The sequence below is a fragment of the Corvus moneduloides genome, chromosome 4 (genome assembly GCF_009650955.1).
Source record: "Corvus moneduloides isolate bCorMon1 chromosome 4, bCorMon1.pri, whole genome shotgun sequence".
NCBI lineage: Eukaryota > Metazoa > Chordata > Aves > Passeriformes > Corvidae > Corvus > Corvus moneduloides.
The window spans coordinates 67,824,260-68,386,130 of NC_045479.1; the positions used below are offsets into that span (position 1 = coordinate 67,824,260).

The 561,871-nt window shown below is 44.4% G+C and overlaps 7 protein-coding genes and 2 long non-coding RNA genes across 28 annotated transcripts; 5 read left to right on the top strand and 4 right to left on the bottom strand.

Moving 5' to 3' along the window:
• Positions 1-438: 438 nt before the first annotated feature.
• Positions 439-358,710, top strand: FRMD4A (FERM domain containing 4A). 9 transcript variants are annotated; one of them, XM_032107903.1, is made up of 24 exons: positions 439-519; positions 798-932; positions 231,674-231,739; positions 261,790-261,884; positions 269,325-269,417; positions 282,084-282,168; positions 286,528-286,584; positions 289,043-289,065; positions 296,665-296,748; positions 303,417-303,482; positions 303,696-303,753; positions 305,545-305,631; positions 319,742-319,818; positions 323,891-324,029; positions 330,290-330,431; positions 337,826-337,959; positions 340,385-340,507; positions 343,609-343,837; positions 345,005-345,061; positions 345,530-345,767; positions 346,191-346,355; positions 348,145-349,004; positions 351,349-351,445; positions 354,952-358,710. In XM_032107903.1, the coding sequence occupies exons 2-24, from the start codon at positions 888-890 to the stop codon at positions 355,052-355,054; spliced, it is 3,123 nt and encodes a 1,040-aa protein (XP_031963794.1). In that variant the 5' UTR covers positions 439-519; positions 798-887; the 3' UTR covers positions 355,055-358,710. The 9 variants fall into 9 exon arrangements, with proteins under 9 accessions (XP_031963794.1, XP_031963792.1, XP_031963795.1 ...); XM_032107901.1 differs by lacking the exon at positions 439-519 and adding an exon at positions 629-699; XM_032107900.1 differs by lacking the exons at positions 439-519; positions 798-932 and adding exons at positions 161,849-161,956; positions 353,158-353,229.
• Positions 358,711-361,962: 3,252 nt separating this feature from the next.
• PRPF18 (pre-mRNA processing factor 18) lies at positions 361,963-379,642 on the bottom strand. Of its 2 annotated transcripts, XM_032107906.1 has the most exons (11): positions 379,537-379,642; positions 376,727-376,804; positions 376,576-376,602; positions 373,734-373,838; positions 372,378-372,491; positions 370,486-370,632; positions 368,714-368,782; positions 367,836-367,976; positions 367,301-367,372; positions 364,954-365,109; positions 361,963-362,622 (listed from the first exon to the last, which is right to left on the bottom strand). In XM_032107906.1, the coding sequence occupies exons 1-11, from the start codon at positions 379,600-379,602 to the stop codon at positions 362,542-362,544; spliced, it is 1,056 nt and encodes a 351-aa protein (XP_031963797.1). In that variant the 5' UTR covers positions 379,603-379,642; the 3' UTR covers positions 361,963-362,541. The 2 variants fall into 2 exon arrangements, with proteins under 2 accessions (XP_031963797.1, XP_031963798.1); XM_032107907.1 differs by lacking the exon at positions 376,576-376,602.
• Positions 379,643-391,671: 12,029 nt separating this feature from the next.
• Positions 391,672-438,317, top strand: BEND7 (BEN domain containing 7). 6 transcript variants are annotated; one of them, XM_032106423.1, is made up of 11 exons: positions 391,672-391,982; positions 395,771-395,854; positions 404,872-405,171; positions 410,458-410,580; positions 413,192-413,457; positions 418,355-418,580; positions 423,441-423,560; positions 423,795-423,851; positions 423,959-424,097; positions 431,592-431,642; positions 436,381-438,317. In XM_032106423.1, the coding sequence occupies exons 1-10, from the start codon at positions 391,922-391,924 to the stop codon at positions 431,602-431,604; spliced, it is 1,389 nt and encodes a 462-aa protein (XP_031962314.1). In that variant the 5' UTR covers positions 391,672-391,921; the 3' UTR covers positions 431,605-431,642; positions 436,381-438,317. The 6 variants fall into 6 exon arrangements, with proteins under 6 accessions (XP_031962314.1, XP_031962316.1, XP_031962320.1 ...); XM_032106425.1 differs by lacking the exon at positions 436,381-438,317 and adding an exon at positions 432,496-435,638; XM_032106429.1 differs by lacking the exon at positions 404,872-405,171.
• Positions 438,318-449,594: 11,277 nt separating this feature from the next.
• On the bottom strand, positions 449,595-461,183 carry LOC116442909. The gene is made up of 2 exons (XR_004239690.1): positions 461,096-461,183; positions 449,595-451,706 (listed from the first exon to the last, which is right to left on the bottom strand). It is a non-coding gene; the product is annotated as an uncharacterized LOC116442909 (long non-coding RNA).
• On the top strand, positions 460,529-484,481 carry SEPHS1 (selenophosphate synthetase 1). Of its 3 annotated transcripts, none has more exons than XM_032106573.1 (9): positions 460,529-460,634; positions 463,746-464,007; positions 467,167-467,270; positions 471,758-471,865; positions 472,698-472,852; positions 473,640-473,730; positions 476,648-476,747; positions 478,271-478,483; positions 483,138-484,481. In XM_032106573.1, exons 2-9 carry the CDS (start codon positions 463,815-463,817, stop codon positions 483,350-483,352), a joined length of 1,179 nt encoding a protein of 392 aa, XP_031962464.1. In that variant the 5' UTR covers positions 460,529-460,634; positions 463,746-463,814; the 3' UTR covers positions 483,353-484,481. The 3 variants fall into 3 exon arrangements, with proteins under 3 accessions (XP_031962464.1, XP_031962463.1, XP_031962465.1); XM_032106572.1 differs by lacking the exon at positions 460,529-460,634 and adding an exon at positions 461,110-461,427; XM_032106574.1 differs by lacking the exon at positions 460,529-460,634 and adding an exon at positions 462,532-463,083.
• A 5,553-nt stretch (positions 484,482-490,034) lies between these two features.
• On the top strand, positions 490,035-499,162 carry PHYH (phytanoyl-CoA 2-hydroxylase). Its single transcript, XM_032106626.1, has 9 exons — positions 490,035-490,188; positions 492,425-492,480; positions 492,597-492,707; positions 492,823-492,988; positions 493,606-493,687; positions 494,647-494,828; positions 495,641-495,790; positions 496,788-496,919; positions 498,136-499,162. Exons 1-9 carry the CDS (start codon positions 490,090-490,092, stop codon positions 498,187-498,189), a joined length of 1,032 nt encoding a protein of 343 aa, XP_031962517.1. The 5' UTR covers positions 490,035-490,089; the 3' UTR covers positions 498,190-499,162.
• Positions 499,163-500,141: 979 nt separating this feature from the next.
• LOC116442939 lies at positions 500,142-503,802 on the top strand. Its single transcript, XR_004239699.1, has 2 exons — positions 500,142-503,031; positions 503,404-503,802. It is a non-coding gene; the product is annotated as an uncharacterized LOC116442939 (long non-coding RNA).
• On the bottom strand, positions 503,178-519,990 carry MCM10 (minichromosome maintenance 10 replication initiation factor). 3 transcript variants are annotated; one of them, XM_032106623.1, is made up of 20 exons: positions 519,934-519,990; positions 519,063-519,121; positions 517,943-518,263; positions 517,057-517,161; positions 516,345-516,479; positions 515,969-516,143; positions 515,117-515,282; positions 514,436-514,603; positions 512,942-513,058; positions 511,685-511,884; positions 510,682-510,782; positions 509,566-509,667; positions 509,358-509,475; positions 508,773-509,001; positions 507,795-507,954; positions 507,015-507,133; positions 506,019-506,132; positions 505,114-505,259; positions 504,860-504,902; positions 503,178-504,511 (listed from the first exon to the last, which is right to left on the bottom strand). In XM_032106623.1, the coding sequence occupies exons 2-20, from the start codon at positions 519,067-519,069 to the stop codon at positions 504,428-504,430; spliced, it is 2,610 nt and encodes an 869-aa protein (XP_031962514.1). In that variant the 5' UTR covers positions 519,070-519,121; positions 519,934-519,990; the 3' UTR covers positions 503,178-504,427. The 3 variants fall into 3 exon arrangements, with proteins under 3 accessions (XP_031962514.1, XP_031962515.1, XP_031962516.1); XM_032106624.1 differs by having other exon boundaries at positions 519,943-519,961; XM_032106625.1 differs by lacking the exon at positions 519,934-519,990 and adding an exon at positions 519,638-519,775.
• A 1,642-nt stretch (positions 519,991-521,632) lies between these two features.
• Positions 521,633-537,986, bottom strand: OPTN (optineurin). 2 transcript variants are annotated; one of them, XM_032106777.1, is made up of 14 exons: positions 537,908-537,986; positions 537,079-537,255; positions 535,224-535,426; positions 532,930-533,085; positions 531,864-531,940; positions 529,678-529,809; positions 528,486-528,567; positions 527,089-527,204; positions 526,283-526,432; positions 525,216-525,309; positions 524,404-524,562; positions 523,590-523,720; positions 522,770-522,849; positions 521,633-522,609 (listed from the first exon to the last, which is right to left on the bottom strand). In XM_032106777.1, the coding sequence occupies exons 2-14, from the start codon at positions 537,242-537,244 to the stop codon at positions 522,488-522,490; spliced, it is 1,668 nt and encodes a 555-aa protein (XP_031962668.1). In that variant the 5' UTR covers positions 537,245-537,255; positions 537,908-537,986; the 3' UTR covers positions 521,633-522,487. The 2 variants fall into 2 exon arrangements, with proteins under 2 accessions (XP_031962668.1, XP_031962667.1); XM_032106776.1 differs by having other exon boundaries at positions 529,678-529,812.
• Positions 537,987-561,871: the final 23,885 nt, after the last annotated feature.

The window sequence follows — 561,871 nt, forward strand, 5'->3', positions numbered from 1 at the left end:
TACAGGCAGCGTGATCAGAGCGCTAACACAACAGCCTGTGTAATTACATGTTTCTGGGAAGTGTGTTAGCTCCATGGGGAGCTGAGTCCATTTGGAGGGAAGGAGGAGGAAGAGACTTTCTTTGGGGGGCGTAAGGTGAAAAGGGTCAGCGAGTAACCCAGCTCTCGCTCGAATACGATAAAGGTAATTGTTGCTCTCAAGTGAGCATCGGGTGCTTCCTGGCTCTGTCTGCTCTCATTGCTCATGCCTGTGTTATGCAGGCGTCTGCTCTCCTGAGCAAGCGAAGCAGGGCTTTGCGAGAAGAGGTTTGACCCTGTTGGAAGCGGTACGTGGCGATATTTGACGTTGTTTCTGCGCTAGCATCACCAGGGCAGGGAGGAAAATGCAGAGTCAGGGGCACGGCACTTCTGTGCTACCTAGGATTTATTTAGGTGGAGGAAGGACCATGGCAATTAAGAGCAATTAATTACAGTCTGCGAGCTGGGGCAGGGGGAGGATGGCTTGGACCTAACCTGTCATGTAGGTGTTTGATACATGTCCTATGCTGCTGCTGCTGCTTTCTGTGGTGGCGTGCGCCTGAGCTTTAAATATCCTGCAGTTCCTGATATCTTGTTTCTCCAGCCGGCTCTCTGTTTCATTTTCCTCTTCTCTCTAGTGTAAAATTTGGCCTAGCTTAAGCTTCTTTCCCTGGCTGTGAAGGTTATTTCCTTCCCTCCTCTCCTCCCCACCCCCTCATCCATCCTCTCCTCCTCTTGCAAATGCTCTCCGACCCTGATTTGGGGTTTCTCTCCCTGCAGTTAGCTGTGGTCTCTGTGGATGATTTGCTGTGACGGAGGGCCGAGGGCTGACCAAGTCGTGGGGAGGATTTGTATGTAGGAAGAGAGGAGATGGCTGTGCAGCGTGCTCCCGAATCTGCTCTGAGCCTGCTGATGGTAAGTGCTTGCTGAAATCCATTTGGGAAGGGGGGGTGGGCGAGGGGAGCTGCACCGCATGGATTCAGGGCTCCAAATCCACAGGAGGATTTTGTGTGAGCCAGTGCTTGGCTTTTGCAGGTCCCAGGGAACTTTGCAAAGGGCTCATCTGGGGCTTGCAGAGACATTCCTCCCACGATGGGTTTTAGCACATCTGGACCAATGCTCAAGGCAGGATTTTGAAGTCACCTTTCCAGCAGAGCTGGCACTTGCATTCGGGGTTTATCCTGAGCAGAAGATTTCATTTAGCTCATTAAATCTGTGTCCTGAATTCTCACGTCCTCCTGCTTTCTCCTGCTTTTGCCCTTGCTGATTGTGAGACAACTTAAAAGATGAGACGGAGAGCTTGATTTCTCTGCTGGTTGAGAGGCATGTTTTTAGCTGTGACCAGACTCAGCTGTGGTATCACTTGGGGAATGGTCCTCTAATGCAGTGAATGGCCATTCAGCTTGCTGCAGAGTGTGTCAGATCTCCTACTGACTGCAGACCACAGGGTAATGACTGGTATTTATCTGAGCTATTTGCTACAACATGTTGAGCCACTGACCTACTTCTGAAAGTTCTGCATATTTATAATATTTTAAAGAAGATTATTTAGCAGAACACGTGCCTGACTCTAGAAACATGCTAGTGTCCTGCTGCAATTAAAATAAACCCTTTTGGTGGGGTATTAGAGAGTTGCTTAGCTTTACTGATTTTATTTTTTTTTTTCCCCCTCTGGTACTTCTGTTGCCATTCTCTGTGCAGCAGCATCAGAGATGGTTTTAGTGTTTTAGATCTCTGCTGGATGTTTTTCTACCTAAATGTCACTGTAACATTTCCACTGGAGAGTTGTTACAAGTAGCATGTGTGTGTGTGCACATGTGCGTGAGAATGCATGGATATGTAGGCATTATATACATATTTATATAATTATTGTCATTATTACTGATCTCTCTTCTGATTGCATTAGGAAATGGTCCCTAGCACTCAGAGACATGATGAGTTTAGTAAAGGGAATGCTGCAGGATAAGAGCCCTGCAGTGCCTAAGGTTGTTAATAAAGGTCAAGTTGAGAAAAGCAAATTTTATGTCCATTACTCAAAATGCTAAACATGCTATTAAGCCTCCACATGGTTTGTTTTATATTTGTCAGTGACTGACTTGCTGTGCAAGCTCATTTTATTTCCTCTTGCTTACCTCTGGCCTTCCTGGCTTCCTAAACGACCTCTTTCTAATTTCTCTTTCAAAAATAAATTGTTGAGTGTCTGTAACCCCTGTGTCATTGTTTGGGCTCTATATGCTTTTAGTTTCAGTACCCTCTGAATTCTCTAGTTGAACCTCTCTTTCCCCAGTTTCTGTACTCCTTGAATAGACCTTGTCAAACTTCAGGGCAGTGCCAAGCTGTCAGCAAATAATTCTCTTCTAAAATGCGGCTTTCTGTGGCTACACGGCCTTGCCTCGGTTGTTATTTTTAGGTGTGTCGGGTGTTTCTGCAGCTCTGGCCTGTAACCAGAACTCCTTGGGTGTCCTCACCTTGGGCACAGACCTATGTGGATAGGCTGAGTTGGGTGTCCCCAGCCAAAGTGGTCCCTGCCTTTGACCCTGTGGATGATGGCTGGGGGCTGGTAGGGGTGAGATGTATTTCTGGGCTGAGAGTGGATTCGTGCACTGCTCTGGCATGGTCTGGCACTAGAGGTTGGTTATGGGTGTGGAAAAGGTGATTTGCTGTGGAAAATGGTCCACTTTGCAAACTGCTTTTTTGCCTTGGGTTTTTCTTGGGTTGTGAATCAGCTTAGTTAACTATAGAAACCTCATCCTTTCCCCTCTGCTCTGCCTTGGCTTTGATTGCACGCTCTAGCAGGCTCCCCTTGAATCAATAATAAATTCTTGCATAATTCATCCCACAATTAGCAGCTATGATGGCATCTCTTCTAAAACTGCCACCCTCCAGAGATTTAAAGATTAGATGTCTTTGGGAAGTCCACAGAAGTAGGTTTTAATACTTCAGTGAGCATTCTCCAGTGAGAGAGTTTTCTTTTAGCAGGGAGGAGAATTTCAGTACTGCATTTCCTCTGCAATAGGATGCAGAATGTGCATCCAACCATCCACTTTTCATGAGACATAATCAGCAGCATTTGGCAGTGCTGCATCATAGTCTGAAAATATTCCTTCTCAATGGGGTACCTCAGAGCACTTTGTGCTGCAAGTAAAGAAACCGAGGTACAGAGCCATTCATTGCCTTTCCTGGAATTTGATGCACTAAGTGATCCAAATCAGGAATTTGCTCATCCCAAAAGCCTTTCTGGTTGATGAAGGAAGATGGACATCTCTGGAGTGTGGGCTTTCTTTCCTATAGAAGGACCATCTGTAGGACGTGTGTGCCCCAGCAGAGAGGCGCTCATGGGACCAGGTGGCACTTCAGGGTGCCAGCCGTGATGACAGCTCATGGTGACTTACCTGTGTCCAGTAAATGCTACCCAGGACATGGTGTTGGTGTGGCCCAGAGCAGCTCCCAGGCAGCAGGTCAGTGGGGAGTTGCACATTTCTTGTGCAGCCATTATCTCATTACACCTGCCGTCTTAGTTGGACAGATCCCACTTCTCTTTAGTGACAGAAATATTGACTATATAATTAATTAATCTAAATTTAATTGCTTTTTGTTTTTATGATGGTTTCTAGCCAGTTTAATACTCAAGTGTGCCTTTCCCTCTGTTTGTAGTGATTATTTCTTCTTCTTCTTTTTTTATTTTCCTCCCAGACCAGGGAACAAGGCTCAATGAAGGAGATTTTCAGTCTTAAACATATATTTTCCTAGAATAAATGTATTGTTTTCATACAAAGACTGCAATCTGCAAATATAACTGTAACTTATCCATTCTGGTAAATATCTCGTACTGCAAATGACTCTGCATTGTGCCTGGTCTGCAGGACTCCTGCCTCTACCTTGCTCCAGAAATCACAGAAGATGAGGGATGTTGCCTGGTTCAGTATGAAGGAAATTGGGCTGAACTGTGTCCAAAGTGGCTCTGCCTGTAGCATTATCAAAGCATTAAAACAGAGCTTCCTCAGCTTCTGTGAATCAAGAGAGGGGAGCCTCTAAGCATGAAATAGCAAATATTTTGTTAGGACTGATAACACCTGCTGTGTTAAGATCATTAATACTGATGGGAGTGATACCAATAGGTTTTTATGTCTATCTTATTAGTATATTGTAAAATTTTAAAGCTGCAGACATGCTGATTGCACATAGTTTAACAGCACAATAAGTTACGATACCTGGTGTCTCCTGAGACAGCATTACTGCATCTCATGAAAATACATCTTAAGGACTTGACCTTCAAACTACTCTAGGTCATAACACCAACACTAATTAATCTGTGTTAAATGACAACAGAGGTTCCAATGAGCAAGGTATACAGCTCAGTGTTTACGAATTAATCTAAAATGATCTTAAAATGCTAGGGAGGAGAAGCACAGTTCTCTCTTTGCAGTAAAGCTTCAGCTTCTAGCTCCAGCTAGCTGCTCTCACCCTCTTCATCAAAATGAAGTTTTTCCCTGGTTATAATCCAGCTTTACTCTTTCTGATCTGTATATACAAATACTTTCCTTGAAGAAATAACAGTATAACATTAGAAAATAAATACACTTGTAAATTAATGGTAACTGCTTGTGTTTGGAGGAGCATCATTAATTTCAGGGGTCTTCATGTGATGCTTTCACATGGTGAAATTCATTATTTTGGGTCTTGGATGAGTTGCATCCAAACTGAGGCTGGAATAGGGTGTATGTGAGATTCCTTCATTACATGGGACTTGGTTATTTCTGTAGCTCAGGGAGAAAAAGGCCAGCAGGGAATTTGGAGCATTAACTCAGTCTGTGGTGTTCACAATGCCCAGGCTGAAGAGTGAGAAATTGGGTGGCCAGCGCAGTATTGAGGCTTCTGACCTTGGTGTTTCCTTGTTCTACTGGGAGGCAGACACCTGCAACAGAAAGATGTGAAAACTGCTCAGTTTCTAAACTGCATCAGAATTAATTGGCATCTGACTGCCACTGTCCACTGAAAATTCCAGATTTCTGATGTGATTCCTCCTTTTTGAGAGGGTTGTCCTGAATCATCCTTCCATCCCTCAAGCGAAACAACACTGGAGTCCTCAAAACAGCGTGAACCTCCTTGATCTGATAATTTTTCTGAAGTGTAGCACTGAACTCTACAGAATTGCTCTTAAAACGCATTCCAAGATTTAACTGCATCCTTACTAAACCCTATGAGGGCCATGCCCTGCTTGGTTGGCTTCTGAGCTGTTGGACCTGACAGCATTCCAGATATTCCATAAATTATTACGTATGCTTAACTGCTACATTTTATGTCTGAAGTCCACCCCTGTGAAGACAAATTTGGTAACTAAAATGAAAAAGAGCTTCCAAGCCCCATTTAGACCTAGGACTGCCCCCTCCCCCCAGAAAGCTGTGTTCTGTCCCCCTCAAACCTCTAGACAGATTGCAGCAGCGCGGCTCAGCTTGGAGGATCATATTAAAACCTTTGGGAGCAGCAAGGTTACAGTGGAAGGATGAGGTCATTTTCTGCCTCTCTCATCTCAGGCTTAAATTATTTCTGCATTGACAGTGTGCAAAAGCCCTAGACATTCAAACCTCCTTGCCACAACCTTATCTACAGGCCACGCTGCCCTGGAAGGTCAATGCTTGACACGCTCTTTCCATGGAAACAAAACCCACTCATTGCATTCTGTGGCGTGGTGAGGAGGTTAATGCAGCTCTCAGCTGATGCTGAGGCGGGATAACGTGTCAGCAGTGCGTGACCAATACTCGCCACTCTGGGTGTGAGCAGCATTGCTTGGGAATGAATAACGCCTTCCCCCGGGATCCTGCTGTGCCACTGACATCTGGCCCTCTTCAGCTTCATGCCCAAAATGAGGTCTGTGGGGACACTTGCACAGCAAGGGGAGGTGATTATGCAGCCCTCTCCACCCTACTTTCACAGATATTTCCACCGCGCAGGTGTGTGGGCTCCACCCGCAGCCTTCCCAGAAGGTCTGGGCAGGAGATGATAACGTACCCCGGCACCCGGAGGTCGCTGGGGAGGATCTGTGCTGGCAGGAATCTCCCTTCCTCCCTGGCTCTGTCCTTGCTCCAGCCAGGCAGTAATTTGCTAATGGGCTTCACGAGCAGCAATAGCTGAGCTGTGCTGGTTGCTCTTTTAGAGGAGAGAATGAGAGCAGCAAATTCCTGCTTGGTGCTGTGTGGCTGCATGCTACCGTGGACTGGGAATTTAGCCATTTCTTGTTGATAATTTCCCCTGTAGCACTGAATTATTTCTGAACTTTACTATTTGCCTTTGTAAACTTGTAGTAAGACTTCAAACACAGTGATTTAATTCAGCTAAATGAGATTAAACACTCCCCGGCATTACTCTTGGCTTCCCTGTGGTGGATGTCACCTTTTACCCATCTGAGCTGCACGACTATAAAATTGTTATCCTTCAATTCTGCTCTAGTGCAAGCCATCAATTTTCTTTTCCTTGTCCCTCTGCCTGAGCATGCTGTTGAAGAAGTAGACCATAATGTTTGCACATCTGAATTCTCACATTTGTTACTATGCCTTATAAAAGGAGAAAGAGGGATTACTGGATTATCTCTTTTTTTATTATGTATATGGCTTTTGCTTTGTATTCTAGCTGCTCATTCTGAATAACTGATAAAATTATCTCATCAGAGATGTGGCCATTGATTTTATTTTTTTCCAATTCTATAGAGCATTGCTATTTGTAGAAGAGAATTAGTGGGCACTTGAGTAAATGATCATTATGATTAATAGGAGCATTTCTACAATTAAATGAAAAGTAACATACTAACAAATTGAAAAGACCTCTAAATATGTCTACTTCTTTTGACAGTATACAAAAGAATCATATTGCTTTGGCTTTTTAAAAAGAGAATGCATTGGGAAATTTGACTGATATCCCTAAACTAAAATAAAACGTTAAAAAAAGCTATAATTGCCCTAATAAAGATGTGAGGTTATAAATAGCTATTAGTATATGGGAAGGACTTGTAACATTGGACAATTGCAATTTTTCCTGTTTTTGCCTTCTGGTTACAAATGTCATACTTCTGTAATTACTGTACTCATAATTTCTCAGCATGGCAGTGATCCAGCCTGCTGACAAGCTGACGTGGTTAGCACATCAGGGCTCGGAGATGTACAAAAGTCCCACGTGGATCCTTCCTCAGTACATCCCATGAAAATGGAGATTTTTGTGATGTGGCGCCTAAAGCTGCTGTGCTCAAGTGGCCAGTCCTGCCAGCACCAGCAATGGCTGCTTTGTGTCATGTGTCTTGCTGAAAACAAAAGCCACCACAGTTAGTGGCTGATCCCCCACCAAAAGCTGGATGGGGGGGGTCAGTCAGGGAGAGTGGATGGAGGTTTGTGCTCTCAACAGCCAGCATGCTGTTCCCAGCTCTCCGAAGCCACCACAAAGGCTGCCAGGGAATGTGTGTTTCCGCCTTTGGCATCACTGGCAAACCTTGGATAAACACCTCCCTCTGCTTCTCCTGACAGACACATACATTTTGCCCCCACATGTCTTAATTCTTTCTGCTTTTAACTTTCAGCAAACACAGAAACGTGCAGAAGTGCCCTGAAATCAGCCATTTCACAAAGAGGTTTTAATGGCACTGAGCATCAAACTAAGCTGAACTCAACATTTATTACAAGAGATATGAATTTTCTTATTTAAATGGATTCTGGCCTGAAACTACAGCTCTCAAAGCATGTGACTAAAGTTCCTGCTTGCTTTTTGGAAGGGCCTTATCATATTAGGGAGTCCTGCTCAGAACCCTGTTAGCATGCACTTGTCCAACAGCAACGCCTGAGACCAAGACTTGCTGGAAGGCACTGTGGTACCAGTTGCTCCTTGAGAAGCCTCCCAGGCACAAAGACACCCACAGAGTGTCTGTATTTCATGGAAACAAAAGCCACAGTGAATGCCAGAAACCTATTTAGAGGGGTGGATCTACAGGCACAATCTGATCAGCTTTTTGCATCCTTCATGGGATTGAAGCTGGTAATTCCCAAATCAAAGCCAGCATCTCCTGGTGCTAGCTCCAGTGCCTGGCCTTAGCTCTTCAGGTCCCCAAAACCTAGTGATAGTGCTGAAATACAAACAACTGACCAGGAACAATGACACTTGAGCCCACAGTGCTTGGTCTTCAGGGCATGTTATAAAAGCCTTGCCGAAACAATAAAATGGAGTGAATGAACATGAATTGGGAGAGCACAAACCTGGATGCAAAAATAATCTACCCCAATATCTTTGTAAATCTGTTGCAGGGATATTGGGACACCCCAAAATTTGCCAAAAGCCAGATGGCCCTTCTTCTTCCTTTCCTTACTCCAGCACACACTGCCCACCTCTTGCCACTGAAGGGATGTTCTCTGCAATGTGTTCCTCACTGTTCTCCCTTCTCTCAATCCATTTACAACCACCAGAGAGATGAAAATTATTTTGGGGGAGACTTTTCTAGCACAGAGGCAGAATTCACACAGAGCCTTGCTCCACAATATTTTTCTGTCTGTGGGCAGGCTGTGATAACCCTCGTATTGCAAGACACTCGGCTTTAGCTCCCCGTAATTTGCGCAAACTTAATGGAGGAGTGTTGTAGAACATATGTTTGGCTTAATATAGGTTCAAGGGGTTTTTTAGTCTAATATGCTAAAATAAAATCCAGGACACCTTTACAGTAAATAAGATTGACAAGTTTTTCATTTTTTAATAATATGAGGCTAATTGAGCCGTAGTGGTCAGAGCACATTGTATTTCCTGGTAATTAATTGCTGGCTGCAAGAGTTGACTGCATAAAACTATGCCTCGGGCCATTAACCCCAGGTCATTAGTACTCAAGGAAATGTCTAGTGAAGGTCATTATTACTGCTGCTACGTAAGCTGCTGTAATAGAAAAGAGTTGGCATGATCTTTTCAAGAACCCATTTTCCCTGTTCTAGTCTCATTTCAGATAACTGGGTGCAAAGGCTCTTCCCAATTATTCTGCATTTACATTCACTTTCAGAGGGTGAGAGGTTGCTGAGAGGTTGTTCATTTAGCTTTATGTGGCCTGAAATATTGGTCTTCCCAAAGGATTGACACAGGTTTGTGCTGTCAATCCCAGGGGGATGGACAAAGCCCCGGTGAAAACCCAACAGATCCCTCATGTTGGCTTCTTTAGCAGCAAGGCACAGACTCTGGGTGGTTGGCTGTGGGGTAAATGGGGCAGTTGTTGCACCATGTGGAACCAGTGGTGTTTGTGCCCTGATATTTCTGCTTTGGATTGGGTTTCCAAGGTTTTGGTGGTGGACCAAAATCAGCCTTCTCATGTAAAACAGCCTTTCTTTTGGTTATCCTGTCATCTCTGGAGGGGCTTCCAACTCCCAAATCAAGAAGGAGCCATAGGGAGATTTGTGTTTGTGCTGTCCCTCAAACTGCTCTGTAGGTCAAAGTCTCCAGAGCAGCAGAATGATATTGCTACTGAAAACTAAAATTAAAAAACAACAGTTGTGAGGACTAATTTATTTCCTCCCCTGGTGTAGTTGAGAATTCCTATTTTTTTTTTTTGTTCAAGACAAAGTGCTAATGGAACAAAAAAAAAGAAACAAGAAACATTTTTAGTACTTTTTTTAGTACTTTAACAAGATATTAGTAATAATAGCACTTATTTACTACCTTAAAAACAGTTTTATGTTGAATGCTGTTTTCTCTAATCGTGTGTTTAAAATAGGGTGAGTATTTTGCAGAGACCAAAGTCCTTGAATCAGTATTATGAGACTGCTGGCTCTAATGACTTTGTGAGCAAGCACTTCGGCTCTAAATAGACAAAATTACAGACTGAACAAGACACAGTGATGGCACAAGAAAAAGAATGGGGAAATTTAGTAATATGCTGATGTTCCTAGCAGTGTTTGGCTTTTTTCTTCCCCACTTCAAAATTTTAGTTTGGAGTCAGGAGTTAAATAATCTATATAAAGAGACTATTTTGCCCTCTTGATCAATACAGAAACTTCTTTTGTCACCATCCTTATGTAAGCAAAGGGTTACTTGTTCTGAGTCCCCTGCTGATGGAATGCCCCTCTTCAACTCTCCCTCTGGATCTATTATCATTCACTGTCTTGCAAGAAATAATAAACTAACCATGCTGCTTGTATTGGTTCCAACACAAATGTTTTTGTATTGTGGGAATGTTTTCAGCTATTCTCCCATCAAAACTGTGCTACTAGACTTCTTTGGTCAGGCAGGGCTTAGGTCAGTTTAGGGAGTTTCTGATTTTTGGATGTCCCACTTAAATTTGAAGATCTAAGTAAAGAATCATCCATGTGAAGTTTCTGTGAGAGCTCTGATTCACCAGTAGGAATTAAACCTTAACTGCAAAGTCCAGAGGTGCCTGGTTTCGTGGACATGGATCCTGTTTTGAATGTTCCTGTTTGGTTTGTCTCTATTTAGGGATTACCCCTTCCAAATACAGGTTACAACATTAACTTTCTGCATTTCTTCCAAGAAAATGTATCTGTGCTCACATTGCAAATAAAATGTGCCTGCTGTGGCTAAGCATGGATATATTTGGGGGGAAGAGGAGGAAATGAGTGCTATCCACTTGCACGATGAAATGTAAACTGATTGCAGAGTTACTGAATATTTTAAGACTGTATGACCCCACAGACAAATTGAAAAACCTAGCAGTTTTGTACATGATGGGAATAAGGAAAATGTCCTTTTTGAAATCAGCATCATTGTCCATGTATAATAAACTAGGAGTGGCTTAATTGCCAAAGCTTTTGCAAATTGAATAGTATAGTAATCTCTTATGAGAGTCAGTTTTAATTTTTAATAATCTTTAATTAAATAAGCATTCACGACACATTTGGTATTTGTGCATTAGCACAACAGTCTCTGGGTAGTCAGTGTCATTCTCTCATATGCAGGCTGGTGTCAATTGATTTTCCATGGTCAGTAGCTGTAGTTGAATCTGTTTAAGTTCCATAAAACTTCCCTCATTGCACAAAACCATTCCTGTCTGAGGGAGAAGGATTTGTGCTTTCTTCTCTTAGGATCATGCTGGGAATAGAGTGTAAATCCATATTATTCTACTTATCTCCATGACATTTCCAATTTCTACAGATGCAATCAAAAGAATTTGTCTCATTGATCTTCAAACTCTTTGACGATTTCACACTCTGAGCTGAGTGGTGTGAGCTGTTCAGTCGCCCCATTGCTTTCCATCAATAAAAGTTTTTACCTAGATCAAGACAGCACGTTTGCTGCATATGAGCTATGAATCTTGAAGATTTTTATTGGTATACTGGTGGAATATTTATCTTCAAACTGAAATGAATTCTTAGATGAGTCATTGCATACATACCCTCTCCTGATATTTTTAGGTGCTAAAGCCACTATTTCCATGAGGCTGGGTTGGGGAAAATTGTCCATAATGTTTCGGATGTACAATTAAAGTGCCATCTGCCTCTGTGATGCAGCAGATGTATAATTGATATTCACTGCTGATTTGCCTCTTGATTTTCTGCAGACATTGAATGCTGTAATTGTTTATACAGTATGATCCTGAATACCCATGTGAGAATTTTCCTCCTCTCATGTTCCTAAAAGAAGTATCACTACCATCCTCAATACTCAGGAGATGGATTCATTAAAAGATAATTTGCAGATAGCTAGACTAAAATCTTACAGAAATCTATTGAGTAAGTAAAAGAACAAGTTTTCAAAAGGAGTGGCTTATTCCCGTAGGATCATGGCTTAATATAGGAGAGCTTGTTGGGAAAACATAAAATGCTGATGCAAAATCTGGTTACCTTTGTACACTGATTGCAATGCAGCTTGTAGCTAAGAATAAAAAAAAAAAGAGAGAGTTATTTTATTTTCTGCTCCTTTTTTGCAAAGATAGAAACCTTCTTCAGGGGAAGAATTTTATGTAGAGTAAAACCAAAAGGTCAACTGTAACATCAAAAGAACTATCTTCTCTAGGGCAAAGACAATTTAATACAAAACAGAGATAGAAACCACAGCAGTGAATTCTGAGCAGATGGGAAAACAGAGATATGCTACTTTTTTTTTTTTAATCCACTGTCTTTCCAGTTCAAAATTCAATCACTAAAATCTTGATCAATCAGCAGGTGGTAATTTTACCCTATGACTGGTTTCTAAAGTTCTTCTGAGAATACTCTAGACCTGAATCTGCTCATGCTGAAATAACAGCAAAATGTGACCAGTCACCTCAGTGGCAGGAGGTTAGTGGCTCTACTTCATATTGCTGCCCTTCTTTTTGACAGCAGTGGCTTTTAAACACATTAGTTAAACTCACTATGAAGCAGCAATGATTGTCCAGGGCTTTGCATTCGCTTCAAAAGAAGGAAAAAATGGTGATATAGAACCTGAATCTGGCTTTGCTGCAAGTAACATTCTCAATGATCGTTTCTTAAGCCCATGCCTGGCTCCTAGGAAAAGTCAGCTCTCTGGGCACCCAGAGAAACCAAGGCCCATTGTGTTGCAACTTGTTCCCTTTTTGTGAGGTGTTGGCTGTACTCAGTGTAATCCAAAAGAATCCTCTGTGTTTTCCCGAGGCTGAACACTTGCTCTCATGTCTCCATGTCTCTAAGGTAGCAGTGTACTTGTAGGTAAGGGACATCATGCTGATGGTTACAGAGTGTGACTCCTGAGGCAGTCTAAGCAAAGGACCAAGTGAAGGGCTGAGGGTGCAGCAGAAAGAAAGCACAGCGGTGTGGATACTAAAAAGCTAGGAGCAGAAGAATTTTCCAGCTGCTGCAGCATCCTGTGGAGTTTTTCTTTCTCATGCAAGCTAGCTGAGAAACAGTTTGAGGTTTTTGTAAACCAAGGCTTTATCTCACAGGTGCAAACTTGTTATGCTGGTCTTGTTTTGATACACTGAAGAAAATATTTTGAAATGGGTGTCAGAGCCTCCACTAATCAACCTGAGAGGTGGATGGTCAAGCGACCAATGGGGTCATGCCACCCTTGTGAACAAAGCTATATAAACTGATTTATATAATTAAATATGGGCCATTTTAGCCACTTATCCTGAAACTGGACTTGTGTCGTTCTTTGCCAGCAGCATAGAGGATGCAGAGGATGGTGTGGGGAGAGGAGATGGAGTCAAATCCAAGCAAATGAGGTGCAGTGCCCAACAGATCAGTCCGGTTCTGTTCAAGTTTTCTTTCACATCTCTGTTGCTGTCTGCAGGAATCCACCAAGTTAAGGAGAACCAGAGAGACAATTCAGGAGAATTTGACTATGTTAATGATGTTGAACATTTGCAGGAGGGAGAGGAACCGCTTTTCTCCACGAGTCATTTAGTCACAGCCTTGATGGGTGCTCTGGGATAAACACAATCAGAAATCCAGCTACAGCACAATGTATGGGTAATTTTATGCATGTTTCTTCTTGTTGAGGTCTAACTGGGCTCTTCAACATGGAGAGATGACAAGATGTGAAGGGAAGACATTTCACACTGTTGCTCATGTGTTCTTGAACATTTTATTTGATTTTATTTTAAATTTTTATTTCCTGTATCTTTCACTCACTCATGTAGCAAGCTTTTGGATATGTTTATTGCATAAAGATTCATCTTCAGATCTGGCTTATACCTACTGAGAAGGTCACCCCTGAAGGGGTGGTTGCAGTCTCACAGCAGATATGGTGCAGTGCTTGGGTTGAGCAGACAAGAAATTAGGAGACATTATTATAGAGAAGGGTGTGCAGAGTGGACTGGACTGTGATTAAACAGAGCTGAAACTTGCTCAGATATGGAGGCAGCACAAAACTGGGATCCCAGATCCTCTGAGCAGAAGGTTGAGCACCTCCCTGTGCTAACTCAGCAATACCACTGTCTTGCTGCTACCCACTTGTCTGAAGTGTGGCTTATTCTCTTAGTTGCACTGTACTACATATAAATAAATCAGCCATAGAGAAATTGGTTTTGCATTAGTCACTGGCTGGATGAAAAACTTCGTTCATGTTAACACAAAATGAGTGTTCTATCACTGTTTAATTCACATGGTTCAAAATGAAACTCCAAAGACAAATTTAAGCTTTTATTCAAATCAAAAGGTCAAAATTAACCTTCACTGGTTACTTACCAGGTTTGCCATTCCTAAAAATTACTTGAATATATGGAACTGCTTTCTTTTCAGTAGCATAAAGGACTAAGAGACTATAGCAGTGGAAGGGAGAGCTGCAGTACCCGTTTGGGAGTGGGAATTCAGGGAGATGCTGGTTGCAGCTTCTGCAGCATGTTTGTGTTTGTATAGGACAGGTGTTAGAAAAAGTGAAGAACTCATCCTTGGAGCAGGAGTGTAGAACATAGGACTCCTGTCACCCAACTGAATGCTTCCCAAACCAGGAGACTTAGGGAAAGCAGAAAGATTTGCCTTGTGGATCCTTCATTACCCTGTGGTCCTGGGGGCTGTGCTCTGGGAGACTTTGATATGGAGCCCTCCTGGAGCTCACACCCCCTCAGGGTTAGGAGAGCCAATGATGGTGATTTCCATTTTTGGGGGCAAAATCTCTGTGGAAAACAAAACAATGTGTATGGGAATGTTTGGCAGGTTAATGGCACCTACCAGCCTTCCAAACAGCAGCTGCCCATCAGCAGCTCTGGCGACACCTCACTCCTCTGAAGACATCACATGCAGGTGACAACACACACATGCATCAGAAGCCTTTAGAGTTGTTTTGGCCCTCTGCAACACTGCTGAGTTTATTTTCTGTGCTAACCAATTGCATCCTGTGATTCCCATAGGACTTCCAAAAATATGTGAGCAACCCTAGGGGACCAGAGCCTTGTTCCCTCAGGCAGTGGGCTGGAAGGACCTCCTTGTGGGAAGAAACAAGTGTTCTCTCCTCAAAACCTCTTCTGCTACAGCTTTGTTTGATTCAACTCTGGTCCTGTCAGTCTAAATAGGAAGGCAGCTTCCCCCCAGAGAAGCATTCAAAGCTTCACATAAAGTGTCTTCATTTTTGTCATGTGGAGCTGTGCGGGGCAGATATGAGCTGCAGCGTGTACAAAGGCACCACAGTGAGAGAAACCACAGCGAGGGCTTCCAGAGCACAACATCTGGTGAGGGAGCTGGAGTCTGCAGTGATTAGAAAAAGGGTTGTGTTATTGCCAGAATCAAATTATCTGAAGGTGTCCTGCTGGTAAGCAGCAAGTACAGGCTGTACTGAGTTCTAAATTGGTGAGTACGAGAGAGATACTATTAGATCTTTAAATCTCTCTTCGAGTTAAGTTGGGTTTTGTCAATATCCTCATCTAAAACCTAATGCAACATGTCTCAAGACACAGGCCATGGCTGAAACAAATTTTATTTTTGCTTCTGCACATTAATATTCTGTTCTCCAGTTTTGGGGAAGGTTTCCTATCAGAGTTTTCCCTTAGGAGTTTGAAGGGCTTTAGTGAGAAGCAGAAATCAATGGCTCACTTGTCCTAACAGGTCTCTGTCTTTCTTAAAAATAATTCCTTCTAGTTGTGGGGGAGAAAATCCTCCACAGGACAGAAGTCAATCGTAGCTGAAAATTAAGCTTGCAGGGAATTGGAATGGGATTCTGTGGGATGATCTTTGTTGTCCAAGGGATCAGGCCAGTTAGGTGTTACCTGCATCCCAGCTGAGATGCAGTCTCTGGCCATGTGGATGCTCCCCTTCTGCTCTCAATGCTCTTCTTTGACATTCTGTGTGAATTGATTTTCCTTTGCTTTGCAGCAGATAGAATTTAACTCCTGGGTGTCAGCTGAAGAACAGTAACCTCAGCTGCTTCAAATCCAACAGTTAAAGTGGTCTTATCATTCCCTATTGCGCTATCCTTACAACGATCTCAAAAACCCAGAAATATCATGTTTTGGAGGTATATCTAAGTTTTTAGCACAGGATGAGGCATCACTGGCAGTGGTAGGTGGATTTGCTCCTCCTGCTAGGAATTCACTGCTATCTCCCTTCCACATCCCAATAATCAGCTAGGGTCATCTAAACCTTATTCCCTCACCCACAATTATGCACCTCTATGTTACCCTCCTGCTGCTGTGTTTGCACTATTGCGGCACCTGGGCTCTTGTTAGAGGCAGGAACTTAATTCTAAGAGAAACTTTGCAAACATGGTAAAAAAATTAATATTTCCTTTTCATCCTCAAGTCCAAATCTTTTAGATCACTGTAAATTGGGCATTTGTCTCCCTTGGCTGGCAAGGATAACTGCTCCATTGCAGGTTTTCCTCTGGGGAAATTTATAGGAAGATTTAAATATGAAGAGAATGGTCCCCTTTAAAGTTGCATATGCTAAAGGAATGTGACTTATGAATCCTGTTAGCAGTAATGGCTGCATGAGAGTATCAAATACTTAGCCAAATCAAGATTTTGCTGTGATGCATCTTGCACTAGAAGGGTTGCTATAAATTTTTGAACTGTGCCAAACATTTTTATATACCTCGGGTATGCAGGCTATGTTTGATGCTTATAGAAGTTGCGTCTGTTTCGCTTTTGTTGCCAGCTACTGGAGGAACACATGCATGTGTTTGTGTAGCTGAGCAGAATTAAAACTCATCTGGTTTGCAGTCTCAACAACAAAAAATGCTGCTGCCTGCAGTAAAAACAGGAGATAATTTTAAAATGCAAATAAACCATCAACCTTGTGTTGGGAAGAGACCGGTGTTATTTGCATAATTTCTGGTGGCCAGCATAGGTGACACCTTCTGGATAGAGCAGATTCAGTGGAGAGTAGCGACGCACTTGAAAATTGCCTGTATGAAATATTTATATAAAACTCTGCTTCATGCGGTGAATATTTGAACAATTAAAAATCTGTTCTCTGTTGCTTTCTGGCCGTGGGCTAAGCTGAGGGCCTGGCTTGAGGATGGTGGTGGTTGTAGCCTGGCAGCTGAACAGTACCTGTGGGATCATGCTGGAACAGATGGGAAGACCAGCAAACTTAGAGGACTGTCATGGTCTAACCCCAGCCAACAACTTAACCCCACACAGCCACTCGCTCACTTCTTCCCAGTGGGACTGGGGAGAGAATTGGAAGGGAAAAAGTGAGAAAACCCACTGGTTAAGGATAATTTATTGATTGAAATAAATAAAATAAAACAAGGTAATAAATTTTGGAGCCTACCAGAGACCTGGAGAGGAACTTTTTACAAGGACATGTAGTCAAAGAACAAGAGGCAATGGCTTTAAAATACCAAAATTTGTCTGTGGAGATTCCTGTGACTCCTGGTTGTTTTGTGGGTCCATTATCTTTGAAGAAAAGTCTTTGTTTTAGTGTCATAATAATTGCTTGACCACTGCAGAGATTTTAGTGCTTCTGCAATTTGTGGGAACACCAGAGTGGTCTCAGGGGCTCAGCCTGTCCTTCAGCACCTTTCTGAGCTGGGGCACAAGTCTGCAGGATTGTTTGGATATCAAACTGTCTCCCTTAATGATGAGGCCATTTCACAATGCACCAGTGATATGATTAAAACAAATTCTCCAACACTACATTAAAAAATACGGACCAGAAGCAGGGGGCTGTGCTTGCACCTTTTTGTTCATTTTTTCCAGCGGGGCTAAATAGTTTATTTTCTTTCAGGTTGCCCACTTGAATCCCGCTGAATCAGGACAGAAAATTACTGAACGCATGAGAGGAGTGCAGTAATCATTTGGGGTCAGTGAGCTATAGATTGCAATATTTGGCAGAGTTATTGCACTTGCCTGCGAGCCACAGCCGTGTCCCCACTGCACCCAGAGGGAGAGGAGGGACAGGCTGCTCTGCATTTCTCTCCCTTGGCCTTCCCCTTGTGCCCCCTGGGTCATCAGCCCTTCCTACCTGCTGAAGCCTTTCACCGCTCCATTAATGATTATTTTTAATCAAAGAGATCAGAGTTCTTTTTCCCAGTTGCCAGTTTGGTTCTTATCACGCTGCTGATCATTGCAGCTCACTAAGAGGATGAAAATAACCATCCAGATCATGAAGTTCAGACATAGGAAACCTGAGTAGCCAAGGTAACCAGCTTTATTTGATCTGATGCCTTAATTTTTTTCCTCTGTCTCTGCATTCTATGAGGTATTTTACTTTGGCTTCCCCAAGGCAATCTACCAATAACTCAATGACAGCTCCCCAGTCTTACTCCTTGTTTTTTAAGCTTCTGGATACTAGACTTGAATTTTGAGGACCTGTTTTCAAGCACTGGCATGTATTTTCTGTATGCCCTTGGTCAGTCTCCTTCACTTCTCAGAATGTTCATGGTTTTGTAAAATGGCTCAAAGTCCTTTTTGCAGGACCACTTTGCCACCTGCAGTGTGCCAGGTCCTTTGGCAAACCACTAATTCAATAATGAGAGAGAGGAGAAATTAGGGTAACTGGCCCATGCACAAAGATGAACATAAAGCCAAAGAAGGGAACTCTTGCTGGACTGGATTCAAACTCTGCCTCCTTACCAAGGACAACTTGTGTGAGCAGAGGTTCATTCCACGATGAGCAAGCGCCAGGCTGCTGCTCGCCATGGAAGATGGGACTCCTGGCTCCCTAAAACTATTAATTAGTTGGAATTGAGGCTCTCACTGTTGCTTCCATGACTCAGTCTATAACAGCAGTGGCAACTTTCAAAGTCAACTTTATGACCATACTCTGCCAGCCTGCTTATTAATGATATGCAAATTATAGAAGTTCAAACATTTGCATTTAATGCTCATAGTTGTTTCTTTGATTGCTAATGATGTTGATTCACGAAGAAAAAGCTTTCTAAAATAAAGAGACTATTTCATGTACCACACCAAAAGCAAATGAAAGGATGTTGCATACAGCAATTTTTGGTCACGTTAAGCCCTGTCCAAACACCTCAGGACTCATAAATTAGGTGGAAATGAAATGTGATTTCATTGAGCTAATGAGATAGACTTTAATTTTTAAACAGAATTATAACTTAGAGCAAACAATAAACATGGACATTTAGTAATGAACTCCTGTCCTGAATTTCACTGCACAGTTGTCACAGATCTTTATTATTTATTCATGTTACAAGGTCAGCATGGCCACTGTCCACGTCCTAAAAAACTTATTCCCGGAGCAAGTTGTCCACCTCTAAACTTATGGTGTGAATTACCTTTGCTACCTTATGAAGGACAAAATGCCAGGCTCCTGACATAGAAAAAGATTCTCAGAACTTGTTACAAGGGTGGAAAAAAGAGATTTTTTTTTCCCCTTGAATTGCTTTTTCAGACAATGAAACATCACTTGACTCTGTGTAGGCAAGTTGTTCACAGGGTTGAATTCATCTGGTCTGATCATCTGCTTTCCTGTGAAAGCCATAAAAGGAAAATTGCTATGTCTAGGGCACTGAACTGTTTTGGAGAATGCAACTGAAACTGGACAGATTGTGGCTTTGAAGTATCCACTTCCCTTTCATTCACCATAAAGAGAATGTAGTTAAAGCTAAAAGAGACAGATCCATCCTTGGCAATTTCTTGGTTCAGTTCCTGATATCTTCCTGACAAGTTTTTGTAGAGGTGTGATCCTACAGAAACACAAACTGTGCTTGTAGCACTGTCTCAGTTGTAACATCTCTTCCTGGAGTACGAGGCTCATCATCAGTACAGAAATGCAGCTTGTCCTCATGAATAATTTAGGCAATCGAGTGTCTGACTGGTAACTCCAGTGTTTACTTGTCATAAAGATGTCATCTGTTCAAAATGTGTCCTCAGACTTCATCATGTCTCTGCTTTATGAGGAACTGGGCTGGTCAGGTGTGTGGGTACATGCATACAAAGATGATGGCTCAATGAATAATTAGGAAGAGAAGAAATTTCACTGAGATAAAGAATGTGAATTTTGAAAAGTGGAGAAAAAGCTCAACAAGGCTGATCAGCAGATCCTGATGATTCAGCTAGGTCCAGCCTATTTGAAGTTTATATTATCAGACAAACTGAGGAAAGGTTTATCCTCAGATATTCTTCCTTAGAACCTCTACAAAAAATATTCTACAGCTGAAATAAAATGATGACACTTGGAACTTTGAGTACTGATGCTATTACTTGAGAAATGCAACTGCATCAGTTTTGTGCTATGTACAATACAGAAATGCTTGGAAATTTAGAGACGTTTTGCTCTTCATAATGTTGCCTTTGTCTCTTATGACACTTTCAATCTTTTTGTAACACTATATTTTGCTGTGAAAAGGATAAAAAACTGCAACAATAAATATTAATAAATGGAAACTGGATCAGGAAAGTTGTCATGGCTGACAGCCAAGTTACAAAAGATTGTCTGCTTTGACTCTTACACAATGATATTGAGAAAGGTACTGTATAAACTATTTTCTGGCTTAAATTAAATAATAATCTGTGTGTCTGCAGATAGAAAACACAGTCAGGATTGACATGGTTCTTGGGGGCTTTTTTTTTAAATCTATCTTGACAAATATAAATCAGAGAAATAATACCAGCAGTGCAAACAAGGAATGCAGAATAACATTACTTCAGTGATTTAAGCAGGGTTTTTTATACAGAAACTCTCAAAGGAGTTGAGATTCATGGGCAACCTCAGTAAGATACATATTCTAGTGACAGTCAGCAAATGCTCCATTTTGCCTTAGGAAAGGTGCTGTTTTTCTTTAGTAGAGGAAAAAGTTTTGAAGGAATTGACATGCTGAGATACTTCACTCTTCTGTTCCTCCTGAGGCAACCTTGGAAGAAAGGCCTGGTTTGGATTCGTAGGTGGATGTGCCCATGACTCTTGGTGTGCACAGTCAGGTGAGCTGACAGTCTACTGCAGATGCACTTGCTGTGCAGCAACTGTAATGTATGGATTGATTTGAACTGTTCTGCAAGCAAAAACTTCTCAGACCACCTGGACACACCTCTGGTTTGCATTAGATTTAATGTTATTTGAAAAGAGTGTAAACAACTGGGGCAAAAAATGACTGCATGTTAGACCGACCTCAAAATAAATCTGCTTCTGCAGAGTACTAAAATCTGAAGAAAACTGAAAGATCAGTTGTCAGAGATCCCTTTAAGTCACTGAGGCTGGGACCCACATCTTCTAAGAGGCAGCTCATAGGTTCAGACACTCCATTAGGATACCTGTATATGCAGCACAGCTTTATGTTACCACCATCAGTGGGATTTAGACAGTGGAGCTGAGAGATGCTCCAGGCAGGAGGCAACTTCTATAGGCAGAACTGAACCCCACTGATGGTATGATTAATGTGCAGTCAGTGGGAGGCAGCAACCTGGTCACAGGCATCCAGATCCACTGGAGATCCCTCAAGATATTCAAGGCATCCATTCACTTTTGTCAGGTGGATGTGACCCAGAATCAGAAGAACACCTCTGCATCTCTAGAGTAGCAGCTGTAAAGTTCTAAAGGGCAGCTCAAATGGACCTACACCTCTGTGTATGGGCACATGGGCTGTGTTCAGAGGGTTACTGTCTGGTAAAAGGGGAGTTGAGAAACCTCAGACTTGCTCTTACCCATAAACCCACAGGTTTTGAGGACATCTTCTGAGGTCTGGGTTAGCTGGCTCTAATTCACATATACCCAGGCACTGGTGGTTCTGTAGGCACATTTCTGTGCCAACCTTGTCTTGCAGTCTGGGGTGAGGCTTAAGTCTGCATTCTTGGGGCCAGAGCAAGGTACCAGAACCATTCTGACATATCAGTATTGATGCACATCTCTCAATCCTTGAGATAACTCTGGACAAGATTGTATCCTGGTTCTGTGCAACCACACAGCGGGGTGTGCCACAGGTTAGATTTAGGGAATAAAGACAGCTTTTCCATTATTTTCTCATTCTACTCTACATCAGAGTGAGTGGGATGGGAAATTATGGAATGTGGGGGAAAAGGATGCAATTTACACCTAAGAGAAAAAGCAGTAGATAAAGGGATGTTTCTAAGTCTTAGTCTCCAGCTAGAGCAGGGCAGCTGAACCTATCTCTGGGGAGAATGGATGGAGTTTGTATCCAAAGATACAACCCAGCCTTGGTGAACATGTACAAGTTACCCGCACTGCCCTCTTTCCTGGCATTATTAACACTTTCATGTTTGTGTTTATTAGCTTTGAAAACAGAGGCTATTAGTAACCAGTAAATACATGTCAGGAAAATGACAACAATTGTCACATGCTTTAAGAATTGTGCTGAGCTGTTATAACTTCATTGCAGCTTTTAAACCATTTTTTCGTGTCACTTCTGCCCACGCTACGAGTAGGACAGAGCTGCACCACTGCACCTCCAAGACACATAATTTGTGTTGGTGTGAGCCACTAATAGGATTCCAGGACAAAGCACTTTAATCTATTGCTAAGTAAGTGACAAGGTAGTAATACGGTTTGAGGACAGGACACAGCTAACATGCTACTTCTGCTCTTCAAAGACTTAGTTTAATAATCCTCTGCAAAAGTCTTTGTTCAGGTTTCTGGAAGTATTTTGTAACTGCCCACACCTGCCTTGAAATATTGTCTCAAGCCACTGTATCTGCTGCATAATGCAGTCTATAATTAGTTATGCTTTCAGTCTCCAAATTACCGTATAATGGTGTGTTGTGTTGGAGCTGTAACTATTAGTTTTTTTATTTCAGTAGGGTAATGGCTAATGGCTAATGCAATTTAAAGAACCAATGAAATTGTCACCAGCAGATCAGTAGTTTTATCACCATCACTAGATAAAACTCCTGAGTTTGCATACGACATCTGGTCAGGTATAGTGTGCCAGCCTCCTGACTGTCCGGGATAATGGATACTTCCAGCCTCATTTCAACCCCACAAGCTTCAGTGCTTGTGTGGGAACATACTGTCCTGCTGTGTGGTGGTCACGGTGTAGTGTTTGTGAGCTGGTGGATTTTCCTGAAGTTTAAACCATTTGTGCTTGTGTAGTTGAGGTCTACTGTGATTTAGGACTTAACATTTTCCTCACCTCAATAGCATACTGGGCAATTCAAGTTGGGTAAGTCTAAATCTCTTCTTTACACACTAATAAACCAATCTTTAGCTGTTTGGAACATTTGGTTGGGAATTGTCTGAAATATTGCAGGGCTTATAAGATATAAATCTAAGTGACCCTAGGATCGCTTTATAACAGAAATAGAGCTATTTAAATGCAGACTCTCATCAGTGCAGCCAAAGTTTGACTAGGTGAGCTGTATCCTAAACTCTGTTGATTAGACTTCAAAGGCCATGATGGGAGTCTCAGACAATTTGCTCAGCCCTATGCTGAGGATTGTAATCTTAGGTGACATAGATCCTGTCCTTGATGAGATTACCAGACTGGAAGCTCTTTCTCTACCATTAACTCATTAAAGTGGGACATTATGTCTGCACTGCTTTATATTGTGTTCTATTGAAAGGGCTTCTACTTCTGTTTTTCCATAATGGTATCCATATGACCTGTCTGGATGCCAAAGACTCAACCTAAAGAAGACTTTGAATTCTGCCCCAAAGCATATTCAAACCTGAGGTCTAACAGTGTTGCTGTGCGTGATGCTGAGTGGGATGCTCAACGTCCTTACTGCAGCCCAGTGAGACTCACACAAGTGTCTCAATCTGGGAAATGGAGATCTGGAGAATCCACTTTGCTGAGGTGTTGCCTTCACTTTCTGTTCAGTATGAGCTGTCAGCTGCAGGGAAAATGTGTGTGGTAAATGGGCAGAGAATCTGATATTGTATGAAAAATCTGATATTGTATGAAAAGAATCTGATGTTGTATGAAAAGGCAAGGCTGGAATCACACCTGTTTTATTACTCTGCCTCCAACACAATAGGAAGTGGGGATGTACTGCATTGAGTAAAACACAGCTTCATCTTGTCCCTTGCCCAGGGACCCTGGCAGAGCTGCTGGGTGGTGATAATGAACATCACTCTTCATGCTCACAGCTGTGTCTTTGCAGGGCCAGATCACGGACAGCCAACTCACTTCTTTTGTGCAGTACAAATAATGAAATAAAAAGGCTGATGCTTTCACAAATGATTTAGAAACTTTATTCCCTTGTAGCTCAAAGAAAAACAGGCTGTTAAACCACTGTATAACTCACGGAAATATTGTCCCTTTGACATTAGTTGTTTGTATTAAGTAAATATCCTGGAGGTGTTAGCCTTGCAGTCAATGGCACTTTGGCTTCTAAATGCCTTTGTGAGTCCATTGATACCAGCTTTGTAAGAAGAGTTAATGTCTTCAACTAAAGCAAATGATATCTGAGGGAAGGAGAAGAGGCTTTGGGGCATATAAGCCATTCTTCAGGTCATCTGTATTGTGATTCTAGACCTTAGTTTCAAAGTGATGTACGAGCCCTTCAAAATGTCATTCAGTGAAAAGATTTACGATGTCTGACTTCCCTCTCCCCCTCCCTTTGTACTGCTGGTGTAAATCAGAAGTAGTTCAGTGGGACTAGGCTGTGTCAAACTGTCTGAGAGACACGGGCAGTGCAGTATATTCTGGTGCTTGCGTGGAGAGAGACAGTAACTCTTCCTTTCTCAGTACATCTTGAAAGATGTCGGACAACCCTTAGCTCCCTGTCCTTTGCTTTTCTCTAGTGATCTCAAAATAGAGAAAAGTTGATAACTCTGGTAGAAAAAATGAAAAAAGTGCCCTTTGGCTGGAAGATGGAAGCTGAAGAATTTCTTTTAAAATACTGTGCGCTGCTAAGTAAAGTCATGGCTATTTTTACTAAATACTGGCTTTTTGGAAGCTTAATTATCTTCATTCTGCTCACAGAAATCAAAACGATACTTGTTGGCAGGATGGACCTAAAATAAAATCTAGTTGCTGTACTGACAGCTGTGAAAGATTTGGATGAACCAAGTTTTTTTCCTTTTTTACATTTTTTTCCCCTTGAAGCAATTATAGATATGTTCTGTGACCTGACCTTATCTTTCTCTGGCTTGTCTGTGTACTGCAAGGCTTGTCACAAGCTGCGTGGGTCTCTGCTAGCCGTGCATGCACAGGCTGCAGGGCTAAATGCAAGCTCTGTGTCCTATCTTGTTGCCAGGGAACAGTGCCTGAGCTAAACTCGAATTTTGGATCTTTGCAATGAGCTGCTTATGTGACCTTGGGCAAGCAATTTGTGCGGGGTGAGATTCCTCTCTTCCAGTGTCAGGCTCTCTGTAGTTAAAACTGCAACTTCAGTTTGGTGGAGGTCTCTGCCTATGGGAGGGGAGAGCGAGAGAGGGAGACTGATTCACTATTTTAGACATTTGTCTAAAAATGGGACAAGCTTCCCACTGGGGAGATCTGATTCTCTCCAGCTACAATGTGAGCCCAGATGGCTGCCTTAGACTGGCACCTTAGACACTTTTATTGAACCTTAGACTGACACTGAACATCTGGACTTCTGCGGGACTGTGAGTGTGTTTGAGCTCTGCATTAATCTCTGTCTGAGCAAGATATAATCTCTGAAGTTGTCACCAAGATGTCTCTCTGTGTTTGGTGTCACATGACATGGAGCTACAATGTCTAGGTTTTTTTGTACATCCTTGTATTTCTGAGGATTGTTGGAGATTAGCTTTGAAGGCAGGAAGGATTCCTCCCTCTTCCTCACTGTACTTCTGAAGACCATTCAAAGTACTCTGTGGCCATGGTCAGTCCTTGTCTCCAAGAATTTCTGAGCTGACCCACTCTCTGAGGATCATTTTCTTTAGAAGTGCCAAGAAGGGAACTTTTTCCAGCAGCAGGGATGGGGTGTTAGTGGATGGCTCATGGCACACGTCACCCAACAATGTCACGAGCCAAATAGATCAAGATGAGTAACAACAAACACACGGCCAGCCTGTGGCACAAAGATTACTTTGCAATAAACACACTGAAAATCTGCTTTGAGGAGCCTGGAAGGTGGAGCCTGAAGGTAGAACAGATTCTCTCCAAAATCATATGATCCTGGTGGGATAATTCTGCAGCTGTAAGCGCATGTTCTGCATGGAAGTGGGTGCGTCTTGGTTTAAATAATATATTATGAGGAAAGACTCAGACAGTTGGGGCTTTTCAGCCAAGAGAAAAAAAGGCTCTGGGGAGAACGTAGATCACCTCCCAGCATCTAAAGGGGATGTACAGGAGAGCTGGGTTGTTTATAAAAGTATGCAGTGATAGGACAAGGGGGAATGGCTTTAAGCTGAAGGAAGACATGTTTAGATTAGGTATTAGGAAGAATTTTTTCACTGTGGCAAAACACTGGAAGAGGTTTCCCAGAGCAGCTGCAGATCCCCTGTCCCTGAAAGTTCAAGGCCAGGTGGGATGGAACTTTAAACAACCGGGTCTAGTGGAAGGTGTCCCTGACCATGGCAGAGGGCTTGGAAATCGATGGTCTTTAACATCCCTTCCAACCCAAACAATTCTATGATTCTCTAAGTTTGGGTGAGGAAGTGAATCATCAGTTTACAACTTTTGATTTCAGGTCAAGCAGGTTTTCCCCAGAAGGAAAGTTAAAAGACTACTTTCCTTATACACATTTCATTTCAGATCCTCTTCTATTTGCTTTAAAGCCATTTCATTCCACCAAAGGGGAAATGCTTTTCCTGTCTCTTCTTACGCACTAAAGCTGAAAGATTTCTTCCACTGATGCTTTGACAGTTTTCTGAAGCATCTACCTTAGCTTTGATCTCCTTCTCTCCTCTCCTTATTAATTTTTAACACTTGTTAAAAGATCTGTTCTATTTGTGAGTTGCGAGAAGGTGTCTTAATTTATAGACTACTTGAGTATATCATTGCTGCAATTTCAAAGTGTAATTTTTTCCCCTTTAAGAATTTAATTCATGTCCTCAGATACCATACTGCAGAATAAGTACTTTGCGTCTTATGCAACTCTCTTGATATGCACCTGACAAGACTTCTGACCTTGTTAGTTATGGAACTAAGAGCTGATTTCTCACCAAGAAAGAGAGCCCTCTGTCAACTACAGCAAAAAACCTTGGATTTTAGTGGAGGAGAAAAAAATTTGATTGCAGGATTGCAGAAAATACCAAGGTTATCAATATTCAACTAGAAAAATGAGTGATTTTGATTCAGAAAATATATGAAAATGCAACTTTATTTTTTGAAAATTGCAAAGTTTTCTGCCAACCTCTCAAATGCTGTGCTTTCATTTAATAAGTGTTTCTCCTCTACTTACTTATTTTTCAATACTGAAAGTGAACAAGCTTGCCTGGGATGCTAGTAATAAACATGAAAAAGAAATAAATACGCAGTCCAGACTTGGGTGTGACCTATGCGAGAGATTAACAGTATTAGTAGGAACATTTCTTGAGAGAGTCCTGATTTTGTTTTTATTTCTTTATGAATGTAAAGTGATCATATTCTGATCTCCTGTCAGTACCATTAAGTGAAGAAATTTGGGCTTTTTTAATTTTTTCATCAGAAAAATTCTTTAAATCACAGGACAACCTGCAGCACTTTTGACCATCTTAACGGCAATAAATCCAGGACAGGGATGAAGGCATAGATGGGGTACAGTTTCAGGCTGTTGTTTGAAGGGTGAGGTGCTGCAGTTTTAGTGCCAAATCAGTCTCTTTTTTTACTGGAGAAAGTATTTTTTGATCTGTGCAATGGACAAAATGTCTCTAAGGTTCATCAGCTTGATGAAGGGCCATGCTGCTCCTGCAATACTTGTTCTAAAGCAACAAAGATGAAATAAGCAGGCCATAGTCCAAGAGACAGTGCATCACATCCCACGGGAGGAGGATTAGGGCCCCTCTGAGAGGGTCTGAACTGGCTCCATGCTGCCGGTATTCTCCTGAAACACAGTGGCCTCTCTCGAAGTGGAATTTGGCCTTTGCCAACAGCATTTGACGTGAGGTGCATTCCCCGGGCACTGGGTGCAGGTTAAAACAGCAGGAGCAGGTTCTATTGCCCTGCCTCATGCTGTCTAATAAATGGCAGATCAGGGAAATCCCTTAAAGATGCTTTTCAGCTGTAAAATTCACTTCAGCTCTTCCCGTGTTCTCTTGTGCCCTCCCTGCTATTTCCTTTTCTCTCTTTTAAAAATCTTTTATTTCCCCTGGTGTGTGATATTTGATATCAAAGAGCTTTTGTTGAAACCCAGCTCTCATTCATATCCTCAGCCTTTGCTTTTTTCCTCCCCCAGACTCAGGACATGGAATGCCCAAGCCCTGCTTTGGGGACAAGGCACTTGCTGGTGTTTTTGTTACTAGAGCATCACAAATGACCAACTCACCCATCTGGGGGCAGCTTACTTTAGCCATGCCCAGAGACAGACCTGTCTGGCAGCCTATTAACCCTCTCCATCTACTCCAAGGCTCTGATGGGTGCTGAGGGGGTGAAAAGAAAGAATTTTAAATACCCCAATGTAGTGCATTATTTGACATGTGGGAACATTATTTTCTGAGGGGGTAGAAACCCTTTGTCAGCATCTGTTCATAAAAGGTGGAGTTGAGATCTGTTTGTGCTGCTCTCTGCTAATCTGGGCTGCAAAAAAATTCCTCCAGAATACGCTACAAGTGTTCATGCAAAGATTGATGCACTGTGCTTGCCATTGCTTCCAGGACTCCACAGCCACCCCTCTTTTCTGCTTAGCAAACAGAGGCACAGGAGAGTGTGGATCTGGAGGGAGAAACCTTTCATGCATTTCATTGACTTCCCCTCCTTCTTTCATCGGGCATGTTTTGGCCCAATGGATCCTCTTTGGTGGCACAAGAGCTTTTTGCATGTGCATCTCATAGTTTGAACCCCAAGTAGAGTCCCCTCCAATCTACACTTTAGCTGCAAAAATATCTTGTTTCATCTCTCCTCTGCTCAGAGCTTTGTGTGTCTCTGCTTTTGCTTTCTTCTTTTGAAAGTCATTTTCTTCTGTCATCTCCATTGTTTTGTTCTGCTTGATGAATTTCTGTTGCTTCTGTTGGCGGGGGGAGAAAACACAATAACTACTTCTCCATATGCAGGTCCCTCCAAAAATGCTTGTTGTTGGTCTGGTCTCAGCACACCATGGAAATGAAATGCTCTGCTAATTCAAGTGTAAAAATACACATGATCTTGGCAATAAAAGAATATCAACACTGAAGTAGACAAATTTCATAAAACTGTTTTCCTAGAAAGAGTATTTTCATGTATCATGTAATTTATCCAGTTTTAATGGATTAATTCCCCAAAACTTCACATTTAAGAGAATAAAACTTTTTATTGTTCTCATACCAAGCACAAAAATGCTCCAAGGAAATCACAATGATTATGCATTATTGCAGTGAGCACATCTATACTTTTTGACATTTGCTAATTAAATTTGTTCAAATCGGTGAGGTGTACCCTGAAGAAGGTGCAGAATAAATGTGGGCTTTAGAGGGAGGACATGCTGGAAGGGAATAATTGTCAGGAATGTGATATTATTTGTTTCTTGTGATCCATTTAAAAGGCAACAAAAACAAAATGCAGAAAGCTTTGAAATGCAAAATGTGCCTGTATCAATGGGCCTAAGATCTGCCCTGAACAAGCAGGAGAATCCCAGCTTTGTTTATCATGAAAAGTTAAAACCATGGGGTGTCTGGATTTCAGCCTGGGTGCAGATGTAAGATCTATGTTGACAAAAGCAAATGGAATGACTTTATATCATCTTCCACAATGAGCACCAGTAGGAAAGATCCTGTTTCCAGTGATGTTTTTATTGACCAGCAATTTCATATCAAAGCAGTTCATAGAAAAGCTGCAAAAACCAAACCTTGTTTTTCTTCTGTGTTCAAGAAAGGGGCAGTTTTGATTGCATTTGTTCTTTTCCCTCTGTTCTCTTCTGCTCTTCTCACTCATGTCACTCATGCTGCACCAGGGCTGTTGTGTTTAGAAGATCTTGGAGAAGTCTCAGCCTTTCTATTCTGTCCATTCTTAGTTGTCTCCCCCTGAACAAGCCTCTCTGGCTTCCCTTTACAGACAGACAGAGAGCTTTGGAGCAGGAGTCAGCCATTTTATGTGCTTTTTTAGGGCGAAATGAATTTGAAGTTGTATTTCTAGTTAAAAGGGAAGATAAATAACAGCCATTTCCACGTGTGAGTGGTCTGATGGATAGCATGCAAGTTGTCTTTGTGTTCCTACCTTCTAGGACATGTCCAATACAGTTCGATATGTAATTTCTCTTGAGCTAGGAGCTGCTAGTCATTGCTTTTTCAAGTCTCTTGTTACCTCCTGTCAATATGGAGAGTCAATAGAACTTATGTCCCAGAGCAGTATTTCCTGTGCAAAAAAATCTGACTTTGCCTATGAAGACTGCTTCTTTGCCTATGAAGACTGCTTTCTGTAAACTAGGACAAAAGGCATGCCAGTTTTAGAAATAATCCATTGTTGGAACATTCCCTACATCTCTAGGGTTGCCACATTTTACCCAGCCTCATCTAGGTATTTCAGGTTCATGAATTGAAGGAGAGGGCCAGGCACTGATCTCTTCTCCATGATGATCAGTAGCAGGACCTGAGGGAACAGCAGAAAGTTGTGTCATGGGAGGTTTAGTCTGGATTTTAGGATAAGGTTCTTCACCCAGAGGATGGCTGTGCACTTGGAACAGGCTCCCCAGGGCAGTAGTCACAGCACCAAGACTGACAGAGTTCAAGAAATGTCTGGACAACACTCTCTGGCTCTTGGTGTGATTTTTGGGGTTGTCCGACATTAAACGTCCTGTCCTATGATGAGCAAAGGTGTCAAGGTGACATGACCAACTTTGGCAGCCTGCTGAGTGCTTACTCTGGCACTGTGGTTCCCTTTCAAGAGCATCCTTCTGGGCCTTGCACTGGCAGTTCTTGCCCCTGTGACACGTGGGACCTGAAGTCAGGTGATCTGATTCCTTCTGGGCTTCCGTTGGAAGCTATGGGTGAAACTCTGCATGCATGTCAAACGTGTCATAGTGGTGAAAAACCTTGAAAGCTTGCTCAAATCAAGCTTTGAAGTCTGCAGATGCCTTTGCTGCAGCAAAAGCCTGCATGAAATACTCTTTTCATTGGCCTAAAATTAACAGGGTTTGAGAATCCCTTTGGAAATGTGTTTAATACAACTATTTCCTAGAGAAAGCAGAATTTCACCCTGTGGCAGGGGTTGATTTATGCCACACAGCGCTGCGCTACCTGTAGCTTACCTTATTGTTTTAACTCCTCCACAACGTGCCTTCAGCTGGTCCTGCTGAGTGTGCCCTGCATAGCAAATCAGTCCATACAGAGCTTTACATTCCACGGGGACAGAGGCTGGAGACATTCCAATGCATGAAAGAATACAGAGTTAAACCTTTCTCTCCACGTATTAGATACTCTCCATTTATTCGTTGGAGCCCGGAGTGCAGCAGGTAGTACGGGGAGAACTCCAGCAATTTTCATTGCCAGATCATTTTATGAAGATTAATGAACAGGGAAGTGAACAGGAGAGCTCAGCAATCTGTTAAATCAGGGTGTTCAAGCCTGTTTGTAACAAGCAAATAGGTCTGGGGACAAAGTGATACAGATGAGAGGTGTTAAGATACATTCACTGATTTCAGAGATTTGCAAACAAAATTCCTGCTGTGTGATCTGTCATTCATTTTGATTATGGATTACAGCCAGCAGTGGAAGGCATCTTTGGAGAGTACTGTGAGGAATCAGTTTTTTATACTGACAGAGTGAAATGCAGGTCCTGTGGACAGAACTAAGCTGTTTCATTTTAAACATGGAGTAAGCAGTGGAGAGAAAGCTTTTGGAAGCTTAAGGTTTTGTTTGATTTTCTTGTGGGTTTTTTTTCTTGTTTTGTTTTGATTTGATTTTTTTGCAAGCATCTTTAATTTTAAAAGATTGAAACATGAGCCCCTTTGTAAAAAAAAAAACTTACATGAAATATCAAATTTGTCTCTTCTTGCTGCAAACCAAACTGCTTACTATAACATTTGAAAGAGCAGTACCTGACACCTTCTGAGAGTACAAAAGATTGAAATTAAAATAACGTATTTTGTGTTTCTGACACTAAATATTTCTTGCCTAGCTGTTTGTAAAATAAAAGTTAGCAGAAGCAATTTATAGCTGTGTATGCTGAAATAATGCCATGCCTGCTTAAATGTGAAGTCCCGGGGGTTTTGCAGATCAGTGATTACCAATGCAGGAGACAGTGCTGGAGCTGAGCACACAGGCCTTCACCCTCCTCTTCATCTCACTAATGTCCAGTCCTGATGGAGACCTGTGGTGACACTGCCCATATATAAACCCCAGATCCTCATTTTTAGGTACTGGGACAGGGCATTCCCAGTAACTCAATATTCTCCACGTCTGATGGACGTCTCAGTAGACAGAGTGGAATCACACACAGGAGTGGTGTGGGCACCAAGAATCCTGTTAGAGTCATAGAATCATGGAATATCCTGAGTTGGAAAGGGCCTACAAGGATCATCAAGCCCAAATCCTGGCCCTGGATTCGGTGACCAGGCACAGGCAGTAAAAGGCCATCCCTTGATTGTGCTATATAACAGGAAGGGGACTGTTCCTTCACCCCAGGTGTAGCCTAGGAAGGGGTAGGACAGGCTCTTCTAAAGACTGTTCTACAGCAGAGTGAATCAGACCCCCACCAGGAGCATGTGCAAGGCAATTTCTTCCTTTCATTAGATGATGATCTTATTTTGGGTAGAAACAGGTTTTGAATTCCAAATTATTTAATTGATTAGTTCATAGGGGGAAGGTTTATGAACTGACACTTGGGAATGTGGTGGTTTCTTGTCTGTCCATATCATCCTATAAGCAATTTCAAAGGACACATGGCAGCATTTGTATCTTCTCTCACTAGAGAACAGAGGCTCCTTTTATTGTGGTAAAAAGACTGGTTTTGTCCTCCATCTTTCAGAAGAGGACATGGTATTAGGGCTGCTGTGAGCCAGGGTTCACTCGTGCTGCTTTTCACTGATGTGGCACAAATATAACCGACTATTTTCTGCTTCCCTTTTTCTGCACAATGAGCAGTTACTTTGACAGCTATCTGATTTTTTTTTTATCATTCAATGTTTTTGATATTCATAGTAGAAATCGTAGACAAATTCAGGCACACATGGCTTATGACTGTTATTGATACTTGCTTTCAAAAAATACCTCTTGAAATAAAATCAGTTATGTGGTCAAAGAGATATTAATTTCATGAGCTGGATGATGGAATTCTTCCTTTATGGCACTTTAGTTCAATGGTGCAAATATATAGACTAATATATTTGTGTATGTGTAGATGCTTATTTCAAAGTGAGGAATTTTTACTGCCAACTGTACCAAAGCAATATGTTAGGGCAGTAAAATAGGGAATTATTTGCATGTAATTAATTTTTCATTGCTGTACATGCATATATGTGCTTTATTGCCTCTTCAGTAGGCAGAACGAAAAATATACACAGTTTTACCTATGGGCAATTCAACACAGTAATGAGACTCTTCAGGCATGAAAATTCATCTCTCTGCTTTCTCACTCCCTGTCACACAAATGGGAACTGACTTCTGCTGAGGTGTCTGCCCAAAGTTGGCTCTTCACAAGGAAGAGACTGAAACCCAGAGTATTTCTCTGCAGTTAGTTCTGTATTGTCACATATGCTGAGTGATATACAGCTTTGGCAGACAAAAATCAAAGCACCCCTGCTTGAACACTGAACTCCTCTACACACAAACCCCTCTTCATGTTTGTTGATATATATACTATATAGATATGATGATACATAAATATGATCCATTTTTTATTCCTCTGAGTTTAGATCAGATTATATATTTGTGGGTTTTTACCTGTAGCAAGTAATGAAAGGAGGGAACTGTGGATATCTGAGTCACTTGCTGAAGAGAAGTGCTGTTGACCCATTTTATAAGAGATGTATTGAAATAAGGTCACAGCAGGCTTGCGTGACCTGTGGGAGTCCCTGAAGGTTGGACTGTCTCTGTTGACTGCTTTGAACTCATACTTTATTGATTTGAGTGCCATCTTCAGATTTAACATACTCTTCAGAAGACAATTTAACTTCTTCCATATTATTTTTGTGTTGAGAGCAATGTTTAATTTCACAGAGGAAACATTTTGCAGAGAAAGATGGCAAAAGTTAACCTTTAAAATTATAATGATTTATTCCACTAATTTGTTGCAGACTTCTGCTTATCATCAGAGGCTGAGGGAGCTGTTCTATTCATAGGTCATTGCTGTTACTGGATTCACTGACGTTTCCAGACGTATCTGCTTGGAAATTGGGCACAAAGATAAGGTTGGCAGAGGTGTATTATAGAATTGCCCATGAATGGGCATTCCTGCCTTTCTTTGATGTGTCTGGTACCCAGCACACTGAACACAATGGGTTTGTGGTATGATCGATGGCTGATCTTAACAATTCCCAGTTTCCTTTGTTATTCTCTACTTTTGCTGAAGCAAAGAAAACAGCACTCTATCTACCGAAAAAAGAGATAACATGGTTTTCAGGTACAGCCTCCCAGAGAAATTATATCAATTTCTTTATGCCTCTAGGTCTAGCTTATAGGAAATCTTTGAAACATTTAACATAGCTGTAGCATCTGTCTCCCCCTGAAATTCTCCCTGCCTTGCTGCAGACCTCAGATGCAGCCCTGTCTGTTCCCCAGGTGAACGGGGCTGATTCCAAACCCTGATCATATATCCATTTGCACTTGTAAGGGTTGGCAGTTCATCTATCAATCACCCCCTGCCACCTTGTCTCTCTTCAGAAGTCAAGCTTTTGATACCTTTTTCCAAGTAAGCCCATGGGAACTATAAAAACCTTCTATGAATATGCCCAAAGTATACATGGGATTTTTTATTTTGCTTCACTGCCAAAATAAAAAACAACTATTTAACAAGTTGACTATATATACTTTAGACAGATTACTAACTCTGTTCTGCCATTACCGATTTCCATATGATCTTTTCAAGAAAAATCAGGATGTCAGGAACTCTAATGATAATAGCTTGGGGTCTTCCAGCAAGTGGGTTATTAGGTAAAATACTTAGTGCAATACCTTCTATCTGGTCAGTGATAATGGTTTAAATGGTCTCTTCTCTCCTCATCATATTCCTCCCATTTGAATGTCCTGAATCAATAGAACAAGTTCAAGAGAAAAAAAAAGAGGCAGAAATCCAGGCTTCTTTAACTATGCATAAAGCCTGCATAGTAAATTGGAGCAGCAGGGGGAAGAGAATTCCAATTTGATTTGCAAATTGACTCTCTTCCACTCCCATTTGCAGAAATAAGGCCCATATGCCCAGTAAGCAGTTGCTGCTCAAGGTAAAGCTCTGCACCACAGAGGGTTTCTTGGCAGCAAATGAAAGGAACATTGCCACTCTGTTACGTACGCCAGCTCCAATAAATCTGTGGATTAGTTTCCTGGCTGCCACAATTGAGCCAACTCAAAACCATATGGTTCTCCTTTCTTAAACACTGCCATTCGAAAGGAGCACGGCCGCCTCCCTCCCAGAGCCGTTTTTGTTCTGAGGAGAGCTCCACAACAATAAGGAACCATAAATATGGGAGAAGTCTGTGACTTTATTTATCCCTCTTGCCTAGTCCAGCTGATGGCATGAGATCACAATTGCATTTTATTGGCCTTCTTGCAATTTCCTTCTGTTTACAGTCTGCCCTCTGGTTCCCTTTATGAACTGGAGTGTGGCACAGCATGTTCATCTGGCTTATTTATTTGCAAGGAAGAGTTCCTGGGATGTATTCTGAATCATTCTTGTATAATCCTAGAGAGTCTTACGAAATAGTTTAGTGGTTCTTGGGATGAAAATGAGATTTTGGTTCAGAGATGTATTATTTATTCTATTTTTCCCAAGTCTCAGTGATATGCTCTTACTTGTTAAGCACTAACCTCCTTCTGTAAATGTGCTGGAGCCTGGCCCAGCTGTTGTTCTCTTACAGATATATTTGGCTTTTGCCAAAAGTCTTCACCAGCTGATGGGACAAACTCCTTGCGTGAGTGAGAGATACAGGACAAAGCCAAAGGAAAACACTGAATTACAATGGGGGATGCTCAGTCTGTTCATCTGCAAAGCAAGGAATACCTTCCTTCTTGAAATCAATCTTTACAGGCTCTTCTAAGCAGAACGGTCCCGTTCCCACATGTAAATGTAGGCAACCAGCAGTCAGTGTGGCTGCTGCATCAGCAGAGACTTTGGGCAGGAGTTGTGAGATTCCCACTGGGACACCTAGATGGAAAACAGATTCCCTCTTGAATTATCCTAGTTAGAAAACTTTATCTTCATGCTTGTAGAATTGACAAGGCAAGATTTTTTTAAATTTAAAATCTGTATTTAGTCCTAATTCTGTAGTAGTTTAACTTTTTTGGGTAGTGCTCTAGCTACTTTCAGTCGGCTGCTTTTTTTTTCCTCTCTCTCTCGTTTCTTTTGGGATAAGAGAAGCTTAACCTAAATCTTGATACCAATATAATCTCCAGACCAAATATATCTATACAGGAAAGTTACTTACTCTCCTTTTCAGATTCCTGCTTCTGAAATAAAGCCTCTTAACAGCAACATAAGTGTCTCTGCATCGGTGGGCTTGTACACTTCTGCTGAAATCAATACCATTAAAGTAGTTCAATGTTTTTATGGAGACAAAGGTATTCTCTAGAGGTGCAGCAACAATTTAATTCAACTTGCAGTGTTTTCACCAGGTAATCACTGTGCAAACCATTTCTTGTTTTGCCTGGGTGGCATCTCTCCTCTCACCTCTCATTTTGTTGTTGTTGATTCCACTCTTCAAACAGATTTAGATGCATCACTTTACAGAACTTTTTCATTCCTTAATATAGTAGGGAGAGAAGTGTAGATTTCTAGGGGGTTTTTGCCTCCCTCACCAGTGGTTTTCATTATGAGCTAGGTAATGACTCACCCTCTTTCCAAGCAGTGTAATGGAGTCAGAGGAGTCTTAGAAGGTGAAGTGGAAAAAGACACCCCAGATTTAATTCTCCTGGAAGGCAATTTTACTCATTCAGAGACTAAACGCAGTACCCAAATCCTCCTTCTGCTATACAGTAGATTTCTACTTTTCCAAAGCACTCAGTCTAAAATATTATTTTCTCCCAGCAAGAAATAGCTTTTTCCTTCTGTTATCTGATATGATCTGATGAACTTCAGACCCAGACTCACCCAAGGATTGCTTTTGGCTGTATGGTTGTTTGCAGTTCTGTGGTTTGTCACTAGACCTGCAATTTTGGACAGAGCTACAAAATCAGTGATGCTTTACCTCAGGATCCTGCTGGAAAAGGGATGATCTTGTGCAGAGGATGCAGGAAGGGGGCTTGCATCCTGTTTCTGCCACTGGATGACTGTATGGTCTTTGTCTAATTTGCATCAGTTGTTTCCTTTCTCTCAGCATTTGTTAGTATTAATTGACCTTTTTCAGTTTATTTTGCAAGCGTGTTGGAGAAAGAGTTGCTCACTCCTCTGCATGGATTCTGTACACACAAATCCCAGTTGTAGCATCTGTGTGCTACAAAATACACATAACACATTTGCCTTTACCATGTCCCCTAAAATGCCTTGGACAACTATGACTAAAGCTCTCAGGAAATCCTTAAATATCAAGTACTGAAACTGAAAGCCAAGATCGCCTTCTGTGTCTTGGACAGCCCAAAAGGGAAAAACCAAACCAAATAAGGGGAACTTTGATAAGTGAAATAACTTACCAGCAGAAAAAGCTGAACATGTGAAAGGTGGGCAACAACACAGAGAAAGTGGGTGAGTAGTCAAATTGCTCTGGAGAAAGACTGGAAGTCTGTCCTTACTTGATGCTCTCACCAGCTCTGTGGTCCCAGTGGGGTCTCAACCTCCCACGAGGAGCAGACCTTGAGCAGAAGTTGGAATCATTTGAGCCCCAGACTCAGCTTTGCAGACTGTTCAGTTTTAGGTATCCTCATTTCATCTCCAGGTGCAGGAGGAGCAGTGAGGCAGGTAACGTGAGTAGCTCACTGGTGTGGAATGCACACTGCTCCTGTAAAATGGAGCATCCCTCTGCAAACCTGTCTCCTCCAGAGTTCTCTCCTGCGCCTTTAATACATCACATTATGTGGTTAATTCACACAGCAAGGTACCAACCCTACCCAGTTGTGCACATCAGAGCTGTTATCACTTCCCCAAGAACAATCTATTTCTTTGGGGCAGATAAAGTCTTTAAGGCAAATATATGGGACCAAATCTATCCCTGGTGCAATTCCATTGAAGTCACTGGGGTTTTACACCTGAGAGAAATGTGAAGCTATTGTATAAAGGCAGATTTTTTCCCCCCTCCCTTTCATTTACCTCTCTATGAATTTGAAATAAGCTCCTTTGCTTGTGACTTATTTAAGTTTATACTCTGGGGTTTGTCTTTTTTTAAGTATGGTATCCTTTTACATTATTGTTCCTGCTGGAAACACTCAAATGACTAGGCAGCAAAAGGAAAACATGGGCCAGCATCAGCTGCCACTCTCTTCCACCGAAGCACCACAAAGGACTGTACAGTTTGGATTGCTTTTTATCCCTTAGCTCTCCAAGGAGGAAACTTTCATCAAAAATGGGGAAGTTGTTTTATGTTAAATAGGAACAGCATCCTGCAAAGCTGTCCTCAAAACTCCAAAGAGATTTGCCTCAGGATCACTGAAATACCCTCAGCTGATCTCTGAAATGCCCTCAGCTGATCTCAGAGTGTATTTTTCTTACTATAGGGGATTTTTCAGGTAAGGCAAACAGAGATACAGGCCTCCTATTATCTGGGAACTTGCAAAGTGTGAGTCTTTCATCCTCTTTTCCTTCCATCTGAGCTCACATAGATATTTGCTTTCAGAGGAATATTTCTTTCCAACAGAAGGAGACAAATAAATACTGAAGAGGAGTGAAGACTGGGGGGGTGTGTGTGTGTGAATATAAAGAAAAGCTTCTGGATGCAAGTGTGTGCCTGTGCATGGATGTGATCTCCTTGTTCAGCATTCAAAGTTCAAATTCAGCACACTTCTCCAACCTGGAAGAATCCCACAGTCCCCTCACCTATCCTTCCCTTTCGGGAGTCTGTTCATTTTAAAGGAGTTTTCTGTGCTCAATTTTCACAATTTGGGCAGAGCTATTTCAGGAGGTGAAAAAAAATACCAGCATTTAAGCGAGCTCCAGAGCTGGAAGAAAGGCGGTGTCTTTGTCTGGCAGTGCCCCAAAGGTGCCATTTGACTCTATGCCTTCTTCTGAAGAAGCATCTCCCAAAAACTGTCAGAGCAAAACTGCTCAAGCCAGGTGTCTGTACAACCTTCTATAAACTGGCCTGGATTCATCAGCATTACAGGGGCTGGTTGGTAACATATGTTATCTGTGTGTTGTAGGGTTCTTGAAAGCCTTCCAGGTGTCTCTTAAATACTGTTTTGTGCCCTAGGAATCTCATACCACAGCACCACAATTTCTCTGCTGCTTGGCAGCTGTCAGGAAAGAGAAACAACAATGCAAAAGATTTTTTTTCCCTGAACAAATCAACAAGTGTTGCTACGGACAACATGGCAGAGTTCTTGGGATATGTAAGCCAGGATGAAGGCTGATCAAATACATCCAGGGGTTTAGTATGGGGGTGATATTTTTTAGCAGAAATGAGGGCTAGATAAGAACAGAAACCTGGACAACCAGGTGGAATGAGACTTGGAAGACTTGGAAAATGAGTTAAGAAGGCAGACAGTTTTTTACAAAAGCTCAGTGTTTTGAACAAAGCTGGCAGCTTGGTAGGTTTTTGTTACCAGTGCCTAGGGAGGCTCATTTGGATTCTGAGCAGGGAAAACACCTGACCCTGTGTAGTCTCTACAGTATATGTGCTTGCATGTGTGCTATTTGTCTCAACACCTTGTATTACCAGAGGAGAGAAACAGATGTTTTGAGCACCTGACTCATCTCATCCCAATTTAGCTAAAATAGGACGAGATGGTTCATGACCTAAACACTCCTGTTTCCATTAAGAGGACAGGGAGCCCGGGCAGCCAGCTTGGGTCAGGTGTCTCAGCTGGGAACATCCTTTTCCAACCTTGTGCTACAAAATTGTCTTCTCTTCAATGCAATTTGTGGAGAAAATCAAGCTGTGAGTACCCTGGTTGGTGCCATAGGCTACAGGGGCTCATTTAAATGTGTGCAATGCACATTTTAAATAATGACATTTGTGTTTACACATGACTCTGGGAAATAGCTTTGTCTCATCCTTCAAATGCCCCTCTCCATAAAGCTGCATCTTCGCTGACAAATAGAAGATTTAGTGGGTGTTTAGTGTAACTGATTATCTGCTGATTCAATCAATTATGTGAACCTGGAGCCAAAGAGAACATTATGTGGCTTTATGCTGGTATGGCAGCTGCTCTGCTGCTCGACCCTGTGACATGTTTGCTATCTGGTGTAAATATTTGCATCTGCCAGAGAAACCTGCCCTGTCCCCTACTGCCAAATTGTTCTGCTACAGAGACTGAAATCTTCCTTATTAGCTTGCATTAGAGCAAGCACTACCTGATCGGAATTCAGGTGGAATAAATTGAACAGAAAAAAGAAATATTTGAAAAAAATAAATGCAGCAATATTCCAACAATACAGCTGGAAAGGTTCCTAAGGTGGAGCCTATTCAAAGCCTGCTCTTGCCTCTAGTAGCTTTTCTGTTCTGTCTTTACGCAGTTATCTTTTGTATGGAAGCTGTTTTCCCAGTTGCATGGATGTAAAAGCAAAGAAAATGAGGCTGAAAGTGATTCTATGTGGAGTAAATTGCAAAGGTAGGTAGTGACAAGGAAAATGACGAGCAATTCTGCATTGGAAAGGCCTTGGAAAGTGAAATTCCTTCTTTGTGGCTGGAACTTCTCTCCATGCAGAACAGCCCAATCATGCAGAGGATCCAGCCAACTGTTTCAGTGACAGTGACCCTTCACAAGCAGTGACTGATACTTTACAGAGGCTTTAACGTAGCAATTCTTAGTGTTTTCCTCTTCAGCTGCCTGCAGAGTGGGGGAGAAATATTCATATATATGCTATTGTATACACTTGCTCTGTGCTCACCATCCCCCACCAAACAAGAGAAACAAATGCACTTCCTACAGAGACTTGTTCATATCTGGGTTTGGAAAGACCAGAGCTTGGCTGCTCCTTCCAGCTCAGCCTGGGTGGTTGAGGCTAAGGATGAGCCTGACCTCATCCCCCTGCTTTACCTCATCATCCTCCCTGCCTCACTCATCCTCCCTGCTGCTGGAAGAGCAATGGAGATCCCGAGGGCTCTGTCCCAGCTGTCCTTCCCAGCACTGCCAGGGCTCCCTGATGCTCAGGTGGTTCTCCACAGCCCTTGCACCTGGCAGCAGAGAGGTGGTGGCACTGGCAGAGCCCACGGCAGGAGGTGGAGAGCAGCCCTCACATCACTTGGCTGCAGGAGGGACACCTGAGGCACACAGGCACACTGTAGGCTCAGAAAGTTTTGTCCCTGCTTTTTCTAATGAGAAACAGCAGTCTCCAGGTCTGACATTTCCAAAGCTGTCATCCACTGGCAAAAAATCATGGCAGTTCATCAGAGTGTTTTGGAGGAAGTGGCTGTGCCTGATGGAGACGGGATGCATGGACTCAGCCAGGTGAAGTGGGACTTGTGCTGTGGGCTGACACAGGACACTGGTAATTTTGGCAGCTCACTGCTAGAAAATGGCTTATCTGTCTCTTGCTTCCTCCACTCTGTCTGTCTGTCTGTCTCAGGCTGTAAATCCTTTAAGTGAGGAAATGCACAAAAAAGGAGTCTTCCTGGTGTTGTAGCAGCATGGCAGCTGCTCCATGCCAGCTGCTCCTAAATACTGTGATAACACAGATAAATAATTGAAGTATGAGGTCACTCTGATATAAAAGGGGTCCAAAATCAACATCTATCTTAGCCCTGGGTCTTCATTGACTTCACTTCTCAATTACCCTGAGGAGATTGAGATAAAAAGACAAGACCACAATACAGCTGTTCTAATAAAGCTGTTTTACTGTAGGGATGTAATGCATTAGTTGTCATAGACTGTGAAGAACGGGTCATTCTGTGCTTAGAGTTGAATTTTTAATGCTCACAAGCTGACAAGCTGAAGGTAAAGGCTGAAGAAAGTCAAACGGCAGCACAGCCTGAAAACAGGAATATGAGAAGCATGAAAAGAGCAACCCACCTTGGCACATTGGTTTTGAATTTCTAAGCACTTGGGGGGATGAAATAGAAAAGTCTACACAAAAAACCGCATTTTGGACTACAGTAACTTGAAGGACCCCTTGAAATAGTTCTTTGTTTCTTTTGGGGTTTTGTTTTGGTTTCAGGTGTTTTATTTTTAAAGGTCTTTTTTATGGGGCCAAATTATTGCTAAAAAAAAAAGTTTCCCTAAGGATGATTAACTATTTCCACAGACTTTGAGCTCCTTGGGTGAAGAGAGGTGACATTCTTGAAGGCTTTGAAAACCCTTCAGGACTGTCAAGAGAAGGATGAGAGAGAAAAGGGATCGGTGTGGGATGGGGCAAGACTGTGGGACCCCTCTTATTGGAGCTGGGGCTGTGTGCAGAGCTGAGTACAGACCACAGCTCCAGGCTATGGAGGCACGATGCTGGCTTCAACTCATCCGACTCAAAGAATCAGAATCAGAATAGATTCTGATATTTAAATATTTTTACAACTTCCATATCAGGGCAATGCAGCTTTTGCAGATAAACCCGTTGTAGTGAGGAAATAAATGGTGAGTTACAAGCTGTCCAGAGAGGAAGGAGTTTGTGGCATTTATTTGGCTGTAATAAACCATCTGCCTAATTACTTCACATCCTAGGACATCCTTAATGTTTTACAAGAGAAGCACAAAGAAATAAAGGTACAAAGCATGCTCCTACAGCTTATGTTTTCTTGCTGATAAACACCCAATCTTCTCTTTGAGTTGATTTATGCAGCTGTGAATATTTGTATGAAGTATCTATTGAAGTTCCCCTTTAATTTAAGGCATGATAAATACAGCTTTGTTTGGAAAGTTAAGAGAATGCCATACAGGATTTGGTAAATGAAGCTATAAAAACTATGAAAAGCATGCAGAAGCTTCTGTTTTCAATGAAAAGACTCATAGGCTATGGGAAATTACTCCAGCATAACCCATACACATTAGCTTCTAGATCATACCTTCACTGAACACTGGACACTGAAGTGTCAAATCCCTCAGACAAATCTAATGCTGTTTAGAGGCCATAGGTATTGCAGAAGCCACTTCATCCTTGGACAAATTGTTTCAGTAGCTAATCATCCTTGTTAAAAATGTGCATCTGGATTTATATTGCAAACCTCAGCTTTCAGCCACTGGATATTGTTACACTGTTTTCTGCTATATCAAAAAACTCTTGAGTAAAATCATTTATGTTAAGTGAATTCTTCAAGATAATCAAAGAGATAAATCATGTTCTGATGATGATTAAAGGCTACAAAGGAAAGAAAATAGCAAATAACATGTTTGATGTTCAGTTTAGTTGAAGTTTTCTGACAATCGGACTTTACATAGGGCTGTGTTCTCCCAGCAGTTCCTATCAGAAGTATATTCATGACATTACACACTCTGAGTCTCAGCAACAGACTCCTCTAAAGAGCTTCTGTTTTAGATGAAGTAAATTCAGGACTAATTTCAGCCCTGCCCTTGCAACTCCACTCATTAAGCAGAGGTTGCTCGTCACCTGAGGTTGCAAGGTTGGTTTTTACACGATTTGGCAAAGGACTCCTGTTGCTCTGGTACCTGACAAAATGGTTAAGTCACAAATATTTGCTAATGGCTAAAACAGTCTTGGAGAGATGTTGCAGTTCCCTCCTCCTTGTAAAGGAAAGTACCTGTAGCACCTCCATCCTGCAGAGCAGAGATGGCAAATACTGACCATGCAAAAGCAAATGTCATTCCCATCACAAGCCATCAGAGTCACAGTACAGAGCCAGAAGATAAAGCAGTATGGATCTAAAAATGTCATACTGCAGTTCATTCATTGCTTTATTTAATTTTTTTTTCTTTCATGAGGTTAGCAACCAGAATGAAATTGCTTTTTATAGCTGCAATTAATCATGTTTATTACTGTAATAGCTGGAGACCAACATGATCCCACAACCCAACAGAGGTTTGCTGTGACTGACTTTATGGATAAAGAGAAGACACATTTGCTAAAGGTCATCTGTATTTCATGACAGAATTTACAGCCTCAGCCAGGGAGACAGATTTGGCTCCTTGTTGGGAGCTCCTCTGATGGCAGGAGCTGCCTGCATCCCGATCCGGGCTCTCACCAAGCAACGAAGCAGTGACCAACAGGATGAGACCCTTGGGCACAGCCTTGCTCCCTGTCTGTGCTCTTGGCAAGAAGACTGTGGCTATGTGTCACAGAGAACAGGTTTTGTTTCTTTCCTTGGGGATGAAGGCTTCCAGTTTAGTGACCAGAACACGAATCAGCAGCTGCCACCATCTCCAGGTTGCAGTGTTAGCTGTGCAAATGGGTTTACTCAAAATATTGTGGCCACTGAAGGACATCTGTATCTGCCTGCTCCTATATCTGTTTGTATATTGGGCTTGAGTTTTTTTATCTTCTTTAGTGCACCTTACCTACCCCATGGGTAAGAATTAAAATCAGTTATTTTTCCCTTTTCTACAAACCCAAGTGTTGCTGGTTGAAGGTTATGGCTGCTCTGCTGTGAAAGGTGTAATACAGGTCAAGTTCAAAGCTTGACTGGCTGGTGCTGACTGGTTTTGTACTGATAATAATGAAACTGTGGGATCTCATGGGGGACATAAATCCCTCCCAGTTATACCCATAGATATTTATGCAACTGGCCTTGCTGATAACATCTTCCATCTGTCCCTAGTTTAAAGTTTTCTCAGGTAATTCTGTGAGAAGAGTAAATTTATCCTGTCTGGGATTCAAATCTGACACTTCTTCACTCCCAGGAAAATCCACATGCCCTTAATACATCACTATTGATCATGGTTGGTGCCCAAAAATCAGAAAGATGACAGAAGGTGTCTGCACACTGACCACTTGCTCATACATATATCCAGCCTAAGGGGATGCTGAGCTGACAGTGAACCTGCTATGCAGTGTCCATAATGCATATATCATGGAGCAAGCTGCTCTGGTGAGGTCTGATGGACCTCAGTTCTTGTCTTATTTTACTTTACAGACTGCTTATTCAACTGTAGTTCCAACTGGAGGAAAAAAACACCTTTTTGGGTTTTGGTTTTTTTTAATAGTATTTGCTGTTACAGTGTTCAATGTCAGCTTCATCTTCACTGCAGTTCCTCTAGCTACTGCAAGGAATTGATCAACCTGTCACATTCTCCTCTTACAGGATAAGGGCTCCTCCAGTCTGTACCTTGATAGTGAGACCTCAAGAGATAAGGGGAGTTGGGTTTCTGTGTTTTCTCCACTTCTGTTTTTTACAAATCTTGCCAAGTGCTTCTCCACTTGCACTGCACAGTTAAAGAGACTTCCCATGCCTTGTGCTTTTGAGAAATCCAAACAGACCCATCATTTGGTGCTACAGGGATGAGACTGTTGAGGGCCTAACACAGGATCCCTTTTGAACAGCCCTTGTTACTGTGGCTTTGTCTCACCAAGCCAAGGAGCTTTGGGTTTAGTGGAAATTGTAGTGCATCCACACCATCAAATGCCTGCTTGAGTCTGCCACTGCCAGCTGTCCCAGACACCAAAGGTGCAGCACTGGCACATGGCAGCAAATCCTCTTCTCCAGGACCCACGTTTGCCCTGCGCTTGATCCCTGTTATCACACATCAGCAATCACAGTATTAAATACAGCTTCCTGCAGCAAATCCTGGGAGATTTCTCTGAGAGATTTTCCTGTTGCCTCAAGAAACTCCCTTGCTCTTTGACTTTTAATAAAGCAATTAGGAAAAAAAAAAGGAATGAATAATATTAAGCAGCACAGTCACTCACTTGGAAGGTAGGAAATGCTTTGAGCTTCCTTGGGCACCTGCAGCAACCAGCCTTCGTGGTTGTGCCCTACTGTCATGCTGCCCTGGGGGTGTTTGCTTCTGTGCTGGATTTGTGTGGCAAGGTTTTGGTAGCAGGGGGCTACAAGGGTGGCTTCTGTGAGAAGCTGCTGGAAGCTTTCCCTATGTCCAACAGAGCCAAAGTCAGCCAGCTCCTAGATGGACCCAATGCTGGCCAGGGCTGAGCCCATCAGCAAGAGAGACAGCTCCTCTGGGATAACATGGTTAAGAAGGGGAAAAAGTAACTGCAGCTGGAGTGGGGAGTGAGAATATGTGAAAGGAGCAGCCCTGAAGACACCCAGGCCAGACCAGAAGGAGGGGCAGGAGCTGCTCCAGGTGCCAGAGCACAGATCCACCTGCAGCCCCTGGAGGACCCCACACCGGAGCAGGGCCGTGCCCTAAGCCAGCAGTGACCCCAGGGGAAGCCCGTGCTGCGAAAATGTTATATTTTTTGCAAATGTTCACAGTTTAATTGAGTGGGCAGATCTCCATGGAAGAGCAAAATTCTGCAGTGTGATTATGGTGCACAGATGTTGCTTGACAACTTTCAAATAGTTGCTACATGGCCTGAGGTTTGTACAGTTCTGCAGATTGCTGCAAGTGTTGAAAAATGCCTTCACTACACCCCCCTCACTGGCCAACCATCTTACTATTATAAACAACTCTAGCTTTTGCCTGAATTTAGGAGGAGAAAGGAATAATCATCCAGTATGGAAATTTCAGCCTGAATTATAAATCCCAAGAAAATCATTAGCAGGCTGGAAAGGGTTTTCCAGTCGAGAGGGGGACCTGTAATGATGTATGTGTCTATGGTGGTCCAAGGCAAAATTTATTCCTGACTTGCAAGTATCCATTTGTACCAAAGGTTTGCTGTTGATTCTTCATTCACAGAATAAAGCAGCAGATTTTCACATGCTGTGTTTTAAAGATTAGCACAAATATAAGCATTTTGAAAGAACAGTGATGCATTTTCTATTTCTGGGCTTTTCACACCAACAGTCACATGGACCCCCGTGCAAAGGGCATCCCTTTGTGTCAGATAGACTCTTTTTTCCTGAGTACAGTCAATCTTTCTCTCTGTGTATTGCACCATTTTTACATCTTTCCAGTACTATGCTTAGCTCTGAAATGACATATCTCAATAAATGGTGTCATTCCTTCACCATTTATTTTCACATTTTTTTTATCCTCTTCTGGGACATGAATTTCTTCCAACATTTCCCTGATTATGTAGGACTTGTTACTTCTTTCTTCCTTCCATACAGATTTGGTATCATAAAGTGTGATTGCTTTAGACACTTTAATAAAATAAAATAAAATAAAATAAAATAAAATATAACCCCCAAACAAAAAAACAAATAAGCCAATACTGCATTAGAAATGATCATAAAAAGAAGCACTAGGACTCACATACAAACACGAGGCCTGAACGAAAATTTGCAAACATGAAAAGATGCTTTAATGCATCTTTGATCAGAGGCATGGAGTAAATAGAGCCAGCACCTTTGTAAAAGAGAAAAAACCCCAAACATTTAGAAATAATTAGTCTCTAGTCCTGCCCCTCTGTTTCTCACATTGATAATCCAAGCAAGCGTGGAGAACACTCACTTCTGAAACCAGCACTGAATAATCAGATCAGTCTTCATAATGCAAATACCAGAGCAGACAGTGAAAGTGAGTGCAAGATTGATATGTTTGGAAGCTGTGTGATGCACTCCTGGTAGTCTGGAAGGCTTGGCTGTAATATGAAGGAAGCAAGATCAAAAGCATGACTACTGAGCATGTTTCAGTGTTAGCAGACCATGTCTCTGTTAGACTGCACTATGCTCTGTTAACTGTCTGGTTATATCCCTGTGAACCTGCATTGATTTTCTTGCAGATTGCATTAGTTCCAGTTGCAAAAGAAATTGTATCTGTTCTACAGCTAATGCAAACCTACAACCAGGATTTTCCTGAAGGCTGCTTTTTCATGTCCAATGCAAGAATTCAAATACATCTGTGGAGTGTGCATGGACTTTTAAAATGAACATCCATATTAAAGATACCAAAGAGGTGGTAGCAGTTACCACTGAGGGCACTTGTAAGTCTAATATTTGCTCAATTAATTACTGTCTTCTCAAACTTATGTAACATGAAAAACCATCCTTAAAGTTTAATTCAATCTGTAGGTGTGCTTCATTGCCGAGAGCAATTAAAAGTAAATGAAATTAAAAAGCCCTGAGGATCCTGTTGACATCCAGAGACAAGGTTCTGTGACCTGTATGCTGGGATGAAGCAGCCTTATCCTGCTGAGATGGGGCATCACACTGCAAAGCTGGTTAAATGCCCCTTCCTGTGCTGAGCTCCTCTGCCATTTATTATATCTCTCTTTCCTAATGTCATTGTGTTGATAAGGGATTTTTTTTCATGAACTGTAGTCTTTCTTAGACCTACTTTTTAATATCTCCTTTTCCTTCCTATCTCCTGTCTTGATTTTTTTTTTTTCTTCTTTCCACTGCATTCTTTCCCCAGGACTTGAATTGGCTTGCAATTAAGGCTGAACAAATCTCTGATTACCCTATAAATAACCAGGTGTTGGATGTCTCTGAAGTGAAGACCATGCCTTTCCCCTCCTCCTTTCACTTGCTCATAGTATTCAGGAGAAAAGGGTTTAGTGCACTGCTTCTGCTGTTCCCATCACCTCACACTTTGATGTTTTTTAGTATCCTGCTGAAGCAATGTGTTTTTTCTTGGGTAATTCCTCACCCTCCTTTGCACAGGGGCCTGCATCATTGTCAGGGGCTGAGCTCAGCCCAAGGGGCTGTGAGAGAATTATATGGAAATCCTTTCCAGGGAAATCTGTCCAGGGATGGGATGTACAGAGACATCACAAAAGAGCTGGGATTCTTAAGCAAAGCACTGTAAGAAAAGAAGGACTTGCCCATATTCCAGATGGCTGTGTCTGACATGAAATTGCTTGTAGAAAGTCACAATACAGCTGAGATTTTTTTTTTATCTTCTACTTCAGTCTTACTTTTCCTCTTAGCTGTAAAGCTGGAGAGCTTTGTCTAAATTTTGACACCTGACTGCCAGAAGGCCCCATCATCTCCCTTTAAATCCAACTAATCCCAAGGATGAGTAGTGGCTCCCACTGGTTTCACTGACTATGAGAAACGGTCAAGGAACTGGCTCAGGGTTAGTCCATAGTATCTGTGTTACAAGGCTCTAAAACTAGTTGAGAAATTTTCTTGCCAAAAAGTCTCTGAAAGCTGTGAAGAGGGGATTTTAGACTCACTTGTGTATCCTAAGGATCTGATCAGGACTGAGGGCTGAGCGATACAGAAGGATACTTAATCAAACGAGGCTGAGCAAGTGATTCTAATTCCAAACAGAGCAGAATAATTCCTTGTCTGGCAAATATAAGCTTGAAATTCCTGGCCAGTTCTCATGGGAGGGAGCAACAAGGCAATGATTCAAGTGTAGGATAAACAAGGAAATTCAAATCTAAGTCTGACATAAGACACATAAATCAACCAGTGGTGCTTAAGTATTATGGCAAATAATATTTCATCTCTTGTACTGATCTGACAGCTGTGCAACTGCTTACAATGAAGAGAGTGTTGTCCACAACTTTGATAGTCCTGGCTCTTTTGGATTGAATCTAAATATTGCTCCAACATGGGGTTTGGATGAAACTTGCCAAATTTCCAAGTTTGAAAGAGAAAGGGAAGAAATGATTCCTGGAAGACAAATAAAACACAAGGCAAATGGCACAGCACCTAATGAAGTAATTTAAATGCAAATGAGGGAAAAGGTATACGTGAAAACTGCTGGGAATTTTTTGAAAGAAGAAAAGTTTTCCATTCATCAAAACATTATGATGTCATTTCAGGGTAAGCCCTTCTGACGCCAAATTTCAGACCAGAGAGGGCTTTGTGTGTGTGGTTTATGGATTTGCTTTAAGGCTGAGATGTCAACTGCCTCAGAATAGGAGGTTTAAAGTGAGTTGGCTGACAGCCTTAAGGGGAGCAGTGGGAATAGCAACTCAGTAATTGATTTGAGATGAAATATTCATATAATCCCCAGGGAAGAGGCAGCCCAATGCCCTTCTCAGCCCATATCACAGATGTCATCATTAAAGCTGGCGGTGCTCAAAACACACTTTGGCTTGGTTGGCATAAAACCCTCATCGCTTTCTTGGTTGGACTTTAGCTGTTTGGGTTTTTTTCTCCCTTAATCCAGAAGACTCTTCAGCAATCTGGCATGATCTGGAGAGTCCTGATTCAGAAGGACTGTGTTTCCACTGAAAATAAAAATGGCATCCTGGAAAAACAGATGAATTGTAGCAACTCCTCTTGCAGGGGATGCTCAGCAATTAGATGGCACGAGACTACAGTCAGAATAAAATATTAAAGGAGCATTAAGATCATGGCTGTACTTTACAGGCAGACACATGGCACATGGCTCTGGAAGTGCATCTGTGGCACATCTCGACAGGGGACTAGTAAAGGGATTTCTTTGTAGCATATTACAGAGGTTCCCTAGCCTCATTTAAAGACATTGTCGTGAATTTTAAGCAGGCTGGAGAGAGGACAAGGCTATTGTGATCTTGGAGAACAGGATAACAGCCCTGTAGTGTGAAAGGAGAAGAGATACATGTCATGTCCAGAACGGCCACTTGGATTGTGCTAAATTGATAATTTCTAATAATTGCTGAGCCTCACTCTCTGTGCAGTGAGTGTCTCTCAGTAGCATGGATTTGTAGAAGGGGGAAGGGAGGCTCTGTTTTCTCTGAGGTATAGCTGGAGCCTCCATCGTAAGCCGGTGGAAGCTCGGTTGCCACTGAATTCCACAAAAAGAAGCTGGATGCTGGCGTTGCCCCTAACAACGGTTGCTAAGAGACTTCTGCTGGCATACAGAAGGATGGAAATCGCCACAGATTATGGCCCTATTTATCATAGTTGTATGAATAGTCTTGTTAAGGGAATGCATGACATATAAATTTAGCGTGCACATGATAGAAATGTAACGCACACGTCACAAGATGAGACTGGTCTAGCAGGATATTTGCTGCCTTATAAATAGTCGCCTTAGCCCCTACTTCCCTCTTACTGCTTTTGTGGTTTCTCATTAAAACTTTCGTGAGAGTCTATGAATTATAAAGCAGTGACTAACTGCTTAACAAATTGGCTCTTTATAGAAGAGTCTAGCAGGAGCAGGGAGATTAAAAATCCTGATGGTGTTGGTATAACATTATTATTATTATTAGGTAGCAGCAAGTGATGTGTGAGATTGGCCCAATTCTGCTTCCAATTGCTGCAGCTTGAGAGTGGAGCAAGTCCCTCAGCATCAGCATCTGATCCAGAGGATCCAGCCCCTGCCAGCCTGGATCTTAACTGGCCACAAAATGAATGGCTCCTTTTCATCTTTAGATCACTTTATTAGTAAATTACTGTGGCTCTTCTGATATAATTCACTTCCTGGGGTGAAAAGGATTTATGCCAATACTTGTTTTGTGTTTAATGGATTCATTATGCTTTTCATCATAAAATTCATCAATGTTAATTGAATGGATTAGCTAAATGTAATTAGAAGAGGGATATGTAAGGGGGAGGGAGCGTGTCTCTGTGTCTCTGCTTTCTCCTACAGCTCTTTGCTTTAACTACTGCCCAAATATTAATTCCCCTGTTTCTATTACCCTTTCCAATTTGGCTGATCAATATAATCTCTGCATTCAATGTCAGGGCTTGTATGGTGTATTAGATTGCAAGTTAATTCAGGTCCAAAAGAAACATTATTGGCCTCTTAGGGCCGGTGGTTTTGGTGTCAGTGGTGGTGCGGGTTTTTTCCCCAAAATGTTTTATTTTGTAGCAGAGTTTCTTGGTTAGAAAATTATACCAGCTTGTCAAAAATGACGATGCAACCTGATTATTCCCTTCTTAGTGGTGCAAAGTTTGTTAGCACATCTGATAATCACTTCCAGCCCTTGGTAGGGGAGTGTTCAGGGACAGGGTGCCACGTACGGTTGCTGAGTGATCTGGTTTTAGCTGGCTATAAGTAAATGAAGCAGTGATTAGGTTTCTGTAGCCACTTTTCCTGCAGATAAGATAATTGAAGCTGCAGTAGCTGCCTGGGGGAGAAATGCCATACCTGTCTCACCATTTTCTTCATGTCAAGGATGCATTTATGTCACATCTTTATAGGTCAATAAACAGCTGCAAGGGAATTTCAGCCTCAGGATGTTAAAGTAATGGAGCTTCCATCCTCACAGAACATTAATGCTTCTAAATAGGCTAAACCTGGTTGTTTCAAACCTCAATTACATTTACTAGAAGATAGGAAGGTAGATCTCAGATCAATCCTTGCAAGGCAGAGAATACAGACGAGAAGACCCTTGGGCTAGGTTCACTAATGAAATTAAGCGCTTGAAATGGAAGTGTTGCAAGTGCCAGAGCAGCGATAACTCCTTTGCATTAGGAGCACTAAGATACCTCTGAAGTGAAAGTCTTTAAAGCTTAACTGTGAGAGGTTTCACGATCACCTGTGGACTGAGCTCTGGAGGGAGCCCTGTGTCAGGCCAGTGTGTGTCGCAGCAGGAGAGGCTGAGCCAGCATCCGTGTCCTCGGGAGACCCAGCATCCCCGCGCCGGGTGGCGGTGCCTGGGGCACGAGGCTCTTTGAGGCTGTCTGCACCAAATCCCTCTTTGTCTGCTGGGCTGGCTGGGGAGCTGGCATGTGTCACAGGAGCAGGGCCACAGGCAGTGGCAGAGCTGTCACTGCTGTGGGAGGCTGTGGAGCGTGTCTACACAGCAAGTTTCTCACCACACCAGTGGGGGATAGTTTGATCTAAAGAGAACGGTGCCACCCTGGATTCCTCTGAGGCACACAACACTGCAGCAGAAAGGTGACATCCTGGCTCTGGTGGCTTTAGCTTGACAAGGCATCCTGTCTTTCTCCCATCCCTTCAAATGGATGTGCAGGGAGGTCTGGGGAATATGAGGTGGAGTTTGTCTACAAGGAAGTGTTAACATGCACCTGTATTTGATTTCAAATATACATTTATAGCTTCTTCCATTTTCCACCTTTACAGTAGTTATGCTCTTTTCCATAGGAAGCATGAGCACGATGTCTTGTGTGAGAACAACTCCACTGTGGGCAATCAGGCATGTTTTTATTATCAGAGCTGAGCAATAATCTCATGGAAAAAAGTTCTGGTGTTGTAATCTTCATTTTAACTTCCAGCCGGTTCTGGAGAGAAGCTCTGTTTGCAGCTGTCCATGCTGTTTGGCCTCTGAAAACACCCCAAGGTGCTTTTGGGGAGAATTTCCCTCATGGGAACCGGAGCAGACATCCACCTGCAATAGAGGGGCTCAGCTGAAACTCTTCATTGCAGGTGAGAGCAGGAGATGGTTGTGGCACAGAGAAGGGCACAGTAAGGTGATACAATGACTTGGGCTTGCTGGGCAGCCCCCAGGTGTGCTGTGAAATACTGATTTCTGCATGTGCAGCATCCTTTGTGTTTGGAACAAGGACGGGACTTGTCCCAAGTCTTCCAGGGCCAAGATGTGGCAGCTGCCTCCCCAGCAGGCCAGGAGGAATCAAACTGCTCCAGGGAGAAGAAAGACACTGAATAATTATTTGGGTAATAAGTTAAGTGGAAGAGTTAAACATTTTTCCAAGTCACCTTTCTCTGCTTGCTATAAATGGATTCCATCCTGAAAGTGAGCTGCCTGTTCCTCATCAAGTGGGAAGTCCTAGAACATCCCAGGACCAAATGTTATAATCCTTCAAACTTACTTGTTATCCCAGGGACATCACACGGGTCTGCATGCATGTATGTGCCTCTGAACCCTCACATCCAGCATTCTCTCCACCTCTGCTCAGCCTCTCTGTTTCTGGACATGCAGGCTGAGAAGGGAGGATGCTTTTAACCATCAGAGGGCAGGGCCCGCAGAGGGAGCTGTGGCAGCGCTTTCCCAGAGGGATGCCCAGCTCTCTGAGCCAGGAGCACACCCTGGTCCTCCCGCTGATGTCCCTGCAGAAGCAACGTGTGTCCTGCACCTGCACCTTTGCCTTCCCAGGGCAGCAAAGCCTTCTGCAGAGCCCAGCTTTGCTGAGAGCGTGGGGACAACCTACCTGGAGAAACCACAGGGACTGTTCCTTCCCAAAGGCAGGAGCAAGATTTAGCCCTGTGTATCACCTCATCTGCACTGCTTTTTGGGGGTCTGTTGCTCACCTGTGAAATGGGTGACTAACTGTAAGACCTTCAGAGGGAATCAGATTAAAACACCATTAAAATTTCTGCCTGGTGCCTGGCTGCATGTGTCCACAGAGTGTCCGTGGGAGCAGGCCTTGCAGTGCCTCCCAGCCCTGGTGGGCACTTGTGTCGCTTCGTGGAGACACAGCGGGTCAGCCCAGAAGGTGGATTATGGACAACACATGCAAACAGAGGTGTACAGCAGTGAGGGAGCTCCCTGACCAAGCTGGGGCAGGTGGCTTCACTCCCAAGTACTTGTTTCATCAAGTGTAAGATCAGGAGTAGGTTATTTGCCTTCTTTGAAAAGGGTGGTGAGATTCTTTGTTGAACAGAGCTGTGCAAGAGGACATTATTTACCTTCCAAGTCTGCTTATGGGAACTTTTAATTTAACATTTCATTGCTGATGTTCAGCAATAGACTTTTTTCAGCCTGTCTTGCAAGATCTATTATTGGTGTTCACTGGACCAGATCGAAGAGAGAAACTGATGTCTTTTATTGCTTGATCTATACATGGTTTGCTACTTGGGAGAATAAAATATTCCATGCTTATTGAGCATCTGCATTATTGAGAATTGTATCAATGCTTGTTTTATGTTTATTGACATTGCATTTAGACTGGCTATTTGTGCCATGTTGCATTTGATCAAGCTTAACTTTCTTTCTAGGTCGCCGCAATCTCTTGCCCTGATAAAAGGTAAAGGGGGGAATTCCTATTTTAAACACAAAATAATTGTAATTTAACTTTTTTTGAGATATGCACATTGATGCATACAAGCCTTGATTTCTGCACAGTCCACTGGGGAGTCATTTTGACTTTGAAGTGCAGAATTGTGTTCATCTTTAATAACCATTTCTTTTTAAAGTGAGGCTTAATGGAGGTTTGTTGGTAATTATTCTGCCTCATTGATAAAGATCCCAAACACACAAGAGTTTCAAATTATTTCACAGCTGATTTATATGCACAAAGCATAATTAGAATCATGTAATTTCCTTGCTAGTTTGGTTCTCATTTGAATATAGAAAGATGTCACTAAGAAAAACTTTTATACTTTCTTGTTTGACTGACACCGAAAAATCAAATATGAATTGCAACCAAAAAAACCATGTATAAAGTGCTGCACACTATTACTGAGTACTATTGAAATACTGCTTTGAAGGCAGAATTATAAATTGCCTCACGGGTGCTTTTAATGTTCTCTCTACTATATATTATCAGAGACCTTCACAAATGTCAGTTTTATAAACACCTCTGTGAGAAGATGCTTTTACCACCATTTTACAGATGAGGAGCTGCAGTACAAGAGATTTTTAAGGTCAAAAATGTCCACCCAATTTAGCTACATTATTGGAAACACCTAGAACTTGATATTTCAAAGCATTACACAACACAGTATATAGTTGAAGCGCTACCGACTTCAGTATTCAGTATTATGCCAGACCTAATTCTAGGATTTCCTCTTGATTTTAGCCTGGAGAAAGGTGAGAGCAGCAGATTAAGTGAGGTGTCTAGTGCCAAGCAGTGGCAGAGGAAGGGGCAGAGCCTAAATCTCTCCCAGGGTGTCCAACAATACCTGCCCAGGAAACCTTAACATCAGTGAGAATGTGTGTCGTCATCAGAAAAATGATGCTTAGAGAAAATTGGGGGCTTTGTGAGAAAAAGACAATGTAGAGAAATTTCCACATTTGGAAGGGGGCTGAGGGAACATGTAAATGGCTGAAATAGCCATTGGTGACATTTTCAGATTATTAACTTTTGCATTGGGAGCTGATTGTTTTTACTTGGAAATTTTTCAGCATTACCAGCAAAGTTAAAGTCCAAGCTTATACTGAAATAGTGATTGCTACATTCAGGAGAATGAAGGAGTGTTTGAATTACCAGACAGCAGCACTTTTCAGAGACTTGTCTTTCCATCCTGGCATGGCATGAGAAAAAAAAAAAATCCCAGTTTTGAGTTTGTGTAAGACAGGAGCTCTTGTTCAGCTCTCTATTTAGCTGCCTGCACTTGTGTTAAGCCTAAGCCCACTACTTTTTCTTCCTTTACCTTTCTGCCATGTTTTTTGCACACTTCCCAGACTCAGTAAGTGTGTGGACATCACCCTCCCAAGTTACTCAGCCATGATAGATTGTCAGCAATTGGCCATCCTGCTTCCCAAATGAAGCAACAATCCTTCAGGGAGAATAAAAAGAAAATACATGATCGTATAATGAAAGACTGTTTCATTATATATAAGTACCAGGTGTGGGATTAAGCCTGCCTAATTTAAGGTCCCAATTTGTATCTATAATTTAAGCGCCTAGCAACCCAGTCCTGGGAGGTGGGGCTGAGAATCCCTGTGCCACTGGCTGACAAAGAGAGGAAGGTGCCTTTGGACACCTCCAGAGGGAGGTGCAGGCTGCTGCCATTGGATGCCTGTGGTGGGCTGGCAGTGGAGCCGGCTCAGCCTCCTGCCCCTGCATTTGATGTTTGATTTTTCACTGGGTAGTTTGCTCTTTGGGGTCCCTGGCTTGAGCTCTGGTTTGGACATGGGTACACCCTCCTGGAATTACAGGTGTCCAGAGCTGGGCTGAGGATCCCTGGAGAAGAGAAGGTGTCACCTTGGAGCACTTTCCAGTACCTGAAGGGGGTCTACAAGGGAGCTGAGAGGGGATTTCAGCAAGGGCATTAAGTGACTGCACAAGGCGTAATGGCTTTAAACCGAAAGAAGATAGGATGGCTTTAAACTGAGAGAAGGCAGGTTAGATTAGATATTAGCAAGAAAGTTATTACAGTGAGGGTGGTGAGGCCCTGGCACAGGTTGCCCAGAGAAGCTGTGGATGCCCCATCCCTGGAAGTGCTCATGCCAGCTTGGACAGGGCTTTGAGCAACCTGGGTTAGGGGAAGGTTCTCTGGCCATGGCAGGAGGGTTGGAACCAAATGATTTTTAAAGGTGCCTTCTAACCCAAACCATTCTATGATTCTCTTAAGAGCTGCTAGAAGGCATTCTAAAATCCCATGTGGATTATGCTCTCCCCACAAAGGCACATCTTCTGTTTCCCAATTCTTGGGGGCGGGGAGTCAGCCAACCTGCTGCAGCTGCTCAGCCTGGGAGAGGCCGTCCAAGCAGTTTACAGAAGACATCATTAAAAGCCACAAGAAAGTAGGGGTTTGTGATAAGAGAACTGACAGGATCTAAATTAAACAGTATATGCAAGGTGCTGTGCATTTGTTTATAAAACATGCTCTTACTCAGAGAGAAGGAAAGATCTTGATACATCTCTGTCTGTGTTTCTTGTCCTGATGTGCGCAGGTTAGACCGTGTACCGTGAGTCCTCAGTAATGACCCCTTCTCTGTGTTTCCTAACTTGGTGACATTTGCCTCCTCTTACAGGCAGATGGAATTAATTTTTCAATCTCTCTCCACTGTGGACCCGTTCTGTCTATAGGGAGTCCGTTGAATTGTTGGGGATTCTGTTACACAGCCTATTTGACACCTCAGGTCAGATCTGAACCACAGACAGAGAGAAATTGAATTCTTCCTCCTGAATTTCCACTTTCTTATTCTTCTACAGGTCTCAGTTGAGTTCAAGTTATGTTTTTACCAAGTGCCACAGTCTAACACCACATGTATGTTAACTGCACTTCAACTCACAGACAGCTGAAGCATCGTATGAGAAAAGGCTCATTTAAATTCTGTGTTATAATGGAGTGACAGATCCATACACTCAAAATCATGAGTAATTTTCCTTCCCTAATGGTATTGGCTTAAAACCCATAATAACAGAAAAGTTGTGTTTTGTTGTGATTGGGTTTTTTTAAACTTTATATTTTTCATCTGCATTTTGGAATTTCACATTTGAAAACGTATCCCTCAAGAACAAAGGCTGGGAACTTTAATTCCATGCTTTCTGGTTTTAAGAAAGATGAGGCACAAAGCTGAAGGGCACAGATGATATGTTTAATATACAGGCAATTCCATCCTGCTGCATATTTCACCAAAGAAAATACCTGATATAAGCTGTATATAGTCCATGCTCTGTTTATCCTACCCTGTTCCCTAATTATGGAGCTGTCACAGCTGTGTTGGGGACAGGAGAGCTCTCAGCTCCATAATGAACTTGGTCTATCACATATTTTAGCCCAAACCTTATTCACCAACCCATCCTTCTTCAGTTACTGAAATCAGCATTTTCTATCATGTTCATCACTCAAGAGCACTTCAACCAGACCTGATTGTCTAATGTGACCTCTGAGACCTTTGGAAAATCCTTGACAACTTCAAATGCTGTACAAAGCAAAAAAAGTGGGGGCAATTGTTCACAACTTCCAGAGAGGTAAAGAAGAGCAGAGAAGATGCAGTAACAAATTGTTTAGCATTTGTCAGCATATGACTCAGAGGTCCTTGTCTTGCTAAGCTCATAAGAATCTCTCATAAGCCACTTAGGCTGAGTTAGTGCAGAGGCTTTACTTATTGCATCTGTGTTTTGACTTGAAAGAGGTGGGATCCTCTGTACAAGGGGAAAATTGTCTTGAAATCAGGCTATTTCCTAACGTCACCCCATCATACAATAAATGAGTTTTATGGTACAGTCACAGTGTTTGAGGCTTTTGGCCATGTTTCCTCAGAAAGCAGTGTGACCTTACAGCTGCAGGTCTGAAAAGTGAAGCAGTTGGTGCCAAGGACCTCGCTTATGCACTAATTTCCAGGCATTTACTCCAGGCAAGCTTTAACCACCTCCCATAAACTGTCTGGTCCATCAATGTTTGGAGCACATTAGGTGTGTTCCTGCAATGCTTCTGCATCATATTTCAGTTGGGGTTTACCTGGAAGGAATCCAGGTCACTCGCTTCAAGACCACTTTGTGAGGTGAACCACACATCAGTTGAGACAAACCAGAAGATTCACTCCAAAAGAGCATTCCCCGTGTGAAATAACACGACTTTACACACACTCCTTGTTGGCAAGGTGCAGTGGTTGGTCTGGGCAGAGAGGACTGGCTCCATGCTTGTGCTTTCTGGCAGAACTGCAAGGGTTGTGCTCCTTTAATTTGGCAATACCTGTGCTGCTGGTCCTCAGGCTGGTTAAGGAGGCCGCTGTCTCCTCCTCTGGATCTGTCACGAGTTGGGTGGTTCATGGCTTCACAGATGAGAGTTGGTAGAGCAGAGCATCACTAATCAACAGGGCTTGTCCCACAAATCTCACTGGGAAAAAGGTCACTCAGGGACTTAGAAAAAGCCTCAGTATGGGGTATAAATGAACAGGGAGTCAAAACAAATATAGGAGAAACCACATTGGTCAGTTGTCCTAATTGATAAAACCTGTGAGCTCCATCCTCTGCTCTGGCTGTAACATTGGCCATGTAGTCAGACAAGGAGTGTAAGACATGAACTGATAAAGACCAAGGTCACTGTGGATGACTTGGTTTGTTGGAAACACCTTCAGGCTGCTGTGAAGTTTCAGCTGATGTGGGTACGGATGAACATCTTTCTACACCCACTCCAGATGTTTTATAGGTCTTAACAACACCATACAGTTTTCTGTAACCATTACGGTCCTTCAAGAGGTGTGATTTCAAGAGATTTGTTAGGCTTTTTGCTTTCCTAAGTCAAATTTACTGGCTGGTGGAAAGAGGTTTGCTGTAATCTACTTTGCAAATATTTGCTTCCCCTGATCATACTGTAATTGAATGTATTTCTGTCAGGCTTTTTATAGGAGTATGAGTCTTAAAGTTATGGACATTAAAGATTGTTAAGGACAGGGTTTGCAAGATGAACCCTTCAAGATGCAGCACTGGGATAAACTAAGAGTCATGTGAAATAAACATTCAGAGCTTGGAAGTGATTTTGCAGATTATGCAGCGATTTTCCTGAAATAAAAGGAGAAGGCTGATTATTGCATGGGTGCTTTTCTCAGTCAAAGGTGGATGCATTCTCACAGATGTAATCTGAGCAATTTTAAGATGCCCTTTATGATGTTAGACCCTACCCCGCAACCTCAGTTGCCTTAACAGATCTTGTGAATGCCTCTGGATCATCTCAGTATGAACTCAGCTGGGTTTAATAACCTTTTGCCCCATAGCAGTCCTGAGTGAGCCCAGAGTTATTTTTAATCACACGTGGTGCCTCTCACTGCAAGTGATCCATGCAGCCCCAAAGATCAGCAGGCATCAGTCATCCACAAACCACTCACACACCGTATGAAACACGTAGCTCGTGACCTCCTGCTCCCTGAAGAATAGTCAATATTGAAAGCAGTCCCACAATATTCAATGCCACAGGCAGAGGTCAGATCAGACTGGCCCTCGTTAATGCACTGTGTCAGTATTTCTTTAGTGACCTCATCAGTCCTCTAAGAATTATCTTCCTTTAAAAGATGCCATGTCTGCCTCCTTATGAAGAAAGCTTTCTGGATGAGATTTGATCTCACATGTCCCCACTTCTAAGAGAAAGGCAGGATCATGGAAGTGGCAGTTTGACCCCTTTAACTCAGGGGGATTTTAACGCTAAAACTTAATGACAATTATATTTCTACCTGTCCCTTAAGAGAGAAATATAGCCATTCTGAGACTGTGGGTTTCTGAGAGGTGTGTAAGGGAAGCACCAGTAAATGTACTTGTTCAAAAATGCTAAAAACGTGTCTGCAAGCATTTGAGATGAGATTCAAGAGCAGATGGTCTTCGAGAACAAGGGATTGGCAACTGCGTCACCAAGTCCTTGAGTTCAGTGTGTTGTAGCAAGAATAAGTGATTTTCACTCAGCTCATATTATTCATCAGAGAGTATGTATGTGTGTGCTTTTAAATAAAACATGATTATGTTTCTTTGGTTTAGTTTTTGCATACTGTAGAGCTGAGTATCTTTCATCAGTTGGTTTCATACTGTAAAAGCTGAGTATCTTTCATCAGTTGGTTTGGCTTTCAGACTTTGGGATTTTAACCAAACTAAATAAATATTCTCCAACTTTCTTAAACATGTATGCAAAAATGCTGAAAAAGTTAAGTTTGTCATAAATGCCATCTTTCCACAGAGAGCCAAGCTACCATTTTAATTGTGCTATCATATATTTTAAGGTGTCTATTCCACATATACATCGTAAGGGAAGAATGTTGTAGGTAGGAAATAAGTTGGGGAGGGGTTAGGTCTGGTTTTTTGCCACATTCTATTTGTTTAGAGTTTATATTCTTGCTTATTTTCATTGTTTTCTTTGCAACAGCAATGCATTTACATCTATAAAAGTGCCTTATATTCTCTGGGGCTTTAGGAAAAAAAATCAAATGCTGTAAGATTTGCAGCACAACGATGGAAGCTGGCAGTTCTCAAATAGTATGAAATTAGTTTAGTTTACTCTCATTCTTCTGTATCTCCTACTCATCTACTGCCCTCCCTGAGAGTCAGGCATTATCTGTTTTTTTTCCTAGTGTTTCTCTGACACTTTTGCTCTCCACTTGACAAATGCAATCAAAATATAGAGCAGAGCAGATCTGGTAAATTAAGGTACTAAAGATGAGAGTTGATTCCAGAAAACAGACAATTCTGTGTGGTTTTCAGACAAAACCCACTGAAGGTCATGCATGACTTTTCAGCCAGTATTGCCAGATTGTCAGAGACAAGCTGTGGTTGTGGGAGAGGAAGCAAATTGTCTCACTCACATTTCTGTCACTGTATGATTTGGATTTTCCCCCCAAGAAGCTGTCTGGAGTTTTTAATTACTGCTGATTACCTATTCACAAGAGAGGTTCTTCGCAGAAACACACATCTTCCTGCCCTCTCCTACAATACATACATTGTGAAGAAATAATTGCACAAAACAGCTGCTTCCTATTTCCTCCAGGCTGGCTGCTCTTGGGGAGCTGCACAGTACAGCCCCCTCTGATCACGTCACTCCGCTGGATCTGATCACAGCTCTGCCCCTCACTTCCCTGGAGACCACGACACTTTGCAACTCTTCATGTTCAGATCAACCTCTACTCTGCCAGTGGTCAGCAATTTGCTCTTGAAAATCTTCCAAAGATAGTCTGAGAGGTCCATGGACCTTACACATGATCAGCAGGGACCCAGTGGTTGGTTTCTGGCTTCTCCTTCAGATCCTGGAGGGGTGGCATTGCTCCTCTGGGATGGCTGGGAGGCAAATTTAGAGAGAGGGGTCCCCAGGGAGATCCCAAGTTTTGTTTCATGCCACTGGAAGTGACTCTGGTTTTTTTGTTCATATTACCCAAAGATCCTGCAATTATGGTATCTCTATACAGAGGTAAGAAAACAGCCTTGAGCAAGTTTTGAAGACCTCAGAAGGGAAAAATCCTCATGTGGGCAGCTGTAAGGGAAAGGCAGCTCGAGGAACCAGTAATGAGGTGCTGCTACTGTGTTTGGGATGGAAACTGCTGGGTAAATAGAGCACTATGAGCCAAAGAGAGGTCGAGTGTGACACCCATCATGTTATGTATTTAATCAGGCTTGCTCATGGAAAGTGACTTGATGATTTGGGGGAATGTTTTGTGCACTGCAAATGTTAAATGACCCTTGATAAATAAGGAAAACCTATTAACAGGCTGCTCTGAAAGCAATCAGCCTTAATTACCTCAAAATACAGGCTTTGCCAGACTATAAAAACCTGTTATTTATTTTAAAAGTTTTGAAAACATCTGTAAGCTAAATATATTTCAATGTGTATTTGTGTATTTACATACCCATGTATGTGGTGATTATTTAAGGAGAATGGACTTCTGCTACTCGTTGCTGCCATTTCTTCCCCTTTCTTGGCTCTAGTTGCATTTTCTGACTGCAGCAGTTCAATGCCTGGTGTCAGCAAAATGCATATTTTTTCTCTTCATTTTTGAGCTCTTGAAGGAAGATTTGTTCTCACTCTCCCAAAACAAAATCCTCGCCCACAACCTGCGTGAGAATCCTTTGATGTCTGCTTACTCAGTATAAATATACAGGATTCTAGATCTCAACCCTCCCCTGTTTGCCAGTCCAGGCACTAATTCTCCCTTCTAATAAAACTTTGCAAGGGGTTAGAGTTGAATGCCACATCTAATCATTGATCAGCCAATAATGAATCACATATATTATGTTAACACACTCATGCTTTTATCTCTCCGTGAGTATCCTTTTTTTTCTTTCTTAGAAAGGGGAGGGAAATGTAGCAGACTTTTTGTTGGTGTTATCAAGGGTAAGGAGTGGAATTATTTCAGCTTTTTAAAAACCAACCCAAAGGCTGCCTTTTCCAGCTGCAGGATTTGCATGCACAAAATGAAGATGCTTGTCTGATGGCTCATGCTGAGTTTGGCATTGCATGCAGTCATTGGTGATCAAAATCTTTCTAATTCAGGTGTTAAATTTTAAGCAACTGTGCTGGTTAATACCAAATTACACAAGGCAGGAATGGCTGCATTTTGTTCATAAGAGACTGGCTGCTGTGCAGATCTAGTGCTGCCAGAGCACCCTCATTTAACAGCTCAGCTGTGCTGCATCCCCCTCCAAAATCCAGTGGTGCCGTTTCCAGCCTTATATGCCATTTCCCCACTATTGAAAACACTGTGATTTGCACAGGAATAGCTAAATGGGTTGTCAAGCTTTATCTTTCTTCCTCTTTGTTGTTGTTTTTGTGGACGAGAAATCTTTTGTTTGTTCTTAAGGGTGCACAAGGTAAGGAAGAAATAGCCACCACTGCCATTTCCACTCTCTTCACTTCTGATGGCAAATACTTTGCCTGCAATTGCACACCTCTTGTGTGGCTTGCATGTGTTTTGTTAGCACTGTCAGTCCCAAGAAGCAGGTCAAGAAGGGCGTTGAGAGCTTGACTGGCTGCTGCTCCGGGTCAGTAGAGGCCACACGACTCCTGGCTCCCCTTATTTACCCATCCGCCTGAGCTCCCGTCTAACTGGATTAAGTGATCCAATCCATCATGTCTGTGATAATCTCACTGAAGCAATTGATTGGGAAAGAGTAGATTAATGTAGTCCTGTGAGCCCCACTTCGCTCTGGCTAGTGATACAGCCACTTGCTCCACAGCTGTGGCCAAGCCCTTTTTGAGACAGAGGGTGCTAAGGCTTGTTCCCTACTCTCTTCCCACTCTCTGGACAGATTGCCAGGCTGACAGCAATCACTGGGAAACACTGATCTTCACACTCCTGCCACTGCTAGTCACCAAGGTGCTGAGGTTGAAATATATATCTATTTTATAAACAAGACACAATATACTAAAGACAAGGCTAATCGTGCCTTAATCCTAACCTTGAATATTGTTATGGTACCTCAAAGTAATTAATTCCTTTGTTTTTACTTATTTTCCCCAAAATGCCTTTAACACTGTTTGTTAACCTGCAAATAGATAAAATCATTTGTTTATAAAACCCAAAGATGACAACATAGTGCAAAGCCGATAAGAACAGGTGGAAAGACATAAAAGACCATGACCCTGCACTTAGATTATCCCTAGTGGCTTCTCTTCTGTTTCATTATCTACTCTTGGTGTTCTGTCATCTTGTGGTTGCATTCATTGGAAAGAGCCCTGGATTGGTGCACCCCATTTGATTATATATCTTATATAATATATTTGATTATATAGCCTGAATCCATCACCACGGTTTATTTAGGTTTGATTCTCCTTCACCTCACTCACAGCACTCTTGTCCTTCCCTCCATCAAGATACCACCCACTTTGGTTGTGTCATGTGCCTTGAGCATTGGCCCAAGCAGTTCAGCCCTGCCAATAAAGGTGGGAGGTGATCTTCCTGACCTAATTCAGAACACTTTAAAATTAGACATCTAATTCTGGGGTATTCGCCCTCCTGTCTCCCTATAGTTGATGAAAAGTAGTAGGTGTCTCCGACAGGTGGTTCATGTCATCCCAAAATTGGCATCCAAAGTCAGATAAGTGGCCTCTGGACACCTGTGGCTAGAAGAAAACATAGTGTGAGGTGACCAACTTAAAATTAGACATCTGATTTTGACATGTCTGAGTTCCAATGAGAAAAATCCTTCCCTTAATGACTATTTTAACTCAGAGTAAGCCTAGCTCACACCTTCAGGCTGGACTTGGCAAAGCTATGTCTTGGATGTTTGAAGTCTTTGCAGAGGATATTGGGGTTTGGGGTTTTTCAGAGCCAGGTGATGACAGTCCCTTATTTTTTGGATTGAGTTAAGGGAAGAGAGAGTTTGTGGACTTGCCCCTCTGTCCCACTGCAGTTGTGGGGCAGAGGCGAGGGTCTGGAGGGTTGGTCAGGGTCCCATGTAAAGGTAGGTCCCTCCCCCTTATGAACTGTGCAGTCCCTGGGTGCTGTGAGGGGCTCCTTCCTGCCCCACTGCATCTGTAGAGCCAGATGGCCTAATGCCACTCTGTGCTGGCAGCAAAGATCAACTCCACCATCACTGGAGAAACAGTTTGCTGGGTGACCCTGGGCCACCATCAGAGGCCGTGAACTTCCCACCTGCTGAGCAGCGATGACAACTCAGGTGAGGCAGCAGCTGTACCTGACTGCTGAGCCCGAGCCCACCTGACTGCAGAGAATTAATCCCCGACAGCAAAAGCGCATCGCGTGCGGCTGATTATTCACTGTGCGTAGCAGAACAGGTGCTCTGCTGTCAAGCAGAAAGACAAGTGCTTTACCCCCTCAGAGGCTGGAATCCAAAAAATGACATTTTTTATTCTATAGCTGCTCCAACAGTGCGGAGTTTTCTGAGCTCCCTTGGGTGGTTCAGAATTGGGGGATACAGAGATGCTTTGTACCCCTGATGCTTCATCCAGTGCAGAATGCAGCCAAGGCTCGGTGCTGTCCCCCAGAAGCAACAGCAGGGTCCATGCAAGCAGCAGGACAGGTGGAAGAGGGCTGTGTTGCCTTTCCCACCTTCTCACCTCTTGTACAGCAAGCCCTGCACAGCTTGCAAGTAAATACATTTTTATCAATTGCAAGAGGTGAAAATGTTATGATCAAGGCCTGGTAGGCTTGCACAAATAAAAGCCTGCCAGGATTTAAAAATGAAATGGATTTTAATGAATTTCTTGTCCCACTATTTAACTTTCATGTGTTGACAGCAGCCAGGAGAAACCATTAAATGTGCAGTTAATGGCAATTGTCAAATTGCAACTCAAATGGGAAAAGCAGAGTGGGTCGATAAAAATAAATAAGAGGGATGGCCCCCCGGGTGGGATGGAAAAGCCATTGCTTTTGTTAGTCTGAAAACAACCTATTTCTCCCCCAATATACAAGGGTGTTTCATTCCATAGAAAAACACAGGTGAAGTAGTAGTGAAGTGACTTGGCCTAAGGCTGCTCATTGTGCTGTGCACCACAGGAGCTGCATAAACCCAAACTGCTGCAAAACAAAACAGCAAAGGAGGCTCTCCTGGTTGCTCTTCTGAGTGCTGCTACCCACTATCCCCTGACTGAAACACGTCTCAGACAGGAGCATCTTTTCGCCGCAAACCTCTGGTTAAACTGTATGACTTCTCCCAGAGATTCACATTTCCCAATAGTACTGACCTTCCTGCTGGTCAGGTGCTCTGGTGACACCACTGGAGTCTTCTCTAATTAGAGCTTTTCCAGTCATGGTGCAAAACTTCACATGCACCCCAGGCCTTACCTCTACCAACTCTGCACCTGTCCCAAGGAAAGATGCTGGTTCATCCCTCCCTAGGCACCAGGGTGAACTTACCAAGTTGTTTTAACTCCTCAGTGCAGACAGATTTGACCTCTGGCCTTTAAAGGTCAAAGGCTATGGCCCTGACACCATTGTACTCTCTAACTTCCACTTCATTTGATCTGTTTATATTTTCCACATCATTGACAAGGCACTGGGTGGGTGATTTGTCACAGGGCTGACAGTTATAGACCATAATGTGTATAAATAGCCCCTGTTTTTTAAGAAAATCAATGGAAAAATGAGTCTCAAAGCCTGAAAGGTTACAAATAAATGTATTTGTTCCTGCCTTTTGCAGACACAAGGGGCAGGGGTCTTCACTGGAAACAACCGCAAAAAACATTAATTTCATGGGCCACCCACAAGCCAAGACCTCAGCTCATACAGGGGAGAACAGCAGCTCTCTTTGTGGCACAAGGGCTGCCTTTCTGTGCCAGACTTTATTTTGCCACCACAGACAATTGTGCTGTCCTCATAGGACAGGGTCTGTAACACCTGCAGGTGTATGAGGCACCCCACAACTGTGCCATAGACCCCAGGGCCCACTGTGGGTTCTTACAGGGAGGAATAAGGATGTAGATCATTGAATAAATTTTCTTCCTAAGCTAAAAGTTGCAGGTGGACCCTTGTGTTTAACAGCCATGGAAGGACTTAACTACTCTAAAAATATTTATTTATTTTATCTATTTTCTTTTGAAATAGATTTTCTCTTACACTATGGGCTGCATGGTATCTTTTTGCAATAGGTTTCCATTTAATGACAGAATATAAGAGCATAAGAAAAGTACTGTGTTAAGTTCATTTTAAACTAGTACTCAGTGACATTGCTGCATGCCCAGTAGGCCCTATATTATGAGAAACAAACCAGTACTATTCTTCTATTCCTCTTTGTTGCACTATTTGTGATTTTACAAACCTTTTGCTTCTCTTCATCACTCTTCCAAGCCCAAAAGGTCTCTATTTTATTTCCTCCATTTTGTGGAAGTCCTGCTAAACCTTTGACCATCTCTGTCTCTTTTCTCTGTTTTTTCATGACAAAGTCATCAGAACAACACAGTCTTCAAAACAAGGGTGCACAGAAATTTTTTCAGTGGAATAATGAAGTCTGCATTTTATTCTCAACCCTTTCCCTTAGACTTCCTAACATTCTTTCTCACCACCACTCAGTGTGACCCAATGTTTTCAGAAAAACTATCCAGTGTCTCCAGCATGTCTCTCATGACTGCTATCAGCACTTTAAAAGCAGCATTGCATACGCACAGGTAGGTTTATTTTCTCCCCCCAACTCTCTTTGCACTAATAGACACTGAATACCATCTGCCATTTTACTGCTACATAATTCAGTGCCCTGAGATCCTCCCATATCCCCTCTGGCTCTGGAATTGGCTCTCCTGAATGATTTGTGTCACCTGTGAATGTGGCACTTGAGTGCCTCTTTTCTCGGGCTGGGTAAGAGGAGCTTAAGGGATAGCAGTGATGCAAGAAAAGACACAGCTCTTGCTTTGAATTTAGCCTCCATCCTTCTCCAGCTCTCAGCAGAGCAGGCTGCAGATTCCACAGGGGTCAGTGGAGGCTTTCTTAATCTGTGGAGCAAACAAAAGAAAAAACGACACTGGCGGCGCGTGGGCCGAAACAGGAGCTGTTCCATATTGCATGCACACTGTGGGCTTTTTATGGCCTCATTAAAGTCAATGGGAGCTTGCCATCTGCTTCAGCAGGGGCAGCATCAAGGTATAAAAACTCTGCACATTGTTTAAATGATGGTTTTGCCTGAGCACTGGCTGATCCTTGCTGCGACCTGATCTAGGTGTGAGTTAGCACTTAGAATCATAAAATCAAAGGATAGTTTGGGTTGGAAGGGACCTTAAAGATCATCTTGGTCCAACCCCCCTGCCATGGGCAGGGACACCTTCCACTATGCCAGGTTGCTCAAAGTTCCACTCAAACCAGCCTTGAACACTTCCAGGGGTGGAGCATCCACAACTTCTCTGCTCAGCCTGTTTCAATGTCTCACCACCCTCACCATAAAGAACTTTTTCCTAATATCCAATCTAAATCTACCCTCTTTCAGTTTAAAGCCACTAATCCTTGTCCTATCACCACATGCCCTTGTCCAAAGTCCTTTTCCAGCTCTCTTGTAGCTGCTTTTGGTACTGGAAGGTGCTCTTCAGTTCTCCCTGGAGACTTCTCTAGGCTGAACAACACCCTTGCTCAGCCTGTCTTCACAGGAAAGGTGCCTCAGTCCTCTGACCATCTTTGTGGCCTTCTGTTTTTCAGGAGGGAAAGCAGAAGCTGAGAGTAACACAGAGATTTCAAAGATCATGACTGTCTCTCATCTGGTCACGTATGTCTGAGCGTGGGGAATGAGAAGCAGATGAAGGAATTCTTGGCAATCTGTCCTATGTGGCATCCCATATCAACGGGTCTCTGTGTCTGTCTGGTTTCTCTTTTCTTCAATCTTGCAACTTCACAGCAAGCTGGGAGTCTGCTGGGAAGGTTGTGAGCTAAGTAGGTGACAGCGATAGTGAGACACAATTGCAGAAGCTGTAATAAGCAGAATTGATTTTGAGTAAACACGTGAGTAATATTGACTTGGAGGAGCTCTCTTAACAAGTGGAAGGACTGACTGAATCCAAAGGATGGAAAACAGTAAGTCCCTCTCTGGAGCTGGGTAAGGCAGGTTTTTGTCATAGATATGAAATCAAGGTCTGCTTCCATCATCCTTTTTCTCAGTCCTGTTGGTAGATAAGAATTACAGGCTCTGCAATTGAATGAGAAATAAAAAAGAGTTTTAGATGGATTGGTAGGGGAAGGGGGACAACGAACAGAGCAGAGTAAGCAAGTGGTGAACAAATCATAGTTCAGAAAAGGTGGCCATCTGAATGATACTGAAATATTAAAGGGAAAAAGAAATTTTAGATGCAGAAAAAAACTCACGATGAGGCCATAATGCTTGTAAGTAATTAAAAATAAAACCAAACCCAAACTCAAAAGCAAACACCATCTCCCCTACTGTGTCAGATCCACATCCTCTGGTCCCCTCACGATAAATGGAGATATGCCATGGACTCAGTGGACTTTGAATTGGGCTCACAACTCAGGAGCTGGTAGCACTGAAATCAGTCAAACCAGACAAATGGAAAATTATCATGCTGACATTATCGTTTGAACTGAGTCAGAAATGCCTTAACATGTCCCGTTTTTTGATGAGCAGATTCCAGACCTTTGGGTTAAGGATCCAGCTCTCACCTCTGTGAGTTGCTTGGGATACCTCTCTGTCCAGGCAGGCAGCCATAGAAAGTTTTCTGTCCTGGGTGCTGCTGCAAAATTACTTCTGACCATTCATGCAAGCCCCAAAGAGCACCATGGACCCATGGACCTCAACACTGACCCCATGGATATGTGGATCATATTATGAGCAGTAATGCCACAGATGCCTAACACAGAAGTAAAGAGATAGAGCTCCTTTGCATAAAATCACACAGAAAGGAAAAGTAGGGCATCTGGGAGGCAAAACCCCCATTTCTTACAACTCCCTGGTTGTTTTTTCTGTATGGCAGCAAGAAGGCTGCTGTATGCAACAGGGGTCTTCTGAAATGAGGGCATCCCTTCTGCACATGCATATTCAAAGATTAAAGAGAAAGCTTTGAAATATTTTCAGAAAAGGGGTCAATTATGTAGATTTTACATGGCTTGTTATTAAGGCCAAAACTCACATAGTTTTCACAAGGGCTGGAGGATACCAAGGCAAAGATGTAAGGGCTGGAGTCCAGATTTGCCTGGAAGAAGGGAGGGAGAATCAAAACATTGTTAATTATATCCTCTCAAGAAGGGCTTGTGGTGCTAGGAATTCATCCCAAGAGAGTAATTTCAAGGCTACAAGTTATAATATGTATTATTGCTGGTCTAAGCAGGAGCAAGGAGGAACTCCAGCTGTGGCATCTTTGGTAGCTTTTTGCAGGGGGCTCAAGTTGTAACTTAAACAACCTATTTCGGGGAATATGATATCCTTCCCCCAGCTTGTCTGAAGTCTTCAGCACCAATACAGCAGTTGACTTGAAAGAAAACTGATCAACAATGATTTCTCTGGACTTTGCAAATGCTTTGATGAATTTTGTTACAAAAGCTCTCAAGGAAACCAGAGGCATTTGGTGAAAGGTAAAGTATTGTGCCATTGATTAAAAAAACTAGCCAGAACAAAAAACCAGAGCAGGAGTGACTAGTCAGTTATTACAATGCCAAACACATAACAAAAGGCTATCAGAGGGAACATATTAAACATCTTTTCATGCATAAATAAAAGGTTTCATTTAGAGGAATTAAGACTATCATATTTCTTTTATAGCCAATGAAAACTCCAGAAGTATTGCTTTTCTCAATTAATATCATACACATTCAGAGGTTATTAGAAGGTTACTGGAAATATGGTGCATTGAAGGAAAGAAGGAGCTGGGTTTTATAATGTCCTGTCCAGTGTTTGGTGTATTTCTTGAGTCTGAGAAAGAAGGCTGGGTCTTGGTGTGGGAAAAGTGGTTTTGTGCTCAGTTTTCACAGTGCAAGAAAGGAAAATGGAGAATGGGTGGGAACAGTCAACACCTTCTACCTGGACCAAAACCTCACAGTAGATACAATGTTACATTTGGATAGCAACGAAAATTTAAAATCCCAACAGAGCAGCTTGCTGTTCCACAGCTGATCAAAATTGATCACATAAAACCATTTTGCAATGCAAAGCAGATTTCAGTTAAAGATTTAAAGATCAGCATCAAACAAGCATCACTTCCCATGAGAAAATACCCAGTTTTCTCAAAAAGCTAAAGCATTTGGGCCCAGATAGTAATTTTCAGAGGAAATTGTGGAATCTTATGATGTACACAGCTTACATCAGAGGGAAAAACATTTTCTGATCAGCTTTGTAGACCCTACTATTCCTGACTTAGCATGAATCAGCTATGAGTATAGAAATGATAGGGTAGTAGTATAACACTTTTCTTCTAGACATGTCAAAACATTTCCCAAAGGCACTGATGTCTCTTCAGCATAGGAAGACTGAGGAGAAGGAGAAGGAGAAGGAGAGCTGAAGTAGGTTCTTAAAGCCAGTGTGAGGAATGAGACCTTTACATCCTAGTTCCCCAGGCAAGTGCCCTTTCCAGTAAATTGTGGGGTATATTATTATCAAATGAAAACCTCTGAGTTGATTTTTCAGAGTTGGCAAAAAGAGGCAATGAATAGTCACAATTGGAAAGCTAACTCTGGCTTTTTCTAAAGAGGAAAAATATAGGACTGCCCATTTATCTCCAAACTGAATCGAAGACTGTAGAACTCTGTGTGAGCATTGTTATTTTCCTTTATCAGCAAGGCATTGTTTTGTTGCATGAAATCTGTATGTTCAATAGATTTGATTTTCCAAGCAGCTGGGTTATCTTGTGCTGTGAAGGCTCTCTCTTAATCTCAGTTGCTGCGCTTTTCTCAGTGCCGTTCCCAGCTGCTCAGAAATGAGTGCAGTGCTTTTCATCTCTCTTTTCATACTCTTATTAGGTGTGACAGTCCCAACAATACCCGTATGTAGGAAAATATGCAGGTTTTAATTTGGTTTTTTTTAAATGTGATCGTCAAAAATTATGGGCAAAAATGTGTTGCTTTTAAATAATGAAAGTTCTGCCATGATCACACACTAATGATGTATTTCTTTGGAAGTACGGGCTTTTCTTTTTCAGTTTGCTCTAACGCATAATTGCAGCCAGTCCTTATATACCCACAGGAGACAACAGAACAGAAAAGAGCTGAAATATGCAGAGCTGGGCCATAGGTGCTTTCCAAGTGAAGGTGATACACAATTAGGATTAATGTATGTATCTGATCATTTGGCTTCTGGCAAACAACTTTTGAGACACTGGACTGTTGATCAGCCACTTTTTTCCCTGTCTTGATAAGCCCTTTTTGTGTAAAGAAACCCTCCTCATGACATGAGGGGGCCATGATTTTAGAGAACGCCTACTGGCATGGCTGAAGTAACAACACAACAGGAGAAAGAGGGGGAGCAAAACCCTTGGGAAGATGGGATGCTCCAGTGAAAGACTCTTTGGTCTGAAACTAAACAGTGTTCAATGCTATAAGCAAGTGCTTAGAAAACCAAGCTGGAAATGCCTGAAAATTAGTGTCAGCCTTGCAGCTATCCTGGAGGCAGAGCAATTGCAGTGGGAGACACAGATCCGTCTGAAAGATTTCAGCATGTGGTGTGCTGTCATTTCTGCTCAAGTTTGCACCTTTCAGTGCAAGGAAGTGTTTCATAACCCGACCCCTTGTGAAGGCTTGTCCAGAAAGGGCCAAGCATGCTAAATCTTCAGATATGATAAAGTGGTGGCCATACACAGCCTTGGCCCAGATATTTTTCTCCTGGGAAGCCCTGGGGAAGAGAGGAAAGGGAACAGGGCTTTGCCAGGAAGCAATGTGTTCAGGAGGGAGGATAGAGGTTTAGATTTGCAAAGGTGTCCACATTTGCATTTCCTACCGATAGTTACAGCATGCAAAGCAAGTTCCCTTCTGCAGAGTTGTCTGGGCTTCACTGTTGCCAGTGGCTCAACAGAACAGGCTGCACTTAAACCAGAGCGAGGGAAAAGTCACCACACATCCAGCTCGGCCAGCCTGGCTATGGGAGTCCTAACCTGAGGGCCAGAAAGTCTTTGTCCCACTGCTCTAAATCCAGCAGATCCCAGACAGAGCCCTGAGGAACGTAGCACCAGGAAAAAAGAGGACATTCTCTTCTCTGGATCACAATCACACTCCCATTGTTTTAACAAAATGTGTGAGACAAGGAAATAGTGATAGAATGTACATTTGCTCTTGGAATGCCACCATCAGGCCTAAGTTAATGTCATTTGGATTAGAGGCGGCTATTCACATCAGCTGGAAATGTGGCCAACAAACTAAGACAGACAAGTAGGTACGAAGCCAGTCTGCATGCTGTTCACTTTGAAGTATTTTCCTATTTTCTTACTGCAACTGTATTTATGAAATATGTGCTCAGCACACAACCACTGGGGGCTTTTTCAACATCTAGCCAATGCAATATCTGACCCCTGTATTTGAGATGAAGTAATACTGAAACTTTAGATACCTGAGGCTACAATAAGGACTGTTAAACATTTTTCTTTTCTATGTGAAACTCAAGAAAGCTGCTGATCTACACAATAGCCTATTCTGCATTCTTAAAGGCTTATTGGTAAAGGTTTGATCTACAGCCCAACCCTTCTGGGTTGGGCAGCCCAGGGCAAAAGAGACCTTTGTGTAATGTAGTTTACTGAAGTTTTTTAACAAAATAGATTACCAGCAAAAGCATTATTTTGCTAGCCCAAGTGTGCCTAAGGACTTTGCCTACATAAGAAAAACCGATTTTAAAAAAAACACAACCAAGCAAAGAACAAAATATAGTAAGTTACTTCTCACCAATGATCTGGAAAATGACACTTCAAGCAGAAACAGGAGACCTGCATTAGACTTTCTCCAGCAGCAGATCAAAGTTTTCCCCTTCTTGTGGCTGTTTGCTCTTTCTGCTGTAACTTACTGCTCTTCACAGGGCAGATAATATAAACCTCATTAATTCACTTTTGCTTTTTTATTTCCTTGCATGTTTTTTTCATTTACCTGGGGTTATTTTTCTAATCCAACATCTCCCAGATGAATGGGCGCACAGACTTTGGGCACTGGGCAATGGATTTGGGTTTGTACAGGATAAGGAAGGACAGGAGCCCCTTCACTTGCTACTGCTAGATAAATCATCCCCTGAAACCCTAGTCTGCATGTCTGACACTGGTGCTTAGAGGTGCCGTGCTACAGGATGAGTTTTCCTTGGGTGAGACAGTTTTACCTCCCAGATGGTTATCAACAGTGGGTAATAAATCCAATGATGTTTTTAAGTGACCTTTTAAAGTGAAGACCACTTAATTATCTATAGGACACTCAGAGAAAAAATATATATATTCTGTATTTTTTTAAAAGTACAAGGTGTTAAGGATGTTTTTAAAGTGCATTAAAATTAGAAAAACATTCTTTAATAGATTTCCAAATCTGTGTGAGGTCCTGCAGGAATTAAAAGGTGCCTTGAGGTGAAACTATAGCAACTCAGTAGTAGTCAGCTCTGGCAGCCAAACAGACTCTGAAGACTGACTGTTTTAGATCTATGTCTATGACACAGACAAGAAGAGGCTGCTGTTCCCTCGGACCTGCAGCATTTGCCAGGCAAGGGCCAAGCAGTGGGCTCCACCTGGGCTGCCCAGGTAAGGGTGTTGAGAACAGGTGGCCTCACTCCCCCCTTTCCACAGCCAGCCACAGATGTAGCTGGTACTGGTGGGGATGCCCCATTAACAGGTTAAGCAGGACTATAAGGAGCAGCTTGCTGGTGATTTTTAGTTAGGGGGAAAAAAAGGATCTAAAAATGTATTTGTGCCTGGCACGGTTGATCTGCAGAACTAATCCTTTGCATTTCTTTTGCATCTTTCATCTGTGATTTCACAGTTAATTGACTTATCCATGCAATGTTCCTCTGAGGTATAGATTATCTCCACTTTCGTAGTGGTAAACCCGAGTGCATAGGGGTTTGAGAGGTAACTTGCCCTAAACTCTCAAGGGATTACAAGGCAGAGAACAGAGTAGACATGGGTGCCTCCTTTGCATCCCCAAGGTGGGTTCCCTCTTCCCATGGAGACACACAACAAGTCATGCTCCACATGGCAGCAGCCACCACTCTGCACCCACTGCCCCTCACCATTGCCCAAAACCTTCAGCAAGGATCTGTGGGTCTGTCCAGAGCATGAAGTGTGGAGCTGCTCGTCCCACACATGTGAGCCCTGAGGTACAAGTCAGGCTACTGCTCATGGGCAAATGCCACAGCCCCCACCATGTGGCTGGATTTATTTTTAGCTATCCCAGCATCAATAACCACAGCAGCACCGGCCGCATCGATCGCGCTGATGCTTTGAAGATCAATGCTCGTAACAGCCCTGGCTACAGCTCTTTGGAGTGATCAAAGCTCCATCCTCCCCTCCTAAGGCTGAACTTCATCCCTCTGGAAGCTGCGGGTGACTTTCACCTGTTACATGCTTCAGATTACACCTATATAACTCCTGTAAGGATTCATAGAATACAAGCATTGGCCACCGTTGTATCAATAGCAGACAAGCCCCATCCCACGGATTTCTTTCCTTGACTAAATGGACTCCTTCCCCAGACCTTTTACAGTGTGTTTGTACAACGATGCTGCCTTTTAAATTGTTTTAAATAAACAAAGTAAGGTAAAGAAGGAAGGAGAACTAAGAAGTGCTCATATCATCACAAATGCAGTAGCAGGTGAAAAGCAGGTGCGGAAACACTTTACAGAAAATTTGGAGGAAAGTTAAGTGCCTAGCAGTCATTACACCCACGTGATGCTAAGACTTTAGTGAATGGTAATTGTTTAATTTATTGAACTCTGCAAAGATAATGGCCTTTGCAAATATCCCAAAAAAAGGTTTTGGGCAGATTTCAGGCTTTTGCCACATGTTGTAGAACACCCACCATTATAGAAGTTCAGCTCCATCATCACAGTGATTGCTTTTCTTGTTGCATGCAAAGTATTTCAGATGGGCAATCAGGGTGTTAGGATAGTGAGTAGAAACCTTAATGATATGCTGTCATCCTTATTTCTGTCAGGACTGTGGCACAGGAAACAAAGAAAAATGCATTTTTGTTGGGCAGTAAGGGCACATGTCACCTTTTCCTAGCACAGGTCAAGGGAACTGAGCCTTAGAAGTGCCAGTTCATTCCAGTTACTATAAAGAACTTATAATGGACCAGCTAAACTGGAGCAGTATCACACTATAGATATTTGAAGTTGGCTGAGATGAATCCCACCTCTGACCTGTCTTGATGAGTTTTCTTGTTGTTTCCAGATAAAGAAAGTCTGGGGTCCCTGAGTTTTAACAGCATCCAAAAGTGCCATAAAATCCAGCATCAGATATTAATTCAAATGAGGTTTTTATGCAAGTGGGGATTGTTGTTTAGGCTGAAAACAGGCTGATGATATATATTCATTATATGTAGGAGCTCTCCTGTGCCTTGCTGGGGATGCTGTGCCAGCGTCTTTATTTTACATCTTTATTGACATTCTGGGAGATGCATAAATGTCCCATTAGCCCAGTAAAGATGGCAAAACGAGACAGCAGGGAGACCTAGGATCAGAAATACTCTTAAAAGAATATCTACATGGCTGTGGTTCATGCAGTGAAAGGAGCACTCAAAAGGGGATAACACCTCTGCAGGCACTTAGAGCCCCTGCCCCAAGGAACCAAATCTGGGAGTTTCGTGAAAGTTTGAGAGGACCAAGAGTTTGAATGAGCTGAATGGACCTCTGATTTGCTTTAGCTCTTGTCTTCTTTCCAATGTCAGTGAAACCTTGGTCAGAAGCAATCACAGCTGGGACACACAGTCACCAATAGCTGGCTGGCCAAAGGACATCACCAGGGGGGCTTGGAGCACAAAGAGGACAATGACCCAAGGAGGGGCTCGCAGGCAGCTACCGAAGCAGCCATGGGCATAGCATAGCTAGAAATATCCACTACAACATAAGCCAACATGCTATCAACACCAGTTTTTATCTGGGGGAGTGACAGGAGCCCCAGCTGAGATGAAAGGGAAGGGATGTCTGTCTCCTACCCCAGAAGTGATAATCTAAGTGATAGTGATGACTCCGAGTTTACAAACAGTTCTCTGGTTCTAGAGACTGGGATTCATCAGGGATGAACAAACTAATATAAAAATACCTAAAATGAAAAAGTGTAGGATCATCATGAAGAAAAAAAGGTATCACGTGTTTCCCTTGGTCTTGTGCTCTGGCATGTGATTACGTCCTGTGAAGCACTCCATGAAATAAGGGGAGTGCAGGATCTACCTCAGACGCCATCATACGGGGGATCCTCCTGCCTACAGAGTGTTTTACATACAGATATATTTCCTGAGACCTGCAAAATTCTCCCCCATCCTGCACCCTCGGAGGGATCAAAACTGCACATACACTTTGGAGAAGAGATGGTCTCTGGTGGCTCTTTTCAGTTGGGGTTCTGATTTGCATCAAAACTAACCCAGCCTCTAAAGATTAAAGAATCTCTGCATGAAATAGTATTTTATAGGACTCCTTTTGGGCACCCACAGATTATTATTATTATTATTATTATTATTATTTTGTACTTTGTCAACCCCTTTCTTACCCTGTCTTCAAGTTCTGCTTTAGCCCAAGCCCTTCTGTTCACTCCCTCCTTTTCTCATCTTCTCCAGGTGGAAATACCACCATCCAGGATTTGCACAGTTGTAATGACATTACACTTCAGAGAAATGGCTATTTCTCACTTAATGCCTTGTCTGCCCTGTGAGAGCTGGTCTCCTCTTCCAGCCCACACAGAGATGTGTCCATAGAGCATCAAGTGCATTTAAGAGCATTTGCAGAGTATCTGGGAGTCACCTTGCATCAGAGGTTGTGTTTTTAGAGACATGAGGTGGCTATAATCAGATTTCTAACTGAGAATATAATAGCTGTGCTTTAGCAGAGTTGTAGCTTTAGGAAATAGTGTTTAATTTGACAGAGATATTGACAGGGATGGGATTGGAGTTCTTTATTTTGGAAAACCAGCTTCTGTTATCCTGTTCTGTTGATTTCTTCTCTCAAACCAAACACAAACACTCAGTGTTTGTTGCTTTCCACATCATGCCCTGTTTGAATGGTTCCTGAAGTGGATGAATAAATCATCTGACTGTTGAAACTGCATACATAGACCTAATGCTCTAGTGAAAGGCTTTGTGTGTGTTTTGACTGTTAACGTCCAGAACAGCAAATATACCTAGCAGCAAAAGGAAAATATAGCTCAGTTGCTATTTAGGGAAAGAAGTCCCTTCATATTTCTAGCACATATTTTGTCAGAAGACTGAGAAGGATGCTCAGCCTCGTGATGGTACCTGCTGGGAGCCAGGACAGCCAGAGGCCATTTTCTCTGCTGGGGCAGAGATTTTGCACAGCAATTCTCAATTTGAGTCTGTAAGCCCTATCTCTACAACTCCCATTTTTCATCTCTAGATCTTCCCAGTGAGCCAGGATAGAGGCAAGAAAAAAGCTAGCAAGAGCCTTGCCCAAGCCACCAAGGCAGAGCCTGATCCTGGGAATCTGCTTATTCAAACACAGCAGTCCGCATCTCTGCTGGGGTGGTTTATTTGTGTGATAGGGAGGCAGATTTTCCTTCCTAAACTGCCACACTGGCTTAACAGGAATTGTCATAACAATGGCTGAGATCATTATGTGTTGTAGAGATAAATGCCTTTCAGTTACTGGAGGAGGATGGACAGACCCTGATGGTCCTGCTAAGCAGGGCAGGATGCTGAACTGGCTTTGCTGTAAGCCAGAGTCTTTCTCAGACTTGTACAATGACCTATGGTCCTCAGATAAGACTTTTTTGTGTCTGCCTTCCAAATCTGGAAGGCAGCTAAATCAGCCTTATTAATACCCTGAGACTTTAATATTCATCATACTGCTTTTGCTTTTGTGGAAAAAGCCTGTTCTGGAAAAAAGGAGGTCATTAGAGCCTTAAAGATGAAGTCCAGTAAAATAACTGGTGTTTCTAGCCCTTACTAGAATTGGTGCTGTACAAGGGTAAGTGGCAAATGATTTTGAAACCAATTACTCATGCAAATGCTGCATCAGTGGAACAGCTTGCAAAGAGCAGGGGTCTTGCATCCTCAGAGGCAAGTCCCTCTCCCTCTGTACCCACAGAGCAGATCTCAAAGGACTGCATTGGCAACCTTGGAGAGGAAAACCTTTCTCCATTGAAAATACGCCCTACAACCAGCAACAAACAAACACAGATCCAGTTTCTCAGTGCTGCCAAAGCAACACACCCAGTACAGCACTGTTCCTCCCCTCACATCACCGACAAAGCTGCCAGCTGAATTGCGCCTCTATCCTTGGTGCCTTGGCGTGGTACCAAGCAGGAAGCACACAGATCAGCTTTTGGGATCCCAGCAGCTTTTGCAGGGTGGCTAAGCTCAAAAAAGAGCCCAGAGCCTTGCCACTGGCTAGTAAAAAGAGCACATCTCACTCTTAAAATCATTGCCGAGATTCTGGCCTTTCAGAGAACAAAGCTTTATATATGCCAGGAGATTCCTTCAAAGTGAGATCAGATACATCACATTTTTTAACCTTTTTTATAACTTCACCTATAACTAAAGAGGAGACTGAAGAGGAAGTGCTATCCCAGAGAGAATGCACCTAGCCATCAGCACAACCCACAGTCAGTGCCAGGCTGCATCCTCCTGGCACCTCTTGGAGATGGGAGTCCCCAGGCTGGCAGTGCTGTGAGCTGCACCCACATGGGTGGGCACCTCTTCCCCATCCCACCCTAGCCAGTGCTGTTCTCACTTCCCTTTGCCATCCTCAAAAAAACCAGCTTGCTTATCACCAGGAGGTGCCAAATCTGCCTGCACAGTCTGGGCAGTAGCAGGTGGGACTCACCACCATGTCCACCACCTTTGCCTTTTTTTAAAATGTATCATATAAAAAGGCACATAAAATTATTCATAGTTTGGGCTTTTGGGTGGTTACACCCCTTTTTTTCACTGCTCACCATTTTGGGAAAAAGGAAAGAAAGGAATTTCAGGACATTTTTAGGTGTGTGTTTTTCCTGAATGAATGAAAGAAGGTTAACTTGATTAATTCATTTATTTTCTGCAGCACAGAGAATTAATTGTTGAAAGCAGATATTTTTATTGGGGGCGGGGGGGGGGGGGGGCGGGGCAGGAAAAAAGCTCTCAAAGGGACTGTTTCCCGCAGAGTGCAAGCAAATCTTTCCCATTTTTAGGTACCCCATGAAAAGTTTCCTTTCATGAAAAGCAAGGGAAACCTGGAGAAGCAGTGATGAGAGAAGCACAGTAGCAATAATATTCATACCATTTGGAAGCAAATGTTGTGCTTATGGGAAGTATGCAACAAAAATAAAAAAAACCCAAGCATGAAAGGCACTCCGAGTGTTAAATATTCATTAGTATTCCCCGCACCGCCTGTTCTAAATATAAGATACGTTTCAGCACAGCCCTGGTGTGTGACTGGGATGTTTTCCCCTCCCTTACAGGATGCTATAGCCATTCAGCTGGCGGGGCGTTGCCATGGCAACACCGCGATGCTACCTTTTGTTAGATGAATGAAATGACCAGTGGCGAGGTCAGCCAGGGGCACACGTGCAGGGTAGGCTGCATCCATTGTCCCTGTCACAGGCAGGTCTGGGGGCGGAAGGCAGGAGGAGATGGCAGCTTTTTTCATCACAGAGCAGTGGAGATTTGGTCCAAATCCAAATTGCCTCCGTTTTTCAGGGCTGGTACAGGCAGCACAACTTGGCTCTGTGTTGGCATCCCCACCCCAAAGGTTAGGAAGTGATCAGCTTACAGAATTTTATCCCAGCTTGGATGCACCTGCAAAGGGTGAACAAGAGGAAAACTGAGGGCTCAAATACATACCACTGAGTTCTGCTGTTTCAAGGACCCTCAGCCAGTAGTCTGACAGTGAACATAAGGATTTTTTGGGCCATTTTTCCTACTACTGGGCACACAGGGCAAGATTCAGCTCCAGAGTCAGGCAGCTAAATTCAGCCATTTACATCTACATGGCTAAATATCAAGAGACATCTCTGCTCTCCTTCTGGTCCATGGAGCTCTGTCAATGTAGTCAGCAGAGCCTAGAAAGAGACTGAGCTCCAAGGCTGAATCCAGGTAGGACATACCAGGTTCCAGCTAGACAGACATCTGCTTTGGTCTGCTGTCTAGAGTCCAGAAGACATTTAAATTATGACAGTCTATGAGGGGGTTGCAAGGTTTCTTACTCCCATGATTAGCTAAGTGTGATTAGTCAAGAGTGATTATATTCCCATCTTTTAGGATATGGTGGTCTGAATCCAAGACAGGATGAACCTCTGCAATACCTGTGCAAACCAGACAAGTTGGTCCCTCCTTCTGCAGATGGAGAACCTGAGATACGCTGGGTGTAGCTGCCCAGGATCTGAGTCAAATGCTGCTCCCTTCTCCAGAAAAAGAATGAGGATGCAAGTGTTCACATGCTCCTTTTGCCTTTTCAGTGCCTTTGATCTGAAATCGCAGGAGCAGAGGCTGTGGAACAAGTCTGCAGTAATTTGAGCATTACTGTGAGCTATGCAGAGGAACGAGGTGTCAGACCATGGCACACACTGATGGGGCATTGCTCCCCTGGCTACAGCAACTAAAGCTCTCATTTTAAAGTGAAGATAAACTTCTCTGGCTCCCACAGCTGTAAAATTACTGCTCTGAATGTGAAGGAGGGGGTGCAAACAGTCTGAAGCACAGCAAGAGTGTTCATCCTGCTCCTGTAGCACAAGAAGGGCGGGTTGGTGGCTGCCCAGGCTAAAGGAGAGGATCTGCCTAGATGCTAGCACAGCTCTAATCTGACCTGGTGCCAGGAGTTTGAGAGGAGGACGATGTAGTGCACAATACCCATCCATCCACTGATGTTCCAGCTCTTACTGGAAATTGCCAGGCTTTCCAAAGAGCCAAGACAAAACTACTCACAGGTAGAATCACTTGGGTCCCCAGGTCCCACTGGTGAAGGTGGGTGTGAACAGACCTTCCTGTCACACACACCACTTCAGCTGTGGCTCACAGCAATGCCATGCAGAAGCTGAGAACTGACCCAGGGACCCAGAGCATCCTTGGGATGCAGCTGGGGGTCACAGCCTGCACTCCGTGGATAGGCAGACTCACTGCTGGCTCACAGCCACGGGTGCTGCTCAAACAGCACCATACTCTTTCCCATTCCTGCTCATCCTGCTGAGCTGGGCTCTGCTCTGACTCATGCAGTATCAGCACAATTCCCAATCCATTCAGATCAGAGAGGCTTTGAGTGCTGCTGAACCGGAAAGGCCCCAGCTTGCTTTTCTGGTCCCAGATTGAATTACTCTTTTGGACTTTAGAAGAAATGCTTTTTTTTTTTTTTTTTGCTTGTAAACAGATAACATAAGGGAAGGTCATGAGGCCCTGTGGTTTAGCCTAGTTCAAACCAGAGCTGATCTTTAAGAGAACTGGGTGTTCATATGCTGCCATGGCTGCATCATCTACATTATCATATTGCATTAAATCTTGACTACCTGGCCTGACATCTCCAAAATACCCAAAAGCGCCTCTCTCTTTACATTCCTCTTGAGGCTTTGGACAGTCAAATTCCCCTGATGATTTGGACAAGATGCACAGACTTGTAAACCTCTCATCAGAGTCTGGCACAATGCTGTACAGCAGAAAAATCACAGTGGCCTTGTCTTACTGGAGCCTGGAATTCCTGCTGCCATTTATTCAAAGTCTTATTAAAGCCTTGTAAATACCAGTAGCAAAACATATTTATATACAACCAGCAAGAAATGGATGGCCTGCCAGCATTCTACAGTCTCTTTAGCTATGGAAAACTTATCTCTGCCTTCAGTATAATATGATCAGATTTGTTCACATTTGATAAGAACCTGAATTTGGCTGAGAACAGTTAATTATCTTTGAAATTAATATTAATCACTGTAGGGGGTACCTCCCCTCCCTGTTTTTACCCCATAAAGAATAATAAGGAAAATGGCCTAAAACTACAATATCTACATGGTCAAAAGGACTGGAAGAGATAGAGAGGAAAAGGGATGTGTGGGGTTGAACACCCTCACATGTATCACTGTCTGGGAGCGCTTCTGCTGGGGCTTAAAGAGCAGGAGTTTTGTTTGTCTCTGGGTTCATCCCAGACTTTCCACCCTGGGATGCCATGAAGCAACCATGACACCACCATGAATGTTTTCCTTTGCATCTTCTCCCTCTCAGTGTAGCCTCCAGGAGCCTGGGCTGAGCATGAAGAATACATGGGGTCAGAGAGGGTCCCTGGTCTGAGCAGCCAATTACTTTGAGAAGGAATTGGTCTCTCTTTTTGGTTTTGCAGGAACCTCAGTGGCTGGCTTGGACCAGAAGGCAGAGTTTTAGATGGTGAAAGCTAAATGAGGTGAATCCCCATCATCATCCAGAGAACGTGGTATTTTCAGGAGTTTAACCAGACCCAGCTCAGTGCCTGAATCAGACAGTGACTGTCCCTGAGCTTGTAGCTTTGGGGCCTAAGAGTTGACATTAAAGGGCATTAGAAATTTCCACCTGTAATATGCTCCAACCAGCCTGACAGTGGTTTTTCTAACGCTAAAAATCTAGTTCTGGTGGTGTAACAGGGTTTTTATTTTGCTTTTGGACAGCAGTTGGGTACTGGTATGTGGAAGGTCAACCTCTGGGCTGAGGAAGGGGTTTCCTTTTTGTGCCTGTGTTAGGAAGTGAGGTGGCCCCAGGGGGAGCTGACCTTCGGCACAGTGATGGGCAGCTGTGCTCATCTGATGGCATTTCAAAAGGGTTTTACTTTGGACTGGTCTAGTCTGGTCCTGTGGACTGAACACTGGTGTGTTTGCAGGTCTGAAACTTGGTTTTAGTTGGATTTTTTTTCTGAAAGAGATTCAGTCCTAGCATCACTTCATGATGGAAAACAAAATGCATAAAGCAGGAGCAATAAGGGAATTTTCCACAAAAGCATGCTCTGATCTGAATTAAAATGCCAATAGAAATTCATTCAGGGAGTATCTTTTGCTGACCAACTTTGCAGGAGTATATTCCTTTTGTTTAGTGAGCTTTTCTTCTTTCTCTCCCTGAATTCCCGGCTGACAATTGTCAGGAACTCCCTTTCAGCGTGGGTTTGGTCACTCTCTGACAGCAAACGCGCCCAGCAGAAAATGCTCCAACTGTTGGCGTTCCCCGAGCAGGGAAAACCTCCTGGGCTGAGGCTTGGAATGAGGATTACACCCTTTTAAGTCAGTCGCGGGGAATCCACGATCTTGCACGGTGACGAAGTTTTCTGGGTGCTTTCCTCGGTAGCACGGAGAGCGGAGGAGCATCAGCCGCACACGGGCGCGTTCGCAGCTCGGTCCCAGCGGCACAATAGGCAGGGCAAGGTCCCACACCTTCCTCCCCAGCGCTGCCGCCGACCGGAGCCCCGCGGCGGGGCTGGGATCGCCTGTCCTGTGCTGAATGCATTACGTAAGGCAGGGATCGTTTGTCAGCCGCGATGGTACAAACATAGCTGCGGGCAGATTATGCACAGAGAGCGAGAGAGGAGGCAGAGGGAGGAAGGTCTCTCCAGGAACGGTGCTCCACGCGGCTGAGGATTGCAAGTTGGCAGGTTGGCAGCTGGCTGAGCTCCCGTGAAGGGTGTCGCTGGCGGTCCCTGACATGCTCTTGTTCGTGTGGGATGCTTGAGACAGGCACGAGATACTAAGTTGGGGGACGAGGATTGGCATGAGGATCGGACCAAAATGGAAGGGCTTCTGTCTCCGATGAGAACGAAGGTAGGGAAAGATGTTAATATCTTTCGAAGCTGAATTTACCCGAGGAGGGGAAGGGGAGTAGCGGGGCTAGCTCTGTGAATAGGGGGCTTGCCGGGCTTTTGTCTCTTTTCTTTTCCCTCTCTTTTTTTTTCCTTCTTCTTTTTCAAAACTATGGTCGTGAATGTAACTCGGCAGAGGAGCGACAGCAGTTGCCTCCAAGAGGGGAGTAACGCATCACTCTTCCTCGACAGAGATGACCTTTGTAAATGAGTTTGCCTTTTGGAGTAGACAGCCATATTTTTGTTTGAATTTCCAGTTGGAGGCTCTCATTGTGTCTGTGTGTCTGTGCGTGCTCCCCAGGGAGCCGGTCGGGGGAAGCGTACCTGCGGCACAGGGACGGATGGGGACACTGGGCTACCCCAGCGTGGTGTTTTCAGCAGCAAGGGAGACATGGACAAGCAAAGTGGGTGGTTTTGTGCCCAAATACCCTGCCAGGGTGAGAGACCTCTTGTTGTGGATCCAGAGCAGAAAGCTGTAAAAGAGAGTGAGTGTGCAGAGCTAAGGAATTGCTGCACTTGTCTGCTGCCTTCTCACACTCCCAACTCTCTTTAAAGGTTTGACATTAATCCTCATTATTAAAGAAACTTGAATTCCAGCGGGGAAAAGACAGAGAAAAAACAGTGATGGTTTAGTTTGTAAAATTTCTTCCTGCGACATTATTTCTTTGTGGTCCTGGGGGATAGACTGAATCCTGATTGTATTTTATTTAGTTACTGCCTCCATCCCATGTGGTAACTGCCTTGAGTAAACCCTTCTGATTCCTGTCCATCACCACATTCAATCCAACCCTATTGTATTCCATCTCAAGACTGGAAGAATTGGAATTCAATGGCAATTCTTGCTGGCAGCAGGGTATCTTCATATGTCTTAGATGCAAACAGTTTTGAAGGGGCAGTCAAACCAGAGTTGCTTTCTATAAATGCCAGACTTGAAAAAATTCTGAGAAATTGTCTGGTCCAGCCCTTTTGCTGAAGCAGATGAGCTAGTCTGGTCTCCTCAATTACATCCCTGCCATCCACTATCCTAAATTAAAGGCTCTTCAATGATTGAAAGTCTTTTCAATATTAAAACCAAGAAAAGTGATTTAAATAAAAATAATTTGCCAGCAAATGTCTGCACTGAAATTCTCCAGGGGAGTAATTTTTTTTCCACTTTAGTTCAGGTTTTTTTGTCTTGCACAGTAAGTTGATAATTTAAAAAGGACCTGCCAACTTCATATAGCTCTCCATTACCAAGAACAATGCTATGGGCAGTTTTTAGAATGTAAGATTTATAAGGGATTATAGACCTAGCCATTCATATCTCTCATTACTGAGGAATACATACATTAATGTTAGGCTTTGTAAGGCATTTCTCAGTATTATTTTTTTAAAATCAGATAATAGAGGAAAGCCCAAGCAGCTGCCCAACATTTCCATCTCATTTCCATTATTAGAAAATGTAACTTTCATCGCTCTAGCTGATGTTTCCATTCTGCTCCTCTAACCAGGCTTGAAATGACTGCTGGAGGCAGTCTCTCCCAGGACTGGTGTGCTCTCAGGCTGATGTGTGGATTACAGTCAGACGTGTGTAGTATCAGCACCTGCAGCATGTGTGAAGCTATAAAAATTACAGAGTAGAGTAAGGGAAGTGGTCCAGGACTGGGTATTCTGTTTGTTCATCTGACCTGCTTTGTAGCTGGAATGTAAATCCTAATAATGCCATCCATAAAGTGTAATCTCAATTGCCACTATCAGGTTATTTATTGATCCTATAGAAGAATATACTTGGCAATATAGACATGACCCTTTGGATCACAATCTGCCTTAATATTAGAGAAGGGGAGAGATTCTGAGCTCCTTTGTGTGTGGGAAAATCTTCTCAAGCCAAAGCAATGTGATTTTAGATCATCTATTGCAATGATGTAAGATCAACGGGATTCTCTGGAAAATCCAGATCCTGACGTTGGTGTTACGTTGCTGTTAATCTGGAGTAGCTCCATGGCAGCTGATAGAGATATTCAAATAGACGCTGCGAAATAAAGGTCAGGATTTGGCCCTTACATCTTTACCTTTCAGAGAAATAACAATGCATAGATCACTTGAATAGATTTAAAAACTAATATAATTTCCAAGATGCTTCATGGCTGGCAGTGGCTCCCTGCTCCCTGCTAGAAAATCAAGTGTAAAATCTATTAACTCCCCAAATACAACCTTAATATGTGATGACTACACAAAAAAACTTGACAACAGCGAGGCTGCTGATGTGCCGAGACCCCTGCCTGTCACACCCTAATACTGCCTCATTTTTCCCCCTCTATTCCCCCGTCTGTCTGATCCCATCTGTTGTCACTTGTTTTACACTAAGGCTGCAACTGTTGGAAGCCAGTTAGAAGTTTTTTGTCCTTTGGTTTATACAGTGACATGAAGGACAGTGGGCTTCTGGTCATTTCTGGCAGAGCCGCCTGGAGAGAGCCTGGAGCATCTGGGAGCTCCAAGATTTGAACCTGTGCGAAAACATCTCCCTGTCACAGTGAAATGCACATAAAGACTCCGTTTTATCCTTAGAGTTCCAAGCAGCTCTATTTAGCCTGCTCAAATTTAGACAGAAAAATAAAATCAAACTATTTTCTTTGTTTCCATGGGTAAGTAGGAGGAAGAGCTGACTCCGCAGGTGCTTCTCACAGTCTGTCACCACTGGGTGAGAACAGTCTATATCTGCCTCTCATAGCCAAATGCAAGGGTCCCTGGAATGAAATTGAGGTCTAAATCCCTTCAGGTGGACTTGGATGAATCTCATGGTGGCAACTGAAAATAAGATTGCTGTCAGCTCTTTGGTCCCTATTGTTCACAGAGGTTGTCACTCCACGTCAGAGCTGGCAGGGGGACAGGTGGGCACATCTTGACTAGAAAAGTCCAGTTTATTGTGCAGGAGGGCTGGAGTTGAGACACTGAACAGAGTCATGGACACGATGTCCTCACTTCTCCAACCAGCTCCATGGCAGGGCTTGCCAGCAGAGGGCCGGGAATATACAACCAAGATCATACTTCATAGAGGACTTGTTTCTTATTCCACAAGGTAATAACCCATTTGGCTCCTGGGCTGTACTGGGTGATCATACAGTGGGTACTTAGTAACTTAGGAACTCTTTAAAATATTTGGTAAATTGGGTATTAAACATTAAGCACATTACACCGTGTAATGGACTCCACTGCAGCAAGCCGTGGGTGATTAAAATATTTCTGCTTTTGTATAACCAAGGTGCACAAATGCAGGAATTCAAGGGAAAGGGAAGGGTTACACGGTAAAATGGGCTGCTATATCAAAATTCAAGCAGATCAGTAGAACACACTGAATAGGGAAGTTACTGAATTTTTTTGTTGATGGTTAAATTTCACTTGATTAGAAGTAATGGTGGGTTGTAAATATTTGGTGGGTTAATGGAGATACTTATAAATATTACCAGAACCAGTTAAATTCTGTAGCCTAGGATATCTGAGCCCCCTTTTTCAAAGCAAATGAATGTACACAATAGCAATGTCCCCATGCCACCTTAAGAGACTGTGAAGTTGATTGAGTACCGCAAAATGAAAAGAATGAAGAAATGCATAAATATTGCACTCCTTTTGTTAGCCTCCATTTTAATTTGTTTTATAATCCTCAACACATGCACAATTTGCCTTAACCCTCAGCGCATCGCCTTCAGCAAATTACACTGGCATAAGAATTTCAGTAATTTCAGTTTCTCTGCTGCTGACACTTGCCAGTGCATGCTACTGAATTTGCAATGAGCACCTGGCTCGAACCATGCAGAACTGGCTACTGCTCTATTTTCCTTTCAGAAGCCTGTGTTTGGCGCTTTTTTGTTTATCAAAGCACTGCTTCTCTTTCAGAACAGCTGAAAGAACTTTTTCAGTGAACTTTTCGTCTGTTCAGAAACACACGAGGAGGGTAAATGGAGATTAATTACTGTCAAATTTACTAAGCTTTGCATCCAAAGATAATGAATTTTGAGTGTTCCTGTGCACAGCAAATTCAGCAAGGGAACTCAGTAAATAATGTGTGTAGTATTTAGATAGTGCTCTTTAAGCATTAATGGGGCTGTTCTCATTTATTGAATCTTATTAACTTTATCTGTTTATTGTAGATTTTGGGGATTAGCAAACTCCCATGGCGTTATTGTTAGTTTGTTAAACCCTGTTGTCTCTGTTTTCAAAGCCATTTAGTTTTTGACCACTGGATCTTTCACAAAGGATGGTTAAGTTGTCCTTGTGCCTTAGAGAAGTTCACAGTGGCTCGAAGCAGAGAAACTTGGGGAAGTATCCTCTATGCTGAGAATCCTAAGTAGCAAAGGCTGTGACAGCTGGCCTTTGAGATTGTCAGGGGAGGAAATCAGGAGGGGAAATTACCTCCGGGAAAGTGAAGTCTGGAGTTTGGGTTACACCTATGGACTGCTGTAGTCTTTCACCTTTCTTGCATGGCACTGAAAACAAGTTTATATAAGCAGGTTTTTTGTGCAGCTGCATGCAGCAAAACATTTGAACAGATTCTAACCTTTAATCTCGTCAGTTTTCTTGCAGAAGTTCAGGCTAGGATCCTGCACTGTCTGGACAGCTATGCATATTAAAATCACTTTACAGCACTCTCGTAGAAGCCAAGAGGCAGAATAATTGCCTGTGTTGTGAAACCAGTCCTGATGTTTTTAAGAATACCAAAAGACCAAAAGACAAAAGTTGTCCCCCGTCCCTCCAAAAGCATTCACGTTCCTCCTATGGAGTCTCAGATCCCTGTTTTGATACAACTGTGTTTTTCACTCCCATTTTGAGTATCCCATCAAGATAGACACACACCAGTGCTAATGACACAGAGTGAGATTTCCAAAGCCATTTATTTCTGGGGTTTCTGATGTCCCAGATGGAGTAACTTCACATGGGCAGTGAGCACACAGACACAAACACAACATTTCAGGTTCCTGTGCAACCACCCACGAGCTGATATGGACACATGAAGCTCGTAGCATGGGAAGTGCTGGTGTTCCCTCAGCAGCCCTTCCACAGGGCCCCTGCACAGGCTGTCGAGCAGCTGAAGGGGTACCTCCTTCCCTGCCTTATTATCAGTTTGACACAGAGGTTAATGAGGCCATATGTAATTCTCTGAGCTTGTAGATGGCTAAAAAGAAAGGCAGTTCAAGAAATAATGGAGTCCTATGTCTCCTACTGTTAATCATAATTTTATAAATACCTGGGAGAGAGGATGTAGGGGCATAACTCAGAGCAGACTTTGGCTTTGGAACAGCTGTACCATAACATTATGCCTCTGGAAAAGCAGAACCGTTTCTGTTCTGTAACATTTCCTAAACCCATTCAGATTTAAAGACAATATATCACTGAACATAAAGCCGAAAGGTTATTTTTCCTCCCCGGCTGTGCTTTGCAGCAGAGCAGTGAGCTCCATGCCTGACTGGGCATTCGTCAGCAGGGTGGGTTATTTACCATACAGAGAAAGGAAACTTTATATACCCTGGGCAGGAGCCAGAATCTGCGCTGTTAACGGGAATTGCACTGCGGAGCGCTGGGAGATCAGAATCCAGCACAGGGACTTGTATGCTTAGTGCAGGATCATGAGAACACAATCCCTGTCCCCAAATGCTCCCTACTGAAGGTTGGGTGGAAATGGGGGCATTTTGCTTCTGTTTTCAAAGAGGAAGGATTGTGGTTCCAGTTCTGGTATCTCACCCATGATCCAAAGCCTGGGGGGTACTGTCCATTCTCAGCATCCTCAGGAGCACAACCGAGTCCAGGCTACACTATCCTAGGACCTAGCTACACTATCCTAGGACCTACCCTTGGCTGCACACCAGGTTGAGTGGGTTCAGCTCTTGCTGAGTTCTCCCGTGACTATCAGACAGCCCCTGAGATGAACCAGGATAGTCACAATGCTGGGATTGCTTTGCCTTTCACAGACAGTTTGATCCCCCCTCTGCCATCATCAGCTCAGCATCAGGACCACATCACTGGGAGGTGCAGTTAGGCTTGGAACACTGTTGTGTTGGAGCCTGGAATGATTCACAGCATGCCTTGGTGACCAAAGCTCTCACAGTGTGTGTCAGATACCACTGGGTTCTTTCAGAGGATGGAAATAGGAACTACTCTCACGTGCCCTGCTCACCTCCCAGTGTCCAGACACCATGTCTCAGCTCAAGCCATCCTGCACCCTGGCCTCAATTCTCCATGTCTTGCTCAGCCTGTGCAAAGCCAGGCTGCAGCAGAGGTGCCCAGGAAGGTCTTACATTCCCTAAGCCTTCATGTGGCTGATGTTGCCTGAAAGTGCCCAAGGACCTTCTCTTGGCTTCCATGGGACCTAAGACTGGGGGGCTACGTAAAGACCACAGAGGTACCAAAATGAAATTAATAACAACAATCACAGCAATAACAACATAATAATAATTGATAATAATGTTTAAAATGCAGTATGGCAAGGCATGGACTGGAGGGAATAAAATTGATAACGACAGCACTAAGAGCATAAAGCTTGCTAGCTCAGTGTGTGGGTCACAGGCTTCTTTAGGAAGTGCAGAGAAAATACACTGGTGAGTACTCATCTTCCCAGTCGTTTCATTAAGTATTTTACTTAATGGCAGCTGTTGGCAAGGCAATTGGCCACCCTTTTCAAACGCAGGACTCAGACAGACACCCACTCTTAAGCTGTGAATCACAGGTTGCATTCCCTGGGGAAGGTCACAAAGTCTTAACTGCTGCAAATATGGGAAAGCTGAAAAAATGAGAAAGTTATGAGCAAGATGATTATGGAGCAAAAAATGATGGTTGCCCCAAAATGCCAGCCTGGTAGTTATCTACAGAGAAAAACAGCTCTCCTGCACATCTGCCTGATATATTAGGTCATTTTGAAGGCAGTTGTTGGTAGGGACTGCATGTGTTTAATGTTTGGGACTATATACAATGCAATAAAGCATTTGCACGATGCATATTTCATGTAAAAAATATCTGAGCCATAACCAGTGCATACCAGTATAGCTCTCAGCACCCCAGCACAGACTTCAGTAATGTAGACTTCAGTAACTATTTCTTATAGTATTTTACTGGATTTTAATAAATGTAAAAGATGTGTGCAGCTGGGCTTGTGGGCTTTCTTCCTGAGAACACACACCTAATGTACCTTAACTTTCCCTGCGTGGCTCTTTTATCTACATTGCAACATAAACCCCACCAAATCTATGAGACCAAAATTCTGACCCCGTTTGGGATTCAGCCAGCAAGACAAAAATCCCAGGCCCTTCAGGTTGTTCCAGTTCAGAGACCAGAGGACAGATGCAGGTGTCTTTCTGATGGGATTTACAAACATATTGCAATGTCATTAAACATACAAAGTCCTGTTTCCCTGACCACAGCAGATACCAAACAAATGAGAGAGCAGTTTCCCTGCTCAGGGTGGCTTCTTTCATGCAACATTCATCCACACCTGTTTTCCCTCAGTGTCTTGATCCTTGGCTCAGTTATCCTCTGAGGGAGGGATTCCCCCCTCCCTTATACAGTCACAGAGTATCACAACACATGGCAGACCAGCTAAGGGAGTCAATTCCTTCTTCATCTCAAGCTCCAACTCCCCATTTTGGTGATTTGTTTGGGTTTTTTTAGGAAATGCCCTTGTTCCTTTTGTGCAGGAGCTCAGCTGTTGTGGAGGTGCTGTGTTGCAGCTTCCCAGCACCCAACATCTCTCCGTGTTCAGAACAGGAGAATCTTCCCAAATGCAGCTGTCCTGAGGCAGAGACATTGACTTGGGTCCCACATGACAGGCTGAACAGCTATTTAAGGCTGATTTAGTAGTAAATGCAGTATAAATATCAGCAGTAAAAACGCACCACTCCTTTTTATTAACAGAATCTTGTTCATGGCTCTCCCATGCAACAAACACCAGAGGAAAGTGGTGGCTCTCATGACATGACATGGGGTCACCTGGGCCACAGCTCTGACGAGGAACAGCCCAAAGCAGCAGCCAAACCCATTCCAGTCCCTCTGAAAACAGGCAGATATCATCACTCTTCTGTTCTTGGTAGCACAAACACTTGCAAAGCTTGGCTGTGCTGAAGGAACATTAAAGGTAGAAGCCATCTCCAGAGTAGACAGCACTCAAACCACTCGGGGCTTTGAAGACAGGAGGTCAAAAACAATATATCAAGTCAGTTATCAGCCTGTCCTGTCTTCCCTTCCTCCCCTCCCTCTGGCTCAGAGCTGCAGGAGCTCAGGTCCTTTGATGTAAACCTGTCAGACAGTTTGGTCTCTTCCCTGCTCTGCCCTGCCCTATTCTTCCACATACACATTTGTGTGAGATTTTAATTATAGGCATGATCATATTGGTAAGAAAACCCTTCCTTAATTACACACTCAATTAATTCTAGTAGCTTAGGAATTGAAATACAAAGTTAGGAGAAATCATTACTGCTGCATCTAAAGTTGAATCTCTCCATGGCCAGGTTCCGAATAATACTGTGGAAGTCATTTTTCTTTAGAAAAATGGATTTCATTTAGAAGAGATTAAATTGTTTTGGATAGAGGGAGTTTGAGTATTATCTGCTGCCACTGATATTCTTTTCCAGAAAGACTAATTACTTATAAGACTAATCTTTTCAGCAAATATTCCATGATCAGGCCAAAGAATTATATGGCACAAATAAGGCAATATTTAGCCTCATTAGGGTTGGCACAACCCCACCCCTAATGCATTGTGGTCTTTAGAGAGAGATCAGGTAAGATGAGAGATTAAATGTGTCTTCATAACATCAGATACCTCTCTGTGGCACCAGTGCCTCAATGCTCACACCCTCACTGGTATTTGGGTGTCTCTTCTACTAGTACTGATGGCACCCTGGTAGGGATGTCTGAGAAACATCTAGGCTGGAACCAGCTCATCTGAGCTTTAAGGCAGGATCTGTCCTTGATTAGACTGGTGACTCCCAATGGGTGGGACAGGAAGCCTGTGTTGCATCCCCAGGATCCCTGCTGACACCCGCAGCAGCGTAGAAAATAAGGCACCAAGTGGAGGGGAAACATAATCTGAGCTGGAATAAACAGTCTAGGAGGAAGGGAGGATGTGGACAGAGGATTAGGGCTGGAGAAAGGAGCTTGAGAAGAGGCAGCCAGGACTAAACCCCAGATAAGTTCTGGAGTCAGGGGTAGAGGGGCAGAGATGAGGTGGAGAACATGTGCCTATGGCATGGAAACCCCCTACAGCCCTGACCCCATGTCCCAGTTGGATGTGGGTGGTAAAATTCACACATGTAAAGCTGCTTTTTAAAGAGGGAACATCATCAAGATGCAAAGTTGGGAAATACCGGAGCAAAGGACATCCCTGCAGCCCTGTCCCAACTAACAATGCAGTCCCACAAATGGTTTTTTCCACAGGTTTCTCGTAAGATGGACAGCGCTCAGATAATGAGCAGCTATTCCTTTTTTGTATTCTCCTCATTTCCTACCAAACAACCCTACATCTTATTTACTGAATACTGCCCTGAGAACAGAATTATTAATTTTCTTGTGTATTTTTTCTGAAATATTAATTACAACAGTATCAAAGTTCATCAAAGCCTGTAATCATACTGTGCTTTGTCTCTGTTTAACTGATGTAGAATTGAGCCATGAAGGAATCGTTAAAGGGTTCTTTCAGTTTTGGGACATTTCTGACTTTTCTGTATCCTCAACATCACACAGCACTTTCTGTGTTCATTGTGTCCCTCTCCATTTTGGTAGAGCCCAGGCTTTCTTCAAGTGATGTGCCAGGGGTGACTCTCAGAAACCCAAAAATAAAGCCTAGATGTCAGGGATCATTAGTAAAAGTTTGGGATATATGAATTACTCATCACCAAACATCTTCACCCAAAGACTTCCTCACCTTCTGCAGCACTCTCCAGCTTCTTTCCTCGTGCACCTTCTGTCTGCCACAAATGCCAAGGAGCCCTTTAGAAAGCAGACACCTTCCCTGGTTCATCCTTAAGGCAGCTCCACCCCACACAAGAAAGATGGAAAATATGGGTGCAGAGGTTAGGGTGAAGGGAGCATCTGATCATGCAATTAAAAATTGCATCATGAAACATCCACTCATGCCTGGCATTTTTTAACTTTTCACCCTGATATCCACCCAATGCTGTGCATAACATCAACAAGCATATGACTGCTGTCGCCTGGCTATTTTTTACTTAAGGTAATGTTATTCATTCCCCTAAGAATTCAGATAAATTGACTGCAGTTAATCATTTCTCCCTGCACCTTTTTGGAGTAACCCAGGCTGACAAAACAGACAGCCGTGGGAGGAGGTGTGAGCAGGGCTGAACTGACTGAAATGCCAGGCAGCTTCTGAATGCACAAACGAAAACACGGCACTGGGGAAAACCATGTGCTGAGGGTGGGGAGGGAAATCGCGTCCTCCCATTTGCATCTCTCTGTGTGCCATCTCTGCCTGGAATAAATGTCTTTGTCCACATGAAAGCTGAATCTGATTACTTTCCCCCATTGACAGGGCAGTAAAGAAAGCTTTATAAAATGGGTGTGACTTTTACGATGTGCTGCAACTCATTTTTAGAAATATGTGTCTGCATATGCCAGTAGTTACCCTGTTTTAAGTCACTCTTGTGTATTTACTCATGATCTTTGCATTCTTGTTGAGTGTAAATTTTCTAGTTAGTAAACACTACATTATTATTAAAGTAGACTGTCAGGTAGATTAAGAAGAAAAAATTTAACAAAAATTTTTTTTGGCATTTCTTTAACCTCCAACCAGCTCTTTAAAAGTTCTAAGTACTTTTTTTCTTTTTTTGGCTTAGACCACAGTTTTGTCACATATGTCTGGGTTTGAGGTTTTTTTGAACATCCTTTTACGGGTGGTAACAATGTTCTGGTGCCTCAGCAAGTGCAAGGGGGAAACATCAGCCAAATGTTTCAAATCTCTCCCACAGACATAACAAACCTCTTTTGCCAAGTGAGCTGGCTTTTCTCCTGGATAGAGCAAGAAGAAAAGGGAAAGGTGGCAGAACAATAAGGTAAATGAGACTACATAATGTAGGGTCAAAGTCTCCCCTGACAAAACTCCTGAAACTCAGTAGAGATAAACTGTAGCTTCGCATACACTCAGCTCAGTCCCAGGCTTATTGGTGGGAATGACTCACATAAATATGGGAACATCACAGATGCACAGAAAGATGGTACATTTGTTGGGGAGGCCATCAAAGGCTGAAAAACAACAAATAACAATGGAGAAAAAAACCCCAAAACTCAAGAGAAGATAACATTTTTTAATTTGGGCAGAAAAAGAGAAAGGGTTTCTTCTTCTTTTCTTTTTTTCGTTTAATTTTTTTTTCCCTATGGAAAGCATGCACCATTAAATCAGCTTAAATCATTAATCTTCCCTGGGAGGTATCACCCACAGTACAAACAGGGAGATGAAATAAAGCTACATTGCCTATTACGTATGTTGTAAAAGAATTAATGTCAGTGGAGAAAAGACCAAACCCAAAGGGAACGAAACGCAGGGCAGAGAGTCAGTGATGCAAATTTGTGTTATACCACCACCCTTGAAGGAACATTCCTGGAAGGAACTGTGCCAGTTTGTATTCAGCAAGGAATATCGTGGCCCCTCCTTTGTCTGTGTGATGCTCCAGAAAGCACAGAATAAGGATCAAGAATTAGGAATGATTTAAAACTTTAATTTCCAGCAAATAACTGGTAAATTCAACAAAAAAAACCAAAACCAAAACCAAACCCAACTGAATCTCAGAAGTGAGGAGAGATTCATGCTGATTCACAAAAAGAAATGGTTAAAGACTCTTAGAAGCAAAAATTATTGCTGAGCATTTACATTAATTTGACAGAATTTATCTACTCTTCTGCTCCATAAAATCTAAGTGCAATACTTAACCTGCAGCCCCCAGAGAGGTCTGGTGTGTGTTACTTCCCAGCCGCGCTGATGCTCAGAGATGCGCTCTGGAATGCGGAATGAAGGATACGGTGGGGTCTGCGGGCTGAAGGGAAATCATTATTACACAGTAATCAATGCTGTGCATCTCACATGGCTTCTCGGCTTCTCTGGCATCCTACCATAGCTGGCAGAGGTTGGGATTGGGTTTTTTTCTGATTTGAATAAGGTCATAGTTTGTTTGTGGGGTTTTGATTTGAATTGATTTTCTTCCTTTTATGATGATGGCAACACTCCTAAATTAGCCAGCAGCACTGAAGCCTCAGTATACACATTTTAGCACTGGGGGATAAATGCACTAATGGTGGGAGAGAATGTAATTCTCCCAAAATCAGTGCAGCTGAAAGTGCAGTATTTTTAATTAATTTATTCTACATATTTTGTGGCTTTTTAAATGTAGCAGTGAGGCAGGGAGGAGTGGCACCAAGTGTTTTCCTCCCTATAATATGCTGATAAAGAGGATAGACACAGTCCTGCCCAGGCCAGACTTGCAAAGGCAAAGACTTTCACCATTCCCAGGTGGTCCTAGAGAAGGACCATCTGGACACAGCTTGGGATGGACCATGAAGCCAAGACCCTTCTGCCAGACAGTAATGGGACTCACTGAGTCTCTAAGAGCAACAGAGGGTGGAAATTTGGCTTAAAATTTTCCTGTCAAACCTTTTCCAGTTTGCTTGCTTCCAAGATGTCTTGGTCAAAGCATGTCAGCCTCAGACTTTCTCCCAGCCTAAGTCAAGGCTGCAATAGTATCCCAGGGCACTCAGCCGATGGATTCCCAAGGGCCAGGAGCTCTGTGATAACCCAAAGAAACTCACCCCACAGGGCCCCTGCACCCCAGAAGTTCTCTGGTGGAAAGGACTTGTCATGGCAAGATCTTGGCTCTGGTCCTTTGGAACTTTTAGGTCCCTTGGTTTGATACCAAGGCCCTGAAGGACGCTGGTGTCCTTGCTGTTCAGTGTCTCAGTTCCTCCTCAGGAGGGATGAAGACCTTGATACCCTTTCTGTTGTCAGGGCTTCACAGGGATCTAGCTGATGGGCCTTTTACTGGGACTAGGGGTTACAAACACCCTAAAGAATGTGGGTAACCCCTGTTGTCCAGGTCCCAGAGACAACAGGTCAGAAGCGAAATCAGCATTTTCCAGTCCAGCACCATCAACTCCCCATGCTGCCTCATCACCATCTTCTTCCAGCAAACAGGGACTTCAAGAGTTTTCCACTGCGGCCTCAGAAACCTCTTTGTGTTGGCTCCCTGCCCGGTTCTGAATCGTCCTCACAGATTTGTACAAATGCTGTTGAAATAACACACTCCCATGGATAACACCCCATAAACTTCTGCTGCCTTCTCCCACCGCCCTCACTTCGAGACGAGGAATGTTAATGCCTCGAGGGCATCCTCTTAATTGCGTGGCACCCATCCAATGGCAGCATATGTACAAATTAGCTGTGACTGCCGGGGCTGGGGCTGCCTGGGAAGACCTGTGCTGCTCCTGATGCAAATACAAGAGGTAACTCCACAGAGGAGTCAGCCATGGTTTGGTATCAATGCTCCAGCACAAGACATAAGGATTTTCTGGTTTGACTCTAAAAGAACCCATGGTAATAATGGGGCCCTCCAGCCAGCTGATTATGAGAGATTAATTAACATCCGGCACAGTGTGAGTGTATTCCATGCCTTATGTAGAAAGGCAGAAGAAAGTGGAAGGATATTTCAGTGAATGAGCAAGTCTCAGTGAGGAAAAAGTGAGAAGCATTGATTTACATCTGTACCATTCTAAATGTGATTGTTCCTAGTCCCTCAAGGCCGTGGATGCCATCTAAGTGAATTGAAAAGCAATGAAGGGCAAAAAGAAAAAAAGAAATGGCTGTCAATCTGAAGTGATGCCATTGTTGTGTTTGTTGCTTTGGCAGGCAGAGCTCTCATCTTTAAATGAGTTTGTGGTGTGCTTGGAGCAAGCAACCTCCTTCACCAAGAACTCACAGAACACCACCCCTCACCTTAAGCCAATGCCATATGAAAGCTGATCAAGTTCTAAAGACTGCTTATTCCCCTCTGAAACTGGCATTCTGAGCTGGCTAGGAGGTCTTTTTTCTGGGGATTTGTTATGGGGAACAGGCTGGGCAAGCAATGAGCACTGAGACATGCACTCCTGCCATGCGCTGACCATCTTCCAGGCAAGAAAGCAAACTCTCCTCCAGTCTGATCCAGCTCTTGTTACTGGAGGTTTGGTGGTGTCATTGGAGGCAGCCTTTTGCCCACTGGGACAAAATCTTGGGTCACTCCTATGCTTTATGCAGCTCAGCAGAGCTTTGGTGGAAGGGTTTGGAGGCTGGTTAGGAGCTGTATTCACTTGTCATAAGGCAGCTACAAACTCAAACTGTGCAGTTATTGATGTGGTGACTAGCAAGGTGCTCAGGAGGAAAAAACAAGGAAGCTGCCAGGCAACTGCATGAAAATAGAGCCAGATGAAAAGGGAGCCCCAAAAGGTAGATGCTCTGAGATGGAAAGGGTGGATGTGAGCTTCTGAGGATTGCTGGATGCAGAAATGCTTGCAGCTGAACCTTGTCTGACATGCTTGTTGCTTCCTTGGCCTTAGGGAAATTGCTTAAACCTCTGTTTTTCTCTCCCCCAGTTTCCTACACTGAAGTTGTAATACCTGCCCACCCACACATCTTTCAAAAGAATATTCTGAAGCTCTGTCTGTTTGTAAACTGCTCAGGAGACAGTATATGCCAAACTCTCTCAGTATACAGCAAAATTTATTAAAAAATTAGGCCTGGAAAGCTCTCAAGCTTGGACACAAAACAGGCACATTTGCACTGTTCACAGTACAAGTATGTCCAAACTGTTCTCCACATTTCAAAGAGATTTGTCTCCCAGGTGACCAGGCTCCTCTCCCAATGCTCATCTAGTCTTACCCTTAAAGAGGTTTTCCTAAGCCCACTTCATTTCTCCCTGCAGAGGAAGCCAGATTGTCCTTCTCTTGTAATTAATCCCTGCCTTATCTTTCACCTTTCCATGACAATCTGTTTCACAACCCCTCAGGCTTCTCTTTTCTGGACCACAGAAACCTACATCACTTAACCTTTCTTCACTGGTCATGTTTTCTAAACCATAATCATTCCCATTGTTCTCTTCCAGAAAGTGTCCCATACTTTATTAGAAGGTGGTGTGCAAATGTGGACACAATCTCCACGTGTCCTACACTCTGAATCTCCATTCACCTACATCCTGAATTCAGCTCTCAGATGAGATCTGCCTTTAAATATATTATTATTATTATTATTATTGCCATCTAGCATTTTGCTGTTGATTCATGTGTAGTTTGGGATTCAAAACACTATTTCAAAATTATCTTTTACATGTCATGAAGATTTACCCAGCTGATAAGCTACGGCCTGTATTTGTTGTGAAACCTTTCACAATTTTTCTAATTTGTCAACCTCTTATATTTTTCTCTCTGCACATACCAAAATGCCAGTTTTTATTGGCAAAGTGTTGTAAAATTTAAGAGAAAATGCTATTATTGCTACAGGTTTACTTTAACCCTCCTATAAAAATTAATGTAAAATAAAATAAAAGCCCTGACATAAAATGCTTTAAAAGTCCATGAGCAGGATATTCATCTCTGTTACATTTTATAGGGTTTAACCCCTATGAATTTAGGGTTGAATCTTTATCATGTGTAAAGATATTTGCTTTGACTTCACGTGTAGCAATAAGATTCACAGCAAGCAAGCAGCCAGCCTTTTACCTCCCCTGCAAGCCATAAAACTGAGACACTGCACACTTTGGACCAGGTCTTCTTACCCTGAGAACCTCATGCATGCAAGGAGGGAGCAGCACAAGTGGTGGGAGGAGATGGCCTCTCTGTATCTGAAGCATGACCTGGATTTCTCTTTTCCAGGACAAGTAATAAAACCTAGACACAGCAGTGCAGCTAAAACTCCCTCTGTTTCAAGCATGAAATAGTGGAGGTATCTGCCAAGTCCTCAGTGTTGTAAGTAGTTTCATAAGGTGCTGATATTTTAGTGCTGCCCATCAGATCCAGGTCAAGTTTGTAGCCAAAGGCCACAACCCCAAATCTCACACCCAGCTTTGTTGCAGACCTTCCCATTATGCTTCCAGTGACTCCATCACACCCAGCAACAGCAGGAGACAACATTTATTCTTTGATACAAGCCCAAATTTCTGCTTGGCTCATGGTCAGACATTGCATGCAGAGACATATAGTCCTTGCTGGATAATTAAGGGAAAAGATGGACACAATTTGGTAAATAACCCACAAATTAAGCCCAATGCAGTAGCTCTTGGCAGCAGACTGGTGAAACACTTAGCTGAGGAAAATTTGGCCCTCCCCATTGCTCCCTGTGAAGCTACCAAGTACCTTGCATATTGATTATTTACTAATCAGGAAATGTACTTTAACAAGTTTATCCCTGTATAAACTTCTCAGGCGTGCAGACGCTTAAAGCAGGCTACATTGCTACCAATTGTATTTTTAATTGCTGTGCTTAGAGAGACTCATTGATCTAATCAGAGCTAAATAAGCCCCATGGTACTTCCCCTAGTAAAGTTTACTGAGGATGTGTTTCTTTCATTTGCTGTAGATGAAACCTTCTGCTGTGTTGTGCCTGGTCAAACACAACGCCAGCGAGCACAGGGCGCCGCTCCATCCTTTAATAAATTTGTTTTTCCTGCAGTTCAGAATTCCTGTCACCCAGGCAGCAGGAAAGCAGCTGGGTGACATTATCAGTAATTGCTTAATATTGTCATTGCATTTGCTTACAAGGAAAAAAAGCCACAGACTATCAATCAACCAACAGAATATTCATAGTCTATGATAACACTAAGTGCTTTTTGAATGTCATGGCAACAGTCACACAAGCAACGTGATCTCGTACTTGATTACTTCCTGCTGCATTCCTGATAGTGTCCATAAAGCTCCATTAATTTTGCTCCCTTCTCTTTTTTTTTTTCTTTTAATATATTTTGGGTTGTGTTTGGCAAGTGTGCAAAACAGACAGTACCTTTCCCCTGAGTCTCCCAGTGAGCAGAGCCTCTCGGAGTATTTGCTGCTCTTCTGTAGCCTGGATGTGTCCAATACTGGACCCAGCATTCCCGAGTGCATTTTAGGAATTATGTCCGGATTATTGCAGCAGGTAATCTCTGAAATCAGATTTGAAGCTGACTTCTGTGAAAAAGATTTAGGATAATCTCATTAAATAATTTGTCAGAAGGGCCTTTTAGACAAGGGAAAATAAATTGATTTGTCTAAGACACATCTGCACCTGACTCATTCTCTATCCTAGTGGCCTTTGTTTTTCAATTGCTTTATCTCATTCAAATTTGTGAGTTCATGGATTTTAAGGGCCAGAAAACATTAGTGGCCTTCTGCATCAGAAGATTATCCAGTGATTTCTGTATCAAGTCTGTAACTTTTTTAAAAGCAAGCGGCATATATTTTTTGCAAGAGATGCTTGGAAATCTGCAGCTGGTCAATATGCCACTATATTCCCCTAGTAGGTTCTTCTTAACAACATCAAAAATAACCAACAAAATTAAACAAGGAAAAAGGTGATATCCTTATTTGCAGTCTGAATTTGCTTGGCCTCCACTGTTATCCCTTAGAGCTCATTATGAACTTTGCTTCATCTTGAAGAACTGAGTTCTGTACAAAATCTCCTCATGCAAATGCCAATAGGTTGTAATTGAGTTCTCGCTTAACCTTCCCAAGGATAAACTACTTTAGATAAATTGGTTTAACAAAAGTGAAAGGTTCTGTTGGGCACTGGTGTCTGAACTCATTACAGACATCTTCTAGATTCCTGTTTGACGACCACTGTGTTTCTCCTAAGGACCATTTCTAGTTCCATGAGGACCTGAAATGCAGGGCCCCAAATGAGCATGCTCTGACAAGAAGGTGCAAAGGGGTGAAAGGACCATCATTGGGAAGAATTTCTGTACAGCTCTTGAACAAATAGCCCAATTCCACCACCACCCACCACAAATGGTCCCTGCCTTCTTGATGTATTAAAAAAAAAATTAACTACATTGATAATTTTGTTGTAATACCTTGGCTATTTTCCTTCTCTCTTTAAAAATCCAAAACAAAACAAAACAAACAAACAAAAACTCAAACAAACAAACAAAAAAAAAGAAACCGACTAAACAAAAAAACCCAAACAACAGAAGAAACAAGAAATGCAATGTTTGACCGGAAAAGTAAGGGAAATAAGTAGTTTGGTCTCCTCTGAAAAAAACAAACTTCAGTTTTACCTTTTCTATTAGATCCATTTGTCTTATCCTCAGGGTCTTGAGTTTCTTGATTTTCATAGTGGAAATAATGGTGACGTTGTGGGCATTTGGTCCATCCCTGCAGGCGTGGCCACCTCTGGGGCAAGTGACCACTTGCATGATGGTGCCCAAGGACTCAGCTGTTCCTCTGCCAAGAGATTATTTGGTTGTATTATTTATAAAGCGCTTTGATAGGCTCGTTTACCGGGAGCTAAGTAATGGCAAGGCCTTTGAGGGCTGGATGCTTGTCAGACGCTAATACATTAAGTCTACAAGCGAAAATCAAACCTCCTGGCTTCAAAGAGGTTTGGTTGGTGTAAATTAACCTGTATTTTAGAAGTTCTGGAGCAGATGTCATACTTTGCCCTGGAGATCTCATTACTGCTCAAATGTATGCACAGATTTTGCCACATTAATAAAGCAGCAGGGCCCCCTCCCCCAGAAAGTGGGATTAGTGGCTGGTGTCTGTAGTTATTTTGGTCAAAAACCTTTTGAAAGTCTGTGTGAGAAGAGGAGGAGGGAAAGTTCAGAAAAAGCCAGTATCTGTCTTTATTAATTACAGGATGATTAATTATTTAATCTGCCCAGATATCTGTATGCACAACTTAGCTGATTCTCATTTATCAGGTTTTCAGCATCATTAATCAAGAGAAGTTTTAAATGTGAGGGAAGACAGGTTGATTTAAGGTGTTGTGTGGTGATGACCCCTCCAGAGCACATACTGCCTGGCCCCAGCACCAGGGCCATTGATCATGGCAAGGGATGATCCTGCCTCCTGCTGAGGAGGCCCTGGCATTTGGGCCACTCCATGACTTGCTTTGGGCTCCTCCAGGGCTACTTCTTCAAATTTTTTCATGAAGTTTGAAACCCACCAAGTGAGAGCACAAGCTAGGTAACAAGGGAGTGTCTGGAAATGATTTTGGCTTAGAGCAGCTGAAGAGAAGTTGCCCCACTTCAGCTGAGACTGTCATGGTTCCCCTTCTGGGATCATCTTCTGGGAAGGTGTACATTTTTGGGAGTGCTGGATGGTGCCTTAGCTTAACCCTACTCCACCATGGTGTATTACCTCAAAAGTGCATGCAAGTTTCCAACATGCACAGTCACTGACAAGGTACCAGGTAGTTTGCCATGCCACAGGGCTGATCATACCTACTGATCAGATCCTGAAGTACACATCCAAGCAGAAGTCATTTTCCTACCTTCTTTAAATGTCTAGGAAAAACCCACTGCTGGGATTCAGGAGGGAGAATGACAAGCATGCGTGGACAATAAAGCATTTTACTTTGCTTGGGTGCTCTTCATAGAATATGGAATGGCCTGGGCTGGAAGGGACATTAAAAATCATCTCGTTCCAACCCCTCTGCCATGGGCAGGGCCACCTTTCGCTAGACCAGGTTGCTCAGAGCTCCATCCAAATTGGTCTTGTACACTTCCAGGGTTGGGTTGACCACAGCTTCTCTAGGATGCCTGTTCCAGTGCCTCACCATCCTCACAGTAAAGAACTCCTTTCTAATATCCAATCTAAACTTACCCTCTTCCAGTCTGAATCCATTCCCCCTGTCCTGTCACTCCAGGCTCTTGTAAAAGCCTCTTCCTATCTTTCTTGTAGGCTCCCTTTATATACTGGAAGGCCACAATTAGGCCACCCTGAAGCTTTCTATTTTCTTGTCCAGGTGAACAAGGGTGCAAAGAAGATGCAGATGGATGTAAGCTCCAAGCTGGGTGCAGACTGTTTGTTCCATTTTTTTCCCCCACCTTCTTCTTAGGACTTGGAAAATGCCAGTTTATCGGACAGCAGGTGTCAACTCCAACAATTCAGAATAGTTTTAGAATTAATCTGATATTACTGGAATGGCTTTTAGATCCTTAGCTCCTGAAGTCAAGTTTTACTGGAAGCTGGCTGCCAGATTTCATTTTAAAGCACAATTTAGCTTTGTGATTGCTACAAGCAGCTTAAGAGTAAAACCCAAAGCATTACTGCAAGCTTAAAAGCCAGCTAACATATACAAACTTGAATGTTTATTTTTCATGTACTACTTTTTTCTGATTTATGGTGAATATTGACAACTTTGGGTACGTAGAAATATTCATAAACAATTGAGCCAAGGTACCTGGAACACTTGCACACTCATTTTTCATGGCAGAACCTTCTCATTGCTGAGACTGTATATCCTCACCCTGCTTAATTGCTTTGCTTGCCACTGTGCGGCCAAACCTGGCACTGACTTTGCCAAAATCTGCAAATCATTCTTGTTGATCCTTTTCAAGAGCTAGTTAGAAAAAAAATGTAAAATCACTGTCCAAATTTGCCTGTGCTACACTGAAGGTAAATGTATGCCTTGCCTTTAAAAATAAATCTCAGTTCAAAAAATGTAGCTGAATAGCAAGGAAGTCTCACAGATCAATTCAGTTATTATTTCAGGATAAGGAAATGGGAGGCTAATTAGAGTCACAATCCTTGTTCTGGCCCTGAGCAGAAGAACAGGGCCATGCCTAAAGTCTCAAAAGTCTCAAATACACCTGCTCTGCTATTTCACTCACAGATTCCTGTTCCTGGAGAAAAGACAAGACCCTCACCCTCATTAGCCATAGCAGTATCCTGCACGTTAAACTTACCCATTAGGCCAATCTCCAGGCATGACTTCAACTGCAGAAGGATGTCTGTCCTGTCTGACAGGAGGAGCAAGGATTATTTTCCTTTCTAAGCAGGGTTAGAGGTTGCCTCTCATCAGTGTCCTGGCAGTGAGTAAGGTGTCCTCCTATCGTGATGATCAGCGAAGGGTGGATCAAGTCAGCCAAGGGCACTGTAGACCACAGAACCCCACTGCAAACAGTTCCTGCGTTCCTCCCCACACCTTAGTTTATTTTAGACTTTTCCTTTCTAAGGAGAATCTCCCTCTTTCCCCTGCACACATCTCATTTTCAGGACTGACTATGCATTAGTCATTCTTGCTGTGTTATTTCACTGGAGCTACCTGAGTATAGCTTCAGTACTCAAAAAAATGTGCAAAGCAATTCCGATGCCACTCAGGCAACAACGTGGCTACTACAGATGTGGGCAGGCAAGAGCTGGCCTCCAGCAGATACCTGAATATAGGTTCTCATCCACTCCTCCTTCCCTCCAGTACATCACAGCAAGGGGCCATGGGCTATTTCTGCAGATTTAATGCCATCCTGTGAATTCAACCCCCCACCCAGACTGCAGTGATTAATGTGACACCAGAGAAGAAAGAACATAAAATTAGAATTTACCTTATAATGAGACACCAAGCTAGGAGCCAAGGAGCCAAGCTATTTCGGCTGCAACTTTTGGCAACTCCCCTAATCTCCCAGTTTCCTACTCCTACAAAGAATGGAAAATTCCTGTCTGCTTTTTCTCCTAATCTCTATGTAGGTAAATTTTCATTTCACTCTCCTCATTAATACAACATTATTTGAGCTGGGAACTGCTGTCCAATGGACAAGCATCTGAACATCTCTGTGGAGTATTTTTTGACCTCCCTTTCCTTTTTGTGTGTCCATGATGGACTTGTGAGTCATAGAACTCAGAAACAGAGCCTCTTCCCATAATAAAATTCTAATTACAAATTAACCTTTTTTTGATTCCTTGTAAAAACATTATTCTCCCTGTAATTGAAAAAGAAGGGAGCACAGTAACAAAGCACCTGTTTATTCCTGAGCTTTCTCTGAAATGTTAAGTATTATGTTATCAACTGTTGCCTAACTTGTGAACTAATTAAAAGTATAATGTAAGTACATAGGATTTTTCAGGATTCTATGAGTAATAATTGGACTGCCAAAATACTTTGACATCTTAAAAATGCTGCTTTTGCATGGAGCTGCTACAATATGTTTTGGATTTTTAGCCTGACTACATGTTCATATAATGAGAAAGAAAATTTAACAGTGCTTGCAGATAAATTATCTTTTGCTATTAATCATTTCTCTGCACTGACATCAATTCAATTTTTCTAAAAGCATTTAAATGCTGAGGACAAATTCTACAGTCTCTTTGCATGCAAACTCTCAGAGAAATCATTTGAGATTTTTATGTACCATCAGCTTGCAGTACATTCATAATCTGATTTAAAACATTGTGAAACAGTGGTAAGCCTCCATTTGATATCAACTAGTTTTTCATCCAGCCATAATTGAAGAGCAGAGATATTTTTCGTGTTGAAGTTCTTTCATATACAAGTCCCAGTAGATGCCAATGAACTGAACACGCGAGTTGTTATGGAAAGATCAGAAAAAAGGCTTCTAGTTAGTGGGGAACTTTATCCAGTATTTTCCTGCCTCTTTTTGTAGACTTAAGTCAACATGTTTGATGATTAAAAACATCTGTGGAAGCAAGTTTTGAGCGTAGTGAGGAGAAAAGAAATATTTCTCCTCAAAGTTCTCACTGCAATAAACAATTCTTTTCCTGAGTGTGTAATGGACTAGATCAATAAAACAATTTACGGTAACCACGGGAGAAGAAGAATAACAGCCTCGTTTAACATTTATAGACTGATGTTGCTGAAAGACTTTCTAAATGCTTTAATTAAGCATCACAACAACCCTATGATGTACCATACAGGAAGAGTTATTATCTGTATCTTACAGGTGGAGATCAGCACTAAAGGCCCCCTCTCCAGCCTCTTGCTGATTCACTCCCAGTCATTTACCCCCAGCTTTGGAGGATATACCCTCATCTCTATATAACATCATTTATAGGTCAAGCTTCAGAATAAATGCTATTGTGACTAAGACTCAGGTCTGAAAGAGGTTGTTTTGAGGAGAAGGTGTTGCTGCTTTGGGTACTGAGAATCTGTTGCTCTGTGTATGGGGAGATCGGGAAAAATCAGAACAGAAATTATGAGCAGACGGAGTGGGAAACGGCATGAAACCAATAGTTTCAGAGCAATATTTGCACATCACATATCCCACCTAAGTGTTCCTAATATTTTTTGGTGTTTGGCTCCAGGTTATCAAAAATCCTAGCTCCTAAGAGCTATTAGGGGTCCTAGGTGTGATCCCTTGCAGCTAGCCAAGAGACAATGAAGAAAACAGAGTTTACACCCTGACATTTGATATATAAGTAATTTTCTCCAGCCTTCCTATCAAAAAATTAACCAGGGATTATTTAAATAGAAATATTACAGAGGTGAAAGAATCTTCCTTCTTGTCTTACACTGTTCTCTCCTAAGAAAGGAGGGAGACAGGCTCAGTTTCCCTGCTCATTTCCCAGGAGCATGTCCAGAGATGTCCTTGGATACACCTGCTCTCCATCATCCCTAGTGAGGCCTTCCCACTACATTTTCCTGGAGAGAAAGAGAGCATTCAAGATCAGGAGAGGTCTTCTCCCAGGACCTCCTCATTGTTTTATCTGATGATGTTCAGCACAGAGTGCATCTACTCTGGGGATTCTGAAGAACAACTGCAAGAAATACAGTCCTAGATGCTCAACTGGAATACAGCAAAAGTGGCTCCACTCCCAATAGGAGATTTTCTGTGTCTTTGGTTTTATTTATTCCTCATCCTTCCACACCCTTTCTATGAAACATGACCAGGACTCTTTCTTCTGCTGTCCCCTCTGTCTTACTGAACTGAACAGTAGCTTCTGCCCTGCTTTACTCATGGCACAGTTTTGTTGTGTTGGCTAATGGGCAGCTCCAAGGGAGTGACGAGTTATGAAAATAAACAGGACCAAAGCCCTTGCAAATGCAGCATATCAGGTCTACCAAGGACTGGAGCCTACTTCCTGCACTGTCTTTTCCCAGGCTGCTTTCACTTACAACTTCAAGCCCTTGACCTTAGTTGGCAGTGGCAGGCGTGCAGGGAACAGCAATGGATGTACTTCAGCATATGCAAAGATGTTCTTCCAGGCAGAGATCCTGAAATCCCCTCATTAGGTGCAGAATGAGCCATAAGACATTTATTTATTCAGGGATGATTATGTCATCTTCCATTACAAGCACATGTGTGCCCAGGGAACTGAACTGTGTCTGCTTTTCTACATCACAGACCCCTCTGTGGGACATCCAGAAAAAGTTTCTCTTGGAACCACTGAATAACTACATGTCAAAAACTATGTCTGTGCCTATGCATCACCTGCACAGTGGGAGACACACTTGGGTCTTCTGGAGATAAATTTGGCCTTTCAGGAATAAGATATGAGAAGAAATACTGTCCATTTACTATGGCTGAGTGCAGGTCCTTCTCAGTGCTTCAGATGGTCTTGTCTCGACAGCCTTTATCTACTGAAGGCAGTCTCTTCCACAATATTATGCTATAGGACCAGCCTCTGATTCAGGAAACTGTTTACTGAAGTTAGGCTGAATTTCATTACCGAGTTTGGGAGACATCTTTCTTCTTCTCTCATCTCAAAAAAATTTTAGACCCATCCTGCATTCATTCACTTCAATTATATTCTGCCTCCCATTGCAGCATATGTCTCTTCAGAGTACATCCAAACCCCTCCATTGTGGCATAGAGTCACCTCCTGGGCCTTGGGCCTTACAGTTCCCCATTCCTGGTTGCAAGTGACCTCACATGGCAGCTGTGTCCAAGCAGCTGAAGTCCCATCCTTGCTGTTGAATCAATGAGAATTTGTTTTGTACTGATCCTTTTTTCCCTGTTAGGAGGCATGGCAGCCTACACTTGAGGAGAAAGAGATGAGAAGCTGCTGGGGGATTTCTGTTTCCCATGTATTTTTTATCCAAGCAGTGTTTGGAGCAGATTGCATTTGCAGGCATCATAATTGTCTGGAGTGCTTTTACCAAACAGTGCCTGGTAAAAATGGCCTTTTGCTTTCCCCTCCACAGCACTTTCAAATATCTCAGTGCAGAGTGCATCTTTTATCTTCAGCAAAACCAAGAGATGGAATTTTAAGCAGGGATTTTTTTTTTCCTCTTTGGTTTTCTCTTGCTGCTTTTGTTGTTTGCTTGATTTTTTAGTTTATAAGCTAGTCTTTAAGGTCAGGGAAATGTTCTGACAGAAAGGAAAGACATTATAACAGATAATGTAGTAATCCATTTGTTGTGGCTGCTGTACTACTGAAATATTTATACATTGGAAACCGCTAATAAAAATGGAGCCATTTACACATAATTTAGTTGATTGAGTTAGTTCTGACTCTTTTGCAGCTGCCTCTGAAGTACATAGTTACTTAAGGTTATTATTTTGAGAAGATTTTTAATTTAGATAGATGCCAGAGATGTAGGCTACTCTTATTAGGAGACATTCTGTGCTGTCCTTGTACTGTGCTTTATATAATTAGTACATACTTAGAGAGTACAGCTATTTAATAACCCCTCTGTGTGTTCCACGTAATGATTATAATTACACCAACAACTGAGCCCAGAACCGGGGTATCCTACAGGATGTTCTTGTGGTGTAGAACGTCATGAATTTTAACCAATTTCCCACTCAGATTTGGCTGGGATATTCCAGGTGCACACCATGCTTTGTGGAAACTAAGGTCTTTGTGAGGTAATCCCAAGGCCAGACCCTTCTCCCAGCCAACAAGTCACTCACATACTGGGAATATTTAGAGATGCAGAAATGCAGAAAGCCTTGGATCTATACGGACAGTAGAAGCTGTAGGCAAAGTCATCCTCTGGCTGAGTCAGCAGTGGCTAAAATCTAATGCTTGCTCCCCAAAATGAATTTTTGGCATAGTTTTTTCATTTTTAGTAGCTGCTCACATATCACCAACACACTGTACATATTTCTCGGCAGAGAGAGAGCTCTGCAAAGGATGACAGATAAGAATAAAAGCCTAGAGTGCAAGGGTAGCCATGTGCCTACAGGCATTAAAATTAGCCTGCAGTCCCCCCAGTTCATTACACACTCCTCTGCAAGCTACATTTCAGCAGCTGTGGCATTTGAGCCAAAGAAGGGCAAGGCAGAAATGTATTGAACAAAAGCATTATTTCCTTTCAAGATTATTTTCCTACTAAGAAAACCTAGAAAACCAAGCTCACAGTCTTTAAAAGTAATAATGCTCAACAAGTTTTGTGTGAAAATTATATTTTTTCCAAGTCCACTGGTTGTTCCTAAGCCAATATGCACATTCCTAATGTAAGGTCTTGAACCATTCTCCTGGCAGGAATCACATCTTAGCAAAACAGTCCAGCAGGCCCCCTCCTTCCCTCTTTGAGTTTGTGCTTCCTGGCACTAGTGACAACACTTGGCCAGTTAAAAAGCCACATCAGGAATAAGAGGAGTCCAAAATTCTCAGTGGTTCTCAGTGCCATTGCTTTGAAATTTTTTCTAAGGAAAAGCATGTATATTGAGAGAACAAAGCAGATGGACCCTTTTTCACAGCTTTGTCCATTAGCAGAGAAAGCATCACCTCATAACTGGGTCTCTACTTGAGCTTAGTGTGTGGGGTGAAGGCAGGGAGGCCACTGACCAGATCCGAGTGCTGTCCAGCACTTCCTACAAGCTCCTGGTGCCAGACCTCACACAGATGTCTCCATTCAGCCTTCTGCCAGGTGGATGCTGGCCATAGCCAGGGTGCCATGGCCTGCTCTTCCCTGCAGTAGTTCGCTACTTTTGCCCACTTATTCACAAAACAGTTTATGCTAACAAACTTCAGCAGGTCAGTTGTTTTCAAGTTACCTCACTCCCATCACAGATCCCACTGCAGCCAGAGGAGACCCAGCTATTTTACACCAGTGAAAGACACACTCTAAAAATGCTGACATCCCTGATTTGCCACAATGATCATCTTATTTTCCCCTTTTGAAGGAGAGTAGCAAAAAGCAAGTGACTTGTAGAATTATTCATGCTAAACTTCTTCAAATCTCTTAGATATTCAACACATTCACAAGCATTTGTTAGATCTTGGAATAATTTCACAGAAAGAGTAATCTGATAACAAATCCTTCAGTATATCTCCCTGCAATCCAATCTGCTCCTTGAGTTACTCCCTTTGGCATCAAAATCCTTTCAGCCAAAATGTCTTTTATGTTCTTCATTGCCAACCCTTTGCTCATTACCGCTTGGGATGTCTAATTTCATTAACTTGCTTGTAAGAAGGAGGACATTGGCCTAGTAATTTTAATTTCTTTGGAATGATAAGAGAGACAGATTTCTAGTGCAAGTTGTTGAAATGAAATAAAAACATACCTGCACAACAAAAGACTGAGCTAACTGTATTTTGGTGTGGTACACTGGCAAAAGTTTGACCTTTTCCTGCCTTATACAGATGTAGAGCTGGCTCCTCTATAGCTAAGTGAGAGACAGTCCATGACAGTGGTTTCTGCCCTACTGTGTCTACAGCCATGCCACAAGGTGTGGAGAGGTGGATACATTTCTGTGCTCAGCACACCAAGTGCATCATAAAGCTGCATTCTGGCTTGATCACAGCTGTTGCTATCTGAAACACCTACCTGAGAAGGGCAGTCTGCCCCAGGCTTCTTGCATACTCCATGGAGAGACAGGCACACTGGGCAAGTGAGCAGAAGTTAGGCTGAATGTCCCAAGTGCTCATTTTTTAACATATTTCTGCTCAACTCGAGACTGAGATCTGGCGTGAAACTCTGATGTAGGTCCTTGGCATCTTTCAAACCTACAACACTATCGCTACCTATCAACTGAGAGCTCCTTGAGACTCAAATCTCCACACCTCATGCAGGGAAGAGGGCTTTTATTCTAGGAATGACAGTAATGTTGAGGGAATAACAGAAAGAAGATTTTCTAAAATGCAGTGTGCCAGTGAACAAAGAAAATGTGTTTCATAGGTTAGCATGTTGCCCCTAAGCAGATCTGACAGCTTAATTTTCTAACATGGTGCCTGGAAAACTTGAAATGAGCTTTTCAGTTAAGTGCACGACACAGTGTCTCCACAGTGTGTCCAATGAAGACTTTCAGCCATATCTCCTCTCCCTGCTCCTCAGCTTCCTCATTCTGTCTCTTTCCTTCCATGAGATGCATTTCCAGATATAACTACCAAACCAAAAGTCTCTGTGTTTGTCTGCTGGTTTTACCATGGCATACCGAGGACAGGGATACCTCATATCCTTCTTTTACAAAAAAAACCTTCAAGACCTGAGTTCTGGGTATCAGCATTGCACATATGACTGTTTCTAGATAGGAAGAAGATGCAAAAGTGCTTCAGTACACATGCAAATAAGGCGCTGTAATGGAGTTATCTTAGGGTTAACAAAACCCAGCTAATTTTCATATCCAGGATGTACAAGACCAGTCAGCACTGACATCCTTGTTCCTATAACGTGAGGAATAAATGGGACACCTCTTCCTGGCCCTGGGAGAGGTCTGAGGATCACATGGTCTAGCATAGGACACATACACCTCAAGACACGAGGTAGATACCCAACTGTTCCGTGTCACTTCAGGATGGCAAAGTCTTGCACAATTCGTGGAGAAACAAAACTCAGAGACCTGGACGTGTTTAACCAAGCACTTAACTTACAGTGATTTACAGCAGTTGACATTGCAGCACTTAAAGTTTTACCTACCATAATAATGACGTGAACTCTACATCCCAGCTGAACATCCCCGTGAGTAAGCAGTGACAGCAGATAGCGCTGCAGACAAATGTAGCTGCTGTGATCCAGGGCATTCAAGGGAAAAGAAAAAAACTCCAAACAGAAGTCTCCAGACTCAGCAGACCACGGGCAGGCACTGGCATAAAAGTATTCCACAGTGCTTGAGAGACATTAAAAGAAAGTCTTTTGCATAAGTCAGATGCTCAGAAATTCATTCTGACAGTGGGCATCATTTTTTCCACCACGTGTGTGCAAGCATTTGCCAGTCAAATGGTTGCTGATGCTGATGGTAAGTTTCTAGCCTAAGATATCCATAGGCTGCAAATATGAACCTTAATTTCTGTGTATGAGGGGGTGTCTGTGGCATAACGAGAGAGACTACAGCTCACTCCCCTTGCTTTGACATGCTTTTGGTCACCTGCATCTGGTAATGCCCAGGACATCATGCCTGAATGCCACTGTTGATGTGAAGCCACATGAAGCTGTCAGAGGTGCAAGAACAGATGTTTCAGCCAGCCTTTCCCTTTGCTTCTCCTTTCCACCATGGAGTCACAGATCTTTAAGGGTGAAAGGACTGTTTTGAATATCAAGCCATGGTCCCTTGTTTGCCAGCAGTAGGCAGTAGGCATTCCTGTGCTTGGGGTTAATGGGGAAAGAGGAGAGTGTACTTCCCCAATGTATTTCTTGCTCACCCAGGTCAGGAAGAAGCCAGTGAAGACTTTCATCTAAGTCCCTGTGCAGCTCAGGAACAAGCATCTCCATCCTGACATCCTGCTTTTTTCTCTGGGAGAAGCCACAGTGATTTCTGTTAAAAGTAAAACTAAAATACTTCAGCCTCAAATGCTGGCAAACCCATGATACAACCCTGGAAGATCCATTCCCACAGCCAGCATCCCTCCCAGTCAGAAATGAGTGCCATCTTCCCAGTCCGATGCTGTCTGCCTGTCATTCCCAGCTGTTGGATCTGTTCTCCCAGCCCTCCCCTCCTCTGAACCTTTCCTCCCTGAAGGGAGTGGTGGGTTGTGTTGGTGGCAGCTCCTGACACACACATTGTGTTCCTCAACTCCTTGAGCTCCTGCATGGTTTACAGATGCCACCATGAAATGTTATGGGAGCAAAAATGTTGTCACTCCATGTTGGAGGCTCAAGAAAATTATAACTGAGTTTCTGGGGTTTTTTTTAAAGCTGGTGGCTCTATCTCACTGCCCAGAGTAATTTAACTTTGCAGACTATGAAGGGAGAATGCTAAAGTGGTTTTGACTGGGAGTTAATCCATTAATTCCACCGAAGTACCCAAATATATCAATCTTTGGCTCCAGCTTTCAGCTTCTAATAATTGCCCAGGGGCCGAATTTGGGTGTTACTTCAAATGTGAGATAGTGAGGCAAACAACCCAGGAGTTGATTGCAGAAAATGCAAGCTTTAATCTTCTTATCAGCTTTCCCCCTGCAGAATTTGGGGTGCACCCAGCAGCTGATGGGGAAGGCAGGCCTCTGCCTCCCCAGCCTTGTGGGCAAGCTTTGCGGCATGCAGAGCAGAGCCAGCCTTCCCGGAGTACAACACAGCTGGAAATATCGTTTGGCTGAGCTTCTCATTATCTCAAGGATTTTGTCAGTCAGCACTGCAGTAACCAGAAAAAAAGATACTTCAAACAGCTCTGATTGTGTTAAGGTCCTTTAGGAGGAAGGAGAAATCATCCTGGGATGTTTTCATTTTGGTTCTTCCAGGATCATGGACTGCAGACCAGTACACAACAAAAGAAGCACTTAGAAACATCTTTAAACAGAAACGAATGAAGCAAGAATCAGGGCCTAATTCTGTACATCAGCTCAGCCAAGAGAGCTCTCTGGTTTTATTGCTGAAAGTATTTTGACCTTTCTGATCCAAGGAGCACTGAGGTGAATCCAGACTGGGATGGGGTTTTTTTGTGTAAATTACAGTTTCAGGTACATGATGGCTCTTTCATATCTGGAAGAAATGGATGTGATACAGCCTGTGTGGAGGTGTGTATGTGCTTATAGCTCATGATTGTTGGGTTTTTCATAGATGCCTGTTGCTCTTTAAGCAGACTGTGATTCCAAGTGTCTTCATGGCTTTCACGCAGTGTGAATGGCACAAAGTTATTGAAAACATTGCTCTTGCAGATGCAATGATTAACATAAAAATTAATTGGACAGCTAAAGAAACCCAAAGCTAAACTTTGCTCAAATAAACGTGCTGTGCATGTGAACCATTGCTGTCTAGTTAGAATTACACACTACACAGACCTCACACACAACCGCTGTTTTTGCCCACAGCAGCACGAAGATGTAAAGCTTTTTATTGTCTTGCTGAATATCTATCCCAAGGGGATGCCATTTCTTACAGGAACCCTTCCCAGCAGATTTTAGCTCCTGCAAACATATGTCTCACCTTTACATTAGAGTGACAGTGAGAACCTGTTCTGTGCCTTTACTCCTGCTTTGGAGTACAATTGTACAGATTGCTGAGCACCTTTGCCTTCCACCATCAGGGAACTTCAAAAGGCATAGAGAGAACTCAGCACTGAGTAGGATCAGGCTGTGATGCATCAGTATTGAGGTCAGAATTACAATGCATTAATATCGTTGAACAGAAATATTAGCTGTCAAAAAGCATAGAATTATTCATTTTATGGCTTAGGGAATAGTGTTATAGCAGGAATGATGGAAATATAAATTCAGAGGGTGTTTACAAGGTGGGAAAACACGAGTCAACATAAACGGGCTATTATCTGTGTTTGGAGTTGCCTGATTCTCAGCGAAATGAATGTGGACAAGTTGTGCTGAGTCGGCTTTTTCAAGGTTAGCGGAGACACAGAGCCATTCCCAGGGGAGGAAGAGGAGCAGACGGTGATGGAGATGAGCCACAATACAAGATGTCAGGTTTTGCACCCCACAGCAGTGTTTCCAAAAGCAAATGATGGAAGATGACTATGGCCCTGATGAAGCCATTTGGCTCATCATGATCTGTGAAATACTGTCTTTCTCCTCTACCCTAAGCCCCCAACAGACCTGCAAGGGTCAGCAGGGTCAGCTCCTTCTGTCTAAAATGCTGTGGTTTGCCAAAAAGAGGTTGAGACAAGGCACAGAAATTTCTTCAGAGAATTAGATAAATAAAAAACCTTCCAGAATAGCTCCAAATAATACAAAACCTGTGAACTCATTATGTATGTTGCTTTTAGAGCTTAACACCAACACAAAAATACCTGTCAAGAAATCAAGAGGTGAAAATGCAAGAAGGAAAGAAGTGAAATCAGCCACGGTCTGTTAATAAATGTATTTATGAAAAAATATTTTGTTCTTAGGCACCATTAAGTCCACTGGTGACATCAACTCTCAAAGTATGTCACATAAAAGCCTGGTCAGGTCAAAGGAAACATTCTGGCCTGGACTTAAAATGGAAGTTTGTTGCAGTGCTAGGTTTAGTTTAGCAAGCTGCAGCTTTCCCTGGGAGCTCAGCAGGGCTGCTTAGGGCAGGGCAGCCATTCTGTCCTCCCCTGGTCCATTTCGGACGGCTCCGCGCTCTTGCTCCGGCAGCTGTCAGCTCTACAACACAGTGACGGTGAAGGAGGCGAGAAGGGTCTCCCCATGAGGGTTTCAGAGGATCTTTTAATGGCTACGTCCCGTCCCAGCGATCCCCACAGGCAGAGAGACCTGGTGATCCGGGTGCAGGGGGTTTTCTCAGGGGCTCAGGGGCGGTACCTGGGCGGAGTTGGGGCACAGGAACCAACAGGGAGAACCCGAGGGAGTGGCCAAGGCTAGGGGCAGGGGAAAGGGCAGGGAACAATGTGGGATTAGAAAAGCAGTGGGTAAACAGATCACCAGAAACGTTTTGAAAAACTTTTGGCAGGTTGGAAAACATAGCAGCCTTCAATTTATATAAAGGTGGTAATTCCAAATATTATAATATCTTTCATGTAACAGAACATTATGAAGTTATTAAAATATCTGGCAGAGGAAGCAGTGAGACAAAAAATAAATATTGCTTGCAAAGAAAACCTGAAATAATATTTGGCTTCAAGGGCCATGTCAGGCATGCATATGGGTTGTGGTAAATTGCATATATTAGATATCAGCTTCTAGTTCAAAAATGGTTAATTTTATTTGAAACATTTTCCAATTATTTACCACAATTTAAAATGAAATGGAAAAACTTTTTGTTGTGGGGTTTGGGGGTTTTTCCCCTTTTTTGGAGTTTCATCTATTAATTCAACTGTATCTAAAACTTCAAATAGTTTGGTTATTTTTCAGAGATGTTTAATCAGTAACTGTTATTATTTTACTTCCAAGATAGAGTTTTAGAAAAAGGCCATACATTGAGTGCTTCTGAAATACAAAATGTCTTGGAAAGGTTCTAGAAAATATTTCCTAAAAGAAGACTTCAAAATGGTTTTGTGGGAATAGGAAAATCTGTGGTTCTGCCACTGAATTAATGTAAAAATGGAAATAGTCTTTGAAAGCAAGAATGATGAGGTGAATTCTATGACCTGGTGTTTTCAGGTCAGGATAAATAATGAAAATTGCCAAGTTGTAGTCTTAATAATCTGTGAAAAATATTCTCAAGGTATCCCAGTAATGCAGGCATTCTTCCTGTCTCAAAAGCAATTTTACCACACAGGGATTTTTCCTTCTCTCTTCCTCATGATGAAATATCCCACATCTCAAACACATCATGATATTCCTACTGCCTCCAATTTAATCCACCAATAATCATATTATACTTCCCCTGTATATTGATCTTGATGAAGCACTGGCTCCAGCAGCTCCCTTTGGTGCTTTTAGGTGGAATATCTTCAACCACCAGAATAAAGCCTGGTGTAGCTAAAGACCTGGTGCTGGAGACCTCACTACATGTACATGAATAGTTTGGTATGCACACACTGAGTTAGTCTTCACACAAAATGGGACTGTAAATGTTTGGGCTGCTACTAAAACAAAGCTCCAAGGCTGAAGAATTAATTTGCTTTTCCCAGAGTCTCTGGTGGTACCTGACACTGCAGTAAATGCTCGATCCTGAGCAATTCTGCAACACGCAAATACACCCCGGTGAGAGCAGGGCATAACAGGATCATCACAGCATCCTAGAATGGGATTGGTTTGGGTTGGAAATGAACTTTAACCTCCTCTAATTCCAAACCCTCTGCCATGGTCAGGGATACCTTCCACCAGATCAGGTTGCTCAAAGACTGAGTTAGGTCTCGGTCCTGGTGCAGACATTGGGTTGTGGCTGGTCCTTGTGTGTGTGTTAGTGTAGAGTGAACTTGCTAAACCCTCCCACTATCTGATGATGGCTCTGATAGGTGTTAGATGTACAAAAATATTATCCTTCCTGCCTCATAAAAACTTGGCATTGAAAGTACTTGATTGTCACACACTCATCACATTTATCTCTGTATTCATGTACCAAGAAAAAAAAACCAAAATTAGCAAATAAATCTTGAAAGACCTCCAGTCCAATATTCTTCAATTAATAAGACATCCACAGTAAGTTTTTCAACCCCCACACCTCAACCATCACTCCTTCTTTTGACCTGACTGAGTTAAAATTTTGTCCTCCCAACCTTCAATATTAAGACTTTCGGGCTTGGGCATTTCTTTCAAACTGAGAGTGAGCGAAGGCCACATCCCCTCCCTGACCCCTCCGAGGCAGATTTTACCTGACTCCTAATCAGGTCTGACATGATCTCCTGTAAATATCCCCTGAAAGGTCCTCAGTACCTTCAACTCTGTCTTGATATTTAAGGGCTAGGTTGTTCCTGTTTGGCTTCTCCATCTTTGTGAAGTTTCTCTGTCCCACTGCATTGGGACAATGTATCAGATAACAGCTGCAGTCAGGACAGTTGCACAACATGCAGGACACAAAACTGATCAGTCTTTATGGAACAGTGCTACTGTCTGCATATTTTTCAAACAGATGATTTCCTGGTTTTTCCTTGCTTAGACACAGGATGGGATCTGAGGTGCTCCAGTGCTCTTCATGGACCACACAGAGAGAGGAGAATTGGCCACTTGTGGCTTAATTTTCAGGATGCATTTAATTCAGTGCTAGTGCTGGTTAGAAAAGCCATGCTTCTTTAGCAATTAGCTATTTCTTATTTGACATGGGAAATAAATAGCTTTTTATATATCAGAAAGAAACCTGTTGGCTATGTTTTAATGGAGCTTACTAAGCTCTTCTTTATAGTAAAAGCTTTCTGAATTGGAGTTCTGCACAGAAAACCTATCATTCTGTATTTGAGAAGCTGAGGTTCTCCCAGTAAAGCCAGGAGACTTTTCCCTGCTCCCTTCCCTGGACTCTTGTTTCCAGACTGCCATTCCCTGTTTCAGGTCTGGCTGTTAGCACACATCTCGTGCTTCTACCTGCCCACAGCCCTCATCCAGATCCCCATCTTCTGATCACACTGGCATCCATAATTGTATTCTAGAGATTAAAACCAGGAAAAGAGAGCCCAGCCCCTTTTTCCTAACCTGTTTTAAGAAAACAAACTACTTTGGCAACTCCCCTTCACCACTGCAGCCCCACATGAGGCTCTCCTCACCAGCTAAGGGAAAGGGTCCATAATTCTGCCCATTTCAGGGGGATCCACAGGGATTGTCACATGAGCAAAAGTCATGCAGGGCAGCTGGGTAAACCTCTCTTTGATCTAGAATCGTCTTTGTGGAGTCAGTAAAGCTTTCAGAAATGGGATCATCAAGTACAAAGAGTCTTGCTATCTGTCTGACCCTCACCTGCTGCACCGACTTGCCTGGAACAACTGCTGCCTGAAGAGATATCCTCCTTCATATAATGGGTTTTGGGGGGCAAGGGAAGGGAGGGGGACGCTTAATCGCCTTCCCAGAAAGTTTCACTAGATGGCAGTAAGCTGAGGGAAATGAGGGAGAAACCCCATTTTTGAAGGATTTGGTAAACACCTCAGTTACCAGCTGCTTACTCAGCATTGCACCCCAAAACAAGAGACTGCTCCTCAGAAATAGCAACTCTGTAAAAGGCATCATGGTTTATTTACAATTAATGTCTCTTCAGCCTCTGTGAAGGGTGCCACTGTCAGGAGACTGTCCGAGCTGGAAAACTCCTCCCTTCACCGGCTGCTCTGTAGGGATACAGAAATTTGCTCCTTCCCTCCCAGCTTCTCCCTCTGCCAGGTCGGCTTGTCAGATCACTTCCTTTCCAGATTTTCTGTAACCCCAAAACAACCTCAAAAGGTCAGTTCATGCCCAGTACCCTGGAAGACCTCCCTGCCCACCCTTAGGACACTCAGCAGGACACTCAGCAGGACACTCAGTGCCAGCAGCATAGTTTGGTTTTCCTGCTGCACTTAGACGCTCAGAACCTGCCATTTCTTTCAGGTGGGAATTCTTTAGGTGGGTACTGGGTGTAATCCTTTGATTTGATGCTGGGCACCTCTCTTGCCCCTTTCCTCTTCTTCCTTGGTGGCAGGATGGCTGGTGGCAGTGTCCTGCCCCACACACAGTCTGGGGGCTGCGGTGCTGTGTCAGACTGTGCAGAGATACCTGAGAGTAATGCAGCCACTCACAGAGCTGGACTAGAACGTGCTAATTGCTGCCATGAGGCTTTTCCCTGCAGGTTCCTGTGGATATTGTCAAAGCAGGCTGAGGCTAGCCAGGGAAGCACCACTGTGGGAAGCGCTGTCAGAAAAGAGAGATTGTCAAAAATTTGTCAAAATAGGTTTGTTTTAACAAAAGTCTGCCCAGGAGACTTCCCAGGCCAGCAGTGAGAAGGAGTGTGTCAGTGTGACTAGTCACTGAGTAAGACACTGTCCTCAAGCCCCTGTCCCAGGCAGGACTTGCAGTGCTGCCACAGGGACACTTCCTTCTCCAGGCTCCTGTGAGAAGGTCCAGAAGTCTCTCAAGTTTTGTTTCCTGAAAAAATGCAACAACCCCTGAATTTAAATTCACATATTTCTACCCTAGAAAACCTTCTAGTGAAAGGTCTCTGTCCATGGCAGGGGGGTTGGAACTAAATTATCTTTAAGATCTCTTCCAATCCAAACCATTCTGTGATTCTGTGCTCGGAAGGGAATTTGAGGGGTTTTTCTCTCTCAAGCGCTCATCCCAGGCTGCACAATGGAGCAAATGAACCAACCTCCCTGTGCATGAAGAGAACCCAGCTCCCTGGCAGACTCAGGGAGAACCACAGGGTGCCCCTGGTGCAAGCACAAAGCTTGAACACCATTTCAAATTTCAGCATTGAGGTGAAAAATCTAGAGAAACTTTTGCAATGAGCTAGGACTATGTCAACACAGACCTCACTGGAGCAGAGGACAAGAAGGAGAGCTGAGCTACCATGAGTAGCATTCCTCATGGAATGGAATCAGCTGCAACATTGCCCCAAGAAGCCCTAGAATCCCAGTTTCCCAACTCCACAGCCTGTGTCCCTAACAGGTAGCAGGTGGTTAAATCAGGAGATGGGTTAATTTAGATGAAGAGTCCTACCTGTGGTGGTCTCTCCCTCTTTCTGTTGGCTTTTGGGGGAACTTATACTCTTATTTTAGGAGATTTGGATGACCTGCTTATGGCTAATGTTTCCACATTTCAGTGATGCAGTGCCTGAGTGAGACAGAAGAGCCCCAAAGTCCAAGGCTGTATGTTTCATATCAATCTCTCTTACAAACAGAAATAGCCTTGCAGGACCCAATTCTCCCCGGTTTTGTTATAGCCCTTAGTAATTATTTTGAATTGAAAATCCTTTCTAAAGCATGGTTTTAAATGAAATATTTGCTGCTTGGACAGATTTACAAGTTGGGCAACACTACACAGAGATTTTCTCACCTTTGTGTACCCTTTCTTTCCTTCAGGACATTGAAGTGTTGTACAGATGAACAATGAAATGCCTTTTTCAGTCACATAAAATCAACCTTACTTAAATGGGTGATAGGAGCTCCCAAATGCATCTTGGCTATCCCTGGGGGTTGGCTGTGCAAGATCCATGCAGCCTCACTGACATCAAGGATGACACTGCCGTGACTTTCCAGGACTTTATTCCCTTTTGTTCCTCATGCCCATTTAGAATGAAGTTGATATAACAAAATAAAGATATTAAACCCAGCTATACCTTATGCATACTTGTCATGAACACACAAGCTGTTGTCCCAGGAAATCTCAGCAATCTTTCAACCCCATTGCTATTAAGCCTCTTAAAATTGCTACAAGCAAGCAACACCAGTGCTTGGATTTGTTTAAAATCAGAGGCAAAAATGAACTTTCAGTAATAACGCTGATGTTGATAATATCAGGCTCTCCTACTCTGGGCATGAACAGTCATCTTCTGCTCATAACCCATCAGGGATTCCAAATCTGTATCAGTTACTCTGAATGTGAAGCTTTTGAAAGCACCAGCTGTGCTGTGTTAATTTGCTACTACAGATCTTAGCGAGGCCGGGGAACCAAATCGCCTGCAACGCTCGTGGTATTGATGTGGCTGATCAGGAGCTTTCAAGGTTGGTTTGAGGTGATGTAATCTACACCTCACTAAGAAGATTAAATACATTAAAGGGAGGTTACTGCAAGCACTGCACTGTTGCATGCTCGGCAAGACTGCTGTTAATTATTGCAAAGCCACCGATCTCTGCTGCAGGGATTGTGTCAGCCTTTGATTGCACTGGTTTAGGAAGCAAGAGACATGGGGTGCATTTTAGCATCCCAGTTAAAAAGGAGTCCATGGAAAACAAGCAGAGAGATGAGAATACAGCCAAGAAATGGATAGCATCATGATTTTCCTTGCATTCATAGGTGCTGTCCTAACAAGCAGCTGTTTTCTAAAAGCTTTTAGGTTGTCACATAGGAAGATGGCAACACAGCCTGCTACTGCTAATGAGATTACAGACTAATGCCCTCCAGAGAGACCAAAAATCCCCATTCAGTAGAGGACTTAGAGGAGGGGTGATTAAAGGTGAGCTCTTACCCAGCACTGTCGCAGCAGTGTCCATCCCCCTGCAAGAAAACCTACTGCACACACCAAGTATGACTCCAAACTCCTCATCCCACTGTGGTCAACCGCAGCTATTTACTCATAAATACTCTTGAGAATGTATTAATTGCCACTTGTTTCATGGGCTGACATCATTCAGTGGAGGAGGGGAGCATAAGGACCGTGGTACTAAGCCAGATTTTAGGTAGGGCAAGTCTAGATTTTGAGTAAATCAAACCAAAAGTCCCTGCAATCAATCCCTCTCAAACCACCCCCCCCCCACCCCGCCAACAAACCAAACCACAAACAAGCAAACAAAAACAATCCACCAAGAAAAGCTCTCTTAAAAATCCTTCAAAGAATTAGGTTTATGACAAAACCAGCAGAGGTTCCCCAGCCCCTGGAATCCAAGGTGTTTTATCAGTTTGCTCAAAGTAGTGTGACATCTACACATTTCTATGTGTAGGGGGAAGAAGATGGCATTGGTATCTTGTATACTGACAGTCTCTGATAGTGTAAGCAAGAAAATAGGGCACAGTGTTATTAAAAAAACAGCCTCTGGTGAATGGAATTCCTTATGGCAGCTGTAACGACAGGAAATCAAAGGAGAGGGCTCATTTCTCAGGTCAGACTTCCTGGGATGAAACATGAAGACTTAGACCTTCCAGTTTTAAGGGGCGGGCAGCTGCAAATGTAGAGCTGGGTCTCCGCCTGGATTGGACCTAAAACAGTGAAAGTCAGTGGTTTGGGTAACTTAGTCCTGCCTTCTACTGCTGTAAATGAGAGATTAGCCAGGTCCTTTGTGTGTGTGGTGGGTACACTGGTCTAAATAAATCCTTGTTTTGGACTCAGAGGGAAAGAGGGCTTTCTCATGAGAAAGAAGAGCTTGAGTTTTACAGATCCAATTCCTATTAACACCTTTGATCTCAGTTACCTCAGGCAAAGTTGCCCCCATCTCTCAGTTTCAGTTACCTGGTAATAACCATTATCAGCTGCAGGGGACCATGTTGCTTCTCCAAAGGAGAATGTCTGTATTGCTCGGGGTGCACATCCCTGGTCTGCCGTACCCCCTGACATCACAATGTGGAGGAATTTCACCCAATGAGGAGAAGCAGATGGAGTGGTGATATTTAATATTCCAGTAGCATCAGAAGAAAGGATGCTTTCAGCACTGAAGCCTTGGGGTCTTGGCTCTTGGGATCATTTCTCTAGTTCCAGTGGCCTCTGACAGGAGAGGGCATTTGCAGCTGCATCAGTGCAGACCAAAGCTTGGCTGCACACAGACATGTCTGAGTAGTGTTTCCAAAGTGCTTGGTAAAACTTGCCCTGAGCCATAATTGTGCTTTTAATCTTCTCTCCATAACATTTTCCTCTTTCTCTCAGTATCACTTTATTTTGCCAAAGTCAATATTTCAGCTGTTGTTTGCTTTAAATTTGATGTTTATTCTCAGCGTTCAGATTTTATTAGTTCAACTCCTTTTTATTACTGTTTGTCAGCCTTAATTCAGGAGTGTGTGTCATTTGTAGGTGGAGTAGTATGACTACTAAAAGGCTCCCTGACATAATTTGCTGCCCTGTTAACAGCAGCAATAATTTGAGCAATTAGCAAAGCCTTGACATGGGCTTTTGCTTCTCTGTCACATAGGAATACCTCTTTGGTGCAGCTGCCATGCCATTTATTACTCCTCCAGCAAGTCCCAGACTGAAATAATGCCCCAGGAGAGTAGCCTGTAATCAGTCTCCTTGCAATGGCTGTGACTGGATGAGCACTAAATAAGTCCTGGCCTTGATTATATTAACGAAGCTGTGTGGGGAATGCCCACCAGGAAATCCACAGGCGGAGCAGCCTGTGTGCTCACAGCATCCCTGACAGTCCCTTTGCCAGTGACCATGGCTTTCATAACAGAAGGGTCACTTCAGCTCTTGGAGATCAAACCTGCTGGGATTCTCCCCCAAGAGAAGCAGAACCAATCTCCCAACTACTCATCTTCATCTTCTCCAGTGGCTCTTGACAGCAGTGAGTTTTGTCCCTTATGTTACATACACCACTGTGGCCCATTGTATGAGGTGCAGGGTGGCAACATTAGGTCTCCTACACCAGTAAGTACTGGGAAAACTCTTGCAGACTGACAGGGCATCACTGGTTCAGCCAGGTGGCACATCAGAGTCTCAGAGGAGATCTCCAAGGCACCTGGTAGTCCTGTGTTTTACCATCTCATAGTTTGGACAGGGAATTGAGACAGGGACGTCTCACTCAGAATAAGAACTCATGATAGAGCTGGAATTGCCTCAGGCCCTAAAGGCACCTCTGCACCCTGAGACAATCCGTTTCCCTAGCAAGGCAGGATTAGAGCCTGCATCAGAGGAGCCATGGAGAGCAATCCAAGCCCCTCACTGGCCAGTCAGGTGGGATTCAGAGCCCGTGGGTCCCATCAGTGCACTGTGACACAAAAAACAATGCTTTAGCTCTAGGAAAAAACAGCTTCATTAAACTGGAAAATTTCACATTAAAAAACCCTGCACAACATCAGAGCTTAAAGCCACCATGTTAAAGCTCTATTTTTGGATCTTATTAAAATAGATACAATCTGTGCATAAAATAAATTACTTGCCTTACGATTTTCAGTTCAGTTAAAGATTTACAAGTTCAGTAATTAACAAACTTGTTCTGCTTTTTGCCATCAAGACCCTGATTCAGCACAGGGTTTTGGTGAGGTCTGTGCTTGCCTGGCTTCCCTCAGGTGGCTGAGGGCAGGTCACAAGGTCCTAGCCCAGCGGGGTGCTTCCCTCTGCCTCTGCTCTGCAGGCTTGGAGGGCTCCACACTAGGCAGTGCCCTATGAGCTCATTCACCCACACCTCAGCTTTTACTCTGCACAACCAGACCTACACAAGAGAGTTGGAAGCCACTTCCTCACCTCAAGCAGTGTCTGGGATGCAGTGGACACAGGGTGACAATACGTGCAGGCGTCCATCCCAGAAGGATGTGATTGTAAGATAGGTGGCTGAGATCCATGCTTGTTAGCAGTTTGGGCTGGAGGCAAGTTTGAGCTGGCTTGTAAGTGTCTAACACACTGTGTTGATTAACTATAGATTATCTGTTCAGGAGGGATCATTATGATCAGCTAATCTGCCCTGCAACACGACAGAACCCTGCAGTCTCACTCCTGCATTGGCAGAATAAGGAAAGGTCTGCTCCCAAGAACCTCTCCTACCGGACAGGTGCTTGGAGTCAGGTTTGAGTTACATCCTAGACTTACCCTTTCCTTCCACTGAAGTTCATCAGCAGGATCTCAAAATGAGCTTAAAGCTAAGCCAGCCCAGAGTTGATGAACTCACATCTAAAACTAGTTAAAGTCTCTGCTTCACAGAAACAGACCTCAAGACTGACAGGTTAAAAGACTGCACAAAATAAGGTCAGAGTATACAAAAGAATGCAGTCTGCTTTAGCAAGCAACTGGCATCTGCAACCAGGAGCAATTTCATTCTTTTCCTGTGAGTCGCTGCATGACGTGATCAAACAGGAATAAGTATGTGAAATTATAGGCCAAAAAAATAGCGCAATTGAATTGCTGATTTCTCTGTAAGGCTCCCTGAGATAAAAGAGTTGTCCCCAGGGAAAAGAGAGACTTGGGGAAAGCATGAAAGGCATGGCTGATGTTTTTCTGCTTTGCATATAATCCCCTGAAAATTGGAATGTCCAAAAGCTTGCGACAACACAAGCGGGACTAATGCTCTAGGATCACATGAGCCATTATCTGATTAACAGGTGAAGATGGTAATAAAGTGACTGAAAAGCCAGCTGCTCTAGAGAGAGCGAGGAACAGCAGGCTCACTCAGCGATGGGTCATGCCAGAAATACCTCTTGAGATCAAGCAGCAAAAATAATTAGGGTTGGGAAGGCAAGGAGTGAGGTTCCCAGATGGTGTGGGCAATAGATAAGGAGTCGTCCTTTTTATCTTCTGCCAGGCCATCCGTTCATCCAGTTTTGTGGCTGACTCAGATCTCTGTTGACATGCAGGGCTCTGCACCACTGGAGCTCTCAGGGCAGTGTTGCTTCCAGCCTGCATTCAAGGCTAGGCAGGCTGTGTCTTGTTTTGAGGTTTGGTTATTTGCTTTTGTGTTTGTACAACAGAGAAGAAACTCTTGCCAAGGCGAAGATGGGTTGACACCCCTCTCTGGAGGATCACAGCTGGAAGCCTGAGGGTGGATAACCTGGCTGCACCACACATGGCTCCCACACCACGCTGTGTAACACCAGATGCAGCAGGGATGACATTTGCAAAACCTGTGGTCCTGCAAGGTGCATGTGGAAGCCCTGCCCAAAGATCAGTTTCATCATTAGTTGCTCATTCAGCAAATATCAATCACAGGGGTCATCTGACCACAGCCATGACTGTCTGCAAGCCAATCTGCCTTTCCTTTCCAGGTCTGCCAGTGTCCACACACAAAGTTGAAATTTGCCCACAGAGAAAGTCACAGATGGTCTTTTACAGCTCCCTGTGTATGTGATTTTGTGCAGGTTTGACTTTGGTTGATGGTACACCTGATCAAGTTCTTTATTGAGGAGCACGTGGAAAGAGTATCCTCTGGTGTTGCATTTGCCTGAATAGCACTAGCATGTACAATTACATTGGCTACAACAAAACTCTCTCAGGTATCCTCAGCCTCCAGGAAATAAGATGATCAACCCTGAGGTCAGGAAAACACCTGTTCCTTAGGGCAGCATTGCATAGGCTAGGGCTGCTTTGCAACTCCAGTGCCTTTCTTTCAAAGCACACAGTCCTAAGCCTCCAATGGATAGAGTGGTAGGTTTTTACAGTGTGGAGATATGTCTTAGAAGGACAGATCTTTGGGAGTGGATGAATAACAGGGCTGGTCAAAAGCAGATGTCTGTCATAGGGCCTGTCTGAAACACAGTAATCAGAAGCTGCCAACTGAGCTACCCAAAATTTTCCTGTCTGTGTTGCTGATGGCAGAGCAGAGCAGCTCCAGACTCTCTCGAGTGTTCACATTAGGATACCTGTGGTGGAGCCTTTCTTTATGGGTCATGCTGGTAGCACATTGGTGTGTGGGCGACCCTGCCATTACAGACACGTATAAGCACCCAGCAGTGCAGAAGCTGATGAGCTTCAGTAGAAGAGATGTCAAGCAAACTGGCTTCCTTGAGAAGGCATTTAATGGATCCATTTTATATGCAGTGCAGCTGCATGCCTAGTGCTATATTTCAGGTCAGAACTAGTAATATCAAGGTGCATGGCCTGCACAACCAAGATGCAGAGAGGACACAGAGTGACAACATTCCCTGCACCTCCTGCATTTGGTGGTGTTCACGGAAACCTGATAAGTGCTTGGAGAGGGAAAGGGAAATCTATCAAAATCCTTTGCAGTGTGGCTGTGAAGCAGCCTCCTTCCCAAGCCCATGCTGCTTTTGAACAGCTTCCTGCTTCACAGGATTGTGTCAGATCCTCCCTCTTCGGACAAAGATGCAAGATGTTCCAAAGGGAGGGACATAAACCTCTGGAGGGAGGAGAAACCTCACTGGGGAGAAGAAAAGAAGCTGGGGTTACTGAAGGAAATCCTGTGTTCATGGAAGCTTGGTAGGGGTAGTGTTTGCAAAGATATCACCAGGAACCATCACTCTTCAAGTGGCAGTGAGAAGCAGAGGGAACACTAGGTCGTGCTGTTTCCCTAAATTCTTGTGCAGCAGTGCCAGGCTGGATTGCACATCTCTCACAGGGACGGAGGGATCTTTTTGTGCTGTGGGTTAGCAGAGAACTCTGATCACACTGTTTGGGTGTTGTTGCAAGGAAATTAATTGCATTTTCTGCATGAAATGCCTGGAGAACACAGGCAAAGGGGGAGGGCAGGTTTTTATAGGGGACCAAAGCTCCTGTGCTAAAATGTGAGATCATGCCTCTCACTTTATAGGGAAGGAATGATGAGTATCAGCAACAGTTCAGAGAGTCTAATTGGCCTTCCTGCTGTTCCTATCATGAGGGGGAAAATAAAGTGGGAATTCTCTAAGGATACAACACAACAATGTGCTGACACAAGGCACAAATGAGTGCCACCTGGGCATGGGAGGAGGTGGCTGTCTCTGTCTTGTACTACTCTAAGTGTGTGGAACACTTGAATTCATTCTACCTGAGGGCTGAGCATTCAGCAAACTGCTGCCAAGTTCTCCCGTGTCCCAGTAGGGAAAGACCTTCAAATGAGTGATTTATCAGCTTTGTTTCCTTTGCACAGCAAAGAAAACTCTGCTCCCAAAGAAGAGTTTCTTTGTGCTGCCACTGTACAGTGTGGCTTGTGCCTCCCAAGGCTTTTCAATGAACACATGGAATCAGTGGGGGGAGTTTGAGCTCTGTGAAATTCATTGCTGTGTGTGCACTTGAGCAGCACACAGGAGCTTTAAGCATTTTTCTTTAATTTAGCAGGGGGCTGTTGCAGCTGCTGAGGCACTTCAAAGACCATTCTGTGTATCGCTCCTGCACCTGACAAACACAAGGCCATGGTGTTGTTAAATTGCCAGTTTGGAGGGAAATGGCTTTTGCAAGTAGCAGCCAGTGCCACCTCACACTCTTATGTCTGGCTGTAGCCCCACCACATCTGTGTGTGTTTCTCCATCCCTACAGACATCACATGGCTTCAGAGCCACAGGAGGCATGTTGTGGATCTCAGACAGATGACAAAAGGTGAGCTCCATAAATAATTTGCAGGTTATAAATAGTGGTATCTCCCCCAAGACCCCGTACAGGCAGGGCTGGGCCAGCTCTTGAGAGCCAGGGATTCAGACTGTCCAGCAGCCCTTTCCCCACCACAACTAGCCAATAATTTATATGCAAATGTAGTATTTACAAAGCTGTGCTCTTGTACCTGACATTTTAACCTAATCCCTGAGCTGATGGCTGGAAAATGGCCATGACATGTAGAAGACCAGTAAAAAAACGAGACGTTTCTGTTGTTTAGATCATAGAATCACAGAATGGTTTGAGTTGGAAGGGACCTTTAAACCTCATCTAGTTTAACCCCCTGCAATGATAATGTCCCTATGTTTTCCATTGGATCAGATTGTTCAGAGCCCTGTCCAACCAGACTGTGAATGTTTCCAGGAATGAGGCATCCACCACCACTCTGGAAAACCTATGTTTGTTTTTAACCCTCCTCAATGTAAAAAACTTCTTTGTTAGGTCTAATATAAATCAACCCTATCTTAATTTAAAACCATCACCCCTTGTCCTATCTCAACAGGCCCTGCTAGAAAGTTTGTCCCCATCTTTCTTATAGACCCTTTTTTGGTATTGAGAAACCACAATAAGGTCTCCCTGGGGCCTTCTCCAAGCTGAACAGCTCCAACTCTCTCAGCCCTTCCTCATAGGAGAGGTGCCCCAACCCTCTTTGTTGCTCTCCTGGACCCACACTAACACATCCACATCTGTTTTATGCTGGGAGTCCCAAAGCTGGATGCAGGTCACCAGGCTTTGTCCTACCTGAGTTAGTAGCAGCCAACAGATGCAGGTAAGAAGGCCAGTTTTGGTCACCCAGGGCCTTGAGGTAGCTGTGAACCTGGGTGAACCTGGCCCATCTGCCTAGCTAGGGAAAGCTGTGACGCAGTGAAACTGGCCAGTGAATTTTTGTCTGCTTGGCAGAATAAACCTAAAATAAATAGATTGATTGAGCCTGTTGTCTGTGAAAGGAAAGGTGTCAGCCCTGTGAGGGTAAGTGCAGCTCTGTGAGCAGGAATTTGTTACAGGACCTGCGCACACTGCCCAGAACTGTCCTGGAGGTAGCGGGGTCACAGAGCACGCTGCCAGAATGAGTCAGAACATGTGCTCATATCACAAAATCATTTGAGGTTGGAAGAGACCTTTGAAGATCATCTCATCCAACCACCTGCTCAAAGCAGGGTCACATACAGCAGATTGCCATGTCCAGGTGGGTTTTGAATATCTCCAAGGATGGAGACTCCACAACTTCTCTGGGCAACCTGTGCCAGTGCTCAGTCATCGTCACAGCAAAAAGTGCACCTCTAGCCCTGCTTCCACCAGCCTCAGTCCAAAGGACACAGTGCACAGGTTTCTTGCCTCCTGCAACAGAAGGCTGAGACACCTTGGCAAGGCAGGTGTGATTCATTTTATCTGTGCTGTACCTATTTCACAAAGAGAGGGAATACTTCAAATGCCAAAGCAAGCAATTGGACTTCTAGAAGATCCTCAAAATAATGAAAAGAATCACTGTTCAAGCTGCTCCTATTAATGCTTCTATTTCTTCCCTCAATTTATCTTTTTTTCCCTTTTTTTTTGGCTGTATTATGACAATTTTGAAAAGGACATAGTTCCCCATGCTTCAGCCCAGAAGCTACCTCTTACTAACAGGGGTTAGGAACAATGCTTTTATTTTACTGCCTGGTAGGGCTTTTGGGAGGGAGCTTTTGGTACAGGGGTTTGGCAGAGACCTTCATGCAGGATGCTCCATTGATCTCAGCTGTTCCTGCCTTCCTAAGCTGTTTTGTGACCATTTTATACCTCAAAGTTACTGAGAACAGGGCATTTGCTTACAAGAAGTGCAGTCATATCTGTCAAATACTATAAGACTGTGGTCCCTTACACAGCATAGTAGCTGCACAAACAGGCACTGAGGCTGCAAAATGGAATAGCTTAATTGGTTTGCTTTCCCAAGGAGATGCTGTGCCAGACAATGAACACAACAGCTTAAATCTGTGCTCAACAATAGTTTTGTCTATAAATAGGGTATTTTAAAGCAATGGGAAGAACATTTGGGGTAGAACTAGATAATGTTTTGCAGGTGAATAGTTTATTTGCTAATAAATGCTGCTTCAGGCGGACTGAAGCTACTCACAGACTCAAGCTGAATTCAGCTAATGTTTTCTGCTATAAAAATGGGGAACCCCCCCTTTTTTTTTTTTTTTTGACAAACCAGAGAAGCTCCATTTTTGCATTTCAATGTGAAAAATTTTAAACCATGAAGAAAACTCTTCATCTTAGACTTTAGCTTGATTTTATTTCTTTACTTTGAAATAAATGGTTTGATTTTCTGATGGATCCTTTCGGTTTTATAGCAGGCAGGGCAATTTATTTAGAGGGGACTTTTTTTAGTCTGTTCCCACAGGCCTGCTCTGGGGCTTTGCTTGCTTTTTCCAATGGCCTTGGAGTGTGAACATAATGTGCAGCAGGTGAACTTGTCCTTACAGCTGATAAAGCAAGTTACACCAGGGTCATGTTGAAATGAACCCTGCATGCAGGTTGAGTACATAAAATAAGAGTTCTCCTCCAGTGGCCTCATGTTACAGACCTGATTTATGTCTCCAGCACTGTGGTTCTGTTTGGAGCCTGGCATGGTTACGTGCAATCTGCCCAGCCGAGCTTGAAAGCTTCTCTTTTCTCAACTTTCTTGTGCAAGGTAGGGCAGGTAAGAGGCATAAGAAACAGCCTGAAAGGTCAGAGATGGATGGAGGCAGCACCAGCAGGTCTTGCTGCACCAAATGTGTTCACTGTCTGTAACCTGTGGAAAGGAAGCTTGCTGAAATAATTCTTGCAGACAAAATATGTCTTTTCCATGCAATCTAACACTTGAAAATCTTCATTAATATTGATTGCAAATTGTGGAGAAACTACAACTTCTATCTATGGGTCACAAGGCATTTTTCAAGTATTACCTGAACATCAGAAGATAAAAGGGAAGAAATCAATCTAGACCTGATATTCACAGAGATTTCATGGTGGTGCCTGGAGAGATTATTAAAAACATCTAAGCAGATTAGGCACATCTAAACCCTCTTAAAAGCAGTGGGGTTTAGACACCTCACTTGCTTTTGCTTTTTTTGCAGATCATACCCAGAAAAGGGGACATTTAAACTAAGCAGCTTCAGGTTTCTAACACATGTGTTTAAACAGACTGTGATTTCCCTGTGCTTCTCTGCAGTCCAGGCAGGGTGTGGGAGGGAGGGAAGGCAAAGCTGCAGCACAATCTTGTGCTGAATTACACCTGGGAGGACTCTCCCTGTGAGATAACATGACCTGTAACACAACATCATAGCTCTACTAGGTCAAACCAAGGTCCATCTGCCCCAAAACCAACAGCAGCCAGCCACAAACACTTGGGAGAAGTGTAAAGCAAGGCAAGGCTGGAGAGATGTTTCCACAGTACATCCTCCCACTGCCCAGGTGTCATCAGTTTAGCCACTTCCTGACTTCACCAAGTTTAACAACCCTTTATGGAATTTTCTGTGTGATATTTTCCCTACTTTCACCATAAGCTATTCGAATAAAAGATTTCTCTTCTTCTAAATCTGCAGCGTCATCGTGTCAGTGCATAGCTAGCTCTTAGTCCTGGTGTAATTGTATAAAATAACTTTAAAAAAATAAATAATCCTTATCTATTCACCATCTCTTTCCCCTTCATGGTTTCATACACTTTGATCATATCTCCCCTCTGTCATCTTTCCCAGCCTGAACACTCCTTATCCATTGAATCCCACTGCATAAGAAATTGCTTCCTACCTGTATAGGGAGCCTGTGATTAAAGCTTAGTGTGGGTTGCTACATCAGTCAGTGAGCATACATTCCCCTTGCCCCGCTCTGAAGTACAGATGCCTTTGATATGGCACACAGCAGGCATTGCACTGTACCCAGTGCCAGCACTGCACAGGGAATGGGATGGGCAGAGCTGTGCTCAGCTGGCTCTGTGGAGGAAATGATAATAAACCTGTTCAAATATACTGTCTTTAGGACACACATTTCTAGATACACAAATGCTGCTTCTCTGGGATCCACAGATCCCAAGAAGTCTACAAAACTATTAGGAGAAGCCACAGATCTTGGGTTTTTTTCTTAGAAGTTGTGTGGACCAGAAGCTACTGCAATGCATTCAGACCTCAGTCCATGGTGTGCTTAGTCCCAGCTCCCAGAGAGACTCTAAGGAAATGCAGATTCTCAGCATTTATCATGATCAGTCTGAATGTAAATGACAGAGTCAAAATAACTAAGGGTTGGCAACCACATCAAGAGTCTGGGTGTGTTTCTTGTTCAACTGAGCTCAGGTGTTCTTCTCAGAAGGTGGTTTTTACAACTGGTTGAGAAAGGCTTTCTTCAGCAACCCTGCATGCTGCCTTCCCCCATCCCTTTTCATTTTTCACACTTGAAGGAAAACCAAAAACTTACAAGTTGGGGAGAAAACACACAGAAAAAGGAGGCAGAACAGGAGAAAGTGATCAATTATAGTAGGTGAGAAGCAAGTGGCAGACTGTCCTAGAGAAGCGGGAGAAACATACTCAAGATTTCTGCTGCTGTCCTTCTCCATTTGCTGAGCACTGATTTCTCACCTGTTTTGGGAAAAAAATTCCTGTGCTGCTCATAGAAACCATCCCACCACAAGTTTGTCAAAACTGGCCAGTCATCCTAAAGCTATGAATCTCCTTTTTGTTCAATAGATGGGTTTAAAAATATCATAAAATATTTTTCTAGGTAGTCTACAGAGGGAAATGCTCCTTGTGTGTAAATGTCTCCCCATTCCCTCAACCCAGTGAGAGTCATCACATAAACCAAGGGTATGCAGAGACTCTTGCAAGTGACTGAATTACCACAGATTAGCTACTTGTTACTCTTAGTTTAAATTAATGTGCTTTATATTATAATTTGCTGGAAGCATGTAAACATCTTCAAGCTGATGACTAGTAATCTGTTAAGCCATGATAACTTCTGCTCTTGCAGTGCATCTCCTTTCTTGAGGGAAAAGCTGAAACATTTGATGATGATTTAACCAGTGACAGGTGACTGCTGCAGTGGCAAAAATAAAATTTGCATGTCCTTGGTGCTTGAGTTGGAGCACACCAAGACATCATTTTGAAATTAAGTGGAACATACATTTTAATGTCTGCAAACATCAGAAAGTTGTTTCAAAGAACAAACAGATCTTCTTCCCTTGGCTTAAATGCTCCTTGATCTTTCCACCACCCAGGTCCAGGGTCAGTTCAGTAGATGTGCTGATGAAACCCAGCCCAAATCCTGTCCTTGGAGATCTCATGCACCTTCCAGAAAGGGGAAGCAATTTTACTGTGACACAACCGTCCTCCACAGATGTCAAGTGGTATTTTCACATACTTCAGCTGATTGCTCAAGTGGTGTGGAAGGCTTTTGCCATACAATCCCAGAGCAGCAGGGATCCCCAGGGATGTGCTCCCAGCCATTAGGCCGCTTGTTTAAGTGTTTTCTTCTTGCTTTTTTTGTGCATGCGACATCTCCATGCTGTGTGCTTTTTAATCTTTAGAGGTCTCTCACCATCCCATGCCACCAATCTTCCCCTCTCCAAGCCCTTTGATCAGAGCACTTTCCCCTGCCATACCCATCAGGGTCAGTGGACACACGGCCCCATGTAACTGTTGGGGACATCCCCCACAGACAGTGATAAGCAGCTGATTTCCAGGCTGCTCTTCCCTCCTGGATCTCTTCCCCCCTTCCCCTCATGCCGCTGCCCCTTGCTTTAATGAAGCACAGGCTCAGAGCCAAGCTGCTCTCAAGGGAGCTGAGCTGGGGAGTGGCTGTGAGCAGTGTGACAGTGCTCCTCAGGACACCCTCTCCCTCCCAACCTCCAGGCAGGTGAGAAAATGACACAGGGAATTATAAACACTGAAGTATATGAAGGGTGGTGAAAAGAATGGGGATATTTCCTTTTTGTTTTGGTGGCTTTCCTTAGGTGATGAATGAACCAAGCATGCCATCTGATACCTCTGCACCTGCCTGTTTTCCTCAGCAATACAAGAGTAGTCTGCCAGAGCTGTCTGTCTGTTTGTTAGATATGATTGCTGGAGGAGAAGGGATGTATCAGTGAGGAAGATATTTCAGCTCCAACATTCTCCCAGTGCCCCCCCAACCTTCTCCATTTCTTTGGACTAGGCCAGAATGACATCTGGGGCTCTGTACTTATTTTATGGTATATAAAGTGTGCAAAGGTATAGAGACAGCCAGAAAACCCTTCTGTGGGTGTTTGTGTGACACCTCACACCCAGGGAATGCACTGCTGGGGTCGATGGGGTCCCTGATGTGACTTCTTAGATACGGAAAAAGGAAAGAAAAAAAGAATGTGAATAAACATTGCTGAGAGAGGAGCCTCAGGAGGGACTGTGCCTCAGCAGAGACCATAACCACCTTCATCCTATTAATAATATTTTTTTCAAGGAGGAAGAGGGTCATCTTGAAGCTGTCTGGTGTCTGGGCTTTGCTAGAGCACAGTGCTCTAATGAAGGGCAGGGTTAGAAGCATTTTGGGGCTGAAGGAATTAAGGATGCTGGCTTGTACCCAGAGTTGAAACAAAAATTGCTGTGGGGCTTAAACCTGTTTTTAATAAGTGTATGTAGCCTGCCAGACCTGGTGAGAGATTAGCAATTTAATTATACAGGCCCTGGCTTCCTGCTTCCCACTAAGTGCCTAAAACCCCTCTAAAGAGGCCCATTACCTTCCCTTTTTTTTTTGCTCTTGCATTAACTAGGCAACTCAGAGCAGCATAAACACAGAGGAAGGACAGGGGTTCCCTTGCAGAGATCTCAGGGTTTTATGGCTAAGTGCCTCCTGATGGATCTGTCGGAGCATCCCACAAGAGCAAACCTGTCACTCCCCGCAGCGACCATTAGCTTTATCTCCACATCCCTGGAAGCATTTTCTGTTTGTCCCCTCTTGAACTCACTGAGGAAAGCATGGGCATTTTCAGGCACTGGCTGACTTTGAGAGAGAAAGAGGCAAAGAGAGCAGCCTGGCTCTGGGCACAGGGATTTGGGGCAGAAAGCCTCGGCAGGAGCCTTCGGGGATGGCTGAGTGCTGCTTCACGTGGGAAACAGGGGAAAGGCAGGCAGAAAGCTGCTGAGAAACATGTGACATTCAACCTGCTGAGCTCCAAAAGACTGTTAGAAATAGGGAGCCAGGAGAAAGAAGTGGCAGACAGGGCCTTTTTGTCTTTTTCATTCACAGGAAGCAAGTTTATTAAGCATGGTGAGCTCCCATACCATAAGCAATGAATTCTCTGCAACAGTTTTGCTTTCCAGCACTGCCTGTGGGACATTTTCAGACAGTCCTGCTTCACAGATGCTGGAGTTGACTTGTGTTACTACTGCAAGTTCATCCATGCATGCAGCCATTGGTTTCCCCTTGGTTTCCTGGGACTGTTTTGGTGTCTCTGGGTTCAGCTCTACTCTGCTTTCCCAACACCACATCCCCAGCCAGGCACCCACTGATCCACAGTGTCTGGGTCCCACAACTGTACACACTAGAGCTTGTTTTGGCAGTAAGGTTCCTGCTAAGGAGTGCAGGGAGCAGGTACTGCCACTGTTTTACTGAGAACCGGCGAGAAACGACACAATCCAAATCCAAGGAGAAAAGGAAAGGAATTATTTTATTATTTACAAGCTAGGTCATATATTTTTGTACATGAGAGAGCATGATGTGATTGGTCCCTTTACCAGCCACCCCCTAGAGGGATTGGCTGAGGTTCTCTAACACCCATTCAAAATATTTTTTCCAGAGTACCAAAACAAGGCTGGAAAACAAACCCAGGTGCAGGATACAGAATTAGTTTACAAAACCATCTTTCACTGTTTCTCAGCTAAAGCATGAGAAAGAAAAACTTCACAAAATGCTTCAGCAGCTAGAAAATTCCTCTGGTCCTGCCTTTTAGCATCCACAAGGTACCATATACTTTTAACAGGTATGTTCCTGATAAATGCTCTTATGACACAGAAAAGTAGTGATTTCTCCATCTCCTACGCCTTTGTACATCCAAAGGACAGAACTAGGAATGGGTCAGACCCCAGAGCACCAGGCTGCTGCTGTCAGAGCTGTTGGCTGTTTTACCTAAAATCTTTTAAAACCAGAGCAAAGACATCTACTCTGCAGGCAGCCAGGAAATCTTGCAAGAATGTAATGGAGTGCAATCACTGACAGATTTGTCATCTCTGTTCCATGGCTGAGGCAAAGTACCATGATGGATGAGACTGTGGCCTCTTCAAGCTGTTTTTATGGCATGCTAAGCCAGGCTTTCATTTCTGGGACAGGGAGGGAGAACTCCATTTCTCTTTGGTCAGTCCCTTGGCTCTGGAGGTCAGCCCTCTTTGGGGTCATGCTAGGGTAGGGAGAGGATATAACAGCAATGGCACTGATCGAAGTGCTGCAGTCTCCCCAGTGCCTGATTTGTGTGAGCTGACTGCATTTTCAGAGGTGAGCCACACTCCACATTTGGGATTGGACAGTCATTTCCCCCAGTCATATTGTCAGGTGTTTCACCTTTACCTGGTGTGTCTTCCAGTCTGATCCCTGGAACCGTACGGGAAATATTTTGGTTGTGTGGGGGCATTGGCAGTGCACTGGTGATTTCTACCATGATTTCCAGCCTTACTTGCAGCTGAATGTTGGTGGGTTTTGTGATGATGGGAAGAAGATGTCCTCTGGCTCTTTGCCAGGTGAGGCCCATGTAAACCAAGATATCCCCACTGCAGGGAGATCACAGAGGGTGAAATGAACTTGGGGGGGAGCTGCATGTCAAGTCAGGGAGAATGGTATCCCTCTGAGATTCTCACACTCCCTGGACCCTTCCTAAAGCCTTGACTCCTTCAACCAAGAGATTATCTGGCCTCAGAAGACTTAGTCATAAAAAAGGTTTTTTAGCCTTCATTGTCCTGGGGAGGAACATTAAAGTACAATGAAGTATAAAAAATCTAGGAGGCCATGAGAAAAAGCCAAAGCAGTATTTTATTTTTTGGATTCCATAGTTGGAGGATTTATTTTTTAGCAAATAAAATCATGCTGAGGTTTGATTCATGTTTTTTTAATTCCTCAGAAGTCTGCAGTGTCATTCTCCTGGTTTGGCATCCTAATTCAAAGTGAAACACATAAAGCCAAAAGGAGTGTGTCAAGGAGTTTCTCTAGCTTTCATCATCTTTTTTTTTCCATCAGAAGATGCCATCCTTTTTGAACTGACTGGCAGTGTGTAAAAAGGAATAGAGGGAAGGGCTTGGTAATAAAATGTTAATGAGATTTTTATTATTGTTTCCAGTGGTATCGGGATAGGACCTTTATGCATATAATAACAGCTAAATATTCAATTACAGAAACTTGTTCTTAGCAAGCTTGTAACAACTCACTGCAGAGCACTTGCAGTGTCCAGCCTTTAGGACAAGTTAACAGCTATCAGTACATGCTGCCAGCAGCTGGATACACACCGTAAGAGGAGATTTATCTTTACCAAAAAAAGGATATGAAAAAATATGCAAGGATGAGGCACAAGCTCCCGCGGCTCTGCAGACCCCCACCGCGGGTGCCAGCCGAACTCAGGGTCTGCACTCCCCTGCCAAAGGTGAGCTGCTGGCACCAGGGTGGGGGTGGGTGCCAGGGGATGTGGAGGGCTGGGATGGTGGGGTAAAGTTTAATTATGGACTTCCTGTAGGAGTTTCCTGAAGATGAAATTTTTGAAGAGGGAGAAGGGAGGGGGATAGCATGACATGGGGAGGTGGGTACTTCTTTGCTGGGGGATGAAGTCCTCTGGGACATCCTCTGTCCAGGTGAAATGAGAGGTTGCTTCACTACATTAAGTCTCTTCAAATTCAGGCTAGAAAAACAAGAAGAGGCCCCAGGGTCTGCTGAGAGTGGTCAGTTGGGAGCAGGTTGAAAAACCATCCTCCCTAATCCCCATCTGTGGTCAGCAGGGGCACAGGTTTCTGCTCCAATCTGCCTCTAGAGAAACCTCTTTCTCTCTCTGACTCTCTGCAGAGCAGTTGCCTTTACAGGGTAGATAAAATCACTGAAGATCTCCCTGCTGCCTCTGTCCTCCATCGCCTCTACAGCATTATTTTATCCTGTGCATGTCTAGAGTTTCAGGACATTGTCTATCCTTGAGACATCGAGCTCTGCTATCCAAAAGCCCATGCATCACATAGCACGAAACACTGCAAGTGTTTCTAAATGCTCAGCTGTACAAAGAGTGCCAGGGAGATACCCTGGAAGTGCCTGAGGATAATTTCTGTGAGCAGTGCTGGATGGAGGAGGAAGGAGACAAGGGGATGTGGAGTCCAGAGGTTTGAGCACAGGTTGTTATTTTGGTACTTTAGGATGCATTGGGTTCCTCTGTGCTTCTGTGTATCTCTCTGTGAGCGGCACTTGTGAGCAGAGAGCATCATATCTGCCACAGGCAGGTTAATTCACTTCTGCTTCCAACATACCTGGGAATCTCAGCGTGAGGTGGAGGGGTGTCCCATGTTCACTACAGCAGATGTGGGTGATAAAACCCATCAGCAAACACAGTGTGATGGAAATGGCCTTGGCAGTCCAAAGCCCCTCTGTGTGGACTCCAGCCACAGGGGTAGCATGATGATGGGAGCTGCTGTTTGCATCGCCAGGGCCCCAGCCCTCTTTCTGTGCCAGACTTTGTAGAAATGCTAAAAGCAGAATTATGAGCATGCATCTCCAGGGTACCGTAAATATCATTTTTAATTAACTGGCAATTCTACAGAGGAGACTTTGTGCAGTTCTGTGAGACATGGGAACAAAGTTCAGCCTGTCCCTGTGACAGAGCTCCAAATTTCCCCTGCACTTTCCCAACCCAACGCCAGCAAACAGATGTGCTCTGTGCCTCCTATTTATGCGCTCCCAAGAAATTAGCACCCCGTTAAGCTACACAATGCAGTGCATTTATTTTTATTTCGCTGTGCTGCAGCCTTTCAATGGTAACTCCACATTATTTCTTCCTGGAATCAAATCCAGACTAGCATCAAGGGCTTCTTAAATCAACAGCAAATGAGGATTTGAATTTTGTGCAGCAGAACTAGTGCCTATATCTTATGATAAAGTAAGATAAAGCAGCTGCCAAGCTGCAAAGTCCAGTGTTTGACTCAGGTCCAAAAGGGAAGGGACAGAGAGGAAGATTCAATTTCCAAATACCTGAAGCTGAGACTGTGATTTGTTTGCAGACCCATTTTAAGGCAATAAACAGCTATATTTATATCTCCTGAATGTGCCTATTATTTCAAGATCTCACCCACCAAGTAAAAGCAACATGACAAAGCAGCACTGTAGGGAGCCAAAAAATGTATAAAAAGCAATTGATCCATTATAGATGCAGTCTCAGGCAAGCTCAGTCTATTTTTAATCATTTTAATAATGCAGCTGATTTGCTACATCAAGGGGGGAAGCTGAAGTGGGATCCCTCACAGCGAGCTAAATAATAGGCTCATGTGGCTCAATGGCATCTGGACATCTCCAAGAGTATGCATGGCTCAGCCATCTCCCAGGGAAATGGTGTCACTGCAGCAGCCCTGCCCAGCAGGTCACCTTGAGACATGGGAGACCCCAGAGACAAATGGATGATGCTTTAGGAAAGCAAGGGAAGAAGTCAGTGGGACGCTGAATTGTGGGAAGTGGGATTAGAAAAGGGGAGGGTTTATCAACAGCATTTAAAAGGTGCATTTCTATTGCTCTGATTCAGGCAGGTGGATTGTGATGCAGGTTGCTGCCATGCAAGGCAGATTTGGGCATGCACAGCCAGCCTAGGAGACTGATTCCTCTGTGTTCTCCATGTTCTCCATGACCCCAGCCGTCTCTCTCCACTTGAAAGAGACAAAACCCATCTGAACAACACCCACTCAGCTTATTTGTGCCAAAACGGCTCCTTCATCCTTGGGTGGCTGGTTTAGCCCTGGGGGAAGTCTGTAAGAAAGAAAACTTGAGGCTTCCCTTCCCTTGCCGAGAGTGGCCTTTAAATGAAAGTGCATGTGAGAGGGACAGGAGACAGATTCCTTTAGCCAAAGGGTGGCTTTTAGGACACCCAGTTAAATCATGAAAATACAACAATGTCTTAGCTCCAGAGAGCTGTGGGAGGCCATCAAGGAGAGAGAGACCACCCACGAGAAGCAATGCAATGGGGACAGTGAAAAAAGTCAGCCAGCAGCAGCTATGCCCAGGAAGAAGATGAGATATTGGTTGAATATAGTGACAATAAAATATAAATTATAGCCACATTTTTTTAACTTGAAAGCTGAGTGCTCTGCAGCACCTGGGACTCCTCAGAGGCAGGATGATCCGGGCTCCATTTTGTTGACTCTAAGCTCACTTCATAAAGCAAACAGGAATGTCCCTGTTAAAGGTTGTAAGAGGGTTGGGACAAGCCTTGGTGCTAAACCTGCCAGGGCAGCAGGACTCTGGTCATTGTTTTTCATGCCCGCAATACCTCAGAGCTGCTGGCATCTCCCATATGGAGACTTCCTTATAAAAACGTTTATCTTGTTGTCGTGTGGAAGCTGCATTTTTGTCTCCGTTATGGAGCTGTGTCAATCCCACTGCGGGCAAGAGGTCAGGAATGGGACTCCCACGCTCATTCTTCATCTGGCAGCACGGGCCAGCCCCAGCCTGGCAAACCTCTCAGATGCAAGCAGTGGCTCCTCCGTCCCATTACTGGTGAGAGGACTGATGGACATGTGGGATCTCAGCTGGCCCATGCAGCAGCCCCAGATGTGTTGTAGCCCTGCCTGGCAGTGCACTGTGTACCTGCAGGCTTGTCCCACATAGTTTAGGATGGGGAGATGCTCTTGAAGGCAAGGAATGTTTTGCCCTCTCCATGTTACTCACCATCATTCTGTAAGTCTCTTTCTCCATATTTTTTCCCCCTAGACCAAAGAGTCCACTTTGCTTACTCAGTCATTTCTTTATGTAAGCCATTATTCTTACATGTAATCATTTTTACTGTCTTTCCTTGAATCCTGCCCCTCTTCTTTATGTCTTTTCTGGAGATAAAGGGATCAAAAGAGAGTGTTGAAGATGTAAGTGAACCCTGGTTTGATTCAGTGGCATATTAATAGTCTCTTTTACTTGCCCCTTGGTAAATGTTAATATTTTATTTGCTTATTCCACCACTACTGAGCAATGAACTGATGTTTCATAGAATTATTATAATCCAAATATCTTACTCCTGAGTGAGCCCAGAGCCCATAATCTTATATGTGAAGTTCAGAACATTTTTCCTGCTATGAACATTACTTCACATTTGGCTACATTAAATTTAATTAGCTGTTTTATTGCTCATTTACTTAGTCTCATCATATCTTTCGGTAGGCCCTTGTTCTCACTAGCCTGAATACCACAGTATCACTTGCAAACTGTGCTCTCTCACTGCTGTCCCTCTTTCACAGACTGCTTGTTAATAGGTAAAGCAGTGAGTGTCCTCACCCACACCCCTGGAGAAAACTCAAAGTCATCTCCTTGCTCGTTGCCTTGACTGCATGGACTCAAGGTTTGCATGTCTGGAGATATATCACAGCTGGATGCCTTCATCAGATGAGGCTGTTGCATTTCATCCTGGATCAGAGATTTTAGGTGGAGCCATAGGCTGATGTCCAGCCTTTGATGCAGCACTTTAATTAAGTCAATGGGTAATTATCACCAAGGCCTTCAGCTGACATTGAAAGCTCCTGCAGAATGGGGCTGACTTACAGCACAATGAACCAAGGTGAGGGCAGATGGCTGTGCCCTGGGCCAGCTGGAACCTGATAGGCTTCAGACTCAGCTCCAGATTCAGTGAATTAGCACAATCCAACCTGGAGGTGCCAGGTTGATCAGTTCCTGCATCCAGGTTTTTGTGTGGGAAGAAAAACTGGAGATGGAAAGAAGGTTTTGGAAGCTGATGGTTCCCTGTTATCCAAGTTTACCAAGAGGATGGGATGTCCCTCTTCACCTGCCCCAAAGAGAACAACTTCACGCTTTGTTGAACTCAAGAGGAGAAAGCATAGAAAAACTTGTGGAGGAGATCAAAAGGATTCATCTTCAAATCCTCACTTTGATTATTTCAAGCAAAAAAGTTCATAAAAGTTCTCTGCTGGATGCATAGAAAGACAGCCTGACTTGCCACAGCTGAGTGGGAGCCCATCCCACATTTGTGGGATGGCAAAGGCACTGCCCAGAATGGACTTTCACCCATATTTGTCACACATGTTCATGACTGAAGCCTTGGTCCCTTGGCTAGAGCAATGGAGGAGAGCCAGGAGGCCTTTCCTAGCACACTCCATGACCCAGGAATATTTTTTGCCTCATGGACAAATAGCCTCCTTTTTCTCCCTGGACCCCTCAGCTCCCATCTTTGCCACCTGGCCTGGCCCAAACATAACTTCCTGGTACTAATTAAACTCAGATCAGCTTGTTAACCCTTTCTTGTCAACTTTTGGCCTTACTTGGTAAACTTTTTGTTTTGTTGTTACACCCCTGTCTTTGTAAGCCAGCGCTTGCAAGGCAACTCTTTCCTACCATCAACAACCACCTTCGCCCCTGGGACTCCCCTAGGAAAACAATTCTGGGATCCAGTGTGTCCCCAGATAACATTCCGGCTTTTGAAAAACAGCACATTTTGCTGAAATCTCATTTTGGCAAAAATGCTACAATAATCTCCCCTTTTGAGCTCTTTTCTGGTATCTTATTCCCAAATGGTCGAAGAAAACTAGGAAGGAAGTGAGGAGAAAATGTGGGTGTAGAAGAACATCCTGTTCTGCACAAATACTTTGGTGTGTTGTCAGATGGATGCTCTGCTTTAAATAGAAGAGGTCTCATGCTTGCAAAGGCCGAGTAATACATTCTCAGAAATTAGAAAAGCTGGAAATAATGATTTAATAAAGAAACTGTTTGGACCTACTGCATTAAAGAATCAACCAGGTTAGAGCTTCTCATTGTCACATGTGATCTCATTTCTGTGTGTTCCTGTAATGCACATGCACAGAGGTTTGGGGAATAATCCCTGGGGAACTCAGAGAAATTCTGTTTCTTGTTTACTGCATTTGAGAGGCTATCTCCATAAAAAAGGTCACTTGGGGTAAGCAACATTGAAGTGAAAACTAGAAGAGATCCAATGGGATAAATTCAGAGATTTTATGTGTTTGAAGAAGTTCTTCTGCTTAGATCTGATTTTGTGACTCTGATTTCTGCTATTTGCTTTTTCAAGGGGTTGAGTGAAACAAATTTCTGCACTTTGGTGCCCTTTTTTTCCACCATTAATATAATTTTATCACAGCCACACCAACTGCTTCGGTTATCACTGGAACAATGTGATTCTTTTTTCTTTTCTGCACATTTTCTATATTTTAGATTTTTTCCCATTGTGCTTTGCTTTGAATCGGAAATTTTATAGGAATTTGAAGGAAAAAAGGAATGAGATATACCTTTGAGTACAAAATGCCTTGCAGTCTCGGTGTCAGGAAAATTCCACAGGACTTTCAGCAAAGCAACTTTTCCCAGCAAGATCATTTTTACCCAAACTTCTGACCATCTCTACAGACAGTTAATATCGACCAGCAGGAGAATTGCTAAGCTGAATATTGCAACTGCAAGAGCCTAAGAGCTGCTATACCAATCTGTACTGTTTTAATAATGGAATACCAGACCATGTAAAGCTGAGCCTGGGTGAGAACCTGGGAATCCATTCATCCTCCTTGCCATCGCCAGTGGAGCACGTGGTGTTTTTAGTGCCAGGTGTTTCTTGAGTGGGCATCAGGGAAGGAATTATATGTACCCCTAAGCCACTTTCTTGTGCCTGACACTGTTTTCTCCATCAGTTTTGAAATAATCTTGAAATTCATCTTTGTGAAGACAAAAATGAGCCTTTGTTGGAGTCGGCGTCTGTCACATGGACACTGTGTTCTGACCCTGGAAGATGTCTCCTGTTGTTTATCTCTGTAACCAACACAATGCAGCTACAGGGACAGTCAAGGGGCACAAGTGACACGCTTGCCCTGTGCTATTGCACAGAGGGAGCCTACAGAAAAGAATCTTTAATTTCATATTTCAGTTTTTAACACTTAGCCTTTGTGCAATAAATGGGGTGGGGAGGACAGAAGCGATCACATGTTTGATTCCAGTAAAGTTCTTGTTGTGGTCAGACTGGTTGGACAGTAGTTGGGTCAGTTAGAGGTAGATAAATGCATGATTCAGTCCATCTGGACCAGTGCTGGCTCATCTGACACAGCCCAAACACTGCTTTCTGTGGGCCAGGGACCTGCAGAAGGCCAGTCATGTGTCTGGTACCCAGCCTGGTTGTGTAGAATCCATAGATTCCTGGAATCTCTGAATTTCCACACATGCTGGAGAGGATGAACACCTTACCAGCAGCCAGGTCTTCTTCTGCAAACACTTCCTAGAGAGCAAAGCACATGAAATCCTGTCTGCAGTGAGACCTGTGGCCATGCACCCCAGCTCGCTCATTGCCTTACTGCTTTCTGGTTCCCTGGGTTTCCACTGCCTTCCCTCCAAATGTATTCCTCTTTGTTTTGATCCATGCTCATTAAAACACCCCTCCACTCACACTGGTGAAGACACTTTGTCAAAGCTTTAATGAAAGGGCAACACATGAATGATTAACAGGCTTTTTTGCAGTAGACAAGCTGCTCGTGCTGGGTTTACTTCTGGAGCAGCCAACCTATTATCTGATGTAGGGCCATGTGTGAATGAGAGTTGGTCCAGCTGGAAAATGAATGACATGTCCTCCTTTGCTGTTGAAACCATCCATCATAACATGTCCCAAATGGTCCATCATGTTGTTGTCTACTAAAACTCGGCCATCAGAGGCAGCTCCTTTTCCAATGCTGATGGTACAGGTCGGAAAATGTGATTTCAGCTATAACTCTGAGAACATTTAGTTGGAATTTATGACTAGAGGTCCCTCTAAGCTCCATCAACTCTATCCATCTCACACCTTTATAAATAATACTGGTCTTCAGTTTCTGAAACCTTTAGAGCAGCCTTGTGGATGTTTTTTCCCAGCATCACATGCAAGGTTTCACTCTCAGATTTCAAGCTATGTGGGTACATGTCTAATACATAAAAAATAATTTGGCTGAGCAATGTGAACATCATGAAAGGTAGTTTGATGAACCTGTCACTGCCTAGGATGCAGAAGACTTTGGCACCAGTCCTGGCCATATCAAGACTGTCAGTATTTCTCCTTTTTGTGCCTCAGTTTCCTTTCTAGTTGGTTCCAGTTAACATTACGAAAAATCCTTGAAGAGAACCTCTACTGGGTTTTGCTTTGGTTGGGTCATGTCCATCAGTACCTTCCCACTCCATGTAGCTGTGAGAGCTACAAAGTGCTAAGCAAGCAGAAACCTTTTCTCCATTGAGTTAAGTGTAGAGGAACAGCAAGCAGTTGGGATCATGTTTTAAACTTTCCATAAATACAATAAAAGGAAGGGTCTAGTCCTGAGCAGTGCTTAGGGGACAGAGATACTGCAGAGCTGAAGGGGTTGAGTGGTGGGAGTATGTGTCAGAAGCGGTGTTTGCAGGGTCAAACCCTATAGTATTATTTGGGGTTATTCCCCTCCATACATAACCTCAGCAGTCACCACTGCACGCCAGTGCCTTGGGGAGTGGGTAAGGGGCTCTATTAATACTCTTAGGAAAAAATTAGTATCCAAACAACTTTTGTTTCCTTGTTTTTTACATGTCTGTGCTCTCCTCTGTCACTTGCTACAGCGCAGAGCCTGGTATGCTGTGACAAAGAGCTATTGACGGAGTGCTTGTGTGAATCGGCCCAGCACTGGTCACAGCCAACTTCTGTGGGACCCACTGCCCCTGTTGTACAATACGCTCCAGTGTGCTGGGCCATTTGTGAAAGGTCAGAAATGAACAGAGAAATGGACTGGAGTCAAAAACAAGCAGTCCTATAAATATCAGTCATAGTCAAAGGCAGTTTATTCCATTCCTCCCCTCTCTCTCCCTCTGTGTGTGTCTCTCCCTCCCTCTGTTGTGGTTTCCCAGATATAACTCCATGCTTCTGGCTGGGAAGCTCTGAAAGGAAGGCAGCACACACATTGCAGCTTCTGCTCCCATCTTGCACACATGGAATAATCCTCAGTCCTGCAAGCAGGACTGACAGCCGGCACGGAGTCCGGGCATCATCTGGACTCTGATGTTAAGTTTTGATTTCTTGGATTTTCCTTTTCTGTGAGAAACTCATTTGTGACAGTTTGAGAATTAGATTTGGCCACAGACGCTTTGGATTGCAACTTCTGACAGCTTTCCTCTGTTTGACTTCACAATGACTTTAGCAGCTAAGTTAGAGGATATTGAAGTGACACTGGAGCACCTACTAATGGATGTGTTTGTAAGTAAGCCACAATTTCCTTTTTAAAGTGGGATGACAATAGTCCAGAAGGCAGTATACAAATTTTATGGCATATCCAAGGTGTTGCATTGACTTAATTCCTTTACATTTCCTGATAAACTGTGTGAAATCCAGCTCTACCAATATTTTGTGGTTTAGGCATCTTCTCCAAGTTATAACATACAAAACTGGAATAGTGTGAGATCCAAGACAGGATAGATTTTGCACAGGTTTTGTGTATCATCTACAATTTTTATGTGAAAAGGAGGAGAGATTTTGAGAGTTTGAGGAATATCTCTGTAAAACTATTGCATTGACAGAGATTTAAATTGTGCATTGCTTGACATCAAGTGTCCTTGACTTTAGGATTTTGTCTGCTATTAGATTATTTTTGACTCTTGGGTTATTTTGCAAGAGATGGAGGAACAAGCAAAAGAGTTTTCAATATAATCCAGTTTATTACTCCTGGATCAATCAAATACTTAAACCAGTGTTAATCTGGGATTGCTTCCTTGGAACCATCAAAGCTCACTGAAGCAATGTATGATTTGCTTCTACACATCTGAGATAAGAATCTGTCTGCATCATCTCATTTTAAAGTTTCTTAAAAATATCAAAGCATTTCCAAACACATTCTTGCCTTTTCCAACACAGCTTGATGGGTTTTGCCTAAAGGTTGGAGTTGGTCATGTTTTGGAAGGTTTTTTGGGGGGAGGGGATTGAAAACAATAGTGAGGGATTGCCAGTTCATTTGTCTTTGTGAAAAAAAGTCATGCCAAGGTGATCTGTACTCTCTGAATTCAGGCTATAAGAAATAAGATGGAAAGTGACCTTCCGAATTTTCAGAAAAGATTTTTGGCATCTCTTAAGTTGAATATTTCAGATTTCAGGATCTAGTGATAAGGAATCTTAGGCATCAACCACAGAAGTGAAAAACAGGGGATCTTGCCAGATTTCTAGCCTGCGTTCCAGTTATTGAGGTGTCCATCTGTGCTGTGAAATGGACTCAAGATTCTTTGTGCTGGCATCTCCCCTCAGTTCTTTGGAAAGTCCCTTTGCCCCTTGCCCAGGCTGCTGCAATAGGGGCAGATGGACATTATTGGAGATTGCCCTGTGAAAGCCTCTACACAGGGCATGAAATACTGAAATACTCTTTGGGCTGTAATATCTGAGTCAACCTAATGATTATTGGCCGCTCTGGGTTCAAGTCATTTTCCCAGCTCTCAGTACCATGAATCCCAGAGAAAATCCCCAAGGATTTAAATCCCCATGACAAGCAAAGATGTAACATCTGCCTCTCATGACCACAGCATGCTGTGAAAGTTATTCTGTGTGGGAAGGGGCCAGTGCTTTTTTTGGAGTATTTGCAAATGTTGTAGGATAAACTTGGCACCACGATTCCTCTTGGTCTGTTTGTAGCTCAGCATCGCTTCACTGACTTGGATGTTTGACGCCTGGGGTACTGAGACCCTCCTGGGACAGGCGTCATTGAACAGTGGGTGCTTAAAGCATTTTGTCACAGGGTAGCTCCAAGCAGTGTCTCAGAGACTGACAACATCTAGAAAGCCAGGGCTGACTGAGGCTGAACAATCCTACACGTGTCTAATTATGTTTGAAGGGCATGAAAAAACTCCTGTCTTGCTGGGAACCACACAGCCCAGTAAGACAGGGAAACAGGGAATCATATCTTCTTGGCTCTTCATGTCCCATTGTCTATTTTAATATCCATGCCTTGATTCCATCCAAATGTCTCTCCTCATGAGATTTTTGGGTTTGGTATTTGGTGGTTTTTTGCAATGAGGGTAACAGTTGGCCAAATAAAATGTGGGCCAAATTCTCCAGAGGTGCAGGTGACCTCAGTTTGTGAAACCAGTGGAGCTCTTCTCAGGTTGTGTTCTGAACTGGTCTCTCAAATTTGTAATTCCAGAAACCCAGTGAGACATCCCCAGCTGGGACAGTGTGGTCACAGCTGAAATTGTGATGCAGGGACATATCTGTGCAGTGCTATGCTGTACCACTCCTGAGCACAGCTGGGTCTGCAGGGGCTGGGGTGTGTGAGCAGCATTGTGCAGGGGACACTGCAGTAGTGTCACAGCTGTGTGCTCTGCAGAGCCTGGGGCTGTACGACCCCGGGGCAGCATGTCCAGGCTTCACGCCTTGCTTCAGGGCTGGGAGTCTAATCCAGCTTCTATGCAAATCAAGGAAAATGGTTCTCCCTTATGAGCAACCATGTTTTCAGCTAGCTGGGCTCTTCTAAAATCTACCTAGGAAATAAGGCAGGAAGAATTTTGGGTAGCCTAGATCATATGCCAAATGCAGAATCACCACTCTCAGGCACAATTTTCAGGCTTTACTCATACATCACCTTGCCTTGCTGCTGTGTTTGATCTTAAACCACCTATTCATTTACAATGCTAAAAAACCCCTCTGGATGTACTGGATACAGAAAAGTAAATAAAAAACTCAGTATGAAGGAAGGGCGAAACGTCAAGCTCTGGCTGTTACAGAGCATTCTAGCAGCTGGATTTGTCCAAGGTCATATACCAAGTGTTTTGCTGCAGCAAGATGGGTATTTTGGTGGGGAGCATGGGGCCAGACTGGTGGGGCTGGATGCACTGTGGGCAGACTGCCAGGTAACAGGACCCTCCTGGGAATGATCTTGAAGTCTGCTCCATGCCATGCATCTTCGTCTATGTCAGGTTTATTGCTGAAAGAGCGAAGCCATCTGTCACCATAATGCTCCTCTTCCAATTCTTCGGTGCCCTCCACTGCTCCAGACCAGGTGATTACTTAAAAATTGGGAAATTGTGGTCTATGGAGCCTTGAGTTATCTTTTTTTTCCTGAAAACTTACTTTTAATGCTTCTTGGACCTTAGGGACAGTAACTGATTCCCGGATCAGTGGACCCTGACAAAGCTCCCTTTAATAGCTTGTACTAAGCTATCAAGCCCATTTTGTCACAGTGTAAAAGGTTATAGCAGACAACAAATAAGAAGCAGCCACCAGTTTCTAATGAAACCTGAGACATAGCTCAGACTAACACACCTTAATGTAATTTGGCTTCCAAGTAATGCAGACTGAAGAAAAACTATAGGGTTGGGCCATTTTTTTCTCTGGACAAGGTTTTTTAACTAAATTCTCCTGCAGGAACTCACCTGGAGTGAAGTCAGCAGTTTTGCAGAGATGATGGCAAGCCTTGCCAGCAGATAAGTCAAACACTTCCTCTGGAAAGCTAGTATTACATGAGAACACTTTTTAAAATATTCTTTCATTTTGCGGAGACCAGAGATTTGCATCTACATGGCACGAGCTGCCACTTCCTTCCAGGACGTGGTGTTCTCCCCGCGTTGTCATCCTGCTATCAGAGAAGCAGCTGGTGCTGCACTGACACTTCCTTTCCCCTGTTTCCAAAGGGCACTGGAGAGCTTTGCTGGGCTGCATGAGATGAGATAAAAGGGAAGAGTCTGACATGACATTTCATAATTAGCTGTCATCACTGGTGGGCTGCTTCCGAGCCGCTTGATGAGCTGGGACTTGGCTGTCTGGACAAGCTGGACAGGGAGACAGGGACCAAAGGAGGGGGGCGGTGCAGGGACAAGCTCAGCAGGTCCCTCGGGTGTGCTACAGGGAAAAGAAAATCTGGGTATGAAATGCAGGCTCTGAATCCTTGTTTCACAGCTTGCAAAAGGCATCCCTGAGCTAAACCCTCCTCGCCTCTGGACACGCTAATTATTCTTGTGCAGTCTGTGAAAGGAGACCTTTGAGGTAAACCTCAGGATCAACCTTGCTGCCTTCCAAGCCTTGCCTTAGGCACAGGTTGAGCGAACCTCCGGGATATATCATGCCCAGCATGCATGGGGCACTTTGCATGGGATGTCTGGAAGGGGTTGGAAGTAAGAAGGCTTGTGGAGCCTACCCCAAAGAGGAATGCTTTTCCTTACATTATGGATGTGGCTTTAGACCTGCTAAAAAATAAACTTTCAAGTGAACAGGGTAAGGGATATTGATCCTGTTAAGAAAGTGAGCCTGAAGTAGTCAAACACCCTCTGGCCTCAAAAAGGAGACTGAATTCTGAGGATAGGCATGATGGAGCTGTAGTGGATGTCCCGAGAGAAAAATACCCCTTCAGACGAAGTCTTTAAACCATGAGCCCACTCCAGATACCACCTGGAAGACAACAGGCAATTTATCTCTAGTGGTTCCTGGGGTCTTAGACCCCATCCAAACACATCCTGTCGAATCCACTGTACACTCCCTAGCTCCTTCTACATTCCTGCAAACATCAATTTCCACAGCTGGCTCCTCAGGCTTCCTCCCGCCACGCTCCACAGAAAATATATACTAATGTGTATATGCATATATGTCTTTATATGTATATATAAAAATGTTTCAAATATATTTTTGAATATCTGTATCTGTATATATATCATATACATGTATGTATATGAGACTATCTGATGAAATTGTGAGAGCTTTCTGGCATGGAGAGGAGCTGTGATTGCTTTGCCCTAGGTGGATGTAGCAATCCAGATTTGCCATGCTCCAGCCTCCTCCACCACCCAGAGAAACAGCTGCTCTTCTCCCTCCCCATTGTCAGGTCCTGTCAGAGTTAACACCAAAATATCAAGGCCATGAAACTCACACAGAGGAAATCACCTGGGATGAAGTGGAATCAAGATCTGAGTCAAACTCCTGTCTCGTGACAGATATAAAGCTGGATATTTGAACGAGAGGGACTCAAACACTAAGACTGAAAAGTCTGAAATGAGGTTCAGGTCCCTTGGCCATGGCACCACAGGAGTCAGAGTTCCCTGGTAGGCTTTGGCAGTGGGGATGGCACTGAGGTGGACAAGGCCATCATGTCCCAGTAAGGATTTGGAGTGGTAGCTACCAATACCCACATATTCCAGCTCTTAAAACTAAGCTGGGAAGAGAGGGGCATTTATCTGGCCTGGCTTTTTATTAGTAATAGTGAAACAACAATAAAATCCGCACTGATAATTTTTTATGTTACAGATAGAGAAGCTGAGACAGAGGAACATGGAGCCATTTAAGCAGCGTTCTCCCCCATCTTCTCACTTAGAAAGGAGTAGAAATACAACTTCCAGAAGCCCAGTTTGGTGATTTTTTCCCTCCAGAGAAGTCCACACAATCGCAGAATAATCCAACCATGAGTGTCTCACAGATCTCTGATGCCAAGGATGAAGTGTGACTTTGGATCTAGTCCTAGCATGCTCTAACATAGATAGCTGTGAAATTTGTCCATTCTTTGTGCAATTACACCATTAACCTTCCGATTTTCTCATGCCATCAACCCTAGTAAACAGTAGCCATCCTTACATCTGGAAGTGAGGACAATCTGGAGACAGAAGGGGTGCAGGAAGATGGTTTTGATGAACTTTCTTCAACTACCATTTGCACTGTGAGCCATGCACACGGCAGTCCCTCCCTGCCATAATCAAACATTCTTGCAGTTGCTATCGACTCCTGGTGCCTGTGTTACGTTTTTCTTAATAACCATTGCAATAATAAGACATTATCAACATGTAAAGTGATCCATTAACCTCTACAGCAGCAATAAATTGTGTGACTTTGCCAGGCTGCCAGGGCTTGCTAATTGAAGAGCAGGAAGCGAGTTTGTACCCAGAGCAGTCACAAATCATACATAATGCAGAAGTGTGGGTGCTAACCTCACCCCCTGCAATATAATGGCTATTTCTGTGTGTTTATTTATCTGAGAAATTGGCTCTTTGAAGCAGCTCCTAATGAGTTTCTCTCTGGTAACAACAGCATCCCCCAGTTTTTCCTCAGCATCCAGTTTGCAAGAGATTTAAAGCTTCACCCTCTACCACTGGAGTCAGCATGAGTTATGCCAGTGCAGAGGATAGAAGCAGAATCAGGCCCCTTGACCTGCAGTAAAAGCTGAGGTTGCTTAGCAGGATTGTGCCATTAAAGAGATCTAATTAGGTCATTTGCCTCAGGTTTTGTTTAGACACTTCTGAAAGTGAGAAATGAAAAATAATCATACCAGGTCTTCCCAGTGAATTATATAGTTCAGCATCGTGTTTTGACCAGCAAATAGCATCAGGTCCCTACAGACAGCTCTAAAAGAGGGTAAATGCATAACCTCAATCCCCACAGTTACCTTCCAACCACCAGTTCTTTGCCCTCAAGGGTTTCACAACCTAGAAGTGGCACCTTCAAATTTAGCAGCCTACAGTAGATGTTGTTTTATGAATTTGTTGAGTCATTTTTTGAGCCTGGCCCAGGAATCTGAGTTGCCAGGCACAGCTGCCATGGACAGTCCTGGAGCAGAAGAAAAGCCATAGTGCTGTGCTGCAGCCCTCCACACAGTGCCATCAGCTGCAGAGAACTCCCATCTCACTCCCATGACCCTCAGAGAGCCTTTGTGCAACAGAAGAGCTCTGTGGAGCAGCCTAGGTTTGGTCAACCATGCTGAACAACACACAGACACGAGACAGTGAGAATGAAGAGCTGGGAGCGTGAATGCCAAAAGGGATGTTAGCAAACACAAGGTAATTAAATACAGCTACCAAGGGATGCAGGAGAACCTCTGAGAGCTGGCAAGGCACACCACGAGTGGCCAGTTGTCATGTTTGTTTTGTAATCGGTGGGGAGACATTGACACTTTCAGGTATCATTCAACCCCCACTAGAGCAGGCAGCTGAAGCAGGTCTGGTGCCTCAAATCTTGAAAGTGCCCATTTCCTTCCAGCTATGACAAAAGGAGTCCAGGTGACAAGCTCACATAAACGGACCAAAGTTAGGAGAGGTAAGTGCCACTTCAGGTGTCTCCTACAACAGAGGTAGGGTGTTGTATGAATAGTAAGAATTACAGGAAGAGACTCCAGGAGTTCAAGAGTGAAGATCCAGAGAGTCAAACTTTTCACATTTTTTCATCTGTTCAGAAAATACGCACAAAACACAACCAAGCTGGCTTTGTGTTTTGCCAGTGTTAGCCGTTCCTCTTTCAGCTTTATGCAGTTTTCTCCTCACTTGGAGAAAAGCCATCATTATTCCATGCCTGCGAGACCTCAGCTACAAAACATAATTTGCCTGAGAAGCTGTTTACCAAGTCTGGCAAAGCTTAAAAAAACCCCTGGTAACATCTCTCAGGGGTCTTCTATTTCCCTTCCTTCTTGAGGGACATGTTGGTCTCGCTGCTATTCATGCGGCTTTCTCTTGGGGCAATATAACTCTCTCTCCTTCCCTCACAGACACATATGCTTTCCCACAATATATTATGATTAATCAAAGCAGTGTAACAAGGATGAAGTTTTAAAAGAGAGAAAATTGCACAGAACAAAGAAGCATTTATCTTCGCAGTGTTTGACATAGTCCATATGTCACATATCCTGTTTAAGGCTTAGATCGAGCTCAAGGCTGAATACCTTCCATGCTGTGCTGAGCAAACCCCTACTTCTTCAGGAATTGAAGCAAATCAGCAGCACTGAGAATTCCCTGGGAATCGCCTGCTCACATTTTAAGATTTGATACTGAAATGCACCAAATATTGACACATGCCTTGCAGTCACCCGGATTTGCAAAGGCTTTAGACCAGACCCCCAGTAGAAATACTGTGTAGTCATCCGCCAGCTAAGAACATGCCTGCTATTGTGTGCATCACACCCCGCCTCTGCTGCACAGCCACCATGTGGGAATGTGCTATTGTTGCCAATATCTCCTCCTTTGTTTATACTAGCCCTGGAAGTCAGAGGTGGCCCCTTCGATCCCTCCGTGATGTTTACAGGGGCGTGTCTCCAGGGCAATGGGGTCAGGCGAGTTCCCTCCCTAATTAATTACTGTCTCTCTGAGTTATGTGGGAAAAGAGCTGACCTGCCAGCACACTAAAACCCAAGGGAAATGTCCTTCCATCTAGCAGAGGCCCTGCTTGCTATCTGCTGCTGTTCTGGACAGGGTTTTCCAGGAGCCCATCTGCCTGGATGCTCAGAGACTGGGACCACTTTCCTCAGCAAGGACCGCAGAGAGGTCGGAGGATGCAGAGGAGAACTGGAGGCTGCTCTGGGAAAGCCTGCCTGGTGCCAGGAGGGCAAGAGGAAGGGTGCAGGTTGCTCTGTCCTCTTTCCTGAAGATATTTCCTGGGGTCTCTGTGCCATGATTTTCAGCAGGGGCTGTGCCGAGGACTTGCTGGTTTGGTGGACACAGCAGCTGATGGGTCTAAGTGCTTGGCTAGGTGCAGGCTCAGCAGGTGACATCCTGGGCTTCACGGTCCTCTCTGGCAGCCATTCCCCATGAACACCCAGGGCTGAGGTACACAAAGCAACTGATGAGCAACCATGTGAATATTTACGAATGAGGACATTTAGGAACACCTGACATGACATTCTGTGTCAACCTACAGCAATGTGCATCAGATAGGAGCTTCTGTGAGTCCAGAAAGGCTTGGTTCTGGGTTTCTGATTAGGCTTATGCTAACACTAACCCACTAACATATCTATGAACTGTAGATGGCTAACCAACCACGCTGCAGCATGATGTAAATTTGTGACAGGAGCCCAAATTTCTCATTGCTACACCCCATGGTCTTTGTTGGTACAAGTGATGGACATGCTGCACATGCAGCCCAACACCACACTGATCACTGCATAAACCACAGCACCAAAACAGAATGAAACAAAGTACAAATCTCTGTTCAAGTGTGGGACTGACCTTCATATTCAGCCTGGGTAGTTGCACTCAGCAAAGGCACTCCCACGCACTGCTTGCCCAGGAGAAACAGGGACAGGATGGTGCATGTGGCCCCTGATGTGACACAGCCCTGCCACACACAGGGGAAGCCCCCAGGCCTTCTGTGACTGGGGACCACAAACAGCCTCTCTCTCTCACCCCTGCAAGCTGCTGGGTTATTGCCAGCTCCGATGGAAAGGACTCATATGGGAATGGAGCTGTGCCCGGTGTGTTTTCCCACATCCCTCCCCAGGCTAGAGTGATCATAACATTTATCTATAAAACACCATGTAAGACTGGAAAATTGTTTTGCTTTTTTTAAATCAAAAGCAAGCTGGATTTGCAATGACAACCTCTGCACATCTTTCACTCCCAACAAGACAATTTGCTTTGCAGTCTGATTGTGAGTGCAATAAAATATAAGCTAAGTCACTGTAGGGTTTGCAGCCCCAGAGCTCTGGGGAAGCTCTGCTCTCCTCATATTTCCAACAAAATAGCTAGGGAGGATTGTTACAGTGGGAAGTAAGAAATCCCACAAAGATTAATAGGAGCTGCTAAAGAACTCAAATAGAAGTGGTTTCCCTATCAGGACTCCAGGGAAAAATTTGGCTTTGCTACCGACAGACCATAGATATCATCCAGGGTGGAAAATACTTCCAGGAGCTGCAAATTATCCTTATTTTCCCCTCAATCTGTTGCCATACTTGTGTCTTCATGGAATACCAAACTTAAGTGGATTTTTCTGTACCGAGTGACTTTTCAATTTTACAGTACAATGTCTTATTGATAGATCTGATAGATACCACTCACTGCATGTCAGTCTGTGCCACTGCTGTCACTGGTTTCCATTCACTGATCTCTGCTGGGAGTACTCTGACTTGAAACCTGACTCCTGTGTTGCAATTATAAGACACGCTTTGCAGCAGTAAATGATTCCTCTCTCCTTTTCATTAAAGACCAAAAGAGAAATCTAGTCCAAATAGCAATCCATTGGATATACTTTCCTCTGATGCATTGTTACCACAAACCGCTGTTCCTGGCAGCTTGCAACTAGTACTGAAAAGCATCCACTGCTTTAAAGAGCTTTGTCTTTCAGCAGTTAGTAAATACAGAAATGTGTCCCTTCTGAGGGTCTGTGGGGACAAGGACAGGATGTTCCCTTAGAATATTTGGGGGTTTATTTCCTACTGTGCTGTTCAGTTGGAGATTGTCTCTGCAGACAATGCAGTTAAATGAAGCCTCAGTGATGAGCCTGGTGATCTTAATCTACATCTGCAGCCACCTAAATGGGAAAGGGGGCTCTCCAGAGGAAAATTCAGAATCTGATGGGCTGAAGTACTCTTGGATGTGCTTATGACTGTCACAAACACCCAAATCACCCTCTGGGAACAACTAGAAAAACGCTCATGGGAGCATGTTTTACATTACCTACCTGTAGGCAGCCTATCAAATGAATTCTAGTAGACTGCCCTATACAGTTGCCTACCAATATGCTTTGAGCAAAAGCTATAAAGCCAGCATCTCATCATCCTGGGTGGTTTCCACAGTCCTGATGATTAAGATTTGGCCTCCTGTCTCCAGATTCATACCACCTGGGAAATGAGGAATGAGGCAGAAGAAAGTGTCATAGTGGGTCCAGGTCTGCAGATTTACATGGCGGGGTACCTGGAGAGTTGTGTCTGGGGTGCAGCACAGTGAGGGAGCAAAGAGTCAGGCCCAGTGGGATATACAGGGATGTTACTGGAGCTGGTTCCAATAACATGCGAATTGATGGGTTTCTTCTACTTTTCACATGTGCAAGAGGTTTCCTGTAAAGAATATTTTTATTATTATTCAGCTGCCTTGAGCAATACACAGATTTGCATTTCATTGGCAAGACCTAAAAATCCAGGCAAAAAAAAAAGTGATTTGTGCAAATGACTGAACGAATGCTCCCCTTTCCCCTATGGAGATAATCAGTGTGTGGTGTTTCATGCTGGTACCAGTGGACTGTCTGTGCCTGCTCCCGGGGCCTGATGGCTTACAGACACATCTCCATGTGTGTGATGGCTCTTTGTCCCCTCTAGTGGATAAATTTCTATCTACAGAACTGTTTTTTCCATGAGCTGGACCTGCAGGAAGGAGAATATGCTTGCAGGAATATGAGAGCTCCCGGGGTAGGCGGCTGGTGTGGGCAGGAGCCCCACCCAGGGCTTCGGATCAGGTGAGCAGGGACACCTTTGCTACTCTGCTCTTGTATGAAACATTCACCCCCAAGGTCCTGACTCAGGCATTTATTCAGGAAAGCTCCCAGCAAGGCTGATTGCTGCCACCTTTGCCCTCTTTCTCCAGCAGTTTTTCCCCAGGGGCTCTGCTGATGCAGGCAAAGGTTCCCCGTGGAAAATGCCAACCACTTCATACTTGAAAAAAGAGGTAGGCAGGCTGTGAGATAGCAGGGGGGGCATGAACAGTCATAAAAAAATCCCGCAACAAGCAAAGACCCTAACTGTACACACATTCCACATAAAGAACCTATATAAGTCAGTCATACTTAAGATGTTTCCATCTTTTCCTGTCTCTTTCACTCTCTTTGGCAAGAGACATATGGAACTAATTATGAACAAAGGCCAATTGTTTTAATATTTAGAGTTTCCCACATCAAGCTGCAGGTTTTTTTTCTTTGACTGGTTTTAATGCATGTGCATATGCTGAGCAGATACAGAGTTTCTCTTTTTTATTTGAAATGTTTGCTTTAATGTCATGTCCCTAACACCTTTATCCCAGCTTTTGGACTTGGATCAAAACAAAGTATTTTTAGTTTTGCATTAAAATGAGAACAATACATGGAGGAAGGGATTGGCTCTCCAACTCGACAGATTTTTGCTCTCCCAGCTAGACTGCTTCAAGGAAAAGAACATGGGCCAACATCTTTTCCATTTTACTGGGCAAATTCAGAGTACCATTAAGGAATTTCTGGGTTGACAAGCTCCCACCTTGCACACATTAACTCTAAACTGCATGTGGACCAATTCCTCTAGCAGAGCATGGAAATGAACACAGTGTCCAAAACACTTTCTTTCAAAGGCACAGGATTATACCTGGCTGCTTTAGGACAACTCCTGGTGATATAGACAGACTGTGGGAAGGGGAAGTATTTTTCCCCTTTCCAGAGCATGTGTGTACAATTTAGAGTGTAAATAAATTTTCAAATTTTTCTTCCAGAGAAAGAAAACACCATCCTCTCCTAGCCTCTTAAGTGGTTTTGTAAGAGAAAAAAAAAAGAGGTAGACATTGAGAGTGACTTTGTGAAGTAACACTTCACAATTACAGACTGTAACATAACCATTTTTGTAAGTGGGTAACACACAGAGGCTGCAGGCATCACCCATCAGGCTTTCACTGATGTGGATATGTACGGATGTGAGTGTGAGTGGTACTGTCTGTTCTCTGTCCTGATGCATGTGCTGCTCTGTGCCACACAGACCCTGGATCCCTGAGCGCTCAGTTCAGCTGAGCAGCCCAGAGGAGATGCCCTAGCCCTCTGCTCTGGCTGTGTGCTTTCCAACATCTAGGAGAGAGGAATATCTGAACCCAGGAATTAACATTAATCTCTGCACCAGATGGTGATACACCAGATATTCTTTTTAAGGTGAACATGTGATCTACTGTACAGCAAACCAGAGGGGTCTGCAGTCACATGGCAAAACGTATAATAACTCAGATAGAGCTTTGATTAGACAACTGACCTGGTTACCATCTGTAGCAACAAGAAGCGGGCTTGACGTTTTTGGAACATTCTCCCCAGAAGCTTAATTCTTCCACCTCTATGGCACAGCAATCCTGCTGAGCAAACTACACCGAGAAACAGAAGGAAGCTAAAGATATGCTGCTTGAAGCATGTTGTTAAGGTTACAAGGCTTGGGGTTTCCTTTTTTTATTTATTTTTTCCCCATTTCCCCCCTCCTTCTTTCAAACAAGCCACATCTTGACTCATATGGTCTGATGTGAAAACCCACTCAGCTATTTGATAGTTGGGAAATCTAGATGAGACTGTAAGTTATTTCAAGGGAAGCCTGTGTGTGCTGTGAACTCTCTCTCTCTCACACACACACGGGTTAGCTCTGCACTATGGTAGTACAGTCAGCTGTGACTCCGGGTAGGACCCGAAGACTTTTATTCAAAATACCATATGGATCACTGAGGAGACGCAGTGTGGAAAGGGTAAGCCATGATTTCTTTGTCCTGAATGCATGCCCAGAGGATGAGGAGGGTGTCATTTGATAGCAGTTTTCTGCCCTGTTAGCAGTCAGAACTAATAGGGATTATGTCATGGTGTGAAGAAATTACCAGTGGTGTGTGCCATGGTAGGAATTACTGTTGGTGGGACCTGTGTGCTGATGAATGGGAGTTAATATTTGTCAGAGGCTGTGTGGTAACTTACAGTGGAAATTGGTGCCAGAAGGAACTGTAAGATAACATACAACAAATGTAACTAGTTAAAGGCTCTGTGGCAATAGTTGGGGGTAATAATTTCTGAAAAAAAAATAGTTTCAAATAATCAGTACTCACTGAGAGAGCATGATGGCATATGGCAGCACCAACATAATAAAAGTAATAATAATAATAATAATAATAATAATAAATGTCAAATAATGAACACCAGAGGAAAGCTCAGGGTGGTGTGGAAGGGCTCTGTGTAAGTGAGCACAGATGGAGATGCCCACTGGTGTCTGTCCCAGCTGAGATGTGCAGTAAGCACTGGTGGCAATGAGGGCTCTGCAGTGCTCAGCGTCTCTCTAATCAGTGCCAGCTGAAGTGACACCACAGGATAGCCCTGGATAGCCAAGGCAATGCTTCTGCTTTCATGCTGCAGCAGGAATAGCAGGGGGTCCTGGGGAAACTGCAATAGTGTTGTTAATTACTTGGAAGCACATCACCCTAGCAGCAGTGCCCAGGGAACCAGGGGGTCCTGGCACTTGGAAAATTGATGGGCAGGCAAAGAAGCGGTGGCTGGGACAGGGGGCTCAGCTCACAGCGTGCTGGACACCCACAGAGTGCTCACTGAACACCCATCTGGCACACACCAGGTGCTTTCAGGCTGCCTTTGCCTGGTGTGCTGCCTCTGACAGAGCTGGCAGGGGCAGCACAGCCCTCCAGAGCACAGGGACACTTTGCACAAACACTCATATCCCAGCTTGTCACTACTGATATCTCCTGAAACAGTGGTCGGCTCAAGGGAACAGGCACCCTCTGCTCATTCCTGTCCTCAGGGGATTTGGGTTGAGTGCCCCACAGGTGGGCAAGGGGTGCTGCACTCACTGGTGGCTAGTGTAGAAGCTCTACAAGCCCAGAGTGGCTCAGAGTTGGTCTTTTCACCCAGGACAGAGGAAAACCTTTGCTTGAGGCATCTGTTTTGCTGAAAAGCAGTCTGGCTGCAGCGGAAGCCACCTGTGAGTTTACTTCAAGTCTGTTGCACTCAAAAAAAAAGAAAAAAATCTTCTTTTGTACATTTCAAACCAATTTTTTCTGCATTTTTCTTTCAAAAAGAGTGTTATTTCATTTAGACAAATTCCTTCATTTTTTTAAGGAATACGAGAAAAATCACAAAAATTAAAAGCTGTTCAAAAAATGTTTGGGTTAAACACAAAGCCTTTTTGTTGTTTGTTTTCTTTCTCCTCCATTTGGCAGAAGAGAAAGCAGAACAACTTTGTGTCAACCTGAAAAATATTTCCTTTGCCTTTCCAGTCCGTCAAGCAAACCAAAGATAATCAATTATTCACACAGCTTTGGTCTGCTATTGTTTGATTGTGGGTTGTTGTTTTGGAGAGCATTCAGAAATGTCCCTCCTGGTAAATTTGGGCTTTGCAGTTCAAGATGCTGGTTCTGAGAGGGGCCCAGGGCAGACAGCCCTGATGCCTTAACCTGCCTTGGTTCAGGTTTTGTTTGTCCCTGTTCCCTGCCTGGCACTGCTGCTGCTGGACCAGGGTTGGAATCTGGTGGTTTGCAGCTGCTCTTGAGAGCGTGGGGAGGCAGAGTGTGGTGTCCCCTTCCAAGGTGGCTTCCCGCAAGGTGGCAGATGATTTTTCATCCAGACTGAGCTCTCGGCTGCTGCAGGGCCACTGTCCTCTGCTGCTAATGGCCACAGGGGGTCCCTCCCTATCTGGAGAGGCTCATGATTTTATGCAGACTTTGCCTGAGGCTGAGTAGTCTAGAGACAAATCATTAAACTGTAGAATGTTTGGGTTGGAAGGGCCCTTAGAGATCACCTCATTCTGACCCCCTCTACCACGGGCAGGATGCCACAAACTACATCAGTTTTTTCAGGACCCCATGCAACCTGGCCCTGGACACTTCCAGGGATGAGGCATCCACAACTTCTCTGGGCAACCTGTGCCAGTGCCTCACCAACCTCACAGTAAAGAATCCTTTCCTAACATCTAATTTAAATCTCTTCTCTTTTAATTTTAAACCATTCTGCCTTTTTCTGTCACTATTTGAGAGACATACCACAGCGCAGAAAATGTGAGCTCACTCTCCTTCGTGCATGCACACATCCCCTTTGGAAACATGTTATCCATACTGACCTGCCTGAGCAACAGCTGCCTGAGTCTTTGCTTTGCTCTGTGCATTACTCCATGTGATGGAGAGGTGTAAAAACCAGCAGCACCCTCATAGGGTGTTTCCAGGATATTACCCCATGGCAGGGAGTAGGGCAGAGCACAGAAATGCCTTCAGAAGAAGGTGTAAGAGAATGTTAGTATTTATATAGGAGGCAAGAACAGCTGCATAAGGATGACCAGCGCTGCAGGGGCCTTAGCAGTATGTACAGACTTAACAGCTCCACACACAGCCCAAGTGACACTGTCAGGGTGGTTGTGTTGTTTTATTTTCACTCACATCCACAGTTTATTTCTCTCCTTCCCACTTCTTGACCTAAGGTTGGGGTAGTTTAGGCTTCTCAGGCGAATGCTGGAGCCTTGCTGTGAGGGTTGCCAGAGAACTTGATGGGATGGCTTTTGCAACCACTTCTTTTTTGTCCTGTCTTTTCTGGTTTTCTCTCTGCCTCATCACATAAGTGCCCCATCAGGCATTTGACCCATGAGGCTGTGGTCAGCCTGGCTGAAGGATGAATGGTGTTCTCTCTGCCTGGAACCTGCCCCCCACCAGCTAGAGCTGGCAGGGCAGATGCCCTGCACTTAGGGTCCTGAAGCCACACAAAATCTGTTTCTAAGCTCAGTCCACAAAATCCCACTGCAGCAGTGAAAGAGCCTGAAATACAGTCCTGAGTGAGCAGGTTTCACATGCAAAGACTGAGATGTGAGATCTGTGCAATGCACGGCACACACCCAGAAGAAGATAGGGCTTTACAAAGGCTACAAAGAGAAAAAGGGCAGTGCTAAATATTAGTAGGTATGACACAGAGACCACCAGACATGTCAGCTGAGGCAGAATTAAGCTTTGTGCTTTGCGCCACAGGGCACACCGGGAGCTGGTGCCAGAACTGAGGCATGAGTTGGGTTCATCTAATTCAATGCTGATGTCTATGAGATGTTTCCATCCTGACCAGCACTTGGGGTGACATTTGAGATCACTGCAAAGGCAGTAAAATACTGTGTGGGGATGAAAAGGAGGTGCCCTGAACTCACATTTGACTGATTTAATACCTCCTTAAACTGCAGCCAGCTCTACTTTAACCAGCAGATACACCTTGGTCAGAAGAGTACCCCCCCAAAAAAGCCCTACGAGACGTGAATCCCATCCCTAACACAGCATTTCTCAACACAGAGCCCTCCCCACCAGATCTTCCTTCTCTGGGTCTTCTTCCCGCAGCATGTTAAACACGCAGTCCCTTCTCCCTTTGCGTTATTGATGTCAGACGGTTTATGCCTCCCAGCTACGTTTATTATATCCATGTGCTGTGGATGTGTGCGAGAGGAAGATGAATAGAGTCCTGCTAATGTCTAACAAATGCCTAGCACCATCCAGAGATCTCTTTTTGCTGTTTCAAGGCACTGGTAAGGAAGAGCACAATTTATTCCTTCTCTCAAGACCTCACTGGCTATTTTCCAGCCACAGGAATGTTTCTCACCACAAACACAAGGCATTGTTTTTTTGAGTTAGAAAGCCCACAGAAAGCATGCAGCTTTCTTGTATTAAAAAGGAAAAAGTCTGCCCTCTCTTCTGCCTTTGAGGCTCAAAGCCCGGCACTACAGAGACAGTGTAAAAAGGAAGGCCATCTCCAGGTGAAATGAAGTGCTGTAAGAAACTAATCAAGCTGGGAGAGGTCTGGCTGGAAAAGCCATTTTAAATTGGGTTTTGCAGTTTGTGCCCCAGCTTTAGGTCCCAGTCCTCAGCTATGGTAAATTAAAGGCCTCGTGCCCAGTTGTGTCAGTAGATGCTTGCAGCTCAGCAGGAATTTAGTACAGATTGCTTTTTTATTTCTTGTGCTTCCAAAGACGATAAGATTAAAAAATGCAGCCAAAGCCCCATGCCACAGCTCCACTGTCCATGACACAAATGTAAATCTCTACTAGCACGGAGCTGGGACTGCTATTTACCTATGACACTTCCTCTCTGAATGGATATCCATGAACACTCACTTGTATCATGACTTTAAAACACACCAGGCAGAGATAAATCCGTAAATGGATATTTATTGCCATAGAAAACAGATGGCAGAAGACAAAGCTCCCATGTTCTTATCCCAAGCTGCAAGCACGTTAAGAATGCAGCAGGAAACGTCATTCCTCCTATAAATAAATTTCTCTTGAGAAGAGAGAACCCAGGGCTGAAGAAAAAGTCAGTCTTACTGCTCTGCAGGTCAAGTCTGAAGCAGGTTTTCCCACGCTACTCTGCAGCTTATGGCGACCTTTGCTTTTGGCAAGAGAGGAGATTGCCTCCAAGCGAACCCAGCAAAAGAGTTCCAATATGTCTTGCTACTGTACAAACCTACCAGCACTTTCATTATTCTGAGCTACTGACTTTCTTTCTCTAGTAGACAAAGCGTAATTCAGCATTCAGCTTGTTACTAACAATTTTTCCAGCATGGATTCAAGAGCAGAGTGGTGGGAAACCTCTCACACTGAGGGCTACAGGGTCCAATGGGGTGGAACAGACAGACCTTGCAGCATCCATAGCGGAGTGATCCTGGCCCGTGGAACCCTTCGTGCAAACTCTGTGAGTGATAGTGTGAGCACTCGCTCTGACACCATGACTGAGCAAGTGCTGCAAGGGAAGTTGATCTTTCCAGTTCACGCTATTTCCTTGAAATCTCTTACACTGGCATGCAGGTCCTGCAGCCCTTTGCTTAGCACCTTCACTGACAGTTTTTGGACAGGTCTCTTACCTTGACAGCATCACTACTAATCTGATAGACTGCCAAGGTGACAGCAGAGTTACTCAGATATCATAGATAACAAACAAACAGTAGATACTTGAGTGCAGAAGTTGCCAAAGACAGAAGAAAGACCTTGAAGCAAGGAATTCCTGTTGTCTTAGCTGTTTTCTCGAAGTTACTCAAGTCTCAAGGTGATGAAAAATTATTCACTGTCCCTATAGACAAATAATTGCATCCAAATAAAAAAAAAATTATTAAAAGGCTAATCTTAAGTAGCAAAGCTGTCACCTGTGTAATGCTCTGATATAATCACTTGTGACTGCCGAAACATCAATTTTATCTGCTTCATCTGAGCTTTATCTCTTCTGACCTGTTCACAAGTATTTTGGAGGAATTGGTTTAATTTGAACTCTACCTAGACAGATAAATGCTTAGTGCACCTCTCAGGTGTCTAGAAGTTATAATATTTAGTGACACTTCTAAAAGGTGTAACAAATCAAAACAGACTTCTCTGTGAAACGGATCAGGAGCTGTGCCAGACTTCATGCCCCCCAAATGCATGCAGGTTAACAGTACAAGAGGTAAGAGCATGGCAGAGGCTAATGGATAGTGACTGGTGAACTCTGAAGAATTTGGAACCAGGATACTGCTCAAATTGGCTTTCAAATGGTTGGAGCTTAACTGAATTATCGAGCGCTCTCAAAGCCTGGAGACCTCACGAGCAGAGGCTCCGCTTTGAAATTTCCAGCACTTCAGATTCTTATTTTGATGAGAAAATTAAAAGCTTTTTTCATTGCAAATTGGCATTTGTCGTCTGCACATTGGCCAAACACTGGGGCAGAAAGGCCAGGGAGCAAAGCAAGGGCAGGGCTTCCCCAGGGACAGAGGCTGGGAGAGAGAGAAATGAGCCAAATGCTTTGGATTTGGGTGAAGGGAAGGGGGGAATCTTGTGAATCCAGTAATAAAAATTTAGGAGCATGAAAAGGCTCCTCTGGTTCATGGATCCTTTTGGCCAATAAGCCTGATCAAAGGGCTTTTTCAGGTAGCTGGTACCATGATCACATGCCCAGCAGCAGCCCCAAACTCAGGAGTTGTGATGGTTTAGTATCAGGTTTAGTTTCCCTCCATAGCCCAGAAGGCAAAAACTTACCTCTCTAAAGTGGAGGTTCCTGGAAGGGCTTTTCAGTTCAGAGGTTGCGTTTCTTGCAAGGTCAGCCAGTGATAGATAATGCAAAGTGGCAGTTTGGGTGTTTGAAATACCTTCCAACCTGTCCCAACCTAAAGTCCTAGTCCTAACTTATCTTCTAGCCAAGACTTATCCCTGGAAGGGCTTAGACATGCCTTCAGGTGGGTTTTAAAATCCAGACATAGAAAGTCTTCAGACTTTATCAGTTCCTGATCGGTACAGGAGATTGATTGAACGTTGCTTCAACAATTTCCTGAACTAAAAGCATCTTCAGACGTCAAGAAGTGCAAAGTATGGCACGTGCCTTTTTCTAGTTCTTAATTTCTTGATCAATCTTTTCATCCATTTAAGTCGGGATAATGTCAGTGTTTGGAAAAAAAATCAAAACGAAACAGTGGGTGAGCAGCAAATTTACACTTCATAGATTTTTTCCATTTTCACTCTAAAGCCTTCTTTGAGGCAGACCAGACACCAACACAAACCTGTTAAACACCAGAAGTGACTTCAGTGAAGCTCACAAGCACCAGGGCCCCCCCAGCCAGCCTGGTGGAAATCATGGAAAAGGCTGTTCTGACCAAAAGGGAATCTGTTGTGTAGGTAGTCAGTCACACAGTTCCTATTTTGCTGACTCAAGTTCAGAAAGTTGGATTGAGATTTCAAACACATTTCCAAACTCGTGGCCAAACTTTCCGTCTGAGCTTAGCTTATTTCCTGGTGAAGTATATATTATCCTCATTGTCTCAGTCATTTCTAATGGCTTGAAAGAAATGGTGATTTTTCATCCCACAAGAAAATGGATGTGAATGATTCTTACATTTTAATTGGTTTTTTTGTTGGGACCAAAGTTTCACGCTCTCCAAATTGCATAGGCAAGGAGTACAATTAGTCTCTGCTTCCCAAAGATTGCACATGAAAAGCTTCAGGAAAGACAATGGACTGCAAATGACGCCATTTAGTCACCCGCACACACTCTACAAACCAGCTGTATTTCTGGAATATATTTAGAAGGTGCAATTAGGGTTGTGCATGCTTTAAAATAAGTGAGCAAGCTTCTTAATTAAGGTTGAAAATCATTTTAGTTTCCAGTACTCCCTCTGTAAAAACCACCAATCTTGATGGGGTGGGACCACGGGTATCTACTTTCTCTCCAAGTTTTGCATCAACACAGATTAGGTAAACTCTGTGTGAAATAGCTAAGGACTGATAACCTGCAATTAATGTTGGGGCACTAAGCATCTACCCTTTGGGGATCTATGTGCAGAACAAGTACCATTTTGCAGTTTTACTGTTTTAGTTCAGAATAGAAATCCCTGCAAGAGTGAATCAAATCAGCCTTAACTCAAAAGTTCCTGCCACAGGGAGTTTCCACCCTGCCAGCTCCCAACAGAGGAGTGATGAGATGAGACGTGTTTTGGAGAAATTCAACTAAGAGAGATTAAAGGTAGGGGTTGGTGTCTTTACTAGTGTGTGTTCCTCATGTTGGCTTCCATCCAATTGTACCTTCAGCCAGCCTATGTTTACAAGTTCATCATAATAATTTTTATTACTGTTTTAGGACTCTTCATTACTCAAAGAAAAGAGAGCAATATGTGTCTTCTGGTGACAACTCATCCCAATATCTTCAGAGGCATTGTCCCCCAAGTTGAACCAGAGTAGGTTTAGACTGGATGCTAGGAAAAAGTTCTTCCCCAAAAGGTTGGTCAGGCATTGGAACAAGCTGCTCAGGGAAGTGGTAGAATCACAATCCCTGGAAGTGTTCAAAAGCCTTGTGGATTTGGCACTTGGGGACATAGTTTTGTGGCAAACATGGTGGTTCTGGGTTAACACTTAAGCTTGATGATCTTAGAGGTCTTTTCCAATCTTAATGATTCTGTGACTCTACATGTATGACTCCAGTAGATGCAAGGCAGGTGCCAAGCAGCAGAGCCCTGTGCTCCAGCCAAGTCTCTGTGTCCTTGAGGCTGTGTCTACAGAAACAGTTGTTCAATTTTAAGATATTCTGTGTTTGAGTTTTTGGTGCGGGGGCTCGTGGTGCTCACTGTTTCTTTTGGAGACATCTGTCTCCCGTGAGCCTGAGGGAATGTCTGAACCTGCTCTGAAGGACAGATACACGACCATATTCTGGAATAGTGTCCCATATTTACATGCTTTCAGGCTGTGGGTACCAGAAGCAGATAACTGAGTCTGTGCCAGTGGCTTGATAACAGGCCAGATACCTCACCTGAGAACAGGGCATCTACGGAGGTATGAAAGGGACTGGATCCTATACTTGTACCCTCTCCAAATGCCTATCCTTCTCTGCAGGATAGGTTTAATTTGACATTCAAAGAGATGTGTGTCTCATGTCAGTTTCTCTGCACAAATACCCATATATTTACTCTATCTGAAAAAGATGCTGAGGTTTGCCTGGGTAAGAGCACTGTCAGAAGCTCAGGGGAAGAGCACAGGTCAGTGACCTCCCCCCGATCAATGTGATCCATGAGAAATTGTCACTATTCAGAGTGGAGAATGCCAATGTCCTTTTTGTCCTCCACAGTAATCCAGAAAAGCTCTCCAACATCTTGCTTTTGTTAACTCATTTGCTATAGATTCCATAGGCACAGTACATCTCTTACCACAAGGCTTGTTCTGCATGGGTTGTAATATTATCCATGATGCTTTGGAGCGTCTTAGGAAGCTGAATGGGTTCAGCAACAAGTAACTTTCTGTCTTTCAGTCTTCTCTTAATGCACCTGCAGACAGGGGGAGGAAGATGATCAAGGTTAAAACCCTACAGGTAGTTTACCCTCATTAAAGATCCAGATTTTCACAAAAAAACAAGAAAAGTGAATCGCCAATGTTTCGCAGTCTCTCCTTTCCTCGGAGCTGACTTCAAAGCTGTTACTGTTGCCTGAGGGCAGAGCCTGGAGTTCCCAATATTTGAAAACACCATCCAAGAAAATCTGTCAAGGCCAATATGATAAACAGGCTATTGCAAGAGGGGAATTTGGCAATCCTACACTACAACTTAAAATTATTCCTTATAATGTATTGGACTTTATACATTACAAGGCTCCACAGACACCGACCCTCTGCAGACCTCTGCAAGACCCAGGCAGTGCCATTGCTCCCAATTGGCAGCCAAGATGCTTTCAGGGTAAAAGCCAAGGTGAACTGCCAACAGCCTGCAAATCTGGGAGTGTTTGATGCAGGATCAAACCCCAGTGTTCCCATTAGCTGGAAGTGCAGATCCACATCCCCTTCCTCCCTCTCCAGCATCTCTCCACCCAACTCATGCCTGCAAACCACACCAGAGACTGGGAGGAGGCTTTCTAATTTTCATAATTTCCACTCTGAAATGTTGGAAAGCTTCCTTTTTCCATCCTGGACTTTGTTGTAATGCAGGCATTGTGTATCCTCCCGTAAACTTTCAAATGCACCAATAGTGGCAGTTTCCTGCAGGAGAAATACTTGCTGTAACTGAAGCAAACAGGGTTTGCTTCAGTTACAGCAAGTGGGAACCTGGCCAAGAAGGGTCATAAAACCAGAGGACGTTGATTTTTAAAAGCACAGTTATGTTAGTGCGTTCCAATGTATCCAATCAGTCACTGGAGAGCAGTTAAAGTGGCCTTGGGGCCAACCTCCAGCTTCTGGAGAATGGTGTCAGGGGAAAGACAATTAGGCTGATGCCAGTGGATGACCTAGCCCCCTTTTCCTGACAATCAGTCACAGCAGACTTTGTGGTGCTGGCCAGGCTCTCGGTCACAGAAGTATTTTGAAAGCTTTTCATTCGTGAGCTTTGTTTCATACTAATCCATGAACGCTGTTATCCACCCTAGACTGGGAGGGAAATTGCTGAAAGATCTAGGACAAGGGTGTAGGCAGCAGAAATGTTTTCCTGCAAAGGCCAAGAGATACCTTGGGGTCTCTGAACATCCCTTATAGCCCCCAGCACTAGTGTTTTCTCTGAAATCAGCACCTTTTTCCCCAGGAATCCTCTGTGTAAGGGACTCAGGGCGAAAGAACCCCATTTTAGAGGGAAGGGAGCAACACGGTTCTGAAATCACTGCCTCTTAGAGACACTGCAGATGGAAACCCACAAATCCAGACACCCTGAATCACGTGAAGATGGATCAGGCATCTTGTGCAGCCCAGGGTATCTACTGCCTCAGTCTTGCACTCAGCCCCTCTCCCTTGAGGTCAGTGCTTTGCAAGGAGAGACTGCAGGCCTGACCTCAAATTCCCTGGGCACCAGCCTTTGAGAAACCTTCTGCTGTTTCTGTTTCATAACGATTGCCCACTGGGGAGGCACTGACCAACTCTCCCTCCTGGTTCCTAGCTTGAAAAGCCAAGAAATACCAACATAAAAAGGTCCACATTCTCTTATCCTGGAATGAACTGACTACGTCTGGTCACACAGGGACAGAGCCCAGAATACCATCTACATGGGCTTTTCTTTCCCATGACAAGTTTCCCAGTCAGAGCTTGAATAAACATTAGGTCATCACCAATTTATAATGGCAGAGGTTTATGTCTCTCTTGATCACATTTTTATAGAAGCAGAAATAAACTTCCATTCTAGCTATTTTACCCATATCTGAATCACTCTCTGACAAAACCAAACACACTATTTTGAAATCAAACAGATTCACAGTGGGTGTTCCCTGCGAAGGCAGTGATTCTTGTCTGACTGCTGCCTTCAGTGTTGATTTTGGTGGGCTTCAGACATAAATCTTCCCAAAGACCATTTCTCTCACTGCACAGAATAAGAGCCCCATTGTTACAGCAACGATGCATTTGGGACACATCTCCATGGCTCTTTAGACCAAGGCAGACACTTAATAAGGCTGTTCTCATAGCTGAGTATCCTTTTTCATCTCCTTTCCACGATGGAGCAGAATAGTCCCAGGTACTGTACCTGGGAAAGGTGAGGGTGATTGTTGCTCTCTGTCCCCTCTTCTTGGTGGAGCAATGGTTTGGAGGAGCATTTATACTGAGATCTAGGCAGAAGCACCTCAACAGAAATGTGCAGTCATTTATGCTCCTTCTGAATCCTGAAATAAACCAAATGAGGCAAATTAGGACCAACTTTGTCTTTAAGTGCCTGGCTCTCACTAGCACCTCGGTCTATGAAGGAAGTTTTCCCTGGCTTTTCAAAGTTGTGACATGGCTTTGTCAATTGATGCCTGTCCATGATAAGGCTGAACCACCACTCTCAGAGCCCTTCAGAGGGGGTTCCTCAACCCACATGTGCATGGCTTATCAAGGGCAATGGACCATGCACCACTGGTGCTGTCTGTGGGGTGAAGGCAGTGGCGCAGGGACCAAGGGCAGCTCTCTGTCCTAGACAGAGGTGGAGTGGGAGCCAAAACAGGACAACACAACAACAAAAATCATGAGTGCAGCTCAAAAGACCTTCAGTCCCATGGGATCTTCATGTCTGGGTAGAGATCATGCTGTGTCTGAGCTGCATCTGGAGTTGGGGAGGGTGTGTGGGACCTACAGGAGAGGACATGGTGTGGCATTCCAGGCTGACAGGGAGGGCCTGGTGGAAATTGCCCAGAAGAAATGAGGGCAATCTTGCATGTGGTTCAAAGTGGATGGCATGGATAGAATATATGGCTCTAAGCAGTGAAGCAGTGAATTTATTGCAACCACATAAGGCTATTCAACTTGTGAACAACATTAGCTGGGTTTTGATCACTCCTTTTTTTCTGAGCTACTGTGGCGCTTGGGCAGAACTTCCAAGTTCATCATTCTCCTAAAAGTTCCTATAGTTGTTTTCCTTAGACTCAAGACTTCTTTTTAAAAAGAAAATCTGCTATATCCTTCAGCTGCAAGTGATTTAATAGCTTTTGGCTTTGTGTGATCTGAATATTTTCTTGTTCTCTTGCTTTGCAGCTGTGACCTACTTAATTACAAGCAGGAAACAAGCCCCAGAATCATTAGACTTTCTGCCTGTCTTGTAGAAGGGGAAAAAAATAAAAATCTATGTTCTTAAATACTAGGATGTCCTTCTTAATAACAGGAAGTCGAGCTCCAGATAGCAACAGTGAACATTTGAATTCTTTGTGCATCAAGATAAGAACAGCAAAGAGCTTATGGGTTTTATTTTTTATGTCATGGATGTTTTGGGAGCAGGGGAAATGACAGCCTCTTCTAACAGCCAAAATGGGAATGAGTCATAAATTTCTAAATCAAGAGCGTAAATCCTCTTTGTTTTAGGTTCTGAACAGCTTCAGTCTGCTCTGACCATAGAGACAATGAAATGACTGACTTGCTTCTTCGATCCAGCAGCTTTCGATCTATTTTATCCTCTTTTCAGGAAGTATGAGCAAACAAGCCAGACAGTGAGTTAGGATCCCCCATGGCAAACCATCAGGTTGGAAGACAGAGCATGAGAGGGTTTGATTAACTTCTCTCCACCTCTGCAGGAGTCTGGGCTACTATTTATACCTCCTGAAACTCAGTACCCCATCTGGAAATGCTGGTGGGATAGCAGCTTTAGAAAGCAACCAGAGAAAAGGAAAGCCAGGACTGCCAGCCTCTGAGACTGGCTGTCCCACAGAGGCACTTCAACCCCCTTGTCCCTGTTTATCAGAGCCCTGGTAGCAGCTCAACAGTACAAATCTCCCAGTGCATCATGAAGCAATAGAAGCTGATGTTTGCTCAGGGTTTTAAGCCAACCAGCAACAGAAGTGCAAGTTATCCTCTTCTGTCAACTGTGCATGCATTATCACTGCAGATGGCATGGATCCAGCACTGTCCTACAACAAATGGAGATTTTCCATTAGCAGGAGCCACAGGGGTCTGCGTTTCAGGAGCAAACAGGGTAGAGGTCAGCTCTTATGCTCTACTGAGAAGGTCTAACTGGTCCCAGCTGGGGAGATGTTCTCAGCATGAAGATCTGCTGCCATACAGAAATCACCCTCTGTTGACTCCTGCATTTCCCATCTGCAGATTAATTGTGCTGTGGTAACAGAAACAACCCAGGAGCCCCATGTGATCCAGCCCCAGTGCAGATGCTGTGAGTGAGTGTGCAAGCGTGTGCACACACAGGGCTTTGTGGTTTTAGCAGCCCAGTGTGGCTCAGTCTGGGACATCCCCTTCCTCCATGGCAGCCTCCCTACACACACTTAGCATTGCCTGGATGTGTACAGCACTATTCCCACAGGGAGCACACACATATATATCCAATCTTCACCTCAGGGAACATTTATTTACCCATAGTTATGCTCATTTTGCTAATCAGTGTAGGAGCTTTCAACATAGAGGGTACATTATCGACCCAAGATATCTTAAGTATTTCTGCTTTTTGTTGCATAACTCTGTGGAACATGACCAGTTGGCTTTCTAGAATACTTGTTTACTTTTTAATGTGAAACAGTTCCCCTGAGACTTCAGGTCACCTGACAAATGTCAGTGAATTAATCTATTGAGGAAATGGAGACCCATAAAGCTATGTGACTCTTTTAATGCTGTTCAAGAAAAGGATGACTTTTCTGGAATAGGACCAGATCCCTCCTCATTTTCACTCTGAAGGTTATATTTGACCTGCTTATCTTCCTCTCTGTGCAGTGACAATTACATCCTAATCTGCAATATCATTATTTACTAGTAATGATTTTTTAAAAGGAGCTTTGGAATAAATTAAGTATACATTCTTTATTTTAGGCCGGAACAGACTTTCCAACCCATAAGCAAGATCAAACATGAGAAATCTGGACCACTGATTTTCTAAAATATGTTCCCTTTGCCCTCTTTCTTTTTAATGAAATGCTCACCCTTGTTTGTGAACAGAAAGGACTTTGTATCAGTCATTGAAAGCAGCAAGTGTTACCACTGGGTCTGAATCAGGCAGATACTTAAATATATCTGCAGGATAAGTTGTAAGAAAATGTTCTGCTGCAATGGGCCATTTGTGCTCTGTGTAGGCTTGTTTTGCATGGACAGCAAGGCTGCCCTTCATTAAATTATCCACCATGCCATAGGGCAGAACTACAGACTGCCTGTTCATGAGGTACCAGATTTGTCTCCTCTCCCAGGCAAATACTGCCAGTTAAGGGACACCTGCAACATGAAAATGTGTGTCCTCCAAACCACAGCCCTCAGCCAAGGCCATTGGGACAGCTTGACCATCACCTGATAAAGGGTGGGGAGCACAAGATAAATATATAATTCAAAATTATATGAACACATACACAACAGGGGAACCTCTCATAAAGAATCATAGAAAGGTTTGGGTTGGAAGGGACATTAGTGATCATCTAATTCTGGTCCCCAAAGGCAAACACTTGCTCCAGTCACCAAAGGAATAAGCAAAAGCTTGAAACAAGAAGGGTGTAACTGCACAAGTGTGTGACTTCTTCTGTGAGCAGTCAGGCATGTTCAATCTGCAGTTTGAGATTCAGACACAGGTTTGTCTCAGGCTCATGTTGTTTCACCCCTGAACCTTGTCAGAGGCTATTTTAGACATTGGTGAATAACATGGAAGGAAAACAGCTCAGCTGCTGGGTGAGCTCTAGGCTGTTTCCTGTTCATACATGCCTCACAAGCAGGCTGTGATTTTTTCTGTTTTCTTCTGGCCAAAAATAATTCTCCCGGGCATTTCTGCACATAATAGCAGAGAGCAGGGTGAAGATGAACCTTGTGGTGATGGGCATGTGCAAGCATGTGCTGCTTTCATTGGAGAGCCCGGTCACAGGACGTTACAGTGCCCAGCGGGATCAGAGTTAATCATAAGCTTGGGTTTCCAAAGTGAATAATCGTATTTAAGATCTCACCATTCACTTTCTGTGGCTGTTCTGCACTATTTCCTTAATACATTGTCCTGACCTACATCCCCTCCTGCAGACTCATTCACCACGGCATCCATGGAGAAAGAGGATTGAATAGCAAATCTCTGCACAATCTCTTCCACGTTTCTGCATAGTAGAAGTGAAAATCACTTCGGCTGGTGGAATATTAGGGACAAGTACAAGCCCTGCTTTATAGGATTCACCTACTTTTAAGCCTTGTGAAATCACTAACACAAGTTACTTTAGGAAATGAAATGTGTATTATTTGAGGAGATGACATACTCTCCTCTGCCAGTCAATAAAAATCTCTCTGGAGTGAGGATACGAACAGCCTTACGCAGAAGGAGCTGCTGTTGGCATAATGATAATATTTAGCACTACCAGAGCACTTTACATTTTCAAAGAGCTTTAGAAATGTTATGATCAAGGTGGATGACTGGAATAGTAAATTTTCATTCTGTTATTACTGTGAAGCAGCAGTTCATTTCATTATGGAACATTTTAGGCCATATGGACTCGTGAGAACATCTTGAGGAAATTGGCCAGGATTTCTGACTCATAATCTTTGTCCTAAAATGCAACCAGCAGGGAAGTCTTCAGTTTCTTGAATTTTCTCTGCAGGAAAGTTTTAGGGCTGTCAGTGGTGGCAGATCAAGAGGGCCACAGGGAGACTGTTCATATCTGTGGTTTTGGAAGCATGTGGAAGGTGAGAGTTAGGAGGTAACTGAAGCAGTGCAGGCACAGGCATCATGTTTGCATGGGGCAGCATATCTCTGGGCTGATGCTTCCAAGAAAAACTTCTTGTCTAACAGTTCCAGAGAGGTGACCTAGGGGTGTTGGTGACTCCTCTTCAAGTCTGTAAAGGTTCAGGCATGATCACTGTCCAGATGTCGTGGCCCAGCCAGACTGAGGTCACAATCTTTTAGCAATCCAAAATTAATGCAGAGCCAACTGTTAGCTGATCAAAGCTCTCAGCAGATCCAGTGTGGACATCTACACTTTATTTTCACTCCTCTTAGATTTGGGGGTGAGTTTCCTTTGCCTAGAGCATATATGCTGTATAATAGACCTCAAGGTCTCAGGATTTGCTTCTTCAACTCAAATGCCATTCCCAGTTCCTTCTAAACCCTTCCCTCAAAGCTTTCATTATATAGACAAAGCACAAAAATACAAGAAATAGAGCTAATAGTATGCAGTCCTTGCACTCTGGGAAGCTCCTGCTGAACAGACAGAAACCCTCCATGATCCCTCCTTGGATGGCAGCAAGGTCACACGTCAGGGGAAAGACAGAGAAGCCCAGATGAGTCAGCATGAGGAATGACAGCACCTTGACTTGGGTGGAAATAGGGCACTCAGAGGCTCACGTTCTCAAGTGGATCTGGTGCACAAGGACCATTTGGAAATCTTGGAACTCTGTGGTTCAGTGCAGCTACAGGAGAGAGGTCACTGCTGCAAGTCCCCACCGAGTGCCCTGGCTCTGCCTGGGTACATACGAAGGGAGAAGGGTGGCTCCTTATCCATGTGTTTGATAACTTGGCAGTGGGACATCCCTTAACTGTTCCCATCATATCACACATGACAACGATGTGCCATTAAGGCACAAGGAGAAAATTGCAACTAGTTAAATATCTCAAGAAAGCATCTCCATCATAAGAAAGCATGAAGCTGTGACATGAAAGGGAACTCTGGGCACAAAGCTCTGACAACATTAATCCTCTTTACATTGTAGAGAAATAAAGATTAAAAAGGGCCATGAATTTGAAATAGAACCTAAAAGACCACATTGGGCTGGAGCTGCAGGGACTGGGGCCATGTGTGGAGCAGAAACAGGATGTTTCTGGTATGTCTACAGCAAGCCAAAGGAAACTGCCTCCCACCCGGCACGTCCTTCTTTCAACCAAACACATCCACACCCATCAGAAAGTGGTGGGTAGAGGTTTACTCTAGAGCCTGTTGGAGAGAGATGCTGAACTGCTCTTTCCAAGGCCAGAATATACAAAGGTGAACATGGACCTGTCTCTCAAGCTCCTGGTGCAGGCAGCACCCACCTACACCAGTGCACGGCAGGGATTTGCAGGGTCTGCAGAGAGGAGGAGATGCCTGCAGGGCTTGGGATGGGAAATCCACCCCCAGCCTTCAAGTCCCAGTGACAGTCCCATGAAACAACACAGCAGCCCAAGGGGGGTTGGTTTTTTGCCTTTTTTTCAAGGGAAGTAAGGAGCTATTTTTATAACCTAGTAACAGCCTTTGGACTGTCAGTAAAATGTGGGAGGTTTCATAGTAAATGTTTTGGCTGACATTTTCTCAGAAACAGCGGGAAATAATCAGCACATAATTAGAGAGGAAAAGACCTGCAAATTTCTATAGATCTATGTAGAGTGCAAAGGGCTTTTTTTGTCCTAATTTACCTTAGTGAAGGGGAAGTTGAGCATGTTTTATAAAACTGTAATATGATTTTACAGAAATTGCTCAAATGGTACACCAGTGGAAGAGCCAAGCTGCCAATTCTCAGTAATTTTTTCTCCTCTCTTCTGCCATTCCCTGTTGCAATAACCTTTTCTGACCATTTTGGATAAGAAAGAGCACATTCTGTGGTGTCTTGCTTGAAAAGAGCTCTTTTGGTAGAGTATCCCTTGACTCTAGAGAGGATGGGCTATCTTCGCCCAAGAAACCTCCACGGTTGCAATTCCCTTGTGTCCTGCAAGGTGGGTGTGCAATCTGTACTCAGGCAGCTTTTACCCTCTCAAAAAATACTTTGTGTCTGGTCAGCAGGAAAACCTCTGCAGGAAACCAGACAATCTGCTCTAATCATGAAGGTAAATCTATCCACTGAAATGTTCACTGGGCCTTCTATAGACTCAAGTGACTCCTAAGGAGACTGCTCCAGTCTATCAGTTAAATAAATACATTGGAGAACTGTTTTCAGAAAGTCTGATTATGTCATCAGCCAAGTGAAAAGGATCCTTCAGAGCTGCCCTCATCTGTTGAGTAATTACTGAATTGGGACAGGGGCCGAAAATCTCCTTTCAGCCGTTAGGAAAGACTTGATGCACATATGGAGCAGCTAATTTTAAAACTGCGGTATATCCTCCATTTCCCCTCCTCTCCTCTTTCCAGAATACCAAAGGAGTTAGGTCACATCCCAGAGCAATCACTTGCTGTGGTTTCTTTTCCCACCTCTGTTTTCCTTTATCAAACACATTTCTTTCTTTTCCTCTCTTGCGCTCCCAGGCAGAGATCTTAAGTATCAGGCTGTAGCCTGGGGCAAATATTGTCTAGTCAAGTAAGATATATATAGATAGATAGATAGATATAGATATAGATATATAAAATTCCTTTCTTCCAAATGTGGCTTTATAATGGAGATGTTTGTGGTCCCTTGTCTACATTGCTGCTAACAGAAGCAGTATGTTACTGAGTTTACAGGCAGGAAAATAACCAAGAGAGAATGAGCATAGGGAGACTACAGCAAAGGCTCGACACCAAGAAAGCAGGCAGGGACAGGGAGAGGAGGAAGGAAAACTGCGCTTTGCAGAATGAATAGCTCCCAACAAGTTTAAAGGAAACATTATTATGATTTTATTACCATATTTTATGAAGCCACTCTGAAAACGAAGTCCTGAAGAAGCAATTAGGCTGAGAACATGAATTTTGCAGCTGTACTTTCCTGGCCCTCCACCTGCCCTGTCAATGAGCTGACGAGCATCCTTGTGCCGTTATCATGACGCACAGCTCGCTTCGTGCCCTTCAGTCCTCAAAGAACAAATTATGGATGGGGTCATGGTGGGACAGACCATTCAGAAAATCAAGCAGATATTAATATTCCTGCTCCTTCCCTATCCAGGGAGTTGAATCAGGGAAGACATTGAGGCTTTTTGGAAATGATGCCTTCTCACCTTTGCTAAACCAGCAGTTTTAGGAGTTCAGTGTGTGCAGGTCCCTCATGATTTCAGCTCAAGCTGTCCTGCCTACCCCTCCAAAAAGTGCCTCCGAGGAAGTGCCTCCATGTAGGCATTCTCCAGCTGACTCCTGTCTGCTCCCTCCAAATTCTGTGGCCTTTTTGCACACGTTCCTCTGAAGAGAGAGTAAAATGAGTGAAAAATAACACTGACAGGCAGCTGTCTCCAAGGGCACTGGCTTGCACTGTGCCTTTGATAAAAATACTTCCAACTTCAGTTTCTCTACCTGGTGATTAAATAGGAAGTAGCACTCATTAGATTCATTTGGAAAATGTCTTGCAACTTAACTCCATGATTTTGTGGTGATTTAACTGAACTGCAAAATCCTCATCTTTCTGTTGTATTTTCACCCTCAATGGACCAGTTCCCTCAGCTGAACTCATCATAGATATTGACAGCATTGAAGTCTCCACCCAGACAAGCTGCTCCTGCAGGGAAACAGGCAGGGAACTGATGTCTTCTCAATACTTATTTTAGGAAGGAATACCAGGAGTGAATCTTTGTATCCATAGACCAAAAAGGGCATTTTGGCATCCAGCTCTTCTGGAACTTTCTCCTGGCCTTGATCATATGAAACCCACCCTTATGAAGGCAAGCTCACCAAGGGTTAAAAATATCTCAGCACCAACTGAATCAGACTGATATTAAAAGGCCATTGTTTAATCCATTTAACTTTCCAAAATATCACCCCCTGGGTAAATAAGGTGCTTTTCAGACTGTTGGCTAATTCTCGTGTAAAGATTAAGTTCTGTTATGAGTCCAAAACACAAAAAGGCTCCAGAACAGACAGCTGGGTGGGAAAAAGACTGGAGTGTAACTGTGCAATGGTGAGTTAACACACGGAACGAAAGGATGAAATGTTACGTGTGGCAGAAGTGCCTTCTCAGATGTTCTTCGGGAGTGTTTGAAAGAGTTAAGTCCAACAGTGGAATGTCTTGGGAATGCTGGCAGACGGAGAGTGAGCGGCTTTTTTCTTCCCTCTGGATGGAGTCCCAGGACTGAGCATGCAAAGTGATGACTTTGGATCCGAGTTTGCTTCTTGGGTCTGCAGCGGAGAGCTGGGAAGTGATGCAGCGTTACCAAGAAGTCCTTTGCAAGGGATGTGCAGATGCCTTCCTAAGTCAGGGGAGGTATTTTTACCTCTTCCTTGCTCATGCTTGGGTGCAGCAGGACTCACTTTGAGAAGATACACAGAGGGAGAAACCACATCCAGAAGGGCGTATGCAAAGGGAGAAAGACACATCCCCAAACAGTTTATTTTGGCTGCTGCTTTTTGTTGTCTGTTTTGGTTTGGTGGTTTGGTTATTTTTTTCCCTTGCTTTTTGTTCTCCTTCTTTGATGGAAATTTCAGTGACTCTTTAACTTTGCAGTTCATAAGGCGCCTTGGGATTAGCTGGTTGCCTCCGAGCAGGGAATCTGGGGTGATTCACCCAGGGTGCTGGCATGGCTGCTGTGCTCTTTGGCTTTGAGGATCTGCTCTACAGCTGGGACAGCCTGGTGTGGAGCCTGACGTCCCGGGCTCTGAGGACTTGCCGCTTTGGAAACCTGAGGGTCCTGCAGCTCATGCTGAAGCCATGGTGCATTTCCAGAGATGTTTATCAGGTAGGGTAACAAAACACCAGGCCAGACCCTCAAACCCCAATGCTGCAGGGGGAAGACCCCCTGGGAGTCTCACGGGGTTCTGTTCCTGTTCTGTTCCTACCAACCACTTTGGGTCCTACACAAGTGGTGGGACAGAGGGGACACTGTGGGGAGGGGAGGGGTGGCAGGAGAGACGTTTTAATTTGGAGGATGGTGATGGGGTCTCCTGTGGTGGAACACAGGTCCAAACTCTCCTTCCCACAGATCAGGGGGGAATAAGTGGAAGCAAATTAAGGTTCAATCTTCTGTATCCCCTTTCTTTGAGCTTTATACTCATAAGTACAACCTTAGCTTTTCTGCATCCTCAGGCTGTCCCTACAGCTGCACAGGAATAATTTATAATCTACCCAGAGGAAAGGATGCCTAAAGGCAGCTAATCTGTGGAAAATGGGCATTTGCAAAGGGTTTTAAACTGTAGTAGCACTAATCCCTAAGTGACTTGTGCAATGCCTTTTGACTGCTTCGTCTTGCAAAGTCCCAGGCATCTGATTGCCTAAAATTTCTGGTTTGCTTGATGTATGGTTTATGTGGTATAGAGAGCTTTGGGGCTTGGATGACTGGCTTCTCTGTAGAGTTACACTAACTGCTTGCAGCTTGAGGTATAGTGACACAGCTCTAATAAACTGTGTGTATTTTTGAGATTGATTAAACTGGGTTAAATAAACTGAACATCACAGAAGGAGCTAGAACGGAATGTCACTTTGAAAAGCAACTCATTCCAGTCCATAGGTGAGTCCAGGTTGCAATGACACTGTAAACCAACCAGCCTGTCTGCTTTTTTTATCAGCTTTAGACAATTGAGGCTAGACATTTATTCTGCTGTGGGGACAAGCCCATTACAATATTTATCATCTCCACAGATTTGTCTAATGCCAGACACTGGAGTGACTGGTATTTGCATTTGGAAAAGGCATTTTCTGTTACTCCCATTTACTTGGTATTTTGTTTTTCCTGTGCTGTGGAAGTCTCCATATGTGAAGCCAAGTCATACAGAAGGCAACAGATTAAAAGCCTGTAGAAATTGCGTGTGTTGGTTTGAGGGAGACCAGGGCAGGGCTCTTAGTAATTTCAGCAAACTTTGAACCAGCTTCAAATCATGCTCTGGTTTCAGCAGACTTCAGGAATAGATTTTATAGTCCTTGGAGTTCAGCAGGCATGGGCAGCATTTTTATTTTAAGTATTTGTTTGTTCCAGAAGATGCCCACAGCCAGTAACACAAACCCATAGCCCAGGGCTTGACTTTGAAACCCCACTGAGAGGTACCACTGTGATGGCTCCAAGTGAACCATGCTGCCCTCCCTGGGCTGTGCTGGCTCTTGGCTGGGGTGAACCCACAGGTCAGTCTGTGCAGAGGCTGCCTATGGTGTGGGGCTGCCCCACCCTCACTCTGCAGGTTGTTTTAGGACCCTGAACCTGAAGCCAATCAGCTCGCATGGGCCTGAGAAAGGGGAGGAGGAAGCAAGAGGGCTCAATGCTGAACCTCATTTTTACCCTCCACCTGCATAAAATCATCCTCAAAAACTAAGGACTTGGTTTACAGATGTGTCCAGATTCTGATTACAGATAATGTACTCCAGCCCATGCACCATGCATCAGGGAATGCCACTGCCTGTGAAGACTCCCAAGATTGGTGTTCTTTCAGCAGATTTAGGTTGCTGTGAACACTGAGCACATCCACAAGTGCACTTTTTCCTTTGCAAAATGCACGGCCTTGAACCGGCCCCCATGGCATTATATCATGATCCTGGCATGTTTATCCTCTTTGCCAGAGTCCCCAGTGAGATGGGACCAGCAAAGGTGCCTCCCTTCCCACCCAAAAAGGCATTAATGCAGCCTGAAAGACCCTCACAGGGCAGGAGGGACTTGAATAGTTGTTTGTTTCTCAGACAGAATCTGTGAACATCTGCAAAAGCTCAGTAAAACCACGTCACTTTATTTGTCAGCGTCCATGAGCTTGCAATTCTTTGGAGAGGATCTCAAATGCTGGGTCAGGTACCAGGAGAATTGCTGCTGGGTGGAGGTTTGTCGGGAAAGGCATCTCATAGCTCATCACTGCAGAGTTCCAGCAGCAGCAGTGTTATTAGCAGCCAGCATGAGCTGATAGCTAACTCTACACTTATGCATATTAATCCTAAAAGCATTTCCTCCAGTAGCCAGCATCCTCCAATTTAAATGCTGGCAGGGTATTTTAGTAGAATATTGCTTGGACAGAAAGCCTGACAGTTTAATCACTTCCCAGAGACAGAAACTTCTTCCACTGCTGATTATTTAGATGAGAAAATAAGCTCTTAACAATGCTAGTTTTTGTTGTAACTATATATTAATCCCTGTTGCTACTGCACCTTGAGAGCAAAGCAGATCAATGTAGGACTTCTGCCTGGTACCAGAACCAGAAAAATCCTAAGAAGAAACATTAAAAAGAACTATTAGTCAATTTTCTATAATTAAGCCAAGCTTTTTCATACTCTGAAAAGTATGTTTTGTGTTTTTCTTTGAGTTAATCACATCTCAGTGCATCTGTGCCTCTGGTGCCATTTGCTGACAGAGAGTTGGGGGTAGCAGAGCAAAGTAGCACACAGCCAGGTTCTGCCTGAGCATGACCCACACTGCTGGGCACAGACCACTGGGGAAAACTCAGCTCCTCCACCAGCAAAGATCATGGTTGCTCAGGTATCGCTCTGACTCAGATTTTTTTTTTTTGTATCCTTGCCCTAGTCTTTTGTCTCCACCATACAAACATTCCAAAACTTCCCAGTTGCCTTCTACTCTCCCATCTACAAAATATGTAAAATCTAAGATAAAACTGTACAGAGAGTACAGTCCAGATTTACTGCCAATACAAGAGACAGTGGGTTCTTGGAAAAAAACCAAGTTCCAGGCATCAACATAATCAGTGTAATTCCGTTATGTGTGATTAGAGAGACTTTGCTTTCTTTGCTCTCAGAAAATCAGCACCAATGCATTAGCAGAGATAGATGGAATAACAGTTGTGGGGTGATGCTGGCTGCAGTGATCAGAGTGGAATCTGAAACACTTCAATCTTCAAATCCAATCTGACACAGCAACTGGAAGCTTGGACTTGCTCAAGCTGCACTCTGAGCAGCAGTCGTTATAAAATAGGTTACAACAATCAAAAATTTGTTCCCTCATTCTTGGTCTCCAGACTGGAATTGTCTCAGGAATGCTGAGTGACTCCATTTTTCACTGTCTGTAAGCAATGCTTTGGTACTCAGGCCCTCTGAGCAGTACTGAGAACTGGAGGCTTTGGGTACCCTGAAGGTACCATCATCTGTCTCCAGCTGCATTTCTTTCCCGGCAAACAAATCCTTCCCCAAGTCTGCTGTGATTCCCAGGGACACATTTGTCTGCCTAGCCTGAAACAAACCTCTTTGCCTTGGTCTGTTTTCAGTGGGGATAATATTCACCAGTTGCTATATTTTAATTGTAGTTAATGCTTGTTATGTTTTAATTGTGTTTTTTGTGATCCACCATGTGGTTTTCTGACTGCATGATCGGAATTCATTTGAAAAAGGAGATTAACAAATAATAAACTTCCAGTCGGGGCTCTCAGACAGTCAGTTGTGCAAGATGTCACCGAGCTGTCGGATGTATTTTTACCAATGCCCAGATGTCTGACTGCTCTGACCTACTAAACAAATGGCCCTGTGAACTAACACACTGCCTGCTTTTGCAGAAATACTCACATTTCAAGAAGTACTGGGGGTGGGCTGGCTTATTATTATGGGATAGGCAGTCAGTTCTGCATTTTAACATCCTGAAGATAATTCACTATTTATTTAATCTCCAAATCCATCAACAAATGTTTTAGTTCCCCGGCTATGCCTGTGCAATGTCAAAGAACATTAGGCAGTGCAGGACCTACATCTACAGTAAAAACGTGTTTATTTGTCTTGACTGTTTAAATTCCCACCAACTGCTCCTACCAAGTCAGAGGCAGACCACTGGATGCAGAGCCATCTCTCAAGGATAGATACCACTCACAGACATTTAATTCCTCACTCTCTGTAGACAGTAGTGCTGTGTACTTTTCTCACACTGCTTCTTATCCACCAAGTGCTTGGAAAAACAGTTAAGTAATTTTACTGCTATAGAAGCCAAGGCACAATCAGATGAAATTACTCATTTCAGGTTATAGGCACAAGTGCAGAATTGTCTGCAGTACCTCATTGCTCCCCAAATGTTCAACTACAGGCAATAGGATTAAGGAAGGAGGTGTGCTGTAAAATTTAGGGGCTGGGTGTTAATCTAAAATGAGGAAGTGGAAAGAGCTTTTGCTGTGCTGGAAGATGTGAATTCATGGAATATTCTATATTTTAGCAAAAAGTGTAATTTTGGCTATTAGGAAGAAATTGTCGGATATAGGGAACTAATTCTTCACTAGGGCAGTGAGGCAGGGGAACAGATTGCCCAGAAAAGCTGTGGATGCCCCATCCATGGAAGTGTTCAAGGCCAGGCTGGATGGGACTCAGAGCAACCTGGTCTACTGGGATGTGTCCCTCCCCATGGCAGTGGGGATTGGAACTAGAGGATCTTTGAGCTTCCTTCCAACCCAAACCATTCTGTGATTCTACTTTCCAGATCCTATAATTTTCACTGAGAAGAATGCACCTCAGGTGTGTTTCCCACAGCATTCCCGCTGCTGGCAATGGGGTGCTAGGTTTTTTCCCCCCAGCTGCCATGGGCACTGGGAGTTAACCTGGAGGGCTTTGGGGTTTCTCCCCCATTCACCTGGTGTTTTGCTGGCACCCTGCTGGGTAGTGCATCAAAAAAGGGACAGACTGTTTCCACTTCATAGTGGACTCTGAGACATCCCCACATCCCCACACCCGTATGAGGAAACATGGTCTTCCTCCCCAAAAAGGAACAGTTTGGGAATTCCATTCTTGTTTCAGCATCATTCTTCACCCTGCTTGCCTCAAAGACATCTTACTATGTTCAAGCACAATTAAAGATTCAGGAGCAAAAGCAGCATTTTGCACGTCTGCCCTGCTGCTGTAAAAGGCTGTGCAAAGCAATGTTGGGCAAGGGGGAGGAAGGAAAGGGCTGAAATGTTAAACACATCATTTCAGATTGGCAAAATTTCCAGGTTTTGATTTATCGCTTCATCACCAAGTAGATTAATGTGGAATTCAAACACAACCAGCTCTTTGCTTTCCTTCCAGGCCTGACATATTAACATTTCCCATTAATCTAGTCAGCTCCAGCACGATGAAGGCTGAGGAAATGGGGGATTAGGCATGTGGGAGTGTTGGGTGGGCAGGGGAAAAGAGCCAACAAAATTCACTTTAGTTAACTAACTAAAGTAAAGAGAACAGGACCTTATTCAAGTCTCAGGTTGTAGCTGGAGCTGTTTCTGACTCCCGTAAAGACAGCAAACCCAGATCCTTTCTCTTCTGGTGCTGGGCAAAAGGGTTTTCAGTGGGGCTGTTGACTTTCTGCTCATAAGGACAATGGTTGATATGGGCACAGGTGCCCCCATGGAGCTGGGCTCGAAGGCCTCTTTTCTGGCCACTGCTCTGTTCTCAGAACATTGTGATGCCCTGCTACAGCTGGGGTTCAGGAGGCTTCAGGCCCTAGGCTTGCAGTCTGCCTAATTCCCACTTTTGTGGGGAAGCAACTATGATTTCTTTTCCCCAGCACTCTTTGCTGATCTAGTCTACAGTCTCTGGAGCTGCCCTGGAGACTTCTCAAACTTTATTGCTACATATTCAAGCATTTATGAGATTTAAACTGCTTCTCTTGGGAAAACAAACAAACAAACAAACAACAAAAACACCCAAACCAACAACAACTAATAAAAATCACACCAAAAAAAAGAGGGAAAAATAATCATCCACCCACAGCTGCAGAAAGGGATAATGAGCCTCACATGTTTCCAAAAGCAGCTCGGGAACTTTTGGCTTGCAGAGTTTCACACCCCATCTTCATTACAGAAGCAAAGAGAGTTAGACAGCGAGAAGAGGGGAGAGAAAATGCAAATGCTAAAAATTCTTTTTTGCCAGAAACCATATCCAACAAACAGAAAAAAGAAAAAATGAGCCTGTGGGGAAACCTCAAGCCATTTCCATTCAAGTTGTCCATGGAGAAAGCACAAGAAGCACTCACTAAGTTCCCACCCCCCGGTATTTTTATAGCACACTGTAAAGTTGCCTCCAGCATTTGATAGAGACTCCTCTTGCCTTTGTGGGGCTGAGAAGGGCTGGGACAATCTGGTAGGATCTGTGCCACTGCCACCAGCCCCACCATAGCCCCTGGGAGCACTGATGTCAGTGGAGGGGCAAAAACCCTTTTGCCTCCTGTATGAACACCTACTCCCCTCCATAGCTTGTGGGGGCTCATCTTCAATTCCACTGTCCCAAGGCAGCTGTGGGACAGGACAAGAGGCACAGGGCTTTCCTGGAGGACAGGGAGAAGCTCCAGAAGTGTGCTGGGCAATGGCTGAACCTGGGCCATTAAGCCACCTCAGGAATTGCTGTGCTGCCTTCCTGTTAAAGCTAACATGGAGCTGCACCAGGCTGGGGCTTGTGCTCACTCATTATTAGCAAACACAACACTCTGGTATTTCCCATGGGCTGAAGCTTGTCCAGGGCTGCTAGAAAATGAGGGGGACCTTAAACCATCATTGACCCTCCTATTTGTCTTCACGTGAACTTTTAGGGATGGTAAGAGGAGACTGAGTGGTCAAGTCTCATGACTGAACTTTTCTTTGTTCAATAAATAGAGCAGCCTCTTAAAAGAGGAGGTGTTCTTGGTGCTGTTTTGCTCCTCTGTGAATTTTTCCAACCTGCCTCCCTGTGAGAAACACTCAACCTGCAGTTCTAGGCTGTTCATGAGAGAGGAGTCTGGGTGCCCCAGTTGTGAACATGGGCAAAGTCTTTCACAGTGTTAAAGCCACTCCACTAATAAATGGGTTAGGATTGCCAGAGCAGCTTATAGAGGCCGCCAGCTTGAGCAGGCACAAGCAATGCTGAGTTGTTCCTAGACAGGGTGGATTTGAGTCTGTCCCAAAGCCAAGCTCTCTTGAAGTCCACCACCAGTGACTTGGGCGCTCCTGTCCCATCTTTGCTTTAGTCTGCAAGGGATAAAAACTGTGCTCTCCACAGGGAATACAATCTGTCTCAGCTGAGACAGCCTCCAGCAGTTCACCCTACTTATAACAGGAATGCGTCTCGCAGCAAGGCAAGGGAAGTACTTTTTGATCCCCCAGGTTTACAGAAGCCAGGTCTGAACTGCTTCTTCCTAGTCTTAGCTATTTTCTGCTCAGTGTCTAGAATCATGAAATGGGATGCATCTTGTATTCCTTTAGTTATCAAAAATTAGGCAATACATCCATGCTGGTTCCTTCCAAGATAGGTGTCTTGTGGAAGTCATTCCCTGGCGGTGCCAAGCCCTTTGTGCGGAGACCAGAAAGAGCTGAGACTGATAAACCCAACTGCATGCTCGAGTATTAAACACCCACAGTCCTGTGGTCTAGAGCTCATTTATGTTGTTCTGACTAAATATATGTCATCCAAGGCCTGGGTGGAAGATTCTGGAAACCTGCAGGAAAGTCAGCGACTGTCAGGACAGTGCCCAGCAGTCCTGTTTGAGTCATCAAGCTTCAGCTTCTGGAGTTAACACAACATGCTCTGTACTGGGACAGGCTCCCAGGAACCTGCTTTTGGTAAAGAGCTTTGCTTCCCCAGAGAGACATTTGTGAACGCTTCAATCCTCTAAAGTAATTGAAAACAGCAGGGAGTTTTGCCTGGAGCATTTTTGTTTGGTTCAACCCCTTCCCCCTCAAAGAGAAATCCGTCTTGAATACATGGCTCACAGTAGCCCCAGAACAGGTCCAGTCCCATCAGGCTCCCATGTGTTTCTTCTCTTGCATAAAAGAACATGATCATGGGGAAAAAATGCTTTTTCCTTCACTGTTGTAACATGCCTTTGAGGCGCCACCAAAGTCCTTGTGCAATGGATGCCATTTCTCTCAGATGTTCTCCTGGAGCAAAGGTGGAGCTGACTGGTGCCACTGAGCCAATCCTGCCCTGTCTGTGTTTGCAGCTGCATCCAAGATGCTGCCATGAATCATCTGTGCTCTTGCAGAAACTCTCTTCACACCCAACCAACAGCATCCAGTTGTTTAGAGAAAAACAGGAGCTCTTTGGAATGGGAGTTTCAGGGACAAAACAGGCTAAATTAGGCACTTGAAAGATGACTCTTTTGTAATAGTGAAAAAAAACAGAACAAAGGCTCTGAAGGCCATCCAAGTGCAAGTACCAGAAGGCACTGAAGTTGAGGGATGGCTTGCATCTCCTCCGTTCCCTCTGTCCCTCCCAGGTTGGATTGAGGAGGATAAAAACCCTGTGCACCTCTGACACCTGCAAGTGGCTACAGGCAACATTTTCACATTAATTACTTCTTAAGTTTAAATATAAAGTTTAAATTTCTAGTGTCCACTCCTTTTGATTCATCTATAAGACTATTCACTTAAATCTCCTATGATTGCATGTGTTCATGAGCTCACAGCAGAGAAGGGTCATTGTTTTCCTAAACTGGAAGCTTATGAGCCCAAGCTGGAGGGAAATTGTTACAGGATTTCAAACCCTGCCTTTTTTCTTCCTCTCCTTTCAGTCCAGGAAACTTTTTTTTAACCATGTGAGTCCACTGAGACTCCAAAACAGCTGACAAAGCATAGTTTTAGCCCAGTCCTATCCCCTGCTCCTGGAGAAGAGCTCTGCATGGCAGCCAGTGCTAAGTCTCAACTACAAAAAGTTATCCAAGGTCAAATTCCTGCATGCTCTGAACTTCCATCTGCCCCCCAATGGGGATTAGTGTCTGTCCAGCACCTGGCAGGAGTCACCCCATGTCTGTAGCATTGCATAACTTGCAAGCCCCATCGTGTGCAGTTACTCACCAGCTTCACTGGTCACTATGCTGCTGGAGCTGCTGAACCCTGGGACTTGAGGGGCTCTCATAAAGCTCCAGGAGGGCAGGAAAGTGGGGTTTACAGTCATTGCAAACCTGCTTTGCCCTGCTTCCATGAGGCCTGATCTCAACCCCTCTGTGTTCTGGGGCTTAACACATTTGTACAGTCACTTCCGTGCCAGTAAAGAGGTAGCTGATGATGAAGAGACTTGATTGAGGGCTGGGAATCCTTATGTTACTGTAAGTTGCTGTACTTGGGTTGACCTCTGCTTTTTTCAAATGTTTTTTTTTAATATTCTTTAGAGCCCCACAGCCACGGGAGCCTAGATTCATGCAGGTCCTCATGTGCACAGCCACAGCTGAGACAACAACTTTGAGTATCGTCAGGGCTAAAGGCTGAGCTGGGCTTTGCAAAACCTCAGGTGATCAATCAGGGGTTATGCAAAACCAGGCTGCAAATGAGAAACAGTTTGTGCCAGACAAATTATATCAGAGCAGCCACTGGGATGAGGAGGTAGCGAAGGAGGAAGGGGAATAAGCAGCACAGGAGTTGGGTAATTTCTAATTAAAGTGAGAATAGAGCCAGTGTTCATCTCAGAAAAGAGAGGTTCTGGGAAGTTCACTACATCGCATATTCTCAGGCATTCGTCATCTGAAATGTCTTTTAATTGCCACTATTATATCATATCACAAACATTCTTGTGATTTATCAGTCATAACCTCCTACAAAGGGATTCTTTCATTCAAGCCGTTTTCACGGAAATCTTTTCCCCTTGGATCCCAGTCCTGCAACACACTCAGACCAGGAATCTGGAAGTGGGACATTTTTACTTCTTTTTTCCTAAACACAAGCTGTTGCTTTGCAGACAACATGTTTCAGTAACGGACTGTGTCCCAGTTTCAACTTCTTTCCTCTTCATCCCATGATAATCAGCTCTTAACAGCTCTCCTTCCTCTTATGGTAAAAGCTGAAATGTAAATAATCAGGATGTCCCAAGTGTCAGGAGCCAGCTGAGTCCTGCTAGCCCAGGCCCTGGGTCTCTGACACCAGGCTGCCTTAAACATTTGGCTCAGCCAACAGACTGTATTTATAATGTAAACTCCCCTTGTCAGCTCCTAACTCCTGGCTCCAGTTTTAGAAAATTTAACATTTCTGGGGGTTGTATTTTCCCACCACTTAGTCAAGAGCTGAAATTTTTCCTCTCAGAAAATACACTTGTGTGTCAAAGGCCAACAACCAAAAAAATATCAGTAGTTTTGCAGCCTAAATATAGCACAGAACTGAGATCCTGAATTCCTGTGAAAGAGCCAGTGTAAACAGCCATCGTCTGTGCAACCTGGGAGGGGGCTGCACCCCGAGGATTTTCCTTCATGTTATCGTGCACCGCGGTGCCTGGATGTCCTGGCATGGGTGAGGAGCCCTTTGTGCAGGGACATCCTGCCCAAAGTCATTCCCATCTATGGCCTTCATTACCCAGCCTCAGCAAAAGGCTTCAGAGTCAGCACAGCCTGGAGATGCTGTCCATGCACTGGCTTACAGCTCTGGGTTGTAAGGGCTTGGGTGGGTGGCCTTGATGTGAAAGCCCCAGGTTCAAGTGCTGCCATTGGTTTTGCAAAGGAGTCGTGTCACAGGGATAAGCCATGTGAACACAAAACCAACCACAAGGGATTAGGCCTTGGGTCCTGGCTCCAAGGAATAACCCACTGCCATCTCGAGTGGGAGAATGTATAAACACAAAACTAATCACATACTTACCCATGGATGGTTTAAGAAGCATAAATTCATTCCTGTGATTCATCTCATCTTGGAGTTTGTACATAAAGCAGAACGTTCATGCATAAAAAGTCCCTCCCACCAGTGCTGTCAATAGTGACCAGGAGACCAGTGCTGTCATTAGGTCACGATCCTGAGGGTGACCAGGAGAGATGAATTTGCCTTGCAGAGGTCTAGGATTGCCCAGGACCATCTTCCACCCACTTCACCTTCAGCCTAGGCCAGTGTCTCTCATTTATTAATACACATGGATAATGTCTTAACCATTAGCTGTGGATGGGAAAGACATGATAGCCATTAGAGCTTCCCCTCCCTCTTGCATCTGACTTGGAAGGGCTGGAACTAAATGAAACCTGGCCTGGGAAGTGCAGCAGGGAATACAGCGTGCATGGTGTTGAAATGGTTTGTGAATGCTCAAGGGTTGGCAGAGCTAATTTCTGTCAAAGCTGATAACCACGGGTTTACCGCATCCCTTTTCATTCTGCTAACCCAACTCTCAGTGGATCTCATTATCCTGGAACTCGTTCAAGAATCCCCGTCTCCTCTAACAGGGCTCCAGACACCTTTCAGGTCTCCAGAGATTAACTGATATTAATACAGAGTAGTCATGAGTTTTCTCAGTGGGGCATTTGCTCCTGTGTCTCACAAGTTTGTTGTGTTTTAGGGATGAGTATATTTGGATGGCCTCTTGGGATTTTCTCCAAAGGTTTTTTCAAAGGAAAGGTCTTCTCCAAATCCTTCTGCTCACATGCATCTTTTTGTGGGATGTGCTGTTCCTCTTTCATTCTCATCTACTATTTTCTTTGGTGCAGTTGGGTTGAGTAGCAGGTATGAGACCAGGGCAGGGTGACAAACCAAAAGTGATGACAAGCCTATGGCCTTGGAGAGCTGCAGTACCCCTGAAATGCCATGTAATGGCCTCTTACAGATTCATGCAGACCTGCTTCCCTTCCATCTGCTGTTTCTCCTCTTGCATTCCAGTATTTTTCTGCTCTGCCTATTCCTGCCAGGAGTTGCACCCTACCTCCTGTTCATAAGCAAATTAAAGTGCTTGCAGGTGACATTGCTTCTAACCTCCTCTGAGGCAAAACCCAAATGCCACTCAGGATGCCAAGTGCTGCTTCACAAGTCCATGGTGCACCCCAGGAGTGAGAGCAGCTGAGTGATTGAGCATTGTAGTACAGCAGCTGTGGAGCACGGGACCAGCTATTTGAAGAAGACTCCTCTGTTAGTCGTCACTGACCTCATTTTGATCCCATCAATATGCTCACCCTTTTTATGTTGAAATATCCAGAAACTCTTCCTGCAAAATGAAACACACTCAGAAAAAAATACTCTGAAAGGATTTTGCTGGGCCCTTTGGGGAATCTGCAGAATCACTATCATTTGACAGTTTTCATGGCTGTAAAAATAAAGGGAGTTTTAAATTAGTACCATAAGAGCCATGTGGAATCTGGAGTCAGACTGGGACAAAGCTGCATCTCAAACCAGCAGTTGTTCTGGACTGCAGAGGCTTTTGGGGGGTAGTTGAATGCTGGGAAGTGCTGAATAAGCTGCTTCATTTTTGAAGGAAAAACATGAATAGGAATATTAATTTAAAAGGAGAAATTTGCCTTGGATCCATTGTCCTGGCCTGAGACAAGGACACTGGGCTCTGCATCCAACACTGCCAGGGACACTGTAGGATCTTGGGATCTTGCAAGACCTTTGATGCCTGTGGGTCTGTGTTTCCTCCTCCGTTGTTCGGACTTGCTTTGGCACAATCTGAGTTTATAAAAGGGCACTTGACAAGAAACTTCAGGCAAGCTATAAAAGCTGCACTGTGCATAATAAACCCTTCTCTTAATGAGAGAGAGCACCATCATTCAGCACCGAATTCATGCAGTCAATCCAGTCATGGACCTTCATCCTGAAAATGCAAGGGACAGCTTCCACACCATGTGCTGAGAGGAGCAAAGTCACTGTGCAGGGCTGAGACCATAAAACAGGAGGCAGAGCTGGATTAACAAGCATGTACAGCAGGACCTGGTGTGGAAGCAAGGGTGGGTGTGTTATGTCACCCTGCTGCCCCTGGGCTGCTCAGACTTTCTTGCACAAGCAAGAAAATTCCCTTTTCCAAATTCTTTCAAATCTCTTGAGCTTGGATTTTTTTCCAGGAAGCCAAAGGAGCACAGTGAAAATCCAACAAATCTCTGTTGTCCTTTTCCAGGCAGTGATAGGACTGATAATGGGTTTTGCTACCAAAAAAGAAAAGAAAAAAAAAAAAGAAAAGGAAAAATAAAAAGACCTTGTTTCTTTCCCTGTTTTCATAGAACGATTCCTGGTTTCTTTGGGTTTTACTTCCCTTTCATGAGCCTGAGCATCTGTAGCTGAAAGGTGTTACAACCCACCACCAAATGGCTTCACGAGGCAGCCTTAAATATGTGCTGTTTGACAGCAGAAACTCAAGTCAGGCACCAGCCTCAAGTATTTGCTGAGTCTTTAGTTGTATTCAGCCATAAAAGTGTTTCAAATGAGGAGCAACGAGAGGACTTGAGCAACAGGTTACCTCTCTCAAAATACGATATTTACCAGTAAGATATCTAACCCAGGGAGTGGACAGAGGAGTGAGGAGTTAGGAGAAGGCACGAAGCTGTGATGCACAGTACCACCTAGTGACAGAGCCCGGCTGCATGAGAAGGGCACCCCCACATTTGCAATGTTCAAGGTTCGTTTCCCCATCCCACCCTTAATATGATTTCCCAACCGTGCCAAATCCATGCACCCACCTTCTCCGGGTGGAGGGACAGCACCATTCCAGCAGCTGCCTGTTTTTTCCTCCTTTTTATGGTTTCTTTTTTGCAAAGCAGGGGTTGGACAGCCCGGGCTCCTTGTGTCCCAGCAGAGGCAGCAGCGGGTGCTGTTTTGTTGGCTGTGTGGGGTGTGCAGGTTGGGCTATGCACGCATCTCCCACTGAATCACCCACGAGGAATTCCTCAGTGCATTGTGCAAACGGGGAATGGAAAAATGCAAGGTCCAGTGAGTAATGCAGCATTTCAGGGCATCTGAAACGAAAAGAAATGCCACAAACTTGTTCCATTTGTAGAAACAATGTGAAAGAGCGGTGTGACAGGCTCTGCTCAAGAGCAGGCTTGTAACCTTTTCCATTAATTTCTTTTCAAAGAATTGGTTATTGAAGGCTAAGCTGCTTTTTATAAGCCTTAGAGGCTGAGTGTATCTTTGCCCTTTTTTATTATTATTGCTGCTCCTCTCCCTTGCTCTCTTTTTACAGAAAGCTGTTACTGTACAGTGGTAGTGTTTCTCTCTCTGTAGCTATCTGAGACAAGCCCAGCAACGAGATGGAAATTTTGTCACATTTTGGCAGCGGTGGGATTGCATACACCAAAGTGAACTAGAGGAAATCCAGTTCTGTGGAATTTCCCCATATTCCAGCCCACAGATTTACCCACGATCCAAGCAGATGTGCTTAAAAGAATTTGATTCCTTCTCCTCATTAAGGTCCCTTCACACACATTCTGGAGCGAGGACTAAAAGGCTCCACTCAGTCTCCATGTGTGGGTGAGTGAGCAGAGGCGACTCAGTGTCTGGGGTGCTGTCCTGCAGCTCGTGAGAGGCAGCACAAGAGCCCTGCACCTCTCTGCCAGGCCCCACGCGCTTGCAATGCACACACGCTGCCTTAAATGTTTGTGGGAATTACCGTGGGGCTGGGCCTGTGCTCTCTGCATTGTGTGAACAGACAGGATAGGAGCGTGTGTAAGGTTAGAGTTAGGGTCAGGGTTAGTGTTGGGATTAGTGTTAAGGTTGGGGTAGCCTTTTCATCCTCTTACCCAGGGAAAGGCTCTCCAGGGAGAGGGTATTCAGGCCCTCTCCTGGTCCTCAGCTAGAAGCTTTTCTAGTTGACAGGCAGTCTCTTGCTTGCACACCAGGCAACCTGAGATGATTTTCTTAAACTGACATCCCTTCCCTTACTTTCACTAAAGACTGTTTGGGATGGGAACCCAAACACCAGTGCTGCCTTCTTTCAGTTGCTAAAATCTACTAAACCACTGGAGTGCAAAACAATAGCACATTTTTTGGGGCCATCAAGATGACTTTTTCCTGAAAAGGTAGTGTAGAGCCCCTGAGTGCACTGATCCCAGCAAGAGCACCCATGGAATGAGGCCTCTCAGGCACACGGCCATCCCATAGCAAACACAGCATTTCCAGCAAGATTTCTTCTTAGCTTTATTCTTATTGAGCTCATTGTTTTTTTCTTTCCCACAATCCATGGTGTTATGTCCAGCTCCTGAGCACAGCAGCTCTGGAGAAGCTCCTGCAGCTGGGTAAACACTCCTGAGTGAATGGGGCCCTTCACAATGGAGTCACCAGGAAATCCAAACACTGTAAAGGCCAACAATTCAGTGGGGACATAATCATGTCATTACAACCCAAGCACCAGGAAAACAGTCTGAATTGAGTTGCACCCCAAACAATAGGTTTTCCACCCCACAGATCTCCAGGAGTGTCTCTTTCCCTCTTGACTTCATTCAGCCATTCTGCAGATGGATATTAGGATCTTCCCCCCTACCCAGGATGTTTCAGCTACAATAGGCTGCACCAGCCCCATTCCCCTTACAGGCCTGCAGTCAGTGTGGAGATAGGATGGAGGGATGATAAATGCAGAAATATTAACAGGCTGAATTCTGTCCATGTTTGTACAAGGGTAAATGTGAATTATGACAGCAACTTCATTGCTGATTTATACCAGGCTGACGGAGAGCTGGGTCAGGTTGGCTGCTTCCACAGGCAGAGGGTTACATGGGCTTTTAGGCAGCAGGGTGAGGAGCAGAAGTGGAGGAGTCTCTATTGCATAATGATTTTCCCTGGCATGTGGCAACAGGTGTTGAAAATCCAGTGTCATTTACTTCTGTCTGTGCATTTGTATAGTGGCTTTGTCCACTGTGGTCTCTTCCGGCTCTTGGATTCGTTGCTTTGACCCATGTGAGCTCCCTTTCCCCACGATGTACTAATGGTATATGTTTTTCTGGAATGCAGTTGCATGCAAATCAACTCTCATTAATCTCTGTCCATTGCTTCAAGGCAAACTTCCTTTGCTGTAAATTGCAGATTTTACCAGGATCTGACCTTCAACAGAGAAGCCAATATAATACGTGCTGATATGGGCAAACTGGCTGTGAGTCTCAAATGAGCGAACACCAAGCCAAATCCCAGAGTCCAGAATTAGGCAGCTTTATAGTAACGGAGGAGCTGGCTCACTGTGCTATTGGCATACGTGGAAATTAATCATATCCTGCAACAACGTCCACAGGATGTGTTTGATTTATTACTAATCCTGTACACTCCTGCAGCTGCTGATGTGCTGCCAGAGGGTACCGTAATGATGCAGCTGGCACCCCTGTCGTGACAGCCATCAACACAGCCAGTGCCTGGTGCTGGATCCATCATCCTCAGCATTTGCTACCTGAGCTGAAAAATCAAGCCCTGGAGCTGAGAGCTTAAGTTTGTCTCCTATATAAATAACAAGAATGTATTATTCTTATATATTCTTATAAAATGTAAGAATGCATAGTGTGCCCAGACCATGGGAGCATGTGTAAAATAAGAGATATTTCAAAATACTCAAATCTGCAGAATAAAACTGGTGTTGGCTCAGCCTTTGTGAGTTTCTATCACCCAGCTGCCCCATGCTGGGCAGTCAGTGGTGGAGGTGTGTGGGGAAGATGTGCATCACCCCGAGGCCAAGATGGTTTGTAATTGAGAATAGAAAAACACAGCTATGGCAGCACTGTCTTCCCAAAACACGTCTGACCCTCATGAGACTAGGCCATGGAAAGAGGTTATGGAAGAAATTAACTTCTCATTCTCTAAGGGATCCATGCCTTGTTTTAGTCCAGGGCCCTGCCTGATAAGACATTCCAGATTTTAAAATTCACAACCCAGTGTTTGGAAAAATTGAAATATATTGACTGCGACAGTATTTATATTACATGGTTTTTTAAGGTTTAAAAAAAAATTGCAAATTAAAGCCTTTTTTTTTTTGGTAGGGGAAGTCAAAATAAATTGTCGTGAATTTTCCCACTTTTTCACAACCAATATGACTTTTAGCAAAACATAAATTTCCAGGGCATTTTGTCATGAGTACTTTCTCTGCCAAAGTACTACTTTCATTACATCTTTTCAATTTAACAAAGCAGTCCCTCTGCTCAGGGGGTGGTCATGCAGACAGCATTAAATGTGTCTGCTGACCAGGAAAGGGCTGTGTCCATTCTCACAGCAATGGGCTCGTTAGTGGTACCAGTGACAAAAGCAGATTAGACTTATTTAGTTCACCTCACTTCCCATGGAAGAACCTGATTTGTGCAGAACATGAGTCTGATTTCAGAGCAAGGGTGACACGTTTCCAAGAGTGAAGATGAAATATGAGGTAAGATAGCTGTTCAAGAAGGTCCCACTGAGCTCAAGGTTGCTTCAAAAGACCTTTCTCCTCTACGATGTACAGTCATGTCATGAGTTAGGCCTGGCTTTAAATCCCTCAAAATCAGAGATTGAGTGGTAGGGCTGGTTTAAATGCACATAATTCATAGCCATGGACATCAAGATACAAGGCTTTACCTGTTTTATTAACACTGGGATAGTTTTTTGCCTGATGTCCCTATCTCCTTCCACGCTGGCCAATAAAGCAGGGGAAAGTTGGTGCATGACAGGAGACCCCTGCATCATCTGGAGACCCTTCCCCAGGGCTGGGTCCTCCTCCTCCAGCCCAGGCAGGACATCTGTGACCCAGTGTGGGTGACCCTGGGGCAGAGATCCTGGTCAGACGTCACCTAGCCTGGCTGTTAATTATCCCACAAGGAAAGGGAAGCAGCTGCACAAATCGTGAAACGAGGGCTGTCAGCATCAGAAGGGATTCGCGCTGGGGATGACAGCCATGACCTGCTTTTCATGCTTTCTTTTTTTATTTGGTGACATGCTGTCATTCAGTGAATAATCTGGAGTTTTTCTCTCAGGGGTTTCTCCCTTGTTCCTTCAGTACTGAGGATAACCAGCATGGGGATGTGGGACAGCAGTCCCACAGCTTCAAATACCCCAAACACAGTCTGTTGCAGCTGGGTAACTCTAGTCCTGCTGGATGCATAAAGTCTTATTAAACGGTGATGGTACATAATGCACAGCACCTTCAGGATTGCCTTCAAAATTCCTTCAGCACAGTCACCCACTAGCCCTAGTTCTCACTGAAATACATCCATCACTAGAGCAACAACTATACATCAATTTTGCGCATAAACCTATGCATGTGTACAGGGAAGAGTCCTTAAAACAAGCAAACTTCCAACCTTCTTGCAGCAACCTTTGGTTTTATTCTGTGTGCATGTTCAAAGAGGGAAAGGTGTGTTCTGAATCAGGATGGTCCTTGTTGTGCCAGGAATGGAGATACAAGTCCAAAAAGCCGATTCAAACACTTCAGAAAAGTGGGGTTGGTCTCTCAGCGCCTGGGATTCAGCATTTACTTGCACATCACCCCAAATGAGTTGCCTCAAGTTAATGCAACCCTGAGTCTCAATTTGAGCTTAGCCAAGATATCTGTGTGCCTAAAGGTGACATTTGGGACAAGGTCTGTCAGCACTGCACCAGGGCAACATTAGGCACCAAACGCTTTACGTGAGATGTGGCAGCATGTTTAGACGTGTGGACATTCAGGCCTGATTTCCCAATCAAAATCTACCATATTCAGCAGAATCTTGCTTTAATCACTTCTAGCTCATCAAGCTTTCAATAATTAAAAATCATAATTATATAATAATAATAAGACTAGATAAAAAATTACTAGAGACTACAGGAAGAGAAATGAAAACATTCTCTAAATTCATGCTGTTGCAAACTGATTTTGACAGACTTTCTGCTGACAGCACCTTGCATCTGCCATACTGAGCACAACAGCAGGCTCAGTATGGGTCACTGCCTAGATGGGAGTTGTATTTTTATTTTAGTACATTGCAATCTCTTATCCTGGAGAAAAGGAGGCTCAGGGGTGATCTTATCACTCTCTATAACTACCTGAAAGGAGTCTGCAGCCAGGTGGGGGTTGGACTCTTCTCCCAGGCAACAAGTGAGGAGGAGAGGAAATGGTTTTAAGCTGTGCTAGGGGAGGTTCAGGTTGGACATTAGGAAGAATTTCTCCACAGAAAGGGTGGTCAGACAGTGAGGGGGCGGAGTCACCATCCTTGGAAGTGTTTAAGGAAAGCCTGGACGTAGCACCCAGTGTCGTGGTCTGGTTGACAAGGTGGGATTTGGTCATAGGTTGGACTTGATCTCAGAGGCTTTTTTAACGTCATTGAGTTCTGTGATCCTGTGATTTCATCAGGGTCCTGCAAAAGGTCTGAATACTGTAGCACAGGGAGAAATGTGCCCATTCACCAGCATTTTCTGTTTCCACCTAGCACCCAAAATGCAGGGCCAGCTCCTCCTGCCTGGCCAATGCCGGATGCAAAGCAGCAGCAAAAGCACTTTTTGCAGTGATTTTTTTTTTGCAGCCATCCTTGGGGGTATCATTTCCCAGGAAGCCTCGGGTGGCTTTGGGTACCCAGTGCTTCCCACAGCTACAAGCTGAGGAACAAGTCAGAGCATCATGGTTGCTCAAAAAAGGCAAAGCCCACAGAAAGCTGGGTTATGTTTATGCCTCCAGAGTGGGCTGGCATCCTCAAACACCCCTTAGTGATGCTGAAGCCATAATTATGGTCCTTCAGCTGCTGCCAGTAGTACCAGGGCACTTGGTTGAAGAAGGGAGCAATGAGGCACAAGCCACCTGCTCCCATTCCATCTCCCAAGCTGCCAGTGGGTCACAAGGAGCAGCACTGGAGAAACAGCCCTGTCTGTATGGATACCCATACACAGGGGACTGGGTTTGTCATGTTTATGTAACTTCAGGCTCTGTTTCAGATGAAGACAGGGATTTGGGCAGGCCAGCTCCCTGGTGCTGCTCTGTAATTCAGTCTAAATACCACTTTTTCCTTGGAGGCAACCAGAGGCCACTGCAGATTACACTGGGGGTTAGCCACAACCTTCAGAAAACTATGGAAAAATACAGCTGTGTCTGCTGTCCTTTGTGGAAACACTAAATAACAGCCCTACCAAAGGTGGTAAATATTCCATTAAAGGCACAGGAGGCCACAAAGTGCATGTTTTATCAGTCACCAGTACAACATTTGCATCTGGCAGAGATCCTGCTCTGCACCCAGAGCCACGTGAGTTTTCAGCATTAGCATTGCGCCTTGAATGCATTTTTCACCCGACCTCCTCGTTTCTAGGGATGCCATTATCAACAGAGGACCTGGTTTTATTATTAAGTAGCAAATCAATCTGGCTATGCTGAGCACAATCCAATTATTGCTTGTAGTTACTGTAGGCTGAAGAAGTCATAAATAAATGAGCATGCTGTTTAACATTTCAGTCCCACCATAAGCACCCGGACCCTTGTTGGCTCTGTGTGAATGGCTTGGTTTAGGAAGGAGTTCTGGTAGACATGGCAGGGCAGCACTATCAGAAGGCAGGTAGTGGTGCTCCATGAGGGCCCAGACAACTTCAGGATAACGAGGGGTAAATGCAGATACTTTTTTCTTTTTTTTCCCAGCATAAGGGTCAGCAGGGGCCTCTTCCTGCTCCTCTCATGCTCACCCAGTGGGAGCAGAGTGAGCACACACTCATGTGTCAGTCCATGGGTACAGAAAAGCCAAGAAAAGGTGCTTTGTGAAACCCCAGACAGCTCCCAAAGGGACAGGGCTGAACCCAAGGCTTGCTTTCCTTCTCTTACCACCATTCCCAAAGCATCCCAGATGTTTGGTTTTGAGTTTCAAACCTTACTTTTAGAGGGCTTCGGTTGTTTGTTGGAAATAAAGCATCCTGTAGAGTACTAGTTACTCATTACCTCACTAGCACAATGGTGTATGAACAGCCACACAAGTACAACAAAGCTCAGCTGCAATATAAACACATCCACTGCTAAACTGACTCATTTAAAAAAAATTTTTCTTACATCTGGCTTTCTTTTGGGGTTTTTTTCCTCTCTTCTTCCTTTCCCCCAGACTGTTTTCCCACTTCTAACTTCAGTTGTCCCAGTTTGTGCAAGCTGTCACAAGTGCTGCAAGGAGGGAAGGTGTCCCCATGCAGGCAGCCTGCAGGGACCTGCCACACAGAGCCTGTGTCCATGTCTGTGTCCCTCTCCATCCCCAGGCAAAGCAGCACAGAACTCTGCCCATGCTGTGCTGGTGGTGAGGAGGGTGCTGGTGTTTAACTTGTGCACTCATTTATATTCAACTCTAGGGTCAAACGAATCATTTTTTTTAAGCTATTACTATTACTATTACCACCCTTATTATTTGCTCTTTCTGCCAGGGAGTGTACAAAAATGACATTTGCAATTCTGCACCATCATCAACATGATTTTGTCCCTAGTCACGTGGTAGGGCAGAAATCAGTTTTCTTAACTAGTTTGGAAGAAAACTGGTGAAGCATCAAAGCAGGTGGCAGCTTCTCGATTCTGTTTGTCAGAAGCAGCAAGCTGTCCTCAGCCATCCGGCAGTTTAAGGATTTTGTTTTGAGGGAATAAAAGGATGAGAGGGAAATGGGGTATTTCCTATGGATTGCCTTGTTTATTTGCTTGGGTTTGCTTGCTTCTCCACAAGGGGAAATCAGCAGAAAAAAAGAATTTCTAGTGAAAGCCATGAAAAGGGAAGACTTTCAGATTTCCCTCCAGGCATTTTGCACAGCCCCATACACAATATTTAGTAAGCTGCTACTGAAATCATCTCCTCTCAAGGGTTGTTCTTTGCTTCCCTGACAGCAATAGAATGGCCTGCTATGGGGCCTCCACTCTCCAGGTCTGGGTGTTGGCTGTATTTTAGTTGAAATTACAACCTGAAGCCTTAAGAACTGACATCCTTGTTTCTTGAGGGAGCCTTGTAACATTGTCCTCCCTCCCATGGACATAGTGGCATGGAAAGCTACTAGGACCAGCCACATCCTGATCTCCAGAGCTTTTCTCATGGGGTTGAAGAGAAGAGCAGTGGCCGCTGCACACTGTCCCAGTTGCTCTGAAGAATCAAAGGCTAGAGCACACTGCACACAGATCCAGTGCATTATCCTTAAAAGTTAAAAATTTAGTGACATTATGGGGTATCACCAGCTGTAATGTGACATGACTTGAAAAACCTTCTTATTTCTAGGTAGGCTGTAGCCCAGAAACCTGAATTCAGAGGTCATGAGATTTTTCATATCATTTAGGAAGTGGCAGCAGAAGGCAGCAGATTTCTGTCATAATCCTCACACTTGACTGTAGGTCTGCACCAGCTTAAAATCTGATCACGTGTGCTCTTTCCTAGAGGGTTTATTTATTTTGCCCACATGCTGGTGGAAGTACCCAGCACTGGCAGCTGCAGGAACAGTGATGCTGTAAGGGCTCTGGGAATAACCACAGAGAGAACCTATGTGATCACCACTGGAAAAACCCACCATTCACCACCAATTATCACACTCTAGGTCTCAAGAGAGGCCACAATTATTCCCTGCTCCAAGTCTAGAGCAAATCAGCATTTTTCCAGTAATTGCAGTGTAGTAACTATTGTAGATGTTGACTTTTTAATAGCAAACACTGCTCAAGCACTAGACTTACAGTCATGTTAGTTAGCTTTAGTGACTTGGGAATCAATTACCTTGCTGTGGAACGTGACCAAAGATTATAGGGTAGCCTATGTAATAATTTACACTGCCACCTACGAGGGAAACTGTAACTTCAATGTTTCACATAGACACCCTGTTTGCACAGCAATAATTCCAGTAATAACAGACATAAAAAAGGAAAAGTAGAAAAACAGTGACTCCAAAATAGGGGCAGACCTGTGTAGAGAGCACTGGGAGGTGTTGGGAACTTTGCCATTCTCAATTATTTTGCAGAATTATAATGGTGGTAGCATTTGGTTAATGACTGTGCTTTCCCAGTTCAATTCACTTGGGTTGATGCTGCATGGCCCTGCCCAGAAGAAGGCTTGTCCCAGCCCAGGCACTGGGACACAGCCACTGTGTTGTGTCATCAGCAACACAAATCCCACTGTCAGCCCTCACTAACAACTCGCCCTCTTGATTGGTGCCAATCAGCACTGCTGATTTCCAGGAGCAGTTTTATAGGCAGCATTTTGCCCATTTTCTGCCCACCTCTCTGCTTCCCAGCACTTGTTCCCACACTTGACTCTTTTATCCCACTTGGGGCAGGAAAAACTTATGGCTATTTCTCCAGGCCTCTCGGCACAAAGAAAACATCTTTCCTTTAACTCCTCTGAAATGTGACCACCCAGGTCAGCTTTTCAGACTGTGTTTCCAAGCAAGTTACGGAGAAAGCACATTTAATTAATGTTTTTCCTGCTGCAAAAAAGTTGCTGCTGTGACCCTTTAACTATTGGCTTTGTTCATCTTTCTCTCATTTATTTCCCATTTATTTCAGTCCTCCCTTCACATGAAGCTGGCAGCTGAGCTTTTGGAAGCCTCCAAGTACAGTAGTCCCCTCATGAAATAATAACCAGAAAAATTATACGAAAACTGGTTACTGTCATTATAAATTAACTAGGACCGAGTCCTCCATACACAAATATTCATCACCATACAGTAAAAAGTTTATACTAATATATCAGACTACTCCCTTGACTCTAACCATCAGAGCACACTCCGTTTCCAAAATTACTAAGGGTCAAAAATATTAAGACTGCTTTAAAATAATGGAATTAATAAAATGCGTAGAGTTGGGCTCTATTCTCCTTCACCTTCTGTATTGGGCCCAGAAGAGCAGGTTTTCAGAAAGACGTCATCTATCATGAGATTTGGCGACCTTGCACTCTCAGATGGTAAGGTCACTGTCACTGCAGCAAGGCAGCTGTCTCTGGGATGGGAGGAGGGGCAGAAGTGTCTGACTACAACAGGGGACAGGAAAATTAGCATTGCTCTAAATGAGGAGCCTGAGCTAGAGTGGGGAAATAGGATCGCTGCCCCTCAGAGATGGTCCAAACCCACTGGGGACATGTGACCCTACTCCAGCCACGTGCCCATCAGATGGGGACATCCAAGCCATGGCCCCAGAGAGCAGCTCAGCCCTGTTGCCATCCATTGTGGTGGCTCCCAAGCAATTTGCAGAGAAGAGGAGAGCCTTTTATCATTGGTTTCCCCTGTTACATCTTGAATATGCAAAAGATAATGTATAATTGCAGTCAACTCCCAGTGCAGGTGTTTGTCCCAGTTTTGGAGGTGCAGTTTATTTGTATTTAGTTGCAGTTAAGCAGTGATTGCAAATGTCAGGGACTGTGGGGCACTTGGGTTTCGTTTCCTCTCCTACTGCTATACAACTTTCCATGAGAATGGCTGCAGAAATTCTTGTTTTGCCTGAAAATATGTATTTCACAAACCATGACTGTTTTTAAGCCTGTTCAGTTGCTCTAATAACAGCCTTTCCAACACACTTAATATGAAAATGTTTTCAATGTACTCAAAATCTTATCAATAAAGAGTGCAGTCACTGTCAGAGTGTTCCTGCAAAGCCAAACCTCGAATATTAGTGAGTTTGTTGTATGGCTTAATTGCCAGGTATTCTTTATGACCAGTGGAACATGCTGCTATAGCCAATCTGAATATAGTTTCTTGCCATTTTTTAAATGAAACAAGCCCAAAGAGCCATTGCAAAAGGTATCACTTTAACAATAGTTGATTCATGTGTTATGTCTGAAATCTATATTCACCTCTCAGGGTTTAATGAGTTATACTTGACACTTAGGATGGAGAGAAGCGTGTTATGACCAAACTCAGGTTATAGGTGAAGATAGAGGGATAATACAAGCCAAAATGTCACTGAGTAATAGGTGGGAGAGAAGAGATTCAACCATAATCGCAACTTTTTCCATCTGAAAATCAGGCACCTAGTTTTCCTTAGCCCAGAGACTGCAACAACACTACAGAACTGCAGAAACTACCATTATAGTTGCCATCAAGTACTGGGTTTTTGGTAGATGAGAAGTTCAGTGGAGCTCATCAGTCTTCAGAGACAAAATAACTCCTGTTTCCCACTCCCAGCAGCCAGGGTGGTCATGGGGAAAAGGTGTTACAGTGCAAATCCCACATCTTGTCTGAAAATCCAGCTCTGAGGTAGTGTCAGCCAGGTTACAGATGTTCTCAAAGCGGGGATTAGATGTATAATGATGACTTTTTATGAATCAGCATGCTGAGCTATCCTTACCTGTAAAAATGGAGCAGGGGATGACAAGTTGAGAGAGGGGAGCATCTTTGAAGCCACAGCTACTAGGCAAGATGTTCACCCTTTTAAGGCAGAGGTTCTGTGCTTTGAGACCTTCCCAGGACACATGAATTTCAGCTTCTCATCTCTTATTTTTGGGGAGAAATATCTATGCCACTTATCCTACAGCCTCACATGTGTCTGCAAAGCCCGTTACAGTCATTAGGTGAGAGACATGAAGAGTCCTCAAAGAGGCATCAATACCCAAGACTCTCCTGTCCCAAACAGCAGCCAGCAAGGACTACTGAGTCCCATCACTGGGACACTTCCAGGCTCTCCTGCCCTTCTCAGAGCTGGTCTTTAGCAGCTCTGGATCTGTGTGGCCCATGCAAACAGAGTACAACATCACAGGGACATCACAGTTTGGAGCAAACCATGCCAACCCCAGGGTGCTCAGAAACCAGGCCACCACTGTGTACGGAGAGGAAACGAGCAGCCTTTGTGGAGTGAACTCATCAAACCCTTCAGTCTCCTTAGCTGAGGTTTAATAGTCTGGTGGTGACCACCCTGGACAGGGTATCAGGAGAGCTGGGATTTATTCCTGGTGTGCCTCAGGAATGAAAAGGAAATAGTTTTCAGACAAGCAATAGAAGCCCATGCTCCCAAAGACATCAGATAGGCAGCAATCAGAGTCAAGTTAAACAATAAATCAAGTAACACTGAGCCTTTGCTCTAGCAGAGCACCATTCTGATTAGTGCTATGTTTATTTAGAAGAGATGAGCCCATTTTAAATGTTTTCATATTAAATGTAATTTGGGTGTTTGTTATTGACTGGGTCTAAATGCAAACATTATTGGTCAGATAAATATTTTCTGACATATAAGATCTGTTCTCTGCACTTTTATGGTATAAGGGCTTACTTGCTCCGAGATTTATTTTCTGTTCACTTCCTCTCTTTGTGGGGATTGCCTCATAAAGATTAAAAAAGCCAAAGTGAACCAAAGTGCAAAGTAGAAATCACCGATTAAACTGTCAGAAATGGAGCAGCCTTTGTTAATCACCGATTCATTAGCTGGGGGAAGAAGAGGGGTCTCAAGCCAGCACAAAGGGTTTGGTGTCACAAGGCCTGTGATTTATTCCTATGTCTCTCTCTCTCTCTCTCTGTGCCCAATTTGGTACAGGATCTTACCCAGGTAAATTGATCTCTCTATGACTCCATTTTCCCATCTGTTCAACTTAGGTAATGATCTTGCCTGAGAGAGAGAGTGAAAAACTTTCAGTAAGAAGAAAGTGTTACCTGAAAAACCACACCTGCATCTGAAATTAGGCTACCCTCTACTAACACCTACAGGAGCTTTCCCTGATTTTGTTTGTTGGGCAAGCAGTGGAGTAGAGAAAAACATTTTAAGAAATAAGAAAGTATAACCAAAAAGTAACAGAAATTGGAAAGCAAGCTTACAGTACTTTTTATTTCAATTGCTAAAGTTGTCATTTTACTGTGTCACTTTAGTATCTCTCAAGCCCTTTTTTCAAGGTTGCAATTATGTATTGAAACATTGTCTAAGTGGCTTTTTATTTTTGCTACATTCATTTAAAATAAGCTTTTAACAATTATTTCAATGCCATTTTGAAATGTTCTCAGGATTTTCTGCAAAATGTGAAATAGAAAGCTTTTCCAACTGGTGTAAGTTTTGCAATCCTCAGTAGAAGGCAGTGTAAAACTACAAAAATATTCTTCAAATCTGAAATATTGCAAAGTACAAAGGCTATTTCAGTACGAAAAGCCAAACAAATGAGAATGAGTTTGGTTTATTCCTCTGTGCAAAACAAAGTACTTCATTATGTAGCTCAGTGAAAGAAGGACATGTAGATTTTGCCTAACAGGAGGCACGTTTTTGGGCTTGGCTCTCTCAGCTGATTCATTTGATGTCCTTCACAATTATCTGTGCTGCCTTTTGGCATCAAAGAAGGCTTCTGGCTGACTTTCACCAGCACCAGTCAGCTGCAGCATCTGAGGAAGATGTAGGGGGAGAATAATTTTGCCTTTTTCCAGCCTTGTTCTCAAGTTCTTGCCGTTCACTCACTTGGCATTTGCTCAGCAGTTCCTCTGCATGGATGAGGTTGTTCACTTGCCTCTGGATGAAAGAGGTTTTCTCTTACTAGTTGCATTTTACTTCTGCCTGCACTGTGGCCATGCTGGTGGTCTGAGAGGATCTCTCCGGGTCTCCCCCAGGCAAACAGTGCCCTTTGCCAGCACCATGAGCATCTTCTGGAGCCTCTGGCCCTCCCCTGGGGAAAGGCCTCTCCATCTCCCACCAACACCTATCCCTTTCTATGGATGGAGGGGGCCCCTGCCATGTCTGCTCCTTCCTGCGTTAGTTTGCTTTCAGGCCATTTCAGGTGAAAAAGGCAATATTCTGGGAATAGGAAGACGTTTCTGAGGCAGAGCTTTGCTCAGCTCTGAAGAAAAGGGAAGCAGAGTCCCACGTGTTCCCTCTAGCCCATGGGAGAAGGGATTTGTGAGGACCTGACCGCCATCAAAGAGGGGAATCTCTCATCCCTCCTATTCCTCCTGCAAGGACAGGCATGGCTCACAGCATGTTCCATCGGGAAGACTTCCTTCTTTCTTCCCCTCAGTCCCAGACCCAGGTGGGTGCAAAGAGGAAGGAACTGCAAGAATGGCCCCTTTCTCCAGCTCGTGGGTGACCCCAGGAGGGCTGGTGGCACACCTGGCTCCTCTTTGGTCCCTTATGCACACTTGAGCTGTTTGCTTTGTTTGGCCTCTTGGATGCCCGGATTACCCGGAGCTAAATGGGACACAAGCGACTTACACATGACTCCTGTCGCTTTCCACACCAGCCCCAGACTGGAGCTGGAGGCAGCAGGCAGGATTTGCCAGCCCAGGGTCATAGCACCAACCAGCTGGAGTTGGCTTGTCCCCACCATCCGTTTCAGCTGCCTTGTGAGGACCGAGCTTTGCTTCCCTGCGTAATAATCCTGCCAGCATGCACTTTCCTTGCCTAATGAAGGGAGGATTTATTGCACCAGCTCTTTGGGAACGTCAAGGTCTGCTTCCTTCCCTCTTCAGCTCTCTGAGATCCTTTAAGTAGAGTCTGTGTGAAAATTAATCAGACAGTCTGGAGGCTTATTTTGTCCAAAGCTAAAGTCCTGCTTCTCCCTTTCCCCCCGCCTTTTGTGCCCCAATTACTTAAGAGATTGTCCTGGAAATTAATGAAAGCATGACATGGGAATAACACCCACAGTTCATCTCAGAAGGGAAGTGTTTCTGTGAAAGGCTTAACTAGAAACATCTCGTGGTTCACCCAGTAAACCTGGAGATCTTCCCAGTCAGAAGTGCGCTGTGCCATGACAGTTGGTGTTGCACGTGCCCTATCTCCCATGGTTTACAGGTCCAGACCCAGTTATGAGTCAGGTTCTGCTCCTGAGTAATTGCATTTTACTTTTTTGAATGCGATCCCTGTGGTTTCCACCTGGTCTCCAAAGTCCTCAACATGAATTGTCGCAAGGTCATAACTCATCAAAACCTGTTATGGGGGAAAATGGAGTGATGGGGACAGGCTTTGTGGTGGTACACGTAACCCTGCATCTCTCTTTTGCTGGCCCTGGTCCATGGAAGGGGGTGAGGGCAGCCTGGTGGCTTGGGTGTCCAACCAGGTTACGTCAGTCCCTTTTCTACCTCCCAATATTGAGGCATATTCAGTGTGTGCAGGATACAGATTGTTTCATATGAAAAAAGGTGACACCATCGCTTCTTCTCCAGCTCTGCATCAGAGCTCGTGAGCAGTAAGACCCTTTTATACCATGAATTTCAGAGGGACCACATGAATTAACCCATAGGCTAACCTGACATTTCATTTTCTAGGTCTGGCTGACCTTTGTCGTGGCTACAATAAATCAGCTGCATTGATTTACAGTGAAATTTGTGTGCCTAACAGCTTATGTCATCTCTGGAAATGGAATTCAGCTCCCAAGTTACTTAGGCCCATGTTGCTTTTTAAGTTTTGAGGCTTTTTAATCTTTTACTGCCACTCAGATATTATGAGTTAAGAGTTGTGCAATCAATGAGAGTTAGGCTACTGAACACCTTCCATAGGGAGGCAGGCAGTTAGATACCTTCAGGAAATCCTGAATGTTCTTTGAAAGCATTTTCCTCACCTTCCATGGGTTTCAGATGTACCATATGGGGGAAATAACATCGACTTCTGTAAAGCACTGCACCTCTTACGGATGCAAATCATGGAGTAAGTGTGAATATTACTTCATGACATGACTCTCCTCCAGCCCGTTAGTGCTAATTAATGCAGTTCTGGGGGTAGACGGTATTCATTAAGCTTTTCTGAAACTACTAGAAATGTTCATGTAACAGCTCACACATTCTGATGGCACCCACAGTCCTATCACCACGTTCCCTCTAAAGTACTTTGGTTCTTTAATCTTTGCTAACGAGAGTGGGAATGAATTGTCAACAGTAATTCTCCAGCACAAGGCCATGGTGCTTCCTCCTAGCTTTGTTAACAGGAACCAAGACAAAGGAATCAGCATGTTTTTTATTTTGGCACAGAGGCATCTGGTTGCTGGAAGCTGGATTTTGTGCATGTCAAAGTTAAATATATGGGTTGCTGTTCTGTTTTTGGGACTTGCCATGATAGAACCAGCTTGGAAGAAGCATGGCCATTCCCAGATTCTAATCATTGCAATGACAGCAGCTTTGCCGCCTCCAGACTGGGTGTTTGTTACCAGGGTGTATTGTTTCAGTAGTGCCAGCTCCAGAGACCTCGTGAGATTATGGAATTTCCTTGAAGAAAAGGGATTTTGCTGCTGTTGCTGCTGCTGCTGCTGCTGCTGCTGCTGCTGAGGTATAACTGGGAAATTTAGAGAGGAATGTGCATGAGATGAATGACTTTTTGTCAGGGAAGAAACCCAGATCTGGCCAGTTTCTCTAGGAAGGACGAGTGCAATGAATAAATGAGAAGAGCTGGGGCAAAATCCTTGCCCAGTTCTGGGGAAAAATCACCCTTTCTGATTGAGTAATCATAATCATCTCTTGTCAAGGACAATACTCCACTGTCTTTCCACATTATAAGTAACAGTTCCCATTTCTAAGATCTTTGTTAACTCCATCAGATACGAAGAGGATATCAACTTCACTCAGACCAGCAACGTATTTTTATTACAAATGTTGCTTCACGGATTAGAGGATAAAGGAAATGTAGCAGGAATATCTCCCACCATTGCAGGAAATGTTAAGCACTTCCTTTTGGGTAAGTGTTGTTCATGGGGCCTTGGATGGGTAGGAGAGGTCATCTCCTTACAAAAGATGTGAGGAAGACACAGCTTTAGGTTTCACAGGTGTGAGGGTCCAACTGCTCTTTGGGCACACCCCACTGTAACAGGTGGCATGAGTAAAGATGCTCGCTTGCTGTCTCCAAACTATTCCAAAACCCTTGCCTGTTTTGTGGCAAAGGAAGAGACTGGACTGCTGTAGGGAGTTGGTAATTTCAAGCTAAGTGTGATGAAACTCCCTACACCTGCCCTGAAAGCTGAACATTAAAATTCTGGGCAGAGTGAACTTTGCTTTACAATATTTGCTGCTATGCATGAAGCAAATTATTTTCCAGTTAGGGTCTTCCAATCTCTGCTGCTGCTTATTCAACCTCCCAGGAGAGCTCTTTTTTCACCGGATTGATAAAGCTGCACCACATTCTGGGTCTGCTCTGGGTTTGGAGGCAGATCCTGCCAGGAGAGATGCCTGGAGGGGCAACGTGTGCCGTAGAGCAATGGGCGGCGAAACTGCCTTGAGGCATTGCTAGTTAAAGGATCATCCTACCCCAAAGGCAGAGTCCATGGCTTTGGCATACTCCAAGAGAGCAACAAGCACAAGCAGGCACCCGTATGGTGAGTGCACCTTTGAAGCAGCCTCACCTCCTATTTTAGTGAAAATCCATGTGGGAGGGTGATTTTTCCTTGCTAGTTCTAATCCGGGTCAGGACTGAACCACTGCTGGGATTTCATGCTCTTCTTCAGCACTGCAGATAGGACCTGCTTGAGACACACTGTGACCTCTGATGAAGGAAAGAGCAGAACAGCATTTGGGAGGCAACTTGAAGTTGTACCTTTCTCTATTAGTAGGTTTAAAATTCCAGGAAGTTTTGCAGTTTGTGTTCTGGTGGTTTGCCCCTCAAGGTCACTTCAGTGGCTGGATCTACATGTGGATTAGATGAACCCATAAAACCACAAACTTTACCCTTGCAATGGAGCCATGGTCACCTGCATTTCCTGCAGCAGGGATGGATACTTTTGCTGTTTCTTGCCCCTGTGTCCTGACCTTGGGATCGCCTCCAGAGCAGAGCTGGGCCACCTCAGCTACTTGGTCTTAACCCTCAGCAGCCAGAGGTCAGAACTGCCTCAATATTTATCCCCTTAATCAAAGCCATCCCATTGGGTGGAGCGAGATGGACTGGTGAGCCTGCCTGGGGCTGCATACACAACTCTGGGTTTACGGCTGGGCCCTTAGAAACAGGAGAGGGAACTGTGCTCGTGTTCTAGCATTTGGTTATTGTATCCAGAAGGACTCTGCAGCCCACTGGCCCCTTTATGCCCAGAGAGTACGTAGGAGCAGGGGGGAAATCACCAGATGGGATGCTGCCCTATTTCCCAGGGCTTCAGCCAAGCAGGAGCTGCTCTGTCTCCAGCCCCATGGGTGCCCGGGGTCCGCGCTGCCCGTCTCTTCCTCCAGCCGGGGCTCCCCTCGGACCATCCCCGCTGCTCTTGCCCCTCTCCGTTATCATCTCAAGGTGTGCACGCGTGGGCAGCGGGGGTGAATACCGCCACCCCGCACCCTTCCTCCCTGCGTCCTTCCATCCCTTCATCCCTTCATCCTCCTCCCAGAGGCGAAGGGAAGCCCAGATGTTGGCAGGCCCGAGCCGGGTTCATCTGTTTCACATGACCCAGCGCCAACTGCTGCTCGCTGCCCTCCTCCCTCCTTCCTCCTCCTTCCTCCCCCTCCTCCTCCTCCTCCTCCTCCTCCTCCCTCCCCGGCTCCAGCCTCGCAGCCTCGTAGCGCGGCAGCGGCCGCGCAGGAGCCGGGCGCCAGGGGCCGGCAGGCGGGGAAAGGGAAGAAGAAGGGGGAAAGGAGGGTTCCGGCATCCCGGCAGGGAGGATGGGACTGCCCTAGGAGCGGCAGGGAGCGGCGGCGAGCGGAGGGAAGGGCCGCGCATCCCGCGCACCCCGCGGCGGAGAGGCGGGCGATGGATGCGGGGCGGTAGAGCCGCGGCCTGGAGACGCGGTGCGGCGGGGATGCGCTCGCCCCGGGCTCGGAGCTGAGGGGCCGCCGGGGCCGCCGAGGCAGCGGGAGAAGGTAACGGGGTCTTTGTCTGCGGAGGGGCGGCGAGGCGGGCCGGGGCTCCCCTTCCAGCCCCGGCCCCCGGGGAAAGCCCAGCCGCAGTGTGCGGGCTGCTCCACGCCCCCTCCCTCCATTTACCTCAAACGGAGAGAAATGTGGGCAGCAGCTGCTTTCCCTGTCCTTCCCAAAAATGAAAAACCCAACCCCAAACCCTTGAATTGGGTGGGCGAGTAAAGGAGCGGAGCGCGGCGGCTGGGGGAAGGAGACGGTGTGTGTGGGGGGAGAGAAGCCGGTGCTGTGATTCCTTCCCCCCTTCCCAAGCAATCTGGCTGCCTGTCCCCACTGACTGCCAAGATGGACTGCTCCTTCCCTTCCCAAATGGCTGCAGCAAGTTTAATGCAGAGCCGGGGGCTTCGCTAAGGGGAAAGCCCCCGGCTTGTTTTTCCTTTCCCCTGTGCACCTTTTCCTGAGTCGGGAATAGAAAAGTTGCTCCAGATTCAGGGCTAGAAAAGACAAATGTATAGCTCTGCTTCCAAACTGTGCCTGTATGGGAGTGCATCTGCAGACAGGCTCCGCGTAAGGAGGGCTCTTGGCCGCATTGTTACCCGCTGGCTGCTGGGGAGGGCAGGAGAAAAGTTGTTTCAAACCTCTCTATATAATTTCCAGGAGAGACAATTGTTTCTAATAATAGCCCTGGCAGCGGTTTAGCAACACAGCACACACAGATCCGGAGCGATCTAGCGAATCTCTCCCAGGCAAGTCAGGTCGCAGGGAAAGCTGAACTCCCAGCTTGTCGGTGTGGTTTGGGATTTTAAAACCTTGTCCTGAACAAAAACCCCGGCACCGCTCGCCCTTTCCGCCGGCGAAGGGGGTGTGGTGCCTGTGCCGGCGCGCTGCACTTCATGGGCTCGGCTGAACCGGGCTTTCCCCGTGCCTCGGGTATCGGGAGAGGTTGAATCCTGGCTCTGCCCAGCGCCAGCTGGATATCGGGGTGTCTCGGACCCGGTTCCCTCTAGATTGGTCCCCAGGGTCTGATCCCCCACCCATGCGTGGAGGGGACTGTTACCGGCGTGGGCGTCTGTGCCGCCTTCCCTGCCCAGAACCGCCTGCCAGGCACCAGAGAAATCCCGGTGGAGCTAAACCCATCAGGCTGATCCCCTTCTCCTTTGGGTGATGGCAGAGGGCCTGCAGGAGGGCTCCTGCCTGCACGCTCACTTGGACCGCGATGCTGACCCTGCCCAGGCGATGGTGCACCAGCTCGGCTTAGAGGCTCAGAGCTGCTTGGCTCGACCTCCCCGGCACAGGTTACAGGTAGTCTGTTCTCTTCCAAGCATTAATATTTGGAAGGTGGTTTTAAGCATCGGTGCCAGGCAGGTATGTGCAACATTCTGCAGGAGGGCGAGCTGCTTGTGCGGTGGTTTCTGCAGCCCAGCTGTGCTGCTGAGCAAGGGGGCTGTGGCAGAAGCCATGAGGAGGTAAAGATTTTTTACTTCTTGGTAAAAGAGGGAATATTTTGAAGGGTCTTCAGCTCAGTACCACCTTGTGCTGCTGCTAACATCAGCTGTATCCCTCAGAGGACCAAAAAGGTTGAAGGAGTTGGTGTTGCTCATCCATCACACTGTGTGATCAGTTCCCACAGAAGGGAGAAGTGCACCAGTGGGGCATAGCACATGGATTTATGCAGGTCTCAAATAAACATTTTGTTCTTAGGTGAATTTTTGTTTTAAACAACAGGCTAAAAATATGGGATCTCTGCTGTTATTTGGGCATAGATGCACCAATGAGCCACTCACAACCCTTTTGGGCAAGCTACTCATGTCTCCTGGCAGATTATTTCTGGTGGTCCTGTTGTTGCATGTCTGAACTGGTTATTGCATTAAAAATGCACCTTGATATTTGATGATACCTGTGGTCACAGCATTGGGTTGCTTAGGGCCATAGAGCAATGCAGCATCACTTGATGCAGAGAGAGATCCTGTCAAACTCTTTAGCCAGATCAAGAGCTTCAGCTAGTGCACTGGTTGTTGTTAAGAGGGACAAAAGACTGGGGAAGACTTCCCAAGTCCTGGAGTCTAGTCCCACACATCCCAGGTAATTACAGTGGTACATAACCCCTTTGTTGCTACTGTTATGGTGTGAATAGTAGCAGAAGGCTTGATCAGTTTTGAATACAGCTTAACAGACAGCAAAGGCAAAGTAAAATTGCATGTATGGCTGAGGGAGGAAACACTGTATTAGGGAGGATCGGAAAGGGGCTGGGGAGTCACTTAAGTCTCAAACTGCAATCTGTTAGGACTGTGAAGGAAGGGTCATGCACTGCAAGAGGGATGATACACGGAGAAGGTATTAAGGAGTCTGTTGATCCAGCATTAACCAAATTTGGGGTCAGGGCTTAGTGGTGTCCCCTGAAGATGTGCAAAGGCACTGTATGACCCACTTCTTGTGAGCTGGATCGCTGGGACAAGCAAAGGCTGCTGTCACGCACAGCACCATGCTTATGCTCAGCTCTCAAGAAACATGGTGTCTTTTACTCAAAACACTCTGGGTTTGAGGAAATCAGGGTTCCTTGTTCTCTGAGCTGCACCCAAAATCTCCATCTAGGTGGGAGCCGTCCCACAAATGTCCCGTCTCTTGGAAAGCTGGGAGGACGCAGTGCTATGGGATCAGTTGTAAGAGCAGGTAACAGTGGCTCCCCAGGGTCCCCATGCTTCCTCGCAGGATGACGTGCACAACTGGCTTCCAAGGTCACTCAGCAATGCCAATGTCCAGTCATCCTTGATGGCTTGCTCCTTCCAGCAGCTGGAGGAGAGAATTGCCCTGCAGCCCAGTGCAAGCAGAGCATGGCAGCCCAGCAGGCAGCAAGGTCTGAAAAGGTTAAGCTCTGATGGAATTGCTTACAAGCCTCCACCAGCTCCAAATCCCAGGTTGTCCCAGACTCTCTCAGGTTCCCTAAGCCAGCAATGCATTGCCCAGCATGGCCTCAGGGACTACTGCAACTAAAAACATCCACTGATATTTTTTCTGCTTCCAGACTCATAGGAACTTAATCCCTAGCCCTTCTGTAAATCTCAGCATGTGCCACGTGCCTAGAAAGCCACAATTTTGTGGGGCTGCACAATGAGTTAGAGCCCCATCTTCTTTTCCGGGGATGAACCTTGTTAAGGACCAAAAATGACTTTGATTGTTTTTCTCTCTGATCTGACACTGAGAAGGGATCCCAGACAGATATTTGATCAGTTCTGAGCTTCTGTGAGCACTTTCATGTTGATGAATCAGAAGCATACAAGTTTTGATCCTGTATCCTCTGCTCCAAGTCACCTTTGCTCTCCACCTACTCACGAGTCAATGTCAGCCTGAAGGTTTACTCCTTGCCTGTGTTTCACTCTAGTAGGCTGCCTGCCAAAAAAAGTAGAAGACCCTGATGTACCTCCCCTTCCCAGTGCATCTCTGCATCATGGCTGTGTGACACTCCTCTGAGGCCGCAAGCCTGGTGCCAGATACCCTGGGTGCGTCTCTGTGGGGTGAGGTAGGGCTTCAGCCCTTGCCCAGCCTTAAAGTGCAGAGGAGGCCAGAGGAGCTGGGACCATCTGATTTCCAGTGCCACCAACAATGTTCTTGCTTACAACTCACTTTGCTCCTTTCCTAATGGATAGACAATACTTCTGCTGTTGTCCTGAGCTTCTCTGTGACATTTTCACGTTGTGTGGAACAGTTGCTGCTTCCTTACCCTCAAGAAAAGATCACTAGTGGGTAGCTAAATGCTCTTTTCACCCTCTGCCTGCACTGGTGGGATGAGGTGGGATTTAGTGTAGTAATCTTTGGGAAAAATCATTGAGACAGAAAAAAAGGTAGGTAAATTGACTTTTTTTTACTTAAATTCACTGTAAAAAGGTCCAATGAAAATCTCCTAGAAAGCTGCAAACCAAAAAGAAGTTGATATTCCTATTTTGGCTAGAGAAATCCTTTTTATGTACACTTCTATGCGTAGCGCCTAACATTTTGACAATGGCTGTTGAGCTTGCCAACCCACTAGGCTCAGGCTCTAGTGTTTAGATTATTTATTTATTTTTCTTCTTAGAAGTCCCCAGATCTCCCAATCAAAATAAACCCACCCTTGTTTGGGTTTCCCAGCCGTGTGGGACTGAACGTGGCTGCAGCTGTACCACACACGCTGTAAGCGCTGCTGGCATCCTGTCCTTCCCAGCTGAATTATTTCACACAGGGAAGTGCTTTGCAGATAGTGAAGCAGCCACAGGCTGACCCTGGGTTTACGCAGGACAAGCAGGGGATGGAAAGCTGCTGCATCAAGTGAGCAGCTTGGAAAGGCAGCACAGAATCTGAAGCTGAAATGTGGTGCCTGTCCTGGAGAGGGGAGTGTGGATAGAGTTCTTTCCACATTTAAACATGGTTTTGTCCTTGCTGTGCATGGGGAGTATCTCTCCTGGCTACCCCCACCCAGGGTTTTGTGAAGACACCCATCATCCCAACACGTGGCTGCCACGTGTGTGCTCACACACTCATTTCCTGGTGAAATGGGGCATGCAAGGGGACAGGGATGATTTAGGGGATGTGTAATCAAACACAGTGCTTCCTTTGTGCACACACACACATCCTCCCCCAGAGTGGAAACGTGCTGGAAAATAAATTTGGGTGGTGACTACCACCATCTTCTGAAATTCTGAACTGCAAAATCCAAAAGAAAAAAAGTTCTGTCTGAAGTGGTCTGGGCTCCCTGGGATGCTTTGCATCCCAGCTGGGGTGGTTATGCAGTCATTGAAGGTGGCACCTGGGCTTGTGCTGCAGGAGGTGGTGGGAACTGGGGAAAGAGACTTGTTCCTCATCGAGACCAGGGAGAACTGCAGGGAAGCACCGATTCTACTTTGCCTTTGTGTTACACCATGGAATGTGCCTTCTGAAATGTTCTGGGAGTGTTGATAGCAATTCTGAGGGAAATCTGCAAATCCAACGATGCTGGGCTGTGTCCTCACTTTCTCAGTCCCCTCTCACAGGCACAGCTGATTGTGTCCATGGCAGAAGGCTGCTACAAGATGAGTACTGAGTCCATTGAATCCTGGGAGCTTGGGGCTCGGGGGTTTCCGATCCAGCCGCTGAGTTTGCAGACATTGCATCAGGCTGTTCCCTCTTCTCTTCCCATCCTTAACTCTTCTGCATTGATTCTTCATAGTACTAAAGAGCTGCTGAGTTTAGTTCCAGAAGGGAACATCCTTCCCTGGCTCTTAAAAAGCAGAGGCATATAGTAAAAAACAGGTTTGTATTGAGGTGTTTGTTCCAGGTCTCTCCTATGCAGAGGTTACAGACTGTCCATATTTAGTATGTCGTGAGATGTCTGGATGCAGAGATGACCTGGTCTTGCTGCACCAACAGCCAAAGAATTCTCAGTGCAGGTATACAGGTGATACAAGATCCTGGCATCAGTCAGGCAATGAATGGGGGTGTAAAAGCATAGGCTGTGTCCTGAAAGTTGTTTTCCCTTCTTGAGCCCAGAGTGGGGCTAGTCTGAGCTCTGGTCCTCACCAGACACACAAGTGTTCAGCATCAGGAGCTGTCAGGACCAGAGAAGGCAGGTTGGACCTGTTCCTGCCCCTCATGCAGGGTGTGCAGGCAGAGCCCATGGGAGATGTCCCCAGCTCTGCCCCGCTCAGCACTGGATGTGCTCGGGAACAAAGTGGGAGCATCGAGGATCAAACCAGACTTCTGCAAGCAGGACTGGTTTCTGAAAACCTCTGCATCTCTGAGGATGAGTCAGGTGCTTGTCATCCAAATGTGCTCTGCATCTCACCCCATCCTGCCTGTGAAACCCAGCTGGGGGATGATGCCCACCCTGCACTGACCCAGTCAGCTGCTGCCGCTCAGGCAGAACTGCTGGCGGCCGCCCAGCCTGGGCACAGCCACAGCCCTGGCTCTCGACATCAAATGTGTGTCAAACCTGCTGATTAGCAGTGGCTGGAAACAACCCGGTGACACATTTCCCCACTGGAAGCATATCAGTTCTTGGAGTGTTATTCAAAACAAGAAGGAAAAAACCAAAACAAACCCAACAGCTCTGTGCACAGATTAACATTTTGCTTTTTTCCCCCCCCCCCCCGACATCTGGAATGACTTTTGTAAGTGTGTTTTCTATTATGTGTTATATATAACACTGCTCAGTGCTCTCTATTGACTCTCTCTGTTACAGTACCTGAGTGATGCACTGCCCAGTGACTTGGCTCCATTGATCAGGGCCACCACCACTCACACCTCCCAATGCTTAATGATACAGTAGGTACAAAACACTCAATGACCACTGAAAGGACACTTCGAGCCATAAATCTTAATTTGTCCTTTAAAAATATTTCACACATGCTATCACTTCCCCTGCCTTGGGTCACTTTGGTCATCTTCCTATGAACTCACATTGATTTTTTTTTTCTCCAGCAAATCACATTGGTTTCAACAGCAAATAAATTGTCCTGTTTTCTTCTGTAACTAAACGAAACCTCCTGCAAATGTGTTCCCAGAAGACTTGAATGCTCTCATATAATTACACCCTGCGTGCATGCACAAACAAGTGATATCTGGGACATTTTGCTGCAAGTATGCCACGTTCTAAGCGTGAAACTGTACAAAAATCTAAAATTTTATGTGAGTTTACAAGGAATTTAAAAAGTCAGGTGTAGGAGAGATTAACAGACATGCTAACATCTTTGGGAATAATAATAATAATAATAATGATGATAATCTATTGCTATGTACTTTATTGCCACACGGTCATTATCCTATGATGACTCATTGTGCTTGCTGCAGAATGTAGTAGGGAATGAACCAGAAGGTGACCAGGAGCCCCTGCAAAGAAGTTGAAGTGACTCATAAAAGGCTTCTAAGTCTGTCATTGGTAAAGGATTTCCCTTGTAGATAATTTAGATCCTTTTCCCTTAGATTGTGCTGTGTCCTTTGTGCGTGGCAAACAGGATGAATACAGAGCTCTTCCAGGGGAAGCAAGACCCTTCCAAGGCATATCTTGGTTTTCTTGAAACACAGCTATGCTCAAAAGTTGATGAAGCACCTGTCCCAGGACCACTCTACTCATCCTTGTGCAAAGACACCAGAGATCCTTTATCGTCTTTCCCTCTGGGCCTCCAATTTTAGCTCGGCTGTTGGTATTTATTTCTTTGGGCTGCATTAGGGACTGGCAACCTAAATGATGGATCACAGCTCTTGTATGCAATGTGCAAACATGGGATGAAACTGCAAAACTTGCCTTAAAGGGATTATTATCCAGAAAATAAGTTCACCCTGGGGGAAATAAAAAAGAAAAGCTCACTAAATAAAGATGCTCACAGAGTTTGTCTGAGTTAGATCAGGAGGAGTTTATGTACTGGGCAAATTATTTTGGGTGTTAACTGGGAAGTTGGCAGCAAGGAAGATTGTCTACCTGTTGTCTTAATAACATAGGTATGAGGGGGACTATTTTCTGCAATGTTTTTTTCTTGTGATGGTGGCAGTTTTTCAGTCTTTGGGCATTAATTTGACATTCAGAGGAAGAGCATAGTCTGGATGAATAGTCCCAAAGTCTGTAAGGTGGGATGAAGCTGTGGGCTGCCCTTACCATTCCCCTTCCGCTTCCCATAGGATGCAATCCTTTGGCTGTAACATTTTCATATGGATCAAGTGGTTTCACCAGACCTAAAGATGCCCATAATGTGAACAGCTCATCATCTGCTCTGTAAGAAGCAATGAAACTCCAAGCAGGACTGCAGCTCTTCCTCTCTGACCAGGACTTGCTGCTGGCTCCAGGCAGGAGCTGATCTATCGGGTCTATGAGGCTGCGCAGGAAAGTGTGTCAGGAGAGCATGGAAGCCCCATCCCCTGACTCATTCAAAACTCAGCCACCTGACAATGCTGCCAGCAGGGAAGAGCCCCAGGCTGGCGGGAGGAGGAGTATCTGGGCTGCCTCATTTGCACAATTATTTATTTATTGTTTATTCCCTTCCCCATCACTGGGTGCAGCCAGCTTGCTGCACGTGCAGAAGGCCTGTAGGAGCAACACGGGGTTCCCAAGTGAAAGTGGAGGAGACAGTTAAAGAATCTCGGTCTGAAGCAAAGTTTTAACTGTTCTGGCGTGTTTTTGACCTAAAAATGCTGGCCCAAAGCAGGTGCCCATGTTGAACCACCTGCACAACTAACCAGCTGAGTCAAGGTTTATCAAAACACACTTCTGCTGTGTGCAGAAGGGGTTTCAAATCAGTAAGGTTTAAGACATCTGTGACCAGTGAATCCTTCAGACTAAAAATAATAAGTAATACTGAAGACTGTGTAACCTCCCTGTGGTCAGCCTCAGCTCCAGAGCTCAGAGGATGATCTGACCAACCATATCAAAGCTCCTACACTCTCCACTCCTGCCTTGTAAATAATGGGGATAATTCTTGGAAGCTGGTATATTTTTAAACTGGCAAATGGTTTATTTCCTTGCCAAGAAAGGGAAGGGAAAGAATTACAAGAGCAAAGGACTCAAACATAGTAAAAAGTGTTCATTGGGAATGCCTTCTCCTCCTGCCTCAACATCAGAAGGCAGGGAGGGTGCAAGAATTTCTTCCCTTTGTATTTGAAAAGATTTAGATCTGTATTATTTTCAAGGAAGAAAACAATACGTGACCTAAACCAGCACAGGCTCCATTCTAGTGAGGAAGCAGGTCTGTCCAGGAAAGGACTTTCTTATCTCAGGATATAACTGAAATCAGGCCTCGGAGGCCGGCCGCGCTCAAAGCGGTCATTTAGGCATCTGCGGGTAATGCCCTGCTCGGTTTAAAATGCAGTGTTGGAATTAGATTTCATTCTAACTACACAGCTCAAGCACCAGGTGTTTTGAGGTTTAGATGCGGCATTCCTGACTTTAAAGTTCGCCTGAGAGTTATTGCTTGATGTTGTAAATGGACTTAAGGACCGTAGGAGACAGTTTTTCGTTTCAGCCCTGATACAGTAAGCCACTTAAACACTTGCTTATGTCACACTGAAATAAAGGGGATTTATGGACACAGCTGTGGGCTTTGCTGAATCAGAGCATTTTTGCTGAGCACTGTTTAGGGGAAGAATGAAAAATAACCTGTGCAGATGTCCCTGGGTGATGCCACAGCCCGAGCAAGGCTGGAAAGCTCTGTGTGGAGGAAGTGAGGAGCCCCTGGGCAGGCCAGGAATTCTTTTGTCAGCTCCTAAGACAAAACAGGGAAGTCACCAGGTCACTCAGTCTGTAGCTGGCCTTAATTTTTGTCCCATCGCTCCCTGTCAGCATCCACACAATGGCTGGGTCGCGCCGTCCAAGTGGTGCTTCCGACAGGGTGACACTGTGGCTGACACTGTCCCACCTCCTTTCTCAAGCAGGACTCTTGCTTTCTAATTACTGAAGCTGTTCTCCTCTCTCCTGACAAACGAGTTTTTGCAGAAATGGTTGCATTACTTGATACAAGCCCTCTTAAACACGTCCCTGTGCAGATCCCCCATGTGATGGGTAACATCAAGCATCACTCTCTTCCTGCTGGATGGGAGAGGGTTTTAAGAGCTGTATCTTTAACAGTGGTTTTGAAAATTTTGCCTCTGTTCACTAATCCATTGGAAAGGACATTAATTTTTCAAGGAGTGGGGTAAAGAGGTGCGCAGGGAAAGCCAAAGGCCTCACACACAATATATTTCTCTGGTCCTATCAAACCTGTGGGAGGTGCTTCATCATTGTCAACTTCTGTTTTCTGGCCAGTCAGTCCAGCTCTGGACTATGCATGTGTTTCACAGAGCCTCAAAGCACTTCTGTAACAGGGAAACCCACACTGCTTTAGAAGGTGAAGTCTTGTTAGGCATCAGCCATTGGCTACTTCCCTTCGTATCACCATCGTCCGTATCTACAGCCTATCTCTTGGGCCTTTCTTCTCAGCTTCAAACCTACATCTGCCACAAAGTTCCCTTGAAATGGAATAATTAAAAGGTTGTTCCTGTTTGTTTGAATACATGACGTCATAGTTCTCTTACCAAAGTACTGCTAGAAGGTGACAAATGCCTGAGAATACAGCTGGCATACCCTTCCCAGGGAAAAAACAACTGGCTTACAGCTAACCTGTCCTGCTCCGGAGCACCAAATAGCCTTTCCCATAAGAAATAATAGCATGAACAAATTTGAATGAAAAAGCGTTGTCTAATGGGTTCCTACTTCTTCATACCTGATCCCTGGAAGTGTTTGAGTCCAGGCTGGATAGGGCTCCGAGCAACCTGATCTAGTGGGTGGCATCCCTGCCTGTGGCAGAGGGGGTGGAACTAGATGGTCTTTAAGGTCCCTTCCAACACAAATCATTCTGGGATTCTGTGATTCTATACTGGCTTATTTCAGAAAGCTCAGCTCATGTTTGGTGCTGTGTTGTTGACCTTGACAGACAGGACAGGCTACACAGACCTCTGCTTACAAGACAGGAGTCTTGGGTCAAAATAAAATCTTTTTTCTCCCTCTTGAAAAAAATAATAACAACACAAACTATTTATCTAGGAAAGACTCGTGGAAATAAATAGTGGAAATGAGGACTGTATTGAGACAGTGAAACAATAGTTTCACCTGTCTCCCATCCTCAGAGCTTTGAGCCAGTGAGGCACAGGTGCCTCAGATATTGCCCATTTTAGTGAAAAGGAAGAGCAGGGGAAGTGAGTGCGTGTGAGGGCTTTGGACTTGGACCAGAGGATGGCATGAGCAGTGCTCCAGACCATGCTCAGAGGATGGCATGACCACTGCTCACCAGTGCAGGGCAGTGGGCAAGCGCCATGGCTGGGACAGATGAACCAGATTTGCACCAACAATTATCCTCCTCCTCTTCATTACATATTTTTCCCATTGAGTCACACCTAAAGGACCAGATTTAAGCATTGGAACAGGCTTTCCAGGGAAGCCCTGGAAGTGTTTGAAAAACAAGTAAGTGTGTCACTTCACAATATGGTTTAGTGGGCATGGTGGTGTTTGGTTGAAGGCTGGGCTTGATGTTCTTGGAAGTCTTTCCAACCTTAATGATTCTGTGACACTCTGACTGCAAAAACAAGCGAGTCCCAAGGGCAGAGCTCAGCCAGCGCTGCTCCTCACCGAGGGCAAAGTCATCTGTGGCCATGTCCCCTCTCCCAGGTCCCCATCAAGGGTCAACCCCGAGGCTCAGCTCAGACATTCCAAGAACTGTCTCACAGCCATCCTCATCCCAGCCACCATCAGTAACATTTATTAGATCCAGATGCAGACCAGCAACAGGGAGGATGGTCTGCAAACACATGGCATAAAAAGAAAGATAGTCCATTCCTCCAGGGTCTTGAAGCGTGTGTGTAGGACAGGAGATGGCAGATGGATGCAGGTACATGAAGAGCCAGTGCTGGTCAGTGCGACAGGCAGCTGCTTGCCAGACTGGCCCCAGTTCAGCAAAGTGAAGTGCTGCCACATGCACAAAGCTGTGCAGACATCAAAAACACGCTGCTTTTCCCCCCTCCCTCTCTCGACAAGCTTAGGAGTTGCCAGGATGAGAAGGTGGTAAGAAGTGGTCAAGTGGGAGCAGGGTGTTTATTCCAAGAGTTTACTGCAATCAGTGGGCTGTCATCTCTCCCTACCGCCTTTCAGCAGCTCTGTCCAAACAGTGGACAGAGTGACACAGATTTTTGTGGATTCAGCACAGTAATTGCCTCCCATACAGGCAGTGAGCGTTTAGGAAAGATTCTGCCTCCAATTATAATTTCTGATGTGATTCAAGGAAGAACACGCTGTATTCTTCTTTATTCCTGCAGTCACCGGCTAAAGAAACGTGCCATGGATATTTATAGAACTGACATTGTAAATAGCATTTGCATTTGGTGCCTTTGAGTTATTTAGTGTGACGGTACTTTCACCAGGAGGGACTTTTCATTTTGAAAGGGAAAGGTTCTCTTTGGAGCCATTTTCTCCCATCTCCTTGGCTGTTTGTGTTGGATGGAGCAGTTCTGTGGGCAGTTGTGATAATTTAGTGACAAAGTGACGGCTGTACAGGGATTAGCTGAGTGTGGTGAGGGTTTTGGGGCTGTGTCACAGACAGTTTATAGGATTCTCCGAGACAATGTTTGAGTTACAGTGAAGATGAATAGAGAGGAGGGCAGTCATCAGAGCAGTTCATGGCACAAAGCAAAACAACCGCCAGCCTGCCTTCCCTAGGAAACCCATTGTGTAAATATTTGGGTAGGAACCTCCAAAGGAGATTTAAAGTCTTGTGATAAAGGTAACTAAAATGTCCTTTCCTTGAGAAAAACAGCTGCGATTCAGAAGATCCCATGAGTAACCACAAGACAGATTTCCTCTCTGTAGCATCTCTGTATTAGAGTAAATGAGTGTATATGGCAGGACTTGCTGTCTCTGATGGACCTCAAAACATTTTGCAAAGGTCAGGATCAGTTTTTCCATCCTCAAGGTGCAGAAGCCAAGGAGCAGAGAAAGAATGAATGCCCTGTGTATGATCAGCCCTCCTGCAGACTAATCCAGCTCCTCAGCCACACAAACACATTGCTCCTGGTCTTCACGTGCCTTACAAGCAGTATTTGTGTTTGGGTATTGATTATATATTATCCCTAGTCTTTACACACTCATGTGTATAAATGACAGAGCTTTTTAAAAGCATTCGTGCTCAGTTCTTCAAGCACTTGGGGGGTCATGCTGCATGTGCAGGCACTAAAAGAAGTGGCAGATTTTCAGAAAAAAATGTGACTTACTGAGATGTTTGGGGGGAAGAAAATGTGTTCTGCATTTTGGTGCATAATTTCCATCTGAGCTTGTGTTAAGTCTGGCCCATGAGATGCTCGTGGCCCATATTCACACCCAGCGCGTGCAGCTCACTGCCATATGGATGAACTGTTAGCACTCAGGAGTGTGTAACACAGTCCCACCTCTTCACATGTCTTGAGAAGCCTTGGAAATAGGAGGGATTGGTGTGGATACAGCATCCTGGCAGCGCTGCAGCTGAGTGAGCAGCAGGAATAACCATGGAACTCAACTAGGAACTCTCACCTCACTTGAAATGTCTGAGTGTTCTCTCTGTTTTGAGCATCAAGGGCATCTTAACTGTTAGGCTGAACTTGGCTTTTTAATTTCTGGAGGTAGGGGAGAGGGATCTTGCCTTTCAGAAGGAAAGTGGAGGACTGTGTTGGTACAGGAAATCTCACTGAGCTCACTGTGAAAACCAGGACTTGATTAGGACTGAACTCCCCTGTTTCCCTGCCACATCAAGTGTCCTCCTCTTCTGACAGGAAGTCTTCTTAACCATTGTTTCTTGTCCCTGTGCTGGGATTTTGCTTTTTCAAGGTGAAGGGAAAGCTATGCCTTTGTGCCTCTTAGTTCAAGTTCCTCTTTGCTTAGTTGTCCCCATCCTTCTCTGGGTATGAGCCTTGGGAAAGGAGAACATGTGGTCTCCCTCCATCCAAACTCTGGCACTCTTCAGCTCATCTTGGTGACCTCCTGCTCCCATCCGTAGGGCTTTGGTGTTGATTTCCTTTCTCTGATTGCACAGGGAAGCAGAAAGCATTCCCTGACTCGTTTCCCAGGAGCCAGCAACAGCCCCATGCACGGCAGTGCAGCAGACAGTGCAGAGCAGCCAATTTGCAGTGTCAGAGGCAGCGTCTTTTACCAAGACTGTGCTAAATCAGGGCCTTCTCGCTGTGCTTTGAAATGCTCCTGTTTCTTGCTCTGACAAACTAGCAGAGTTTGTATTGATCCGACAATGCAAAAAAGCACATAATGTGGGCTTCAGACACCTGGCGGAATAATAAAGCAGAAAGAAGGGAGGGCAGGACCATCATATTTTAGCTTATATCGAATAGGAAGCCTGTCTCTACCTTCTTTTCTTTTCTCTTGGAGAGCACTGTGCATTTCTAAGAGAAATGAAAAGCCTCATGGCTGGGGGAAGGAAATGCTTCCAACCTGTGGACCTGCTGAGCTTCAAGGGATGTTCATGAAATGCCTTTCAATTAGTCAACCACCATGTGCTGCATTTCAGAGCATTGCTTTATTCAGATATTTATTCATGTTCCCAGCTGTTTGCATTTGGGATTTCTTTTAGCAGTGAAAGCACTAAGGGGTTATGAAACTCTGGGCTGGAAAAGCATGGAGAGCTAAAGAAGCTCCGCACAGAAAGCAAGTGCTTTGCTGAAACATTAAAACACAAAGTCAGACATCTCAGAAAATGTTCCCTCTTCCCCCTTTCACCTTCTTTTATTCATATTTCAACTTTGTTATAGCAAACGGAGCATAACACACGAAAGCTGGACTGTGTTCCCATCCCTGCCATCACCACAACAAACTCATTGCTTTATCTCTTGCCTTGGGTAAAGTCATATTAAAGCTGGAATATAAGTGCACATTCTCCATCTTGGAGATGCAGTGGATATGTGGCAGTAAGAGGATGAGGGAGATGTCAAAGCACAGCTCAGGCACTCAGAATTTTATCTGCCGGGGAAGCCCAGTGAAGGAAGCTTGCAGTTCCTTGTGCCTGCATGAACATGATCCACACAACTCTTGTTCCAAGCAGGAGAAACCATTGCAAAGCCCTTCTGTGAGCCTCTGGCGTAGCTTTACAGCTGAGCTGAAAGCTGTTTAACAGTGAAAAATCTCACTCACCAAGTAATACACCTTAGGAGAAACCATATTTTGCATAACATTTCTTACTGGAGGAAATATTCGTAAGACAATTTACTGCCATGGCAGTAACTGGCTGACATTTATGAGAAGCCTTGTTTCACAAGGCTTTCCTTTGGCTGCAATGCCAGGGCTCCAGTTGTGCTGATGGAAGAAGAGAGGGAAAGCAATGTTATTTGGCATGCAGGATACTCAGAGACGTGCTGATGTGAATAACAAAAAGGGGTAAAATCTGCATGAATCACATGGGATTGTACCTTCCACAATTGTAAATTGTGCATAAGTTGAAGGGAAAAGCTCATTTTGACTAAAGTTTTCTCATAATACACTCTGCATCTTGCATGGCCAGCTTGAGGTTCAATAGAGTTGTTGAAACATTTGAATGTTTGCTTTGTGGACGGGGCTGGGAGCAGGGTAAGACTCACTCCGACCCGACCCTAAGGGAGAGATGGATGTGGAACAGAGATGTCAAGAGGGAGGACAGAAGCACCCAGAAAAGGCTGATGGGCTCCTGTGCTGAGAGACAGCAGGATGAGGATGATACTGCTGGAGACGGCTGAGGTTGCAGATCCCGTGGCAATGGCCACACGTCTGGATTCTTGAATGGGCAAAGTTGATGGAGGAGCATCCACCACTGCCTCCCAGACGCCAGCACATCCAGCCCCATCAGCCACAGGAGCACCCGATTTTTAACCCACAGAGCTGAAGCAGAAAGCTGAACTGTCCTCAGTTAACCCCCCAAGCACACTTCTCCCCACTCTCTGCAAGGCAGCTTTGCATCAGGGGCTCAGCTCAGCTAGCACTGGTGGGAAGAGGTGATGGATAAGGGCACTAATGCCCAGGATGCTGCGGCACTCATGTCTTCAGCAGTCTGTGACCCCCCTGCCAGGATCCTGTGGACCCTCTGCTCCCTTTTGGTGATGCTTTAGGACTCATCATGGCAAGCAACATTATTCAATTGAGCTGGGGATCCATGCAAAGCACAGGAAGGTGCCTTTGTGGGGGTGGGTGGGTCCCTGGTGGTCTAAGCAGAGCTGTGAGACTATGCTGGGTCTGTGCCAACATGGGTCGAGGTGTGCGTGAGTGTTGTAGGGCAAGCCCACACTGGGGGGGGTGCCTGTGTGCTGCCTAAGTCGTGCTGAGAAAGGGATTTCCAAGAGCCAAAGAGGCTTAAGGCGGCGCATATCCCATTAACAGATAGTGGGATTGTGCCTATGCCTGAAGGGCTTTGTGGGACTAAGCTGAGATCTGTAACTCTGCAAAGCGAAGTTGCTCCTCACTCACAGTGCTCTCTGCAAGAAAGGGCTTAATGCACTGCAAAGGGCTTCTCTCATATCATAGCTCATTTATTTCTTAGGGCCTCAATTGATGGACCTTGGAAATCTCATATAAATCTTGTATATGTAATAGTTTCATTGATATCATTTGCTAACTGTTGTAATAAACTGTGCTGGTATGGAAGCACCTTTGGACCAGTACAATGGTCACAAGTGGCTCCTGTGGTACATCTTAAATAGTATGCTCCAAGTAGGACAAGCCCATTTCAGGATTCAGGGCAAAGCAAACACCTGAGGCCACTCCAGGGAACACCATCAGCACGGCCCAGGGAGGAGCCTGGCTCCTCAGTACCTGTGGCATGGCTGGATCACTGCTGTTGAGGGGCTTGGGGAAACTTGCCTGGATGTCTCCTCTGCCAGCTAAGCCAGCTGCAGAGCTGGAGGCTTCAATATGAAATGTCAGGACTTCTGTGCTGCAATCCATCCCGTGCCCCCATTGTACATACTGGAGCAACCTCCTCCTGGCAGCTGCATCCAAGCAGGCACCAGACGCCGCTCCCTGACAGCTACCAGGGTGGCTGTTCTTTTTCTCCTTCCAGCCTTTTCTTTACCCTGGTGCCAAAAGATGGGGGACTAATTTAAAAAGAAATAAGTAAACACAAACCAAAAGGACTGCATCAAATGAAAGCCTCTAACTTGTGCTGGGGGATACCAGCAGCCATGTGCTGAGCTGGAACACCAAGCACCCTGACACACATTCCTCTTCTCTCTTGCAGATGACGGAGGGTCGCAGATGCCAAGTGCACCTTCTTGATGACAGGAAGCTGGAGCTCCTTGTTCAGGTAGGAACTGCATGTTTCATCATTTGATAGTTTGCTACAGCCACAGGTTTTCACAAGCGTAGGGAGAGAAAAGGGTTTTCAGCTGATTTTCTCAGCAGCTTCACACCGTGACTGCCTGCAGAGCTCAGGGAAGCTTCAGTAGTGCTGCCTGGGAAGGATCTGCAAAGGCATATCTGTGGGAAGGTCAAATTCAAGATATTTTTACTTTATTCTTTGGCAAAACTGTCCCAGTCCCTGCCAATGAGATAGAAAAGCACCGCTGGTCATTTTTGACACTGTTATTATATCCCTTAACTGTGTTTTTTGAGGCACTGCTTAGCTTTGAGAAATGGATTGCATCTGCTTAAAATACTTCCAGCTTCTCTGCTCGCCATCGTGAATTGCTGGGGTTCAGTGCTGGGCTCCACACCTGCATTGGGAACGTGGTTGGCAGCAGAAGACGTTGTGATGGTGCCACAGGCAGGCATTGCTTGTAGGCTCATGAGTCAAACACAAATATGTATTAAAATAAGTCCATGCTCCATCTGCCTTATTTTTCACTTTTGTAAAAAAAAAAGGAAGACTGGAAACAATGAGAGTCTGATGGTGGCTTTGTAAGGATGGGCTGGTGAAAACTATAGCGTCCTACACTTTCCTGACAATTTTGGCTCCTGTCTCGGAGATCCCCAACAGGTTAATAACAAGAATTAGAAGAATGTCTTTCCTTTTACAAAGGCTTCAGGCCAGCCACAGGCAGCCAAAGCAGCAGGAAATGAAACTTCCCATAGCACCCAAATGCCCTGGCTACAGCTGATAAGATGGGGGGCGGGGGCAGGATCCTACCCAGTACCGACAAACCTGAATGGGGATGGCTGAAGGCGACTTGAATTGCCGGAAGCACATTCAGCCTCGTTTTCTGGAAAGTTGCTTAAAAATACCAGTACAAAATTGTTAATGGGTAATGGTTTTTAAGCACATAGTCATCTAGGAGGTGAAACCCCTCAGCTGCCCATGACACTTGGTGTGCTCAGAGAGCACCTGGATAACCATGAGTCAGGCCAGTGGGGGAAGGAGAACAGCTAAATCAGGATGACTAATTAAAACAAAACACCATACTAATGGTCTCTGCATAGGCTGCACCAGGTTCTCTCATGCTTTGCAGCTGGCTGAGGGGAAGTTTAGTCACCTTCATCACAAGGGCACAGGGCTTGGCTTCCTATGTCATCTAAATGCCTTTTCTAATTTTTCTTAGTTCAATTAAAAATTAAAATGGACTATTGGAGAATATCTCTGCTAAAGTACTGCTCAGTATATTAATAATCACAGCTTAAAATATACTGCAGGAAATCTATGTGAGCTGCCCTGGCCAACCTACTTATTTGGGGCTTAATCAATGACAGTAAAAAACCACAGGAAGATGACAGCCAAGAAGCCTGGTCTGGGAAGATGTGTCCCCTTCTGAGGGAGCAGAAATGGTGTCACGTGATATTATGTTTTTTTAAGTGTTTGATCACACCTTCAACTCCTTGTAATCAATATAGGAAGCAAATTGCTCTGTAAATCACACTAACTAGTTTGCAAGTGACCCGTGGTTGAATTTTATTAGTACAACAAATCGTTTTGCTGTTTTCAAGTAATGTGCGAATGGGGAAAGCCAGGAGGGTGATGATGAAAAACTCATGGCCAGAAAAAGCACTAACCTCTGTTTCATGCAGTACTCAGATCTCTGAGCACCCCAGTGCCCCCATATGTACAGGAATGTCCACTGCAGCATCTCAGATGCTTTTCTGGCTTAATGACAATGCTGCTAGGTAGCTTGTACTCAGAGTGAAATCACCTTTAGGTGGAACAGATGAAGATAAAGTGGATGTTTTGGACTTGAGTATGTCTCCGGTATTAATACTCTTTGCAGATACGGGCACAACACTTCGGTTTGCCTGCTTTACAGGCAAAGCCACCAGCATTGGGGGGGTCCTCGAGCTGCTCCACAGGGGCAGGAGTGGGCTGAGGTTGCCAAGATGAGCAGCTCTTTGTCCCAGCAGGTCCTCAGTGGGCTGGGCTCCCTCTGGGAGCAACATGCGCTTTGCTAGGGGAAATCTCACCAACTGACCCATATTGTTTGTGTCTTATAATGAGATTTCAGATGAAAGTTATTTTGTAAGTTCTGAGTAGCGTTGTTTTTATTAATGTTACCTTATCTTGTAGCTGAATTGAATTAGAAGCTGTAAATAAAATGTTCATCCAAGCCCAAGCTTCTGGCTGTCACTTCAAAGCTGTATTTTTCCATGAGTGTCTTGCCACGGGCTGGAACAGAGGGCTGGTTTGCTGGGTTTTGCCATGAAAGAGGTTCCTCCATAACTTTGTTGGGCCTCAAGATCTGGACCTGCATTGGCTTGAATTGCTCAGGAGTCAGTCTCTTAAATTCTCATGTGAAACTTCCTTCTTTTCACCAACCTCAACCTTTTTTGGAGGCTTTTCCCTTCCTACGGGAAGTTTAGGAAAGAGCACTGGGGATCAGCAGTTCTGCTTTCTCTGCCACAGGTGAGATCAAAATAGCAGCCTAACCTGCATCTGGCTTTACACTGCCTTTCAGTGCTTGTGTGTGTGATATCAGGTGCTCTGCCCAGTGGAGAGTTCAGAGGTCCTGCTGCTGTATTTTCATAGAATCACAGAATCATAGAAAGGTTTGGGTTGGAAGAGATCTTAAAAACCATCTAGTTCCACACCCCCTGCCATGGGCAAGCCACCTTTAACTAGAACTGAGTAAAGAATTTCTTCCTAACATCTAATCTAAATCCCTCCTTTTTTTAGTTTAAAACAGTTCCTCCTTTTCCCCTCTCTATCTGCCCAAGGAAAAAGTAACTCTTCCTCTTTTTAATAAGACTCCTTTAAGTACTGGAAGGCTGCAATGGGGTCTCCCTGGAGTCTTCTCTTTTCCAGGCTGAACAACCCCAGCTCTCTCCTCTTTTCTTCATGGGAGAGATGTTCCAGCCCTCTGATCATCTTTGAGGTACTCCTTTTTGGTGTAGAAAAAAAACAGCAGAAGATGGTGGGTCTGATTGAAGGAGAGAGCTGGGTACCACTCCCTCAAAAGGATGCAGGAGGGCTCCTGGAGCGTCTTGAAACAGCTTTGGCCAGTGATTCTGGGGAGCTGAAATTATTTCTCCTCCTGCCTCAAGTGCTGCTGGGCAAAACCGGATGCATCTGGGAACAATCAGGGTGTTTGCAAAAAGCAGTGTATTAAGCAAATGAACTCCCTTTCTGTCTGTGAATTAGCTGTGATCAGACTCGGGGGTTTATGAATATGTCATTTGAAACATATCAATTGCTGAGTAATGAGGACCATACCCCGGGCTGCAGGAGGACAGGGAGTGGAATTGGTGCTTCTGCACACAGGAGTCACCAGTGGCTCAGTGTGACAGCTCTGCCAGGCCAGATTGAAATGTTTCAACACCACAAGTTCGCTCCCAAAACTGCAAAGACCCCTCTGACAGGCCACACAGATATTGCCAGTGGGACCCACCAGGCACATAGGTTTTATTTTCATTCCCATACCCCAAAAGTGAGATTTTGGCTCTGAGGCAGCATTTATAACCCCTTCTGTGAATGTTGGCTTGCTTCAGTGTTGGCACAGAGTGCAAGGGTTTGGGGTTACCATCATCTGGAAAGAGATCCTGGCTTTACTGAATCAAAGGGTCTTGACTGAAGTCTTTTCCTCCCAAGTTGAGCGGCTGCAGAGTGATGCAGCAGCAGCTAAGGAAAAGCAGAAACACAGGCTTTGCAGATAAAAGAAAAGCTTCCCCAATGTGCTTTGTCAGATAAATGCTGAAATTTAGAAGGGCTAATCATAAATGGAGACAGAGGAGGATCATATGGAAATCTCTTCCTGAGGGTCTGAAACTCAAAGGCTGTTTGACTTGGGATTAGGGAGAAGAGTTGTATTTGGTGTGTGTTTCATTTGATAAATGCCTGTTGAAGATCTGGGGTGTGTGGCAAGTTTACACAGTATGATTTTTTGACAGTTTTTTCTTTCTGAGCAGAAGCAGAGTGTGGCTCCTTGGATCTTAAGATCTGGGGGTTTTTTCCTTTCTGCTTGATGCATGTTTATTTTCTAGCACAGTTCTTTTTTTTTAAGTGTTTGGCTTCATCCAGCTGATCATTTTCAGCAAGCAAGAGCCTTTTCTTATTTCTGGAAAACGGATTGCCTCCATTCCCCACTCTCAGCCTCCCTCTCTGTTATATTGTTTCCCAGTGACCGTGTATCATTTGTCTGCTGCACATGAAAGGTTTGTGTTGCTTTATTTAAAGACTTCTGCATAATTGGCTATTCATTCCTTTTCATGTGGGTTTTATAAACATGGCTTTTTTTCTGGGATGGCTGAATCAGGCAGCCTGGCTTGATCCCGGCTCCTGCACCGGCTGGCGGTGCCTGTTATCTGACAGCAGCTCCAGCAACTGTCATCCAAAAGTGTTAAGCCTCCTAATTCTTTCTCTCTGGAGGAGCTATTGCAGAAATGGAGCTCATCCGAGGCTCATAGCAGAGCTGTCTGTGGGGTCTGGAGGCTCTGCAATTCGATTGTAGGAAATATCTGGGCAATTTGTTGCTAGCCTTCTTCCCAGGAAGCACTGGCCTGATTTGGAAGAGCCAGGGAGAAATGGGGAAGTCAGCACAACCCATAGGTATTTTGGTGATTAACCCACCTATACGTGCATGTTGACATTTCTTGAGTAACTCTTCTTGCAGCATTTTTATCTCCCAGCTGCCGTGCAAGTGCACCCAGAAACACGTTAGCAGTGATATGTGTACATGCACAGCCAAAATTAATGGGATGCACTGGACCTCCAGTGCCTTGCTCAAAACCAACTCTGCTTTGAGTAAGTCAGGAGTCTTTCAGGAGCCCAGGATTTGTTTCCAGTGCACTTGCTGTGGTTCAGCATCTCATCCCCAGGAACCGCCGCGAAGCCAGACTGGGAGACGCTGGATCTGTGAGCCAGAGCCGGGCTGGCAAAGTGCCCTGTGGGCTGCTGACTCACTGCCACACGGATGGATGTCACCAGCGTGGCTGTCCCAGGGCAGATGCTCCGTTTGGAGCACACCGGTGTCCCTCACTACTCTGGGATCAGCCTCACTAGCACCAGCCTAAGGCTCGGTGTCCTGGGGAAGCAATGGCATATTTTGAGAGCAATAGCTCCATTAATTATAGCTGGAGGGAGAAATAAAACATTCTGCTCTCCTCCCAGGAATCTGTTATATTTTTTGCAGAATTTTCAGTACTGCTTGTGATCAAGAAATTGCAATCCATGGGGTTTTATCCATGTTTTGTTGCAATCTCCCTTCTGTATGCCAATGAGCAGGGTGGTTACCTGGGCTGGCATGGTGGGAAAACTGCAAGGGTTCCCCTTCAGGTGGTGCTGAGGCTGGCACCTGCCCGTGTTGGGAGAAGCTGTCTAACTTTGGATACAGGTTTTGCATGAGGACCACAGTGATATATTCCATGCTCAGTGAGGGATAAACAAGCCCCAGGATGGTCTCAATCTCCCTGGGGAAGCCACAATAATTGCAGAAGAATGGGGTCCAGCCCTGCTCCACTGCCAAAACTGGGGATCCTTTTGGAAACATCAGCCCTGGGGCTGATGCAGAAATGCAGCCGTGCAGCCCTGACCGTAAATGGAGATGTTTGGGTGCCAGTAGCCGTCCCTGCCATGCGGGAGAGGCAGCCCCGGTCCCTGCAGCACACCAGGCTCTGCTCCAAAGGCGTTTTTAACTGTCCCTGTGGAAGGAGGGAGCAGCCAGTGGGCGGGGAGCAAGGAGGCAGGAGCGAGCACAGGGGTGAGTACCACCCTGCTGACCCCGCTGCCCTCCCCTACACCCTTGCAGGAGTATCAGGTGAATATATTCTTGGAGTTACCTATAGGGCATATCCTACTGGTCATGGAGATCTGGGATGGGCTGGTGATGATGCCCTTGGTGAGTGCCCGAGAAAGGATCCCTGCATCCCCTCATCCCACCCAGCCTCTCCACGCCTGCAGTGAAGCAGCTGAAAAATGTTCCTTCAGCTTCATACAAGGATTCAGAATTGACTTGATTTCTGTCCTCTGAGTGGCTCTCAAGGTTGTGGGTTGGTGTGTTGCTCCTCCAAAGAAACAAAGCATGTTTTGTGTAGGCAGACAAATAACTGGAGACCAGGCTGAACATGAGTGGAGTTTTCTACTAGGGATCTGGCAGGATCTAGTCCCTCACACTGAGAAAATGTGCAAACATTGGATTTGGATCATAATTTAAAATAAATTTGAGATGAAGGGGGCTCAATTCTGCCTTTCAGAAAGGAGGCTTTATTTTCCCAAATTGCAGTGCTAGGACTTTGGTTTCTTTAGGAAATAAATCCTGATTTACTACAGAAAGAGTGAGACTGTAGTCCAACTCAGCAAGTGTTTGCAAAATTGCAAAGGAGATGTTTTAACATCTTTGGCATTAAAAATTACGGAGCTCCAAAGCATTGGATCAACTCAGAAGGATCCTGCCAAGCACTGTCTGAAGTAGGGTTCATATCACCGGGACAAAGCACACAATTGCCCCTTCACAGCCTGTGGCTCACGGCAGATGAAGAGTGTGAAGCCTCTCTCCTGACAGGAAAGACTTATCCTGGCCTTCCTGTGCTTCCCAGGTTCCTGTTTGAAACTTCTGATCATTTTGAGCACAGCTGCAAACTGCAGATACATGGCGGGGCTTGGTCACCATAGGATGGGGAGAGATGGAGGGGACATTGCTCTGCTAAAAGGGAGGTGGAAGCCCGGACTGGCAACTCATGTCTGTGCTCTCACTGAGCAACCAGTGAACAGTGAGTTAAGAGCTTTTCTGCTGAAAAGTTGTCTCTTCACAAAAAAAAAATATATATTTAGTGCTTCTCCAAGGTAAATGTGGTGCTGGGAGTGTGGTGCTGGGAGCATTCCCAGTCCGCACACCTCCTGCAGACACAGTTGGTGCACAATACCTAGATGTTGTCTTAGACCAGGTAAATGGGTAAATGAAAAATGGACCAGGAGAGCCAGGTGTGCTCCCAAATCCATCCTTCCAGCCTGCAAGGTGTGCCTGTGTTGAGCTGCTCTGCAAAGCCTCTCTAATCTCTCAAAAAGCACCCAGCACTGCTATCCATGGCCTACAGAGCTTATGGTGTCAGACTGGAGGGCTGTATCTTGGGGGTTCAGTTCTCAGCTTAGGCTCCGCTGAACCAAGAAGTCCACAGAAGTCAAGCCTCTAGGGGAGAGTGTTTGCTTGAAAATGGAAATGGAAGAGCACAGGGGCAGAAAATAAAGAAATTTGATGTGCAGAGCTGGGGAGTGAACAATTCAGCTTAGGAGCCAGAGGGATCTCAGGCAGGATGAAGGTGGCAAAGCAGATAATCTCAAGGTTGCCCTTGATTATGAGGGCAGAACTGAAAAGATTTGGGAGAGGAAGCAGAATTAGCATCTCGGGGGGAAATCCTGAGCCGGGTTCAGAAACTAGGGGTGAAGAGCCTCTGCTGTGCACCCTGGCTTGGCTCCATTAAGAGCAACAGAGTGGTGCTAGTCCAAGCTCAGCAGCTCCCAAGTCTGCTGGATGCTCCAGGCTCCCTGGAGCTCACCATGGGTGAGAATGGACATGGCCCCTGTGCTACAGAGAGCATTCCAGGGATGGAGCTTCCACAGGAGAACATTCCAACAAGGCAGCCTGTGCAGAGCAAGCTGGCAGGTAATGCACATCAGTGAGGGTCACAGGGAGCAGGATTTGAAGAGGTCAGGTAGGGTGCACAGCTGCAGGCAGGGATCAGCAGTGAGCCCAAACAGACAGGGAACACAGAGAGCCTCCAAGGGGATCTGCCATGCAGGAAGGTCAGTCTGGTCAAGCAGCTCTAGAGAAAGCAGAGCTGTGTCTGGGAAAGGCAAGACTGGAAATTAATGAAACCCAGCAGGGATAGTTCAGCCTATCCAGGTTCATTCCTCAGCATAGGCATGGGAGGAGCACGAGCAGAAGCTGGGACAGGTGGAGGCAGGGGGCAACAGCCGCTGGGAGCAAAGCATCCCCTGAGAACGTGTCGGGTCAGGACTGACCTTGCCGAGAGCAGAGGTACTCCTGTGTCTTGAGGAAGTTAATTGGAGGGGAGGATGCTTCCCTGGTACAGCAGTGCTGCACATTCCCTTCATTCTGAGCTGCCTGATGGCTTCTGAGAAATGCTTAGAGCTGGTTTTCCCCATGTGCCCCAAGACTGAACCTGAACCCTGCACGTGTGCCAGGTGCCACATGAGGAGCCTCAGGAAAAAGACTCCCACAGCAAAGTACTTACAGCCTCATAAGAAAATGAGCTGGGAATGGCAATCATTGCCCTCCGCAGAGTGAAATGAGGGTGTGATTTCCAAAGGCCTGCATAATCAATATCCCTATTATCAGTCTTCCAGAATAAATTGCTTTTAAACTAATACAGGCTGGGGAGATATCCATGAGCTGTCAGGAGAGAGATAAGCTGAAGACACATGTTTATTCATACTGCATATGCTGAAAGCAGGATGTTCTTTGCAGCTGGCTAAATGGGGGCGAAGATATTCAGCAATTTTTTGCAATTCTTCTGCTAAAATTTGTCAAATATCCTTAATTTTGAGAACACCTGGAACTTTTCAAACTTACGGGGGGAGCTGATGAAAATCCCACTAAAACATCTGGTGAAGGGAGAAAGTTATTTCCTTTCCTGTGAGGTAACTCCTGAAGTTTTGCAGAACATCAGCAATTTAAATTGTCCTGCCGACCTCCCACCACATACACCAATACAGGAATGGCACATCCAGCATCTAATGGGTCTGCTACAGAGAAAACATCTCACTCACAGTTACTTGGGAGAAATTCAGAAATCCACTATTGTTTCTGACTGGCTCAGCTGCTCTGTGGCTTCAGTGGAGCTTTTGTTCAGCCTGGACCAACCTGCCAGTGTCCAACAGTGGCTGTGAAATATGTCATTGTATCCCATGAGATGCTGCTCCAGCCATGGACAAGCCAGTGTCCCCCAGCCTTGCTTCCCCCACCCAGGGACAACTGCAGGATCTGCTCAGCCATGAGGCACCAACAAGCTCAATAGTGGAAATAAATTAAGTTTAGCAGCAGGACAATGAGGCTGAAATGCACAGAGCTCCTCCTGCTCTCTGCTGCTGCTCCTTCCCGGTGGAGTAGCCCTTGTGCTGGTGCCACATCCCATCCCTTGCCTTCAGCCCCAGCTTGTCTGATGTGTTCCATGGCAGGCAGTGGTGAGATTAATCTCTTCTAACTTAAGGCATAAACAGTGTGGGTGTCTGTGCCTGAGCCATGATTTTAGAGACGATGGAGGGAAGAGGGCACTTGTAGGGCACAGCTGAGCTCATCCTAAAAGGGATCATCTGAAATGAGTCATGCCCCTTTCTCTCCTCAGCTGCAAAAAGACTCTGCAATCAGCTCTCATAGGTATTCACACTGTGGGTGGTTGTGTGTGGTCACATCAGTCCTGTTCTGGCTCCAGCTCCTCCTTTCATGTCCTCCTGGCTGGACAGGAAACCCAAGGAGATCAGAAAGCACTAAATGTGGCACAAGACAGAATCTACCTCCTGGAAGGTAGTGGAAATAGAAAATTATTTTTTTTATAGCATGGTCTCAGCAAGCAATTTTGAAAAATAATAACAGATGTACCAGAGATTATTCCAGGAGATATTGAACAGTCCAGAGGAGTGTAGCTCAGGAGAAATGATGAATGAGGCAGCATAGAAGATTTGCTTTTGAGCAAGGTAAAAAAGGTGCATTTCCAATTGGAGCTAGCATTTCAGGATGGAACATTTCCCTTTATTGCTGCCATCAGGCTGTGCAGCACAAGTACGAGGTTGATAGTGAATAGGCGAGCAGCTTGATTGTCTAAGCTGCGTTACTCAGCTTATAGAAAATAGTTTTCTATTCCCTTTCCTTTTCAGCCTCAGTGGATGCAGCTTAGACAAAAGATCTCAACTTTCAACCAGAAGGCAATTCCTTCAGCACAGCACAGTGAGAGCTTTGGCCACAACTGAGGCTGCTGGGCTCAGGGGCATTGCACATAATGAGTAACAAGGGTCTTGACTGTCTCACTGGGAAATTATTTCCTTTCCCTTCCCCTTGCTGCAAGTAACCCAAAGCAGCAGCACATGGCTGTGTGGTGTCAGGTGGGAACAGTTTGCCTGCAGCCACAGATTCAGGCCACGTAGTTTAGAGCAGCTCAAACCTGTGCTTAAACAGACACAGGTCTGAGCATCACACCTGACAATGGCACCGAGCGAAGCAAAGATGAGCTGGGTCTGGCACCAAGGTGCTGCTAGCAAAGGCTGCTGGGGCTAGTTCAGCCCACCTGTGGCACAGGAGGAAAAGTGGCACCTGTGACCACATAGAGGGGACAGGAGGCTTGGAATGGGCAGAACAGGCATGCAAGGACACCATGCTGCCCTTTCTGAGGGAGACCTGACTGTTCCTCAACCCTGCTTACCCCACCTCTCCCCCTACAGTCCCGATCCATTCCCTCTGCTTTTGTCCAGGAGTGTGTTTTTTTAGGCCCATTCTCTCTGGAATGATGCAAGATGCCATCCTCAAGTGTTAGAGCAAATCTCCAACCCCCAACCCTTGCCATATTTCCAGTGTGTGGCTTGTTGCTCCTTTCTCTCTCTATTTTGGGGAAGTGCCTGATCATGGGGAAACTTTGGGATCTGTGAAGTCAAAATGGATTTGTCTCTCTCTTTGGTGGATGATTTCCCCGATTTCCCCTCCTCCCCCAGGGCTGCAGTAGCTTGCTGACAGCAGCACAGCCATGAGTTGGGTGCCTGGAGAAGGAGCGAGGCAGTCACTGCAAGCACAGAAAGGCTGCCCGTGGCACTTGTGTCAGCCACAATACTGGATATCATCAGAAAAACCATCAGCTTTTCTAATTTTCAGGACAAAGGAGATGGCTCTTGGCTTATAATTGGGTCATGCTTTAAAAAAACCTGCATGAGCTCATCATAAGCAACAAGCTGTACCCCTTCTCCCCTTATATTCCTGCCCCGACCTCTCCCAAAGAAGCAATCCTTTTGGATGAGAGGTTGTTAATACAGATAGGATGTCTTTTACTTTCCCATCTCTGTGCACTCAGACATGGCTCATTACTGTTATGTTTGAACGAAAACGCTTCTGTTATTACCTTTGCTGGGAAACTGCCCATATTTGGGGAGGAAGAAGCACAATTCTAAATCTGCCTCGGGAGGAAGCTTCAGTCTCTGTTCCGACTTCGAAGATATCTTGGTAGCAGGTCAAACCAGATTCTTGGAGGTAGAGCCAGCAAAACATACCAGCTCTGAAAGGTTTTCACCTTTGGGAAAATTGATTCATAGTACAGATTTTGGTTTAATGAGTCATCTCTATTTTGGAGTCTCCCCTTCTCTGTGCAGCCTGTCTCCAGCATCCCCATTAACAGAACAAGAATAATCTCTCCTGTGCAAGCAGGCAGCAGACTAACACTGCAGCCTGGTCCCCATCACATCTGCCTTCAGGAGCCGCCATCCTCTTTATCCCCTGGAATAACACAGGCCGAGTAGTACAGGCATCCCCTCATATTCTCACAGGCACCAGATACATTTTGGGCCACTGGGATCAAACTGCCAAGCTGCAGAGGCACCACTGGCTCATTGCTGGGTGTATAACCCTGTGGTTGCAGTGCAGGATGGAGAAATTGGGGGTTGGAACAGGAGGCACGGCAGTGACTAAATGCAACCTGACGAGATCGTGAACAGGCCAGCAACTTCCAGCTCATCCCAGCCCTCCTGGCTTGGCAGCCCAGACAGTGTTAGAGACTTCAGCTTGTCAGAGTGGATCTTGTAAGATATATAACTTACACTGGTCTCCTGGAAAAGGGATGAACGAAAGAGATTGCATCTGCCCTTTTTAAGAATAAAATAAACCAAACCAGCCAAGCCATTTTCACTTCATTTCCCCTCCTCACTTTGAAGCCAACTTCAACCAAACGGCATTTAATGCATAGAGTTGTTCTGACCCACATGGTGATGTGGGCAAGGCCACTGCTCATGTTTCCCCAGTCCCTCTGATGTGTATTGGTTTGTTGTTTTATTGGTTATTGTTTGTTGCTTTTATGCCAGCATGCATGCATCAGTCCCACGTGGCAGCCAGACCATTGCATGGGACGAGCCTCCCACTGCTGAGCAGCTCGAAGGCAAAAAGAGTGTTTGGCTGTGGCATTGGCTTGTGGAATTTCTTGATTACCAGAAAGACTAGTTTTTGGATTAATTTTGTTCTGTCTTTTGAGGACATTTCAGCAGTAGACACCTGATTAGAATACCTTTCCTCTTGGGCTGTGTCTTTAGTCTTTCATCCCTATCACTAGTGGGCAGGGGATGAACAAGCCTATTTCATGATGTTCAGTTCTTCTAAACTTTATCTTCTCTTTTGATTTTTATTGTCTTTTGAGCAACAGATAGTTTATATGTACTAATGTGCTTTAAAGAGGAGGAAGCACCATCCATGCCCCTGACCTTGTTCATCTCATGGGGACTGGATGCCCATTTCTAACGGCTTCTCACTCTGCTGTTTCCCTCCACTCTTCTCACAGCCACATAAACTGGGAGCGCAGACAGCAGCTGGGATAACCCTCAAGCCCCAGGGATTCCAGTGTCTTTTCTCTCTGTACCCATGTCCCTTTCTCAGGCCTTCTTATGCTCCTTCAGCAACCAAATCTGCATCTGTGTGCTCCACCGTGGCTTTGGGTCCAGGCTTTGGGATAAGGGGGTGAGATCTGTCCCTGGCAGGACATCATATATTCCTGAGGATGGGTACCCCAGAGCCAAATATTTCTAGAAAGCAGGATGGTGACTTTTATATGTATCTGGAATTTTGTCAAATTATTCAGCAAATGTCACTGAGCTACAGAGACACTGATGGTCAGGCACATTTGCTATGATTCAGAGCTTGTCACAAGCATTTTGCACAGCTCTAGCTCTTGGGCTCTAGTGAGTAGTTTTAAAGCAGTCCATTCCCTGAAAAACACTATGGAGGCAGAGAGCATGAATTATTATTTGTTTTCACTGTGTGGACAGTTGATCGGTGACAGATGTTTCTAATTGCATTAAGCAAGTGGAAATAATGAGAATTAGATAGCAGATTCTCCAGGAATTTACATTTAGATTGAGTTACAATTTGCTCTTAAAGAAGCAAATTCAATGTAGATGCATTGGTTCTTCAGCAGAATTGGGAGACAATTATTTTTAATTATTATTTGATTACTTAAAAATGAGCTGTGTTACTATACTTAAAAATATTTTACTCAAGGGGATGACTTAATATATGCACTTTATGTCTCCCTTAAAAGATATGGAATGATGAAATTGTTCATCAACAAACATCTCCACCTCCCCATCACAGTCATATTGAAAGGCAAATGTAGAACAGAGGCTGCCAGAAGCCCGTCTCACAGTGCACAGTTTGGCCAGTGCTGGGATGGTGGTGATCGCATCAGGCTCACCCAAACCGTCTGCAGCCCTGACAAATTGAATTAAGTTGCACTGATGGAAGACAAGCTGCATCCCCCTTTGGACGCCATGCTCCGCTGGGCTTGGCAGGAATTCCAGGCTGATAATCCCCGTGCCGTGCATTTCATGGAGCTGAGGCAGAGCCAGGCGAGGCCAGGCAGAGGTGGGTGCTCAGGCTGGAGCAGGGCAGGGGGCGGGCAGAGCCTCGGCACGCAGGGAGCGGCAGCATCTGCTGCCTCCAGATGACACAGATCTGACAGTTATCTCCCCATCCATGCCAAGAGGAAATGAGCTGTGGTTCAAACCGCTGGAGGTTTTCCTTTTGGGGATCTCTCTCACAGCTTTTTTTTATTTTATTTTATCTCCTAGATTTCAAGTTCAGCTTCAGACTCAGAAACGTGTGAGTCCCCTGTCAGCAGAGGAGGGATTTATGTGCAGTGCAGATTATTGTATGTCTCTGTTTAGCACAGAATCCAAGCTATAATATTTTTTTAACCAACTAGCTGGCTCAGCTTTTAATTTTTTTTTCCTTTTGCCTAATGAGAGCCTTATCCAGAACTCCTTGAAGTCAGAGTCTGTCTATCAGCTTCAGTAGGCTTTGGATCAGATTTCACATCACTGATTCATTATTAATTACACATCTGGGACTCCCTTTTCAAAGAGTTCATTGTTAAATAAATTCACTTTTAGACATTACAGACTTGGCATTCTTGTGCATTTAATAAAAGTCTGGCAAACCAGCAAAGAGCCATAGGCCAGCTTCTCTTCTGGTATTGATGGATGAATCTCCACTGAGCAGCAGTGGTTTATACTATGAGGATATAACATACCCCTTTGCTCTCATATAACTACTTTCTGTCTGAAAATAAGTCTATGTTTGAGAATTTTGCCTTTTCTGGAATTTCTCCTCTCTTTTTATAACTTTTCCTACCAGCAAGAGTTCCTCTGTGGACTCAGACACTGCAGGGTGAAATATATTTGCCATTGAGTTTCTTTTCTCTTCAAAGAGATACTGGCATCTTTTTCCTTGGACAAACTGCGAACCCATATTCAGAGCTTCCTGGGAGAGCAGACAGGCAGGCAAATGTTTTCCTGATCCCTACTGCAAGTGGAATGGACCTAGGGTCTTTCTACAGGGTCTTTCCAATAGACCTCAGTAACGTAGTTCAAGTCCAGACATTGAAGTGACCAAGGAGCTGCTCTGGAAGCTCCATTTACAGAGGAATAGTTTTGGCAGGGGAATATGTAGAAATAAAGGTTTTCCTCCTGAAGTCCATTCAATAGGAGGCTATATCCTAGGTGAAGAATGACATGTTGTGATTTAATGGTACAGGGTATTACTCCCACTCAGCAGCTGATGGGACAGGGACCAGCAGCCCATACAGGTGTTTCCTGTGCTGCAAGGATCTCCTGAGCTGCACTCAGCTCATCCTGTGCTTTTGCAGGGCTGCCCAGACACCGGGGGAAAATGGATTGAGTGAATCCTTTTTTTTCTCCTGATGCCAAATCAGAGTTTGGCTGAATGGTCCTGGTTAATACCAATGTCCAAATAAATTGTGAGGATAGATTCAGATGACTGCTACCCATTTTCCAAAGCTTTCACTTAGTCAACAACTATTTAAGGTATAAGGAAAGGAAAACCAACAGAAACTCAACTCCCACTGTTTAAATAATGAAGCTCTGAATGTTGATCAGAGGCAGACATACACTGAGTCCATGGCATGCTCCCAATGCAAGGGATAAAAACCACCACACAGTTGTGGAAGAGTCTGTGGAGGAAGAGAGAATTTTGACGCTGGAGCACTTGAGCCCCTGAAAAGTCAAAACTAATTCCCTACTACAAGTGAAACATCTCTCCTGTTTTATCACAGAGAATGACAAAACCTTTTCCCTGCCCAAATTCACCTTCCTCAGTTTTTCAGAAATCACATTAAATGGGATTATTCTCATCACCTTCATGTATGAAGTGCAAATCTTTCCAAAACTGCAGCCCTTCAGAATTAGAAATTATTAAGTAATTTATTCCTTGCCATAGAGCAAGTTTTGGGGTGCGTCTACAGCCACCTGGTAGGATATGACAAGGGAGAAATGAGAGAGATCTGTCACACAGGCAGTGTGACTGCTGGCCAGCCAGCAGAGATGCCTTCAGTTGCCAGGGGCCATCAAGACCTCCAGCATCATTTTTGGGAGGTCTTTGTGCTTCCAGCATCTGCCAGCAGCATGACTGATCTCCAAGCTGGCCCAGCTTCTGAGGCTTTGTCTGTGTCACTCAATGAAATGTACTGGGGACAGCCTTGCCCACACTGCTGCTGTGGGATCTGCTCCTGCCCATCTTCCACATTGGGTTCAAGGAAAGCAGGAACAGATACAGTTGCCTAAGCACTTTGATCTCTTTTTTTTGCAGTGAGGACGTGTTCTGGGCAAGACCCAGAAAGAGATTTTCTGGATGCTGGCAAGGAAGTTCAGCCTGTGCCCAGCAACTCCCTGTGCCATGCCACTGCATGGCACACTTGGGCCTTTCCCCATACACAGGCCAAGGATCCCTCCTTTTCAGAAGCCAGGCTGTCTTTATTTGCTTTCTACCTTTCCTGCTTAGAAAAATTTCCTCAATTCTCCATATTCTCCAAGTTTCTCCTTTCATGGTTCATTACATTCATTGGCTAATTCTGCTATCGCCCCAATACATGGGTCATCACTCACATTTGTATGCACTTAGATTTTCCACTTATTTTCTTAGTAGCTGTTTATCACTAACAGTTTCTACCCTGCCTGAATTCTCTCCTAACCATTCCGTCTTTTTTCTTTTTTATTCTTTCTTTGCAGAAAAAAAAAGATGTTTTTTTTTTTTTTAAAAAAGACACTCACTATCTCATCTGGTCATTCATTTCACCCTCCTCCTTTGTAATGGAACTGGTTTATTACCAGCACTTCTTTTTACAAATATCAGGGGAAATAAGCCTTTCTTATCCTGCTATGGAGGATAAGAACAATTCCTATGGTGAGCAAGTATTTTGCATTCTTTTCTTTTGGATTGCGGCCAGTTGTCATTTCTCTCCATTGCCTCCTCATTTTTTTATAGGGGTCACACTGTGACATTGGTGAGCCTGGAGTCAGGAAAGCCCAGCATTCTTGTCCCCTTCCCATTCCCCTTCAGGTTTGCCTACAAGGCATTAGAACAGAGCTGTGAGGAGGGGGGACTAGTAGGGCACATTTAGGCTCTTGACTGTCCTGATGTGCACCAGGGTGATTTATCTAGAAGTGGAGGCAGGACTTGCCTGTGCCCATGGTTTCCCCATTGAACCTTGATCTGCTCCTTGAGGTGTCCTCTCCCTGTCCTTCTGATATTGACATCGACAAGTGCTGGATGTGGTGAGTGCTGTGACTGATAGAGGGGACCAGACCAGAGGATCCAGGCAGCTTCCTTGCTGTCCCAAGGCATGCTGGACATGGAAAACTTTGCTTCTTAGGGACACACACAGTTGGTTGACTTCATATATAGGCTGTGAATGTATAGACTTAGTAGGAAAAACTGCAGAGTCACTGAAGGCAGGGAGAGTTTCTGTGCTTCTGTAGATGAAAGGTTGTTGATTTTTCCCTTTCCCTCTGAAATAACCACACTTTTATCACAAGCCTAATCCTTGGTTATATCCCACACCTTGTGCTGACTCAAGAAGCCAAGTCTCCTCTTGGGTGCTCACCCAGAGTGGAGGAACCCTCTGTCTTACAGGACAAGGTGTATCAGACCCTGCCCCATGGCCCAGTAGAGTCAGGGTCCTGTCCCAGCCACTGCTCTGGTGAACTTGGGAACCACACTCAGTCACAGATTAGAAGCCAGACTACCAGTGAGGAAGTAAGTGGGGTAGCACTGATTTCCTGTGCCTTGAGAGCTGGACCTACACAATGCATCACACTTCTATTTCAAGTACTTGAAGTTTACTTTACTACTTGACTTCAAGGTTAAAGCAGCTTCCTTAGCTCTCCCATTTCTCTCTTTCACTGACCGCTTGACTCCCCATAACACCTGAGCTTTGCCATCAGGCACTGAGCAATGTAACCAACATCTGGCAAGTGAAGTTCAGCCTCTCTCTCCTGACCTGTCTGTCTGATGGGTAGTATTTTCATAGTATGCTTTACATTTGAGTGTGTTAAGCAAAAAGCTTCAAAACATTGTGGTATGTTTTTAATATAGCAACTGTGCAATATACAGAGATAATTAAACTGATGAGAACATCCAGGAAGACCAATGTGCTTCAGCTCCCAAGTTCTTTAGGGGAGGGAAATCTAACATTGCTGTATATATGGAGAATCTATTAGTGGAGTCAGCTCTTTTGACTGCATCCCTAAGTATAAGTACAGGTAGAGAAGATGAATGCACAAAAGCCCATGCACCACTGTGCTTCTGGAGGCACTTACCTTCCCTAGTCTCAGCACATGAGGATGTGGCTCTTGTCAAGTTTAATTCATTTCCCTGCACTCACAGTTGGTGTGTAAAATAGAACAGGACAATTTAATCCTATACATCCTAGCACTATTACTTACTTTATTTACTTTTATTAATGTTAGGTTCGCTAGCAGACGGTTTTTTTAATAAATTATTTTAATGTGTTTAGAAAATGTGCTACAAAAATAAGCATTCACTTAGCTTATTAAATATTTTCAGTGATGAAGAAGTGACTATGGGTGAGGATGGAAATAAAAGTCCCTATTCAGGAGAGATTTTTAAAAAGCAAACAGAACATAAGAATGCAACTAAGCTAGTATATCTTGGGAAATTATTTTTCCTTTTCCACATCAGCAATAACAGATCCAGAGCATTTCCAAGCACCAATTTCTGTAGGCTGCGTAAAGGGAGATGGACATTTCTACAGTTGATTTGAAACTGGATGAACTAGAGCACTTCAGAGGTTTACAGTCGAAAAGATAAATGGATTGTGTGAGCTGTCCAATTTCATTATGTGCCCTAGCCAAACTCTTTCTTTAATGTTTGATAGAATTATGATCAAATATTTCAAAATAAAAATGCTGACCTCTGTAGAAATTGTTGTTGACCTTGTCAAGGTAGGTTTAATGCTTTAAAAGAAGACCAAGAATCTCTCAGTGATATAAAACTTCAACAGACGCTACCAAATCGAAATATATATAGAAGGCAGCTGGTTATTCACACTGGCCGAGTGCTTATCAAGCCCCATTGTCAGCTGAGTGTGAAATGGATTCCTGCCCAGAAAGCTGGCTCTGAAGCTTGCTTCATGTTCAAAGTTTGATTTGCCACGTGATACAGTCAGATGATTTAAAACACAATTGACTTTCTTGAAGCAGTTGACTACCCTGCTTCAAAATTATCTCCAGAAACGGAAAGGCAAGTACACATGAAGACCCTAAATACTTTAAGCTGAGCATTTACAATACCGATTATCTGAAAAAATTTGGAAGTGCTTTCCTAAAGTAGGCCACCTCTCTTCCAACCCAGAGTGCTGCAGTGAATGCCATACCCGTGTCTTTTTTCCTTTGCATTAAGACAAGAGTTTGAACCAAAGCCCTGTACACAAACCCTCTTAACTCCCCAGCATGTGCAATTTGCATCTTGAGCTGCTTCAGTTTGTATTAATTTAGCACCAATCTCCAATTGGAGAGCTCCCTCTAATCTGGCCTCTGCATCTATCACTGCTGTATGTTATGTGCAAAGGAAGGTGAAAAATCCTCTGAGACCCACAGTTCTGTGATAAAACCATGAGATTTGTTTAGTCTCAGTAATATCATTGCTTGCTTAAATTGATTACAGATAATGGCAATGAAATCCATCTCTGTTGCAGGGGCATCTTCCACAGGTTAAATGCCTTTGTGTTGAAAAACGAGACTTTTCTGAGTCTTTGGAAGGATGAGGGAAAGCATAAAGTGTTGCCTGGTTACCCAGGCTTCTTTGAGGCTGTGGTAGCGTGATATGCTATGGCCTTCTTCAGGTTACTAGTGCTGATATAGGCAGTGCTGCTAAACCGTGGAGATCCAAGTGCCAAATACACCCAGTCCCAGCGATCTGGAGATCAGGTGGAGTGGGAGATTCTGAAGCCACTGTGACCTTCAAAATCGTGGTTTGCTTTGAAGCTTAGATACTTCATTCTACTGCTTATATGAAACCGATGGCCTTAAACCAAGGGAAAGTCCTCCTGTGTGTGGGCATCTTCCTTCTCCTCTGCTGATCTATCATCCATATTTTTCTCATTTATAACATACAAATCTCATAGATGCTTCATGTATGAGGAGATGGGAAGCTACAAAATAGATCACTAACACGTTCAAGATGTTGAGGATGATTTAAAGGGCTAGTGAATCTGATCATCATAGCTGGGAATGGGTTTTCTTTTGCTCTAAAGGAACTGAGTTTGCTTGAAAGTTGCTTGTTTGGGTCCACATAAGTGAGTACCTTTATTTTGCACCAGTCCTTCTGAGTTAGTGCCTCATAAGTTTGCTCTAAATTCCCTGAAAGTTAAAAAAAATCTCAGTCAAAATAGTCAAATTTGGGATGTATTTTCATTAAAACTGTATTTACCCACAGCATGTATTTCTTGATGATACTGTAAAACTTCTCATGGAGTTTGGAGCAGCCTCCTGAAAATACAGTATTTGCTGGAGTAGGCACATAGCGAAGCAAGCAGCCAGCCAAGCTTGTCTTCAGGATTGTCTTGTAAAGGTCAAACCAGATTCGATGTTGTGTTAGGTTTTGGGAGAAACCCAAAGACAGATAATAGAGGAAGGATCTGTTTCTTCCAATAATCCAAAAACAAATCTAGAAAGTTTAAGTAAAGAATAATAAAAGTTGCATGCGCAAATTGACTTGGGGCGACTTTTTAACTTGCTTCAGTGATATTTTCACGGCTGATTAGATGAGTTGGCAGTAACCTTGGCAGTGCTACAAAAGCCATTTTTACACCAGTCAGCATAAGGAATTCCACACTTTCCATCAAATCCCTCCAAAAAAGATGTCTGCTTTCCCTTCCAGTCTGGGTTTGCTTCTGTGGTTGGCCTTCTTTTCATTCAGTTCATGCTCCTGGCCACAGTTCAGTTGGAAAGGGCTCAAGGGTGGCTTGAGTCCTCACATGAGGTTACCCTGCATGATCTTTCTTACTGCCCAGAAAGATAACCCAGGGGGATATGTGAGGATTTTGACCGCATTCCTCTGGAAATCCTGTGCAGAAAGGACTGCTTGTGCATGCACAGACCAGCGCTCCAGCGCATGGGAGGCGCACTGGGGGACACTGGACCTGGCACAGATGCTCCATAAAGGGGATGTGCATCGAGCCTGCACATCCAGACTGCACAGCTCAGAGATGCAGACTCTTGGGGGATCCCAGGAAGAAATACTTTACAGTGTGCTCGTCCTGCTGGCACCCCATGTGGTCAGGGCAGATCAGGACAGTTTGAATGCCAGGCACAGCATCTTTTCTCTCTCCCCAGTCCTGCAGGAGACAGAGAGGCAGGTTCTCATGTGGGATGTAGTGCACTAAGCCACCAAACCTCCTTGTTCTTCAGGTCTATGGAGAAAAAATATGTGATCAGAGCCAGGGCCAGCCCTAAACCTGGGCTTTTCCTTCTGCCATCCTCAGCGCATCAGCCAGGCTCTTTCAGCTGTATGTAGGGACATCAGCTGTTCCCAGTGGAGACAAAGGACTGGAGCAGGCAGAGGGCTAAAGGAGGGAAGAGGGAAGTGCTGAGGCTTTTGTTGTGGATGAGAGAGAGATCTGAGCATGGAGCAGATTTCCTGTCCCGGTACCAGTTGCAGCTGGCTGGCCTCTTTGGACGCAGTCACCTGAAAACTCTGTTGGAGTAGCGGGGCGATACAGATGGCAAGGGAGGAATGGGGTCACTGGGCATCAACAGAGACCCCTTCTGAATGGGGGAAGAGTGCAGCTGCCTCTGTGTCAGACAAGAAGGGGAGGAGGGATACTAGAGACCCAAAAGTGCCTTTTTCATCCCACCAACTGCTTCTCATTTTGCTTTTGACTTGAATTTGCCATGCAGACTTGGCCAGCTCATGCTTTTGCTTTCTGTGACTGCAAAATTATTTAAGCAGATTCCCATTGCTAATATGTAGGGGAATCAGAGAGTATCAGCAATGCCTTCTGACTTAAGATATGGAGTGTCAGGTATCAGCAGAACCCAGAAATGCAGCTATCTGTGAATATTTCTGAGTCAACTTGTCAGTAGAGTGTTTCTAATCCTTTTACCAAACAGATTTTTTTCAGAAAACGTGGGAAATTTTTTTGTCTATTTCTCTCTGACCTTAATAAATCTTAATTCCCACAACTTGCGGGTGTTGACTTTCCAAGAAAAAACGTCAGTGTCACTCTGTCACCACCCTCCACATTCCCGAGGCAGCTGCTGGAGGCAAGTACTCTCCTTTGCTTATGTAAATGAAGAAAAGAGATTTTTAGAGCCAACCGCTGACTCTGGGAAGAAGGTGCTGCCTGTGCCAGTGCGAGCAATGCTCCCGCCGCCGGTCCCCAACACTGATGAAGTTCAGCTGTTCCATGATAAAAAATAAGGCACTCCCTCTCCAGGCATTTTGCATTTCAATGAATAATTTTTCACCCAACTACATCCCAGCCTGCTTTGATTATGTGCACTTCATATACTGACATAATAACATGGAGTTGAGGAATAGAGGATCTATCCCAGAAGGGGAATTGCAGCCCCTAAAGCCCCAAGCCTTCAGCCTGAGCAGTTTTGTACAATATTGTTACCCTGTATTTGGATGACACAATGGCCAAAAGGGCCATTACTGGGTATTTACACAACACTACATGGAGTGACTTCAGATTTTTCTTTTCTTGGAAATGCATGAAATGGGTTAAACAAGAGGATGACAGAGCTGTTGGCAGACCCAGTTTGATGAGAATTGCAAGTGAGGGACAGTTCAGTGGCTCCTGGTTGAGAGAATTCCGTGTTCTGTGCACAAGGAAGCAGGAGGAGTTACAGTCCATGGCTATCATGGGGCAATGCACTGTCTAATGCACACAGGTGAGCATGGAGCATTTCCTGGCTTTCAGCAGATAAGGCTGCTGACCACTGAGTATCAATGTCCTGAGGAACAGGATCGTAACACACAGGGCCTATGTGGGTTTCTTTACTGCCCTTATCTCCGTGGTGTTGGAGGATGGGGTCGTGGCTGGTTTTAGCAGATGATCTAATTCATGGGGACGACCTGGAATTTGCTTCATTAGCAAATGCTCCCCTCAGTGGAGGGGAAGAATTGTGCATGAAGCACCGTTTGGCATTTCTATTTCCTCCTGATTACACCGCCCAAGGCTCGAGCAGACCAAAGAAGAAGCGCTGTTCCCTGCCTTGTAGGACTGCACCGGGCACAGCCATGGGAGGAATTGCTCTGCATTCATGCAAACCATTCCTTTTCCACCTCACCTCTCCTGCTGATGGACTGGCCACATTGCACGCATTCCCCAGCCTACACTGCAACTCAAGCCACCAAAAATATATTTTTCAAACATTCAACCTTTGACTGTTGAGCAAAATTTGACCAAATCAACAGGACTTGAGAGGCTGGTTTGAACAAAACACACTTCACAGTCCATCCTGCAGAAACCAAACCCATTCACAGCCAAATGCCAGTGGTTTGAGTCCTGGAGCCTGGGCCTGGCCACAGCTGGGTTAGAGCACAAAACCAGTGCTAAGCACCAGTCCTGCAGACAGTCTTTATCACTGGCTTTATCAATCTTTATGCTTGGCTTAACAGTGTCCCATCTCTGCATTCTTGCACTATATCACCCTGTAAATCCCCCCAGCAAGGAGACAGTGGATGGTAGCAGTGTTTTTAGCCTAATGAGATGAGACATTGCTCAGCTGTGAGTTAAGTACGTGGTTACCACAGCTCAACATGTGTCTGTGCTGGATGGGTTTGGGCGGCATGCGTCTGTCCATATGTTGAAACATACATTACCCAGAAACCTTCTGCCACAGAGAAAAGGGAAAAGCTGTGACGTGGGGGAGGGGGAATAGATAGGCTTGTTTGACAGTTAATAAAACAATGAAATATACTTTGTGTGTGCCTGAGTTTCTAGAGACTTACCAGCAGCTGCTAATACCATGTCATCTGTTTTTTATTCATGGCATTGCTGGACTGTGGATAGATAATCTCTTTCTATAACTCACTCATTTCTAAGCTTAATGGGAAGCTGTCACAGAGAAACATGCTCCTCTGCCAAAGGTGGGCAGTCTGTCTTTCCACTGGGGAAACACATGATTCCAGAGTTCCTTGCTCTGCTCAAATCCCAGTAACATTGTCTTTTAATTATATTGAATATTTAATACCGGAATGCTTGTGTTTCTGCTGTATTTTCCACAATGACTGACAGAAACAGCCCATTCTGTCTCTGTCAGACAGAGAGGTGCTCCATCCCTCTGGTCGTCTTTGTGACCCTCCTCTGGACCTGCTCCAATGGTCAGTGTCTTTCCTGCACTAAGAGCTTCAAAGCTGGATGAAGAATTCCAGGTGGGGTCTCACCAGAGCAGAATAGAGGGGCAGAATCACCTCCCTAGACCTGCTGGGCATGCTTCTTGTGATGCTGCATAGGACACGTTTGGCTTTCTGAGCTGCAAGTGCTGGATCGTGCCCAGCTTTTCATCCACCAGTATCCCCAAGTCCTTCTCCACAGAGCTGCTTTCCATCTCTTCATTCCCCAACTTGTATTGATACCAGGGGTTTCCCTGACCTGAGCGTAGGACCTTGCACTTTACCCTGTTGAACTTCATGATGTTCCCATGGACCCACTTCTCGAGCTTGTACAGGTCCCTTTGGATGGCACCCCTTCCTTACAGCTTGGCAACAAGCTTCTCCCAGGCTATGAAATCCTTCTGCCCAGAAGCCCTATTCCTTCTCCCTCCATCCTGTGGCCAACACACGCTCATAGCATGTCAGTATTATCACTAAACCTGTGTGACACTGACTGTGGCTGGTGTTAGGAGGCACCAAAATGGGGTCAGCATGTTACCTTGTGCTGCAAAATCTTGCTTTTCATCACCTGTATCTCACCTCCTCCTTTTCCTCTTTTCAGCACTGGGGAGGTCTCCCATGAGCAGAGCTCAGCCTGTTCCTCCTGTGGGTACAGCAGCCCAAATTAGTGAGCTCATGCTAATATGAACTCAACCAATAAATCCATCAAGGAGAGTTGAAACTCTGTGATTTTGACACTGAATCAGTACGAATCATCATTCCTCATGTAGCTTCCCTTTTGCAAGGAGCTCTCAGGCTTGTCGTTCCCCTCTCTACTTGCCTTCAGTGTTCTCTGTGCTCTATTATTGTTCAGGGAAGTTGCCATCATGTCTAATTGGGAAGAGACACCTGTAGAGCGCCTCTGTGCAGAGATAACTGGAGTGCACGGAAGAGAGACTCATCCCCTGTGGTTAATTTGCCAGTGCTGAGTGCTCCTTTAAACAGAGCCAAGGAGATACAGACAGAGCTTGGGCATTGCATGCATTGAAGTTTTCTTGCTGAGGGTTTCACTAGCACAGGCTGTGCCTGTGGTTTGGGCGTGGTGTGGAGTGGGCTCTTTAAGCAATGGGGAAAGGCAAGGGAGACATCCCTGAGAGTGTCAGCCAAGTGTGATCCCATATGGGCCTTCTTGTATTGCCTTTGGTGCCTTTCCATAATCTTTCTTCATGGCAAGTTGAAGTCACAGAGCTGCTGCTGAGGCTCAGCCCTTTCCCTGCCACCTCCTGACACCACTCATAAAGATCTCCCTTTCCTCTAAGTCATTATTTGAACAAACTTCAGCTATTTTGGAGGGCAAGGAGGGAATGAGTTTACTGCTTCAAGCCTGCAGGGTTGCAGAAAACCCCAGCCATGTGGTCGCTGTGCTCCTCACTGCTGAGGCTTTGTGGATGTATGGCATTATCATTTCAGACAAACCTCTCCTGCATGGCCCAGGGAGCAAGGAAGGATGTCTGGGTCATTTTACTAATAAGGAGGCAGCCCCTAATGAGTCCATCTCTGCTCCCCTGCCTCTCCAAGACAGAAGGAAGAAACCTCAGAGTGCTCTGAAGTCAGGCTTGACTTCACAGCAGAGTTGTCTGCTCTGCAGAGTATCAGGAATCCCCTGGACAATGTTTTATGCCATCATACCTGGCAGGTGGATCCTGAGGTATTAAGTTTTGTGGAAAATGTCACGTTTGCATGTCCAGGAAATCAAGGCTGCAAAATGTAGCTTTTTCCAGTCTGGAGTAGGAATTGGGGAATACAAGTAGGGGTCCAGAGGCAGGAAAGCACTCAGGTTACTGCCATGCAGAGAAGCCTCAGGGACAGGGTTTGGCTAATAAATGGCCAATGTCTGTGCCAGACACTCAGATACACAGGAGTATGGGTCCCTCATCCTTTCCTCCTGACAGGGGTAAGCACTTACAGAAGAGCAGACTCTTCTTCCCCAGGGCCACAGCTCCAGCATGCTGGGACCACAATAAGGTCCCTGCTGATTTCTCTAGTAACAATAGCAATAGATTTACAGAGCACTGTTCTTTACATGCCTTTCTGCAAAGAGGGTCCTGTAGCAGGAGGGAGCAGCAGGGGATTCCCTGGCTGAATAATGCTGCTCTGACAACCTACATCACCAGAAAAGCATGTTCAGCCCTCACTGGTCCAAAGGATTTCTCCTGGTGTTCCCCATCCCAAGTTCAGGCCAGCCAGCTGCAGCTATGACATGCCCCACAGGCTGCCTTTTGTGATACAGGTTACATGGAAGATGCCGGGGAGGTGTGGGTAGGAAGGGGATGAAGAGCAGCTGATGCAGAGGGGTCTCCACACCTGCCTGGCCAGCTCGCAGGGCACTACAGTCCAGCTCTGTAGCTCTGCATCATTGAGGACATGGTTCAGTTTCTACTCTGAATGCCACCTGTTACCCTGATTTATTCCTGTGAGATGCACAAGGCGCATCTTGCTGACCATCTGATTTTATTGAATTCAGAAGGTGCCAGGCCCACTTTCTACTGATTTCCCCACGCTCAGAGACCAGTCCCCATCTCCTTCAATGTGTCTGTGATGGAAGTTTTATTAATGCAAAATTTTCCCTCCGGAAAATGAAGTCCAGAAATTAATAATGAATTAAAACAACTTGCCACAGGCATTGCTAACGAGCTCTTTGTCTGCGCAGCTCACATGAAAGGAGGTCATTGCTCAGCCGTTCCCATCGCGAATGGCAAGAAGATTAACCACTAACATCGACCCTGTGTGTCTCTCCTGAGACAGCAGGACAGGCTGCAGTTCAGCTTCTGCCTGGCTGGCTTTTCCTGCCTTATTCCTGCTTTGCAGGTTTGTCTCGAGGAGTCTTTACTACCTGGAGAAACACCTTCCTCCCCTCCCCTCCCCTCCAAACACTCAGGTTGCCCATCTGTGTTGGGAGGACACCCAAGTCATCCCACTGGAAAGGACAATAACCTTGCAGAGCTTAAGGGGAGAGAGGAAAGTAATCTTGGAGGGGACTAGCAGGGCTTAACTTCACTGCCATAAGCCTCTTCAGGGACTCTGGCCCAGTAACTAACCTGGCAGTGCTCCAATGCTGGGTGTGCATCTATTGTTCTTTTCCCTTATCTTGCAAGGCAAAGGGTTATCCTGCCTTATCTGCTACCACAGGCTTTGGAGGAGGCCCCATGGCAAGGGCACTGGAAATTGTGCCCCTGCTGAGCCCCGGGGGGCTGAGCTGGGAGAGGAGCATCCGCATCTGGGCAGTAGAGATGGGAAAGCTGTCACACCATGCTGACCACCTCTCCGTGGCTTTTTCAGCCTGGTCTCACTCAGCAGAAATAAGGAAGCACCACGTTGCATTTATGCATCCAGGGAAGGGTGGCTGAAGGCAGGTGGGTTCGGGTGCTGCTCCTCACTTGTTAGCTGGGACTGGATGCAGCAGTGTGTGCAGCAAGAGAAGTTGAGCATCACTTCTTCATGATGTGACTGAACAGCAGAAGAGACTTGCTCCCTTGTCCAGTGTTCCTTGTGAGAGTGTTGTCTGACTGCAGCAGAGGAACCCATAACTCCTCCATGTCCATGGGCAGCCAGTTACACATCAACTATTGATTGCTCTGTTCTGCTTTCTTGCAAAAGCTCAAGCTGTACCTTCCATGTGCTTAACCCAACACATTGGGAAAACTCTGCTGTGTTTGAGGCATGAAGTTTTACCACTCTTTCCCACCCCTGCCCTCTCAGGTGGGACACCAGCCAGGCTGAATGATGGCTCATTCCCTTGCTTAGCAGCACAATTGCTCGTTTATCAAATAACTGAGTCACACAGAGCACTGGGCACCAGGCAGTGACAGCCACGTGGCTCCCAGCCTGCAATACTCTCCAGCATGAGGATGCCTGGATTCACCTCCACCAACTGCCCTCACCATGGCCTTGGCCATGGAGGAGTCAGTCCTGTGATGCATTCCCACCCCTCCTCTAGTGTTAGCCCTGGGCTGGGTAGAAATCCCTTTCTGGTGCAGAGAGAATTTGGCCCAGCAAGGAGAGAAAAGAGCAGGGATCCTTGGGCAAGGGTGGGGAAAAACAAGGCTTCAAACTGCACATCAATGGGAGGAAACAAACCCTTCTTCCTCTCTCTCCTTTAAAAGTTTGTGCTTGTTTGCCTGTTGTTAAGCTGAAAACTCACCCAATGCCCCAATAAGTACCTGCACTGAGCCTGTGTATCTCTGAATTCACCTGGCAGTCTTGCCCTCCTCTTCATCACAATATTTGTGTATATCATAAGTCAAACTGTAGCTTGCCCTTAAAATGCTCTGACAAAGTGAGGTTCATCTTACAGGAGACAGGGATGATGCAGATGTCCATCCCACCCAGCACAATACCAGGAGAGAAGTATCTTAGGAGTCTCCAAAGGGACTGGTGTAGCTGGTGTGCTCTTCGTTTGGGTCTTTGATGGGACTCACAGGGACAGGGGACCTGACTATGATCCCATGCCTGGTCCACTCATCTCTGAGCACCGTTTGGGAGCTTGTTCAGGAGTGAAGGTCAATGCAGTCACCAGCGCTGTCATAGCAGAGCCTCCAATATTTGTGCCTGAGAAGTCTGACTTGGGAATTAAAATGAAGCTGGTTGCATCCCACCTATTTATTATCTGCCAGAGTGTTCCTCCTACACAGCAACTTCTCTCGTATTCAGAGGCTGCTTCAAGCCAGGGCTGCATTTAGGCACAGCTATTGCTTCTTTCTTTGCTGGCATGACCTAGAAACCCCCTGTGCATTGGATGTTCCCACAGGGTGGGTAGAAGATGCTGTAATGCTCATATGAATGCCAGGGAAATATACAGAGAAGTGAGTTTGTCCCAGCTGTGTCAGATAGAGTGATAGTGCTGGGTTTAGGGACATTTTCAGAGAGTCTGAGAGTCTTATGAATCTGTTTAGGAGTTAGGTACAAATCAGGGTTTTTCTACTATAGTTGTGTTTGTGTTTATAGGACAGAGCAGTCGATTACAACAGCAGGGTTTTCATGTCCCTGCCACCCGTTTTCCTCACAGCATCATCATTTCACCTCCGTTTAACAGCAGGTTCACGTCTGGGGTAACTGACTCAGCTGCTTGGCAGACTTGTTGGGGCAGTCAAGCCTGCAGACAGTTTTATTTTCACTGAGGTTTGCAGCACAGAGATTTGTAGACCAAATCCTTATAGGCAGTTGCCAGGGAACATTGTTGGGATCTCTGACCCCAGCTGTGCCAGTGCTGCTGTAACAATTGCAGCTCTGGGATCTGGGGCAATTACAGACTACAGTTACCTGGATCCTTTGTACCCCTGTTTCCCACAAGTGAGTGTGCTATTGCCAAGTCTTCAGAAATGTGGTTGGAAAAACCAGAGCACAGTAGAGCAGATGAAAATTCATCGAGGCAGGAGTACATATTAGAGTTAAAAGACAAATAAGGTTTTGCAGTAAAGGTAGTGATGAACCATGCTCTGTTTCTCTGAGCTTGGCTTTTATTGTCTTACAAAGAGTATTCTGAGAGTGTGTGCTGCTTTCCTTTCTTTCCTTCCAAGTGCCTAAATTTGAGGATGCATCCTTATCTCTATATGACAAGCAATACTGAATGGGAAACTATTTTGTTCTGTCATTTACTTCCCATTTGGTCCTGTCACATCCTATCTTTTGGCACTGTGTATTTTCTTAGTGTTATGAGCGTATATCTATGCTGTGTGTGAGAGAGTGGGTGTCTGAATTGTGTTTGCAAAGGTCCTTGATAAAAAGTTTTAACATCTAAAATTATCAGAGAGGCAGGAGTGAGCTGGTCTTGGTAGATCCGAATGCTGGCAGGCAGCAGATCATCTGTCTGCAGAGACATTAACTGCTGAATAGGTCAGAATTGCCAGGTTTTTAGTATTTACCTAGGAGGGAAACTACTGCTCATTTCAAGGAGCTAATGTTCCTTGCAGATTTAGCTTGAACACCAGAGGGAACATAAAAGCAACAGCTGTGGAGTAGTTTCAAGGATAGTGTTTTCCTCCTCAAGCACAGTTCAGTTCTATCCAATTCTCCTCATTAATCACTTTCTTTCATTTTTGTTTTTCAGCCAAAGCTTTTGGCCAAGGAGTTGCTTGACTTGGTGGCATCTCATTTCAACCTGAAGGAGAAGGAATACTTTGGAATTGCATTCACAGATGAAACGTAAGTGTGAGAAATCAAAGACCTAAGAGGCAACTCTTGGCAGCACTGTGTGCAGCAAGGTCCTAGACTAAGGTCTAGGGAGGCAGGGACCAAATTACCACAAAATTTGAGGTTTTGTATCAAGACAGGCCATATCTACCCCCAGATTAAACAACAAGAATAAAATTTGCACTGGAGAAACATTAAAGGTCTGCCAAAGGCTATGATTAGTCCCAGACTGTGATCCTTCAGTGGTACTGCAGCGCCCTGTTACATTTTTCCAGCTGTTTTCTCTCAGGAGGTATGCCGTCCTCGGCATATGGATTATGTCTTGTATGGACACCCACCTTAGTTTGCAATAGGTTTTTCCTTTGTATATTAATCAGGAAGAGGCTTCCCACACCCAAATCATCTCAAAAAAACGAATTTCAAGCCAATGCTGTGTCCCCAGAACAGCTGAGTCAGCGGCATTGCTGTCATGAGCCAGTTCCTCTCTCCTACTGAAGTGGAAGGGAAATGTGAATTATCTGCTGGAATAATGATTCAGGATCGGGTAATCAGAGGCTGCTGGATAATTGCACAAACATATCCGCATTCATCTCGGCAGCAATCACCCCTCTAAAGTCAATTCCTTTGGCAAGCACCTGCCTTGGGCAGCCTGAGGCCATCTCAGGACACAGCTCCCAGGATGGAGGAATGCTCAGCAACAGGCACATGCAGAAGCAGGACCCAAATCAGACAAGACCTCAGAATCTATCCCAGCTCACTGACTTGAGTAGCTCAGCCCTGTAGGAGATCTCCAACCCAACACAAATTAACGAGGTTAATCCTCCAAGGAGCAACAGTAGGAGGCACTGGCCTTCCACAAAGCAGGAGGAGAAAATTGCTCCTGCCACAGTGTTTATTCTTGGAGAGAGCAAGTTACTCAGTGGGTGCTCTCTAAGAGGCACAGGAAAGCCATGAAGGGAATCCAAAGCACACTAGGAGATGAAAATGTTCCTTTAAAAATCCCAAGAGCACAGCCGAGAAACAAGGCACATCTCAAACTGTAACCAGAGACCAGCTGAGCAAGCCCCAACTCTCAGTTCAACTGGGCGGGCACAGGGCTCCCCTGGGAGTGCAAGGAAAGCTAATGAGGAGATATCAGCAATTAGAGAGAGCCCAGCCTCCCCTGGAACTTCCAGGTTTAACTGTGTGAGCAAAGATCTGGGTTAGCAAGGGAGGAAGTGTGAGAAGCTGACAGAGGTTGTCAAGGCAGAGCTCGGAGATACATGGTGGGTGCAGATGGATGTGCACTGTCCAGGCAGGACTCAAAGGGTTAGGTGATGGCATCCACTCACTAGGTCACCTTCAGGCCTGTAGATGGAGCAGGGTGCTTTTCAGGAGATGCTCAGCCAGCCCAGATGAAAGATTTGGGGTCACCCTCATTAAATGAAGGAAATGCAGCCCAGAAACAAGCAGGAAGTCCTAGCTGGTCTGAAGCTGGTCTGCAGCCCTTCTGCTGTCCCACAGTGATTGTATCATTTGCACTGAGGCTTCTTCAATGCTGTGAAAATAACCTTGAAAAAGTATTTCCTCTTCAGTTGTAAAATGCTTTGAATAGAGTTGGCACGAGCAGCAAATGTTTTATTTGACTGAACACAGCAAAAGAATATACTTGGGGCCTTGGGACAGAGTCTTGGAATAGATGTCCCGAGTCAACTTCAGAAAATAAACAGGGCTGTCTATACCACGGATCTTAACCTGCAATGTGAAATGGAAGTTTGAAAAATCCCTTTTCTTCAAAAAGTAGTAAAAACAGTCTTTTAATGTGCATTTACAGGGCACATAACACAGATCTTTAGCTAATACAGACCAGGAATGCAAAAAGAAACCCTTTAATTCTGTGACAGGCCTTCAGGGACTTCCTTCTCTTCACTCTCCACTGAGTTTCTATGTGCTTTACTTGAAGGGGACTCATAACCAGCTAAAACAGAACATGCCTGGTTCATAAATGTAGTTTGAGGTTGCCTAAATTGCAAGTTTAGAGAGAAGAAAAGCCGCTAAAGTATTAAATCAATTCTTCTATTTAAGAGTACAAGCTCTATGAGAGTAATTTACTTAGAAATTATTTGGACTGGGGATTTCCATTCATTAGTTGTGCTCTATCATGACAACCTTAGAAGAAAATCAATAGGAACAACCTTTCCGTTGGCAACTTAATAGTTTCTTGTAATAATATAGGGTCATTACTGCATTCAGCGTGACTAAAATTAGATTGTCAGACCATTATGGAGGGGAGAATAACGCCTCCTATTTTAATGATCATAGGAACATTTTATAGCGTGAGCCATTAACTGCAGGAGAGCACAGGTCAAAAGGGTGTCCCTGTGCAGCACAAGGGGCCAAGCTTCATAGGAAGCCAGAAGAGCAATATCCTGCTTGATTAAAAGTGAAAAGGGATGGGGAAAGGGCTTGGGTTTTAGTTCAGCTGGTTATGAATTGCCACTAACCACCCTTTCCCTTGGTATCAGCTCCTCCAGCATTCACTGAGACCAGGTGGCCAGGGTTACTGCAGACTCCCCATCTGGGCCATGGACAGGGTTTCTACATCCCTTACTTGTCCTTAGATCAGAGTCACCTGCTCCATTGAGAGCTACCAACTTTTGCATCCCACAGCTCCCCACAGTACAGGGTACCACCCTTCCCTGGAATACCCTCTCATCCCTGGGAATGGGGGCAAGCCTATTTCCACTGTCCAGCCATGTGGCAGAGCCAAAGTGAGGGAGCAGGTGTCCCACATCCGAGTTGAACAGCTGGTCCAACGGAGGGTGCAGCTCTCAGAATAACGTCCTGCTCTGGCACTAGACCAGTTCCTTTATCACCAAGTCCACTGTGTTGCAAAATTTGTAAAGTTAAACTTTTGCGTCTCCATGAGCTTCTCAGCCCCTTCAAAAGTAATTGAGAAAATCTGTGAGCTTAAAGGGCTTTTTGTTTCTGTTGCAATTGATGGAAATATAAATAGTTTATATGGTTCCTATTATGTGAACTGGTCTTTCTCAATGTCCATTCAATTCAAAATGAGTCTGACACTGAAAGGGTGTGAGTTGATTTATTGGTCCAAATACCTTTATAACACAAATCAATGTGGATCCACTTTTCAGAAAACTGGGCACTAAGCAGTAAAACTGTATAAATGGAACCACCTGGAGGCAAAGTACTCATTGATATGCCACTCTTTACTTATAAAAGAAAACAGAACTACTGCACACAATCGACAAAATGGACCCTGGGCACCAAAATCCATATTCAGTCTGTATCCTAAATGGACCCAGTTTCTTTTCCTAAAAGTGATTATGTGGTTGTTATTGACACACCAGTTTAACTGCCAACATGAGTACAACCAACAGAGGAAAATTATCTGGCTTCCTATAGTCAACCTCCCTATAGGTCCCCCAAAACTGTTTGCACCATTATTTGTGAATACACTGATAGAAATATCTGAATGAACAAATAGATGGTGATAATGAAACAAAAGCTACTTTGTGTCTCTAAACTGAACCATGAAGGAAATCCAGCTAGACACGGGCATGTATGAATGGGATCCCAGTGCAAGCTGCCTAAATTGGTCCATGAAACTGTCAGGATTACTACATGCCTAGGGTTATATGCCCATACTTTTTCCTGTCTTACATGGGATTGTGCTCCATGAATAGTTCTGCTGACAACAGGAAGACAGATTCCAGAGCAAAGTGTTTTGTGGTGCAATGGCATCAGGGTTTGGCTCCCTGATAGTCCACATTCACAGGCAGATACCAGTGATTGCTCACTGCTGCTGTTCTCTACATGCCACACATGCACGCTTGAAAACAAGGAGTTAGGTGACAATCTGCAGTGCAGAAGCCCTCAGCGATGAAAGACTGTAAGTAGTAATTGAGTACAGTGAGCAGTTAGCTCTGGCAGGGATTTAAGTGACCTTCCTTCTCTGAAAGAGCTTTGGATTTAAGCTCCATGCAGATGAGACTAATGAAACTCTTCAACCTAAAAACTCAGCAGCAATTAAATGTGTTATGCAGTACTCAGAACCGTGTACGTGTGCAACATAAATGTGGAACTGGTATGCATATGTATATATATGATTATACCAACCAGTTTCTCCTGTTAAAATGAAACAAAAATGAAAAGAGCAAGTATTTTCAAAATAAGAAATACCTTGAAGTGATTTTTTGTGCTGTGCACCATGGCTTCTCAACCCTTTCTTGTGCATGTTAGGCAAACCCAGACATTGCTCTTGAATAAACACAGAGGTAGACAGTAAGTCCATTGTCAACAACTCGCCCTCGGTGGGAACTGCTGTGTAACACCATCAGCTGCTGGTGGCTGCTGCATTGGTGGTACAAATGAAACTGGACAGGTTCTGCATAGGATGTCAGGTTTAGTGTGGCTTTTCCTTGCTCTGACAGCATTTTGCACCATGGCCTACGTGGTAAATGCTCAGGTTGTACTTTGGCTAGGAATGGGTGAGCACGGCTTGTTTCAATCCCATGTATAACTGTGCCTTCACAGTTAATTTCAGCCTTCCTGAGGCCTATTAAAAGAAACATAAAAGCACTTCATGACAAAAAGAATACGTAAAATTAGATTTCAAGATGGGAGATGCAGCAGGAGATGTAGATCCCTCTAATTTTTTTGGTGCTCAGGCTGAGAATCTATCAACGGGAATTATTATCTGACAGCCTGGAGCATCTGCCTTTTCAAAACCAAAACTAGTCAAAGTACACATCTGTGCTGAACAACAGGAAATCATGCAGGGATCCCATACTAGCATGCCAGCAGCAGAAATGATGGAAGGAAACCCCCCTCCACTGTGCTGCATGCCCGGCTCTGCATCCTGCCCAGAGCAAGACCAGTTAGTCCCTACATCCAGACAAGTTAACAAGGCCATCCTCACCCTGATCCCAGCACTGTCCAAGGCTGGGCAGACTTGCCGTCAGCCCCTGTACTGTAATGGAGACATGAGAAGTGACTAGTTTGGCTTGAAAATCTGCATTATATCACCCCTTTCCAATAGCCACACTGACAGCAAGTCTGTGCTCCTACTACAGAGTATAGGCTGCCCTTTACCTCAAGTGTAAAAAACAGAGAAAAAAATTATTTAAAAACTTTTTCTAGAGAAAAAACTAACTGTCTGAAAGCTAAAATGTCTTGGAGAGAAACATGGGTGTCTAGAGCAGGGGATAAAATAGGCTTTGATCCTTTTGTACACCAAAAGATGTCCAGGATGAGTCTGAAAACTCCCTGACTCCACATGTTTCACTTGTACCTAGCTGAGACTTAGTACTTCTAAGTAATGCTAAACAGATGCAAAGGCTGCTTAAATTGAATTCCTGACTTCTATATGGCAAAATTCGAGGAGAGTTTCTTTCTAAATGTTCTGATCCCGAACCCATGAGAGCGATGAGTGGAGCTCACCAGTAATTTTGAATCCCTTGGTTCAAAGCAGCTTGCTGTGCTCAGGTGAGCATACACAATGTTCCATCAGGTCTCCAGGGCAGCCCAGAGCTGCCTGGGCAGGAAGGTCCCTGAGCTGCCCATCCTCTTCTGCACCTCCATGTACAGAAATTCCCATTGAACCCAGGCAATCCAAAGCCTCCTGAAAGTGCTACTTTCCCTTTCATTTATTTTTCTAGGAAACATGGAGTGGGGGAGCTGTAAATCCAGTTAAATTGCTACAGGGATGTCATTGCTTACGTTCCGAAGGGGCTTCTCAGTTGCCCAAAGATCATGCACATGCAAACCCTTGTGAAAGCTTAGTGTGTTTGCTGTACACAGGGTACATTGCTAAGGCTTGTGGCAATTCTAGAAGTTATTTAATGGGGGTTTTTTTAAAGCAGGCTCTTTTTTTTTGCCTTTTTTTCATTTTCAGTGGAATGAAGAATTATTCTTGAGGATTAGAATGAGCTGGTGAATAGGCACTGGAATAAAGCTCAGGACCTCTGAGTTCCATTTCCTGCTTTATTTGCTGCAAGATTCTCCCCCAAATCATTTCAATTCTCTTTCCCCTTGCTTGTCTAGACAGCAGAGTACTGAAGGCAAGGGCTGCCCCTCCCTCTGGGTGAAATCTGGTCAGACTGAAATCAACAGCCAAGAGCTCACAGCATGCAACCCTAGCATCACTGAAGGCAATGGCAAAATTCTGGCCAGCTTCAGTGGGGCCTGAATGTCACCCTAGGTATTTCCACAATGCCTAATTTAACAGGGCCTTTATCTCAGCTGGGGAGCGAGATGATGCCATCATGAATTTTTGCCTTTTCTTTTATACCCCTGTTATACCTTTTTACAACTTCTGTATTCTTAGTGCTTTTTGCCTACATTCTTGGACTTGTTTGTTCAGCCAGGAGACTAAACATTTTAGAAGCTTTGTAGGTAGAGGTTAGTGTGCCCCAGACCCCAAGGTCCTCTCCAGAGCACATTCTGTAAACTAAGATAGAACCATCCAGGGGAAGGTTCCTTGGGGAGGGGGGCTTATTCAAGCCTCTCATTGGGGAATTTTTGATAGATATGCTAATTAGTAAGACCTATAATGTTATACCAGATCTTTTGGGGATGTGCACTGTGGCGTGCATTTCAGTGCATTCGACCTGGACATATGCACCTAAGGATCCTTAAAATAAGTACCAAGGTAAAATCCCTTTTTCCCTTCCAACCGTGTTTGACTCTTGATTTTAAGACCAGGAAAAGGCATCAAGATGCCCCTGTAATGCAAATAATGGTATTTATAAAGTACCTCTCACGCACATACAGTTCTGTACAATGCGGGGAATGTGACAAAGAACAGAACTTCTGCCCAGGAAAGCTTCCAGCAGCAAGGCGTGAATGGATAAATTATAGGAGAAAATAACAGTGACAGGTACCATCTAGGCAAAAGAAAAGCAGCATGTGGTAATTGGAGCTGGAACGCTTCATGGAGCAGCTGTTTTTCAAGAGCTCTCTGAAGAAGGAAAAACGAGGGCTGGGCAAACATAGAGAGGCTATTGCAGGCATGTGGGTGGTAAATAAACTGTCTGAGGCTGTAGAGTCAGGTTTAGCCTTGAGTGATATACTGTAGGCATCATGGAAACTCTTAACCATAAGGATTTCTAATGAAAATCTTGACAGACTTTTAATGATACAACTGCTCCAGGGGCCTGTAATAAAAAGGTGAAGCTTATAACATTTTGGGCTGTCCTGATTGCTCAGTGCTGCCAGCTTTCACCCTGACAGATTGAACTTTAGCAGTTCGATTCCCAGACTGAAACACTGCCAGGATGATATCGCCTCTGCTCCTCAAACATTTATTGTGTGTTTTTCAAATATCATGCAATAGTCCAGGGCAAATAGCACACATTTTGGTTCACATTTTGTAACACGTCAGACCTCATTGCTGTGAGGAGTGAGAAACCTCTTTGGTGCCAGGCTCTAAACTGTCTCTTCTCTTGCCAGGGGACACTTGAACTGGCTTCAGCTGGACCGCCGGGTGCTGGAACATGACTTCCCCAAAAAGTCAGGACCAGTTGTTCTGTACTTTTGTGTCAGGTAAGTGCCTGATGGCAAACCCTTCCCATGGCATACAGCTATGGACAGCCTGTTTCCTGGAGGCCAGAAAGTGAGGCTGTCAGTTTCTCAGAAACACCTGTGGGCAAACAAACACTTCCACAGAGGTTTCTTTTGAGGTCTTTGGCTTTGCAAACTCTTCTCACACAAGTGTAAACAAGTAGTAGCCACACCAACACCCACAGTTGTCCACAGGGAAATGTTGTATGAGGGCGAGATCAGATGTTACGTATTTACACTTCTACTTGTGGACTTTGAGCTGGAAAGTCCAAGCTGGGTAGGGTGGCAGAACAAAGCCCTCTTTCTGCCAAGATAACCCACTTCAGCCAGCAACCTGCAGGGAAAACACTCGCTTCCTCACTGGTGAGCCATCAGTTTCCTCTGGATTGTGCCCACAGTGTGCATTCTGTCAGGGACCGAATTAATCCCTGTACAGCTCTGTCGTATTCACCTTCTGAACTCAGCGCTACAGTGAATTACCCACAAATAGCAAATGATGGCATTTTATGGCAGCCAGTTGGTTTCTACATGGCTGGACTGGACTATAAAAATTTTAATGAAGATTATAGCGGTTTGGGAGCTTCAAACTTCATCTGGGATTTTTACAAGGAGCTGTTAGTGTTTGGAAGCTGCTGGAAGCTGCCAGTGCTCTTGTGCACACAGTGCCTTTGCCTCCAAGGGAGATATTTTCTGAGAAGACAAATTTGCTCCTGCAGCTTTGAAATGCCCAGAGAGAGGCCAGGGGCTGGGATGGCATATGTACAAAATTAAGTTGAGGGTTTTGACTTACTTTTAATGGATAGCTCATGTCTAGATCAAGCCAGTGCAGCGTAACTGTGTCTTTTTCTGTTAGGCTTTCTACGCCAGTGTTATATTACATCTGACATCACTCTCATTCATTCCATAGTATCCACAAAAAATGAAGACCTACTTTTGAGTTTCTTCCCCTGAGAAGCTTTTTTTACTCCGCACAGTGGTTGTCATTCTTTTAACTTCCATTACAAGGCAGACTTTTTATGAGAAGAGATTCTTTGTTCTGTTATGTCCCCATATTTAATGATGTATATATCTTAGGACACATCAAGACTGCACAAAGCCCTGTGAGTCCAGAATTAGTCTGATATCTCCCAAGAGAAGAATTTAGTCAACACTTTGGGTGCTTCAAACTGTACGGGTAGATCTTGAGCTGAGCATCTCCAGCATGTGAGGTCCAGATCCATCTGTGCTTAGAGCTGTTGATGCTCATTAAGAACACGGTGAGTCAGTTACCAAATATCTTGTCCAGGTACCAAACTGAGGAGTCTGTGCTAAGACAGGGATTCCATGGAAAGCAGGAAAAGCTCTGAGTGAGCAAGAGCTAAGTGCCGGGCTTAGGAGTGGAACTGTAAGATGTGTGAAAGCCAGTGCTACTGAGCCACTCTCATATTCATTTCAAAGACCACTCAACAAGCATAAATATTGCCATCTGTATTGTTTTATGAAAGTTGGCAGCACAGTGGAGACCAGTCATTCTAGCAGGATCCTAGCCAAGAGACATCCTAGGATACAGATCCATATAACAGTTAGTGAATGAGTGACCCCTCCTGTTCTGGAATCGTAATCCGTAGGGAAAAACTCAGCATTCAGTATCTGCGTATGTGAAAACCAGACTGACTCTGGGCTTATACTCCTATTGGTGGCAGTAGTGAGTGGATTGTCACACTGAGTTAGGATTTGGATTGGACTGGGAGGCAGATGCCTCAAGAGTTAAGAACAGGCATTAACTCACCATGCCTTTTCTAGTGCTTATTTCCCTTGTGGGTGTCAGATGCTGGCAGAAGTTGAAAAAGTTTCCCAGCACATAAGGAGTTCCCATGTCCATCCTTAAATCCGATCCGAGCAGAAAGCGATTGAAGACACCAGCTCCAGTCAGATGGCTGAAGCTGGAAAGCCCCACATATCTGTTACCCAGTGGTTTCAGTGCTGGCTTGGGAACTAAAGCAAGGGCTGAAGGAAAGGTCATAAAAAGACCCACCCATAGACAGGGGTTTATTTTCATAATCTGGGGGTGTGCAGCAGCTTGCAGAGCCATTCGTAAACATACTACAAACAGAATGCTCCCTCGCCCCTGCTTCCACCAGGCAGAAAGCAGAGATAATTAGTGCTGTACCATACCTAATCACAAATGTGTTAATTTTTAAGGGACTGGGTGCCCATAACACCTACTGTATCACTGGTAAAGGCTTGCCTGTGGTTGCAGGTACCTTCTTGCATTACCTCTCCCATTGCAGCTGACAAAGCTTAGTTTGATGCTGGGGGTCCTTACTGGGGAGATACAAGTAATACAAGTGACTGGATGTGCCAGATGCTCATGACACAGAACTCTGTTTACTGCATTGGGATTTAGTAATTGTGTGGGGTTTTTCCCTCTAGCCGAAGTAAATGTACAATTCAGTCACACTGCATAACTACTGAAGAGATGAAGCCTCAGGCAAGAAAAGTAAAGGGTAGTTTGTGAAGCGGAGAACCTACAGTGAAAACATTTTCACCTTTAATGTGACCATCAAATGGTTTTTACCCTCAACGTTCCTGCAGCAATTTTGAAAGGCAGCATGCCCACCAAAGATGCCACAGATTTTAACCTGCTCTAAAAGTACATTTAAAGGGAAGCCTGCCTTCTTAAGAAAGGCTTCTTGAAAGAACCGTGCCGAAAATAGGAAGTTTCACAAGCTTAGCAGTGTGAAATTCTCCTCCCTTTTTAAAATCTCTGCAGCACTGTTGAAGCTTTGTCTTTTGACACACATTTCCTTGGGGTTTGACATTGTTGAACACTGATCTCCAGTGTCTTTACTCTCTTCTGTTATCAAAGACCAAAAATTTCACAGCACTGTGTCAAAGGAGGAGGATTTTAGAAGGATGTTTTTAGCATTGGTTTGTAAGAAATTGCTTCTTCCATTGTACATTTACATAGCTACTAAAGCCTGCCTGTCTTCAGGTTGTCATCTAGTGCTTCAATGGCAGATTTCCACTGAGAACAGCATAGGAATCTAGGAAACAATCAGAACTCTTGGGCAGCTGTGAACTGCCCCATGGCTATTGTGCAATATTATTTTATAAGACTGCTAATATCTGTTTACATAGCTCTAAAGCCACACATGAAAGTGAGAGGGAGTGTTGTCTGTCTTGCAGGGGAGGAGGCACATCTAGCAACAGAATGGGAGTGATATTAATTCTCATCTTAGAATTAGCTTGCCTGGATGGTGAAACTAATTCCCTGCCTTAAAGAGTTTACAAGTCAGATGAGAGTCACCACTGAAGTCCAGAAGAGGCAAAGGATAGGGATGAAGAAAGGAGGGATTGCCTGATTAGTTGATTTTACAGAGGTGTTTTGAGGCCAGAAGAGAACAGAGAAAATGTACCTCCCACCACAAGCTTTGGGGTAAAGTGCAGGAACCTAAGTACAGTATGGAGACCTGGGCAGCAGAGGAGGTAAACAGATTGCAGGGGTTCAGATACAGGTACACCCTTTCGGCAGGGAAAGAAGCATTTTGCTTGGACTCATACAAACAGAAGGAAGGCAAAGTTACTCCTTTTGTATAAAGCTTTGAGGTGAGAGAGAACCAGAGCACAGACACACTGTTTATTCATGGAAAGCAAAGTTGGCCAGGCTCTGTGGTGAGTTCTCATCCTCAAACAATGGCCGTGTGAGATTAGCAATCCTTAGCAAAGGAACCACCAGCATGGGTCTGATCTCTTTATCTTCTGTATGTTTGTCATGCTGTTAATTTATATGAACAAGCTTAGCAAATAAAATTCACTCCACTGGTGGATCTTTTCCCAGGAATGAATATATTTGTTCTCAGGGTAACTCTACCAGCTAAACAGTGACAACTCACTGCAGAAGTCGTCACACTAAATCAGACTATGTCTCATATGGAAAGGCTTTTCTTTCAGAAAGGCATGGAACAAAATGTGAAATAAATCCTCAATATTCAAATACACTGTGGGGCAGAGTTTGTATCTATGGGCTGGCAGTATTCCCACAAAGGAATGCCTGTGTTCAGCAACATCTGGCATGTGTTCATACATACTGGCTAGGCTGAAGTCAGCATGGGAGCTGTGGGGGCTCAGGACTCTCAATATTGAGGCCAGACATTTTGCCAGGTTACCACAGTTACTACAGAACAAAGTGGCCCTAAATAAGAGACTGGCACTGAAACACAGAGTGCAAAGCTCATGAGTGTCTTTTCTCCCCTTAACCTGAAGGAAAGTAGCTCTGTGTGCACTGGTGGTCGTCCAGATCTGGGCCAGGTGGGCAGTCTGAGATGAGATTCACCACACCAGAGCTGAGGTCTTTACCTGGCAGACAGCACTATATCACGGCTAATTAGTGCAGTCTCCCTGTATAGCCACTGGAAAGAAATAGGCACCTTTCAGGGACAATTCATCTGACTTATTTGAGATGAGTGCTTTGGAATTCAACAAGTTGCACACTAAAATACCTGTGTCTCTTCTCTGACCTCAGACCCCTGCTCAGATGCAGACATTTCCACCTGATGCATCCCTCTGTCCCATCAAGGGCAATCTGTCAATTTAAAATTATTATTTCAAGCAGGTTGGTACAGCAAGGGTTGACGAAGCATTTCCTATCTACAAGGTTTCACTTGGCTACTTAAATGGAATTGGACCAGATTTCAGCTGTTAATGAGGCCTTCTGCTATTTTAGTCCTTCAGCCCTTCTTTATAGCCATCTTTAAACCTGTATTCCATTAATACAGGTAATGCTAACAGTGAAAGAAGCCAGACACCATTTGAAAACAGTTGACCCTGGAAGGGAGACAGTGATTCTTCATAGGGCTAGATGGACCTTAGAACTTGTTACTGAAATGCATTGCTGCCTCACACATGGGCCAGAGACACTTATGAGGTGCAGATTCAGCGCATCCTGTTCCCAACTTCCCCAGCTGACTCACGTGGCAATCCCAGCACACCATGGCTGTGTATGCCACTCACAGCTACTCAGCTTGGCTTCTCTCCAAGAAATCAGATTAGGGGTTGTGATGACAGAAGCCTGCCATGCCAGGAAGAACTGAATAGAACCACATGAAATTAACCTGAGCAATTTTTTGTCTCGCACAAAATGGGCTGTGTTTCTCCATTCACAGCTTTCTCCACCAGAGGAGGGTACGTGATGTTCCAACGCTTTGGTCCAGGCAGGGAATGAGGAAATCACCAGCTCCTGTCTCTCCCCTCTGAGAAGGGAGAAGGAGAAGACAGCCCTCTTTCTGCCCCATGGTGTGAGACTGGGGTTTACAGGGACTGGGGGAAATGCACAAACAGATTATTAAATACATCAAATTTGCAGTCAGGGAGAGGGAGAGAAGTGGTAGAATTTGCTCTCACCCAAGCTTTGTTACACCTGTTAGCACCCAGGAGACGCTAACTCTTCTCCTAACTGCTCCTCTCCTCTTCCTTGGTCCTGTGCAGATCCCTCTGCACTGCAAGCAGGGCAGCACCCGACCCCAGTTTGCCATGGAGCTTGATCATCCCAGGAGAGCTCAGGGAACCACCCTGAGATGTTTCAGCACCTTGGGATGCTCCATCGACATTCTCATGGCTAGCTGTCTCTTCCCAGATCTCCTTCCAGCTGCGCCGTCTCCCTCACCCACTGCCAGTACCAGTACTGAGCCAGAAACTCCCTGTACCAGGGAATTCGTGCTGCATATTAGGGGAGACAAAGAGCCATCTCCTGCTTACATTATCGCTCTATGTCTCCATGCACTGCTGTGGGATGCTGTAGAAACAATAGCAAAAAACCAGAATATTAAACCCACATAATCAACCCAGTCCAACCAAGCTGCTTTCAGGGGCTCCTGTAAGCTGCTCTGTCTATAAAGTCTGTGCCATAGCCCAGATCTCTTTGCACAGCATGTTTTTTGCTGGTTGGTGTGCACCAGCTGTGTGTATGCTAAGCGGGAAGATCCCAAAAGCCGGCAGCCCTGCAAACCCCCACCTCCCAGCCAGCCGCAGTGTATAAATACAGCCGCTCAGACCTTGTTTGTGCTGGAAGACAAGGCTCCCTGCAGACAATTTATTGCAGCCTTCCCAGGGTGGCCCCCTGCTCTGTTCAGCCGGGGGAAGGTGTAATAAATTGCCTGTGGGGAGGCTGTGCTCCTCAGAGTCTCTTTAGAGATATGAGAAACTTCTGTCCAGTCGGAAGATTTACTTGTGTGAAAACCGACCTTTGCTTGAGGAAGGGAACTAATGGGGCTCTGCTACTTAGCACACAGCTCTGAGCTAAGCTATCCATTACACACACATCTTAATAGCAGTCTGGCTCTTGAGTCCCATAATATCATTTCTGTTTTCTGCTTAACTAGGAATATATTTGTATAAGTGAGCTGTGTTGAGAGAAGGGGCTAAGTTGTTTTTCCTCTCCATTCAGCCACCCGAGGGGGCAGAAAAAGTGGCATTCTGAAAATTTGTTGGTTTGGGCCACATTTTGAATGTGTTGATGTTGGCAGCATTGTCTTGTCTAATTTTGGGAAGTGCTTAGACTGCATGATAGGTACCATGAAGAAATGATGGATGCTGTCAGTGTAGGATTTGTACCTAATTTGGATCAAGATGCGATAGCTGTGTCAGTGCCTACACACGGATTCTCTGACTGGGTCAAAGTCATGCAGACATTGTTTTCACTGCAATGTGTGTGTTCGCACCTTACACCAGTGGGTGTGATGTGCTGCCATCAGTGCAGCAACAGGAAGGTGCACTATGAGGGGTCCCATCATCGTGGCATTGATCAAAGGCTGAGTCAGTGAGTAAGTGATCCTCATGCCAGTTTTGACACACAAATCATACCTTCATGTGCTGCTGACAACACATGGAACAACTGGAGGGATTTCTAGTCCTAAAATGGTCCAAAATCCTTATATAAGCGATGTTCTGAGAGATGATGTTATGTAATACAGTGCACCCAGAGAGTTACCTCCACTAGCCAAGATGTGACTCTTGGCAATGACCAAAGAGCAGAAAAGGGCTGTGCTGATGCTCAGGAGATTGAGGGGCAAATTCCCTTGGTGACTGAGGGAAAAGAGGAGGAAGGCAGTGTGCTGCTGCGATATGGTCACTGCTCTCACATCAGACTTGGAACAGATAATCACATCACTCCAAGCCAAGAGGAGCTGCAACAGCTTTTGTACAAAAATTGACACATCTTTTTGTACAAAGATGCACTTCTTTTGCAAGCCAAGCTAAGCTCCAGGGGACATTGCAGTGGTGGAGCAATTTACAGACTATGTTGAGCTGGGTTGCTCCTTTTATAGCTTGGGCTGGCCAGGTTCCCCATGTGGGGAGGGGGCAGAGGACTCACTATACTCAGGTCAGTGCCTTTGCTTGATGCTGTAACCAAATATGAGGGAGGAATGTACCTTCTCTACCACATTGATTCCTCCCCTTCTCTACATTGATACTGGAGCACTTTGTAGCTTGCAAAGACTCCCAGGATATACAGCCTGGAAGAGATGAAGAGAGTTGGTCTCTATATATTCCGAAGCAGACCCCTAAGTGTTTTGTACATGGAGAAGATGAGGTGTAGGAATGAGCAAATATCCCCAAAGCACATGGTTTTCCAGGGATTCAATAGGCCAAGATCTTAGAAACACTGGGAAAAATGGATTGACAGTAGGTAACGATGCAGGCAACTTCATAGTGTAGCGCAGCTGGTGAGAAAGAGAGAGGGCACAGGCTTGGGTTAAATAATATCCACAGCTTTTTATTTTGTTAGCTGCAATTCCCTGTATTTCTGGAATCAAATTCACCTCCAGTTTTATGGCTTCCCTTGCAATGAGGTAAAAGTTGACACACATCTCTCTTGCTGCCTCCTGTCCCCTGCATACCAATCCCAGGTGCTGGAGAAGGTGGGCACAGCACAGACACAGGGGACAAGACATGGAATCCAAAGCAAAATGAATGCAGAAGGGGCGGTAAATGGAGCTTTTTTAGCTGATTTTCATTCCTCACTGATCACTTAACAGGCCAGCTATTTAGCATGAGCATTGTCTGCTTTTAAGTGTCAGCAAATAAAAGTGTGCACCCGTGACTATTAGCAAACAGGGCTGGAACATAAAAGGAGCTGTGCAGCCTGTGCCACTCAGAATACTCATTTAGCATGAGACACTGGACATAATGACATCTGCATTTAAATCCATTATACCAACGCATGCGATTTTTCTTTTGCCAGTTAGCAAATGGCCTCATATTTTTCAAATTATCCTCTGAGGTTCTGAATGACATAGTGAGGGATAATGAGCCAGACCCCAGGATGGATGAGGCAGAAAAGGGGTGTTCTCCTTTACCCATTGCTTTGTAATAACAAAATAAGGGGTAGTCCATCGACAGGGTCACTGCACTCTGCTGACAGCTCTGTCCTGCATCCCAACCAGATCAGAGTTAGCCAGCTGGGAAAGATGCGGATAGAAGTCTTGTGGACTAGGTGGCTCCCACCAGCCTCAAACTTCACAAGAAGGAGGATGATATCACTGCCCTGGGAAAGACAGACACCTGAAGTAGACAAGACATCCATTTGCTGTGGTCATGTTTTGAACTACCATTGTGTTGAAGACCACAGTGAAATATTTTTACCGTTTGGCAGGTTCTGCTTGGAAGTAAACACGTGGACTTGTGCTCTCAAATGCTGTGACAGTCTATCTGCCCAGTCAGCAACTCAGCTGCTGAGAGCCTGGTCCCTGCTAGGTGATAGATGGCCAAGTTCAGGCTGACAGGATATGTCTAGGGCTGAGTGTGAGAGGCAATGCTAAACATTTTGTATTCGACAGTTTCTTTTGGTGTATGGAGATCAGGAGTGCTGCTCATTTTTTCTCTCACTGTTCATACAAGCACCCCACCAGCTCAGGTGTTTGGCAGTCCTGAGTTCTTCTGTTCCCACTGCAAGGATAGAACACTAGTGTTCAAACACCTTCCCAACACTGCTAAATTTGCCCATCTGCACACACACACACACTTGGGTTCACAGATGAGACCAGCAGCAGCAGTCAGGGATTCTCCATCTCCTGACAAACCATTAATCAAACTGGTGAGTCCAAGACCCAGTTGGGCATTTCTCTGAGCCATGAGTCAGAGGTGAGTGGGCCTGTATATAATGCAAGGGAAAAATTGTGCTAGTATCAGTTTCCCCTCACCCAACAATCAGGAGTTTCCACAAGCACCACTGTGAGCCCGTGCTTGGCTGGTTATGATGGGAATTGCCATTCATCACAGCATGAGGGGGCTGAGCTGTCTCAGAGAATGTTGTCAGTTAACCAACACTTAATAGAGAGCAATCTGATCAGTATGAGACATGTCCTCACAGCTAAAAAGCATTAAACGTTTGAGGCAGCAGCTTCTGAAGTCTTCCAAGACACCTTCTGCAGTACTCGTTATTTTTTCTCTGCTGCTGAGAGGGAGCAGCCAAGATAGGCACTTTGTGTTCATTACCCAGCATAATATTCACTGGTCTATTTAATTAATGCTTAGAAAATGTATTTGATGAATTACAAGTTACTGGGGGTGGGGAGGCAGGAGGAATGCTGAAATAGATGAACATTGGCTGATCTTTTAAATTTTCTCTAAAATTATTCCTTTGGTTTTTACACTCACCAAGTCTCATGGGGTGTTCTCCCTTCCTGTAGACAGCTAATTTCTCACAGGCACAGTTGCTGGCTATCAAGGAACCTCTTGTAGGAGCTGCTGGAGGCAAAACTATTTGCTGAGTGTATTGCAAAAGATGCAGGTAGTGGAGCAGAGTTCTTGGACACATTGCCTGTTTCTCTGTCCAACCTATCCATTATATCCTGGACACATCAGCTTCACACCACATGAGGAATGCTGCTCTCTGAGGAGTCCTCAACAGAAATCTGAGAACTGCCTCTCAAAACTGATGATCTCGAAACACGCCTTGAAAGGCTTCTAAGCTTAACAGGCAAAACAGACAGAGGGAGGCAGAGGAGGGAAGGGTATTTTCTAAGCACGGCACAACAGCCCAAGCAGCTAAATGATTTTATGAAGGTCACAAAGGAAACCTGTGTCTGAGTTGGGAACTTAACCCAGATTTTTGTGCTTGGTTCATTGCCTTAGCAGCTGGATGCCCCTGCCTGCCTCCTTAGTCATTGACGGGTGTCATTGTGAAGTGTGGTTTCCTTCACTGTGCTTGTAAAAGATGGAAACAGGAGATTTGACAGAAATTTGTCATCAGTGCAAAAAAAAAAAGGTCTTTCCCTTCCCTTTTTGTTGTTACAGCACCAACTGTGAATTCAGGGTAGTCTACTCCAGGTCGGGTTTTCTGAGCTTGCTACACAGAAAATCCCACAAGAGTTCCCTTTGCAAGTCTATTTTCTTTTAAGTAGCACCAATCTCCTGGTGCACGTTTCACATTTGTCTGGGTGCGTGTGTGAGACCCAGTAGCTCCCCAGCTCACTCTCCGCTGAGGAGATCATTTGAGAATTGGGTTTTCTTTGTGAGATGAAGTACCATGTTCAGTCTCTGTGCTCCCAGAGACTTAATTTTGTACAGAAAACGATCTATGTCCATGCGGAAAGCCTTGGGAAAGCTCCCTGTAGCCTTAAGAAATGCAATATTGCCCTCTAGTGATGACGAGAACAGTCTCGTTTGATCTGGTGAAACAAAAAGCTTTTTGGCTAACCTCCACTGGGATTCAAAATGGAAAAAAATGTTCCTGTTTTCTTCTGACCTTGGAATAAGAAAACCTACCATCATAACTTGGAGACCATCGGTGGTAGTAGTGATAAGAAGAGAAGGTTGTTCAAGAACCACAGAATGTGTAAAATTACCATTATTCTCCATGAATTCAGCAGATGGGAAGCCAGCTTCACTCAGAGAGCAGATCTAGTAAGAAGATCTTTTAATGCATCATTTTTCACATTCCTAAAGCCAAGTATATTTTTATTTTAAAAAAGGAGAAGGAAAAAAAAAAAAAAAAAGGAGGCCATTTTGAGAACAAGAGGTGAAACACTGAAAACCAGAAAAAAAAAAGAAAAAGTTTAATCTTTTTGTGCTTCATCATCACTACATTCAAATGTTTTGGGGTTTTGAGGGTTTGATTGGTTGTTGGCGTTTTCTTGGGTTTTTTTAAATTTTATTTTATTCAGGTTTTATTTTTATTTCTCTTCTGAAGGGGTAGAAGGAAGGGTAATAGAGATAGGAGCCCTTCAGCAGATGAACAAAATGTTTCTCTTACTCTAGTAAGCAGGGAGTTGGTTCTGCCTGTCAAGAAATAAAGTGTTTTGAAGAGCCTTCAGAAGACACTTAGGAGCGCTACAAAGCTTCGACCTTTGCCCCTAAGAAGGTTACATTTAAGGCCCTGGACTCTGCAAATAGCTGGGTGTGGACAATCCCTTCCATACTTGTGTGAAACCTCAGGAGGGTCCCAGACAGCAGGGTCAGGGAGTGGGGTTTCTCTGTAACTGGACCCCACATGTCAACCCAGATTTCTAAGGAATTCGGTTTTTAAAAGTCCCTGATGCAGACATCATTTGCCTGGCACCTTCCCTATTCTAATTGCTTCTGACAAGGTACGATAGCACTGGAATTTATGTAAGGAACATTGCTGTCACTGCACTGCAACTTAAAGATCACTACAAAACAGCATCAGCAGAGAGATCTATTTATTTTTCCTCACCTAAAACACTAAGTAAATGCAAAATTCACCTTTATCATCTAGGCTTTCTGTGTTACTACAGGAACACACAACATACCTGTATGGAATTATCAGTCATTAACACTGACAGTATCCTGAGCATTTTTTCACAAAAAAGATCACAGGACAGAATTAAGGGCAGGAGGCAATTCTCACAAAGCTCTTGCAGAGTTCATTGCCAAAACATCAGACCTTCAGAGCAGGCAGGACATGGAGTACTGAATAAATTCATACATATCATGGGCTTTCAACATAATTGCAAATATTTGGGGCAATCAGCCAATGCAAATGAGTGGGTTTTTCTGACACGGAGGGTTTGAGCTTTCTCCTGAGTTCCTAGAAGTCACTTCAGCTCAAAAAAATTATATCATGATCATTCCCTGTCATCCCTAGCATTGTTATTCATGGTACTGGTAAACTGTGCAAGGTTAGTAACTACTGCCTTACTGTGAGACCATAGATATAATATGTAAAGAACCCTTTATAAAATTTGCTTTATGCAGAGCTGAAGGGCACAGGGAAGGGAGCCAGAAATGCATTTCTGTAGATGAATATTTTACAAGATGGAGGTTAACAGCCCAGAAATGGTTGTGATGGGTAAAGGAGTGATGAAGAAAGGCTGATGGTGAAAATGTGATGGCGATCAAAGGTGAAGCTTACAAGAAAACAGGATAAAGGTTTATTTTAAGTCTAAAAACAAAACAAAGGATTATTTAGAACCTAAATCACCCACTTGATGATCCAGTTCCTTTGGTATGGGTGGGGTGGTGGTGACTGATCATGTCCTGGAGTTTGCACGAGCCTCCTTCACCACCTCAGTCTGCTATAAGCGAAGAAAGTTCATTTTTAGTACACTCATCATGACTCCATTGACCACATTTTTCATTTAGTAAGTGCATTTCCATGTTTTGTCCTAGTTCCCTCTTGTGTCTAACCCCTCTTTCTTTCCCTTTCAGGTTCTACATTGAAAGCATCTCCTATCTGAAGGACAATGCCACCATCGAGCTGTTTTTCTTGAACGCCAAGTCCTGCATCTACAAGGTGAGGACTTAGAGAGGTCTGGGTGGCACCGGAGTGGGCTGAGACACCTGGATCTGCATTTCCTGCCCCAAAATTTACACTGGTCACACCTGGACTTCCAGATACAACCTTCTCCTCTTCCTCCTCTCACATTCCTGCACTCCTCTGTCTCCAGCTGCCCCCACACTTGGCAGCAGCTTTCCTGTCAGAGAGTGGTTCTGAGGTAAAACAGCCCTGGAAGTAACTCTTGTGGCTGGCAGGAGGCAATCTGCACTGCTAAAATTATAAACGGGCTTGTATTTAGAAGGAAATGTCCGGTTTTGGGCTGAAAACGCGCTCTGGGCCGAGTGGCTGTCGTGAGGGTTTCCCGCCCGCAGAGGGCGGCAGTGTGGCGCGGGCGCCATCTTCGGGAACGGGGGAGCGGTGTGTGTGAGGGGGGAGAGTGGGAAAGATGGAATGTCCTCAGTTGGAAGGGACCCGCAAGGATCGTCGAGTCCAGCTCTTGGCTCTGCACACATAAACCCCGAGAATCCCACCATGTGCCTGAGAGTGTTGTCCAAACGCATATTGAACTCTGTCGGGCTCAGTGCTGTGAGCACTTCCCTGGGGAGCCTGTTCCAGTGTCCAACCACCCTGCGGGTGAAGAACCTCCTCCTGATATCCTACCTAAACCGCCCCTGTGTCAGTTTCATGTCATTCCCCCGGCATGTCACTGTTCACCAGAGAAGAGTTCAGTGCCTGTCCCTCCATTTCCCCTCCGGAGGATGTTGCAGATCACCATGAGGTCTCCCCTTAGCCTCTTCTCCAGGCTGAACAAGCCAAGTGACCTCAGGTTTGTGGGAATGGGTTTATGTGCGAGTGGGGTAAAGGTATCTGTGGATATGCACCAAAGATCACCTTGTACAGGAACAAGCCATGCACTGAGAAATGTTTTTGTATGAGAAATTGCCCTCCCGGGTACACTCCTGAAAGACCAGGCTGCTGTCCCTGGCACTGCAGCTCAGAGCAGCTCCTTGCAAGGTACTCTCTGTGCCAGAGATAAGGGCATCCTGGCACAGCCTCCGCTTGGAGGAATGCCCACAGCAGAGCCATGAATCTGATCCCTCTCATGCCACAAGCCAGCTGTTCATGGAAAGATCCAGAAAATCAACCAGCCCCAGACCACACTGAGGTGGAGATTGGCAATGTGCAGACTCGGCCAGGTGGGCTGGATGTCTGGGACTGGGAGAGGTTTGTCAGCAGCTGGGATTCCCTGGGAGGATCCCTCCTACCTCCCTCTGTGCTGGCAGAGGCCATTCCTGTGACTCACCTCCATCTGCTAGAGAGGAAGTGGTAGGAAAAGACAGATGTAGTCAGGGAGCAATTGTTCCACCATCCCACAGCCCTCAGCACGTTTGTGACCTGCTAAGCCAAGTAGATTACACCAAATCTGTAGCATCACTTGACATCTGTATGTCCTAAAATGCAGGGACTAACTTTGTATCTTCTAAAATGCAGGGCAGAATCCAGAAAATTCCTTTTATTTTTTCAGTGCCGAGGAACGAGGCAGGGCTGCTGAGCTGAACTGTGCAGTGCTTTGCTCTCCGGCAAGGCTGCAATTAGATGTGCTTAGTCAGCCCTCTCCAGCAGCAAACTTAGTGAGCATCACGTTTTGGTTTCTGGGGAAAGTTCCTTTTTGAAGTACTGCCAGGAAAAGCTTACACTGTTGTTCTTTTTCTGGAGAAAGCTTAATAATAAGAAGAGAGGAACAAAAGAAAACAAAGTCCCTAGGTTGGTCTATTTTAGTCTGACCTTTCCTGAAACCATTACTTTGCACATTCAAGCTGTGTCTCTATCCAAAAATAGTCCTGCTGAAGCCCCAATCTCCCATGCAGATCCTTCCCCATTTGACTTCCAGCCACTGTAAGCCATGCTGTGCCATTAAAAAAGGCACTGAATTTGAAAGTTGGGTGCAAAGTGTCTGCTAAGACTCAGGGCAAGCACCCAGCCTGGCGGATTCCTCTTAATGTAGCGTTGTGGGGAACTCAGTGTCTAAGCACAGCCAGTGCTTGTCATTCCTGTAGCTAGCACGTGATGTCGCATGCTGCCAAACCTTGAGAGCATCCTTGTTGAAGCAAAAGTTTCCTTGTTGGACTTCCCATGGGTACCTCCAGCCCTGACTCCCCTGCAGCCCAGAAAGACCATATGTATATGAAATAAGTGTAGTTTCTAACACTGTGCTAGCACCCTCAGACCTTCTTCTGTTGATTGTCCAGACACATACCCTCAAGCATCCCTTTGCACAGGGCTGCTCAAGGTGGGAAAGAATAAAACTGAGGCCTCATTTGGGGCAGCTGGTCACTGGGTTTCCAGCTGACCTTGTGTTGGGCTCTGTGCTCCTCTGGCTGTGCCCACCACCCACACTCACCAACCCTGTTGAGTAGTGAGGCATCTGTGAACCCACACACCCAAACCCTTGCACAGCACCACAAGAAGACACTGGTGCACAGAAAGGCCAAGCCACATTTGTACTACCAAAGCAGACAGGGCTTGGCATCAGGCACTGTCCCTTGATCAGACAGGCTGTTTAATTACCTGCACGTTCTGGCATGGGTTTTGGCCTGTGCCAACTAGCTCTGTCCCAGGCATTGCTTTGGCACTGATCAAGGATTCACACCTGTTCCCAGTAGGCAACACACTGATGGAAACCCCATCTGGGACTGGGGGAGGGAGGGTAAGTGTTTAGTTATGAGCTGTACTGCACCCCATGTACCCTTGGGGCCAGAGAACGGGCTCTGGCCTGCTTCACCTGCCGGTATAGACTTGCCATAGCATCAACACGTGGTTGCATGGGCTGGTTTGTCTGTGCCATGCCTGGTGCTTCCAGACAGGAGGAAGACCAGGTGCTCTGGTTCTACTCTGCATTGCCCCTTGCTACGGGATGTGCCTGACAGCCCCAGCCCGGCCCTGCCTGCAGCTGAATCAGCCTCTTGCACCAGCCGCTTCTCTTGGCACAGGCTCGTCGTCAGTGCAGGTGCCTGCGTGACTCAGGCAGTTCAGCTGAGACGGGAAAGGCGTGTTTATCACCCCTAGCAGAGCTGCTCTTCACTCCCCAAGAAGTTGTTATGAAAGAGGCGAACTTATTTTATAAAGCTGGCACTAGTGAAAGCCAAGGACACCTGGATCTTATCCTGTGTTTTGCTCCCTTTGTTTTTGATTTTGCCAGAGACAAGCCAATGCAGCAATTGTGGCTTGTAAATGAGGTGTGGCCATGACTTGGCTGGAGCATGGATCACAGCAGTGATCTATATTTAGATCACTCATTTCTTGCCAGATGAAGTAAAATATTAAAAACAGCAGCTTAAATAAATACAACAGAAAAACCACCACAGGAATGAGCTGAACAATGACCCAGTTTACTGGGCCATGTCCATAGGAGACAATGTAGGAGTTCTAGTTGCAGAATAGAGAACTAAGCAGTATCTCAGTAAAAGCCCACTAGCTTCCCCAGCAGAGACCAGAGAGTCAGGAATAGCACACTCGGCCTCCAGAGTAATGATCGTGCCTCCCATTTCAAGTATCTTTTATGCTTGGACTGCATACATTCAGACAGAGCAGTGCCTGGACCCCTTGGGTCTGTAAATGCTGTCTCAGGCACAGCAGAAGAATCCTGAGAGGATCTTTTGGGACCATCAGTGTCCTACATGTGACCATGTTTTCTAAGTAGAACTCTCGAAGATTGATTTCATCAGTGGCAGGATCCTATAAAATGGAGCAGGGAAGATCTACCAAAACACTTGCTGTCAAAGTTCATTCTCAAACCAGCCCCAGTGCTCTTGGGGATGAAAAGGCCAAAACCAGAGCTCAAATCCTACAAGAGCAAATGTGGTTCATTTTCCTGTGAGTTTACCTTTTGCAGGGGCCAGAGAAGCCTAGGGGGGGCTTTGACGCCACCTCAGTGTGTCAAAGACAAATTCTCATTCCTTCCTTCTGTGAGTCAAGGACAAGGCTGTGTTCCCTTGAAGCATGGTCACATCTCGGGGCAAAAAATATCTATATCCTAGACTGCCTTTCACTAAATCACACATGAAAATAAAATTTACCCTCATCCTTCCCCTTCCACCTGCCTTCTCCTCACTCCTCCCCCGGGAATCCCTTCATGCCACATCCAGTTATGCTTCATTAACCAACGCATTACATCAAATATTTGGCTTTGTCCATATCTGAGTGGGCAGGTTCTCTCCTCCTTTTGTCTTCAGGAGCACAGGGAATACTTTGAAGCCTAGCCAAGGGAGAAAACTGGCACTGCATGCCTCACCATGCAGTAGTCAGGAGGAGATGTATGTCCTTCTTACAGTAGCTCAACTCTCTTTTTCTTTCTTGTTTTCTTCACCTTTCAAGGAACTCATTGAGGTTGACAGTGAAGTGGTGTTTGAACTGGCTGCATACATCTTGCAGGTAAGCACCCGCCTTCTCTCGCTTGGTGCTTCCTCATGCTGCATTAAATCTTTTGATTTTCCAAATCCGCAATGGCTCTATGGAAGTGTAGGGGTTCCCCCCAGTTGCAGGAAAAAGATGTCTTTGCACAGTTTTCATTGTTTCTGCCAAAATGGGTACAGAAGGCTCTCAAACTAGACCTCCCCACTCAGGGAGCAGATACTACTGCTCAATATTTTGCATGCAGAAAAGTGTTATGTTTGCACCAGCACAGATATCCAAGACTCTGGGGTATGATGTACAGCCAAAGAAAATCTAAGTAATGAATGCAAATTCCTAGGTGAAATCCGTATGCAATGGGTTTTTCCACCAGTGACTTTACTTGCATTTGTTTTCCCAATGGGGCTTGGTCATCTGATGAGCTACATAAGCTTCTACACATGCAACTGTCTGTATTCTCCAACATGGGCAGAATGGTTTAAAGACTTTCTGAAATGGTGTCTTTCAGAGTTCCACTCTTCAGGAAGAGGGAAAAGGGTCAAAGGGCAAATGACCAAGAAGTGTTTGGTAAATGTCAGGTTCCCAGAAAGGAACCTTTTCAGGGTAGCGGAGCTGGATTTTGTGAAAGTTCTCTTTTTGGAAGCATGACTGTGGGAGCAGATCAGACATAATTGTCACATGATCCTTGTTCCCCTCTCTTACTGTCTAGTTTTAATTTTTTTCCCATCAGCCATGAAGCTATGAGGAGCCATGCGAGCAAACAAACCAGCTCATCAGACTGCACTAATAAATAACAATGCGCTGCACTTCTAGAGCACTTGCCATGTTAAAGAAGCAATTAATGTGTAGGGATTTGAACCTTCATTAAAATCATTTTATGTAACAAAAATGGGAGCGAGAGAGTCAGGATGGAGGACTCAATTAGCAGCACATTATAGAAATCACGTATTGGCTGTTGGGGGAATACACATCAAACAACGGGCTCATTGTGAGGAGCAGCAGTGGGGTTATGAATCTATTGTCTGCTCATCCTAGTGAATAACTTAGTGCTTAGTAATTGTACAGCCAGACCCAGAGCTGCCACTGTAACTCTTGTTGCTGGGATTGTTTCTTGCCACAAACACAGGATGTTACGCTTATTCCTGTAGTAGTTTGATGTGTAACTTAAGTCAAAACAAGCCACACCTTTGCTGTCTGTAACCAGAAACTACTACAACCTGTGTTTGTGACAGGATCCAAGCAAAACAAAAGGGATAATACTGCATTTTGTTCTTCTCACTGCAGCATTTAGGTCAAAGCACTGAATTATGAAGAATGTACCCTACAAAATTGTTTTTTAAATTCAGTATGCTCACACCCATGCAGGCCAGGGCATATCCTTTGTGCTTTGCTCTGTGTTGAACCATAATCATTACATGCTCAAGGACTCCTTCCTATGAACCAGAGAAGTGCTTGTCTGCCCTTCAGTTCACTCAGAGGGAAATGGAAAGATAGTAAAGGTCTGTCAGAACTCAAGTGATTTAGTCTGCAGCCCTATTTCAAATTGTTTTATTACCAGAACAAATTAAAGTACCACCAGAGCTCTGAACTTTACCCCCGCCTCAGGACTGAAACACCACTGGATGTGGGCTGGCAGGTTTTGCGGGTAGATTAATGGACGTAAAGACAAAAGACCTGAATACAAAGCCCAGTCCTTTTGGCAGTGGAAACTCCCTCATTCACAAATTACATTCTTGCACAGTGCTTTCTGTGTAGCTGGTGGCAAATGAGGTGCTTTAGCATGAATCATATGAAAGGCATATTGTCTATGGAAAAAGAAAAATGCAAAATGTATGCTAAATCTGTTGCGGAGGGCACTCACCAGATTTTGGGGGTTCTCCAGCTATGCAATAAGACTGATCTAACTACTGTAGTGGAACATTATCCAACCCTTTAACATTGGGCTGTGATGGTAATAAATAGAAGTATCTAAGTGTACAAGTAAGGACAACCCCAGACACCCAGCAAGGAGTTAGAGAAACCTGTGTCTTGCATCCCCTTGAAAGCTGACAGTGAGCAAGCTTTTTGAAAGTCTACGTACTAGAAAATGGTCAGAATACTTGTAAAAAAGGCAGGTGAGTTGCAGTCTCAGAGTCTGCAAAGCCACTGAGACTTCAGAGATCTTCTAGTAATGTAGCATCCACATTGACCCAAAATTTCTTATTTACTGGCATTATTTCCTGTAGCATCTTAGGTATTCACAGCAGAATGAAGAATCATCTGGCCCTGTGTTAGATCCTTTGTATGTTAATCTGCCCAACTCACTGTATCATGGCACTTGACATTAGATACCGGTTCCAAAAAATACATGAGGAATCAATTACAACAGGAAATTGCTGCTAAATGAATTTTGCAAATGGAAAATCTTGAACAGCCTTTTCTTCTCTTTTTTTTGCTATTTTTAATTATATATTTTTAATTTTTCTTCCTTGTTTTACAGGAGGCAAAGGGAGATTTTTCAAGGTAGGTGAATTTAAAAAGTTTTTGCCATTCTGTGCTGCGAGAATAAATCTGATAAAATTCCTGTATGAGACATGCAACTCAGTTGTAGCCATGTAGTAAGAGGATTGCCTGTGTTAGCACGGCATCTATGTGTGCATGGCTAACACAGACACGGTATTTCCTGACAGCATTTCTTCACCAAACACAACCTCTGACCAGAGCATGCCTTGCGAACAATCATTGTTTGTGATTTTGTTGTTGACAAATCCCATTATGTGGTCATGAAGTTCAGGAAATAGACTAGTCTTCAGAAGGAAATTGCTCAGGAAATTACTCTAAAATCACTGTTATATCACAGATCCTGCCAGAAGCAACATTAAAATTCCATCACTAATTGATATTTCAGTTTGAATTGGGACACTTCTCAAAATCAAATTCAATAATTGGTTTTGTTGAACTTCCTCTATCCCTTGAGCCAAATCTTCAGACTTACCGTAAGAAATTCAAAGAGGTGACTGTACTTGGTGTTTCGGAAGACTGTTAATTAAATGCCGAAAAATTTTCTTTAAGTAGACAGCGTCTGTGATTTACGCATTAGTAGTAACCAAAGGTTGGGTGTTGTTTGATGTCTCATGTGAGAAACATGAAAGTTCTTAATGTGAAGCTCAGGAGAACTGACTATGCTAAAAATTTCATATACTCCATATATTACTTTTGCTGACCTGAATGTGAGTCCAGCTGGAGGACCACAATATCCGTTAAAGTTAGTTTCAGAGAAGAAAAGAAGTGGGCAGTGGGATTGAATTGTCAGGTGAGCCTAAAGAGTTGTCTTAATTTTGTCAGCATTGGAATACAATGAGAGATGACCGTAATGATAGGAGGCTGTGAAGAACAGGCAGGTTCCACTTTCTGGTGGACTGGAACTTCCAGCTAGCTAAAATTGAGACAAATCAGTGAAAAGGAACTGCATTGTAGATATTTCCTGCCCATTGTGGAATCTGAGATGACATAAGGTAACCCTTGCTAAAAGGAAGTTTAAGGTCTGTGTTATCATTTCTCAAAACCTTAATAAACTTGCAGAATCCTGACGTGCATCTGACCACAGAAACATAAACCCAGTCTTGCTTCATTTTTCAGTTCTGTCCGATTTGGAATAACTCGGCTATCAGCACTGTTTATTTAGGGGGTACTGGAGTGCATGTGGCTCTGACTTTTCAGTCTGGTTTTCAGTGCACTGCCAAATGCTCAGTCCAGAAGAGCTGTGCCAAGCAAAGTGTTGCCATTCCAACCTGTGATAAACCAGTGGTTCTGTTAAGAAGAGCAGTATTTGTGTCCCAGAATGTCTTGGATATGGTGAAAAGACACTCGGAAAGTGTATGTTCAGACTGTGAAACATAGAACAGAAAGGAATCAGATAGCTTGGAGTAGTAGGACTGAAAGCATTTTATCTTCGAGTATCCATTTCCAGACCAGAAATGGAAACAGCTGGTGGAAAGTATCCACCTGCTAAAAATTGTGTGATGTCCCTTGTAAAAAGGATGGTTGAGTTTATCACAGCATGTTTCTCTAGGTCACAGGGGAATGAAGAATCTTCTCTGAGGGCACAGAAGACACCTCAAGCCATGGTGTTAACTGCTCCCACCATGGCAGTGTGGGTGTCATCACCAGGCCTATTAAAACAGCTCTGAGTTCTTTCACCAGTGGATCACAGTGGTTTGAAGTGGAAGGGGGATTCCTTACATCCAAGTCAGGCAGAGAAGGGGTGTCATAATAACAACTTAAGGGCACTGCCAGGGATATTAATCTATAAATGGACTTGGGTGACAAAGCAATCTGCCATCCTAGGGGAGTTTGAAGCCTGTCCTTGGAAGAAGGTAGAAGAATGCCACCCTGATCCTCTGTGGTCTAGAAGACTTGGCATCTCCTGGGATGTCTGTCCAGAAGTTCCCATCTAATGTGCACTGACATAGGTTTATGTGCTGGGTGAGATCCAGGTGCTACTGAAGTCAACATGAGGTCATTGTGGTCAAGATTTTTGCCTGCTGAGATTTGTGGTTATCATATCAGCAGTGTAAAATCTGTCAGGCAAATCAAGCCTCGGGCCAGCCAGAGGAACTGCAGATGAAGGCAAATGTTCTGACTTCTCTTAGGGATAAAGTTAGCTTCAGTGTCTGAAGCTAGTTGATGTTGAGCTACTGTTTAAAGTAGAAGTGGCTACTCTTTGAAATGGAGAAGCTTTGCAGTTGTGATTGTCTCACTGCTGAGATTTAAAGATTATACATTGTGCATGGCAGCATATGTTGTGTGAAGGCTGAACTCTTGAACTCCTTTGTTTTTGAAGAAATAATTTAATTCTAAAGGGTTACATGCTTGGAACGCAGACTGCAGCTTTCCCACACCTGTCCTGTCTACTCCCACCAACAGATTTATAGCCTGTGAGAGTACAAGTTCCTCTCTGGCCCCGATCCAAAAAAGTGCATAAGCACTGGCTCATTTGTAGTGATGGGAGAATTGCTGTTCCCCATGGGAGCCTTCCTATGAGTCACTGCCGATCACCTCAGGTGCTGGGATAGTCAAACTGTCACAGTTCCAGCTGCGTGTTGGCACCTGCCCGTGGTGGCCAGAGTGTGATTACCTCCAAACCCCACTGCAGCCAGGTGGAGGATCTGCAGCTGGTGCAGGACTCCTGAATGCAGTTGCAAGTCTGCTATTTGGGCCTCGTGGGAACTCAAAAAACAGAATCAGTCTTACAAACTAACAGTCAGCTTTGTATCTCTGTGAGCTGATACATCCTCAGTGGCAGCAGCTCCCACTGCTGCTTTTGAGGAAATTATCCCATACCTCAGAATAATCACTGTGCTCAGAGTACTCCTTTTTTCTTTCCCCAAAAGCAGCTCATGTGTCATTTCAAACAATCCTTTGGTAGGGCGTTATCGTGTGTGAGTCTGTTATCACTGATTCTTGCCACCTCGGGCATCACAGTGATTCCCAGGTTTTCCTAAGCCTGCAGAACAGTCTGAGTCACCCTCACCTGTCTTGAAGTAAAATGCCCCTGACAGATCAGTTTAGCAGCTATAGTAAGCAATTATTTTAAGACCTTTTCCCTTTCTAATGTGTGTTTCTTTTCAAAAACAAGCTCATCAGAAACCCCGAGTTCATGAACCTGTTTAGATCAACTAAGTATTTCTTAATGTTTGCTGTAAGTAGCCTCATCGACCTCTTAGTTGATAGAGATTCAGGCAGAATGGGGTTTAAAATAAAAAGCTTTTCTTTTTAAGAAGTTCCTAGTCCTCTGCACTAAAGAAGAGCATTTTCACATTACTGAAGAGAATGCCCAAATGCTTCAGCAGACAAGACTTAAATAGGTTTACTTTTAGTCTGGGACATACCATTGAATTTTGGACAATCAGGTATCCCTGTTCAGCTGATTTTCAAGTTGAACCAGACCCTTAAGATTGGATCTGTGCCTTTCCATATTAGCTGCAGACATTTTGACTTCAAAGGCACAGAATCACACGTATAAAGCTCCTGAACTAGTACCCTGCAGACAAATCTAAAGGCTATTAGCTCAAGCTAATCTTGTTTCTAGTTGAGAGCTGAGTCATGCTTGGTTGGCAGAGCATGGGTAGGACAAATTTCAATTCCTTAGATGGACACAAATCCTACAGGTGTGACTCTCTTTAGGCCTACATAGAGGAATTACCAAGGCTGCCCTGGCTAGGGGGAAAATACAGCATATTGTTAAAATAATTGAGATTTTTTTTTTCCCCCTAACTTAATCCTGCCATGTTTAGAGTACAGTCCCAAAATCTCTGGGAAACTCACACCAGCTTTGTTTTTAAATGTTCATAATCCAGTTCTTCAGCCTTAAACAGCTTGTATGCCAAAGCAGAAAGAAATAACATATACTGATCATTTGTCCCTCAGTTTGTGGATGGGAAAGAAACACCTCTGAGTAAAACAAAATCCTGAACAGCTGCAGCTATTCCCTCATTGCTAGATTTCTTCCAGTTAAACAATATGAGACATTTCGAGTGAACTCCAAGTATCTCCCAGCAATATATGAAAGAATAACAAGGGAGGAAAGCTAACGGCCAGTTTCCTGCTAGGCAGAATTTCACAATAATTTCAGCGTTTGGGCAGATGGTAATCTAGCATAGTTTCAGGCTTACTTTTCTTTCTGTGTAACCAAGTGACATTTAACCAATTAGAATGTATTAAAGGGTTACAAAACCCAAGCTGTATTCTTTCAGCCTAATGGTGAAGATCCTAAACACTGTATTTCGAAAAGTACCATCTAATCTGAGAATCTCAGACTCTGCATTTCCTCTTGCAGTTCTACAGAATGAATTACCATGCTGAGAAGAGTTGGTAACTTTAACCTGCAGTTTTGTTTTGTTACTGATCATTGTTATTATACATGCTGGAAAATGTATTTCCTGAGACAACTGCATATGTAATCTTGCTCAAAATTATTGCAACTAGTTTGCAAGAACTTGTTTTTCACAAAATGTTTATGAAGTGGCTAGGCAGGCCTTTTTGCCCCCATATGTAGATAGAATACTGAGAGGTGGTGACTAACTTATTTGGACAAGACTCATTAAACAGGCAGTACCAGAACAAACCCAAGAAAAAGGAGTTCTGTTATCTAGGTCCATTGTTAGTCAACCTTACTTCTGCCTTTCTAACCAACTTTCAGGAGCCCATGCAGATGGCTTTTCCAGTTCAGTTTTCATATTGTTATTCAGTCCTTTAAATATTATCATTTCCACCGTAGGAAAAAAGGAAATAAAGTGGTCTAGGGAACACAGAGAAAGTGTGTTTGGAGCCTTTTCCCTGCATATTAGTAAATCTGTATCCTAAGCACCCTTCTGTGTATATCAGCCCTGGAGGCTGGACACTTCCAAATATAAAATAAATGCAGCACAAGTGACCGAATTAAACACTTTCTAAATACAGTAATAAAATAAACACCCTGAGATATTTCACTCGAAAGAGCATGAAAGGCAGAAAGTACAAAACTGCTTGTGATCCTGCTGGAAACATTTTAAAATTTGAGGGGTTCAGTGTTTTATAAGGAGCCAAGCGGAAAGTGACCTCATGGCCACTAGTTCAAATGCAGCCTGAGTCATTATTGTTTTCCATTTTTGATTTGACATCTTTTTGAGAGCCTAAATTAATTTGTCTTGGGATGAGTCTTGCCAGAAGGCTTAGTGAATATATGGACCATAGAATGAAATGCCTTTTTGTTCCTGGAAATTACTGCATGACATATATTTGGTGCTTTAAGGCTGTGAGGCATTACCCTTATGATATTTTCTAGGTGCTGAGCAGAAATGTTAATTCTGCCCAACATCACTAAGAATGTCTTTTTTTCTGATTCTTAAAAGACCTTATCACAGGGCGGGCAAACTTTGCTCCTCACTGACAGAAAAAACAGAGCTGACTGGTGTTAGTCCTTTCTTTTATGGGAGCCATTACTGACTCTGAGTTTTTCCCAGACACTCAAGGATCGTTAGTCACCACTAATCTTGCCCTATTTGATAGATTGCTGGGCTCAGAAAGTCCCTGTTTGGAACTCACTCTGTGCTTTCCCAGAAAAGTTTTGGAAATCTCTCAACTTCCTTCTATGAGCAGCCAGCTTCAAAAAACCTTCATTTGAGGGCAGTTACTGCTGCTTCTGCTCCGATTGTCCCAAGTTCTGTTCTTCTTTCCCAGTTTCTTCAAAATTTCAAAAACCTCAGTAGGAGCTGAGTGTGAACATGCTGTGGAGTAGAAAGCTCTGGGCAGACCCGGTAAACTCTAAAAAGCAACAACTTGTTTTCTAGGCAACAACTTGTGTCCTGTCAGTCACAGAACAGAGCATCCAGATCAGCAGATAACATGGAGCAGAGCAAATTCATGTTCAGACTTGTGCAGGTATTTACCTGCCATGGAAGAATAAATCTGAATCATTTTTGAGCATTTGCACTTAGAAAAGAAGAATTCTCTGATGGCTGAATGACCATGGGATTTGAGCAGGAGTGGGTGTTCAAACACTGTTTGTCAAAAGACTTTTGGCTTGGCATAGGAGGTGTTACAGAGTAGTTTTCCATGTGCTTGGCATGGCAGTGGTTGCCTCAGTTCTTGTGTGCTATTCAGCACATCTTCACTCTGCAAAATTTGAGCCTAATTGAGACTTGGGCATCTCTCATAGATTTCTCCTGACTAGAAGTTTGGTCCTGTTTTAAAACTACTTATTTGGAGGTCAAGAAAACTACCATAATAATAAATAATAGATGTCTGTAGACATGTCCAAAATGCCTGCTCCAGGATTTATGTCAGTGGTTTACCCTATGGCCCAACCTAGCAATTAACCTGCAGACTCCAATTAAGACAAACCCACCTAGGTCTCAGGCAGAGCCTGCTGCTGGGATGTGCAAATGGAGAAATGCTGTGGGAAGATTTTTACAACTGAAGAAGTATGACCTCTCTTCAAGCCACCATACAGACTGTCCCAGAGACAAAACTGAAACCCAGGCTCTGGGATGTCCAAGAGCTCCTCGAGTCTATAGCAGATGTTAGGATCTCTGGTCTACAGCCAGAGAGGTCAAGACTACCTATCTGACTGTCTACCAGCCCCACTGGAGAAGCCAGTGGGCTGGGAAATCTAGAGCTCTGGAAGAGGTATCCCTCTGTGCAGCTCCAGCACAGCCACACTTTTGGGTAGGATAAAGGGAAGGGTTTAAGAAGGCAGAAAAACTTGCTGGCAAGAAGTAAGCCGGTCAACATTAATTCTTTGGCACTCCTCTGTGTCCTGTCTGGCCCTCTTGGCTGTGTATTTCTACAATTTTAAAAATTAATAGCAGCACTGCCTTCCTTCCCAAGCCTTTGAGGCTTTTTTTTTTTTTTAATGTGCACACAATTCCTTGTGTGTTTAAAAGTGGGAAGGGAGGCATTTGGGGTTTGTAGGAGAAAATCCCACGGTTTCATTTCATCTGTGAGAATCTGCCTCCCATTTCATGAGCTCTCCCTGCTCTCTGCTGTGCAGTGATGCTGCTCCAGCTGGCCATTGTGGCCACTGGAGGCTGCAGGAAGAATGTTAGTGAGGTGGTTCCGTGGGAGGGTTTTGTGTAGCAGGACACAAATTCAAACTGGAGTCTTATCAGTGAAGATGTTATGCAAAGGACAGGTCACTGGGCAAGAGGTTAAGAATAACCTGTGATGCTAAGAAAGCAAATCATTACTTTTTGCAGCAGTTTGTAAAGCATTAAATAAAGGTGTATAATTGCAGCTGAAAGCATCACTTTCTCTTCCCCTTGTTTTTTTTTTTCCCTATATGAAAATGTCCATGGCACCCTGCTCAGTGACATGTGACATGGTGGCTTTTGTGTCCAGTCACTGGTAGGAAGTGCTTCAACATAACCATCTGGGAGAGTTTCTCTCCAATTTTGATAATAGAAGGAAAAGTTAACTGGGCTGCCATAAAACAAATAAAGAGAGGAGAAAAAGGAAACCCCAGTGCCTTTTGTTAAGAAGGAACAGATGTAGAGCCATAGCAGCCTGCCAGCTAGGTCAAGTAATATCAAATATTGTGGTTGTTTTCTTGTAGCCTGATCCTCCTTTTGAACTCTCTTTCAGCAATGAAGTTGTAAGGAATGAATTAAAGAAGCTGCCAGCCCTTCCAACACCAGCGCTGAAGGAGCATCCTTCCCTCGCTTACTGGTAATGTATCACCCTCTGCAGTGTCTTGTGCAGGACCTGGCTCTGGCAATGTGGTCTGAGAGTGGAAATGGGATGCAGAGATCCCTGTCTTCTGGCTCTAGGTCTGCCACTGGCTCATTGCATGAGTTAACACAAGTAGAGCTACCACCCTGGGCCTCAGTTTCCCCATCTGCCAAATGCCTGGCCAAAAATCCACTGTAAGTGTGCAAATGTCCTGATGAAATAAAAATGCCTAATGTGCCATTTACTTACCAGCATTTTCCATCTGTGAAAGAGTTTTCCCAGTTGGAAATGTCAATCTTTTGCACTGCCCTGTGTTGAGTCATTCAGTTCAATCTTGCAAGTCCTCTCTGTATGGCACAGCTGAACTTATCTCCTTTTGTATGAACTCAGTGATGTTTGGAGGTGGGTGCTTGTTTGCTGTCTTTATTGCACAGAAAAGTAAACCCAGGGTAGGAGCAGGGTCACACTTAGATTTTATATGCCACACACATAGATTCTTTTTGCCACCCTGCATATCCCTTTTATCTGTGCAAATAGAAAAGAATTTGGGGAAAGACTATTCATTAAAGGTGAGACACCTTCACTTCATTTTCTTCTTGTTGCTCTTTCATGTTTGCCTTTAAAGCTTTAGGCTGTAAGCCTGGGGGTTGGATTGAACTTCTTTATCTGCTACTCTTTTAATTTCTGCATTTTGGCAATCTGAGGATGGCAGGGGGAAACAAATCAGTTTGTAGGTTATGATCTCAGTTCTTCTCTTTGCCAAAAAGGTCAGCCACTTCTTGTAGCATGGCTACAGCAGTGAAATTAACTCTACCTAATGTCAAGTCATAGGCAAGCTCATCATGAGGTCTCCTAATCACTTTCTGATAATACAAGAAGAGATTCGGAGTCCTCAGCAGAAATTAGGATCACTGACACAAAAACTGTGGATCATCACAATCTCCTAGTATTTCTCTCTAAGAACCAAATCAAATCTTCATGAAATGTGATAAATATAGGCTGCCATTTCATTGAAGAAGAATGGTCTTCATCTTAGGAGCATCTCTTTTCCCAAGAACTACTCCACACCCTCAAAAGCAGTACATTTCCAGGTGGTCTGGCTGATTGACAGACTGGGAGCTCAAGCTGAAAGCCTCACAAGAGGAGAGGTGGGAACAAGTAGGCATTGTCAGGGAAGGCAAATCTGACCTTTTCAGCAACAACATGGCCTAAGGTCTTAATAAAGTGCCACATAGCAAGAAGAGCCATGTAAAATCCTCGTGCTCAGAATATGAGTATTTGCATTTATACACAAGGTACAGCACTTGCAGCTGTACTTAATTTTGTGGGGGTTCTCGTGTGACTGAGAACAGGTTACAGGTTGGGAAGATGGTGTTGCCAATGGGGTAATAAAATCAGAGGCTACAGTCCTGTGACTCCCTTGTGATTTCATGTCAGTAACCAAGTCTCAGAGACCTCTTTAACATTAATAGTTCATTATTTTTTAATGATGGCTTTTTTCTAAAAATCCTCTAAAACACTTAATGCTCTCAGGAAGCGGCTGTTGCTGAATCAGACAAAAAGACTCAAAAGTACAGATCAAACTTCAGTGATCTAATGGAGCAGATTTTTAAAACGGTGTTCACTTTGCATCTCATACAGATTGTGTACTGGATGCAGATTTCATCCAGTCCTTTTCTGTGAGCAATCAGTTTTATTCTGCAGTTCTTCAGCATTAGCGCAAGCAGTCACAAGTGAATCTCCAACCCTGGAAAGAAACTTTGAAAACATTAAAGGTGGGATGGGTAATGGCTCTAGTTAATTTAAAACAGACAAACCAAAGAACTTTGTACTACATTTTTATCAGATGAAATGGATTAAGAGATAATAAAATGAATAATCAAGTAAATATGGTGATACCTTCAGCAAGATGCTGTAATAGATCTGCATGAAATAATACAACATCTCCATCACACACCATGAAAAAGCATCAACTGTTGCACCTACCAAAGAGACTTGTGGAATGACTGCTGGATTCTTAGACCAGTACAGTTTGTGTCTCTGATTCCACCTTCATGGAGTCTCCTGGTTCCATACCCATGGTACTAGGCCTTTCTCTTCCCTGTATTCTCTTGCAGCTTTCTCCAGGTTCAGAATAATCAGTTGCACATCTTGTTCTCAAGCATCTTTTGGCATCTCTGATTACTGGTGAAGAAAGAAGGGGCTTTTTGTTGCGTTTGTTTGCGTTTCTTTTCCTTTTAATGAAAGCTGAGCTTCTGGTCCTCCCACACAGTCCAGGAGTTGGGGCCCTGAGTTTTGATTTCTCTTGGCCATGCATGGAAACAGACATGAAACTAATCACAGAGACTGGAGAGAACCTTTAGAAATGTGTTAACTCACAGTGCTCCTTCCCAGACACTTGCCATTGCATTTTATCTCATTTCAGATCCTCCCCAACAAGCCAGCCCAGTAGTGGGTTGTCAATAATAAGGCCAGAAGGAGATGCAACAACACAAAAGTAGATGCTAGAATGGAATTTTCAACAGACCGGGGGAAGAGAGACTTCTCCCAGGTTCCCACAGACTTTGAACGCGAGCTTGTTTGTAGCAACCCAAAGCATTAGTGTTGCCAGAAAACCCACCTCTGAAAATATCATCTGAAAATTGCTATTTAGTGATTTTCTCTAGTTCAACACAGTCCTGAGGCCCTGGTCCAGCTCTTGGTCCCTTGGCCTAAGAGGTGCTAGTGGCTTCAGAGGGACAGCATATGACTGTATGACAGCGTATGCAAATAAAGACATTATTCATTCAAGAATATAATCAAAATGGTCAAATCAGGTTAGAAGCAGAACAACACTAAAGAACAGCAATTTATTAAAACAGCTTGGTGTGCTGGGAAGAGAGGGAGGGAGCAACTAACTTTGAAAATCTGGATCTGATGATGAGAAACTCAAGGCCTGCATTTGCTTGCAAGTTGTCTGCTGTCCAGTTCTATAAGCTGCTGGGACAGGAGGGATTTCTTGTTGGTTCTAAAGATCTTTATCAGAGTTGTCTGCCTCAGGATATCATCCATGTATTAACTTCTGCATCTTTGGGGAGAATGTTTTATGAGCTGGCAAACAGACAGCAGTGCTTCGGCAGCCTCCGTGTCTCTGTCTCCACATTAGTCAAGCATCCTCTGCCAGCCCTGCACTGTGAATGAGTTTCTGTGTCACCAACACAGCAACAAAGCAAAGCAGGGAGAGAGGAGATGTCAGCTGGTGGTCCCAGCAGTGTCCTAGCACTCTCCCAGCTGTCAATAGCAGCATGGCAGCTGCCTTGAGATGAACAGCTGAAATTATAGGGGAGCATGTTTATAGACTCTGCTAATGCTCCTTCTGACCCGTGATTGATTTTGCTTGTTTTCCCTGGCACATGCTGGGCTTAACCCTCCAACCCAGAGCTGAAGGCAGAAAGCAACCTCTGTGCTGGATGGTCCTTCTTGCACAGGGCAGTGGGAAGGAAAAGGAAGTTCAAAGAATTGTTAGAGGAGGGACTGTCACACAGATTGTTCTGACTGTGAACATTTTTCCAGTGTGGATGTCGCTATCTGGGCTAGGTGCCCTCAGCTCCCTTTGCTGTCAGTGGAAAGAAGCAGCAGTAACCTCTTCCCAAGGAATCCATCCAAAATAGATTGAAAGAGTCATGCTCTGGAGTACGTTTCTTTCCCCGGTGATAAGCCCAGTGCTGCAGAAAGGTGAAAGGCCGCAGATCTCCGTCTTATATATGCCTTGATTGATAATTCAGGCTTTGTAAGTTTTGTCCAAAGGAAAGAAGAAACAAAGATGATACTTACCTGGCACTTAACATCTGTATACCACAAAACATTTTACAAAGGAAGATTATCAGTATCCTAACAGAGCAATGGAGGTATAGCATTGACTGCATTTGTTTAGAAGAACTGGGTAAAGCCTGGACTATCCCACATTTCTAACATGGGTTAAAAGCATAACTATTTGTCCTGATGTTCAGGAAGGCTTGCTTACATCTGATCTGTCCTTTTGAAGGAAATGGGCCATCAATTGGCTTCCTGCCCAAGGAGTATGGTCTAGGGACATATCAATAATTTTATAATAATCATTTATAAGAAAGCAGAGCACATCCAGAATCACATTAAATAATCAGCTTGTCCAGGTGCATCTATCCTTTCCTTGAATGGCAGCAATATGAGAGCTTGATCTGTGCAATAAACTGCACAGAGTGGAAAATAAAGCTAGCAGTGTTTTCAACTGGAGAAACTCCATTATGTTCTGAGAAGTCACTCCTGGTTTGTTCCTGTCTGAGACGGTGGAATTGCATCCACATGTAATCATGGTTTTAAGAGGTAATTTCAAAGGGCTGTAAGCCCTCTCTGTCTATCTTTTTTATTAAGAATGATGTTTTTTGGAGTTCTTCCAATACTGAACACTCATGTAATTCAGTTATTGCTCCAAAAGTAATCCTGTTTATGACAATCATGGCAGGAGACCCAGGCTCTGCCTTCATGTGCACACCCTTAACATCTGTGGTACTTGCTTGGATCAGTGTGCTGAATATGGTTTCATAGCTGTAGAATTTAGAGCTTTCAGATCATTTTCTAAGCATTAAAATGATTCTGAGGGATTTGAAGGGAGAGCTGGACCATTCCTTTACCCATGTAATGTGTCACTGGCTCAGTCAGCATCCTGTTCCTGCTGTGACCTGCTAGTGGGACATCACTTCACCTTGCCCCAAAAAAGACTCTTTTATTTTTGTAGGATGAATGGGAGAAGCCACTTGATGAGTGAGTAAGGAAAGCAGTTACTCTCAGATAAACAACAGGCTTGTGAGGGAAGAGCTGGCCCTGTTGACAATCTGACAGACTGTCTCTGAATTGCTCTGTGCTGCCTACACTGGTGTTTCTGATTCTCCTCCTTTCTCTCTTCATTATTAGGGCTGCACAATCCTCAGCTTCCCTGTGCCTCTTCTTTCTAAAAGATGCTTTGGCTCCAGAGATTCTGCCTCTCTTTCTAAAAAGAGGTTCTGTCCTCTCTGGCACAGGGGTGCAAATGGGGAAGGCAGCAAGGAGAAGATGCGGTCATGTTAAGCCAGGCTAGTGAAAGGCTTTGCAGTCCTCCACAAAAGCTCCTGTGGGCATCTCTGAGCAGTCATGGTGAGGTCATCTATCACATCATCCCACACTGCTATGCTCCTTCACACTGCCTAGCAATACAAATGGCTTCAGTTCTGCCTGAGGAAGGATTACCACATGGTGGACAACTGAAAGGCCCCATTAGGGGGTCATGCTGGATCCAGGAAATGAAGGGAGGGAGGAATGCCAGTTCACATTGCCCTAAACCACATGCAGTGTGATGGCATGGGATGGACACGCGGCACTGCTGGAAGCTTATGCAGGGCCAGGTGGGGAGGTCACTAAGGTGGCATAAAGGTAGTTTAGGTTTCCTTCCTCTTGTCTGGCAAGTTCTGTACAGTATCTCCAGGGGACTCATCAGATTCCCTGTCCTTAGTATTACAAAATAAAGGGCAAGAAATTGGTTTTAAACCTGAGGACCTAAGTGTTCTGTCATGCCAGTGTAACAGAGCAGGTCTTGTGTGCACTACACTGGATCCTTGGCTTATACTTTGCCATGCTGCGAACTTGCTAGCACAGCTGATTGTATGCATCAGATACTTCTGCTGCCCGCTCACTGGAGAATAATGAATGAAATGCTTTAAAAATGAACTTACGGGTGTCTCTCAATCTGTCATTTGGGTCGTGCTGATTTCTCTTGGATGCTCCATCTCTACTGCTTGTTGGCACACACTCAGAATTGTTCTCTGACACAGAGGCCCACTGGTGTGGAATAGCCTCCATTTCACCTTGGAAAACATGATGACATGGTTCATGTCTTTCTAAGACATTAAATGATCTTAGTCTCCGAAGAGCTGTTGGGAATGGGCCCCAGCTCATGCCAACTCCCTGTGCATAGCCAGGAGTTGCCTGGGGAATGCACATTAGTATAACCCAAAAGCAAGCAAAAGCACATGAGTACTTTAAGAGTAAAGAAACTCAAGTTTGAGTGCCTGGAAATATCCCCTGTCACTGTTTAACCTGCTGTTATTATTCCTCTGTGTACACTAGGAATTCAGCTTCCTGCTGAGAGAGGTTGCTCCAGAGTAGTTCCACCAGTGCACCTGCAGTTATGCAGTTGCAGTGAGGAGGAATCTGTCAGTCTTAGGGCTATGACTGGCCACCAATTTCTGACAGTTTTGACCATCTTTCAGAGGATGTGATGGGCTTGAGAAGAAGTTACTTCAGTTAGGGCAGAGCAGATCTTCATCAGCTCCAAGGTGAATCTGTTTGCCCACAGTGTAATATTGTGGGCATCATTTGTAGATAAGGAAAGGAATGCAGAGAGGGAAAAGTCTGTACAAGTAGGTACCATGCTTGTGAGGAAAAAGGGTTCTACTAGAAACCCAACTCTTAGAAAACCATTTTTATTCTCAGTCGGTGACTCCCCCTTTGTTTACCCTGGTCTGCACCAAATCCCCTCATCTAATGGTTTTGCTTGGCATCTTTTGATTCTGTCAGGCAGTAGCTGTGTAACAGAAAGATCTCTTCAGCTTTTGACAAGATTCTTAGTCATGATAATGCCATTATATAAAACATCCAATTTTTTTCCTTTCCAGTGAGGATCGAGTCATTGAACATTACAAGAAACTAAATGGTCAGACAAGAGGTCAAGCAATTGTAAAGTAAGTGAAATAAGAGTGATTTCTTTGTGACCCTTGTATTAATAGGAAATATTTATACAGGACTGTAAATACAATATGTTACTATGCTTCCCATCTCATGCAATGCTTCATTTTTAAGTATTTCTTGGCATAATTATTTATTTATCAAAGGTTTTTTTCAGATCATCCTCTCAGCTTCTCAGACGTGTTATTCTCTTCTGTGTTGTTTTGCAGTTACATGAGCATTGTAGAATCCCTCCCAACATATGGAGTGCATTATTACGCAGTAAAGGTACGTGCTACAAGAAGGGTCCTTCACTGAATTAAACTCCTGTTGGAGAGGGAGGGAGAGAGGTACAAACAGCCATCCTGCTCTCAGAATACAATACACTGCTGCTAAAGTCTCATTTCACTTCCTGAGGTAGGGTAAACTTATTTCAACTGTGTGTGCATGTTTAGTAAATACAGTTCCAAAGAGGAAAATCCTGTTCTTGGAGATAAAACTCTTGCAGTCCTATTGTGCTGGAGCGTTCAGCTCATAGTCAGCAGCATGGCAATGCCAGTGAACCACCACCAAAGGCACAAGCCAGACACATCTCTGGCAGGCACTCTTTTTTGTAGCTCCAGGAGGTCAGACCTTTCCCAGATGGCAGATCCATGAAAACCTATCTAGGGCCAGCCGTGACCTACATACTGCAGCTCCCCTCACATGAGATATGTAGATGGATACAGAGATTGTACATCTTTTTAATGCCAGAACATTGTCCTGTACTCTAGAGATAGATAACACATTCTCATCCCCAAACAGCTCTCCACTTCTATGTGGACTTCATGCAGGTATTCATGAAATCCCTCATTTCTTTTGTCTAATGATTTATCACCAAAATTTCCAACCTCATATTATCATTATTACTTCCCTGCCTGACCAGCTGTGTAGGTTTGTTATTTTTTTTTAAGTAGAGAAATCAATAAACATATAAAGAAAGCTAGATCCACATTCCCCAGAGCATATTCCCTCATTTATCACCCCTGAAGTTTTGATGTGTTTCATCATTATCTCTGTGCACAGATCATACAGTTTTTCATACATCTGTAATATCTTGCACACATGGGGTACCATAAAAACACAAATATCTGACTGTACCTGTCTCAGGGGATGCGGTTCTAGTCTATTCCTGCTAATAGAATGTAATAATAAGGCTATTATTATTTTGCAAAAAGCATTAGCCTCATCTTTTCTCAGAGGACAGGATCTCTCCAGCACCTTTTGCATCCAGATCTCTTGGAGCATTCTAGATCAAGAAAAATCTTGTGGATTGGGCTGGATGTTCAATCCTACAAACACTTGAGAGCTATTCCAGTGAGCTCCCCATGGTCAATAAGCAGCAGTGAGCAGCAATGAGGCAGCAAATGTTGCACATAATAGGGTTTGCTTCTTCCTGATGTGAGGGTTTTGGTTTTGCTGTGCTTTACCTTGCCATTCTCTATCATATTAACAGAACAGATGTAATTTCATTGAGGACTTCAGCTCAGTAAGTTGTAGAGACTGGCATCAGATATCAGCCATTACTCCATAAGGCCATTTTATTGCACACTCAGACACAAAACAGTTGGGTCTCAGCCTGTCAGACCTTATCACTTGGTAGCTCTCAGATCCCATTACCGCTGCATTTTCAAGACTAATGCTAAAATCCCTCCACATAATTCAAGTCAGCTGGGTGATTTGCTTTCCTTCCTCCAATCTTCAGTGTTCAGACTGAATAATTTACAGGGGAGAGAAAGAGGATGCACCACTGCACAAGGGACCCATGTCAAACCTCCTCACCTCCCCTGACAGCATTCTGAGTAACTTGATCACATGTGCCATATTTTAAATTGTTTTATATGTCATGGCAAAAAGTGAAACAGATCTCTTTTAAACACTGTGGAGCTTTGTGACTTGTGGGAACTTGCAGGGGGAAATTTAACAACACCCATTCAAAGATGCTACTTAGGAACAAATGTTCACCTTGAATGACAACACAGGAAATCTCCAGCATTTCCCCATCTTATTCAATATGACTCCCTCTGTTTTCTCTTTCAGGACAAACAGGGAATTCCGTGGTGGTTAGGACTTAGCTACAAGGGGATTTTTCAATATGACTACCATGACAAAGTGAAACCAAGAAAGGTAGGCGTTCACTTTTCTACCAAGGTCTCGGCTTGCCACACATGTCATAGCTGGAGTCAAGGGTGTGATGTACACCAAATGCTGGCATTGATTCATGTGGTTTTTGAAGGATGTTCGTTTTCTCCCAAAATCGTCTGAATGTCTGCAAAGAATTAATGGGAAAAAGTAGCTCATAATTCATTAAAAGTTGTGGGGTTTGGAGGAAATAAGTGTCACTTAATCTTGCAATTGAAGTTTCTTTTTTGTGTGGTTCATAAGACATCGATGGGAACTCAAGGACTGATCCTCTCAGGTGCTGGAGGCCTTCCATCCACTGGCTATGGTGCATTGGGGGTGCTCAGCCAACCCTTGATACTGTTTTGTCAAGCCATAAATGATCCGAGAGAGAAAGAGATGAAGAGACAGGAAAGCTGCTTCCATTTATTACAAAAAGAAAATTGCATGATTTTCTCAGGACCAGCATTACATTCGATAAGCAACGATTTTATTAACTGAAGAGTTAATGTCAAGGTAGCAGGTAAAGATGGCTTTCAACATATGCCTAAAAAAAAGGCATGGGAAGTTTTGATTCTTGAGCTCAGCCTATGAGAGGGACCCGTGTGTTCTGATCTTCCCACCTAGGATGCCATCTAATACAAAACCCTCATCCCTGAGCACATGCCCTGCAGGTGGGAATGTACAGCCTGTTAGCAACAGTGCTTGTTGCACTGCAAACCTGTGGAGACAGTGGGAGGCAAGGATTCAGGCTTGCTTGCAGGCTGCAAAACTGGATGATTTGGAGCAACTGGACAGCTCTTCTGTGAATGGAAAAGCTTCCACAGTGAATTAATGCACTGTATTTCTCTTTGCATTGTCTCTGTGCCAATTCTTCTTTCACCTTTTTTGGTCACATTCAAGTTGGACACTGCCTAATGCTCACTGAGAGCATCTTCTATTAAAATAAACTAGAATCAAGGTTTTGGTAGAAAACTGAACTGCTAAGGAGGCAGCAAGAGACAATTAGGCATCAATTAGGCTTTTATTCACTGAAGGCTATTAATAGGGCTCTTATTCATTGAAGGAAAGGACAAGGAGAGTAAGGAGGTCTTCACAAAGACTAAAAGACACATCTATTCGGGATCAATCATTACCTGCAGGGCAAGCCATCCTCACACATGATAGTTTAAAACATGCCTAGGCTAGGTGTTTGCACCCACATATCTCCAGTAGTGCCAACCCCCCAGGGAAGACATGTCCTTAAAAGATACCTTCAGAAGTCAGGAATACAAACATTTCTTTGGAAGAAATTATTGCCCTGCCATGACAGGACTCAGCCTTTCACAAGCTATAACAATTATTGTCAGCCCTCTATGGACGAGAGGGTTGGTGGAAAGCATCAGAAGGAAGGAGAAGAGAGATCAGGTGCTCTGACTGCATGAGAGGAGACACACTTCCACCAGAAGAGTCAAGCCTTCTCTTATCAGCTGTTGAGAGTAATCTAGTCTGTAGCATTGGCTTTGGAACTTAATAAAATCTGGGGCTTTAGGCACCTCTGATCCTTTTTCTGCAAGTGTAACCCTAAAAAAATAGGGGGCTGGTTTTCTCTTTATTGGGAATTAGGGGTTTTTTGGTCTCAGCAAATCATGTATGAAATCCAGCAGACCCAAAACAGTGGTGCTGCCTTATGTATAAACCACTGAGAACTGTGGCAGAAGTGGTCATATATCTGTGAGAGAAGGTTGGATACAAAGGGAGAGCAGGAATTTCCGGGCTAGAGGCTGTCCATTGCCACAACCCAGAGACCACAGCAGTGAAAAGACAGCCTAGATGAGCATTTCTCTGCTACACGATGCTTGAAAACCCCATCTGTTGGCAGAGCCATTCCAAAATGAACAGCCTAAATCAGGGATGGGACTCGGACAAAGTGGCTGAGGCTTTGTTATTTCTCCATGGAGTGATTTTACCTTCTGTGGAGCAAGTAAAAAGACTTCTTACCCTACACAGGTGGTAAAACCCCTCTGGTGAGAGCAGATCAACTGCCTCAGTGAGGCGCAGTGTTTAATCCTCTGCTAATTAGATTGCAAAATGGCACTCGATAACCCTGGTGTCTGGGAGCAGCCTGCCACAGTATCTGATTCATTTCACTGCACCAGCATGGGCTGGTTCAAGTCTTTGCTGTGCAAATGGGAGGGGTAAACTTACCGAACTTTCTGCAAGGTAAAATTGGCAGGGGACGGGGAAGGAGATTATGGCTTTTCTGATCTTTAATATTTTGTTCCTGCACACTGCTGATGCCAGAAACAAATTGAAAACTTACAATGGAAAAATAAGTCTCCCTGGAAAAAACACAAGCAGAAAATTGTAGCAAGAAACCAGCTGAAATCAAGACATTTATATTAAGTGCATATAAAAACCTTGCTTGTTTTATGAGGGTGATTGTAATGTTTTCCTATATGTCATCCTAGATAGATTTCCATCTTTCTTGTGTTTGCGAGTAAAACTGTAGCCTGCACTAAGCAGCTGTACCTATCTAATGGTGATCCCATTAGCAGTCACTCAAAACCATGGTTTTATTAAATTGCTGGAGTAAATCAGGCATGTGTCTCTGGAAAACCAACCAGGTTTGTCAGCAAGTTAGATGAGACTGGAGAGGAGAATTGAGGCTGATGCAGGGCCAGAACCTCATCCTGCTTGCTCTATTCTCACTCAGGCATCAAGTCCTCCAGCATTAATGGGGATACAGCTGTGTAGGATTTTGCGTGAAGCATTCTGGAAGTTGGGCTTGCAGAACCAGTGTCATTTGTGTAGAACCAGCTCACAGCTTCCAGGGTGGACAGAATCCATTTCTCTCTACGTTAAACTTAACTTCTACAAATGCTTTCTTGTGAAGAGAAAAGACCAAACCATCGTTTTCAGAGAAGGGTCATTAGAGGGTTTTTTGCTTGAGTTGCAGGGCAACTGGAAAGAGAACCAAGGCACTGCAGCCGCCCTATGTGAGCATTTGTCTGTGAGTGGTGTGTGTCCATTTTAACCAGCACACAGGGATGTGACTCCACTCCATCCCCAGAGATCAGTGCATGAAGACCCGCAGCATAGCCTGGAGCTGTGAGATCTGCACACCCAAGTAGTAGCACTAGGCATATCTCTGTTGTTCTAGTGAGATAGTCCCACTGATTTAAGAGCCCAAAGGCATTTTCCCAGTGCACACAGCTTAACAGTTAGTAAACAATTAACTCCAAGCTGAAGAGTGAATGATTAACAAAGTCAGCCAAAGAACTTCCATATGGCAGATAAAAAGACAGACAAAATGTTTAACTTCTCATAAAAAATAAAATTACCTTAAAGGAGAGTCTGGTAATGTTTAGTTTCTTTGTAAGAAGTATGTCTGTATAGTGTTATCTCATTTTCTTCTATAGAAAGCTAGTGGCAATGAAACCTAAAGTTAGCCTTTTTTCTCGGACTCATAAACATTACCGCTGCTCACATTATCTGGTCACTGAAGAGAACCCAAACGGAATAAAGGCTTTTAGAAATAAGATAAAATGTGAGACATCACAAAATTCAGCCATGAACATAACTTGACAAAAAATTTCCTTGTGACAGAAGTTTCTGCCATTTCTTCTCAGCGTTACCCTTTCTCTGGGATTAAATGAAGCATGCTGTGAAAATGCTCTGTCCCTTGCCATAAAGTGTCCTCAACAGTCTGTGATTCTCATGACAAATTTAATTTGTAGTTTGTAGTGTCATTGTGAATCCAGAGCAAAGATAACAGGTTGACCTCCCATTTAAACACGCAAAAACAAGAAGCGAGTCGGACCCATCTTAACAAGCAATGCAGAACACAAGTAAAGTCAGTAGTTTTAAGTGCCTGATCAGAGAAAAATCACCTGCTTGTCAAAAGCATGAGCAAAGTAAGCAGCACATTGTGTCCAGAAAGTGAAAGATTGCTGTCTGGTGCCACTTGGCCTTTTCCAAACAACAAGAGATAGAGTGAACTTTCCCAATTCCAGAGGCAAAATGAGATATTTACACAGGAGGAGCAATAGCCTAATTAAGAGCTGCTTTATTGCAGAACAAGTAGATCCTCTCTGCTTTAGGGCATAATGAAGCATTGTCAAGTCAGTAATTGCATTGATGGAGTGGTTAAACTTGTGCTTCCTGTGGTGAAGGAATGACAGACCAGTAACTTAAAAAAACATAAGGTAAGGATTGATGTGAAATGTACAGAAACTAGTGAATAATGGGAAGGAGAAAGCTGACAAATTGTCAGCTGTCCTAACTGATCATAGAACACTGGGACAGTCAAAAAGGCAAAAGAAACATGAAATTCAGTTTAGTTACAGGGTGCCCAATTCACTTGCACAGCTTCTTGCCACATGATACAATAGAGGGCAAGAGTTCAGAAGGATTGAAGATAGCACTAAAAGTGTGACCATCCACCCAGGGTTTTAACATTGAGTTGGTTATTTTCAAAGAGGATTTTGGGAGGGGTTATAAATCCTCATGTTCAAGGAGGGTGTTTGGTTTGACACCAAGTTGGTTTCTGTTGTCAGAGGTATGGAGGATGTGTCTCGTTCCTCTCTCTGGCATGCTGCTGAGTCACAGGGTGTATTCAGAACAGTCTGGACTTTCTCTAGGGCCTCCAGAATCAAGTGAGGCCAGAAAATGTATTGGACTCGCATTTCATTGGGATCCTCATCATTTCCTAGGACCTTTGCAAACGCCTTTGCATTGCAGACAGGGATAAAAGGTTTCAAATTTACAAATGATAAAAAAGGAGCAGAAACCATTTCCAGGAAATACTGGTTTAAAAGCTCATGGAGTCCCAGTGGCATTGCTGTAATAAATTATTCGCTGTGATTAGCAGGCTGTTAAGGACTACCTGCTGACTCCTTCTGCTCTGGGCTTTTATTTCTCTTCCCGTTGCTGATCCTTTGTGCTTCTTGGGTTATGGACTTGGCTGTAGACTGAAACAGTCTTCAGGTCACAGTGGGTTCAACTCATTTTATAGTGCAGTAATTCAGTCTTGGTTTAGTATTGGAAACATGGAGCACTGAGGAGGGAAACATATATAAAGCGAAGTTCCTTATCATGCTGTTTCTTCTCATAGAGAGAGGTTGCTCACCCAATTTCTTTCCTTATCAAAATGTAAGACCCAGACCTGTGACTGCTGAAGAGCAGACATAGTTTAAAACCTTCCCCTGCTGAAATGTCTTATTCCATCCCCATTAGACAGGAGACCATGCTGTCACCAGCACCTTTTTTTACTGCTGCTTGCCCTCAGTTTGGGGTTTCTACCATCCAGCACCAGGCACTTCCCCTTTCAGCACCCACTACTCCATGCCTTATCACTGTGCCAAAGAGCTTCCAAACACACTGGGAGCTGAATAAATGACATCAAAGCACACTGGGCTGGAAAGCAGAATTTTGTCCTTGACACTGAGAACTTCCACAGGATTTGGCTGGACATGCCACTGGGCTGTGATTCAGTGAACATTTCTTTTGGCAGCAGTATCAGCTGAAGTGGCCTTCAGCACCCTCCTCCCCCATTGAAATCCTGCCACCATTGCTCACTTCCTCCCCTGGGCCCCTTCCTCAGCCATCCTGGTATAATTGTGCGGTTGGGAAGAAAACTGCTCCAGAGAAGGGATCAGACTGGCTCAGTTCAACCGAGTCATAAAAAGTGGTCACTCTTAACCTCGATCAGTTCCCAATCCCATTCACCATCTGACCCACAATCAGTATCCTACAGCAAAGCTGTAGGAGATGGATATGGATACAGGCTGCATAAATCACAGCAGCCAGAGAAAGAAAAAGCCATTAACCTACTCAGTAACTTTGTGGAGTGAGACAAGAGCTTCACAGCCCAGAACAAGTTGGAAAGAGTTCAGCTGTGTGGAGTTTGTTACAGTTGAACCAGGATGAATTAACAGTTAGGTATAAAGTCACCATCACCACTTTTTCCTTCTCATAAAAGCTGGTAAAAATTTGCTTCAGTGTCTCTTCCAAACAGGGCTTTCAGACAGTTGAGTATATTGTCTAGGTAAACCAACTTTTTAAAATTATACAATGGTTACCCTCAATTTCCATTATGTAGGTAAATAAGTAGTTTGATCAACTACAATGCTTGCAAACATTAATAGATAGTCTAAGGCTGTTTAATAAGGAAACTAGCACTATTTTGGTGGTTTAGTGTGCTGTGGTGATACCATTAGACATAAAGTTCCCAGAGTTTTCTGTGAGAATTAACATTCAGAAAGGCTAGAGCATGACATCCCATCCCATGATCTAGCCAAGTAAAGCCCATGGGCTACCATTAAATATAGGAGTAGTCCCATCAAATTAAAACTCCCTTCTCTAAGTGCTTTGTCATATTCAGGTCTTAAAGAGTAATTCTCTGTAAAACCAGCAGCCAAGTCTTAAATGGTTCTGCAGCACAGCACACAGCAGGAACTTCAACATGATGCAAAGACAAATCATTCCAACAGCACAAAGTGAAACAAATTGGACCTCAGAGCCCTGGAGTTAGGGTGGAGATCTAGAGCAAGACTGAAACCTCCTTGAGCACTTGTGCTTGGCTCTGAAGTGGTAGCAGGCTCCTCCACACCCCACCCTGCTCAGATGCTGTCTCAGCTCACCAGGGCTGCTCTGAAGGCCTGGGCACTTTTATCGCCAGATGAAGCCAGGCAGGGGTCCCATTACTCGGTGGCTGTGGGCATGAGGCACCTTTAGTCATTGGTCGGCCAGGAGGCTCAGAAGGTCGAGCACTGCAGCCATCACCATGAGAGTGGGATTGCTGCTGCCATGGCACCTCCTGTGCAGATGCCCAGCATCACAGGACTGTTTTCGGTCACATAACTGAATTCACAATGTGCATTGCCACAGCAGCATGGGATGGGAATCGTGATTCCTGTATTTTGGTTCCAAAACAGAGATACTTTAGCCAAGCCACTGGAGAAGACATAAGGATTCTTAGGAGAGAGAGAAGCAGTAATGGTTTGTGGGCAGCATAAATCCTTCTAGGGTGCCACAGCTGATTCATAGGCTACAGACTGGGCATCCTGTATCTAATACATAGTGCCAGAAAGGAGAGCTCTTCAATGCAGAAAGATCCAGTCACTCTGATGCGGTTGCAGAGAATAAAAGGGAGAAAGTTTAACTTAAACCAATCACAATAAAGATTTCTTGTAGACCTGTTGATTTAGACACACACAGCATGGTGACAGCAATGCAAAATCTAACAGCAGCTACCAGATATATATGTGCAGTGAAAGTGGATTTGGTTGTATATAAAGTCAAAGTCCGATCTTCCAGTCTGTGTACAGTTACAGACACAAATATCAAGTTGCATTATGTAGACAAATAATGCTTTGTCCAAATAGCAGCTCTTCCCTCTCTGATCTGATTCTCTGCTGTCTCTCAGAACCAATAAGCTACTTTGAAATTTAATAGGGAATTATGTTTCCATAATGGAAATGAATGCAAAGTGATTATTATAGAGACCTAGACTCAATTTGTGTTTGGTCAAGCCAGAAATGTTTGTTGGGGTGGTGTGGTCCCACAAGAACAGCACACAGCAAAAGGGATCTCAAATTGGACCAGAAATTGTTTGTCTGTTTGGCAAGAAAAGAGGCCTGAAGCCTGAGGCAAAGAAATAATTAGATAGTGAGCTGGGATTGCTGACAGACCACTGAAAGTCCCACTTAGCCAAGCCATTCTCTCATTCCATGAGGGAAGAGAGGACGGCAAGCCTCTGGGAAGATCATTGGTAGGGCTTTTCCCACATCAAATCACACAGGAAATCTTTTCTTTTTTATTTGTTTTGAGAAGTGAAAGAAAAAAAATACCCTAAAGTAATAAAAATAAAGGAATGAATGGAAGTGTGGCAGGATGGAGGACTAGGTTACGGTGCAGCAGCATCCCCATCTCATGACCCAGGGGCACCCTCAGCAGTGGGTCACACTTATTCACAGGTGACAGCCCACAGAAATCTCTTGGTAAATCTGCCCCTGAAACAAGAGCCCATTTGTTTGAGCTAAGATGGTGCTGTTCTGCCGGGACCAAATCCTTCCTCCTTCACTCTAACTAGTTTGACAGAGGTATGATTGATGGGAGCAGGGTTGGCTTGAGGCAGAACACAAATCCATGCCCGGAAACCATGGCCCCACTGAAATCACTGGGACAAAACTGCCATTGACTTCGCTGGAGCTGTGATTTCCATAGAGTTTAAGGCCAAAAAGGGACCGCTCACAACCTCCACCCTGACCTCCTGCATAACTCAGCTCCCATAATTTTGCTTGCTGGTTTGTTCAGTGGAGGGAATTACATTTCCAAGGAGGAATTCCTTTTGTTATGTTTGTTTTGTCTTTAAACTGCAGGACGAAAGACTTGGGAGTTTGTAACTGCACTCATGCAAGCTGTGTGAAAATACTGTCATTGTTTTAGTTCCATTGTTTAATACCAGTTTTAGTATCAGGATGTCATCCAGTGCTGGCTCTTGCCCATAGCGTAGGCGAGGGAAGGGGTTGCATTTGGACTGTTATAAATGTGCCACATTTCTCTGCCTTTCCCAGAAGCCATTCAGAGCACCCAGCCTGGGTGGTAGTCCATGCATTTGGAGGGATGATTTTTCCTTCTGCATAGCGTGATTTAACAAGGCATTAATCATCTAGGAAGTGGCAAGACTTGAAGGACTGGGAGACATCATATAGGTCAGCAAGTCCAACAGCAATTACAGTTGGTCATTTATTAGATGTTTAGAATCAAAGAAAACTATGGGTCAGAAAGGCCTCTGGAGGTCTCTAGTCCAACCTCCTACCAAAAGTTGGGCCACCTTCAGAGTTTGATCAGGTTACTCATGGCCCTAGTGTTTGACCGCCTGCACTGATTGTTTTGGGGTTTGGGGTTTTAATTTAGGTATCTTCTAATAATTTCCCTTGCTGCAACCCTGCAGCCTGCGTCTTATTGACTCTTACACTTTTGCTGGGCACCTCTGAGCAAAGTCTGTCATCATCTTCTTTGTAAATCCTCTTTGGGTCATTAAACAGAGCTAACAGCAGGTAGATCCACTGTAGATTTCTGCAGATGGTTTGACTGTGAACAGCCACCAAGCATGAATCTGGAACCCTTGAGAGTGTGTGCATTCAGCCTGTGCCCCATCTCAGGTGATTCAGCACACAGAAAAGAGAAAGAAAATGAGACTGCTGGGCACTTATATTTGGTTCTTAAGAGATCAAATGCAAAATGGTTCACACTGTGTCCCCACAGGATGCCCAGCTATAGCGCACATTCTCCGCTTCAGTGCTGAGTCTGGCTCTTCTGGGCACAGCAGGCAGAAAACAGCATCAGGGACCCCGTACCCCAACCTCAGGATTTGGAATTATTCCAAAAGGTACTATTTGGGCATGTTTCTCTAGGTACCATAGTTCAAACAGCACTCTGCACCAACCTCCAGTGCTGGCCTTCAGCAACCCCCTCCGTCCTGTGCCTGAGCTGAAGGGCAACACAGGAGCAAGCAACAGCCTCATTACTGCCAGGGGTTCCCAAGTATATGGCATGGTACTTCCACTGAATACTCAGGCAAGGCTCCCTGAGCACAAAGGGGCAGAGCACAGCCCAGCGCACTAACTCAGGTTCCCACACCTCTGCAAAGTCCAGGTCACCCAGGCCATGAGTGACCAAGCCAGAAACAATCATATTTCATTCACAAAACACATTCCCTTCTTTACCAGGAACCTCCAGCATTTTTCAAATACTCTGACACTGACCCTACCTCCTGGAGTGTGCAAACTCCATGGCACCAGCCTCATGGTCAATAAAAATGGTAAAAAATCCTTCAGACTCACATAGCTGAAATGGATGCAGATCCCTGGGCCTTCTCTCCTCCAGGCTCAGCTTAATTAAGGACCATCCAGCAAACCACAAATGTGCTCACAAAAGAAGCTTGCGTCTGAAGGGCTTTGACTGCAGCTCTTTGTAACTAGTCACAAACATCTGGTGCCTGGCAAGTTTGCCTGCCTCTTGGAAGGGGTTTCCAATGAGAAAATTCCTGTAGCTTGCACCTGAATTCTCTGCAGCGCACCATGCAGCACTCAGATCTCTCTCCTGGCTCCTCTTTTAAGCTGCCAGCTTTGTAGAAGCCATTTCTGGCACTGGTTTCCCCATCAAGGCCTCCCCACCCACTCCAACACATTTTAAACAGTGCACGTGGTCTGACAGGGAACAGTTATTCCCTTGAATGTTCAAGGGTTGATAAGCAGTTTTTCAAATTCAAGTGATAGTGTCAGTTCCAGTTTTCTTGGCATGATGAAACAGAGACCACAGTGGGGACAAGGCCCTCGGAGGAGGAGGGAATAAGAGTAATTCTTTTCTTCTCTTTTAGTAGCTCTTTTCACATGCATGTGTGAGTGTGCAGCTGTGCTCAAAAGCCAGTCTCAGGGATACTTCCTTAAGTGTCTGTTGAAGATTAAATCATCTCATGTGCAGCCTGTAATGATGGCCACTAACAAAAATTGTTCCCATCTGAAAGCTGCCCAGATCTGCATGATCCAAAATGAGCTGCTGACCTCAGAAGAGAACCCAGCGGGCAAACCACCACATCACAGAGACTTGGCCCTCTGCAGCACCGCTAATTGTCCCCTTGTCTGCAGGCACTGAGTGAAGGCAGCTACTCAAGGGCAGGGGAACTGTCCTCTAAGCTTGTGTTAATGATTGACTTTCTCCTAAGCCCCATTTCCAGCGTGTTTGGGGAGATGCTGTCCCAGTCCTTGCTGACATACTTTTTGTCAAAGGGTCACTGCACCTCTGCTACAATCCCAGTAAAACCTATACAAATTGTCCCACCCACAAGTGCAGGCATTGGATTCAACCCAGCAAATTAACCAAAGACAATCATAAGCCAAACAACACAAAACCAGACCCAACCTCAGTGCAGGGAGAGGCAAACCTGCCATGAACCTGGATGCTTTGACTCAAACCAGCCCCAAAACCAGCACACATCTGTTGTCACTGCAGTTCCACAAGACCCTGTTGAAATTATGACCAGCTCCCTGCTGTGGCTCTATTCCCTAGTGAAGGCTGCAAGCACCAGCGTGGTAAAAGGATCTTGATGGGTAAAAATTATGCTTCCATTTAGGAAGATCCACTAATGGCACCTTGTGCATCTGTCACTGCATTAACATCAATTTGAGACTGTGCATAAGGCGGGCAACTGGTGAAGGGAACAGCTTGCTTACATTAGGAGGTCTGGCTGAAGGGGGACCTTCGGCTTTGTTTCTCTGGAGGGATTGAGATCAGCTAACAGGAAAGTGGATACTTTCTTGTGGGTATTCACATTTTTGTAGATTGGATTCCTTTTGTATAGGAAGGGAGAGACCTCTCAGATCAGTGTGGGAAAAAGGAGTGGGAGACTGTAGAAAAATACTTGGGGAGCAAATGGAGCATAATTACAGCAATGGTAAAACACACGTGCACGTTCTGGAGAGCAGAGCTATGGAATAAAAGACACAAACTCCGGTTGTGGGGTCACTTTCACCCCCTCCCTCCCAAGAGTCTGGATTTGCCTCCTTCTGTGCCCGGCCAAGGAAAATAACAAAACTAAATATAAAAATTCAGCAATCTGGAGAGCTGCTCCAGTGCCCAAAACGTAGGTGTCTAATGCTGTTTTAGGCACTGCTGGTGATCCAAGACATCTGCGTGAGGCTCACAGATACAGCACCAGACCTATGTCAGGCTTCCTCCCACCCAGGGCAGCAGCCAGGGGCCAGGCAAGGAACCCTGGGGCATGGAAAAGGGCACTCCATGCCTACATTTGGGCATCTGAACAGCTTCCCCAGAGCCCTGTGTGTTTGGACAGTTGGAGTTAATCATCGAAGAGAAACGAGAAACAGAGCTTCCGTTAGCAAACAGCACTGGGAGATTTGGTAGCAGAGAGGGTAAAATAGAAAAGGATCCGAGCACAGGGGACCATCCGGCAGAGTCAGAGGGGGAGGATGGGCAGGAGAGCATCCAAACAGAGCAGCTGCCAGCAGCTCAGAAAAGTTTCAAATTCTTCCTGCGCCACGCCGAAGTTTAGTCATAAATGACAACGGGGGACCTGGGGACAGAGGGATATTTTCTGAAGGGTGTGATCTGCTGGCTGTTTAGACTCTTATGTGTTCCACATGTCTGAGCGCCTCCCAAACACGTCCTCTGCACATGCCGTGCAGCACAGCCGCGCTGTCCTCCCCGCCTTGTGGACAGGCATCTGGAAGCATGGAGGGATGTTTTCAGCTTGACCCCAGTTGTTGTCTGTGGGAGTTTAAGCCCCAAACTTCCTTTTCATGCCTTTGAAGCCAGGCACTTAAAGAGGAGTCAGACTTCAGCTTCCAGCTTAACCCTTTCACCCTGTGTCTGTCCTCCCTCAGTGGGTAAAATAGTGGGTGTTTCTGTACTTCATTTGGTATTTACAACTTTTACGCAGCAATTAATATTTCCAGTGGAGGAATAAAATAACCCCCTAAGGACAATGCAACTCAACCTTTCAGACTTCTCATCTCTCCTGGCCCCCTTCTTCCCCTGCCCCCTGCAACGTGGACAGCCCCAGAATATGGGGCAACTCAGTGCCCTTCTTACTCCCCACCCTTCCTTCCAAGCACCCTGTTACAGAAAGGGAAAAAAAATAATAGAGAAAAAAACCCAACCTTACTTGGAAACTTTAACAAACAAATATTCTCAGTTCTGCTGCCCCCAAAACACCAGCAAGGAGAAAATTTTGGGTCCTCTCTGGAGGTTTGTTTTATTCTCTAGATTTCAGCTCCGCCAGCAGCTATATCTGTGTAAATCAAATTACGCCTCCTGTTTACTTATCTCCAGAGCGCTGACACTGGCACCCGAGGCTTATCTCGGCGTGTCAGGAGCTAGCGCCTTCCTCGGGGGTAGAACAGGAACTCCATAGAAGCTACTTGGAGTGGGAGAAGGAGTGTAAATCAGGGAAAACTCTGCTGGCTGTGCTCCCCAGCAGCGGGGCTACGTTCCCCAGCTCTGTTGCTTGCTAGGGGCAGTGCAGGGAAGCTGAAGTTCGCGATGCCCAGGGGGGTGGAGGCTGCCTCCTCCCTGTGGATTAGAAGCCTGGAAGCCAGAGTTTGGATTTCAGTTTCCTCATTTGTAAGGAGGAGGCAGTGGTGGAGCTGCCCGCGGTGGTGACGGAGGTGGTGGTTTGCGGAGCTGGCACTGTTTGGCTGTCACCGCGTCCTTCGCTGCTCCTGAGGTCGGTCCGCCCTCCTGCCTGGGAGATGGGGGTTATTTCACGGCAGAAGTGTGGGCACAGGGACCGTGTGAGAGCATCCCACTGCTCAGGAGCACGCAGAGCCCTCCAGGGCTGGCCCATGCTGACTCAAGGGCGAGGGTACGCCGCATTTTGCTCCCATGGAAAGCTTCGTGCCTCAGTTTCCCCCTTGGTGGTAGTGTTTGCTTTGTCCCAATGCTGCTCTGAGATGCCCCGGCAGGGCAACCTCTAAAACAGGAGCTGGGATATGACCTGCTCGTTGTCGTGTTCTGTACTGCCGGGAGCACCTGGAGCCTTGGGCATCGCCACCACAAGCCTGACAGCACCTGGGACAGATAAACTGACTACACTCGGCTCATGCTTGTGCCAGTTTTACGTGGAATGCGGGATAAAAGCAGAGCCTGGGTATCGCACTTGGGTGGAGCGGGGCGAGACGCCCTCATGGGGGTCTCACCTCCTTCACCCCGGGGAAAGTCTGCTGTGCCAGGGGCCGATGCACCCACCCCAGGTCCCAGCCCTCCAAGGAAAATGTAGTCGAATGCCGGTTTGCCCGGAATTTACATGTGTTTCAACGCATTTGGCCCCGCAGAGTGAAACCGGCGCCCTTCCCCGCCTGCCCCCGGCACCGAGCCCTCCGCGGGCAGCGGGGGCCCGGCGGGCGGGAGGGAAGGAGGGACAGAGGGAAGGAGGGACGGAGGACGCCGCCCGCCCCGGGGCTGCCCCGCGGGTCCGGGGCGGGGGGCGCGGGCGGGCCGGGGCGGAGCGCAGCGCAGCGGGGCATTCCCGCCGCAGCGCCGGGAGGAAGCGGCGGGCAGGGCTGGGCGAGGCAGCGCGCGGAGGCGCCTCATCCCCTTCTTCTCCCCGCAGATCTTCCAATGGAGGCAGCTGGAGAACCTCTATTTCCGCGAGAAGAAGTTTTCGGTGGAGGTGCACGATCCGCGCAGGTGAGCCACGAGACGGGCCGGGCTGAGCCGGGCTATGCGGTGCCGAGCCGTGCTGAGCCGGGTCCTGCCGAGCCGCCCTGCCCCCGCCGCTGTGCGGGGCTCGCTGCGCTTGGTAGCTGGGGAACACGTAAGAGAAAGGCAGCGGGTACCCAGCCGGGGGCTGCTGCTTCCTTCCAGCGGGACGTTTCGGCTTCTGGTGTGCGTTTTTGAGGATGTGTTTCCCCTCGGCTCCTAGCGGTATGCTTTTTTCCCCTTCCCTCTGTTCTGGCACCTTGTGACCCCCGGGACTGTGCAGCTCCGGTGCCCCAGCTGCAGTGCCGGCAGCCCCCTTGCGCGAAAGGGGGGTTTGCCTTGTGTCCGTGTTTCATTCAGAGCCCGGAGACGAGCGCCAGATTTTGTACTCACATGCTTTTTTGTAAATAAATATTCAGTAGTACAACCGAAAGGAATGGCACGGAACCAGACTTTTACTGGCAGCCTGAATGAAAGCCCATCAGTCTTTTTGGCACAGGAGTTTTTTTTTCTTACTTTGGAATCCTAATGTGAGAGTTCAAGGGACTCTGTGCATCCCATCAGTGCGTTTAGCACTGATGGTGTGTTTGCATTACCGGATGGTTACAGCACACAGTGTGTGCATGGCTCTGAAAGTTATTCTGACTAAAAGCAATGTTTCACTTGCACTGTAAGTATGATACCACTGATGGAAACCATCTCTCTGCCCAGACTGATTTGATGATCTGCTGGTAGTAGTGTGTTTTGCTGATCACTCAGCTGTGATCCTGTTTCACCTGTTTCCCATGCCTATCTGTGTACTAATAGATGTACTTTTATTAGGGGAATTTTGCATGCAATTTCTATCCTTATTTACCCTGATATGAGCACAGTCACACCAGTACAACAGTGCCTGTCTGCAGAGGTGCATTTTGTTAAAACAAGCACCAAGTAAAGCAACTTATGTCATTGTGCAGCTCCGGGTCAGCAGAACCTCAAAGCATCTGCTTAATATTAAGCATGTAAACAGTCGCATGAAACCTAGCAGAGCAAATTCCCAAAGTTGAGAATACACTGGGAGATCTTCCAGCAGCAGGATCTGGGGGTAGTGCACTCCTTCCCCCACTGAGGCTCTGGCAGCCAGTGAGGCGTCAGAAACGCGTGCTCTGAGTGACCAACAGCCAGGAGCCCCTAAATGTCCTAAGTTCTGCCTGTTTCCTGGAAGGAGCAGTTGCAAGAAAAAGAAAGGAAATAGCTCTGGGACCTTAAAATCATGGTGACATTTGCAAAGCGATGTCGTGCATGAAATGTGACCACACAGAGCAACCTCTTCTCTTTCATTTGTATTTAGGTGATAGGAATTAGTGACACAGAAGAGCTTCCGGTTTTAATTCCATTGCATTGTTTCTCTGACTCAACACCAGGAGAACAAAGCCGTGCCCCAGGTTGTCAGCCTTGTACTTTCTTGCTACAAGGGAATTAGTTTGGTTGGGTTTTGTATCATTTTGATTGGTTTTTGTATCCAGAGTGCCCCCATCCAGGTGGAACTGGTACTCAGGCTGTAATGCAGCACAGCACGTTGCAGTGGCGTGGTGGGAAGACAGCTCGGGTTGTAGTCTCCCAGCCAAGTGGGATGGACTCCTGCAAGGAGTTGTTCAGCTTGCGGAGGCGGAGGAGTAGCCAATGCAGTGCTCTCTCCACATTCCTCTCCTCGTAGCCAAACCAGAGCCTGAGTCAGCGAAGCCACAGTCAGGAGAGCAAGCGCAGCTCTGTGGTTGTGGCCAGGGCTGGGCAGCACAATGTATGTTTTTAAGCCCTGCCTCTGCCCATGGCTTCCTGTCCCCAACAAGCCATTTAACCTCCTTTCATTGCACTTACTTATCCCATAAAGGAGGAAAATGATACATTTTAGGGGCTATCAACAGGGTTAATTCCATAGCACATGTAGCATGCATGGAGGGAAGTCATGGAAAAAACACCCATGGGCCATCTCTCTCAGGTCTTCAAACACAGCTGTGAAAAGCAAATCCACAGCTCTGACCAGCAAAGTCTGCAGACGTTCTAATGGAGTCTGCTGTTCTGATGGGGAAACATGTACAGGTTCCAAAAAGAAAAAAAAAAAATAGAAATCACTGCTTTTAGAGTAAGAAGATGAATGGTTTGCAGAGTATGTTTCTAAGAATTCAGGAGTAACTGCATTTGAACTGAATATGATGACACTAGAATTAAGGCCTCAGCCCATGTTTGACTGCCTAAATGCCTTAGAGCCTTATATGCCAATGTGCTGCAGTGGTTTGTGTCCTTAGACCAATATAAAGCATCCAGAGTTGGATTTACTCTCCAGTCTCAACTTTAAGAACACCTCCCAGCACAGCCTTCATTCCCTGTCCAGTGACAGGAATGAGGCAGCCCAGCACCATCAGCCGCTGTCCTGTTGCATCCACGGAGGCTTTCTCACAAGAGCAATACTCCTAATGGGACAAGGTCTCTAGCACCATTCACAAGGAAAGGACTCGGCACAGGGTAACACTGAAACATGAGATCCCAGTTGTCTCAGAGCTTGTTTGCTTTGGCCACAGCGGTTTTCTCAGAAATTTCGCTCTGATTTGTAGCTCCATAATTTGACTTTAACACATTTTGAAGCACTGAAAAGGCCCTGATGCAATGGCTGTCAGCCCTCTCCCAGACTGAATGTTGCCAGCAGTTCTCATTTTGCTGCAGAGTTTTGGTTTTCTTACATTCTTGGCCCCATCACAACTTTCTTCAGCTGTTCACCCCTCCATGTTCACCTCCAGCTTTGGACAAGGCACTAGCCTACAAGCACCAGAAGAGAGGTGGCCAGTGCATGGACAGGTGGGGAACCTTAGCAGGCTTGAGGACTTGTGAGTGCTGGTAAAAGAGTTGACTCTCCCTTGCAGAGCTCCTGGGCTGTCCTGCAGTGTCACCTCCACACCTGCATGGCTCAGAGTCCCTGCTGACTGTGGACTGTGGCAGGCCCTCTTCAGCACCCCTGCTCCCCAGGCTGTCTCTTGCACTGGTCCCTCTTCACCATCCATGTCCCCAAAAGTGTCATGTTTCTGAGCAAGCCTCTGTACTCATGTCACATCATTTCATAATCCTACTCATCTTAACAGACTGGAGAGGAGGCCCTCATTTATTTGGGGCTCTGTAGGTCAGTGGTGTGGTTTATTCCAGCCAGAGCTCCACCCCTGCAGTGGGAAGAGTTCCACAGACCAGGATGCTGAGAGCCTGGATGTGTGCTGTGCTGGTGTCAGGGGCTCTGCTGCTCTGGTGAGGTTGCTTTTGAGGGATGGGGAGGAATAATCAAGCAGGTTTGTACAGCTGTGAAAGCATGGGGAAACCTAGCCTGTGTTTTTTTGCTAATGTTTGAGAACAACTGGGAGTCCCAGAGAAGAAATATTTAGCTCTTATTTTTCCTGTTTATAAATCTACTCAGCTAATCACTGAGTCCATTCTTCTCTACAGGGCACTAGGCAGCCCCCTCTGAGCCTCACAACTCCCTGCTCCCATACCATGTGGCAAATCCTGTTACATCTGTTTGTAAGTGGGGAAATCAAGGTTCCTGAAGAGTTTCGCTCACATTTCCTAAAGTAGCCACTGATCCTGTGGATCTTCAGTTGTTACCTGGGTCCTAATATTTGAGAGCCACTGTCCAAAGCCAGAGGTAGTGGAGGGTGTGAGGACTTAGCCTCAGATGTCTCTGCATGTGATGAGACACAGAGGATTCACGCAGGCTTTGACCTTGGTGACTCCACCGGGATATGCAGCAAGTCAACATCAGCTCAGACAAACCCAGAGATACAGTCTGAGCTGGACAAACTGGATGATCTTTACCGTTAGTCCTCTGGAGCTTGCTATCCTGAGGAGATATTTAAAGTAAATGCTCCCATGGCTTGATTAGATACTTATTCCTGGTTTCTAAGCATTTTTTCCCATTAGCACAAGGGTTTACAAAGTAAAGACAGCAGCTTTTACTATGAGATCTGTGACAGGTTCTGCCACAGAAGGCAATCTGGTGAAACCTTTGTGTAACCCCAGTTCATTTTTTTCTCCTCTCCAGGGCATCTGTGACCAGGAGGACTTTTGGGCATAGTGGCATCGCTGTGCATACGTGGTACGCCTGTCCAGCACTAATAAAGTCTATCTGGGCTATGGCCATTAGTCAACATCAGTTCTACCTGGACAGGAAGCAAAGCAAGGTGAGCATGGGAAGTGCATATTGTAGTGGGTGAGTCCTTCTCACTCCTCACTATCCCAGCCAGGCCAAGTCCAGATGGTGGCTTCTTTCCTGCCCTCCCTTTCTACTCAAGATCACAAAAAAAAGGCAGATCAACTCAAGATATTGGCTAATCTTGACCTGATTGAGAAAATTTATATTGAATTCATGCCTATGGGAGTAAGGATTGAGGAAAAGGTTGTCTTGAACTGTGGCCAAATTGAAGGAGCCAAAGTTAGCAAGCAGATAGGGTCACATCCCTGTCTGGATGGTTTCCACGTTTTGAACTCTGTCATAAAGTTAGGGAAGCTTCCCAATAACTGAGTTCAAAGTAGCTTCACAATCTACAACTGTTTTTGGATTCTTCTTGCTGTTCCTTGCTTTTTACTGTTGTATTTCCCTAGAAATGAGGGGTAGGGATATTATTTTAGGAGGGGGGCAGGAAGTTCGACAGCCTGGCCATACAAGGAACGATCGCAATCTGGTACTGCACAAAGGGCCACGCAATACACAAAAGAAACCACCTTGAAACCAGAGGAGTGTGTGTTCTCCCTCTTAATTCCTTTCATCAGTAATTTTAGGCATACCCAGAGCAGCAGGAGATCGCTTTGATCACTTAGAGATTACTTTGATACAGAGAAAAGACTTCTCATGCAGACTTCCCTCTCCATACGAGCACACTGGAGTAAAGCTTCACAGAGAAGACAGAGCCTGTATTGAGTGGGTACCTGCATTGGCCCTCATCTCTGGTAAAATGGCAGAACGTGCAGGTGATGATCCTCCAAATGCCTGAAACAATCTTAATATCTTGCTATTTTTGAAAGCACTGCCTGTATTTTCAGGCCGAGGCTGCTCCCTTCCTTGCCCAGGCCCTGGCCCTATCAGGTCCCTTCATGAGTCAGTTCAGCCCACTAAACTGGCAGAAAAATATTTCTTTTTCCTGCTTTTCTTTATTGCATTATTTTTTCTGCCAGTCAAATGAATCAAGCTGGCTTTCTGGGATTATGTGGAGTGCCGTGAGTGGGCTGTTAGTCCCACTCGTTCTAAGCCCTTCTGATATTGCTTTCCCCATCATGAGCTCTGTGACTATTGTAGAGTGGGTGGACTTTTGGATGCCTTGGGTATGGTTGCACCCACTTTGGCCATGTCTCATCTAATGCAATTTCACCTTAGTTGCTGTAAGCTGTATTGAATTTAGGATGTAGCCAACTTCCCAACCCTGCCTAAGTGCCAGCTGTAAATATGGACAAAATTGCATATTCACTGATACCAAGGGATGCCTTCCTCTCCCCCTGCTCTGCTCAGGACCTTCAGGGCAGTGCACAGTCCTCTCTGTCAACTCAGAGATAGATTTCAATGAAACAGAAGTTTATTTTTCTTTACTTTTAGCCAGATGGATTTGCTGATCTAGCTGTAAGGTATTTAGGTCACAAGCAACCAACAAACAAAAGGAGATTCCCTCCTCCTCCTCCTATTTCTTTGGTAAGAAACCGGGTCTCAGAAACACTCAGGACTTCCCTTCAGTGACTCCTTTTGTTGTTGGCAGATTGTGTTTCAATCTGATCTCTCCTCTCTCACACTCCTACAGGCAGCACCACCCACCAGCCCTCGTTTGTCAACCTGTCACGTCTGTGACCATGTCAGCATGCTTTGTCACAATAATCCCAGTGGTCATGCTGAGGCTTTGAAGTTAAGGCGTACAAATATTTTTGTCCCTTTCTCTTAAGGGAACTGGTATCTTCGTCTGTTGTCCTCATCTTTGACGTATTGACACTGTCAATATTGATAGATCCATCAATTTTAATTGATCTGTTCAGTTCATCCTGCTGGTCACTTCAAGGACACTGTGCTCATATGAGCTTCGCTTTGGAAAACTAGTAAATCATATCCCAGAGAGGGGTGATGTGAAATGTCTTCGGTTCAGCTCTCAGGGGCCTAGACAAACATTTATTGAGTTTCAGGTCGCATGGGTTTGCAGCCCCTTAAATCTCAGGCCCCACTTCAGTTGAATCCTCAACTTCAAAGCAAAACTTAGATATTCCTTCCTTTCATGTCTAAACTTGGCATTTCATATCATTTTGACAAAAGAAAGAAAAATAAAAAACAAACTTAGAGGAAAAAGCCTGCTGGAGCTCACTGCAGCTGAGCATTTGCTCCAGTGATGTAGATTAGATGGCGGGAGATGTGACATAATGATAAAGAAAGCTTGAACTCTGTTCTCCTCACATAACTGGGCACCAGTTGGATCTGGACCAACAGCTCCACTGGAAAGAAAACCCTTCATTTGATTTTTAAAAGAAATAAAATCTGCTTTGCCTGGATTCTGACACTTTTGCAAGTGAGGTCCCCGACGTTTCTGCAGCCTCACTCCATGTTGAGCTCCTGCCAGCTCTCCGGGTTCCCAGCGTCTCACTCCCCACTGATCTGTCTCTCTCTCCCTGCAATTGAAGCGTAACGTGGAGACTGAAAAGATCCCCAGCTTCCCAAGTGAGCTTCTCAGCGTGCACCACTCCTGTCAGCTTCCCCTTTTTTTTCGGGAGACAGATGCAGCAGGACTTCAAGGCATGTCTTTGCTCTGGTGACTGCACTGAGTCAATCAAACGTTTGGCCTAGAAACCTTGAGAAATCCCATTTTGTGGGAATTTTCAACAGCATGTTCCTCCAAGTGCAAGGCTTTTTGGCTGAATGAACTGGTAGAAAATAGGCCAAGGGTTTCAAGGAATCACCTCCAGCAAAGCCCCATCACTGCAGCAAGAGGGATAAATTCATCCCTAGTGTCCATCTTCTTCCTCATTTCACTTACGGATTTTTCTTCACCCTCTGACCCTGTCAGAACAGCACTGGAGATCAGTTTGGCCCCATGCTTTGAAATGACTCATGAATGAGCCAGTCTTCCTCCATCTAAATGAGACTTGGCAGGTCTGCACTAAGTGCTTTAAAATTTCTGAGCCTGGAGGGACTGCGGGGCTCGGGGGAGCACTAATGGGGTGTAACCCAGCTTTGCAGTGCTGCGCTGCAGCACACAGCCTGCACCGGCCTCGCGCTGGCTGCTGCTCAGTGGCCTGTGTGAAATAAGCTGTTGGTCTGATTCCTGCTGCTGCTGAGAGCCTGTCCAATGCACGAGACCACCTGACACTGACTGGCACTGCTGTAGGCAGCAGAGGCAGCAGGGACTGAGCAGCAAAGAAAATTAACCCCATTCCTTCCAGGAAATGTTTCATCCACACTGTGCAGTGCAGGGCACCATTAGCACAACTGTGATCAGATCTAAAACCTTCTCCTATGTCTTCAGCAGGTTTGAATTGTACCCTCTGGAGGAAGCTCACTCTGTCCTGCTAATCCTGTCTGCTGGTTTGTTCTTCCTCTCTCCTGGCTTCAGGGATGCCAGGCTTTGGTCTTATATCATCTTTTCATTTGCCCTATGTAGGGCACACTTCCAGCCACTGCTGGCTTGGCCAGGACCACAACAGCACCCAGCAGCCACATTGCCTTCACTCAGCACTTTGGTTGGTGCCCAGTCAGACAGGTAGAGCCACAGTGTGCCCTAATTTGTATTCTGAACATGAATGGAAATAAACTGCAGGGCTTCTTGCTGTAACTATCCTACAAAAACAGGAAAACCTCATGGAGCAGGAGGACCTGTCTGTGCAGACTTGGGGTTTGTGCCTTTCTGGGGCATGCAGTGCCAGGACTCAATGTGTTGGGTCAGGCAGACACTGGATTTGATCAATATAGCTGTTTCCGGAGTTATACAAGGTACACGTAACCCTACATATATGTATGTACATATACAGCATATATACAACTGCAGGGGATTTATCTGCAGAACAAAGGCAGTTGCAAGGCTTGTTACCTCCAAAGGTCTGGCATTGCAGCAAGAAAGCAGTTCATGCTTAGGCTAACCAAGATTTCAGTAGAAAGAAATCTCATTAGATAAAAGCAGTGATTTTCCTCCTCACCTGGAACTATCCTTTCAGAGCTGTTGTGGTGGCAAAGTCCACTTTATACCTCCCTCTGTTGCTTTCAAAGTGGTCTCTCCCTAAACCACTGTGCTAGAAAGTTCTCCCTTTACCGAGATTCCGCTGGTCACTGGCCCTCTCCCCCCTCCCATCCCTTTTCCCATTGGCCCCTGTTATGTCTCTCATCCTTGCCCCTGCCCCCGAGCCCTCAGACTATTGGCTTCTGATGCTCTGCCCGCCTTTGGGAGCTCTCAGGATAAAACCACGTGTGGGTTTTGTTCTTGGTTCTTTGTCCCTGCTCCCTTCGGGTGTGTTGGTTCCATTGAGCGCCTCGGCAGTGCAGGCAGAGAACCCCTCTCACCTCTGTGTCTCCGGTTCGTGCCCAGGCTGTGTGTGGGTGTGAGCGGCTGTTCGTGACCACCTGTGAAGGTGAGATCGTGTGCACGCGTGGGTGCTGGCAGCGCCGCCTGAGCGCTCCACGAGGGACCCTGTGGAAAAAGATTCACCGAAGCCCTCCTTTCATACAGAGATACTTGAAGAATATGTTTCACAGGCCTTGTTTCTGACCAGAAACATCTGATCCAAGAAGCTAAAGAGTGCTGTCCTTCTCCTGGGGCTGATTTTAGGGAGGAACTGCTGGAAATGAGACATGTCTAACTGGTTTCAGCATTAGTTGAAGAGGGCTAGTACTGGTTGACTGATCTGCTCCGCTATCTTGTCAGGTAGTTCAGCCTCTGCACTCAAACAAGTGAGACCACACGCCCTGTTACTGGCATTGTTATGGAAATAAGCCTGTGAGGCATTTGGGTACCTCGAATGGTAACAATGGAGCCTATAAATACCCAAGAATATTAAATTATGATAATACTTCTGAGGGTGTTTTCATTGTAAGGCTTTCCTAGTACTTCCTTCATTTACACTCTTAAATTAATCTTAAAAATACAGTGTGCAACAGGGAGACATTTTCTTTCCCTTATTATTTCACTGATATGCAAACAGAGGTGGGGATCTCTAAGAACTTAACCTTAAGTGTCTTACCCAAAGCCCCACAGCACATCAGTAACAGAGCTAAGAAGCTCAGTGGTGCGCACTCAGCCATCAATTCAGCCTTAGTTCTTGTTGGAATGGTTACTTTTTCCTGAGGATATGAAGTAACACTGAAAATCCCATCATGACAAGTGTTCCTGGTTGTCCTGGTTTATGTTATTTCCAGCGGGAACAGATCACACCCTGGTATGTGGACATCAGTCAGCTTTGATTTGTTAGCACAGTAATGATGTGCCCATCCTCTGAGCTGTATGGCCAGGGCTGAGCCTCTTCTGGCCTTGAGAAGGTGCAGAGGTGAATGCTTAGGTGATCTTTAACTGGGGCTTCGCCCCTTTTTTGGATAAAACTCTTCTTGCAGTTGGAGAGTCTTGGCAAAATGTGACAACAACTTTCCATGTTTTGGGAAATTAAATTTGCAGGTCAGTGGCCCTGCAAGGACAAGTTAATTGAAGCTCAGAAGCACAGGGCTTGTAAGATTTGAGCAATGGGCTGAGATGACTGTTGGAGGTCCATTCCAGCTGAAATATTCTATTCTATTTTCTAGGTTTACATACTATGCATTATTTACTTTCTTGTAATTACAAATTGCAACAATCTTGTTGATATTTGGTGCTGAACAATGGCCAAGCCCTAGTGTGACCAGTTACTGAGCTGGGCTGGCTGTTGTTTCTTACTGGAGTAATGTTAATGCTTTGAAGGAGTCCCTCACAGTAGGGGCGCTTCATGCAGCTTGTTAGTCTGGACAATAACCTGAATGTGTTTTCCTGTCAGGATTTTCTTCCAACTTCTCATGACAGCCCATTTAAGCCATGTCCTCACTGTCTTGTTCCAAAGCTTATTGCTGATTTGTGAAGGCCGCTTCTTGCTTCCTTTAGATGCTAGAGATGGTCTTTAGCCTTTGAGCTTTTCAGCAGGTTATTATGATGGCATTTCTGAAGGTTTCTTATTGTATGTGATAAAACAGTGGCTCCATACATCCTTTGTTTAAGAGAGAAAAATGTGCATGGCAAAGCAGAGAAAAACCCAAACAACAGGAAGCGATGCCAGAATTGTACCCACTTAAGAATGTAAAAAGTACAGCAGTGAATACTGTGCCAGATTGCTTCTATTCTTGTAAAATAATCCGAGTTTGCTGTGGAGGCCTGTTTCCTGCCACAGCGAAAGGTCTTTTTTCTTCTGTGAGCTTTCAAGAGCAAATAGAAGTTAGATCATTACTAACTCCTGTGTCCACCTCCAGTCCAAGATTCATGCTGCAAGAAGCCTGAGTGAGATTGCGATTGACCTGACCGAAACTGGAACCCTCAAGACCTCAAAGCTGGCCAACATGGGGAGTAAAGGCAAAATTATCAGCGGAAGCAGCGGGAGTCTTCTGTCATCAGGTAGGTCCTTTGTCCTGTAACTGGAAAGAATATGGTGGGAAGGGCCATGGCCATGGTATGAGGGGGAGCAGCCAGAAGCTGCACTGCAGAAATGAAAGTCACTTCCCTTTAGACTTTCTGTCTGTCCAGGTGGCAGTCCATCTCTCAGCACATTGTTCCACAAACAGCACAGGCAGCAGTCTCCCTCTCCCTCTTTACCACCACTCATTTCCTCCTTGACTCCAGGATGTCATCTCCAGCCTCTCAATTTCCAACTGAAACCTGGTCTCCCTTCACAATTTCTACCCTAACCATCCCTTGGTATCCAGCACCCTGAGGCAGATGGGTTTGTGAAGGAGTCCCCAGCCAGCACTGGGGAAGCAGCCAGCCAGTGCAGCTCACAAGGAAAACTGAGGCTGGGAACTGGTGATGTTCTTCCACATTGTTGAGATAGGGTGTCTTCTTCACAGAGTGCACATCTGCTTTGCCTCTGTGTTGCTGGAATTTGGCTGCTCTCCCAGGCTCAATAGAACTACTCCCTAGTACTCTACCAAACTAGTGCCAGGGTCCAGGAGGTTTCTTGTTGTGGCTTAGAGCACTTTCCTGTGTGAAGAAGATGTAATCTGTGAGAGAAACCCAAGGGAAGGTAATGCAGAGGAGAGCTAGAGCATGAGGAGAGAAGGACTGGAGAAGGGGGTTCAGGAGGTTGTCTGTGACTCTTTGATACTCTTCTGTCAGTCTGAACCAGGCAAGCTGTGTGGAAAACAGGGATAAATGTCACTGCACGCATAAAGCAGGGGTTGATATTTAGCAAAGAGCTTGAAGCTGCTTAGGTGAGCTATTCAGGAGGGCAGTGTTGCTGGTATCACTGTAATTAACAGTTTCAGACAATTAAATACCTTCTGTTAAGCATTGTATCAAGTTATCAAAACCAAATGTGTTGAGATGTGTCACAGCACAGAATAACCTTCTTATACTTGCACAAGGGAAGAGCCCATGTGGGAATGCAAATGCTTTAAAACTGAACCCACACTGATGTAGTAGATTAGCTTTGCATCACTGTATCCTTCATGTCTCTTAAAAGGCACACTTTCCTGCTTGGTAAATGTTCAGCAAGGGGTTAAAATGTGCAGTGCTTTCAGAGCTGCTTGCTGTGCAATTCCTTGCCTTGCCTGCAAACAGAGTTGCCTTTCTGTTCCTGAGGCCTTCCCGACAAAGTATACAATCCACTGTCTGTGCCTCCCATCGCTTAGGGAGTTGCAGTAGCTCAGCAGCTCCCAGATTGGTGTCGGGTTGTTGGAACTCTTTGTTTGTTTGGCATTTTTTCCAGCTCTCCTGCTGGAAAGTAAATAACGTTAAGTACCCCAAGAAAGTTCTTAAGGTCTTTCCAAGATCTCAGCCTCCTGGGCACTATTCCCAAGTTTGTGAGAGCTACTTGGTAATAATCCTGTTTCCATGTTAATACATGGACTTTTTGTGTTCCTCGAGAAAAAACAGTGGGGTCTGCTTCTGCTCTTACACCTAGAGAGAGCAGTAGCCAGGTGAAAGCCAGAAGCAAATCAGGCCCAGAAAAGCTGCTGTGGGGCCAACATCTATCAGGGTTAAGTGGATGGAAATTCCAAACTGGGAGCTGCCCGTGCTTTTATTTCTGTACATTTGTGCTCCCTGCACCTTTCTGGCTGAGCACAGGATTTGTACACTCATCAGAATTGCACTAGTGACTAGACCCACCCAGAGTTCATTGACCAGGTGAGTAATTTCTTCAGTCCTGGGTAGGTGGATCTGCCTACCTGGGTGCCTTCATAGGGCTGTGTGAACCTCTGTTTGTATCAAGGTGCTGCTGGTGGGTCAGGCAAGCACGGCTCCCTCTGTGTTCCTTTCTTCAGAGCTGCCTGTTACATCCTGCCAGCTCCGAGGACAGGGCTCTCACAAAAATGGTGAGGAAAGCTGAAGGGGTTGCTGCTGTTGTGTGTGTTCCAGCAGCTACAAGAAAGTATTGAGAGATGTCTGGCAGAGTTCAGGTATGAGGGAATTGGAAACCCTGGATTGCTTCCACACAGTCACTCAGACCTCTCTGCTCCAAGAGCCCCTTGCCTCAAGCCTGGCTGGTGGAGGTGGCCCATCCCTGTCCCACTGGATGGGAGGGGGCATTCATTGCCTGTCCCAGTCACTGGCTCTGTCCCAGGCTTTCTGTTTCCTCCCATTGTGCCAAACATTATCGGCACACAGCCACAACAATGATGGGCTATCGCAGTACAGCCTGCACACTGGAGAGAATAACTGCAAATGATTAAGTGGCCACAGTAGACTTCCAGGCTATAAATATCTCAAGTGACTCGAAATCACAAGGTCAGGACTGAATCTCTGTTTTCCCCCACTTCCCTACTATTCTCAGTCATTTTTTTCCTGAAAATTATTTGTAGTCATTTCCTCCCTCCATCTCACTCCTCCTCACTGGAGGGGCTATCAGCACTGAGGAGCATGCCAAAACTGGCATGTCTCCCCTGGGCTTGCAGCAAGTCTGCAAGGAAAAGTCTGTTGTTGCTTCCAGCTGTCACACTGTCTGGAGAAGATCCTGCTGTGCAGTATGAGGCAGTTGCTGCCCCATACCACTTACAGTCTCGAGAGACAGCAGAGGGGAGATGGAGTCTTACACTGGGAAGTGGCTTCCTCATGATCACAGCAATTCAAGACCAAAGCTTCAGGTCCTTCATTTTTCCCACGCTCTTGATCTCAGTCTGTCCACTGCAGATTTGTAATTTTGATGCCCAAGTCCATTTCTGACAAGCTGACTCTTAACTTTTGTCCTCCTTTTGGATCTAAAGGGGCCTCCCTAGGACAGTGGGCAGCTGTGATTTAGCTCAGGGATCTTCTGCTCAGGATGTGTGGGCCACCCCTGGACATCTGGGGTAAGAGTTGTCCATGAATGAAAGCTCTGCTTTCACACAGGCAGGAACCAAATCAAAGCCAGCAGAACAAAAGCAAGTTAGGTCTAAGGTGGATTTTTCCTTTAGAGTCTGTGTCGTAAGACCTCTGCAGGTCTCCGAGCTAGTGAGGAGCCCTGTAATCACTGGGTTATTGTTGGTCTGAACCCCAGACAACCTTCTTCATCTCTGTGGGCCAAGGAGACACCCCAGAGGAGCATCTCTGCTCTAGCTCTGCAGGCGCATTCAAGGAGCCTCCAGCCCCTGCGCCCCATTCCTTCTGCAACAGGAGGTTTCCTGTGCAGGGGCCTGTTTACGTTTGAAAACGCCACAACAGAGTCCAGCCAGCTGGTTCCCAGGGCCTGCCGCTGCATCTGGCGGGGCCGTGTCCCAGCTGGACCGCCCCGGCGGGCGTTGGAGCGGATAAACAGCAACCGCGTGGCCCGTGAGCACAGGGGCTGGCGAAGACGAGTCACCCACAGGATATCTGAGCGCATCCTGTGTGGAGCAGCTCCAGCTGAGCTCCCGCGCGCCGCGGAGGAAATCCTAAATGTCGGGCAGGGACCAGAGATAGGGGCTGTCTGGGGTTGTTGTGCGCTGACATCCTGGCGCAGTCACTCAGCCCATGCTCTGGCACAGAGCGAGCGTGGGGGAAACTTCCCTCCCCGCTTGGGGGACAGCCTTCCACAGAGACCTCAGACAAATGCCAGTGAGCTGGAGCCAGCAGCCGGATGTAGCGTGAAGGGTTTGCCATATTTAGATGTGTTTTTCCTGGAGCAGGAGACTTGGGGAATGAGAAAGAGGAGAGATGCCTGGATGCTTTTGCCTTGCTGCTGCTGCTCAGCCACCTTGTTGCATCTTCTCTCTCAGGTGGTGTCACCAAGACTTGGTTCCCTCTGCTCTTCAGCATCCTATCTGTCCTCCCTGCTTGTTTTCATCCTTCTCATTTTCCAAGCTGACTCTACTCTACTACAATAGATGGAGGAAATAGGGACAAACAATGAGTCACTTACAGGGCTTTTCTCTCTGAAGTGCTGTCTGGTCTCATCCCTTTGGCAGGCTTTAAAGCAAAGCTTATCTTGGACCCCAGAAGACCTGTACCTGCATAACACTTGACCAGATCCTTCAGGGGTATGACCCATGTGCTACATGTCCCCATCAACATCACCAAGACTGTCCTGACCTCACCAGTATAGAAGTGAGCAGAACACAGCCTGTTAGCATTGGTGAAATTCAGCCATGAATTCTGCTGGGGAAGTGAGTTGGGCAGGGAGGACCATGTTCTGCCTGTGTTTCTCAACTCACGTTCTCCCAAATGTCAGTGGATGAAAAAATCACCCAGAGAGGCCATGTGAGTGTCAGAAGATGAGTACTGTTTCCACAGATTAGTAGGGTAATAAGCAGACATTTAGGTCACCAAGACCTGTGCCCCATCCTGTGTGCTAAGGAAGAAAGGGCACATCCACATAAAAACAGCCCCCAGTTCAGGAGGTTCCTGGTGCTCACGAGAGAGAAGGTCCTGTGCCTGCTACCTGGTGTGCTTTCACAACCCTTTTTCTTTTAGGAACATCAAATTGTTCTGCAGAAGCGTGTGTTAAAATGAAGAGTTTGGTAAATCCTTGCACTGCAAATGGGAAGGAGGCTGAAAAATAATTTCCACAAAAAGGTTCAAATGCCATATAGGAAAATTATATATTTCAGCAGCATTTATCCCATTTACTGCATTAGGAATTAACCCATAAACACCTGAGAAAGCCTCCTATTTCTGTTGCAGCAGGAGCTTCTTGTGTTAGGGCTGATCTCTCAGGACTGATGTTTCTCTGTTGATGATCCCCTTTGGAAGGCACTGGGCATCCATAACTCAGTGACCATATCTAATAAGGCTGATTTAAGGTAGTATCTGCTTGACTGGTTTGGTTTGTGCTGGCCTTTATTTTTTGGTTGTTTTTACGGTATTTTGATTTGTCCTGACATTTTTGGGTCAGTTGCCACTGGGTTTAGAAGTGGATCTGTGATCACAGCCTTATTCAAGGCAGGATTGATACATATTTATAAATAAAAAGCCTCTAATGGAAGCCATAGGCACCCAGCAATACAAAGCACTGTTCTCTGCTCATTTACAGTCATCTCATACAGGTGTGGTTCTCTTGACTGATCAAGTTTCCATTTGCTTTTCACCCATGAGAACAATCAGAGAATCCAGCCAATACATATCTAATAATACACTCCAAAATAATTCAGCTTTTAAATAAAAATTTTAAAGCAAACATTAGTGCCAGTGAGTGGATGACTTTGGTTTCAGCAGTAATCCCATTGTTTCACTCAGAATGTTACAGCACACTTCCAGGTCCCCTCCAGTTCCTTTGCTTTTTGGGAGCAGTGAAAAAGATGGCAAAATGTGCAGTCAGTGGAGAAAATGTGCACCAGTGGCATCAGGGTTGAGACCAGCGTGGTTCTCACACAGGGAAAGCACAGCTGGAGCAGATGCTGTAAACTGTCTGTGCTTGATTTGGGTCCGTACCAGCTCAGCTGGAAGCCTTTTGTTTCCTTCTTGTGGGCAGACCCCAAACCAGCGCAGGTGTCTGGCCAGGCTGTTCATATGCTTTTAAATGTTTCTGTGTAGCTGCTGTGGCAACCCACACAGCAAAAAGGAATAGCTTTTAAAAATAAATCTGAAGCTGGTGTGGAGTTATGGAGCAGACAGAGGAAGGAAAGGGGAAGAGCAGTTGAAAGGAAAACACAGGCCATTAAAGTTGACATAAAAGAAAAAAAAAAGGTTCAAAACATCTGCTGGAATCATGAGCAACTTTTTACTCGGCAGCTTGTTGACAAGTCCATGAAGAAATTCAGCAGTTCAGTTTTGCTAGTAACTGCTCACCAGGGTTACTATTAAGAATTACTAAGTGCTGGAGAGGAGTTTCCCTGCCAGTGCAAATACAGGGCTCCTCTAGAAGGTCCTATCAAGTTCTTCCAGCACAGACGTGTCTGCAGAGTTGAGTTTTGTTGCTTTATGAGGGCAAACACAAATGAAATGAGGATGACTACAGCAATTAAACAAGCATCTTACCGTAAGGTTCTCCTCCTTTGTCTGGTAATGCTCAACCTGGCTGACCTTTAGAGAGATCTCTTCCACCACCCCCACTTCAGGACATCCCAGTAAAAGGTGTAAGGAAGTAGAGTGGTGTTTCTTTGAATAAAATAAAAGCCAGCTGTCTTCCTCTATGAAAACTGCAGAAAATAGTGGCGGAAAAGATCTGTGAGATTCTCTGCTCCCCCTGGGCCAATGCAGAACTGTTTTGTGGCAATTTTTGCCTCAATCCTCTTTCAGTTTAGCTTTAATGGTCTGCTGGAATAGTAGCAATGAAAGATGAAGCTGAAAGCACAAATTTCACTGTTTTGCTGCCAAAATAAAGAATTGTTCCCAGGTTCCTTCCAAAGCTCTGTGAAATAACAGCTTTTTCAACCTCCTTGGACTGAGTGTTTTCACTGAACACTTGGATGCCAAGCTCTAAACATATCTAGGAGCCCCCTCTAACCCCCATCTGATGGCAGGTGCACAGAAAATTCCATGTAGCATCCTGTCGTATCTGACTGCTGCAGGTAATAAAGGTCTGCTTTCTCTGTGCCATTGCTTAAAAGGGCAGGGAACAGGTCACTGCTGAAAAAAATGTTTCTATTGGTACACCATCAGCAAAAGGAGGGATAAGGAGAATATCCATCCTTTATTGCATGTGGGGGAAACATAGTGACAAAGGATGAGGTTACTTCATCAAGAAGTTCCCCTGAAGAGCTGAAATTACATATGTTGTCATGACATCTGAGCAACAGAGTCTGATTTAATGCACAGACGTACTTCAGTGAGTGTTACTGGTAATTGCCACTTGAAGAGCCAAGCCATTTGGACATGCAGTTAAGTATCTCAACCTACATCTTCACAAGAAACAGCTACTACCCCAGAAGGAGCTATGACTGGGGTTTTTTGGTGTATTTTACAGGAATCTTGCTAGGTAATTTTGTTCCATTACAGTTTTTCAGAGAACAGGCCCAATAAGTGGGTTGAATTACATGTTTGCTACTAGGATAATTGCAGTTCTAAGAAGTAGGCTGTATTGTCAAATGGTTTCTCCTAGGCTTAATTTCCAAAAAATGCATCTCCAGGGCTTTGTAAACTGTACTGTTATTTGCCATTGGGAACTTTCATGGGAATTGTGTGTAGGTTTCCTCTAAGATCTTTAGATGAATAATTTTGCTGCTTTTATTTTTCCAGATAATGATTACAAATGTCTTTACGTGCTCCACTGTCCAATCTCTGACTCTTAGCTTAAACATTAAGGACTTGCTGTAAACAGACATTACTGGGTAACACCTGCTTCGTGTCATAATCCCGATTTCTTTTTGGAAGGACTGCGTCCAGGCTTTGGTAAAATTACAAGCACTCCAGATGTGTATTCTGCTGTCAGCTGGCCTAGTGAAATCATTGTTTATTGACAGGTTCCCAAGAGTCAGACAGTTCTCAGTCTGCCAAGAAAGACATGCTGGCTGCACTGAAGTCCAGGCAAGAAGCTTTGGAAGAGACATTGCGCCAACGTTTGGAAGAGCTAAAGAAACTGTGCCTGCGGGAAGCGGTAGGCAGTGGACATTTTATAACCTGTAACACTTTGTTTCTGGCTTTGTTACAGCATCCTTGTTGTTTGGAGGTGGGGTGGGGTCAGGAGATAAGATTCCTTCCACAGTCACCTCTTCCAAAATCCATTGTACAACGGCTTCAGGGAGATCCAGCTGTTTCAACTCCCGATTGCAATGTCCAGGGCTTTTTTCCCCCAGAGAAGGGGACCCCAGTCAGCTAGGAGGCTGACCCTCCAGGGGCTAGGAGGGTGCTCAGCATGCCTGTCTGCTGTTTGAAATTGTGAATAAGTTGCATTCAGCAGGCTTCTTATTAACTTTGATGAGACTATTATGCTGCCTAAATGGCATAGGAAGACTGTTGTATGTGCTGGTCACCACTTCTCAGATACTTTTGACTCCATTAGCAAAAAACCCAGAGGCTGGCACACTTTCTTCTTGGAGCAGGACCGATTTTACATGCTTTTCTTCTCCAAGCATGCTCTTCCACACAGCACACAAGGTCCCATCTGCTCCATGTAGATTGCCTTTATCCAGTCGGCTCTGGCTGGAACAACTGCCAGTGTGGTGGCAGACCTTGCAAACAGGAAACACTGTGGTCATCCCAGGACATGCAGGACAGCTAAGGAGCTTGTAACTTTCCCACTCACCTGCCAGTTCCAGACACTTGGAATCTGACCCCGTCCTGCAACCCTACAGCTCATCCATCAGCAGCTGGTAGTTGAAAGCTTCCTCTCAGGCTGCGCTTCGTCCTTTCTGCTTTGGCATGGGAATGGCCAAAACAGAGGAAGAAGGTGGCAGACCAGGAGATAAAAAAGAGTTAAAAGTGGGGGCATAATTAAGAAAGCATGGCCAGAACCATTCATAATGCTGGCATCAGGTTACTTTGAGCTGTCACTACTCCAGTTACTTATTAATTTAGATTATGTTTCATGATTGTGCCTTTGAATACTTTTTAGCTTGTGGAGGCATCATGGTAGACGACATTAATTTTGTCCTGCTCTGATCTTTACAGATTTTACAGCAGATTAACTCTTTCACCACTGCCTTGCTTCATATTAATCTAGGAGTTATAAAGAAAATATCCCTGTTACCCTCAAGATAGGATACAGGAATCTCTGTCTCAGTGCAGTGCTTAGAGCCACATCTCAGTAGAAGGAACACATTTTGAAAGAAAAACTGAAATAACCCCACAGTGCTGGAGGGGCGATGCAGAATGGGACTCTGAGACATTGCAGCCATGCCTCTCACAACAGGGGGCTGTGCATGTCGACACAGAGCTCTGCTGCAAACCCATTTTGCTGGGAATTGCTTAAAGGGAAGATTTGAAAAGGCCAGGTCCTTGTTTCTTAGTGACCTGAAAAGAGTAGAAAGAAAAAACCCCATTAGGGAGTGGGGGAGAGGCCAGGGCAGGCAGGGACTGGGCTGTGCACCCGCACTCGCATTAAGGTCAGCTGCTGTTCTTTGGGATTCAGATGATTTAGGTTACTCTGCCAGCTGGATCCTCTCAAGGCTGATGCTAAGGAACACAAAAGCCTTTTGTCCTGCATGGGGAGACCTTTGAGTACAAGGAGTTGGGGCTGTGCTGGTAGTCAGGCCCCTGCCTTTTTCTGTAGGGAGTTCAATGCCTTCAGTTCTGATATGCGTGCCTGTATTGTGTAGCCCAGGGGAAAAACCCCACAGCATTCACATCAGTAATGATGCTTGCTGCTTCCTGTGTTACACATATTCCAAAACTCTGGGGTTTGCTTCAGATTTTGAGCAAATCTTTGCAAATAACCCCATCAGTCTGACAGAGTATCAGCTAAAAATTGCTCCAAAGCTGCCCATGACATCACTGGGGCTTGGAAGGCACTCTAATACATGAAGTGTTATCAGACAGGTAATGAGGTACCAGGCACTGCTTTTAGTGGCCATTTCCACTGCATTCCTCTCAGACACATCATGAATCAGGTGGGAATGTTTTTCTGTGCAGGTCATAACCTGCATGGCTGTTACCATTGCGGCTTTCTGACTCAGCAGACCTGCATCCTGCAGGAAGGCTCTCGGGTCTGCTCACCCCTCTCAGAAGTAGCTCAGCAGATTGGAGCTCTTGGTTTGTGCTCACCCTGCAGCAGAGATGAAAGCTTGTGTGCTGCAGCCTGCTCAGCCTCAGGCCCTGATGCTCTAGGGATGGGCACCACTTACAGACCTTCCCAGGGCAGGCCACAAAGATCTGTATTCATGCACAGGTTAGAGAAAAGGTCCCCACCCTCAGTGTCAGGTTCTGAGTTTGCAGGGCTGGGTGCTCTCCTGTGTGGTTATCAGCTGGCTGAACTGGATATGTTGTTAATGAACGCCTGTCATTTTAGGGTCACACAAGAGTGGTGTTGTGCTTTGCTCTGCTGCAGGATTGCCCAGAGCACTAATAGCATTTTCTGCTTACAGGAGCTCACAGGAAAGCTGCCACGAGAATACCCCCTGGATCCTGGGGAGGAGCCACCGATTGTAAGGAGAAGAATAGGAACTGCCTTTAAACTGGATGAGCAGAAAATCCTGCCTAAGGGAGAGGTGAGGCTGTGCCCTTCCCTTCCAGACCTGTGTCTCTAAGATGTCCACTGAGCATCACACAGGAGCCGTCAGTCCTGCGGTCATTTTTGCTTTGAATTACTGTAATTGGTCACAGTACCCATTTGGGGTTTTTCTATATCCGTCAGAATGGGGAAGCAGTGAGAGAGCTGGGGACTTCACTTCAAACTCGGAGTAAAGCTGAAGTACTTGAGGTTCAGCCCTGGCTTTACTGGAGGTAATAGAATTAGCCTGGGTGATCAACTGGACCATGGCAGTGCAAGTGCTCTGGTGATAAAGTGCAGTGATTTGTGTGAGCAGGGAGCATATCAGGAGCTCCCCAAGCCATCTGAGCCCTGATTCTGCCTGTCTTGTTTTTGCAAACAGCCGCTTGCTTTCCACTCTAGTAGCAATCCAAATTCAGGCCCCCTCTAACCAGGGAGAAAAGCATCTCAGCCCTGCCACAGCAAGATAAAAGCATTTTGCTCCCCAGTCCTTAAACAAAAGAGCCTTCATCCCTACCTATGGGGAGCTGGAGTTACATTTTTCTAAGTTTTCCAGGGAGTGTTTGTTCCCTTCCTTGCTCCCACAATGTGCTGGGTCAGTGCCCTGAACCGTGGCTGTGAAAACAGGCCTGCAGCAGCTGTAAGGCGGGACCGGATTCACAGAACAACCATTGTCTGTGGAGGCACATTTGTCTCAAGACACTTGTGTATATTCCAGTCTTGAGTTTCCTTTTTATTTTTGTAGGAGGAGAGACTGAAGCTGGTGTGACTGTGTGGTTTGAGGCTTGGTTCAGCCAGGGAATTAACTGTTTGTCGTTTTGTTGGCATTTTCCTTCTGCTGAAAAAATAAACAGCTGGAGCTCTTTAGTTTTGTTCTCAATGGAGCCTGGGAGAGGAATTCCACTGCAGTCAAATATTCATGAACTAGCACATTTAATTAAGCTTTTCAAAGGGAAGCATGTCTTAGCTGAACTACTCCTAAAACCCCTGCAGTCTGTTGGCTGCTCAGTTATAACCTGATCTCCAGCTTCCCCAGCTCTTATTGCTACAGGGCAGCTTTTGGGGCCAGCGGGTGAGGAATCTCCTTACTCCAGTGGCAAGGTTAGGTGGGGAGAGCAGGAAGGTAAAGCAGCTCCTCCCTAGTGCAGGCACTCTGCCTTTGGCACCAGCAATCCAAACACGCTGACTCAGCTTTTCTCTACCTCTCTCTTCGCCTGTCAAATTTTAAGGCTGTGTTGAAAACCATAAATTTCTGTTCTCAAAGAATGATGTTGAGCTGTGTTTGGCTGCCAGTTTGAAAGCATTTAGGGAGGCTAGTGATGGTTTTCATGCACTTTTCAGCAAGTGCAAACACTGGAAAATCAATTTAAAGCAAAAGGTGAAATATTCCCTCAACCACGTAAATCCAGGACTGAAATTACCAACTATGACAAGGACCTGAAACAAGGAACTTCCATCTGAAGGCAGATGATAGCTCTCATTTCCTAAGGCTTTATTTATAGGGCTCTCACTGGAGGAAAATAGACAATTATGGACAGGAGGAAAATTAATATATTTTTCCTAGGATATACTGAATGATTCAGAGCTGAATCTGTGAAGGTCTGAAATTACAGCTCACATCAAACTCACCAGACCTTTAGCAAGACCTTTGTCAGAGCAAGACTTGGAGGGAAGGGTCCTGGTTTTTTTCTTGATGATCACCTTTACCTGGCCTGTAATTCCTGACTCTGGGAAGGATTTTACCAGAAGATGATGAATCAGGTTCCAGGCCTTAAAACCCCATGGTGTTAAGTTCACTTTTAATAAGTCTGGCACTAACAGAGCTTATAAAGTCTTCAAAGCAAAAAGGGATCTGTTAAAAAGACAGAAGGTGGGTTCAGTCTGAAGTGAAGTGAGTAAAATTGTAATTATAGTTTTAAGGGAATGCTGACTCACCACTGATAGCAAAGGTATATTTTTTAAGCTAGAAGCCGAGAATAAAAACTTCAGAGAATGACTTCAGTCTGATTAAATCCCACAGCATCAGCTCTTGCACTGCTGCTGAACAAAGAGAGGATTTGAATTTGTGTAACAGGGATCTCCAGGAATATATGGCTGTCTCACCATTCACTAAAAGTAGAAAAACTTGTCATTTTTTTTTTTAATTTGCAATGTACTGGGTTCCTCTTTCTAGCAGACTAATTCCTTTGAGCTGGGGGAGGTAGCCAGATCCGTTGCAGATTAGCAAGGCCCTTTGAAATTCACAGCTTGGGGTCCTGATGCAGACTGGGAAGCTCTGTATCAGCTTATGCTTTGGCATAAATTCTCCTAAATCCCTTGAATTTGGAGGATAATCAGAAATGGATAGGTAGCTTCCAGGGTACACCTGGTTGCATTTAAAAACTCAGCTGAGACCCTACAAGATGCTGGTGGCACTGGTTCTTTCTGGCATACAGAGAGCTTGCTGTTACACCTTGCTGGCTCTGAGATCACCCTCCTGGCTGGTAACTCGAGGAGACAATCTTCTAGTGCCGTCAGTGCAGCAACCTATAATTACTTCAGCTCATACTCGCTCCTGGATTTTGACAGCCATACACTGGGGAGAGTTAGCCCATCTTTGCCCTGTTTTACCCCAAAGTGTTTGGTGGACGCTAAGCAAACCTTGGTCAAGAAGGTTAAAGCTGTAGCTTTGCATCAATACGTAGCTGTGAAATCAAATGGGGCTTGAATATGGAGATAGGAAACAGGGAGAAGGAGCAGGTGGGAGGCAGGTGTGACCCACAGATGGCTATAAAAGGATGAATGTGCAGTAGAACACCATTGAACTTGGCCATATTGAATGTCATGAAAAGTCAAACAGCAGCGTGAGGGCTGGAACACACATGGGTGCTCCAGCCTTGTATGGATCATCCCTTCCACCAGCTGTGCTTCCAGGCACTCGTGTGAGCAGGTGAAGGTGAGATGGGTATGCTCAGGGAGGCCCTGAGGGCAGCAACATGATTGTGGTTGCTTTGCTGATGGAGAGCCTTAGTTGGAGGCCACTGGTCAGGTTCAGGAGAGCTTCCACGTAGCTGGGCTTGGGGAGTTTGGTGGTAACCAGAATCCACTTGCCTTCGCCAGGAGGCAGAGCTGGAGCGCCTGGAGAGGGAATTTGCCATTCAGTCCCAGATCACGGAGGCTGCGCGGCGCCTGGCGAGCGACCCCAATGTCAGCAAAAAGCTGAAGAAGCAGAGGAAGACATCCTACCTGAACGCCCTGAAGAAACTGCAGGAGATCGAGAACGCCATCAATGAGTATCGCATCAAATCTGGGAAGAAGCCAACCCAGAGAGCCTCCCTGATCATAGATGGTAAGGGGGACTTAGTGCCCACAGCGTCAGGGAGGGTCTGTGAGGGCAGGGAGCAAAATTCTTACCAAATTTCCCCTCCCTCCTCTTCCCTGTCCTGCCTGGAGGACCGCAGGGGTGCTGTCAGAGGGTGCTGTGCATTAGGGATGTGCGGAGTCACAGCAGCAAAGCTGTGTTGTGCTGTGGATGATCAGGATGTCAGCAGAGCAGGCTGTGACTCCTTTGTTCTTCACCTATGAAATCGCTCTCTTGGCATCTCCTCCAGAGCAGTGCTGTACAAATGTAATTAATGTTAGCAGATTGGGGTGAGCTCTCTAGCTCAAAGGCATCTGTAAAATCAAAGTGGGAGCAGTGTCATTGCTGTGTTCAAATATTTCTTTTCTTTTTCTTTTTTTTTTTTTTACAATGTAATTCTCAGGGCACTTTATGGTTTACTGGATTGTTGATAGGTTTTTCGTGAAATCTATTAACTTTCTGCCGTGGTTCTTTCTCCCTTGAGGATTTTTCCCTTTCCCTTTGTCTTGCAGAGCTTTTCTCTGTGACTTTGTGGCAGGAACTGAGATTAGAGCTGCTGTATTTGTGATCTGGGTACCAAATTGCACCTCAGTCAGGGATAACAGACAGCCATGAGGACACAGGTTGGGGGAGGCAGCTCTAACATCTGCATGCCAAGAACCTGAGAGCTTTTCCTGCTGCTGCAGAGGATGCTCAGAAAACATTTCCTTGAATTCCACAGAACTGGTACTTAGAGTGAGCCTTTAGTTAGCAACAAGATGATCATTTTAAGAAGGTGGATCGAACCCAGAGTCCTTAAGGGCCAAGATGTGCATCTCACTAATGGCACTGTACCAGTGTGCATCCTCTGGGGATCTTGGCTCTCAGTCTTAATCCCCAATTAAGATTCAGTCTTAATCCCCAATTATTGAAAAGAGTTAGCAGCTCCTCTCTCAGCCTGCTACTGAGAGACCCGACCTGCAGCTCTGCCCTCCCAGACTGAGTGTGGGCTGAGTCAGTTGTTCATAGGAATTTTGCCTCCTGCTCTGTGAGGAGGAAGGTGTGGGTGACTGCTTAAGGCTAAGACTCAGTGGTCAAAGATCATGGTGCAGTTCAGCACTCAGTCACTGCAATTCTTGGGACCATCTGACCATCTCTGTATTTTCTTCTCTTCAGAAGGAAACATTGCCAGTGAAGACAGCTCCCTTTCAGATGCCCTTGTTCTCGAGGATGGTATGTTGGCTGCTGTATGTTCTAGAGAGCAGGGAGGGATGTGTGAACTCCTGATTGACACTCCAAATAGAATTACTGCTCTGTGTAATAGTCCACTGATAGATCCCAGGAGCAAAAACGCTTGGTTTCCCCTGACTCTATCTTGTAGTCAGGCTTCAGGCCTGGAGCACTGAGTATTGCTCTGGTTATCACTCTGAATTATCTCAAAGGACAGTCCTAGAATGCCCCCTTGTTTTCCCTTACATTTCAGTTGTTTTAATGCATCACACACTCTTGCTGGCCATTCTCTCCCAAAATGGGAATGTCAAGCCAGTGCCCTTCTGAAAGTGAGCTCTTCAGGTTGCCCCTGAACACAGCCAGGGGAATTGGGATAAGGAAGCAGGCTCTGGAGGTGTGATGGTGTCTCTTGGGGTTGTGCTGCCATTGGAGGTGTCGCACAGCCATCACCTCTCTCCCTTCTCTTCACAGAGGACTCTCAGGTCACCAGCACAATCTCCCCTCTGCAGTCCCCACACAAAGGCCTCCCGCCCCGGCCGCCGCTGCACAACCGGCCGCCCCCGCCGCAGTCGCTGGAAGGGCTCCGCCAGATGCATTTCCACCGCAACGACTACGACAAGTCCCCCATCAAACCCAAGATGTGGAGCGAGTCATCCCTGGATGAGCCCTATGAGAAGGTCAAGAAACGCTCCTCGCACAGCCATTCCAGGTGAGCCAGCTCTCTTGAAGCTCTACCACAGAAATACTCTCTGCTTTCAGGAGGGACAGGTGGGAGCCCTTTCAAAATTTACAAAGCTGTCCCTTACTAAAAGACTTTTAAGTGTTTTGGCCAATATCCAGGTCATAAAAATAGGCTACAGCCACATGATTGCTGTTTGGTATCTCAGTGTTATTCTACAAAACATGTAGAAGGGAAGGATGGTGGATCATCTGAGGGCTTTGACAGGGCTTGGCTTTGACCTCTGTCACTGTAGAAGCACAAGCGCTGGGACACAAGCTCAGAGCAGCAGCTGACCCAACTCCCACTCATCCCCACAAGATCCCAGGCATGTGCCTGAGATCTGGAAAGATGCACGGGAGGCACTTGCCCAAATTCCTGTGGGAGAGCTGAAGCAGGGTGTTTCCTCTTCAGCAGTCACAAGCGGTTCCCCAGCACTGGGAGCTGTGCCGAGGCAGGAGGGAGCAGCTCACTGCAGAACAGCCCCATCCGGAGCCTTCCCCACTGGAATTCCCAGTCCAGCATGCCGTCGACGCCAGATCTACGGGTACGCAGTCCGCACTACGTCCACTCCACGCGGTAAGTCTTCCCAGCTCCAGTTTCACCTTGATTACCCTGAAATAAATTTTCCTTGCTTTATCCTTCCCTCAGGGTATGAATTAATTTCCAGTTCAGGAAAGGACACAAAGCATTCCTGTTCACATAAGAGGCTCATGTGCTCATGCCAGTAGAGAATCTCTCCTGAAGTGACATCATGAAATCCCTTCAGATAAACACAATTCTGCCCCTCATCCCTCCCCTGAAGTGATCAAGCTTTTCTTCTGCTGGGACCTTTCATCTCGGACTGTTTATAGGCTCTACAAGCCACTTTTAAAATGCATGTAGTGCTACTGCTAAATTCTGCAGTAAATTCCTCCATGGATCCAGCTGGAGAGAATATGTTGCTTCCTGTCTGATACAAAATGTTGAATAGTGGTAACTTTCCCTCATGGATAAAATGTTTGTAGGTGTGTGATGTTTGTTACAGGGAGATCAAGAGCCTGTGTAAAGCAATCCAGCTGGGGACCCAGGTGGCAGTGGAATTTAGCCCAGGGTTGACAGAGGAAAGAGCTAAAGTGTGTAAAAGGGAGGTGATTTGATGTATGGGCCCAAAGTTGACTGCAATTTTCAGCAGGATTTTTACAAACTGTTCAGCTTCATTGCGCTTTTGCTTTTGTGGCAAACTCCATGGACACTGCAGAGAGCAGAGCTGAGCCAGAGCTGTGTGCTGGTCGGTATCCTGCCCTAAGGGGAAGTGCTACCATCATTTAGCTCAGAATAAATCAAGAGTCATGCCAACACATCAGGCTTGGGCAGAGACAATACAAGGCATTAAAGTCCTGGGTTAAGTTTGTTACAAACTTTTGGCTTGAGGGTACCTTACAAAGGTGCAATGTCTGTTAACGCTGGAGCCAAGCTGTATGAGATATGAGTCTGGCACAGAGCTTGAGAATGGGCCTTGACTGGGTAGGGGCCATTTGGGTGTTTGAAACAACCATTGCTGAGTCTGTAGCTTATTCATGAGCTGCATGCCCTGGCCTTAGCCATCCATCACGTAGATGTGTTTCTGCTCCTTGAATGGATGGGTGGAGCTCTTCAAACAGGGTGAATAGAGACCTCCCAGACTTGGCCATTAATCAAGCCTTGTAAACTGTGATTTGGGGTGGTTGCCTGAAGGGTTGTCACCAGTAAGAGTCCTGCACGCGCTACCCATGGCTGGGCCCCAGTAACACCAAGCTGCCTGACAAGGGGTGACTTTTTCAATGGCCAGTGGAGAAATCACAGCATTCAGGGCTAAGTATGGGCAGTCTGTCTGTCTCTCATCAGGTGGATTGTACCCATGCAGGACTTTCATGGGCCACTTGCAAGGGAATCACACCACCTTTGTGGCCTGTGAGGTTTTCGGATTTGCAGGGTGGCACAAGGTGAAGGTGGTAGCAAAGGGATGATGCTGATCCAAACAGGTCTGCCATGAGAGAGATCAACCATTAAAGCCAGGGCTTGAGGTTCCCAGACTTTACCCTTCAGACTGGGCTTTTCCCAGGGTGGGAACCACAGAGGAACTGGGTTGGGCAGGGATTTATGTCCCTCATGGTGCTGTAGACTGAATGTCACCACCAAGGAACTGGAGAAGAACAGGAACACCTCAATCACCTCAAGCCCTGCAGCAGGGAAGCAGATTGCATTGCAGGGAGCAGCCCCAAGCAGTGCTCGAAGGGTTCAGGTTTCCAATGCCCTCAGATTCCTTTGCTGGCTGTGTGTACAGACAGGGATGGGGAATGATTGAACCTGTTGACTTACAGCCTGTTTTGTTTCCTGGTACCTGCAGGTCAGTAGATATCAGCCCAACCAGACTGCACAGCTTAGCTCAGCACTTTAGACACCGGAGCTCCAGTTTGGAGTCACAAGGAAAGCTCCTCGGCTCAGAAAATGAGACAGGGAGCCCTGATTTCTACACCCCAGGGACTCGTAGCAGTAATGGCTCTGACCCCATGGACGACTGCTCTTCCTGCACCAGCCATTCCAGCTCGGAGCACTACTACCCTGCTCAGATGAACCCCAACTACTCCACCCTGGCAGAGGATTCCCCGTCGAAAGCCAGAGAACGGCAGAGGCAAAGGCACAAATCAGCAGGCAACCTGGTCTCTTCCAATTCAGGGAGTATGCCCAACCTGGCTGCAAGGAACGGGACGGGACACCATCGTGTCTACCTGCACAGCCAGAGCCAACCCTCCTCCCAGTACAGGATCAAAGAATATCCCCTGTACATCGAGGGCAGCTCCACGCCCGTGGTGGTGAGGAGCCTGGAGAACGACCAGGAGGGACACTACAGCGTGAAAGCACAATTCAAAACCTCCAACTCCTACACAGCGGGGGGGATGTTCAAGGAGAACTGGCACGGGGATGAAGTGGACTCGGTCAGGCTCACCCCGTCCCGCTCCCAGATCATAAGGACTCCATCTCTGGGCAGGGAGGGCCATGAGAAAGGCTCGGGTAGGACTGCGGTGTCGGACGAGCTGCGGCTCTGGTACCAGCGGTCCACGGCCTCCCACAAGGAGCACAGCCGCCTCTCGCACACGAGCTCCACCTCCTCAGACAGCAGCTCCCAGTACAGCACATCTTCTCAAAGCACCTTTGTGGCACACAGCCGGGTCACGAGAATGCCTCAGATGTGTAAAGCAACATCAGGTAAGAGCCAGGCCCAGGCAGAGGGGCGGGAAGGATGGCAGCCTCATTCAGCCTGGATTTGTGCCAGGCATTACACCCCAGCTGGAGAGCAGTGCCAGACCACAGCACATTATCTGGCCTTCAGACGCTGCTCACCAAGCCTGGAGGTGTAACACTGGGGAGAAGGCCTTGTCCAAGACATTCATCAAGTGGGAATGTTTTTCCATGGAAATCATCACTTCTCAATGATGCGGTCAAAAGACGGAGAGAGACCAAAGCCCGGTTATTGTCAGGTCTTTCATCAGAGTGCAGTTGGGTTTTGGGTGATGGCACTAGAGGCTGAAGGTGACAAAACCACAGGGAGCATCACTATTCATAATCACAGCGAGGGGAGAGATGAAGCAAGCAGGGGTTCAGCACAGACTAGGAGAATGTATGTCCTCACTGAAACACCAAAAGCATGAGAAAGGTGAAGTGGGGCATGCCAGCCCCTCCACCCCCCACAAAAACGTTTGAGCAATGACATCTTTGTGCACTGCTGAGACTTGGTTTTCCCATGCAGCTCCAATAACTCTGCTGATAATACCCTGAAATTCAGAGTGCTGAAGTTTGTGCAGTATTATGCCTCTGTGTCATGTACAGAGCTTTGCACTCCTCTGTGCTGTTAATATTAAATGGTAAGAAAACAGTCAAATTCATTACACTGAGAAGGCCACAATGTGCTTTGAACCAGACCAAGGTTAAATATTTACTGGCCATCAGTCACTGCTTGTCCAGCCAGTGTGGACAGATCAAGGACTTGCTAAAAACCTGAGCCACATGCCTCAGCATGGGAGACACCATTGCTCTGGCCTCACTTGTCACTGCCTCCCAGGCAGACCAGTGCATTGTCCAACCATGCTGGCTGCTGGCCTTCTGCCATCCCAGCATGGTGTCCAGTCCATGGTGACCACCACGCTGGCAGCAGTGGGGCCCTGCACTTGCTGCCAACTCCAGCATGGAGTCAGAGATGGTTTGACACAGGCTCCTCATGGGCCACCAACAGCTGCCCAAGAAGAGGCTGATTTATGTGTGATGCCAACACTCACAGGAGAATCAGGTGTGGACCAAGACACAACTGAGTAGCTGCTAGAACCATCCCATGTCTCCCTATGAAAATCTGTCTTCCTCCCTTTGGTTAATGGGTATTATGTTCCATGCAGCAAGAGAAAATGCTTGAACACTGGAAAGCTTTTGGTTGGCCTTGGAAATGGTACCAGTTCAGGAAAATTGTGGCTTTGGGGTGAGAGCACATAAAAATCACTTTCATTCAGTCTATTCCCCCACTCAGCTGGGTCTTTAAACCTAAATGTGATACCTGTGCAGCACAAGTGTGCTCAGTAATCACAGCATGGCCTGACCAGTTGGCAGCATAGATTGGTTTTGTGTTCAGAGTCTGTTCCCAGTCACAGCTGTGAGAGGATACTGACCTCAAGAGCTGTCAGCTCCAAGAAGCAAATTAAAATTTGGTTTTCCCTGTAAGTGTCATTTGGCAGCAGCTAAAGAATTTAACAGCAGAGAGGGGTGCCAGGTAGAAGCCTCCATAATTTCAGCTGATCAGTCCTATCTGATAGGTCTATTGGGCTGCATACTGTCCTTCAAAGAGGATCAGACTCCTAGGCATGTATTAAATCCAGAGGGTCAACACTGTATGGACTTGAGGAAGAGGAAAGGTTGGTCAGGTGGATTTATTTGCTGGACCCTCACCAGGGAAATTCCCCCAAGAACCACTTCCCATTTTTAGTCCAGATTACTTCTGTCTTCGTTCAACAAAGCCAAGCATTTTTTACAAATGCACAGTGAAAGGAAGTTGTAGCTTTTGAAATCTTCAGAGCTGTCTTCTTCCTTAGCACATGACCAGTGTACTTGTCCAGGCTCTCACCACTGCCAGCCCTGGCTCCTAGGGACACAAAGCATCTCCCACCAGCCCTGGAAGCAGGAGGCTGAGCCTGGCAGGCTGAGCTCCTCCAGTTCAGGACCCATGGAGTCCAGGCAGCAGCAACCAAGCTTCTGTGCTGGGAGAAGCGTGGTGTGTCCCAGGCAGGATCAGGAGAGTCTGGGTGGCTGTATTCAGCTGGAGGCTGTGTTCCTGCAGAGCTGAGGCCACATCCAGCCCGTGACTTGCAGCAGTGTCAGCAGAGGCTGTGCTCCTGTGCCGTGTCCAGGCACAATCACCCAGGAACAGGGCGAGGCCTGTCCCAGGCTGTGTTTACTCACAGCCAGACGTGTTTTCTGCTGGTCTGACCAGCTGATGCTTCTGAACCACCCCTGACCTTTGCGTTCTCACCTCACCAGTCGTTTTCCTCCACCCTTGGTTGTTTTCCAGCTGCCTTACCTCACAGCCAGAGGAGTTCCACACCGTCGAGTGAGCTCGCAGCCACGCCGCCGGGCAGTCCCCACCACATTCTCACGTGGCAGACTGGGTGAGTGTCTGTGGGGACAGGTTAGAGAATCCACCTCACTCAGTGCTGCTGAGAAAAAGCGCCCCACACACAAGCACAGCTATGGGAAATGTTTCCCCAGTGCTCTATCGCCTATATCTGCACGGAGCATTTCCAGTCTCCCACCTGTGCTCTTGTGGGGGTGGAGCTCTGGTTTAGGCTGAACAAGACATGGCCGAGCCATCCACACCCAGCAGCAATGCTCCAAGCAGTGTCAGACTGACAGGGAAAGAAGCCTTGCAGGTTCCTCCTGCTTGGACAATCTCCTTCCTTCAATCTTCGTATGTTGAAATAGCTGATGTTTCTTTTTCAGCAGCCATCACACTGACTGTCCACACCAAGACCTTGTGCAAAGACAAGGTTCAGTGCCTGCCATACCTGTGTGTGCAGCAACCTCATTTTTCTGCTCAGTTTTCCCCAGCAGTGTGTCTGCATGACTATTAAGTGCATCTTTTTTCAGCTACCACTAACATGAAAGTGCTTCACCAGAGTGTGAAGGGAGGCATTACACATAGGTAGCCATTACTCATGTAAATACAGTAATTGGGTTCTTTGGCACACCTTTACAAGGCAGGGAGTTCCAGGAGTAAATAAACAACCTTTTGTAAGCTCCCATGGGTATTCTCTAGCAATCTCTGTCCAGCAATTCTGTCCTGCCATGTGAAATAAAGGTCACTTCCAGATCCCATCTAACGCAGCACATCCCAGATTAGGGGATGAGATTTTGGTGAGATCAGCTAGATCTGACACTACAGTCCTCAAAATACCCTAGTCCTTTGAAAACATTTCACTGTGCAGCCACTGGAAAATCTCCTGCCCTGTAATTACCCTGGTCACCTATGACCAGGTTTGACCTCTGGTTTTACTCCAGCCCTGCTTGTGACTGCACTTTAAATAGGAGATGAGGAGAACCATAACCACAATCCCTTAGGTTTACCTGGATTTTAAATTCACACATTTGACATCCAGCCTCACATGGTCTTTGCATGTGCTTCCAGCTTTAAAACAGGAGAATGTTCTTGGTCTCATTTCAGAAAAAGTCAAGGGATAGCAAGATAGGCAAAAGGTACCTACCTTTATCATACACAGAAATTTCCACTATTAAGAGTTTGAGTCTAAACTCAAATTTTAGTCTCAGTCTCCATCCAATCCTAATTCTTCTAAATATCTTGATGATGATCAGAATCAAAACTGGTGAGCAGCCAGCTGAGACATCTGTTTGGATAATCCCAGTTTTTCTTATTTTTCCATACAAGATAAGCCCGGCACTTTGTCTCTCACAGCAAAAATACATCAAGCCAAATTCTCAGCTGGTGAAAGTGAAGTTAGCTGGACTTATAGTTTAGGCCCTGCACCAACAACCAGTGCAGAAAGAATTGGAGACAAATCAGCACTTTTTTTGTGCCTGGGCATAGCACCCAAGGTGTATGTATGTAAATACAGGAGTGGATGCAGTCTGCCATTGGATGCACAACACAGATTCCCTCACTGCAGGAGCAGCTGTGCCCACCCAGCACGACTCAACAGATTGACAGTTCTCCCCAACATGTTTTTGTGTCACTAACTTTTTCTAAAGATGATTCATCAACTTGTTTCCCCACTGGATTAATAAGCTCATAACAATGTCTGTGTCACTTCTTTTCTTTAACATTTCCTCTCTCCTCTTTCCTCCTTTTTTGCTCTCCTTTGTTCAGAGAAGCAACAGACAACTCACCCACTATGGATGAGTCTCAGTCTCCAACCCACCAAAGTACTGATGAATAGAGGTATAGTAAGGGAACGTTTTGTTCTTTCCTCCTTCTGCCCCACAGTCCGAGAGCACAGTGCGAGTGCCCGGCCTCCTGCTGTCCTGCTGGAGCAGCCCTTCAGCTCTGAGCCCGCTTGGCTGCCAGCAAGGCTTCCCTCAGTGCCTGGGAGCATTCAAAGCCCTTTCTGTGCCTTTTCAGCGAGTCTGTGCCTTTGCCCTGTGAAAGGGACTTGGGGCCAGCCTGCTCTGTGTCCCTGCAGAGGCTGAATGGGCAGAGAGAGCGGGGAGGGGGGCAACAAATCTGTGGCTTGGGACAACTGAAAGCAGTGTGGGCAGAGTGCTGTGGGAACAGTCTGGGAGCAGCGTGGTGGGGACATGAGCTCGGGTAAGCTTGAAGGACCTGGCCAGAGCTCCCGGCCTCGCTCCAGCCACAGCTCCATCACCCTTTCCTCTTCCCTCCCTGCCGCAGAACTGAGGCTATTTGCAGCAGCCGCACCAGCAGAGAGGTTTTATGGAATGAAAAGCAACCCTGGTGCTGTTCCGGTGGGAAGACAGAGGAGGAAGAGTGAAGGGAACAAAAAACCCTCAGAGTATTTCTGTTTTAATTAAACTGCCGTCGCTGTCTGACACTCTCATTTGAATCTACAACCATTCACAGCTGGCATCTGTCAAGTGTTTCAAGCCCAGCTTTCTAGAGATACCCCCATAAACCTCTGTGCTACAGCACAGAGCTGGGAAACAAAAGGCTCTTTAACATGCAAATAGCGATGCCCTTGCTCAGGTTCCTCTCAGACCCCAGTCCCAGGGAAGTCAGGTGGAAAACAGGGCAGAGGAAGCAGGAACTGTATCACATGTGAGATCAGTCCTGTGAGGTGGGGAGGGAGTGTAGGAAGGAGTAGGAATCCCTCAGTAAACAGAAAAAATGTGCATCTCCTGCTTTTGGCCTCAAAACAATCTCTAGTTTGGAAGTCGGTTCAAATCAAAGTGTGAGGGACAGACATCAATTCTGGCTGTGATGGCACAAATAGAGCAATCACTTTTCAAAAGATCCAGATTTTGACCTGAGTGTTTTCCTCTGGCAAGAAGCTCTGCAACCTAAGCCAGGAGCTGACCCTGGTTGGAGCTCTTAATGTAAATAGCAAAGAAAATTCTCATGAATTATCTCATCTGCTCAGTACAGGGAAAGAAAAAGCCAGGCAGCAAAAGAAGCAGTAGCTTGTCAGAGCTACCCTGAGATGAGTACTAAGCTACTGCAACAGAACACAGTTCTTTCCACATCAGACCTGGCATGGTCTCACTAGGCCCTTCCTGGTTCATCCCTGGAAAGCCACGTAACTCTGGGATTGCTCAGTGATGCACAAGGCTCTGCCCAGAGAAGAAGTGCTACAAGAAAGTGCCACCACCCTCCTCCTTCCACATTCCCACTGGGTGATACAGCCTATGGCTGAGAGAGCTGCTCTAAGGACTTGCTCCTTGGAGAGCATCCTATGGAAAAATCTCTATCCCAACTTACTACCAAGCCGGACAGCAGGCAGAGCCCTCAGACTGTGCAGAGCCCTCAGGCAGGGCAGAGGCACAGCAGTGCTGCTGTACCCAGGGCAGGGGGGAAGAAGACACAGCAGAGTGCAGTGGGGTCTGTGAATATCCTGCATTCCTCTCCACCCATAATACAATGTTTTATGCTCAGGTTGAACTTCCCAGGAGCACTCACTGTCCTAACAAAGTTTCCTTTCTCCTGCAGGAACTACAATGATAGCTGTTTCCTGGATTCTCCCCTCTATCCAGAATTAGCAGATGTCCAGTGGTATGGGCAGGAAAAAGCCAAGCCCGGGACTCTAGTGTGAACCCCTGACCTCAAGTTAATCACATCAATGCCATTCTGAGATCACCTCACTGCCTCTCATTTGCCTTACCCAGATGCACTGTCACGCAGCACCAGCTTCAACTCTAAGCACTTTTTTCACGATGCAATTCAAGACAACATCTATGGAACACTGGCCCTGAGACACCCACCAGGACAGGAACAGAGCGCAGCACATCCCATTGCCAGACGGGTGCCCGTCCCTCCCACGGCCCCGGGGCAGCGGGTGGAGAGGGGCAGCCATCTGAAGAGTCAGTTTCAAAGTTGGTTTTCCTTTGAAACAATGAAGCCTTTCAAGGCTCATATCAAAGATTAGCGTTGCACAGCACATAACAGCAGTAAGAGTTCCATGACCTGCGAGATGAAGCCAACAGCATTAGTTTTAAGGGAGTGGGAATAGGACAGAGGCTGAGAAATGGAGACCATCATCCTGAAAATGCATCTGTTCTGAAACAGCAAAATCCCACCACTTCAGAGATGTGTCAGTCTCACAATCAGGTCAGCACTGCCAAAGATCGCCGCACCACTGTTGGCAGGATGAGTGTGCTCAGCAAGTTCTAGCTACAAGAACATCTCCCTTCTTTAACTCAATGGCAGGCACGACCACCCCCTGCAAAATGGCATTTCCTTCTTCGCTTGGAGTCCACCTACACGCAAGCAAACCAACCCCCTGTGCTGCAGACACACCCGAGGTCTGGGCTGGTATCACAGCATCACTGTCTGCAAGCCACTGTTGAACTGGACAGACAAGGTTTACAAAGGCATTACCTACAGCAGAGCCAAGTACTGCACTCACAGCATCTCTGTGGCTGGCACAGAGTGCCCACCAGTACATGGAGAGGTTGGGATTGTATTGGTTGTTTTGATACAGATAAAAATTACCAAAAAAACCTTTCCACAAACAGATACAGCCAATAAATTTGAATCTATTTCTGCACAAAGCGTTAAAGTGAAATCCAAGGGAAAGCACATCGCAATCGACCTGACACAGCCAAGCTGCGATCACATATCGGTTCCACTCCTCTTCCCTTCATTAGCACCAGTGTAGCAAAGGGCTCGTCACCCGTGCGCTGCCGTGTGGGAGAACCGGTCTGTCGGGAAGCGGGAAGGCTCCTGGAGCGGGGTTGGACAACCAGCAGACAGGGAAATCTTCCCCTTGCCAGAGAGAAAGAGAAGCGACCGAGCAAGCGTCGGACACAAGCGAGAGCTGCCTGTGGACACCAAACGGAGTCGCACGAGCGCGGCCTGGAAGGAGCTGCAAGTTTACACATACTTTAGAGCAATGCTTTATACATGTCAAGCCATGGAGCTTTCAAAGGCCTCAAAGACACTTTTGTAACGAACAAGTGCACAATCTAGGTGGATGTTGAAGCTGGCACGTCTTAGTCTTCACTGCGGTGCTATGCTGTTTTTATTGCCACTCAATGGGGGTGGGCGCCCAGCCTTCCCCTGTTGGTGCGTGCAAACGATGATTTCCTATGGGAAAGGCATTAAAAGAAACGGCTGGAGGGGGTTACTTTGTGAAAAGCAGAAACTGAAGTTAGCTTTAGTTTAAGGAAAAAGGAAAAAAAATAGTGTGAGTGTGCGTGCGTGTGTGTGTGTGTTCCAAGAATAACAACAGCATCTACCAGACAAAGTAGAGCGAGACGTTTAAAATTAAACACTGCAACTTGGGGGGCTGCCACACCTTTTGGTATTAAGGTTGCTGGAAAACTGTATTCCAGGCTTTAAAAGAGAATGGGTTCTGTGTAATTAGGCTTTGAAAAATGATGGGGTTTCTAAACATTAATGCAAGCGGCTCATGCCAATTCCTTCCTGCAGCTCACTCCAGAAGTGTTGGCTTCGGTTCCCTGCGCTGCTGCCTGGCATCACTGGCGAGGTGGGGAGGTGGCCTTGCGGAGATGAGGCAGCAACGGACAGAAAGGCTGTCATTTGTCCAGGGAAATCTGTGGCAGAGCCAGGATTGGATGGGTCAGGAAGCCAGGGGCTCTGAGCAACCTGGTCCAGTGGAAGGTGTCCCTGCCCATGGCAGGGGTTGGCACCAGATGATGTCACTTCCAAGACAAACCCCTCCCTAATTCTACAATAAGGAAACTCATGTTTACACATGAAGCATAAATGAATTTTCCCTCTGAAAAAAACCAACAAAAACACTGGCAAAGGGTTTACAAAGGTGGCCACACAAACCTTGTGCTTCTGGGCCTCCCTGAAGCATCACCCGGGAGTGCAATGCACTGTGACAGTAATCGAAGCCTTACTTTCAATTCTGGAAGAACAGCCAGTGGTGAGATTGCAGCCTTTATCTGAACATGCAAAATGCTGTTTTCACCATCTCTTTGTGCTTTGGGGTCTTTAACATGGGAATTATTTCAAGTTCCTAATTGGATTTTTAGCTGGATAAGAGATAGTACTGATTAATGACATTTACTGATAAGATTTGGTAGCTAAAGTGAAAGGATTAAATAAGGACCAAATTAAGCTACAGAGAATAATTTAGCCCAAGGATTTTTAGGGGCTCTGAGCAACTGTCTGTTTTCTTTTTAATTTCCCTGGTAAGTGGTTTGGGTTTGGTTTTTTTTTTTCTGTGTACCTTCTTTTAATTAAAAAGAATTCAACAACAGCGGCACTATGAGGCCTCTGGGCACTACAGGAAGAAACATTAATTCCTCCAAGACCAGCTCTGCAGTTTTGCAGCAAAGGTTAAAAGGTGGCAGCCCTGAAATTAGGGGAGAAAAATAAAAATGTTTAGCCTGAATTGCAAACAGGCTGGAGTGGCAAAAAAGCTTTCTAGAAACGGATTGAGTTTTGCTTTGTGTTCTGCTTTTCTGGTTTGCAATCAAGGCACATGTGAGCAGCCAGTCTGGTAGTAAAGACAGATTAAGTAAAACAGGTTTTACTGTTTAGCTCAATTCAATTAAACACAAATGTACATAAAATGTTAATCATATGAGATTAACATATTTAAGTATAACATGGAGGGGTATATACATAGCTATTATAGACAAGCACTTGACTACCAACCTAACCCCTCCTTTACTTTTTTATTTTTCAAGGCTCCATCTGCCATAAAGTCACAACCGCGTTCAATCTCCGTGTCTGACACTCCCTCTGTGTGGGCAGGAGCCAGGGGACGGTCCCTGCACGGGGCCGTGCTGGGAGGCAGGGTTTATTTTTAAATGATATTATATGCAGTCGAGTGTTGAAAATGTTGAAACAGTCCAATTTGTTTTCACTCTGTATTAGTTTTAGTTTCAGGCATAGCCGATCCCCATTCAGGTGCTATCAGATGACCAGTTACTGCTTAGTTAACTAGATGTAAAGTTTTACATATATATTAATGTCAATAGTTTTATTACAAGTTGTGTAAAATGGACTCTCTAGTTTAAAAAAAAGAAAAAAAAAAAAAAGAAAAATTAGGTCTCTCCTGAAATTGACTTTAGAGCATGGAAAATGATTTTACTGGATTCTGTTCAACTGTAATCAAGGAAAAAAAATATGTATGTTGTAGAAAAAGTTGCAGAATTAAAAAAGATCTGCTTTTAATTTATTCTTTTTGTATTAAGAATTTGTATAGTTACCTTTACATTTTGCAAAACGGTGTTGTCAACACTTCCTTATTAAAGCATTTTCAAAATGAAACCTTGCCGTGGTCTCTTCGGTAGGGCAGAGCCTGGGCCATCCTCACCACTGCTAGAGATGCTCCGTCCAGATGTGTGCACAGCTGGCCAGGGTGTCCATGAGGGACCTGCTCCTTGGCTGCCGGGGAGCCTGATTGCAGGGAACACTAGGCGTTCCCCCAAAAAAGCCCATCCTTTAGAGATCCCTTGGGATTCAGCACCCAGCAGATTCATGCTCGCTCCGTGCCATGTTCTCCCAAGCATTGGTCCCAGGGGCCCAGGAGGACAAAGAGTGTGACTGATATCCCACCACCGTGGGAAGCAAAGTCACAGAAATAACATTTAGTTACAACACACAACTTGAAATAACTAAAAGTAAGGCTCACTTACATGGATTGGATGCCAAGTTGCTGCAACGCAGTTTCAGCAGTGCCAACCGCTGTGGGACAGGCTTCAGCACCAGCACATTCCCCATGCTCCAAGGAACTGCCTGCTTGGTGAATTCCCAAGGGAACCCAACCCAAGAGGTTGCTCTAGCTCAGTAGGGCAGCAGGGATCCCCGCACAGGGTTAGGGACGTCACTTAACATCACTGGTGTCCCCTCTGTGGGCAGCAGTGACCCCTTTGGCCACCCAGCACCCCCCAAAACCACAGGCAGCTTCCAACAGCCACACAGTCTCACATGGGGCCTTCCCACACTTCCCAGCACCATTGCTTCGTGCTCCTTCCATTTATTCCCACTGTACAGGGAGCCTCTTCCCACCCCAGCACCTCCTGTATCATCCACCCAATCCCCCCCACATCCCACAGGGAGTAGGAGTTCCACTCCACAGGGAGTTCCCGGAGTGGGGAACCACTGCCTGCAGTAAATGCCCAGGAAGGTTTGGGATGGGACCAAACAGCCACAGTGAAGGTTTTCAGACAGCCCCCAAACACCGGGACCTGGGCTCAGATTTCTTGCCGGTGACTCCAGTAGTGCTGCAGGCCCCTCTTCCAGCTCTACGCCTCAGGAGCAGCTTTCAGGGCAGCCTGCTCCAGATCTGATACCAGCACTGCCCACCTTGCACCAGCCCTCTGGGAAGGCACCATGCTGTGTTCTCATCCCTGGGTCCAGGAGTCAGAGCACTCTCTTCCCCCTGAGAAATGAAGCCACTTACATCCCAACCAGGTTCATTCTTTGGGCAAGACTGGATCGATGGTGGCGATGTTATGGCAGCCAGCAGGAGGGGAACCCAGTTCCTCCATTAAAACAAACTGATCCCACATACACCTACCCTAAGAGCCTTTCCAGCAGCACAAATAGCAAACAGGGAATTAAAGGCATTTAACTACCACCAGGGACAATAATACCAATGTCAGGCAGGTACCGCATAGTGTGAGAGTTCACTTCACACAGGTCCTTCTGCCACCGGGCTCGGGAAGGGGGCAGGGACTGCAACAAATGACATGGGGCACTGAAGTCCCAAAACCACTCCAGACACCGCTATGGCAAACTCATGACTTCATCCTAAGGCTAAAAGTCTTAGGATTCAGCAGAGTTATTTCCGGCTAATGCAAGAATTATCAGAAATAAACATCTGGAAAAGCCCAGAGGGAAAAGTCTAAATTGCTAAACTGAAACATACCCTCCTCACAAAAAAACCCCAAACTGTCAAGCAGTATGACAGCTGCACCACACCCACTCCTCCCCAAACTAGACTGAGGGTTGGGATTTTTTTGGCTAACAGGCATTATTAACTATTTGATCACAGTCTGGTAGCTGCAATTTGGGGCCATCCAGCTGCAAAGAGCCTCCAACTGCTGATGAAAAGCAGCTGCTGTAACAGTGTCCCCCCCCGGCCTGCCATCCCCCGAGGACCAGAGCTGGCTCTCACGTGCTGGACAGCTGGAAACTCTTACACTGATGTGCCGTGAGAAAGTAGTTCCCAGCTCCTTGGTTCCCCATCCAGCACCATTCCATGGATTGCAAGGGGATAAAGTTTTTCCGTCATGGGATTCATTCAAGCAAGGCGGCTGTATTTCAGGGACTGTCAGCAAGGAGGCACATTGCTTAAATTACATTCTTTAAAACCTGAGCAGACTAAGACATTCCAACCTCAAATTCACATCCCTACAGGAGGTGCATCCCCACTCAAACCTGCACTCAGGGTACCATTAAAATTCTCCTCAATAATTAGCTCTAAGGCAGGAAGGAAAAATCCATCTAGCACTATTACAGATCCCCTAAGGAATCTGCTTCCCACTAAAGCAGACGATACAACACTCCTTAAACCATCCCCTGGCTACTCACTTGCTGCAGCTTCCAGGGAAATTACAGCTCTTCTGAACAAGGGACAATATTGTCCCTCAATTATTTACAGAGTTCAAAACTAAGGTCAAGATGAAGATTTAGAAACAGTTCAGGAAACCGTCTGGGTGGGGAGAGGGATAAAGTTCCGGTGTTACAAATGTTTCCTGTTGTAATAATGCCTCCAAAGAGTATCTGTACAGAGCACTGCAAAGAAAATCATCAGAAACCACTGCTAATGAAATTCTTCCATGCTCTTGGTATCTGCCCAGCTTCTCCCCACAAATCCCCATCTCCTCCCCAAAGGCCCCTCCCCAAGAGCCAGTGAGGTCTCATCAGCCTAATTTTATTACTTCTAAACTCTAAGCTCTCAACATTTTCTCTGGGGTCAAACACTCCAGACTGAAAATCTCCTGTGTCCAAAGAGGCACTTCAGAATCTAAGAGTCTCCAGAAAAACCTGAATTTCTTCAAGATACTCCACCAAACTTTGTGCCAGCTAACATCCCCCAGCATCGTCTCCCTGTGCCATGGGACACTGGGAATACCCACGGCAGACAGGTCAGTCCTTGGGAAGAGGGCACCAGTTCCTGCTCCACGCTGCCAGTTGAGGTGAGGATACAAACAAACCCATTCTCTGGAATAATGACACATTTCTTCAGGAAGCTGTTCTGCTCAAAACTATCAAAGTTTCAATATTTCGCTGTTTATGCAGAATTAGACATCATCCTTCCTAGGAGTTTCTTCACCATTCCCAGTCAGCAGGCACAATGGCAAAGATTTGTGGCTGCTAGAAATACTGTTCATGGTCATGGGAGGTCCTAATTATTTTCTCTGCAATGCCCAGCAGACTGAAAATTTTCTCCAGATGTATAAAAATGGAATTTGAAAGCCTCAAGAGCCATAAGATTACTTCCCCCAAGCCCAGAAGGTTTATATTAAAAATGCTGTTACAAAAAAGAAAAAAAAAAAAGCCAAATCAGATGCATTCAAGATCAAAAACTCTCTGCACTGAGGCTGAGAAATATATAAACCCTTTTTTTTATTCCTGATAAATACCACATGAAAGATTAGCCAATAAAGTCTTTATATTTACAGAAATAACCAAGATTCAGATTCAACTGCTTCCCTCTAATCATCTCCCCACGTCAGTCTCCAATGCAAAAACAGCCAAAAAAAGCTCCACATATGCTCCTTGCAGGGCTGAGACTCACCTAAAGCTCTAAAATATGGGAAACAGTTCAATCAGCACAGTTCCCTGAATAACAAACTGAAATAAAAGCAGTGGTCATGTGCATTGTCCCTTGGTCATTGTCTTGGTCTTAACCTCTTCGAAACCTATCCCTTTGCTGTACATTGGATGTGTTCAGCAAAAAGCAGAGATTTAAAAATAAATCTAAATAAATGGGGCTTGTAAAAAGGAAGCTGTAGAAAATCTCCTGCTTTCTGGTTTTTTTGCAAAGCCCACCCCAAGTTCCTGTTGGTGTTCAGGCTCAAGCTCTGCCTCTTCCATCCTCTCTGGGTCTTGGAGACCGAAATGTGAGTCACACCCGGCCCCCACAGAGCCTCACAGAGCGTTGTACTCCACACACTTGGATGGGTCTGTTGGGAAGTGCTTCTGGCAAATGGTCATGAGCCTCTTCAGCCCCTAGGAATTAACAAAACAAGGACAATTCTGTAATAAGGCTGCAGCTGTTAAACAAACTTAATAACCTACAGTATTCTTAAGCTTAACAAGAAGAATTAAAAAGAAAAGGCTGCTATTTTGGGGTTGGGATTTTTATTTTGGCTGTTATTCTGTTCAAAGTTTCAGGTTCCCTTCAATATTAGAGGAGTTCGTGGCATAATCAAAAAGGCTACAGCTTCAGTCCCAACTGATAAGATTCACAGAGAAGGATCACAGCAATTCTTTAATCCCTCTTTATCACCAAGGGAACAAATGATACCATAATTAAAGATATTTACAAGAAAGCTGAATATTAAAAATAATTCTGAAGAGCAAAAAGCAATTTCTGGCACCAAAACAAGCTGCACAGCAAAGGCAAGAACCAAACACTTCTCAGGAAGACAACTGTGGTACCACACAGGACACCACAGAGGCAAACTGAAGTGGTCAAGGAGAAAGGCAAAATGTGGACTTGTCAGTTCTTTCAAGGCATCAATTGCCAAAAACCAACATGACAGGAACCCTGTGATTATTTTCTTCCAAGTCACACAGAAAAGTCTAACAGAAGAAAGCCTGTGGTGGAAGTGTACTTTAGCAGTGACACTGTACTCCAAGATGGCAGAGTCATGTCCCTTTCATGAGACTCTCCTCATGGAAGGCAGCTCCTCACTCAGGGAAAAATGATTCAGAAGGATAATGCTTTGGCCTTTCCAATGCAAGCAAGCATGGAAAGTCTGTCCCAGCACCATAATGACTCCTTGTTTGGGATGTTACCACTCCAGGGTGCTGTAATCAGGAACAAATTAGCTTCATGTAGCCACTGGGTACAGGTAATAAATATCCCATGCTCCAGTTGGAGCCAGACTCGTTAAACAAGACCCAATATTTAAAACCAACACAGAAAACATACATGTTTGAAGCCAACTTCGTCTTGGTGCTTCAGTGAGTTTTGTAATTCAGAAGCAGAGATACGAAATTCACAGTGGGAAGATGAACTCAAGGATTTCCTAGGCCAACAGATGTAGCCCCAAAAGCAGAGAAGGGACAAACTGAGGAGTTCACACACATCTTCCACAAGGCATGTTATGTTAAGAAAGACCAAGCAACACTCCAGAGGAGAGATCTTTCAGCTCCAGGTGTGGCAAATGGACAGAGAAGGCCAATTATTGAGCAGCCTGGTCTAGTGGAAGGTTCCCCTGCCAGGGCAGTTGCACTTGATGGTCTTTTAAGGTCTCTTTCAAACCAAACCGTTCTGTGATTCTATGAATTATTCACTATTATGATTATGCAGATTAACACAGACCACAACAACATGATTTAGTTTAAAGCTACTTCATACATTAAATACTTGCAAGCATAACTGGAGCCTGTCTCTGAAGATGCATAATCCACATGCCAATTTTCACCTTACAAAATAATTGGTCAAATTTAATTTGTTGTCTCTGTAAGTGTCTGGAGCTCCCTCTGACTTCACAATGATATTTTTTCAGGTTATGCTATTAAAAACTAGAGTTGAAGAGAAACCAAAGGCTATACTTGCAGCCCAAATACAGACTCAAAGCAGAAAGGGAAGTTGCATTTTGCAAGCAATTTCCTTCCAGACATCTGCAGAAGCTGAAAAGCAACAGGAGTCCTGCTGCTGCAGAAGGAAGACATTTATGTAAACCTCCCCTACCAGGAGCTCTGAGCTCCATGATGCTGCTCTGGAGGCTTCAGAGTCAATCCAGAAGGTTTTTATCTGAATGAAACTGCAACTGGCAAGAGCCAAATACATTTAACAATACAAAGAGAGAAGGCTTGTTTCCTCAGACCTGTCCACCCGCTGTGTTAAAAGTCAGAGTAGAAAAACAGCACTGCTACTAATTCTACAACCAGAAGTCCATATGAGTGTGAAGATACATAGGAGGAACTAAACCTGGAATTTTGAGCCAGACTGCTGAACTTATTTATGAATGCATTTATCTAGTTGCAGAAATAGTCAGAAGGACTGCATTTTACAGTATTAAATTCTGTGCATGATGTTTAAACCACAAGTTAAGCAGTGAGGGACCTCCGGAAAATCAAGCCTGTCTTCACAGCTGCTTTGGTGCTCATGCAGGATCACAGCAGTTCAGAAAAACCCATCAGACTGTTCCTGGCCCAGCACTGAAGAGCCTTCAGGTCCAGCATGACCTACCTATTAACTGGACGTTATGCTTGACCCAAACTAAACCTGTCCATTTCTAAGACCTTTTACCGCATCACCTGACACAGATGTTTCTCAAAGACCCCCCAAGAAAAGCAGACATGTTGAATTTCCAAAGCTGACATTACCTGTATGTATTTCCTTTGAGTTTCATCGTTGAGCACGTGGGCCACGTGCTTGGAGAAAATCTTCTCACGGCCCGTCCGCGCGTGGATGCCGACCATGGTGACGCCGATGGGCCAGGGAGCGTTCCCAATGGCCATCTGCAGGTAGGCATCATTTGCCTGGAGAAGGAAGGGCATCACTGAGCACCACAGGAACAACACTGCACAGAGCAGAGCATTTTTGCACTGCCAGGTGCAGTAAAACACCCGTTCCAGTCTCTCTGATCTGGTGTCATGACATGGTATTAACCAACTGCACAACACACCTTCCCACACTGAACTCCAAGGGAAGCAAGGACTCTGGATTTTCCATTATGGAAAAAAAAAGGCACTGGATAAGGCAGTCTGGTTACCTTGATTAAAACTAAGGTATACTCAGATTATTTTTGACTCAGCCATCTCTGGTTAAATTAGGTTACAACTAGGTTACATTTGTAACCATGTTTATATGGCCAGAGCAGCACCAGCAGTAAACCAATCAGGAGTTTCCCCATCAAGAGCACAGCGCCCGTTTTAAAGCTGTAACAGACAACATTCCTGGGGAAACACAGGGATAAAACTCGAAGGGAAAATTAATAGAAAGAAAGGGAGAAAGGAAAAGGAGTACAGAGCTTAAAAAAAAAACAGCATAACAACTGAGAACCAGCAAGTGATAGATGCAATTACAGAAAAAAACTGAAGGATGTGGCACAGGACATTCCTTCTCTATTAGAGAGCAGCTACAAAACTCACTGATAAAGAGTTCATTTATCACCTCCTATTCAGAAACTAGACAATAAGAAGTAGCAATCATGACCAGTGGGTGCAGATTCTTTCCAGCTGGCACTGAACAAACTGGGAGGTAAATAATGAACGAGGCAGGGGGTTGCAGACAGAGCTAAATCTGAACAGGGGACAGGACTTAGTCATCACCTACATGAGGCGGATTCTGAACAGTCTTAGTCAAATACCTACTTGCTGACTTAAATATACTTTTGTGATGAAACAGTATGTGCACATGCAATTAAAGACCCTTGCAGGACTGTCACAACAGGGTTAATTAGGGCTGAGTGGACAACTTGCATTCTGGCATTTGCCTGCTGTCAACACGTTGATTTCAAAATTAAAACCTTTTAAGCTTTTCAACTAACAAAGCAGAAAGAATTTGTGGCTGACAGTACTCACGAGGCTGCAGAGAGCAAGCAGCAGGCAAAAAGAGACAAGTCTCTTAGAAAGCAAAATTGAAAAGGATGTGAGTATCTGTAAAAGCACAAGACTCATCAGCCTAATTTAAAAAAAAAAAAAAAAAAGAAACACCAAAACATCCAAAGGTGTATTCAAGTCATCCAAATATCTCTGTGAAGTTTACTTAAAGCCAAGCACCTCCAGGAGAGAGAAGCACTGCTGATTAACCCAGAGATACACCACATTCCTGCATGCTCATTAGTTTGAGAAGGTCTTGGAAAGGGAATTTCCACATAAAGATGACAACCAAGAGAAAAGAAATGCCTCCAAATAAAACCTCACTATCATACATCCCACATGTTCAGTTCTACTTCCAAATGATTTGGATTAAATTTGCCTTAGGCCATATAAAGTTTTTTCTGTATCAAAAGCAGGTTTCCTTGCTTACTTGACAAATTACGCCAAATCCTCACAAGAATAGTAAGAAATACTAGAAACTTAAAGGCAAAAGACAGCTCAGTTTCCTCTGCACACACAAGCTGCTTCAGCAAATGCTATTGGTATTTGAGTTTCACTTCTGAAGGCAGCTACAAATAAAACCTAACATTGCCTTTGATCTTGTGTCCCAAAGTACTTCTGCCTCCTCCAGTGAACAGACTTTGTCCAAAAAATCTTCCTATTAACTTACCTCAACCTTACCAGGCCATCTAATGCGAGTGTAGACAAAGAAAGGGACAGTAACTCACATTCAGCTTCATATTCAGTAACTCAGTTTGCCTCAATTAATTCCTAATTAATTAATCATCAACACCCGATTGCTATTTATTCATTACCTTCATTTAACCTTAGAATATCAGGTTTCCCCTAGAGGAATGCTCTGCCACTTCATATACGCATCTCTGAGAAAAATTTTCTTCATGTTTGCAAAGCTCTGCAGTTTCACGAATCTCAGAAAATCTTCTGTCAGGCTGTGGATCAAACACTACTTGGAACCTAATATTTCACAGCCATTTTTCATTTTGTTGGGATAGATGTTGTATTTCCAGCTATGCATTTTCAGAATTAGAAAAAAATGGGAATGCTGAAGCAATAAACTCAATCTTTTACAACAAGACAGCGTGAACATGATGGAAGAGTGCAAACATACCTTAACGTATTCTCTTTGCAACATGAACTTAATAATATCTGTTATCGATTCTTTGATGTCTGCAGGAAGTGTCTACATCAGAGAGGGAAAAAAAAGAACCACACATTTACTTCAGGACAGCAGCTCAGGAAAATCATCTTACTCAGCATTTACACAAAGTTTAGCAACTACCCTTGCTTGAGGACTTTCACAAAGGAAACCATGTTCATTATTCATATGAAGGATCTGAAGCAGGAGAGGTTAAGTGGTTACACCTGGCAGCTGATGGCAAAGTGCAAAATGCAACCTCAATTCTCTGTCATGTTTTCAACCCAGTGAGCAGGTGCTGCTTTAAACAACAGCTGGAAAACTCGTGGGTGGACAGATTTCACTGATCGAGATAAGGTCAGAAGTGGGCATCAGGAGCTCTAGATACAGAAACTGTGACCAACTCATTATCCCCTCTCCTTCAGTGAGGCTCACACTGCCCTAGAAAGGGCACTAATGCTAGGCACTCGGAAAGCAAAAGTTGAAGCAGCATTTAAAGGTGATTTACCCTTTTGCGGAGCTTTCTGAAGAGAGGCCTCAAGTAGGACTCTGTCTGCTTCTGAGTGGCGCTGTTCAGCTTCCCCTGCACGCCGCGTTTCACGTAGTCCTCTCTGGCATTCAACTCCTTGGCCCAAACTCCCAGGAGGAACTGCAGGGAACAAGCACATCTGTGTCATGGTGCCATCTAGTGACTTCCTCAGGCAGAACACAGGTTAAGTCACCAAGGCAAAATGAGTTTTTTGGTGAAATCTGAGTTAAGAAGGTAAAACCTCTTTCAGAAAGATAGGAAAGGAGGGACAGGAACAACCCTCTTGTCTTAAATGTACACACACAAATTAAAGCTTCAACTCTTGCTGTGACTTTGATGACCACAACAGTTATACAGGCACCGGCTGACTTGGCTGAGAGGCAACACAGGTTTCTTGCCAGGAAACAAGGAAACAATTTCTGCCATCCACTTGAACCTGTGGACTTCCTTTAAAACTCTAATTTCACTAATAGTATCAGGTGACATTCCAATTCAGCTTGCACTGTTCCAAGGAAACTCCTCTGAAGGTTTTGATGCCACAGTACTACACAGAGGCAACTACTGACAACTGCCTCAAATACCACACAAAAATCAAAACTGTATTTATTTTGTCTGGAAAAGCACGACCAGATTTTGAAGAACGCTGCTCTCCCAAGAGCTCCTTCCCAGATCTGGCACAAGCCACTGTTGTGACTAACAAAGGCTGTAGAGTGCCAAGCATTTCAAAAAACCCATATCTTACACGTAACATGTGAGTTTTTCCTCTCAAGCAGCTGAAACCCACTCTTTTATTCCTGAAATATATCTGCATGGCAGTAATAATATGACACAGCTACAGAATAATTAGAGTCTGTTACCTTCAAGAACTTTGTTATGATGTCCATATCATAGTGATCATCACCCCGTCCTAAGGATTCTCCCAAAGCCTGGAACAGGGGGAAGAAAGGGCCATTATTTTTACTTTGTCTAGTTTGCCAGCACCACGACAGCAGAGCATGGTTCACTACACATGAACTGCAATAAATTCCACCAGAAATCCCAAACACTGGTCATGAAACAGAATGAAACAGCTACAAATGCTACTGAAATTCATTAATCTATTAAGAACATTTACATCACAATGCCAATATGATTATTTCTGAAAAGTCGATGCAACAGTAGTTCTTCAGTCATTAACTACTAAATTATTGGCATGATTAGCAGCTGTCTGACAGCACTGTATTAAGGGGAACTGTGGGTGCACTGCATTTTTTGAGATCCCCAAAGCCATCAATTAACCTAATTATTTTGTTATGCTATTTCAATTCTCTGATGTACTGGGGCTTTTTACCATTTAATTGCAACTGTGAATTTGAGGGAACAAATCTAAAACAAAAACCCAAAACCAAGCAAAAGACCACTAAAAAAACCCAGCTATATGCTCCAATACTCCAGCTTCCTGCCAAAACCTCAAAACTGTAAATACTAACAGCAAGTTTTATAAACATTTTCCAGTAGGTATAGTTGGATTTATAATCTATTTCCACTGCCCTCACATTTCCAAAGTGAGTTTTATTTCAAAAAATCTTCTAGATTTGGAGCCAAATTCAATGTAAGCCTTTACGCTCAAGGCAATGCTGTTAAAGCAGCATAAAATTAAGACACAGTGTTTTCAAACTTTTTAGAAAAAGACTTTTGCATGGCTCAAACCAAGCCTGCCCTACTACCACAAAAAGGGGTTATTTTGAGAGCTAACAGATCAATAAAATGCAGCTCCATTACAACTGCTGCTATCTATTCTGGTACTGCAGTTACTTTAAACCAGAACCCCTGGCACCATAACAAAAAAACCCAGACTATTTCTTAATAATAATGTACTCACTTCAGCTTTCAGTTATAAATCGTATTATTTCTTAAACATACTTTTGGAAGGACGTTACGAAGATTAACTCCTACAAAGCGTTTTGAAGATTAAGGGTAAAAGTCTTCAGCTCAAGTTAATGTGCTTTTCAAAACACTACCCTGAAATACAGGTGCTGAATGCATTTCCTGGCACTCACTCTCCATTCACTCACACAAACACCACAGGATTCTTTCAGAACAGAGTAGCCATTTGCACTCAAGTTTCTGGGACACATTATCTCTGCACTTCTTATATTTCCTGCAGTCTGCCTAGTTCTGATGCTCTTTTTTTTTCTGTCCTAGATGTTTTCACATCAAACATTCTTTCTCTGTGTCTGTTTTTCAGAATCTTTCTTCCTTGTATAGGGAAAATTAATTGGTACTGGCCTTATTACCCTCTCAAATATTCATTGGAAAGGCTTTGAAATTTATGATCAGGTAATGTATTGCAATTAACCTCTCTACTTATGAAACCCCTGGAGAATGAATCTTAACTGCATCTCTGCAGGCAACACCTGTCCCCTTTGGGATCAGGTGTTGTAAACAAAGACCACTTAAGTTTTCACTTGTCTATTGTAGGCACCTACAGTGCAACTCCAGGTTTAGAAACCTAAATTTTTTCTTGAAGAATACTTCAGAATGCCTAAGTCAGCTGTTGAAAAGGAGGTAATTTTGTCTGAACAATTCTGAAGCTTTCTCACAGCAACATACTAGATCTAACATCCCTTAGTTATGATCTATCCCATACTTCTAGTTCTTCAATAGTAGTATTCTCCTCATGGACTTTCAGGTCATTCTGGGAGTCATCATCTCCTGCTTCTTGGCCGCCTACAATTTCATTCAGATACTGCTGATCAATCTTATCCAAAGCAGCCTTCAGGTCATTTCTCAGACCCTAAAAAACAGAAAAAAAAAAAAAAAGTCTGATTTACAAAAAAACCCTCAGGTAAATAGAAGCAGTACAGTACTGTCACTGTGAGCATCCAACTTCTGTTGAAGGCGCAAATTCTCTAAAGCATGCATAAGGGTTTAGCCTTGTTGTTTGAATTTAACTGAACTCCAAGAACAGTTTCTGCTTCAGGACTTAACAAAAAGCAGGTGCATGAACTTCTGCAGTGTTCATACCTATGAAAAAGACTTTTTACAGTATTTTCACCAAAGAAAGCCTGGAGGGTGGAATCAGCCTCTAGGACTTTCTTCAAGTAATTTTCTCCAAGCAGTGCACTAAATCACCCCAAAACAAACAAAAACCAGACCATAACCATCATCATCAAACCTCCACATCTGCCCTGAAAAAAGCTGTAAATAAGGTAACACTCCTTCAGTGCTAGACATAAAACAATTATGTTGTTTCCCTTTAATACAAATTATTTAAACGTAGCAGAATGTTCTATATAGATTCACTGTTTAAAACCCTCAGCTTTAGAAGAGATGATTAAAAAAACCAGAATCAGTTTAAAACCATATATATAAAGTTAAAAGGTACTTTCAAACAGAACATAAAACTCGCCTTAGTCACAGTTGAAGGATTTGCCTTCTTGTCTTGATACATAAAATATAAAGCTCTATAAAGGAGTATGACATTTCTTACTCTCTGATAAATTCAGCCACTCCACAGGGAATGGATATGCACAGTTACTTCCCCTCTTCTATCATCATACTTGGCTGTCTGCAGCATTTCTATTAATCATTTAGTTACTCTAAAAATGCCTGAACCACAAGGCTGGTTGACTAAGCAACATGTAGAATCCCTAGACAGCAACAGGAGTGACTGAAGCATTTAAGAAAAATCCAGTACAACCCTATTTATGGGCTCTCTATTTCCTAATCCTGCTCCTGTGATCGATGTCGCTGGAGGGAAAGCTTTCATTAGCAGAGCTTTTATTTCTAGATCTGCTTATCTTTATTTTAAAGACTTGGAGAGGAAAAGGCTTTCGTTTTATGGGCAGCCCCAGGAAAGACATTAAAACAATTCAGCTTGCCACAAATTAGGGAAGAAAATGCAAATTGTCACTCTGTTAGTAAGGTTGTAGATTTGGTTAACAGTAAATGCAGAACAAGCCCCAACTGCATCTCCTCACTTAACAGATAATTTCTTAAGACAAAAAGAATAAATTAGTTGTATCTTCAAGTCAGTTTTTGAGTTGACGGCTACTTTAAAGGGAAGGGGGGAAAATGACATTTCTATAACAAGTTATAGCTCTGGAATCCAAGGATTTGAAAAATCATTTATATCCCATAGAGACAGTATGCAGTCCTGCTCTTACTTACCTCTGCCTTCTCAGGGATGCACAAAATCACAAATACAGGGTTATTTTAACAGTAAAGGACTGTTCTCTGCTCATTAAAAAGCAGGGGCAGCACAAGCTGAGGTATTAGTGCCACCTGAAGGTCCCTTTTCCAACTGACAAGGGCCTGGAATGTTTCTAAGGCTGAGCTCTCTAACGTAATTGCGCACAAAACTCTGATATTTAACATAGTTTCTCAGCAAATAAATGAAACAAGAGCACATATTCTCTTTGCTGTCGATTACTGCTTCCTCCTAAAAATTAACAGTTACTGAAAATGATTTTCGGTAACTTTTATAGGGTTACTCATTGATTATCCCACCACAAATAACTAACTAAGAGCCAGTCTTACCTTGTTCACTTCAGGTGCAAGAATTTCTATCTTCCTCAGACGTTGAAATGCATCATAATCTGTTTCTCCAAACAGCCTGATGGGCTCACCCCTCTCTCGTAACCTCCTGATAACCTGAAAAGAATCAAAGCACTCCCTGATGCATAAAGGAAGCAAAATAAAATCCAGAATGACAGATTTATTTACTTTGCTTGGAATAACAAGCTGAGCTGGACTGGAGAGGAAATGGCGATATTTTAAGCAGTAGAAAAATGTTCCAGACACTTTACAATCTAAATATAAAGTTCCCATGGTATTTCAGTGAAAGGTCATTCCAAATATTACCAACCCAAATTTTGCATAAAATCCCAGGCTGTTTGATACAGCTGAACTTCTTCCTGCTCTGACTTGTTCAAACAAATACACAAAAATCATCCCTCTGGCAGAGCTTAAAAACCATTTTCAAAATCACAAAGGAACTTGACAATTATTTCCCTCACTTATTTGTCTTGGCAATAAAAATACTAACTGGGCTACAGGTTGTCCCAGCACAACTAAAGATGATCTGCTGAAAATCCCCACCATTAAGCATTTGGGAAATATGGAGTCCCATAATCTAATGGGATAGTTACTTTAAAAGTAGATATAACAGAAGTGAAAAAGCCTTCTTCAACTTGATTCAAACCTCAAACCAAACACAAAACCAATATCCCCCATTACAAGTCCTGTAAAAAACTGAATATCCTGCCAAATTAAGGGGACGTGTGACATGCTTGGGTGACCTCAGCTGTGAATTTCAGTATTCCCAAGATTAGAGTGTATTCTGTACTTCTGAACTTCCTGCTTCTGCTCTGGGGTGTGGATCTGTTTGTGAACTTAAACCCACATAGGCATTTTTATCCTTAGAAAAAGCAAAGAACATCCAAGCTGCTCTGGCTTTAGGACTGTTTCTTCTAGAGGCTAAGGTGAACTTCCAAAACTTAGTTTCTAAATTTGTGTTCAGACCAATGAGTTACAAAGAAAAGAAGCTCAGGGGGAAAAAAATCTTGGAAAAAGCATGCCATCTTCAGTACTATCCAAGGATAATGCTGATACTCAGGGTACCACTCTGAAAGAGCTGTAAAATGTTACACAACATCTGTGTAAATCCCTGTAACAGAGAGGCTTTAACCATCTGTACTTCCCATGCATTCAATTAGACAACAGACCCCTGATAAACAAAGATGATCATTAATTGCTGACTGCAAAAATAGAAGCTTATTATTTAATAAAACTGCCATTAAAAGTACAGTTCACTGGATGAAAACAGCTCTAACAAGAAATTTCAGGTACATTTGCTGTAAACTCAAGGAGTCTGTTTATGGTGATTGATTTTACCTCCTGCCTGGAAAGAGTCATTGGTAACTTTTCCTCTGCCAGTTCAAGTTCCAGCACTGGATTTGACGTAGTCAGTGGTTTCTCCTCCTCTTCCTCCTGCTGTACCTACATTCAACAAACAGAGTTACTCACATGCAAAGGAAACAAACCCACATGTTGATGAGAAATGATGGGAAGATACAGAACTCTGGAACACAGACTTTAGTACGACAATATAAACCTTTAGTTTCATAGTTTTATGGTCCATAATTGAACCTCACAGAACAATAAAAGTTCTTGACAGTATCAGTAATTAATTAACACTTCTGTAGGTTGCAGGAAGCAGTCTCTCCAGCAAACAGAAAGGACAATTGCTGAAGTTTGGCTGTCACTTTAGCAGGCAGATGCCAAAAACAGCAAATCCACCCTCTGCCTGTTGATTCCTGCCCCTGTTCCATCCTCCCTACCCATGCAACACCATTTACATTGCTGTGTGATGAACCAGAAGGGGGAAATGATTCAAAGAGAAAATAATCTGAGAAATACAAATACTGGTACTATTCCCACCCGGCTTCACCTCCTCATCCAGATTCCCAGGACCAGCACATGCACAGACACAAGAACAGGAAGGAAAACCCCAGGGCAGGGTGAGAGTGGAGCTGCTTCTTCCAGTGTCAGTGTCAGTTACAGTGTTTATTACCTTCAGCTTCAGCGAGCTGCAAACGATTAGCAGCGATCCACAGTTTCTGTTGGGTCTTGAGATGTAATGCACCTCTCTAATCTTTTTTTAGGTAATGCACCTCTTTAACAACCTTGCCAGCTTCTTGCAGGTTAAAAAAAAAAAAACAAAAAAGACACAACTCCTCATAGGAATGGGATACCATTAATAATTTCTCTTAGTCTAAAAGAAGGTCCCTGAATCAAACAGAGCATTCCTTCTTCATTATTCAGTATTTTAATAATGCAAAACAACTCTTTGATCAAAGTAACTTTGAGACAGCAGCCATGTAACTACAGTTCCCTGTATAAGCTCAAATTCAACACTTCTGACAGCAGGAGCAGATTGCTGGTGGTAATATTCCTATAATAAGGAAATATCTCCAGTGTTCACTCATATCTTGGTTTTTCTCAGATTTCTTATTAGAATTTATTTCCTTTCTGTACTTACTAAAAGGGAAACAATCCAATTAATCCTAGAGCACCCTGCAGCATTCCCTGTGCATGGGCAGCCTGGTTCTGGGTTGACCAGTTTGAGGACGGTACTGGACAGAATTATTTTTTTTTTCCTGAAGAGGCTTTTTAATTCTTTCAGGCCACAGTGCCAGCCTTGCACTTAGGTGTCAGTGTGACTCCATGTGCCTGGAAGGATCCACCCCTGGGGCTCCAGCTGTAAGATTCAGCCACAAATCTACATTCAATGCTGTATTAGCAAACACAGAAAAAAATCAATCCTACAACCACAGGTGTTTGGAATGAACAAGGGAAAGACAATTAAATCAATGTTTATCAAGGGAGGGAGAAAATAAAACTTCATCAATGCAGGGAAGGAAGAATTGACAGGGGACAGAAAATACGGAAAAACCGTGTAAAATTTTTTTTAAAAAATATACTCCCGTGGCAGAAAGTATATACAAATTTTAACTTACAAACATTCTTGAAATCATAAAGAGACAGCAGCACTGGGAGAAAAGATTTGATCCACTCTGTCAGCTGGACTCCAAGTCATAAGCAGTATCTTTACCACAGTTATTTTTGTTTCAGTGCTTTCTTCAAGCAAGTGAAATTATTCCAACTTATTAAGTCTAAGCAAAGTAAAAAGGCACCTGAATTCAAAAAGAAATCAGTCTGTGTTCCATGGCTCATTAACAGAGTAAAGAACAAATGCATAAATGTGGGAGGCTCTAAAAAGATACTAAATTTAACAAAGTAACTTATTTTAAAACCATTTGCAGGGTTACATTTCACACCAAAACTGGTGCTGCAGCAGCACAGGTCACACCACTTTAAACACATCAGGTTCTGAAAAATTCAAGCTAATGCTCAAAAGGCATCAGGCAGCCATTTCCACTTGGAAGTGACTGGATTCACAGAACTTTCCCATGACTTTATGCTGCGCATTCCGAGAATCATTTTGGCATTGATGTTCAAATATTCACAAACAGATCAAGGTTTCAGAATAAGTCACTAATTGGGTAAAGGTCACTTGAAAACAAAGCTCCTATTTGTGCCCTCTAACAGCAAACAGGATTATGAAACTGTCTTCCCCAGGGAATGCATTCCCCCTCCCAGACACCCTGTCAGGCAGGCAGGCACACACACTTGTAAAAGACAACAACATTCTTTCCATTTCAGTAAACTCTTGCCCTGACACCGTTACAAGGCAGATAAAGCCTTCCAGATCACCCATTTGTTGCAAAATGCACCCGAGGTTACCAAGTGTTTCTAATATTTTGCCAACAAGAACATAAATGCTGTTGTTGCACAGCTTCAGTTCTGGGTGGTTAATGGCCAAAACGCAAACACAAATTTATGAGAGTTGGCAGATGTTTTTGATGCACACCCACACCATACTGATTTCTTTTGGACACTCTGACAATGACAATGGGATAAAATTATCCAAATGTATCCATTTATCTCAAAAAGGGGAGGAAGGTGGCTATATCAGATCCAGGGTTCATGCCTAACAGCACAATTTAAAAAGAAAGGAAGACAAGCTTTGATCCCAAGCCACTTCATGCTTTCCACAAATAAAAAACAAACCAAAGAAAAAAAAGAAATAAAAGCCAAACCATAACATAAACTTAAGTAGATGTACGTCATGCATATCTTTTCCTGCATTGAAAATGGTTTTGGAAAGTCATACCTCTCCAGGTGGCTTCTCATTTACAGGCTAATGTATAACATTAACAGATTGAACAAAGAACAACAATTATCATTAACAACATTGATACTGTTGATAAAAAATGCAGACTTCAAAATAAACACACCAAGTCCTGGAAGAACCATTTCCATACCTTGTAGCCACATCTCTGGAAGTAGGCCTCCTCTTCCTTTTTAGCTAACTCACTGCGTTTGAAATACTTCTTATTTCCCTAAAAGAGAGGAGAGCTGTTACCAGTTCACAGTTTTGCACAGTTGGGCAAAAATGGCTCAAACATTCTTACTTGGCTTGGTGAATTCAGCTACATCCTGTCCCAGAGATGGCTACACTGCCACAGAAAGGGAACTAGTTAGAAACACCTCTGAAATCAGCAATATAGAGTTATTTTGCAGGATAGATGTATAAGCAAAATTAAAAGTACAGTGTGCTTGCCAGAAAACACAAGTTTTTTGTCATGTAAGGCCTTGGTGATCATTGGTGTAAAGCTTCACTTCAGATGCGCACAACCAGGCCCAGGTTGTTTAGATAAACCATACAAAACACATCATTTGACATTAAACCAAGGAGGTGGGGGAAATCACCTTTGTACAGTATATTTTAAAAGCTTGCTTGGAGCACCACTGTAGAAATGTGCCTGAAAAGACATTTCAGACACACAACAGCTGGAAAATGTGGCCACCCCACAGCATTCTCCTTGATTAGTACAAACTACAACTTCTTCCTTCACGCTTTGCCCGACAACAGCCTCCAATGGCAGCTCCCTACCTCAGCCTCTGACACCAAAACCCAAAATCAGACACACCTGAAAGGGGCTCTGCTGTACTGTGGGGGTTTTTAGGCACACACATACCACTCAGACCCTACCCATATATGGGGTTTATAGGTGTACACACACCGCTCAGACCCTACCCATATATGGGGTTTTTAGGTACACACACACCGCTCAGACCCTACCCATATATGGGGTTTTTAGGCACACACACACCGCTCAGACCCTACCCATATATGGGGTTTTTAGGTGTACACACACACCGCTCAGACCCTACCCATATATGGGGTTTTTAGGTGTACACACACACCGCTCAGACCCTACCCATATATGGGGGTTTTAGGCACATCCGCACCGCTCAGACCCTACCCATATATGGGGTTTTTAGGTACACACACACCGCTCAGACCCTACCCATATATGGGGGTTTTTAGGTGTACACACACCGCTCAGACCCTACCCATATATGGGGTTTTTAGGTGTACACACACCGCTCAGACCCTACCCATATATGGGGTTTTTAGGTGTACACACACACCGCTCAGACCCTACCCGGATATGGGGGTTTTAGGGACACACACACCGCTCAGACCCTACCCATATATGGGGTTTTTAGGTGTACACACACCGCTCAGACCCTACCCATATATGGGGTTTTTAGGTACACACACACACCGCTCAGACCCTACCCATATATGGGGTTTTTAGGTACACACACACCGCTCAGACCCTACCCATATATGGGGGTTTTTAGGTGTACACACACCGCTCAGACCCTACCCATATATGGGGTTTTTAGGTACACACACACCGCTCAGACCCTACCCATATATGGGGGTTTTAGGTGTACACACACACCGCTCAGACCCTACCCGGATATGGGGTTTTTAGGTGTACACACACACCGCTCAGACCCTACCCATATATGGGGGTTTTAGGTACACACACACCGCTCAGACCCTACCCGGATATGGGGTTTTTAGGTGTACACACACACCGCTCAGACCCTACCCATATATGGGGGTTTTAGGTGTACACACACACCGCTCAGACCCTACCCGGATATGGGGTTTTTAGGTACACACACACCGCTCAGACCCTACCCATATATGGGGTTTTTAGGTACACACACACCGCTCAGACCCTACCCATATATGGGGGTTTTAGGTGTACACACACCGCTCAGACCCTACCCGGATATGGGGTTTTTAGGTACACACACACCGCTCAGACCCTACCCATATATGGGGGTTTTAGGTGTACACACACCGCTCAGACCCTACCCATATATGGGGTTTTTAGGTACACACACACCGCTCAGACCCTACCCATATATGGGGTTTTTAGGTACACACACACCGCTCAGACCCTACCCATATATGGGGGTTTTAGGTGTACACACACACCGCTCAGACCCTACCCATATATGGGGGTTTTTAGGCACACACACACCGCTCAGACCCTACCCGGATATGGGGTTTTTAGGTACACACACACCGCTCAGACCCTACCCATATATGGGGGTTTTAGGTGTACACACACACCGCTCAGACCCTACCCGGATATGGGGTTTTTAGGTACACACACACCGCTCAGACCCTACCCATATATGGGGGTTTTAGGTGTACACACACCGCTCAGACCCTACCCATATATGGGGGTTTTAGGTGTACACACACACCGCTCAGACCCTACCCATATATGGGGGTTTTAGGCACACACACACCGCTCAGACCCTAGCCGGGTATGGGGTTTTTAGGTGTACACACACACCGCTCAGACCCTACCCGGATATGGGGGTTTTAGGCACATCCGCACCGCTGAGACCCTACCCGGGTATGGACAGAACGCGGCTGTGAGGAGGACAGAAACCATACTCTGTTCACCAAAGATCGCACTGACTTTTCTCATCTCTCGGTGCCCGAAACAAACTAAACCACCGCCAAAAGGCCACGGGACACAACGAGGCTGAAGCCAGGCTGCATCCGCGCCCCCAAACTCCTCCTGGCTCTACCGAGCCCATCCTGGCTCATCCCGTGTTTGGGAAACCCGGCCCTGGGCCGCTCCGCGCCCCCTTCCCCGGCCCCTCCCAGCCCGCTCCCGCCTCAGCTCCGCCGCCCTCCCACGGGCCCACACCCCAGGCGGCTCCTGGTCTCCATGCCGGCCGCCCTCACCCCCAGGAGCTCCTTCTCCTCCAGCTGCTGGCGCTTCCTGCTGATCTCCCGCTTCAGGATGTCCATGGCGGCCTCGGGAAGTGCCGCAGGAAAACAACACCGTCACTTCCGGGGAGGCCACGCCGCCGCAGGGCGCCCCCTGGTGGGTGGGAGGAGCGGCGGGATGGGGGGGGAGGTGTCTGTCAGTCCCAAGCGACAAATGGACAGGACGAGAGGAGATGGCCTCAAGTTGTGCAAGCAGACGTTTAGATTGGATTTGAGGAAAAGTTGCTTCAATATCCACGTAATATCATACTGTTGTTGGAAGCAGATTATTTAAAGTGATACACAGACAGTATAATGACTAATTATGAGACAGAGACAAAATATAGATGCTTTCTATCAAGGAATGTAGCAAAAGAGGTGGAATGTGACATTTACAGGGGTCTTTCCCTGTTTTAGTACAGCTGGTTTTACAAAGGGGTGTTACTGACAGATTCTTTAAAGAGAGTCTGCGTGTAATTTATTCAGCTGTCTTCTCTGTTTAGCTTGAAAATTCTTTGGGGAAAAGTCTCCCTGACTGTGTGTTTGTACAGTGCCTCATGCAATGGGCCTTGGTTGTAGATGACAGCTAATATCAGGTAAATCATGGCCTCAGGTATTAGGTAAAATTTCTTCCTTGAAAGGGTTGTCGAGCACTGGGACAGGCTGCTCAGGAAAGTGGTGGAGTCACCATCCTGGGAGGTATTTGAAAGGTGTGTAGGTGTGGGACGTGGGGACATGGTTATTGGTGGACTTGGCAGGGTTAATGATTGGATTTGATGATTTTAGAGGCCTTTTCAAACCTAAATGATTCAATGAGGCTGGTTACTGCCCGGCCACACAGGGTGCAAATGCCATGTAGGAGGGTGGGATGCCTGTGATGTCTGGTATCTCTTCAGGCCTAGAGGACTGAGGTAGCTGGTAGAGACTGAGCTCCTTAGTGTGCACATCCCAGAGCTAAACACTTTCGTCATCAGGCACTCAGCATTTGTGACACAGGTGGTAACATCAAGAAATCTCTTGTTTTGCTTGTTTACTTGATTTTCTCCAGTTATTTCCACCCTGTGGCTTGTAAAGTCCAAAGGGTCCAGAAAATGCTTTGAAGAATGAGTAAGAACAGCCAGTTCTCACTAGGCTTAAGTTGATTAGGGCTATTTATACCTTGTTGGAAGTGAAGGCCACGGAATACTGAAGGGTGGAAGTCACTGTACCTTTAGCTCCTCTGTTTTGTTTAGGAGCAGCCTGGCTGGTGGCAGCACCTCTGTCTCCTGTTGCCACTTGCTATGCACACAGCAACTTCTCCCTCCCTAGGTCCTCCCAGATTTTTTTTCACCTTTAGGTCCTCACAGATTTCTTCCTTGCCTTTCTGTGTTGTAAGCTCCATTGCTCCAGTAGCTATTTTGGAGAGCTGTAATGACAACTGGCTTTGCACCCACTTTAGATAACCTGAGCTGTGTGCCATGGCTCTTCCTTGCAGAAAATGGCACATTGGTTTACAGGGGTTCTTTAACCCCAGGCTGGAGGGTTCTGGATTTAGAAGTCATGCTCTGCTTTACCTCAGGCTTGAATGCAATCACTTTGCAATGAGGAAGCAGGAACAGTCCTCCTACACTTTTCATAGTTCTCTAAAAGGAAATTATATCACATCTGATGGTGATAGAATCCAAGAATGTCTCTGTATGAATCCTGGGGGAATGTGCCCACATTTGGGTAAGGGCATAAGTTAGGAGGCGTAGGAATACTCTGTAGTGGACTTTATAGTAAATGAATCCAGATGCTTATGTCAGAGTGCCAGCTGCCTCCTCAATTTACTCTAGAGTACACACAACCTTAGACCTTGCTTCATTTCCTGCTCCAGTCTGACATTGGCCTGGTTTTGGCAGGGATACAGTTAATTTTCTTCCTAGTACCTGGTGTAGTTCTGTGGTTTGGATCAAGTATGAGAATAAGTGATAACACACTGATGTTTTAGTTGTTGCTAAGCAGAGTTTATACTAAGTCAAGGACTTTTCAGCTTCTCACATCCGGCCAGCAATGAGACTGGGTGACACAAGGTGGCCAGGACAGCTGACCCCAGATGGCCAGAAGGATATTCCGTACTGTATGGCATTGCACTCAGTATATAAACTGGGGGGAAAGTTGGTTGGGGGCTGCTGCTCGGGAACTGTCTGGACATCGCTCAGCAGGTAGTGAGCAATCACATTGTGCATCACTTGTTTTGTGTACTATGTTGTTGTTGTTGTCATCGTTGTTGTTATTATTATTGTTTTCTTCCTTTGTCGTCCCATTGAACAGTCTTTCTCTCAATCCACAAGTCTTCTCACTTTCACTCTTCCAATTCTCTCCCACATCCCTCTGTGGCTGGGGGAGAGTGAGAGAGTACCTGTGCACCATCTGGGATTAAACTGTGACAGACATTATATTTCAGTTAGAGACAGTACAAAAGGAAGGAGGAAAGCCAACTCACACACAGTATTCATGAGAAAGATGCAGTTACTGTCAGGTGACTCTTAGACCAAAGATCTCCCAATCTGTAAAAAACAAAACAAAAAAGGTGTCAGGGAGGGGTAAAAGGGACAAGGAAGAGGCTGACTAGTTTATGTTGGTGAAGCAACTTTGGCAAGGTTGGAAAGTAACTCTGTACCTCTAAAAGGTGCCTAAAAGTTCACTACAGATGACTCAACTTTCCACAGCTGCTCTTTTTCCAGTAGTCCTGATTCTGTGCTCTCTTGCCTCCTCAAGCATCTTGTAATGTAAATCCCCTCTGTGATTAAGACAGTTGTCTTGTCCTATGGACAAGAAGTGGAAATCTCCCAAAAGAGTTACTGTATGCATGTAAACGTGGTTATGTTGCCTCTGTTTTTCTGAGGACATTCACCAATACCTTTCCGAAGAAAGAAAGGGAGAAAAAAATCTTTGGTGTCATCCATCCATTTGAGATTTCTCTTTTTGAGGAGATTACGAAACCTTCTAATGTGCAAGAAGAGGTGGTATATTTTTTCTTTCACTGACACCTCATGAAGAGATCCAGTCTTGCTTCCTGTCTGATCTCCAGCATGGCAAAACTGTTTGGCTCCTCTTTGCCTCGAGGTCAGGGCAGCATTTCCAAGGGACATGGATTGTTGAGATGGTTGGGTCACGTCTCAGCTGGACACTGTTCAAAGCTCTTCTGTTCCTCAGAACATGTTCCCAAGGCTATCTGTATGCTGACAATTCATTATGGTCCCTGCCTGATTCGTTATGGATCTCTCATCCTCTGACTTCCTCCATTCACACGTGCTCCTTGGCTCTAGGGTGGATATCTGGAGCTCTGCTTCCCACACAAACTCACAGTGCACATGAAAGCACACAGTATGAGCTCTCGTCCTTGTTCAAGTTGTTCCACACAATGGAAACTGTTCCTCCACACTGCAAAAGGATTTCTCCAAGTCACTATTGTTCTGAGCAGCCCTCAGAGTGCGGAAACTGTTTAACTGTGTTGTGAAAGCAGACAATTCCTTCCCTGTGCCAGTCCCTCATCCATGCAATGATCCATTAGATGATGTCACCGCGTAAGATATTTTTAACATGGTGAAATGTGTGCTTTTCCAAGTTGTATTTCAAATCATCAGTTTATCATATATGGCATTAGTCTACTCATTAGAGTCAGTTAGATCATTGCTATAAATCCAAAGCTTGACTATTTGTTTTCTACTGCTCCTGTTTTGCTTTTCAGGGCAATCCTGCTGGCTTGGTACCACTATGGCTCTGCATTTCTGTCTCTCATGTGATTAATAAATACATTTGCTGTCAGGGCAGTAGCCAGGCTTTTAAGCCCTCCCAAAACCACTTGCAGAGTCTTGAGAGCCCCCAGCAACTGAGCTTGGGTCTGGAAGCAATAGTGTTACCCATGTTTTCCCTAGATCCAGGTTTCCACAGACCTCTGGAACAACCCCACAGAGTTAACCGCAAAGCTACTTTGAAATAATTTCCTTCACAACATTAAATATGAAATCAAGACTGGAAAGGGAAATCTAGAAGTTATTCAAAATCTTGGAACATTCATAACAGCCTTGTAAGCAATAGAAATACAAGCTTAAAACATACATGAGGTGTTTCATTCCAATTTCTTGCTGGTTAAGTGATTGCTCAGCTTTATCTGCTGCAAGCCGACTGTCAACCTACAGACAGATTATTGAAGGCAGCTCAAATAACCCAGTTTCACTCAAATAACCCAGATGTCATCTATTTGCCAAAGTGGTAAAATGGATCAGAATAATTTTGACTGCTTTCAGTGGATGTATTCAGTTTACATTTATTTGTTTACAGGTTGTATCTTTATGGACATCCAGTTTCACTTATCTATTTGCTATTAAAACAGGGGAAACCCCCAGTTCAGCCAGCATATGCTTTCACTTGCACACAGGAGGCAGAACTGATGCCTTGCAGCTGACCAAGATTGCAGAACTCATTTCAAGTAACAAGGGCACAGATGACTCTTGGAAACCCTTTTCAGATAAGTACATGGTTCCTTTTATTCATCTTCAAAACACTATACCAAAAAGGACAGTGGATAAAATTGCCTTTACACCATGACTAAGTATGTCTGCTTCTTGCAAAGGGAGCTCCACACCCAGTCTCAGTCTTTTCTTTTTTTATTAAAGCAGTCCTTAACTTTTTGGGAGGGATTAACCCACCCAATTCCCCATTCTTTGCCCCCACATTTACTTTGCTTACAGGTACCTCCAGCTTGTCACATCCACAGAGCACCTGCAGGTGTTCTATCAGACATGTTAGTATTTCTGCTAAGGATTGCAAACTGCACTTCCCTACAATTCTGACATTGGGGATGGGCCCATCCCCTCCATTTAGTCAATTTAAGGCACTCATACTGGGCTTTCACTTTCTTATTCACCTTTCCAAACAGCACACAGTCTCCAGGAGGTCACAATCGAGAAACACTCAGCTAGAGGGATGATTGAGGAAGAAACTGGGGATAGCACTCCACTACAGGTGTCCAAATCCCACTGGCAAAGACAAGGAAAGCTCATGGGGGCAGAAAGAGCAGAAAAAAGGTTCCCACATTTCTAACAGATGTAAGTCTTCCAAAGAGTATGACACTTGTGTATCATGAAGGTGGCATTTGAATTTGGTTTGTTTTGCTTTTTGAAGCATCACTTGATTAGTTCTCATGGCAAGTCAACCCCTGCAACTCCTGTCTGCCAGGACACACCTCTGTAATGCACTGTTAAAATAGTTAGGAAAGTAGTGACATGCATATGGATGTTACTGGTCAGTAAGGGTAGTGTGGCTTTTAGAAGCATGCTTGAAATAATTGTTTGACTGCTAATTATTTCTGGTTTTGACAAAGGAATATTTATGAGCACTGTTTAGGTTGTCTATAGGACGCACGAGTCTTTCCTATCCCAGCAGCTTCATTATCTGTAAAACTGAGGTGGTGTAAAAACTCATTGTTGCTTCTAAAAGCTTTGCATTTAAGAACAGCTAATTATTGCCAAACTGGCTGATATGTGAGATATATCTGATATCTGAGGAAAACACTGTTGTTTCAGGAACAGTATTCGTAGCTCAGCTTATGGCACTGTGTCATCAGAGTCCCTAATGAATTGGTCCCAAGATGTCACTAGGGAGACTGCACTTTTTTGACAGCAGTCGCCATTTGTGGCTGTTAAAGAACCCAACACATCTTGCAGGAAAGTGATCATGCTGCCTTTTTTTTGTTGTTTCGGTTTTTTGCTGTTGTTGGTATTTTTGTAGTTGTCCTTTCTAGCCCTCCAGCAGTGCAGGGCAAATGATGTGAAGCATTGAACATCCTTACTCCCAGCATCAGTCTGCACTACACATACCCAAACAACAAAATCTTTCCAGGAAAGGTGCAGTTACAAGACTAAGCCCTACAAATGCAGACTGGGTTGTCAAACTGCATGCACTGAATTTCAGATCCATACAATTGTCTCTTTCTTCAACTTTCCCCAAAGCAAGGTCTCTGCTTAACATCCCTTGGGTTTGAGACATTTTAGCTGTATTAACAGACACCACCACCCAAAAAGGCAAAGAGATCTTGTTGGATGGTAGAAAAGCACATAAAAACATCTATTTTTCTTCCACTTTAATGTGTATAGAAGATAAATGGTTGAGCATAAAGTATTGTACTTCTGAGTTCATTAGCTTCTATTCAACACAGGCAAGAAATCTCTCAAAGTTATTACTAAATGATCACAGTTCTGTGTTGTCAGTCTGATCCCTGCAGGATGTGTCCATCTCAGAGAAAATGCCCATGCAGGTGCACTGGCTGCCTCAGCAGAGAGGTCAGGGATTGAATGGGTGATGGAGTCTTCAGTATCTACACATCTCTGAAGGTAAATCCAGGGGGGGTCACATTAATGAAAATGCTGCTGTATGGATCTTACTGCTGAATAAAAGCACCATTTTCAGATGTTGTCAGTCTCCAGCCTGACGGAGATTTAAAATTCATATAATCTCTCTTTAAAAAGTGCATGTGTGAGTAGATTTTGAACTCCATTGTATCTTGCAATGAAATTTCATTTTTTAGAACTGAAAAGCAGGCAGGTGGTTATGAACATGTCTGAAGCTATTTCTCCAGTCTGAAATATAAGTACTGTTGGAAAACATTTAGGAAAATATAACATCTTAGTAGGAGCTGCAGCAACTTTTCATGAATTTATTTTAGCTTGCATCAGTATTCTGAGCTACAGGGATTATAATTTAGTAGGGAAACTCTCATTGGGAGAAGGGATTGATGGCGTCGAGGCAGCAGCCCTGTGAGTTGACAGGGATGCTAATATAGCCACGGCAGAAGTTTAGAGAGCAGATCAGAGCAGCTGGGTGGGCTGATAGAGAGGATCAGGGCAGCCCAGAGGAGCAGTAAGAGGATCCAAATAAGTGGATTAGTAGCATACCAAAGCACACATTACTTTTAGTTTTCAAACTCCCATTGATTTTACTGCAAGTCCATTTACTAATGTGTGGCAGGAGAAACGGAAGAGGATCAAGGCAGAATCGAGACACGGAGAGCAGGTCCCTGTGGCAAGCTGGAAACGGCGAGAGGCTGGGCTGGGAAGCACAGCGTAACATCCCCGCATCAGGCTCAGTCAGGACTTAGAGGAGGATGGCTGCTGCCTGGTTCATCCCACAGCTTCAAGGAGCTGTCTAATGGTGTTAAATGCTTTTGTTCCTGCAGCTGATGCTGCATTTGTTTTCCATCTGTAGCTCCAGCGATTGCATCGTTGCACTCTTACGTCTGCCTTCAGCTGCTGTGACTGAAGCAAACTGATACAAAAATGGAGGTGTGATCAGCAGCATGACCCTCTTGGAACTCTCCCTAGCAGGGGGCTCACTGGGCTGCTGGACCCTGAGCTGAGCTTGCTGCAATTTGTGCCTGCAGCATTCATCAGAACTGGGACTGCTGACTGCTGTGCTTGGGCTGCCATGATTGACGTTGACTCTGAGATGACCCAGAGCTCAAATGTGCTCTTTCCGAGGACACCAGCCTGGCTTTATACTTCATCTCTTAGGCAGAGGTGGTAGCGATGCAAAGACACATTCAGACTAAAATTTGTAAGCACTATTACTCTTTATATAGCACAAAAATTCAAATTTCTAGGCAAAATAACAAGCCCTACTCACATTGTCCTCAGCTCCCTCGAAGCACTTGGGTTGTAAGGGCAAAATTAGTGCAGTTCATGGTTTCTCCATGTTGCAGAGAAGCAGAGGATGTTCATGTATATGGGCAGATTTCCTTTCCACATTCTCTTTCATAAAAAAGAGCACTGTTGAGACCTTTTCTTCCTCATCCTTCAACCACATCTGTTGCTTAGACACCTTGGTCTCCTCTCCAGTCCTCCCAGAATTCAAATCCAAACACTGGTTTGTCTAGGGAAGACTTAATACCTTAATAGCCAATTATTCCACAAGTATTGGATCAGAGTGGATGACCATCAAACTTTGACTCTAAGACTATAGTGCCCTTCCTTGTAGCCTTAGTCCAAGCTGCACATAAAGTCACAGCAGGGGGGAGAAGTCCAACCTTACAGTCAAAAGAGGGTTTGCATTCTGATATGGAAATATTCAGAGGGCTTGTGACTGCACACACAAAGAACACTGTGTACACAGATTCAGTTATATTCTTTATTGTTGAAACAGTTCTGGAATGTTTTGGTCTCCCTGAGCTGGCAAACAGATGAAAACATTGGTCTGTCCTGTAATTTTTTGCTTTAAAATTTATATGAGAAAGATTAACAAGCAGCAGAATGGACAAGAAGGCATTTCAAAACTGTGTTCCAAAGGAAAAAGAGAATAAGGACACAGACATGAATGTCAAGGACTATGACTCAAATGGTACAGGAAAAACTTAAGGGTTGGAAAACAAGTTAAACTGTACTCCTGACTTCAGAATTCTTCAGGACATCCAGACACCTTCCTCTCTAATGACCCAATCCTCAGATACGCCAGCCTGAGAGCCTGCTGAAAGGGAAGGTCTGTAGTAAGACAGCACAGCACAACATGGCCTGCAGTCAGCTTGGGAGCTGAGTACTGCCCACACGCGTCATATGACTACAAAACCACCACTGGAAACACTACTACAGTTCATAAAATCCTCAGTGCCATTCATTACTCATAACTAACCAAAATAGCTCACCTATTAACCTGTCACCTGTGCAGCTCCTGATCTCCAATTTACCTCTTCGCCCTTCTCCTTCTTCCTAATACCACATGGAACCTCATCAGGCTTCAAGATGAGTGGTAATCATGGTGCTATCAATATGACAGTCAGCAGCCTCTTCCCACATCACACGGCCTCGCATGGATTCCTTGACATTGGACTTTAAGCCTCAGATCATATCATTGAGTTTATGAGACTTTCTCCAGTATAATTTTTCCAAATGAAAAGCTGATACACTCATATAATTCTCCTCAGCTCTAGGACTCTTTAGTCATCTTTGTCCTACACCATCCTACTTCTGAATAATAAAATATTGTAATGAACTGGACACACCTGGAAACAAAGAAAAAGACTGGAACATCCTGTGTGAAGGGCACTGCTGCTCTTAATACTGAAATATTACTAGATTAATTATATTTAATTGGTTAGCTCATGATCTCAAATGAAAAACAAAAGCATTTTACACACCAGAAAACTGTTGGAAAAATTACTATCAATTAAAATGGGGAGAGGATATTTTGCAAGTAACTTGAAGCATAATACAATGTTAACTAAGAAATAATCAGCGATGATCATACTGACTTGGGACATGTTGCAAAATAAAGCCCTCATTTAGTTGGCTAATTTCATGGCATTTTGAAAAACACATTACTCAGTTAAGGTTTGAGGAAATACTTTGAAACCACTCATGAATATATACAAAATGCTCAGAATTTTTCATATTTTCACCAGGAAAAAAGGACCAATGGGTTCTTAATATATAATAATAACATGATACCAAGACAGAAACTGAAATAAAAGATGAAATTAAAAGCTGTCTGCCCCCCAGAGCCAGTGTGCACTTTATCCTAAGTCACTTGGCTGCCACAGCAGTGCAGCCAGTGACTATCTAGGGGGACACAAGGCAGCCATTCTAATGGGATAAAGAGGACTTTCATCTCTGCATTTCTCCAGCTGGAATAATGCAATGGTGGCCTGTGACGAACGAGCAGATGATCCCAGTCCAGTTTTAGGATGCCCACCCCAAAATGCCCCACAGCAGCCTCACAGCTCCCTGTACATGGGAGCCTTTCAGTTTGTGTAGTTTTCTCTAAGTCCCAGCTGAGAAACACCAGCAGTGCAGGACAGAAAGCTGTTTCCAGCTACTGGATCCTCCTACGTGTTGTGTGGATAGCTACAAGACTTTGACCTAAAGTCACCTTGTCCTAGTTTCTAATTCACTTTTATGCAGATGAGATGGCAGGATCGGGGCTGTGGTATCCACACTGGCTCATACTTTCAGAAATGAAAATTGCAAGATTTATTCATCTGAATGACCACAATTAGGTTAGCTTGCAGGATCAGGCTTGTTCTGCATGAAAAGGATGGATCTCTCTAATTCACAAAAAGGAAAATGAGAAATACCGGTGGAAAAGGGGATGTGCTAACTCTTGTAAAACATTACTGGAAACTGCATTGCCCAGACTGAAATTTCATTTCAAACCACGAGTGTCCCTTTAAGCAAAAACATCAGCACAGGGAAGGAACAACTAAAAGGAGTATGAGAGCAGCTGATAAAACACTCACATCTCTTTTTCATAAATTATACCCCAAAATGTTTCACAAAATTGAGTAACAGAGGAAAACAGAAAAGATAATTTTTTTTTTTGTAGCAGGAAAAAGCCCATCATGTGAGCTGAACAGTATATGAGGGCCTTATGCTTTATAAAAATTCTTCTATTGTCCCAGGAAGGATGAGAGTCAAACAAAACAGTTTCTGCTCTAAGTCTTGTAAATAAAGTTAGTTAGCAGACAGGAATCAGCAGACTGTTTGGGGAAGGAAAAAAAAAAGAGAGAAAATACTCTTTTTGTAGGAAAAATTTAGGCACACTGCTTTTGCATATCAGAACCAACTTCATTGCACTGTACTAGAGATTAATTGGACCCACACAATCCAGCAAACAGCCTATGACATCCATCTACCTTTGCTGCTTCAGCATCCTCCCAAAAATATATAATGCAGGATTTTAAATAGTACGTTAGCCCAGTTTCCTTTCACAAAGTCTTACAGAGAAGTTTAGGAAAATTCCAAAAGTAGCATATTGATTGCCTCTGGGATTTTCCACTTAGCAATTTAATAGAAAATTACACCCCTACCCAATCTGTGAGGTTTCCATAACCTCCCTCGTGAATTTAATTTTCCAGCATATAATCAATTTTACCATTAGGCATATTTTCTGATATTGCTTCACCATTAAGGCTATTTCCCAATTTGGCTTTTCAGAACCACGTATACCCTCTGTGTGGTGTCTGGATGGAACCTTGCACCGAAGAATTCAGGTCTGACTATGTCTCTGCACACAGTTAGGATACAAATCACTATTGTTAGTATTCAATTTGCTTCCTTCCTGCTAATTTTATGTCATTATTCCGAGTGATAGGGTCAGTCAATATTACTAGAGCTAACGGGATTCTCCTGGGTACTCTGAGGAGACCATGGCAAGATCCGCATTTGCATCTGTTCAAGTAGGCGTATGCAAGTATCACATACTCTTCTCCTTGTCACAACACAGTCTGACTACTTGTAAAACACAAGATGATGATCGGAGCTGTGTTTGCAGTTATCAGTAGTCATAACTGTAAACGCCTGGGTCCTTTCTCTACAGGCAACAGGCAAAAGCACCCTCGGCTGCAAAAAAAAAACCACTCCACCCGCAGTGAATTTAGCACAGTGAGCGAACTGAAAGTGTGGCTGAAGGCGTCAAGTGGTGAATAAATCAAAGCACTAATTTCAGCTGTGTTTGGGCCAGCCGTACGGCTGCGGTAACCTCACGGTGACCGTCGGGAGGGTTGCCAGACGCCCTAAATCTCGCTCCTCTGGAGAGCCGAGACTCTCCTCCTCTTGCTAAGGCGATCCAGTTTTTGGCTGAGGGACTCTCTTCCTCTTGCTAAGGCAATCCAGGTTTGGCAGAGCTCAACATCCCTCAGCCCAGCTGGCGGCTCGGCGCTCTCCTCCAGGCCTCGGTCCATGACACCAGCGGACACATCGCTGCGATAATCCCTTGTAAAACACGGCAACAAACAGGTGTTGCCATCAGTTCCTGATGTTTACCCACTTCCGCACGCCAACTTCAACCCCCTCCCTTGCCGGACCTGCCTCGGTCCCGCTAAACACGAGGAGTTCCCCCCGCTCAGCCCCTGAGGGGAGCCACGGGCAGCACCGCGAGGCTGAGGGGGCAGCGCCGGTGCCCGTGTGTGAGGCGGGCGGCGGGAGGGGGACACAAAATGGCGCTGCCCCTCAACCCCTCGCCCTCAGCCCGCGGCGGGGCCGAGTGGCGGCGGGCCGGCCCGGGGGTGGCGGCGGCTCCCGGCCGGCGGAACCGCCGCCTTCCTTCCCCCAGCAGGTGGCACCGGGGTCCCGGCGCCGGCGGCGAAGCCATTGCGGGCCGCCCTTCGCCGCCGGGCCGCGGCCGCGCAGCCGGCGGGGGGGAAGGCGGCGGCATCGCCCCCGCGGGGCTCCCCCCGCCGCACCCCGCTTTCCCTCAAAGTTCGGGGCGGGAGCGGGGGGGAGACCGGAGCCAACTTGTCCCGGATCCCTTTATTCGCCGCCGGAGCCGCCGTCTCTCCCAACCCCCGCGTGTGTTGCTGATCGGAGGGACGGAGCTCGGTCCTGTGTCCGCCCCGCTCCTTCCTGCCCGCACCATGGAGTTCGCCCAGAGGAAGAGGAGCAGGAAATCCCAAAGCTTTAAACTGGTCAACGAAGGTAAGGCGAGGGCGACCGGGCTTTGTTCGCTGGCCGGGGGCAGCCCCGACTTTTGCCCCGGGGGGAGCGGGGCGTTATGAAACGCCGGCGCCCCCGGGCCGCCGCTCCCTCCCGGCTCTGTTATTGAACTCCGCAATCCTCTGCCTGAACTCCCCGAAACCATTGCATGCCTTTTTTCTTTTTTTTTTTTTTTTTTAAATTTTCTTTCACCCCCTTCCCGTTTCCTCTTTTTTTTTTTTTAATTATTTTTTGCATGTGTGTTACGTGTTGTTGCAAAACCACCACCCCAAGCCTCCCCCTCGCCACCTCAGGTGGACGTGTTATTTTTTCCAGCCAGACCTTGCACAAAATAAAGTTGGATCGTGTTTCGTGGTAAATCCTGCTTGGGCGAGGGGGGGGTGGGGGGGGAGAGAAAAGGTAAAATTGGGAAGCGAGCAAAAAATAATGACACTTGAGCAGCGACGGACCTCCTTGGTATTCAACTCTTGTGGATTTATTGTATTTGGGGTGGTTTTTTTCCTCCCCTCGGCTGTGTACATCCGTGTATTTCAAAGAAAAGCTGAATCGAGGTTGCTTTATTAAAAATCCACGCAGGTAATTAATTGTACATGGGCAGGGGAGAGCCGCTGGCGTGTAACTTGTTCGCTCGGTGTGTGTTTGCTTTTGGAAAAGAGGATATTTTAAAAGGGATCGTGAGGGGAGAAATATTTGGATTCATGTCGGGGATGAAGCACTGCTCTGTGTTTCAGTCTTGTTGTTGTTTTCTTTAATTAAAGGGAAAAAAAGATACAGCCGCTGGTAGGCATTTTAACAGGTGGACTTCCCATCCCTAGGGATTTATTTTGGTTGGGGATTTACCCCTTCTCCGGCTGATGACATATATTTGCCCTGATAGATTTGACTTGAGATCGTTTCTCCTTTTGTGTTTCCAAGTATTGGACGGGAATATCTCCATGAAACGCTGTGTGTGTCCTGCATGCTAAGTTCAAGGCAGGTGACTGCTTGGGTGTAATGTCGAAGTGGTGAAAAGGGGGACACACACACGAGTGTCAAGACTTGCTGTCTGAGGACTGCTCTGCAAAATTACGTTCGATGAGAAGAAATTCAAGGATGGAAATAAACTCACTCGGTGGGAATAGTAAATAATGACTGCTGTATCGTGGTGGAGAGGTCTGGGGCATCAAACATGCTCCCTGTTAAAAACTAGAAGGGCAGTGACCTGTCAGATGTGTCTGAAATGTATTGGAGGTCTGTATCCATTAGCAAACCTATCAAGGGTGCAATTTTTACAGAGAACAGGTTTGGTTTGTAGGTTTTTGGTACTGAACATGCTCCTGACTTGGAGGCTGAGTTAGTGCAGAACTGGGCTGGAGCATGGAGGTGGTGAAAGTGAAACGTGGAAGAGCAAAACTGAAATTTTGCTTTGTTTATTTCTATCCTAACGGACCTGTAAAAAGAGTATGCCAGAAATAGGTGACTATTTTGCCAATCTCGGTTGCCACTTCTTACAGGTTTAGATATGCCTCAGTGTGTGAGATGATCTATTTAACCTTATTTTACTAGGTAAATTCAGTTATGATGGTACTTTATTAATAATATTTTATCAGGGGTCTCTTTTTGGATGTAGAAAGTCAAATAGAAAGCTACACTAAAAGCATATCCTATAGAGAAAATTGTCTTTGTACTTTGAGAATGGAGGAGATAAAAATCATGTTTTGTATGTGAGTCTGCACTCTCATACTCTTTTCTATCACAGTTGATTAGAAAGATAATTATGTATAAATAGTTGTCTCTTGTAATTGGCCTTTGCCTCTTGCAGGAGTCATTCCGTAATGTCACAGTTTAGTGTTTACTGTTGTGAAATTGATACGGTTTTTCCAGTGCCTGGACTGTGACATCCAAGGCAGAAGAAAGAAACCAGAGAGAAAAGGCTATGCTGTGTGAATTCGTTGGTAACACCATCTGCTATTGATGTGTGCCCATACAATGCTTATTTTGTCCCAAAAATAACTTCAGAGCACCTTATCATAATGATCAATAATGACCAAATCAAGAGGAAATCCATTCCTGTGCTAAAATGCAGCCACCTCTGGGGTGCAATGTGGCGACTTTAAGGCAGCAGCTGCAGACCAGAAGAATATTGTGACCAGCTGGATGTACAGGGAAGTGCTAGAGAAGAAATCATGTGTAATTTGTATATCTAAGGACCATGAGTCCGTAAGTCATTTAAGGCCTAGTTTCCACGTACTTGCTCCCACAGATCTTGGAATGTCCCTGGGAGGATGAAGGTGCAGACTGTGGCAGGTTGACCCTGACTGGCCATCAGGTACCCACCAAGCCTCTTCATCACTCCCTTTGCTCAACAGGACAGCTAGTGATCATGGAAGGCAGCATAAATCCCGCTGGTTTAGTCTCATGAAAGAAGCTTTTACTTCCTTGATGTCGTATCTCAAACTTCACCTTTACCCATTTCACTCACTGGGTGTGCTCAGCAGAAGAGCCCTTCATGTAGCACCTCATCGCTGACCTCTCCAGTTCTGTGGCATGTTTGTTTTCCCCTCATTTTCTTTCCAGGTCCTTCTCATTCTATTGCATCGCTGTGTTAGGCTCGATTTTAGTTTACTTATTGGGTTGTTCCTCCTCTTGTGCCCTCGAGACAGTTGTGCTGTTCAAATAAACAGCACATAACAAAAAAGTGACTTCCAGGAGACCTTTCCAATCCTGTAGCTGCTTGGTCAGAGGTGCAGGTGTGCTGCTTGTGGGAGAAGGAGCTGCTTATGCCACTGTCCACTTCTGTTACACCTTTTAAGTGAATCCCCCAAAGTGCCCTTCCATGAGTTAATCTGTGCCTCATTTTCTGTAAGGCCAGTAAACATAAAACCAGTTTACAGAGGGAGTAGCTGAGAGCGTTGGGAACTGGGAGGGCATTGAAAGAGTGAGGTGGGGAGGTGGCTCTTTCAAGACACTGAATATATTGTTCAGTCTTGAGCAATTTGCCGAAGGACAGAGTGTGTGCCAGTAGCAGAGTCAGAAATAGCATCCAGGAGAGCTGCCTTTAGACACCTTTTTTTTTTCCTTGGACTTACTATTCCCTCTGTGTACACATGTAAACAAAGCTCTGGTTTTACTGAACACCTGCCTGGGGTTACAACAGAGACCTTCACAGCAAAGTATTCTTATATTTGAAATAGAAATTCAGTGGTGATTTTTTTTTTAATATCCTGTAACATCTCTGTATATGAGATGCCAGTGGTTATTCTTCAGGTTATCACAGTTAGTGATAACTGTTAGTTTCTATAGGTGAATATCCTAAGGTGTCCCTGATCTTCCTTTCTTTGGAATTGGGAGGCCAGTGACATCAGTATGAGTCAGGATAGCTGAGCAATACAGCGTTGATGTACTTCCTTACTGAGGTGAAGTTTAAAAGTTTTGCTTGGTCTCTGGGAAGGTAAAGTTTTCATTATAAATCTGTTTTCCATCTGTAAAGCAAGAAGCCAGATAATTGGCATCTGGTGGGATAATTTGCTGTGAAAATGAACACAGTAATTTAGGGCAGGCGTAGCTATTCCCTAAAATCTGTGAAATATTTGAGCTGAGTCTCTCCAGTGTGAGCAAAGATTTTTTAGGAGGTGCTGATACCGAGCACATTTTCTGTGGTTAATTTGATGTACATGAAATAAACTGCAGATATATTGATAAATTGTGTAGTAAAACTGTAGCGATGTGTTCAGTGTTCATTTTTTCCAGATCACTTGCATTCTAATTTTTTTTATCGTTTTTCATTCCAGATTATCATCATGAGATATATAAGATCTCTGACTACAGCAATGATGTTAATGGGGAGACCAAAGAAACACAACCAGTTTTTTTAGGTATGTGCTTGTGTTGATTAATTTCTGAGCAACATTGCGTGGCCATTTGCAATTAGGGAGGAAAAAAACCTCTGTGCAAGCACAAGAAAGCGCCTGCCATTGTTTAATATGACGTTCTTTTCAAGACCCTTTTATTCTACGAATTGCCAATATATCCTTTATTAACACTGCTAAAAGTTGTAATTTCAAGCATAAATGTTTATTAGTGTCTACACACAGTGCTAATTATCACTCACTCAGAGAGCCAGATGCTGACTCTGCAGTTTTGCAGCTCTGTGCTCACCCCATTTACATTGCATATTCCCTGGCATGCTTCACTGGCAATAGTTTGTGTAATTGGGGTATTACATCTTTGACATCTGGATAACAGAAATTCAATTTCCAGGAAGCTCCTATTTGTTTGGTTTTGCTTCTGCCTTGGGTGGGATAGAGGATTAATGTGCTGTCTTAATGTAATGTCCTTTCACCTCTGGAGCTTGCCTGCTAATCCTGCCATGGCAAAATTAAATTAAATCAACAGTTAAAAATGTGTAAAGAAAATAGAGAAGTAATATAGAGTCTGCAGCCTGATATGTATTAGAGCATATCAGTGACTGGCTATCAGTGAACCTTTACCTTTCTTGAGTGCTTTTTGTCCTGTATAACTCCTCAGATGCAGTGCTTCTTCCTTTCCTGCTTCCAGCCCCTTCCAGTTCATCCAGGACCTCACCTGGATAAAGCAAGTCTTGGCAAAGATTTGGCAGGCTAAATTCAAAGAAGTAGGGGCCAGTTTTTTGAGCTGCGTAAAGATTGTGGACACTTTATTCGGGCTTTGGAGAAAGCAGGTGCCTTTGCAGCAAGAAATTTGGGGATGTCTGCCTCTCCTTTTCAGCATCAGGAGCCTAAACGTTTTTGTGGGGTGATTGAAGGTTTCTGTAGTCTGTGTGTGTTGCCTCCTGGAGCCAGCAAGAAGCATTGGAATGTGGGAATCAGCACCTGAAGTCAATCTGCATGCAAAATGGCTTTGTCTCCTAAATTCATAGTGCCACATGCTCTCCTAGAGGTCAGCAGCAAATGGGAGAGAACAGGAGGATGCGTTAAAACGGGGATGGGAGCTGTGTTAAATTCCCTTCTCAGCTTCTCACCATTCGGATATTGAGCAAGTATTTCCTCCCTACACCCATTTCTAGGGAGAAGCGAAGACAGCTGCTGTGCTTTGTGTTTGGATTTCATGTTCTGTAAGCACTTTTGGTGAAGTCTGATAAACCTGATGGAGTGAGCTCCACCAGAGGTTTACTTGAAATGCTTTCTCTTCCAAGCCTAAGTCATGATAAAGCTTCGGCAAGAATTAGGCATCAGGCAAGGTGCTCTAAGAATGTGCAGAAGTCTGTGCTTTGACATTTGTGCTGTGAGTCAGACCATCTGATCTTGATTTTGGCTTGGTTGTGTTGTCCCTAGATTTGTTTGGGTTTTTCTTTTTTAGTGCATCCAGCTTTTCATTGTGACTGAAGGTGCTCTGGCATTTAAGTCCCTCAAGTTCACCTATTTCAAGAGTCAGTCAGAATTTAACCTCTAAGAATGTGAATCCCATCAAGGATCTTCCTTATCAGGTATAGTCAGGGTATAATCGCTGCTTCACTTGATTTCACTGCTTTATGCCAAAATTTATCTCAGAAGGATGTTTATTCCAACTTTTTGGTTTAGAGTCAAGTTTTTTCTCTGGTTTAAGTGATCCCTGGGATCAGCAGTTGAAACCTCAGTGTGATGCAGCCTTTAGTATGGAATGGATGCTATGATACAGCATTGAAACAATCACCTTTAGAGAAGGTGAAATGTTAGTGGCAGTCTATAAATGAGTGAAGCTTTATTGGGAATGGGATGTGCAAATGCCTTGGTTGCACAGCTGAGCATGGTTAACTCAAAACTGCTGTTGAGAAGAGGGGAGCTGCTAGAGTAAATGAGTAAATCAGAAGAATCCTGTTTGTTTAACATACAGATAAATTAAGGATGAAATGTCAAGAAAGACCTGTTGAACCTAGATGGTCTTTTTTACACCAGCACAGATGGGCAAAATACAGCTTTGTGTAAATGTAGGCTGAAATTGGAGGAAGCTTCAGTGCAATTAAAAGAACGTGGTACTGGACATGACCTCTGATGGTTGCGATGGTGCTTTCTGAACAGAGCCTGGGAAGTTTTCTCATATGGTGTGGTGTTGGGAGTGGGAGATGTGGGGGCTTGTCCTCTCCCCCAGTCCTTTGTTCTGATAAGACGATAAACAAGAGGTCACATCTTTCTAGATGAAGGACATGCTAACCACAGTCTTTACAAAATTGCAGGGGAATGTGGAACATGGCTACTATATTTTGTGGATGAGGACTGGCATGTCTTTTGTTTTGAAGGAAAGGGCTTAGTTATCTGGTACCAGGAGAGACTGCTCAGTCTGTGGAGGAGGCAGCTCAGCGTGAAATGCTTAAACCTCAAACATGGGTGAGATTTAAAACAAACCTGACTTCAGTTTTTCCAGTTAAGTCACAGGGCTGCGAGCCCAGAGTTGGTATTACAAGCCCATGAGTGGACTATGAACACCCATGTGTTCTGGACAGTGATGAATAAACTTAGACTGTCTATTAAAAAAAATTCTTTTGCATACACCATATTGGTTTTTTTCAGTCTTAATGTTTTATTACCATCACAAAAAAGTGGAAATATAGTATACCTCCAGACTGAGTGTTTTTACAATGCTTTCAACTTGAAATTCAGGCTCTATGTTTGAAAGGTTAATGTAGAAAACTAATTATATTATCCTGGTAATCAAATGTGTGATGAGACATTTGTCTGTGTAATTAACAGTGAAGAACTTTTATAGTTTCATAAAATTGAATGCTATGCACAGTGTGCTTGGAGCATTTGTTTTGAAGAGATGTCCAAAACAGAGATGTTTACGACTGATATAAAGTGGAACTGAAATGTACTGTAATGCAGGTGTCTGTGCATTTTACAGCATTTCGTGTTGTTGAAATGGAAGGCAGCAGATTAATAACTTCGCTGTGTCATGGTAAAAATAAATAATGTGTTCTTGGAGCAGGGGAGCAATGCATAAGTTACTCACTAATTTCAAGAATTTATTCTGTCCCAGAAATAATATCCTTTGCAATTTATTCACAGAGAAAAAGTTGACTTAACAAGTAACTTCACAGACTTGTGTTACTCTTAATAGGATTATATCCCAAGTCTGGTTGTTGCAGTAGTGGCTTCTGTAATTAAGACTGCATAAAAGTTTATTTTATGTATCTGTGTTCTCTAATGATCTAACTTTGTAAAGCATTTCCCTTTGGGGCTGAAGCATGATCTTGGCCTGGGATATTTTCAAGTGGGGGAAATTGTTACATATCTATTATTACTTTTTAATTATATGAGCCATTAGTATATACTTTTATTGAACAGTTGCTCACTTGTCCTTTCCCGAGGGATTTAGCTGACACAGCGTGGCATGAAAGTGTGTAACTTGTGCTTATGTAGCTGCTCCTGTTTTGAAACTGTTTCACCAGGCTCCTCCAAAGACTTACTTTGTGGTGGGAGTGACGGCTGGGCCACCTGGTCTGACCCAGTTTCCAGGGAAATAACCCCCAAATCCTGAATGGTGTCAGGGTCTAATCCTGGGTTTGATTCTGCAAATTTCTTTGCTTACATTAGTGTTTGTGGGGCTTAATAACTTTATTTGTCTCATGGTAGGCAGGGTTATCAAACCGTGTGTTTCTGTACTTGCTTTGGGAGTAAGAGGTCTGATTTGAGGGTGATCCAGTTTTCCTGCATCTCTAATCCTAGTGCTTTGTGTGGTGACATGAGCATAGGAAAGTGCTTTTAAGTGGTGTTTTAGAGCACTGCTAAGATGCCTCAACTAAGACAGCTTCAATGTCCCTACATGTTAGTTTAGCAGAGTCAAAATTTCCAGCTCATAACTCGTGTTGCTTGTGTGATCCTCTGACACCATTCATGACCACTGTCCTCCCCGCTGACTTGGGGTTTAGGTTTTTAGTTTGCAAAGGGTGATGTTGTCTGTGTTCTTTCTTCAGTGTAGGATCTTATATGCTGGCAAAGACCTGGGATCGCTTTTTTGGGAAATGTGTGCTTACCCCATCAGTTTAGTTACATGGATGTCTGATTCCAGTTATGCACAGAGCAGTCACAATAAGATTCCACGTGATTTAGGAGACCTTTGCTCTGATAAGGAATCATGCGCATGGATCCTCTATTTTCCCCATGCTAACCTCTGCAACTTTCTCCTTCAGGATGACTTGTGGTACAAGGTGACAAAAAATACCTTGGTTTTTGAAAATTATTATTTGATGTGGGTATAGTTCTTGCTAAGAAGGGATGCTGATATCCCTTCTAGGATAACTGTCTCTGAAGGAAATACCTGAACACCTTGTAGCATTCTAAAAGGTGTCTGGGTGAGTTCAGCTTGGCTGAGCAGTGGAGACATGTGCCCTGTGTGCACGTGCTTCCCGATTCCTTGAGCTGTTCTGAATCAGCCCTTATGGAGTCTTCAAACACAGCAGGCAAGTTTTGCTGGCCCCCTTCCAGGGAGAGCAGCATTCAAGTGGCATCTAATAAATTGCAATTTAAAATGCCTAATTATATAACCCTTTGCAATTGTTTATTATTTTTTGTTGCGCTTTCACACCATATGCATCGACTTCCACTTTTTCTCACCTCTGAAGCCTTGTTTCCATACAAACCAGGCTCATGTTGTCAGCTCACATGTGCTTGTCTGACTGTCTGTCGCTGCCATTCCTACCCTCCCAACAGCTCCTGAACTCATCCACCAGTTTCAGCCTAGGTAGGCACAAAAGTGGAAATCTGAGATGAAGGTACCGTCAGTAAGCAGCCTGATCAAGGAAAAAGCCCTATTTGCATGGTCAAGAAAGGAAAAAGTTCCACAGGCATTCCATCAGCCCAAAAAACATAAAATTAAACTCTAATTAATAGAAAAACTGTATTTTAAAAGTCAACTCGTGAATATTTCCCAAAACATATGAGAAACATAAATGTTAGAAACAAAGAAAGTAATTGTAAAATACTGGACCAAGAGAACATGATGGTTATTTGTTTACGTGAGTTGAAGGAAGAAAAAATCAAATACAGATGATTGCCCAACCTTAATTCTGTTCACCCATTTATACACTTTAAAACACACACATTAATACAGACATGGTTACCACTTCTCTAATACTGGGATAAAATTAATACTTGAACATATGAATATGGTTGCATATAATTTTATAATTCTTTGCACTGCTATGATAATATTAGATAAACTATTTGGGAAACGTATAACAACTTGTTGGTAGGCAATGTGATATAATAAGTTTAATAAACCTAATAGTGAAAAGATGGACAGGCAGGTAGGAGCGAAGAGTATAATAACTGAATTATCATCAATATGTTGTTAACTGGAGTAATTTACAGGCCTATTGCTTCAGACAGCTGCGCACTTAGCACATGGATGCTACTGCACCCTGAAACGGTTCTGGTTTACATTTGTGCCTTTGTAATTTTAAACATTCTTGCAGCTTTCAAAGCAGGAAGTTTTTATGTCCTGTACACTTTCAGTAAGGAAATAGATTGAAATGAATTTTGAGGAAATTACTTTTTATGATTGTGTAGTATTTATTAAAGGTCTTTGTTTTGCTTTTTTTCTTATTTTTTAAGATTTATAAGATTACAGGTCATGCGGGAGAAAAAAGATGTTGTTTGTCAGGGGCCATTGCAGAAACAACTATAACAGTAGTTATTAAAAATTGTTAATATGTTTTTGTTATGACAACTGACATCTTTACATACAAGTTCCTAAATAGGGCTGTAACTTGCCAGGGTTCTGTTTTGAGTAGCATTTTATGTCTTAGTGTTTTGCAAGTAACTTCATTGATTTCAGATAAAACCCAGGAGTTTACATGGGGTATCCCAATGGCAAATCCTGTAGGCAGGCCTTTGGAGGCATCCCTGTCTCCTTGGAAATGGTGAGGACCTCTGGTATGTGTACAGAGAGGCTGAAGTATGCACCACTCTTCTCAGGCCTCAGCATCTATCTCGGAAAGCTTTGCACAGATAGGTAATGGAGATTTCTTTGTAATAAACTACTTTTTTTTCGGTGTTTCATTATTCTATTTAGCATTTAAAAGAAGGCTGTCTCTTCCACAGGACATACTAATTTGAGTTGTTGTGTTTTCTCTGTGCCTCATCTTCTTTTTTTTCATTTTTAAATTACATGGTTATTATCTGTGAAAATTATCAGCAGTGGAATAACTGATAAGAAAATGCTGTCCATGGGCTCTAGAGCTAATAGCCAAATGAGATAACCAGGGAGCAAGAAGTTAAATCTGTTACTGGTGTTGTACCCATCTGCAGATTCAGATGGTGTAACATCAGCTGCACTCCACTCCTGTTGGGAAGATGCTGCTGTTGCTGGTCACTTATAAACTAAAAGCTGGAAAAAGGCATGATTGAGAGAGGAGCGATGTAAACTTGCACTGAAGACTAAGTCAGGCTTATAGCCTGTAGGTTTTTAATGCCCTTCCTTGTAAAAGGGAAGACATATTTTAAAAATAAAAGAAAAAACCCAAACAAACAAAACAAACAAAAAAAAACCACCAGAAACCAAACAGAAAAGCCCTGAAAAAAATCCCAAACCCCAACAAACAAGTTTACAAAGGGTGAATCTCCCTGTTTAAGTAAGGATCTACCTAAACACAAAGACAGGCTTATGTTGGATGCAAGTGCAGGGTTTATTGTAACATAAATGTAGAGTTTTTTTGTATCTGGAGTTAAGTATGCTCATGTCACTGTATAGGAAGTCTTCTATATAAAGGAACAAGGGAACAGAATCAAGGCTGAATAAGCTCAATTAACATCAATATTTTATGTAATTGGGTAATGGAAATTTAATCTTTCTAACAACATGTCACCCAACCAGACACATAGCACAGTCCCTGCAGCTGGCAGGAGGAGGTGGGTGGGAACCTGTTTTAATACTCACATACATTTTGCCATTGAGTACAAATCCGAATTGCCAACATAAAACTCCCAGGGTAATGTTAAAGGGCACGACAGGAAGGGATTGCTCCAGGCTGTGGTGTGGTGGGAGCATTTGGAGCTGGGATATGGGCAGGTACAGCCATGTACAGGAGAAAGGCAGCGTGCAGTGTACGAGTGTGAGTATCTCAGTAATTGGAGTCCAGTGGTACTCTGCAACCTTTCGAGGTTGGGAACTGCAAACAGTCAACCCCCGGTTGGGCTGGGGCCAAAAAGTGTCATTTTAAAGGAATTGATGCTGTTACTGTTAATTAAATCACACCCGCACACGTAAATCTGCAGGCAAACCAACTAAATAAATAAATACAGTGCAGAACTTCCTTGCAGAGGGTTTTTCTTCCCGCTTTAGCTGGAGTGAAAATGGTGCTGGTGTGTTGCTGTATGGGGTTGGCAAATATTTTTCTAAGTTTGGACTCAGAGCTTTCTTGCAAGCCGCCCATTCTACTCGCTGGATCGGGGTGGGCTGGAGCCAGCTGGCACCAGCCCAGAGAACCGGTGCACCAGGTCACGCAGGAGGTGCTGGGATCCAGCAGAGGCTGGAGTGCATTGTTCAGCTCCTCTCCCCTTCTGCTTATTCTCCTCCTGGAATAAAACCTCCCACTTTTGGGTATTTAGTGTCCCTGGGTACACCAGGCATGCAGCATGTCCCAGCCGTGTTGAGCTTGGCCTGTGTTGGGGAGGGGTTTGCTGCTCTTTTAGCTGTCTGGTTTAGCTGCTACCTAAACGTGCACCTAAGTTTAGACAACTGAATAGTGCTGTTGAGTTGATAAAATTATTCACATGCCTGGCATTTAGCACACTTTCAAGTACCTTGTTGAACCAGAGATGGCACACCTTGCATCTTGGATTTTTGGAGAGTAGGTTTTTTTTCTTCTGAAGTTTCCTTTGTACAATTGCTTTGCCAAAACTAGGTTTATTTTGGGAAGCACAAATATAAATTGAATAGAGGACACCAGACATTATCGGATTAAGTATTCTATAAAGGAAGGTTGATCATCAGTTTCTAGATCTTACTTATGCCATTTGCTTAGGATGTTTGATTTTTCTATTACCAGTAAGAAAACCAGAAGCTTCTTACTTTAGAAAGGGGAATGAACACTTCCTTATTGCTCATGAAATGTAATGTATGCTTTAACAAGCAAAATAGCTACTATCTGCCCAAAACACATCTATTCATTGTGCAATCAGCAGTTTCATGTGTAAAATTAATACTTAAACAGTGCCAGGAGTGTTAGGTATGTAACTTTTATTATTTAAATGCCCTGCATTTATTTGGAACAGTCACATTTTTCTCGTATATGTTTTCATTTTCTTTTTAGAATCTACATTTTTAAGACATCCAGCAATTCAGCTATCTGCAGTTACACACATATTAGCTACTGTTTAATTTATTCCTGTATAATCCAGTATTACTAAATTCTGTGGACTAAGGAACTGATTCTGTTCATTAAAATCAATAGATGCAGTGCTGTTCTGCATGTGTGTGGTGTGGTGCTTTCTGTGCTTTATTTTTTTTGTAGGATCTATCCTTCAGCATACAGCAAACTGATATATAAAGGGTCTGATCCTTTGGGCTTTACTCAGGGAGAATATCCACTGATGTCAATGCTTGAATAGGATCGGTCTGTTAAAAGGACAGTTTATTTGAAACTGCTGTAGCTATTATTATTTCCTTCTGGCAAAAAATAATCTTACTCATCAAAGCCTTAGAAACAGCATTAAGAAAGCCAAGTTCAGCAGGTCTTTCAGGCATGAGAGCTGTCAGCTATGGCTGTGTGAAAGCATAGCCTGGTACATCCCAACAACCACTCAACCATCCCTTTTCTTTCTTGTTGTTATTTATTTATTTATGTTCTCCAACTCTTATTGGCATCTAAAATCACTAATCGCTGCCCATTACTGTTTTTGCTAATTTATAGTGGTAACTGTGGCTCTGTTTTCATTAGGAGATGAAAGCCGGGAAATTAAAAAACAAATTACAGGGATGAGAAGATTACTGAATGACAGCACTGGAAGAATCTATCAACGAGTTGGCAAAGAAGGAGAAAAACTGAAGGAGGAGCCCCAAGATTTAGATTTAGCCTGGGCCCAGCGCCTGAATCCCCCTGCGGAGTCCCAGGCGAGCCTTCATCCGTCACAGAGCGGTGCATGGAATGAGTTATCACCCCAAGCCAGCCATTTTTCAGGGCAATACGGAACTCGATCCAAAACATTCCAAAATCAGGCTCGAACTGTGGCATCCAATGGTATGACCTGTGTTAGATACTGAGAAGAGTACCTTTTTTTTCCCCTCTCCTTGTTCTCTACTAAATATCTACCTTTGTTGTGATGATATATTGTACCACTGCACTGAAAGCAGTTATAGTTAAGAGTCTACAAAATGAGCACATAGTTATCACTTCAAAAAGGTGTGAAAGTGGGCACGGTGTGTTCTGCTACCATCTGTCTTAGCTTTTAAAATGGTTTCCTGGTGATAGGATAGAATTACTCAATGCCTTTACAAGTTTAATTTCTATACAGTTCTTACTAAAACAGCTTTTGTCATTGTTATTAAATTAATGGCTAATTAAATGTCAACCTCTACTATTCCTCTTTGCTGTGAGTAATGTAGCACTGTTGTGACACCACTTGTGGAGCAGGATTCTACTACCTTTCATAAGGAGATGGCATCAGCCTTGTAACAGGCCACTGAACTGCAGGTACAAAATTCCATCACAGCTTTAGGCTTTTATTCCAATGAGACTATTGGAGAAAAGAGATGATGGAGTCCACCTATGAACAGCATGTACTAGAGTGTGGCCAATCCAGTACTGGCAGAGAATTCTGCCCTGAAGTAGATGGCAGTGTGCCTTTAAAATGCCTTTCTCTTATTAAGTCCCAGAGAATGGAAGTTTTGCCTGCCAGATTAAAAAACTCTGCTGTCAAAACTCCACCATAACAATCTCCTAAATATGGAAGGTCCCAAAATTCATCACACATCTCCTTCTTTGTCCTTAGAGGCCCTGGGCACTGGCAGGGACAGTTCTGTGCATGCAGAGAAGTGCCCAAGCCTGCATAGATTAAGTGTTTTGTTCCCAAATCCAGAAAGTAGGTGGAGCAGCACCTCTATCCCCTCAGGGGCCTGATTCAGCATGTGAGCTAAAATGTGTTGACAGGATTTGGCCCTATATGCAAGAAAATGTCAGCTTTGATTTTTTTGTATGTGGTGGAGGTATTCAGTTGACTTATGATCTCTTACAGGTTTGGAGTGGTCTATGGGACATGGAAGGGTCAGGTTGAGCAACCTCCTGGGCTGGGCAGGAGGAATGCCCAGGTTCCCAGCTCTTGGGGGAGCACCCCAGGAGGCACCTCCCTTTGCAGCTGTCTTGCTGCTGAAAGGAATGCAATCTTTTGGGTTATTACATAAAGGAGGGTGTGGGCCCTCTCCTCTGGCCACCTTTTGAAAAGATGATCTGGTAGCAGTTTGGTTTGAGGTGTCTGCCTCTAGTGGGGTTTTGTGATCCCAGATGCTGCTTGGGCTCCAAAGCCTGGTCTCTAGGGAAGAAAAACTTTTGATGCATTTCTGGGTGGTGAGTAAGCCCTGAAACTCCTCTCACCCAGCACACAGCTCTTCCAGGCATTTTAACAGCCTGATTCCCCCCATCCCTTGCATTGGGAGCCTGAGCATCAAACTCAGTATTTTTTAGATGTTGTTCAGAGGATGGACAAAGTTCTTAAAAGCTGGGTGTAGAAATGCTGAACAATACTTCAAAGGAGATAATACTCCTTGGTACTTGCCATGGTATTTAAGTTACCAGAGCAAAACTGTTCAAGCCAGACGTGAGGTTATTACCTGGGGCTGTCAGGCTTAGGTCATCACTAGGGAGATGTTCAGGCATCTGTAGTAGGTGATCTGAGTCCAGAAACTCTTTCTGTCCGGTGTGGATAGATACTTTGTAAAAAATGAAGATAGATGTTGTAGACCATCTGAATTGCTCAAATTTGAATGTAATAGACACATCAAGTCCATCTCAGTGGTGTACTTATCTACTCACAGGGTAAAGGTGGTTCAAGGAGAGGCTGAAGTAGGTGTTTAACAGTTGCTGGTATAGAAAGCATTTATGAGAAAGTTATTGACAGAATTCAAAGTGAGTAAAGGAGGAACAGGCCGAGCCTAGGTATTGCTGCAGCAGAGGGAAGAGTAGGAACATACTTTAAAAGCAAAGTGATTTCTTCCTAACCAGACTAACAGGGAGCACCATGTCTGTCCTATTACAGACAACAAACTCACACTTGAGTTTCATTTCTTGTGTTCTGTACCAAATCCAGCAGTGATGCAGCAGCTGAATTGCTTTTGGGTTGTATCAAGATCATTTTCACTGGGTAGTGCTTGCATGCTTTTCCAATATATACTGGTACCAACGTTACAGCGAGTGAATTTCCTCTCAGCAGACCCAGCTGCAAGAAACATTGTCCTGGGCTATTTACTGCTCACATGGGGGAAGCAACTCCTGTACTCGTCATCTCCTTCTCTCAGTCATACAGGCAGGTATCAAATTTGCCTGCTGGCTAGCTTCCAAAAGAGAGGGAGATGGCTCTTTAAAGACTCCTTCATAAAAATAAAAAGTCTGATCTCCTTTTAAAATTAAAAATTGATTTATAACAAGTTGAAAAGGGTTGCTTTTGTCCTCTAAAAATGATAAAGATAGTGCTTGGAACAATGACTGAGAACACTCTACTAGATGTTTCTTACAACACAATAACTGATCAGAGGAGGGAGGATAGAAAGAAAATAAAAAACCCTCATGAATATATATGGAGTCAGTAGAACCCTGCTTTGATTTGAAATATTGGTGGTCTATTCTTCCATTCCTAGTACCTATGGTAGATTTACATGGGTAATTTCTATCAGTGCTAATGGGGATTATAATGTAAATCCCCTATGCCTCAATGGGAAAATAGACCCTTTTGTTTTCCATCAGGAGTCTGTGTGCCTGTGTGTTTTCATTAGGAACATGTTATATTGCAACAGGAAAATGTACAGGTATTTACTGATACAGTTTGTTCAAGTTTTCACATGCAATTCACCATGATGTAGAGTCTTTGTTAGGAAGGGAACAAAAGCCACCAACCCTGTTTCCCCCATAGTCTTTCAGATATCATTTCCAGAAGCCCACTAGAATATTGAATTCTGATCAAGAGAAAGGACAGGCTTTATCCCAAGGATCTTTTAGTCTAAAACAACTGAGAAAGCACTGAAGGAAGGATGGTCTTACTTTGTCATCTGTTATTAAAACTCTTCTAATTTCTGGAAATTCATCTACTTAAAAGTCTTCTTATAACAGGTAGGTAAAGGGTATTGGTGGAGCCAAGTTGAGAGATTATTATTAATCTGCTGCAAAGCTAAAGATAGCATTCTTTTTTTTCCCTCTGTACCTGTAACAATGGGCTAAACACTTCATGGACCATTGAAAAGGTAAAATCCCATCCATGCCCCAAGGAACTTCCAGTGAATAGACTGGATACAAAGGAAGGGGGAGATCAAACTAGGCAGAGTCCCACTGAGTCAGAAACCTTTTTGTTTCAGTTTGAGATTCTCAGCCTGTTTTCCAGATAACTTTTTAGTTCTAAAAAGTTGTTTTATTTGCAGCTGAAACCTTGGAGAGATGAAGCCAGTGGTGCTATTGCATTTGCATTTGCTAGATTTGCAGGGATTTTTAAACTACTCCATTTATCTTAATACAGTTTAAACAGATTTTATCCATGGAAGATACTTTAAAATAACAAAATTTGTGATTACAGTAGTATGGAGAATCTAAATATCTGAGGAAAAGAGGAGAGTGACACCCAGAAGGTGTCAGCAATCTTTAAATGATTGATTAGTTTAGCTTTACAAGTAACTCACTTTTGGAGTGTGACCATCAGTTTGCTCAAGTCTCATAGATTTTGCTTCAGGTCTGAAGGAATGATATGGAAGGAGGTAGAGAACAAATGCCTGGGAAGGGAGATTTGAGGATGGAGGGACACACTGGAAGAATTAGGAAAGAGTGGGAGTGATTTAGTGGTGGCCAGATTTTCAGCTATTTCGAATGAGGATTAAAGTCAAGGGACCTGTGTGGGTCTGACATCAGGGATCTCTGATGAAAAAACACAACCAAACCTAAAAAGATAGTAATAACCTGGTTCGGCATCAGAGGAATGCAGAATTAATAATGAAAAATGGGAAGATTTATAAGTGGAGATTAAATGAATTGCTTGTGTTCACTTTAGCTAGGCAATGATTAAAGGCCACCTGGTAAGTGTCGGGCTATGGAAGAAAAAGGGAAATACACTGTCTGAACTCTAAAAGGGAAATACACTGTCTGAAGTCCACATGTAACACAAAGTGAGGTGATTTTTGCTGGGTGCATTTGTACCTATCTTGATAAAATGATCATCCCTCCTCTTGCATTCTTTGATGAGCAGTAAAATAGCCATCCGTTTAAATGACTGTAAGCACATTTGGAAAGGACGGGAGGTGCATCCCCATCTAGCCTCAGTTTCAACCGGGTGCTGTTAGGTATTTGGTTGAATTTTGAAATTTTTATTTGCAGCATTAGAACTAGGGATACAGCTGTCTTAAACTAAAGTGCAGGATACAGCTGTCCAGGCAAAGTTTGAAATCCCTCAGCTCTTACAGTCTGATTCAGAACAATTTGGAACAAAATTCAATTTAGAACAATTAAATTCTAATTTAGCACAAAAAATGCAAAACTTTTGGAAAGTAAGGCAGTAATAAAAGCACTGCTGAGGGCTAGAGCTAGAACCATGTAAGTTCAGTTAAGCACTAGTAAGAATTACTAGAGGAAAGGAATCTCTTGAACTACTATATTAATTTTCAAAGGGAAACCATGGAAAGCCTGTCTTGTAGGTCACAGTGATGGAAAACATCACAGAAAACAATCCCACCCTAGCATGCAGAAGAGTGGATTTGAAAGCTTTCCTTGCTGGTGGTTCTTTTCTGGCCTGGTCTATTTTTTTTCCTCCAACTAGGGTATTTTATTTTCATTCTCAATTCTTCACATGGTAAAGAATCACATGCAACATTCACGGAGTTTAAAAATTCCTAGACCCTCATTTTATGTACAGTACAAACCTTTATTGCACAGACTGTCTTCATTCTTTGTAAGACTGTTCCAGGAGATGGGCTTTTTTGTGTGTGTGATAAAATGAGTATGTTTGTAATGAGGTTTGGTGCTTTTGTTATTCAAGATGAACCAGCCTGACAATAGAGAGCCCTGCTGTGAGGAGTGCATTATATTCACACTCTGAACAGTCTTCTCCAGCCCATGTAACATTGCATCCCAACTCAATACAATTGCACGTATTAGTAATTGAATAAAAACTAGTGGTCCCTTCCTCTTAAAAGGAATCATGTTGAAAATTATTTGCTTTCATGCTTTTGATCTAATTTTGCAATCTGATATATTGATCATAGTTTCAGACACCTGCTAATTGTTGTTTGGGTGATTTTGTGTGGGTTCAAGCCCCCATTTCATTCCTCTCTTTTTCAGGAGAAATCCCAATGGTGAATTCATCAGTTGGACCAAACTGCTGTACATGTAATTGCCAGTCAACCCTGCAGGCAATTCTTCAAGAGCTCAAGACCATGCGAAAATTGATGCAGATTCAAGCAGGTACTGTGACCAGTCCCATACATGCGTGGTTATGACAAGCATTCAGTTGAAGATGGCCCAGCTTACTGCAGGGGTGTTGGACAAGATGGTCTTTGGAGGTCCCTTCCGAACCCAAACTGTTCTTTGATTCTGTGATCTTCCTGTTAGGGAATGGTCTAGGAAATCAAAGTCTGTGTGGGCACTCAGAAAAACTTGGATTGTTTCCTGCTCTCCTGACATTCAAAGTCAAATTTTCACAGGTTTCTTGGAAATGCAACTTTTACTTCTCAGATCCTTACCTGTAACATGGGATTTTATCTTGTAGCCTTTTAAGGTTATATTGAAAGAAAATTAATGTGATCAGATACATAATGAGAGCTGAGTGGGCAGGTCAATATGCCATAACCATGTGCAGTTTGTTTTCACAGTGCATTGATTCAGGGGTGCCAAGTGCTACTTTACCCGTGTTCTGCTTACCAGTTCACTAATCTTGGGGATAAGAAAAATAAAATTTGAAGGTGATCAGATACATAATGAGAGCTGAGTGGGCAGGTCAATATGCCATAACCATGTGCAGTTTGTTTTCACAGTGCATTGATTCAGGGGTGCCAAGTGCTACTTTACCCGTGTTCTGCTTACCAGTTCACTAATCTTGGGGATAAGAAAAATAAAATTTGAAGGTGACTGAAAGTTACCTAATAGCTTTTCGTTCAAACCTCTTTCAGCTCTGTGGTAGTCTCAGCTGAGCTAGCCACTGCATGTTGTGGCCTCCACCCTTCTTCTGGCTGGGAAGTACCAGCTTTCAGTGTGTATACCAGCAATAATCTGTTCACTGGGGAACAGTCTAGTTTTATGCTAGGTTGGGAGCTGAAAGAGAACAGTGCAGAGCCAGAGGACCAGTTGAGCCAGCAACATAATGAGAATGTGGCAGGTAGAGTTAAGTCATCATAGGCTGATGTGAAGCTGCAGCCTCTGTGCTACCTAAAAATTAGTGTTAATGATAATAAGGAGATAGAGATATTGGAGATTTTGTCAGTTGACTTGCCCATCCAGTATGAGTGATGGGGACTGGAGCCATGGAGGTTTCTCTCTTGGAGAGGCTAGATAGGACTTCTGTAAGAAAAGAGAGTGTTGAGTAATTAACTGAAATATGGATGAAGTAAAGGGCTGACTAAACTCCTCTTCTCCATGGCGTTTAATGTTTGAGTGAGTGATGGGAAGGATCAGACAGGTTTTGTAGTATCAGTTGACACACATAAAAATGCTTTTCTAGAAGCCATCAATTTACAAAGAAGAACAAAAACTTTTTTTTACAATCTTTACTGGTACATGGGATTCTTTATGCGTTCACACCAATTTCATTGAAGTTACATGGGTGATTGAAGAATGGCTTGTGAGTGAGAGCTAAAAAAACAGGGAGTATGCCAAAAGAGCTGACTCCTCAGTAGCAGGAACATTTCTTATTTATTATGTATCTACAGAGTAAGTACCTTGTTAATTTGTGAATCTCTTGATTCACTTGGAATACTTCATATCTTCTGAAATTATGGTCTTGCAGAGAAAAAAAATCGTTTGGCATTTTTGTTGCTAAAAGAAAAAAACTAAAATGCAAACTTGTAAGTGAAAGTGTAATAACTTATTTTAGTATTAAAACACCCTACTGTTGTACTTACAAATTACACATCACAGTCTTGTAAATCCTTGCCAGAAATGAAATATTCCAGAAATCATTTAATAAACAATATTCTAAGGTTTATTTTCTTCCTCAAGCTTTGTAGGTGAGGACTTTTTGTAGCTCACTCATGTCTTGAATGAGTTTGATCTGCATGTATAGCACTTCTGGCTTTTTGTTTGTTTGTTTTGACCTTGATCTTAGTGATTTATCCACACATATAATTGTATCTTGATAGCATTCTTCTGGAGGGCTTGCTCATATTGATGCAAGTTCAGGATTAGTGCCTTAATTTATACCAATGATTGTGGATATTGGAAAATGCAAAACACTGATAAATATAAAATACGGTTTCTCACATTTCAAAGGTAATACATGTCAGTTTTTGTGTATGAGCAAAACAATCTGATGCAACTTTGGGTTACTTTTTTCCCCTAGAAATTAAACTATTGAATAGTGTTTTCACTCATTCTTGACATAATGGTACTTGAAATGTTCTTGCTTAGCTAATTAACTTGGAGACCACAGTCATAAAGATAACTGTCATTGCATTAGCGCTTGTATTATCTTACTTTATCAGGAAGAGATCCTCAATGACAGTGAGATTCTCAGTCATTCAGAGGGCAGACAAATTAATCATCACTTAAGTGCTTCATGTCACCAACCATCCAGTGGTCACTAGGAAAAAGAACCATGTATTCCTAATTTTCCTAAAATACTGTTCATCAGTGTGACTTGAAAAGCCGCACAGCAGAGCTCACTGTCATTATCCCCATTGTAGTGATAGGAAAATTATGCAAAGGTGGTAAAACTTATTTGTTTCCCAGGCAGCAGCAGCCCTGAAAATCACATCACTTATCTAGAATATAAGTTCAGTGTGTCAGTAATTTATTGGTGCATCTGTGTGGTTATTCATGGACTTTTGTCTATAAAATTAATGCATTAATTTCGTTCATTCAGTTGGGACTCAAAACAGACAGCAGCCTCCTGTTCCTCTGATTTGTGCACAGAAGTCAACAATATCAAGAAAGAGAAATAAAAAGAGAAAACTGCCCCTCAAAGCTGTTGAAGCAGTTACCATGAATAAGAAACCCAGCTCTGCAGAGAACGAGAAGAGACTGTCAGCAAACTCAGAACGATCGAGTCTGCAAGCAATTGAACCCCCCCTGAAACCAGAAACCCCTGTTTCAGGGTTTGGAATTATCCTTGAATCAGCTTCATCCGATGTAAGTTAAAATTTTAATATGCAGGATTGCAAGATTTTGAAATACTGACTCATTCAGGGGAATCAGTAGTCAAGTCACATTGATGCATCTTCCCAATTTTTGTTAGAATAAACAAGCAGATCCTGGGTAGGAGTGGATGGAGATGTTAAGGTTAGATGTGTGGAGTGCTTGTTACAGATTTTGGGGGGTTTTGGTGTTTTTCCAACTTTCACAAGCATGAAGTTTCCCCTTGAGTTCAAGGCTCCTGTTTTTTGACCTTTTAGTGGAAACTTGTTCTTTGTGTCTCCCAGTGGCAAGAGCCACAGTTGAGGTGAGGAGCCATGAACAGCCCCATCATTGCTGATGAGCCCATGTAGCCCACACGTGTCTTTATCCTGCCAAGGAGTATTTATGTGCTTTCCTGCCTGTCTGGTCCCACTGGCTTTGGGGAACTCCTCACCTCTAGAAAATTCATATTCAGTCTTTGCTGAATTGGGTCACTTGGTCTTGATTTCTGTGGGTGCTGGAGTAGGGCCTCAGCACTGTCAATGATGTCAGTGTGACTAAAGAGGCCAAGATCTGCCACTCTAAAAATGGCACTTTTCCTATAGAAAATTGCAGTAAGCATGTTTTCTTGACTCATGTACACACTGATAGAAATTTCGTGTACCTGGTGGATGATTGGCTTTATTTAATGGCCAAATTGATGTCATCCAAACCAGCTCACCGACAAGTAAACTGTTCATTAATTCCTCTAATATATTTTTAATTTTGAGCAGGCTCTTTCCAATTTCCTAAGTACTATGAGCTAGAAAAACATAATTAAATTCAGTATCAATAAGCGTAAATGAAAACAATGCAGCAGATAATATTCTACCCTTCTGGAAGAGAGAACTAATAATAAAAAAGAGCAGTCAGGATAATTCAGTTACAGAGATGCAAGCCACACCACTAATTCGGGTGCAGTCTCATGCCACAGAGTCAGTGTAGTGATACAGAGTAACTAGCATGATGCTTTTTTTCAGAGGGTTTCCTTTTGTAGTGCTGAGCTTAATAATGTTTGAGGTAAAGGTTTGGGAAGGACTGGTAATTTATCTCCAGAATGCAATTTGTGCTTATAATTTTTCTTTGCTTGTGGCACTCTTGTCAGCTTGGAACACAGTTTTGAAAACAGTTTTGTGCTTGCAATGGAATTTAATTTGGCTTTGTGAATGTGTTCCATCGCTGGACACGATTCTTTGTAGTTGCCAGTTTGACCTAAGGAAAAAAAGAAGAGAAAACATGTGGCTCATAAATCAGGTCTTCATTTGTCCTCCCGTGCTTGAGCCCCTGCTTGCCACAACAGTTGTTTGACTAAATTTACAGAGCCAGAACCCCGAGACAAACAAATTTATTTTGTTTTGTCTTTGGAAAGAAAACATTTGAGTTCTGAAAACAGATCTATTTAATGCGAAAATAAAATGTGACCTTAAACATTTTGAGAAGGCTTAAGGCTTAAGAAAGTCACTTCTTTGAGAACAAATGGCAGTATTATCTTTTCTACTTTTTTATAAGCGTCTCTGGTGTGCTCACAACCACCATGTCTGTGTGCCTGAAAAAACCTGAAAGACATTTTACAAAGCACCATAAATGAGTGTTCCATGGAGAATATTCTACAGGTTGTCTGTAGTGTGTGCTGTGTCATACGCCACCCCTGATGCCACTGCTATTTTGCCAACATTTATTGAACTTTAAGAAAATTCCAAGTTTAATGGGTATAAAACTGGGTCTGCCAAAACCAGTGCAATTAATTCAGACCTGCTGAGATGAAATACTGCTACTTACGGAGATGGAAAATGTCTTTGTGAGACAAACCCTGAATCTTGTCCATGGATCAGAGAATCTACTTTTTAAATGTAATGATCTGATTACAACTCTTAGTTGAACTTCTGTTTGTTTTACTGTTGTAATATTTCATTTATAACCTAATCATTTTTAATCTACATACTACAACCTACTAAAATATCTAGGATTAAATCTAATTCACTGCCTGTTAATTTTAGCACAGCAAAAACCTTTAGCATTAGGGTCTTTCCTATTTTGTTGTTCACAAATAGTTTACCCACCAGTTCCTTTTGCCATGATCATTATCTATTAAGAAGTGCTTTTTCTTTGAGAAATCACATTCAAAGTGATCATAAAGTTCAAATGGTTACTGATTGTCTTTGATTAAAGAATAGCTAACTACTAAAGGAAAGCAAGAATAAATCATAATTTTGCCTTCAAATTGTTTCACTGGTAAACAAATTGATCCCTATCTTAAGAATAAAATAGTCAAAACAAAAATAATACTGACTCTTCCACACCAGAGCAATGGTAAGGTTTGAAATGTATTCTGCAGCTGTATTGTAGGGTGGTTGGTGCACCTGCCAAAGTGTAATGCAAGTGTCCTATGGTAGGACCAGGGAAGAGGGAAACCACCCACAGAGCAGGAGAGAAAATACTCACTTGATCTTGGTTTTTTCAGTACAAATACAGAAGGTGAAAGCAGGGCCTCATGATCCTTCTGGCATTTTGGTTTTTAAGTAGGAGGTGTCAGAAAAGGTACCACAGGAATAACTGGCTTTTGGTGAGGGTACCAGCAATAAGTGTGGCCAGCAGAACCAGGGCAGTGACTGGAGAGGCCTCACCTGTACTCTGCACTGGTGAGGCCTCTCCTCAAATCCTGGGGTCAGTTTTGGGCTCCTCACTACAAGAGACATTGAGGTGCTGGAGCATGTCCAGAGAAGGGCAATGGAGCTGGGGTGTTTATCCTGGAGAAAAGGAGGCTCAGGGGGAACCTTATCGCTCTCTGCAGCTCCCTGACAGGAGGGTGTAGCCAGGCGGGGGTCAGTCTCTTCTCCCAACTAATAAGTGATATGACAAGAGGAAATGACCTCAAGTTGCACCAGGGAAGGTTTATTTTGGATATTAGGAAAAATTTTTTCCCCAAAAGGGTTGTCAAGCACTGGGACAGGCTGTCCAGGGAAGCAGTGGCAGTCACCATACCTGAAGGTATTTAAAAGATATGTAGATGTGGCACTTGGGGACATGGTTTAGTGGTGGACTTGGCAGTGATGGGTTAATGGCTGGACTCAATGATCTTGAAGGCTTTTTCCAGCCTAAACATTCATATGGTTCTGTAATTTCTCTGGCCTGGGTGTCTGTATCATTGAGGTCATCTTAGATGCCTGTCACAAGACCTAAGTAACAGAATAGGGCAGTTATCCTTCATAACCATGTCAGCTGCATTCTGGCTTTTAATTTACGTGAAGTAGAATTTTTCCCAAGTTGTGAACTTGGCCTGCATTTATTTACTTTTGAAAATCTTGCCTGTCACCAGAAGTTTAGAAGTAACATATTAAAAACCCACCTACATCCGGATTCTGACAAATGTCAGTAGCTGACTGTTTTGTTGGATCCAGCATTTTGAAAGTTCTTGAGGTAAAAAACAATTTTTCATCTAGAACAAGCTGAGAAACTACACGCTTCTTAGATTATTTTTGTTGTTGTTGTTATTTGCATATTTTAAGATTCTTCATCCCGGCTTCCCAAAGCATTTTAGTCTTAAGTATCACACAGTACACATCCACATCCTATGACAATACAAGCTTTGGAAATACTCTACTTGCAGCAACACTCTTGATACTGATTTTTAGAAATTCATGGGAAAAGAATTACACAGCCAAATTGTTCCGAGACTGGCAGCCCTTTCTTCTGTCTAGACTCAAGATGTTCACAGGTGATATGATGGGAGATGGCATTTGCTCTTGCTTTGTAAACATCTTTGAAAATGCACCATCATTGGTGGATATATTTCATGTAGGGGAAAAAAAAGGGCAGGTTCTTAGAAGCAAGGCTTTAATGTTGGCTTATTTCCTTACATCATGACCACTGATTCTTTTACCTCCTTGCTGACTTTTAACAATATTTTTAAAATTTTAGTTTATTCACAACATGTCTTCATTCTAGATATATAATTGTTCCATGAAGAAGTCTTACCATATGCATTATGTGATACTCACAGAAGAAATTTCTGCAAATACTGTTCATGTAATTTCTGATATGTACAGACAGGGGCAGCAAAAAGGCTCTTGGTAAGGGGACTTCCTCAAAGGCCTTTGTCTGCTTTGGCCCTCAGTGTACTTGAGAGAAGACTCTTGTGAAATTCAGCATGATTTTCTTTTCTCTTCTTCCCCTCCATTTCACTTTCTGGCAGTCACTTAAATCCCTGTGATTCACTGTTGAGGATTTTTGTGCTGAAATAAGCTGTGTCTAGCATCATCCTCTTCTAAACATGCATTTTGGGAATGAGGGACAAATGGATACGCAGCAAGTGCTGGCTCCAGGGGCAACCTCGGACTCATGGTCTACTTATACTCATATGGGCCATATCTTCACTGGAAGCCCTCTTGGGAAGCCACATGGAATGGGCCAGTGTCCCTGCATTTGTGCTCCTTGGAAGTGCCTGGCTGCCCCACAGCACACTCGTTCACAGCATTTGGCAGTGAAACAAGTCCATTAAATGGTTAGCTAAATGTCCAAAAAGCATCACTTAGGAGCACTGCTCTGGGATGATCCTCTGCTTTGTTGTTGTTACCCAACACTGAAAGGTATCTCTTGTCTTTTTGTTAGCTGTATGCCTAGAAATTATGTCAGTAATTGTTAACTTTTACAGACGCTAGACAAGGAGTGTGATTGTTTGATTTGCCTTTTAAGGTGCTTATTCACTGACGGGGTTTGATTTCAATGAATTAGGCTGCTGTGGTCCTGAATAGCTGGGAAAATATTCATGGTTTGATGAAGTGATTGTAAAGTCTCGCCAGATGCATGATTGAAGTAAAATAATGTCTTTGAATGCTCATTTAATTAAAACATTTGTATTGTATTCTTTTGGTAGCCAGAAGTGCAACTTGCAGAAGGATTTGACGTCTTCATGCCGAAATCTCAGCTGGACTCTATACTATCAAACTACACTCGCTCAGGAAGTCTGCTCTTTAGGAAGCTGGTCTGTGCATTTTTTGATGACAAGACTTTGGCTAACTCATTACCAAATGGCAAAAGGAAAAGAGGACTCAATGACAACCGGAAAGGACTAGACCAAAATATTGTGGGTGCAATAAAAGGTATATTTTCTGCTTTCTTTCGTATGTGTAATTAGAACATATGCTCTGCTAAGAAGAGTGCAAGGGGATTAGAATTTCTGACGTGTGTTAGGTCTATTAAAATATGCAGTCTTATTTTTATTCCCTTTCATTCACTTGTTAAAAATAGCTTCTATGGGGACAGCTTGTGTTAATTTTAAGCCAGTGATCCTGGTTTCTGAAGTCAGGCTCTAAGGTTAGAAACTCAATGTTCGTATAAGATAATTTTTTTTTCCCCCCAGATATCAGAGATGCAAAGAAATCTTGAAAACATAATGACAGTGTAACTGATACCCTTCAATCAAAGTTCTGAGTCTTGTACTGTATCTGACTGCGTCTGCCCTGTAAATTATTCAGTAGTTGGTGGCTGGATTGGGGAGAGATTGAGGAAGATATTACTGACATGAGATGAGTTTGATGCCCATAAGTACAGTGATCCTTCTCTTGGGGGAGCAAATTTTGTGGTGTGAGCACCTTTTGCTGGGTGATTTTTCCTAGCAATCAGTGCTTTCTAGCTTCCAGAAGAAAACACGTACCTTCCAACTCTGTGACAACAACATATAAAGAGCTGGTATTAGGCCAGAGATTCTGGACTGGATTCTATTTTGAAATCTGATATTGTAGGGACAATACCCACATTACCAAAAGACAGGCCAAAAATAAGCTCTAAGAGTGGAGCTTATTTTAGAGGCTGTGACTCGTTCTCAGGTGCAGATTGCTAGCTTAGGAGACACATGGCAATGAGAAGAACTTCTCTAAGTCCATTGGCAGCAAAAGGAGGCAGGAGAATCTTCTGCAACCACCTCTGTTCCAACTTTTGGACCCCTCTCCCCATAAAAGAAAGGCATTGACAAACTGGCTTGAGTCCGGTGGAGGGGCCACCAAGACTTACGACTTCAGCACTTCCCTGCTTCAGTACCAGATGAGGGGAGGCTGAGAGAACTGGAGAGAAGATGATTCAGGAGAAACCTTACTGCTGTTCACGACTACCTAATGGGATGATCTGGAGAAATACAGTCAGAATCTTCCCAGAGGCACAAGAGGCATTGAACATGCGGAAAATTGCAATTTGATATAAGGAGAAGCATTTTCAATATAAGGGTGGTTGAGCAATACAATAGGGGCTTAGAGGAGCTGCATGATCTCCATCCCTGGAAATATTCAAAATGTGACTGGTCACAATCCAGAGCATTAAGATCTACTTTGAGCAGCAGGCTGGGCTTGGAGGCCTTCAGAGGACCCTCTCAAGTGTGCAGTTCTGCAACAAAGTGTATGTTGTGCCTACATCATAGTCCTAATATATCTTACAGAGCAGCTGACAGACTTTCTTACAGTTATGCTTGTATTTAGGTTTAAATCACAAGCACTGTTTTGTACCTTCTTTTCTTGAGCTCAGTAATCTGCAAAAATTTGAGTCTGAATTCTCTCTATCTGTATCTCATTGTTCCATAAAAAGCTTTAATAAATAAGTTAAATGAAAGAAAGAGGAGTTCAAAATGACTTCAAAAAACCCACTCTAATTTGAACAGCACCTGATAAAAGAAATGTTTCACAGTAGATGCAACAGCACTACTAAAATAGCAGCTGGTACCCACTGCAGAGAGCAATGTATCTCGGTAGCTAAGATTGTATTAGTGGAGCAAATTCTGAGGCTTGGCTTAACCTCTTCTCTTGAGTTTAGGAGAAGAAAGGGGGAACTTGTAGTTTCAACAGAAAAATTTCATCTGGGATGGTACTACTAGGTACCACTGCCATAACTGATCTTCATTGGCATTTCCAGTATTGCCCAGATGCTAGTGCCTGATCCCTGATAAGGAAGCTTGTCCCTAAAAGCTGTGATGGAATAAGATGGCAAGGTCTGACGTCCTGTGGATCTTTATTCAGTCTGGCTCCAATAGCACCCTTCTTCCCTCCGAGGAGCTGGGCTATCAGACACTGTGGTTTCATTTATTCCAAGAAATAACTGAGCCAGTATGAAATCTCTGCAAGAACAACATCATGTTGTTTGCACTATTATCACTAGGACATTCCTCTACCACGTGCCCAGATATCCTTTAGTGGCACTTTTAGTCCTTTTCCATGACAGAGATACAAAAGGCTACATTCATGACAAAAACGGGCAGAGAATTTAAAGGAAAAACTGTTTGCTTGAAAGTCACTCTTCCTGTCTGAAAACATTTTCACTGCTGTCCTTACAAGTAATTTAATGCTTCTGCAACAGAATGATTAGCCAGGGAGCAATTCTCTCTTTTGACTTGGGGTATTCAGTGGCACTTGTTGAATCAGTTGCAGTGTTTCTCCTGGGCAATCAGCTTCTCTTGTGAGTCTTTCACTCAGAACTGGTAAAAAAAAAAAAAAAAAAAAAAGATGAAAAAATAAAACTAGTCAGAAACAGTTATTTTTCCTTTGTGTTCTTGACTAGAAATTCAGCCAGTGAAATCCTTCCCTGCAGAAGTCAATGAGCTGTGTTCAGATATAAGTGTGATGTGTCCCTCAGGGATCCATAGTGGGACCAATATGATTTAATATTTTCATCACTGACACAGGCACTGGTTTCTAGGGCACCCTCAGCAAGTTTGCAGATGACACCAGGCTGAGTGGTGTGGTTGGTTGACAGGAGGGAAGGGATGCCATCCAGAACCTTGGCAGGCTGAAGGAGTGGGTCCATGTGAACCTCCTGATGTTTAACTAGACCAACTGCAAGGTCCTGCATCTGGGTCAGGGCAATCCCCAGTATCAGTATAGAGTGGTGGATGCAGGGATTGAGAGCAGCCCTGCAGAGAAGGACTTGACAGTACTGATAGGCAAAAAATTAGATAGGAGCCAGCAATGCCACAGCTCAGAAAGTCAACTGTGTCCCAGGTGGCATCACAAGAACTATGGGCGTGATTCTGCCCCTCTACTCTGCTCTGATGAGACCCCACATACAGCACTGCATCCAACTCTGGGGTCCTCAGCGCAGAAAGGACATGGATCTGTTAGAGCAGTTCCAGAGGAGGCCACCAGGATGGTCAGAGGGCTGGAGCACCTCTGCTATGAAGACAGGCTGAGAGATTTGAGGTGGTTCAGCCTCAAGAAAAGAAGGCTCTAAGGAGACCTTACTTTGGCCTTTTAATATATAAAGGGGGCTTGTAAGAAAGATGAGGATGGATATTTTACCAAAGCCTGTAGTGACAGGACAAGGAGGCAGTGGTTTTAAACTGAAAGAGGGTACATTTAGATTGGCCATTATGAAGACTTTTTTTTTTGGATGATGATGGTAATCAGACATTGGAACAGTTTGCTCAGAGAAGCTGTGGGTTCTCCATGCCTGGAAGTGTTTAAGATAAACTTGGACAGGGCTTTCAGCAGTCTGATGAAGTGCAAGATGTCCCTATTCATGGCAGTGGGGTTGGACTAGATGATCTTAAAGTCCCCTTTAAATTCAAACCAGTCTATGTTTCTGTGATAGAGGGTTTGTTAATACCATACACCTTGGGTGGACTAGAAAGGGCAGGTCCCAATTCTCCTGCCTCCTTGCTGTTTCATTCCCATTCCTTTTTGTCCACGTTGTTATTTCTCTAATCACACATTAAGCAGTTGTAGGAGTAAGTAAGTAGGAGTCACAAGTCATTATCAGGTTCCTGTTGTGTCAGGTACCATATGGATTCCAAAGGGAAAGACTATTTCTACCTTTAGAAAGACAATGTTTGTTGCAAATCAGACACTCTGAATGTGTGGGGATGTATTGACTTCTCTGGGCAGCCCTAAGCTGGTCTGATGTCCTTGCAGATCAGACTGCACTGGAAAGTGTTGCTGATGCCTGCCTTGCCATGGTTTTGTGAAGCTGTTAACATGGAAGGAGTTCAGAGGGGGGGATTACTTTTGGTTCCCTTATACTTAGCAGGTAGTGCTGCTTCAAAAGTCCGTGTATAAAAATACTGAAATTGTCTTTTTTTTGTTGCATGTTTCCCCGTCCCATTTGTGTGATATTTATTCTCAAGGATTACAAATCCCCTGAGCTAAGACTAGCTTTCTCTCTTTGTTTGCCAGTCATAATAGGACACTGGGCTCTGAGATCTCTGACCAAGTTTACAATAGCAAGAATATTTTTTCTATTTCAGCTCTTGTTTATTTTTTGCACACCTCTCAGTTGCATGATGAAAATCAATTGCATCAGTTTCACTCAATTTATAATTCTGTATTTTTGGTATAACACTGTTAGGTTTGCTGTAAATATGGATTTAAAGATAATGTTGAACCTCTCTGTACCTTTTTTATAAAATACAAAATTGGACCTGTAGGATATTTCTTTTTTTCTCGGTAACGGTGCTTTTTATTTTTTCTTGTAGTAGCTTTATAAAAATTCTATTCCATCTGGTTTGGCAATATAAGAACTGTGGAGATTTCCACAGTGGTAGGATTTTACTCTTTCATCACTTTGCCTGCAGCCTTGGGAATCTGGCCAAGAGGCCACCAAATGACCAGATCTTCAGCTCTCTACCTGTGCCATATGGAAGGCAGCATTTCCAAGTGCCTGCCACATCTGAGATTCAGTTCAAAGTACACGATTATTTTTCTGCGATCATTTTGTGTGAAATTCATTAAGACATCATGTATAGAATGTTTCTTTGGGACAGGCTTTTATATGTAGTAACAATGACATTACTGTGATATTTATGCAGCCAAATGACTTCTGAATGATGAACTCATGAAACACTTTATTCTCACAATCCTACGTTTGGCCATTAAAATTCTTTTTAATCAGTCAGTAATTTCATATATTTTGATTATAATTCTCTCCAGTCTCCTTTTCTTCATTCTGGTGGCAAGTTTCAAAAAGGTGGTATCTTTTTATTTCAGTCTTTACAGAAAAATACTGCACTGCTAACCATGTGGATAAACTTCCTGGTCCTAGGGACTGGGTCCAGATTCTTCAGGATCAAATCAAACTTGCAAGAAGACGATTAAAAAGAGGCTCAGGTATGTATAAAAATATGAGGAACAACATGTGAGTGTAAGATTAAAAGCTTAGAGCCTTTGTATCCACAGAAGTTTTTCCTGTTGACTGCAGAGTTGTACTTGTTCATGCTGTGAAAATTAGAACTCAACACTTTAGCAGGTTTCTGTGGGTTTGGAATGGTAGCAGGTTTAGGAGCTGTCTCTACAGACAAGTTAAGTTGGAGTCTTTCTCAAATGTTGTCTCCTTTCCTTTAGCATCCAAACTCTTCTTCCCAGAAGTCCTTAAATTAGCTGATCCATCCAGGGCTGCAGGTAGTTTTTTAATTCTGTGTTATTTGGCCTGACAAGCCACTCACTGTACTGTTAAGACGTAACCCAACTGACCTTTCCCTCTATACTATGTGTGTCTGGAAGAATAGATGAGTCTTCTCACATTCCTTGTGAAAGAATCAGGAAAAAAAAAAATCAAAACAGAAACCAAAGAAAACCCAACCACCCATCCTGGTTGTACCAGCAAGGATCTGCAAACCGTGGGAGGCAGCTTGCCAGCAGTGACAGGTAATCTAGGCAGGGTTTTGCAGTAAAGCTGCAAAGCTTGCGCTGGGATAACCTAGATGCTTGGGACCAGCCTGCAGCTCAGTGCTGAGCTTTCACCCCAACAGCATGCGGCTCGTGAGCTCTCAGCTCCAGCCATGAACATGCAGCCTGGAAATCCCCAGTAGGATTCTTGGAAAAGCAATGTTACTGTTTAAGAGACATGTAATTACCTTGTAAACCATAACTAGTCTCCTTCCCATCTTCATCCCTCCAGTACTACTAGGGGCTTTCTCCATACGAGGCTTCACTTTCTTGTTCTCATCCTGCAGTTTTCTTAAGGCTCTCTCGTGGTTGTATTTCTTGCCTGTCTTTCCCTGCACACATCTGACACTGTTGTCTGAGCCACATCATGTGTGCCACCTCCTTAAACAACTCTTTTGCTGTTAACTGTATTTAGCTGCCTGCCTTTTCACCTCTTCCCTTCTGCCCATCACCACAATTAAGTGCCTGTTAACATTCATGGGATGGGAAACCTGATGGCTCCACAGGGGATGCTCACCCCGTGGTCCCTGGTGGTGAGCGAGACCTCAGGAAATGTCCTCTCCATCTCCCTGTCTCGCAGAGCCAGCCTTTTCTGTCCAAAGCTGCATCTCTGAAACACACGCTTATGCTGGCATCTGAAATCATTCTCCACGACGTTATTAATGCCAGGAGGGAAAAACATCAGATGAGGAAAATGAGAAACACCCAGAGACAGAAATAACACTGGGGGAGGAAAAAAGTGCAGATTATTCAGTAGCATAAGCTTCCCAGGGTAGAGAAACAAACCAGCACTGGCCTTAAAAAGGGTTTCTTGTGTGTGTTGGGGGAGGGAGGACAGAGGGATACAAGATAATCTTGTTAAAGGCAGTGTCAGATTACTGGTGTTGTACAACAGGATTGCTTTCTGCCCCTTCCAAGGCTGCCTGTCAGCCTCCCCAGGACAGGAGGGTGGAAGTGGGATGTCAGGCTACAGTAAAGTGGAGGGTGCAGTGCAGGATGTGGGGAGCAGAGGGTCCTTGGGTTGACTGCAGAAGATCCCTCAGGAGAGAGGATTGACCTAATTTTGTTTTGATTTTTATTTTCTTTCATCATTTTTTATTTGCTTTTCTTCATGCCCCTGCAGGATATTAATTAAAATGACAATGACATTCAGCTTTTGCTTTTCAAATGGGGCCACCTCTATCTCTGGTCCTTGCTCAGGATGGGAGAATCTAAGCAGAGGATATTGTATTTAAGCTAGCAAGACTATGAAGGAAAATAAGTGAAGCTGAGTAGTGTGCCAGAATCAGATAGGCTCCCCTGTCTGTGCTGCCTAGGGAAGGTAACTTGTTCACATGTATGTGGATGCAGTGAGCAGCAGTGTACCTAGCAACCCCTCAAGTTTATTTGTTGAAAAAAATCCTGCACAATACCTAGATTTGTAAAAAAGCTCTCTTTTGTGCTGTTTACTGGCCAGTCCCTGAAGTGCCCCAGTTTCTCTCTGATGTGGCCACAGGCGGACATGCTGTTTTCAGTGTGTCAGGAGTGGCTGAACACACCACTGTGGCCACTTGCACCTTTCCATCCACTGCCATCTTCTCTGGTGGCTGTAACTAGCCCAACCTGACCTCGCACTGAATCAAAGAGGTTTCCCAGGCCTTTGTGAGAGCAAAACAGTAGATGGGAGTGGAGAGGCAGGAGCAGAGAGCTGGTTGCAGTATAGCCTTCAGGATGTTGAAATAAGGTTTGTTAGTAATTTTATGCTACAACTGTGAGCTTCTGATGTAAGGAATCTAGAGCTGACCAAGCAACAGATCCATCTATTCCCATATTTTGTGTCCAGCAATGGGTGTTAGCAGATGCTTGGGGAGGTCTGTAGGACCAAGGGAAGGATGTTGTGGTGTGTGGCAGCATAGTCTCTCAGCCCTCAGCAGCTTTATCCCAATATAGAACTGGTGATGTTGGAATTATGCACAATTTATCTATTCATTGTGAAACCATACCAAAATCATGTGTAATTTACAGAGACCAAAACAGGAGGGGAGGGCAGACATGGAGGGAGAAGCTCTTCCAGAACTTCATGTTGTAAAACTTGGCTTTTAAGTATCTTAAAACTATGGGACTTGCAGCCACTGAGATGTGGGATTCATCACTCTTCTGGCTGAGCTCTTGAGCTCTTCCAGTCTGCCTGTGGCCAGTGGAGCAGAAGCAGAAGTGTCCTATATCCATGTTCCTAGGTCATTCTCTTTCAGTTTTGTCTCCACTTGCTCACTGGAACATGCCAGCTGAGCTTGTGGGGATAGAGTAAGGTGCCCAAAGAACAAATCTGAGCCAGCATTAGTCTAACTTCACCCAAAACTTTCTGAGCCAATGTGTCTCCCTGCTGCTTGATCACATTATTTATCTACATCAGTTCCTGGTTTGTCATAATGCACAGGCTGTATATGGAGAAAGCTTAAGATGATCCATTTATTTCAGAGGTCACAAGACAACTTTTTAGTCAGCACTGTGTTGGGCTAAATTTTAACAGCAGAAGTATTTAAGAGGAGGGGTGGGCTTCTCATCCTGCTTGCCTTCCCCCAAGCCATTCAGTACATCCTCTGATGAGTTTTTCATTTCAAACCAGACAGTAAGACACTGCATTCATGAGCAGCCCTCTCCACTTTATCCTGTGAAACATTATTTCAGTCTGAAAACATAAATCCTGCTCTATCTTTCAATTACATTAATAATTTCAGAGAATTCTATCAAACAATTGGGGTGGATCTGCTTTTTGTAGCCCCTTCTATAGAGTGTAGTCCCATGAGTATTTCCAAATTAAATAAAATTATCATCACTGGATCATAGATGCTGCCCAGCTTCAACCTTATTTATCATGTTTGACTCATCTCCTAGAATTAGGGACTGAAAAAGCTCCTTATTTCAAAAGCTAATCAAAAAAACCACTTTAAAATTCTGCTTTCTAGAAAATAGCTCCCCCGTGTAGATTTTGAAAAGTTGTTATCCTAAGCCAAATAAAAATTCGTTTATGTTCTGAATCAATGAGAATATTTTTCATGGCTGGGAATATTCTATTTATTTATTTATTTATTTAGCTTCAGCTTTTTCTTAGTTCTTTTAGATTATTGCTTGAGATCTGAGACTTGGATAAGGTTTTTTTTATTTGTTAGATCTGAGAATAAAGCTGCCACTGCCATTAAATTTTTATTGGCCTTGTTCAGTCTTTTCAAAATTTCACAAGTTAGCTGTCACAAAGGGGAGAAGAGACTACGAGGTTAATGTTACAAACAGATGTTATAATTAAAATTAAAGAGTATGATAATATTCTTCAGCCTTGACTACTGGTCCCATGTCATGCCAAGAGCAGAGCATAGTGGAGCACAGCTTCATAATGCCAGGTCTGTCTTCTCCCAGAAGAGAAGCTAAACCATTTTAGTGGATGGGATGGGATGCAAAGTTGCCCGGAAAGGGAAGAAGTCAAAGGAAATGGATGTGCATAGGTTTCCTCTCTTAAGGCAGCGTGAATTACAATGCAAATTGCCTCATAATTTACGGTGCCGGACTTGCCCCAGCGTGGTCTCTTCACCCTGCAAAAGAGACCATGAGCAGGTGTCTGGTGGCCTTGCCAGTGGCAGCACAGAGGGACACAGTCAGCCATTATCACAGCGATCTTAAAGCGGGTAAAATCAGAGGGAGCTGACTGGCTGTTCCTGTCACCTCTGTGCAGACACTGCATTCGAGCCTTTTGATTACTAAACTCTCCATCCATTAATAAGCAGCAGGTCAGGGTTCACACATCTCCCACAGTAAGTTCTTCCCCCCTTTTTATGTTTTGAAGAGCCCATGAGCCATTATTCCATAGCGGCTGTCCGTGGGAAAGCTGATGCTGTGGGGTAATATGTAATAACAGTAATATGTAAATTACCACAGGGTAGGATTCCTGGGGCTGTCCTGTGCAGGGCCAGGAGCTGGACTTGGATGATCCTTGTGGATCCCTTCCAGCTCAGGATATTCTGTGATTCTGTTCTAACACTGCCACAGTACGCAGGCTAGGAGCTGTTCATGCCAAGTGATTACTTTGTGCACAACCTGGAACCTTTGGACTGCCTGATTCCTTAAAGGAAAATACAGCAATTTTGGAAAACATGCTGAAAATGTTCAGGCAGGACTCATTTAAATAACTTGCATGCCATGATGTTTCATCTTTGAATTGTTGCTTAAAATTACATTACTTTGTTGCATTGTAAAATAGTGGGGAAGAAGGAAAAAAATTGCTTATTTTTTTCCTGGAAGTATCCCTTTTCTCCCAAGTCCTTGCTCAAACTGCTGCTTCCATCGTTTTGTGTGAGGTTTTTTTCTTCTTTCTGGTTTTCTTCATCCTCCTGATTCCCTGGTTTGTGCTTTTGACTACATGCTACAAGAGACTGGGTTGATTTTTGCTTAGCAATACACACAGGGCCAGGAAGGATGTGGAATGAAGTCCAGCATGTGGTACAGTGGGTTTGCAGCCAGTATTTTAGATATATTAAAATAGTAACTGCTGTATTCAACTTCCCAGCCCTGAGCACGTGTGTACTTCTGTCCAAGGAGCAAAGCAGCAAGTGTGCACTTAACAGACAGACCTGTACCTGAGAAGCTACACAATTTGGGGGGAATCTAAGGAAATGACTACCAGGATTGTTTTGCAAGAGTTGCTGCACTCTATCTAAGCAAAGGACAGAGAAGAGGCTCTGAGTTCCCACAGTAGGCTCTCTTCCTGCTTGCCTTGTCTTGCAAGCTGGCTCAAGACAAAGTGAGGTTTGGCTGGCAGTCTGTGGGGTGCGGTTGTCGAAGGCAAACCTTCCTTCCTTCTTGGAATGACATGTGAGAGGCTGGTGGTTTATATCCATGTTAGGAGGTCGAGGTGTTTGTCATTCCCCTGTATTGTACTTCACCTGGAGCTGCAGTTACACATCCAGTTTCATAAAACAAATCCTGGCAGCTGCTGAGAAGAGTGAGTAGCTCTCTGGGCATCTGCTGTGCTCCCACTCCCTTTCTGGCACTGCCACAGGCATTCCTGTGGCCATGTTGTCAGTTTTTAACTGGATCTGATCTTGGTGACTGTATAAACATTTGTGCTGGCATGAGAAATGAGCCTGGAACAATTGATGGAGAGCTGAACCTCATCTATCAGTCCTTCTGCCAGATTAAAATTGCCAGGTAACTTCTGGTTCTGCAGAGATGGAGACTCAAGTCCTTATCTTCTGAAAGTTCCTTGCTTACATTTGTTTCTGTGTTACTGCCTTCCTCTGGGTTCACTGTTAGCCAGGTGTAAGAAGAGCAGTTAGGTAGAAAGATGACCACATCTCTGGAGCTACTTTAGGAGTTGCTGCGGAGATTTCTATAAAAGCTGTCACTACAGTGGGCAGCCTGTTGGCACCACCCCTGATATTCATAGAGGGAAGGCTCTCTAGTCCATTGCCAACACTCAGATCTGGCTTCCCCCATTTTCATAGCTTGGGTCCTTCTACCCAAGGGGCCAGATGCAGCTTTATCTCTTGTATACAGAGTTGCTGTGCCACAGAATCACCTGGTGCAGGTAGTTCTTCACAGCATTACTAGAAGTTGGCCTCAGACTGACACTCCCAATTTTTTAAGCCATGTGTATCCCATTGGCTGAGTCTCAGCTTATCATTGCACCATGCTGTCTCCTCCCTTGCACATCCAGTCCTTCCATCACTGAGAGTCTGGTCCAGATTCAAACCAGCCTAGCTGACCTCTCCCACTTAGTGAGCCACTTGTCCCTTCCAAAATTCAGGGTTTTCACAGTGAGCTGTACCAAGCACTGGATTTGTTTCTGCTCAGGGTGCCACCTTCTCACAGAAAGCAGAAAAAGGCACCGAGTCACTTGCAGTTTGTGCTGCAAACTTGTCAGAGCTCTGCATTTAAACCAGGAAAGAAGCCTGGTACCAGGGTTTTTTGTTTGTTTATGTTTTCTTTGGTTGAGTTAATTTTGCAGAACCTAGCTAAAAACTAACCTGACATCCAGGCATGTGGGAGGCACAGCAGTCTCTTGGTCCAGGGATGGATAGACGAGGGTTGATGGATTACATGAGAAAACTAATGTAGATTAGGAGCTGGATTGGACATTATCATCATGAGGGCAACAACTCAACATCCTCATGATGAAGGTGATCAGGACAGTTAGCTTAGTTCCAAGTGGGAAGTGAACTGAGTTGCTTAGTGCATCTGCAGCCTTGGTTTTGATGCCTGTGGATATTGTGGAGTGCATGGATGTGAGTAGATATATATCCACCACACTGACCTTGTACAATGTAGTTCGTAGGACAAGGGGTGACCATTTTAAACTAAAAGACCATTGATTTAGATTAGATATAAGGAAGAATTTTTTACAGCAAGGGTGGTGAAACACTGGCACAGGCTGCTCAGAGAGATGGTGGATGCCCCATGCCTGGAATTATTCAAGGTCAGGGCTCTGAGCAACCTGATCTAGTTGAAGCTCTCTCCCTGCTGATTTCAGGAGGGTTGGACTGGGTGACCTTTAAGGTCCCTTCCAACCCAAACTATTCTATGATTCAGTGATAATGGGCTTGTCCTGTATGACCACACCTCATTTGCTGAAGTGCCTTCAAATATCTCATTGCACTTCAAAGGCCTTAAATATCATGCTGCAGTGACAAAAGACAAAGGTAATAGGATATTGAGTAGGGCTTGTGTAGGTTAGACACTGATTTCCTGTTACACACCTTTGATTTACTCAGGGTTCACATGCACATTCTAGGTACTACAGCCTAACAAGTCCCTGCACATCTGCTGAATGAGACAAGCTATGCCTGTGCATTCCCTTGGCCTCTGGCAAATACAAAATGAACAAATTAGGCTTTTAGCCTCCCTTCACCGTGGGCCAAATTAAATCAAATGCTCTTGCATAAACTGTGGGTTGAAAGCACGTGTGCATATACATGGTAATTGCCAGCGTGGTCACATGCTTTTTTAATTACACTGGGCACCAACCTGCATCTTTGAAGACACTTTGCCCTAGTAAATCTGTCCCCTGCAAAATGAGCTTGCCTGTGGTCACGGGAAGTTTGGGTGCACAAATGGGAGTGTTCCTTTCCCTGCAGGCATCAGATGACTGTCGGAGGGTGGAGTTCCAGCCTGCAAGGCTATTCCTCCAAGACTTTTCTTGTGACTTTATCAGATGATCACAAACTCCTTTTATCATACAGATATCCTGAAACCCTAAAAAGAGCAAGTGTTACTCCATCCCGTTGCTGGCACAATTGCTTCTTAATACCCAACTCCCACTTCTGAGTTTGCATTTTTATTGTATGACCTTTTCCTCCAAGCAGTGAGTTTTTAACTGAGCACTTGTAAATTGCAGCTGAGGAAAGTAGATAGAAAATGCAAAATCACTTTACAGTCTGTAGCTTTTTAATTGCATTCCCGTATTCAGTAAAAGTAATGAGATTTCTTGTTTATATTTGTAATCAGCAGAGGCAACTGACTGTGATGAGAAGCCGGACATTTCTCTACTACAAACAGGTAAAATGCATTAAAATTTTTATCAGTCTCCCATATGTGTTTTTGTTTATTTATGGCACAGAAGCACTTTTCAATAATCCTGACTTGCCATGTACAGCTGGGTAATTGCACACAGGACTCTGCTATCTAAAGTTTTGAATGGTCTGTGTTAAAAAACAAATGCATCACAATCTTACAAATTTTCCCTCAATTTCATATTCATAAAATGTCAAGGTCCATGGGAGCAGCTAAGCTAATAACGCCCATAAGTTACACTTATGCCAGATAGGGACTTGTGCTTATCCCTGATATTTCTGGGAGTATTTTTTATCTCTTAACAGAGTTATTGGTAGGGACAAACACAATAATTTGTAGTGTCACATCTATTGAGTTGTCTGAGGTATTAGCAATAATATCTTGGGCTCAGAGAAGGATTGTAGACATATTTACATGCTAGTTAAGTGCTAGTTTACTTATTCTTGAAGTGCAGCCACCCTGCCTTAAAAGCCTGACAGTTGCTATACAGCAGCTAGTCTGTGCAGCTGTGTAGACTGGGAAATAACATTTTTCCACACTGTTGAATTTGACGTTGAAATCACCAGTCTCACCAGACTGAGACTGAAATTTGAAGCACCCTCCCATTAAGAGTTGGTCCATCAGCAGGTGCCGTGATGGTAGGAGCTGAGCTGCCATCCTCTGAAAATCCAGTGGGGCCAGAGTCTGGGGAGATGGTCATTTCCCTGTATTTCAGAGTCTATAATGTCACTGAGATGCTGCTTCTTATCCCCAAAGCCAAATCAAAAGGAGGGAACATCTTGGGCAGACAAGTAATGTCATTGATTATAGTGCAGTTTTGTATTATTTCATTTAACAGCAAAGGGTGGCTGGAGATCAGCAGTGCCATTGCTGTGAAGAGCAGGACAGGGCTGGTACTGGGCTTCTGAGCACATCACACGGTACCTGACAGCTGTGGGGAGGATGGGAGACTACTGGTGACCATCACAGCATCTGTCTCCTGTGCCAGGACTCCCTAATCTCTCTTGCATAAGGGCTGGAGAAGGAGCTTTCACACCCCGCTGCTGTGTGCTGGAGCAGCAGCTGCCAGCCGTGGAGCGCTGTCGGAGCACGTGCAGTTACTAAGGAGTAGGACCAGCAGAGCAGGAGGGAGGACAAGCAGCTATAGTCTGGTTCTGGCATGGACCCAAGGGGGGCTGGGAGCACGCGCTGCCTGGGAGCCGCTGTCCTGCTTTCCTGGCCAGCCGCTGAATAATATTTCAGGGTACGGCTGTGATGAAAGATGCAGGAAGCTCTGCATTGAAAGGTCCCTTCCAAGTGACATCCTGTTGGTTTCCTTTATCAGGGAGGAAAGCAATTCCACTGCAAGAGGACCCTAATAAAGGTTGTTAATGTGATGTCGTGTTATCTTTTCATTGCTCTGGTAATCACATTAAGGAGCAGAATTAACAGTTCGCTGTAAGTTTCTTGGAGCACAGTTTCTGTAGTCTCTACTCAGGTTGTACATCAGGGATGGAAATGAGTGTGTTGAGATGGTTGTGGTAGAGAAGGCAACTCCCTTTCCACTCCACTGCAGATCACCATTGTGGTCTGCTTGCTTGTACACCTTTGAGCACCCATGCATGCAGCTTTTGAGCTGAAATGCTTGTGTGTGATGTGTACTGCTCCACACTGTCTGTGGAAGGATGCCTAAATAAACCACGCTGCAGTTTGCATTGGGGGGAGGTGATGCTCACAGGCTGTGAGCCAAGAGTTTGACTCACACCCATTATTATATGTGTGCCAGTGCCTCCTTATAGGACATATCTGTGTAATATCATACTGTTGTTGGAAGCAGATTATTTAAAGTGATACACAGACAGTATAATGACAGTAATTATGAGATAGAGACAAAATATAGATGCTTTCTATCAAGGAATGTAGCAAAAGAGGTGGAATGTGACATTTACAGGGGTCTTTCCCTGTTTTAGTACAGCTGGTTTTACAAAGGGGTGTTACTGACAGATTCTTTAAAGAGAGTCTGCATGTAATTTATTCAGCTGTCTTCTCTGTGTAGCTTGAAAAATCTTTGGGGAAAAGTCTCTCTGACTGTGTGTTTGTACAGTGCCTCATGCAATGGGCCTTGGTTGCAGATGACAGCTAATATCAGGTAAATCATGGCCTCAGGTATTAGGAAAAATTTCTTCCCCAAAAGTGTTGTCAAGCACTGGGACAGGCTGCCCAGGGAAGTGGTGGAGTCACCATCCTGGGAGGTATTTGAAAGATGTGTAGGTGTGGTACTTGGGGATATGGTTATTGGTGCAGGATCTTAAGTATCTTTTCCAACCTGAATGATCCTGTAATTCTGTGATCAGTGGTTAACCTGGTGCTTTGGTATAATAAAACCAGAGTGAATTGGGTTGCTTGAGGGAATCTTGCAGGCAACTGGATGGGGAGAAAAGACAGGGTCCAGGAGCTATGCATGAACAGTTGCTCTCTTGATCTTCAATAACTGAACAAACTCTAAAGCAAAAGCACCCAGAGAGAATTACTTGAATCGGTGGTAAGCATTGGTGCCAAAAACCGAGGGAAAACTCAGATGCCTTTAATCTGCCTTTCCAGCTCTGTCAGTCCTGCCTGAGACACCGATGACATTATGAACAAGATCTGGGTATATGTGGACTAGCGATGCTGAAATGCCTCAGTCTGGATCACAGCCTCTGGCTGACACTTCCTTTGGGACACCTCAGTCAGAGGTGTGGTTGCTCTCAGCTCTCTCCATCATTGGTGGGAAGAGAGTTGCTTCCAGAGGGAAGGCCAGGTCAGCTGCAGTCATGTTTGGAGGTGTCTCTCCTTTGGTGCCAGCAGGACCAGGCTCTGAGTGCAGTCAATTGCTGCCAGTACCCACAGCCAGGTCTGAACCAGCTCCCACTGTGCCCACAACTAACGAAGTCCTGGGCTTTGAGGAGAGCAGGGGATGTTTTGTTTTCAGAAACCTCTTTTGGAACTCAAAAGCCTGGTTAAAAAATGAAGCTAGTACATCCTCATAAATCTATGGATGACATTTTTCCCAATTATATTTTAGCACTCCTGAGCAGAAATTATGCTCCTGTGTTAAAATCACCCTCTACACTAAGAGGGCCTTGGCTTTAAAGGCTCTTGATTGAAGGGTGTTTAAAGTAAATTGGAAGAACTGTGGCACTTAAACTTGCTGGGAACTTTGGTGCATTGACAGATAAATCTCAAGAAAATACTAGAAGAACTTTCTCTAACAAATGTTATCAAAGCTCAGGTCTTGGAGAGCTCCAGTTTTTGCACCTACCTAAAGCTGCAGGCTGTGTCCAGACCTGAGCTGAGACAGATCAGACAGCTCGGGGGTAATTATCATGGGCTCAGTGGAAAGGCTAATTAGTTTCTTGGTGATACAAGATACCTGGAGGGTGTGAGATAGATCTTTATCGGGATGAGGATGTGGCAGCTTTTAGAGTCTTTCTATGTACATTGGTATTGTGAAAAGGCTCATCTTATTTCAGTGTACAATTTACACAAGGTGTCAGGATTTTGTGGTTTAAAAGAAAAACAAAAGGAAGGCATAACCCATAAGTTCTGCATGTGGGAACAAATGTAAGCCAGCTGCAACACCCTTTTTTGAATCCTCATATTGAAAATTGGATTGGAAAGATGTAGGCAGATACGGGACCATGAGGTAGCACTCCTTACTCCTGCTTTGGACCACAGCCATGCTGAGAGTTTGTGTAGTTTCTCCACGCTGGGGTTAATTTCAAGATGAGAAAGAATTTTGATATCCCTAACGGAAGCTGAAACACTAACATCCCAATCCTCAGGTCTAGGGGTGATACAGCTTTGTGAAAAGATGAGAGCAATCTCTTGGTAAAGAAATAGATGATAAGAAAACAGCAACAATCCAATTCTATATAGGTTGTCTCCTTTTCTCTTGAAATACAATATCAACAAAACGAAACTTGAAAAAAAAAAAAAAAACACCTTTCCCGAAACCTTAAATATAAATCCTTTATTGTAATATAAATCTTTATCCTTTCAATGCATGATTGTATGTCTTCCCTTTTCATTGAGGTGTATTTGCCTCTCAGGCTGATTGATGTATGTCTTCTGTTTGCCCTGTGTTCTTAGCGCTCTTGTCATAATTCTTCTGTCCATCTTTTCATTGTTCTGTTTAGAAAAAGCACATTCTTAAAGTGCTTTAAAAAAGAATGGATATAATCATACCGTGCACCTTTTATGGGGGGGGTAAGGGGGGAGTGTATATATATTTTTTCTCCTATATACATTTAGACTGCTGTGGAGTGGTGGGGGTTTTTACCAAATAAGATCCTAAAGTATGTACGCAAGGTTTAAAATTCATGGGGTGCTTTTTTCACTTCTTCAGAACCGTAACTTCAAAGGGGTGAGCGTCGCAGTGCAGTTTGTGCTGAAGACTAATGCAGCGCTTTACACTGAAGTGGGCTGCACTCTATGTTGTGTGAAAAACTTGGCTGGCAAATTTTGTATTCAAAAAAATCTATTTAATTTGCTTTTCTTTAGCCAATTGAGCTCTGCCTCTAAATGGAATTCAGCAGCGCTGCCTGTGTGCACACCAGCAGTTCAGCCCCATCACTAATTAAAGTTAAAATTCAAATACATAATTTCCATAATTCTAAAATACTAAATTTTTTGTTGCAAATTACTGATATCATAAATTCTTAAATTTTTTTAACTGATTCCTTCAAACTCTTTCTCCTTTCAGGTAACCTTTTCGACACCACAACAGACCATCTGATAGATGCAAACCCAGATTTTTCAGTTTGAATTTCACATCCTGCATCAGTGTTATTAGCGGATAGAAACATCCTCTCCTTTGAGTAATGTTCCTGCAAGCTCAGCACGAGAACTTCAGTGCACCACAAGACATGGGCATCCGTACGGTTTTTCTTACAAGTCTATGTTGTTTCCACACATTTTCCATGTAACCTCAAGTAATGAAACCACCAGATCGCTTCACTGCTCTTCATCTTAATTAAGGATGATTTCCCTCCGCATCCAATGCGTTACCGAATTAGCGGGTATCCACTCTGAGGTCATTCTCTTGCCTATGTTTCTCCTCCTTGACTGTATTTTTCCACATGATTGTATGCTTGCCAGCAGTGTTTCATCTTAAACCATGCAGAAGTGGTGACTTCCTGTCTCCAGGGACCAGGGTGGCCTCTCTCTCCACCATGAGCTGTGGGGGCTTGATGAACATCCGATTTGGTGAAGCTCTTTGCTTCTGCAAACCCACTTTTCCTTTCCTGGCTGCTGTGGTACCAATGACCAGTCGCACACAGCTCTGATTAAAAAGTCCTTACTGGATTTAGGAGGAAACAAAGCAGGATTTCTCTCAGCAATTTCCTAGTTATAGCGAGGAGAAGCTAGTCCTCAAACAATTTACCTTATGTGGCCCTAGTGGAATGGCTCTTGAGCGTATTTGTAGTGCAGATTGCTGGAGGTGGTCATTTTCCTCTCACTGTAGCCCCCAGCTTGTTCTGCCACCTCAATCTCAAAATGTATTAATTTTCTAATATCCAAGAAGAGGGTCTGCTCACTGTGATTTTTCAACCACTGTCCTTGGCAACAATACTCACCTATTTAAAAAAAAAAAAGTCACCTTTCAACTGGCACTGTATTGATATCTCAGCAGTTAAGACTAGTGAATCAATCGAGAAATTGCACTACCCTCTTAGACACTGAAAGGGTCAGTCCTTTCAGGTCAGGGCTAAGGTAAAACTGTGTGCAGCCCTCCCTGAAAACCTTCACTTCTGCACCTTTCATCAGCACTAAATTCACTTTAAAAATGTTGCGAAGAAATCGTGAAGGTCTTACCTGCAACACCTATCGATCACCAGGCAGTTTGAGCACGTTTCCTGCAATTCAAGGGAGAGCTTGCTAGAGCCTTTGCCATTGTGTTTCCTTTCCTTGTGTGTACCTTATCTTAGGTACTTTTTTTTTGGAAACTATTTGGCCTTTGAGTGTCTCAACAGAAGTGCTATTACAGAGTGGGATGGTTTTCAAAATACTCAACACCTCTTTTTTTAACAATCCTAAAGCCTGTTTCTCAGGTGTCACGGAGTACCCATAAATAACACTGAAGCCAACATGAACGGTTTTTTCTCTTGGCGCCTGAGAAACCAGGCTCCCAGCCCTTCCCTACCCACCTTCCATGGACTTTTAGGAATGACCATGATCTCTCTGAAACTGTGGAATAGATTGAATGTGCACTGCAAACCTTAAATTTTAAGTCTTTCCTTCCTTCATGGCTTGGAGTTGCCTGCATTGGGCAGGGGGCACCGGTCCGTTGTGTTGTAACCCTTCAGCAATGAAATCTGCATTTTGTAAATTTGGAAGATTGCGTTTGTGTTTACTTACTGTGACTACTGTTCAGACTTTCTTCAGAAATCTTTTTATAGGGTTTATTAGAGAGAAGAAAAAAAAAATCATTCCATATTTAGGTAAAAATGTCTCAATCTTCTGTATATATGTTTTATTAATATGTAAATATTTAGATATTTTTAAATTACTATGTTCTTAATAAAGCGACAAGGGACTAGTTGTGAAATGGTGTATAACATTGTGTCGTGTTACCGATCTCTGGGAAATCCTCTTTGTCAGTTCAGAAAAGAAAACCTACAATAAATAACTTTAATTGCATGTGCGTTCCTGTGTTCTGTGCTGGATTCCCATATTTTAGAGGAATTACCTTGCAACCAGTGGGCTACACATAGGAAAGCCCTGAAGTTACCACCACAATACTATTTTTCCAGCTGGCTCAGCCAGAAACCACACTGCCTTGCCAATCACAACAACATCTATATCCAATCGCGTAATAACTCTTGAGTATTAAGTACTGATATGCTTGAAGTCTAATTTTAATTGAATTAGGTGCCTTTATAATCTGCACTTAAAAGGTTAAGCTCTGCTTCTATGGAAACAACACACAGGAAGGACAAACCAATACTCATAGTTTGGAGTAGCTGCAAAGAAATATGCTTGGTAATTCATTATCACACCCTCATCAAATGTGCAGCCTTAGAAGATACTTCCTGCAAAAACATGTTCCTGGTAATCTTCCATCAATTCCAAGGAGCCAGTGAAGTGAAGTGAAGCAGCGGCTCACCACACCTTCTTGGCTTTATACAAGGAGCACTATGGAGACACTGCTGGTAAAAAGTCCCAGCAAGAGCTTCCTTCACATTTCAGTGGCTGCCCGGACCAGCTGAAGCCTGGTGCACATCCTGCATCCGTGTGGCGTGACAGGGGCCAGTGCAGGCCCTCCCCTCTGGGTAGTGCTGAGAGAGCATCTTGGTCACAGATTGCAAAATGGTTTAGGTTAGAAGGGATGTTTAAAATGGGCAGGGACATCTTGCACAAGATGAGGTTGGCCAAAGCCCTGTCCAAACTGGTCTTGAACACTTCCAGGGATGGAGCATCCACAGCTTCTCTGGGCAACCTGTTACAGAGCCTCACCAACCTCATTGTAAATATTTTTTTCTTAATATCTAATGTAAATCTACCCTCTTTTAGTTTAAAACTGTTGCCCCTTGTCCTGTCCCTACAGCCTCTAGTAAAAAGTCCTCTTTGTCTTTCTTACAAGCCCCCTTTAAGTACTGAAAAGCTGCTCTAAGGTCTCTTTTTCTCTGGGCTGAGCCCTGCCAGCTCCCTCAGCTGCTCCTCAGACTTGTGCTCCAGACCCTTCCCCAGCTCAGTTGTCCTTCTCTGGACACCCTCCAGCACCTCAATGTCTTTGCTGTAGTGGAGAGCTCAGAAGTGTCACCAGGACTCAAGGTGTGGCCTCACCAGTGCCAAGTTCAGGGGGACAATCACTGCCCTGGTCCTGCTGGTCACACTATTGCTGATGCAGGCCAGGATGTTAAAGCGTGGCTTTGTTTGGCTTGGGTTTTTTTAAACAGGAAGCAGGTTAATACACTGTTGCTTGTAACATTTAAGTGGAGCACCTTAAATTGTGTTTAAGGCGCAATTATGAGCAAGAAATGTTCCTGTGTGCTGCGATCTGCAAGGCACTAAATCTCATCTGTGCTGCAGAGCCACCAGCACGTGCTGGTGCCAGGCTGCAGGGTGACCTGTTGGAACAGCTTTGGGATGGAGCAGGTGACACAGCCAGCACCCAGACCTGAGCTCCAGCCACGCTCATGCTTCCTTGCTGGCCCATTCTGCCAGTGCATCCCTCTGTCCTGTGTACAGGACACTGGAGATTAATACTTTGGGTGAAAAAAATCCTTCTGAAGCTGAAGAGGGGAAAGGATATCCTCCTGGTAACATGAAAGGAAACTAGAGCCTGGGCTTTATAAAAAATGCATTAATTGCGAGACAAGAAGAAAGTCATCTCAAGTGCCTGTGACATGTTGGTTTAGAAACGGCTGGGTGAGTCTTTCAGGGGAAACACGTTCTGTCACATCAGAGTGGTTTGGGGATGAGTGGTCCTGATGCAGCCACCCCTCCTCTAGAGAAACCTTCTCCCCAAAAAGCCTACCCTCTGCTGAGGCCTCGCTGGGAAGCGCATCTCTGCTGGGGAAGGGAGGGGGCACAGTCCTAGGGAAAAACACCCATGGGGCCACATCCTCCTAGAGAAACTGATGCAGCCAGTGTTTTGCAAGACTTTTCAAAAATAACCCCCTTGTGCATGTTTTCCCCCAAATCTAAAGCAGCAAGATGCCTTGTAGGAGGTGCTGAGATATCTCTTCTCCCTCCACTGGCTCTCCCACTGCTTGAGCATCCCCACAGCTGGGCTGGGGTGAGCACCTTCACCCCTTCCCACCACACTGTCATCACAGAGAGGCACGAGAGGGGTTTGTACAAGTAGGTCAGGTATGATTTCTCATCCGCCGACTGCTAATAAAAGCCGCCGATGTGAAACGTATAACATTATGTGTATAAATAATTTAGCTCCAGTGTGTAAACATCAATTCTGGGTTTTAAAAAAGACTGAAATAATTTCATCCGCTTTTTCTCCACCCTCCATGCATATGTCGTTATGCCCAGCTGCTAACAGGGGCAGAAAATAGCTAATAGTGGGGGAATTTGGAAATGGGGGGAGCATACCCCTTGTGTTTCAGCACTGACTCCTTCCTCCACCCAGGTCCTCAGAGGTGTAGAGGAATCCAACATAACTTCATGTTAAAGTGTTCACAACACCACAGTTGCCCCTGAAGCTACCAACCAGCATGGGGTGAAGGGCTTCATCCAGCTCTGCACAGCAAGAGCCATCACAGGTGGGAGAACCATGGTGGCCCATGGGTCCTGCTGGAGCCCAGCCACAGGGGAGCTTGGGGTGGCAACCATCACCATTGCCAGGGATGTCTCCTGGTCGTGTCCATCACCAGCACACTCACGAGAAATGTCTTTTTCAGATGATGCCTGGACAGGTTGGGGTGGATGGAAAAAGCCAGCCCACATAGTTCTGCCATCCACTGACCCTCAGGTGGTCTGGAGGACCTTTCCTGCCCCAGGATGGTTCAGCAAATTATATGGGCTGCATGTGCACTCCAGCAAAGGAAATCAGTCCAGGAGACTTTAAAAAAACCTCACTGGCAGCAATGCTCCCACACCACAGGATCCCTGCTCCGTTTTTGCCCCACGCCCAGCACTGCCCTGGAGACATCAGGTGAAATGGGTGTGGGCTGGGGAGGGATGAGGGGGACATTTGTGTGTCAGGACAGTGTGAGCCCGTGCCAGCTCCACAACGAGTCACCGGGAAGTTAGCGGGGATGGATCTGGACTGGAACCAGCATGTGGCTATTGCCATTACCGCAGCTTAGAGAAAGCAAAGATTAATGTAATCATTTAATCCCAAGAGATTTCAGGATTCACCGACTGTATCTCATGTCTCCATTCATCACGGCACAGGGGATGTGTGTAAACTGCTCTGGTCTTAGCTGGGCCTCTGCTCCCTCCTGATTTCCCTTTCCCTGAGCTCCTGCACAGGCACTCAGAGCCCAGCTCTCCCTGCTGCTGCATCCCTGCCTCCTGACACAGCTGTGGTGGGCCCTGCCTCACTTTTTGGCTGGTAAGAATGCTGACATCATCCACCCTTTGTTTTCTTGACTTTTTCTGGTGATGGCTCAGACCTCAAAGCTGAACCTCCACCTCCTTGGCCTGATGCTGGCAGCACCAGTGGGATATCTGCTTCCTGCATCTCCATGTGCCCTGGACTGATGCTGTGAGGAGAGCCAAGACTGGGCTGGACACCCTGCAGGGAACGGGGTTTGCCTCAGGGTTAGAAGCCACCTTTGCCTGCATAAAATTTGCACAACCACCACAACAGAACAGCATCAGTGACACCCAATGACTCACTGTGGATTTGTCCTTCCTGTCCCTCTGGTCCCGGGTACCACATGTGATCTGACACCATGTAGCCCCATCCTGCTTGGAGGTCCTGCTGCCCTCACTCCTTCACCGGGGACTAAAACACAGACAGAGGCTCCTGAGCAGCCCATGGCCACCCTGAAAAACCAGGTGCTGCTGCCAGCCCCCAAGGAATGGCAGTGGATGTGCTGCATCTCACAGAGATGGAGTCAAGGGTGCTGCTGCAAGACCTCCATCTCCTGGATCCTCTGCTTGTCAGGGCATCGTGTTCCCAGTTTCATCACCTGGACAGCATAGAGTGCCAAACCCCAGTGCATTAACACAGATGTTACATTTAACATGCGTTACAAATGAGCTCCCACGTGGCTCCTTTGCTGCCTTTCACTGAGCATGATGCACCATCCCCCACCTCTCATTTAAAGTCCTTTTGGGGAGGCCTTGGAGCATTGGAGATTTCTGCCTTATGCAGGCCCCCAGCATCCACCCCAGTGGGACGGTGTCCCTGGGGATTGCCGTGACTCAGATGCCAGACCTTGCACTTGGCCTTGTTGAACCTCATGAGGACCCACTCCTCAAGCCTGTGCAAGTCCCTCTGGATGGCTTCCCTTCTCTCCAGCACATCAGCTGCACCACTCAGCCTGGTGTCATCTGCAAACCTGCTGAGGGTGCTCTAGAAACCACTATCTGTGTTGCTGATGACAATATTAAATGATTTTGGTACGAGTCCTTAAGGAACACCACCCTTTACTGGTTTCCATGTGGACATGAAATGTTTGACCGAACCCTTTGGAAATGGCCATCCAGCCAATTCCTTTTCCACCTATAAGAGCCCCTCCATCAAATTCATATCTCTCCATCTCGAGGCCAAAGTGATGGGGAATGACTTTATCAAAAGCCTCATGGAAGCCCTGAATGCTGTGGTTTGTAGGTCATACAGCATCTAACGCCATTTGAAGAGTAATCAGGTGGAAGCCTGTCTCACCCAGATTTTATCCCTGTCACAGAGTCAGGGATAAAATCCATTGTAGCCCCTCCATGCTGGATCTGGGGTGCTGCGGGGCAGAGACTGCTTCTCCTGACCTGGCAAATAAGGTGCTGTAGATGCACACGGGATGCTGGCACAGCAACACTCCCAAGAGGCTCTGACCCAGCAAAATCCAACCTTGGCACGCAGAGCCAGGGCTCAGGGGCTCCATGTCCGGGCGTGCAAACCCTCTCTGCTTTGTGCTGCAGGTTTCAGTCGTTGAAACCGTGAAGCAGAACACTGCTGGGCCGACCTCGAGCAGCTCTCCCATCTTCTCCGTCCTCCGAGGAGGAGGGGGGGTGGAGGGGGGTGAACCCACCCACCCCACGCACAAACCACTTTGCTTTGGTGGGCCACAGACCCCTCTGTGAGTGCCAAGGTTAATGCACAGCAGAGGTGCCCTCCCAGAGAGGGTTCGCTGCTGAACCCCAGATCTCTTCCTCCAGAAACAAATTGCTCTTCAACTATTGCCATCTTGTGGCGCCTGTGACCCGTTACTTGTTCCTTTTATCTGCTAATGGTGTTGGTGAGAATCAGCAGTGTACACAGGCAATTTTAAAATGAAATGTAAATTAATCAGAAATGCCTACGGAGGAGCCATTAGCATAAATCCAATCAAAGGGCTTTGTTTAACTTGTTAAAAATGACTAAATATTTAGTGAATGTGGGTGGGTGAGGTGATTCTTGCTCACACTAGGGAAGTTTTAGAAGCAAAACTAATGCTGATATTTTAAATGGCTGAACTTAAAAGCAATTTTCTACCCCGAACTCTGCCTCCTCAGTCTATAACTCACTGGAATATCGTCCCCTGTTCAATATCACCTCTAAAATATTATGACAGAACATGCTGAGTTGGAAGGGACCCACAAGGATGATCAAGTCCTGCTCCTGGCCCTGCACAGGACACCCCAAGAGTCACACCTTCTGCCTGAGGGCATCGTCCAAATGCTTCTTGAACTCTGTCAGGCTCAGTGCTGTGACCACTGCCCTGGGGAGCTGTTCCAGCGCCCAACCACCCTGTGGGTGAAAAATCTTTTTCTAATATCCAACCTAAACCTCCCCTGACAGAACTTCAGGCCATTCCCTCAGGTCCTGTAACTGGGCACTAGACAGATCAGTGTCTGCCCCTCCTCTTCCCCTCATGAGGATGTTGAAGACCACAATGAGGTCTCTCCTCAGTCTCCTCCAGGCTGAACAAACCAAGTGACTTCAGCCACTCCTCATAAGGCTTCCTCCTCCAGACCCTTCACCATTCTTGTGGCACTCCTTTGCACACTCTCTAATAGCTTAGTATCTTTCTCATATTGTGGTGCCCAAAACTGCACACAGTATTTGCTTCTAGGAGCAGTCAACTCACTCAAGGAGGTATTTGGACTCTTGTGAGCATTGCAGGCATCTCCTGGCAGTGGGAATTCCCTTGGAGCAAATCCTCCCCATCCCAGTCGTGCCAACGGTGCCCCCCCGGGTGGGATGCTGAGGGTGCAATGCAAGATGGCATCACCAGCAGTGCCAGATCACCCTGACCACCTGTGCTGTGCACCACAAAGATCGCCCTGGGGATGGTAGACTCAACAGCAAGGAGGTATTTTTTACAATGAGAGTGATGAAACACTAGAAGAGGTTGCCCAGAGAGGTGGTACATGCCCCATCCCTGGAAATATTCAAGGTCAGGTTTGTTGGGGCTCTGAACAACCTGATTTAGTTGAAGATGTCCCTGTTCATGGTAGGGGGATTGGAACCAGGTGACGTCTAAAGGCTCCTTCCAAAACAAACCATTCTGCAATTCTATGAATGAGAAATATTCCAGTGCCTATAGGTTTTGTCCAAACTGGTAAGAATGGGAAGGGTTCACTGCTCTGTCCCCAGTGTGATCTGCTGAATGTGAGAAGGTGCACGTGAAGCCAATGTTTGGTGGCAGTTTCAGTGGCACAAGTGGACGTGCCACAGCTCCTTGTATTCCTCTGCTGCAGTCCACCCATCCTGCCTCCACTCCTCATGCTCCCACATTCACAGCAGCTTTTGCAGAGCCACCCTGATCAAACCAGCCCTAAAGTGGAGAAACTCCTTTTTATGGAGCCCACATCTATTCCCTGACTCATCAGTCACATATCTACACTCTAGATGTATGGATAGTGCTAAGAATATTGGTCATAGCAAGGTGTGGCTCTGCAGCTTGGATTAAATCAAAAACTGAGTTAAAAACAACGCTCAGACTTGGCTCTGATGTGACTCCTTGGGCTCCACAGGCATCACTCAAGCTGGCATCAGACAGGGCTTGGGGCAATGCTTTGCATTTGGGAAGAGCAGCTATTTCCTGCTGCTTTGCTCTCTGGAATGGAGTTGCGTCGGGCGAGTGTTAATTGCCTTTCTGAAAATCAAAGCAGCCGGCACGGGGGCTCTTTGCTGGTCTTTGCTTCCCCCAGGCGCTGCCCATCAGCCGCTTTGCCTTCCCGTCTGCACAGGGGAGTACTTCACCTGGAGGGATGTCTCTCCCCAGGGATCCCCAGGCCGCTCCCAGCATTTGCCCCTTTCCACAGCCTTATCCCGTTGTCCAAGCGTGAGGTCCTGCAAAGGCACAAATCCTGGGAAAACACACTCAAAACTGGCTGCAGGGAGGGAAGGAGGAGCAGTGGAATGCAGGGAATGGGAAAGAAATGGAGAAATTGAAAGAATTAATGTGTGATTGTTGCTCTCCCTGAGTGTTTTGGTGTTTTTTTTCTTTTAAATGCTGGGGAAAAAAGCCCTTTAGGAAAGCACCTAAAGCACCGTTACAGCACTTCCCCCTACTGCCAGGTGCACCTGCTGAGTGCAGGGTTGCATTTGGGGGTACGGAGATGTGTGGAACCCTGACAGCCTCCTCCATCCACCCCCCACATCCCAGCCAGTCCCACCAGAGGGGTCTCACCTCCTGGCAGCTTTAAGGATCCATCATTCCAGTGAAACAGCCTTTGCATCTCTTGGTGCATGTAAATCAGGGGCTTTCCAGGAGTTTCTTGAGGGAGCCACTGCCTGTGCCAGCAATCTTTACTCTCTCTACTAGCTGGACTGGGTGCAGGAGAGATGTTTCAGTGCCTCCTCTGCTGTGAGACTGTTATGGCAACACACTCACATCCAACCCTTCAAGGAGATCAAACCACCCAACCCCTGCTTAGGGGCTTGGGTTTGGTTTAGTTTTACTTTTCCAACGGGGAAAACACACCATTGCACAGTGGTTATTCCTGAGGAGATGAGAGGTGGCATTGGGCACACCTGATCTCTTCCAGGGCACCTCACCTGCAGCCATGAGAGCGCTTTGCTGATGTTACACCTGTTTCCCATATAAACCACTTTTCCCCATTTGCTCAAGTTTTAAGTGCCTGGTTGGCACAATTCCTGGTGGGATTCAGCTCTGTTTTGACAGACAACAGCTCGGGCGCATTTAGTGGATCCTAATTACATATTCATCTAATGGATACTGCTGGGGCAGGAGAAGGAGAAGGGGCAGGCACAGACCTAGAGGGCTGGCTGCATGTCACCCTAGGGAGGGAATAGGGAAACTGGGAGCAACAGTGTCCCTCACTCCCATGGCCCTGGTTTCCAGCAGGCAGAACAGGCAGGTTTGCAGAGGTCATTTTGCTCCTTGGAACAGCCGCCTGTTTTCCCTGGGAGCTGTTTGTTTCTCTGCTTGTGCATCCGACCAGCTTCAGTTCAGCATCAACAAGTGCCTGACATCACAAAAAACTGTGGATACCCCATCCCTGGAAGTGTTCAAGGCCAGGTTGGCTGTGAGCAACCTGAAATATTGAAAGCTGTCCCTGTCTTTGACGGGGGGATGAACTTTTAAGGTCCTTTCCAACTCAAACCAGTCTGTGATTCTACAACTGTATGGTTTAAACAGCACATTCACCCTCTGCTGTGCTTTGGCAGCAGGACATTTCCCCCATGGATCCACCTAAACCCCCACCCATCAGTACCAACCCCCCCAGCTACTGCATAGGGCTGGCAGCAGCGTAAAGCAGGAAAATCCTGGATAGAGAATAAGACAGAAGACTCCTTGCCAGAGAAATTATCCGAAGCAGGTGGTTCCAGCTCGGAGGAACTCAATTTATATTCCCAAATGACATGCCGGGAGCTGCTCACAGCTCCATCAACAAGCACAGCACAGGCGAGGCAGATGTTTTGGCGAGTGCCAGCAGCTGGAATAGGATTGCTGGCTCAGCTCGGCTGCACCCATCACTCCAGACAGCAATTTGGGAAGTCAGTATTCGGGGCTCATCCCAAGGGAGCCTGTATCGGGCGGCTGCAGGTCTGGCTGGCGGGATCACACGGCTTGTTCTGAAACAAAGCAAGGTAGCAGAGTGTGGAGCTGGGCAGGAGGAGAGACTCCTGGATTATTTATAGGCTCCAGCCTTGGGAAAAATCTTGGCACAGAAAAGCACAGGCTGTGCTTGGGGCCAAAGTCCATGGTGGTGATGATGGGGTTGTGCCCCCGCCATCCACACTGCAGGAGCAGCTCTGCCCAGGGCATGTCCCTGCCAAAGGAAGCAAATATTTGGGGATGTCCAGGCTCAGTGTGGTGGGATGTGGCTTAGGGACACGAAGCCCTGCAAAGGGAGAAGGACACAAGGAGCATTCTAGTGGGCAATGCGAGGCACGAGGCTTGTCCCCAAAGCAGACATTGCCAGCACAGGTGAACTTCCAGGTCTGGAGAGGGAAGAAGGTGGTTCCCACAAAGGCTGGGCACTGGCACTGAGGGGAGTGTGGCAGAAGCTGCTGCATCACCAAGCCCCGTGTGATTGTTTCATTTTCCATGTGGTGGCTAGTAACAAAGAGCAGCTGCACCCCCAGGCTTGCAGAAGAAAGGGGTCGATGAAATGTTCCCCAGGTGTGACACAGCGAGGATGTGACAGGCCGAGAGAGCAAAGGCAGGGTGGGAATACCAAATCAAGTGCAGTTTTGGAGAGACATAGGTAAATCCATGGGGGGTTCAGCAGAAGCCACCCCTAATGCTACAAGAGGCCATGGGAGAGCACACAGGCACACCTCAGCCACAAAATGCCGCCTACCCAAACTGCCCACAAGGCTTCCCAGAGCCAGGCACACTTCCACCTGAGGTACAGCTCAGCCTCCCCACCCTGGGGACAGCCCTCACCACCCCAACCCAGGGCTGGTGGCTGTTTGTACAAGTCATGTAGATGCCTGGACAAATAAACGAGTAGAAACTGCAAAGTGGACTTTCCCTTGGGGCTTGTGGGGTGGCCAAGTGCAGGAGCAAAGTATGAAACACTGCAAAAGGGATGACGAAGAGACAGATGTTGTGAGGGTGCCTCTTCAGAAGAAGGGTTATAGCACAGTGGTGTTTAACTTCTGCTGCAAAAGCAGCCCGTGGCCTCTGGCTGGGCACACAGCAAGGGAAAAAGGACCAAAACCCCAGCAGCAGCTGTGTGCACACCACCTTCCCCATCTCACATCAAAAATCGATGGAAAATGGGGTCCAGGTGAGTCTAGTCAGACCCCATTGATCACTCATAGGCAGCATCACCCTGTTTGACTGGTACACGGTGGAGGTTGGTAAGGGGCTGGTGCTGTAGCATCGCCCAGGAGCAGAGCACCAGGATCCCTGCCCGTGGGTGCTCCCTCCACGGAGGATGCACACCTGGATGCATGTTGAGCTTTTGATGGGATACCCTTCCTTCTCAGACCAGGGTAAGAGAGCAGAGGAGGCTGCTGTTCTGCTAAGTTCTTTATTTCATAGTCTCATAGCTTTCTTGAAGGCAGAGTTCAAGGGGGTTACATGATAAAGCAAAGCAGCAACAGCAACAGCAGGCAGAAAACAGCTTCTTCTTCTAATTCTAGCTTTTTCTAATTATTTTTTTCTTACAGAAGTGTGGATTATATTTGCTAACTGACCAATAAGATTAACACACGATTCTAGTTTTTCTTAACCTATCCTGGTCTAATTCTAACAGTTGTAAGTCTTACACAAGTGTTACATAGCTATTACACAGATTTGTGTATACAGTTTCTATCAGCTCTTATTGTTTATGTGAACACTCCATCTAAAAAATGTGAACAGTATAATTCTATCTATACTTGGTATGAAGTAAAGAATTCTGTGAAAAGGTAACACTGCTGCAGCAAGAACTGTGTTTAAAGTCTCTGCTACAGCTTTTTAATGTTTAAGGCACTTAGCATATATTTCTCCTAAAAGTTAAAAATCTATATTTCTCTTTCACTTTGGTGTGACTTCATGTATCTCAGCTTGTCCAAAGGTTTTAATTTAACCCCTCTGCTTTGGCTTTCTTCTGGGCTGAGTCCAGAGAAGCTTTCACTCCAACAGGTGCAGGGGATAAATACAGCCTGCAAAAACACAGAGGAAACTGCCCTTCCTTGGACTGCTGTAAACCACAATGGGAAAGTTTAAAAGAAGCTGCCAGGCAGGTGTGATTTACTTGGCTTTTGATAAAATCTCATGTCAGAGACTATTAAAGCACCTTATCAAAGGTTAAAGGGGCAAAGTCCCCATCTGGCATCAGAAAACAAAGACCAAGAACATCTGCTGCTCGAAGCAAAAATGAGCAAACACCAAGGCACAGCAGAGGTCACTACCAGCATCATTATTATTTAATGACACTTGTATATTAATGAGAGGCAAGAAAAAGACAAAAAAAGAGGCAAAGAAAGCCAACAATAGCCCAAACACGCTCTGCTTTGTCAAAACAGAGAGATGTGGGGAAAAAGTAATGCTGTGAGATGTGCTTTACATGAGAAATTAAATTATGACACTAAAGTTTGCCAGTGGAAGTAGTTTCAGTGCATTAAACCTCATATTCAGCCCAAGTGGGGCTGAACCAACTGGTCCCCTTTTACCAGCCACTTCATTGTGAATTCTAAAATGAGGGGAAAAAAAGACAAACACTTTTGCTGTCATTTCTTACCCTGGTTTTAATCAGCCAGTATTTCCTCATGCTCTTGTGATGCCACAATTTCTTGGTTATGAACATTGCAGGGAAAGGCTGAATTGTTTTATTAAAAAAAAAAAAAGTTTCTTCTGACATTTAAGAAACAGAACAGGGAGAGCTCAAACTGATCATTTTTTAAACACCAAAGATGCAGAACCAAGTCAGAAGCCTACATGGATCAGAAATATTGTTTAGATTTAACCCGGATGTGTACACAACACAGCACCTCGGCCAAAGAAATCTGAGCTGCTAATAATCCACACTCCAGGTCATCCATGGAAAAAAGACTGATGAAATGCAGGCCCTGCACCTGTAAAGGTTACAGACATCTGTCACATCCTCAGCTCAGCACAGGAGGCAGCTGGCTTTGATGAGCAATCGGGCACAGCACCGAGGGCTCTACCTTCTTTTCTTTCTGCTTTTTGCACTTCCTAAGGTGTGTGGAGCAGTCCCTTCTCATGGCATTGGACCCAATCACTCTAATAATGGAGTTTCTGCTGGGTATTTTGCACACAGGTGAAAAAAAAGCCTTTCGCATGGGGGGAGGAAAGGAAATGTGGTCAATTTTTATCTCTAGAAAACCATTATTTAACTCCAGGAAAATATTCCGTGAAGCTGGTGGTTCCAGCAATGTGGGCCCCCCCCAGGGCTGCTGGACCCACGACTACTCTTTCAGGGTTTTGTTTATTGTCCTGCACAAAAAGGACACTCCCCTGTGTGCACTGGATTCCCTTCCTGATCCCACACATACTCCAGCAGCTGTTCCAAGCATGGAGCCCCTGGAGAAGCATGGGGCACGTGTGTGCTGGGTGCAGCAACACACCTGAAGCTGCAGTGAAGAGGTGGCTCACTGCTCCTCTTGGCTTGGTTTTCTTGGCAAAGCCACTTTCCTGCCCCTTGCCTGCCCACACAAAGCCTCACCCCAGCACAGGTAGCAGGCCCTGGTGCACATGTCCACTGGAACACCTGCAGATCCACCCAAGGATGCTCCATCATTGTCTGTGCCAAGACATTGCTTTTAATTAATCAGGATTTCAATTATGTGCAGTTCTCATCCCTATACACTGGTCCTGGTTAGCTTCAGCTCTACAGAGTCACATATGTACTGGTACTAATGAGCATGAATTTCCATGTATTCATGTTTTCTTTCAGCCATGTTACCACCTGGAAATCTCTTTTTTTTTTTTTCCTCTGTTAAAGAAATGTCTACTCCTCAGAGATGTTGGGGGGGAGAAAAAGAGGATAAAAATATGATGCAATTCCCTCTTCCCTCCAAAAATATCAGAAAGGAAAAACATGTAAGTCAGGGCTCAAAATCAGCAACATTCTCATGCTTTTCCTTATGCTTCATTTTTTTTTTTTTTAATGAGGTGCTGCTTGTAGAGGTGATGGCTAAATGCTGAAGAAATGTTAGATCAGAGCATCTGATTTCCAGCTCTCAAGATACTTACAGGGTTTTTTTTCAGATTGAAATCGTCTCTCAAGGAACACCTAGACATGACACGAGGCCAATGCTCAGCAAATCAGCTCAGATTGATGGCAATCAGAAGATTGTGAGATCTTCCACCTCCTCTCCACCTGGGAGGAGGGAGAGGCACCAAAGGTTCAAATTCCAGGTCAGGACTGCAGATGCCGTGTCCTCGATTCATCTCTACTGTCAAAACCATCAGCCAAATGCCCCACAGCTGCTCATGGAGAAACAGCTTCTGTGTGTCGAGCTTGAAACGCTTTTGGAAAGAAACACGGAGGAGCCTGGAAATCAATTAATTATACAAATATTAGTGACTTCCTAAATGTGCTCAGTGCCAGGAGCTCTCATGCACCTCTGGTCCTCTGCCCCACAGTCCTGGGGCACTACGTTCGCTGGGAGATAAAAAGAGTAATTAAAATCAGGCAAGAAAAGCAACATTTTAATTTTTTCTCTTTCTGCTTGTTTTTAGGCAGGACTTTTTCAAAGCCAGTTGCACGAAAAGCAATCTTTGAATTAACAGGCAATTACTTAATTAGATACTTAGCTGCAAATTACATGAAGCAAAGTGCCTGTTTTATCTATTTGGAAATGTAAACTGGGCCCTGTGCTATCCCTGACACAGAAATTCCCTCCTTTCTGGGGAAAACTTGTCTCGCATGTAAAACAAGAGACTCATCTGAATTCTGGCTTTAATCATTTGGGAAAAGGGACTTTAGAAGTGCAAAAAGCACTTTCAGGGAGAAAAATGAACTGGAAAGACACTGGAAATCAGACTTGTTATAGACACGCTAGATTCCAGTGATTTATATATTAAATGCATAAGAAAACAATGGGATGCTGTGCAAATCAGTGATGGAAAAAGGGTTGATTCGAGCAAATAGTCTGTGAGAATCCTGGCTCTTGGGACCGAAAAACAGCACAGCTTCCTAGAGTTATGCTGAAACCATCACCACCTGCTGCAAAACATTTTTCCTGAAGCATGCTCAAAAGCAAATTCTGGGTAAAAAAAGCCACCAGTTTATGCACTCAGCCACATTGCAGTGTTCCTGCTGTGGTACCCGCAGCCTTCCATCGGCCACACACTGACCAAACCCCTTGGAGATGACACCTGAGGAGATGACACCTCTGTCTCCCCAGGGTACCGCCTTGGCTCTGCACTCAGAAAAATTTAACATTTGCCAAATTTTGCCCATTGTCAGGTCCATTTGACCCCCTCAGTTTCCTTTCCTCACACATTTTAGTGTGACATGGATCAAATGTGACTTTTTGTCCAGTTTCTGGGCAAAATTCAGCACTGGTGGAGGACCTGGCTCTGGAGAGTGCCGGGTCTCTTCAGCTCTGGTTAAATTTCCCACCCGAATTGTTCCCAATCCCAATGTTTTCATATTGAAGGAGAACATGTCAGAGGAAGAAATTCCACAGGCAGACTCATGTTTCTCAGGGGAAACAGCAGCATTTGGGCAGCGGTGAGGAAGAATTTGGTGAGGAAGAATTTCTTCACGTAAAGGATGAATAGACATTGGAACAGGTTCCCAGGGAGGTGGTGGCGTCACCATCTCTGGAGCATGGTTTAAGGAAAGCCTGGAGGTGGCACTCAGTGCCATGGTCTGGTTGACAAGGTGGTGCTTGGTTATAGGTTGGATTCTATGATCTCAGAGGTCTTTTCCAATCGATTTCTAATCAATTCTGTGATTAGGGGAAATGGCATTAAACTGAGACAGGGGAGATTCAGATTTGTGATAAATGAGTGAATGATAAATGTTGACCCTCCTGAACCATATCCCTCCCTGTCACACATGGTACAGTGTGATAGATTTAAAAGATGCATTTTGGGCTTGCTCATTAGCAGAAAGTAGCAAGGACTTCTTTGCATTTGAATGGGAAGATCCTGATACAAGAAGAAAGCAACAATTACTGTGGACTCGATTGCCCCAGGGATTTACAGAATCTCCGAATCTGTTTGGGCAAGTTTTAGAGGCTCTTCTTACATCTTTTGAACGAAGTGAAGAGGTACTTAACTTACAATACCTAGACGATTTATTATTATCAGGGTCAAATGAGGAAACAGTTCGGAACACCACTATTAATCTGTTAAATTTTCTGGGGAAAAAAGGGCTATGGGTTTCAAAGAAAAAGCTACAGTTTGTAGAACAAGAAGTAAAATATTTAAGACATTGGCTAAGCCAGGAAAGTAAGAAGTTAGATCCTGGACGGGTGCAGGGTATATGATCCCTCCCTCCACGCAAACCAAAAAGGAAGTTAGGAAGCTATTAGGATTACTGGGGTACTGTAGGCAGTGGATTGATGAATATAGCAAAGTGGTATAACTTTTGCATAAAAAGCTGATCAGCGAGGATAATATCTGTTGGACACAGGAAGACGATGAAAAGCTAGAAATAGTAAAAGGGAAGCTGATAATTTACCAGATGTAGCCAGACCCTTTCAGTTGTTTGCTGATTCAAATGAAGGGGTAGCCTATGGAGTACTCACACAGGAATGGGGGGGATGGGGTCCAAGAAGCCAGTAGCATTTCTGTCTATATTATTAGATCCCGTGGCCAGAGGGTGGCCAGTCTGTGTACAAGCTATATGGGCTGTAGCACTGTTAGTAGAAGAAGCTTGGAAGCTCACGTTTAGCGGAACCCTGGCAGTACATACCCCACATGTCCCATGATCAGTATTAAACCAAGAAGCCAAGATGTGGCTCACAGATTCGAGGATGCTAAAGTATGAAACTATGCTCCTGGAAACGCCAAATTTAACCATCTCCACCAGTAGCCATGTGAATCCTGCCCAGTTTTTGTATGGGGAACCAGAGGGGAATGTTACTCGTGATTGCTTAGAACTAATAGATTATCAAACTAAAATATGGGAAGACCTACCCGTGTGTGAATGTGAACTACTAGATGGAGAAAAGTTATTTATTGATGGGTCTTCCCGGTGCCAGCAAGGGCAGCAAATGTCTGGGTATGCAGTGGTAGATGGGAGAACAATGAGACAAAGAGAAGGGAAAAGTGCCTAGTCACTGGCCAGCCCAGTCTTGTGAACTGTATGCCTTTAACAGAGCCTTGAAGTTATTAGAAGGAAAAGTAGGGACAATCTTTACAGATTCAAAATACACATATGGAATAGTACACACTTTTGGGAAAATCTGGGAAGAAGGAGGGTTATTAAATTCAAGAGGTAAGGGGCTGATTCATGAAGGACTTATTTTAGAAATCTTAGAAGTGTTAAGATTGCCTAAAGAAATAGCTGTGGTACATATTAAAGGACACCAAAAGGGGAGGACCCAAGAGATAAGAGGGAATAATTTAGCAGATCAAGAGGCTAGGGATGCAGCAGAAAATGGAGGTGAAAAAGTTATATTAATCCTAGCTCCAAGCAAAGAAGAACCAGAAATCCCAAAATTTAGCGAAGCCGAGGAAAAAGACCTTCATAAGTTAGGGGAGGAGCAAGACCAGTCTGGGAAATGGAAACTCCCTGATGGGAGGCAGTTACTTAATAAGCCCCTAGCCAGAAAAATATTAGAAGACATGCATTCAAAAACTCATTGGGGAACTCAAGCCTTATGTGATCATTTTTTGAGGAATTATAGATGCGTTGAGATTTTTGGATTAGCCAAACAAGTGACTAAAAATTGTGTAACATATCAGAAGACAAATTTAAATACTATGAGAAAAAACACACCAGGAGGGCACGAGTTAGCCCTGCGACCATTTCAAAGCATCCAAGTAGGCTTTACTGAACTTCCCCAAGTACAGAAATGGAAATTTTTATTAGTAATAATAGACCATTTAACTCATTTAATAGAAGCTGTCCCAGCTGTTAAGGCTACAGCCAAAGTAGTATGCAAAACTCTCCTGGAACAAATTATTCCCAGGTATGGAATGGTTAACAAAATAGACTCAGATAGAGGAACACATTTCACATCAAAGGTGTTACAACAAACCACATGGGCCCTGGCAATGGAGTGGGACTTTCATCCCCCGTGGCACCCTCAAAATTCGGGTCGGGTAGAACGAATGAATCAAACTCTAAAAACACCTTAACCAAATTAATGATTGAAACACAGACGGCCTGGATAAAGTGTTTACCTTTAGCCCTATTAAGAGTCAGGACACAACCCAGATCAGACCTGGGAGTGTCCCCCTATGAAATGATGTTTGGGCTGCCCTTTCTGACCACTCAACATAAAACCGCTACTTATGAGGAAGGGGAGGCAAGTGTTAAAAATATATCACCAAAATTGCCCAAACCCTGGAAAATTTGTGAGAGAAAGGAATGATTTCTTAAACTGCACCATTAGACTTCAAAATCCATAATATTCACCCTGGGTAATGGGTAATGGTTAAAACCTGGAAGGAGCATACTCTGGCTCCACAGTGGGAAGGTCCGTTCCAGCTGTTGCTGACAATCGAGGCAGCAATCCGAACCAAAGAACAAGGGTGGATCCACACCAACAGAATCGAAGGACCTGTGGAAGAACCTAAGGAGTGGACCCTAATATCTACACCAGGTGATATAAAATTAACTCTAAAGTGCAGACATGGGGGTAATGAACCAGGAAAACACGAATGATCCACAGAAAAATTTAAGGGTTGTAAATGATAAAGAAATAAAACCAGACCTGTATCAGTGGTTACAGATACCATCCAGGCAAGTCCTAAAACCCTGCGTTATCCCCCTTGGGGAGGAACAATTCCACTTCAAACCAGAGGATCAGGACTGTATCAGACAGAGGGTCCTAATGTGTTTGCATTAGCTTGTGATTTGTATAAATAAAAAATCACTTTATATCCTGACTTGAAAGCATTATTACAGCCCCCACCAGCGCCATTCCAAATACCTTGTTTAATTCATCCTAACAATACATACTGTGGCTGGGTTGAATGTAAGTGTGAACACTGTAAGCAAAATTGGTATTGTATTTCCTGTAAGCGGCAACCTCAATGTCCGCAGTGCCGTAGATACAACCACCTGACTGCACTCTGTGACCTTCAATGCCTAGCAAAGGTTGTCACCCTGATTTGTGAGCAGAAACTAACACTCTCTGCTGAGTGTGAAATAAGCAAAAAAGAGTGAGAAATTATACAAGCCTGGATAAAAGAACATCGGCCTGACGGTCAGTAAGACACTTAGAATTATTCTAATTATACAGCATAAGAATAATGCAAACTCTCAAAGGACTAAAATAAATTATTGCCAACCAAAAGACCCAAACTATGCGGCTTTCTTTTTCATCAAGCATGGGTATTGTGCAAATGTTTTAAATGCCCAAATAATTGGTATTGCTCTTCCACAAAGAGACATCCCCACTTTCTGAACTGCGGAAATAATAAAGAACAAAAAAGTCAGGGAAATGCTGAGGTAGAACAAATTTTGTGTGCGTGGGTGTGGTGGCCGGTGAACACACACTACAAGGGACAAAGAGCTCTCAGTAAGACAAGTCCCCAGTACCACAAGAACCACTTTATGTTAGGGTGATGAAAAAGGCTTCTCCCGGGATGCTTGTTCTGTTACATTAATCTATCCCAGTTTGGATTCCCCGGTTGGCTGTCAGCCTCTACCCCTCCTCACTCCCCCAGAGCTCCCCATTGCTCCCCGTTCCCTGCTCCCACCTTTACCCCAGATAAAACTGTGAGTTTTGGGGTCATGCTGGTATTTGCCTCTGCACCCTTGGACAGTGTAGCAGCAATAAATGCTCCTGCCGGAACGCACACAAACGCCCTTCTGGGCTCTTTGCTACCTACTGTAACACTGAACCCACCCGTGCGTCTGTGGGGGCACGCGGGACTCCACAGAGCTGGGTGGGGACAGTATTAGGTGGGAGTTACTCGTACCTGAAATTTGGGAAATTCCTGAAGAAAAGTGAGAACAAGAATTACACTTATGTGCAGTACGGTTTGCATGGAAGTGGAACAAGCAGTGTAAAGAGGGCAAGACCGGGTTGGCCTCTGCCCCTGCCTTAGGTATAGCCCGGCCACGAGCAGCAGCCTCGGAGGGCGTGAGACGAGGGGTGTATGCCACACCGGGCCTCTGATTACAACTGCGGCAATCGTAATTATCGCAGGCATCCTTGTATGGGTAACCCCAAGCAACGCAAATCCAGAAAATCCCTGCACCAAGTGTAACTCCTTTATACGATGGGGCAGTCGTGCTTCTTATCTAACCTGGCACGCAACAGTAAATAATGAATGCTATTGCAAAGCATCCCTAGAGACTCGTAATTATGGGGAACACTCCCTATGGGTAGCCAAGTTAAAATCCTCAGGGGGACACCAGCCTGGACCACCATGTCCGAAGGGACAGTATGTTTGTTTTGTCAATGCAGGAATGTGGGGCATTTCAGACAGTGGAGGTGCACAAGACAAAATTAAAAAGGAGCTAATAAAGCAGCGAGTGCAGACTCTCAGAAGCTCCCTGAAACAGACTCCGTCACCCCCAACTCTTTCAGACTCCCTCTACAAGAAAGTTAAAGAGCAGCTAAAAGAAACACCATCTCTCGCCCCAGTAGGCGAAAGTCTGTTTATAGATTTAATGGAACGAATAGCACAAGAGCTAAATGTCAGTGACTGTTGGATATGTGGAGGTGCCGTAACAACAGAGCTATGGCCCTGGAAGGGAATTAGCCTAAGTATCTCCGAAATTCTTTTTTGTAACAAAACCAAAATATCTAGAGAACACCGTCCTGAAAGATGGATGCGAAATTCAGGAGTAAGGGGTGCATCAGGAGGGGAGGTAAATCAATGTATAAAACCTGGGTAAGAGCAACGCTGTGTAAAAGAACTCTATTCACAAATGTGACCCACCATTGGTGGTCACCAAAAACCCCTAATGGCTATTGGAAACTGAATAAATAACCAAATGAAAAATGTAGCACCCGGAAAAACATTACCTTATTCTGGTGTAACAGTAGCAATGATGACCTTATTAGTCCCTTTGCAGGCATGGCAGTTACATAATTACTGGTGCCGCAGTAGCGGTGTTAACAAGCCGAGGGATGCCCCCGATGGGCTCTTTTAGATTTGTGGGAGAAAAGCTTAGACTAAACTTCCCGCAGATTGGAGAGGAGTTTGTACAATTGGAACCATTCAGCCAAGATTTTTTCTATTGCCAAAGGCAGTAGGGAAAAATTTAGGCATTCCAGTTTATGAAGATTTACAAAGACAAAAGCGAAGCTAAGCAGAAAGTATCCGAGAATGGAGTGGTAATATAGGAGGCACCCAAAGGTGGAAAAACGATGAGTGGCCACCTGAAATGAGTAATAGAATATCATGGCCCAGCCACCTGGGCTCAAGATGGATGATGGGGGTATAGGACCCCCATTTATATGCTAAATAAGGTAATAAGACTCCAAGCAGTGGTGGAAATCATTAGCAACAAAACTGCCTCAGCTTTAGAATAAATAACTGAACAGTTATCCCAAACCAGTGCAATGACTTATCAAAACCGTTTAGCCCTTGACTATTTGCTAGCAGAGGAAGGCGGAGTAGGTGAGAAATTTAATTCCTCCGATTGCTGCCTGCAAATAACTGATAACGGTCTAGCTATACTCAATATTGCCACTGACACACGAAAGATTGCTCATGTACCAGTTCAAAAATGGGAAACAATACTTGAAACTAGCTGGTGGGATAATTCTTAGGAGCCGCATGGTGGAAAAAACTATTTTTTTCTTCTTGTGTGTGACCACTAGGCTGATATTCCTTCCTTGTTTAATTCCCTGCTTCATCCGGCTAATCACAAGTGTCGTCCAAGGTATGCAGGTAATCACCATGCCTATGGACTCGGAACAAGCTACTTCTGGAACACCACGAAGGATAATGATACTGAAGAAACAAACCAGCACTGGAGAGCCCCTTGAAGAAGCCAGGTTAATCAGTAGAAATTTCAAACGTAACAGTGAAGTGTAATTAAAGATCGTAGCTCAAGCCAACATAATTGACAAAAAGAAGAGGGGGGATTGTGATAAATGAGTGAATGATAAATGTTGTCTTTCGCATATAGGATTTTAACATTTACAAGTGCTAATGTACTATGTAGAAATAGTGTTAAGGTAAAACGTAGTTAAGTAGAAACGAGATTAAGGTAAATTGTAACTTCGAAATAGTTGTAATATGTTAAGAAATGTATTAATAAGCACATGGTAATAAACGTCTCTTGAGTTGAGAAACTACGGAGCCAGGAACCAAGACATCTTAGAGGAACAAAGAAGATAAACCGCATGCATCCCAGGAAGATTGTTATCTCATCAGAACTCACGCCTCCCAAGGAAACTCTCAGCTACAAATGAGGCTGGAGACTGGGGAGGCACCGGAGAGAAGGTGCCTGCCTTCAGTTCTGAAGCGATCCCGAGCACCGAGGCGGCGGCGTGCTGGCGGAAGGGAGCAGAGACCGGAGAGTGGGGAAAGTTGAGTGAAGTGTAAATTGCTTTCTGGGCTTAATGAATATGTAACAGTTTAAGAGAGTACTTAAGTCCACAGTTAAATGAATGGAGGGCGCATCTTGCAATATTGCCAAGCGCCCCAGCGCTGTGATATGCCTTTGTTCTACTAATAAATGTTCAATAATATATTGCTAAAAAAAATCAGCTCTTGAATTCACTTTTTTCAAGATTAGATGTTAATGAAATATTTTTCACAGTTAGAGTGGTCAGGCATTGGGACAGGTTGCCCGGGCAGGTGGTGGAGTCCCCGTCCCTGGAGTTAAAAGTTCAAGCGGTGCCTGGATCTGGCGCTGGTTGATCAAGTTTAGTATTTAAGGGGTTACAGTGGCAGTGCTGGGTTGGACTGGATGATCTTAAAGGTCTCTTCCAACCTTGATGATTCTGTGATGGCGTGAAGGAACCAGACCCCCGCCACACACACCCTGGCTGTCCACACGTGCTGAACTGAGGGGCGGGGGGGGCGGTGTCGCGACATGTCGCGCTGCAAACGGCGCGCGCGCCCGCGCGGGAACGCGCGTGGGATGCGGTGTGAGGGGGAGCGGGAGGGGGCGGGAAGCGCGGAGCGGGGAGGCGGGAGGGAAAGGGAGGGAAAAGCAGGGAAAGGGAGGAAAAGGGGGGGTTTAACCCCCCCGTGCCCGGCGGCGGCGGCGGCATTTTCTATTCAGGCGGCGCTGAGGGAGCCCGTCGCGCCCGGTGCATTGTGGGACCGCGCTGGGAGTCCCGTTCGCGGGAGGAGGCGGAGGGCGAGGAGGCGGCGAGAGCCGGTGAGAGGGAGACCTGAGGAGGGAGGAGGAGGAGGAGGGGGGGGGTGCAAGGCGGGGAGATTTAAAGGGGAATTCGCCTCCGCCGTTCCCGCCGGGCTGGGCGCGGGGGGCGGCGCGGCGCGGCCGGGACGCGGGGTGCCCGCCTGGCCCGGGCCCCGCCGCCCTCCCTCGGCCCGGCCCCGGGGGAAGGGCGGAGGAAGGAGCGGGGATGGGGGGGCAGCGCCTCACCGCGAGGCGGCCGCTTTAAAAAAATTTGGACGCCGGCAGCGGACGGGTTAAATTTTTCGCCCGCCGACATTTTTTTTCCCTTTTCCCTCCTTCCCCCCCCATTCCTCCCCCCCACCCGCTTCCCTCCCTCCCCATTACGGAGTGTCGGCGGGGAGGGGGGGGGGGGCTGCTCCCAACATCCCACCGGCCGCCCGCGCCAGCGAGGGGTGAACCCCGCCCCGGTGACACCGTACCTGCACGTGGGGACACGGGGGACACCGGGGTCGGGCACTCGCGGGCTCCGTCCCCGCCGCTCCTCGGGAAGGGGCCGCTGCCACCGCCGCTCCGCGCGCAGCCTCTTCCTTCTCGTCCTCTTCCCCCGCCGCCTCTCCGGCCGCACAAAGAGCGGCAGCGAAGGCCCCGGGTTTGCCTCTAAAGGCAGCGGCTGGAAATTTAAGGTGTCCCGGAGCCATGTCTGCCCGCAGCGCTCCCCGCCGCATTCCCCGGATCGATGGTGGTTGCAGCGCCTCGCCTTGTGTGTCTCGGGCGGTCGGGCTGGCGGTGGGTGCGCTGGGGTTTGTTTGGGGTATGTACCTGGCTCCAGTTTTTCCTCCCTCCCCCTCTTTTTGCTCCTGTGCTCTCCCCTCTCTGCTGTTTAGGAAGGCAAGGGTTAAACCTTAGCTTTTAATATTTATTACGCCGCTCTTTTAAAGTAAGAAACGTCTGGGTTAGGAGGTGTTTGCTGCTGCTGGGGGGGGATGCTTATCGCTCACATCGCATGCCGCATGGACTGCCAGAATCACAGAATGTTCGGAGATGGAAGGGACTCACAAGGTCCATCAGTCCAGCCACTGGCTCTGCACAGGGCAGCCCCAAGAATCACACCTTGTGCCTGAGAGTTGTTCAGACTCTTCGTGAACTCTGCCGCACTCGGTGCTGTGCCCACCAAGGTCACCAAAACTTGGTCTTGCGGGGAATGTTGCTCCCGTGGCAGTCTGTGAAATACACAGTTGCATAAAGCTTTAATCAGATCTTCATTAGAAAACTGACTGTGTTCTTGCACTGCGGATGTTTTCCATTAAATGAAATCTTGTTTGTGTCACTATTTGTTTTCAAACGGGGGAACTGTGTCCTTACAGTCCTTAAGGCTGCAAAAAGTTCCTGGTAGGCTGTGGCCTCTGCATCCATCCCTGTGTAAGTAGGCAGGGGGTGCTAAGCTTGTTGCAATTACTGGTTAGATGAAGGAAGATGTTTCCCTTGTGGGGAAAGCTGCTTTTTATAATTCTCTGGAATTAATTAGAATGAAGTGTTAAAAAAGAATGAAGAAAAAAATTCCCCCTCTCCTTGAAAAGCTTTTGTCTCCTATTTCTGTTGACAGGTTGTTTTCCAGATACTTTTTTTTTTTTTTTTTTTTTTTGATTGCAAGTGCTTAGTGCCTTGCATTGGAAGACAGCAGTTAGGAACTGAATTCATTGCTCATCCAAGACACGTTCTTGTAACTGGAGTTTGGATTACTGCCCGAGCCTAGGCTTTGGAAGATTTGTTTTAAATAAGTGCCACACCTCCCAGAGAAGGAGGGAAAGCACAGTGAAGGGGAGTTGGGCTCCACATCAAAAGTTCTTAGGGAACTTAAAACTTCGGTTCCTACAAATTATAGTCAATAAATTGACTTAAAGGTTTATGGAACAGATGTACTTGTTAATAAGTGCTGTGTAGGGGAGATACAGCACAGTCTGTAGATTAACTTCTTTCCTTCATTTAGCAAAGTTGAACTTGGCAAATACCAGTCATTGCCGTCTTCGTTTCTGCTTAACCTCTTTAGGACGTGGCCATCGGTATCAGGTTTTGTCAGTGATCCTACTGAACTCGGTTCTTGTTGCTGTTACACAGTATCCTTGCTTTCTAAGAAACTACCACTAGACAGGTTGCTTTTAGTAATTCCTGAAAACTTCTCTGAGAAAGATGAATTGTATTTCATCACAGCCATTCCTGTTTAGAAGTCAGTGTCTCGGTTAGGCCTCTTATTAGTTTTGGAGTGTGGTGGATGTGAGTCAGAGTGGAAAAAGATTCTAAAATTAGACAAGCATTGTTAAGAATTTTATTAAATGAATTGCATCAGTGTCTTTTTACACTACCATTTTAATGGGCAATTCTCTGATTCTCTGTATCATTAGTTGACTAAAAAAGGGCTGAAGAGGCAAGAAACTTTTCAGCATTCTTATGTCTTCGAACATGCTAAAAGGTAAGGTGACATGCTTGTAGGTGAACCAGACTGCTTAAATACAGCCTCTTTGTTCTTCTGCTACCTCTACTAACAGAGCATCAGGACTGTGTTTTCCCCTAGGGAGAACAGGTGTATTATGGAGCTTCAGCTTCTTACTTCAGGACTGAAGCAGAGCCATTATTTGAAAAGCATCTTATTTTTGAGATTAATATGTTAATGGCTAAAATTATGACCCCACACTGAGCTGAGTACAAACAGATGTCTCTGCTGAGCATGCTGCAGGATCAGGGCCCAGGTTGCCTTTTGGAAATTGGCCTCTGTGCTCTGGGAACTATTACTTCTTTCATTACCTCTGTGTTAAATGAGGTCGGTAAGTGTGTTAGATTCTTTTTTTAATGAAAACCTGATGCAGCATATTTGGAAAAGAAGTTTATTCTGTGATTCATCTGGCATAGTTATAGTTTTAAATGTCAGAAGGTAGGATGAGGAGTCATCCCTTTGTAGTTGTAGGGAAATGAATTGTGTGAGATGTGCACACCTGTCTTAACAGGTGAACAACAGCATTGAGTGCTTTCTCTTTCAACTTGCTCCATGTGGAAAACATGTTGCCTTGCAGGTCCTAGGAATTTCTAATGTTCCAAATTTTTTTATTTTAATTTTTTTTTTTATTTTTTAATAAGACTGATCAGCAGAGAAACTGATCCCGTTGCTCTGGGGTAGGAGAGGCCGGCAGTCTGTGGGAGAGAGCCATGTCTGTTCGGGAGTCGTTTAACCCGGAAAGTTACGAACTGGACAAGAGCTTCCGTCTGACCCGATTCACTGAACTGAAAGGCACAGGCTGCAAAGTGCCACAGGATGTCTTACAGAAACTGCTCGAATCTCTACAAGAAAACCATTTTCAGGAAGATGAACAATTCTTGGGGGCAGTTATGCCCAGGTTGGGTAAGTAGTTGCTGCTCTGGACATTGGTGGTCTTTCTGCTTGGTTTGCTTAGTGGCACAATCACATTTGTGGTTTGTTTAACCAGTTTGAAAATTGTATGTTGTATAATGCATGCACAGCATCCAGAAAGCTGAAGAATGAATCTCATGCTGTCATTTGTTGGCATCTGGGATACAAGAATATTATTTTAATTATTTAACATCCTGCAGTGCACTCAACTACAAAGGCAAAACACTCAGGAACGGCCATTGTGATGGGCACATCCTTAGGTGTTAGTTTGCTCCTCCCTTTCCCCAGTAGATGCTGTGCAAACAGAAGTCCTGTCAGTTGATTTCTCAGTTAATTTCTAGACTTCTATGTTCATGCATTGCATTTGGAATTTGATGCAATGGATGAATGAATTTTACGCTATTAGATGACTCCCAGGTGAATTTCCCCTCTCCCTCCCCTTCCCTCTGTTCCTGGGTCACAGAAAATGAGCAAGAGAAGTTCCTTGCTTCAGCTGACTGGGAGTGAATTGTTTCACAATTGTCATTATTCCTTTGAGTCCTTTCATTGTTCCCCACTCTAACTCTTTTGCTCACCTGTAGAAGCTGCCTGGGAAAGGCTGCCTTTCCAAGACCTCTGTGTTCTTGCCAGCTTCACTTTCTCTTTGGTATTTGCACAATGATGCAAGCAATAAGGGAAAACAACCTGCACAAGCCACCTACATGGGGAACAGGGCAAATGTAGGTATTTTGATACCAGCTACTGTACCTAATATTGATATAGATAAATTAATGTAGATAATGTACTTAATGACACTTTTAATTCTGTTTGTCTATTTACTCAGCCCTGCATATTCAATCTCTTTGCAGTGCAGAATGGTTTTTTTTCCTCTCAATTTAGGAGTATCAATGGAGCATTTATTCTGAAGTTATTTCATTATCAATTTAGTGTCCAATAATCTCATTTAAAATTATATAAACATTGCTAATTGTCTATTAGCAACCTAACAGGTTGCAACCCATTATTCTGGTAGAGATTGAATATAATGAGAGATTAGTAAGGCACCCATGTTCTTGCTTAAACAATGGGGATCTTTGTATGAAATATCTGAGCAGCAATTGTGTATGAAGCTGGGGTGACACTATAATTTAATATTCCCTGATGGAGGACACTTCCATCTTTTTTCATCCCCAAATTGCTATTTATATGTATTTTTCTAAATTAAATAAGCTGTTCACAGCAGCATTTCAATTTGGCAATTTTCTAAAATCAGCAATAATTTGGTTTAAATTTTTCTTTCTCTTACAAATTTACAGGCTGTAAACAATAATGGTACTGCTAGTAGATTTTTCTTTTACAGCTATATAAAAAGGTCTAAAAGTAGACTTATGCCATCAGTTTGTAGGTGTGATACTATGTAACAGAAAATCTGCTAGTAATAGAAGGTGAAGAGTTCAGGTCTCTTCTAAAATATGCTTTTGTGATGAGTATCGCTTCCGCAAATGTGTCTTTGGATAAGTTTGGTGTGATTTGCCTTTGATATCTCGTGCTTAAAAGGTATAGACAGGTAACTTTGCCACCTGTGCCTAGGCATCATGCTTTTGAAATGCAGTCAGAGGGAGGCTGCCGGCAGCAGGCTCAAGCTCTTCCCTTTTTAGTTCTGCAATGGATGTTACCCAGAGCAAACTTAAATATGGCTGTAAGTAAGAAACTGCAAATCTTATGTTTATCCTCAGAGCTGTTATGGACCTGAAATCAGTCACGGCTCCAAACAAATTCACTTGTTATTCAGACCTGTTTTGGTGGAACATTAACGCAGCCTCAGAAGGACCATCATCATAGCCCCTTGGCCTGTCTGTCAAGCAGCGCTTTTGATGAAATTGTGGAAAAATGCCCAAGTGAAGTTGGTCTTGCAACATTATGGCATGAGTAGGTGAACTGAGGGCAAAACAGCTCCTGGACCTGGGCCACATCCATGACTGCTTATGTGCCCTTCTCTGGAGACACTGGACATCAGGCATAGTGGCTTGGGAGCTTCTGTGGAGATTGAACAGCCCTAAATTACAGCTTGGGAGCTTGTCAGTGTCTGTTCTCTTCCAAGGCAAGATCTCCTGCCTCTCCAGGCAGGAGAAGCAAGAGCCTCTCCACCTATATACCAATTGCCTGGCAGACCTCTGTCCCTCAGATGACAGCAGCTTGCTCCATCCTTGTACAGAACACTGCTAAACACTGGCTTGTAGCTCTTGCTAGGGTAGTGTGTTTCATTAATACATGGGGACAGGTTCCTATGTGACATCCGCTCCCTAAAAATGGGCTGTTTTGAAGACTCTTGCCCTGTGGAGCATGCAGAGTAATTCCAGGCAGCTTGCTGCCAGCCCAGGAAGGAGGTAAGCTTCCTGCCATTGCTGCAAGGCACAAGGTTATCCATAGAGAGAAGTGTGGCTGAGCCAGCATGTTGTGATTTGTCACCTGCCCCTTTGGTGTGGGCTCTTCCATCATAGCAAATACTGGGAGGTTCTCATATCGCTTGTTCTGTTTGAAATATCCACTGTCAGGGAAAAGGTTGTGCTCAGTTGTGGTTTTCTCCAAGGAGTTCTGTGTCTGTCAGGTGGTCTGCAACCTTCCAGCTTTGCAAGGCAAGGTTAACGCAGTTGCAAAAGCTCCGGGTGGGTGAACCATCTTTCACCAAGGGCCTGGCCTGTGACTTGTGGAGTTCTTGTTCCTTCTGAAGTGAGGGAATGTCCTTTATGAGATGCTGTATCCTTTCACAACTGTCACTGTGTTTTTGTTGAGATCGGAGTGACAGGAAAACCTATTTGCTTTTGACAATATCAATGTACTTAGTTCCTCTTAACTTTAAATGTACTTACATAAAAGCACAGATGTTCTTGATGTGCTGTTATGCTGCTGCAAAATAATAAAGAACATTGTAGTTTAGTTCTTGCCTTCAGCCATTTGCACTTATGTTCAGTTCCAACCAGGAGTTTTCTTTCTTTGCTTTTTTCTCTTACTTGTGCTGTGTGCTTTCTCTGATGAAAGAATTTGCCGTGTCTGTTTACGCAATCTTACGAGTTGTATTTCACAGGCATGTTTTATAAGCTGTCTTGTTAAGAGCAACAGATAATTAAGGGCACAGTTACTCGCCTCACTCATGGATTTCTGTCTTTGCAGGAATTGGGATGGACACTTGCGTTATTCCATTAAGACATGGAGGTTTGTCATTAGTCCAGACGACAGATTATATTTATCCTATTGTGGATGACCCTTATATGATGGTAAGTTGGCTAAACTTAGTTCTTGGCTCTGTTGCTGATTTGAGCTTCTTGCCAATCTGATGGCTGTTCTGACCGTTTCTTCTAGATATGCAGTGCTAATTGTGTGATTAATTGCATTCAGAGTCTTTCCTTAATAGACATGTGGAGGGAAAGGCATCATTTCATCCTGGAATCTCCCATGTTGGCCAGGAATGCCGCAGTGCTGCTTTCTATGTAGGTGAAAGCTGGGAGAACTGCCACCTTTAATTCAAATTTCCCTTCATTTCTTGTTCTGTGGGATTTGGTTTAAAGAGCCCAAAAGGGAAAAAAGAGCAGCCTGTAAAGTAGCAGAGAGTAAATTCCACTTACAAGCAGAACCGCACTGTAATTGGCCTTTTTAGAGGTACTGAAATAACCAGGTAACATGTTAGAACTGGAAATACCTAAATGTCAGTAACTGGCAATAGTGCCTGGCAATTTCAGAGTACCTTGTGAACACCAGCTTTCCTGTGGTGCTACCTCCCCTTGAACATGGACACGTTGAAATGACTGGTTGGAAGATGTGTGCACTTTGGCCTTGGTTCCTTCTGTGTTCTGTCTCATTTAGTCTGTTTCAGCAGAGATTCCTGCCTGTGTGGGAGTGATCACTATTGACTTGAACAGGTCATGGGAAACAAATGAGCTTTTAAAAAAGACTTAATAAAGCTATAAGGAAATGTTAAATGAAAGGTGCTAGAATTCATGTTTTCTGTGATTTGGATGTGACTCCATTGCTTTTACTGCTGTTGGTGTGTCTGAATGTTTTATGTGCTGCTGTCTGTTTGCCCTGTGAGACCTGTCTGGTAGGTTTTAGACACAGTTTGAGATTGGGACCATCTTTTTTCTTTTTTTTTATCAACATGTTTGACCAGGTGTTGTGCACATATGTAAGCCTAGCTCCTGTGATTTCTCTTCCAGGAGAGCTCTCTTTCTGCAAACTGAGCAGCCAAAAATCTCAGGCTGGCCTCGAGTATGGAGTTGTTGAGCTCTCCTGTTTTAAGTGGGTTGCTTTAATATCTTGTGGGAACTTGTCAGGGACCAGAGGAAAAAAAAGTTTTGGAGATCTGTCTTCAAGTTCAGCATCTGAGAAACTCTTTTCTCACCTTATAATAAAAACTTGAGGGACTAACTTGAGTTTTAAAGACTGTGGTGAAGTGGGAGGGTTGCTTTGTTTGGAGACGCCACAGGAGTAAATAGATGGGCCTGTGACCAGGTGACATTTAGGTCAAATGTGGTAGGAGTGGAATGTAAATTTGGCCTTAGTCCAGCTTCAGTGGTTGCATCATAGTTACAGTCTGTGCTGTGATGCATGCACCAGCAGCTGTAACCTTGGTGCTGTCTAACTTTCAAGTCCTTCACTTTTCATTCTTGAGGGCATTTATTTTAATCTGGTGGCTGGCCACTTCCTGATGTGTTTATATATGTGTATTTCTTCCTAAGAGCTAACTGAAAATGGGGATTTTGTCACGAGCCTTCTTGCTGATACCACCAATGATGATCCAGCAGGATTACTGCTCCTGGACCCTCTGCTCAGACCTCTCTCTCGAGGGCCAGAGTACCCCAAGGGACAGTATAGATTACCTTTTACTTGTGTGGACCACCATTGGTTAGAGGACAGTCAAATACAGTTTGCCATGGGGTTTATGGATGGTTGTTACAAGCAGAGGAATTGTGAGACTTGGGAATTTTGAGTTGGTGTCCAGGCTGTATAAAGGGGTGTGCTCTGGCCTCCTCTGCTCAAGACAGGCTACTGCTACCCTGCTTCTCCAGCTGCTTCTTTCCCTGGTTTAAGTCCAGGTGTCCCCTGACCATGCCTATTGTTACTACCCTGTTACCAGTATCACTCATGTGCAGTGCACACTCTCCTTCTTGCCCTTCCTCTCAGTTTCCTTACCCAGGCACTTCTACTCTGGTTTTGAGTGGCTGTTTCCCGATTTAGAGCCTCTTCCTTTCTCTCTGCACAGGGTTTACCTGCAGCTCCTCATCTGATCTCTCTTCCTAATTGGAGGAGAGGAAGCAAAGAGGGAAAGCCAAAAGTGCAAATGAACTCCAAGCTGGGTGCTGTGACAGAAGGGATTAGGAAACAGCTGAGGAAGGCAAAACTGCCTGTGGACTCAGCTGAACTTCTGATTTCTGCTTCAGAAAACAGCTTTCTCTCACTCTAGCACTGCCTATTTTAAAACTAAGTTCTGCAGTTATATGCAAAATCATTCTTCTTGCTTTTCCCCTTTCTCCTTCACTTTGGCTTTGTCCTTGAAAACACTTAGTCTGTGTGCAAAATTATCCCTAGGATGTACACCTGTAAAATCCATACCAAGCACAGGATTTATTCAGCTTAAGTGGTTTATTAGAAAAGTTACAAGCAATCGCAAAAAGGTTTTTTAATAGGTATCAATCCACTGGGAATAGGGCTGGTACTGGCCTCTGTTGTGGCACTGTGGAGACACCTGTTTGAGTACAGGAGCAGGAGCTGGCTGGTTTGAGAGAGTGCATCTTTCCCCTTCCATCCAGGAACATGTTTGTTGCTGTTTTAAGGACCTTCACTCAGGATTGGAGATGGGTGTCTGATTCTTCATCCTTTGCCCTTACAAATAGTTCTTAGTATTGCACACAGATCTTTGTGTTTCAGGGGCACTACACAAGCAGGCAGGTGGCCTGCAGCACCTGGCCAGGCTGACTCCTGTTTGTGAGCCCTGTTGTGTTTGTTGATGTTCACAAGCCCTGTGTTGTTCTCTCTGCTCCTTCAGACTTGGGAATTGCACTTCCCTGAATTTGTTTCCATAGTGGTTTTGGCAGCTGGCAAAAGCATTATTAGACTGACCTCTGACTATCAGATGTGTTGTCAGTATGGTTTTAAAAACTTATCTGTTATTCCTAACAGGGCACAAACCAGCAGTTTGCTTGGTAAATACTGAAGATAACAGAGAATGGCTTGATAGTTCCCTTCCACAGAAGGGAAATGGCAGGCATATAGAAATTTAACAGCCAATATCCATCAAACAGTGCAGTATACAACTCACTTTTTTCTTAATAGTTTAAGATTTATATGATTAAAACATATTTCAGTTCCAAATATCAGGGATTCCCCTGATGCCACTGAAAACTCTTGAATTTATGAAAAACTGTTGTTATATTTATTTGTGACTTGGAGATGTTGTTTCATGTCATCAGCAGGTGAAGTAACTGCCTGAAAATACTACCTTTTTGCAAATTGTATCAAATAAGCAAGTTGTTATTTTTAGCATGGTGGTGTTCCCTTTGAACATAATGAAAAGCACAGATTTAAAATCATAAAGCCAGGTGTTGGTTACCATTCTGCAACTGTAAACCTAAAACAACTTTCATAGAATGCACGGAGTCTTCCAGAGTAACACAACAGAATTTGTCCTATATTTTAAAATACCTTGCTGTCCCTTAGGGCACACCCTGTATGAGGAAGTTCTGCATCTTGATCAGGAAACTTGATGTCTCATTTGTGCTGGATCCATACCTCAGAAACCCTGACTCAGATCCATTAATTTAGTAAAATTAGTGTAACTAACCTCATGTGATGCAAGTGATTGCTTCTCAGTCCTGTCAGCTTCCTGACTTCTTAGACAGACAGCAGCAGACAAACAGTTTTGTCTCTTGTATAAGTTTTGTTAGTGGAGATACTTACACAACAGTCAGTAAAATTGTTGGTACTGTAGCAAAATTCAGCCTGATCTTGTCACCTGAAAAGTGACAGATAGATACATCCCTCTCACTATGTGAGCGGTGGGGGCACACAGCTTCCCTCAGTGGTGGCAAATCCAGTTCCTGGGAGCCCTGAGCTCCTTCATTCCCTGCACATGCTGTCATCCCCAGGCAGCAAAGGAAGCACCCCAGTGCAGCACAGCCATATCCTCTGGGAAGAGGAGTTCTCCTAAAAACTGAGGAGTGCAGACATGGCCTCCAGAGTAGTGCAGGGAACAAACATCTTTCTCATCAAGGACCTGTCTCCTGCATATTCCGATGCAGAAGAGTTACAGCAATATGTTCTTTTTGGATTAGCTTCCTAGCAGTTGTGAATTCTATGCTATGGCCATCTCCATCAGGATGTACAGTTTTGTGCTGGAATAAAGTTAATAACAACATACCACATTAAGTAAACAGAGCTTGTTATCAAAGAAAAGACTGTTGATCTTAACTTCAGCCTCTCAGACTGGGCATTCAGTCTTAACTCTGGGATTCCTATGGAGTCAGTGGGGAGAGTGTGTTGACCAAGAGAGCTGGGATGAATTCTCTCCATAGCTGTAAAAGGAAGGATACCTGCACTTCTGCATGGGCACATAGCACAGAATGGATCATGCCACGTCTCTGGCTGGGTTTCTTAATGCTGTGGAGTAGGAAGCTGTGTCAGAGTGCAAACACATACTGGAAGCTTTGTTTAAACATTCACCAACAGTCCTGCAGATTTTTTTTCTTGCCTCCCTCTCTTTGTTTTTCAGGGACGGATAGCATGTGCCAATGTCCTAAGTGACCTTTATGCCATGGGGGTCACAGAATGCGACAACATGTTGATGCTTCTTGGAATCAGCAATAAAATGACAGATAGGGTAAGATTTTTGGCACTTTATCTTGAAGGAAGACTTAAGCAGTGAAATGTGCTCAGAATGTATTTACCTTTAGTGTATTTTCTTCTCAAAGTTTGAAGCCATTTAAGGAAGAGATGGTCTTATTGAATGGCTCAGTTCATAGTATGGATTTAGCCTCATGAACATTCTGAGGTCATGTGCTAACAGTTCAGTTTTCTGTGGCATTGTAATCTGCTGCCTTCATCCTCACCAAAAGGGGTCCCTCCTTCTGTCAAAGGCCAGCATTTGATTGCCAATTCATGTATCAATCTGGATAGATAATTATGGGTTGGTTTTGCTTTCTTTTTATTATTTTTATATTTCTTTTTATTCTTTCTTTTCTTTTTTTTTTTTTTTTTGTGGAAGTGGCCAGCATGTATGGTTGTTTTGCAGTAGCAAAAAAGGGATGTTATTCTTAGAAGGATGTAAGCTGAAACTTTGATGGTTGATGGAACCCAAACGCATCTTGATTAAATGTTGCCTTTTAGCACTGCACTGCTGTGGCCGTACCTGGTTACAGCAGCAGGATAGTTGTTCTGAGTTTCCAGAACTCTGATTACTCTTATATGACCTTTTGAAGAATGTTGCTTCGGTGTAAGAGTGTCTTTGCACCTCTTCTACACAGAGCTGTAAAACCTTAACTTTATGGGTTAACATGCAGTTTTCAGGAGGCCAGACTCTTCCTAAGGGTTGCTTTTCTGTCATGAACTATTTGCCATGAGGGCATTTGGTTGGAGTGGTTAAAGCCCTGGACCACTCTTGCAATGACTAGCACTGCTGTGTATGGAACTCTGACTTCTGTTTTGATCTCTAGGAAAGAGACAAAGTGATGCCTCTAATTATCCAGGGTTTCAAAGATGCAGCAGAAGAGGCAGGAACATCTGTTACTGGTGGCCAAACAGTGTTAAATCCCTGGATTGTTTTAGGAGGAGTGGCCACGACAGTCTGTCAGCCTAATGAATTTATAATGTAAGTTAAATCACTGAACAATCAAAGGCACTGGTCTGAGGGATACAGTAGAAATCTGTTAAGCACTGTGTTGTGATCTTGTGGTGTGTCTCCTGATGAATAAAGCAGTACCTACTCCTGCTTGCGTTTGTCCTTAGCACTTTGTACATATTTGCTTTTTTTAAATAGGATGTCCTTTTACTTCTCCCCACGCCCCAGTACTTTTTGATCCCACTCTCCTTTTGACAGGAGAATTAAGCTTCTAATCTTTAAAGGTAGTGGGGACTGTTTTGAACATAAATTTCTGCCACACTTATACATGCCTTTCTAAACCATGTCCCAATTACCCTGTTAATGGCTGTAGAGAACTACAGAACTGCTGTCTTTAGAGCATTCTGTCCATTTGACAGTAGCTGATATTGAATGTCCCACTGTGGCATGTTACTCTGTACAAATGAATTTGAGCATGATCTTAATGCTGGATATCTTATGCCCTGGATAAAAAAGGTCAATTTTTTCCCTTATCATCTCAAAAAATTGAAAGAAGATATGTTATTTGGTGTGTGTGTGACTGCAAGCATTGTTTTTTTTCCAAGAAAGAAGGATTAGCACTTTTAAAACAAGTTTGCAGTATATTCATCAATAATATTGCATGGCAATGAATCCCAAAGGGTAATTCTGCAATTAGTCAGTTTTTTAACTGTGCAATAAGATGCATGGGTCTGTGAAAATCTAATTATCAGCACTTATTCCTAATAACGTGTTTGAATCTTGCTATATAATTAATATATGAATTCTTTGTTTCCAGGCCAGACAATGCAGTGCCAGGAGATGTGCTTGTATTAACTAAACCCTTGGGAACACAAGTGGCTGTGGCTGTCCACCAGTGGCTAGATATTGTGAGTACACTGCAAAAAAAAGAAATAGGGAAGAGACACGTTAGTTAAAGATGACCTTCCTCATTCCCTCAACATGACAAAGTTCAGCTCAGATGGGAGTGATCTGTCACCTCTCCTCCTTCCTCCTTGATATGTTCTGCCCTTCCCTGCTTGTGTGCAAAACTCCTTTGGAATCGAGGCAGTTTACAGTTTTGTGCTTAGTGAGTCCATCTTAGTTGCACCTAATTCTTAGTTATTTCTCAGGCAGTGCTGTAATAACCAAAATTGTTTACTAACAGAACAACAGACTATCACCCTGGGCAACATTATGCCCTATTCCACCTGCCAAAGTAATTGGCAACGCTCATTAATGGCAATTAGGCCAAGAATGCTCTCTCTGTGTTCTTGGGCTTTCTGCTTGTGTACATGGAAGTTTATCTGCGTTTCACATGTATTGCCCTGTGCATTCAGTAAGAATATTTCTAGCAGCATTATGGATGTAGACATACTTCCATCTGTTACTTCAGGCAAAAATGTAACTACTGAACTGAAAAGTGACTGCAAAATTGGCATCTGCTTATGTTGTCTGGCTCCCAGTACGTGTCTTCCGAATTATAACTGCTCAGTTTATACTCTAAAAAGATGCATCTTTTCTACTTTTGGGACTCCTGAGCCAATAGACTGGCAGAGGAGTGAGCTGGAATCTACTTTGGTTTGGCTGTTGGCCACTGCATTGTCAGATGAATTCTAATTACACAGCTAGTGTTAGCAAAGTGGGAGAGAACCAGTTTAAACCTTCATTGGAGTCTGAAGTGTGAGCAACAAGAGAAAAATATTTTTCTCCTTCTTCATGGGGTCTGGCTGAGCTATTCTGACCTCTTCAGAATCCTGTGTTTTCCACAGATATAAGGATCAGGGCCTCAGATAATCTTGATATGAAAATGAAGTGAAACAACAAGACCCCAATTCCATAGTACGTTTTCTAGCCATAATGTAACTTCTTAACATATCTTCTTGCTGTACTGATAAGCAGACTTGCAAATTAAGGCTATTCTGAATTTCCACATATTTCAAATACTACTAATTTCCTTGACTGTCAAACAAAAACCTTCTGGTCTGAAAAATGAGGACAGCCAGGAAATCAATACTGCTATTATGTGTAAACAGAATATATCTTCGGTAGGAAAATTTCTTAGTAGCTGTGCTACCTTTTCTTAAGCTTTGTGTTGTGAAAGAGTAGGGAAAGTGAAACTAGAATTAATTACCTATCATGAATCCACCTGTAAATCAAATTTTGGTGGGGAAATGGACTTCATATTAAAAAGTGTGTGGGAGAAGGTATAGTATAGCAAGTTTATGCATAGGCAAGAAAGGAAAACTGGAGTGTAGAGATATGTATCCTTAAAGGCATGAAAAGGGGTGCTGTGATGTGCCCCTTCAGAGAGGGTTTTCTAGCCCTTGCTGTTGTCTACAGACCCTTCCCATTTGGAAATCTAAGCTTGCTTTTATAACCTGTTTGGGAGTTTTTGCAAACTTTTCTGCCTTAATTCCCTGTTGACTAACCCGAGTATCTGATTGCTGTAATGGAGAGGAATTTGCCTCCAATTAGTATCTTACCTGTGTTTGTGGCTCTTCTACCCTCAGCCTTTAGTTCTGCTTTCACATCATTTGTGATTTCCATTGCCATCATCTGACCAGTTTCCATCCTGTGATCAGCCTCAGAACTGTGTTTTTGAAACCTAAGGCAGAATAAATGCTCAGGGTTTTTTCAGTCATTTCCAGAGTAAGAATAATCACTATTCTGTCATCTCTATAACAGCCACATCTTATTTTTTGACTTGGTCACTCATTTGTGTAAACAAAAATGCTTTTCTTTGATTGGTAGATCCAGTTCAACCTAATCTCAGAAACTCTGGTCCCACTGCCATTGTTCCTTGATCTTTAACGATTTATTTATTTTGGCTGACCAGTCTTTCCCCCTTTTGCCATTTCGGGATTCTCTCTTACACCTGTTGAAGTCAGCACTCACTTAAGACAAGATCCTTCCCCAGTGAAGCATCACCTACCACTTCTTAGTAGTTCTTGCACCTTTTGTTTAGTAAGAAGTTTGTTCTATACATTTACTCTATGGAATGGCAGTGTAGGTATTGTGGCTATTTCAGTTCTCTGTAGTTTTATTTTCATTGTAAAAAAATAAGTTGAATCAGTTTGTAGTGTGGCTTTTAAAAATAAAATAGTTGCTTTGTTTCATTCTGGATCTGGAATCACTTCAGCTTCGAATGAAACAATTGCCCTTTATAAAGGTACTGTTTCCTAAATTGTTGTGAAACCCTTCTGGGACAAAGAGCATTTATGGGAATGTGATGAAGAGATGAGTCCATACCAAACACTGGAGAATGGTTGGAAGATGCTGGTATTAAATTGTAAGGGAGGCTTATGAAACCTAATCCTGAGCTAGAGTGATTATATTCTGCCTTAGCATACATTCCTCTGCCCAGGACTGGTGGGTATCAGTGATCTTTCCTGGTCAAAGTGTCCAGGTATGAAATCAAGAACAATCTCTTAAAATCCCAAGAAGCCAGAAATTAAAAATCTCAACATCCAGCAACAAAGTTATTTTAATTTGGCTGTGGGAGTTCAATCCAGACAGTTGCCTTGAAGGAATGCTTTCCCTGGGGTAGTTTATTCCACTCCACTCAGCTGCTGAAAGCAGGATTTGAGGTGCTTAGTGCCTAATAGCTCTTTAAATAAACTTTGCTGGGGTATAGCAGACTAAGGCACAGCACCTCTGACTGTGGAACATTTTGCCCCTCTTTAACTGAGTTTAAAAAAAAAGGTACATTTTGGATTAAGGGTTGGGGTTTTTTTAAGTGGTCAGGGTGTGCTTTAAAATATACAGCTGAAAATCTTAAAGAAACATCTTTATTTCATCCATTAGCCTGAAAAGTGGAATAAAATCAAACTCGTGGTAACGCAGGAGGATGTAGAACTAGCATACCAGGAAGCAATGATGAATATGGCACGGCTGAACAGGACAGGTAAGAAGAGATGTGTGCGTTGGAGGGGAGGGATTGTGAGTTTTTTTCAATTTCATACTCAATTTAATTTCACTGCCTTGGGGAATTGTGACACAGCCACTTTGTCCCTTTCATTCTGCCCCATCTTTCTGCTGTTCAGTGTTTGTGAAACAAGCACATTAAAATCAAACGCCCTCTTGTAATTATACAGCAAAAACACAAAGCTGCTGGATATGATTATGACTCATGTGAGTGCTGCAAGTAACATCACAGTGAGTTAGAGGACGTTTAAAAGGGAAATATACTGGATTTGTTCCTTATATCTCTACATAGAGAAGGCCTGACAGTGATAAACTTAAAAGAATTTGAAATAGAATAAATAAAGGAAAAGCTCTAAACTTATGTAAGCTTCAATTTAAATTTTAATGTTTAAAATTTTTTTACTTTCTTCTAATTCGGTCTTGTACTGTGCTTTCCACAGTGTGGAATATGTATGTGGAATATGCCTACTTTTCTGTTTGTTTGTCTTTTTCCTGTTCCTGTAGTGGGTTTTTTGTTTTGATTTTTTTTCTTTTAATTTGGTAGAGGAAAGGTTCTGCTTTTACCCTAGAAATTTTAATCCATGATTTCCCTTCTTTGTCCAAAGTATCTTTTGGCAGAGTGGGGAATTTAATTAGATGTTTCCTTACTTACTTCTGAGTTGAAGGAATGGGGATAGTTAAATATCTCTTTTCCCCATTTATTCAGTTTTCATTTCTTACATCATAGCCCTGGTTTTTCATTCTTTGTCAAAGCCTTCCAGGAAAGATAAATGACCATCATTGTCTTATGGAAAAGCACTCAGTCCTGCTCTTCTATTGGGAAGCACCAAAGAAAGGCAAAGCGTTCTTTGTTTTGTTTTTCTCTACTCTTGTCAGACACCTTTAACAACACTTAAGTACTCTTAGCTGGTGCTATCATCCTGCATGCAGGAGCTGCAAATGCACAGGAATTTCATGAATGTATAGGTGGGAAGGCTGGGGCCCTTCCCCCACAGCCGCAGGCTTTGTTCTTCAGCTCTTAAACTTTGAGTGTCCACATCTCAAGTTCTGATGCCACCATTGCAGAGTGGCAGGGGAAGAGGTGTGAGAAGACTGAGCTGTGTCTGGTCCCTGCCTTTAGTGAAGCAAAGCTGAGCTCAGAACCTCCCTGGCCTCAGCTCTGGGAAGTTTGGATCTGAAGCAAATCCCTGTTTCTTAGACTGCCAATATAAATGAGTAGCACATGGCTAATAGACCATGCTCATAAATTCAACTTCCATGACGGATTTTCAGCATGATTTAATATCTTAAATACAAATGGAATTTTTTAAGTGTTACGTGCACTATTGGTGAATTCCAGTTCTCTTCATGCACGATTTTATTTATTTTATTAATTTAACCCAACCTGGTTTGCATTAAAGGTATGCAACTTCATTCGGACTGTGTACAATATTGTTGAAGCATTTTCCTGATAATTCAGTATTTTCTGATTTGGTAGTTTTTTTCCCCCTCCCTCTCTTGTAGCTGCTGGACTCATGCACACTTTCAATGCACATGCAGCTACAGACATCACAGGATTCGGGATCCTGGGGCATGCACAAAACCTTGCCAAGCAGCAGCGAAACGAGGTGTCCTTTGTTATTCACAACCTCCCCGTCCTGGCTAAGATGGCTGCTGTCAGTAAGGCCTGTGGCAACATGTTCGGCCTCATGCATGGGACTTGTCCAGAGACTTCAGGTAGGTGACAGCTGTGCCACCCTCTTCTTTCCCTACACCTGCACCTCAGAATTCCATTTCAAACCTATAAATCGCGTGCTGTGCGTTTAGAGTCACAGTTGGTTTGGCACCTGGCCAGGCTAATGAGCAGCAGCCACACAGCTGTTCACAACTGACTCCTTCAGCCTGACTTCCAAACCACCATCCTGTCCTGAATGCCTTCCACTCCCCAATGGAACACTGTTACAGAAACCCTGCAACCCTCCAGTTTGCAGTTAGTGATGATTCTGAATTCTTTTGAAGCCTAATTTTTCTCTGTTAACTGCAGAACAGTGAATATCTGGAAATTCTACCACATCTGGCACTGTTTTCTCAAAAGCAAAGCCACTGGCAGTAGTTTTGCCTGACAAAGGATGGTGTTTGGTTTGTCACTACAAAATATAGTGTTGGGTGGGCCAGTGTTGGCAACTGAGGCCTTCTCTGTCTCCAGCATACAGATATCCAAGAATACAGCTTACAGCTTTTCTCCCTTTTATGATATCTGACTTTAAGGGACCGTACGAGCAGCAAAAAAATAAATGTTGTTTTCTGACCCATTTATTACTTCAATAAAGTTGCCACTTGCAGTGACAGTGAGTACAACAGACTGTACTGAAAACTTGGCTGTGGACAAAAACATTTACAGAGTCATCAGGTGATGAGAACTTCTGATGGTTTTTAAGTTGCCTTATTAAGAGTAGGCTCTTCTCTGATGAGCATGATCACTGTCTTCTGCTGGAATTCTTTCTACTTCACTTTCCCCTTGAATCTTCTATCCTGTTCCATTTTGTTTTTTCTAATTTAGTCTGACTTTTCTTTCTCTTTGGGAAATGGAGAGATGTAGCAACAAATCTGTCTTTTCCTCTTATCTCATTTCCCTGCCATCTTCCGGCTCTCCAGAAGTATTATCCAAGTTCTCTGCAGTTCACAATAGAGGGGGCCCCTTGAAGCAAAACAGTCCGAAGATCCAGAAAAAAGCATCACAGTGAGAGCCATATGCTTTTCCCCTAGTGAATACATAACTTACACTGATGTGCTGAGCTGTTCCTTGGCCATCTGTACTTGAGCAGACACTCTGTCCTTCAGAGACTGTGTGGCTCAGACGATGTGTAACTGGATATGGGATGTGAACCCTTTCCAAGTCCAGAGTCAGTCAGAAGGGAGCAGAAATATCTGGTGGTAGCTTGGCAAGCTGTGTCAATAAGGTTGGTAGCACCAGTCAGATTCTTACTACCCAGGAGCCCACATAGCTCGAGTGCCAGTAGCATTTATTATTTGGAAAAAGCCTAAAAAATAGCATGACATGGAGCTGGAAGTGCAAGGTGCTGTTCCAGGTGAGTGGCTGTAGCAGAGGTTTGGATAGCAGTTGGTGTGGGAATGGTTTAGCTGCAAACTGAGTGCTTATGTCTTCAGAGCTGCCCATCCTGCGCCCTGGGGTATACCCAGTTCTCTTTTCACTGAAGGAATGTAAAATGGTGCAGATGGATGCATTGCTGGGAAGTGGGAAGTGCTTGACTTCAGAATCTCTTTTGGGACTGAGAGCAAGAGGTCTCTGAAATGCTGAGCAGCTTGTGTTGGGCAGAGATGGATGATAATGGGAAAAACAGTGAGACAGATCTGGTAGGTGGTGAACTGTCGGTGCCTCAAAACACCCTGGCTGATTTGATCACAGCATTGTGTTTCTCGCATTAGAGGTGGCCACAGGGATTTGTCAAAGGACAGTGTCTGCCAGATATCCAAAAGATCCATAGCCATGTGTACGCACTGACTGGGCTCTGGCTTTGGGCTTGCACTGCAGGGCCTGGTGTGTCAGCAGTGCGCGCTGGGCAGGCTGCGCTGGCACAGCTCCTTAGCACTCACACCAGGCTGTTTGCACACCTCCTGTCCTGCGCTGGATTTATGTGAAGGCCAGGGCCTGCCTTGCTGTGCCTGATACCCAGCTGTGGGGAGGCCTGCTGGGGCTGCTCAGGGCTCTGCTTACTTAACACAAACACTCCTTCTCTATTGGCTTAAACTTCTAGACATGCTCTGTCTGTAGCTTCTTCATCTGGGAACAGATGTTTTTCAGCAGAGTGGGCAGGCAGTAAGAAATTTACTGGAAAACTATTTGAATGGATTTTAAGGATATTGTGGAGTTTTTTCCCCATGTGCATTTGCTGGGCACCTGTTGACAAAAGTCAGTGTTGAAAAGATGTATTATGTCATCTGTTCCATCCTTCAGGCACTCTTACTAGTGGTGTAGTCTCCTAAAATTGCACTTCTACATGATTCTGTGCTCTCTTTTAGGGAACTCTGGTAATGGTTTGAGTTGCAGTCAGGCATTCGGTTTCAAAGAATGAATTGTTAGACTGGCTTCTTGCAGAGATAAGTCACAGAGTTACTCTGTTTGGGACATTAATACATGTGTGTATTTTTCAGTCCTAACTTTTAACACATCTTTGTGTTTTAACACACAATAACTTTTGGATGTCAGATGACTCTTATAGTGTAGTACAGGTATCTTAACTTGGTGTTTGTGGAGATTTGGTGGAAATAGGCAGATAGGTGGAAAAGAAGGGCTGTGTCAGTGCCTGACAAGAGGCAAGGCTAATGATGTCATCCTGTTATAAGTCATTGTGGGAGAAAGCCATTAGCAGGAACAAGGACTTGGTTTTGATCCATGAACTATTTGTATCTCTGCTCTTAATTACAGAGCTTTGTGTCGCCTGCTTTTGAAGTGTTCTCTGTCCACTTCCCTGCTTGAAATATACTTGTTAAAACCAGCAATGTTCAAAGCCTCTTAGCAAAAAATAAACCCCTTTTGTTCTTACAAAGATAAGCCAGGACAGCCACCAAATATCTGTATCCTTTCAATTCCCAAAAAGCAGAGCAGCTGGGAATGCCAAGAAAACAGACTAGCCTAAAAAACGTGGTGGAGAATCTTAAGGACTTACCCAAAGGGTTAAAGAGAGACTGGTCAGTGTAGCAGAGAAATAAATATAATCCCTGCATACAGGAAGCCTGCTGCTGGTTGAGAGTAGCCCATAGCGTTATTGATCAGACTGGGATGTAGCCAGCAGGTGGGAAGTAATTTTTTCACTGGAAACTGGGATTTTGTACATGTTTTTGATCTTGCCAGAGAGTGATAAAGGGGTAGGTATACAAGTGATACAAAATTGCAGGAAGAGAATGTGTGTGAAAAAAAATGAGTAAAGATTACTTTTCTGCTCTTTCTTATTTCCTTTTTCACCATACTTGCACACCTCTCTTCTGGTTAATTAGCACCTTCTCTGCACTGCCACTTGCAAACCTCTCCCCTGACTCACTTGCACCATAAGTTTCTCTTCGATTGGATTTAGAGCTTTCCATTGGAATGTCACATAATTCCTTTGCAATTGATTTCTCTGTTACATCTGGAGTAGTTACAGGTGCTGTCATTCAAGCTTATGGGTTTTTTGTTGTTGTGTTTGATGGAAATACCTGGATGTTACTTTGAAATGTCAGAGATGTAGGCATTTTCTGGCTGGCACACTTTTCTTCATACAGAATCTAAAAAAATCACTTTCACACTTCCACTTACCCTTTTAATGAACTCCTCATGTTCAGTAGCTGCTTCTTCCTCATAGCCCTAAATGAAAAGTGTCTTTAGTCCCCACCGAGGGGACTGTGTGCTTGGAAAAGCAAACATCAAGGTGCCCACGGTGCTGAGGAGTTGTGAGTGGAGGAGGAGGAGGTGGCACCGAGCCCCAGGATGGCCTGCTCAGCAGGTGGCCCTTTGCCCCAGGGCTGGCTCAGAGCTGGTGGCAGGACTTGGGAGGATGAGAAAGCTTTGGGTCAAATTATTCTGTAAGAGTAAGTGAAGTTCAGCATGTGCCCAGATTCCGGGCTGTGTGAATTTACTCTCTCCCTGTGTTCTCCAAACATTTTCAATTCACTTGCTAACCTACCTTTTTCAGTGCTCTGGGATTCTAAAAATGGAAGTGCTTTTAGGTTTAACTGCGGAATGGTGAACTTGCTAACTGATTACCTTGCCACTTCTGAAAGCGTTCATTAGTAAATGAAGTATTTTCAATCATGTCTGAGAAAAAAAACTTACAGGAAAGACTAAAAAGGTTAGAAAATTATCAGACAAAGGGGTCACAAGCACTGTCACAGGGAGCACTGGATCAAGCCTGTGTTTCATGTTCTGCCTCTTGCATTCTCAGCAGGGCAGTGGTCCCTGCTTTGATGAATGATTTCATTGCAGGCAACAGGATTACTCACAGAATCAGCTGCCACCAATATGTGGTTACAGGTATCTGCATATGACCTTTATCCAAAACATTTCTGTGTAGAGGCACTCCGCAGTCCTCTGAGGAAGGTTACAATGCTGGTGTTGTTTCAGTATGTCATTTGTTGGCATCAGTACCACGTCCTTTTGCCAACATCTTTTGTGTGTATTTGGCTTCATTTATCTGAAACTAGACACTGCATTCAGGCACAGACATCTTGCTGTAGAGCAAGAGCTCAGACTTCCACTGTGTCTTTTCTTGGAGTCTTTGGAGTTCATCAGACTCCACTGAAGTCACCAAGTGCTTGTCCAAGTAGAGATCTGGCAGACCAAGGCTGAAATGCTTTGCAGTCAGATGTTTTGATGCTCTGCTCTCTTTCTTTGCAGGAGGCCTCCTCATCTGCTTACCACGAGAACAGGCAGCGCGTTTCTGCGCCGAGATCAAGTCCCCAAAATACGGCGAAGGCCACCAGGCGTGGATTATTGGCATTGTAGAGAAGGGCAACCGCACGGCCAGGATTATAGACAAACCCCGGATCATTGAAGTGGCACCACAGGTGGCCACTCAGAACGTGAACCCCACGCCCGGTGCCACCTCTTAATAGAGATGAAATAGCTGTTTGTTTTTGAATAGATCTATTCCTTTATCATCCTACAATTTAAAGAACTGTAAAAAGAAAAGAAAACTTGTTGTGTCTGCACATCTGGTGGCCTTAGGTCAGTTTATGAGTGGATACAAATAATAAAATAAAATCCATTGCCTTTTTTTCCTGTTACATTAACTGAAGATGCACCTAATCTTGAGGCAGCTTCTGAGTTGAGAATTATATTGTTATCCAATACTGTTGATTCATTTTGAATCTTTAGACACTTATCTCTTGCCGCATAGGCTCTTTTTAAAGGTGCTTTCACGTAGCACAGACATTACCAGTAGTAGTGTCGAATAGCAGTTTGTGTCCTTTCATTATGTGTGTATTTATCATGAGTCTAATTTTGATGCCTTGAGTGATATTCCAGAAAGGCAATAAATTGACAAGCGACACAGTGGGTTACCCAGTAGTAAGAGGTTGCATGATTGCATTCAATCTTTGATTTTTTTTTTTTTAAGTTTTTTTTTTTTTTTTTAAGTTTTTTTGTAAGGTTTAGTCTTACCAAGAGCATCTACAACCCTGGACATTGCTTGGTAGTGCACTCAGTTTAAACAGCAAGTGCTGACTTTTTGCATGGAAAGCGCTTCAGAGTCGAAGGAGTCATTTTGAATTTCATTATTTGTAGATCTGACAATATTTACTGTATTATCAATGATTGTTTTCTTTATTGATAGTAAGGACAAATAAATTTTTTTTTTTTTTTGCAACGTGATTGGATGTGCTATAGTGCAACAAAGGTTTTGCAGACCAAAAGGTTACTGTATAATATTCATTTACAATTCACTATATAAATAACTACACAAATAATTTTTAAATATAATCAAACTAAAATAAACCTCTGTTCTGTGGATGGTAGTGTTTAATACATTTTATATTTTGTATAGTGATTACAAGCCTTTTTTGTTTCTTTAAAAATCAGCAGCTGTTTAGTATAATTCTTAGTATTATTTTGTTCTTTGCTCAAATACAATTTTCTGCACGCTTTTGTGATCTGTGTTTAAAACCGACATTGCCAACAATGCAGCTTGAACTTAAGCTTGTTATTCAAAATAAATATTTAATTTTTTTTATTGCTCTTGTATAAGTGCATCAACTTTTTTGATTCCTAGCTGAATTATTCACTGGAAAGAGGAGAAATCCTAATATTTTTACGTTTTATTGCATGTGTGATTATGTTGATAATTGTGATCACTCCTTTAATCAGTTCTCCAAGCTGTGATGTCCAGTGGTAACCTTGAGTAAAGCTGAGGGCAAGTAGGTTATCTCCAAGTGTGTTACCCACTTGATTTGTTTATTTTACTTACCAGCACCAAGTCTGCAACATTTTGAATTGTTTCCTCTGCAAGTGTTCCTGTGCCTGCTGTCAGCAAGACCAGGGCTCGTGGAAGGGATGCTGGAGCCCCGCTCTTCCCAACCAGCATGGGGAGCTGCTCCTTGCAGCAGCCTAAATGCTGACCCTGCTCTGCCTAGACACTCCCAGCCGTCCTGAACGGCACTGAACAAACTCGTGAAGCTTCTCCCAGGTTCTGGAATTCGTTCCTTGATATTCAGACCAGCAGGAAGAAAATCTTGGATAGTCGTTACTGTGGCAAGAAATACAAAGGCTTCTGTTTATGAAAAATGAGTCACTGGTTCATCTCCAGTCTTGTGCATCATGCAAGGTTTAAAATTCCAGTCTTCCTCCTAGTGGCATCTCTGGCAAAACTTGGCTCATCTTTTTTCCACTCAGTAAGGTTCTCAGCAGACACCTTTTGTAAAGATAGAATTTTTTTTTTTTTAATTCCCCCCTTGTGAGTAGCTTAAACCACACAGGCCCTCATTCTCCTTTTCCTGGAAAAGAAGTTCTGAGAGTTGTGGGTTCACCACAAAACCTCAAAGCAGTAACCAAGTTTTTTACTGCTTTGAGGTAAAAAAAAAAAGGGTTAGTTTTTTCATGGCAGTTCTGAAAATAAAGTAACAAAAACCAGTTGTGCAAAAAATACTGATTCAATTCTTTTTTTTCCCCCTGCTGTTTTGTGATGTTTATTCTGTGCATTTTCTCTGTGGTCTGTATTTATATAGGTTATTTTAGTTTTAAAAAACCCTAAGTGGATCAAATGGGTGCAGAACAGATGAGTACTTCTGCATGGAAGTGCTTGTTACAAAGACCTGCTGTATTTGAAACTGGCCCTAGATGACCTTCCGGCAGAAGAAGGTCCTGGTCGGTCGATGCTGTTGCGTTTTTTCACTTGTTATGATAATTGGTTCATCAGCCAGGTGTGAAGCCAACACTTGTCCTTCCCTAGACGTGCCCTGAATGGCAGAAGGTCCATCTCCAAGGGAGGGTGTCTGAAGGAGGCTGCTTATCTCTGGATTTTCGGAGGAAGATTTCCTGTCGCGGCCGCTGGAGGCAGCTACAAGGAAAACCCCTCGGGTGAACTGCCTTCAAAGCCTCTCCTGATGCTTCCTGTTGGCTGGAATTTACATCCCAAAGGGCTTCCTGGTGCGCCGCTGAGTGGGTAATGAATTGGGAAGTCCTCTGTGAGCATCACCTTTGTTTACGAAGTTTTATGATTTGTTTTGCTAAATCAGAGATTGTAGATCACAGTGAGCTGTAGGAGGATATGTTGTAAGGGACTGGCAAGTCCTAAATCCTTCATCTTTAAGCAAGACGCTTATAGATTCCTCTTAAATGAAGGGTTTTTTGAGATGCTGGTGTCAAAAAGCTGCGAGAAAGCAACAGTGAACAGTTGTTTTTAGTAGCCATATCCAGTCATTTATACAAACATAATGTACTTTGCATACACAGGAACCTCTGCGTGCACCAGCTCCTGTCCCTGCCTGTAAAACTCCAAGTTGAGAAAAGAGTGGAGAAAAAAAAATATTTCTTTAAAAAGAAAGAATTTAATAACTGGAATATTCACTAGCGTAATCAATACATTTGATAAGTAGCATATATTCTTGGAAAGTTTGTAACAAGTTTGTTCTTGCTCTTTAACCTGTTGTTTTTCTCAGTCTTTTGCTTTCCTCCGCAGCATCAGGGAAAAATAAAATCTGTGGCGGTATATAAAGCCAGAACAGTTCGGTCCTTTTTGTTAGGTATTATTTTGATTTCATGTTTTGCTCTAAATTCAGGACTGAACCTTTTCTAACTAGGAAATAATGAAAATTAATGTGACAGCTACAGTGAGGGCAGCAAACCTGAGTGACCATGGGGGAGTGGATGGGCACAGTGGCTGATATTTACTGCCTCAGTGATTTTTCAATGAAAGTCGGGTGAACAGTTGGGAAGAGTCACCCGGGTTCACATCTGCATCCTGACCATGGGATGTGATTTCAACCCCTGTGACTGGTGCTTGAAAAGGGGAAAGGTAACAAAATACCTTCTTGTTCAGCCTTTTGGTAGGTTTTTTTTCCGGCTGGGTGGTCATGAGGGAGAATGGGATCCCTTCAGGGAGCTGTGGACATCAATAGGAACATCTCCATGAAGGAGACTTCTTCCTGGCTCGCTGGCTGCTGAGGCTGGCTGGCACTGCAAGAGCTTACTATGATTGGGAGTTTTTATGCTCTCTGCTCAGAGCACTGGTGGATCCAGCTGTCTCTGGAACTTCCAAAGGGATCTGTGTCTATAAGGAGTGGGTGGGCACCCCCAGCACAGAAGTTTGGGACAGCTGGAGAGAAGCCTGGCAGTAGCTCCTCCTTAGGATAGGGGTTGCCCAAAGCTTGGAATTCAGCAGAGGCCAGGAACTAAAGTAAAGCCCAAAGCAGAGAAGTCATTGAGACCCTTGGCCTTCTCCATGACCTTTGTCACTATGCCCCTGATTTTGTTCTCTGTTGAATCCATATCTCCCTTTCCTTCCTTTTTCCTTCTATGTATCCATAGAAGCCCTTCTTGACTCTTCTGGTGATGAGAAATGAACCTGTGCGTTGGTGGTGGATTTTGTTGTTCTTGTTATTGTCTCATCAACATCTGTTTTCCCTGGCATCTCAGTTAAAAAAGCTAATTTTGCTGAGTTGGAGCAGCTGCCACTTCCCACCACAGTAAATTAAGCTTTCAGAAGACCTCATCTTTGGAATTACAGTTCCGATCATAATGTGGATTTTAATAGTCAATTGAGATGCTTATTAAATTATAACACTGTGCATTAGGAACGTTCCTATGCTGCTGGAGGAATCTCAATCGTTTAGTTTTTATTAGTTTTGTGATTTAATGAACAGAAAACATTAAAACGAAAAGCCAAATGCAAACCATCTGTATAAAAATGTTCTATAAAATTCAGGAAACTGACAGACATAGCTGTAAAAGTACTTTGCGAAGACACAGCCTCTCTTAAATGCCATCCATTTTAATACAATGATTAATGCCACCATCAGTTTCCTTAACAAAGAAAATTTCTCCCTTGTTTCTTTTCCTGGGTTCATGAGATTCAGCCTGTATTTCAGTGATGCTTATCAGTGGACTTGAAAATTATTTACTCTGGACTGTTTAGATGCAAAGGATGGGGTTTTTTTCATGTGTCCACACACTTCTAGTCCTAGGGGGTGCGGCTACACCACAAGCAGCCCCCGTGTCTCGGGCCAGCAAAGCCAGAGAATGATCTTTTGTTAAAGTTTCATCCATGAGCAGGAAGGTATAAATACAGGGCAGTGACTTCAGCCACCCACTGCCAAGGTGGACGAGGTGTCCTGAATTCTTTGGGGTGTCATGGAACACAATAGGGTGGTCCTGTGACATGGGAGTTACTCGTATCGAGATTGCCAGAGAGGCTGTAAGTAAAAAGGAATAATTGTATTTAATGCACAGAGATATTAGAGTTTTTTTGAGGCTCTTCTTGTTTAAAAACGCATGTATCAGGAAAAGGTTCTTCATCCAGAGGATGGCTGGGCACTGGAACAGGCTCCCCAGGGAAGTGGACACAGCACCAAGGCTGATAGAGTTCAAGGAGCCTTTGGACAACACTCTCAGGCACAGGGTGGGATTCCTGGGCTTGTCTTGTGCAGGGCCAGGAGCTGACTGATGGTTCTTGTGGGTCCCTTCCAACTCAGAGTGTTCTATGATTCTATATATTTATGTAAGCATGTATTATGTATGTATAAAAGCATCTTAGTTCTCAAACTCTTTAATCAGTACAGCCAAATCACTACTTTTTGTTCATTTTTTCCAGGTATGAAAGACACCTTTGCATAAGATGCTGTCAAACACATACCTGTGGAAGAAATATCTACATTGCAAACAGCTCCATGCCAGAATAGGCATGAGTAGTATTGCTTTGCTTCATCTTTTTGATGGGGCTTTTACCTAAAGTTTGAAACAGATGAGATTTATTGAGGTTCCTGTTTCAGTTTGGATTGTGAAAGCAATAGATCTGAGTTATATATAGGCCTTTCAGTGCAGTTATAATTAGGAGTTCAATAATAAAGCTATTACTCTAGTTGCTGCTTTTTTTTTTTTTTTCCATTCTGTTCCCCCTCACTCAAACTTGATTTGAGGGACTTTTACTTTCTGTTTACCTATGACTCAGGAGTCAAAGGTCTAATTTTGCTGGCACTGAAGGGCTGGGTGCTGTCACTGCTGCTGCTGCTGCTGTACCTTCACAGTGCCTGTACTCTCGCCTCTGTGACTACACAAAATCGTTTAGAGAGGGTTTTTTCCTGGGTTCCTGACCTTGTTTGTCCCACTTCTGTGAACAGCCTGTTTTGTTATGCCCCTGAAGGGAGTGACTCCACCAAGCATGTAAGAGCCATAAACACAACTGCACTACAGACCAAACCAGTTTGTAAACCTGCCATGGTTTACTTAAATCACTGGGAGTTTTGCCACTGAGTTTTAAAGAGAACCAGCTTCCAGGATACAGGTTACCTACAGGAGCCCTTCCTACCCATGTCTAGGCTTCTGTTCATCTGCGGCACTGACATGAAGCTTATTGTATTGACAGCTAAGTTTTTGATCCACCAACATGTCACACTGGATTCCAGCAAAGCCTGTTGCATAATGGGAGTTCATCCTAAAGTAGATGTAAGCAGAGTTTTGGTGCACATCCTGTCATCATGAGACTGCCTGGAGCTACAGGAGATTTGTGATGGTGCCTGTTTGGGAGCAGGGCCCGGATTGCTCTTGAACGAGGGTTTTATGGACAGCCTGGCAGGTGTTAGATCTGTTTTCACACTAGGGCCGCAAAAATCTCTCCAAACAGATTCATGGAGGGATGAGGCGAATCCTGATGGTCTCCCCAGAGACATGAGATAAGGCATCGATCCATGCCGGCCTCAGCCGTGCTCTGTGCCAAGCGCTGCTCTCCACAGGAGGCTGATTAAATCCGCAGTCACTGCTGGCAGAGAACGGGGAAAGAAGGGAAGCGGGACGACGAGCATAAAGAATTCTGGTCGGAGAATTCCGAGCTCTCCGCACGCCAGGCCTGGCCTCCCTCAGGCCCTTCCCACCGGAGCTGCTGCCGGCCCGCGCCTCCCGGCTCTCGGAGGGCGCTGGGGCCCGTCACGGCCTCCTCACGCCCTGCCCACCCGCCGGACCGCGGCTCCCGGCTGGATCCGGCTCTGAAGGCGCTTGGGTCCGCCCTGGCTTCCCTCAGGCCCTTCCCACCGCCGTCCCACGGCTCCCGGCTGGCCCGGAGCTCTGAGGGCGCTCGGGCTCTGAGCATGCGGCGGTCCCGGCTCCGCCCAGGCCGGGTCAGCGCTGAGGCCGCCCGGGCGCCATGGAGCGGCTGGGGGAGAGGCTCGGGGAGCGCTCGGCGGCCCGGCTGGACACCATCCTGCGGCACCTCTCGCCGCGGCTGGGAGCAGCCCCGGCTCCTGTATCCTTTCTGGTGTGGGATCGGGAAGGGGCGGCAGCAGCACGTTGGCCCCCGTGGGTCGAGGCTCTGCTTCCCTCAGCCCGGCGCGCTTTGCCCCTCGCTGCCCGCGCCCTTGTGGGTCCGTGGTTTGTCCTACAGGGACACCGGCCTGGGAAGGACACACAGGATGAGTCCTGTCATGTGTCCTGGTGCCGAGGGCAGCACTTCCCTGGCAGCCCCGACTGGGATTTTGGGGTCAGCACCCGACTTACCCCAAAAACCTCTCCCTGAGCTTCAGCCCCACAACCTGTGAAGAGCTGGGATGTGCCTCTTGGCAGCGCCCCAGCACAGACCCCCTAGCGCTGAGTCAGGGGCTTTCCTGCAGTCAGTTGTCCTTCTAGAGATTCAAGGGGTTGGGGGCGACAAATTACATGACTTAAAAACTGCACGGCAAGTCACAGACTTCGTTGAAAGGTACAGACTCGACTGGTAGAGCAGCAGCAGGAAAAACATCAAGGTTTGGTTTGTGAATGGGAACTGAGGTGGAAATGTTGGAGGCTGCCAACATCAGGCAAAGGAAACCTGGGTAGAAAGAAGTTTTTGCATTGATGTGTCCCATGGTTCCAAAAGTTTAGTGGAGACTGCTTGCTGAGAATATTTTTAAAACTGCTGTCATGTGTTGCTTTAAAAAAAAAAGCTGCTGTTTCACAGAGCAGGATCTGACAAGTTACCTCTGAATTATAATAAATAGAAGATGTGATCAAACAGGATGTAGGAGTCCTCAAATCGATTAAAAATATGAAGGCAGATGGATAGTTGTTGACTCAGACTGCCATAACACAAGTAGGAACACAAAATTAGGAATAAATGATAGGAAAAACACCCTGGTTGTAAGGATACAGGAAGTAGGGATAGGTGCTGCACAACCTGTTTGTTTTTAAATCTGGGTCATGATGCAAATAGCTTTGGACAGAAGCACAACTAAGCTGGGCTGGAGCAAGAAAGGTGTGTGAATAAAGTAAATGACAGAATCTAATAAGAATAGATTTATTTGATACATCAAATGGTACATCAGTTAACTGGTTTTGTTTTAATCTCTGTGCGTCTTGGTTTCAGTTGTCCAAGCAACCCAGACTTGTCCTCTGAGTGTTGCAAAGTGTCAAGAGAAAAAACAGTGAGAGGAGGAGGCATTACAGAGCCTGGGAGGAAGGTGCCAAGATGGAGTCCAGCACTGGGTGGTCTTGTCTGCTGTTCCCCAGTGGGGGAGGTGGAGGTGCTGCGGAGGGTCTCACAGCTGGGGTCCAGCCGGTGCCTGTGTCTCCATCAGCTGTCTGTGAACGTTTAGGAGCCTAAATAGTCAGGAGTCCCGTTTTCACTGAAATTGGGCCTGAAAGGTGGTGTGTGGAGCACTAGTGCCCTCAGTTGGGGGATTCCTTGCTCTGGGATTTGCTGTGGCACTTGCCAGTCAGTTTCCCCATGTTCTCCTCCTTCTCTCTGTCTTCCATTCTTTCCCAGCACCTTTTCCTCCCTCTGGCTCATCATTTTTGCCACACATTTTTGCATGTGTCGTTGTTCTTCTCCCACCATATGTGACTCTTGACAAGATAATGTTTAAGCTTCCTGGTGTGGGGACCACAGACACAACTGCTGTGATGAGACCTATTTCTCATTCCCGAAGCATTCGTGGTTTTATGAGCAGTAAAGTCAGTGGTTTTCATAAAACCCTGAAGCAAACATGCATGTGCAGACCAGAAGATCAGCATGAAAATGCTTTTTTTTGTCATGGATGACACTTCAATACCATGCACGAAATGCTTGTGAGGCTTCTTTAGCAAGTGGGATTCAATTGCCCTGTTGATGAGAATGTGTCTCTGCATAAGAGAAAAACGTTTTTTTAAACCTGTTGAGATGAATTGGAAGACAAGCCCAAAGCTCTCCTCTGTTCCTGCAATCCCTGTCATTTGGGAAGGACCTGATCTCTGCCGTAACTGGAGAGAATGTGAGAGTTTGCACCGCCACATGGGAGTGAAGCCTCAGGTTTACTCCTATTGCTGTATTGTTTTAGAGTTTTTTTTCATTTTTAGAATATTTTTCATTATTTATTTTTTTAGAAGTAAAATGAACAAGAACATGGATTGAGTGTCCAGCACAGCACCTGCCTTGAGGATGATCAGCACTGTAGGATCGAGGACTCATGCCTGTAGAGAATGTTCTAATCTACTTTGCTTGATTGTGTATTCCTTAATTCCCATCCCAGATAAGTGTTCCTACTTCAGCCCAACTCAGTGTTGTTCCTCATTCAGGGAGGTTTTGGTAAGCTCCATCTTCCTTGGTAGAGATAAAAGCAAAGCTACCTTCAGAGCTCAATTCTTCCCCCTAGCACATGTGTTGACCACTAGACACCGTTAATGTGTCTCTCTGTGTCCCAGCTACACCCTGGACAACAATCTCCTGACCACAGAGCAGAGGCAGTTCTATGAGGACAATGGGTACCTGCTCATCAAGAAGCTCGTGTCTGACGAGGACATCGAGCGCTTCAGGTACGGGGCACTTGCCTGAGGTGCTGGGGGGGCCTGTGTGCAGCAGCATCCCAAGGGAGCTCTGGGAAGCTGGAGGTCACTGGATTCTCCCAACGTGGATATTCCCTCTTTGCAGCAAGGAGTTCACGAGGATCTGTAAAAGAGAGGTGAAGCCACCAGGACTTATGATTATGAAAGATGAGTCCCTGAAATCCCAGTTTGGTCAGTCTGAAAAAGTGGTTAATAAAGTGCAGGACTTCCAGGAAGATGAAGAGCTGTTCAGATACTGCACTCTGCCAGAGGTAAAACAAAGTAAAAACCCATCAGAAAGGGGGGAGGTGGTGGAAGAGCCTGTGTGAATGTATCTGATCCTGCAGGTCACTCCCATAAGCACACAAGTAAGGAAGGAAGATCAAGCCATCTTTTAAGAGTGTTCTGCATGAACCTGGGATAGGTGGAAGTCAGGGCAGAAGACTTAAAGCAGTGCTGCTCTGCCCCTGGTGTGGAGCCAGTCAGGAATGTGACTTGGCCAAACCATGCCAGGCTAGAGGGACAGATCAGCAACATGTTCTGAATGTGTTTTATCCAGGCAGACGTCTCTCCCTGGGCAGGTCCAGCCTTGCAGTCAGTGTTCATCTTGTGGCAGATGGCCATAGCTCTGTGGGAGTACTCTCCCCATCTCTTCCACCCACCCCAGCAGCCTGCAGCACCATCTTCCCTCTTGGCCTCCTCCCATCATGCCCATTTGTGTGCCATGCCAGGTCGTGCCTCCTGTCCTGCATCCCTCCATCCTCCCTGACCTCCTCCTCCTGTACTCTTGTCCTCCACCAAACATCCAGCTCCCAGTGCTTCCTCAGCAGTGTTTCCTCTTGTTTTTCATGTTCCTAATTCTTTTTTCCTGATGTTTTCTTCCCTGTAGGTACTCAAATACGTTGAGTGCTTCACAGGGCCAAACATCATGGCAATGCACACCATGCTGATAAATAAACTTCCAGATTCTGGTAAGGAAAACTTGGACTAGACAAAAATAGATAAATTATTTTGTGTATGCCAGATTTGAACTTAGTATTTTAGAAAAGCTGCAAAAACAAAAAAAATTAAACCCAAATAACACTGAAAATTTGCAAAGCCATTTTGGTGATAGTTTGTTTTCTTTTTACCTTGGCTTAATGAGATAACATGAGAAAACTCAGGAGAGTTTTTGGGGCTGCAAAAAGTCTAAATAGTATGGCAAACAAAGCAAGTGGCAATATCCTAACTGTATCTATTTAAGGAGCAAAATCAATGGCAAAATTAAGTATATAAATCATATAAAAAAGGCTGTTTTGGTGTGGAGGATGTTTCCATTTCCATGGGGGGAAAAGAAATAAACAGAACTTCAAGAATATTTATTTTTGTTTGGACTTTGTGGAAGAGAGCCTCTAAGGTAGAGACTGTCTGTGGAGGCTGCAGTCCATAAATTGAGATTTTTTTTCTTTTTTTAAAGAGAAAGCTAAATAAATATGAGTTGGGTGCAGCACAGACAGGGTTGATTCGGCTTGCATCACAGCACTACATCAGTGCCTGCAGACAGCACAGCTGTTGGAAGGTCTTTGAGCTGGGGGGGGGTTTGTGCAACACCGTGCTGGATAAAGTTCTCAAAACTGGGGAGCATCCAAAATTAATGGTGAAAACGAGGGGTTTGTGCTGAAGGCCAGCAAATGGAGCCTTCTGAGGGGTCACAGAGCTAAGCAGCCTCCTGGCTTTCACTCTGTGACCCAAGAGCCACCACCGTGGTCCATTTTGGGGTGGGGTGGCAGCTCACCTGCTTGGCTTCCATGGCTGGGCTGGAGCAGGCACTGACTACATCGAGTGTCTCCAGTGGGAAGCAGCAGCTCCTTAGGATGCTCCAGTGGTTTCCAGGAAGGAGAAGGCTGTGTCACGTTTGGTGAGGCTGAAGGTTTCTGAACCTGTGTTGCAGACAAACAGACTTTCCTGCACCCCATGCATCAGGACCTGCACTATTTCCCGTTCCGGCCTGCGTCCCGCATCGTGTGCGCCTGGACCGCCATGGAGAGGGCTCACGAGGACAACGGCTGCCTGGTCGTGCAGCCAGGGACACACAAGACAACCCTAAAGCCTCATGGTTATCCAGTGTGGGAGGTAGAGTGTCTTGGAGGGCTTGGGAAGGGCATGCAAGAAGGGGATGTATTTTGGCTGGGAAGGACTCACTGTTGGGGGGAGGATGTGCAGGTCAAAGCTGAGGTTTTCAGTGATTTTTTTTTTTTTTTTTTTTTTTTTTTTTTTTCTGTTTATGCAAATACTGACATTGATTTGGGGAGAGAGTTTCTTGGGTGACCTCACTCCATGTGATGTGGGTTGGTTTGCCTCTGTTCCCACCTTCACCTAGAAAATGTCCAGCACATCGTGGCATGACAGCATAAACACATGCCATGGTTTTCCACTGCCCTTGCCAAGTCTGAGGGCTCTGTCTCCTCCTGTCAACTTGTTCCTGCCTGGTAGCATGTGTACTGTCCCAAAGAGGAGAAATCTGACAGTAAACAACTGGATGGAATAAAATACCCAGTGGTATCTTCCTCTTCAGGGTGGGTGTTTCATGGCCTGGACTGTCACTGGCGATGGTTATATTGGGAGCAGAAGGCTGAACTCCAGCAGTTGAATCAGGCCACCCTTGTGGGATTCCCCAGTGCTCTTCTCAGTTCTCTCCAGCTGAGAAATGTTCCTAATTGTCCAAATCCAGGTGCAGAAAATACAGGAAGTATCATTTTTCTGTACCTCAGGCTTGAAGTAGACTCACTAGTAGGCAATAGTCAGACTTTTAGCTTGGCATATGGAATCCTCTCTCCAGGGGAAAGCAGATCCGTAGCTGTCCCTACTGCCCTACTGTGCACTGAGAATCAGCACTTGTTCTAATTTTAGCCGAGTGATTTCAATTCAGCCTTTTTCTTTCCTAGGGTAAAACCAACAAACTTTTCCATGGGCTTCTTGATGAGGATGAGAAGATTCCCAAGGTTCACCTAGTCATGGAGAAGGGAGACACAGTGTTCTTCCATCCCCTGCTCATTCATGGCTCTGGGATAAACAGGACATCAGGTTTCCGAAAGGTAGGAAAACATCTCTTGATATAGTTTTTTATATTCTTGATTTAAAAAAAAAACCAAAACTATCCCTTTTCTATTTTTATCCCCCACTCCCTTTGAATCCTTTCCAAGTTTATTAATACATGGATGAATGCTTTAATGAGTTTTTATCTTCCTAATGTACTTCTGCAGTCTCTTGGTTTTTTATTATTTTATTTTTAAACATCTGTTTTCTGCGAGAAGAGCATGCTGTGCAGCTCCATGAGAAAAACAGAACAGGAGTAGAAATCAGATGTTGAATCTATGTTCAAAGCCTGGCTGGTTGTACTTGTTTTTCCAATAGTTCCCTTTCAGCTGTCTCAGATATCAGGACCTTCTCTAACTTTCTTCCCTGTCTTCTTGGTGTCCCATCTCTGGATAACAGGAGTCTCAATCATTCAGTAAATAATATTTATGTATATGATTGCACAACCCATTTTTCTATAAAAGATTTGTTTACATGTCATGATTATTTAACTGAAACAGGCAGTTTGGAGGCCTTTGGAGGCCTGGTCCTGTCTCAGAAGGTTTTCATCCAGGCACTGCCAACACGGGCTGCTCTGTTTTTATTTTGGTTTGCCTATTGTGTGGCCTGTTCTTTCAGCCACTGTGGTATTTTATTGGTGGATTCAGAATAAGTGGGCTGCTGTGACCCTCTGGATACAGGAACTTAATGAACACACAAGTCTGCTCCAGCCCTGACTTTCCCTATTTCCACTCCAGTTGCTGATATTCTGAGAACAAGTAGTACAGCTCATACTGAGGGAGTGAGGGAGAGAAGGGAAGGAAGAAGAGCATGTCAGCAGCAAGAGTATTTCCCCAAGGGGACACTCTCCAGAGCTCTTGGAAAGGAGGAAGGAATTTGCTGACATGATCTGTAAGGAAGGAGTGGTGTGTCCCCAATTTGGAATGCACGAGGTTTTTTCTCAGCAGTTGTTTGTTGTCGATGTGACAGTGAGCGATGCCCAGTTTCCTCACACAGAGCATCAGCTGCCACTTTGCCAGCTCAGAGTGTCACTACATTGATGTCAAGAACACGACTCAGGAGCACCTGGAGAAGGAGCTGGAGGAAATGGTTCTCAAGAAATACAATGCAACTTCTGTGGAGCTCAAGGTGAGACCTGGCTGAGTGCCCTTTGTTAGAAATCAGGTCAGTTCCCTTTCCCAAGTCTCTAGTGTGGCAGATTGGTGCTCTTTGCTATGCCCAGTTTGGCAGATCAGGCTGTACCAAGCAGAGGTGCTTGGCAGGATAAAAGACCTGATGTTCAGAGGATGACTGGCAGGCTTTTTTGTGGCCTTTTTCCTCATAATGCCTTGCTCTCTGGCAGCCTCTTCATATTCCTTGAGCTCCAGAAGTCCCTCCTGAACCTCTGCTTGTAAATAAAAAGATGTGGTCATTTGTCCCAAATTCAAGTGTAAGAAGTTGGAACAAATTCAGTTCTTGTCAAGTTTGTATGTCCACCGTTCTTAGTTTCCCCTCCTAATGGCGGGTGGATTTTCCTTTTAAAACAAGTAGCCACATCTGATTGCAGTAACAAATGGAATTTTTTTGGTTAAATCCACATCAGTTGTTTAGACTTGAGGCTACAGCAGGTTTGTCAGCAGTGATACACATCTGCCTCAAAAAAAAAAAAGTGACTAACAGAGTCTTGCTGAATAACTGAGACCACTGAGTAAAATAGAAAGCAAATGTAAATTCTTAAGGGATTCAGCCACTGAAAGAAAAATAAACCTTGTTACTGGGGTGAAAATGTTCTGAATGTCTTTATCTGCAGCAGTTCCCAAGCTTGTGCACAGCCAGTATCAAGGCAGTAACATCTAGATGTAACAGGCAGCAATTTTCTATTGAAATGTACATGTTTTACAATATCTGGGGCTTTCTGGAGGGGAGGACTTTCTTTTTCATCCTTGGCGTTTTTGTGTTGTTCTGCTTCGTTTCCCCCCAGTGTGCCTGGGTGTGGTGGGATGCCCAGCTGTGTTTTGCAAGCTGATCTTGTATGTGTGTAGAGTCACAGCTTGCTTGGCTTTCAGTTCTGGGGTTATTTAGGTGAAATCCAAAGGGATGTGTAGTGAGGCTCCCTCCTTCTCCTGAGTGGAAATGAAGTTGTCCATACAAACCCCAGAGAAGTCTCTGTGCTTTTGTGTAGCTTTAATTTTTTTTAGCAGAGTTGGAGTTTTCTCCCAGAGGAGTGCTCAGCTCTTATTTCACCTTCACAAGATGATAAGAACTAAGTAGTCCTCTATTTCCATCTCTGTAAACTGGAATCCTGGTCACTGTTTTTTCTGGCCCTCAAGGCGCTTTTTTCCTTTGTCTCATTTTTGTTTTGAAGGATATTTGGAACTTCCGAGCACGGCTTGTGCAAGGGGAAAGAATTAATTTGTAGAAGACCCTGTGAAGAGCAGAATGGAAAACATAGGCCTGAGAATGAGCTCCTCTGAAGGAAGAACACAGACCCTGCCTGGGCAGGCAGAATTCCTCGTGTTTTGTTGACCTCTGTAATGGTAACTTAGCCAAATGCTGCATTGCAAAATTGTTTGATGCTAATTCAGAGTAATTGCACTGAGGTTGGACAGCTGATGTGCAAAAGGAAACATAACCTAGAAAAACAGATTTGCTGTGGATGTCTTAGACAATCGAAGAATCAAGGTCTTGAAAGAACACCTTGATTTTCTTGGTGTTTTCATTCTTGTTTCTTAAAAGTTTCTAACATGACACACCTTTAGAATGATGCTATATCTTATATATATATATATATATATATAAAAAGATCTTATGCAAGAATTTTCAGCATTTCCAACTTCCTTTCCTATGCAAAAAAAAAAAAAAAAAAAATCAGTGACATGGGGTCTTACTAGTGTAGCTGATGAAGAGGTGGGTGTTGGCACCAGCAGAATCAACAGTGTAAGGAAGTGGATAAAGAGAAAGCAGAAACCACTCACAGAGAAAAATGGGATTTATGGACAGGAATATGATTGCTGGTTGAGTTCCTCAAGCATGGCTTGGTGTGGCACTGTACCTGACCAAGCAGCTCTGGCACAGATGAAATACGAGTCTGACAGCGTTGGGAGCTACTGGGCCAACAAAGCAGCCTCCCACTGGCCTTGCACAACTGATCCAAGGCTGTGTGAAGTGAGGGAATCCTTTGAGTCTGGCAGGTCTGGGGAAAGGTGCCTTTTGCTGCAGCCATGTCAAGGAGGTGTTTGGATGCTTCTCGGGATGCAGGGGTGGCAGGGTGGAGTGAGGCACACTGAAATGATCCTCCTGCCTTTCACAATGTTTTTCCTTGCTTTCTGAAAGATTCTCTTGCCTTCAGAATCTATTTTTTGAAATAAAGAATAAATCAGAGCAAAACTGCACTCGAGGGCTGTGTTGTGTCATTTCTGCTGCTCAGAAACTGGCGGTGGGGGTGATACTGAACACCCCAGAGCAAAGCATCCACCCTCAGCTTGTTTCCACTCCCACCCCATCCACCCAAAAAAGGTGTCAAAACAGGACCAAAGGCTGCACCGATGGGCTCTTGTGGCACCTTCTGCCCTGTTTTGTGATTCTCCCTCCTCCTGCAGCATCTCTAGGTTTTCTTGTTTGCTCGTTTGTTTTTTAAACAAGGTGAGGTTTGGGCACAATTTATTGGTCCTACACCATTGGTGCTGGAGTGGTGTCTGGGCTGTGGTTCCCACCTGGAGATAGACATGTCCTCGCAGCAGCCTCGGGTTTGACCACAACACCAAGAAGGCTGATAAGGGGTCGCTTAGAACAGATCCCCAGCCCTGCAATCACCCAGTGATTTCGGGTGTTTTGGTTCCTGCAAATCTTCCATGCCCTCTGTAACCCTGGCACTGATGCAGCTCCTGTGGAGAGCATGGGCCCAAGTGAATGATTTCCAGTGAGTTAGAGATCCCTCTGCTGACTTTGCTGAGCTCTGGCTCACAGCCTAGCTGGTGCTTTCCATGGGATTTTTGTGAGAACTTGGTGTATTCTGTCTGGTTCACAGCACAGGATTCATGGAGGGACTTCCCTGTGTGGCATCACTGGTGAAGCTAGCTTGACTGCAGAGGGAGCTGTGGCCAAAGAGAAGAGCTACACGTATCACATTCCCAGTTTCAAGACTGAATTTCTCTTCCTATAGCTAAGAAAGAAAAGGAAGTTTAGCTTTGTTTTTAAAAATTTATGTACCTCTGCCTATGGATTTAGGCTTAAAATTCCCTCTTTCAGAAGAAAAAACCCATCAAAGACCTCAGAGATCATCTAAACTCAGCAGTTGTCCCACTTGATGAGACTTAACATCCTCACTCCTCCCTACACCTTGTTTGGTAGCTGCCCTCTGGGGCAGGCTGTGCTTGCTCTGCTGGATACCTCCTCTGTAGCAATAACTGAGAAATAAACTTCTAGATCCATTAGGCGGACCTTCAGAGAGTGAAATGCAGAAGCTGTTGACATACTTGGTTTGCTGTGTATTTTTGTGAAGCAGCAGTTATCCTATTAGAAAAGTTGCTTGAATTGAATCAAATTAAAAGCAAAATATTTGAAGTTATTTTGGTAATAATGTGTTTTAGTTTAGCCCTGGATTAGTGGGATATGTTTCTTATAGTTTGGTTTGCTGTAGATGTTCAGGTTCACATTGGAGGTACATGTGTGCTCCTAAATTGATATTACATCTAAAACTTTCTGTCCAACTAACTTAATGTTCCTGCAGTTTAGGTTAACCATGTTAGCCATCCTTGGACTATTTTTTTTTTATAGCAGTATCCCAAGTTTAAAAAAGGAGCATGTAAAAATTAGACACCTTGCTGATTATTCGGCCATCTGTAGTTGCATGAAGCCCCAGTGTTTCAGACATTTTTTTGCCTTGACATTTCACGTGTTGAAAACAAAGGGTTCCTGGAGCTTGGTAAAAGACAAAAAACACGGAGAAGATCTTTTGGTTAGAATTTATGTGCTATTTTCCAGACGAACAGCTCAGAAATGTCAGATTTAGTCTTGACTCCTGACCTTGCTGACAGCGTTTGCACACTCAGCGCTTTGATGTGAAGACACTTGGAGAGGTGCCAAAGGAAGGATTTTGAATCCTGGCTTTGGCTTCTAGTACTGTAGATCAAAGTCTTACTTTATGCAAGAGAAATGGGGGGGGGGAAAAGGAAGTTTAATTAACTTCATTACAGTTTTTTCAGAGTAGATTTGACTCTATAAGCGGATCTGGGATGCGGGAGATCCTTTTCCCGCAGTCATTTGTAATCGAAGTGGCAGTGAGTGATGCCCAATGTCCTCACACAGCTGTCACCTCGCCAGCTTAGAGTGCTACTACAGTGATGTCAAGAACATGATCCAAGAGCAGCTGGAGAAAGAAGTAATTGAATTTGGACATGCAAAATATAAAACAGCTTCTGCTGCAGACCTTGTGCTAATCTTAAATCACTACCTTATCTTGTAACTCACAAGTAATTTTGGCCTTCTGCTGATAAGGCTTCTTGCTGCCTCCCTGTACTGGAGAAGCGCCCTTGCTCCACAGACAGCCCCTTCACATCCCTGGAAATCAGCCCAGGAGCTCTGCAAATTCCTCCTCCAGCTCTACTCATCACCATTCCCACCTCTGGGCTGCCAAAACTGACTTCATCCACGTTCTTTGCTATCTTTTCAGTGCAAATCAACCCAGGTAGGATGAGCTTGTGCCAGCAGGTATTTAGGTAGGAGAGCCTGTTATTCAATTCTTCTCTAACTGGATTTGCAAGAAGAGGACATGGTTTATAAAACACCCATCTGAGTGCCTTCTCTGCTCACCACATCAATCCAATGAGCCTTTTGGCTTATACCAAGCAGGGTTTTGTGCACTGGAGCTTGTAGTTTTTAATTTAATTTAGTGTCTGTACTTTTCTGTTTGAGACTTCGAAGAGACAGTGAATAAGTTAATGGGTGTTTTTATGGCCAAACAGATTGGCTCATACCAGGAATAAGTAGAAAACACTGCATTCAAAGATGGTGTTTTCTGGGTTTGTTGTTGTTTTGTGGGGTTTTTAAATGCAGGCTGTTTGGAAGAAATGGGCAAAGGCAGTGCAAGGAAAAAGAATCAATCTTTAAAGTGACCTCTAAAGACCAGGATGGAAAACCTGTGCCTGAGCATCAGCTTCTGAGCCAGATTCATGTGCTTTTTGCCCCGTGTAAGGAACTTGCCCCAAATTCTGCATTACAAAAGCATTTCATGCTAATACAAAATAGGTGCAGCAAGGCTGAACAGCTGATGGACTTCAAAGAAAACCTGACCTACAAAATCAGATTGCTACAGCTAATTTAGGTAATCAAAGATTATGATGAGTTGTGCATTACTTATTTTTTCTAGTGTCTCTCTTGATATACTTTTAGGCTGATACTCTATTAATGTAAGATTATTAATAATATAGTTAGGTAAAATCATATTAATATAAAATTCCATGTGTGATTATGTGTTTAGGATTTTTAATATCCTTTTTCTGTGCAAAATCAACCAGTGAATCAGTTTCAGTATGAGCTTACATGGGAAGTCATTGGTATAGCTGATGGAGAACATGGATTTCATTTTTGAAGTAAAGATTAAACTGTAACAAAACCAACATCAGTGGCTGCACTGGATTATTTCTGTGGTTCAAAAATTCTGTTGTGGCTTGTGTGGCTGAATAACCACAGCGAACCCTGAGAGGCCTGTGCTGGGTCTGAGGAAAACATCGGGATGCTGCAGCTGAGAGTCACCCAAAAATTCCAGTAACTGCTGGGCCTGCAGGATGTTTGGGCCAAACCCATTTTGGAGACAGCTCCAGGCAAACCAGCTGCTGTGACCGTCCTGATCCCAGCTTCCCTTTTGTTAGAGCCAAGTATTCAGGAATCAGGGTAGTAGTGCAATCTCTGGCACAAGAAAGGAATCTCAAAAAATAGTGAGGCACATGACTTCCAATACATCCATCTCTCCCCCCTCCTTGTTTACTGCTAGAGCTTAAGCAAAGTGACTGGTTTGGTTTCTTTACCCTATTTTTGCATACAAGCATTGCTCTCACTCCCACAGAGATACATGTCTTACATATCCCAGTCCTGGGGACATTGATGAAAATAAAGCATTAACCCTCCTTTGACAATTTTGTTTCTGCAGAATCTCCTTTCCTTGGGCCCAAGAGACAGGAACTGGAAAAGGTGTGAAGCTTTCAACATGCTGGCTGAAGACTGATACCAACGTGGAATTTCATGGTGGTTTTGTGGACGCCAGGTGAGAAACTCCTGTGAAGTCTGAATGAGCAAAGTCTATAAAAGCTGAAATTACAGACCACAAACCAGTCCTTTTGTGGGCAAAGAAAGATGTTGAGGAAGCAACTCATCCTCTTCTGCAGAGAAATAGCATGCAGACCCAGGGAGTGTTTTATTCTGTACTCTCTTTATTCTGAAGGAGGAATGCCACGAGATGTTGCCAAGCAATGTCACAGTTACTGATTTTGTCCCCTAGCAGTGACACCCCACTCAGCAATTGGTACCAAATGCTACAGGCCAAGTTGCACCAATAAAAGCACCAGTAAGAGATGAGGGCTGAAGAATGCTGAGGTGAATCTGTCCAGTTGCTTCAAATGATTTATTTCTCTTCCAGCCCCTCTGCAAGCAAACAAGAGGCATCGACAAGACCACTGGGACACATGAGATGCTTAGTGGCACTTTGATTGAATCACTAAGGTTAGAGGGGTTTTAGGCACTTTAAAAAAATCCTGTGATCCTACTGGGCATGAGCTAGGGGCAGGTCCAGGAAAAGCTGGTTAAAGGCCCCAGGCATCCCTACACAGATGTGCTTTCAGAAAAATGCCTGTATGGAGGCAGCATTTCTCAGAAGCCACCTCTTAGAAGAAGATCTCATCCTGCTTGGTCTGAGACAGCTACTGTTCCTTTTTAAAATGCCAGAAAAAGGGTAAAAGCTTCTACATATAATCACTCAGCTCTTTAGAACCACTCACAAAATGGTACCAGGTTCATTAAAATGTTTTTCCAAGTGGAAGCTGGAGGTCTGTAGCCACAAGAGCACTGTAGTGTGGATGGTGCTGGGAGATAGGAGCTCAGAGTTTGCAGCATAAACACAGCTGGCTTGCAGTGCCAAAGCCATGGAAGGGTTTTGTAACAGGTAAACCAAGGAAAAACTCAGGACACCTGTTTGACATCTGTTCCTAAGGCTTCAGAGTGAGTAATTTTGAAGCCAATGGAGAATGCTCTCTGCCTACAACCCTCTCACACCCCTTTTTGTCCAAGAGCTGAAGAACCTGACAGGTTGGCATGAACCCATCACAGTAAATTTCGTAAGTGCTTATGGAATCTACAGTCATTCCCATTCATGATGTTTTGTCACTTAAAAGTCTGGTGAGGTCACTCTTGTGTTGTTAGTTGGAAAGAACAGGCATGAGTGTGCATTTCACATGGAGCCTTTTTCAGTCAAATTGAAAAAAAAAACCCCAAAGTTCAATATCCATGCAGTGGCCCGGTGGACACCTGGCAGATGTCCTTTCCATCAAAAACTGACTCCCCTACTGATTCATCCCTAAAACCTCAATCTTCTTGGCAGTCCAATATAAATGTGTGTTTCAGACACAGAAATCCATCCTTACGTTGTGAAAAAAATCAACTCCAGGTCACTTAAGACTATTGAGAAATTTTGGTTGTTCCTCTCCTCTTGGTAAAAGCGTTTCTCCACCAATCTTTGGACCCTTTTTCTCCTGGAAACATGAACCATGGAGAAAAGAAGTTAAACGTGTGGTAGGTGTCTCCCAAACACTTATCTGACAGAAGTTGTGGTAGGGATAAATTACCCGATAAAATATGAACAGACCCTCTAGGGATCTTGACATTCTAAATTTTTACAGCTTTGTTCAAAAGCCATTTCTCCACGATTAAATAAAAAAGTGGAAGTCCATTAAAACACAGCCTGTAGGCACCTGACAAAATACAGAGCTGCTTGGCTTTGCTGGGAGCTCATAAGGGCACAGAACCAAAGAGGGGGACAAAAGCACCACGGGAAGCAGCCGGAGTGCTGAGGTGCTCAGAAACTGCTGGCTCACACTTACCTTTAGCATCCCATCTCGCTCCCACTTGAAGAGGCCACAGTTACTGAAAGATGAAGATGGCAGGTAAGGACCACTGTGGTGTGTTTGCTGCACAGTGTGAGGGGATCCTAAAGCAGCCCCACACCCAGCCCATGCTCCTTGGCACAAGGGCTAACATTCCCCTTTTAGGGCATGGTTATGTGACTCACAACAAGTGACTTGTGAAGGGACAATACTAAAGTCCCAGTTACTGTTTCATGAGGCTCATTTCTTACCTGCAGGGCTTTTTTGGGAGCCTGTCAAGGGAAATAGCTCTACTTCCACAAGGACATTTGAAAAATCTCTTGATGGCATCATGCCAGAGGTAGTCGTGGTTATCCTGCACACAGGTCTCCAGAGGCTTGAAATAGGTGTAATTACACTGTCAGGGAGGAGAGAGAGAGAGCATGTAAGACCTGTTCTGAGGGCTGGCAACAGCTGAATGTTCAGAGGAAAGCATCCCTGTCCTCTCCCATTCTGAGGAGCCCAGCGGTTGGATCACAGCCCTAGACTTTGCCGCTGCTCCTTCTAGTGCCATCCTCCCCTTGCCACCACCCTGTGGTCCTGCTCCCACCACTTCACAAGGCACAAGTGTACCCCTGTGCAATCCCAAAACAGGTAGGGAAGGCAGCAAGAGGGAAAGTTCAGCAGGGGCTGAAACTTTGAAAGTAGGAGGTAATGCTTCCCTTCCTCTCAGTACATTTGGGACAGTCATAAAGCTCCACCCATCTTCCTGATGGCAAAGTCCCTGGAAATGCAGATAGAGGATTCCCACCCAGGGCTAATGTTTTCAAGGACTTTGCTTATTTTGTCACAAAATATGACGAACTAAGAGTCCTGGTACAAAGCACTTCATGGAAAAAACTGAGAAATTCAGGACAGCAATACCCACGGAACCACTGGCACAAGCACTGAGTTGAGATGTACAGCACAGCACTAAAGCCTGCCTTGCCATGTCTCAGTCACTCTGTGCACAGGCTGCTCTCAGCAACAGGCATCAGGGACAAAACTGTCTCCATCAATCCCTGCACTGGACCACAGCCAAGAGAGTGACAGACGGGAGTCTGCAGGATAGTCCAGCACCATTTTGTAGAATCCATGTTCCACTCCCCTGCTGTTACCTTGGCTCCCCTTCACTCACCGTTTTACATGTCACAACTCGGCATTTCACTGCTTTAATGTTCCTCATCTTCTCTTCCAGTTCTTCCTTTTTCACCAGTGGCTGAAAGTATTGCTCCTGCAGTTCAGCCTCAGCCTGTGGGGCACACAAAAGGGGTTGTGAGGACACAAAGAGGGGAGAAGCCACTCCATAAATGGCTTTAGGGTAAATTACCAGGCCTGTTTGAAGCAGACTCCAGTCTGGGAGCAGAGAAAGACCACATCTCTCTTGCTTCAAACAATCCGTATTGTACACGTGCTGCAGTTCACCAGCACTGAAACGAGCCACCTTTGAGATGTTTGAGTGGGAAGGTTTAACAACAGCAGGAAGTACTGAAATAAGCACATAACCCACAAGGACAGTGCAGAGAGAAGTCAGATAGGCAGATGTAATGTAATTAAAGTAATTAATGGAGTAGGTTCTTAGCCAAAATATTACTCCCCAGAAGATCTTAAAACAATTATGACTTCATGCCAATAAGCGTCCAAGACGAGCCCTATGCCATTGGAGGGTGCTGTAACCCTGGGAATGTGCTTAGCAGAGACCTCAGTGTCAGAAATTCAACCTCTCAGCTCTTCAGGGCACCTGCTGGCATTTCACAGCTGACATGAGTCACAGATGAAGGTGGAAGCTGGCTTTATGTGGCCAAGTAATGAAGGACAAAATAGGCACGCATCTCATTTGATTTTAAGGCAGAGGGATTTCTTTGATTATCCACCAATCGAGGAAACGTCACTGATTCTTCCAAACACAACAGAAAAATCTGATGGCAGCTGGCAACTTGACCTTATCATGGCTATGGCAACAGTGCTGACTTGCAGGCATTGTGCCCTGTGTGCCCAGAGACACCCAGCCCTACTCCTTGGGGCAATCTGGAGCCCATGACATGTTTGGGTGCCTGCTTCTTGCTGAAATAATGAGGAGTCCAGTCAGCTCCCTAGTTCTAAGACCTCAGTCACAGCTGGATGGAGGCCATACCTCTTTCAGGACATCTGTGTGCTTGGACTTGGCCTTCAGAATTTTCTGGAACTCTTCTGACTCCAGATAGGCCAGCTGCTGGCGCTGCTTCTTTTGGGCAGGTTCCAGTTCATCCATTTCTAGGGAGACAAAAAGGTTCAGTCCTACAAAACAAGGCTGTGATGCCTAAACTTAATCACTGCATGAGATTTTGGAAGTCTCAGGTCTCTCAGGCAGATGTTCAGGTCAAACAGCAGCCTTTCATAGTTAGGGAACATGAAAACAAGCTCAAATATGGCTTCAGAAAAAGTGTTTTTTTAAAATAACATTGTATCTTCTCTCAAAGCACTGTACTACAAATTTTCACATTACTCCCAGGAGTGCAAGCAGTGTTCCGTCACTGACTGATGAAGAAACTTTAAAGGGAATTAAACAATTCATCCAAGATCACACAGTAAATCACCAGCAGGCAAACTCAAGTTCCCACAAAAAATTCAGATACCTTCCCTGGTGGGATTAGTTCTTGGTTTCCCTTGGTGAAGTCAGCCATGCACTGCAGATGCTCAAGTTCCAGAAGAAAGGGAACAGAGATGAGCACAGGGAGCTATCAGAGATTACATCTCACACTTTCTCCACAGGGTTAGAGATTTTTTTAGTCTTTCCAGCAAACCCTTGAAGTCCCAAAGAGACCTAATTTGGCCTCGCTTTAGCACAGCAATTAAGTCCTTAACCCAGCAACTACTGCTCCGTTCAGTAGGACAGAAGCACATTTTTTCTATTCTAGAAGCTAACAGTACATACCATTGTCTGCTTCTGCACCTTGTGGCTGAGCAACATTTTTCTCAACTCTTTCAACTATTTCTAGGACATCCTCGACATCAGTCCGTTTCCTCTTGACACTGTTCGGGTCTGTTTTAGGAAGAATCTGGCCTTTTGCTCGTAGTCGCTGTATTGCAGCCAGCTAGAAAACAGGAAAGAGCAGGGGAAATGTTGGTGACCTGTCTGGCTCCCATGCTCCTACTTCCAGAAGTAGCAGAGGAAGGCTGTCAACTGGAAGAGAGAACATCCATTGGCCTGAGCATGGAGAGAAGCCCAGCTAAATTCCCAGCTCTGCCATACATCTAATTCACCACATCACCCAACCTCTTGTGACTTCCCAAATCATAAAATCATTCCTCCATGGGTGTTACCAGGCCTGGTATCTCTGCAGCTGTGCTTTATCTGTTTTTCAGAGAAATCAAATCACTTGAGATTTCCACATAAATTGCTAATAATTTGCAATGAATAGAAAATTGCTTACAACTATTCCTTCTTATACTCCCAGAACGCTAACGCTTCCTCATTCTAGCTGGAAGAGAAAAGTTTCTTTGACAAACAAATGAACATATTTTTGCCAAAAAAAGATGCATTCTGTTTTGCCTAGAAAACAAAATTATCCAGACTCATGACACAACGCAGTTAAACCAGTTACTTACCTATCCATCAAACAGAAAACACCTGCAATACACTGCACTAGCAATGCCAAAGAACAGCAGAATTTAGCATTCTAGGGGTTTTCAGCACAAATCCCTTACCTCAAGGGATTGACTAAAGGCATGGACTTTGGCACTAACACAGGTTTCCTGTGTGCTGGAATATAGGCCAGTGTGATCCCACAAATCACAAACTTCACTAACACCAGAACTGAGCTGGGCCATATCTGACCAAATACTCCTCTTCTACCAAACCAAATTTCCCTTAACCTCTCTTTAATACTTGAAAGATCCAAAGAGCTGGTACCTTTTTGGCTTCTGCCAAGCTGTCTAGCTTTGGCCTTGGAGGTGGAGACTTGTCAAAGAAGAGGATATCTTCTCCTTCTGAGAAGCCTGTACCTAGCTTGGGCCTTTGAGGAGTTGACATTTTTGCAGCTTTGGGAAACTCCGCCCCAGGCACTGGGGAATGGAGGGAAGTCTGTCTGGAGGAGGATGGGAGAGCAGGAGTGCTGGCTGTACCTGTGCTCTGGAGAAACCTTGTAAGACAAGAATAATTCATTCAATTAGGGACACAAGTCAGAGAAAGAAAGGTTTAAGAAACAAATATGAGGGGATGCAGGCTATGATTTTTCACTATTTGGCCTTTAATTACTACAAGAAACATACAGCAATTTGGGCATTCAGGAAAGGAAAACAAGACTGGTAAGAAGTCACTGGGTTGCTGAAATCAAAAGTGACTTGAAGAAGTCACCAGAAGGAGTGACTTTGACCATCGTTGTCAAAGCTAAAATCAGAGAGGCATCACACAAAGCTGGGAAGTAAGAAGTGAAAACACAGTTATTCTTAGGGCTACAATAACAGAACCCTTCCTGTGCAAGCCAGTGTGTCTTACCGCCTCTGAATCTCTTCAGATCTCTTTTTTCTGGCCTCCAGCAACTTCTGTTTCTGTTGCTTGAGCAATGCTGAAGCAGAGATAGACTGGAAATTGGCCCCTTGCTTCTTTTCAGTATCTGGGAAAAAAGAACAAACCAAAATAAAAAGCCACTTTTTTCAGAAGGAGGTAGAGTGAGTGGGTCTTCCTTTAGGCAAAAGGACAATACCTGTTTTGGTCCAGTGTTTGTAGAGGTTTCGTGCTCCAAAAGTTGGCTGTGCCAGCAGTTCCCTGAATTCTTCAGAACACTGCATGGGTCTCTTTGCTGCACCTGAGTGGAAGAGGCAGAAATACAACATGTTTGGAGTGAGGAAGAGAAGCAGGCCTGGCTTTAGAGATGTAGAATTTTCTAAGTTGGAAGAAACGGTTGCAGGTCACCTGAGCATTCTCAAAGCAAGACCAACCTTTACATTATATTTGGTTGCCCAAGGTCTTGTCCTTTGTCACAGACATTTCTACCCCTTCAGAAACTTCATCACTCAGTTCCTCATCAGCCTTGGCTGTCTGTGTTACTCCCACCATTCCCATTTTTAGGATGCTTGACAGTCCTGAAGCCTCCACACTTCATCCCTGGAGAATTAAGAGCAGCTAAAAGCTGCTATGGACATATACTATGTTGTCTGAAATGGAGGCAACTGATGGAACTGGAAGATGTAAGTAAGACACTTAAGTGGCATTTAGAACACAGTTTGAATAATCTGTCACCTGCTCTCCAAGGAGCACAAAGGTGTAATATTAAGTGCTTTACAGAAATAAAACAGAGGCAAAGAAGACTAGTGACATCCCAGGGACTACAAAAGGAACATGCTTGGACACAAAAGAAAAGCACTAGAAACAGGGTGGGTTCTCAGGAGGTCCCCTGCATTGCAGACCTGACTGATTTATACTTAGTATTCCTTAGCAGCTTTCAAGGTTGACAGAACTAATTTATTTTAATCAAATAAAATAAGTATTCTGCTTCCAAGTTCTTAAAACCTCCAATTCCCATTAATCTGGCAAAGATCTTCTGTCACTGTCCAAATACAGAACAGGAGACTTAATTTAGGGGCACTGATGAAAAAAAAGATGCATGGAGCTACACAGTTGCTTAGTTACATTTGCCTTGAAACTGTGATCTCAAGAGGGAAGAGGAGTTTTGACCAACTGAGAAAGCTGCCTGCAAATGACCACTTCTGCAGCAAAGTGACTGCCAGGTTCATTCAGTGAGTAGAAGGCCCTGGGACACCTCTAGACATCGAGCTGGAAACATCTAAAGAGTGAAGAGACTACTTGGGTAATTGGGTACCAATTTTCTGCCTGGTTTCCTGGACAATTGCATCAGTTCCTCTCACGACCAGGTTGGAGAGAGTGGTTTGAATCTTCCTTTTCGGCACAGCAGCTGCTGCACTAGAAAGAGGAAACAAATCCAGAATATCAGAGTATTCCCATGCTTGGAGCAAGGAGAGGAAGCCTTTATACCAGCCCAGTGCTACAACAAAACTCCAGCCACCCCAAAGGGCCATCTGTCTGCTTTTGGGAAGGATGAGAATCTAAACCTAAATTCCAGCATAATGTTTAGGATCTCCCATTTCTCGCTTTGTTGAGATATGTATTTCTTATGCATTAAAGGAAAACTAAACATAGATTATAACTTTGTTCACAGGTAGTTCCAGGATTGGAATTGCTTCATTACTGGGGAGTCACACCACGTATCAATCAGAGGGCACTGGTAAAGGAATAAAAGCTGTGTCCAAGCACAGCTGGATCCAGCTGTGACTCATCTTTGCACAGCAGTCTTCATGGGATTTGGATAAAGGACCTATGAGATGCATACTGATCTTGGTCACTCCTGTTTCCTCATTAACCCATAGTGACACTATTATTTCAGCCAAGGAAGACATGAGGAAATACAGAATACACTGATTCTGGGATTAAATGCAGTGAGCCATAACAAAGTACAGTTACAGTCTTGGAGACTTGAATGCTTGGGATCTCATGATCTCAAAGTTTATTAACCTACTGAAACACAAAGCTCCCTGGCTTCACACCACAGTAATATGGTAGAGGTAAAAACACTCCTTACCACATCTTACTACCAACTTAAAATTTTCCTATCAAACAGCAGCTCTGTTACCCCATGTGGACAGTAGGATCGTGCCAAAGGTGGGGCATTTATTTCTACTTGGTGAATGTAGTCAAGGCAAAGGGATCTCTAACTGAATAGACTCCCTTAGATACAGCTTCAGGCTCCCTTGCACACGTAAGGGAAATTCTGTTCAAAAGCAAGGGAAATAAATGGTTTATCTTACACTGAGGCTGCATATGCTGCTGAAGAGACTCCTCCATAGTAAAACCCATCCTGACACAGCCTCTCCTTCAAAGTGGGATTTTTCCGACCGAATTTTTTAGGAATGCGGCCACCAGAAAAGGTGGACTGCAGCTCTGCCCGCTTCGAGCTGAGCTTCTTGTACTGGGATTGTATGTGATACTGACAATATTCACAGTCATTCTGAAAAGAAATGGGAGAAGCCTGTTACAGAACACCAGCAATTACAATTTACTTCATTCCTCTCACCCACATGCATCCTTCTACAGCTAAACTGAAGTAACATCTCTACTGTGGTACTCCAGCATTTGGCCAACTAAGCAAAAATATGCCCACACTTGAGCAATCAAAAAAAAAAGCTAAAACTGCCTATACTAATCACTGGAAACAACCTTGTGCATCCAAGAATTTTAAGGCTATTCCTTGAAGTCATCTCATATCCCACCCAGGACCTCTTGCCCACATTCTGTATTCTTGACTGTACTCAATTTTATGTACTGTATGCAGAGCCTCCTCCTGGACTGGGTCTGCAAGCACAGCCTTGACTGGCTACAGGTACCTTCTGTATTTGTCTTCCTCCCACTTCACACACTTTCAGCTCCTTGCCAGTTCTTCATTCCTTCATTTTTTCTCCTCCTTCTAAGTGATACCCTACTAACTACAGCCCTTCTGACTGAGACAGGGTTCCTTTCAGGTATGACAGCATCACCATAGCCATGAAGTAACGTAATCCACGAGTCCTTTAAACTAGTACAAGTTAGTAATGTCCTAAAAGAAGGATCCCGACACCTTTTTCTCTCATCTCCAGTGCCCCACATTCAGGAACAAGTATTCTAAACAGCTTGCAGGCACACTAGACCAGGGAGCTCATTGGGTTAAAACCATTCTAAAAAACAGCCATTCCCCCCCAAAAAATCTCCTGGTTTTTTCTCTGGATGAGTTCTCTAGTGCAGTGCATGGAAGCTTGCACTGGAGCAAAGGAGAGCAAAAGGGTGTGGCAATCATGGGTCAAGGCCATTTCCTTTCACTGCAGCACCAGCCTTGGATTTAGGGAAATCCCCTGCTGCTGCACAGTGACAGCACAGAAACAGCTCCTCTGGGTTTCATTTCTCACTTTCTCCACCCACTTTAGTTTAGTTGCAAGTCAAGACCCAGAAACAAAAGTCAGAGTATCAGTACAAAATCAGCACCCAGATTTTCACCAACAGTTTAGGAACGCCCTGACTACTGAGATACAAACCAGATTCACAATCTGTGCACAAGGATCACCATTCTTCTTCCTGGCTTTGCAGGTGCCCATATCCAGAGCTTCTCCCATGAGGAGGATCTTCTGGGGATGGTCAACAGACAAACACACCTAGACAGAAATCAGAACACACCTTAAGGCCTGGATGGGCCTCTTTCTAGATGTCACTGGTATGTATGATCTGATTCAGTACCTCTGGTACTAACAGCATAGTCTTAAAATGCAGGCCTAGCTTAAGAAAGCCACATGTCCTGTTCAGATTGAGAAATGGCTCAGTTAAAAAGAAAAAAGTGAATTTATTTCTCACAAAGAGATGAAAGACATTTGAGTTCTATGCTCAGAGCCTCAGGAAACCAAAAAACACCTAAGGCAGATCTAATTCTGCTGTAAATGGTCCTGTACAGCTGCTTGGCTCTGATGCCATCATAACCTCCACATCCAGCAGGGGATGGGAGGAAGAGCTGTAACAGGACTCTCTGTCCCTCTCCAAATGTCTTGGTGCAGTCAAAACTGAGTCCTGTGCAAGAAGAGCATCTGCTTCACACAACCAAATACACCAGGAACCATGTCTATAGCCAAGGGACGATTTCAGAAGTCAGTTTTAATGTAGTAATAAATGTGAACATTTTAGCTAAGAAGAGCCATTCTTGACAGTTAAATTCAGCCCTCCTATTAAATGTGGTTTGCCTTTCTGCTCACCAACGGGACTATCCACTGCTTATTCATGCTAATTTAAGCAATTACATAGCTTAAAAGACAATTAATGAGATCCTTAATTTTTCTATTTGGAGAATTTAAAATGCAGACCACTACACGATCAGCTACTAGCCTGAAACTCCCCTTGAAAGAAGTAATTGGAAACAGGTTCCATTCCAGTGCAATTAAAAATATATTAATTTATTAGCAAAATGAAGGTGTCTTAAATGTTTTGATGCAGAGAAGTAATTCATCATGTTCTGCATTTATAAATAATTAAACAAGTGAACTACTATGTATCAACCAACATATATTTACATAATACATTATTTGTTTAATAAATCAAATATTGCTGCTTCTCAGTTGTGATTTTTGAACCAGAAGCATTTTGCAATTGTATCTCATGCTTGAATTAGAAGGGAGAAATGAGCTTCTCCACATTTTTCAGCTTTGAAAGACCTCTAGCCTGAAATAGGGGTTGCACTGAAGTAGCTGAATAAACTGAAATGAAAATACACTCCCTGTATTTGTGGAGGAGCCAAGTGCTACCTGGAGCAGGTTAAACACTGGAATAAACTCTGTGTTTAAATGCTTAATAGGACTTCTTGAAGTTCAGTTTTCCAGGAGGCCAGGAGCAAATACACACCATGCAACTACCTGAATGCAATTCAAACTGTTGGGCAGACTGCTGCAATTTCAACCTTAAGATGTGTTATAAAGCTAAATCTCAGCTAAACAAGGAAAGGTTCAGCTATAGGTTTTTATCTACAGCTGAATGAAAAATCCTCTCACCTCGTCTGAGCCTTCTTTAGGTTTCATAGGGTTGGCATTGAGCAGGCCAATGACTGTGCCTTGGTCGGTCTTCCAGTGCTCCTTGTGGACTTCACCAAACAGGAAAAGAGAGACGCACTCATTGAGGTCCCGCAGGTCGTTCAGCCGCCAGATGCTGAAGGTCCTGCCCTGGAACAGACATTCCCTTTCCTTTCAGCTTTGCTGCAGTGACACTGACCGCATCCTCTCTGGTTGTTTCTTTCGAGGAGCTATTCTGATTTCACCCCCTTTAAGGTATATTGATTTAGAAAAACACACTTTGTAACCTCAGTAGAGGTTAGATACAGTATCTCCAGCCCATGCTGCCGGTCCTGGGGTTCTTAAAGGCCAAAACAGCGCAACAGTACTGCTACCACCAAACTTTCTGGCATTAAAGCTGGGCAGCACACTTGCTTGTTGAATAGAAGTTTTCACCCCACTGAACGCACAAAACCACAGCACATCCAGATCTGTTTCATCAATGACTTTCTATAGGACATGTACAATACTAGATGAAACCAGACAAGCCAAGATCTTTAATAAAGAAGTTTTTCATTAACTACATGGAGCTGGCTGATTAAGTTGAAGACCTAGGAAAGTTTCTCAGGCAAGACCACTAGCAATTCACTCGAACTGAGCAAGGGATACAATGAAGTTACTTACATTATTTGCGCTCTGAGGAGTGACCTTCTTCACTATGACTCCAAATGTTACCCAGTCTATTTCCTCCAGATTTTCAGTAGCAAGTTTGTTCTTCAGCTGAGACAGTCGGATGAGCTTCCTGTTAGCCATTTTCCTGTCCATTTCGGCTGAAGACACCCGGGGTTTTCTAGATCCAGTGAAAGCAGGTAAAAGAGGACACATTCATAGACACAAATGGACAATCAAAACCAACCAGCACTTTCGTGGGGACACTGCATCTTGCTGCAAAACACCTCTGTGCCTTACTTCACCCTGAGGTCACTTGAAACAAAACCCCCCATATGAGAAAGCTACTGATGACACTGGTTTTTGTCCAAAGAGCTGCACTGCAACTCAGCTCCAAGCCTGCATTAACTCTGCTCATTTCAGACTAACCAAGAATGGCTGACTGAGCTGGGAATACAGTACAGGTTCTGGTGAGGACACTGTGAGGATTCAGAGTCCTCTTGTGGCCACACTGAGTATAGGGATGGTGAGTGGCTCCTGAGGCTTCTGTGTGGAGCAAAAACTGTCTCAACTGGAGCTCAGCTGGGCTTTGCACATAGCTACTGCTTCCCTGCTCCACCACTGAGGATATCCCAGAGAAGGCAGCGCTAATAAAATTAGAGCTTTTATTAGAAAAGAGCAGAGGTGAAAAGCCAAAAGTCAGTGTTACCTAATTACTGATCAACCAGCCATTGCTGTGGCTTTGTGTTACATCCCCTGATGACAAGTGACTAATCAGACATGGTCAAACCACACATATACATTGTGTTTTCTCTGCCATTACTGGAGGGGTTGTCCCCAGACAGAGTTCAGAGTTGGGCTGCTGACCTTAATCTCAGTCCTGAGAAGGCTTCCACAGACACTGGCTGAGTGGTTACACTGGAGCATGCAGGCACAAGAGAAATCTTCTCTCTGGTCACCTTACTGGGTGTGTTCCCTACAGCAGACTGGAGAGGCTGGAACGCCAGACTGAGGATTTGCCGTGGAGGAGGAATCTTGTTCTCTTTAGCAGAAAAAGAAAAGGGTATAGTTCCCATTACAAAGAATACAATAATTAATAAGATCTCTGCCACTGTGATCAGACCACTCCTGGTGTACTGAGTAGTATAACACTGTCCTGGATGTGTCCACACCACTGCTGGGAACTATAAGCTTTTGACAGAAGCTTGGTGTGTTTCAGTGAAAGGCAGACTGAAAATGGTACCTGCTGAGGATGCTTTTGATTTCTGCATTCCTTGCTTGGCTGGCAGTAAAGGATTGCCCAGCTGGGCTGAGAAGCTTGGTGACTCTTGCAGCTTCTGAACTTTCCTTTCCTTTAAGAGTGGACAGAGAGATTTACCTGGCCAAGGAAACAAAAAACTGTGAGACCTCGGGATCCGGACTCAGACTAAGTACTGCTCCAAACTATGTAATTCCTCAATAACAAGTCTAAGTCAGTGCCCCACATGGAAACCCTTCAGCCAAGTTGTCAGCTGGAATGCAACAGCTGAAAACGCCCCAAAGACTCTTCCCCATGACAATTTAAAACTTCAGATGTCACTGCAACATCACAGCTGTGGAAAGTAGAAACATCCCTCTGCTTTGCAATTTTTCCATAAAGTTTCATTACTACATCCAACATGCTAGAGCAACAAACACAGCTGCATATACTGGGTGTACCAACATCTGCCAGTAAGAAGGGACACTCAGAAGAGTCTGGAGCACTTAGTCATGAAAGCTGTCCAGTGTAAAATTAATCCATGATACAGAGACCCAAACTGATTTAATCTGTAGCTGTAAGAAACAACCTGCGTGGGAATGCACAGATCACCAGTGCTCCTTGCTACTTAGTGCCCACTTCAGGATTATTTTGTCCTGCCTATAAATTCATGTTGGTAAGCCAATAAATCATAAATCCATTTAATTAGTCTCATTACCAGGGGTTTTCTTCTCAGGGCCTGAACTGGATTGCTGCCCAAGAGCAGTCTTCTGCAACTGCTCCTGTAATGTCTTCATCTGTTCTTGCAATTTTCTCAGCTCAGCTAGGAATGAAAGGAGAAGAAAAAGGATAATAATGAAGACAGCAGGAAGCCATTGCAAATAGGGATTTATGAGATCCCTGGAAGTCTGGCAGTTTTACTGCATCATGGAAACTTAGAAAATGAAGACTTGAGTCGCAATGCAGATTTACTTGATTCTACACAGTGAAGGCAAAGTTTTCCATACAGCCTGGAGCTGGCTCCTCTCATAAAAATATTTTACTTAATTGTGGTACGTTCCTTCCCATGTTGAATAGAACTTTCCTACTCACCATAAGACAATTTAAATGGCTGTTGATTGCACTCCTTAGAATAAATAAGTGCTTCTGATATAATCAAATACACGGCCTGGACACAGGAACGCTGTGGCCAGCTCTGCTTCCACACTGAATGGTATGGCAGAACCTCCTGTCAATAAGCCCTGAGGGGGAAGGGACTGGTGTGCTGGTGAAAGATGCCAGGATGATATCTGATGCCCTAAACACTGAGCCAACATCACTCTTCATCAGACAATGCACAGGTACACAGGCAACCTTCCCCATCCTGCTCAGCACAGCTAAGCTATGTCTCTCTGGCTTACTAAAGTTCTCTCTTTCTTTTGGTAAAACAAGTTTGGTGAGTTTGGCCACTGAGCATTGAAAACCGAACTTAGAAACCTTCACAATGCCTTTAGTATTTCCTCTCCAGACATCATCAAGAAGCAGCAGGCCCTACCTCCTGCCTGTTAGCTCTCTAGAGACAGATTATATCCAATAAAACAGATCAAACATGCTGTTACAGAAACCTTGCAATTCTTCATTGGTTTTTTCCTTCCCCTGACTGGGAGCTGAAGTGGGGACAGTTTTCTCTGCCTCCTCCTCTTCCAGCAGGTCATCTACATCTCCAAACAGCGTAGCCAGGTTCTCCTTCTGCTCATCAGTCATGCTGTCCTCAGCATCAACCTCCTCAGTGTACGACGCATCATCTTCTGCATCAAAGAGCTCATCATATTCATCTGGTTCTCCCCCCTCATCCTCTGGAGCATCTTCCTCCTCAGGGGAATTCCTCTCCTCAGTTGCTTCATTTTCTTCCAGGAGGGAAGCCAACAAATCCAAGTCATCATCAGCTAAAGCAAAAATTAAACTCAGAGTTATTTCTGTCCAGTTAGAGGAAAGCTCCCAAGGAATAAAACATCCAAGACACGCTGATTCCAAGCTAATGACAACTGAAATCAGAGCAGCAAGTGGCATTTAAAAAAACCACTTCAGCTTTAGCTAAAGGCATCTAGAGCAGATTCTGATGTGAGGTCAGATGGAAATGTGGTTGCTCTCAGGTTGTGACACAAGCTGGCAAGTCAGCAGAAAACCTGCCAGCTACTCAGCACTGGCTTTCCCTCCTTTTTCCTCCTGGCAGCTCCTTGAACAGCAGCTGGTGTTACACAGAAAAGCCTGGAGCCCGTTAAAGATGTAGCCAACAGAGACACCCATGTGGCTTTTGCCAATGGAAAGAGAAGAGGGAGATGCAAGGCAGGTAACAAAGCATATTCTCAGATATGGTTTGCTCATGGAAAAACACAGAGAACAAAGAAATAGGGACAAAGGGACAAATAGTAGAGAAAAAGACAAGTACAGAGAGAGGAGTGGGGCAGACATAACAAAACTGAAATTCTGAACAAACCAAGAAAGTGATTTAGCTCTTGCTACTGAGGAAAACACCAAACCAGGGAAGGCACAGAGCAGCTTCACAGGAAAGTGACGAAAAGGAAGACAAAAGGCAATCTCAAAGGACTGTGCAAATAAACTCAGTGGAATGTAAATTCTTTTGCTAAAAGCCTTACCAGGTTTTCTGAACACTTGAGCTTATTAACTAACATGCTGACAAGAAGACAAGCTTCCTACTGAAAGTAAGAGAATTTTCTCCCTTACCGTCCATGGTTTCACCAGAATGGCTCCTGCAAGAGCCCCTCAAGGCAAAATATCCTCTGCTGTGGGGAGAACAAAAGTGATACTGTTAAAGTACATATAAGTCGTCTAGAAATATAAATTGTGTCCAGGCTCCTTATTTGACAACTTGCAGTCCACCAGCTTGGTTTTGCTTACAGCTGCAGATGAGGACTCCACTAAATTTAAAACCTTCGCATATGTTTTCTACATCAAAAGTCTGACCCATGCTAAACTCGCTGCAGCATAAGGACACTACTTTTAGAAAAAAGCCCATTACAGACACAGAATTTAAGAAATGCCTACCATGTTCTCATGGAAATAACCATTTCCACCTCACCATCCTGCCCCACAATTACAATTTAACTAGTTACTAAAGTCTAACAGTTGTTACTCTCAAAAGCGTACGTTCTGCGTTTCTCACAGCTTCTCCGTTTCATGGAGATGGCCCCGTGAAAAACAATCCGCACGGGCGGATATGAATGGCCCAGGGAAGCTTGGATAAGAAAGATGGGATATCCACTGAGGCCAAATGAGTCACAAACTCTAACTGTGCTTACACATCTTCCTGCTGCAGAGACTTTTGTTTCGCCCATAAACTCCACTTTTGATAGTTCTCTCTTTCTCCAGAATATTCATTTTCAGCAAAACTGCAGAACTCGCACGAGCAGGCAAGGCCAGTGACCACCGCGGACCCCGCGCTTTTTCCCCTCAAGGTTCCTCTCTCCGTTCGCCGCCTCCGCCACCCAGTGGAACCCTGACCACCCCCGGGGCTCCCTCCCCCGCGGCTCCCCGACCCCTCGGCCCCGGCTCCATCCCCCGAGCCCGCTCCGTGTGTCCCGCTCCCCTCACGCACCCCGCTCACCGCCGCGCGCGCTTCCAGCTGCCCGCCAGAATTCGGGCCGGCCCCGCCCCCTCCGCGCATGCGCGCACGCGCCATCTTTCGTGCTGGCGGCAGTGGCGCTGCCCGGCGCCATCTTGGCTGTGGGCGGGCGGAGGGGAGGGTGCGGGTATCCGCTGAGGGGGCGGGCGATGGCGGGGTATTGATTGATGAGGTTGGGATCACCCTTTCTGTGAAGAAATTCCTCCCAACGTCCAACCTAAACCTTCTCTGGTGCAGCTGGAGCCCGTATCCTTTCGTCCTGTCGCTGGTTGTCTGGGAGCAGAGCCCGACCCCCACCTGGCTGCACCCTCCTGTCAGGGAGTTGTAGAGAGTGATAAGGTCCCCCCATAGCTTCCTTTTCTCTAGGCTGAGCCCCCCCAGCTGTTCCTCATCAGACTTGGGCTCCAGCCCCTTCACCAGCTCTGTTGCCCATCTCTGGACACGCTTCAGCACCTCAATGTCCTTCTTGAACTGAGGGGCCAGAACTGGACACAGGATTCAAGATGTGGCCACACCAGTGCCCAGCACAGTGGGAAGAATCACATCCCTGGTCCTGCTGGACACATTATTCCTGATACAGGCTCTGGGTAAGCTCATTTAGCTTCAGAGTTGCCCGTGTCTGGGCGTAGTGGCCTCAGGGAGGGGTCACAGTAGGTGCTGTCCCCATCTGGATAACCTAAATAATGTCAACGCTTGTGTTACACCAGCAAATTCAATCCCAGTTATTGTCACAGGCAGTGGACAGAATTTTGTAGTTTGGTTCAGTATTTCTTTGGTACAACTATAAATACTTCTGTGAAAAATATTTCTGAGGATGTTCAAGCTCATTGCTGCACTGCAGTTACTAATGACAACAGAAAAATAATCGTCCCTGTAGCATGAACAGGTTTCAGTGTATTGTGGCTTTACTCTTTGGAGTTCCTTGCCCCTCCTGATTTGTACTATTAGACCTACTCTTATCTTTCTAACAAGACCTACTTCACCTAATGCCCATGTTTTCCTCTCAGTATTCCTGTGCTAAGATCTCTTCTCTCTGAAACCTCCTCAAATTATTTATTTCGACTTGATGAATGTGTAAGTTATTCCTTCTTCGGCCTTTCACACTGATTTTCTGTGTTTTCATTAAGGTTAATACTTCTCAGATGAAATCAGCTCTATTATCATTCTGTTAGTTTGCTTCTGGCCTAGTAGAATTTCCATCAGATTTTGACCATTGCAGAATCCATAACTGTCACAAAGCTCCCATAATAAAATTGGATTCAGGGTCAAAAAAGCCCATAAATCCTAGTGTCACAAGGAAACAATTAAAAGCCAGTAAGAGATTGCATCTGCTGGGACTACCTGTAATTGATGAAGAAGGTTGCAACCAGGCTGATGAATACCTCTTCACAATAGTCAGCTCTTGTGTTACCTGAAATTATGGATGAAGCTATATACGAGCTGTAATTGAAAATAAGAATCCAGAATCTACAAGTGATAATTAGAACAGTGACAAAGTAAAAAACTTACACAAATTACAAGGGCAAAAACCAGATTGTCTCCCTTTTGTCGAGATAAAAGCACCTGGGAGGGCCAGAACAGAACTAATCTGCAACAGTTCTTTATACACAAGTTTTTCAGACATAGGAATTTGCAATCCTGTTTCAGTCTCCCCAGTATTCACAGGCATAGATAAATTTATAATTGTAATAGATTTATTTTGATATGTGAAAATCCACTATACTCTTTTTAAATTAGGTTACATCCATCTCAGTTACATCCATCTTTCTACCACAATACTGTACAAGTTCAAATGCTTTTATTATAATAAAGAAAAATTAAGACAACATCATAAAAATTAACAGTTCTATAAAACCAAGTGACTTGAGAATACCAGGAGCTACATATATCAGACCTAGCTGATCCATTTTAAACCTTACCCACATCTGGCTAAAGCAAGAAGTTACATAAGCCATCGAAAATTTAACATCAGATTAGTATGGTCACAAGGGCAGCAATAAAATGGCCATCTGGAGGAAGAGCAGGGCTCACTTCAAATGTTCGATGAATACAGCACTATTCCATTTTGCTGAAAGCTTCTCGAACAGCTTTTTTCATGTATTAATTTCCTGGTATATAGTGTATGAGAGATGAAGTATTTACAGTCTCACAGTACTTTGAGTTGATCAGCAAATATCTCATCTCTCCTCCGACTTCAGTGATTGAGCCCCGTTCTGCAGGGCAGCCACAGAGCAGAGCACTTCCGGGGAATGTTCCTGAAAGATTTCGTAGCAGCAGACACACTGCGAGTTCTGTAGCATATCCATGTTGTTAATCTATGAAAACACCTTCCCTAAAGCAGATTACAACAAAATTAGTGACTACAGGGCAGGGGAAGAATAACCCTTTTCCCACTGGATTAATGAGAAAACCCCTGAAAAACTCCTTCACAGGACATAAGAGCTGAGCATTGTTTGAGTAAGAAAGAAAGAAACCCAAAGTGTTTGGCAGGTGAAATTCCAGAAGATGAAGAATTGGAGGGCATCACTCAGTTAATGCAGTCCATAACGTGAATCTGCAGAGTGTCCAAATCAGGTAGAATTTCTTCACATTTAGGACATGAATAAACTGAAATATTCTGCTGCTCTTGCCAGTCTTGACTATTGGTTCCTGCAAGCAGACAAGATGAATGATTACCTGTTGTATTACCTGATTTTGCTCTCTGCAGCCACCCAGCTGCCAGAACAGCCAGAGGGAAGCTGCCTGCAGCCAAGCAAAGCTGGTTTAACCTGAACCTGACCCCGAGAGCTGGAGAAGGTGCTTGCAGTACCTCTTTGGACAAGGTGAGGCGAGTGCTCCCGATCCGGCATCCTGGCTCCGTGGCGACTCTGCATCTCTGCCAGAGAGGTTCTGTGGAGAATAAACAAGTCAAGGGCTCTGAAAACAGACTCCTGTCAGCTGGTCATGCATTTAGTTCACAACTGATGCTCAGAAAGAGGACCTAGAAATGCCACTGCTTTGTGAGATCAGAGGCCTGCTGAAATCAGGGTCATGCAACTGACAGCAGCAGCGGGATTTGGGCAGCCACACACCTAGGGACCTAGGGCACACTTCTCTGGAAAGCTCCAAGGACTCTCAGCTGTTCAGGGAAAACTGCAAATTTGCTTAAAGCTATAACAAGTTATACCAGAAAAAGGGCTTAGTGTACAGTTAATGTGAAATGTAGCTTGATTCAACTACCACAGTACTCAGAACTGTGTACTCACCACTGCCTCCTGTAGAAGCAGCAGATATCCCTGGCACACAAGCAGCAAGATTAGCTGCAGATTCACTGCTAAAATTGATGCCCAGAACCCAAAGAAACTCACATGGATCAACAGGGAGAATTTACCAAGCATGAATCATCCCAAATGAAAACTTACTAAGGCGCCCAACTAAGAACTAACACACTTTACAGAGATTCTACCAGAAAATTAAAATGAGAAGTCAGCCAATTCACTTTTTTCCTCCTTTTAAATTCAAATTAAGCAAGAAATGTATGAAAAGTTATTTGCCTTTCTACTGAGATGCTCGCAAGACAGTGTTGGTCAACTCCAATAGAGAGAGTAACAGGACAGTGCAAAGGCAGTTCAGCCAAAGTCTGTTCTCACCGGCTAAGATCCTCAAGGTTTTGCTGTTCTTTTAGCAGGTATGCCAGCTGGACAGCCAACTGCTCCTTCTCCTCATGGATCTTCTCTCTCGCTGCCCTCTCAGCATGGAAATCAGAACAATAAACCTCCATCTGATCAGAGAAATGAAATCAGAAAATTTGTAACTTTGACTAAAGTATATTCGTATATTACATGTCAAAATTACAAATCTGTATCATAACCTGCATCTACTCAAAACACCCACACACTGCAAAGCCAAGACCTGCACTTCTCACAAGGTGAAGGAGACGTAATTGTTTCTGGACTCTGTAAAAGGTACTCCGAGTGTCTTACCTGGGACACAGCTATTGCCCCTGCTGTACAGAAACAGAAACGAGGCACAGACAAGCAGTGAGGAGGTGACTTGACTTATTACACTGACAAATCTGTGGCTCAGATAGTGGAAGCAGGCCAAGATGCCAGTTCTGTGCCTTAAATGTGAGGCAAACCCTTTTTAGTCACTTAACATATGCTGGTTTGAGTAAAATCATCCCTAAAACATACGCAGTGATTCTTAAGCCAGTGGTTCTAAATACACATCTACTCCCAACTTCTGTTTGTTGTGCCAGACTCCAGCATACACAGCTCCTCCTACAGAGCCCAAGAATATAGTGGGTAAAGGCTCTGCAGGGATCTGCAAGGCAAGCCAAGTAAGGGGAATCATGCTTTGAAGTTGAGAAAACGTATTCAGTGTTCCAGAGTGAGCCATTAAATACTTCCTGGTTTCTGAATATTGGATCGGGGAAGTAGCCAGTTTGTGAAGAAGAGCTGATACCTGAGCACGGAGCACAGACATAGTTTCAAGGTCCTCCTCTTGCTTAGCAATTAGCTGCTTCATTTCATCTATCTGGAGCTGCTTTGCAGCAAGGGCTTGTTCTGCCAACTCCACCTTTGCTGTCAGTTGTTCCACCACATCTTTATCCACTTTGTTCAGCTGCAAAGAAGAACTGTGATTATGAGACGAACTCCAAATACGACCCTCCTCAAAGTGAATCTTTGCTTCTTACTCCTCCTGTCCTTCGAAAAGGTTCCAGTTTTGGTCACCAAAGGAGCTTGGACTAAGACAGCAGTGGTGACTGATATTTTTACCTTAAAGATTAGTTTTGAGCTTTCAAACTACATTGTATCAAGTTAAAAGACAACTCCCTAGTGGACATTGTAAAAGATGTTTTCCTAGTTTCTGAAATTACACAGAACAATCTGGCACTTCCATGGTGGCTCAGTTATTAACAAGACTTCCTTGTGGCAGGCATTCTATTTAAGAATACAAAAATGTTTATATATTTACCACAATTTTTTAAATGATGCTGCAGGAACACTGATGTGTCTATCACTTCTGTCTAAGGACTGGACTCTATGCTGAACTGCAGATTAGACCTTACACCATGGAAGGACTAATGTGTGAATAAAGTTCTCTGTAACTGACACCACAGGATCTATGTTTATCAGAGCAGTGCTGCTATGTTGCATGTTATTATGTAGAAGGGATGACAATGGTTTCCTGCCCAAATTTGATCCTAGAGATGTTGTCCCATCCCTTCCCGCTCACCCCTAATTAATTATGATTTCTTCTTGTGATGAGTTTACCTCTTTGAGTTTCATTTCATCAATTTTTTTCATTGCCTCAGTGAGTTCTGGAAGGAGTTTGCTATATGAATCCTGGAGGTTATTGTATCTTGCCCTGTTTATGACAAGAAAAGAGATGAAGGTTTGAAACAATTCTTTGAAATCTAAATAATGTTAGAACTTTAAAAAAAGCCACTACTGGCTTCTTGCAAATCAATTTGCATTTCTGGTGAGAAAAAGTTATGCTCCATTTCTGAACATCTCTCTTCCAATGAGTTGTGTGCTGCTCTATCCATGGATTGAGTGACAATGAATGTCCTTAGTGATCATCTGCATTTCATATTGAAGAATCCATTACTCAGTATTTTTATTTGAAGCTCACAAATTCTGTTAAAAATGTAACACCCCTCTAAGGAAGACATCCAAGTCTTGACTCAGACTTCAGGTAAAGGAGAATTCATCAGAAAAACAAGACACAGACTCCAAAGATAACAAGCAGCTTCTGCAGCAGCTAGAAGATGTGTCCTTCAGGAAGTTCAACTTCTCTGAACAGCTTGGACCAACATTTTCACTCCTTACATGGACTACACATGAAAGGGAGCAGGGAGCCAAAGCAAACAGCCTCTCTTTACCTCAGCTTCACCACACACTTGACTCTCCTAGTGCAAACATATTGTAGGGATTGCAGACCTCTTCATTAAAGTCACTTTCCCAGCACTGTCACCACCTGACTTGTCCCTGCCCTCCAGGATGTGTCCGCATTTACCCCTGCTAGTCCGTGGCACAGCTGTTGTCACTTCTCTGCTTCCTCCACTTGTATGTTACACCCAGCTCTATTCCACCTTTGACTTTATGATTAAAGGAAGATACAAGTCAGAGTTGACAGCTCAAGTATTCCTAAGTGAGAGGTTCAGTAGATGAAATAATACAGACTTCTACTTCATAATCTACAAACATAACATAGTTTCAAAGGGTGCAGGACACAAAAGTAATACTTCAGATTCAATTCCCCTTTTGACCAGATTCCCTTGGATTTCGCTTCCTCACTGACAATACCTCCCTGGAATACAAAACCAAGTCATACTCACTTTTCTTCATGTGTCTTGGCTTGTTCCAGCTTGACCTCTGCCTGTATACTCTCCACCTGAAGTTCCAGCTTCTTGATGGTATATATTAGCTGCTGCTTCTCCTCCAATTCTGATGCAGCAGCCAAGCTTTTCCTTTCCAGTACCTGGCACCTGACAGAACAGGAAAAAAGGGTTGATCTCTCCTGTTCACCCTCTCCTGATGGATTCTTCCCACTAGGCATATAGTAAAAAGAGTATTTGTGTGGTCCACTTTAAAGGCTTATTTTGATGAAGAACACAGAAAGACAAAAATCAGTCTATACACAACCATCAGAAAGCACAGCTACCAAAACCAACACTTACTTTCTTACTATTATGAATCTCAAAGAACTGGAATTCGACAGGAAACTAAGCAAAAAAAGTGAGGGTCTTTTATAACCTACATAACTTCCTTCAAAACCCCAGACAGCTCAAGTGAAAAGGTCATAACCAGTTCCCTTGGCTTTTTTCTCTAAAGCCAGAATAAGGATTGATTCTAGGAAGGAGAAAACAGAAAAGATTTGCCTTTACATCATGAAAGGTTAAAACCTGAATCTTGTAATTCAAGGCACTGAGGTTCTATTTGTAGAACTAGGTTGGCAGCTCAGATTTTCTGACAATTGCTGTATTTCAGCATCTCTCCAAAGAAAGAGCATTCTTTTACAGCACTTCTACGAAACAGTTATTTAAGTTGATACTTGTAGAGCTGGTGAGTTTCCCCAGGTGGGAGTTGCCATGCAAGGATGTACTGGGTGTCATGACAGAACTTTTGCTCTTCGGAGCCTTACTTTTCTTGAAGTTTCTTCTGAATCAATTCTGCTTCTGTTAACTTCTCATGGGCTTCCTGGAGCTCTTTAAACAGAGCACAAACTTGCAGGTTCAGGGTTTCTACTTCACTGCCAACCTTTTAGAGAAAAATAATGAAAATTACATATGGACAATTCAAGATAGTAAAGCTGCAGGCTAAGAGATAAGCAGGAAGTGTTACTCTTTATCCAGAGAAAACAGCCTAAGCCAGTCTGCACAGTTCCACTCTACACTTAGTAATAAGGTCTCATCTACAAGGCTTTACAATTATTCCACACTGCCCCCCCACACTGTCCCACTAAAGACCTGCATTTTACCACAGGGGCAGGTAACATGAGTTCCGCTGACAACAGCCTCAGGAGAAACCCAACAGTGTAGATGGAAACGGCTGCCAGCACAAGCACAAGTGCTGACCTCAGTATCAGCACTTCAGTGAGGAGCTTTGGGCTCAGGGTGTAACTGAGGCAAAGTTGAGATAAGAGCACTGGGAAGCATTAATTAACTGAGTCATCATCTGCTTTCCCTAGGAAGGGCATCCCTTGGCCCAGCTGCAGACTGGTCTTATTTAACCAATCCAGCCCTGCCTTGAAACACTTGCCCTGACCTTCAGAAGGGCACAGTTCTCCAACAGGTCCCATAGCATATTTCTAAGTCCCATGCAGCACTTCAGAAACCCATACACCTCACATACAGGCACTCTTCGTTGCCTGTATTATGCAGTTGCACTGAACCAACGAAGATCTCCAAGGCTATGGGATTGTATGCTCATCTCACACAGAAGCTTACAGCTGCAAGCACAGAAGTTTAAGCATCTGACTGGAGCTGAATCCCAACCCCAGCATTCTTTCAAACCCTTAACTGAAAACATCAGGACTAAGTTTTTGCCTGGAACTGTGTCTCAATCCAAGATAGTTATGCCCTGCCATTGTAATCCCACTAAAAAAATGAACAAACCTAAAGCAGGTGCCATATGAGCTCCACATTTAAAGTCTGTTTTACAGTGTACTGCCACTGGATTCTGATCCAAAAGCTGACCTAGGCAGCAGTTAGGAAATTCACCTAGTCTAGATGATTTCTGGAGGTAGAAATTACTGTATTTCTCTCTGTTTACTGGGCATGGCCAGGGCAATGAGGTATAACTGCAGTTATGCCGAGTCTCCCTAATACTTGGCCACCAGCCCCACCCCTTTGTAGTGGCTGGTGTAATTTGGAACCATCTCTAAGATACATAGTGGAGAGTTCAACGTTCACTTCCATTTCCTGTGCAGGACAATTGCCCCTTGCTCCATGAGTGCAAGAGAAAATCTAGACCCTGAGGTTGCTGACCCCAACAGGTCAGCTGTATGTTCTTATATCTTGGCTGCAGACAGGTACTTACAGCTTCTGAACTCTCTTCTTCCTGTTCAGTTTGTGTCCCACTCTCCAGGCAGCTTCTGGTTTCCTCCTCCAGCTTTGACAGTCTGGAAAACAGAAGGAGCCAATAATGATGGATTTGGCTTATGTTTCAGGTGAGATCATGACTATGCAAGGATTTCATGCAAGTGATGTACTCTCTCTGTAACATGAGAGCCACAAAAAAGCACAAGGCAGAATGGAAAGCACAGACATGCAGGAAGACCTGCACAATCATGGGGGTTCTTGAAGAACACAGGACACTGTGTACATTTAATTAAAATGAATGTGTAAGTCTGTAGGTGTGGTGAAGGTCATGACATTCAGTCCAAAGGGACTGATTTTTGGTACAGTCCAAAACTGCCAGCTCTTTGGAAATAGGTCAGTCTGTTCACTGAATCCAGTGATTAATATTGCCTCTGGTTTTCGGTGGTATTTCCAGGGGCTGAAGTTTCTAAAAATTGTTTGGTTATGGCTCATTACCTCTTCTAGGAAGACCACATAGAAGCAATTACTGTGACACCAACCTTTCATAGTAGATAATGTCCAGGAAGTCTTATTTTGTCTCTGTGGAGTGGGGATCTGGAACTGCTTGAGGAATTTACCACTCCTGAACAGTCATGCTGATTTATATCCACAGAACTGAGCTGAGACAGACCCTCATGCAGGTCTCACTGTGAAAAATCTCTCTTAGACAAGTTTGGAATGAAACTTATTTTATACATTTCTAAGGAGCTTTTGCAAGCTCACATACTGCTAAATGTAGCCTACCAATATCACGAAGAGGACTGTAATCCTGTTTTAGATACAGTGATTTGGTTAAGGCCCCACACACAGAGATGATTCATACAAAACCAAACTGTGGAGGAGTGAATGGAGAGAACACCCTCAACTAGTCATCATATCTTTCTGAATAACCTGGGGATAGTTCAAATCCAAGGGGAAATGGGCAATTTGCTTCAGGAAATCAAAATAAATTCTCTTTTGCCCATGGAAGAGAACCTGTGGTTTATCCCTATAAGGACAACCACAAAATGTTACTACAGCTTAGTGCTCAGGAATTTCCCCATCCAAATCACACTGATATTTCAGCTCGTTGCTGATCATTCAGAGACTTGGTAACTGGAGCAGCCCTGAAAGAAAACAGCTCCAAATGTTACAGTGCACCTACTTCATACCTCTCTTTGTGATCCTGCAGTTCCTTCTCAAGTTTTTCCCTCTTCTGAGTTTCATTTCTAAGGCAGCAGAGCAGCTGGCTCACAGTTAGCTCCTCAGACTCCAAATTCTTAGATTCATCAGCAGATTTGCTCCTGCTTCAAACCAAACCAGATGTAAATAAAAACAGCTATCCCTTTAGCAGAGCACTCCATTAACCCTAATGCTGGGATCCAGTCTGAGAGGCCACCATTTCACACAATGCTGAAAACCAATGCTCTGAGCAAACAGCTCATTCCCAATTCCCAAAAGCCAAGACCAGTAGCCACAGCCTCTCTGTGTGCAAACGAAGGGCTCAGGCAATTCCCTTCCAGCTGGGGGAACAATTTAGCACTTAAGCAAGGAAAGCAAAAGCAGTCATGACAATACAAAACCCAATGCACTTATTCTGACCAATTTTGCAGCCCTTTCTGCAAAATGCTGCTGTCTCTTCCTACAAACATTTTTTTACAATAAAACATGGAACATTTCTTATCTCTGCCTCGCTCCTTTACAGGAAAAGAAAGCATATCTTACTAAAAATGGTAATCAGAAATCACTTTTTCAGAAAAAATCTCTTTAATGTTTCACTCCTCACATTTTATAGCTCTTCTCAAAATCATATTATGCTACTGAAAAGTGAACCAGAACAAATACAAAGCTCCTAAAAATAGGGTAAGTGATAAACTACTGTATTCCATTACCTCCATTTTTACGGCCATCTAAACAGAAAGTCAAAATCCCCAAACTATATGGAAGATAGGCAAGTTATACTATGCATTTCAGAGTCTCAGCTGTAAAACGGCATGTGTTAAAAACTTTGCTTTTGTAGTTCAGAAAACAAAGCAAAGCAGAGTCTTCTGTGTGCTCCTGAAAACTAGAAGCCTCTGGTGAGCAAAATTCGATACCCGAAAGACAGTGTTCAGCCAGGATATTTTAAGTAAATAACTTTTATCAGGGGATTTTTAGTGTAGTTCTACCCTTACAGAAATAAATCCATCTTGAGTGGATCACATTTCTTTGAACCTGTTAACAGCACCCGTCTCAAGTTTCAGTGCTGGACAAAGACACGTGGTGACACTGGAAATATTTTAAGAGGTACGTATGTCCCCTGTTCTTGTAGATATGGCCCAGATTCTCCTCCAAAGGTAAGTCCCACAGGGAATGTCTTCTCATAATCAGTGTTCTCACAAGCCACAACTAACAACAAGCTTAATACTTGCAGCCCAGTCTGTGGTCAGCAACTCTCTCAGTTTCATCCACAACTGTAATGCTTTTTTTTCTCTCCTCTTTCAACTTCTTAACTGCATCCTGAGGGACAAGTTTCTATGATATTACATTGAAACACTGTTCTCCCTTGCAGTGACATAGGAAGTGACAACTTGTACATGGTGCACAGCTTTCTGGCTTGCTATGTCCTTAGCATTTTCCATATCCTTCCCTTTCAAAAGCAAAGGCACAGAGTAAATAAGAGTTCAGCCAAAACCACCTAGCTGCTAAATTGGGCAGTACCCAAACTGGAAAGTTTAACAGTATCAGTTGTCTATGTCCACGAGGAGTAAAGGTTCAGCCAGGGGCAAGAAAGTCCCTTGTGTCCTAGAGCTGATGTAAAGATCAAATTTTGATAAGTAACCTGAACAGAATGCTGGTATCTTAAACCCAGTGACCTGAAAAGCAAGGACTATATTATTGCACTGTGTGTCTACCCCATCATAGATACACTTCATACCAACCCCACACAAACAGGGTCAGATCTGAAACACTACAAGACCTCTAACTCTTACCAACATCAATATAATTTGGTAGAGGACAGATACTCTATTAGATGGTCTCCAATGATTAGGAAGGAAGAAGTCCCTGCAACATCTATCTTTGTCATTTGTTTGGACTCCCTTAAAAGCCTGAAGAGTTGGCAAGTCAGAATGTCCATAAATGCCTGGCCAACTGACCAGAATATGTATTCCCTCTTGTCAGCTAGGAAAAATTGGAAGGAAAAATGTCAGAGAGCTTCCACATGCTAGGAAGGTAGAGCTACTGCAATGGAGGGGTGCAAAGCTAAAGAAAAAGAGGATTTTCCAGCACATTCCTCATAGAAAGAAGTCTCCTTACATTGAAAACAAAACCCGAGGCAAAAGTCTGAATCACATACATCACACAAGAACCTACGTACATGTAGACAGCATCATTACTGGGCATTTCACCACTATTCTCTTGATGTTCCTTTGCAGTTCTATTTATTTCCCCTTCCTAGGAGAGAAAAAAACACGATTAGCTTGGTATTTGTACTAAGCAGGACAGAGTTTTATTTATTTGAGTTAAGGAATGAAGAAAAACAGGGAGAATTGCTATCATGGCAGTAGAGATAAATAAAAAACTCCTACAGATCATCTCCATGTTTGGAAATTCTTGATTTAAATACTTCCTGTAGCTCTTCCAGCTTGATCAGAGAAGAGGAACAACAATGAGATTTCCCTTTCTCCATTCATCAGCAACTTCCACAGCCACTCTCCCCTGTGAGGATGACTGGGCACCACACAGCAAGTCAATGGCACCGCAGGTGACTTTCAATATAAGCCTAGAAATCACTCTCCTGCCTCCTAAAGAACCACTCTTCTTTCCCACTACAAACCCCACCCCTTGATCTTTGTAGCCCAAAGGAGAATCCTTCTAGCAAAAAAAAGAATGCACCCCTGAGTTCTATCTGACAACTCCAAAGAAGTTTTAATTAAATTATTTTAATTTCTTGTTGCACCTCTACTTTCCAGAGAGAGGATATGGGGGATAGAAGGATAGCAGAGGCCTGCATTTTCACATTTCAGTTTGCCTGTGAAGATTTTCCAGATACAAGAGCTGCAAAATAAGTACATATTTATGCCTCTAGGGAACATTCTATAGAGTTTTGCATTTAATTTTGTTTGCCTGCATCTCTACCTATCCGTCAGTAGGAAGTAAGCCCATTCTCAAAAGAAAATACCCCCTGTCTATGCACAGGTGTTGCCCCTTAACAAAACACAGCACTGATGTTCCCAGAAATTCCAACTAAGAAAAAACTTAACATTTTTAACTAGTGCAATAGAGACTATCTATGAAATTAATTTACTTAGAACTTTAAAGAGGAAGGACTTTACCACTACATTTTGTAATACACAAGTGTTCCACAGCAGGTAGTGTAAGAGACCAAAGATTCACAAAACCTGGCTGCAGGTTACTGTGTTTCTTTTATTCCCTATACTTACGTTCATCCCAATCTCCACAAAGGAATCCTCTGCTGAGATGTTCAGCTTGACCTGCAGCTCTGAAATGATGGCGAGCAGATCTGCCTTCTCAGCCTGGAGCCGCTGCACCTGGGACTTCAGCTGCCTCACTTCCTTCTCAGGAGCCATGCAGCCCTCCTGGGATAAACACACTCCGCATTAGCCAACCAAAAGGGAACACCAGCCAAGGAGCACAGAACCTGAACACAACTGTGTTCTACATCCCTTCTTTTCTGTTCAGGCTTGCCTGGGAAAACCCACTGTACAGACCTCTAAACTATGTTTTGGTTCACTCAACAGCAAGAAGTCTAAACTATAAAACCAAGTTAATCAAACACTGGGGGTCATGCTGCTGGAAAACATGGGACTGGTTCTCTCAATGCACAGATAATTAGGATGTAAATTTTTGCCTAAATCCATACCCTTTGCTACCACATAGGGTATCAGCCAACCTCCACAATTATTGCATTTTTTCACCCATATCCCTATTTTCCCAAATCTAACTAAGATTCAAGGGAGAAAAGACCAGTGGGCAGCGAGTTTTTCCACATGCCCCATTCTTAGCCTTTCCCCACCATGTAACTTCTTTGTACCCCATTTCCACGTATAAATCTCTTCGATTCCCTGACTTTCACACAAAGTCCTAGATCCCTTCTACAAAGTCTCTGTTCCTCACAGATTCTTCCACACTTCTCTCCTTCCAATCATGACCATCTCCTTTGCCTTCTGCCTGTTCCCTTTCTCTAGGATACTCAAAACCCTCTCTTAAGCTTCTACATAACCAGCAGGACTCATTTTTCCCTCTCATTTGAATGCCGCTCCCCATTATGAAACTTTCCCTGTGAGTTTGTTTCTTCCTCATTTTGTAATCTGAGCCTTCCACCTCCTGATAATGCCTTTATTACACCACATACCATCAATGCAAATTCTGGACAATTCCTGGAGTCTGAATTACATTCTAAGCTATGATTATGCTGAATCTCCAAATTATCTCTATGCTGACAGTGTCTCTCATCCCACAATAGCACTCTCCCTCTCTGACCTCTTGCTCCCTCTGATTTTGTGCTTATACTGTAAGAGGATGCATTTAGAGTCAGTTCCAGTGAAAGAGAGATTTTAGATTTCTCAAGCAGGCTGGAAAAGCATTCAAAGTGCAAGTTCTACAACAGGTAGAAGGATTATAAATCCTCTACTTTTCCTTAAAAAAAAAAATTCCAGATTTAGGAAATTCTGAATGATTTATGAAATCCTGAATTTTCCTGACAATCCTGAAACAGAACTTTCAGTCTGTAAAGATTGTGTAAGTAATACTTACACAATCCCACTATTTAAACGTGACTTTCCTCCCCCTTGCATCTTCTGAGTTTATTGGCCAATTTTGATTTACAGGCTGAAACATTTCTTACTGAGTTCCATAAAACAGTCAGGAGAGGAAAGGATAGTTTACTAGTGACTCTGTTGAGAAAAACGTTAATACACTCATCCTTCATCAGACAACAGAGAATCCACATGAGTCCTGGAGGTACCAGACACCAGAATGCATCAGTTTGGCTCTGCATGGAACTTCTTGTTAAGTAACTTTTCACATGACCATGTGGAACACAAAGCAGGTTTTGTTTTGATCGGCTTTGCCCACAGATGCCTTCAGTACCACCTGCAAAATGTTGCCTGGCTACTGTGCAACCACCTGCAACATTAGAAATTATGTGTAACAGAGCCAAAGGCAGGACACAGAGAGAAAGCTCAGTCAGACTCAAATGGAGTAGCAGAAGCACAGATCTAATCTGACCTCAGACTTCATAAAAGAAGACTGATAAAATAAAAATAGATGGCACATAATTTTTTTTTGCTTGTTTATGTGTCAGCTTCTCCCTGGAAACATGCTCTTGGGAACACAATACAAAGCAATTAAATGATCGTGAGAGACAGATAATCTAACAAGCAAAGGGAAGGATAAAGTCAAGAGATATCCAAGAATAAATGAAAAATCAGCAAGAAATGCTAATTCTTATTTATTAGGTAAAAAAGTTTAATTATTGTTATTAAAAGTTAACAAAAATGTAAATTATCTGATAATTTTCTGTTACTAGATTTTGAAAGGCTTCACTTTATAGAGTAAGTCAGGTCAAGACCATTTGTCAGAGCTAAGGATAAAAATGAGGATGTTAACAAATCTCCAAACCTTTCAGTGTGATGAATCCTAGAATCATAGCACAGACTGAATGCTCCAGACTTTCAATTCATAAGCATGTCAATCAAACCAATTCCTTATTTACCATTTCAGCTCCTTCTTCTCTTTCCTTTAAGCTCTGAAGTTGCTGCTGTAGCTGTTCGTTTTCAATGCACTTGGCCTGCAAGCACTGCTTTGCCTCCTTAAACTTTAACTCATAAAATTCTCGTTCTTCTTTCTGCTTCTCTCTCCAGGTGGAAAGTTCCTCATAACGGTCCTTCATAGCTTGGTTGTGCAACTTCATGGCTTCTAAATGGCAGCCAGAGACAAGACATTGAATCACATTAATACTGTCCATGAAACAGCAGATTTCCACTACACTGAGCTCAGCATTCTTCAGTATCAAACGGGTTGGCAATAATTGGGTATGAAATGTGAGCCTCTGTCTGGCGTACCTCAAATACCAAGCCAAAACTAAACTTATCATAGTCCCTTAGCACTATAATAAATAGCTTTAAATCCACTGCTGAGATCACATGCCCACACTCACTGACTTCTTGACTTTTTCCTAAACCAAGAAGTCAAAAAGGATTGTTCACAAGAGGTATTTGGTAACTTGCTGTGTGTGGTATTTACATGATCAGCCCAAATGAAACTGCTGAACTGAGCTTCTGAAACTACTGAGACTCGGCAGGGAAAACATCCTAGACTGGTAAATTACTGCCTGGAAACAGATACACATGCTATCAAATCAAATGCCTCAACTATTCCCAACAATGCCCTCCTCCAACATTTGGTTAAGATTCAATTGCAAGCACTGAAAAAATATACCAAGCAACTTACAGCCAAGTCAGTTCCCTGTATGTAACAAAGTCAGTGTGAAACAGTATCAGCCTTACTATTGAAAAATGCTTACAAGATTTTTAAGCAGTCAATGAAATTATTTTACACATGCTTTTTTTAAAGTAAACAACTCAAAGCTGGTTGCTTAAAAATCCTTTATACTTGTATTTTCCAGTAACTTCCATTATGTCCTGATGTCATACAATAAACTGTCCATAAATCCTTCAGCTTATGAAAAAAAATGAAGTCTGGAGAATGATTCTACAAGTTACGAGTTACAGCAGCTGTAAATATGTCCCAGAACATTATCTTATATTATATAGGCCTTTTTAGCAAAATACCAGAGGTATTTCTACAAACAACTTTCCTGCTAGATACCTATGAGACAGAGAACTTGGACCAGGTCCAAAAATGATTCAGGAAAAATTTAAACACTAGTGTAAAACCACAATACAGCAAATATATGCTGTCATATAAACAGTAAGATACCTCTGTCTTTTACACAGAAAATTCTCAGATCCCCTGGGTTTTGCTCCAACCATTTAAAGAAAAAAATAAGTGATACCTAAATTTCTGGGATCCAGAAACAAATCTATCTCACCTGAAGGACTCAAATCATTAGGGATTTTCAGGGAAAGCTACTGGTTTCTCCCAGATGTACCCTGCCATAGCCACCACTCCTTTTTGAAGAACGGAAGGTACAGTACCCACCCCTCCTGATGCAGCTTTGGCAAAATGTTTGTAATGGAGCCAACAGTTCTACAATACAAACCCAAAAAAGCTTTTAGAGGTTGACGAGCGAAAAGACATCACAGGAAGAGATTTTTCACATCACTTCCTAAAATACACAGTGCTATACTGTTTATATATAAAAAATCACCCTTACACTGAGCTGTTCTCCCCCTAATCTACTACACCAATTCAATCTGATGTGTGCTACCAAATATCCTACTGATGTGTCTTATCAAACTGGCATTGTCACTTGCAGAGTTGTTTATACGCGAGTGCTACCCAGCAAGGACAAATGAGCACAAAATTCATACACATAGGACAAAACACATGCTTCAGAAGAGACTTGGGGCTCTTGCATCTCAAGACCAGCTCACATATGCATTCACCTTTTAACTCATTGTTCTCAGTGATTAATTCTTTCATCTGCTGCAACATCTCTTCTGGGGTGTAGGTGTTAAGGGCTGGGGCAGCCATGCTGTCCACTCCATTTTCCATTTTACTCTTGGAATGCTCTCCATTTTCAGCAGGACAGTCCTTCAACTTGCTGGACATCTCTGAAGCAGCTATTACAAGGTTTGCCAAGAGAAAACTCTCAATTTCTTGCCCAATTGTAAAGAAAGCATAATCACACACTCATTAAACACATAAGCCACGTGCCTTGTCACAGCACACAGGCACCTTCAATCCCTCTGACCCCGCTACACCAAAGTATCCGTGAGCCTAGGTTAATCCTCCATGGGCCTAAACCGCATGATCGCCAAGACATCTTTCGGGCCAACCTACCCTTCCTCAGCCGCCCATCCCTCTGGGAACGAAACGGGACTCCCGCCTCACCCACTCCCTCCCCAGCCCTGACAGCACACGGGCCCCGCCGCCCGCCCGGCCCTGTCAGCGCCCCGGCGCCCTTTCACGCCGAGATCCCGTTTCCGCTGATTTTTAACTTTCATTTTCGCTTTCTTGTCCCCTTTTCCCGTTCTCCGGCACACCCCGCTGCGGTGCTGGGGAGGCTACGGCGCCCGCACCCGCTGCTGCCCAGGCACGGCCGCTCCGTCCCTGGGCCACAGCGGCCCCCGGGAGCCGCAAAACGGCGTTTCCCCGCCTTGCCCTTCCCTCCCGCAGGCCCACCCCGGATCCGCCGAGTCACCGGGCGAGCCCAGCCATGCCGACCGCCGCCCCCCGCCCTGGGCTGGCCTCAGGGACCCCGTCCCCGCTCACCCCTCACGGCGCGCCCATGGCAGCAGCGGCCCCGCTCAGCTGACGGCCGGACTGCCAGCCCTCCCCCGCCGTCCCCGCCTCCGCCACCTCCTCCGCGGGGACTTCCCAGCTCCGCGCCTCCCACCTCCCGGGCACCCAGCGTTCTCTGCCGGCTGCCGCCCTGAGGTTCGCCGGCCCAGCGGCAGCGGGAGCCAAGTGCTCCGTGGAGCAGCAGGGTCGTGTGGGGAGCACACCCCTCAAGGGAAAAAATCCTGCGGGTCGATGAGGTTGGAAAAGATCTCTGAGATCTTCGAGTCCAGTTTATGACCGAACACCACCGTGTCAACCAGACCATGCCACTGACTGCCACGTCCAGACTTTCCTTAAAAAACTCCAGGGACGGTGACTCCACCACCCCCCTGGGCAGCCCATTCCAATGTCTAATCACCCCTTCTGTGAAGAAATTCCTTCCAACGTCCGACCTAAGCCTCCCCTGGTGCAGCTGGAGGCCATGTCCTCTCATCCTGCCACTGGTTAGCCAGGAGAAGAGCCCGACCCGCACCTGGCTACACTCTACTGTCAGGGAGTTCTAGAGAGTGATACGGTCACCCGTGAGCCTCCTTTTCTCCAGGATGAACAATCCTAGCTCCCTCAGCTGCTCCTTGTAGGACTCATGCTCCAGCCCCTTCCGCAGCTCCACTGCCCTTCTCTGGACCCCTCCAGTACCTCAATGTCCTTCCTGAACTGAGGGACCCAGAACTGAGCACAGCGCTCGAGGTGTGGCCTCACCACTGCCCAGTACAAGGGGGAGGAATGGCTTCTCCTGGCATGAGGCCTGAAAGACAGGATCCAGAGGTGGGTATGAGGTGAACAAAAGGGAACATTATTGCGCAGGGCATTTTAGTGATTTTTGCCGCAGGATCAAATCAATTAGGAAGTGGTTTGCCATGCTGTGGGGATATAGTCCATTAATGGCTGTAAAACGATGTGGCTGGATGTGGTATCTGGCCCTGGAAGCCTTTAAATGCCAGATTCCAGGGATGAGGTTAGCTGGGGTTGTTCACCCTGCACAGCCCCAGAGCTTGGTGACTGTGCTTAGCAGGATGCAGGCCTGGGAATACTTCAACTGCCTGTTCTTAAGTAATAAAGCCAACCATGATGTTTTGGTTCCTTCATTTACAATGTGAAAAACTGTATCCAGTGTAGCTAAAATGTCTGTTTCCAATGTGAAAAATACCAATGTTTAATTAAATAACCACATGGCTCAAAAATAAGCTCTTTTGATTTGAAAATGCTGCTTTGTCATCTCCTAGGAGATGTGAACTGTCTGTTGTTTAATGAAATCGTGCCTTTCCACGGGCTGGTCTTCCCAGCTGCCCTTCAAGTGCCACAGCCAGGGATTCCCCAGCCTGAGGGATAGAAGTAAGGTGCCCCTTGGATGGTGGATGGTGGACACTGGCAGGGAGCAGTCCTTCTACAGGTTCAATATTTAAACAGGGTGCAGCTTACAAATCTCCCAAGAAATAAAGCAAGCAAACATTTGGGACCACCTACATGGCAAAGAGTAGGTCTGATAGCAGATTTATGCATGCTGAGCCCACAATCCATGTGCTTTTTGCTTACACTGCTAATGAACAGAGTCTGTCTCCTTGTAGGTACAGTGAGATCTTCTCTGCATGAGGGAGTGTGATCCTGGAATTACTGTCATCTCCCATCACTGCGTCTGTGACTGGATGTTAGACAGGAGTGTATGGGAGTTAGAGGAGCAATAAAGAAACCTTCTATGAGACTGAGGAACAGAACTTCTGGCAGCTCATCATGGCTTTTTATTTGAGCTCTGAGCTAAGTTCTTGCAGACAGTAAGACCTTACTGTGTGTGCAGCAAAGAAAATTGAGTTTTACTTGTCAGAGGAGTTTAAAGAAACATTTGCTATTTTTTTACACTCCTGATAGCTGTTTTCTCTCAGTAATCCCAGGTCTGGTTTTAGTACCCAGAATTAATTTTTGGGAACAGATCTTATTTAAGCCACAAATACCCAAGTTTTGGGGGAGCAATTTAGCTTTTCAGTGTGTGCTTCACTGTCAGTAAGATTTATGTATCTCACAATTCTTTGAAGGGATCCAAATGCAAGAACAGTCCTTGCTTGCAGTTGTAAAATGGAGGTGGGTTGCCTGGAAGCAGAAGTGATATATCTGATTCTAATTGGAAGGAAACACTTTGCTTTTTAAAAGCCGAAGAAAAATTAGAGTCCCTGTAGATATGGAAAGGAGATAAATAACCAAAGAGACCTTGTGTAAAATAAAAATATGAGACAACTTGATTTATTTACATGAAAGAAAAAATGGTGTTTATTTAAGGAAGATTAAAGTGTTTGCATAGAACTCCTATTGCATATCAGCCTTGTGGGAATACAAGGGATAAAGCAATTGTTTGGACCCACCTGTTTTATTCAGATTTTTTTCCTCCAGTTTCTCATGTGTTGAATCCTTTTGTCCATTCTGCAGGTTACAGGTGACACACAGAAATGAAAAGTGTGGGCTCTGTGTAGGAAGAAGATCTGTTCTGGCTCTCCTGGCGAGTGATCTGAATTTCTGGGCTGAATTAGAAGTAGCCCATCTATCTGTGCTGTATGGCACAGGTAATAAATATTTGGAGGTATGAGGTTTGAAATTGTCCAGCTTTCTCCAAGCCACTCCATAACATTTGTTTGCAAAAATAGACATTGGTCAGCTCTGAGTCTGAGGGCTCAGATGCAGTCAAGTTACTTAAAAAATTTCCTTGTGGCAGCTGAGCCATGGAAACAGTCTTTGTGTACCCCCTTACTCCGTGGCAAATGTGGGATAATTCAGTTTAACTGAGTCTGAAAGGATGTGCTAAATTACCACATTGGTCTGGGCTAACAGCTTAGATACTGTTTTTGCAGTTTTCTGGGAGCTGAGTCCTGAGAATCAGCCAGGTCTTGAACTTTGGAAAGCTTTGATACAAAGAACCTCTCTCCATGAATATCTCTACATATATACACTCAGGGCTTATGATTTATCCATCTCTCTGTCTGTCATGGATTATGTGGAATTCGTGCCTCTGACTCTCTTATGCTGGCTTTACTTTTCCTGTCTTTCTTGTCTCAGCATTGCCTTCCTGACTGTTGCTGCAGTAGCTGCTGGAAACTCCTGATTTTGGCCAGGATCCCATAGATAATGTATAGACATAGCCCAAAAACTGACTCCTCTCTGAGGACACAAGGAATATGCACTAGCCTGGTCTGGATCGCTTCCTCTGAGCAGCTCAGGTGCCTAAAGAGGCTTTGCTTTATTCTGCCACAGAGCTATCTGCAGGTCTGTGGAAGAACTACTAACCTTGATTAATACCTGGGCCTCTTGCCAGCATAAATGCTGGAGTGTTTGCTGTGACTTCAGATTTGCTGATTAAGCTTAATTTCCAACTGACAGGTGATTTGAAAACACCATAAAGATATGTTCCTTGCAGGCTTTGAGCAGATTAAGTGGGGGAGAGGGGCTGTTATTTCTGTGATGAATGTCACCATAACCTAGAGAGAAGTAAGATAATGAAATACATTCATTTCTTCCAACAATTAAGTGCTACCATGGCCTGGAGAGGGCTCAGAGCCAGCTGGTAAAATTTACATTAAGCAGTGTCAGGCCTTAGATTATCATCTACAGTAAAACAGCTACAAAGAGCATGAAAGTCAGGTGTATGATCTGAATGTTTATCTGCCACCGACAGATGGTCTGACATGTTAAATCTGAGATCATTGTGGATGTTTGATTATCAGTCCAGTATTGAACCTATCACTATTGCTGTTGATACTGTTCTTACCTTCCAAGGGAAAAATCATCAAAAAGGAAGTCCAGGAAGCCAAAAGATGACAGAAATAAAACAGTAGAAAAAAAGTGACCCAAGGTCCTGTTTTCAGTCTAATAACCCTGCTGTGGGCAGGATGCATGAAGCAAAGGTAGTGCCAAAGAATGTGTCTAAGTGCTTTTGGCCTGTTCTGCAAGTTTAATGCAGTGTGTTGTGTACCTCTTTCCCTCCCACATACAGCCAAATGGATAACTTCTTTTACAACTGCAGTTATGTAACACTCCCGTGCAATGACACAGGAGAGGAAAGAAGCTCTAGTACAACTTCTAGATGATCTAATGCAGAGACTGCTGGCATGTAGGGAAATTGTAATATCACAGTTTTATTTTTCAGACTTTTTCTTCCTCAAATGAGTTGCAGTTTGATTGTACCAAGTTGCTGGAATTCCTCACCAGCAGCTCTCTTTTCTTTCTTGAAACCAACTTGTTCTGTTGCCAGTCAAAAATATTATCTGTAATTTTTTTTTCTAATAAATTTAGTGATTTGAGTCAAACTAGCAAAAATATCCCACTTATCCTCAGTCTAGCAAGAGCAGCAGCCATGGAAAGAACTCCACGCTATTTCCTCTAGGTACCTGGCCCTGCATTAGGAGCTCTAATGATAAAGTAATTTTCTGCCTGTCAGTAAGATGTTTTAGACCTTTTGCAGAGAAGAAGAGCAAAATGTTAACTACAAATCTGGTGGGTTTGCAATTCTATGTCTGTCAGTGCAGAAGAGATTAACTGACATCCACGGATAGCACTGTAGGATCCTTGTTCAGGCTGTCTTCTGACCACTGAGCAGATACTGGTGTCAACTCAGGATGCAGTACATTTCACTCAACAGCTGCCGTGCCAAAAATAAGATGGATAAATGTGCAGAAAAGCTAAAAAACAAACTGACCACCGCCCTTGTTTTTTCTTTCCAATAGATGGCAGCAATTCTCTTTCCAGATCATCATTGGTTGAACAGGTCAGGAGCTCCAGAATACCAGTAGAGTTTAAAAATACAAGCATGTATGCCCTTTTCTTTTGCTCTTTCTGAGTGTGAAATTTGCACTAAGAAGGCAGCGGACTGGGAAAATGTCTGAAGCTCTTGGAATGTGGCACTGCTGCCAAGTACAGCCGTGCCAGGAAAACACAGGCAGATCAACGAGCAAACATGGCCCAGGGCTCAGAGATGGGGGAGGGAGGTTTACTTTTGACTAAGGATGGTCAAAAGTAAAAGTGGGACTATTTCAGGGTTTAATTGAGAAGGAATTGGAGAGCCATGGAAGAGGGGAATGGAATGTGAGGATTCCAGGTCAGATGGAGAAGTCTCAGCCAAGGAGCAATGATAGTGCACCTTGTGGAGGAAGAATCACACACAGTGGACTGTCCAGAACAGCAGACTCCCCTTGGAAGAGGTGACTTCTTAATGTTTATATAAATCTTCAAGAGGAAATTAAACCAGGATGGAGCTGAGGAAGCCTCTATTCAGAAAGTACTGTGGCAAAAATCTCTCACAGATAAGACTGTTTTCATTATCCTGAAATGCACCTGTGTTTGTCATTAGAACAGAACAGCTCCACACCACCATATGGGCCATGGGGAGGGATGAGCTAGGCTCCCATCATACATTATGACAGAAATAAAGCATTGCTTCCTGGCTGCAAAGAGATGGTCAAAATTAAAATATTTGGATATAATACTGTTTTAAATGTAAAAAAGCATTATATTATTTTAGAAACATTATTTTTAAAGGCATAACTCTCAACTATAGCCTGGAGGCAAATGAGTTCTTCATTAATTTTACCACTTAAATCCTTTTTTAAAATCTCTTTCTAATGTTTTCAGTCATACACACCCCTTATTTTGTTTTTACCTCAAATGTCTTGCTAGCATTTTTGGTTGAAGAGCTCTTTGACTCCACAAGCTGCTTTCCTGCTAAATGTGGAAAATGTCACTCTGGTGGGTTGTGTAATTGCACTCATCACTATTTCTCTTTTTACACAGTCTGGAGGTAGGAAATAATGCTACCCCGGTGAACTGAGCTGCACTGGCATTTTTGATGGAATGCAGCAAAGACAAACCACTAGGAGCACAATTCCAGAACATTATGGAGGTTGTTACAATACAGAGTTTCCCAATAAGAGACTCCAGATCACACTCCTGATAGGAGGTAACTGGGTTCTTTTCTAGAGCATCTTCTGGGTCTACAAGTCATGAACCCTCAGCAGTACTCCAGAGGATGTGCGACCATATCCTCATCTTGCTCTTGAGATGCTGTGCCTTCTACTGGGTGGAAATGAAGCTTGCAAGCACGTGTCATAAATTGCAGTATTCCCCATATCATTTAAGAGATATTTTCGAGTTGCAGCCTTGGCTTGTCTTTGTGATAACTGTAGGAATACCCTAACATATCTGGGAATATAGCTTCTGCAAGGAGGCTTGGAGTGCAAGGTGTTTAAGCCTGTTTGAGATAGCACTGCTATTGAAAGAAGTGCAGGTGGAGACATACGGACAACCAGATCAGAGAGAACCAGGCCAGAGGTTTCTTACGTGGATCAGTTTTTACCTAAAACAGTTTCACTTGTGCTGACTCAAAACATGCTCACACGGTTTTGGTGGAAGGCTGGGGAGAAGTAGCCTTGGACCTGTTGGAACAGGTCCAGAAGAAGGCCATGAAAATTAACAAAGGGCTGAGAACCTCTCCTGTGAAGACAGGCTAAAAGAGTTGGTGTTGTTCAGCCTGGAGAAGAGAAGGCTCTGGGGAGACGTTAGTGAAGCTTTTCAAGACTTAACAGGGGCTTGTAAGAAAGATGGAGAGAGACTTTTTAACAGGACCAGTAGTGTTGCAATGGGGATGTTGCAACACACGTATCAATCAACAAGGCTCATGGAAAAGAAATACAAGGACCAATTCTTGATAGGTGTTCCAGAGATGTTTATTTCTCCAGCCCATGGCCGGGGCTCTGCCGAGGAACTGCAGCAATCACAGGACCCGAGGGTCCTTGCCCGCGCAGGGGAACACAAAACAACCAATGGGGAACGAGGCTGACCAGGGAGCAGGGAAACACCGTGCCTCCCCTCAGGGCCCCTCTCTCAGGACCACATGGCAGGGGGGAAGGGACCCCGACACAGTAGTGACAGGATAAAGGAAAACAGTTTTAAACTGAAAGAGGGTATGTTTAGAGTGCGCATCAGAGTAATATTTTTTTGCAAGGAGGGTGGTGAAACAGGGGCCCAAGTCAACCAGAAAAGCTATGGATGCCTCATTGCTGGAAGTATTCAAGGCCAGGTTGGATGGGGCTTTAAGAAGCCTGGTCTAGTGGAATGTGTTCCTGCTTATGGCACTTGGAGTGTGGTGAATACTGGGAATAATTTGGTTTGCAAGAAAAAGTACAGAAGGAGAATTTTTCTGAGGCTATTTGAGGCAGTAAGCTCAGACTGAAACTTTGTCAGAAAACAAAGTGCTTTTCAGACAGCTGAGGGCGCTCAGCACTTCTTAAGTGAGGTTGGTGTTTTGCAGGTCTGTGCTTTAAGTTACAGCGCTAAAATGCTTGAATCAAAGATAGTGCTGCTGGTGAGCAAAGCCTGGGTAGGGGCTCAGGGTCCAACACTGCCAACAGCTGAAAAATGAAAGACCTAGAGCTGGGTAAATAACAGCTTATGTGCTTCAGTGCAAGCATAAATTGAATGCCTTAATTTTAATGATGCCTTGAAAGAACTGTCTGATCTCTGAATTCCCCTTCTGAAGCAGCAAGGTTTTGTTTATTTATTACAATTTCAAGTAGCACCATAAAAGTAGAACTGGAGAAAAATGTTAGGCTTATATACCTGGATATTTATATTCTGGTCATGTTCTGTCAGTTTCCTCTCGTCCTGGTTTTATCCTTGTCACTGAGATCTGCTTCATGGCATGACACACCTTTGCCAGAATCATCACCTATATCTGTCCCGAATTTTCCATGAAATGGCCTCTCTTGTGGAATCTGCATTTTGGGCACATCTGTTCAGGTCTGGAAAAAAGACACACTGATTTCATTTCACCCAGACTATGATGCATGATTCTTTTTAGGGATTTTTAATATAAATCAGATTTCTCTGGATTCTCATTTATCCTGCATTGATTTTTGTAGCTTACTCAAGCTTCTTAAAATAGTTCTGTGGTTTTTATTTATTCACCACTTTTTATTAGCAAATCCTTAATTCCTTAGTGCTTCTAAAGCTTCTTAGGGCACAAAATAATGCTTCTGATTTGTTAACTCTTATTATTACGTCTTGTGGTATGAATAAAAATTAGTGTACTTTGATGAAATACACTTAATACATACGCTTATTTTATTAAAGTCAAGTAATTACTGCAACTAAAGTCTTGCTTAGTTGGATACCTCATGTCTTTAGAAGAAAGGTTAATCTACTTATTGTGGCAGTCATTTCTCTAATTTTTTCAGCTCTAAAGGGACATCTTGGCTTAGAAAGGTAAGGATTTTTGTGTCAGTCAATTGCCTTGTTTTCATCCACAGAAACTTTGATTTGCATTTTCAAGCACTGGTAATTAAATTAAAGGACCCGTGACTTGCAAAGTCATTTGACATTGGGCATGTAACTCATCTCTCTTACGTACACGTGTGCATGGTGAATTCCCCCCAAGTGGAGATAAACTGTCTTACTTTAGGGTTTGTGTATGACAACGTGACTGTGATAGTGTCTCCTAACTCGAGCTGTGCAGAGCGTCAAGGCAAGGCATGGGCTGGCTCATTTGTTTTGTTCAGGTGCCCTGGCACCTAAGGCTCTACATTGTGTCATGGAACAAATGTCTTCCTCTTTGTCTCCTGTGACCACACAGCCAGGCTGCAGCTGGCGTGCGACCTTCAGGAGGGATTTCCCTTTCATCCCTGAGCACAGGACTTGGCTCCTGAGCTACCCAACTCCTCGGTTTCCCCACTGAGGGATGAAGCACACAGAAATGATGCTGCAGAGAAATGGCAGAACACTTTTCTCTTGTCCCATTACACCCTTCACTGAGAAAACATCATTTCTCAGTACTCATAATGTGGGATTCCCAACTCATCTCAGCATTTCCAGTGAGATAAAAAATGTCTTTGGCAACACATTAAGTTCCTTACGGTAGAGCCAAGCAGCACAGGGACCATCCATTTTCTCCACATGAAGAAATACCTGGATATTAAAGGGAGAGACATGCAGAAATCAGGTCCAGCTGCCTCATGAGATGCAGACTGATACCCAAATATCAAATGGTTGAATGCGTGTTTCTGCCTGTCAGCTCTGCTGGGGGTGATTCAAACTGGATTTCACAGGGCAAAGCCTGCGGGTGTTCCCAGGGGCAAGTGATCTCTCTCGGATATCTCCTACTTAACGCGTTGTTTATCTTTGGCCGTCGGGTGCTCTAGGCAGCACCATAACTATCAGACCCAGGGGGCTGTTTGAAGGGCATGCACCTCTGGGTAGGTCAGTGTCTCACAGGTGTGACTCATGAGGTCTGTGGGATGCAAGAACACAAGACAGAGGCATTTTATCCCTCCTGCCAGCCTTTCTCCCTCCCTCTGCAACTTTTATCCTCTCTTTTCAGCCAGGACCAGATCCAGGTGGGGTTGGTGGCTCTGTAACCAGCTACTCTACTGGAGCCAGACTGCGCTTCTTGAATCAGGCACCCTTAATGGCAAGTCAGGGAGGGGATGGATGCCACAGACAGCCACCACTCTGAATCCCTGCGGCTTCCTAAAGTGACAGCCACGGAACAAAGCAGATGAGGGAGCAGACCTTATAATCAGGTTTACAATTTGATCAATTATTATCATAGCTGCAATAAGCTAGTTACAGAGATGGGAACAAGCTGGTGTCATTAGAAAGCCAGCTATAAAAAGTGTGTTTCTAGACATGCTGAATTGTGTGAGGACAGAGAAACAGCCTATTAAAATATCTTGTTAAAACACAGGTTGTAGCCTCAAAGCTAATGCTTGCTTTATATGTGCTTTATTTTCCCCCTCATTTTCACTTACTTGTTTCTTTGCTGTCTTTTTAAAGGAATATTGTTTTATTTAGGTAGATTATTGGATAATGTAGTGTACAGGAGGTAAACACTTGTGGTTACTTCTGTTTGCTCAAGTCCCTCAAGGTGAACAGGACACGATGCAGACCCAAACAGGAACCCAGGCAATTTCTTTGCAGTAATTCCTGTCATAGAATCATAGAATATCTGGAGTTGGAAGGGACCCACAAGGATCATTAAGTCCAGCTCCTGGCCCTGCACAGGACAAGACCAAGAATCCCACCATGTGTCTGAGAGTGTTGTCCAAGCACTTTTTGAACTCAGATAGGCTTGGTGTTGTGACCTCTTCCCTGGGGAGCATGTGCCCAACCACTCTCTAGGTATGGTGTTTACTGTCTCACTTGCAGCCATCTCTTTTAATTTCTTTGTTTTTCCCCAGCTACCTGATTTTTTCTGGCTGGCCATTGGGTTAGAGGGTGCAAAGGAGAAAGGATACCTGACCTTAACTCTGTGCTGAAGAGGAAGAAAAGTCAGTCTTGAGCTTGATTGCATTACATCACAACTTCTGTCTATTAATTTATGCAAGAGACTGTGGAAGGGGAAGGAAATTTAAAGATTTTTAGGCACTTGCTCTCACTGAAGGGTTAGGATACTAACTGAAGATATAATTAGTTTGACTATTATATTATTTTTTCCTTATGCATTTATTAGCATTGCAATGTCAGAGTAGGGTTCAAATGACACAGTTCCTGTCCAGGTCCCATTGCTTTGGTTTAGCCTATCATTCTCCAGGAAAGGGACCTGTGACAAAATCTGAGTCAAGCCCAATGTCAAATATCATTTATATCAAATATCACTGCCACTATTCCCAACAAGATTTCCATTTAAGAGATTGTTTCTACCTGCAGTTTTTCCATAGTGCATCACTATAGGGTCTGGGCTCCCCCTGATATTGTAGTAAAACCGTATAGATCTCTACATGACCAGTTCTAACTTCTGCAAGGTTTGTTTCTTGGCCTGATAACTTTCCCTTTGAAACCACCCCCCTTTTTTATAGGCTGTGCTCTGGGTGGTGATTTAGTACAAATCTCTTTAAAAGTCCCAGTAGTTCTTCCTTGAGGCCAAATCTGAGCTGAACACAGGTGCTGCTGGGATCCCAGCTGGACATGGTGAGTTTTGGCATCAATAGTGTGTTCCAGAGTAGAGAGACAACGTGGGAGGGTGCTTTAGGGTCCTGGAGGATTTTTGTGTAGGATGTGTGAACTTAGGGCTGGGACAGGAGAGCTCATGAAAGTAAACTTGTTATGAGGCATGTTTTCTTCTTTATTCTTTGAAAGCAAAGGGCCATCTAAGATTTTGGGCTGCCTGAGACTGTAGCCAGTAAAGTACATTTTGGGACTGAGCAGTGGAAGATTGTGTTTGAGAGTGAGAGCTGGGTTAATATTACTTTGCTTTTGTCCCTTGTAAGATCTTCAGTGTGATATCTCTACATACCAAATCTCAAAGAACTTCCTAGATTACAGCCAGCTCCTGTAAAAGTATCATTTGCCCAAACCATTACCCCAGACACATCTCATCCTTGAACCTGGGAAAGAAGAGTAATATTAAATGAATGTAATTAGAGGAATTTGAGAGAGAAAAAAGTAACTTCTGTGGGGATGATTTTACACAGATAAACGTATTTCATGGGCCACTTGGATTTCAGGTGACTGAACCATGTTGGAAGGAGATGCTGCTTTCTTCTTGTTCCTGTGCTTGCCACTTCCATTTTTCAGCACTTGTTCACCACTAAGCTCAGGGACACAAAATCAATAGTGCTCCAACATTAATAATTGAGCAAAGCAGGCAGCCAGCTGAGTAAACCCCATCTCACTTGAAATCAGAGCAGTTACTTCCAGCTTGAGCTAATATATCTGAGAATTAGGTGCAGGCTGAGGTGGAAAATGGGATAAAAACACCAAAATAAAATAAAAAAGCCGAACAGCCAGCTCCCCCCCTGTGCTGTGATGATTCTCACCAAAGGAGCAGCAGAAGTGAATAAGGATTGCTCTCTTGAATCATTCTGTAGCGTGATGCAATCAAGCAGAATGGTTTGAAAACCTCTTTAGTTTGTAGGAATGAACTCTCCAGGGGTCTGAGTGCTATTTCCAGGTTTCATCCTAAAGCGTAAATCATGCACTTATTGAGAGCTGATCATATAAAGTACACAAAGAAGAAAAGAGTCTGACAAATAGCTTTTAACTTGGGGAGTGAAAAAAAAAAAAGGCAATAAACACAGTACTGGAAGTGTTTCTGAATGGCATTTGGATTCTCTCACAATGCAGGGTGAGAACCCCACTAGAATGTGATGTTCCACAACATCCCCTCACTGAAATGCTGCCATCTCTGGAAAAGACTACAATAAACTCCTAACTCCCCTGGTGAAATTACACAGTGCTTAAGGGACAGAGTCTCTTAATCCCAGTAAACCATTGAGCAGTAGGATGTCACATCAGATTGTCATACCACCCTGGTGGCTTCTGCAGTTTATAGAGGAAAGTTGCCCACATGATGTCTTCTTTGAAAGTACTGGGTTTGGGAATCTCTAGATCAAACCTGCTCATAAATATTGAGAAGAGGGGGCTTCCCTGAGGGATAGTCTTGTTTTCATGGGGCAGAATAACAGTAAATGCATAAATCATATCTGAGACAGCAGGATATAGCTGGCAAATGAATTCAATGAGGATTAATGCCAAGATGTCAGCAATCCAGGAGATGCATGATAGTATCACTGCAGAGCCCACAGATAAAAAATACCATGTGAAGTTTTCCTTTCTTTCAGGGAATCTCCAGGGTTCCTTCTGCAGTGCGTCTAGGAAAAGTGCTCTGAATCCTAAGTAGTGTGAGGAGGCAGACAGCCTGATTTAAAGGTGTTAAGATATTGCCAAGGGATGGGAGCATCCACAAGGACAGCACTTTGGGATGGTACTGAACAGTCACTGCATCAGGGCTGTTAGGTGCAGTGTTGAGGACGAGCCGTGTGATGCACTGAGTTATCCCAGTAAGAATTGTGTGCCATTTCTGCAAGGAGTGAAAATTGCCTGCCATCTCTGTAAGGAGAAAGAATCAAGAAAACATTGTGAACTGGTGCATGGGGGAATCCCACTACTGTGTATCAAAGCTTCCTTTAAAGGGATGACACAAACTCCAGATGGGGACCCAGTTTGTTATTTGGGTGAAGCCTGTAGGAGTGAGTTTGTGAAAAGCTCAGCTAGGGCTGCATTTCAGCAAGGTGGAGTTTGCAGCTTTTCTCCCAAACAGCAGAACAAGATCAAAGCCTTTTATTTTCATGGCTTGCAATGTGGTTTTTTGGTATTTCTTTTCAATGGCCTGCAACACAAGAGGTGCAGCACAAAGAGATCATGATATTAAGAAGCAAATCAAACTAAAGCTTTGCTAGACAGGCCCCGTCTGTATCTCCTCTCTGAGCCCTATCTTTCCCCTTTGGCTTTCTCTGCAGCAGCTGGCAGTATGTGTAAATCCAGAAAAGCCTTGCAGAGCCAGGGGAAACCCAGGAGGCAATTAATTCATCTTGAAACAGCACAGCCTAAAGTCACCAGTGTCCTGGACTGTCTATACAGAGAGTTTAGGTAATTGTGCTGCCAACTCGTCATCAGGGCTGGGGTTTTATGAATAATTTTTTGCAGTGAGCAGCAAATACTGTCTTTAAATATGTCAGTGAAGGAGCAATTGCACATCTCTCAGCTGCAGCAACTTCTTCTGGTCTTGTGGGTCACCGTCACCCTTTGAGACCTACGTGGCTCCAGCAGAGGCCACTAGGTTGGACAAGAATCTCCAAACATGGACAAGAATCTCCAAACAAGGGCCAGAGAAAGAAAAGAAGAATAGAGGCTTGTTTGTCCCTGATGATCCACTTGGATGTGTGCAGCCTGGAGGTACACAGCTGGAATGAAAAATAAGACCGTATAGTATGATTCAGCTGATCCCAAACAAAGCTTAGGGGCAAGGAATTCCTGTGTGAGCAGAGGGAAGGTTCGCAGGGAATTTCCCCTGGCTGCCTTTTCAAGTTCTGGCTGCTGCATATTGACCTCTGAGGCATTTGTTTAGTTTGGCTTTTATTTTCTTTTTCTTCCCTTTTTTCCTTTTTTTTTTTCCTTTTCAGTTCTTGTCTGTTTTGTTTCTGAAAGGATGACATCCTGGCCCCTCACATTTCTGGAGGCAACACACACGTTCCTCGCAGCTCTGTGTTACCAAGAGGACAGAAAATATTCTTCATAATTACACATGATTTGATCATTCCAGCATTTCTACCTCTTCCCAGAAGTTTTATTATCATAATTAATTTCTCTGGCATCTATTTACAGCTCTAGGCATTCATCCTTTGGTGACTTGCCCAAAATGTCACAGAGGCAGGAAAGAGAATTACACTCTGGTGCCCCAACTCCAGCTCCTGTGGGACCAGCAAGGTTTTACTGTCTTACAATGTATTTCTCTTTCCTTTCAGAAAATATCCTGCAATTCCCAGTCTATGCAGAATTCATCGCTTTCTCAAATGCCTTTAAGGAAAGATGAACCAAGAGCGAAGTGATCTTAAGAGCCAAGGATTCCTCTTGAGAAATTGTATTCCAGCTTCTGGATATTGGACAGAAAAAGACCTTTTGTTTAAGAGAGATCTGAACTCTGATCTAAACTGTGGAGTATTAATCATATCATATGTTCATCATATCTGTGTATGGTTGCACTTGTAAGTTTCTTCGATCTCAGTGATGTAAGAGAGATGATCATAAATAATGTTGGGTTTCAACAGCGAACCCAGCTCACATTAAAAACCTCAGTTTCAGCCTCCTGCTTGTTTCAGTGAGGGTTGGTAGACCACTGAAATGAGAAACTCCAGTCACGATCCAGCACAACCCTTGGTGTGGTTCAGTGTGATCCCTCAGTCACCACATAATGGGCAGAGCTGTACATTAGCCTGGACTGCATGTCCCCAGGAAAAGCCATGTACTGCAGTGGTGGAATTCATCCTACCTCTGTCATTGCAAATTAATTGTACAGGCTGCCAAAATTCCCCAAATTCACACCTTTTCATCTGTTTAAACTCAACCCTATGTAATATTCTTGACACACAAGACCCACAGGTATCCTCAATCTGAGCACAAGCCACCTGTGTCTTGTTTGCTGGAATGGGAACAACAGCCCCAAAAGCAAAGCTGCTGGTGGAGATGCCAAAATCGTGCTTTGTCAGACAGAAACTGAGTCAAAAATTGGGTTTCAACCTATGCAGAACTTGGCCAAACCTTACAATTAATTTGGCTTCCAGCACAAGCAGCACAGCACTGTAATACAAAACTCCCTTGGTGGGTAAACCATTTTCCATATACTCTCAGATTATAGCTGAGCAGGATTAGAGATGTCCTGGTGTGGGCAGTTTACTCCAATGTCAGAGCGAGAGCCAGGTTTCCTGCCTCAGCACCCTGAGTCCTGGTGTGGTTCAGCATGAGAAGGTGGTGAGCAATCTGGTGGGGTCTCCAGTCCCATCAGGTTGTGCTCCTGAGACTGTCACAGGAGGGAAGTGGTCACCAAGTCCATCACGACTGGAGAGATCAGCTTGCCGGGCTTAGATATGGTGACTAGTGTTACCCAACACTGCATTTACTCTAAATAGACTTTTACCAATTAGCTGGGCAAAGCCTTAAAACAAACAAATTAACAACAACAACAAAAACTAACCAAGCGAACCACAACAACGAAAAAACCAACCAAAACCCAGCACCCCCTTCCCCCCCCCCCCCAAAATAAAAAGGACTTCAAAGCATTTCACTTACATTAATTAAGCTATATGTCTATGTCAGACCGTGTCAGCCAACAGATACTCAGCAATCCTTATCTCTGCACCGTAGAGCCTGATAAAGGTCTAATTGCCTAAGAAATGCACAGCCCTTGGGACTGCAGTGGCAAAACCAATTTCCTTCCGCACAATGGAGCCTTAACGAAAACACCTCCTGCTTAATGAAAGCATGGAAGATTAAGGGACAAAGGTAGTGGTGTGGAGCTGGGCTGCAGCCAGACTCGGTCTGTGTGGGATGGCTGGGGGCAGGAGCAGCCCTAGGCAGAGCAGGAGGTGCCTGTGACATTCCTGCTGGTGTGGGGGGCCCTGCTTCATGCCCCACATACAAGTGCCACCGAGGGGCAGCCCCTGCCTCCAGATGCTGTCGGTCCTGCTGGGTGCAACCTAGGCATTGCCAGCAAAAATGGATTCAGTCCCCATGGCTGTCTTCACTTGCCTGAGCAAAATCTGGCCACTTGCTGCAGAAGCGTTTGGAGGTGAAAGGATTGAGGACAAAAAAAAGTGTTTGTAACAACAGTGTTTCTTTGTTTCGAGTTAAAAAGCCAAATTTAATGAAGCTGACCCTGGGGTGAAACATCACTGAGCGTTCTCAGAGGCTGCCCTCCCACACATGAGCCAAACTCAGAAAATCTTTGATGTATTAGTGTTTAAAAGCGTGAGAGAGAGGGGGAAAGCCCTACAAATTGTTCTAGAGAGAGAATAAAACAGCAGAAGCAGCAAAGAGTGGTTAATGTGGATTTTGCAGCACATACTGATAAGGGACAATTTCCCCATTTCCTTTCCGGTTTAGAAATGGACTTCATGGACACAGAGGTAGTTCTGGAAGAGCAAAGAAAGCAAGGCTGAGTGAAAGGCATCACATTCAGGGGGCTGTTCATAAAAACTTTTTCTCCCTTTTTTTTCTCCCCACAATTAAAAAAAGAGGAGTTAACACCTGTGCTTGCTTCACTATGCCATTTTTCACATTTGCAGTTGTTCTCAGGGGAATCAAAGTGACAGATTTATGCAAAGCTGCAGTTTGGATCTTTTCTTGCCCCGGAGCAAGGCTTTTATCCAAGCTTTACTTTCCCCCTTCATGAGGGGATGGTGAAGAGGAGGAATGCATCACACTTAAAAACGGCAAAGAAAAAAAAATTCACAGCTGTTTCTAGCAGCTGAGATATATTTAATCCAAACTAGTGATTAACGTTCACCTCTCTGGAAGAGATATTTCCCTTCCCCCTGTGGTTGTTATCACCTGTACAGGAGACAGGGCTTGGAGATGAACTTCAGCAGCGAACTCGTGGTGAGAGGATGGAGGGCTACAATGGGAAAGCTATGAGCAAGTGACTTTGTGCTCTTATTCCCAGAAATTCCTGCTATAGACTGACTCTCCTAGTAAGGTGGACAACTTCTTTGGGCTGTCTGTATTGCGAATGCCACTTCTAAGTGTTTCGGGACCTCACATTTGTCTGTGCCCAGCACCAGGAAGCCTCTGCACAGCAGGGTTTTTAGCAGGCTATCTGCAGAAAGCAGCTCTTTTCTAACTGTTGCGTTGGAGATGGGATGAGCAGAGAAGGTCTCTCCCGCTGTCTCAGTGCTACATGCACATAGATGCAGATGAGTAATGGTAAATCTGCAGTAGCACAAGAACTCCTGCTGTCTCTTCAGGGCACTGAGCCGTGAGCAGCAGTTTGGAATGTGCCCTCCTAGAGAGTACTTATGTTTTATCTTCACTGCTCAGTGTGCAAATGTCCTGAAATCCCATTCTTGAATCTGAAAGGATTTGAGAGGCAGAACTTGAGAAGCTGAACTATTAACACCTGTATGGACTTTCCCGTGGTGCTTTTTTCCATGTTATCTGAGTGCCACAAACACATTAAAGGATATGAGTTCACAATCCCTTTATGAAGTGAGAAGCTGGTACCCATGTGACCTACCAGGCTTGGCATTTTTGTCCCCAAATCTTATCCTTCCAGTCAATCTCCTCCATCCCCATGTTTCAGTGAGATACCAAAGTCTTTCCTTACTCATAGGAACAAAGTCTTCTACACAAGAAAAAAAAGGCACTACTCTTTAGACTGCCCTCATGAAGAGACCATTGAAAACCTTGTCTACAGAAATCTCACCCAAGATAAGCATGTAAAATGTGATATTTCAGCCCAAACAATTGATGCAGTCCAAGGAGGAGCCAGGCAGCTCTGCTGACAGGCAATGTAGTCCAGCAAATCATTTGCTTTGGCTGCTGCTGCTGGACCTGGTAGCCTTCACTGGCTGCATCAGCACCTGTTTTGTACATGTGCCACCAGCCCCTGAAATGGTGGCCAGGGGACAGCTGTCCTGGCCTTGACGTATGACCTTGTACCAGCTGCTGTGTGTGTGCAGATGCAACGATCCCTGCACAGAGGTGGAGCTGTTTCCTCCTCCTTTGCAATTCTGATGGTGTATTTGAGCATTTCATTACCAAGGAATTTGGGAGCAGGACTAAATGACCAACAGTTACCCATCAGCAGTGTTGCCCTCATCACTGGCATTCAACTGAATCCTTCATGAATGTTAGTGGCATTGCTGACCCAGCTCTGGAGGAAAGAAATTCCCCTGAGTCAGGAGGACAGTTGTGTTCAGCACTAAGCCAGCTGACTGGCATGAGAAGAAGAGGATTCTCCATGAGGGAGCTGGATCAGAGCCCATTTCACTGCCTTGGCCATGTGCTTGGGTTAACTCACCGGGTTAAGCATAGCCTTTTTATCCTTTGCAAAGGGTAATTTCTAAAATCCAAAGAAACCTCCTGCACGATGGTGAGGGAATGTGCTTTCATGTCAGCTGCTCTGTGGATAGAGCTCTATTCTAGAGCATAGCAGAGAAGAACAAGACCTACCTAAGGCAGAAAAATACAAAGCCCGTATGCTAATAGAGGAGGGCCTTGACCCATTTTGTGAGTTTTTTTCTAGGTGGTTTGATGCCCTATCAGCAGCAGTTAAAGAGAGAAAATTGCTGCCTGGTGGTTGGGGAATAGGTGGTTCGTGGGGAGTGGGCACATCTCACGTGAGTGTTGCTGGAAGTTGGTGGGAAAGTTATGACCCGCACTGTCAGGGACACAGCTTATAAGGACACCCCAGACAAGAAAATCCACCTCTCTCCTCTTGGTACTTCATTTAGAATGGCCCAGAAATTGAAGTAGGTGTGAAGATGACTGTGAGAAAAAAGGTGGTTTGGGGGTGATGGTGGGGCCGTGATGGGGCAGGCACAGCAGCTCTCTGGCTCCAGGAGGGTCAAGAGCAGGAGGAGCAGCTCAGAGAGGACATGAGGCAGGGCGTGACACTCAGGCTAAGCCCAGCTTTCTGCAGGACAAGAGGCAATGCCAGGTGGCCAGTGTGAGAGCGAAAGCTGGTGTTACCGAAGGTCTGACAACTCCTGTGGGGATGTACAGGTTTCTCTGGTGGGGTCTGTGCTGGACACCTCCAGTTGGTGGCTGTGTAAAAAAAAAGGCTTAGGATTCTCACTGTTCTTTTTTTCCTTTCTTGTCCCTATTTCTCTAGTTTTGCCATATACTGTTCAATTAATTAACTTAATTCATTTGCTCCTTCTTTGCTTAAAATTTTCCTTGACAAGCTGCTTCCCTCACTGCCCTTTTCTTCCTGTCCTGAGTCTCTTTCTCCCACTCCCTCTGCCTTTTTCCCCACTGTTTTTAGCTTTCTCTTGGGCTCTGCATCCCTGCATCCGCCTCATCCCTCATGTTATTTCCTATCTCTTAATCTGTGGGGTTTCATGGGGTGCAGGGGCATTTCTTACCCTATGGTAGTCTACAGTAATCTATCACTCAGTAATCTGTGCTGCCTTGCCTCTCTTTCCCACAAGTCTCCCCCTCCAGATGTGCATGCACGTCTGTACATGAGGCATGCACAACCCCAGAGCCAGGAGACTGAAGTCAGACCCAGTTCAAGGAAATGCCAGCTTCATTGGGATTTCCCCCTCCAAATCCAGAGTTCCTTGGGTGCTGGATGAGACATGGGATGGCAGGCAGTTGTTTTCCTTACCTCATCCCAGGAAAAATAACAGGTAGTCCATTGATTAGTGCAGTTTGGGAGAAGAGAATGGGGCTGAAAGTTAAGCATCTGTTGGTTTATAATGGAAAATATTTTAAATAAAAATGCTTTAAATTATATAAAGGTGTTTTGAACTGTCATATACCATGAGACAACTTTACTGGAAAGAACATCTATAATGAAAAACAAATCACACTGACCTTTGCTATAGGGCTTGAAAGCAGGTTCCTTTGGGGTTGTGGGGACTCATTTGCCCTCCAGCAGTGGAAGGATTAAGATGTTATGTTTAAAATAAACAAAAGAGGTTTAATCCCAAATCCTTGTGGGAGAGCACTTTGTGTTCTCTTAAAAGTTCAGTAATTCCATAAGCAAGATGGACAGTTGGGTTATTTTAGACTCAATGAAAGCAGGGGAGGGACAGAAGGGACGTCAAAGGGAATTAACTCATCAGAGTAAGAACCCAGTTGTGCAAACTGAGCACAGAGTGAGTTCAGTTGCATTAACCATACATGGTGCCAAGGTCCCTCATTATAAGATGCTCTTTCCCCCTTTTTGTTCTATCCAGGCAAACTGCAAGAAGAACATTCGTCTACATGGGATCATCCCAAGGCAGGGCTGGGCAACCTCCCGTGCACAAGTGCCCATTGCTGTTCAGACAGTAACGGCATGAGGGTAATGATTCTCATTTCCATTTGGGCTCTACACGAATCTCTGAGGGCAGGTGTTGGTTTCTGAGTGATGAAGGAAGAAAGGCTGCACAGGGACTCTTGTCTCTAATGACCTGTCTCTGCTGGATTTACCTGCATATCTTCTCTGCACCAGCAAAGACAGAGTGGGCTTTGTTTGGAAGCATCTTGGCCCTTTTGAAAGGCAACCCCTTCCACAGCTCAGGTGTGTCCTGCTTCTCTTCTGCTGGGGGCACAGAGAGAAGTCAGCCCCAGCAATCTGTTACCATTTAGCAGCACTAAATTCACTTTAGAAGACGACTGTGTGAAACGTGTTACCTCCAGCTGTGATTCAAAAACCGAAGAAAGTTCAGCTCTTAGGAAACATAGGAGGGACAAGATATAAAACCAGAAAACTTGAGCAAACACAAAACATTTCACATCTCTATCTTTTTATTTCCAGACAAGAAGCCAAAGTACTACAATATGACTGTTAGACTAGGACTTAGATATGTAAGCATCACTTTCTTCATCACTCCCCTGCAGCTGAAGAGAACCAGTGTGAATGACTGGGTGCTGGAGGGATTTTTGCCCTGGCCCAAAACCAGGCCAGAATTGCCTTCACTTGATAAGTGAAGCTTGGATTGAAGGGCAAGTTGTACCTGGCCAATACATTTTTTTCTTCAGGAGTGACCAATGAAAATTGTTCCATACTTGTGTAATGCTGGCTAGCAGAATAAATGTGGTTCTTGGGCGAAAGAGCAGAAAACCAAACAGATGTGGTGGTGCTGCTCTCTCCCTGACTCTTTGGAGACCAGGCTTTATGATCCTGAGTTCTTCTCTGGTATCTGCTGAAGAAAAGAATGTTGAAAATCTGGGGCAATCAAGCTACAATAATGTCTGGTCATTCTGCCAGAAAGTGAAGGAAAATGTATTCAATTTATTCAAGGGAATACTTGATTATTGGGTTATAAATGCTAGCGCTGGGTGAGAATTTCTAACAAGAGGGTTTTTTCACATAGCAGGCAACAGTACAACATGAACCTATGGACGGAATCTGAAGCCAGGCAGATGAAGAATGAGAAAAAGTGTAAGATTTTAGCATTGGAACAACGGGCCAAGGGATGACCTATCTGCTCCACCACCTGAGATTTTAAAGTGAGAATTGTGTGTCTTCCACTTTCTTCTTCTAAACTCAGTAATGATCATGACACAGGAGTCCCTGCGTGACATCATCAGTGTGGACAGATTAGACTTTCCTAACAGTCCCTCTGCCTTTAAAACCCTTGATGCTTAAAAAGTGCATTTACCTGAGCCAGGGTTCACCCGAGGGACAGGGGAACTAGACATCTTTATTCCTTTCTCCCCAGCTGTGGGAATACTCTCTTTGGATATCTTTCCCATTGCCAGTCGTGTCAGTGGTATGTGTTATGCAGATGTGTGTCTACTGGGAGCTATGCTCAGACAGCACATTTCACATTGATTTATGAACAGACTTATGAGTGCAGCAACTTCTGGCCTCTGCTGACTTGGGCTGGAACCAGCTTGAATGCTGTTGCTATTCTTGTTCTTGGACCTTGTCACGGCTCACAAACCAGATGCTGCAGAAACGCGGAGCTGAGGAAGTTCTTGCCTCAGAGCTCTTCTGTAAACAGAGGGTGGAAATAGGTAGCCAAGGGAATCCAGGGAAAAGATGAGAGGTAAACATGTTCAGTCATGATGAGCTGGAAAAGAACTGGGCGTGGCAGTAAGTTGGGTAGGCAGTGGTGGGCCAAGGCTGGGTTTGCCCAGGAAAAGATGCTGCAGGACTCCAGGCACGAGACAAAAAAGCATCTTTGTTGTGTGAATGGCAGGAAAGAGAGAACCTCCGGGAGAAGCTACAGGGGAAGTGCCAGCAACCTTGAGAATAGAGAGGGAAGTCTAAAGTGAGGATGTCATCCAGGTTGCAAGTCCAAGTGATGGATAAGAGAAAAACAGTTCCCCTGCAGACACAACGGGTCTGAGATGAGGACCAGATGTCACCAGATGTCAGGGAGCCAGGCTGAGATGGGAGTTTCAGTAGGAGAACACAGCTAACAGGACAGTCTAGATCCAAAGGAAACTGCATTTGAATTGGTGAGGTCTGTCAGAGATCAGGGCAGAGGAAAGGAGAGCAGGACTCAGTGACTACAGTGAGGGCAGAATGGAGAAGGGGGATTGGTTTCTGACTAAGAGTAGGTTTATTTTAGATATTAGGACTGGGAGGTGATGATGCACTGGAACAGGTTGCACAGAGAACTTGTGGATGCCTGGGAGTGTTCAACAGCAGGTTGGATGGGACTTTGAGCAACCTGGTCTAGAGTAAGGTATCCCTGCCTACGACAGGGGGGGTTGGAACTAGGGAACCTTTAATGTCCCTTCCAACCTAACCCATTCTGTGATTCTGTGAAGATGGACAGGGGAAAGGGTAAAGGACAGAGGGGACAAGACAGGGCAGAAAGATACAGGGAAGTTATAGGCAAAGATCTCAATCTATACCAACTGCTTGATCCTTCTACTCACTTTTCCATTCGAATTCTGATAGATATTACAGGAAGTCTTTTTACTGCTATGCATAAAGTAAATCTTTCCAAACTCTTTGAGGCAACATTGTATTCCCAGCTCAATGATGCCCAAAGACAGGTCCAGTTTCTTCATGGTTGTGATTATTCTTCAAAAGAAAAAACATGAAGAACTATGGCAAGGGAATGTGATTTTTTTTTTAATAGGAATCACCCAGCCCAGTATTGGTACAAAAATAGTTAAGTACAATGGACCAAGTGTCAAACTATGAGAAGAATGACTCAAATTAGAGAAGCACAGATAGGAGAAGCTAACAAAAACATCTCCTCCTGTGGGGACACTAGCACAGACAAATACTCATCTTTGTATGTCACCCATTTTAAAGAGGGATGGGCAGAGGGAAAGAAATCTGGGTTTGATATTTTGTACCCTGGACTACAAAGGAATCACTGCAGATATATAAATAAAAGACAGCTGGGCTGAGGTTTCTGATCACCTGCACCCATCAGAAAGGCAGCCAGACTGAGCACCGTGCTCTCCTGTTTGATACCTGGACTAACGCTCAACTCAGTCAATTCTTTAAAGGCAAAAAGAGACAGAGCAGAGAAATGTTTTGTTAAAAGGTTTAAATCACCTGCATTGCCACAGAAACAGCAAAGAAAATGACATACCCCAGAGGGAGAAACCTTTGGTTTAAATGCCTGTAAAAATGTGTGAAAGAAAAGGAAGAGCTCCTGCCTGGGAAAATCATGAGCCTGTCTCAAAGTCTACAAGACTAAGAAGAGGAAGTGAGTGAATGACTGTGGCACATGCATGAGTGGCTGAAAGTGCAGCCTGAGCAGTAATTGGCTCTATTGGTGCTCCTCTGATTAGCTGGTTTTGGCTACAGCACTTGTCAGACCCAAGCTGAGTTCACAGTACAAAAGTATTCACACTGCACTGAAGAACGTCTCAGATCAGCCAGTGGATCCCTGCAGAGAAACACCAAACACAGATCTGAAGGATGTGGTCTCCAGGGAGGGCTTTGTATCCTTACTTCATGTCACTAAT

Bases quoted from the DNA above. Each gene is read 5' to 3' on its own strand.
- FRMD4A (XM_032107896.1), top strand. From the start codon at position 182,438: ATGGCTGCTGTGCTCTTTGGCTTTGAGGATCTGCTCTACAGCTGGGAC. The intron at 286,585-289,042 runs GTAAGCACCCGC...CTTGTTTTACAG, and splicing joins TGGCTGCATACATCTTGCAG to GAGGCAAAGGGAGATTTTTC. The intron at 319,819-323,890 runs GTGAGCCACGAG...TCTCCTCTCCAG, and splicing joins GAGGTGCACGATCCGCGCAG to GGCATCTGTGACCAGGAGGA.
- PRPF18 (XM_032107906.1), bottom strand. From the start codon at position 379,602: ATGGACATCCTGAAGCGGGAGATCAGCAGGAAGCGCCAGCAGCTGGAG. The intron at 368,783-370,485 runs GTATGGGATAGA...CCCCTGTTCCAG, and splicing joins CTACTATTGAAGAACTAGAA to GCTTTGGGAGAATCCTTAGG. The intron at 365,110-367,300 runs GTATGTTTGCAC...TTCCTTCTCCAG, and splicing joins TGCAAAGAGAATACGTTAAG to GCAAATGATGCCTACCTGCA.
- BEND7 (XM_032106423.1), top strand. From the start codon at position 391,922: ATGGAGTTCGCCCAGAGGAAGAGGAGCAGGAAATCCCAAAGCTTTAAA. The intron at 410,581-413,191 runs GTACTGTGACCA...TCGTTCATTCAG, and splicing joins ATTGATGCAGATTCAAGCAG to TTGGGACTCAAAACAGACAG. The intron at 418,581-423,440 runs GTATATTTTCTG...TTTTTATTTCAG, and splicing joins TATTGTGGGTGCAATAAAAG to TCTTTACAGAAAAATACTGC.
- SEPHS1 (XM_032106573.1), top strand. From the start codon at position 463,815: ATGTCTGTTCGGGAGTCGTTTAACCCGGAAAGTTACGAACTGGACAAG. The intron at 464,008-467,166 runs GTAAGTAGTTGC...CTGTCTTTGCAG, and splicing joins GGCAGTTATGCCCAGGTTGG to GAATTGGGATGGACACTTGC. The intron at 472,853-473,639 runs GTAAGTTAAATC...CTTTGTTTCCAG, and splicing joins CAGCCTAATGAATTTATAAT to GCCAGACAATGCAGTGCCAG.
- PHYH (XM_032106626.1), top strand. From the start codon at position 490,090: ATGGAGCGGCTGGGGGAGAGGCTCGGGGAGCGCTCGGCGGCCCGGCTG. The intron at 492,481-492,596 runs GTAAGCTCCATC...TCTGTGTCCCAG, and splicing joins CCTCATTCAGGGAGGTTTTG to CTACACCCTGGACAACAATC. The intron at 496,920-498,135 runs GTGAGACCTGGC...TTTGTTTTGAAG, and splicing joins CAACTTCTGTGGAGCTCAAG to GATATTTGGAACTTCCGAGC.
- MCM10 (XM_032106623.1), bottom strand. The intron at 516,144-516,344 runs GTACCATTTTCA...TTTCTGCTAAAG, and splicing joins ATCAAAAGCATCCTCAGCAG to AGAACAAGATTCCTCCTCCA. The intron at 507,134-507,794 runs GTATGTACTGTT...TTGTCTCCCTAG, and splicing joins AGGTGCAGAAGCAGACAATG to AAATGGATGAACTGGAACCT.
- OPTN (XM_032106776.1), bottom strand. From the start codon at position 537,244: ATGTCCAGCAAGTTGAAGGACTGTCCTGCTGAAAATGGAGAGCATTCC. The intron at 527,205-528,485 runs GTAAGTACCTGT...TTTCTCTAAAAG, and splicing joins AAGAAGAGAGTTCAGAAGCT to GTTGGCAGTGAAGTAGAAAC. The intron at 522,610-522,769 runs GTACTGCAAGCA...GTCTGCTTGCAG, and splicing joins GCCTCACCTTGTCCAAAGAG to GAACCAATAGTCAAGACTGG.